Source organism: Lagenorhynchus albirostris, chromosome 18 (assembly GCF_949774975.1).
Source record: "Lagenorhynchus albirostris chromosome 18, mLagAlb1.1, whole genome shotgun sequence".
In the NCBI taxonomy this organism is placed as follows: domain Eukaryota; kingdom Metazoa; phylum Chordata; class Mammalia; order Artiodactyla; family Delphinidae; genus Lagenorhynchus; species Lagenorhynchus albirostris.
The window spans coordinates 27,811,454-28,388,169 of NC_083112.1; the positions used below are offsets into that span (position 1 = coordinate 27,811,454).

At 34.0% G+C, this 576,716-nt stretch overlaps 1 non-coding gene and 4 pseudogenes across 1 annotated transcript; 1 reads left to right on the forward strand and 4 right to left on the reverse strand.

Annotated features, from left to right (window-relative positions):
- Positions 1 to 36,402: 36,402 nt before the first annotated feature.
- LOC132509060 (U6 spliceosomal RNA) lies at positions 36,403 to 36,507 on the reverse strand. Its single transcript, XR_009536880.1, has one exon. It is a non-coding gene; the product is annotated as a U6 spliceosomal RNA (small nuclear RNA).
- A 409,952-nt stretch (positions 36,508 to 446,459) lies between these two features.
- On the forward strand, positions 446,460 to 447,775 carry LOC132508691 (tubulin beta chain-like; annotated as a pseudogene).
- Positions 447,776 to 464,761: 16,986 nt separating this feature from the next.
- LOC132508702 (elongation factor-like GTPase 1) lies at positions 464,762 to 468,983 on the reverse strand (annotated as a pseudogene).
- Positions 466,261 to 466,343, reverse strand: LOC132509046 (U4 spliceosomal RNA; annotated as a pseudogene).
- Positions 468,984 to 485,318: 16,335 nt separating the features above from the next.
- Positions 485,319 to 487,259, reverse strand: LOC132508667 (ATP-dependent RNA helicase DDX3X-like; annotated as a pseudogene).
- Between the last annotated feature and the right edge of the window lie 89,457 nt (positions 487,260 to 576,716).

A 576,716-nucleotide genomic window follows, 5' to 3' on the forward strand; every position in this document is an offset into this window, starting at 1 on the left:
ATGCCTGAGGAAACTAAAACAAACAAGCAAACAAAAACAGTGTTTTAGAGCTTCTGACTTAGTGGTATTACTGGTACAATGGTGTAGTTTTAATCTCTTATCATTTCCTTCTCCAGTTTTACTATCAAAGCCATGCTGGTCTGGTTAAATTAATAAGAAGCACTCTTCTTTTATTATTCTCTGCCAGTTTGTCTTTAATTGATAAAATATTTTCCTAGAATATTTAGTAATATTCAAAGGAATAAAACAGCTGGACATGGAGTTCAATTGTAGGGAGGAGTTTAACTATAAATTCAGTTTTATTTAGTTTTTTAATATTCAGGTTTTCTATTTATTCTTGTGAGTTTCAGTTGTTACGGATTTTAAAAAATTTTTTTTCATTTCTTTTAAATTTTTGAATTTATTGGGAAAAAAGTTCTCAATAGCATTTTTGATATTTTTAGTGTACGTAGTGATGCTCTCATTTTCATACATTAATAGTATTTACTTGTACTCTTTGTTATTGATCTCTCTTCAAGACTGAAACTCTTAATCATCTGAAAAATATTTTTTTTATTATGATCACTTTATTAATTTTTTCTTTTTAATTAATTTATGCACTAATTTTCATTATTTTTTCTACTTTTACTGTATTTAATATTCTGTTTTCTGACTTCTTGAGGTGAAATAGATATGTAATTAATTTATATTGCTTACAATCTTTTCTGTATGCATGCATTTAAATCAGTTTTCTATGTCTAATAATTTCATTGGCTCTCCTGTAAATCTGTTTCAATTTACATTTGTTTTTATTATTTTTAAATCAAATCTTTTGTCCTTATATATATGGTTATTTTTGAGTACAGTACATTATTTTTGACTGTCATACAATTTATTTTAATGATTGTATAAATATTTTGAATTTATGGGGTATTTTGTTGTATATTCCCATAGAGGATTCACCTTTGCTTCTGGCAGACGTTGGACTAGAGATGTTAATATTATTTAATTAATTGAGAAATTTAATAAAATAAAGATACAAATCTGGACTTCAGTCCCTAGGAATATTTTTAAAACTTTTTATTTTAATTTTTCATTTTCCTTTTCCCCTTTTCTTTTCTTCACCTTACTCTCACAGTGTGTTTCTATGAAAGCTGAGTTTAAAGCATGGGATCTGATATCAGATTTTTATCTTAGGTTTATGATTCTTTCAATATTCTCCAAATAGACATTCTAAGGCTCTTGCTGCTTTATTCAGAATTGTCAGATACTGCTAATGCAAAAGCAATCCCTAATGTCAGGCTGACTTCTTCAGGTTTTGTTCTTCTTACATATCTTAGCCCCATCAACCCTCTTTTTTTTTTTTTTTTTGCTGTTGGCTCACTGAATTTTACAGGACAATCTACATTTTTACAAAGCTTTTCTAGCCGTTCTCAGTAGAAGAGTTAGTCTGGACCAGCATGTTCACTATTACCAACTATATTTTTCATTGTTTTCAGTTTCCCTTTAATCCTCTACTTCCATATGCTATTATTCCCATAAATGAAGCACAGCCTTTATTTATTATTAATTATTATTATTCAGACTTACTTTTGAAAAATTATATCAGTTGTGGTTTATTCAGAAAATATTTTTGTATTATTTGATCTTGAAGAATATGTTGTTGCGTTTTGAATTCTCAGTTTCCAGTTATTTTCTTTAAACATTATCTTCTGATTTCTTTTGTTACTACCAAGAAGATTACTATCAATCTAATTGTTGCTTTCTTGAAGAAACTATCTCATCACGTTTGGAACAGTCTCAGATATTATATCTTTGACAATTGCTTCTTCTATTTTCTCTCCTCTCCTCTTGGAGCTTGAATTGCATGTATGTTTGACCTTCCTTTTGTCTCTTTAAACCTTTTATACTTTTATGTATTTTCTTCATATGTTTTTCTGTGATTAATCTTTCACTGTAACCTAGCTTCCACTATACTAATTCTCTTTTCAACTCTAACATGTAATTGTCTAACTTGTCTAACATGTAACAACTTTTGTTTTGTTTTTTCCTAACTCTAAAATCTTGAGATGCTTTGAGAGTCTATTTGTATTTTACACAATTTCTGTTGCTCCTTGTTCACATGGTCTTTTTTCTTCTTTATCTCATTTTTTTTTATGTGTGATAGATCTTGTACTGTAAAATGTCCATGGGAATAGCTTGATGTATATGATGATATTATCTTTCTCCAGATGAGATATACATTTATATCTGCTAGACACAAATCAGCCTATTTCAGTTAGGTTTGAGTTTTCATATAAATGTTAGGATCAATTTTATTATTGTATTATTTTTTACTTGTTAGAATTCAGTTTTAGAGTATGGTATGAATTGAAGATGAGCTACAATCCCTTATGAGTTTCTGAAATACCTTCAGTTTTCCATTACTTCAAGGGTGTAATCCTTCAGAGTATCTTCTTTGGTTCTGACTTCCAGTTCCTGTTGCCCTATCCCCACAAGATTATCAAAAGTTTCATTTAGTCTTCATGCATCTAGGTTGCCTAACTTAAACTGGCAAAGCTCCAGATAATAACAGTAGTTATAAATGTCAGGTTTAATAATGTTAACCTTTGTCTTTCTGTTATTTTGGCTTGGTAACCTTCAGCAGAAAGATGATCAAATTTATATAGTTTGTCAATATCCTAAATGGAATTTTTCCTTTATCAATTTTAATGCAAAATTTTATTTATTCAATCTCTTATCCATTTGATCATTTCTTTATTAATACAAAAACACCCTCCTGTGTGCTGCTTTTTATGTAGCATGGGGCCGGATGTTAGGAATTCTGAAATAAAATTTATGACCTCTTTCTCAACAATTTTAAAGTTTATTGTCATAGACAGAAATTACACAAAAAGTTACCATATATTTTGATAATTGCTATGCAAATGAAGACACAAAGAGCAAAGAAAGAATTATGAAAATATTCTAACTCAGCCAGGGACTGCTAAGGAATGCTTCCTTAAGGAGTTAATTAGAATTGATGGTTGAATGACTAGGAGGTAGTCAGGTAAGTAAAAGCAAGGGAGAATTCATATGTGGTAGTTGATCAGAAAGAGGGAAGAGTAAGATTAGATACCAAGTTAAATCAAATGATAACTTTTTTATAAGGTGGACTGAAGAGGCAGAGAATGCAACTCAAGGGAACACTATGACATATGAAATGATTTAGATACTAATCATGAGTACAATATAGAGACATCAAGCAGTTTTGAGAGAGAAATGTCAAAGTCTGACTTTCATTTTAAAGCATAAATTTCAGAAGACCAACTGGTTTGTATAAAATTATTAGACTAGTGGTAGTGACTCAGATTAAAACCCGTGACATTGCATAATATTTAGGAGTCTATAGTGCATAATATTTAAGAGTCTATAGTGCATAATATTTAGGAGTCTACTTATTAGTCTGAAATACAGACTAATTTGTGGCAGACTTGATAAAGGAAACGTGGAAAAATGTCAAGAACGATTGTAGGCTTTCTTCAGGGGTGAACGGCATACTATATGATTCAAATTAGATGGAGGATTTGGTGAAAGAAATAGGTTTGGAAGGTGTGGGAAAGAAGTTAATTTCAACCTTATTTCAAATGAACTATTTAGTATATGTTCATCTGGAGCTCAGAAAATCTTGTTTTGAATCATCTGGCTTAGCAATTTAAAGAAGCATAATTGGTTTCAAATGAAAATTAATATAAAATTACAAGAAGCACTCATAATTTAGAAGGAGAAATAATTAGCCCAATTCCAGACTAACCTAGTTTACAATTTGTTGTTTAGATATACAGATAATTGTCTGTGTAGACAGACATCAGACTTTCCTTTCTTTTTCTTTGCTTTTTTCCTCTGTTCTTTTCCTCCTTTTTTCAACTCTCATTCTTTTTTTTTCTATTTTCTGTACATAATCAGAATTAAGAAAGCCAAAGATAAAATATACCATGGAATCCTTATTATGCTAACTGATCCTGGAGAGCCATGGAGTAATAATGTTTCGAGCGAGCTTCATGGGAAAAAACTATATTTCCAAACTAAATGACTGCACTCAGGTTGTCCTTTGTTTTGGAAGTCTTTTGTTGCTTAAACTATTGTATTTACTTAAGCACAACATACACATTAGATTGTAATGGTTGAGATCTTGCAATATTGTTTTTATATTTCACATTTCCTTCATTCTCCATATTTTTTTAAATTTAATTCTTTATGTAGCATTCCATTAATGTTGTGCCCTCAAATGGTACATTGAGAGATAATGGTATCTTGTGATTATGCTATTCTTAGGTAAAATTTTAATTTATATTCTCAAATCCATTTTATCTAAATATTTCAATGATATTGCTCCTCTTATCAATGATGATGCCTTATCAATCCTTTAAATAGTAAGTGAGGTATGGATACTGACCTACATACACTGATAAGAACATGTCTCTTGATACAAAAAGAAAACAAGAATAGTGACAGATATAAAATTGGTGATTCAAAACTTCTATGAAACAAATGATGCTCAATTCATATTAGTTGTTGAGAAAAATAATTTACCAGTAAACTGTCAGTAACCATGAAACTACACATCATAGAAATGTTAATAGGCAATCTCTAAATCTGATAAATGTGTTTTAATTCCTGGAAGCAATTTTTTTTCTCAGTATTTTTAATTCCAGGCTTTCCTAGGCTTTATAGTTATCTGAAGGGCTTTTCATAGATAATGCCAATAAATCCCCTTGAGGAACTGTGAAGAAATTTCAATTGTGTTGTTATGATGTTTTTACTATTCCAGTATCTCAGTGTGTATATATTTCATGTTTTACAGATCACACATTTCTAAAAAATAAAACAAACATTCCATAGCCTGGGGTTAATGCTTATAGTTATCATATCAGTTATTTAATATTGACCTACTGGCTAGAATCAGTATGCATGCTGGCATAATTTTGATCATTATAACTTATAAATGAATACCTAAAATTTAAAATTACATAATAATTTTTTTGTTAAGTGGGAATTTTAAGATGATTTTGAATGTTGGAGATAAAAACATGTCAAATAACACTATCCTTTTGCTGAATCAATTCATCACAACATGGTGACTTTAATGACAGAGGTGGTAATGGATCCCAGAATGTTACAGGAGCCCAGAGCATGGGATATAACATGGCTTAAGATGTCAGCAAATGTGAGCATGAAAAACCGATTTTAAAACTGTTATGTAGAAGGAAACACTTATTTCAAGGAAGAGAATAAAAATTATTAGAGAGAACAATTAATAGATGCAAAAAAGACTCTCAGATTCTATATATTTATTGTGAACAGCATGAGTTTGCCAAAGCTAAAACGATCATAATTTATACCAGTACCATAATTTTGCTACACATAGCCAAGACAATAATTCCATGCTCTGCAAATGGTCCATTCTTTTGGAATTTTATGTTCAGCCTTTGGACACTAACATTTACTGACAAATAACAAACAGAGGAAAATATACAATTATTGAAAATATGTCATATGAGAAATAAAAAAATAAACCACAGTGTGCTGAAGTGATAAAATGGAAAGACTTGAGAATACATTATAGCTATCTTAAATATTACAACAGCTGTTTTATTGACATATGAAAATGCAGCTTTTGATAACTTATCCAGGGCCAACTAGACACTATTGTTACAAAAATACCGGTTTTGGCTCAGTGACCATTTCCTTAGGTACAATTTACACAGTGTAAAATACACACATCTTAAGTGTATGACTTGATGAGTTGTGACAAATATAAACACATTTATCAAGATATAGAATATTTTCCTCATGTCAGAAAATTACATCATGACCACTGTTAAACCACTGTTCTGATTTCTATCACCATAGGTGAGTTGGTATTTTTTCACTTAAATTTTATATTCAGTCATACAATATGTACTATTTTGTGTTATCAATCTTTATCACACAAGTTTATTCATTTTTATTTCTGTGTAGCCTAACATTACGTGAATATACAATTTTTGTTTATCATTTTGTTCTGGTTACCTATTTCTATAACAGTCACAAAATAATAAATATTACTTCTAATATGCGGAGGACTGACTGGGATCAGCTGGACAATAATCACTCAGGGTTTCTCCTGCAATCACAGGTTGAAGCTGGGGCTGGATTCCCCAGATGGCTCAGTCCCATGATTGTCAGTTGACTGTGGATGTTGGCTGAGTTATTAGCTGGGACTGTCAACCAGTGCCAACAGATAGCTTTTCCATGTAGTTTAGCTTAGGTTTCCCATATCATCATGACTATGTGCTGTAAGAGAGTATATCAAGAGAGAATGTTCTGAAAGGTTGAAGAGAAAGCTACAAGTCTTATGAACCAGCATCTGCAATCATGAAGTTTCACCACTGATGTATTCCATCAGTCAATGTCAAATTACAAGAGCAACACAAATTCAAGAGAGGGGACAACATAAGGGAATGACTAACAGGAGGTGTAGTTAATTGGGCAGTCCTCTTTGGGGACAAACTACCACATCACTCCACTGCTAATTAACATGTGGGTTATTTTCAGTTTTTGCCTATTATTACTAAAGCTGCTAGGAAGATTATTATACATGTCTTTTGGGGGATGTATATTTTATTTGTCTTAGATACCTACCTAGAAGTGGATGGCATAGAGTAGTTGTAGTTATATTTACAAGAAATATCAAGCCAGCTTGATGAACACAGGGGGAGGCAAGAGGAGAAAACAAGATGTTTAGAGGAGAAAATCCAAGACTGCTGTTCAGTGTGGTTGTGACATTGAGGGACTGGGGATGAGTCAAGAGAAAATTCTGAAAAGAAGCTGTTTAATACATTAAGATTTTCAAATCTCATCATATGCAGACAATGAGGGACATTGAAAGGTTTTAATCAAAGGTTTTAATGACACAGTTTCAAATTTTTGAAAAATCAGCTCCGGTCGAATTGTGGAAAATGGGATGAACTTATAAATAAAAGAAGATATTTTAGATCCTTGCAACAAGGTGGTGTTGTCCATGGAGACAGAGAGATGTGGATGATTTGAGATATATTTGGGAAAACATATTGATAAGACTTGTTTTTAGATTGGAAGCAATGAGTGAAGAAGTGTCAGATCTGTGACTAGGGCAACAGGAGGATTAGTGGTGTGTCTCTCTGTGATGGGGAACACCACGGAAGACCTAGTATGGGAGTAAATATATTAATTTAGTATTCAACCTGCTGAATTTCAGTTAATTTTATGAGTAGACATTTCTTGTAAGAAGTTAGATCCATGAATTTTGAGCTTATGTGAAATATCTGAGTTGGAAATGTACATTTGGGAATTAACAGCTTCAGGCTATGTTCAGACAGGAAGCATGTGGTGTGAGAAGCTTGTAGTACTTAATAATTTATCCTTGGAGTTAGGCTTCCTGGATGTGAAACCTGGAGCATTTCATCCTAGATGAATGCTCTTGGCCAAGTAATTTAACATTGTTTTGTCTCACTTATGTGTAAATACAGATGATAGTTTCTACCTTTTACAGTTATTGTAGATAGTTACATATAAAGGACATTGGAAATTCCCAAGTTCAAAGCAAGTGTTCTATGAACATTAGTTCTTACTATTGCTATTAGCATTACTGTTATGGATAAAATGGCCAAAAGAAAATACTTGGTTATATAATACCATTTACAGGACAAGCATAGGAAGAGACACTCACAAAGGAGACTGAGTAAAAGCAAGAGAGGAATCCAGGGAGGGGAAAGAAAAAAGAAAAACAATCATAAATTAATTTAAGATGTATTATGTAAAAAATAAAATAGAAAAGTTTATTCAAGATTGAGGAAATATTTTCACAGAACTAGAACAAAAAATAGCACAATTTGTATAGAAACACAAAAGACCCTGAATAGCCAAAACAATATTGAGAATGAAAAACGGAGCTGGAGGAATCAGGCTTCCTGACTTCAGACTATACTACAAAGCTACAGTAATCAAGACAGTATGATACTGGCATAAAGACAGAAATATAGATCAATGGAACAGGATAGAAAAAACAGAGATAAACCCACACACATATGGTCACCTTATCTTTGATAAAGGTGGCAGGAATGTACAGTGGAGAAAGGACAGCCTATTCAACAAGTGGTGCTGGGAAAACTGGACAGGTACATGTAAAAGTATGAGATTAGATCACTCCCTAACACCATACACAAAAATAAGCTCAAAATGGATTAATGACCTAAATGTAAGGCCAGAAACTATCAAACTCTTAGAGGAAAACATAGGCAGAACATTCTATGACATAAATCACAGCAAGATCCTTTTTGACCCACCTCCTAGAGAAATGGAAATAAAACCAGAAATAAACAAATGGGACCTAATGAAACTTCAGAGCTTTTGCACAGCAAAGGAAACCATAAACAAGACCAAAAGACAACTCTCAGAATGGGAGAAAATATCTGCAAATGAAGCAACTGACAAAGAGTAAATCTCCAAAATATACAGGCAGCTCATGCGGCTCAATATCAAAAAAACAAACAACCCAATCCAAAAATGGGCAGAAGACCTAAATAGTCTGTTCTCCAAAGAAGATATACAGATTGCCAACAAATACATGAAAGGATGCTCAATATCATTAATCAGAGAAGTGCAAATCAAAACTACAAAGTGGGGGCTTCCCTGGTGGCGCAGTCATTGAGAGTCTGCCTGCTGATGCAGGGGACATGGGTTCATGCCCTGGTCTGGGAAGATCCCACATGCTGCGGAGTGGCTGGGTCCGTGAGCCATGGCCACTGAGCCTGCGTGTCCGGAGCCTGTGCTCTGCAACGGGAGAAGCCACAACGGTGAAAGGCCCGAGTACAGCAAAAAAAAAAAAAAAAAAAAAAAAAAACTACAATGAGCTATCATCTCACACCAGTCAGAATGTCCATCATCAAAAAATCTAGAAACAATAAATGCTGGAGAGGGTGTGGAGAAAAGGGAACACTCTTGCACTGCTGGTGGGAATGTGAATTGGTACAGCCACTATGGAGAACAGTATGTAGGTTCCTTAAAAAAACTACAAATAGAATTACCATATGGTCCAGCAATCCCACTATTGGGCATATATCCTGAGAAAACCATAATTCAAAAACAGTCATGTACCAAAATATTCATTGCAGCTCTATTTACAATAGCCAGAAAATGGAAACAACCTAAGTGTCCATCATCAGATGAATGGATAAAGAAGATGTGGCACATATATACAATGGAGTCTTACTCAGCCATAAAAAGAAATGAAATTGAGTTATTTGTAGTGAGGTGGATGGACCTAGAGTCTGTAATACAGAGTGAAGTAAGTCAGAAAGAGAAAGACAAATACCATATGCTAACACATATATATGGAATCTAAGAAAAAAAAATGTCATGAAGAACCTAGGGATAAGACAGGAATAAAGACAGAGACCTACTAGAGAATGGACTTGAGGATATGGGGAGGGGGAAGGGTAAGCTGTGACAAAGTGAGAGAGTGGCATGGACATATATACACTACCAAACGTAAAATAGATAGCTAGTGGGAAGCAGCCGCATAGCATAGGGAGATCAGCTTGGTGCTTTGTGACCACCTAGAGGGGTGGGATAGGGAGGGTGGGAGGGAGGGAGACACAGGAGGGAAGAGCTATGGGAACATATATATATGTATAACTGATTCACTTTGTTATAAAGCAGAAACTAACACACCATTTTAAAGCAATTATACTCCACTAAAGATGTAAAAAAAGAAAAAAAAAGATTGAGGAAATAACATGAGAAAAACCAGTAGTCATAACTGAGTTTATAAAATGAAATTATTATTACCTAATATACATCACTAGAGGGACGAACATCTTTCTGAATGTTTAAAAATGGAAACAAAAAAGAAAAATTTATGCATATAGCTTAGTGTCAAGAGAGTGTATGATGAAGCATAACATTTCCTCTACATTGCATTTTTTTCTAAGCTAATTTGGAATTGTTTTGGAGTCACTGGATTCCATCTACACAAGGTAGAGTATTTTACAATAGCTGGCAATAGCGATGACTTCTTCCAAATGAGGAACTTGTATATTTCATCTTTAAATCAATACATCACCTTATGAATGGGAATCAAATCCACCTAACTCTATCAGCATGAACATAAGTTTCCTATTTTAGGTGTATAAAGAGACCATTGTTATTCTTTTGAGAAAGATCATGCTGTGGAGTTTTTCTATATATGTTTTAGAAGCATATGGGGCACGCTGCCAGTGCTGTTGTATTTCAAAGACTGATTCACTTGTAAATGCTATAAGTGGCCATATTAATGGGTTTGGGGTGGATGTAGAAGTTGGGGTGTTGCAGAGATAATAAGTGGGCTCTGAAGGATTAAGTATAGTGTTCCTATGGGGCAATGGAAATAGAATAGAATCATAATGAAATTTCAACCCTGCAGCTGTATTTCACCTAAAACATTACGTTCATAAGATTCTTCTTTTCCTTAGGCTTCTAACTAGCTGAGAGGGATATAGACGATAAGCTTCTCTGAGACAGAGAATCTAATTTTCACTAAATAAAGTTATCTATATATAGGTATATATAACAAATAAACATTTCGCTTTTTAAAAAGTTAAGCATCCTACTTAGCAAAATTTTATCTGACAGCATGCTACACAGATTTTAGCATGTGTAATGATCCTTTTCATATGGAGAGAATTATGTATAGTAGTATCTGACTTGTTTCCCAGGCAAAATGCCAAAACTTATTCTCGGCTAATTCTTATGTGCTCTTTCATAATAAAAGCTATTATGCAGTTCTTTTATCTCCTGATAATTTAATGTTTATGATACAAACTATGAGGTCTTGGTAAGGGATTTAGTTAAAAGTTACCCAAGGAATAAAATGCCATGGATTAGAATATTTAAAATAATTATTGATCACTGCCTAATTGGGAATTCCATTATGAAATGCCAAAATCACCTCCACCTTTTCAGAGCAAACTCTTAGATAAACTGGCTGATTCTATGAATACTCCAAGTCCTTTACTCCCTTTGATGGAGGGGTTTGTCCATCCCTATTTACTGCAAATTCCCACATGACCCAGAGGTTCCTTACCCTCTTGTTAAGTTTTTCCATATGACTTTCTCTGACCAATAAACAAGAGCGGAAGTGACTTATTCCAGTTCCGAGCAGAAGCTTGAGAAACCACGTGTGTTTCTGCCATTTCTCTTGCAATTTACCCCCCACCCCATGAACATCATGACCAGGTGGAGATTCCTCCTTCACTCAGGCATCTCCTGCATCCAGACATGAAAACAGAACATGGAGCAGGAACAGGGGTCCCAGCTGGTACACAAGCAAGAGATAGGACTTTACTCTCATAAGCCACTGAGACTGCTTTCTACCACAAAACTGACTAATACAGTGTCTTGTTAAAGACTCTCTTGTATGTTCCAAAAGTAAATCAATAAGGAATTTGAGATGAATAGCAATTATTTCACCAAAAACTTCTCCAGGGCAGTGGCTGAATTTAATTTATATTGAATTCACAAGGTCTAATATGAAGTATAACACATACTCAGTAATCAATAATTATCCACGAACTGATGGATTGAAGAATGAGTGAGTGAATGAATGATTGATTGAATAAATGACATATGGAGAAATAAGTACATTATGTTAGGTACTGGAGTTTCAATAAGAGGTGAATATCCTCAAGGGATCATAAAAGGCTCACGGAGAATTTTGTGAATTAATGAGAGTATATATTGAAAAAAAAATACAAGGATGAAATTAAGAGATCATGAATCTAACTCATGGGTCTAATTAGAGACTGTTAGAAAAGGATAGGAAAAAGAAATTCCAAACCAAGCACCTTCTTGCAATTTTCCCTCTGCTACAGGAATGGTATATCTCTGATGGGGCTGCTTTAGGTTTTTAAACAATTAGCCCTTTAAATGTGAAATTGTACAACACCCAATTAGACTTGAAAGCTTTAAAATACCTGTTCCTTTTCATCAGAAGAACATCATCCTGATTTTCATTTTTTAATTTTCATTTTTTAATTCCCAAAATTGTTTATGTTGTTAATTGTGAACTATAACTGTAATAATAATAGGCATAGGCATGAAAACAGTCCATAAATTACATGTAATAAATAAGAAATGCTTTATGATTGTTGCATTCAAAATATACAATTGATTATTTGTATATACTGTAACATAAGTATAAATGATATAATTTTAACAAAATCATGTATTTTATGTAAAGATATTTTCACTTCTTTTTTATCTCAATCAAATGTGTAGAAACCATATCATTACCCATGTTTTCTGCATTAGATGAGTATGGGTATTTTCACTCAGTGAGTGCTTAAAGTGATGCAAAACATTGTCTTCCATCCCAGGAAAAAGTCTCTGCATTTTTTATCTACATTATCTGCTTCAGTAAATGCCGACATTTTGCTTAGTTTTTCACTCCAAGTTGTCAGCTGCAGGGAAACCCAGATTAAACTATCCAAACTACAAAGCAGGGAAAAATAATTAAAGCTGTCTGACACTAGACTTACCATGTAGTCTTCAATTTGTGAAATGGTAAATATTAGCCTCTTCCTTGGTCTCTACCATTTAGAACTCCCAGTGGAGAAAGAAATTGGTTCCATTCGTAAAGCTTCTCTGAAGACAGGCAAGCTGTAAAAACGCACTACTTTATCAGAATTATTTAGAGATTTCCATGTGTACACACTTCATTGATTATCAGTTTTTTGATGAGGCTTGCTGGAGTTTAGAAGGCACCCTAGAAAAAGATTCTTGTTCTCTGGGAAATGCAATAATGGTCTGTTAGTTTGGAAACAACAAAATAGTGAAGTAAAGAGCATAATGGATTTTGCATGTGGTGTTTAGTAACCAGCCTTAGCATCAGCTAAAGGACTGCTGAGGGTTTCCTGAGACATAATTCAGCCATAAATTCGGGAGTGAAATTTTTCATTGCATGTTTTTCACCTGCTTTTACATTATACTTAAGAGGACGTCATTTCATATATATTCACAAAAACATCAATACTAGTAACTAATATATTTGACATTTGCAAATGAAAAATGGAATATATGTGAATACAAGATTACTTTAAAGTGTTAATAACTATAGAATATTATAGCTTAACACTCAGATATAAAAGCAAAATCCTGTATACAGAAAACTATAAGATACTGATGAAATAAATTAAAGATGATACAAAAAGATGGAGATATACCATGTTCTTGGATTGGAAGAATCAACATTGTGAAAATGACTCTACTACCCAAAGCAATCTACAGATTCAATGTAATCCTTATCAAACTACCAATGGCATTTTTCACAGAACTAGAAAAAAAAATTCACAATTTGTATGGAAATACAAAAGACCCCGAATAGCCAAAGCAATCTTGAGAAAGAAAAATGGAGCTGGAAGAATCAGACTCCCTGACTTCAGACTATACTACAAAGCTACAGTAATCAAGACAATGGTACCAGCACAAAAACAGAAATATAGATCAATGGAACAGGATAGAAAACCCAGAGATAAACCCACACACATATGGTCACCTTATTTTTTATAAAGGACGCAAAAATATACAATGAGAAAAGACACCTTCTTCAATAAGTGGTGCTGGGAAAACTGGACAGCTCCATGTAAAAGAATGAAATTAGAAAACACCATACACAAAAATAAACTCCAAATAGATTAAAGACCTAAATGTAAGGCCAGAAACTATCAAACTCTTAGAGGAAAATATAGGCAGAACACTCTATGACATAAATCACAGCAAGATCCTTTTTGACCCACCTCCTAGAGCAATTTAAATAAAAACAAAAATAAACAAATGAGACAATGAAACTTAAAAGCTTTTGCACAGCAAAGGAAACCATAAACAAGATGAAAAGGCAACCCTCAGAATGGGGGAAAATCTTTGCAAACGAAGCAACTGACAAAGGATTATCTCCAAAATTTACAAGGAGCTCAGGCAGCTCAATATCAAAACAAACAAACAAACAAACCAATCAAAAAATGGGCAGAAGACCTAAATAGACATTTCTCCAAAGAAGATATACAGATTGCCAACAAACACATGAAAGGACATTCAACATCACCAATCATTAGAGAAATGCAAATCAAAACTACAATGAGTTACCACCTCACACCAGTCAGAATGGCCATCATCAAAAAATCTACAAACAATAAATTCTGGAGAGGGTGTGGAGAAAAGGGAACCCTCTTGCACAGTTTGTGGGAATATAAATTGATACAGCCACTATGGATAACAGTATGGAGGTTCCTTAAAAAACTAAAAATAGAACTACCATACAAACAAGCAATCCCACTACTGGGCATATCCCCTGAGAAAACCATAATTCAAAAAGAGTCATGTACCACAATGTTCACTGCAGCACTATTTACAATAGCCAGGACGTGGAAGCAACCTAAATGTCCATTGACAGATGAATGGATAAAGAAGAGGTGGCACATATATACAATGGAATATTACTCAGTCATTAAAAAGAAATGAAATTGAGTTATTTGTAGTGATGTGGATGGACATAGAGTCTGTCATACAGAGTGAAGTAAGTCAGAAAAAGAAAAATAAATACAATATGTCAACACATATATATGGAATCTAAAAAAAAAAGGTTATGAAGAAACTAGTGGCAGGACAGGAATAAAGGCGTAGATGTAGAGAATGGACTTGAGGACACGGGGAGGGGGAAGGGTAAGCTGGAACAAAGTGAGAGAGTGGCATGGGCTTATATACACTACCAAATGTAAAATAGCTAGTGGGAAGCCACCATATGGCACAGGGAGATCAGCTCCGTGCTTTGTGACCACCTAGAGGGGTGGGATAAGGAGGGTGGGAGGTAGATGCAAGAGAGAGGAGATATGGGGATATATGTATATGTATAGCTGATTCACTTTGTTATAAAGCAGAAACTAACATACCACTGTAACGCAATTATAGTCCAATAAAGATGTTAAAAAAATAAATAATATCATAAAGAGTCTACACTAAAATAAAAATTAAAAAACATAAAAGCAAGGTCCAATAGAAATCATGTATCCCATAGGTAAAGAAAAAAAAAGATCTGTCATAGAGTAATTTATGGAGTAGAGCATAATGAACGCTCTGTAAATCATAACACAACTTTAATGTACCTTTACTGAGACACAGATACTTGCATCTCCTCAGCGTGAATATTTTGCCCAGAACATGCAGTAGTAAAGTTAAAGTAATAAGAAATTGATGTTCTGTTCTCTGAGGTTTATCCACTCTAACTCTGCTACCAAATGGCTGTCCTATGGTTTTCTACTTCTTCCTTTAAAGCTGTAATCTACTGCATTGCAATGCTGTGATTAACTTAGAATCTCTGATTGCAAAAACAAACGACTATACTGATTACTTGGTTAAACCAAGCAAAATTGAATAATATATATGTAAATATTGCTTTTGGTAAAAATTGATCACATCTGTTCTCTTATCCTAAATCAGTAGTGAACTAGTATAAATCAAGTCTATTGATAACATGAATTATTTCTACAGAGGATATACAATAAAGAACAGAAGTGTAATTCTTAGAAATATGGGATGAAAACATATTCAGAAGACTGTTAGTTTAAAGAAGACTAGGCCATAAAATAAAGTACATATTTACAAATTTTTTCCTTATGTTTTGAAATAGGAATGAAAAAACTTAGCTTTGAAACAGAAGTGATGACCAAGAAAAATTTGAACATGGTAGCATAGTTTTATTTTAAAGCATAGAAAAATTATGAAAGCAAAGTTATCTCTTTTTTATTTTAGATCCTATATATGGCTTGATTAATTTTTCAATTACAACCTTATGGACTCATTTCATTTGCTACTCCACTTAGCCAGCATCTTTAAGGATATGCATGAGTTTTTACTTCCTCTTTATGTAAATGTATTTCAAATTTGCTACTGCAGGTAAATTAACCTACATTGAAAATATATTTACGTTCTAATATTTCTTGAGCTGTCATAGCATTGGAATGTGTATAGAGAGCCAGACATGTGTCGTATTACATGTGTGTGCTTCTCATGAAGTAATAATCAGTGAATGTAAAGGCAACATATCTTGACCTTGAAGTACTTTTGTTATAATAAATTATTTTCTGTATTGTTGTATTTATAGCATACATTTGTATTTATTCAAGTTATTGATCTCCTGAACATTTTCTCTCTTTAAGCTCTTAATATGAAATTATATCAAGAAGACAGATATGTAACAACAAAGTATTAATGGCTCTCACTATGTGAATATTTTGATGGTCAATTATATTGATCTCATTCAAATGTGGTATCAAATAAAAAGCAAATCTGCACCTCGTAAGCAGAAACCTTATTCAAAATGATATTGCAAGGGATGGGAAAGGGGCTATTGTAGTAGGGAGAAGACTGTGACCATAACTGTAAGCAACTCATGAGTTAGCCAAAAAGGTTTTTCTCTTTATGGAGAAGAGTAAACAGAGAGAACCAGATGTGGAGAAGTGGGATGGCTGAAAGGGAAGCAAGATCTGATAGTGGCAGAGAGAGTTTTACCCTGAGGACAGGCTATTCCCACAAGGGACTGTCTACTGGCTCAGGCTGAGGGCTGACTTAAACTCAGGGGCCTTGAGGAAGGAGAGAAAGTTCACCATAGATTGGTGAACACACATTTTGTTCCAATTATTCAGTGGGAGCAAGCAGTTCAGCTAATTGTTTATGTAACAAAGAAACAATTTTAAAAGTCTAAATCTGGCCTTATCACAGGTAAACAAGGGGGGCATCCCTGAGTCTTATCTAAGTCACTTTGGGAAGAATAGTTCTTTGCAGTAAGCCCTTTTCCAAAACACAAGGAGTGGGAAGATTTCTTAACCTTCATCATTTTCCAGAATCACAGAGCTTAAGTAAAATTCAACATTGTCAGTCATCACTTGTCTTTTGTGAAGCTTCAGAATCTCTTTACCAACAATTCATCACAGTTGAGAGGATAATATTTATAAAAATGAATGAAGATGAAAATTATACTTTTTTCTATAGCTCTGTATACAATATTTTAAAGTATTTATGAATTACCTTTTCCGACCTAAATATAGTAAGAAAAAAGCTCTAACTAGTTTAATATACCAAAATATTATGAACAAATTGCTATTCATCAACAGAGAATTGGATAAACAAAAATGATACATACAGGCATTAAAATTATGTAGAAGAAATGTATTGTAAAATATATAAACAACATAACAGTCAAATTTCAAAACTGGGTTCCAGTTTTTGTGAAGCATAGAATTATACTAAACTGTTGTGTTAAAAGTCATAAGATTTTATTGTGTGCTTTTTATTGGCTATAGAATTTTTGGTGATTTTAAATTTTTTAAATTTATACTATCTGCATTTCCTAATGGCCCTACAGTGATCATGACTTCTTTGTGTCCTAAATAAAACATATTAAGTGAAAGGGAGATTTTTGTGAGTATCTGCAGATGAATGATTGAAACCAGTATTTACCTTAACTTTTAGAGGTGGAATTGGCCTCTAAGGATGTTTAGAAGAAGTAGTTTTAAAATGTTAGAGGTATTTTCTAGTTGACAATAAAAATAACCCTTATTTATTTTTTAAATTTTATTTTAAAATCAGTAAGTTTTATTTACTAATTAATTGTTTTGAAATATAATTCATTTACAATATTGTATTAGTTTCAGCTGTACAACAGAGTGATTCAATATTTTTATGGAGTGCACTCCAATTAAACTTATATTTCTCTTTGCTGTACAATAGATCCTTGTTACTTATTTTATACATAGTAATATATGTCTCTTACTCCCCTACCCCTATCTTGCCGTTCTCCCCTTCTCTCTTCCCACCAGTAACCACTAGGTTGTTCTCTATATCTGTGAGTCTGTTTCTGTTTTGTTATATACATTCATTTTATTTTTAAGATTCAACATATAACTGATGTCATATAGTATTTGTCTTTCTCTGATTTATTTCAAGAAGCATAATACTCCCTAGGTCCATTGATATTGGTACATGTGACATTATTTCATTCTTTTTCATGGCTGAGTAATATACCATTGTGTATATATACCACATCTTCTTTATCCATTCATCTGTCAGTGGACACTTAGGTTGCTTCCATGTCTTGGCTGTTGTAAATATTACTGCTATGAACATTGGGGTGCATGTATTTTTTTCAAATTATTGTTTGCTCTGGATATATGTCCAAGAGTGTGATTGCTGGATCATACAGTAACTCTATTTTTAGTTTTTTTTAAGGAATCTTAAAAATCTTATACTCTTCTATATAGTAGCTGCACCGATTTACATTCCTACCAACAATGTAGGAGGGTTCCCTTTTCTCCTCAAATTTTCCATCATTTTTTATTTGTAGACCTTTTGATGATGGCCTGACAGGTGTTAAGCCATACCTCACTGTAGTTTTGATTTGCATTTCTCTAATAATTAGCCATGTTGAGGAGCATTTCATGTGCCTATTCACCATCTATATGTCTTCTTTCGAGAAGTGTCTATTTAGATCTTCTGCTTATTTTTTGATTGGGTTTTTTTGTTGTTGTTTTTTGTTTGTTTTTAATATTGAGCTGTCTGAGCAGCTTAATATCAGTTAAAACCACTGTTGCCTTATTTATTTTCCTTCTGGATGATCTGTCCATTAATGTATGTGGGATGTTAAAGTCCCCTACTATTATTGTATTATCATCAATTTCTCTCTTTATGTCTGTTAATATTTGCTTTCTATATTTAAATGTTCTTAAATAGGGTACATATATGTTAATGAGTGAAATGTCCTCTGACTGTACTGATCCCTTTATCATTATATAATGCCCTTCTTTGTCTTTTATTACAAACTTTGCTTTAAAGTCTATTTTGCCTGATATGAATATCGCTACCCACACTTCTTGTTTCTATTTACATAAAATATCTTTTCCATCTCACTTTCAGTCTGCGTGTATATTTAGTTCTGAAGTGAGTTTCTTGTAAGCAACATATGTATAGATATATATCTCCTTTTTTTTAAAATCTAATCAGACACTCTATGTCTTTTGACTGGAGCATTTAGTAAATTGACATTTAAAGTAATTATTTTTAGGTATATTTTTATTGCCATTTAATTACCTGTTTTCTGTTTTGTTTTTGTATTTCTTCCATGTTCTTTTATTCTTTCATTTTCTTCACTTGTGGTTTGATGATTTTCTTTATCATTTTTTATGGTGTTCATATAATTTTACCTATATCTATTTGTTTTAAACAAGTAGTACTTTAAGTTCAAACACTTACATCTTCATGTTTATCCCTTTTTGGTTTTTGTAGTTATACTTGACTTTACAATTGTTTGCTTTTAATCTTTGTATTAGCTTATTTTAGTAGTTGATCTTCAACTTTTACTATATATTTGACTTTACTAGTGGGATTTTTTTCTTTCCTATAGATAACTTACTTCTTATAGCCTTTTCTTTTCCACTTAGAAAAGACCCTTTAAGATTTATTTTAGTGTTGGTTTCGTATCGGTTAACTCTTAGTTTTTGCTTATCTGAGAAGTTTATCTCTCCTTCAGTTCTAAATAACTATCATGCTTGGTACAGTATATAGTTGCAGGTTTTTCCTTTTCAGAACTTTATAATACATCATGCCACTTCCTTCTGTCCTGCAAAGTTTCTGCAGAAAAATCAGTTAATAATCTTTTGGGGTTCCCTGTATACAACTCTTTGGTTTTCTCTTGCTACATTTAGAATTCTCTCTTTAACTTTTTCCTTTTTAATTGTGATATGTCTTGGTGTGGGTCTGTTTGGGTTCATGTTTGGGACTATCTTTGCTTCCTATACTTTAATATCTATTTCTTTCTTGCAGTTTAGAAACTTTTTTAGTCATAATTCCATTAAATATATTTTTGACCACCTTCTCTCTCTCATCTCCTCTGGGATCCCTATAATTTAAATTGTGATACACTTGGTGTTATCCCAGACATCTCTTAAACTGTTCTTATTTTTTAAATTTGTTTTTCTTTTTGTTATTTTTACTGGGTGTTTGGCATCATTTCATCTTCCAGATCACTTATGTGTTCTTCTGTATCACCTATTCTGCTGTTCATTCCTTCCTGTGTGTTTTTCTTTTCAGTTATTGTACTCTTCAGTTCTGACTGGTTATATTTTATATTTTTTAGTTCCTTTTTAAATTTCTCATTGTGTTTATCTATTCTTTTCCTTAAGTCAGTTAACATTCCTACTACTAATGTTTTGAACATTTATCTGGGAAATTGTTTATTTCTGTTACATTAGTTAATTTTTTAGAGGTTTTCTTTTGCTCTTTCAATTGGGACAAATTCCTCTGTCTTCTCATTTTTATTTATTTCTCTGTCTCTACAAAATTAGGTTAAATAGTTAACTATTGCAGTCTTGAAGGGGTATCCTTATCTGAGAGCATCCCTGTATTGTCTGCATATGCCCAGTGGCTTTGGTGGGAGAGCTGGATTTGACATGAACACATGCCACATCTTTCCTCAGGCTGTGCTGGCAGTCCTTACCTTGGTAGGAGGTGGGGTTGGAACTGGAGGGGCTAAGGCCAGAGCCACATGTGAGGTGGAGCTTCTCCTCTGCTCAATGGCTATAATCACCTATCAGGGGTAGGGTCAGGTCCAAGTTGTTAGAGCAGAAGCCCTGAGGTTCAGTATGAGCCGGCTCAGTTTCATTTGCATGTGAGCTCTCCCCTGCGTTGCAGCATCAGCACCTTTGTCTCAGACGGGAGCAGTGTTGGACCAAGAGGGTCTGATGTGGGCACATGGTGAGGGCCAGGGTCTGAGCTTTGGCTGTTCAGACACTGACAGAGATCTGGACTTCCTCTGATGCACCAGCTATGTAAGTACCAGCAATGTCTGTCCCCTCCCTGCTCAGGCTTTGGGTTTGAGTTGCCTCAGCATCTCATGGCTGAAGTCTTTCCTCAGCTGTGGCAGCCCTCACTCCAGTATGAAACTGTGATGTGAGGCAAGCAGGGATGGTGCATTCCCTCAGCTCAGGCTGGGACATGCACTTTGGCAAGAATGCATTCATGCACACCTCAAGAGCAGAGTCCAGGCTTCCCACAGCCTTCCTGTTAGACCCACCAGCCCATCAGCCAGTCAAGGGGGCTCATCTTCCCTGTATCACACACCAGGTCTTTGTAGCACAATATGTGGCTTGAACAGCTCATTTCCCAGGGAAGATCTCCACTCCATGTGTAATCTCCCTTCTCCTCTGAGTTCCCTCCTTCCCCGGGACATAAGTTCTAGCCCAATTGCTTCTCCACCCATCCTACTCAATTCCAGATATTTCTTACAGTTTGTTTGAATGAAATTTTTTTTTTTTTTTTTTGCGGTACGCGGGCCTCTCACTGTTGTGGCCTCTCCCACTGCGGAGCACAGGCTCCGGACACGCAGGTTCAGCGGCCATGGCTCACGGGCCCAGCCGCTCGGCGGCATGTGGGATCTTCCTGGACCGGAGCACGAACCCGTATCCCCTGCATCGACAGGCGGACTCTCAACCACTGCGCCACCAGGGAAGCCCTTGAATAGGATTCTTTATGCCAGTCTTCAGTTAGCTTTCAGTGAGAATTTTTCCACATGTAGATATATTTTTGATGTGTTCCTTGGGGGAGGTGAGTTCCACATACTCCTACTCAGCCACTTGATCTGAGTTCTGAAAATAACTCTTATTTAGAATTATTCAGGCTCAGAATTAAAAAGACAACTTCTTAAGAATATTTTTCTCACATTTCACTCCATTTTCAATTTCTCTCTCCCCTCAACCTTTTTAATACATTTTTGTATTCCTGTTAGAAATTTATCATATTCAGTCTTACATTATACTTATTTATATACCAATATTTTCTTTCTTCTTAACTTGCAACTTCTTGAAAATGGTGCAGTGAAGAGAAACTTGACTTTGAATTTCAAGTAGGAACCTTAGTAACTATGCATTTGCCTCATTACAGTTTCTCACTTGTGTTTAGACAATGGGGACTGGAACTAGATGGTTGTGGTGTTACAGATGGCGAGCATTATGAAGATTTGGGACATAAAATAACGTGGATCATTTTATGTACACTTTCTCTTTTTGCTCTACATTTTCAACTACACAAAAATAATTTGTATTGATGTTCAAAAATTCAAGTATTATGGCAATGGCATAGGGAAGAGTATCAAAGAAAGACATAAACTACTATGGTTCATAAAATTATTCTGTTTGTGATTTTCAAAATTCGCTATGTTTGATCAGCTCTAAAAAGCTACAATTATTGAATCAAGGCTATTAAAAAATCTTCTGCATATATATTATAATACAAAAGAAAGAGAGGTTGGAGTTGATGCATAATATAAAGAAATACAATCTATCAATACATTAAAAATGTCTCCCAAGAAATGGTGTCTTTATTTCTTGGGACTTAAAATTAGTATAGATGGGGCATTTATAAAAGTTATCTTAATTTTATTATTTTATTTACTGTATCTCTATAAAATGATTATTAAAGACATTTTGGTAAATATATTTATAAAAAAGACATAAGAATTTTAAATTTACATATAAATATTTACTATTTTGAAGTAAATGTTTTCATTTGTATTTCTTATGTAATACTTAAATATTACACATTTAGGAAATTAACATATTAATTTGAAACTCTATATTGCATCGATTTATGGATTTTAACATTTTACATATGTATGGCTACACAATTTATTGAGTGATAATGACATATTCAAATGCATGCATAGCACTTTATATATGTAATTGTATTTATTCTCACAATAACAGTAATATCATTTTTCAGATTAAGCAACAGAGGATAAGGGGATTTCCAATATATTTCTTTGTTGAGCCAGCTAATAAATGCCAAAGCTTGTTTGGATGCAAATTGAGGCATGCCTATTGTTCAAAATTATGAAAAGTTTTACACACATACATACACACACAGATGAATTAACTCAATGTGAATATAATTACCATTAATATTTTCTGACTTTATATTATACCCACATAGTCCATCAACTATTTATGTGTATATATCATGTGGATTTCTATATCTGTATATAGAGAGTCAAAAGAAGGAAAATATATTTTCATTTTTATGTTTAAAATAAAGTCACATGAAATATGGATTACTATAGAATTATTTAGATACTCATGGCCTTTCAGTGGTAAAAATATGTCAGTATAACAAAACTACTTGTGGTTTTGAGTTTCGCATTTGAAAGAATATAATGCATGTTCAGAAAAAATCAATTGGATGGGCTATTCATCCCATTTGCATGCATGTCAGGTGGCTGACACATGATAATGAAAACAAAACACAGATATTGCATGAGAAACTATAGTAGGCTTTATGTCCTGATTGCAAATTGAAAATGAAATCCCAATGTTTCTTTAAAAGAAACAAATTCTAATATAATTAACTGTATAAGAAATTTGTGGTTTATTATCTCTCTACTTTCATAACAACACATTTTATTTATAAATTGTACCTTTTTCTGTAGAGTTGGTACTAATAATACACATTATATTTATAAACTATCATGTATTACTACTTAGGAGTATGAATTAAAGCATATATATAGTATTTGTATTCTTGTAAAATTGAATGTGTAATAATATATCAAAACAACTGCTAAACAAATGCATTCATATAGTTAATTGACTGTTATCTTTAGGGGGAAAACAGCAAATTTTATTATGCATGCAGTTTTGATGCTACTTAGAAGTAAATAATGTAGTAGAAACGTGATTTGTTTCTATAGTTTTAGAGCATTATTTACATGCTAGGTGGCTTTGACTGAAAATAATTTTAGATAATTGTACACTAAATAAATATAAAACTATGATTTCATGTATGCTATTTCAAACACAATTAACAAAACAATTATGAATATCTTTTCAAAATTAACACAGCAAGTCAGGCATAGTTATCTGCAAATGCCACACTGTTATTTTCTTAGTTTGTTAATGAAAACCAATTTAAATTGTGCTACACAAATATGCATGGGCATTTGAAAATTTCCATTACCTGAAGAATGTTGATGTACATTTAATTAATTGGAAAGTCTTTTGTTTGTTTTTGCCTAGGAATGTCATAACTTTATTGCATTTTGAAAAAAAAAAGTAGTTAAAACAGCTACTTAAACAAGTATTTTTTTTTTACTTTTTATACTTTCCCTCATAAATTTATCTTAGGGATCCCAAATTCCATAGTCATTTAAAGAAACTGCAACACATGCAGGTATAGTAATCCCTTAGTTAAGATCTGTTATGAGTGACTTTTTCAATTTTTTAAAACAAAACAATATATTCTTGTGATATATGTGTTCTATAAAATATTTTATGCATATTTAAAATATGTTCAGTCCAGAGGTAAATTTAATAGTCAGAATAAAATTTTCATGTGTAAAATATAGGATATTGCTATTTCCATAAGGGATAATATATATATATATATATATATTTGTATATATATATTAATAGAAGATAAAAGAAAAATAAAACAACTTATTTCTGAATAATTAATCTTTCCTCCCAGGGGAATACAATTGTAAATCTTCAGGCAAAATAAGATTCCTGTCTCTTCACTTTCCTCCACTATTGAATTTCCTCTTACACCTTAAGAGCCGTTTAAACCCTATCTCCTTCAAAAATTCTACTTTGTCTACTTTGTGGGCTTATAATACTTGCCTTGCTCATACATAATTTACAAGCATATACAGCTTATTCCTGCTGGTATCAGCCACTCCTTGCCATTGTTTGGCCCCACCAATTGTGCTAAGGCTTAAGGTTAGCAAACTCTTACTTTCAATTAAAAAAAAAAACAGGTTAGGAGCTGTCAAATAGAAAGAGAAAAGAATTAATTAAAAGCTTTGCCCTCTGTATTTGTACTGTATCCTAAAATTAGAATTTACTATTGATATAATAAAACATAGAATAAATGTATTGGCCAAATCAACCATAAAAATGTTGATAATGATAACTTTGGTGGACTTACTATTTGCCAGGTACAGTGTTAATTGCTTGACATATAATTTCTCATTTAATTGAATTATATTAAGGGCTTTGTATGTTTGCAATATCATATATTTATATATTATGAGTGATAAATAATATGTCAACTACTAAAAATCTGCATTCATATAGTTTATGTAAAGTTATATATAAATATATTTATATATAATATTTCCAAAATATATAATAGTATTTTGAAATTCATTTAAGAGAATTTAAAGGCTTGCAGTTAGAAAACCAGAGTTAGATTTTGCCTTACTCTTAAGTTTGCATTCATAATCACTACATTCTGTATAATTCATTAAAAAAATGTATTGAGCACCTACTATGCTTGAAAATGTTCCTAACATTGTCGGAGATAGACAAAAAATGATGACATAAAAATATTGTTACCAAAATTTTACTAAATACATGTAAAAATAAAATCATGACACACTAACTCAGTCACTTCAATGTCCATCCATCAACCAAACAAATGGGAAACTTCTTATTCTAGCTTATTGAACGCAGTTTATAGTCCCCTTTGTGAAACCCACAATGCTCTTTTAAAGAAATTCTTTATTGCTTTCTGCCCTACATTCGCACAATATTAAAAAATATTACAATGTTGAACACTCCAGTATACTCTAGTTATGTGTTTCCTTACTTTTATCTGTATATGACTGTGAGATTTTGCAGAACAGAGCATAGAACTCTTCTACACATCCCCGTACGTATTATTACATCTGCATATGTGCAGACCCTGACACATAATATTAATAGAATCTTTATAAGTAAATGAGTGTAATTAATCATCATACTGTGCATTTTGTAAGAATGGTAGAAGTGTTACAAAAGAAGGGGATACCAGTCAATCTGGTATTATCAAACAAAACTTCATGAAATAGCTGAAACAAAGAAGTTGAAGTGTGAGTAAATAAAGAAAGAAGAAATTGAATGAACATCTAAAATAAGAAACTGTTATGAGAATATATTTTCCATAATATATAGAGAATAGAAGTCTTTCTGAAGAAGCCCTTTGTACAGAAAACCTGGGTAAGTAATAATAAAATTGTAAGTATAAGAAAATGGAGGGCCTCCAAAGCAAAGCAAAATGGTTTACTCATTTTCTGGTAGGTGATCAAATTCACTAAAGAGACTATTTGGTCATAAGTCTCAAATTCTAACAGTAGTGGCTTAAGAAAATTATCTAAGACAGATAAAACAAATTTAAATCAGATCTGTCTGAGGGAGTTTGAACTGGGGAGAATCTCTATTAGAATAGTAATGGGCATGAAGATCAAATTGGATCATAGGAAGGACAATTGTAAAACATATTTCAAAACCTCCAATTAAATAATTCATGGCAGTTTGAATTAGGAAATGAGGGAAAGAGATGAATCAAATTGAAGTCTTTAAGGTAGATAGCTGTGTAAATGATGGTGATAATGGCCAAAAGAAAAAAAAATAGATGTTAATACTTAAATATGTCAAATTGAACTTTTTACCATTTTAGTTGAAGCACTATGGACATATAGAAGTGTACAATTGAATGAGCAAACACATTTGTGTAACTGCTACCTTGGTCAAGTCATGTTGCCAAAAGCCCAGAATCCAGGCTTGTGGCCACACCCGTTCACACTACCTCCCTTCTCCCTGAAAGTAACCACTGTCCTGACTTCAGTTCTACAGATTGATTTGCCTGTTATTGAATACTAGATAAATAAATTAATACATTATTTGTGTTTGGCTTATTTCAATCAACATTGTGTTAGTAAGATTTAGTCATATTGTTGCATGTAACTATAGTTATTTATTTTTTGTCACTACATAATTTCCCCACTGTATGTAGATGCTGCAATTTATATTTTTTTCCAATTTATTATTTATCTTTATTACCACTTTGTGGATTTTATACAATATTTTTTCTATGAATATTCTTGTCAATTCTGTTGGTGCACTTGTGTATCCGTTTACAAAACTGTTGAGTCATTTGAGTGCATGCATGTTTAAATTTGATAGTGTCAAATAGTATTCCAAAGACCATGTAGCAATTTATACTTCCTATCTGTACTGTATAAGAATTATACTTTCCTTTTGAAATGCATTTACCTTCCTAAATATTTCTTTCTGAGACAGTTATATCATTGGTATTTTTGAGAGATTCAGGAGTTATTTTATTCTAAGTGTTAAGAATAAAATTAGTCTGTGGTTAACAGCACCTAATGAGCTTAGTCCTTCTGTAGTTAAGATTGAACAATATGTAAAAGAAAAAATATATAATTTATATATATATATATTATATATATATTTTATATATTAAAGGACCTGATATACTTTGGAAATTTAAGACTTTACAGTTGAATAATATCCTAGTACTTCATGCAAACTTTCTTTCTACCACTGAGCGTTTTAAAGTATTAAAAAGCATCTGTCCAGTAGATCAAAGTATTAAAGGAGGTTGTAAAGAGCTTTGGATCGACACTACAACCATTCTAACATAGAATTTGAGAAGACTTTTGTGGGCTGGATGTAGTAGGTAATTAATTGGGGAAAATTCAGAGGTTAAGACCAGCTGAGCTGTTCCACTTCTAGACCTGCTGACTACTGATGAATGGTTGAGAAGTTTTTGTTTATTGGCATTGTAAGAAACTTTCATAAGAGTTCAGCTTTATGGGTCAAAAATGGGTTAAAAATGATATTGTCATTTTGCAATGTGGATTCTTCTAAATGACAGTTTCTCCTGATAAAATGAGATTTTTAGCTCAGAGAATATGAAATTGATTATCACAGAACTTTAATGAGACTGAGGGGTTTAAGTAAATAGTGTACAATGTATCATCAACTTCTCTAAAGTAGTACTTAATCTAAAAAACTATAAATATAGTGAGACTCATAAGACTTTAATATAAAAGTCAATGGTTATTGTTACTTAGGGGGAAAAAAGGCACTGGTTTCAAAATGTCAACAATTTAATGTCTGTACTGGCAAGATATTAAGGAAAATATTGTTAAACTTCTGTAGAAGACAATACTTGTTAGTAAAAATATAATCAGTAAACCTGTATATATGTGTAGTAAAATTACCATAAAATTAAACTGAAATAGATAATTATAATAACCTGTGATTTTGCCATAATAATTTTATGAGAAATATACTTCAAGTTCTAATGTCACATATTCTAAGAAATTTGTTTAGAAACTACAATTAAATAATTCAGAAATAATTAATTCAGAAGACAACCCATTAAATTATAACCCTCCCCACAGGTTAACTTAGTGCCAAATGTATTGTTTAATTTATCATTCTTAGTATTTTTAGATAGCCTGAGGCAGAGAATGAAGTAGTAATAAATAGGGAATAGTGGATAATTAGAGAAGGAAATGTGGAACAAAATTACTAAGGGCTTTAGGTGAAGTTCATTATTACTATTTAATAGTGCCCAAGAGCATTTGATCAAATTATGGATCAAGTTTAAAAGTGGGCTGAACGAAATCCTTGTGGAGGAGGGTTTTCTTACTTTTTCCTCAGAATTCAGCTTACTGTTGTAAAATCAAAATCTCTCTCACAAATCATATTTTGAACAAGCCTTACAGGGAATCACTTTGGGGGAATTGTGTATGTATATTGGGGGTTAAGTCACACGTATTAGGATAAGAGAGATTACCAAAAAATAATAATAATAAGAAGAAGAAAATGGAGACTGAGAGAGAGAAAAATAAAGATGAGCTGGGTTGGCAATGGGCTGTGTTCCATACAGACTGAGACCATTATGTGATTAAGCAGTAAGGTACTTCAGGTGCCTTAGCAGTAAGGCACTTCAAGCGGTAAGCAGTAAGGCACTTCAAGCAGTAAGGCACTGGTTAAGTGACATATTTTAAGTACAGCCCTCAGGCTATTTAATGATGGGGAAGTCCCATTTTTCTAACTGTTCAGATTTTCTCTTTTCTTGTGGCTCACCATAGAGCATCATATTTTCGTTATTAAACTTTTAACGGGTGTAAGTGCATAATTTATTTGTTTTTCTTATTTTATTTCATTTCATTACCATAGTCATGATTTTGCAACCTATGAATGTTAACCAGTCTATGTGTTATAGAGCTATTCCTTCAGTTTCTTAAGTAAAGCCGGTTTATTTAGGTAATGTGTTGGAGATGTGCAGTTTCTCTATATGCTATGCAGAACTAGGGAATGGGAATTTGTGGCCAGAGGAAGGAAAGTGTGTTAGGCCTGTTCAGCCATATGCTGCAGACTAAGTGACATGGTTAGAAATTCTACTGGGACTAATAATAACATATTAATATTAACAATATCACATGCTTATTTCTTGAATTCTAAGAAATCTATGCCTTATTCATGTACAACTTGACATCATGTTTACCATGGTACTAAGTAACAGAGACTAATTCCCAAATTTCAGCATATTTTGCCTATGCAGAAAATAAACAGCACTATTACAACTTTCTTCTGTACTAATGGTAGTTACACTATTTAATAAATTCAAAAATCTATCAAAATGATTTCATGGTTGTTGTCTAACCTGTGGGCAAAATATATTTTTGTTACTTATTTACAACAGAAGCATTTTGGGGCATAAATGTTCAAAGTAAGACAGAGAAAAGAGTTGAAAATGGTATTTAATGAGTACAAAATCTCAAGGCTAAATTACCTAACTTTATCAATCACTTATTAGTAGATAATTAGTATTATCTCAATGTGATTCAATCATCAGTTCTAAACTATTCCCTTTGAACTAGGGACCGTGTGCTAGGAACTGGGGATATGGTTAATAAGTCTTAGAAGTCTGGCAGTCTAAAATAATGAGAAAAGGTAGATACGTACTCATCTATTTATAAATTACATGTGCTATAAAATGTATCCACAAAGAGATCATGAAAGACCAGAAGGGAAGAAGAAAAAAGACTTTATCAAAGAGTTGTCATTTGACTTAGACCTTGAAGTACTTGGCTTAGATTTTTTCATTGAGATAGGAGAACAGAGGTTCTGAAAAACAGCCCTAGAAATGACATGACTTATTTATGGCAATGATGAGCAGTCCAGTTACTGGAGCATAGGGTAGAGATTGAGTAGTGGATGAATTGAGGATGAAAAGAAAAGTTGTGCTTTCTTACACAATCTGTAAGTCCAATGCTAAAATTATTAAAAAGTGTCCTTTCATAGTGGGATGTTATGGGTTGATTTTGAGGAGAGAATGGCGTGACTTACTTCCATTTAAAAAAAAAATCTAATTTATGAAAAATGGGTTATAAGGTTAAAAGGTACAGGTTTAAATATTATCATATGGATAGAAATATAATCATATTAGATCAGAACAATTCGAGCCTATAGAATAGAATTGTTTGGAGGGAAATAAGAATCATTGAAGAGAGATCTGATAAGTGTTTACTGCATTTTTTTCAAGATAGAGATGATGGCAGTTTGAAGTGAATTTATAGAATCTATGCACAAGGATTAAATATATGAGGGGTGGGGAAGGTAACAAGGAAAAGATGACTGTTGGGTTTAAAATGGAAGATATGAATGGACTGGAACACTATTTAATACGAAAGGGAAAACTAAACATGAGCAGCTTTGGAGGGGATGAAGGTAGTAAAGTTTGAAATCATAAACCTGAGGTACATGTTAGTTATCTAGATAAAGGTGGTAAGTAGATGCTTCATTGATTTTGGGTCTGAAGGAGCTTATGAAACACATGATGTCTGGACAAAATATCTTGGGAACCGTTGTGTGTGTGTGTGTGTGTGAACTACATTTAAGATTAAGATCATAAGAGTAGATGAGGTTCTCTATAGGAAGCACAGAAGAAGACAAGGACTGAAAACCAAAGTTGAGCTCCTCAGGTTTTAGATTTTACAGGTGGAGTAAAGAATGAAATATCAGTTAAAAAGTGGAGACATGTTGATGGGAGGTATGTAGAAGCTAAGGGAAAAAAGCATATCATGAAAGAGAGAATGGTCAAACGTTCCAAATGTTGAACGTTTAGCAACATGGAGATCACTATAAACTTTAAAAGGGCTTCAGTAGAGTTTTGGTAATGAAAGTCAGATTAGAATATCTTGCTAGAGAAATGAGAAAGTGTAGATAGCAAATGTAGATAATATTGTCCAGAGGTTTGGATAAGATGGAGAACCAAAAAATAGGATGGTAGCTAGTGCAGACTGTTGAAGCTTTATAGTACCCATCCATAATATGCATTCCACATAAATTCACAACCAGTTTAGAGGTAGACACAGGAGCTAAATAAATGGAATAATAATTATTATGAGACATTGTATTATTGGTAAATTTTAGGTTGGTTATATGGATAAGTTATGTATCCAAATGGACTTGGTAACATGCTTTGCCCAACTCACCCTCCAAAAAGGTTAAACTTTGAAAAAGAGCTCCTGAGGGCAAGTTTTAATTTTCTTTACAGACACCCTTACCCAGAACTGTTGCTTGGCCCCAGTAGGGATTGGGTGGGACAGCCATGTGCTCACAGCTAGTACTAGATTTCTGCACCCACTCAGAAAATCAAAACAAAGACAAGCTACCAGAAATACTACTTCGAGTAAGTATCCATGCCCACATCCATACTCAGTATTAAATACTTTTACCTGCTAGTCACAAATTTTGGCCATCCAGGGTTTAGTGATCTCCTTTGGGAGAAAAAAACAGAAGTCTATCTTGGCTATTCTACTCTTACTTCCATCAGCTACTTTCAAAACACAAACAACTGCTTCATAGGTATTATTCTGGTTCCCAAAGTGGGCAGTGTAGAACCTTCCTCCAGAAAGCAAATAGCACATTAAATTAACTTCAATCCCACCATGTATCCAAGACTGAAAATTTATTATTATCCATCCAAAATATCTCCAACCATGTTATTCAATTAGTTTGTTCAATTTTCTCCAATGAAATTAATGATATTAGTGATGCAATGCCAGCAATATAATAGTATCCTCCATTTGAGTAGACCCTTTGTTACCCTGAAGGAGGAAAAAATGTATTTCTCTGTCCTCCTCTGCTAACTGCCTCTTCTTCATTCTCTCAACACGCCTTACTTTTCCAGCCCAATCAATCTAAGACCAATGAGAACAAGCTTGTAGTCCCCCAAAGTCAAGCTTATAGACCTATCTTAGTGAGAAAGACTGTACATTGGGGGGGACAAAAACATGTTTCCACAAAGGAGAAAAGACAGTTATTATAGGATTTGGGACAGGTGGCATGTAGGTGAACTCTAGCTGAAGCAGTGTTTGATAGGCTAAAAACAGAGCTGGGCTTTGTGTAACAGGGTCAACGTGAGGTCTGGATTGGAAAGTGGACCCAGGATCCTGTTTCCATGGAAATGACAAAGTTAATTTAAATGTGGAATGTTGTGTCCAGAAAACTATTATCTGCATCTCTGGACCTGGATTGAAAATTGAGGCTGGACTCAATACCAAATGACATAGATATCCAGGCAAGAGTGGCATGTTTAATTCTTAGTTATATTGTTTCAAACCACAACGTTTCTGATGGTATGATTTTCAGGAGACAGAGTTTCTCAGAGATTAAGAAATCAGTAGTCACTAAAGGAGGTGATTGTTATGACACTTTACAGCTGTAGCATATCCTCAGATACATATTGTTTCATGTTAACTTTGAGCTGGCCTTGTCTGTTATCCTAGCCTAATGAGTGAGAGAGCCAATTATAACTTTCTCAGTATGTGCTAATTTTAATTTTCTCGTTACTGATTTGTTACATATCAAGATCTCTTTATTTGCCATTTTCTCAGTCTTGAATGATCTTGTCTCGCATATTCACATGTGTCATCACCCTTTACTTGTGTCAAATTTCATTGTCAGTGCTGTCTTCTCATCCTATCTAAAATTTCAACTTTCCCCGGAAACTTACCTTCTTCTCTGCATAACTTTTCTCCTTAGTCTTTATCACTATTCATTTACCTATTACAGGAAGTAGCCTCTAAAATGGCCCCCAAAGAGCCCCACCTCCTTGTACTCTTGCCCCCGTGTAATCGCCTCTCCTTTTTTTTTTTTAATTTTTAAAAAATTATTATTATTATTTTTTTTTTTTGTGGTACGCGGGCCTCTCACTGTTGTGGCCTCTCCCGTTGCGGAGCACAGGCTCCGGATGTGCAGGCTCAGCGGCCATGGCTCACGGGCCCAACCGCTCGGCGGCATGTGGGATCTTCCCGGACCGGGGCACGAACCTGTGTCCCCTGCATCAGCAGGCGGACTCTCAACCACTGTGCCACCAGGGAAGCCCGGTATCACTTTTTTTAAATATATTTTTCATTCTCTATTGGTAGTGAATAAATTTGAAAATGACAGTAATGTCCTTTATAAAAAGAAATCTTTAGTTTTGATGTAACTAAATCTATCATTTTTTGTCTTGTCATTTGTTCTGTAAAGGTTTTATGCCAGAAGTTTCTTTTCTGCCTCTAGGATACAATAAAGTTTGTTTTTTTTTTCAATTTCCTTTATTCACTTTACAGTTTATTCTTCAAAGTTAAATATTCAATCCATCTAAGTTCCATCCTTGTGTGTCACGTTTGATTAAATTTCTTTTTCTCTATACGGAGAGCTAGGTTTCCTGATGCAATCTACTGAAATTCTCCATCTTTTTTCAATGATTTATGATAACACTTTATTGTATTTGAGAAGACCATCTATAAATGGTCTGTTTTCAGCTCTCTGTTCTTTCAATTGGTTTATCAGTGTGTTCTTACACATGCTAAATTTTAAAACATATGAGATGCTATAGTATACTATAGTAAGTCTTTATCTTCTTTTTAAAAAAATTACTGGGGTCTTTGTGCATTCTTATACTCTATATATTTTTGAGCAATTTTCAGGTTTCTCAAAAATAAAAATTTCTGAAGTCAGGATTGCATAAAATTTGCAAGAATTTAAAAGTTAGAGGACAGAATTGAATACATCTAATAGAAAAAACAAATATCTAGAATATACAAAAAACTTCTTCAAATTAACAGCAAAGGTACTGAAACTGTAATAGAAAGTGTATAAAGAGTGTATATAGACACTTTACAGAATAAGAAACCCAAAGAGAGAATAAGCATATGAAGAAGTGCTCAAAATCTTTGGCATTTAAAAATGCTGATTAAAGGAAATTTGGGATATCATTTTATACCTCAATCACTGTCAAATTAGAATACTTTATAATTCCAAGTGTAAATGGGGTTGTGTGAAATTGTAAGATCCCCTTGGTCTTGGGAATATCTTTGAAACGCTTCAAGAAATTCAAATACAATATTTTGTGCTCAGAACAGATTAAGTGTTCAATACACTGTGTTTATAACTGTGTTAGATAATCAAGCTCAAGAAAAATTACATCATATGAGGATGTGTCAACTTGAACAATAACACAACTCTTAACTTACCTTGCTCAATAAGTGTAATAAGGTATGCAAATATCTTAGATTTCCTAAAACACATATTAAGATAAATTATTGATTCATACCTCACACAGATAAAAGGGTATATACACATTAACTTTTTATAGACATAAACAATTTGAAGCAAGTGCACAATGCATAAATAGTGCATATGAGATCTATTGCAATGTTTTCTATAAGCATTGAGGGAAACAGCACCAAGAAAAAAACACAGATTTAAATCTTTTAAGTATGGTACTTTTTTTTTCTTTTCTTGCCTCTGATTTTTTCCCTTTGTTAGTTATTTATTAACTTTACACATTTCAGTATCATTTAAAAATAATTTTACACTTCACGGTACATTATTTTTGTATATGCAGCAACAAAACCCTAAATTCACTTATTTTAAAGTACCAAAAACAGTATCTTCTTTCTTCAACATGATAGACATTCATGTCATTATGTAGTGTGCAAGAGGCAGCAAGGAAATGAATATCAAAGTACAGATCAGAGTGATCTTGACTACGAGAAAAAAATGGACATGACAAGAAGACAACAGCTCAAACAGAGGGAGGGAACTATGTAAAAATCAAAGCAGTAATGAATTTCACTGGATACAATCAGCCCTTGTTATCAGTAGATGAATTGAAATCTCTGTTTTTCTTTAGGGATAAGACTAGAAATGAAAATGACAAGAGACAAATAAAACCTAGGTAGTATAGGGGAAAAGAACTACCCTGCAGTTTCTTGTGATGAATTCCATTTTATTTCAATGAATGTGTTCATGTGTTTTCAGTGAATTGTTTAATTTCCCAAAATTCTCTACAGTTACTGTGCTACCAAACTCCACAAATAATATTTATAATAATTATTTCCCCTAGTGTACAGAATCATTTCAAAGATATTTTAGTTATCTCTTAAACTAACTGAAGTAGTTAGGTCTGGCACATGTTATTATCAGCAAACCTACAATGTATTTAAAAAGTTAAGTTAGAAAGATCTAAATAAAGAACAAAAAAACTAGTTCTTCTTACTACATATGTTGTGTTGCTGTCATGACTACATTCTGATATGATATTATTACAGAATTGATATTAGTCTAGGTAACTGAGCAGACACAAAATAAATCTTATTTAGAATTGCATGTTTAGTAAGAGAACAGTGATTATCATACTAAATCTGGTATCTTCTGACAGTTGGTGGTGTTCTGTGAGGCAGTTCAAAAGAAAAGACAATCCTGTGTGTTTAATAAACATATATTTGGCTTTAGAACAGTTCTAGAATTATGTTATTATTTTTAAGACAAACAAAAATTAAAAGATGGTATAACATGTCAAGCATCATTTCTGTAAATACAGAATTAAAAGATTTTGGCTCTTTAGCACAATGAGTAAGAAAAATGAAGTTGGTGAGAGCACAGTTCTAGCAAAATGGCAAGAGATTCAGAAATAAATTTTGAATATACCAGCAGATTAAAAGGCAAAACAATTTCTATATAAACAAGCAATATATTTTTAGGAATGACTCTGTGAGATTAAAAAAAAATGTCCTGCCATGGCTATTATTACAGGTGATCTATTAATTTTTCAATGTATTCCATATGTAAATCACTACTATATTTGTTATTGAGCTTTAAAATGGGTAAAAAACAAATAATGATACCAGGTTATATTCTTATCCTTCTATTTAATTTTCAATTTTCCCTTAAAAGAGTAAAGAGAATGGAGAACAATGATGCAATATAATGGAACTTCTATAAATTAACTGTATTTTGTGCACCCTTATTTTGTATATATATATATATATATATATATATATATATATACACTTTGCTATTTTAACAATTTTTAAACATAAATTTTGTTTACCTTATTTACATTCACTACATTGTGCAACCATCACCACTATCTATTTCCAAAATATTTTTTTACTTTAACAAAAACTCTGGAGCATATGAACAATAAAAAATAGAAAAAAATAGAGAACACTTCACAAATGTACATGTTATTCTTGCACAGGGACCATGCTAAGCTTCTCTGCATCATTGCATTTTTTGTATATGGGCTGCTGAAGCAAACATTGGAGTGTTTTTCTCTCAAAGTAATCCCATTTAGAGCTTCAGGAAATCCACCAAATGGAATGATGGCATTCCTTTGAATTAATACTAGGAAGAATTTGTATTTTGTATTTGAGCCCTGCCTTCTGTCTCCTTGATGGTCAACCTCACAAAGCTGTTTTTTTCCTCAGAAAGCCAGTACCGTAATACTGGCTTCTATTCCAGTCAGACAGCATGAGCCCTTGATCTGTAACAGCAGTGACAAATTTACTGAATACAAATTAATATGCATTAGTTAGGTGCATTTTGTTATTTGACCAGAGAGAGAGAGAGAGAGAGAGAGAGAGAATCTTTATCATTGGCCTATGAAAAGACTTTTTTTAATTTAATGATTTTTTTTTTACTTTTTTCTACACAAACCATTCAGTTTCTTCCATTCTCTTTCATTGCAATAGGAAACCATAATTGTAACATACATATATATTATATATATATAATTTATTTATATATATAAGTATATATAATTTTTATGTTCCTAGATAAAGTACTGTTTGAATATTTTTATGTCTCATTTTGCTTCATTTTTCACTCAGCATTAGTTTCTTAAAGTTGATATATGTTGATATATGTATGTGGAATATATGTGATATAATTTATCCACTTTTCAAGTAATGGGTATCTAAGCTGCTTTTGCTGTTGAAAAATTTATATACACACTTGTGTGTGTGAATATAAAAAATACTGACATATGCACATATATTTATACATATAATAAACCGCTCTATATATTAAATATTTGTAGTTAAATGTTTTTTTTTTAATGCTAAAACTGGGCTTCCCTGGTGGCGCAGTGGTTGAGAGTCCGCCTGCCGATGCAGAGGATGCGGGTTCGTGCCCTGGTCCGGGAAGATCCCACATGCCGCCGTGGAGCGGCTGGGCCCGTGAGCCATGGCCGCTGAGCCTGTGAGTCCGGAGCCGGGAGAGGCTGCAGTGGTGAGAGGCCCGCATACCACACACACACACACAAAAAATTGCTAAAACTATATTTCAGGAAATTTGCTTAAAAGCTACGCAGAAAGATAAAAATGGAAAATATAAGTAATGTGATTCATAGGTCCAAAAACCTAATAGGAGGCTCTAGAAAAGAGAACAGAAAATATTGGGAGGAAAAAATGTTAAAGAAATAGTAGAAAAATGGTTTAGAGATGAAAACCACATGTTTATATTTAAAGGTTATACTGAATGATTAAAATGTAAAAAAAAAAACAGAAATATCTCTTGAAATTTTAAATATTAAGAAAAAGGAAATCTTATGGGAAAAGAATCTTAAAAAGAGTGGATATATGTGTGTATATATATATATATATATATATATATATATATATATAACTGATTCACTTTGCTGTACAGAAGAAACTAAAACATTGTAAATAAACTATATTCCAATATTTTTTTTTTTAAAAAGGAATAAAGAGATCTTAAAAGTTCATTGACTGTTGTAAAAACAAAGTCATTTGCAAAAGAAAAGAAGTGGATTTAAATCAGATTATCTTTTGGTAAAGGCAGTTTCCTTGTGCATGTAGTCTTTTGGCCCCCAGTGGGCCACTTAAGACCAGGCTTTGTGTTTGCAACACTTTCTTATCAAGAGATAAAGAACCCAACACCACCTGGGCTGAGCTTATGACTTCAGGTGGGAATATTTTACCCTGTTTCAGGCTAAAGGAATGCTCTTTTGTCTTTGCTTGAAGAGTGTGCTCTGGTTGGCCCCTGACCGACACCACTGTTATATCTGTTCTCAGCGGGGAGAGCTCATGTAGACAAATTGCCCTGTGTTGGCCTCCAAGAGAGGCTGTGAATGAATACATTCATTTATTTTTCTTATCAGGGCCCTGCTTTTCAATCTTATCCTCTGCCAATACTCATCCCCCAGAAAACCACTTTTCCTTAAAACCAATCTTATATCTATCAAGCTATTTTCAAGTGACCAGGTGTAACACCTCCAACCCCCTAGAATCCTGAGCAACATTAAACTTCTCTCCACTCCATTTTAGCAATATAGTCACCAAGACACTTGCAAGGATCTTAACTTGTTCCATTTGTGAAATTTGAATTGTGGAACTGTACTTTCTGACTAAACCTCCATATTGGGTGCATCACCCTACTTCATAGTATACTGGAAATTGAATGGGCTTTGAAGTTTAAATATGAGTGAGTTTCTGAATAAAATTTAAACTTTGAGCATCAGTTTTCTCTCATTTAAAATGAAAAAAAAAATGCTGTTTATCCCACAGAGTTTTTTTCAAATATATGTTTAAATATATCTTTGACTATAGTATATTAATTTTCATTATTGCAGAAAGCAGTTGATTAGATGTTTCTGTACTTTGAAAGAAAGAGTCAACAAGATGGAAATACTACTTTTGGCTCTACACACCAGGTATAGCTATATATTAAGTCATATTTATGTCCTTCATTTCTATTGCAGAGAAAGAGAAGAATTCTCCCATTTTATGAATATCTCATTAAATGTTTTTTTAAATTTCTTTTTGCTTATAAGGGACTAGAGTCAAGATAATCATTTCTTTTTTTTTTTTTTTTTTTTTGCATTTTTATTCCCTCACCAGTTTGTGAGATAAGGAGAAGAATAGGGTTAATAACCAATTAAAATCAAGAAGGGTGTGAATGGAAGATGTTCAGTCCTTGTGGACAAAATGGACCCATGCGATAGATAATTATTTTGACCCTACAGAGGTAGTTATGTTTTGACATTTTCTTACATATGATTTTCAAAAAGGTAAATAACTTGTCAACACAAAAAGCAGCTAGCATTTTTTTTCTGAGGCTAATTTCATAATTATTAAAATTATTATTTGAAGAAAGAAGTTAATAAAACCATGCATGTAACAATTGAAGTTTTTGTCACCAAAATGCGAGTAACTTTATGGACCATTTTACCATAATTGTCAGAAGAGAAGGAGAACACAGAAACTAAATTAATGGCTTTATATTTTAGGAGGAAGTCAAGCAGCTTCATTACAAGATGACCATAAGAAATTTTACATGATCAATATGGAAAGTGAATGGGAAATTTGGTAACACATTTGCACTGCTTGCATCTTTAAAGTTTTTAATAATGTAATTAATGTCAACATCAATCCATAGATTAATCTAAAATACTTATTTTTTTGTCAATATTAGTAATTATTTTTACCCCATTTAAAAATGAGCTCATTCTCGAGGCTGTTGGACTTTGCAATATAGCTTTAAACAAAGCAACAGATGATTTCTGGTGATTTAGCTGGAAATTTGTCTCTAAATGTGTCCTCCACTTGTACAACACACAATTTTCCAATATGTTCTTCAGCTACTAAAGCTGAATATAGAAAGACAACAGATTTTCATTTTATATTGTCACATTTGATTCAAGTCTTAACTGAAACTCTGACATACACATCAATAATTATTGTTTCCCCTATTTGAAAGTAGGCAGACTTCAGAAGACTTTTTTCTTTCTTCTGTCTTTCCTTTTTTGTCTTTGTATTAAAAGTTTCAGTGTTTTCTCAGACAATGTTTGTGTGCCATCAATGTAGCACTTTGTTTTATTGGCAAGAAACAGGTGACATTACCTGGAATACGTAGAACAAAGGATTGGTGAAAGTGCCTAATAAAATAAGTTTAACCAATATTTGCAAAGACATCCAAAATGATTTAGAATCCTTGCCTTGCATTAATAGTTCAGACAAACCAAGCGCAAATCAGAAACAATCAAATCGGTATACTAGGGAACATAGGGATAGTTGCTGCAACCACAAGTATGTGTAAAATATGTATTTTTTGGTGTTATAAGCCTTTATAAGCCTCAATTAAAATTATTTTTAAAGAGTTACTTAAGATTGTCCTGTTTCATATAATTTAAAATTGTTGAAAATTTATCATATGGTGAATATCACATGAGGCTCTTGATAAACATTATTATTCTAATTTATTTGAAATTAAGCATGATTTCTATAGTAACATACATGAATTTAATTAGGAACTGAATAATGATTATGTTATATCACTAGTAGATTAAGATTTATTTTACTGCAATTCTGAGGAAAATAATAAATAAAGGTCAATCAACCATTGATGAGATAAAACTTTATGCCATATAAAACCCAGCCTACATGCAGCTCTCCAGAATGAATGAAATAGGTTGATGGCTGAGTGAAACAGTAAGCAAGGCAGTAAAGATGTCTTTCTTCCCAGAATACAAGAATCTGAACCTAGGAACCTCATAGCCACCCACATTGGAAAGCAATATTTCTACTGAAATGGAATGAAGAAAAAAATAGTCTTCTTAATGTAACACTTTTATATAATTTGAGTTAACTGGTTGATTAAATATTTTTACTTTATACTAGCATTTTGTTCTTTTATTTTTTACTATAGACAGAAATACAGTTGGAGAATTTTTGTTTCAAAGTCAATAGAGATGCTTGTTATATTAGCTTCTAGTTTTACTCTAGATCAATAAATATGCCATCTTTTATTATATTTAATTTATTATCATATGTGTGTGTTAGTATAAGCATCAAAATTATTAACCTATAGATACTAGGATTGGAGAAAGTAGTGGTCTTTCCTGCTTTTAGTCTCTTTTCAATATGTTTCTGTAGAGAAAATTTGATAAGCTAGTTCTTTATGTAATATACACAATGTTTGCTTAATTTACAGTCACTTCATTTTAAATAAAGACTGCTTAGGTTCTCAGTCTCAGTCAATGTTAGGCTATGAAACCCTGACTGTTAGCTTGGCTCAGTGTCCATGGAAACAAATCCTAGATTCCACAATAGCAACAGGATTTAGATGGCACTCTTCCCACAGTGTATCACTTTGGACTAAATAATATTCTGTAACATAACAGAAAAAAGCTAAAGTACCAAACCACTTAAATCTGTGTTTAAAAGGATAGAATTCAATTTATGCTGAAAATATAACAGTAACTCATTTCCAAATGACAGAAAGAAAGCAGCAGGCATCAGATAAGTTTATTGCTATTTGTGTGAACTATCAGGAAAGAAAGAGAATTACCCAGTTGAGCATACTGAGACTTATTATCACATACAAATCATAAAATTCAATACAGAAAAGTGGTCAGGATCATATGCCCCCCAAAAATAAATCTGAAAGGAAGCAAGATGTTTGCCTTCTATCCAGACCAGTTAAATTTTAAGGGCCTCTTTATTAATTGCTCTTTGTTCTTACACTAACATGAATGCACACACATGTACAATCACTTGCCAATCAAGTCAGATTAAATATGTTAAAATATGACATATTAAAGCTGTCATATTATAATTTCCCTTGTCACAATCTTTTAAGGATCTCTTTTGTTTATTAGGTAAAAGAAAAAAAATAGCTATGTCACTAGAAGCCTTCAAAGTTCAGACTCACTTTTATTTTGTTTTATTTCTCAAAATTATTGACTATTCATGTGTATGGATCAATAACTTTCTTGAAAGTCTACGTAAAGACAAGCTTAGAATTCAGATACAGTTTACATTGATTGAGTAACAATCATGTCCTGGGGTAGATATTTTAACATATCACCAACTCTCACAACAATCCTACAAAATCAGAATAATGGTTCAGCCATTGAAATACTAGAAGACAGGAGAAGAATCTAGTCCTTATATCTCCTAAGTTAGAATTTTTTTTTTTTTTTTGCCATTTAAAGTCCTTTTGCCTTTTGCTTTCAACACTGGATTAGATTATTTCATTATTCATAAGAAATCTAACAACATGTATTCTTAGAAAAAAAATCGAAGAAAATGTCATTTAAATTAGGACAGTGTTCTAGTCTTAAAAGGCTAATGTTTCATGTGAGGTAGTTTCGATTTTGTAGAAATTAAGAATATTACATTATAGTTGCTATTTTGTGATTGATGAGTCTGTGGATTATTTATTATTTCCTATAAACTATTTGACTCAGTTTTATCATTTTCTGCAATTAGCAGAAAAATGTGTCATATGTACCTAAGGCAAAATTCATTTTTTTTCCATCTCCTCAGGTAAAATAAAATTTCAGCCTTAATGAGTAACTATTTGAAATACTAATTTATGTGTAAATATAAGCACTCTAATAATTATCTTAAGTAATTACTTAAAGAAGAAATATAAGAAAATATAGAAATGACAAATAAGCATATGAAAAGATCCCCCACATCATATGTCATTAGGGAAATGAAAATTAAAACAATAAGATTCCAATATACAGTTATTAGAATGGCCAAACTCCAGAACATGGACAACACCAAATGCTAGTGAGGAGATGGAGCAACAGGGACTCTCATTTATTGCTGGTGGGAATGCAAAATGGTACACCCACTTTGGAACCCAAAAATCGCATTCCTTGGTATTTACTCAAAGAGTTAGAAACTTTTACCCAAAAAGTTAGAAACTTTTATGTTCACATAAAAATCTGCACATGGATGTTCATAGCCATTTATTCATGGTTTCCAAAACTTGGGAGAAACCAAGATGTCCTTCAGTATTGGATACATAAACTGGTATATCCAGACAATGGAACATTATTCAGCACTCAAAAGAAATGAGCTATGAAGCCAGGAAAAGACATGGAGGAAAATTAAATTATTATTACTAAGTGAAAGAAACCAAACTGGAAAGGCTCAATATTTTATGATTCCAACTATATGACATTCTGGAAAAAGCATAACTACAGAGGAAATTTTTTAAAAAACAATGGCTGTGGGGTGATGGGGAGAGATAGATGAATAGAGTACAGAGGATATTTTAGGGCAGTGAAAATATTTTGTATGATATTTTAATAAAGACTTGTCCAAACCTATAGAAGGTACAACACCAAGAAGGAATCCTAATTTAAACTATGGATTTGGGATGCTTATGATGTGTCAAGGTAGGTTCATCCTTCATAAAAAATGTACCATTCTGATGAGGGATACTGATAGTGGGGGAGACTATGCAGGTGTGGGGGCAGTGGGTGTGTGGGAAATCTCTTACCTTCCTCTCAATTTTACTATAAATCTAAAACTGCTCTATAAAATAGTCTTGAAATTTAAAAAAAAATAATTATTTTTATCTTTCAATAAAACAAACATTTCTTCCTGACTTTACCAGCTAAATAAATTAACAACTTAACACTTACCTTCTCTGTAAGATCTACCTGCTAGAACATCACTGAGCATAGAATTACCATTCACCTTATTTAGGATGTATTCTGAAGTGGATTTACTAGAGCTCAAATTGTTCTGAAAAAGTAAATAAAATAAAAAGGAAAAAAAAAGGTGGAGACAGCCTTGTGTATTTTCATGTTTTTAGTCCTCAGATGAATCATATTTAAGTTGTCAGATACTCCTTATTCAGTAGTTGAAGAGACATTTTATAGAAAATAGGAAAGTCTATGGAGAATGGAGGAGTAAAAGTTAGAAATTTTATTTTCCAAAGCCAAGAATGAGACACAGTTTTGCATTTATTAAATATTCATGTTCTTTCCTAGAAACATAAATAGAAATCTCTTCAATATTCAACATACTCTCACACTGTTACTTATCCTAATTTTATAATAAAAGCACAGACCTCTAAATTTATAATTACCTCTAAATAAAAATGCATATTTTGCCCATTATTACTTCTGCACTCTCACTGGAATTCCCTTAAATACCCCACCATTAACTTAAAATATGTCCAAAACTGACACCTTGCATTCTTTTACATTTTTCCCAATCCCAGTCCCTTAGACAATACCTGACATTTGGTGTTTGTGGTTTTAGATAATCTATTGTATAATCTATTGTATAATTTATAGTATCCAGACTTTGTTTAATAAATATTTTAAATCTAAGCTATTATTAAAATGTGGGACACTTTGATTGACATTGCCTATTCATTTAAAATATGATGGCATCTTTTTTGAGAGATTGTATTTCTTTTAGAATTGACACATTTTCCAAGTAACTTTTTTGCATGTTGTCAATTGCAGGCTTCTTTGATTATAACATTAATCTAGCATAATTAAGAGGACGACTTGATTTCTACTTGCTATACCATCTTTGACTTGGCTACCCCAGGTGATCCTCAAATTTTGCATTGCCTATAAAGTTCTAGAACTGTATTAAAATGCCATGCCTGGAGACAAAGTTACCAGAAGGAGTTTTCAAGTCTGTTTTCTACAGATTGTTAGCTGAAGTCAATTGACACAGATCTCTCATTTCTTTGGTTTGAAATGTGCCATTATGAGCGATTGTTCTAGTTGCTGTTTTGTACCTGCTTTGTGGAACTCAGCACTGCTTATTGACATACTTTCCTTGGGTAAATTCTACACTTCAAGCAGATCTCTTGTCCCTGACTAGGTTCATGATTTAGCCTCAATGCACTTTTTTTTAAGTATATGAAGCATTTTAAAAGTATTAATGTTCAAGTTTAATACAAATGTTTAGGTCATTTAAGATATAAAGCTGAGAAAGATGCCAACATAAAGATTGCAGAAAAAAATATATCTGGTATTTAAACTTCATGCAGTACTGTATTTCATAGTGAATTTAATTTTAGCAACATTTTACCCAAAATAATAACAAAGGTAAATCTCAGCCTGAATAATTAAATGAAATATCAGACTATATTTATGCATGAATGTATAATCAAGTGATCTTAAAAGGATATAGAGGTGAATAGCCCATTGTATAGATGTTATAGGTTCCTTTTTTGTTAATTTCTATATAGTTCATTCAGAAGTGAAAATGGGCCAGGGTCAGTAAGATGCAGCTTTATAATAGTCACATACCTTACGTGTGGCATCTGAACTTATTTTGTGTGCGTGTGTGAGCTTGAAGCAATTACAATAAATATCAAAGCAACTTAGATACAATTTGTAATATCTTGCCCCAAAGTTTGTACTAAACAGCAGTTTTTGATGTTACTGTGTTACATTCATTTGCATAAATATTATTTTGCTAGACAAGAGGAAAAAGTTTCAAAAAAGATTGCAGAAGAATATGCTCACCCTCATATGGTTTGAGTATGAAAGAAGAACTAACAAACCTCATCATCTCCGTATTCATTATGATACTAAGCTGGATTTTCATACCAATAATTAATAAAATATTGTGTCTGGGAGTATAAGATTAGGGATTGGGTAACAGTGGGAAAAAACTATTTAATGAGAAGAAAAGTTCTGTCTTATGAGAAATGGAAAGCTATACATGACTTTTATTTATTAAAAGTATATAATAAAATGTTTGGTTTTTTAACATTTCACTGAAAAAAAACTGAACAAATAAATTAAAGTAAAATATATATACAATTACACCATAGTGACTAGAATTTCTAATATAGTAAAGTGACTTTTTTTTTAAGTTTCTGTAATATAAATGTTGCCCTTCCTCTCTGGGAAGGAAATCTCATGCTGCATTAATACATTCTTGGAGAACAAGGTTTTAGTATTAGCAATATGCCATTCTAGCATTTTTTAAAGATTAATAGAAAGATTTGGAAAAAGGGTTATGCACCAACTCCAGAATTGCTATTATGAAGAAGAAACTTTTAATACAATTCTTTGGTGTGTATGTCACTAGAAAAAACAAAGTTTATATAACCATGCTTTTATTTCTTAATTTGAATTTGTAAACTACTTTTTCAGGTCCTCAGATTTTGACATCTTGTACTTCATAATGATTCTAGTAAAGTTTGAAAAGATGTTATCTATATTTTCACCAAATATGTGATACTGTGATTCTTATTTTTTTATTTAATGTAGGAGAGATCTATGAGATTATATATAAATCATTTCAATTGCTTGAGAAATGGAAGTTTTAAAACTAAAATGTATCTTCACCTCTAGGATGTGAAGAGGTCATTTTAAGGTAGTTTTATGCCAAACAAATTGACTATATGAGGGTAATCAGACCTATGGTTTTCATAATTAAAGGCAAGAATACCAGATACATCCTATTGATTATTTGAAAGGAAGATTTGAGTTTTAGCCATAAACATTTTTAAATTATGTGACAATACATAGCCTCTTAATTTTTCTTTGTGTACAATATACTTTTACATAATAACTAAATTGATTATTGAAGAAACAAAATCATTAAACATCAAATATATTTATAATTTCCTCATTTGTAAATATATTTTCATCAGTATCATAATCACCTTTACATCATCATCTTTTCTCAGAGATATTTCTTTCTGGTGTATGTGTGCATGTGTGTATATTGGGTGTCTGTGTGTTAAAACAGGAAAATACTAATTACATAGGTAAATAGGTATATAAATGTGCATATCATATAATGTGTGTATATATAGAATTGTACATTTATACACATCGATATGGTTTATATATGTGTGGGTAAATATGTATATGCATATATGTATTTTTATATGTATGTTTATTTATTTAATTAAGAATACAGCACACAGATTTGTCATGTTCCACAAATGATAGAGTTGTAGAAAATATGTGAAATACTGAAAACCTAAAAAAGTAATTACCTTTAGAATATAGAGTTCATATAAATCATTTAGAGGAAAACTTTATAAGTGTATGAAAAGATGTTCCAAATTGCTAATAATCAAACACATATTCAAATCTCAATTTAACAAAACTACTCATTACTTCCCAGATTTAAAAATGTGTCAAAAAAGAGTAAGAATTCATGAGTAGATAGAACACTTAAAACTTTTATACACTGCTGGTACATCAATTTTTATTTCCACTTTAAGACAAAGTTAGAAATACCCAGTAAAATGAAGAGGTTCACATCATTTAACACAGTAATTTGGTTCTTATTTATATTCTTAAGAGGTACTTATGTATATACACAAGCAACACATATAAAAATAATTTTTTGTACTTGCAAATGCTGAAAATAATCCCAATATTTACCACCTGGATAATGGATTTATAAATATCTATATATTTGAATAAAATAATGTTATACAGAAGTGAAAATTAACAGAAGCTATATATACTTGGATAAATATTACAAAGATACTGATTATAAAATTATGTATTATAAAGGTGAGTTATACAATACCATAGAGATGACTTTTAAAACTTTTGAAATTAATAACTTTTCAATATAAACACACATAATAAAATGATAAACTATAGGTGTTATGAGATCTTATTTCAAAATGATGCTTTTTTCTGGGTGGGAGAGAAGGAGAGAATGTGATTATGGAATGATACACAAGAAAATAAAACTTGTGTATCAACTCACCCTAGTGAGTTTTGGTTATGGAAACACTCATATTATTTCCTTTTTACTTTGGTATATCAAAAATATGTATTTTAATAAAAAAGGAGAAAGTGGGAGAACCTTCCACATTAAAGGCACAAAGCAGCCAACCTTACGATGAATAAAATATAAAAAAAGTTGTGGAGAACAAATTTGACAGTTTTCACAATACACTTGTTACAGGAAAAAAAAATGATGAAGAAAATAGCAAAATAAAATGTGAAAGAAATAAAAAAGCAAAAATGAGAATACAAATAAAGAGTATGTATAGATAAATATATATTTATATACAATATATAATAAATACTATTGTTTTGAATGAAATTAAACAGAAAAAAATGTCTTTAAAAACAATACCAGGAGTATAGAAACTAAAATGTATATAGTGGTATCATTGGTATCAATAGATTTTTTTAGGAGTGTGGTTTTAGGCCCCAAATTTGCAATTCCACATTACAGCTCATCTAATACAAGCAACACAAAGTCATTTTGAGACTCCAGAATTTAGGAAATATGTTGAACGATACGCTTTCTTGGATGACTATAAGAAAAAAGATTAAATGAGTAAACACACACACATACAGGTGTACACTCGATAATCAGAAATTTATTGTATAACCCTTTTTAGACATTTAAGTATCTTACTTGGCTTGACTCGTAAGTAATTTTTTGAGAGTTTTGTGAATTATATACTTAATTGGAAAGTGGATTAGAGCTAGAACTTTCAGACATGGGCAGATAGACTGAAGGGGACTTGGTGAAATGAAAAGCACTAGTATTTACAGAAAAGATGGAGAAGGTAGCTTGAAAGGATATCATGAGGGATCCTGTGATCTAGGCTAAGAGGCTTGGACTGTATGCCATGAGGAACTAAAATCTGTCCATCAGTGGTTCTGGAAGAGAAACATACACACCGGGGAAAATAATATTTTCAAGAAATTACCTAATCCTAGTATTTATCCTCAATGTGTAAGTTAGATATATGTGTAAATATTATTTTATTCCACCAAATGTTTTGAGGTTGTGAAAAAGACTGTGAGAAAATATGACAGAAATTTGTTTAAAAATAAGAGTCATCACTGAGGAAACATCTAAGAGAGAGAAAACATCACAGGGATAAAAGGGCACGAAGCTACTCTGGGATCTAGGTTAAGGGAGAGACTCCAGAGGAATCTCTGGAATGTCAAAGTGACTTCTGGGTATGATTACATAGGGTATTTAATATCCTTATACTTAAGGTAGAAGTAAAAATTTTACTTAATATAACTATTGATTGAATGAGATCTGGGTTGAAATTACAAGGAAAGTTTGGGGCTCCTAGTAGAACTTTGTTTCATTTGCTTACAAATCATGATTCCTGCAAAAGAACCACTTAAAATGAGCAAGGAAATTCACAGTAAAGGAAAATAGTAAATGAAGTCACAATATTTGAAATATGGGCATGTGGCTAATTCTCAAATTAAATGATTATAAGGAGGCTGCATTTCTAAGATTCTAGAAAAAAAATATTATTCAAGAAAGCCATACATTTCTGTAATGACTTCTACTATATCTCAATAAGAGACCACAATAGTACTTTCTATTTCTGGCATCAAATTAAGTGGATACTTAATTCACTTAATCAAAATTTTCATCCACAAACATGATTTTATGCTATGGAATATGGGTTCTTAAAGATCCTTGTAATATTTCATTGAGCATTCCTATTTAATACAAATATCTGCAAAGGAAGTATGTTAATGAGTTTCCTTAAGTTGCTATAAATAGGTGAATCAAAGAGGTTTATTCATCTGTTGTACTTACTTTATGAAGAAATATTTTAGAGCTAAAACCAATTAAATTTTCAGTAGCTTATCACAGAAATTATATGAAGCATCAGGCCAGTCTGTAATGACTTTGCTAAGGGAGTGCTTAGAATATTTCCAACAGAGTTCTAGTACCTGGATTATACTATCACTGTGTTAAACCGTGGATCAGGGCAATGCATTTTTTTTTTAATTTGGGTACTTAATTTTTCGTTAATTTAATTATATTAATATTTTAATTTTCATTCTATTCATTTATGACATACTAATTTCAATAATGTATTTTGTTCAGAAAATGCTCAGTGATACAGCAGGGATACTTAATAATTTATCCTTAGAAAAGCAAAAAGAGATTAAGGATCAGCCTTTTCTAAATAGATGTTGCTTGCTCCAATATATTTCTCAACCGCAATCATGTTTATTGTTAACAATCAAGTTATTGCTTTTATTTATTTATAGCTATAGTTAGCATAAGATAAAACACTATATGTAATTTCTTCATAAATCAAACTGTCAGAAAACAAATGTGCCCCCTGTAAACATTTGCTAAGCTGATGAAGAGCATCATCTATTGGTTACGCTGGGATGTGGTGTAGTTTGGGGGATAGCTAGTTCTTCATAGGCTTTGCTGTGAGTGCTGAGGAAAAATGGAACCATTCTAAGAAAGTGTGACATCCATATATCTAGACCATTGTTTCTTAAAGTGAAGAAATAGAGGACAAATGAAAATCCCTGGCTAGTGTGACACATATTCCCACATAATAGTGCATAGACATGATTTGAGTTACCGCTATTTTTTTTTCCTGGCACTGTTATTGAATTTCTCATAGGCCTATCATTATGCACACATTGCTAGGAAAAAAATCTATTAATCCAGTGCATCAATACAAGAAAACAAATAAGTTACTGTCACTTTTCCCTTTATAATGTCACATAAGCCTGTCTTGTAATGGGTAATAATTTACAGAAAAAGAGTTTCAGTAGAAATGATCTGTGATGCTATGGATACACTTATCTATGTTCATGTGTTAAAGCAAAACACATTAATATGTGTCTTATTTCAAACTTATAAAACAAGGGAGGCTAACTCTGCTATCAAACCCAATAACTTCTTGTACTTCACCCTTTCTTTTATTTTTTTTTACTGTGGTAAAAACACTAAAAATAATATCTACCCTCTTAAATTTTTAAGTGTACAATAGAGTATAGTCAACTCTAGGCACTATATTTATTGTACAGCAGTTCTCTAGAATGTATATCTCTTACATAACTGAAACTTTAAAACATACCTGTAGAAAAACTTCCCTCCCCACCCCATCCCCACTCCTGGAAACCACCATTCTACTCTGCTTCTATGAGTTTGACTATTTTAGATATCTCATATAAGTGGAATCACACAGTATTTGTTCTTCTGTGACTGACTTACTTCACTTAATATATGTTCTCCAGGTTCATCCGTTTTGTTTCATTTGGCAGGATTTTCTTCTTTCTTAAGGCTGAATAATATTCCATTGTAGGTGTATACCACATTTTCTTTATCCATTTATCTGTCAGTAGACATTTATGTTGTTTCCATTATTTTTGACTCTGCCAACAGGTATATGAAAAAGTGCTCAACATTGGTAATCATCAGAGAAATGCAAATCAAAATCACAGTGAGAGATCACCTCACACTTGTTAGTGTGGCTATCATGAAAAAACAAAAGGTAAATGTTGACAAGGATGTGGAGAAATTGGAAGACTTGTACACTGTTGATGGTGCCAACTAAAAATTGGCACTTGCCAGCTGCCTTTACAAGGATTAAATCACATGCTGCTGCAGCCGCTGACCTTCAACAACCCCTGAAAGGATTTCAGGGTGGAGATCAGGAATGAGGCACTCTGTACTCTAGAAATGTCCATGCAATCCCTGGTCCATATTGATTTTAAGAGACTGTGACAGTATCAAGATTTTATTTCTCCTAGAAGTATAAAAAAAAAAGAAGAAGAAGAAGCAGCTAGCATCATCTGTTGAAAGAGAGTCAGCATCAGAAATGGGAGACAAAACCTGCTATGAATTTACTCCAGAAGTCAAAGTTCTATTGAATCCCTATGACTCACAGCATATGTCCAAAATAAGTGGCAGACACAGATGTTCACCATTCCTCCTAAACTTTAGAGCCCATATCATTTTTTTTGAGGGAAAGACAACCCAATATCTTTCAATTTCATGCCCAAAGTGAGATGAATCCACAAAATATTTAGCACCTCTGATTTTGCTACAGTCATTAATTTGTCACATAGTTTCATTTATAAGAGGAACTAAGAATTGACTTTTGTCTGCTTTCTCAGTACTTTTTAGCTAATTGTGATGATAAACATGTCATTATCAGTAGTATTTATGAAGTGCTCTGTTATACAGTCATAAGGTTACATATACGACATGTCTGAATGTTGAAACACAGTAACTCATCAATGTACATTGATTGTGACAATGTTAAGCTACCTGAAGTCTGTGCTCTTGAAAGAGAGTAAAGGTTCAGGAATCCCTCTCCCACCCTTTGTTTTAAATTTTTCTCTCTGAGAAAAGGTTTAATTCAAAGAATCACCTTCCCATAGGACTAGATAAATTCAGTTTATCTATGACAAGACAAGACACAGACCATCTAAATTCTTTGCCTTCTAGGTGATTAGTTGAACTGTTGATACTCACTGACCAACCTCCACAAAATAGCTGCAAATTTGACTTGATCAAAGTTTAGTTAAGCTTTTTTCCTTCCCCTCAGTCTCCTCAACATCGACCAACCCTCAATCTGGTCAACAGTGGAATATGGAGCAACCCCTCCTCAAGGGCACTCTTGAAAATAGGCTGACCTCAGGGAAAGAACTCCCCTACTCAACTGTCAGACCATGTCCCTGGCCCTTCCCACTCCATAATGCCTAGTTCTCATTTATACCTCCCTAGAAAAGAAAATTCCTTTCTGCCTTACTCTTGAAACTTGTAGATCTTATGGTCAGAGCACTCTCCCTATTGCAAGCCACCCTCCCTTACTGTGATAATATTTTAAATAAAGTCTCACCTTACCTAAGTTCAGATTTGGGATTTTTGGCAATCTCTTTCTCTCAGAATATCTTTATTGTAATTAGTTCAATAAATAATTACAGACCTGCACATTTTTTCAAGGTAAAATTCAGAGAATCACATCAAGTCTGTCAATCTAGTTTCATACCATTTAACAACATTTTTTTTTTGCTATCTTTATTTAAGAATATCAATTTACTCAGATATTGGTAGTTATGGATATAAATTTGACATTTTTGAGACATAAGAAAGGCAGTTTTTTGATCTGATAAATCTGTAAGCACTCTTGAGGCTATCTATAGCTATTATATAATTCTATATAAGTAGAACATCTCCTACTTAAAAGCAAGGGTCAAATAAAAGCAAAATAATGAATATGTATATATAATCTCCCTTGATATAGATGGATAAATAATACATATGTACACATAATATATACCATGCATGTACCTAATATATACATACATATTTGTAAGTATAATACTTATATACCATTCATATGTTGAAACCTTAAGCCCTAACATGACTTTATTTTGAGATAAGGACCTTAAAGAGGTAATTAAGGCTAACTGAGATCATATGAGTAGACCCTAATCCAATATGATTAATGTCTTTATAAGGAGAGGAAGAGACACCAAGGATAGGTGTGCACAGAAAAAAGGCCACATGAGGACACGACGTGTTGAGAAGGCAGCCATATGCAAATGAAGGAGAGAGGCCTCAAGAGAAATCAAATCTTCCTTCACCTTGATCTTGGACTTCCAGTTTCCAGAACTGTAGAAAATAAATGTTTGTTATTTAAGCCACTCATTGTGAAGTATTTTGTTATGTAATGATATAGTACCTCTTTTGAATCTTAACTTGAGGTAAACTCTCCTTCGACATCATTCATTTGTGAAAGAATTCATTTCTTTTTACAAGAAACTCTATTGAGGGTTGTATCAGAACTTTTGTTCTGATAGGAATGGGAGAAGCAGCATCCTTTGATACCATTCTCCTACTCTGCAGCACATTGCCAACATTCAAATACCAGTGTTATCATCATTTACTGGATGATCTTCAACAAGTCACTTAATCTCACTGTGCCTCAGTTCTACATATGTGAAATGGTGATAATAATAGTACCTAATGCATAAAGTTATTATAAACATTTATAAGATGATTCCCATAAAGAAATTAGAACACACTGTTCCTGGCACTTAAAATTTCCTCACTGAATCTTAGCTCTCCCTTCCTTCTTCCACCTTCTCTCCTTCTTTTTGTTTTTGTTTCTGTTTCCCACTCCCCTTCCAAGGATTTTTCATCATTAAATTCTCAGTTTAAGCAGATGGTCATTATGCTTTGAGAAGTAAAGTAAATGTTCTTTATTTTTATTTCCACACATTTCCAATAAGTTGTTTTCATAGAAATAAAAGCAGGTAAGAAATGTAGTAATAATGTTCTCCCTAACATTGTATACCTTAAACTTACAAAATGTTATATGTCAATGACATCTCAATAAATCTGGAAGAAAAAAACTTAAAAAACGATTCCAGTCAACTATGAATCATAAAAAGCATATTGTTTTTGGTAAGGATTGAAAATATAATAATAATAATAATGTTCTCCCTAACCCATTTGTAACTGAGCCTGTGTTTTTTCTATGATATAAAACAAAAAATAAGCAAAGATTCAGTATTGGCATTTTATGAACTTTTTTATCTCCAGGAAATACTACCTCCTCAACAGCTTCAATGTATGACGTTAGAAAAATCTTTTCCCCAAAATCACATCCAAGTAGGTACACCAATATTATGAGTCATTTTTTACAGTCAGCCCAGCCCTGTGGTTTAATAGACAGGCTAAAGAAGATAAAGGTCATGTACTAAATTGCATCAGATGAAAACTACATGCACTCAAAAATCTTTCTTGGCAACACCTATCTGAAAGTTGTCACTGGATTTTGCTACTCAGCAGGATGCTGTCACAGAATTTATTAATAGACAAGAATCAGAGAAGGGGATCAAAAATCTCAGCATGTCCTTTGGAAGGCCAACATTCTGACATCCATGTTATATTAAACTCCAGACAAAGCTAAAGATTTACAGAAGGATGATGACACTCGCTCTTACATGCATGAAACTCAGATTCGCCATAGCAGCCTTATCCTCTAGGAATTTTCTCAGTATGCTATAGATAATCTTAAGTGGTAAGGCAGCATCAGCTGTAAAGACATCAGAAATTAGAGTTCAGCATTAGTGTTTCTAATTTTACTGGGCTGAAAAATTTAAAAAGAAGGAAAGAAATTGGAAGAAAAAATACATGCTGTGGTAAACTCTGAAAAGCAAAACGGAAGGGGTGTGTGTACCGCAGACAACTGAAATGCCTTGGGAAGTAATACATGTTGTTGTTGACTGAAAACTTGGACAGAAGCTGTTATTGTGGAGCATGTGGAAATGGAGTGGTTCCCTTTTAGTAAAATATACAAAAAAAATAAATAAACCGAAAGAAACCAACTAAACTAAATACGTTTATAAGCACAGCAACAAGCCAAAATGCAATCAATGAGTGATGTCTATTGTTAAACACATTATACCTTTCAATCACATATAAGGTAGCTTCTGTTCAATTAAATTCAGAGAAAAATTACACGATAGAAATAGCAGTTTTCAATATTAATATAAAACTAGACAGAAATACATAAAAGCATAATTAAATTATAAAGCTGATAAAAAAAGGTCTAGTTTTATACAACTAAGAAAAGTGTTTTATTTAGATAAGCTTTTGCATTTTACTATTACCAAGTAGGCAGTATTGGTCAGTATATTTTTAATCATAAGTATGACAGCTAAAGCTAATACCTGTCCTTATATTAAATATAATCACATTCAAGTATTATGAAGAAATTTGCAAGGTCCATTTTATGAGTGATTTTTACTTAGCCAAAATTGAAAGTAGTATTCTGTTTTTTGTTTGTTTGTTTTTTGCTTTGATATTTGCAGTAATGTAAAGATTTTAAAGAAAACAAAATCTCAGCCAATTAAAACAAGTAAAACTCTACCTGTTTATAAAATAATGCTAATGAAATAATACATAAAACTACAACATACTTAAATGATTTTTTCCCTGTTCTCAATCAGAAATATAGTGAAGGTGTTGAGTCCTTCATCTATTTTTGCTCTTTATTAGCTTTTTCTCTAGGGGGGAAAAAATTACCTTCTCTGGGTTTCTGTACTTCTGAGTACAGTTCCTATACTTCTAAGAAAGTATTGGGTTGGCCAAAAAGTTCGTTCAGGTTTTTCAGTAAGATGCTACAGAAAAACCCAAAGGAACTTTTTGGCCAACCCAATATATAGCAGAAACTGATGGATGTGGTTGTTGTATAAAAAAAAAAAAAAGAAAAAGCCAACACAAAGTTGGTGTTCAGTAGATGTGAATTTCCTTCTTCTTGTTCTATTTCTAGATTTAAAAAAAATGTTACTTTATGGCAAAGCAAAATTAAAATAACAACAGGAATGCAAAAACTAAAGATGTAAGTTTTCTACAATTCAATTTGATAATAAAATATTAACTTTTCACTTATATTTAGTTTTTATATAGTTGCAATGATATGGATAACTTTTTATATTTCATATCTTTACTTAGCATTATAGTGAGCATAATTCTTTATTTGGGGATAGTCCATTAGAAAAAAAAATAAGTTTTGCTTCTTAAGAAGCTGAGTAAGTATAATATCAAACCTTACCCTATGTCCATGTACTAGGTTTGTTTTGTGGTTGTTGTTGTGTTGTTTGTTTTTGTATAGCTTTTTTAAAAAAATAAGTCTACTTTATACACCTTTCTATGTAATTAACATTATTGTTTGATTTAATCACTGGTCATGTATCACATCTATTCAGGTATATGTTATTTCCCCCAGATTTACTTCCATTATTAGTCATTCAGAAATAATAAGCCAAAACTCTTTTCCCAATTCTTTGTGGGAAAGAAATTGTGAATTTCCCAATTCTTTGACCATTGTCTGCCTGCCTTTTAGGATGCAGAAATTATGATCTATGATTTGTGAATCTAAGACCTCAATTACCAGATTTATCATTATTTCTACATTGTAATTATGTTATAAACTGTTATTACTGCAACTTTAATGATGTGTCTTCACATTCATTTTTGCCTGCACAAACACATGTATGTCATTCCGATTCCTTGAGAAAAATATTTTAATACTGAAATTTAATATGAACTAAGACAAAATCTGCACTTTTAAAACACTAGTGCAGTGATTTATTAAAGGCTTCACCACTGTTATATGGATTGGTTTCCTTGGTGGTATATTTTATAACAAAAAGCTAATCAATGAATAATTAAAATACTATTTTAGATAGTCATCAGCTACATAACAAAGTAGATACACGGAAGTACAATTAGTATCCTCCAGAGTCTATTGTGCTTTATCAGGATTTCTTATTTGATATGAAAAAACTTAGAACTGCTTTGATTTCAAATAAAGAAAACCAAATTTAGCCAAAGGAGAAAGGGATGATGTATTATGAGAATATGGAGAAATCTCATAAAAAAGAGAGGAATGCAAATTGACCTCAGCAGGAACTAAAATAGAAAAAAAAAAAACAGATGCTTTTTCTTTCTTCCCTCTCCCTCTCTAGGCTCACCTTTTACATTATTCAGTTACTGTATTTGTTTAGTAAATTCGTCTTTTCACAGGACTTGTGGGACTTGTGTCTTTTCCTGCCCTCAGACATTGGTGCTCCTGGGTCTCAGACCTTCGTGTTTGAACTAGGACCATGTCTGCCCTGTCCCCTTCTCAGGCTTTCATAGTCCTAGTGGATTAAACCATTGGCTTTCCTAGTTCCGCAGCTTGTAGATGGCAGACTGTGGGATTTAACCTCTATAATTGCTTGAACCAATTCCTATAATAAATCTTTTTTTAAAGGCGATATATATATATATATATATATATATCCAATTATTTATATTTCCCTGGAGAACTCTAACATAAAGCTGTTCCATTCAACTACATCCTTATGGTTTTCTTCTTGCTGGCTCAATCAAATACTGGTAGAAGTGTGTTAAAATATCCAGCTCTAATGGTGGATTTATGTTTCTTCTTACAGTTCTGTCAGTTTTTACCTAATGTATTTTAACACATTAAGAATTGTTTTGTCTGCTTAAAGATCGACTCTTCAGCAATGTGTAATGCCCTTATTTAAACCTGAACATTTTTCCATGCCCTGAAGTCAGCTTTGAAATTAATATGCTACTCCAGTTTTCTTTTGATTCATGTTAACATGGTATGTCTTACTCTACCCATTTACTTTTAATCCACCTTTGTTTTTATATTTAAGATGGGTTTCTTTTAGACAACACATCATTGAGATGTTGATTTTTTTTTTACCTACTCCCTCAGTCTCTGTCTTTTAATAGGTAAATTCAGACCATTCACATTGAAAGTGATTATTGATATAGTTGGATTTATATCTACCTTTTACTATAACTGCTTTCTATTTATTATACTTGTTCATTGTTTTTTTATCTTTCCCTCTTTTTTAACTTTCTCTGGTTTTAAATGAGAACTTTACATGATCCTATTTCCTCTCCTCATTTATCATATTAATTATACTTCTTCTAAAACATTTTTAGTGAGTGCCCTAGATTTCAGAGTATAGACATAAAACTACTTTCTACATCCACTTTCCGATAACACTGTACTACTTCAAAGTACGTCAGAGTATTCTCAAATCCTCTCAATAATTTTACCGATTTATAAGTTATAATTACTCAAAACATTATTACTGTTAAAGTGAACAATTATTTATTAGCTCGCTTAAGAAAAATAAAAAGTTTTCATTTCATCTCCATTTAATCCTTCTCTTAAAAAATTCTAGAATTGTAAATTTGTAATCTCCTCCATGATTATTTCAAAATTTCACTAGCTTTTTCATCTAGAAAAAATAAGTCTATGATTATTTAAAAATTTAGAAACACAAACTGGAAAAAATTATCCTAACCTCACTACCAAGATTATGTTATTGTTAAGTCATGCATTTTCCCTCAACCTACCAGTGGTAAGTTTGGCTTTCTTAAGTTTTCAACATTACCATGAGAGAAGAATAGAGGGTACTTTAAGGTTATAGAATTTTAGCAAACTTTATTGGAGTTAAGAAGCCTATTGTCTTCATGATTGCAGGCAGAGTTGCATTTTGAGTCTAGTTTTAAAGCATGCATTATAATAAAAGTTGATTTTTAAAAATCATACTAAGAAAGATCTCCCCAAGCTAATATTAGAATAGACAGATGTCAATTATATTACTCTTACAATTAGCAAAGGGTAAGGGTAAAATTATAAGTCAAAAGCTAGTGCCAGTTATAAATCTATAGAAAGGTGTATATCCAGGGTGTAAAGGGACTCTAAAAGTGAAAGGCCAGACAATTCTACTTCAAGGAAAATTAGGCAATCGTACAGAAGTTTCCATCTACACTGGACTTCTGTGATAAAAAGAAGCAATAATCATCACAAACATTGTGAAATAAGCATCATTTATAGTTTTAAGCAAATAAAATAAAGTTGAAAATATAATAAGTAAAGGTCTGCTATATTTTTTGATAGCCATTTCCTTTCAAGTTTTTAGTTCTTAGTACTTTACTGTCTCTACTTTAAACTATGTATAGCTAATACCTCTTTTTGTCCGATGTGAAAATATTTATTTTCATAAGAGTATTTACTCCATTTAGATTAATTATAACCACAGCCATTAATTTCTCCCATCTTATTTTGTGCTATTTTCCTACATCTTTTTTATGTTTACTTTTCTCTTTTCTTCTTTTTTTTCCTTTTTGGATATTTTTCTTATTCTAAAAATTTTATTATTTGGAAATTTATACATACTATAATTGTTGTATATGTACTATAAATATTAATACCCATTCTGAACGCACTTTAATATTATTTAGCATTTTTATTGCCCACCGTGAACTAAAAATGCCACCTGCCGTGTCAGTAAACAAATGATGTTGCAGCCATCAAGCTATCACATTACAGGCATCTCAATGGTGAGCCCTGAGGGAACTCAGGATGGAGGCAGGATGCCCCACGTCTAGCAGGCAGCCTCTGCACCCATCCCTAACAGTGCACCCTGCCCGTGACTCAGGATGAGAACAGGATACTGGCCCCAGATAGCTGAGGTGCATAACAAAGGAATGATTTCAATTTCAGACTTTTCATCTCCCCATACATAAGAAAGTGCTAAATTCCTTAGCTTGAGATAACTGGTTTTCCTTAATTAACAGTAATCTTTAGATGTGCCAACTACCTGATCTTTGCTGTAAAAACTCCTATATATCCTGCCCCCTTCCCCATCCCCCCTTGCCTCTTTGGAACAGTCTCTCAGAGTTATCTGAGGTGCTGTGTCCCAGGCTTAAGTCCTCAGTTTTGTCCACTGAATAAAACATAGCTCTCAACTTTTAGGTTGTGCTTTTTAAAATTTTTTTCAGTTGACACCACCTTAACTCTAAAAATCTCTTAAAACATTTGAAGTTCTATCATCCATTCCATTTAAATACTAGTGTGGTCATGTATTTTATTGTTCATGTATTTTAGATCTATTTTACATTGTTAATAACATCATGCTTTTAAAAAATAAAGCTAGTGTTACTTTACATTTAGATATAGTTTCATTAATTTCTTGTCTTCCCCTATTGTTTTCAATCACAAAACTTCCATTTGGCATCATTTTCTACTTCCTTTTGTGGTAGAGCATTTTGAATTTCCATTAGTGAAGGTTTGTGGAGGGTTAACCCTGCTTCAATTTTGAAACTACATTTCAATCACACTTAATTCTTAAAGGATATCATTAGGTATAGCATTCCAGATTAACAGCATATTTTCACTTTCATACAAGGTAATTAAATAATGTCACTAGCTTCCAACATCACTCTTAAAATTGGATATCAATTTTATTTTTGCACATTTGAAGTTAATCTGACATTGATTTCTGCTATTTTTGAAATCATCTATTTGCTTTTAGTGTTTTGAGTCATTATCTTGATGTCTTTGGTCTAGATTTCTTTTTATTAATTCTACTTGGGTTCACTGGGCTCTGTGACTATATAAGTTATTTTATCTCATCACTTCTGGAAAATTATTGACTTGTATATCTTCCAGTGATATCTGTGACCTAATAACTTTTTCTTTTTTTCTACAACTCCTGTTTCTCATTTTATATTCCATGCCTCTTAAGGGCCTTTACATAATTTATTTATTTATTTTTTTAATCTCTCTGATACAATCTGGATAATTTCTATAGATTTATCTTTTGGTTTACTGGTCTCTTAAAATGTCAATTTGTGGCTAAACTCATAGATTGGATTTAATATTTCAGTTACTTTATTTTGTTTTATTTTATTTTTGGAACTTCTTTTCGGTTCTTATACAATTTTTTTATATATGTTCAAGCTTCTATTATTTCTGAACTGTTTTAATTATGTGCCCAAAATTCCTTTATCTCAAGTCTTTTTCAGGTCTTATTCTAGTGTGGGTGTTTTTGGGTTTTTTTTTTCAGTTGTTTATATGTATTTTGCAATTTAAGTGTATGTGTGTGTGTGTGTGTGTGTGTGTGTGTGTGTGTGTGTGTGTGAAAGAGGGAGGGAGAGGTATTCATTTTCCTTATTATATTGTTTATAAGTAATTGATGAGGCCTAAAATTCATGAGACTCTGTCCTGAGAAAATCTGTACTTGATTCTGTCAGCTTCATCTAGACACTAAAGGTTATATGGTGTTTATTTCTAGTTCCTTCTGCACTGATGACATTTCCATCTGAAGGAACCTGCTTAATATCGCTGTTATCCTATTAAATTAAATTACTTTGGTAGGTTTTGGGCCCTGTGAGATCATGAAAATCAGAGGCTACTGTTCGACTGGCTTGGGAAACACCTTCAAGAAAAAAGCAGATTTATAAATGAATAAAGTGAGACCCAGAGTTGAGAGCATTTAGAGTTTGAACAAAATGAACTATGTGTTGTTTGATTGAAAAGCCAAATAGTAAACTATGAGAATTTCTGATGCTAGCACTGATTTATAAAGGCATTATAATACATGTTTATACAGGAAATGCCATTGTCTTAATATTTATATTAACAATTGTTATTTTCTCAGTTTATATTATATAAGCATATTATTATATTTTATGGCATGTGGAGAATAGTAAAGCAGCCCTTCCACAAGCAGAACACAAAGGCAATAGGCCTACACATAGAATACTTAAATTACTAGGAATTAGGAAACAGTGGCATCTAGCTCTATGAAGGAAAAAGGAAATAATTTCTTCAGAGTAATGGTTTACAAGAAACCATTTTCTGATTATAGCAGAGCAAAGAAAAACTTAAACACTTGATTGGGTGTTGTATTGTTGTTGCTAAAATAAATTGTATTGTAGGAACTGAACATTTTTAAAAGAATATAAATACCTGAAAATCAGGACATCTCCAAATGGGTCATAAATGATATGAAAAACCTAACAGACTATCATCAGAACCTGGGAAGCACCTGGAAAAATGCAAGGCTGGTGGAATCAGGGTAAATATCACCTCTGAGCCACACTTAACTAAAGATTTTTACAAGGTCCTTTGTAGGGAAGAATTAAAAATTAATAATACTTTTGCATTTAATTCAGGTCTACCTTAAATTTTATTTAAATTGTTTCCAACGTTTTTGATTCAATTATTCTTAGGTTTTTGACTTCACAAAATTTTAAGTTAAAAACTCTTCTGTTTCAGTGATACTTAAATTTGGGGAAGCCATGAACTGATTTGATAATCTATTAAAATATATATGTTCTTTCCACTTAATGCATGTGTTAGGTAGCTAGTCACACATGAGTGGGTCCTGCCCCATACTGGAGGGAGTCAACTTTTTCTCCCCAACCTGGACACTGGTAAGCAGATCATGCCCAGAGATCCTTTCTCTTCTAGTAAAGGACCACCACTAACTTTCCAGCCTTATCAGGACTAAGCAGGATAAAACCACCAACACAGGTTGGCGCAGGTGAACCAAGACCGAAAAAGTGACTCAAAGTAACCCAGGGCCCATTATGCTGTATTTATAATAAATTAACATTGCTGTTTTTACCACCACCACCACCACCCACCATGGGTTTCGCTTGGGTGCTTATGGGTAAGCAACTGCTTACTAGGAGAAAAGTTATATACCTAAAAACTGGCAATCAACTTGTCAGTCAAATGATGTGGGTGACAGGGAGAGACTGCCACCCCTAAAGTACCCAACACTACCCTCACTGCAGGGCTGCTTCTGGTTTCCGGACAGCCCACTCTCAACCTTTCTCAACAGTGTACTCTGTACTCTTAATAATACTCCTGCTGCATGAAACTGCTCTATGCCTCTTCTAAATTATTTCCCTCGAGAGGACAAGAACCGAGGAAATCGCTGTTCTGCCGGTAACACATGTATGTGTGCCTGTATAGTTATATATACTAATTTAATAATCCCCACTCTGTGGATTAGGGCAAGCCAATTAAAGAAGTATCACCTCACTCTCATAGAATGTGGTCTCAATGAGGATAATTTCAATCTTGATGTCATATCTCTTATGCATCATCTAGCTAAGAAATAACAGAACCTTCATTAGGATTTATGTATTGTGTGGCCCAGTCTAGTATTACACTTATATGATGTTTTTTCAAGATTTAAAGATTTGGTTGATGGCAGGATGCAACACAATGACACTCAGATAGCTGAAAGGCAGAATTTTTTGTTACTTGTAGGTCCAAAAGAGGTTAGGTTGCCAGACAAGGTCACATAGGGGATTGAACCAGAGGACAGGGTAACAGCAAGCTGGAGCTGTAGGGAGAAGCTTATGTAACACAAACAGGGTATGGGTTGTCTATTTTGAAATAATCTCCTGGGATCTAGAACATAGGGAATATCCCTAAGTGTCTGGTACCTGGCCCTAGTGCTAATACTAGCCCTGGAGTGAGAGGCTGATCAGAGAAGAGGTTGAGGTGTGGACTTAATTTGCTGCTCAAGAAGGGGAAGTGACAGGCCACTAGTCAGAGTTCTAAAATGGGGTCAAAACAGTGTTTTAGAAAACTATATTACACACAATGCATGTTTTTTACAATTTAATATGTAAGGATTTTTGTTTTATTGTATTCCTTTCTCTTAATAAAAAGACAAATCAACATTTTAGCTCTCTTATATTGTTCTTTATATTTCTAACTGAAATTTTTTTCCTTGCTCTATCAAACTCTTGTATAGATTCAATAGCTTATACAATGAACACTGTCTGAGACACCTGTGAAAAAAATGTTCATCTTTGACAGAATACCCTGAAGCTAACAAAAGTGAGCTTGACCTCTTGACAGGCATGGAGGATTCTGAGTGACATGCCATGTGCCTTGTTCATTGTTTAGGGAACAGTGTCACGTATTTCAAAGACTATGCAAGTTCACTGTGGTAAAAACCTGAATCACTATTACAAGGCTCTAAAATGTCATTCTGATCCATATTGAGCTTTGTACTACCTGTGAATAGAAGCAACTAGAACTTGCTGTTTGCCTCCACTTTAACCTCCTATTTACATAACATATAGACCCATCCTGTGGGAGAAACTAGGTCAAATTGGGAATTAGGTAACAGGAATTTAACTTTTTATAGATTTAGATGTTCCTGCAATTCTAAACTAAAATTCTAAAATAAAAATATAAATATCATCTACATGTGTTCTAAGAAGAATAATAGATGACAGAAACAATAGAAAACACCCCAAAGCCTCTCCTCTTTCCAAAAGATATCACATTTTCATATTGTCTGCAGATATTACTTGACTTTGATTTTTCTTTTAAGAGCATATCTATTCTAAGATAAGATCATTATGACCAAAGGCTGCACAATGTGTTTTAGGTCAATTAAAGAGTTGACAGGAGGATATACCATTCATAGGGGAGCTAAATCACCTCTAGATATTCTTTGAAGATATTCTATTTTCACAGTAGTGAATCCAGTTCAAAAACTGGACCTATTCAGCATAAGACCTCTTAAGTGATCTACCAATGCTGAAAAATGCCAAGGAAATCGTTTTCCTGCCACCTTCATTCCTAACAAATTAGCATAATGTGAATTTTGATAAAGTTAACCAGAAAGCATACAAAGCTTGATAGATATGAAAAATGTATCATATACCAGGTTTTTCAGCTGAAACAACATGACTATGTTAACCTTGAGCTCTAGTACATGATAGTACAGGCAGAAGTGGGGTTCTGAATCATTATGAACTTCCCCTACTTGAGATATTTAACTTCAGTTTCCTAACCTAGAAAATGAAATTTATAATAGATTTTCTAGGTATCTGGAAATGTTCTTATGACTGCTAAATGAGATATTGTTGTGAAATGACTTCTGAATAAATTAAAAGATTTTGTTAAAACAAATAATGATTAAGGTGTATTAAATGACTTTAGATTTTTTTCTTTTAAATTTCCATTGTTACTTTTTTTTTAACATATTTATTGGAGTATAATTGCTTTACAATGGTGTGTTAGTTTCTGCTTTATAACAAAGTGAATCAGTTATACATATACATATGTTCCCATATGTCTTCCCTCTTGCGTCTCCCTCCCTCCCACCCTCCCTATCCCCCGCCTCTAGGTGGTCACAAAGCACCAAGCTGATCTCCCTGTGCTATGCGGCTGCTTCCCACTAGCTATCTACCTTACGTTTGGTAGTGTATATATGTCCATGCCACTCTCTCACTTTGTCACAGCTTACCCTTCCCCCTCCCCATATCCTCAAGTCCATTCTCTAGTAGGTCTCTGTCTTTATTCCTGTCTTATCCTTAGGTTCCTCATGACATTTTTTTTCTTAAATTCCATATATATGTGTTAGCATATGGTATTTGTCTTTCTCTTTCTGACTTACTTCACTCTGTATTACAGACTCTAGGTCCATCCACCTCATTACAACTAGCTCAATTTCGTTTCTTTTTATGGCTAATATTCCATTCTATATATGTGCCACATCTTCTTTATCCATTCTTCTGATGATGGACACTTAGGTTGTTTCCATCTCCGGGCTATTGTAAATAGAGCTGCAATGAACATTTTGGTATATGACTCTTTTTGAATTACGGTTTTCTCAGGGTATATGCCCAGTAGTGGGATTAATGGGTCATATGGTAGTTCTATTTGTAGTTTTTTTTAAGGAACCTCCATACTGTTCTCCATAGTGGCTGTACCAATTCACATTCCCACCAGCAGTGCAAGAGTGTTCCCTTTTCTCCACACCCTCTCCAGCATTTATTGTTTCTAGATTTTTTGATGATGGCCATTCTGACTGGTGTGAGATGATATCTCATTGTAGTTTTGATTTGCATTTCTCTAATTATTAATGACATTGAGCATTCTTTCATGTGTTTGTTGGCAGTCTGTATATCTTCTTTGGAGAAATGTCTATTTAGGTCTTCTGCCCATTTTTGGATTGGGTTGTTTGTTTTATTGTTATTGAGTTGCATGAGCTGATTGTAAATTTTGGAGATTAATCCTTTGTCAGTTGCTTTATTTGCAAATATTTTCTCCCATTCTGAGTGTTGTCTTTTGGTATTGTTTATGGTTTCCTTTGCTGTGCAAAAGCTTTGAACTTTCATTAGGTCCCATTTGTTTATTTCTGTTTTTATTTCCATTTCTCTAGGAGGTGGGTCAAAAAGGATCTTGCTGTGATTTATGTCATAGAGTGTTCTGCCTATGTTTTCCTCTAAGAATGTGATAGTTTCTGGCCTTACATTTAGGTCTTTAATCCATTTTGAGCTTATTTTTGTGTATGGTATTAGGGAGTGACTTAATCTCATACTTTTACATGTACCTGTCTAGTTTTCCCAGCACCACTTATTGAAGAGGCTGTGCTTTCTCCACTGTACATTCCTGTTTCCTTTATCAAAGATAAGGTGACCATATGTGTGTGGGTTTATCTCTGGGCTTTCTATCCTGTTCCATTGATCTATATTTCTGTTTTTGTGCCAGTACCATACTTTCCTGATTACTGTAGCTTTGTAGTATAGTCTGAAGTCAGGGAGTCTGAATCCTCCAGCTCCATTTTTCGTTCTCAAGATTGCTTTGGCTATTCAGGGTCTTTTGTGTTTCCGTACAAATTGTGAAATTTTTTGTTCTAGTTCTGTGAAAAATGACAGTAGTAGTTTGATAGGGATTGTAATGAATCTGTAGACTGCTTTGGGTAGTAGAGTCATTTTCACAATGTTGATTCTTCTAATCTAAGAACATGGTATATCTCTCCATCTATTTGTATCATCTTTAGTTTCTTTCATCAGTGTCTTATAGTTTTCTGCATAGAGATCTTTTGTCTCCTTAGGTAGGTTTATTCCTAGATATGTGACTTTAGATTTTTAACTGTAACTTGTAAGGGACCCTTGATCTTGCTTTCCTGAGTGTTTCTTCTTATTTCATGTTGAAAATTCACAATAGACTCTTATATAAGAATGTAGATTTTCAATAACTAATAAATAATATTCAGTGGATAAAATTTAAGGTTTTTGACATTTTCTAAGTTATATATTTATTTACCCATACATTAGGTCTTGTGAATTTTACCACAGATACTAAATAGATTTCTTCCTGGAGTTTAATTCCTAAATATAATTTTGTGTTTTATTTGAAAACTACTTTCTTCCATTTATATTTACTGGGAGAAGTATCCTCTGCTTTTTCAGATGTTATGCTTCCTATGAAAACCAAGTGAAAATTGCATATTATAGAGAATACTGAGACATAAATCTTTATTCTCTTTGTCTGAAAACTAAAGAGTTTCAACTCAATCATCATAAGAGTTCCTACCTGCTATAAAATTCTATAAGGTTGTGTGTATATGGTTTCTTCACTGATATCAGATGAACTTCTTGAGAGTCATTACTTGCTCATATTCAGTAGCTGAAACCTTCCTTTGAAGAGCTTTCCTAAAGCATTGTTCAGTTCCATTTAAGAAACCAGGGAGACAGACATTTCCCGCTGCTGACAGACAGTCATCATTGTGAATATACTATTATAAATTTGTGAAATTGCAACAAATTTATTTTCTTTGTCCTCTATTATGTGTTAGAAGTATGTTTGGATAATTTTTCATGGTCATAAACAGGCAATCTACCCCCATCATTATTCATTATTTTACATTGAGCACACTTCATTCTTTACTATAATTTGCTTCATCTGTGTAGCCATCTGGCTTTGAAATCCATTTGTGCAATGAAGTAAATAGAAAGTGAGAGAAACATTTTCTCTCCATGAGAAATCACCAGGTTTAATAAGTAGACAGGATTCTAGTGAGGGATGGTACTATTTTACATTATGATTAACATTTATAATCTATTTTCTAAGCATAAGGGCCCAATTTAATATAGTAACTTTTGCTGTCCAAACTAGACTTACAAATCAGGAGTGTCTCTAGTCTTTGTGTGACTATTAAATATTTGGGCAACCTACTATTTCAGATGGAAGTTAATTATACAATTGGTCTTAAATTTTTCAAAACTTACATGTCTAGAAAAGAATTTATAATGAGAAACTTTTTGTCCCTTTTCTACAGAACAGTTGTATAAGATTTTTAAAATGTAAAACCAGTCTTGTTCTTTTTCTCATTTACACATTCCATTGCATTTTTATTTAATATGTGACAAAATCACAACACCTTGCCCTATCTCAAGAGGTCCTGAGTGAGCTAGACCATTAGTCTCCACCTCAGATCTCTCTGTGCACTATTTCCTGGATCACTGTTCATCAGTGTGGGTGGCCTTGCTCTTCTTCAAAAGTAGAAATTTGTTCCCACCTCAGGCCTTATCTGTTTGCTATTCATTTACTCTTTCAAGAAATGAGTCTTTCAACATGTGAGGAAGTTGGACACCAGAACTGGAGTCCATTTTTTATAGCCTTCTTATTAATACCCTTTTCAGAAGGTGGATGGTATAGGGAAAGTAGTGATGGGACCCTCAGGGGACTTCAGGAAGTGGCTGTTTACCAAAATTGCTGAGGAAATATTTCAATACTTTATCAACTAGCTATACCGCTGCATATTATATGTAGTCACTTGAAAACAAATGTCTCAATAACTAGAATACATAATCATTGTAAAGATGAACTGAATTCTACCAATTGCCTTATATTCTGTAGTCAGTATAATATTTACCATTTATTGAATGCAAAATATACATATACATATTTAAAGTTCCAAATTATTGCTTATTACCTCTTAAACAAATTAAGAGTGAGCCTTCATCAAACGTTGTTACCATCTAATGCTCTAGATGAAACACAAAGAACTACAAATGATCATGATTCAATCAACTAATTGTTCAATTCTTTGCCATTATCTACTTCCATTACTGTAAATCAATATAGTGAGATAAAATTTAAACAACAGTAATCCTTTAATAGTATCCACTTTGATGCTTGTATCTATATGGTGTCAGTTTCCCTTAACATTAATTTTTAAGTAAAAAGGATGCAGTTTTAGAAATTCTATACATAATACATACATATAGTTGTATTTATTTAGCCCTCTCTTTCTTACTTCCCATTATGTCTCTTTTTGCAAATATCCCTATTTCAAATACATATTTATTTTCTGCATTCTCTTTGTAGTACCTCCAAGTAAGCCTGATAGCATCTCCTAAAACAGAAAAACTATATAATATGATATGATAAAATATAATATAATACATAATGAAAGTCCACAATGGAAACATTTTATTTTTTATTTCCTAATTAAGAAAATCAAATCAGTTAAACAAAAATTAGAAACTTTTAAAAATTAGGAGATGATGACTCTGCTTTCATAAAATTCTAGTCTTGATACTCTACCAATAGTGTGTGTGTGTGTGTGTGTGTGTGTGTAGTACATATAAATATATACCCATGTTATGTATGCACATCTGTTACATCTAACATATGTATTGCATAATATTTAAACAAAAATCATAATTTTAGGTCATTTTCTATAGCTTCTTTATCTACCTTTATGCAAAAAGGAATCGAAGATTTTTTTTTTTTTTTTTTTTTTTGTACATGGGCCTCTCACTGCTGTGGCCTCTCCCGTTGTGGAGCACAGGCTCTGGACACGCAAGCTCAGCAGCCATGGCTCATGGGCCCAGCCGCTCCGTGGCATGTGGGATCTTCCCGAACCGGGGCACGAACCTGTATCCCCTGCATCGGCAGGCGGACTCTCAACCACTGCACCACCAGGGAAGCCCTTGAAGTGTTTCTTACACTTATCTGCCATCCACCACCCTATCAGTGTTTTTTTTACAATTTGGACTGGTCTCATCACTTATTCCTTTGCTTAAAAACCTCCATTATCTCCTTTCATTGCCAACAAAATAAACACCAATTCCTTAGCCTGCCCTTCCATACCTCTTACAGCCTGGCCTACCACCTATACAATGCACCATGTGGTCTAAGTGAGCTAGAATCACACACAGCTCCCCCAAACAAGCCAGACACTTTCCTGCCTCCAGGTCTTATCCAGCTATTGTTGCTATTCCATTGCTGCCTTTAGCTTCTTTTCCTAACCCTGAAAGGAGTTGAGGAATAGTACTCCCACTCAGTAGCCAATTTACTTTAAACAGACTATATTTGTTACAGCAAATGTATTGTAGATTATTGGAAAATGGAGGCACACAAATTATAATGCTCTTTCAAACTGAATCTATCTTAACTAAACTGCCAATTCCTGCATTTTCTCTTTCATGTTTTGCATTTTCATGTAGTTCTTAACTGAATTTGAGGCTTTGTTTTCTTCAAGGTATAGCAATTAAAAATGTGTGAAAGGGATGGAGATGTAGAATAATGATATTAAGACCTTCCTGATAAGAAAATCTTGTACCTGTTCTAGATGGTAAATAGCATATTTCATAGACCTATACATTTTGTAATTTGTAAGACCGTATTAGCATCTTACAACTTGACCATGCACCTTATCTGTAGTAAGTGATCTGTAGACATGATTGAAGACCGTTCAAATTGTCTTCTGTGTGATCAATAATTTTTACTTTTAAAAGTGCTTTCCTTACCGCCTAGGTCTTTTCTTTTCTATTTTAGCCAATATGATAGCTTGTAGATTCCATAACTTGATCTTGAGTATATGCTACCGAAACTCAGATCCAACTGCTCAGCACTGAAAAAACAATACTCAAGAGGCAAGATTGGTGGAAAGGAAAGTTTTTATTCTGGAGGTCAGCAGCCAGGAAAGAAGGCAGGCTTACATCCAAAGGTCAACTCCTCACTGATAATCAGTGGGCAAGAGTTTTTAAAGGGGAGTTTCACAGTTGTATAGGCGGAGGAAGGGGGCTACATGCAGAAATAGCACAGTCAACTCTGACAGTCATCTTGAAATTGGTCATGCAGTGGTCTGAACAGCATCATTGTATTGCTTGGAGTATAGTTAATCTTCCATTCCAGGGTTGGTTTGCTCCCATTTCTTTGAGACCAGTTCTCAGAATTGTGACAGCTTATGTCATGGCTACAGTTTGGTCATCATGTATTGATAGTTAACTTCTTCCACCTAGTGAGGGTTTCAGTATCAACAAAACAGCTCACAGGATATGGCTGTATGTCAGAATATTATCTATAGCTCTTGAGGAGGAAATAAAGGTTCTTGACTTTATTTAAGGGCTGAACTATTTTCATTTGGCCTTGTTTGACTGTTTTCCTTTGCTTCTGCTTTTCTCACTTCTCTGATTAAATTTATTCTTCGACTCAAGTTTTCCTACAGATAAAGGCAGGCAGAAGACATGGGAGGGATGGTCCTGTCCTGGGCAGGCCCATAGGGTCTTGATCTGTTTCATAGATACATATTTGGAAATGCCTACAAAGATTACTTTTTCTCATACAATAATATCCAGGGCTAACAGTATATGTTAAATAAATAAAACTTGATTTATGAACAATATGTTGAAGTGATGTTACATTGAAGTAAAAATAACATTTCTATTTGGGCATTTTTAGAGAATGCAAATTATTTTTTTATTATATCCTTATGCCAAAAAAAGAAAACATACTGAAATCACTGGGAGTGAACTGAAGGTTTTATTGTAAGTCTGAAAAATTACAATTTTTGATTCATAGTCGGAGTTTACAGATAAAATTGTTAAATACTTGGAACCTGCTAGTTTGAAGGCAAAAATGCAAAATATTTTCTGACAAATTCATGAAGCTTATCAGTTTGAGTCATGTAACTCAAAGCAAAGATTTCAGATAAATCACTTCAATACAGTGATGGTAACATTCCGCAGGGAATGTTTTTTATATCTTACTGAACATTTAACTTTAGTAATATCATTTTGTACTTATACTTTTAGAATATTTCACTTTAGAGGAAATGAAAAAAAAATTTAAATCTATTACCTGTTAACTATAATAATTTGGAAATTTTGATTTGTATTAAAATGAATCATTTTCATCAAAAACTTTTGTAAAGAAAATCGACGTGTAACATTTGAAGATTATTTTAAAATTATTTTACACCTCTACAAAAAATAAATTAAAAAAATTAGATACCTCACTTAATTGAATACCATCCAACCATCTATTCAGCTATCATGTATTTAATTCATCTATCTTACCATGGAAAATAAAGTCCTATTCAGAAATATAAGACAGAATTAAACTTCCAAAATGCATCATCAGTTGTTATATTTCATGAAAAGTGACTTACAATTTCTGCGCTGGAAAGGATGTACCTCTTTTGTATTCTCTTAGCTTCATTTTATCTAAGGGTCATATTCTGTAGGTTAAATTTTATGTAAAACAGAAATATGACCCTGAACATTCAACAGTGTATAACTATAACACTTAAAATGATAAGTGCCGGGCTTCCCTGGTGGCGCAGTGGTTGAGAGTCCACCTGCTGATGCAGGGCACACGGGTTCGTATCCCAGTCCAGGAAGATCCCACCTGCTGTGGAGTGGCTAGGCCTGTGAGCCATGGCCGCTGAGCCTGCGTGTCTGGAGCCTGTGCTCTGCAAAGGGAGAGGCCACAGCAGTGAAAAAAAGATAAGTACCTTTTTAATCTCATGCAATTAATTATTTTTTGGTAAAGTACAAACAAAAAGAAAGAAACAACAGGAAAAAATACCTTTAAAGATAAGTGGGAAAACAGCCTTAATCAACTATTAAAACATTTTCTTCATTTTGTATGAAGAAAGTTATTCCAAGGTTAAAGAATATTTATGGGAGGGGAGAGAGTGTGAAGCAATTTTTCTCCATGTTTGCGCAAATGTTTTGTCAGTATTCTCTCAACAAAAGAAAAAAATATCTACTTGCCAGTCAACGTTTTAATATAACATATACAACTTGTTAAATCATTGATTTGGTATGCTTATTACATTCAATGATTTTACTGCCCCAATACTGGTTAATAAAAACCAGGTGTTATTTTATTTTTTGTCTAAACACACTCAATTAGTTCATATAAGGATTGGTTCTAGGACTCTCAGAATTTAAGATGTGGAGTTCAAATAGCTCACCTTGCCAAAAGATGATACTGGGTGAATTCTAAGATGTATGTTGATTCCATAAATAGAGGTGATTTTACTCACCTATTTTCAGATTAGTTACCAGTAGTATTAATGGACTCATTTAAACATATACTTACTCACAAGTTCATTTGGCAGAATACAATATTATAATTGACTATATACACAAAAGAATAAAAGGATTGGTAATTGGAAATAGAGGAATAAATAAACCTTACCACTTTTTTTCACAAACATTGTTTCTCACAATAGCTCATGCCACTGAAGACATTAATTTGTCATTAGATTTATAATTTCTCAAATTTAAATAGAGAGGATCAGTCAATATTAGTTCACACATTTTTTTTTCTTTCTTTTTTCTGAGAATGACCTTGAAGTCTTCACCAGCTAGGTGTATTTCACCTATGTTAAATCACCAAATAAAACAAGGTCAAAAGAAATTCACTGAAAGTTTCACATCCTAGCATGCTACTCTTTGGGATTGATGAATAGCTTCAATTTTCTCAGTTCCATGGCAAAGAGAATGGAGCAGTTCCGGGAAGATCCATAAGAAACTGGCTGAAGTCAGATGAAAAATGAAATTTCTTGTACTGTTATTGGCAAGGTTAAAGCTTTTCATAAATAAAAAGCTTAAGTTTTTTTCTCAGAATTCAGTTTAGTTTCTGAGTCATATTGTCTTGGTGAATTGGACATTTGGGGAAACTTTATGAAGTGTTAAATATATTTGGAGATATCTGAAAATAAACCCTAAATTTCTTTAGAGCAACAAATATACTGTACCTTTCTGAGGTTTAGTATCTGTGCTGATGTAGTAGAGATACAAAATCATGATTTTTTTTGTCATGTAAAAGGTTGTTGTAAATATCATACTATATGCAGAGGTATGTATGAAAACATTTAAATGGCAACAAAATTGATATAAATGCAAAATGTTCTAATTTTAAAAATAAACAAATGATTTGGATTTCAGTCTTGACAAAGAATAACTCACTTTTTTTATTGGAGTATAATTGCTTTACAATGTTGTGTTAGTTTCTGCTGTACAACAAAGTGAATCAGCTATATGTATACATATATCCGCTCCCTCTTGGACCTCCCTCTCATCCCCTGTATCCCACCCATCTAGGTCATCACAGAGCACCGAGCTGAGCTCCCTGTGCTATACCGCAGGTTCGACTAGCTATCTGTTTTACACATAGTAGTGTATTTATGTCAAACTTAATCTCCCAATTCATCACACCCTCCCCTTCCCCTGTTGTGTCTACACTCCCATTCTCTAAATCTGCATTTCTATTCCTGCCCTGGAAATAGGTTCATCTGTACTATTTTTCTAGATTCCACATATATGCATTAATATATGATATTTGTTTTTCTCTTTCCAACTTACTTCATTCCATATGACAGACTCTAGGCCCATCCACATCTCTACAAATGACCAAATTTCATTCCTTTTCAAGGCTGAGTAATATTCCATTGTATATATGTACTGCAACTTCTTTATCCATTCCTCTGTTGATGGACATTTAGGTTGTTTCCATGACCTGGCTATTTTAAATAGTGCTGTAATGAACATTGTTGTGAATGTGTCTTTTTGAATTATGGTTTTCTCCAGATATATGCCCAGGAGTGGGATTGCTGGGCCATATGGTAGTTTGGTTTTTAGTTTTTTAAGTACCCTCCATACTGTTCTCCATGGTGGCTGTATCAATTTACATTCCCACCAGCAGTGCAAGAGGGTCCTCTTTTCTCCACACCCTCTCCAGCATTTACTGTTTGTAGATTGTTTGATGGTGGCCATTCTGACTGGTGTGAATTGATACCTCACTGTAGTTTTGATTTGCATTTCTCTAATAATCAGTGATGTTGAGCATCTTTTCATGTGCCTCTTGCCCATCTGAGCTGTTTTCATATTTTGGAGATTAATCCTTTGCCCATTGCTTCATTTGCAAATATTTTCTACCTTTCTGAGGGTTGTCTTTTTGTCTTGTCCATAAAAACAAAAATAAACAAATGGGACTTATTTAAACTTAAAAGCTTTTGCAAAGCTAAGGAAAAAACTCAGTTTACATAAGCAACCCATTTATTAGAGCTTAAGGTCCTCCTCTACAAAGTTACAGGTTTGAATAAGATTTTTGCAAGGTTCTTTCCAGAACATTTCTCTAAAATGTGTTTGAAGGAAAAAGCAGTTTTACTGTGGGAGTTTCAGGATGTTGCCATAAGGAAGGTGGTTTTCCTCTCCAGCTTGTATAGTACTTAGCTCATGAAAGTTTGAGGAAGGACTCCAACTCACAGAAACCAGTCAAAGAATGTCCTTTTCTTCACATTTTACTCTATCCAGGACAACAGCCAGTGCTTATCCACTTCTCTGCTGATGAAGTGAATTTCCATTCATGAGTATAAATACCTCTGAAACTTCACTTTCTCAACACTAGCCAAGGTCTACAGTTCAAAGTATAATGTTTTCTGCCTCTTTTATGGTATACTCAGGAGCAGAAATATTGGGCCATGATGATAACATACCCAATCACAACTTCCTTAACTTAGCAGCCATTCATAACAGCCAATTTCATTCTGTAATAAAAGAATGAAGAATAAAGATGGATAACTCTTGAACTGAGAGAATTGCCATGGAAATGTGGTAGCACATTATATGTATCCTTCTCTTACTGGATGTTTAGAGCCTTGTTGTAGTATATTTTAGAAATTAAAAAAAAAACACAATTAATTATTTTTTACTTTATTCAGAAATATAAAGAACACTCATATTGTTAGTGTTGAAAATGACTCTGCCCAAGGGAAAGGTTCCTGAAATACTCTGGCAGAGTGAGTAAAAAATAAATAAATAATTCATTTATACTTGTGTATTTTTGTAAAACCAATTGATGAGATTTTGGAACATTTAATTTTGATTTTTTGGTTTCCATTTCTATATCACTTTTTACTTCATAAAGAATAACTTCAATGACTTTGAAAACTTTAAAAAAATGTGCTGTGCTTTAGATTTATTTGTGGGATTTCAAAATATCTAAAAAAATTAAACTTAGGTTTGAGTTGCTATTTACTATTCATAGTAAATCCAGGTTTTTGATTAATTTACTTATTTTTTAACACTATTTTTAATATATAATTTTAGATTTGGAAGATTATGCTGACTACCTAGTATTAGTAATAAATACTTGTTATTTTTTTAATCACCAATCATAGCCAGCATATACTAATATATTTTTTTTAATGTTTGAAGGATTGGTACTTAAACTTGATATGTTTAATTAAGTGTATACAGACTGGTTTTCAAAATTATGTGACCTTTGATATCATTCCCTGTAAATAAAATTTCAGATCAAACAGACATTCCAATAACATAATGCTTCTAGATCATCTACTGTGAATTAGGACTGGTGCTCGACGTTTTCACATGCTAATTAGTATTCAGAGAGGTTAATCTGCAGATTCATGCCTTTGCCATGCTGACTCTGATTAGGTGTACAGCCTTTAATTAGGAGCACAGTATCACACTAACAAGTTGCTCCCTATCACTGAAACTGCAAGGGAAACCTGGAGATTTGAGTCGGAGATTATTTCTTAATATTGGATATTGAACAATTGAATGGAGAACCAGACACAGGAGATTGAAGTCAGTGATTACTTAATATTAGATACTGAACAATTGATGAAAGGACCAGACATAGGAAAATGGAAATTTTCATTAAAATGGACATTAATTGTACTATATTTGATTATTAATCTGATATAGTGCTAATTATTTACTTAAATCCAGCAAAGTTTGAAAGTTGCATTTTTATTTAATCTTATAATGATGCTTAGAGTACATTACAGACTGCAGCTTTTATACCTGTGCTCCTCATCACATAAAATATATCTGTACCAAAATGTTATGTTAATTTAGATGATAAATTTACCTAAATATTATTATTTTTAAGCATTTATTTTTGCATTTTAACTTAAAGTTCTCAAATTGAAATTTGCAATCATATACTTCTCCTATAAATTAAAAACTATAAGGAAAAGAATTGAATTTGAAGACAATTATACCTTTAACGACTGTTTTTCTTTAATAATCTCATGGTACCAAATTTTTATTTAAGTCATATTTCAGAAAATACCAAAGAAATACTGTTGTTCTTATTAGTGAGGTTTTATTTTCCTATTTTAATTAGATTGTGATTATGCTCTTTCATCCAGATCCCTCTCCAGTGACCAGGAAAAATATTTAACAACTGTTTACTATTTAGCAAGAATAAAGACTGAGTGTTTTGTGGAGGAACAAAACTAGGATCTTTCTCTTTGTGTTTTTCATTTATCTGTTTCTTTGTTTGCTTTTTCTAGTGGATATTTAGATCTGGTACTGATTCTTTATTTTCACCACTAAAATGAGTACCCTTTTCCTAAATTTCTTCTGCAAAAACATAAATTCACTGTTTTCTTATATTTTTAAGATGAAATATATTACCAAAAAGACAAAGCTGAATTTTAAAATGTTCAGTCAAATGTATTAGTTCTTGCTCTGGCTAAGAAACATATTTCCTAAGAGGTAGATTTTTCTTGAACATGATTTTCCTGTGGAATAACCACAAAGCATTTTTTAAAAATTTCACTAACAGCTAATATTTCAAAATTTTCTCCCATTTGTAAACAAAATTATTATATCTAGAATGTGATGCAAAATTTGGAATACAAGTTAAAACTTCGTTAGCAAAACACTCTGGTTCTGATACTCTTACCACAAGGAGCCCAGTTATCAAGTGGGTTTACTGAAAGTTTCAGTTAACTAAAGAGTATCAGGGGTTATGGACACAAAAGGAACTAATCAAATCCCCTGATTCATCTATTCTACCCAAGCAACTGTATGGCTGAGGAGAGCTTTTTAGTAATTATTCCACACCTACTGCTGCCCACGGGGTTTTATGAACCATGTTATTGACCTAGTTCGCTGAAAGCGGGTCAAGCCTGGTCTGCAAAGTGGTCTTGTGGGCGGATAAATGGAGCTGTAGATTTCAGTTCAATATCTCTCATCATTTCCACAGATGTCTTGTAACTTCTATCACTATCACCAGAGATCTCTCATCTGTTTACATGGCATGCCTTTCTCCTCTTGTTTGTGAGTATGTTGGGGTGGAGGGTGAGGATGGGGATGGCTCATTCTAGGGTTATAATTAGTATGTGTTGCAACCATAGCCTCTTTTCCATAAGTACATGTGATCAAGAAACCACTTTCTTATATAATCAATATCTAGATTGCATCACGAAATTCCCTTCACCCACCATCCCACACTTAGTAAAGGTAAACCATCTCTTCTCTTTTCACAGACCCTAAAGTCTTTTTTGACAGTAAGCGTGCATGAGGGAATTTGTCATTCCTAGAAAGAGAACCCCTGTGAGTGACAAATATTAATGTGCTTTGGAGAGGAGGTCCCATAAAACCACAACTGTCTCTCCATCTGTAGAACACCTGTCCTCTGTGCCAAAAAGGACAATTACAGAGATGCAATACAATTTTGCGATGAAAGAAATCCAAAGCTATTAAACCAGAGGTCTGTATCCAAATCATTTAGACAATGAAAACTTCTCTTCCGTTTCTAGAATATCACATTTTAATAATGTTACTACTAGAATTTCTTATTGCTTAGTAGGTGATTTAATTGGAAACAAAACACATTAAGATTACAGATTCTTATTTTTAGAATGCTTCTTTGGCTACATTCTGATGTTTTGAGATAAATTAGTATTTTCATTTCTCGAAGTCTTGGGAATTATGAAGAAAATAATGGAATCATTTTCAGACCTATACTTCTATAACGATAAAAATGTATGAATTGAAAATTGTTTTGGGCTTCCCTGGTGGCGCAGTGGTTAAGAATCCTCCTTGCAATGCAGGGGACATGGGTTCGGCCCTGGTCCAGGAAGATCCAATATGCCGCAGAACAACTAAGCCTGTGCATCACAACTACTGAGCCTGCACTCTAAAGCCCACGAGCCACAACTACTGAGCCCGTGTGCCACAACTACTGAAGCCCGCATACCTAGAGCCCATGCTCCACAGCAAGAGAAGCCACCACAATGAGAAGACTGTGCACTGCAATGAGGAGTGGCCCTGCACTCTGCAACCAGAGAAAAGCCTGCACTCAGCAATGAAGACCCAATTCAGCCAAAAATAAAATAAATAAAAGAAAATAAATTTAAAAGAAAATTGTTTCAATGTGTAAAATAAATAATGTGTGCATTCAATTCATTAATTTTTTAACTTAAACATTGAATTAAAATATAGAGAATTACTGTATTTTATATAACATAAAATATCTAAAATGAAAGTAGATTCAAGTATGAAATCATGCTAGATGAAGCAAGAAGAGTCAGAGTGGTTCTGAAGTAGTTTTATAATAGTTAAGTTCAAACTTTTCATTTTAAAATTATTGATACTGGAGAAAAAAAAAGTTTAAATAACTTGTCTTAATAACAAACTGATTATCTGAACCACCAAATCTAGAACCGGTATTCTGAAATATTTCTAACATCAATTTTAATCAAAAGTATACTATATGCTCTAAATCCCCAGAAAAAACAAAAATGTAGAATTGTATCTAAAAATAACAGTTTAGTAAAACCATTATAACTGATTTGTGGTTCAGACATATCTCTGAATTTTAAAAATTTCTTTAGAGTTTCCAGAGAGCATTCAGCATCAGGAAGTGACCCAGATGAGAAAAAAAACATTGTTCAGCAGACTCTCTGTGTCTTACATGAACATTATTGCTGAAATATTTGATTCATAAAATAAAATAGGGCCAGAAGTCAAATCTCCCCATTTTCATCACAATCTTTTTCACACTAAATCACTTCAGATACTTTTTTTTCTCTTTTGGGAAATATTTCTATGAAAGATATTTCATAATATACATTAGTAGAAAGAAGGACCTCTATTGCCAAAAGGCAACTCAGAAAAAATTGAGTATAGCAAAAATTAATCAAAAATTAGCAAGTGGTTAGTATAGAAATGACTCTGAAGAGAAACACAAAAAACTAAGATCCGAAGAAGCAGAAGCAATCAGAAGATACATCTTTGGCTGCTCCTGTAAATTCCCACCTTTCTTCCATGTCATGTCCCTTCTCAATATCAAAATACAACTGTTGACTGTGAATACTAAACCTCCATTCCCCTCCTCATCTTATTTTTTTTTTAATTCTTAATCTCCTGGTCTGCTTCTGTGTTGCCAAAAGAAGATTTACAAGGTAAAACAAGAAGTGAGTAAACCTTCTGCTGTTTCTTCTCATTCTTGATCTTTAGCTTCAGCTGTCTTCACACCCTAGATGCCAGTAAAATGAACCAAAGCATAAGAAAAAGGGAGCATATTATCATCTATGGGGATATACAGGGATAGGAAGAGAATAAACTCCATTACATTCTGTATTTCTCTAAACCCCTCCCTGTACACACCACAGACTTAAAATGTGACCAATTCTAGTTACTGCTCTAAGGCTTCATGATGCTCATATGTCTTATCTAGTTAATTTTTTAAAAAAATAAAATGAAATAAGCTGTGGAGAAAAACATGGTATTAAAACTCAGTTTTATAATGGGAACTGATTGGAGGGTGACAATGCCTAGTTGGGAAATGGATGTCCAGAGCTAACTGAAAAGCATGATCAGTATGTATTACTTTTTCCTGCTTCAAAAGATGTGAGGTCACACAGGGCAAAAGGAACAGTCAGGTCTAATTATAGCTTCCTGCTTTGGACTGTTTCTGAAGAAAATTCATGAAGAAGTGTGGCAATGCAGAACCCCTTTTGGGGAAGGGGTTCTTCTCTAATTGAAAATTGATACCAAAAGAACTGAGGTACTCCAGAATATTTCATAATCTATTTATTTATTCTGATTTGATGGTCTTTTACATTATTTCCATTTTTTTATAAAGAAAGATTCTAAAATAAATATATTCTATATTATTTTCATGAATGTATGTGGTAAAAGTTCTCTAAGATGCATACTTTAAAAGGAATTTCTACATTTTTGGATACAAGGCATCTATGAATTTTCATAAAGTATCAAGTTGTCTCTAAAACTGATGTACCAATTTATATACCCATGATCAATGTGAGAAAATTCTTTCTCCAAAACTTACCAATACTTTTAATGTCTAACTTTAGCTATTCTGATGGCTAGGGAATAGTGTCCTATAGTTTTAACTTAAATTTCTGTAAAATACTAATGATTCATCATCTCCTATGTGTTTTTCTACTGTGGCTTACATATCCATTCTCTTTGAATCTTTTCCTACAATTCAGATTTTTCATTTTGTATATATATTTTGGTGTTAATTGCAAGAGAAAAATCATTTTCCTGTGTCTGGCTTGCCTTTATATCTTGTCTGTAGTGGCTTTTGACATGTGTGATATTTTAAAATTTAATGTGTGACATTAAATATGTCAGTGTTTTCTTGCAGTTCCATTTTTGTGTGTATGAATCTTTATTTTAGAATATCTTCTCTTCCTGAAAATTATAGAAATATTATCATTTATTTATTCTATGTCATTTAGAATGGGCTTTTAATTCTTTAATAGGTCTGAAATTTATATTGTGCATGGTGAAATTCAGTCATCTAATTTAATATTCTGCTGTGTAACCAATAATGGCAGCAACAGTTTTGAATGATCCACCATTTCCTGACTTATACTTCATAATAAATCAAGTATTTTCTGCATTAGCTTCTGGATAATTTTTATTCCTTTGCTCTAACTCTGCACAAATATCACATCATCTTTGTTCGTGCCACTTTACAGTGATGTTGTTCAGCTGAAAATGGTAGACCAGAGGGTTTTGAGCTAATTATTGAAATATTAAAAAAACAATATTAGTACTAATTGATATAAGATATTGGGGCACATTCAAGATAGGAAGGTTTGTTAGATAAAGATCCTAGAAGGAAGGAAAGCAAAGAAAGTCAAACCTGTCACTGTGTGCAATATTTCCATCTGAGATGATAGCCATTGCCTAAAGCAGTGATTGAGAAGCTGAGAACCTGGGCAGTACTTTCAAAGAATTACAGGCTGGGAGGCTAATATTTAAGTTAAGTTCCCACCAAAAATAAAGATATTTGATAAATATCCCAACATTAATTTGAGTCCTAAGTGTCTGTATCTAAAGAGTAAGGGCAAATCAGAAACAGTCCATTCCTCATAACAACTGAAGCCTAGGTTTAAATTATCCCAATAATTTATTACTTCTGTGGGGATGGTAGGTACTCAACCATAGGTACATACGAAAAGTAAACGTACATACATCTTCTCTGGTGAGAAGTAATATCACCCAGAGCTTCAAAATATCTTTACAGTATTTCATAACAAAATATGAGATGAGACACTTGCCTGAAAAAAAAAATTGAAATACTCCCAAAGAAAATCTAGATAGGGACTTCCCTGGTGGTGCAGTGGTTAAGAATCCACCTGCGAATGCAGGGGACACGGTTCGAGCCCTGGTCCGGGAAGATCCCACATGCCACAGAGCAACTAAGCCCGTGTGCCACGACTACTGAGCCTGCGCTCTAGACCTCGCGAAACACAACTACTGAACCCACGTGTTGCAACTACAGAAGCCCACATGACTACAGTCCATGTTCCACAACAAGAGAAGCCTGCACACTGCAATGAAGAGTAGCCTCCGCTCACCACAACTAGAGAAAGCCCATGCATAGCAGCAAACACTCAACACAGCCAAAAATAAACACATTTATTTTAAAAAATAAATAAGAAGTAAATCTAGATAATGTTGTCAACAGACATATATATATATATAACATAAATACATATATACACATATATATATTTTAAAGCATAAAAGAATGATTAAGAGACTTACAAAATGGTGACTTCAGGGGAGAAAATTTGAACATATATTTTTAAAAATTATAGAGCTGAACAATGCAAAGACTGAAATTTAGAATGCAAAAATTAGATGTAGGAGCAGATTGTCTAAGCAGAAATTAATTTAATGGGAATTGGGATATAGGTTAAAACAATATATTCAATCTAAAACATTGAGCAAAAAAACGAAAGAAAATAAAGTAAAAAAACAAGACAGGGAAATAGAGAAAAACAATGTATATATTTTTGTAGTTTCATAAAAAGAGAAAGACAATATGAGATAGAAGAAATATTGGAAGAAATAATGGCTTAGAAATTTCAAGATTTTTAAAAAAAATCAACTGTATAAATACAAAAAAACCCACCACTAGACATAGCTCAGAAAAACTAAAACAAAACGACAACCTTAACAACAGATAAAGACACATTGTCTTTAAGTGTTTTATCATATACAATGAAAGCCTCAAAATAATAAAATGATAGATTGAAAGTGCTTTTAATCTAAAATTCTATTTATTAAACCTAAGAAAATACATTCTTAGTAAATAAATAAATAAAATGAACAAAAGAAAAAAAAACTGACAAAACTGTTGTCCTAGGCAACACAGACTAAAGGAAGTAATAAAAGGTATTGTTTCTATAAACTAAAATTATTACATTTTAATCATATATTGAAATATGATATTTTATAAAAGAGTAGTTTTTCAATATTTCTAACTGCTTTCTAATTGTTAATGACATTACACTGTATACTTTACCTTCATGATATTGTTTTATATTCCAAAGTAAAAATATTCATTTTTACAGTTAATAGTTGGCTTTATTGATATATGTAATATAATTGTGTTTGCCATATTTTTCTTTTAGAACTTATGACATTTTCCTGGGTTCATTATTTTCCTAAATTTTCTAATATTTATTAGAGTAAATGTGAGAAAACAAATGTGTCTCTTTGTGCTTGAAAATGTCTTTATTTTATCCAATACCTTAAAAATAATTTGGTTCTACAAAATTCCAAGAAACAATTTTTCTACATATTGAAAACAATATTCAGCTTACTTATAATGTCTATTGTCTCTGACAAGGGATTGACTGTCAGTCAAATATGGTTCTTATCTTTCATTATCATTGGTATTTTTGACGATTTTTCTTCATTTCTAATATTTTGTATTTTAACTACTACAAAAATTCCACAAGTTTATATATTTGAAAAGACTCACAAGAATCCATATAGCAGACAAACCTAAGGTTTCTATTTAAAGGCAAAGGATAAGGTAAAGCAAGAGGAAGAGAGTGCAGGAAATCATTAGAGGTCTTAGAAACATCCAGATGCAAGCTTACCAGGGTCCTTATTGACGTATTGACAAACTTCAGTTTGAATCACCAAAATCTGTGCAATGAATCTTGGCTTCAGGAAAACACAAGGCAGAAGTTCCAGTGGAGTCCTTTACGCCCCTTTGCTCAAGTCATGCCATCTGACCAATTATGCTATGCCCGTGAAATCATCAGTAAACAAACTGGCCTTGGGAGTTGCCAGGGGGGTTCAGCCTTAAAAAAGCAGGTCATAAACCCCACTACTGTTATCTTAGCCCAGAGTCTAAGAAATCCCGAGATCCCCAAAGACAAGAATAGAGCATTCCCAGTCCAGTTGTAAAATAACTCCATCCCATACAAATATCTTTTTTTTTTTTTTTTTTTTTTTTTTGCTGTACGCGGGCTTCTCACTGTTGTGGCCTCTCCCGTTGTGGAGCACAGGCTCCGGACGCACAGGCTCTGAGGCCACGGCTCACAGGCCCAGCCGCTCTGCGGCATGTGGGATCTTCCCGGACCGGGGCACGAACCCGTGTCCCCTGCATCGGCAGGCAGACACTCAACCACTGCACCACCAGGGAAGCTCAAATATCATATTTTGGATATGAATTTATTTTTCTTTATCCAGCTCAGTTCTCATAATGTACATCTTATCTGAGGACTCACATCTTTATTTTTCTTAAACTTTGCACTTTATGTAATTAATTTTTATAGACAGTAAACAAACATCTACTATACCTACTCAGGTTAAGTAAAAATGTGGATGATTAAGTGGGCAGACATATCACCTTTTTTGGTTGTTTTTGTCCTATATACTCTCTTCATCCATAAGACTTGAGTTACTTGTTTGTTAGACCTTTTAATTAACACAAAGTCTCTTTTTGTACTTTTAATTTTTTAGCTCTCAGTGTTTCAACTTGAATATTTTCCAGTTCACTAATGTTGTGTCTCCTCTGTTCAATATGTATTTGAATTAATCTATTGTGTCCTTAATTTTAATTTTTGAATTTATATTTTTATAATTTCATTTGATTTTTATTTCAGTTCTCTAGTTAAATTCTCTACCTTCTCATCTATTTTCATGGGTATATCAGTCATATTATTTTAGAAGCCATGTTTGAAAATGCAAATAATGCCATCGTTTCTCTGTACCTGTCTTTATGTATAGCTATCTCTTTTTATAATATTCTCTTGGTCCTCTTTCTTGGTATACTTGGTAACATTTTGTTGGATTCTGTACATTATGTAAGAAACATTGCAGAACGTCTGGGTGTTGCTATCTTCTTCCAGAGAAAATTCACTTTTTGCTCTGGAAAGTAGATAGAATGGCACAAATCAAAATAACCAATCAGATGATCTGTTCCACTTCTGGACTACATTTTTAGCAAGACCTTGTCTACCTCTGGTTTGCTTCCACTTCTGGGGAATAGCAATTTAGGGGATTCCGATTTGCAGCAGAAATCATTCAACAGGACCCTTTTTCACTGGCGTACAGAACTACGGGTTTTTTGTTTTCGCCCTCTCAGAGCCATAAAACAGCTGAAAATTCTCTCTCTTTACAAGAATTGTTCTACTTAACTTCTTAAACTCTTTCCCTGGGCAGTTTAGGAATTCAGAAAATGCTTAGAGGGAACATACACTGAGTAGACATCTGCTTCCAGGGGGATATTTTAGTAACAGAGGTTAAATTCAGACTTCCCACCAAAGCAAAATACAAAGTAAACATAGAAATGAGAAAATGATTTTCAGACATTAAACAACAAGCAGTGTGGAAAGTGATTCCTGAAAGAAAGGCAATAAATGGATTAAGCCCCACAACTGTCCCAGCTTCTGACTTGCTGAGTTATCAAGTTGCAAAATGGGGGTGGAGAGTAGGCAGGAGTTTGGAAGGACCAAGAATCTAGAGAAAGAGAAAAACTGTTGAACTACTGGAGTTGAGAGAGTTTATTGTCTTGGGGAACCTAAGGGGGCTAGAATTATCAAGGCAGAATACCAGGAAGAGAAAACTGAACAGGGACAAAGTTACAGATGTGTGCAGAAGGTTCTGACATCTTCATCTGAGTACTGATTAGCACATATGTGTGAAGAAACTATTTAGAGGCCAGGGCAAGATTGGAACTTTCATGATAGAACTCCATGAAGGGGGCAGAGAGAATGATCTCTATACAGAGCTGAATGGTTTGTTTCTTCACCATCCAGAGTAAATTTATTAAAGTATAACTAACTTAACACAATGTCCAGTGTGCATTTGAGTATAAAAGAGAGAGTATCAATTCTTCCCAGTAGCTAATAGAGAATTAGGTGTGGGCAAGCAAACTTGTTTAAGCAGAATCTTAGAGACAAAATAGTATTTTTAGGAAGATGAAAGAAGAAGTGAAGGAGGTTTAGGTAAACATTCCAGGCAGAGGGCAAGGATCCAGAGATGTTTTCAAAGAACTTTAAGTGTTAAGTATGATTGCCTCAAAGTGTCAGAATGAGGATGAGGCCAAAGAGGAAACTTGAGGGGCAGACCTTGGAAAACATAGAATAAATGTTTAAGAAGGATAATTTTATAGCCTATAGTTTAAGTGGCAGGGGTGGATATGGAAATATGTTACAGAGAAATTAACCAGATAAGATATATTGCAGAAAGGCCACTCACAATCCTGTGGATAATAATGAAATGAGATAGAAATCTTTAGAAATCAGTTAAAAAGCTGTTGTTATATTCCTTCAAAAGACAGAGGGGGCTGGAACCAAGACAGTGAGCCTGGATAAGAGATAAGTTTCAGTGGTGATATTAATGGAACTGGGTCACTGTTAAATACAATGTAAGGTGCAAAGTGTTTTCTGATTGGTTGACGTGAAATAGTTCATGTACTTCGTTATAATATTGATACTAAATGAGAACCAGATTAGAGGTAGGGAAATAAGAGCTGACTTTGGGTATGTTGAGTTTGAGTTGTGGGATATCTAGATAAAAATGTCAGTTGGATAGTTGGTTTGAAATCCCAGAAGTCAGTACTGAAGTCTGTACTAGTGATATTCTTTCTCCAAATACATGATCATGTATGATCAATAAAACTATTCCAAATTTTAAACATTATTTCAAATGTTGATAAATATATTTCAGACAAGCTCTTAGCAATATCAAATAAAAATGTATAATATACATCAAAATATTCTGGCAATATTATTAACGTGAGTGTGGTATAAATTAAATAGATAAAGGGCCACATTTTAAACACTTTGTGTGGTATATTCCTATGTACCTCACACATACACAATTCCATAAATCATGAATAAAGACAACATCCAACAAAAAGGTCCTTTATATATTAATAATAGCTATAAAAATAGAAAAAAATTAAAAATTGACTAGAAATTGTAGCAATTGACATTTCAAATTGGTTTCATCTAGTCTACTAATTAAATAAGTCATTAGTCTCCCTCAAAATATTAAGAACCACATAGCAAAGTGTAAATAGTTCACATGCCTCCTGAAATAGACAAAGTGTTGAGGAACTGTCTTCTGCATCTTAATTGGGCAAATAAATAACAACCCTGCCTAGATTATAGCAACCATTGATGTGCAAATTATCAGGGGCTAAAATAATTCCAGTAAATCAGCAGTAGGAAGTAAAGACATATAACATATTATCACAAAGAGAGTTTGATGTGACACCACTTTTATAATCAGATTTAGATGACATTCTTCATTAGATAACAGCAAGTTATTACTGTCTATAAAGGGGTTTAAAAAGAAATAAAATAACTTTGAAATATTCACCAACCAAAATTTTTAAACTAATGATAAAAATAAATGAAATGAAAATCCCTTCCTTTATCCATCTCCACCTTCTCATTCTTTTCATCAGTAATATTCATTTATCCCCTCAAATATCTGTTTCTCAGAGACAGCTTCCCTGACATGCTAATTTAACATAAGTCCCAATAATAACTATTTTTATAGAAAAATAGTTATTTTCCATTATTTTATGGAAAATAATTCTATTGGTTTAATACATCAGTGGAAACAAATGGGAAAGTGGAAACACTGTACAGAAGAGTATGGGGTTATTTAAATTAATATTCAATTTACCTTTTTCCAAATAAAGTAACTTATACCAAAAAAGATAACTTGAGGATAAATGACAGAATAAAGAGTGATAACTTTTTATTTTTACTTTTAAAATGTCATATAATAAAATATTACATGTAAAATACTTAACAAGAGTATAATAATTGCATAACTCAATAATTTATACCTGAGGATGGAGAACCCCAATGCAGTGCTATTTTTCCTATCATGGTAACTGAAGGCCTTAATATACTTTGACCAATATTACTAAACAATTATTATATTAGCTAATGTTTATTGAACACTTGCTACTTGGTAGACACTATCTTTAGTGCTATACATGAATTATTTCATTTAAACCTAAACCAACCTTATGAGATAGATACAACTATTAGCCCCATTTTCAAGATAGAGTGAGAGTGTAGTTACTTGCCCAAAGGCATTTTAAAATAAATGAACAGCAATTCTATTCCTCATAGTTAAATGATATTAATGTTTCCTTTCCTATCAATGTTTGGGTTTGTTTGAGTCATATGTTTATTTTTATATTCTTATTATTTCATGATACTATTATTATGGTACATAATATTAAACTATTATGTTCTATTAAGTTTCATTGAAATAATGATTTTTAATTGTGTTAGTTTTCTATCTCTGCATGGAAAATTACCACACATTTAGCAGCTTCAAACAATACCTATTTATTAACTCACAGTTTTATAGTTCAGAAGTCTGGGCAGATTCAACTGAGTTGTCTACTGAGGTTTTCACAAGACAAATCCAAGTATTTTTCAGGCCGGGCTCTAACCTGGGCTATAATGGGAGAATCTACCTACAAGATCATTCTGGCTGTTGTGGAGAAGTCACTAAGCCAGCAGGTCACAACAGACCTTTTTCTTGCTTTGCATCTCTCTAATTTCCCCTCGGTGACCAGCCAAGAAAACTCTCTGCTTTAAAGGATTCATGTGATTAAATCAGGTCCATCTACATAATCTACCATTTAATTAACTCAGTATGAACTGATTTGTAACCTTAAAATAGGCACAACATTTATTTTGTCATATAAGCTAACATAATCACAGGCATGATATCACATCTTATTCAGAGCCCTGGGGGTTAGGGCAGGAAATCTTGGTCAGGGGTCATTTTAGAATTCTGCGTACCACACTAATATCTCTGTACTTGTCCACTCTCTTAACACATCATCATTTAAGGATTACTTTATTATTGAACATTTATTCACTGTCCCAAAGTACAATGTCATTAATAAGTGTGATTTAAAAATGTGTAGCTATTTTAGAAGTCTACTATTATTACTTTGATATAAAATTAGAAAGGAAATTATTTGATCAAAAAGTACAAGCATTAAAGGATCATGAAATATGTTACTAAATCACTTCCTTTATAATATAGTGGGGGAAAAAAAGCACTTTCAAAAAACTGTTTTCTTGTCAACCCTTGGTTTCACCCATTATATAAATGATATAATATGTATCATTTATATATGTAAAAAATAGAAAAATACTGTTCACTTTAATAGTAAAGGTAAATGTATAGATGTAGTACACACATTAGTAGGAGAAAAGACTCTCCAGCCAAAATGACAGGGATTGAATCCCAGTTCCACTGCAAATTATCTCTAACTTTATCAAGCTACTTAACCACTCTGTACCTTAGGTTCTTTGACTGTTAAAAGTAGATAACGATATATGAACTAACTCATAGAGTGGTTGAAATAAATAAATGTATGGAAAATGAGTAAAATACCTAAAACTGGGTCCAGTTAATAGTTGATTAAATAGTCACATATATTTTTTCTCTTGTGAAACATCAATTCAAGTTCACTTTTTCATTTTATACTAACTTAAAGTTGAAATTTTAATCCATTTTGACTTCTAAAATATTTATATAAATATAAACTCATTATTATATATTTTTAAATGTCCACAGTTACATTTTTAACTAAATATATAAATATTTGTGCATTATTTTTTCACAAATATTTTTATAAAGAATAGTAAAATCATGAACAGAAGTAGTATATATTTCAATTAGTTGATTCACTTGGGCTTTTCAGCTTTATAATGATATAATTTTTACATAAAGATAAATATATTTGTGCCTTTCTAATTGTTATCTACATGTTTGTTGTCTGTTTTGCCCTCTTCCTTAATAATTGATTGAATTACCTCAATGTATTTCCAGTGTTTCTATTTTCATTCTTCAAGTTTAGTTCTTCACATTTTTTCTCTGAATAATGGGAGAATGTTTTACATTAGCTTTATTTCATTAATTTACTTTTACTGCAATATCTACTCTGCTACTTACTGCTTTTATTGCTTTAAAATATTGTGTTGTCCTATGACTTCTTTTTCTGATTTATAATCTATTCTTGATTACTTTATTCTGTTATAAATTTAAATATTATTGGAAATAAACCCACAGAATATGTCTTGGGACTTTTAAAGCATAGGTTCTCCTGCTTTGACACAGAAAGAATTCAGTGAGAGGCAGAATGACAGGTAAGGAAAGAGTTAATTAGTATAGAGATATAAGCTTGTGAGAGATGCAAGCAGGCAGGCAAGGGACTGATACCCTGAGAACTTAGTGGGCTACAGTTTTACAAAGAAAAATGAGGAGGGTAAAAAGACCACCTTATTCCTCATTCTTGAATAGATGTCAAACTTCCATCATCCGCTGCTCCTTCAAGTTGGGCAGGGGAGTTTTCTTGTACCTAAATGGTCAAACTGGGACTGTCATGGCACTTTGGAAATAGTTTAGTAACAAATACTAAAATACGGTAAATCATTTCAGGTTTCAATATAATGTCACCTTTCTCTATATTTTTGTTTTTAGTGCAGGCGGAGCAGCATATCCTAAGAACCACTAACTTACTGTCCTCACTGAACAGGATGTGGGTCTCTTTCCACCATTGTTTTATTGTTTGGGCGCATGTCCCATGCTTCTGTTGTATGATTTTGTTGCTAAGCAAGCCTGCTTGGTTTAGTTGTTAAGCCTGTTTTCTTGAGTGATCATTAAATTACAGGTCTCCCATATTTTTTTCTCTCCTTACAATCCTTTAGTGGAATTAATTATTTAACCACCTGCTTTGTCCCTTTTTTCTGTCCCTATCAGAAAGACATTTTAGATATTTTGGAATCTGTATTCTGTTTCTTAAGAAAATATATTTTATAGGATATGTTAGAGTAATTAAGTTTGATCTATTTCTTTGAAATACTGTTTCTGTTAAGGTCTGGTATTTTCTCTGAGTTCATTTTTAGAGATTGATGCCTAGGCTAGCTCAGGATACAGAGATTCTTGCCTGAATCTTTTGATTCTGGATAAACTTCAAAGGTAATATTTTTTTAAATTTCTTATGAATTTCAATACATCCCTCAGAGATCTAGCAGCCCATGGTAGACGGATGATGCAGGAAGCAATTCCCAGCATTGAGTAACACAGATTAGGTATCATAGATGGAAAATTGTGTATGAGATGGAACCAGGAGGTTTTCAGTATAGTGGCTGCACACATGGTTTTCTAAGAAAAATTGAGCCAAGAGTAAATTTAGAGGAAGCCTCATAGGACAAAATCTCCATATAATAGGGTGTTGCCAAATAAAACACAGGAATTCTAATTAAACTCAAATTCAGATAAACAGCAAACATTTCAGTATTAGTATGTCCCTCAGATTACATGGGACATACATATACTAAAAACATTAATTGTTGCTTCTCTGAAATTCAAATTAATTGGACATCCTGTATTTTTGTTTGCTGAATCTAGCAATCCTAAATACTGTGATTTGAAGGACTGATAGCATTTAGCTGCACATTGGGTAACCCATACACACCTCACATTCATTATTCTGGCCTGTGCTAAGGTAAGGGGTCTTGGTGAGGGTTAATTCAAAGGCACAGCCCTCTCACTCCTCTGCTGATCTGGCTCCTACTTGGGAATTGGCTTATACACCCTTTTTTAAATAAGAAAATACATAAACATTTTCTGATTTTTGAACATCATTCTTGCCTACATTGAAATGATCATTCTTCATTTTGAAAATTACTGGGAAAAAACAGTCTCAGACACTTTCAATACCATTTTACAAATATGTCTTTAAAGTTCCTCAGACTTCATCACTAATTCACCCTGACTACTTGCCACATCCCTGGACCAGTAAACCAGATTGATTAATGTTTCCAAGTGATTTCAACTGAGATATAATATTGAATGTGCAATACAAAAAAAAAATCTGAATAATAGTATGTCAATGCATTTCTTTTAGAATACATGATATCTGGGTATACTACATATTTCATCACGTACTGGGAATTCAGTTTAAAAGCATAAAGGACACATTGAAAATATATTTTTCCCCATAGCAGAAGTGCTCCATTACAGAAATACACAGTTGAGCAAAAGTCTAAAACAGCGAATATCCACGAGCACGCACCGGCTTTCTGCGGCGTTCGCAGTGAAGACGCGAGAACAATTTACAAGCAGCAGCACCGAAGCAATACAGCCAAGCTACCGGATGACATCAGGGAGCTTTTCCCCATGAAATTGGGGGCAAGAGGCTATGCTTTGCTTGGTGTGACTGTTTAATTTCTGTATATACTTACTCTTTTGCTTTACACATGTTCTGTGCAGATGCCAGAAGTTTGCTCAGGTAAGTGCAAGGTGGGACTTGATCCTCTCTCAGGTTTCTGCTACTTCTAAACGGCTCCCTTGGGGAATTGGTTATGCCAGTTTGGGTATCTAGACTTAGTTAATAATGTCCTAAAATGGAAAATAAAAACTCGTAACCCTAGTTAAATCCAAAAAAGAAAAACAAAAAATCTTTTTTTGTGTAAGTCTTTCATGATGTATAGAGACAAAAGGAACTAGGTCTCTTGTTATTCATTCTTCATGTATGGAAATGGCTGGAATCTTCCTGGGTTATTTCTGATCTTAAAGTGGACTTACAGTCTGCTCTTAAAATTTCTTTTATATTGCTGGGAAACCAAGTTTATATATACTCTAATACTATCTAAAATCTTGGATATAGGAACTTAAAATCTTGGGTTTTATAGAAGAATAATTTACTTCTATTTAATTGTCATATGTTTAAAGACAGGATCCTTTAATGTTACCAAATTGTTGAGTGAGGTGGAATAAAATGTTTGATAGGGAGCCCTGAGTAACACAGAACTGTGGTTAAAAATCTGTCCTCAACTCTCTAATACAGACGGTATCATCATGCACCCACACACACACACACACACACACACACACACACACACACACCATCCACCCACATTCAAACAAAAGCTCCCTAACCCCTTGTTACTTAATAGAAAAACTAGGAATATATCATAGGTATATTAATTGCCCCCATCTGTAAGTTATACGAATAGTCCATATACTGGACTATGTAACAAATTTTTGTAGTTTCCTTTTTTAATTTTTACTTTTATAACCTCTCTTTTGCTTTCATCCTGCCTTTTTCCTGTCTGTTAGCATCTCGAGATTTACTAAGTAAAAATATTCCGAATCTGAATTAATATTCCTTAGGCCCTAAAAATAATAAAAATGCACACTTTCCAGCCGTTTATATTGACTGCATGAGAGAAGATTTGAGATATGGGTTTTTTTTGTTGTTGTTGTTTTTCTTTAAATTTATTTATTTATTTGTTTTGGGCTGCATTGGGTCTTCGTTGCTGCACGCAGGCTTTCTCTTGTTGCGCTGAGTGGGGGCTACTCTTTGTTGCGGTGTGCGGGCTTCTTATTGCGGTGGCTTCTCTTGTCGCGGAACACAGGCTTTAGGTGCACGGGCTTCAGTAGTTGTGGCACTCAGGCTCAGTAGTTGTGGCTCTCGGGGTCTAGAGCTCAGGCTCAGTAGTTACAGCCCACTGGCTTAGTTGCTCCGCAGCATGTGGGATCTTCCCGGACCAGGGCTCGAACCCGTGTCACCTGCATTGGCAGGCGGATTCTTAACCCCTGCGCCACCAGGGAAGTCCTGAGATATGTTTTTAAAGTTGTTTTTAAAAAGTGTGTTTACCCAATCCAAAAATGGGCAAAAGACCTAAATAGACATTTACCCAAAGAAGATATACAGATTACCAGTAAACACATGAAAGAATGCTCAACAACATTAATCATTAGGGAAATGTAAATCAAAACTACAATGAAGGCTTCCCTGGTGGTGCAGTGGTTGATAGTCTGCCTGCCGATGCAGGGGACGTGGGTTCGTGCCCCAGTCCAGGAGGATCCCACATGCCGCGGAGCAGCTGCACCTGTGAGCCATGGCTGCTGAGCCTGCACGTCCAGAGCCTGTGCTCCACAATGGGAGAGGCCACAACAGTGAGAGGCCCGAGTACTGTAAAAAAAAAAAAAAAAAAAATCTACAATGAGATATCATCTCACACCAGTCAGAATGGCCATCATCAAAAAACCTACAAACAATAAATGCTGGAGAGGGTGTGGAGAAAAGGGAACACTCTTGCACTGTTGGTGGGAATGTAAATTGATACAGCCACTATGGAGACCAGTATGGAGGTTCCTTAAAAAAACTACAAATAGAACTATCATATGACCCAGCAATCCCACTACAGTGCATATACCCTGAGAAAACCATAATTCAAAAAGAGTCATGTACCACAATGTCATTGCAGCCCTATTTACAATAGCCAGGACATGGAAGCAACCTAACTGTCCATCGACAGATGAATGGATAATGAAGTTGTGGCCCATATATACAACAGAATATTACTCAGCCATAAAAAGAAACAAAACTGAGTTATTTTTAGTGAGGTCGATGGCCTAGAGTCTGTCATACAGAGTGAAGTAAGTTAGAAAGAGAAAAACAAATACTGTAAAATACTGTATGCTAACACATATATATGGAATCTAAGAAAAAAAAAAAAAGGTCATGAAGAACCTAGGGGCAGGACAGGAATAAAGACACAGACATACTAGAGCATGGAATTGAGGACACGGGGAGGGGGAAGCGTAAGCTGGGATAAAGTAAAGGAGTGGCATGGACATATATACACTACCCAATGTAAAACTGCTAGCTAGTGGGAAGCAGCCCTATAGCACAGGAAGATCAGCTCTGTGCTTTGTGGCCATGTAGAGGGGTGGGATAGGGAGGGTGGAAGGGAGGGAGATGCAAGAGGGAGGAGATATGGGGATATATGTATATGTATAGCTGATTCACTCTCTTATAAGGTAGAAACTAACACATCATTGTAAAGCAATTATACGCCATAATGATGTTAATAAATAAATTAATTAATAATAAATAAATGAAAAGTGTGTGTATTTCTTTAATTACTTTGCTTTGATTTACTTATTAGATTCCAATCAGTGAAAAGGAACCAGTTTTGCATGTCACCTACATATGCAATTTCAAAAATCTCTGAAACTATTTTTGTCTGAACAAGAAAGCAAAGCATACATTTTGAGATATGTCAAATGCTCTGCTAAAGATGAAAATGCTTCCCAATTTAAATTTTATTTTTTATATAAATACAATCAAATTCCCCAACAAATTTATCTGCAAAATATTTGGAAAGTAACATTTCATTTCAAGTCCTCTCCCAATGAGGTTGATCAATACCTACATAAGTAGAACTATGCTTTTGTTTCCTGCTTTGTATTAATTCATTAATAATAAATTCTATGTGAACATTTTTTCTGAACCAGACCCTGTGCTGAACACTGAGGATGCAATAAAAGCAGAGGGAGAAAAGTGCCTTCCTTGGGAAAATCACATCACACTAGACATAATAGAACATTAAGCTACAAATTAAAGTAGATAAAGTGCAATATAAGTGGTATGTTATACTGCACTCAGTGTTCTTCTGGATGGGTTAGTTTACTATTCATTGTGTGGGACATACATGTTCTGTGAACAGAAATTAGAAAAGAGGAAATAAAATACTACAATTTAAAATTTGAGCTAAAAATCTATGATCAATATGAAGAATAGAGGAGGAGGAACCAAGATGGTAGAGTAGAAGGACGTGTTCTCACTCCCTCTTGCAAGAAGACCAGAGTCACAACTAGCTGCTGGACAATCATTGACAGGAAGAGACTGGAACTCACCAAAAAAAGATACCCTACATCCAAAGACAAAGGAGAAGCCACAATTAGACGATGGGAGGGTGCAATCACAGTAAAATAAAATCTCATAACTGGAGGGTTGGTGACTCACAGACTGGCAAACACTTATAACACAGAAGTCCACCCACTGGAGTGAAGGTTCTGAGCCCCACGTCAGGCTTCCCAACCTTTGGGTCCGGCAACAGGAGGAGGAATTCTTAGAAAATCAGACTTCGAAGCTTAGTGAGAATTGATTACAGGACTTTGAAAGGACTAGGGGAAACAGTGACTCCACTCTTGGAGGGCACACACAAAGGGGTGTGTGCATCGGGACACAGGGGAAGGAGCAGTGACCCCAGGGGAGACAGAAGCAGACCTATCTGCTAGTGTGGGAGGGTCACCTGTGGAGGCGGGGTGTGGCTCTGTTTCACCATGGGGACAAGGACACTGGCAGCAGAAGTTCTGAAGTGCTCCTTGGTGTGGGCCTTCCCAGGGTCTGTCATTGGCACCAGCAGGGAGCCTAGGTAGGCTCCAGTGTTGGGTTGCCTCAGGCAAAACAACCAACAGGGAGGGAACCCAGCCACACCCATAAACAGTCAAGTGGATTAAGTATTCCTGAGCTCTGCCCACCAGAGCAACTGTCATCTCTACCCACCATCAGTCCCTCCCATCAAGCTTCTTAAATAGCCTCATCCACCAGAGGTCAGACAGCAGAAGCAAGAAGAACTACAATACTGCAGCCTGTGGAACAAAAACCATATTCACAGAAAGATAGACAAGATGAAAAGGCAGAGGGCTATATACCAGATGAAGGAACAAGATAAAACCCCAGAAAAACAACTAAATGAAGTGAAGATAGGCAACTTTCCAGAAAAAGAATTCAGAATAATGATAGTGAAGATGATCCAGGACCTTAGAAAAAGAATAGAGGCAAATATCGAGAAGATGCAAGAAATGTTTAACAAAGTCCTAGACGAATTAAACAACAGACAAAGAGAGATGAACAATACAATAACTGAAATGAAAACTACACTAGAAGGAATCAACTGAGGCAGAAGAACGGATAAGTGACCTGGAAGACAGAATGGTGGAATTCACTGCTGCTGAACAGAATAAAGAAAAAAGAATGAAAAGAAATGAAGACAGCCTAAGAGACCTCTGGGACAACATTAAACATAACAACATTCACATTATAGAGGTCCCAGAAGGAGAACAGAGACAGAAAGGACCAGAGAAAATATTTGAAGAGATTATAGTCGAAAACTTCCCTAACAAGGGACAGGAAATAACCACCCAAGTCCAGGAAGCACACCTAGTCCCATACAGTCTAAATCCAAGGAGAAACATGCCGAGACACATAGTAATCAAATTGGCAAAAATTAAAGACAAATAAAAATTATTGAAAGCAGCAAGGGAAAAAAGACAAATGACATACAAGGGAACTCCCAAAGGCTAACAGCTGATTTCTCAGCAGAAACTCTACAAGCCAGAAGGGAGTGGCATGATATACTTAAAGAGATGAAAGGGAAGAACCTACAACCAAGATTGCTCTAGCCGGCAAGGATCTCATTCAGATTTGATAGAGAAATCAAAAGCTTTACAGACAAACAAAAGCTAAGAGAATTCAGCACCACCAAACCAGCTCTACAACAAATGCTAAAGGATCTTCTCTAAGTGGGAAACAAAAGAGAAGAAAAGGACCTACAAAAACAAACCCAAAACAAATAAGAGAATGGTCGTAGGAACATACATATCGATAATTACCTTAAACATCAATGGATTAAATGTCCCAACCAAAAGACACAGGCTTGCTAAATGGATACAAAAACAAGACCCATATATATGCTGTCTACAAGAGACCCACTTCAGACCTAGGGACACATACAGAATGAAAGTGAGGGGATGGAAAAAGATATTCCATGCAAATGGAAATCAAAAGAAAGCTGGAGTAGCTATACTCATATCAGATAAAATAAACTTTAAAATAAAAAAAAATGTTACAAGAGACAAGGAAGGACACTACATAATGATCAAGGGATCAATCCAAGAAGAAGATATAACAATTATAAATGTATATTCACCTAACATAGGAGCAGCACAATACATAAGGCAACTGCTAAGAGCTATAAAAGAGGAAGTCGACAGTAACACAATAATAGTGGGGGACTTTAACACCTCACTTACACCAATTGACAGATCATCCAAAATGAAAATAAATAAGGAAACAGAAGCTTTAAATGACACAATAGACCGATAGATTTAATTGATATTTATAGGACATTCCATCCAAAAACAGCAGATTACGCTTTCTTCTCAAGTGCGCATGGAACATTCTCCAGGATAGATCACATCCTGGGTCACAAATCAAGCCTCAGTAAATTTAAGAAAATTGAAATCATATCAAGCATCTTTTCAGACCACAACGCTATGAGATTAGAACTGAATTACAGGGATAAAAACGTAAAAAACACAAACACATGGAAGCTAAACAATACGTTACTAAATAACAAAGAGATCACTGAAGAAATCAAAGAGGAAATCAAATATACCTAAAGCCAAATGACAATGAAAACACGATGATCCAAAAATTACGGGATGCAGCAAAAGCAGTTCTAAGAGGGAAGTTTATAGCTATACAAGCCTACGTCAAGAAACAAGAAAAATCTCAAGTAAACAATTTAAGCTTACACCTAAAGGAACAAGAGAAAGAAGAACAAACAAAACCCAAAGTTAGCAGAAGGAGAGGAATCATGAAGATCAGAGCAGAAATAAATGAAATAGAAACAAAGAAAACAATAGCAAAGATCAACAAAACTAAAAGCTGGTTCTTTGAGAAGATAAACAAAATTGATAAACCATTATCCAGACTCATCAAGAAAAAGAGAGAGAGGACTCAAATCAATAAAATTAGAAATGAAAAAGGGGAAGTTACAACACACACCGCAGAAATACAAAGCATCCTAAGAGACTACTACAAGCAACTCTATGCCAATAAAATGGACAACCTGGAAGAAATAGACAAATTCTTAGAAAGGTATAACCTTCCAAGACTCAACCAGGAAGAAACAGAAAATATGAACAGACCAATTACAAGTAATGAAATTGAATCTGTGATTAAAAATCTTCCAACTAACAAACGTCCAGGACCAGATGGCTTCACAGGTGAATTCTATCAAACATTTAGAGAGGAGCTAACACCCATCCTTCTCAAACTCTTCCAAAAGATTGAAGAAGAAGGAACACTCCCAAACTCATTCTATGAGGCCACCATCACCCTGATACCAAAACCAGACAAAGACACTACGAAAAAAAGAAAATTACAGACCAATATCACTGATGAATATAGATACAAAAATCCTCAACAAAATACTAGCAAACAGAATCCAACAACACATTAAAAGGATAATACGCCATGATCAAGTGGGATTTATCCCAGGGATGCAAGCATTCTTCAATATATGCAAATCAATCGATGTGATGCACCATATTAACAAATTGAAGGAGAAAAACCATATGATCCTCTCAATAGATGAAGAAAAAGCTTTTGACAAAATGCAACACCCATTTATGGTTAAAAACTCTCCAGAAAGTGGGCATAGAGGTAACCTACCTCAACATATTAAAGGCCATATACAACAAACCTACAGCAAACATCATTCTCAATGTTGAAAAACTGAAAGCATTTCCTCTAAGATCAGGAAAGAGACAAGGATGTCCACTCTCACCACTATTATTCAACATAGTTTTGGAAGTCCTAGCCATGGCAATCTTAGAAAAAAAGAAATAAAAGGATACAAATTGGAAAAGAAGAATTAAAACTGTCACTGTTTGCAGACCACATGATAATATACATAGAGAATCCTAAAAATGCCACCAGAAAACTACTAGAGCTAATCAATGAATTCAGTAATGTTGCAGGATACAAAATTAATGCACAGGAATCTCTGACATTTCTATACACTAATGATGAAAAATCTGAAATAGAAATTATGGAAACACTCCCATTTACCGTTGCAACATAAAGAATAAAATACCTAGGAATAAACCTACCTAGGGAAAAAAAAGACCTGTATGCAGAAAACTATAAGACACTGATGAAAGAAATTAAAGATGATACCAACAGATGGAGAGATATAACATGTTCTTGGATTGGAAGAATCAATATTGTGAAAATGACTATACTACACAAAGCAATCTACAGATTCCATGCAATCCCTATCAAATTACCAATGACATTTTATGGAACTAAGTCATCTTAAAATTTGTATGGAGACACAGAAGACCCGGAATAGCCAAAGCAGTCTTGAGGGAAAAAATCGGAGCTGGAGGAATCAGGCTCCCTGACTTCAGACTATACTACAAAGCTACAGTAATCAAGATAATATGGTACTGGCACAAAAACAGAAACATAGATCAATGGAACAAGATAGAAAGCCCAGAGATAAACCCATGCATCTATGGTAAACTAATCTATGACAAAATAGGGAGAGATATACAATGGAGAAAAGACAGTCTCTTCAGCAAGTGGTGCTGGGAAAACTGGACAGCTACATTTAAAAGAACGAAATTAGAACACTCCCTAACACCACACACAAAAATAAACTCAAAATGGATTCAAAATCTAAATGTAAGACCAGACACTATAAAACTCTTAGAGGAAAACATAGGAAAAACACTCTTTGACATAAATCACAGCAAGATCCTCTTTGATCCACCTCCTAGAGTAGTGGAAAGAAAAACAAAAATAAACAAATGGGATCTAATACAACTTCAAAGTTTTTGCACAGCAAAGGAAACCATAAAAACAAGACGAAAAGACAGAAAGACAACCCTCAGAATGGGAGAAAATATTTGCAAACGAATCAACGGACAAAGGATTAATCTCCAAAATATATTATCAACTCATGCAGCTCAATGTTAAAGAAACAAATAACCCAATCCAAAAATGGACAGAAGACCTAAATAGACATTTCTACAAAGAAGACATACAGATGGCCAAGAAGCACATGAAATGCTGCTCAACATCACTACTTATTAGAGAAATGCAAATCAAAACTCTAATGAGGTATCACCTCACACCAGTCAAAATGGGCATCATCAGAAAACCTATAAACAGCAAATGCTGGAGAGGGTGTGGAGAAATGGGAACCCTCTTGCACTTCGTGGGAATGTAATTGATACAGCCACTATGGAGAACAGTATGGAGGGTCCTTAAAAAACTAAAAATAGAATTACCGTATGATCCAGCAATCTCACTACTGGGCATATACCCAGAGAAAACCATAATTTAAAAAGACACTTGCACCCCAATGTTCATTGCAGCACTGTTTACAATAGCCAGGTGATGGAAGCAATGTAAATGCCCATTGACAAATGAATGGATAAAGAAGTGTGGTACATATATACAATGGAATATTACTCAGCCATAAAAAGGAACAAAATTGAGTCATTTGTTGAGAAGTGGATGGATCTAGAGACTGTCATACAGAGTGAAGTAAGTCAGAAAGAGAAAAACAAATATTGTATATTAACGCATATATGTGGAACCTAGAAAAATGGTACAGATGAACCAGTTTGCAGGGCAGAAGTTGAGACACTGAGGTAGAGAACAAACTTATGGACACCAAGGGAGGAAAACTGAAGTGGGGTGGGGATGGTGGTGTGGTGAATTGGGCGATTGGGTTTGACATGTATACACTGATATGTGTAAAATCGATGACTAATCAGAACCTGCAGTATAAAACAAACAAACAAACAAACACAAAAAAACAACTAATACTAAACTTTCTTTGGGTTATTTGTATGGAAATATGTTAATATAAATGTTTCAGACATTACATGAAATTTCTAAAAATCTTAAATGTTCTGGTATAATGTTATAAGTCATATTTCTAGTTATTACTTTAAAATGTATATCTCAGAAATAACTATATTTCCTTGTCAATTGCATTATTATTAACTTTCATCAAATGTTTAACTGTGGGCATTTTTAAGTCTTTTGTCCTTACAGACAGTTCTGGGTGTACTCTGAGGCTTTTGCAAATATATTCCTATAAAAGGAACATATTTGTTTCATCTTCAAGGAATTCATGGAAAAGACTCTTGACAAGTACAGGTTTCTGGTAACTGACTGTGCTTCTGAACTGAATGAATAAGCATTTTCAGAACTCTAATGGAAAACTGATGAATTCATAAAAGTGCTAACAAAAGATCAAGATGAAAAAAAATTAATTACATGGGACTGAGTGAACTGATGAGGATGATTATAATTTCTGTGACTTTCTGTTTGAATAAAAAAAAATATCCCACAACGACTCAGAGGCAAAAAATATACAAATCAATATTTACTGCGAAGGAAAGGAGCTGTTACAGTGGAGGATTATTGGACTGAATGTCAATATTATGACATAGTATGAATTTGTTTCATGTTTGGTAAATGCAATCATTGTTGCTTTTGTTGTGGTCATCCATTTACAATGCTTGCTGTCAGTTTATCTCTTGTAAAAATAAAATACAGTGTGTATGTGTGTGAAAAAAATGGTAATTTTGTGATGGGATGGAGGTATTAGCTAATGCTATGGTGGTAATCTTTCTGCAATATATAAATGCATCAAATCATCATGCACCTTAAACTTATAAAATCTTTTATGTCAATTATATCTCAATAAAGCTGGGGGGGAATAAAAAAATATGAAGAATCAAAATTTTTCCATATTAAAGGTTGAATACCTTTCCCTTGTGTTATAAAATTAGCAATAGACAAATGTCAGGCAGCAGAAGCAACTATACAAGTATACATTACATTGGTTTATTTATTCTCTAAATAAACTGAGTAAGACTATTAGTACATGATTCATAACAATTCATGTTTTAATAATTCAAGTTACTCCAGGCCTCCATAGTTAACAATTAAGAAAATAGCTTCCAGAAACATGGGATCATGACCAAGATGGTTTTCCCCAGATGGTCAGAATAATTCAATAATGAAAATGGAAGAATTCTATATTTTCATAATTCTTGAATAATTTTTAGAAGAAAGTACTGTGTGCATTGAATTTTAAATAATCAATTTTAATGAAAAAAGATGACTTGACCTGATTTCGTAAAAAAGATATTTGCTATATTCCATTTCAGGTTCAATTATAAATAATTAATTTTAATGATTTCATATAAAATTTAATGTTCTGAGTGAGCTCTGAAATCATACACTTTTGGATTTCTTATCTTTATTGAATAGGGACCAGGGAAGTTTGTTTAAATATAGAATCATTTTTAAAGTTTTAAGAAGCTAAAATTATTACTATTCAAAAATATTAATAAACATTACTATGATGATTTACAATATAAGATTAGTCCACTGTGAAAAGTCATTAGTACTGTTTTTGGTTAAGTGTCAGTGGACATTGTATAATGGACATCAATACGTAGAAATATAAAGAAATGATTACTTGTTTCTAAGTCAATAAAATTATTCTTAACACCCCAATTTAATATGTCTAAAATGTTTACTAACTTATCTGTGTATTGATAACATTTTGAAACTAAAAAGCTTCCAAATTGCATTGATTCTATAGATACTATGCACACTGGATTTTACAAAAATACGGGCATGTATAAGATGGCATGCCACTTAAAATTAGCTTATAAATGACTTTGGACACTTCTTTAACAAAAAATTAGGAAAACCTTGCATTGTTTGTAATCAGCATTTTTCTTTTATTCAAAATCCTCGCTTATTCATTTTTTCCTGAAATATTGTGTTGTTTCTAAAGACTGACTCAAAATAAAAAGATTGGGCTTCCCTGGTGGTGCAGTGGTTGGGAGTCCACCTGCCGATGCAGGGGACACGGGTTCTTCCCCGGGTCCGGGAGGATCCCACATGACGCGGAGCAGCTGGGTCCGTAAGCCATGGCCACTGAGCCTGTGCATCCAGAGCCTGTGCTCCGCAACGAGAGGCTACAGCAGTGAGAGGCCCGCGTATCACAAAAAAAATAAATAAATAAAAATAAAATAAAAATAAAAAAATAAAAGTATGTTTATCTCCTAAATGTGACATCCTTGTTGAAACAAATTTAAAGTAAATTAAGTGTAGATTATCTTATTGCAAGATTCTGGATAAGTTTATAGCAGAACTCTTTGTGTCTGGTTTGCCCTATGTGAAATCCATATTTTCTGTAATCACTCATGAACTCTTCTGAATTTTTAGGAATACAGAATCAGATATAGCAGTTAATACAAGGAAGACAAAAAAAAAAAAAGGAAAACCATAAAAGCTTCTTATTAATGGGACTTTTAAACTTTCTAATCCAGATAAGGGCCAAGTTTAATCATCAGTAAAATTAACAAAAAGAGCTCTAAGATTAAAAGACTTGAATTTGATCCTAAATATAATAACTTGTGACTAAAAGCAGGACTCAAATAGTTATTTGCAAAATAGAGATGAAAATCTCTTTCACTGAATTATTTGGAAGATCAATTAAGATTATATATGTGAAAGTAATTTCTCAAATGCAATAAACTGTACAATTGGTCATTGTGACTATAAGGGCAGTTAGAGGATAAAAGTGCCCTCTACACTCTTTTCCTTCTTATTCCTATAAAGTCTAAATGTCGTGTCCATTATGATTTGCTGCATTACATTCTGTTTTTAAAAACACATATGTGCCTATTTTACAATAAATACAACTTTTTAACAAAAATATAAAAAGACAGCATTTGGAAAAATCTAAAGGAAATGTGGATTCATTAAAATCTTGGTAAGAGAAGAAAACCATATGGGAAATTAATAGAATTTTTTAAAACTCTGATAACAGATATATAAAAAGTACCATTCAAGAAAAGCAAGGTAGAAATGAACTGGTATTATTTTCAAAATATAACTTTGACCACTTTTGATGAATATTTTATATAAGTTTTTCACAGATTTGAATTGTTTTACAAAAAAATGGTAGATGCATAATATTTTTGTCTCATCATTCTCATTAATTCCATTAAACTTAAAGTTGCTAAGCAAGGATATACTTGCTTAATATAAGCAAATCAAATTATTCTTTCTGGAAATCATTTCTTGTCAATGGTTGTGAAAAATTTAAATATAATTAGTTGATTTAATATATATACACACATATATACATATATATACATACATACATACATACATATATCTTCTACTTTTGACTTTCATGTGTTCTCCAAATTTGACAAAGTCCCCAAATTGAGTAAGTCAAAATATCTACCAATTTTACATATGCACCAGGACCATTGTCTTGTAATATTTCTCAACATAAAACCCTCTCTTGCAGGTATTACCCCATTTCTCTATTCCCCTTTATAAAAAACCTCCTTGAAATATTTATCAGTGCTTACAGTCTCCAATTATTTCATCCTGTTTTCTGTTGAATCTATTCTTCACAGGATTTCAACCCCACCTGTACACTAAAATAACACACGTCAAGTCTTCTTATTATGTACAGTGGTTAATGGTTAATCATCTTTTTACCTAACCCATGAGCAGTATTTTTTCACTCTATGTTGGTTGTGGAATTAATACCTAAGAGAAATCTACACTAGGGATAAAAATGTACAAATATTCATTGTTCAATTAGTGGTTTAAGCCATGACCCGGGAAGAGATTACCAAGTCAAACACTATGTAGAAAAGAGAAGATCTTTGAGTACAGGGGAACCCCAAATTTAAGGACCCCAGGTAATAAGAATTGACAAAAAGATAATAATACAAAGCCACCTGAAATCTAGGAGGAAAACCAAGAATATGGGCTGTTCTGGGAACCAGACAACATTTCTGAGAAAGAGAGACTAATGCTGCTGATAGTTCAGTAAGAAGAGTACTGACAATTGACCATGGGGTTTAGTATCTTGAAGATCACTGCAAAAGGTCAAGATAGGGTGAGAAGAAATATTGAATAAAGTGAGTAGAAAAAAATACTTTTGAGGATTATTGTTGTAATTGAAAACAGGGAAATAGGGTTGAAGTTGAAGAGGGTAGAGGTGTCCAGAGAAGTTTTGCCTTTGCTGTTTGTCTCCTGGTTCTTTAAAATCACAAACATAACAGTGTGTTTTCATGCTGATGGATGGAAAAGGCAAAATTGATAATGAAAAAGAGAGATAGAAAATTTGTTAATGCGATGTCTTGATGTCCTTGGATAGGTAACAAGAAATGGAATCTAGGGCACATATAGAGGGCTGGACTTACCTTGTAGCACAGTGGGACCATGTGTGATAATTGAAAGGAAGGCAAAGTACATGAGAATTGAGGCTATGATGAGTGAGGATAGGCAAGCAATGTGATTCGAGTTTAATAATTAAAAAAAAAATTAAGAGAAACTACAATATGACCTCAAACTGAATTAGAAATTGGGCTAATATATAAAATGATATAGGAAAATGGTTCATGGCTTTAGAAATATATGTGTGTATGCACACATGTGTGTATAGATTTTTGTTTAGTTTTCCTCCTTTCCCGGCCCCAAACTTCCTCCTAATATTGTTAATAGCATGTTTGGTTACATTCCTAAAATATTATTCAGCAATAAGCAAATATATTCCCATAGACTAATTCTAGCAGGCATTCTATGACACAAATCTCTTCCCCAGGAGTCTGGTAAACACACAATATTCCCAGTAGAGGAGAATATCAATAAATTTTATTTATTTTTTAAAATAAATAAAATTTTATTTCTTTTTTAAATAAATAAAATTTATTTCTTTTTTAAATAAAATTTACTGCTCAGGGCTTTTAAGAAAGGAAAGTCATTTAAAATAATAATTTACAGGTAAATTTTAATTTATTTAATGATAAGAACCAAGATAAAAGTACACTGATGATTGTACTGGGTGGTATTATTAGTACTGTATTAGGGAAGGGAGAAGATAAGAAATTGTGTTTTTATGTTGAACAATAACATTCACTTACCTGAAACCTAGTGTGTGATTACTATCAATGGCACGTGGGATTTAAAATGTGGAATATTATGGTTTTCCAATGAGTTGTTTAGTCAGCATGATGCTACACTAACCATCACATGCTTCAAAGAAGAGACTCTTGATTTTTGCATTTCAAAAGCACTATCTTCCTTTCTCTAAGGTTCAAAAAATAGTTCTGTGTATTACAAATTTTCATCCTAAGGATCATCTCAGAATAATTCACCTTCCCTCCCGAATGATAAAGATGAAGATTGCTAAGCATCACAATCATGTTCCCTTAGAAGGAGACAATGAGTGGTAATTGGGATCTCAGAAGATGGGCAGAACCTATGTCGTGATTTTGATTTGTAGTTGATGAAGTGAATAAAGAAAAAGTGACAAGCTGGATTTTAAACAAGAACAGGACAGATTTACAAGGTCAAGCCTTATGCATTTCTAATAGAGTGGGAAGCTTAATAATACAAATATTTTACCTACCTCCCTCCTACCTTAAGTATAGTATTTTTTGAGATAAAGTAAATTATTTTAGTTATGGGTTATCTGTTTTGTGAAAAAGATGAAAGTCCATGGTCTAAAAGAAACTCCAGAGTTAATAATTTTGAAAAGCAGATCTGTGAGTTTATCATTTTTCTTGATGTTTACAGTCTGGCTGCACTTACTTATAACCACATGCACTTACAGGGTGAACATCTTTCTTCTATTCTGTCTTCCAGATCTGCGGTGTGACCTGGAAGTCTAATGTTGTTCACCTGCCCAGTGGATTCAGAGGTAAATTTAGTCTCTTTAATTGTGCCTGTATTTCTTTCCTCCAAACATTTTGCAAGTGTCAATTTTGCCTAATAGACTCAATATTTGATCAAAACCTTGGAGTCCTTCCAAAAGACTGAGTGCAGAACACTGTCACTTACTGTAATTCCTTCCACTTTGCCACCCACCACCCAGAACTTAGCTGTGATTTATTTTATATTTAAACATTTCATGTAGTCCTTTGCTAATAGTTATCCAAACCTCAGCTTGAAGCTCATATCCAAAAGTTGTGATAAAGCTTTGCACATTGCTTCCTTAGATAAGACCTCCAGACTAGATTGAATTTACCCACCTCTCCAACTGTGGCACCGAGCTCACTATCAATTGCCCTTCTAACTCAAAAGTGTCATTTACTCATCCCTGACTATGCACATGTTCTTCCTTCTGGAAAGTAATTCTACTTCTTCTTCTTAAACTACATTAAAAAATTATTTCTCAAGATGGAGTACGCATAGTATTCAGAGATTTAGCAAGCTCTGACTTTTCCTGGCAGTTTTGATTTATCTCTTCTCTATGTTCAACTATAATTTGTTAAAGTGGTGACCTTGCTACACGGTGCTTACTCTGTTTGCTTCTCTAACTCCCTCACTAGACAAACAATGTCTGGAAGATAGAGACTGACTTATTAATCTGTGCATCCATTGTGCCCTGTGCTTAAACCATAGGAAGTGCTCAGTAAAAGAGAATGAATGAATGAAAGGATGAATGAATGAATGAATGAATGTTCTTATCAACCTGCTCTCTTCTCTCATAGTTTATAGATGATGAAAATGAAAGATTTGAAGATAAGTGAAAAAGCCAAGACATTGAGTTAGTGTTCTAATTGGGATAAACCTAGGCTTATTGACTCCTACTTGAATGACCATTTAGTCATAGTCTTCTATTACAAATACCACTGATTTTTCATCAAGCAATGTGCTGGATTTATATTTATTTTACTAAATATATTCACACATGGTGAAGAAGATATTAATACCTTATTTAATAGGTGAAGACCCCAAGGCTTGGAGAGGTAATTTACATGAAATTGTTTCCTAGTTAGTAGAAAACCTGTGACTTTAAACATAGGTTTTCTGATTCCAAATCTGTCTTTTAGTCACTGTTTTATGTTGCCTCTCCAAAAGTCAGTGCATCTCTTTTAATGATCTTTTGTGTTATTTTTCATGACAAAGCTTGTCAGACTTTCTCTTTTTCCTCTACTCACAAATAACAACACTGTAAGGGTAGAACGTAACTAAAAAGATTTGTTTATTTATTTACTTTACAATACGGTTTATTTTACCAATGACATGTTAGGCATTATTTGCACCTCTGGGGTGTATCATAATTTTCATATGCTATATTTGCTGAAAGTGGAAATGTACCTTTCTTTCTTTAAAATAACCTGTCAACTATGAAAATCAGTTTTGTATCAATTTTATGGCAAGGCTGTGCAAGTGAGAAAGCTTCATGCTCAGGCATTTCAGTGCATTAGTTACTATTTGTGCTGTCATTTTCAATAATATCAGTAATTCTTATTGCTAGTAAAGTAGCACATAAGTCATTTTTGGATAATAAAAGTATTTTCTGGCAATATTCCAATATACATGCTTTGAAATTGAGCACTAGTAGTTCATTGTAATACATCCCAATGTTCTCACTGCTTTGGTTTTGTGAACTAGTGTGCCTACATTTTTCATTTATTTGCCCTTGCCTTGCTGCTACTCTTCCTCATAAGGAGAAGTTTTCAACTCAGTTGCTTTTCTATTTAAAAGCGTCTTTGTTGTGGATTACAGTAAATGATTTAGCTCATTGGTTATATGCTTGGTGGAACATCCTCAGGCTTATTTTCACAGCTAAGCAAAACTTTGCTAGATGGTCTTTGAATTCGAAGACTGCTTTTGGCAACTCCAGGAAGAATAGTGCTGATTATTTAGAAAACTGTAGCTTTATAAATGACCACTCTCCAGTGGCAGGAAATTAATGGCAGAAGAGTGGTAAATAGGGCCATTTCATTTTATTCACAACCTGCATGTATTCTAAGGAAATGGTTATAGCCTGGAAGAAGAGAACAAGGGAAATTTGTAAGATGTTGGAAACTTTATTGCTAAGATTGAAAAAAGTCTCATGTACCATTGGTTAAAATTATTATAAGTAGTCTAATTTTATTGTTTTCTTAGAGAAGCAAAATTTGGGGGTAGTATCCTAGGTGAGCCTCATGGGCAGGTAGCAAACATAAGAAATATGCCTCTGTTATTTTAAACCACTGATGATTGGAGTTCATTACTTCAGCATAGTAAGAATGTTTAAGAAAAGTTCTTTGGCCCTGATATTAACAATAAAATTGGATTTTCTTTTTTCAACAACATTCCTGAACACTGGGACAATCCAAAATATTAAGTTACTCTATATGACTGAGATTAAATCAGAATGAGGTAAGATTTGGAATAAAGTTATATTTTGTTGTTGTTTGTGTTTTGTTTTGTTTTATTTAAAATGCCTGGAGGAATAAATTTCTTCAGATTTGTTTAAGAGTTTTGCATCATTTCTAACCTTATCTCTAAACATTTCTGGTTGGGGTTGCTTTATCTAATCAATATACACATGTTCCAAATAAAAACAGACTAAAATATGTGTTTCATTGATCTAGAATATGGACTGTCAAAAGTTGAGATAGCCAAATGTCTCCATAAGTGTGTGATATTGATTTGATAAAGAATTTACTCTATTATAGGGACCTCAAAGAGATACATAAAACCATATTGGTTTAAATCTGTCACTTTAGGATACTGGCCAGCATGAAAACAATGTTCATTGTGTTCAGTGAATAAAGCTTTATTACAAAGGTTGAGTAGTGTATTGTAATGAATTGGGACAATGCAATTAGTTATAAGGTCTGTGAAAATTTATTACCTTAAGCCTTTGGGGTCTGAATCAATAGTCCTTTGCTCAATCATAACTGAAATCAATGAACTGAATTCCCCAAGAAAGGCTACAGAATTGACTGTGAGATATTAACATAGGGACTATTTTAGCTGTAAGCTAACAAGGTAATGTTTTAGAAGATGATCTATCACAACTGCATGAAAAATTCCCGACTTAGTTAGGTGACATTATTTGGCCTCTGTTCCCTTGCTGATACATTAAGTAAGATAACAAAACTGTGGGTTGTCCTGTTGGTGGCACGGCCCAATATTATCTTAATTATCCCTCATTATGAATGTTGCTAGACTAAGGCTAGAACATACCAGAGTTGTGAAGATGGTGTTAAATTATCCATCACCATTATAATCAGGCAAGGATAAGTTTCACCAGAGTAAGTAAGACAAGAGCTTTTTTTTTTTCATTTTACATTGAATAAAAACAAAATTCTTTCTGAGTATATGTAACACACATGAATAGTCATTTTATACATTCATTTTTTTTTAAAGTGTGAATTTGGTTTTCTGAGTATTAGGATGCAAAGGCATAGTTTATATACTAAGATTTTTCTTGTGTACTTTATTCCAAAATAATTAACTTTACTTAAAAATTAGTAAATATACTGCTGTTTTATAAAATTGAATATTGATCCCATTTAATTCACTATTGTCCTCAATTTCACTACAGGTATCTGTTCTGCAAAAATTAATTTGCTATGGCATCAATTTTATTTAATACATCAATGAATGGCCATTCAGACACGAAAGATAATGGATTAACCAGTGAACTTTCTCTCCCTCACAAAAATATATTATGTAAAATGTATACTGCTTTGTTTCAGTCTTAAAACTAATACTTACAGAATTAATCATTTTTCTCTTTTGAAGGACTGGCTCTAAAAATAATTTTCCTAAACTGCTTTCTCTAGAAATCAAGGTGCTATACAAATTTTCTATTTTTGAAGTCTTTCTTCACTAAAATGAATACATTAGATCGGATGTTCTATCTCGATATTAATTTTTGATATGTGGGCCATTGCAGTAAAATTTTATGGAACTTCCTGAGGTGGTCTACTTTTAATCGTCATATGATATTTTTCCCTAAAATATTTGGAAATTCTAAAGTATTTAACATATTTAAAATTATTTTGATGCTTACTTTCATATTGCCTCTTGGTAGATTTTTTTCTTCACATTGAAAAAAAGGTATCAGATATTAATTATTTTCCCCTCTTCCTCTTAGTGTGTATATATATACATATATATACACACACACACTTCTGTTTTAGATTGTTTAACTTGTATTATGAAGATCACCAGGGATTTTCTAATTTTCAAGTACGTTTTCCTCAGTTTTCATAATGAAGGACATCAGCAGCTCACTGCTCTTGGTCACCTTCCTTCAAAAAATCTCTCTCATTTGGCTTCTGTGGCTTCATTTTATAATTTATCATAACTCTGCAATCAGTATTATGGCTTTAAAGTTGTTTGTTTGTTTTCCTTCCATTTTTATGGCTTTAATGAGTATTTTAATTTATTCAACCAATATGGATTTATTGACTATCTGTCAAATACATAGATATACCATAAATGAATGTTGAGTTTGTCAAATGCTTTTTCTGCATTTATTGAGAAGATCATGTGCTTTTCCTTTAAGCTGTTGATATGCTAGATTGTATTAATTATTTTTGATTGTTGAACCAGTTTACAATCTTGGGATAAACCCCACTGGTCACGATGTAGTTTCTTTTGTGTATATTACTGAATATATTTGCTCTTGTTTGGTTAATAATTTTGCATTCATACACATGAAGGTTTTTGGTCTGTAGTCTCCCTTTCTTGTAACATCTTTAGTCATTTTAGTATTTTGGTAATGCTGGACTTACAGTGAGTTGGGAAGTGTCCCCTCCTCTTCTTCAGGAAGAGGTAGTGTTGCTTTGGTATTTTTTCTTTTTTAAATGTTTGATAGAATTTGCTCAGGAAACCACTTGGGCCTGATGTTTTATTTATTGAAAGGTTATAATTACAAATTCACTTTCTTTAATAAGATTATTTCTATTCCCCAGCTTTATTGAGGTATAGACAAAAATTGAATATATTTAAGGTATACAATGTGATGTTTTTATATACGTATACACTGTGAAATGTTTACCATAATCAAGTTAGTTAAAATATCCATCACCTCACATAGTTACCATTTTTTTGTGTGAGAACAATTAAGATCTACTCACTTAGCCATTTTCATGTGTACAGTGAAGTATTGTTAATGACAGTCACCATGCTGTAGTACATCTAATCTTCAGAACTTCATCCTGCATATCTAAAACTTTGTACCCCTTGACCAACATTTTCCCTATTTTCTGCATCCCCTAGCCCCTGGTAACCACCATTTTACTCTCTGCTTCTAAGAGTCTGACTTTTGTATGTTCTGTATCTAAGTGAGATTAGACAGTATTTGTCTCTCTGTGTCTGACTTATTTCACTTGGCATAAGGGTCTCCAGTTTTATCCATTTTGTTGTAATACACAATGGAATATTGTTCAGCCTCAAGAAATAAGGAAATCTTATTATGTGTGTATGTGTATATAAATATATATACACAATATATATATAGTATATATACTATAGATTGTACTAATATATACTATCTATAGTACATATACTATATATATATATATATAAAATTTTCTCTATACATTCATATGTTAATAGATACTTAGGTTGTTTCCATATCTTGGCTTTTGTGAATAGTGTGAATAATGTTGCAGTGCACCTGGGAGGGCAGATATCTCTTCAATAACCTGTTTTCATTTCCTTTGGATATATACCCAGAAGTGGGATTGCTGGATTTTACAGTAGTTCTATTTTTAGTTTTTTTGAGGAACCTCCCTACTATTTTCCATAGTAGCTGCACCAATTTACATTCCAACCAACGGTGTTCAAGGCTTCCCTTTTCTCCACATCCTCTTCAACAGCTCTTGTTATTTCTTGTCTTTTTGATAATAGCCATGCTCACAGGTGTGAGACAATACCTCCTTGTGATTTTGATTTGCATTTCCTTGATGATTAGTGATGTTGAGCACCTTTTCACATATCTGTTGGTAATTTGTATGTCCTCTTTCGAGAAATGTCTATTCAGGTCCTTTTCCCATTTTTAAATCAGCCTATTTTCTTGTTTTTGAGTTCTTTATATATTTTGGATATTAACCCCAAATTAAATACTTGGCTTGCAAATATTTTTCCCATTACATAGGTTGCCTCTTTGTTGATTGTTTCTTTTGCTAGGCAAAAACATTTTAGTTTGATGCAATCTGATTTGTCTATTTTAGCTTTCATTTGCTGCCTATGCTTTTGAGGTCATATCAAAAATATCATTGCCCAGACCCATGTCAAAAGGAATTCTCCCTATTTTCTTCTAGTAGTTTACAGTTTCAGGTCTTATGTTTAAGTCTTTAACCCATACAGAGTTGATTTTTTTTTGTATAGTGTTAATAAGCATCCTGTTTCATTCTTCTACATGTGGACATCCAGTTTTCCCAATACCATTTATTGAAGAAACTATCCTTTCCCAATTGTGTTTGTTTAGCATAATAGGATTCTCTTGATTGAATGTTGATAGCTTTTGTCTATTCACAAATTGGTCCATTTCATCTAAATTGTTGAATTTATGTGCATATACTTGTTTATATTAATCCCTTGTTATCATTTTAATGACTTAGGGATCTAGAATAATGTTTCCTCCTTCATTCTTGTTCAGTTTGCCTACAGTTGTATCAATTTGATTAACTTTTTATAAAAGAAATAACATCTGGATTCATTGATGTTCTCTATTGTTTTTCTGTTTTCAGTTTCACTGCCTGTGCTATGAAGCACATTTCCTTCTTTCTGTTTGCTTTGGTTTAATTTGTTCTTTTTACTCTTGATTAGTAAAGTATAAATTTAAGTTACTGATTCAAGTAAGACCTTTCATCTACACTTTTATAAGCATTTTATGCTATATATTTCCCTCTATGCACTATTTTAGGTGCATCTGACAAATTTTATATGCTGTGTTTTCAATTTTATTTAATTCAAAATGTATTTTAATTTCTTTAGAGTTTCTCTCATGAACACATGTGCTATTTAAAACTATAGTGCTTTCCAAATATTAAAATATTTTGGTATTTTCCAGATATTTATTTATATTTTAATTTGTTACAGTCTGAGAAACTTCTTTGTATTATTTGTATTCTTTTAAACTTGTAAAAATTTTTTATGTGCCCAACTGTAGGTTGTTTTGGTGACTAGCCCATGCACACTTGAGAAGAATGTGTATTCTGCTGTTGGGTGGAGTATTCTAATAAGGCATTTAGTTAACCTGATAAATATTGTTTTTCAGGTCATTGCCAATTTTCTGCCTACCTTTATTAATTACTGAGAAAATATTGCTGAATATTGAAATATATTTATGCATTGTTGATTTTTTCTTTCATTTCTTGCTTCATACGTTAGAAACTCTTTGGGGGAGAATACACGTTAGTGTTTTATGTATTATTGGATAATATACTCATTTGTCATTTTGTAATATTTACTATATGCCTAATAATATTTCTTCTTCTGAAGTCTATTTTTTATGTTATTAATATAGCAATTCTATCTTTATTTTGTTTTGTGTCTATATGGAGTTTCTCTGTCCATTCTTTTTCTTTTAATATGTTTATGCCTTTTTTTGAGATATAATTCATATAAAATTCATCTAATTAAGTATACAATTAAATATTTTTAGTGTATTCATGAGGCTTTACAACCATCACAATTACCTAATTCAGAACATTTTGATCATTCCAAAAGGAATTCCATACACATTAGCAGTCACTCCACTATTTCCTGTCTCCATAGATTTCCCAGTTTCTAGATATTTTCTGTAAGCAGACTTATTTACTATGTGGCCTTTGTGGCTGGCTTCTTTCACTTAGCATAAGGTTTTCAAAGTTCATTCATCTAGTAGAATGTATCAGTACCTAATTCCTTTTAACGACTGCAAAATATTCCACTTGTGTATATATTTATACATATATATATATATATATTTGCTTATCTATTCATCATTTAATTAAAACTTGAGTTATTTCCACTTTTTTGCTATTATGAATAATGCTTCTATGAACTTTTTAGTACAAGTTTATGTGTGAAGCTATGTTTTCAGTTCTCCTGGGTATATACCTAGGAATGGAATTGCAGGCTTTTATGGTAACTCTATGCTTAACTTATTGAGGAACTGCACACTGTTTACCAAAGCAGCTGCAGTTTTACATTCCCACCAGTTCCAATTTCATATTTCAAGTTACCACAGTTCCCATTTCCCCACATCCTTGTTACCATTTGTAATTTTCCCTTTTTTTTTTTTTAATTTATTGCAGCCATCATGGCAGGAGTGAAGTGTTATGTCATTGTGTTTTGTTTTGTTTTTTTACATTTCCCTAATGACTATGGATGTTGAACACTTTTTCATGTGCTTGTTGATCAATTGTATATCTTCTTTGGGGAATGGTTTAGTAAAGTCCTTTGCCCATTTTTTAATTGGATTTTTTATTGTTGAGTTTTGAGAGTTCTTTACGTATTCTGGAAATGAGATACTTATCAGATAAATGATTTAGAGATGTCTTCTCATGTTCTTTGGGTACCTTATCAATTTCTTGACAGTGTCCTTTGAATCACAAAAGCTTTTAATCTGCATGAAGTTTGATTTCTTCTTTTTTTTTGGGGGGGGTGTTGCTATGCTTTAAGAGTCATATATAAGAAAGCATTGTCTAATCTAAAGTCACAAAGATTTACACTTGTACTTTCTCCTGAGAGTTTTATAGTGTGAGATCTTACAAATGTAAGGTCTTTGATCCACACTGAGTTCTTTTTTATCTGTTGTGAAATAGAAGTACAACTTCATTCTTTTATATATGGATATCCAGTTATTCTAACACAATTTGTTGAAAAAACTATTATTTCCTCATTGAATGGTCTCAGCAATTTTATTGAAAATCAGCTAACCATAGATATATGGGTTTACTTCTGGAATTTCAGTTCTATTCCATTGACTATTATGTCTATTCTTTATGCCAGTAAAATGCTATCTTCATTACTGTACCTATTGCCGTAGGTTTTGAAGTCAGGAAGTGTGAGTTCTCCTAGTTTATTCCTATTTTTTAAGATTGTTTTACCTATTCTGGGATGCTTCATTTACATGTAAATTGTAAGATTAACATGTGAATGGTAGAATTAATATGTCAATTTCTGCAAGAAATCCAAGTGGGATATTGAGAATAATTGCACTGAATATGGGGAATATTTATTAATAAGATGCAATACAGTGACTGATGTTTGTATATTGAATCAACCTTATGTCCTATGGATAATCTCACTTGGGCATGGTATATAATCCTTTTCCTGTGTTACTGGATTTGACTTGTTAATATCTTGTTGAGAATTTTGTGTATTCATAAGGAATTTGAGTCAGTAATTTTAAGATCTTGTGATGCCATTCTCTGACTTTGGTATCAGAGTAATGCTGGCCTCCTAGATTGAGTTAGAAAGTGTTTTCCCCTCTTTCTACAATTATTTTTAATTATTATTATTTTGTCTTTTATAGAATTTGAAAAAATTTTTTTTTTTTTTTTAAATCATTGGTAGACTTCACAAATGAAGCCATCCCATTGCTATCAGGCCCTGGGCTTTTCTTTGTAGAACTTTAAAAATTGCTAATTCAATCTCTTTGTTCTTTAGAGTTCTATTCAGATTTTCTATTCCTTGTTGAGCCAGTTTCAGCATTTTTCTAGGGGTTTGTCCATTTCATCTAGGCTTTCTAATTTGATGGCAAACAGTAGTTCATGTTGTATGAAATCCTTTTTATTTCTGCAAGGTTGATAGTAATGTCTCCTTTATCAATCTTGATATTAATAATTTGAATTTTCTCCTTTTTTTCAATCTGGTTAAAGGACTTCAATTTTGTTGATTTTCAAAGAACCAACTTTTTATTTCATTGATTTTCTGCATTGTTTTTGGACTCTCTATGTCATTTATTTCCACCCAAATCTTATTACTTCCTTCCTTATGCTTCCTTCAGATTGACTGTGCTCTTTCTTAGTTTCTTAAGGTGGCATTTAAGTTATTGATTTGAGATGATTATTCTTGTTTCAATAAAGGTACTTACAGCTATAAAATTCCTGCTAAGCACTGCTTTTAAGTTATTGATATGTCATGCTTTCATTTATATATATTTTTCCCCTTTTTTAACATCTTTATTGGAGTATAATTGCTTGACAATGTTTTCTCAGTTTCTGCTGTATAAAAAAGTGAATCAGCTGTACGTATACATATATCCCCATATCTCCTCCCTCTTGTGTCTCCTTCCTACCCTCTCTTTTCCACCCCTCTAGGTGGTCACAAAGTATCAAGCTGATATCCCTGTGCTATGTGGCTTCTTCCCACTATCTATTTTACATATGGTAGTGTATATATGTCAATGCCACTTTTTCACTTTGTCTCAGCTTATTCTTCCCCGTCCCCATATCCACAAGTCCATTCTCTACATCTGTGTCTTTATTCCTATCCTGCACCTAAGTTCAGAATAACCTTTTATTTTTTTCTAGATTCCATACATATGTGTTAGCATATGATATTTGTTTTTCTCTTTTTGACTTATTTTACTCTGTATTACAGACTCTAGGCCCATCCACTTCACTGCAAATAACTAAATTTTGTTTCCTTTTATGGCAGAGTAATATTTCATTGTATATATGTACCACATCTTCTTTATCCATTCATCTGTTGATGGACATTTAGGTTGCTTCCACATCCTGGCTATTGTAAATAGTGCTGCAGTGAACATTGTGGTACATGATTCTTTTTGAATTATGGTTTACTCAGGGTATATGTCCAGTAGTGGGATTGCAGGGTCATATGGTAGTTCTATTTGTAGTTTTATAAGGAACCTCCATGCTGATCTCCATAGTGGCTGTATCAATTTATATTCCAACAACAATGCAAGAGGGTTCCCTTTTCTCTACACCTTCTCCAGCATTTACTGCTTGTAGATTTCTTGATGATGGCCATTCTGACACATGTGAGGTGATACCTCATTGTACTTTTGATTTGCATTTCTCTAATGATTAGTGATGTTGAGCATCTTTCATGTGTTTGTTGGCAATCTGTATATCTTCTTTGGAGAAATGTCTATTTAGGTTTTCTGCCTATATTTGGATTGAGCCATTTGTTTTTTTGATATTGAGCTGCATGAGTTGCTTGTATATTTTGGAGATTAATCCTTTGTCAGTTGCTTCAATTGCAAATATTTTCTCCCATTCTGAGGGCTGTCTTTTCATCTTGTTTATGGTTTCCTTTGCTGTGCAAAAGCTTTGAAGTTTCATTAGGTCCCATTTGTTTATTTTTCTTTTTATTTCCATTTCTCTAGGAGGTGGGTCAAAAAGGATCTTGCTGTGATTTATGTGACAGAGTGTTCTGCCTATGTTTTCCTCTAAGAGTTATATAGTGTCTGGCCTTAAATTTAGGTCTTTAATCCATTTTGATTTTATTTTTGTGTATGGTGTTAAAGAGTGTTCTAATTTCATTCTTTTACATGTAGCTGTCCAGTTTTACCAGCATCACTTATTGAATAGGCTGTCTTTTCTCCATTTTGTATTCTTGCTGCCTTTATCAAAGATAAGGTGACCATTTGTTTGTAGGTTTATCTCTGGGTTTTCTATCCTGTTCCATTGATCTATATTTCTGTTTTTGTGCCAGTACCAAACTGTCTTGGTTACTGTAGCTTTGTAGTATAGTCTGAACTCCAGGAACCTGATTCCACCAGCTCTGGTTTTCTTTTTCAAGATTGCTTTGGCTTCAGGGTCTTTTGGGTTTCCATACAAATTGTGAAATTTTTTGCTCTAGTTCTGTGAAAAATGTCATTGGTAGATTGATAGGAAATGCACTGAATCTGTACTTTGCTTTATGTAGAATAGTCATTTTCACAATGTTGATTCTTCCAATCCAAGAACATGGTATATCTCTCCATCTGTTTGTATCATCTTTAATTTCTTTCATCAGTGTCTTATAGTTTTCTGCATACAGGTCTTTTGTCTCCCTAGGTAGGTTTATTCCTAGATATTTTATTTTTTTTTGTTGTTGCAATGGTGAATGGGAGTGTTTCCTTAATCTCTTTCAGATTGTTCATCATTAGTGTATAGGAATGCAAGAGAATTCTGTGCATTCATTTTGTATCCTTCTACTTTACCAAATTCATTGATTAGCTCTAGTTGTTTTCTGGTAGCATCTTTAGGATTCTCTATGTATAACTTCATGTCATATGCAAACAGTGACAGTATTACTTCTTCTTTTCTGATTTGGATTCCTTTTATTTCTTTTTCTTCTCTGATTGCTGTGTCTAAAACTTCCAAAACTATGTTGAATAATAGTGGTGAGATTGGACAACCCAGTATTGTTCCAGATCTTAGTGGAAATGGTTTCATATTTTCACCATTGAGAATGATGTTGGCTGTGGGTTTGTCATATTTGGCCTTTATTATGTTGAAGTAAGTTCACTCTACGCCTAATTTCTGGAGGGTTTTTTTTTATAATAAATTGGTGTTGAATTAAGTCAAAAGCTTTTTCTGCATATGTTGACATTATAATATGTTTTTTATCCTTCAGTTTGTTAATATGGTGTATCACATTGATTGATTTGCATATATTGAAAAAATCCTTGCCTTCCTGGGATAAACCCCACTTGATTATTGTGTATGATCCTTTTAATGTGCTGTTGGATTCTGTTTGCTAGTATTTTGTTGAAGATTTTTGCATCTATTTTCATCAGTCGTATTAGCCTGTAGTTTTGTTTTTTTTGGGACATCTTTGGTTTTGGTATCTGGGGAGATGGCAGCCTCATATAATGAGATTGGGTGGGTTCTTCCTTCTGCTATATTTTGGAAGAGTTTGAGAAGGATAGATGTTAGCTCTTCTCTAACTGTTTGATAGAATTCGCCTGTGAAGCCATCTGGTTCTGGGCTTTTGTTTGTTGAAGTATTTTTAATCACAGTCTCAATTTCAGTTCTTGTGATTAGTCTGTTCATAGTTTCTATTTCTTCCTGTTTCAGAATTGGAAGGGTGAGTATTTCTAAGAATTTGTCCATTTCTTCCAGGTTGTCCATTTTATTGGCCTATAGTTACTTGTAGTAATCTCTCATGATCCTTTGTACTTCTGCAGTGTCAGTTGTTACTTCTCTTTTTTCATTTCTAATTCTGTTGATTTGAGTCTTTCCCTTTTTTACTTTTTTTTTAACATCTTTATTGGAGTATAATTGCTTTACAATGGTGTGTTAGTTTCTGCTTTACTACAAAGTGAATCAATTATACATATACATATGTTCCCATATCTCTTCCCTCTTGCATCTCCCTCCCTCCCACCCTCCCTATCCCATCCCTCTAGGTGGTCACAAACCACAGAGCTGATCTCCCTGTGCCATGTGGCTGCTTCCCACTAGCTATCCACCTTATGTTTGGTAGTGTATATATGTCCATGCCACTCTCACTTTTTCACAGCTTACCCTTCCCCTCCCCATATCCTCAAGTCCATTCACTACTAGGTCTGTGTCTTTATTCCCGTCCTACCCCTAGGCTCTTCATGACATTTTTTTCCCTTAGATTCCATATATATGTGTTAGTGTATGGTGTTTGTTTTTCTCCTTCTGACTTACTTCACTCTGTATGACAGACTCCAGGTCTATCCACCTCACTACAAGTAACTCAACTTCATTTCTTTTTATGGCTGAGTAAAATTCCATTGTATATATGTGCCACACTTTCTTTATCTATTCATCTGTTGATGGACACTTAGGTTGCTTCCATGTCCTGGCTATTGTAAACAGAGCTGCAATGAACATTTTGGTACATGACTCTTTTTGAATTATTGTTTTCTCAAGTATATGCCCAGTGATGGGATTCCTGGGTCATATGGTAGTTCTATTTGTAGTTTTTTAAGGAACCTCCATACTATTCTCAATAGTCGTTGTATCAATTTACATTCCCACCAACAGTGCAAGAGTGTTCCCTTTTCTCCACACCCTCTCCAGCATTTATTGTTTCTAGATTTTTTGATGATGGCTATTCTGACTGATGTGAGATGATATCTCATTGTAGTTTTACTTTGCATTTCTCTAATGATTAATGATGTTGAGCATTCTTTCATGTGTTTGCTGGCAGTCTGTATATCTTCTTTGGAGAAATGTCTATTTAGGTCTTCTGCCCATTTTTGGTTTGGGTTGTTTGTTCTTTTGTTATTGAGCTTCATGAGCTGCTTGTAAATTTTGGAGATTAATCCTTTTTCAGTTGCTTCATTTGCAAATATTTTCTCCCATTCTGAGGGTTGTCTATTGGTCTTGTTTATAGCTTCTTTTGCTGTGCAAAAGCTCTGAAGTTTCATTAGGTCCCATTTGTTTATTTTTGTTTTTATTTCCATTTCTCTGGGAGGTGGGTCAAAAAGGATCTTGCTGTGTTTTATGTCATAGGGTGTTCTGCCTATGCTTTCCTCTAAGAGTTTGATAGCTTCTGGACTTACCTTTAGGTGTTTAATCCATTTTGAGCTTATTTTTGTGTATGGTGTTAGGGAGTGATCTAATCCCATACTTTTACATGTACCTGTCCAGTTTTCCCAGCACCACTTATTGAAGAGGCTGTCCTTTCTCCACTGTACATTCCTGCCTCCTTTAAGAAAGATAAGTTGACCATAGGTACGTAGGTTTATCTCTGGGCTTTCTTTCCTGTTCCACTGACCTATCTTTCTGTTTTTGTGCCAGTACCATACTGTCTTGATTACTGTAGCTTTGTAGTATAGTCTGAAGTCAGGGAGCCTGATTCCTCCAGCTCCATTTTTCGTTCTCAAGATTGATTTAGCTATTCGGGGTCTTTTGTGTTTCCATACAAATTGTGAAATTTTTTGTTCTAGTTCTGTAAAAAATGCCAGTGGTAGTTTGACAGGGATTGCATTGATTCTGTAGATTGCTTTGGGTAGTAGAGTTATTTTCACAATGTTGATTCTTCCAATCCAAGAACATGGTATATCTCTCTCTCTATTTGTATCATCTTTAATTTCTTTCATCATTTTCTCATAATTTTCTGCATACAGGTCTTTTGTCTCCTTAGATATGTTTATTTCTAGATATGTTTTTTTCTTTTTGTTGCAATGGTAAGTGAGAGTGTTTTCTTAATTTCACTTTGAGATTTTTCATCATTAGTGTATAAGAATGCCAGAGATCTCTGTGCATTAATTTTTTATCCTGCTACTTTACCAAATTCATTGATTAGCTTTAGTAGTTTTCTCATAGCATCTTTAGGATTCTCTATGTATAGTAACATGTCATCTGCAAACAATGACAACTTTACTTCTTTTCCGATTTGGATTCCTTTTATTTCTTTTTCTTCTCTGATTGTTTTATCTAGAACTTCCCTTTTTCTTGATGAGTCTTGCTAATGGTTATTCAATTTTGTTTATCTTCTCAAAGAACCAGCTTTTAGTATTTTTTTTATCTTTGTTATCGTATCCTTCATTTCGTTTTCATTTATTTCTGATCTGATGTTTATGATTTCTTTCCTTCTGCTAACTTTACAATTTTTTGTTCTTCTTTCTCTAATTTTTTTAGGTGTAAGTGTAGGTTGTTTATTTGAGATGTTTCTTGAGGTAGGATTGTATGGCTATTAACTTCCCTCTTAGGACTGCTTTTGCTGCATCCCATAGGTTTTGGGTTATCATGCTTTAATTGTCATTTTTTTCTATTTATATTTTGATTTCCTCTTTGACTTCTTCAGTGGTGTCTTTGATATTTAGCAGTGTATTGTTTAGTCTCTATGTGTTTGTATTTTTACATTTTTTTTCCTGTTATTGATATCTAGTCTTATAGCATTATGGTCAGAAAAGATACTTGATAAGATTTCAATTTTCTGAAATTTACCAAGGCTTGATTTGTGACCCAGTGTATGATCTATCCTGGAGAATGTTCCATGAGCACTTGAGAAGAAAGTGTATTAGTTTGTTTTTTATGGACTGTTTTATAAATATCAATTAAGTCTTTCTTGTTTAATGTGTCATTAAAAGCATGTGTTTCCCTATTTATTTTCATTTTAGATGATCTGTCCATTATTGAAATGGGGTATTAAGGTCCCGTACTATGATTGTGTTGTTGTCGATTTCCCTTTTATGGCTGTTAGCATTAGCCTTTATATTGAGGTGCTCTTATATTGGGTGCATAAATATTTACAATCATTATATCTTCTTCTTGGATTGATCCCTTGATCATTATGTAGTGTCCTTCTTTGCCTCTTGTAATAGTCTTTATTTTAAAGTCTATTTTGTCTGATATGAGAATTGCTTCTCCAGCTGTCTTTTGATTTCCATTTGCATGGAATATCTTTTTCCATCCCCTCACATTCAGTCTGTATGTGTCCCTAGGTCTGAAGTAGGTCTCTTGTAGACAGCATATATACAGGTCTTGTTTGGTATCCATTCAGCCAGTCTGTGTCTTTTGGTTTGAGCATTTAATCCATTTACATTTAAGGTAGTTATTGATATGTATATTCTTATTACCATTTTTTAAATTGTTTTGGGTTTTTTTATTGTAGGTCTTTTCCTTCTCTTGTGACTGGAGAAGTTCCTTTAGTTTTTGTTGTAAACCTGGTTTTGTGGTGCTGAATTCTCTTAGCTTTTGTTTTCTGTAAACGTTTTAATTTCTCCATCGAATCTGAATGAGATCCTTGCTCAGTAGAGTAATCTTGATTGAAAGTTTTTTCCGTTTCATCACTTTAAATATGTCCTGCCACTCCCTTCTGGCTTGCAGAGTTTCTGCTGAAAAGTCAGCTATTAACCTTATGAGGATTTCCTTGTATTTTATTTGTTGTTTTTCTCTTGCTGCTTTTAATATTTTTTCTTTGTATGTAGTTTTTTATAGCTTGATTAATATGTGTGTTGGCCTGTTTCTCCTGGATATATCTTGTATGGGACTCTGCACTTCCTGTACTTGATTGACAATTTCCTTTCCCAGATTATGGAAGTTTTCAACTATAATCTCTTCAAATATTTTCTCAGTCCCTTTCTCTTTCTCTTCTTCTTCTTCTCCTTTTCTTCTATAGTTTGAATGTTGATGCATTGAATGTTGTCCCAGAGGTCTCTGAGACTGTCCTCAATTATTTTCATTCTTTTTTTTTCTTTTTTTCTGCTCTGTGGTAGTTATTTCCACTATTTTATCTTCCAGGTCACTTATCCGTTTTTCTGCCTCAGTTTTTCAGCTATTGATTCCTTCTAGAGAATTATTAATATCATTTATTGTGTTGTTCAACATTGATTGTTTGCTCTTTAGTTCTACCAGTCCCCTGTTAAACATTTCTTGTATTTTCTCCATTCTATTTCCAAGATTTTGGATCATCTTTACTATCATTACTCTGAATTTTTTTTCAGGTAGACTGCCTATTTCATCTTCATTTGTTTGGTGTGATAGGTTTTTACTTTGCTTCTTCATCTGCTGTGTATTTCTCTGTCTTCTCATTTTGCCTAACTTACTGTGCTTGGGGTCTCCTTTTGGCTGCCTGCAGGTTCATAGTTCCCATTGTTTTTGGTGTCTTCCCCCAGTGGGTAAGGTTGGTTCAGTGGGTTGTGTAGGCTTCCTGGTGGAGGGGACTGGTTCCTGTGTTCTGTTGGATGAGGCTGGATCTTGTCTTTCTGGTGGGAAGGACTGCTTCTGATGGTATGTTTTGGGGTGTCTGTGACCTTATTATGATTTTAGTCAATCTCTCTGTTAATGGGTGGGTTTCTGTTCCTGTCTTGCTTGTTGCTTGGTATAGGGTGTCCAACACTGTAGCTTGGTGGTCGTTGAGTGGAGCTGGGTCTTAGCTTTGAGATGGAGATCTCTTTGAGAGCTTTCACAGTTTGATGTTACATGGAGCTTGGAGGTCCTGAACTTGGCTCTCCCAACTCAATGGCTCAGACCTGACACTTGGCCAGAGCACCAAGTCCCTGTCAACCACCTATCTCAGAAAAAAAGAAAGAAAGAAAGAAAAAAATAAAATAAAATGGAGTTATTAAAATTAAAAATATTAAAATAAAAAATAAGAAAAACAATTTAAAAAAAAGCAAGAGAGCAACCAAACTAATAAACAAATCCACCAATGATAAGTGCTAAAAACTATACTAAGATAAACGTAAAAATCAGAATCTAGTCAGTCTCATTCAGCAAACCCCAGGTCTACAGTTGGTCCCAAAGTCCACCACCTCAATTGGCAGATGATTCCTTGTCTATTCAGCTATTCCATAGATGCAGGGTGCATCAAGTTGATTGTGGAGATTTAAACCACTGCTCCTGAGGCTGCACAGAGAAATTTACTTTTCTCTTCTTTTTTTGCACAGCTCCTGGGGGTTCAGCTTTGGATTTGGCTCCACTTTTACATGTAGGTCACCCTCTGGCATCTGTTCTTTACCCAGACCAAGGGGGTTATAGGAGCAGCCGATTAGGGTGTGCTTGCTCACTCAGGCCTGGGGTAGGGAGGGGAACAGAATGTGATGTGAGCCTCTGGTGGCAGAGGCCAGCATGACATTGCAGCAGCCTGAGGTGTACCATGTGTTTTCCTGGGGAAGTTGTCCCTGGATCATGGGACCCTGGCAGTGGCAGGCTGCACAGGCTCCCAGGAGTGGTGATGTGGATAGTGACCTGTGCTTGCACCCAAGCTTCTTGGTGGCTGCAGCAGCAGCCTTAGCATTTCATGCCCATCTCTGGTGTCTGCACTGATAGCCGTGGCTCTCATCCATCTCTGAAGCTGATTTAGGTAGTGTTCTGAATCCCCTCTCCTCACGCATCTCAAAACAATGGTCTTTTGCCTCTTAGGCAGGTCCAAACATTTTCCTGGACTCCCTCCTGGCTAGCTGTGTTGCAGTAGCCCCCTTCAGGCTGTGTTCATGCAGACAACTCCAGTCCTCTCCCTGGGATCTGAACTCTGAAGCCCGAGCCTCAGCTCCCAGGCCCTACCCACCCCGGCGGGTGAGCAGTCATGCCTCTCAGGCTGTTGAGTACTGGTCGGCACCAATCTTTTGTGCGGGAATCTCTCCACTTTGTCTTCCACACCCCTGTTGCTGCACTCTCCTCTGTGACTCTGAAGCTTCCCCCCCGCCCACTGCCCGTCTCTTCCAGTGAAGGGGCTTCCTAATGTGTGGAAACTTTTCCTCATTCATAGCTCCCTCACAGAGGTGCCATCTCTATTCTTTTGTCTCTGTTTTTTCTTTTTTCTTTTGCCCTACCCAGATATGTGGGGAGTTTCTTGCCTTATGGGAAATCTGAGGTCTTCTGCCAGTGTTCAGCAAGTGTTCTGTAGGAGTTGTTCCACATGTAGATGTATATCTGATGTATTTGTGGGGAGGAAGGTGATCTCCATATCTTACTCCTCTGTCATCATGAAGCTCTTGTCATTTACATTTATCTTAAATAATATTCTAATTTTGTTTGTCATTTCTTCGTTGTCCCATCAATAATTTCAGAGTGTGTTGTTTAATTTCCACATGCTGTGAATATTTCAGGTTTCCTTCTCCATTATTTCTAATTTTATTCAATCTTGTTTGCAGTCCACACTTTGTATGATTTCAGTCTTCTTAAATATATTGAGACATTTTATAGACTAGTTTATGGTATATTCTTACATTCTTGAGAATGTTCTAGGTATAATGAAGAAGAATATGTATTCTGCTATTGTTGAGTGACTTGTTCCATAACTTCTATTAGGTTTATAGCATTTAAATCTTTACTTTCTTGTTCATCTTCTGTCTAGGTGTCCTATCCATTCACGAAAGTAGAGTTTTGCTGTGCTGCTAATTTTTGTGGTTGCTGGCTATTAGTTTTCAAGGCTACAAGAGAACTGTAACCAGGGAGTGTGACTAGAACATTGTAATACCACAAAACTGACCATTCTCACTTAGATGCAGCCAATTTTGTTTAGAAATATTTATCTCTTTGTTACAAGCCTCTAATTAATATACAGAGCTCTGAAAAAGTTAATTCTATCAATTTTTATCATTTTTCTAATTGCTTTTATGTGGGAGAGAATTTGCAGAGATTCTTTCTCAAAAATGTTGCTGATGTCACTTTTGTCAATGTCTTTCATTTAAATTGTGTTTCTTTTTGTAGGCATATAAGTAGTGGAGTTTTGCCTTTTAATTCAACCTAACAATCTCTTTCTTTAAATGGTCTCTTTAGACTATTCACAGTTAATATGATTACTAATATGGTTGTATTTAATTCTACCAGCTTGCAAGCTGTTTACTTTGTTCTAACTTGTTTTTTGTTTATTTTGTTCTTTTCCTGCTTAATCTTGGTTTAACTGAGGATTCTTTATGACTTTATCTGTCTATTGACTTATTATTTATACACCTTAAAAAATTTAGTGTTTGCCATATTGTTTCATATACACTATTGAGTCAATCTTCAAATAAAATTACAAATATTCACAAGTAGTATAAGAAATGTATTACAGTAAATTTCCAATTCCTCACTCAAAGCTCTTGTGCCATTTCTGTCATACATTAAAAATGCTGTTAACCTATGATTTATTATTCCTGTTTTGCTTTAGAAACTCAGTTATCTTTGAGAGGCATTAAACTATTTTAATAATAATTTTATTTTACTTTGATTTATTTTATTTCTACACTCTATTTCTTTGTGTAAATGAAGTATCCGTCTGGTAGCATATTCCTTAGCCTTTAATATTTCTTAAGTGTAGGTCAGTTGACAATGAAGTCCCCAGATTTTGTTTATCTGAGAAATTCTTCATTTAGCTTTCATTTTAGAAAGATATGTTCACTGGTCATAGAGTGCTGGTTGTTTTCATTCAACATTTTAAATATATCATTTTATTGTTTTCTAGCTTATATGGTTTCTGAAGTGAGAATTCTTATCTGGGTTACTCTCTGTGAAATGAGTCCATTCTTCTCTGCCTATATTTACAATTTTCCATTTCTTTGTGCTTCTAGAAACTGGAAGATAGTATGCCTCAGTATATGTTTTATTGTTAGATAGTCCAAACATCAGTGCCATCTGAATCTAAATCTGATGATTTCTTTGTCTCTTCCTAGTATGCATATATTTTGAATTCAGTATGCCTCATCATTTTGTTGTTGAAAAGCAGGTATATTTTGAATGATGGTGGAGACTGAAATGACATGTTTTTGTATTTGCTAACTTTCATGCCTTTGCTTCCACAAGACCCTTAGTGAGAAATAAATTAATACAACTATTTGAACTGGATTTGTGGTTTCTTGTTCCTATGGTGAACCTCAGTGCCTCAGAGACTTCAAATCCTTAACTATATCTGTGTTAAGGGTAGGACCTGCTTAGCCAGAGTTGTTGTTGTTGTTGTTGTTGTTTTAACCCCAATGTCTGCTCCATCTTTGGCTTTGAGTCTTTCTTTTGTGCTGGACTTTTGAGAGAGTCACACCATTGCACGTTACTCATTACTAGACATTTGTTGGCCTGGTTGTGTGGGTGGTGGAGGTTTAAGGATATTCTATGTTTTTCTAATTAAGTCTTAATCATCGGCAGGCTCAGTATCTTTGAATTTCATGGTGTAGCCTCCTCTGAACTTCTGTGTAGCACTTATGTCTGCTCCTTCCTCAGTACAGATGCTATTTTGTGTTCCTTTTCTCCAGTTGCAGTGGATTTTCACCAGTATCCTGTGGGTTAGTTTTTGTTGTCCTTAACTCCACAGATCGAGCTTTCATTCCATAGGGGAGAGGAGTCTCAGTGGGATTTTCAGTAGCCTCTTTTCTTCTCTTGCACTTATGCACCATGAGGGAGATTTTTCAGGGCACTCCCAATCTTTTCTGTGAGTGCCTGGTGGGGTTTGTGGAGAAAGGCTGTGGGAGAATATGGACTCCCCGTACATTTGCAGACTCTGGGAGTTTCATCTTCTCTTGTCAGTATTCACTCAGTCTCTACTTATTCACAAGTCATCCTGCCTGAACTCTTCTTTCTGGTTTGTAGGTGAATCTTGCCCTGGTTAAGTGACTGCTCCCATTGCATCTCTCCCAACTGGCACCAGTCTCTTCTTAGATTTTTGTGTCAAGTTCTTGCTCTGCAACTTCAGAAACCTGGTATGTTCAACAGAAGCTTCAGACTTGCAGTTCATCCAGCTTCTTTTCACTGTATGGTTTGGGCTGATGCTTTTTCCAGATTTTATATATCCCTGTGAGTAAAGCAGAAGCTTCATATTATCGTTTTGTTATCCTCAATTTCTCTATGAAAAATACTTTGCTAATATTAGTCTAGGGAATTTATTTTTAATACAAGACTGTTTAAAAAATAATCGTATATGATCCATGAATTTCCAATAATTCTATTTGTGTGTATATTAGGTGAAACAGACATAATAAACATACTCATAAATATATCATGTCTCAAGCAAAGTAGGAGCATATATCTTGCTCATATAGCAGGATTTAATGGGTGTATTGACAGTGAGCTGCTCTTCTCCACAGTCATCCAGAGTCCAAGGCTTAGTTTACCCTGGGTATAGATTCTAATTCAACAAGCTAAATGAGGACAAGAATATGCAGTTGTACACAAGAAAAACTATAACAGGCAGCCCCTGAAGTGGCACTTACCACTTAGATGATATTCCACAGGCTAGAAATAGTCAGACTGATGTACTGGGTCACAATAGAAAGGGAGAAATGTATGTAGTCTAGCAGTGTGCCCAGGAAGAAGAACATGGTTTTAGATATGGAGCTAGAATTTCCTAGCAAAAAGCAGAAAGGATACATATGACAAACTTACTTGAAGGGAAAATTGAAAATCCAGTTAATTTTAGAACAGTTTCAACCCAAGTGCTCAGACACTCCTAAAAACAATAGTTTTTAATATGATAAGCACACACAAAAATATATACACATTTAAAAAAATAGATTACTAATGAAAGCAAATGCAATGTATTTTAAGTGAGAAATTCTTTTATTTTGCATACCCACTCACTGCAATCTTGGAGAAAATAACTTATGATTTTACCAGCTTTTAAGTTTTTGCCTTTGACTACCAAATAATAAAACAGAATAGAATACACATATATGTTAAAAAAATGTACGATGATTTCTTTTAGTTCTATTCATTCAAGATAGCAAAGAGGACTGAATTATCATTTTATCTAAAATTGAACTAGGACCATTTAACTTCTCATCTCCTCTCTTCTCTTCCAGTAACCTATGTAGCTAACAGTAACACATTGACAAAACAGTGGTTCTCAAAACATTGCTCATTAATAATCTCTTGGAGTGTTTGTTTCAAATATAGTTCCCTGGGACCTTCACTCAGAGACTCTGATTATGTGACTGATGTGGAATCAGGTACTATCTACAGTTTACTCACACCCATCAGCAAATTTATTATAGGTAGTACATGCTATATAACTTAAGAAATAAGCTTTGTTGAAAATCAGGTTCTGTATCCTTTTCTCTCTTATTTCAGTGGATATTTTCGGAAATCAAAGCATTAGTTTAGCATCTTGATAGCCAAAGCTTTACAAAAGCATTGTGTTTCTTTTTGTTGTTGTTTTTTTCCCACCCAGGCAGGGAAAATTCTCTAAAACAGCAGCTGAATTAGGGTCATCTGTATATCTATAACTGTGGCACCTGGTAGAATTTAGTAAACTTTTGACAAAGGATTTTCTTTTTGTGAGTGAATAATACCCCATTATTATATATTTTATAACTATAAAATATTTATATAATATATATTTACCATATTTTCTTAATCCATTCATTTATTGATGGACACTGAGGTTGTTTCAATATCTTGGCTATTATAAATAATGCTTCTGTGAACATGGAAGTACAGCTATCCTTCAAAACAATCATTTTATTTCACTTGATATATGCCCAGAAGTGGAATTGCTGGGCCATACGATAGTTCTATTTTTAATTAATTGAGGAAAATCCATGTTGTTTTCCTTAGTGGCTGTACCAATGTACATCCCCACCAACAGTGCACAAGGATTCCATTTTCTCTTGCCTTTTTGACAATAACCATTCTGAGAGGTGTGAGGTGATATCTCATTGTGGGTTTTTTTTTTTTTTTTTGCGGTACTCGGGCCTCTCACTGTTGTGGCCCCCTCCCGTTGCAGAGCACAGGCTCCGGACGCGCAGGCTCAGCGACCATGGCTCACGGGCCCAGCCACTCCGCGGCATGTGGGATTTTCCCGGACTGGGGCACGAACCCATGTCCCCTGCATCGGCAGGCGGACTCTCAACCACTGCGCCACCAGGGAAACCCTCATTGTGGTTTTTACTGGCATTTCCCTGATGGTTAGTGATGTCGAGCATTTTTTTTCACATATCTGTTGGCCATTTGTATATCTTCTTTGTCTGTTCAGGTCCTCTGCCCAAGTTACAGTTGGATTATTTGTGTAATTATTATTATTATTTTTTTTACTATTTAGTTGTATAAGTCTCATATATTTTGTATATTAACCTTTATTTTATATATATATATATATATATATATATATATATATATATATATATATATATATATATATATATATAGTTTGCAAATAGTTTCTACCTCTTCCAGTCTTTACAGACTAGCTTCAGGAAAGAAATAGCTTTTGTCAGTTCTATTAGAGATTCTGAGGCTTTCTCAGATCTTTTCTATGGATACAATGCTCCACAATTCTTGTTCCTGCTTGTCAGGGTGTTCTTAAGATTGTATGCCCATCTCGCCATCCTGCAGAACCAGGCAGAATGCTGACAGCTTTCTTTTGCTTTCCCTAGGAAGGTGCCGGATGCTCAAGGTTCTGTGCTTTCTCCCAGTTCCGCAGAGTTGGGCCAGCTTTCTGTGCGTGCTCACTAGCGGTCTGCAAAGGCTGGCTCTTGCTGCCACAGAGAGTGCAGACAGGGAGCCAGCCATGGAGTTGGGGGATGGAGGTGGGAAGGGCAATGAGGTGAGAGGAGCATTGGGGGTAGCTGTAGTCCAGTTGGTGGGATCCAAGGCAAGGCGTCCCCAAGCAGCTCTTAGGCAGACTTACTGATGGAGTCTGCAAAACGGTTAGCGGGATATGTAGGATTTTCGGTGTCTGTGGTTCTCCCAGCCTCTCCCACCCAAGTTGTGCCTCATAGTTCAGTATTCTGAATGAGGTGTAAAAGAAATGGGTCTCTTTGGCAGCATCCTGCACAGCTGAGGCAGCCAGGCACACTCTCACTTTCGCCTGCAGAAGAAATCACAGCCAAGAAGGTCCCGCTTGGCACTGAGCTGTGCTGCCTTAGGGGAGGGGAGACTTGGGTAAAGTAAACTGTTTCTCTTACCCTCTAAAATGTGTCCTGTCTCAGACTTGTTGCTCCAGTGGTGTGCTGGAACTTCTCCACTGGCCTCCTGGACTTCAGCGAAGACTTCTTTCATCTGTGGTGCTGTCAAAATTGGTGTTCTTTGGTGGGAAAACAGTAGAAAACTCTTATTTTACCAGGATGATGGAGTCTTAAGTGTCTACAAGAGCATCTCTTTAAGGTTTGTTTTCCTGCTTGTTTTATTTAAACTATTTCACTTCCTATAATTAGCATTACAAAAAGGTGATAGTAAGATTACACAACTGCTTAAAACAATTGTTTGTAAACATAGCATGTCTAGTACTGCTTTTTAAATTGTTTTTTAAATGAAAGTATAACATCTTTGTTAAGTATCTAATGTTTCAAAGTTCAGAAGTGCAAAAAGCACCTCTTTGATGCTTCCTCTGTTTAACAAATTTTTTTTTAAGTTTTTACATTTAAAAACAATTTTAATGTATTTCAGATAATAGATATACACAATAAATACTACATGTGATACAATTTATTGTTTATATATGAGCATATTTTTGGCTTTGAATATAACACACATTTATAACACACACATACACACTCACACACGAGTGCACATTTACCCTGAACTTCTAAAGAATAATCTCAGGACTACTATTAAGTAGTAAAATACTAATGCTTCTGAGGCAGCTATAACAGTGCCTAATAATCAGTAGGTAAATGTATGCTATTGTTATTAATAGCAGAAGTGTTTATGCACCTATATTTTAAAATATGATTATGCATTAATGGCATATGCCCCAAAGAAGTAATAGCAGTTATCACACATTTGTGTAAAATGAGGAATAGTGAATGAACAAGCAGGAATAGGATGCAAATTATATACTTTTTTGCTCTCCCTACTTTCAGTACTTTATTCAACTTTTTTCATTTTACAATCACCTATACCTTTGATATTTTCCCACTTTTATTGGTTATTCTTACCATGTTGATGTTTCTGTTTTCTTTTTTTTAATCCTGTTACTTGGATAATTGGATAAATTACTTGGAGTAATGTAAACATTTTAGTATTATGTTTATTGGCAAAATCTTAGTCAGCTATTTTTACAGATGTTTCTAATTTTTAAATTATATTTTAATCCTAAACAACAAACTTGTCTATGGACCATTTAAAGTAGGAAACTAAGCAAAACTCTTCTACACTTAAAATAGTATTTGACACAAGGGAGGTCCTAATAAACGTTTCTCAAGTTATTAACTACATATTTTCATGTCACAACCTAAGTAGGAGGTTTTGTCATTCATCACTATTGGAATCATTGCACTGGTAGACTGTTTCTGACATGACAATGACTGGAACTGACAAAGCAGTCTGATCCTCTGATGTCAATCAGCATCACTGTGGAATCTGTCTAGATCTGAAAGTTACACAGCACCACTTCAAGTAAGAACTCTTTTCATAACCTAATGGAAACTGGTCTAGCATGGCTGGAAGGGATATTTACTAAGCAAAATGATTGCCTCTATATTTGCAGGTCAGGTCTTGGCTAATTTCTCCCTTGCTAAAATTAAAGTAAATATCAATTTCCTTTGTCAAAATGTTGCAGTCATATTCTGATTAAGATAAAAACACCAGATCTCTGAGTACTGTCATTCCTTCATTTATCTTCTATTTATTTACAAATATTAATTTTAAGAAAGTTAAAAATTAGAAAAAACTTAAACATAAGAAAGGAAATTTCACAACTTACAGACACTGTTGATATATCACAGATTATTGTATGCAGTCAACTCCTTATCCATGTGTATTTGCGGAATAGAACTTGTGCCGGTTAGAAATGAGACTTGGTGAGGCTGACTTGGGGCAGAGGCAACAGCCTTCCAGGCACTCAGGGCACACTAGCTTTCTCTTGCTGAGCACTTGTCAGAATGCTTTGCTGACACATAGAGTACTGGGGCAATGAGGCTGCTGGTAGCGCCTAGGAACATTGTTGGGTTTGGGACAGACTTGAGTCGCAGATCTGTCACCAACTACTACTGTGACCTGGAGCAAGTTATTTAAAGTCTTAGTTTCTGTTTCCTCAGAGAGCAGAGATCTATGTAATCATAGATTTGTCATGATTACATTAAATATTAATATATGGTCTTTAAATATAAATTACTATTACTGTTATTATTAGTAGTATTGTTTCATGATTTGCATAGGTCATAGAATCTCTTTGGAGGGAAAAAATCCAATTCAACACACAAATCCTGCACAAAGTAATCCTACTCTTTCTCATTTTGATGCACTATATTATTTTCTATTTGATAGTTTTCATTTCAGTTAAAATTTTCTAGTGAAGATTGATCCACAATATTTTTTCTACACCTATTAATGTCTCATAACCTAAGATTTGTAAAGTGGTATTCTAGAAAAAAATGTATTTTGTACTGGGGGCTAAGATATGGGAACTTGTGCTGGAAATAACACATCAAGAAAGAGAAGAGTAGTTAATTTCAAGTATTAAGAGGTAAATGGTAATACACTGTCAGTAAAGAGTGTAGTGATAAAAAAGTGGAGATTCCCTGGTGGCGCAGTAGTTGAGAGTCTGCCTCAAATTCAGAGGACACGGGTTCATGCCCCGGTCAGGGAGGATCCCACATGCCACGGAGCGGCTGGGCCGGTGAGCCATGGCCGCTGAGCCTGCGCGTCCGCAGCCTGTGCTCCGCAACGGAAGAGGCCACAACAGTGAGAGGCCCGCGTACCGCAAAAAAAAAAAAAAAAAAGTGATTGTGCGTGCAAAGGTGACAACCCATGTGCATCAGGAGGAGCATCAACAGAAGAAGGACAATAAGAGTAGTGAACGTGGAGGGTACACTACTGTAAAAGCAGTTCTGGTAACAAGTGAGAATCAGAGACGCCTTCGCTGACTTTTCAGGTCCTCTTACAAAGTGCAGTGAGAGAGGAGGCTACTGGGCAAATTCTAGATGTTTTGCAACTCACATTAAAGGAAGCTTGTGCAATTGGAATTTAATCTTTAAACTTAAATTCCATACAATATTCCTTTTTTTTTTTTTTTAATTGTGGTACGCGGGCCTCTCACTGTTGTGGCCTCTCCCATTGTGGAACACAGGCTCCGGACGCGCAGACTCAGCGGCCATGGCTCATGGGCCCAGCCGCTCCGCAGCATGTGGGATCTTCCCGGAGTGGGACACGAACCCGTGTCCCCTGTATCGGCAGGCGGACTCTCAACCACTGTGCCACCAGGGAAGCCCTCTATACAATATTCTACACTATACTATACTATATTAACATTTAATATGTTTAACATACCAGTGGAGAAATGCTGTTGAAACACACACATATGCACACACATACTTCTGGACCTATTTTTTTTCCTTTATTTTTAGAAAAACTTACCAATAAATGTAAACACCTCCTATTAATCATATATCTTTCTATATTTTAGTAACATATACAGGTATATGTATCATAATTTATTTACCCAAATTCTGTTGTTTCTTGTTCAACTTTTTCTAGTTTTTTAATGTTAATATAGTGATATCCTGTCTTCCTTTAAGATTAAATTTTGTGTGAAATAAAGATGATTTTATTCCAATAATAATTCCTAAAAATAATTCCAGAGTTAATTGAAAATGAGGTTTCGACAATTTTTTTCCCTAATCTTGGCATCATCATCAATTGAATGTTTTATTTACTCATTCATATAATTAAGGCCAGTCTGAACAGCACTTACAGCAAATTCCACATACATATTGGACAACACATGCATATATAAGGGAAAAAGAAGGAAAGAGTGAAAGAAGAAAGGAAGGAAAGAAGGAAGGAAGGAAGGAAGGAAAGAAAGTAGGAGGGAGGAAAGGAAGAGGGGGAGAAGGGGGGACAGAAGGAAAGAAGGCAGGATTCAGCTGATGGATAATTAATAAGCAACACATAACTGTTGGACCCTAATTGCAATCTCAGCACAGATATTAATTCTTTGACTAGGACTAAAGACCAGATTACACCATCATTATATTAGCTGTCAGTTGAGATACATGTTCTCACAGCATCATGTGATTCTCAGTTGTAATGACCTGAAAATGAAACAAGATAACTTTCAAATAGGACACAATTTTTCAATCAGTCATTATTGAAATGATTATGAAGGAAAGATAATGATTGATACTATTTCTTAATGCTAAAAATAAAAATTACAACAGTGAATTTTTCTTAAATGAAAAGTAAGAAGTGTTTTAGTGTTTCTCTATTGCATATTATCATGGTTCATACTTTAAGAAAATGGAGGAAAAAAGCAAACAAACGATAGGCTTAGAGTTAAAATAATGAACAATCTTGGCTTGATAATTTAAGTCAGATTTTTTACATTGTATAGAGATACAAATATGTAGGAAAGCACAAGGTAATTTGCAATGATCATCTGAAAATATTATTTAAAATAACTGCTTACATTTTAACAGTGTGATATTTTATGGGACATTTGAAATAAACTTTTGACACCATATATTTTACTTTTATTTATTGTTATGTTATTTTGCTTAGGGATGATTTGATGAAAATTGCCACTGGCTAGTAACAGTAAGTTTACAATTTGCTTTTTGGTTATATGGCACCCCAAACAAAGATGTGTGTTAATTCAGGTGCAATAATCTGATTATGGAAGGATTCAGAATGGAAAAATAAAACACTTGCTTTCAACTGCTTTTTGTATGTTATTTATAATCAGAATTTGAAAGGTCTGATTTATTCTTCATCATTCCCTCCAGAAAAGCTCTCTATTTAAAAAAGAGTTAAGCACCTTAAGGAAAATATATTTTTATTCTTCATTAAAATCAAAATAAGTTTTAAGATAATTATTCACCACAATTTAATATAATTATTAGAAAGGTATCTAACCATCAACATATGTATCATATTTCTTATGTTCAGAAGACTACTTCAGCAGCAAGGAAGGAAAATCCTTGTTTTGTTTTGATTACATCAATCAACAAAGTCAAGATTCTGACAAAAGGTTTAACATTAATCCTATCCCATACAACTTTGGAAAATTAATACCTCTTAACAAGCCACAATCAAGGTAGGCTCCTATACTCATGAAATTGTGTCAAGCAGTGATTGCTGCAAACCTTTTCTCCAATGGAACAAATGTTAAAAATAGCTCCCCACAAAATTTAAAAAATGATCAGTTTCATATCTTGATATCAATAGATTAATTCCAGGTTTATTTCCAGTTCAAAACAATTTGATAGTGCTCTGGTATCTCCAATAACATAAAATAGCCAGTAACTTCATGGTTCTTTATCAGTCTATTAAGGTGAATCATGAAGTGAAAGTCTCCTTCCTTCACTATTGTTATAAGCTGCTCACTGAAGCTGAACAGTAATGAACTATGAATAATAAAACAAATACAAATGATTTATACTGATTAAAACAAACCTGCAGCAACTAGAAACAAAATGTAAGCCAATAGAAAACTATTATACATTTGGGTATGTAAAATAATGTCATTGTGAAACTATGGGCTATCCCAGAAAAGGAACTTTGTATCTGTGGTGTTGAGAAGTGAGTTTTTCAGGTCTCAGAATATCATACACCTGGGCAGAAATGTTATTCTCCTCCATAATCTGTAATTTGAAATTAGTTACTCATGTTCTCTCTCTGTTTATTTTATACTGCTGTGGTACCGTGACTCTTTTCTATGGTAAACAATAAAATAAAGGTCATTATAAAGATGCTTAAAATTCTGTATATAGCAATTGTTTCATAAGAATATATTCTCACACTATTTTTTCAGTGTGTAATATGTGATATGATACATTAAAAAGTGTAAGAAATACATATGATTGCTGTGAAATATAGTAAAATGAACACTTGTGAACCATACATTTAATAACTAGGTATTCCCATGACCTTGAAACTACTTGTGTGTTTCTCTCTTATCTCATCATCCTGTCTGTCTCATAAATCTTGTCTTTAACTTTTCCTTATATTTTGAAATTTTCAATTTGATCTAATATTAAACATACAGAAAATTTCACAGAAGCTTACAAGGAATTCTCATATATTCTTTAACCAGATTTATCCATTGCTTATATTATCTCCTTTTTGCTTTGTTGATCTAGCCATATATATTTACATATGTATGCATATCATTCTAAATAAACCATTTGAGAGTAAGTTAAAGACATTATGTATGCCCTTAATCCTAAATGCTCAGTGTGTCTTTCTTATGAGTAAGGATATTCTCTTACATACCCACTGAGCAGTTATCAAAAACAGAAAACAATATTGAAACAATCCTATAATTAAATTCACAGTCTGTTTTCAAATGTCATCAAGTATCCCAACAATGCCCTTTATGGTATTTTTTTCCCTTTAATCATGGATTTAATCCTTTATATTAAGTTAATCTAATTCCCCAACCTTGCATTGTGATTTTTTTAGAGTATAGGCCAGTTATTTTATAGAATATTTCTCAATTTAAGTTTCCTATTGATTAGATTTAGGTAATGTGTATATTTGTTAGGAGTATCACAAAAGTGGTGCCCTTCTACATCATATCAAGAGGCACACAGTAGTAGTTTATTCCAAAGTTGCATTTCAATATGTGTTTAAGGTTGTACCTACTAGTTTCTGCCTGTACAATTACTTTTACCCCCATTTAATTAATAAATATTTGGGGGAAAGTTACTTAAATGTCTTAAATATCTTATTTCTCACTATAATTTCATACCATCTACTGATGTTTTTCAAACTCCTTCAAACTTTCTATGTTTATTATTTATCATTTTACTACAAGGAAGAACATTCTTTTCTCCCATTTATTTATTCCTTTATTCAGTTATATAGTGATCTCATAGGTAGTTACATTATTCAATGATAATCAATAAATATCAGTGTTTACTTTGATGCTCAAATTCTTCCAGAACTGGAAACTTGGAGCCATTGCAGACTAGCTTCTCTTTTATCACTGTGCTACCATCATTATTTGAGAACTCTCTTGCTTTTTGGAATAGCAAGATGTTTTAGGCCCATTTATATGTTTTCTGACTCAACACTGAAATCAGTATTTCCTCCAAGGACCTCTAATTTCTTTCAAAGGAGGATGTTATTTAGAAACTGAATTCTGAGTACTGGGTCCACTCATTGTTATTCGTGCGACATTCCTCCTAGTTCCTCTTAGAAAACAAACCTGAGTGCCTGCCCTCTCTCTCTCTCTCTCTCTCTCTCTCTCTCTCTCTCCCTCACACACATACTCACTTCTTAATGATACCTCCATTTTCAACCCAACAGTACAGACTGCATTCTAGACTTTCCCCATTGTATATTTATCACTTCCTTCCCCAGCAGCAAGAAACCAGGAACCCTTTGCTCTCAATATATTTCTCATTTGCTCTAGGCTAGGACTCACAGAAGGTACTTTCAGAATGTCTAACTCATATAACTATGTAAAAAAAACCCTACAAGCTAGTGTTAAATATTTGTTTGCAAATCTTTTTTAGATAACTTATGCACAAACTACAATGAAAAATATTAAGGTTACAATTAATGATCAATGAATTTTAATAAACGCACACATGCATGTAATCCACAACACTTCTAAGATAATAGTTTTGTAGATTCCACATATATAAGTGATAGAATCATGTTACAATATACAAATGTATCAAAGTAACATGGTGTACACCTTAAACATCCACAGTGTTGGATATCAAAGTATTGTTTTTTTATAATACAGAGTTTTTGCACCACCCATACATTATAGCTTTTCCCAGGCTGTTTCCACATAAAAGGAGCTACTTCTATGGGGTTTTTTTTGTTTGTTTCTTTTAACCAAAGAGATTGGTTTTGACTGTTGCAGATTTTCATAGAAATAGAAACATCCAGCATGTAGTTTTTATATATGAATTTTTTTTTTTTACTGTGAGATTTATCCAAGCTGTTACATGTATCAGTAGTTTAGTAGTTTATATTATTGTGGAGTATTAATATACTATGATTGTTCTATCAAATTTTCTGTTACTGGCTTTTGAATTGTTTACAGTGTAGGACTCTTATAAAAACAGCTTTACTAGTCTTTGTGTGGATGACAATGCATCTCTATGAAGGAAACTCTTGGTCATATGGTAGGTATATGTTTAACTTTGTAAGAAATTGATAAAATTTTCTAATTTCCTATTTTATCTTCCTTCAGCAGTGTTTGAAACTACTGGTGTTTTATAACCTCACCATAGTTGCTGCAGTCAATCTTTTATATTTTCCTCATTCAAGTAGAATAGTGGTACCTCACAGTGAATTAACTTGCATTTCCCTAATGATGGTAGTACACTTTTCTAGTTTAGTGACTTTTTGTGTATTTTCCATGATGAAGTCAATACAAATATTTTGTCCATTTTGCATTTTTTGTACTATGAGTTGTAAAAATTATAAATGTATATTCTGGATAAATTTTATTTTTCATATATATTATAATATGTTATATTACAGATATATATATAAACCATGTAGTATATATTTTCCCCAAATATTTTATCTCAGTTTGTAGGTTGCCTATAATTTTTAGATAGATTGTATGTTTAGTAAAGTTGTTTTTAAACCTCTTTGAAGAATGATTGATGTACAAAAACTGTAGATTTTTAATGTATACAACTTGATGTACTTGGAGATAACTATGCACTGTGAATCCATCATCACAATCAATGCCATAAACTCCAGAAGTTTTTTCCTGTCCCCTTTTATTTTGTTTTTCATACTGATTTATTTTGTTTCTTTTTGTGGTAAGAGCATTTAACATAAGACCTATGTTCTTAGGAAATTTTTAAGTATACAATACAGTATTGTTAGTCATAGACCTTATGCTGTATGCAGATCTCCCAGCACTTATTTATTGTGCTCTTACCAGCAGGCTTATGTCAAACAATATTGCAACACCATGATGGTATTAAAAAAATCACTTTTAATACTAGTATATAAATTAAAAGAAAAAAGTAAGTAAGAATAGTTATAACCAAAGAAATCTTTTAATGGAAACACGGTACAAAATAAAATCTGACATCAGTTATATAAGATGTGGGCAGGGAAAATAACCTGTAAAGTTTCTGTATTCAATTGAAGTTAAATTGTTGCAATTTAGAATAGATTGTTACAACTGTAAAATTCTTTTTTATATTTATATTCAGCAGTGAGATTTTACTTTCAAATGCTTTTGTGTTGTTGTTTAGCATCTTTTCATTTCAACTTGAAGATTTCCCTTTAGCATGTCTTGTAAAGTAGGTCTATTGGTGATAAACTCCCTCAGATTTTGTCTGGAAAATTTAATTTTAATATGTACCTTTGTAGACTTCTTTATATACAATCTATTTGGGGTTTTTTAAGCTTTTTAAATCTGGATGTACATTTCACTCCTTAGATTTGGAAAGTTTTCAGCCATTATAATCTAAAATAAGATTTCTGTCCCTTTATCTCTGTCTTCTCCTTCTGGAACTCCATAATGTGTATATCAGATCCCTTGATAGTATCCCTTACATCCTACAGGCTTTCATCACTCACTTTCTTTCATTCATTTTGTCTTTTTTCTCCTTGGTTAATTTCAAGTGACCTGTTTGAAAGTTTTCTGATTTTTTCTTCTGCTTGATTAAGTCTGCTATTGAAATTCTCTATTAAATTTTTCAGTTCAGTCCCTATATTCTTCAGCTTCAAGATGTATTTTCATTCTTTTTTATGTTTTATGGTTTCTATTTCTCATCTGGGCTGTTGGGATGCATATGAGCATGGCTAAAGCCACATCTGCTGGTGGGTGGTGCTGAAGTCAGGTCTATGGGTAATCTGATGGAGTTTTCCCTGTACCTGTGGGAGGGCTGGGCTGCCTATGGGACCATAGTTAGTTCCATTGATGGTAGTTCAGCCACTGGAGATGAAATTTGGTGTGACTCCTGCTGTGTCTGTTGGAGGATGGGGTTGCCTCCAAATCAGCAGGCAGTCATGGATGTGGCTGGGTCAGGAGGGTAGATGATTATGCTTCTGAATTCACAGTCAAGTCCACAGCTGGCAGACCTGTTATTTGAGACATAGGAAGGCATGGTTGTCACTATCCCTAGAGGATGTGATTGCCTCTAGGTTGATAGTCAGGTCCCATTTGGTGAACCTATTACCAGTAGCACAGACAACTGTGGTTCTTGCCAAGTCCTGGAGCTGAGAAGACTGGTAGTGGAACCATGCAAGAGTAAGACTGGAGGCAAGTGCACAGGGGAATGGGACTGAGCTGAGTTATGCAGGTCGGCATGAGGTCGGCATACTTGCTACAGGGGACATAGGCCTGCTTTCTCAATGCAGTTTTTCTTGGTCCTCGGCTCTTTGAAGTTGTCACAGTGTCTTAGCCAGACCCAAAATCTCCCACAAAGTAATGGGCCTGTGTAGATTTTCAAATAAGTGTTTCTTTTGAACGATGAGCACTCAGGATCTCCTATTCTACCATCTTGCTGATATCACTCTTGGGAAAAGTTTTTTTTTCTTTTCTTGTTTTTACATTTCACTCTGTTTTCTTTGTCTCCAGTTTTTGAAGATATTCTATCATTTTTCTTTAAGAAGTGTTATAGGTTTTGCTTTTATATTTACAACAAGAGTATAACTCAAACTATTGCTGATGAACACTGAGTGGTAGGGATTGAGGTTTACTTTTCCTACATATATATCTAATTTATTTTGGAAAGACTCCCTTCCAAAATTGTATGTCTGTACTTCTATTTAACAAGCAAGCAAATAAATAAATATATATATAATTATATAAAAATTTGATATTATAAATTTTCCAAATATACTGTTCATTTCAAATGTTATTTTACTACTCTGGGTCATTTGAATTTCTTTATTTTAGTATCAGCATGTCAGTTTCTATTTTAAAAGACCTCTGGATTATGTTTTATAGTTTTTAGTGAAAAAGTCTTATATATCCTTTGTTAAATTTTAATAAGATTAGTGTATGTCTTTAAATGTTATTGTAAATGAACTTTTAAAACCTAATTTTCAATTGTTTGTTGCTAGTGTATATAAATACAATAAAATATGTGTATATGGACTTTATATCCTGCTGTTTGCTAAATTCACTTATTAGTTGTAGTGGTTAATTTGTAGATTTGTGGGTTTTTTTAAACTTTATATAGACTGCTTCATTCTCTTTTTTCTGTCCTTATGATTTGTTTCTCTTACTTGCCTTATTGCAATGGCTAGGGCCTGTAGTATAATGTGGAAACAACGTGGTGAGCGTGTATAACCTTGTCTTGTTCACTGTGAGAAGAAAGTGTTCAATATTTCACCATTAAACATTAGAATGGTACTAGCTGTAGATTTGTAGGTGGAGGTAGGGCATTATCAGCTTCAGGGAGTTTTCATATATTCTTAATTTGCTAAGAACTTGTACCCTCAGTGGGTGTTTAATGTTATCAAATGTGGTAATTTTTCTTTTCCATCTGCATCTATGACAAGATCAAATGTCTCTTCTCCACTATCCTGTTAATACGGTGAAGAAATTACATTGGTTGATACATATTTATAACTTTGAAAAATACTGGTCTGTAAGTTTATTTTCTTGAAATGTGTTTATCTGGTTTGGGGATCAGGGTCCTTATATTCTTGTTTCAACCTCTTTATTATCTTATCATCACTTTATTGAATCCTTTGTCTATTGAGTATATGTCTTATTTTTCTCTTTTTTCACATGTGTAGCAATTTTGATTGTATATTGTACATTTAGAATGATACATTGTAGAGGTTCTAAATTTTGTTTGCATCATTTAAAGAATGTTGATTTTTTGTTCTATAAAGGAGATGACTTGACTCAAATTCCAAACTCTGTTTCTTCTGCAAGAAACAGCAAATGAAATCTTCAGTGTTTCAGCCTTACAGCTCTTGCTTTCCACTGGGCCTGTTGAAGTCTTCCCCACACAAGTGCAGTTCAAGAGCTAGCCAAGCCTTTGAATGGAGTATAGTTGCAGATTTTGGGGTCTCCCCACTTCAAATCTCCCTCCTTTTTACAAGACTTTGCCTCACTTTCCAGCCACTCTGGCAGTCTTAGATTCTGCCCTTCAATTTCTACTTTAGAAATTGAAGGGCAGAATTTAGCTAGCTAAATTGGAACATCCTTGTTGAGTTTCACCAGCTTAATGTTTTGTGGAGTGGGAAGTGTCCTAGGGAAAAGTGAACCCTCAAGACCACAAATCAACCATTGCTATTTCTCTTTTAATATTTTGATTACTTTCCCATTTTTCTTGCATTTTTTCAATCTTCAATTGCTTCAAATAATTAAAAAATATTTTCCAGATTTTTATTTTTTATCTGTTGAAAGGTTAGTAATATATGTTAGACACCATATATAGAAGTAAATCACCATCTAGTAATTTTATTCTTTGTTCAGTATTTGTTTTGAAGATTGCTTCAAATCCTTCTTCTAATAAAAAAAAAAGCATGTGTATGTGCATATGTCTTCTACATACACATACATAATATATATCCGTATTTAATAAGTAGTTGCTAAGTGCTTTACATGTATTCTTCTGGAAATAGAATAGTTTATATTTTTAAGCAACATTTTGAGGTATGTATAATTATGATCTTTTATGACAAATTTAACTGTCATAAAAGGAAATAGAAGCTGTTGACTCAACTCAATTATTTACTATTTATCAAATGTTCTCATTTGCAATAAGAATTATTCAGTTTTAAACATTTAGTAATGTGGTGTTGTGTAAATTAAAAAACAAAAAACATGGTGGCTAAAAATCAAGTGCACTGCATTGCAGCAAACAACAACTATTGATTCAATAACTATTCATTTCTTTTGCAATCACCTATATCCAATCCCAAATTAGCATGAGGATATAATGAGATACGCAAGAGACAGATCAGTCAGGGGACGGTTTCAGTCATATTAGGAGTGAAGCTCAGAATTCTAAAATCTATCAAACACAGAATGTTTTCTGGAATTTAGCAACTTACTTTGGGCTGGCTAGGGAGAGGAGGTAAACTGCCCAAAAGAAAGAAAACTGCAGAAGACACAAAAAATACATCTCTATTTTGTGATATACTTGGAAACATACACAGATGGGAATGTTTGTTTTAATACTTCTATTCTCTAACACTAAATAAGCCATATTCCTTTTGAGAAGTAGTTTATTAAGGGGTATATTTTGCTTTTTGAGACATGACTGTTTCACTTTCACTGATGACCTCCGTCTCAACCTTTTAGAAGTTGGCTGATTGAAATTCTTCTCTATTTCCTACAATTGAAATAACAAAAACATATATTTTTCAAACAAAGGTGTTCTGTCTTCTGTTTTCCTCCAAGGATATACTTTAGAAATGTTATAGAATTTTCAATGGACTATTATATTAAAAATATTATATTTTAAATGAAGCTTAGAATCTTAATGTTGTTAAAAAATCATTAGCAATTCTAATTGCAAAACATAAACTGGATAAGACTATGTTGATTTAATCTGCCTCTCTTTCACCTGGTATATTTCCAGATCCATCTCCTAATGTGGCATATACTCTCTTATTGAAATCACCTATACATGGTATAAAGAGAAGACATATTCATTTGGTTGCTTTTAGTTGCTTTATTACAAGCTGACATTCCCCATACAAAGTATTAGAGTTAAATATTGTTTCTATAGAATATAATGAAACATACATTTGACATGAGAAATTCCATAGCCTTTTTTTCTGTTAGAATATTTACTTTCTCTTACAGAATCATAAGGTACACATACAAGTGTACCTGAGATACACATACAAGTATCACATTCATACATACATACACACACATGCACACATACATGCTTAAGAGAGATTATAAGCCATTTTTAAGTGAGTTTAAAAAAAAACACTGAAGTTCAAATAAGACCTCTACAGTAATGTTATCCATTGCTATGTTAAAACATCTCCATATTCCCTGATAATGAAAAAAACTTCCCTCAAATAAGATGCTATAAATTTTCCATTCACTTTATTTATGTAAAATTGAAAATATTTTAAAAATCTTTTAAAACAATAATTTACTTCTGAATGTTTCTTTGATGTAACCCTGATAATAGGTAATTTTATTGCATCACCAACACCTGTAGAAAGACAAAGATGAACTTTAAAAACAAGAAATGAGCACATCCATTTTTTAATTTCCTTCTTAGGACCAATTTAAATTATAGTAAAACAACTTAAAATTAACATAAACCCATATAAGCAAAGACACAGGAGAAGGAACATAAGCAAAACAGGGAATTCACCTATTTCCTGAAGATAGAAAGACTGGATATCTGTTCAATGGATACTTCTGTGGGAGGAAACATCAGATTATTCAATTAAAAATGAGACCCAGGGCTTCTCTGGTGGCGCAGTGGTTGAGAGTCCGCCTGCTGATGCAGGGGACACGGGTTCGTGCCCCGGTCCGGGAAGATCCCACATGCCGCGGAGCGACTGGGCCCGTGAGCCATGGCCACTGGGTCTGCACGTCCGGAGCCTGTGCTCTGCAACGGGAGAGGCCACAACAGTGAGAGGCCCGCGTACCGAAAAAAAAAAAAAAAAAAAAAAATGAGAGCCAATATGACAAGCATAGACCCAAACATCTTCAAGCTCAGGGCTGAAAGGTATGAGCAAGGACAGGAGCTCAAAGAAGGCAAAAAGAGCTGATTAATTGCCTATTCCATGGACACAAGTGAACTTTTGACTCCCAGTTTGAAGGCAACCAATAATATCTAAATAATAAGTTAAGTTAGGAGGACAGAGACAGGCAGGAGATGAGTGTTGTAACTGAGAAAAATCCTCATTCTTTTGTGCAGGAAATAAGTGGAATTATCTTAGGGTGGCACACAGAAAGAGAAGAATAAACTATTCGGAGAAAGAAAAGGGAAGAATTAATGATTTGATATTAAAAATAGGCTTAAGGGCTTCCCTGGTGGTGCAGTGTTTGGGAGTCCGCCTGCCGATGCAGGGGACACGGGTTCGTGCCCCGGTCCGGGAAGATCCCACATGCCGCGGAGCAGCTGGGCCCGTGAGCCATGGCCGCTGAGCCTGTGCGTCTGGAGCCTGTGCTCCGCAACGGGAGAGGCCACGACAGTGAGAGGTCCGCGTACCACCAAAAAAAAAAAAAAAAAAAAGGCTTAAAAGTAGTAATTTATAGAAAATGAGAAGAATAGAAACTTGCTTCTCTTTATGAGAAGTCTCACTTAATTTGAATGCCACTTTATTATATCTTTTTTAAAACATGGATCCTCCATGTGCACTGTGTAAGGAGGAAGTCAAATCACATCTCTCTGCAAAGTCCAGAAAGTAGCACCAGTCCAGATTTCCTAAATAAAATGACTTACAATGAAGTTACATTATAATACCTCTATATTTTGCAAAATCTTTTATATGCTATTAAAAGGTAAACATTTAACAACCAAAATTTTTTCTTTGGTGTAATATTATATTGTTCTGAATGAAGAAATGTCCCATAGTACATTGGGATGTGAAAGTTTCCCTGTAGTCCTTATAGAAAGATAAGTAATAATAAATAATAACTGACAGTAGCAGATATCATCTATTAAATGTTTATTAATTCCCAGGAACAGTTTTAACTCCTTTATATCAATTGATTTCTCACATCACTTTCAGATGAGAAAATAGACAGAGGAGAGGTCAAATAACTTGTCTAAGTTCCCACAAAGGAAGTGGAGGAATTAGGATTGGTACCCAGGAAGGCTTACTCCAGAGAACTTGTATTTAACTAATGGAGTTACAAGAGTTAACTCTCTCGCAGTTACGGGAGAGTTCGATGAATATGATCACATTTTATACGAAGCAATTCCCTTGCTTCTTCTTCAAAGCTTCTGTAAACCTGGATAATATGTTGCATATATACCATCACTCTTCCATTAGCCACTCTTGCCTAAATTACCTCATTTATAAAATGCGAGTGGGGTAACTATCTCTTAAGATTATTGAAAAATTATGTGGATTAATATATGTACAGTGCTTAAAAGAATGTATGGTGCAGAGATATTAGTCATATTATTTTTATTACTATTAATATTACCAGCAACCAATTCATCTGCTATTAAATCTGTTCCAGTGCTGGAGGAAGCATCAGTTGTATTTAACTCATTCTGATGCAATATTTCTAACTCTTATTTGTTTCCTTAAGCAAAACTCTTGCTTCACGTGCTGTCCTAAGAATCTAACTCCCCTGTAAGATGAGTCAGTTGTTCCCTGTAATTCTCTATATTTTTTGCTCTCCACTTCCTTGCATTCTTGGGATGTGTGGCATCACGTGCTCAAATACTCAGGCCTAGTATAAGGGAAAAAGCCACTCCCATATAGAGTTACATAAAAACGTACAAAACCAGATATAAATCTTAGAATCCAAAATAAATTCAATAAATCACACTAAACAAAGGGAAATAGTTGAGATCTTAAGCCATATAAGACTAGTCACTGAGGAAGAGGATTCAAAGCTGATATGGAAGAGCAAACCAGCCTCAAACTAAACCTGAAATTCAGGCAGCTGTAGTGGTGACTTATCTAGTTCCTGCAATGGATGATGTGGGCATGGCAAAGGAGGTATAAGTAAGGTGGCAGAATGGACACTTTTAAAATAATAATTTCTGTCATAGAATCGAAGCAATATAAATATAAACACATACCTGTCTCCCCAGTTGTATTATTTCTATTTCAAGGACAAGACCATGTTTTAATGACTTTTGTATCCTTCTACTAAGATAGTATAAAACATTTTAAAACCAAAGTATCTTGAATGAATTAGCTAATATACAATTGTATGGATAGAGGATGGTGGAAGAATTTCAATTCTAAAAGTACACAATTGTTTCTGGAATAATAAGGGACAGATTATATCCTCAAATTATAGATCAACCTAAAAACATTGGGCTGAAAATTTCCTCTACATATCATGTATCTTCTTAAAACAATTCATTGGTGTTGTCTACCACTGATGGAAATTTAATAAACATATATAGGGCTGTCCTTTAAATTAGTCATCCAGAAAACATGTTTAGAAATGGTCTCACATGTGTTACAGTAAAAAATAATGATAATAGTATTTGTCCTTTAGAACCATTTTGTAAAGAGATGTAAATCCCTTTCATCATTTTGTACAAATGTAATAATTATCTTTTGTGCTCCCTATGATAGATGAGGACAAATATAATAATTTTTGATGATGATGATGATGAATATGACGATAATGATAGGTAACATTGATTATTGACTATGGGCAAGGAAATAATCTATTCTATTTTTAACTACGAGATGGGATACTCCTATTATTCGTTTTTATATACTAAGAGACTGACTTTCAGAGTTTAGGTAACTTACCCCGTGTCATAGTGGAATGCACATCTTTTAAATGCAGATTTTTTTAAAAGTCACTGTTGCATCATAAGTGTCTAGTATAGTGTATGAAAATGGCAGACTCATAATAAAATTTATTGATTGAATGAACACAAAACATGGCACTGTTACTACTGAATGATATTTTGGTTTTTTTTTACTATAATTTTGCTCTTAACTGTTATGATATATTGCTTCTTATTACCATAAAAGATCACCTTAACCTGAGCATGGATCTGTTTATGTTTATTACGAAGTCTGTTTCAGGGATTGGCATGGCTTGAAAATCTCCCTCTGTGTAGAAAATTGTCTGTCTCTTTTCATTTATCCTTTTAATGATTCTGTCTGTCATCCTGCCACAGAAAGCAATCATGATATCTTTTTAAGATGGCTTGCTATACTATTGTCTGCATTTGCTAAGTACCTGATTTGGAAAATTCATCCAGTTTCTAAAATTAGTTCTCTAACTCTGCAAAACATAGATGAACTCATAGCTGAGTTCTTATTTGTTGGTTGATATAATGTGCACATGTTCCTATCTAAGAGAATTAATCCTTTTTGTTGGGGGGTTTTGAAAGGCCTTTATGGGAACATACTTAACTTTAATTCTGATAATGATTTCTTCTGGATAGACCAGGTACAACAGGTCTGCCAATGCACTACAAACAATTAATTGGTTATTAAAATGATCTTGTAAAAAATAGCCTAAATAATGTAGGTTGAGTCCAATACATCTAAATTTCTGAGGTTAACAAAATACAATACACAAAAGTTTTCATCATGTACTCACATCCAGGGGCAACTCCATGACTCCTAGTTTACAGCATTTTTTTTTAAACATTTTGGTATTATCCAACTTTGTAACCTAACAATTCTCCCTAGGTTTTTCTTTTCTGGTGCCAAAACAACAAAGCTTCCATTCAAAGTGAAGTGTCAAAACTCCAGGACTTTCTGCATTGGATCTCAGTTTCACAGGCAGTGAGTAAAAGCACAGTAGGATAAGGTTTTGCATACACTGTCATTCTTATGGTTTCAGATGTGGTGGCCAGCAGGACTGTAACATGAAAAATGCAAGTTTCATTAATGATTGTCCACAAGGAAGAGGGATGAAATGTTACTTTGAATTGTCTTGGAAGAAGATAGATAGGTGGAATAGCCTTTGATATTAGGAATCAGCACTAGTCTTCTCAAATCAAGGACACCTCTCCTCCAAAACAGGAGGGAACTAAAAATAGATATGGATGAGTAGCTCAAGCAGGGCAGGAAGAGGAGGAAATAGTTATTGCTCAGGTGTTTAGATAGCTGTGGGAAAATGTGAATAAAAGTGGACAACCCTTCTTTGGAAAAAGCATGAAACAGTGGATATTCTTTATGTGTCAAGTGCAAAAGGATTGACAAAAATTATTAAATGTGCCTTCTGGTTAGTTTACTGGCAAATGCAAGCTGTCTCCCCAGATATCCACAGTTATGTATTTCTTTTACTAAATTCACTAAACTATTCACCACTTAACAATTTTCTTATTCAAATTGGCTGGAGGGAGATTCATTAAAAAGAGGTGACATAAAACAGAGAAATCAAATTAGATAACTTTCACATGTCCTAGCATATATAAGTAAAATAGCTGGGAATGATCAAATTGGTTTCCAAATATTCTTAGGCATAAACAGAGATTTCCAGTGAAAGGTGAACATTTAATAAAGGACTATATTTTAGATTTCCAAGGAAGACACAGTAGAAATATCATCTGTAAGCAAATAATATTTTTATATTGCAATAATAATATCTAACAATTACACAGTGTATATTATACGCCAGGTCCTTTTATACTTGAAATACATTTAATCTTCACCATAACTCAGTGAGACAGGCACTCTTTCATCATCATTTTGTAGATGAGGGTTAAAATACAAATTGGTCAGGTGATTATTTTCCCCAAAACCCATAAACAGAAGAGAATTGGGATTTTAAATCAGAATGCCTTGAGAAAAAAATCTATGTTCTTTCACAACATGTTATGTGAATTTTCTGCTTGGTGGATTTCTGCAAGCACATATAGTCTCACAAAACCTATTCCTTCAAAAGAATCAGAATATTAGTAATTCTCTTACCTGTTCTAATTTTAATTGCACACATACACACACACACACACACACATAGAGGCACTAAAACAGTGTTGTATATTTTTTCATATACACAAAGACCTATTTAAGGGTCTAGTTTAAGCTCAAACTATCTATAATATTAAAAACTCTTAAGTGTTAAATGTGTGCCCCAAATAAATGTCAAGTAATAATATTAATTTTTGAAATATATATACATATATTAGTATCTTTTTGATATTACAATGCAGTATCTTAATATTCTCTTCAATGGGAAAAGATGAACTTAGTATGAAAAAAATAATGTAGAATGTGCCTCCCGTGGGGAATATAATCCTGAAATAGTGCCACTAGAGAGTGACACATGGACAATGATGTCTATAATGTATTGATCATGCATAATATACATTCAACAAAGTATTTCTATACATTTAAGTGTTAACTGAAATAGAAAATCAAATAGCTTTGCAAAAATTGGAGTCTATTGTAACTATTAGAGATGCACAGAGATGGTATTTATACATTAAAGGGACTAAAACCTAATTATCTAATAGGCTGAAGAGGACATCCATATGGGGCAGGGGTGCTGCCCAGAAAGGAGGTCAGAGCTGAAGCAGGGAGTGGTGGGTATCTGTGCAGAAAATGGGTGGCAGCAGAGGTGGAAGATTGGTTAGATACAGAGCATTACTCAAATAAGTAAATATATTAAAGTTAATAAAACAAGGTTTCTTAGGAGTGGATAAAGAAGTTTCAGATACAAAAAGGGAGAAAACTAGTAATGTATCCTGTGGTGTTAAACTGTGTACATCAGGGTGAAGATTTGACTTTTAATATGCAGTTTGATAGAATAGATAGCTTAGATAGATAGATAGATAGATGATAGATAGATAGATGGACATAGACTTAATTGTGTGTGTAAATATCTGTATGGGTTACCAAATCCAAGCTCATACTGCTCGCCACACAGAGAGCCAATAAATCGAGAGATGAGTTGTTGGGGCAAGGAACAGTGACTTTATGCATCAAGCCAGCAGACCAAGAAGGTGGTGGACTAGTGTCCCAAAGAACCATTTTACCCGAGTTAGAATTCAGACTTTCTTTATAGGGTAGGGCATGGCTGGTTGTTTCAAACTTCTTGATGCCAGAACACTTTGTTCTTGCAGCTGTCCATATAGGTCTGGTCACAATGCTTCTATAACCTCCAACAAGATAAATGTTATTCTCTGTTCTGCAAATTTTAATCTCTGTATGAATGGAAAGTGTTATATCTTTAAAGGTCACAGCTTAGAGAATGGGTTATCCTGTGTATTTCAGGCTATAGGCAATATTCTTTTACAAAAGGTGCAGAGCCAGCATGACTCAGCACAGGCAATGGAGCACAAAGATTAGAGCTAAAGGAATAGATCCAGTATGGAGTCAGGTTTGTCCTTCTCTGTTCCATACATACATTCCTATATATATTCCCTTGTTCTATTTACTGAAAAAGCCTGTCATTACTGACACCTCATTCACCATGAGCATAACTAGATCATGGTTCTTGACTTCTAAATGTTATTTTCTTCTAAAAGAAACCAAAGCTTCTTGTAGAAATTGCTGATTCTAAGGTTGTCTCAAGTAAAGTACAAAATGAATCTAGGACATCTTGTTATCCTCGAAAATAAAGTGATCAAAGAATCATGGGGGCATTTCAAAAGAACACAGGAGCCAGCTTTCAAGAGCTTCTCCAACTGACTATATCTGGGAAATTTTTAACATGAAAATAAATAACTATAATAACAGATTCTAGTACATGGAATAAAATAGAAAACCATGGGTTCCATACAGATATCAATAAATGAATAAATGCATTGAAAGTATGATTAGGAATAGGAAATGTATAAGGTATAAATGTAACCTCCCACTGAATACATATTAATTTCAATGGGGAAAATATCAACCACATGGTAGAAAAGCCTGGCAAACTTCACCTCAATCAAGTGATTAAGATGAAGACCATCAGTAATTGGATAAATTAAAATCATATGCCACCACATCAGGTGTAATAAAAAGAACACAGTGTCTCTCCTGTGATATTCTTCTCAAAGATTTATGAATCAAATCATGAAGAAACATCTGATGATTCCAGATTAAGGGGCAATTTATAAAATAATTGACCTCTGATATGCAAAAGTGTCAAGATCGTTAAGAAAAGACTGAAGACTGCTTGAGGGAAATTATGGAGGCAGGAAGAACTATTTACTATGTGTGATTCTGAACTGAATTATTTTCCTATTAAAATATTAGCATAATAATTGGGGAAATTTAATGAAGTCTGAAGCTTAGATAGTAGTAATATATGGATGCTAATTTTCTGATTTTGAAGGTTGTTTTTTAGTAACAGAAGAATATTCTTGTTGTAGTAAAAACATACTAACAACTAGGGGTTGGTGTGATATTAAGTCTACAACTTACTGTCACATGGTTCTTTCTACTTTTTCTAACTCCTCTATAATCTTGTGTTAAAAAAATTAGATTTGCAATGAGTATGAATTTTATATTTTATTTTCTATATATTACCAGAGCAGAAGCCTTACTAACCATGATCCTACAAATGTACAAAAGGTAATATTTAAAGGCCACTGACAAAAAGATTAATTTTATTTTGGTTACCAAACACCTTTCAAAAGGGTTATTGCTATCTTTATATATCTAGAATCACCCAATGTCTTCCAGATATAGTGTTCTGTCATACACATGTGACTCCTCAGTCGGGAATTCTCTATTAAGATATTTAGTGTGAAATATGGATTTGTCTACTAAATATTTCCTGGTCTGGCCTTGGCCACGTGAGACACTGTTGCTAGATAAGTCCACAGTGTCTTTTAATTTGCCAAACATGCTTATCAAAGTTTAATGCAATTAATTTTCAATTGTGTTCCCAATTAAAATGTTAGTTTCATGAGGGTGCAGTATTGAATGATTGAAGAACAGTGTTTCAGTGGATGTTTTATTATGTATATTTCAAAATATATGTATAACAATTAAGAATAAAGGCAAGTGCCTACCATAGGGGAAAAGAAGTCTGGATTTACTTTCATTTCCCTCATTTTTGATTCTTTTGAAAAAGAGAAGGCATTATCAAATTTATCAAATTCCAGTATATGTTTTTTTGCAATTTTGGTGTACTTGGTTATTCAGATTTTTAAATGTATCCTAAACATTTTTTATGAAAGCAATGCTGCACTGTATTAAACAATCAGCCGTGGAAGCATGGAGTCCTAACCATTGGACTGCCAGGGAATTCCCTGTATTAAACAATCAAATTCTGCAAAAAATGACTGTAGCAGCAATAAATCCTGACCTGTTCCTCATAAGCCCAAGTCAACTTCTCATGGGGAATTGATTTAATTTTAAGATTTCAATATTAGTTTTTATTCATATTTTTAAGTAATAATTTATTCTACTTTTTCTTGACCCCTCAATTAATTTCCTACTTTGATTATAAGGATTTATCATACTTAATGACCCACAGTTAAATCCACCACTTATAATTTAATAATAATAATATTTTAAGTTCCTCCATTAATTTCCATTATAAATATATTATTGCACTTTTATTTATTGTTCTAACAATACTAGATATTACCTCCTGCCCACTATCCTTTATAAAATGAAGATATTTGCATTCCTACACTTCTCAACATCTTCATCCTCTTATCTCCCAACTACTATCATTTGTACTTCTATATAATCATGCTTACTTATTCACATTCTTTTTGTAAACATATTGAAATCACCTTTGTTTTGTGTATTGTGAAAGCCAGGAACACAAATATCTATACAAAGACAATGTAGTAAATATAAATAAGTGAACCAGGACAGAAATTAGAAAAATTGACTACCAGAAATTAAACTTTTCTGTTGATTATTATTATTTTATATATGTACTATTATATACAAATATATTATTTTATTTATATAGTATAAAATAATACAATTATAATATATATGATAGTGAGTATTGCACTTTGCATTTAATAGTAAAAATAGACACCTTTAAAGATAACATATATTATTGTTCTATGTTTACTTTTATTTAGTTCCAGATACCTGGATCCTTTTTTTCTATATCAAGAAATATCAATGTCATTCTTAGTATCCAATAAGAAGTCAGCTTTGAATCACTTAACATGGAAAAATATTTAACTATATTCAGTTTTATAGTAGAATACATCTGTTCACCATTGTAAGTGCTTCCAAAGATAGATATAATCTTTCACAGTGGTTTTTATATTTACAGTAACATGTCCCAAGGTATTTGTAAAGTTCTAATATACCAGCATTATCATATTTAATTTTCAGTATCAAATTTTATTGTAGTTCAATAACTTCCACTTGAAGCTCTTCATTCACACTATCAACATTCATTGAGAGAGGTGAATTGAACAATGTTCGTTCATTTTCATAAAGTAGCAAATCAGAGAATATTTTCTAAACTTCAATCTAATTCCACAATTTATAAGAATATAGTTCAGAGTATTACTTTCATTTCTGAAAACTTTATCTGCATAAGAAATTGGGTCATATTAATCCTTACCAGAGGAGTTTCCCAAAGAAACTATTTCACTAAGGATAAAAGTGAATTATATAATTTGTATATATGCTTGGTGGTAATTGCTAGGAAATATTCAAACTGTATAGATAGATTTTCTGTAAAAAAACTCACAAATCCTAATTTTTTACCCCACTTATTCAGTAAACTAAAGCATGTATTTTCACTGATGACAGGGACCTTATTTCTTTCAATAGTTGAAAAAAATCTTCAACATTATTTTAAACCACATTATTTTAAACATTATTTTAAACCATTATTTGTAATAATCAACCATGTTGTGCATATAATATGCCTAGAGAAGCAGTAATATTTCTGTGACACTTTAACAATCTGTAACACCGTGTTATTACATTCCAGGACTTTTCATTAATTTTTTAACTTTCTAGCATGGAATAATTACTTGTGAATAGTGCAACAAGTGTATTTATAACCTGAATTCTTGAAAAAAATGTAGTCACATTGTATTTAAATTGTTTAACTAAAATTATACTGTATTCCACAGCTCGAATACCATCTATAGCTGCACTATCTGGTAACCTAGCCACTAGCAACATGCAGCTATTTAAATTTAAGTAAGTTGGGCTTCCCTGGTGGCGCAGTGGTTGAGAGTCCGCCTGCCGATGCAGGGGACGCAGGTTTGTGCCCCCGTCCGGGAGGATCCCACATGCCGCGGAGCGGCTGGGCCCGTGAGCCATGGCCGCTGGGCCTGCGTGTCCGGAGCCTGTGCTCCGCAATGGGAGAGGCCACAGCAGTGAGAGGCCCGCATACTGAAAAAAAAAAAAATTTAAGTAAGTTAAATTAACAGTTCATTTCCTCAGTCACACTAGCCACATTTCAAATGTTCAACAGTCACATGTGGTTGGTAGCAAGTTTCTTGGAGATCACAGGTGTAGAATATACCCATTATCTCAAAAAGCTGTTGCAAAGTGCTGATCCATTATAGGGGATGGTAAACATTTTCTGTAAAGGGCCAGGTACAAAGTATTTTAGGCTTTGTGGGCTGTATGTTCTCTGTTACAATTACTCAGTTCTGCGGTTGTAGCAGGAAAACAGCCATAGATGAACAAATGTATGTGACTGTCTTCTAAGAAAACTTTATTTACAAAGGCAGGTTTGGCCAGATTTGGCCTGTGTGCTATTTTTTGCTTACCCTTGATGTATATTAGCATTTATTTTGATCAACCTACATAAAGATTTAACTACTTTTCCAAATATGTATGTCATATCAGAATATTGAATATTTGGGGCATCATGTCCAATAGGCCTTTAACCACATAAAAATTGTTAATAGCTAACTATTATAACCATATGGTATTTTTTACATCTGCATTGTCATCAGCTGCATTAGGACATGCTTCAACTTTTTTTTATATTTTACACAAAATTTTAGTAGGAAGTTTTTATCCACATTTCCCAAAGATAGAGTTTAGAGAATTTGTAGTTGAATTTACATTAACAAACATGTGATTATAAGTAGAACTGTTTTTTGCTATCCTCAATAGACACTTTTTCTTTTTTTTTTTTTTTTTTTCTGTACGCGGGCCTGTCACTGTTGTGGCCTCTCCCGCTGCGGAACACAGCCTCCAGACGCGCAGGCTCAGCGGCCATGGCTCACGGGCCCAGCCGCTCCGTGGCATGTGGGATCTTCCCAGACCGGGGCACGAACCCGTGTCCCCTGAATTGGCAGGCAGACTCCCAACCACTGCGCCACGAGGGAAGCCCAATAGACACGTTTTATACACTCACCATCTATTTTAAAAGTTTCACTTAATATACAATTGAATTTTATTATAAAAGTTCATACTTTATTTTTATAATTTCAATTTTAGTTCTCTATCAGGGCATTACATCTTGTACTGTGTGGCTATTTTTGTACATGAGTTATATTTTTTCCCTATGGTGATTCAAACTGTAGTCATTCCGTGCATATATGCTTTTAAAAATTAAACATGTAAAAGTTATCTCTTTTCCTCCAAGTAATATGATATCTCCCATTTTTCTTAAGACATATTACTCTAATAATAGTTTCTTTTATACTATTAGCATGGCAGAATGAGTTCAGTAGTAGCCCCCAAAGGATATACCCATGTCCGTACCCTGAAATCTATGAATGCAATTTTATTTAGAAAAATGGTTTTGTAGATATCGTAGATTCAGTGTGGAACTTAAATCCAGTGCCAGGTGTACTTATAAAAGAAAGGCCAAGAAAGATTTGGGATTCAGATACATAGGAGGGAAGGCCACATGAAGACACAGGCAGAGGTTGAGGTGATGTAGCCGCAAATAAAGGAACTCCTGGAGCCACCAGAAGCTGGAAAAGCTGAGAGAGGATTCTCCCCTAGAGCCGTTGGAGGGAACTGGCCCTGACAACACCTTGATTTTGGACTTCTGGCTCCCACAACTGTGAGAGAATAAATTTCTGTTTTTTTAATTCATCAAGTCCATGATAATTTGTAAGGCAGGCCTATAAAAGTAATACACTGCATGAACATAAGTCGTTTTTAACTATTCTATTGAAAACATAAAACTAAGTATAATAATAAAAAAAATCACTTTACTTCTGTTACAGGAGGCAAATAGTGTGTGAACTATGTAAAACTTCAGAAGACAAATTTCATCTAAAAAGAACAGCAGCTATTTTATTTCCGTCTACTTTTCATATATAGAAATATGAATTCATACCTTACGATTTTTGAGAGTTTAGAAATAATATATTTTATATGAAATATCCCCAAAATTAACATTTTAACTGCCCAAATGACTAAATTCCATATTTTCAACTGAATCTTTTACTTACACAACTAGTTTCAGCCTCAGATATATTGTGTGTTTCCAAACCTGAAAATAAAAAGATGCTGCCTAGTATCGTAGGAGAGGGAGGAAAAAAATTACCTCTACCTTTTAAGGGGTTTGGCTGAGGCTGAGAATTCAATTGATGCAAGACAGAGCAACAAAAGAAAAGCATATTAATTTATTTAACATAAATTTTACATAACACAGGAGCTGTCATAAGGAAATGAAGATCCAAAGGTGTCACAAAACCTGAACACTTTATACCAGGTTGAACAAAAAGAGAGCATTGTGGAAAAGTAAAGTATGTGGGAGGCTAAAAGATCATAAATATTTTAACAAGGCCTGTTTGTACAGAATTCTGTTTCAACTTCCAGTCTTCAATGATAAAACTTATTTTCCTTCTGATATAAGGAGGACATCTTCCATATGGGAGTTTTATCTCACACTTTCAAGAAAAAAAAGGGGATGCTTCCATTTCTTGGTTATTAGATAGTTCTGGCATGACCGTAGGGGTGTATGTACCTTTTTGAATTAGTGTTTTTGTTTTTTTCCAGATATAAACCCAGGAGTTGAACTGCTGGATTATATAGAAGTTCTATTTTTAGTTATTTTGAGAAAGCTCCATACAGTTTTCCATAGTGGTTGCACCAATTCATATTCCTACTAACAGTGTACAAGTGTTCCCTTTTCTCCACATCCTTGCCAACACTTGTTATTTGTAGTCTTTGATGATAGCCATTCTGACAGGTATGAGGTGATATTTCATTGCTGTTTTGATTTGCATCTCTCTAATAATTAGCAATGTTGAGCATCTTTTCATGTGCCTGTTAGCTGTGTGTCTTCTTTGGAAAAATGTCTATTCAGGTCCTCTGCTCATTTTTTTTTTAAATTTGGTGGATTTTTTATTTGATATTGATTTGTATGAACTGTTTATATATTTTGGATATTAACCCCTTGTCCGTCATATCGCCGTGTCCTCAACAGATGAATGGATAAAGAAGATGTGAGATATATATATATTACTCAGCCATAAAGAAGAATGAAATTCTGCCATTTGCAGCAACGTGGCTGGACCTAGAGAATATTATGCTTAGTGAAATAAGTCAGACAGGGAAAGACGAATACTGTATGATATCACTTATATGAAGAATTTAAAAAGTAATACAAAGGTACATATACAGCAAAACAGGAACAGACTCACAGATATAGAAACAAACTAGTCCTTACCAGTAGGAAGAGGAAAGGGGAAAGGGACATGTTAGTAGTATGAGATTAATAGATACAAACTGCTATGTATAAAATAGGTAAGCAGCAAGGCTATGTTGTATAGCACAGGGAATCATAGCCATTATCCTGTAATAACTTTTAATGGAGTATAATATATAAAAATACTGAATCACTATGATGTACACCTGAAACTAATATGATATTGTAAATCAAGCACACTTCAATTTAAAAAAAAAGGTAGAGTCAGAATCCCTTCTTGTACTTGTTTTTTTAAGTGTTTTTAGCTCAAAATAATTTTTATGCCAAAGTGGCATGTTTTGGGGTGATATATTCTGGTTTCCTTCACTATTAATATCAGGTTCATGTTTTTACTTGAAAGCCAGTTAATGCCCTATGATTAATTCATTTTCTTTTACCACTTTGTGTTTTGGTTATTATTCCCAGAGTTTGCCCAAAGACTTAACCAAATTTCTGGAATTGTCCTTTGGATTCAAAAGCAGCTTTTATCCAGTCAACTCCACCTTGTTAACCCCATCTTTACTGACTGTTATTTTGGACTGCTGAAGAAATTCTTACATTAGTCTTTGTGTTTTGACATTTTCTAGTTCCTTTGTCTTCCCCCTTTCAGGTGAATTTTCTTATTTTCTCAGAGCATGTCCAAAGTAACTTGTTAAGAACAAAACTACTCCAGTCAGAGTCTATAGCAGATGGCAAAGCTCACTAGAAAAATGATGTCAGCCTGATTTTAATTCCTTTATAAGAAATCTTTCATTATTGTTCTTATTATTATAAAGGTGAGGATATATTCTGTCTGGGTTTGGAAGAACATCTTTATCCTTGATTTCTTTTAATGTCAAAATGATGTATCTTGAAATAGATTCTTTTTTCTAACATATGTGATGAGTGAAACTTTCAATCTGGCTTTGAATCATTTTATGTTTATTTTGTAAATTATAATTTCTTACCATGCATGTTCTCTGTTATTATGAATTAGTCCTCTATGATTTTTCTCTCACATTTTGTCCTTTTATATTATTTCTTCACTTTGTGATATTTTCCTTTTTTTTTCAAACATTCTACTAATTTTTATATTTCCAAAGCCTGTTGCCTTTTTATGAATATTTCTTTTATGTAGCTTTCTATTCTTGTATTATTGATGCAGCATTCCATAAAAGTGTTTCTTGTTAAACAGGTTCTGTTCCTTAAACTATTTGTTTTCTTGGGGGTCACATTTTGTATTTTTCTTTTTCTCTTTGTTTATCTGAGCATTTTGTTCTTATTGATGGGCTTATTTAAATATATGATGAACATGGCTTGCTCATTTATATTTAGGAAAGATGATCTTAGAAAGCTGATTAAGAGCCTAAGTCATGGAAATGGGCTTTTCAACTGAAATGCTTCCTTTGCCCTCAGTGTGAAAAAGCAGAAAATCAGCAGTTCAGAAGTGGAATGCCTAAATACAAGGGTCTTTGTCCTAGAACACTAGGTACTCAAGTTTTACTAGCCAATTATTTTTTTAATTTTTAGGATTTAACTCTCTCATCAACCACGCTTTCGGGGGTGATAAATGATTGAAGAAAGAGTATTTCATCTGTAACTGTGCATGTGTGTGTTGGGGGGTAGTTGTCAGTGAATCTTCTTTTATTTTTCCCCATCTCACACATCTACTTCTATATACCTAAGTTTTCTAAGATCTGGTTGATATAGTATTCTAGACGGATAATGTGCTTCTATTTCTGCCTCACTCCCTCTGACCTGTAGTTTATGCTGCATCTTTCTTTTCCTGCTTATTAGTAACTAATTGTCAACAGTTGTTGAAATCTGTTATCTGTTAAAGCCACTATCTCCCAATCCCTTCTGTCCTTGTATTCTTTTACATATGGACTGTTAAGAGAGGGAGAAAAAACAGAAACTTTCTGTCCCTCAATCTTATAGCAGACAACCTCAGTATCTTCTAAGTTTTTCTCTAGATTTAATTAGTAAAATCAGAAAACACGTCAATAATATCAGTGAGATATCTGTATTCTCCAATAACATAATTGATCATCATCTCATTATTTTGTATCTAGGAAACATTTATTATATGCATTTTACTAGAATATTTTGATTTACTTAACTGTATTTTGAAAAAAACTGTGCACGAAACATGAATTCTAAGTTTCAACCTAGAAAATAAAAGAAGATATTGGGAAATGAATGTCTTAATATGCAAAATATAGTAATCATATTTATCTTCTTGAAATGTTATGAAAATTAATTAATACAATGTATATGATAACTTATCTGGTATGCTATCTAGCAAAATGTAAGGCTAAACAAATTAAAACTACCGTTACAAGTCTTTCAATTGTAAAATATGTCCACACTGCAGATTTCAAGTAGAAATTGAATAGTTATTTGCAAGGTTTATTGAAGAGGTAGATCCTTCACTGGGTGTAGAGATAAACAAATATCCTGGGATCCCTTCATCTCGTGATGTCTCAGATTTTATAGAAACTGTTGTGTAGTATACCACAATACAGGTCTTCACTATAACATCTGGCACTGAATGGGAAGATTATCAGAGAAGAGAAAACAAATTATTTTTAGGTAGAGCTATTGGATATCTAGACTCTAATGACCTTTCGTTGTGTATTGATGTATGTCAAGGAGTGGGAGAAATGTATGTTTCAAAAGCCTTAAGAATATACAAAAAATTTGATTTGTATTTTTCTGAGTAGCTTCTTTTATATTAAAGCCTTTAGAACAGTGGAGAGCAGAACTATTTACAGCAACCTGAATAAACTTTAATTTAACCAGAACATTTGATTACCATTTCGGTTTCATCCAACATGCTGAATAATCAAATTATAGCAGTACTTTGATATAAGCAGTATGTAAGATTTTGCCATGGAATAGTTTTCAAAGTCCTAATTTAATATTTTAAAATATTTATAACAATTTTCACATATCAAGGAATATCAAGGCATAAAAGTACTTGCTTTAGTGTCAATATGAAAAAGAAAGAATAAAGATGTGAAGTCGAATAAAGGGCAAAAGTTCTTTTAAAAATATTGACTGTTGAGGAGATGAAGGTTTGAAATTTAAGCTTGTAATCATACACCATACCATAAGTCTTTGAATGGCTTACAATGCCTGGACCATTTTCTTCCTGAATGCTTATGGTGTGGTGAATCTTCCTGAGACTTACTCAATTATGTAAAACATGGTTAAACAGGTTTACTCTCCAGGACTGTTAAATATTTCATAAATATAAATTACCTGGGCAGAAGCTATTAAATAGTTTCTAAATAATTATTATTGTAAGACTATTATTAAAAGAAATTATTATAAGAAACATTTTTATTATTTCATTAACAACTAGTTAGTGATCCCTGATTTATGCCAAGTATAAGTTTAGGTGCTGGAGATTCCACTACGCACAGGAAAAGCATGGTCAGGCCAAAATGGAGTTGGCATTATATTTAGCTGCAGGCAATTAAGAAAATCAATTACAAATTTAGTTTCTGATGTGCTAGGAAGTAAGAATACTATTGCATAAAACAAATAATGGGAAGCCTATTTTTTAATAGCTTTGCCAGGGGAGGATTTTCAAAGAGGATATATTTACTCTGGGGTTTGTGGAATGAAGAGACAACTACATAAAGAGTAAAAGAAAGAAAGTTATAGGCATATAGAAAGACAAGTTCAAGTTCACTAAAGCCCCCAATACCCCCCCCCCAAATTTTCTCTCTTCTAGGAACTGCTGGGAAAACAGTGTACCTGAAGCCCTTGTAGTAAAGTGAGCACAAGATGGAAGTTGAGTAAGAGTGCACAGACCAGATCAAGGAATATCCTGCAAACTTTCATAAAGAATTTTATGTTTTTTTGAGTTTGGTGTCAAGTTATTTAATTGTGGAGATCATATAATTGATCTTCATATTTATGTTTTAAATTAGCCTTTATGAAGAAGGAGTGAGGAAGAATAGGAAAAACGAACAGTGATAGAGTGGTGTAGCTTGGGCTAGCAAAATGACAGTTAAGATAGAGAGGAGTGAACACATTTGAAATACTTTTGTTGTAGAAGAAGTAGCTTAACATTTAAGCTTATAATCATATATCACACTATGTGTCTCTGACGATGGATCAGGTAGATCAGAACATATATGATTAATCACAGAGGACTCCAAGAGTTCTAGTTTTTGCCACTAGGTGAATGGTGATATCATTTACTCTGATGGGAAATGCTGGGTGAAGAATAGATTAGGACGAAGTAAATCAAAATTTCTAGCATGGTCATGCTAAATTTCAGGTTCCTAGAAAGCATCCAAGTAGAATCAACAGGTAAGCAGACAGATACAGGAGTTTGTAAAATTAAGGAAGTGTCTGGGATGGGAATATTAACTTAAAAGCATCAGCATTTAGTCAACTGTTATAGATACAAATAATGTTACTAAGGGATAAAACATATAGAAAGAAATTGTACCCAGGTTATAGCCTTAAACCTTGAAATAGAATAGAAGGGCAAAAACTCAGCAAAGGACACTGGAAAGTTAATCTGTGAGTTAGGAAATTGAATGGGGTATTATTTTTGAAGTCAAGAGGGAGAACACTATTTCAATAGTAGTCAATAAATCTAAGAAGCTGGTTATTTAAAGACAGAGTAGAGTAGTGTGCCTTTATTCAATCATGCCATAGAGTATAATGAACCTAAATTCTATTCTATGCTAGAGATTCTTCTGGCACCAGAGAAGCAGCAGTGACTAAAGTGATTAAACATTTCTGCATTTATTGAGACAATATTCTGGAGAAGGTAGACTGACAAGACACAAGACAAATATGAAATATATAAAACATATGGCATGTACGAAAGTGTTAAGTTCCAAGAATAAAAATACAGAGGGGAAGGGGTTAAGAGGTCTTGAGAAAAGTTTATCAAATTTGAATACTTTTGACCTTTACATTTGGAAGTGTGAGAAATTTGTGATTTAAATGAGAACACATTTGGAGGAACACTCATGACCATGACGAAAGTCTGACTGCAAAAATTGAAGAGTAACAGAAAGATGAAAAAGTGGAGAAATAAGGGTAAGAAATTCTTCCAGAAGCTCTAATTGTGAATCAGAAATGATATAGGGCTACATGTGGAAGGGAAGGTGGGTTCAAAAGAGGGTTTATTAATTTATGCATTACATATATTTACTTACTTATTCAGTAGTGATATCGTGTTTGCATGCTGAGATGTATGCTCCAGCAGAGATTGTCAATTTAGGGAAAGATGCAGAGATATAATAGAAGATATAAAGGGATGAATAAAGGAACTGATTTTTAATAAGAAGAAAGACACTTGATCCATTTTAATAAAAGAGAATGGGAGCAAATGAGTGAGATTATATTATTTTATAATCTGATGGTGGAAAATTGAGGCAATATAATCATCTGAGGGTGGTAATGAGAAAGAGGATTTAAGTGGCTGCCAAATGATAATTCAGTTCAATAAATATTAGGATTTCCAGTTGAATCCAATGGAAGAACAGACAGAGATGTTGAGAATATTTTCAAATAAGTGATTACATTAATGAAGCTTGAGATATAAACTAAGCAAAAGAAACACCATGTACAAGAGAGGGTCAATGAATGAAATAACTTCATGAGGCAAACTATTTAATGCAGAGGTATTCAAGGGACACTGAGATGGGAGAGTAGGAGGTGTACATCAGAAGGCAAGATGTTTGAAAGGAAATTTAAATAAAGAACTCAAAAGAAAAGGAATGTTAGATTCTTTGGAAAGCGAGTATGCTGGATATTACTTTGAAATATATATATTTAATCAATTTTGTACTGAAGTTTCCATTTCTCCTAACCTGCTACACTTCAATCCCACAATTTAAGTAAGGAATCTTTTGACATCCAACTGGCTGGGTGAAAGGTGTCCAACTGGAAAATAAAAGTAGTCTTTAAGGTTTTCTGACTTTCATTATCAAAATTTGAAGAGTAAGATAGAATTTTTGTAGGGTAGGTAAGAAGGAGAAAGTATAAGGTTAAATTCTTGAGGAAAGATTAAGTACAAGGCTTTCTCCACTTGCTAAAAGAGATACCCTCAGGCTTGGTGGAAGAGGGTGAAATGTGTGTTTCCAGAAGGGGAACAGACCTAGTAAAGAAGAAAGATGCAAGATGATAAGTCAAGGCATATGGGAATAGAAGCAAGCATACAAAAGTTTTCTATGGCTTTAGCATGCATGGAAGAAGCACCATCTGGAGAGCAACAATGAAAACCTCACTGGCACATATGCACAGGTGTATGTATGTTCTCCCATATTCTTGACATAAAGTATTTTTCGTGGAGCAAGATACAGCATGGGAGGGTGGAGTTGGAAAATAGAAACTTAAAGAAGACATTTCTAATAGAAACTTAAAGAAGACATTTATATCCCACTTTTCATCAGTTCTGCAGAATGGTGACTCAGATGTCAAATTAGATTGACTCAAAAAAAAAAAAAAAGAATTGTGTATGCTTTATTTTGAGGGTTAATGTTCAAAACTTCTTCATGAATATAGCTTCTCTCTCCTTCCCCCTTTGCCCCACTCTATTGGAAGTTGGATAATCTGCATAAAGTTTATTCTTCATCTCAGAGGTAATTTTTTTTACAGATGCAACAAAGCCCAAATGCATGTAGAACGTATGGAGGAGGCCATGGTAAATCAAGGGAAGATCCACTCCTTTCCTCTCTTCAGAAGGGTATTCAGAAAGAATTGTCACTGTACCGTTAATGGGAATGAATGTAACCATTAGAGTACACTGAAAATAAAAGTATTAAACAGTAGTTCTCTAGGGAAAGTGAAACTATAAGAGATATTATTTTTGCTCTCTGAAAATTTTGGTGAAGAATAAGAAAACAAAGTGTCCCCAAAAACCTAAACCAAGAATTATACAAAAGAATCTTTACTCATCAGAGCACAGCAGGATCATTATACACCATTTGAGGAAAGAATTCATTCCAGAGGGAGAAGGACAAACAGAAAAGCCTGACAATGGAGTACAAGATTGTGAGGAAGACTTTAATGTTAATGAACTGTTAGGTTTAGCTTAGTGAAATCTTAAACAGGGCCTCACTACAGGAACCAATCATTTCTGATAATGTCCCTAGCTCTGGATGTTTCAATATTCAGACAGAAAGTAGTTAGGTCATCATCTGTCTGAGAGTTTGGAGCATATGAATTCTAAGGTCCTGCTAAACACTGAAAATCTAACAATCATAGAAAATGCTCACAAAATATAATTGTGAAATGGAGGGCAATTCGCTCAGTGTGAATGGACAGAGACACTTGTTTATGTATATATTTTATTATTATTCATCTTTCTTATTAAAAGCTCTTGGGATTTAGAATTATCGGCATTTCTAAATATGCAAAATAGATGTGGCTATGGAACATCATACAATAAATACTATTTAATATAGCATATGCCTATCAGATATATTAAATAACATTTCCTCCTGACAGTGTTTATGTTAAAAAAAAAGGTATAAATGGAGTTGGTAAAGATTAAGTGAATGTATATTTTATTTTGTTATATTACCAGGAAATTCTATATCACCTCCTTTTATCAGGTGGTGAAAAGTTGTCTATATATTCTACATCATTTCTCCTCTTAACATGTATACATACACAAGGCCATGACTATCAGAAGGCAGGAATCATGGAGGTCATCTTGGATACTGCATACCACAAACACCAAAGTTTAGAAACTGTACAGTAATTATGTGAGCTAAATAGGAAAGAACATGGTATACTGAGGTCATGGAACAATAAGATAATATTAATAGGAATTATTAATATTACATTTGATTTCTGCCAGTCACTGTGTTATACACTTTAAGTCTATTATCTTACTTAATTCTCACAATAATCCTATTAATTCAGTGACTTTATTAACATAATCAGAGGGAAAAATACACCAACATAGTGTTGGAGATTGGATCATTCTTCCCCTTCCTTATTGTATGAATATATACCCTCGTGCTTTGACTTGGGGCTTTTTAATGCCCCCCAATGGAGAAGTGAAGTATATATCTACAACCATTGACTTTGAGCTGGACTGTGTGATTCTTTTACCCAGCAGTATGTGGGAAGGAGTTATAGTGTGCCAGTTCTGAGCAGAGGCTTTAAACAGCATCACCTGTATTTCCTTAATCCTCTTGAACTCCTGCACTCAGTATGAGTTCCAGAAAGAAATGTGTATAAAACAGACCTGCACACAATGCAGGTGTGGAATCAGGCACAGTTGAACCTAGCTGAGAAGAGCCATAGACATAGCCCACCTGTAGAACTGGGATTTGTGGTTTTGAGCTGTTGAGATTTTGAGGTCATTTATTGAAGAAGAAAAAGTTGCTGAATACAGCAGTGGATCACTCAGCCAGTTACAGAACTAGTAAGTAGAAAAACTTGGACTTGACCCCTGGCTTTCTGACTCTAGAGTCCCCCATTAGAAAATACAATGTTTGTTTGTGCCTAGTTTCAGTAAAACTAAAATTTGGAGATTGTTTATTTAAACATGTTTCCATTTATTTTCCCAGCATTCAAATGTATATTGAGAACCTAAAATGTGTCATTGCATACAATTCTAAAAAAAAAAAAATGAAGAAATTATTATTCCTGCCTTCAGAAAGTCAAGGAACACAGTGCTGAATTACCCCTTTTTAGTGTACAAACTCATAAATCTATAATTACATTAATAATCTGAAAGTACTACTCAGACTTCCTTGGAGTTAGTTAATCCCATGGAGAAGAGTGAAGTTTAATTAGAAACTGGTTTATTGCGTGATATTTTAAATTGACTTTAGGGTTAGCATGATAACAGATCAGGTCTAAATAATAATAAATAACATTTTACTTATTGTTTAATGGTGTCACGAATGGATTGAGCTTTGTAAATTTTATTTCATCTGGCACTCACACTCAATAGGTGAGGAATGTGAGATTTAAAAGTTTTAGGCAATGTAAACCCAACTTATTCAGTGGTATAACCTGGACTATAACTTCAGTTAGTCCAACCCCAAAGCATTCATCAACAATGCCTTCAAAGCAGAGGCTCAAGGAGAAGCAACTCATTCTTAACCACATCAAGATGTCCCCAAAGGCCCAGTGAAATGTACTGATATCAGAAATCCTAGTACTTCTCTATGATTCATCAAACACTAGAGAACCTGCCCTTTTCTATAATGTAGTTGGTACGGTTTTAAAATTGTAACTGAAAATATTAGCATTATATAAGGAAGAGAACAAAACGTGTTTCTGAAATAGAATCTGGGAATGTTTTGTGCATAAAACAAGGTCTATGTAAGTTTGAATATTTCACCTTAATGTTTTTTCTGGTCTAAAAGCTATGTCAACTGTAATAATTCTTTCAACCTTTCAGAGAAAATATGTATAAGTATTAAAGTCTGAATCAAGCGTTAAAATTGTAGAGGGTCATATTGCTTATATATAAGATCAATCCATGTTATATGTGGGGGAAATATGTATATGTCATATATATATATATATATATATATATATATATATATGAAATGCAGAATGTTGATACCTTCACGAGACAAAATTCAAGAGTTCAATAGGAAATGTTTCAGTACCAGAAAATCTAGTATCAAATAAACATAGAGAACAATTTATAACAGACTCTAATCACCCTGAGATTTTCACTGGCTCCTCACACAAATGGCTGCATTTTATTTGAAGATTAGGATGTCATTAGTCATGCACTGGAAGAGTTTGTCTTTGGCGATCTAGGTTTAAAACAAAGAAATAAAATACATGTTTTTTTTTAAAAATATCTCTCTTACTTTTTTTATTTCTTTAAGGAAAAAGTTACCCTTTAAATCCTTCCTCAGATTTTCTAACCTCTTCACAATTGACTAGGATCTGATTCGCTTTTTTTTTTTGTTTTTGTTTTTTTTAGAGTATAGTTGCTTTACAATGTTGTGTTAGTTCCTGATGTACAACAAAGTGAATCAGCCACACGTATATATATATACCCCCTCTTTCTTGGATTTCCTTCCCATTTAGGTCCCACAGAGCACTGAGTAGAGTTACCTGTGCTATACAGTATGTTCTCATTACTTATCTATTTTATACAATGTAGTGTATATATGTCGATCCCAATCTCCCAATCCATTCCACCCCCACTTTCCCCCCTTGGCATCCATACATTTGTTCTCTATGTCTATGTCTTTATTTCTGCTTTGCAAATAAGTTTATCTACACCATTTTTCTAGATTCCACATATATGCATTAATATACGATATTTGTTTTTCTCTTTCTGACTTACTTCACTCTGTATAACAGTCTCTAGGTCCATCCATGTCTCTACAAATGACCCAATTTTGTTCCTTTTTATGGCTGAGTAATATTCCATTGTATATATGTACCACAACTTCTTTATCCATTTGTCTGTCAATGGGCATTAAGGTTGCTTCCATGACCTGGTTATTGTAAAAAGTGCTGTCATGAACATTGGGGTGCATGTGTTTTTTTGAATTATGGTTTTCTCTGGGTATATGCCCAGTAGTGGGATTGCTGGATCATATGGTAATTCTATTTTTAGGTTTTTAAGGAACCTCCATACTATTCTCCATAGTGGCTGTATCAATTTACATTCCCACCAACAGTGCAAGAGGTTTCCCTTTTCTCTGCATCCTCTCCAGTATTTATTGTTTGTAGATTTTTTGATGATGGCTATTCTGACCAGTGTTAGGTGAAACCTCATTGTAGTTTTGATATGTATTTTTCTAATAATTAATGATGTTGAGCATCTTTTCATGTGTTTGTTGACCATCTGTATGTCTTCTTTGGAAAAATGTCTATTTAAGATCTTCTGCACATTTTTTGATTAGTTTGTTTGTTTTTTGTTATTGAGCTGCATGAACTGTTGGTATATTTTGGAGAATAATCCCTTCTCAGTTGTTTCATTTGCAAATATTTTCTCCCATTCTGAGGGTTGTCTTTTCATCTTGTTTACGATTAAATTTTAACTCATTTTAGTTAAGTTTTGGATGAGTGGCCTGGTAACAGCTGGAGCAAACTCATTTTTATTTTTGAATCATTCCAAAATCAATAACTTATAAATAGTCTGAACTATGAAAGAGATTCTCTCAGAGTCAAAGCAAAGTAGAAAATTGAGGCAGTTTTATGCTCACATTTCCCTGACCTTTCTTTAAAATCAAATTTATATATACTATTAATCTGAATCTAGGGTCTAATAAAACAAATCCTAATTTCTGAAATAATTTACTTCTCTTTGCATGTGTGCATATACACATGTATATTTCAAATGTGTTTGTTCAGTGAGGTGTGGCATTACAGAAGATTCTTTACTATGCCCCTGATTGTTTGTGATTATTTGAGAAAAACAATTTTTGTTTTTACAAAGATGCTACAATTAATTATCTGAGATAGCTCTGTGAGCTACTGTTCAATCTTTACATTTATATGGAAAATAAAGATATGACTTCCTTCTTGAATTTCAAGTGAAATTTCTTATTCTTCAATGGCTTCCTTCATCTGATTCTGTTTTTCCTGTGTCTGTTATGCTTTGCTCTTATATTTATCTTTGTTTAATATATTACTTCAAACAACTCTCTTGACAGGGATTTCCTTTCTGTTTTCTCTTCTTCCTAACTTTATATAGCTACAATTGTGTATAGTACTAGAGTTTACTTTTCTTAATTTCTTCAGTCTTTTGGATTATGTAGGTAGATTAATAGTGTCTAATCTTTCATGGATAATTAATTATTTTTATTTATTCTACATAAGAATATAGTGGATAATTATACAATTAAATAAACACATTTGTTTATCAGCAACTTTCATTAACATCTATTTTGTGCCAAGGACTCACCTAAAAATTGGGAGATGTATGTAAAGTGGTAAATAAGAACACAAAGCCTGCTCTCATGGAGTTCAGTCTGGGTGGGGAAAGCATACAAATAAACATAAATCCTGAAAGATAACATAATATTTTAAAGACAAACTTCTGGGTATATCTGCATAATATATTTCTTACAACCTGACTACATCTCCTTTCATCTCTTAATATGACAAAAATTTGTAACATCACTTTCTACAGGAAGATAAGAAAGACAATTTACTCCTTTAATATGATCATTCAAATTTTTTCGTTTGTTGATAATTTAGAAAGATGTCTTTAGTTTTACAACTTATAATAGAAGCTAAATAGCTTTTTTGAAGTCTTATATGATATGAAAGATAATAATCTACATCAGATGTTTGCAAACATTTTCCATAAAGCAGATAGCAAATATTTTAGACTTTGCATTCCATGTGGTCTCTGCTACAACTACTAAATTCTGTCCTTATGGTAAAAACATGGCCACAGACAATACTTAAATTAATGAATGTGTCAGTGTTCCACTAAAATATTATTTATAAAAACAAGCAAGAGGCCAGATTTTTCCCTGGGTCCATATTTTGCTAAATGCTGATAGATATATTAATTAGTTATCTATGGTAATGTATTTTATAAAACATACACATTACTTGCATAGCTAACAAAATGACTAAGCTGTTTAACTAGATTAAAAATTAATAATAATTTTTCTACTAACCTTTCTGCTGAGTTTCCAAGTAGCTCCTGATCCTTTGTGCAGTGGTTTATAAGAAGGACCTAGAGTTAAACAGTCTGGATTCAAATCCCAACATTATAACTTTATGAAAAATATGACCTCAGGCTTCTGTGTATTTACTTTAAGCTGTGATTCTCTTTACCTAACCAGTGATGATAATAAAAATATGTACTACATAGTATTTTTTGAGAGATAATTCACATAAATAGTAGAAAGTGCTAAAATTCAGAGCTTGGAAAATAATAGGTACCTTATTAACATAAAGTTTTCTTTTTGTAGAGTTATTAACTTCTCTAACCTATTTTGGGAATAATGTCCATAATGTTTCATTCACAAAAGTGTAGAGAAATTGTAGGCTACAAGAAAAATCTTTCTGTGAAGTCAAAACTGAATGAATGCCAATTTTTTTTCTTTCTAATACCAGTGATTGAAAACTGAAGAAAGTTTGGGAAGAAAAGTTTTGAAGATATCAGTTTCCAAACATTTATTTTATATTCTAAAGAAGCAAAATATTGGTGCATTTTTGCATCAATATAAATTGGTGATTATTACAGCTTCTTTTCTATCTAATCTTTGTTAAAAATGTGTCTGCATAAAAAGAAAACAGCAAAGGTCACATTATTGAAATATTGTTTCACAATAACAGCGATTGCATGGAATTAAAATCACTAGTGAACAGAAATTACAAATAGAGACTGGGAAATGAATGTGTAATTGAATAATCTTTCAATTTTCTCAGTAAACAGGTTGGATGATTTTATATTCATGGGATTCTGGGGAAGGTTTAGCTTATTTTTATTTTTTAAAAAATTATTTTACTTTACTAACAGTCATACCAGTGGAGTAGAAAACACAGTCATCAAAATATCTTTGACACTCATGTCATTTGATATACTGGAAAAGAGTTTCTGTCAAAGCAATACGTGTGCAGACCATTGGTGCTTTTTCTTATGATGAACATAACACAAACCCCCAATGATGTGTTCTGTTAGTAAAGTGAACCTGCCAACAGCAGATCAATACCAGGGATGGATATCAGTGCTGAAGTCTTCACTAATGGCTGTTCTAGGTCCTAGGGCAGCTGAAGAAGAGCAAATTGTATCTTAATAAGAGTTACAGGTCAGTAATGACAGTGAAATACAGAGCATAATGTAGAGAGTTTCAAAGTCATTTTTATCATGGAATTCAATCACTAAAATTTTATAGGATTGATGGGTTCTTAGAGTCTAACAAATCTTGTTTAATGTCCAATTATGTCTCCACATAATGAGGTAAAAACTGATTATAATAATTTAATTGCTTTAACATTTGATTTGGCAATAGGGTCTCTACAATGAAAAACTCAAAGGAACATCTTCACACTGGAGCTCATATAAATGCCATACACTATTAAATTGGGGATGAAATCTCCATAGACCTCAATATCTTCTCTCCATCAGTCGAATGATGTGCTTAGAGGTATGCTACACAGAAGCCATGTTTGGCTGCAAAATTAAGGAAACCTCAATTAATTGTTGCTTACACCTGATATGAATCCAATTTCATAAGAAGCAAGTGTAGAGCTAGAGAGCACTTCTACAATCATCAGAGACAAACATTCCTTCGATATTGTTGTTTTGCCCTCCTTAACACATGGCATTGATTTTATGGTTCAAGGTGGATGCTCAGGTTTCAGGCATCTTGAACATGTTACAGCAAGCAGGAAATAAATCTGGAGAAAAAGTTTATGCTTTTCTTTTTTAGCAAGATATTGCATACCACACTTCTATTTAAATTCCATTGGCAAAAATGTAGTCATAAAGTCAAGGAAACTGTGAAATGGTGTCATTATTCTGGGTGACCATCCAGAATGTGTCTATGTAAATATCAGAGGTTCTAACACTAAGAAAGAAAGAGAAAACAAACTTGGAGGAGCAATTTATCACTCTTTCCTACTGTTATCATAACTCATATATTGATGTTTAATGAAAGATCAACTAAAGTATTATGGAAAAATATATTATCATATATTGGGGACTGAGACACTCCCCAAATATCAGATTCAATGATCAAAATATTTTAATACAAAAATTTTTAAATATAAAATCTTAGAAAATCAATAACTAAAATATATATTCTTCCTTTACTCTTATAATGTTCTTCATAGGTTTAAAAAATATTCTGATGTATTAATATTAGGTAAATTACAATAACATTAGATATTAGATTATTGAGAGGGTGGGGGAAATAGGGAGAGATAGTAAAAGGATATAAACATTCAGCTATAAGATGAATAAGGTTTGAGAGTCTAACGTATAACAAGATGACTATAGTTGATAACACTGTATTATATAATTGAAATTTGCTACAACAGTACAACTTAGATATTCTCACCAAAAAAAAAAAAAAAAGGAAGAAGAAGAAATAAATATGTGAGGTGATGTATGTGTTAATTAACTCAATGGGGGAATCCATTCATAATGTATACATATATCAAATCATCATGTTGTATACTTTAAATATATTAGAACTTTGTCAATTACACTTCAATAAACCTGAAACAAAAGATAGTAGATTATTGAAAATATAAATTGACATATGAAGGAAACAAAAAACTGACAAAAGAAATTGTATAGGTTAAGTTAAATGTTTTAAGCTTCAAGATATAGTTCCCAAACTGGCTGCTTATTGGGATTATCTGAAACACTTTTCAAAGAGTAACATTTTAAAAAGAATAGAATTACACCTATCCCTTCTGCACCTGTGTCACTGGCAAAAGTTTAACCATATGAACACAACTATAAGAGAACCTAGGAAAGGTAATTTAGCCATGTGCCTAGGAAGAAAGGAAATAATGGATTTTGTCTGACTGCCAGCAGTCTCTACAGGCTTATCCCTTCAAGATCAATATCAAGAATACCTGTGACCTGTATGCTTTAAGTTCCTAGAATGCCTAGAATGAGTCATGTGTAATGGAATTGAAATTACTCTTAGATGAATTAACCTCTGAGGTCATGGTTGATCAGTTCACACTGAAGCATCCAGGCTGTTTCAGGGAAGGCTGGACATCTCCAATAAAATTGGGGAAATATTAGGAAGAATAAAAGGTGTCAGGTAGAGCAATAAGAGTGCCAACTACAGAATGCTTTAAAAACAGGCATGACAATAACTATATTTGTTATCTGTGCATATGTAAGATCTAAGAATGAGTGGATTCAATACTATAAAACATAAGTAACAAGTCCCAATATAATTGCCTTGTCACTTCTTTGCAACAGATAGGAATCATGCAATTCTGGAGTCTCTCTATGATAACAACAAGAGGAATCACTTAACTCTAATAACCAAAATATTCGTTGAGACCAATTGGATCCAAAATCTTACAGAAAACAAACTATATTTTGCTTCATTAGTTTATCCTTTTTAAAATTTTCTGTTCCGTCTCCTCAACTACACTCACGTATTCTTACTCATTACACATTTTTATTTTCTTCATAGTAATAACTTCTATCTGAGGTAACCTCAATTTTTATTTACTTGTTTATCATTCATTTCTTTTACTAGAATATTAATCTCATGAGAGTAGAGATATTGCTTCCTTTGTATACTACTTCAACATTTGGAATATGCCTGGACCATAAGGAATACTCAGTGAACTAATAAATGAATAGGTAACTGAATGAAAGAATCAACAGTAAAATGCATATAAAATTAACATAACAACAGATGTTTGAAGTGATTAATGGATAGCTAGATAGATATTTAGATAGAAAAATATTCAGCATTAATTTTAGAGTGGAGAATGCTTGATAGAAGAACTAAAAGTTTTAACGCTAAAGATGGATGCAGGTGTAGTGGAACAATGTGTGTTAGGTTATGGTGAATCAATAGATAACCTCTATTCCTAAACTAATATATTTGGGAAAACTATATTATAGAAAATAGAATCCTACTTTATGTGCACTATTTCAGGTATTAGTAAATTGTAAGAAACTATTATGACCAACAGGATATTGTTTAAAAAGAAGCGACAAATAGTTTCTATCGATTAAGGCACATAGCAACTTAAAATTATCTCCCAAAGGAGGTGTGCTATCTTTATTATAAGGCTTAATGAGTAGTATGGGAATAAAAATGGGCTGCAAAGGTAGACTTTTCCTTAAATAATGTTTCCTCCATGCCTGCTTACATGGAGCTTACTTTCTAATGGTGCAGTAAGACAGTTCACTTCTTGGCTTATCCATTCTGTGGCAAACCTCCAGGATTTAAATATATTCAAATTCACCTCAGCAGTTCCTCTCAGTCACATTCCAGGGTATTACTTTAACAGAATCTAAATCTCCACTCTTTAATGACAGCTCAAGCAATTAACATTTCCTAAAGGGAATCTAAATGCAAACAGCTTATGCAAAGCAATATCCCTGAAGGAGACTTTAAGCACCTAACCCCTAAGGAACAACTTATGCAAACAAGTATCAGTTGAAGTAGTTTGCCCTTAACAAATATTTATTCAAACTAATGTCCTCAAGCAAATTCTAAAGTCTAGTTACCACACCACACACACACACACACACACACACACACACACACACACACACACTTTCACACATATATACACATAAGTAGATATCCTAAATTTTCTTCAGATAGAATGAAGAAACAGCATGAAAAATAAGTTTAATCTCAGATATATCTTGAAATACTGGCTATTAAAAACATGCATAGCAAGGATTCCACCAAGTTCATTGTTATATGGTTAAATGAAGATTTTTAAACAAACACACACACATACTTTTTCATGTTGGCACATGGCAATAAACATCACACAAGACATTTGTCATCACTCCTTTACAAGGTATATGTTTGGCTTGATCAATGAGTACTCTAGGCTTGCTTCAATTTATTGGAAATGTAGATAAAAGCATTAAACTTATCAAAATTATTTTATAAGTTGTAACATCCAAATATGACTTTGATAATGTGATGTTATTATGCAGGTAAAGGTAGAAATTGAAATCAGTGGTTGCTATTTATCCTTCAGTTATTTTTTTTAATAGAAATGCAGGAGCATTAAAGATATACATAAATTCAAAAGTAGGAATTAAGAAGAGATAGCACTTAAAAATTACAAAAACATGTTTCCAATTTGATGTCTCAGTATAAAGTTGGAATAAATCCTGAGAGTTCCAACAATTGGTATACATTAAATCACAACATAATAAGCAAAAATTGAACCTTAGGAAAAATATTAACTTGAATTTGGTATTAAAAATGTGAAAAATTAAATAACAGCTGTATTATAATTGAGTGCTACAGGTTTTTAATAAATGCCTATATAAAATATTAAATTTTCATAAGGTGATCCATCAATTTGAAGGATAATAGTACTAGATTTTTATCTGTTGAATGTCTATGTTGTTGAACTGATGTTCATGCTGAAACCATGCAACTCAGATTGCAACTTGAACCCATGATCTTTTAATTGAGATCACACACCTGGTCTTAGGACTTAATGAAGCTCAGGTTCTTGATGTCTCATCGCATAAAGAATTCAGTGAGAGAAAAATTGATAGATGAGAAGTGGCTTTATTTAGAGTGAAGCACACTCCACACACAGAGTATGGGCCATTTCAGAAGGCAAGAGACCTTGCGAGAACACACTCCATAGAGGGAATGTGGGCCACCTTAGAAGGTGAGAGCCCCAAAACATGGTATGGTATGGTTAATTTTTATGGGCTGGGTAACTTCATAGGCTAATGAGAGGGAGGGGTATTCCAGCTATTTTGGGGAAGGGGTGGGGATTTCCAGGATTTGGGCCACCATCCACTCTTTGGCCTTTATGGTCAGCCTTGGAGCTGTCTTGGCACCTGTGGGTGTGTCATTTAGCTCGTTGATGTATTACAATGAGCATATACTAAGGCTCAAGGTCTAGTGGAAGTCAACTCATCTGCCATCTTGGACCTATTTGTTTCTAATCAGTTTATGTCGTGTCCTTGGACTATGTTGTCCTTTTAAACACTGTGTCCTGCTCCCTTTCCTCCTGTTTCACTTACGCTGGTATGTAATTCAAATTTTCCACTAAAAAAATTTCTGTACTAGACTATTTTCATAATTTTATATAGTGTCCAGTTCAATTCATTTATGTTCTTTGTAGATTTCTATCATTTATTCTAACCCTTCTCAATGGGCTTTTAATAGCATCTCCTACTAAAGTCATTTATTAAATAAGAAAAACTGATATTGTTATTTATTAAAAAAAATATATTTCCTTCCTTCTTGTTTCTCCCTCCCTAAAATGTATGGGCTCTTCATCAATCCGAGGAATGCATCAACTCTTTACTTGGCTATAAATTATAGATAAGACTTTCAAGTGTTTCTTACCATCCTTTCAAGAAGTTTCATTATTCCTTCAAAAAGTTTCACAAAACACCTAGAAAACCATGCATTCTCACCCCCATTTCTTAAAGTATAGATGTTGTGCAATGTCTTTGCTGATTGATTAAAAAAAAAAAGCAACAGAAAATTCAGCCCCTTCCAATTATTTTTGTAAAGAACTTTTAAAAGAAGAATGAAATAAGGTAAAGTATGTGAATTTTTTACCAGTATTTCACATGTGCAAAAGATCTATAATTCACAAATGCCACAATTTTAAGTGAGCTATATGCAGGTACATTCTATGATTGAAATAGCACAGAAAGCTCTAAGCATTGTGAAAGGATTTATTTTTGTCCTCTACACTATAATTATGTTTCAGTGTATTTCCAACTATATTTTCCTGGAATTATTTGTTTATTGATTGGACAGAGTGTTTTGTTGGCAGGATGAACTGTATGAGAAAAGAGATTTCATATACTATAGTAGGATTTGGCACAATATTTTTCTCTTTTGTAATACTAACAGATCAGAACTTGACTCCTAGTGGAATTAAAATAGTAAGAATAGAATTCTAGTCATTAAAACCAGTGACAGAGAAACTGTCTCATTACATTAGTTTATTTTTTTGTTTGTTTGTTTTGGTTTGGTTTGGTTTTACATCTTTATTGGTGTATAATTGCTTTACAATGGTGTGTTACTTTCTGCTTTATAACAAAGTAAATCAGTTATACATATACATATGTTCCCATATCACTTCCCTCTTTGGTCTCCCTCCCTCCCACCCTCCCTATCCCACCCCTCTAGGTGGTCACAAAGTACCGAGCTGATCTCCCTGTGCTATGCGGCTGCTTCCCAATAGCTATCTATTTTACGTTTGGTAATGTAAGTATGTCCATGCCACTCTCTCACTTTGTCACAGATTACCCTTCCCCCTCCCCACATCCTCAAGTCCATTCTCTAGCAGGTCTCTGTCTTTATTCTTGTCTTACCCCTAAGTTCTTCATGACATTTATTTTTTCTTAAATTCCATATATATGTGTTAGCATATGGTATTTGTCTTTCTCTTTCTGACTTACTTCACTCTGTATGACAGATGCTAGGTCCATCCACCTCATTACAAATAGCTCAATTTTGTTTCTTTTTGTGGCTGAGTAATATTCCATTGTATATATGTGCCACATTTTCTTTATCCATTCATCCAATGTTGGACACTTAGGTTGTTTCCATCTCTGGGCTATTGTAAATAGAGCTGCAATGAACATTTTGGTACATGACTCTCTTTGAATTATGGTTTTCTCAGGGTATATGCCCAGTAGTGGGATTGCTGGGTCATATGGTAGTTCTATTTGTAGTTTTTAAGGAACCTCCATACCGTTCTCCATAGTGGCTGTACCAATTCACATTCCCGCCAGCAGTGCAAGAGTGTTCCCCTTTCTCCACACCCTCTCCAGCATTTATTGTCTCTAGATTTTTTGATGATGGCCATTCTGACTGGTGTGAGATGATATCTCATTGTAGTTTTGAGTTGCATTTCTCTAATGATTAATTATGTTGCGCACCCTTTAATGTGTTTGTTGGCAGTCTGTATATCTTCTATGGAGAAATGTCTATTTAGGTCTTCAGCCCATTTTTGGATTGGGTTGTTTGTTTTTTTGTTATTGAGCTGCATGAGCTGCTTATAAATTTTGGAGATTGATCCTTTGTCAGTTGCTTCATTTGCAAAAAATTTCTCTCATTCTGAGGGTTGTCTTTTGGTCATGTTTATGGTTTCCTTTGCCGTGCAAAAGCTTTGAAGTTTCATTAGGCCCCACTTGTTTATTTTGGTTTTCATTTCTATTTCTCTAGGAGGTGGGTCAAAAAGGATCTTGCTGTGATTTATGTCATAGAGTGTTCTGCCTATCTTTTCTTCTAAGAGTTTGATAGTTTTGGGCCTTACATTTAGGTCTTTAATCCATTTTGACCTTTTTTTGTGTGTAGGGTATTAGGAAGTGATCTAATCTCACACTTTTACATGTACCTGTCGAGTTTTCCCAGCACCACTTACTGAAGAGGATGCCCTTTCTCCACTGTACATTCCTGCCTCCTTTATCAAAGATAAGGTGACCATATGTGCGTGGGTTTATCTTTGAGCTTTCTATCCGGTTCCATTGATCTATCTTTCTGTTTTTGTGCTAATACCATACTCTCTTGATTACTGTAGCTTTGTAGTATAGTCTGAAGTCAGGGAGCCTGATTCCTCCAGCTCCATTTTTCGTTCTCAAGATTGCTTTTGCTATTCGGGGTCTTTTGTGTTTCCATACAAATTGGGAAATTTTTTGTTCTAGTTCTATGAAAAATGCCAGTGGCAGTTTGATAGGGATTGCTTTGAATCTGTAGATTGCTTTGGGTAGTGGAGTCATTTTCACAATGTTGATTCTTCCAATCCAAGAACATGGTATATCTCTCCATCTGTTTGTATCATCTTTAATTTCTTACATCAGTGTCTCATAATTTTCTGCATACCGGTCTTTTGTCTCTTATGTAGGTTTAGTCGTAGATATTTTATACTTTTTTTGCAATGGTAAATGGGAGTGCTTTCTTGATTTCACTTTCAGATTTTTCATCATTAGTGTATAGGAATGCCAGAGATTTCTGTGCATTAATTTTGTATCCTGCTACCTTACCAAATTCATTGATTAGCTCTAGTAGTTTTCTGGTAGCATCTTTAGGATTCTCTATGTATAGTATCATGTCATCTGCAAACAGTGACAGCTTTACTTCTTCTTTTCCGATTTGGATTCCTTTTATTTATTTTTCTTCTCTGATTGCTGTGGCTAAAACTTCCAAAACGATGTTGAATAAGAGTGGTGAGAGTGGGCAAACTTGTATTTTTCCTGACCTTAGTGGAAATTCTTTCAGTTTTTCACCATTGAGGACAACGTTGGCTGTAGGTTTGTTATATATGGCCTTTATTATGTTGAGGAAAGTTCCTTCTATGCCTAATTCCTGCAGGGTTTTTATCATAAATGGGTGTTGAATTTTGTCAAAAGCTTTCTCTGTATCTATTGAGATGATCATATGTTTTTTCTCTTTCAATTTGTTAATATGGTGTATCACGTTGATTGATTTGCATATCTTGAAGAATCCTTGCATTCCTGGAATAAACCCCACTTCATCATGGTGTATGATCCGTTTAATGTGCTGTTGGATTCTGTTTGCTAGTATTTTGTTGAAGATTTTTGCATCTATGTTCATCAGTGATATTGGCCTGTTGTTTTCTTTCTTTGTGACATCCTTGTCTGGTTTTGGCATCAGGGTGATGGTGGCCTTGTAGAATGAGTTTGGGAATGAGTCTGCTATATTTTGGAAGAGTTTGATAAGGATAGATGTTAGCTCTTCTCTAAATGTTTGTTAGAATTAGCCTGTGAAGCCTTCTGGTCCTGGGCTTTTGTTTGTTGGAAGATTTTTGTGTGTGTGTGTGTGGTACGCGGGCCTCTCACTGTTGTGGCCTCTTCCATTGTGGAGCACAGGCTCCAGATGCGCAGGCTCAGCCACCATGGCTCACGGGCCCAGCCGCTCCGTGGTATGTGGGATCTTCCCAGACCAGTGCACGAACCCGTGTCCCTTGCATCGACAGGAGGATTCTCAACCACTGCGCCACCAGGGAAGCCCTGTTGGAAGATTTTTAATCACAGTTTCAATTTCAGTGCTTGTGATTGGTCTGTTCATATTTTCTATTTCTTCCTGATTCAGTCTTGGCAGGTTGTTCATTTCTAAGAATGTGTCCATTTCTTCCAGATTGTCCATTTTATTGGCATAGAGTTGCTTGTAGTAATCTCTCATGATCTTTTGTATTTATGCAGTGTCAGTTGTTACTTTTCCTTTTTCATTTCTAATTCTATTGACTTGAGTCTTCTCCCTTTTTTTTTTTTTTTGATGAGTCTGGCTAATGGTTTATCAATTTTGTTTATCTTATCATAACTTTTAGTTTTATTGATCTTTGCTGTCATTTCCTTCATTTCTATTTCATTTATTTCTGATCTGATTTTTATGATTTCTTTCCTTCTGCTAACTATGTTTTTTTTTTTTTATTCTTCTTTCTCTAATTGCTTTAGGTGCAAGGTTAGGTTGTTTATTTGAGATGTTTCCTATTTCTTAAGGTAGGATTGTATTGCTATAAACTTCCCTCTTAAAACTGTTTTTTCGGCATCTCTTAGGTTTTGGGTCATCGTGTCTCCATTGTCATTTCTTTCTAGGTATTGTTTGATTTCCTCTTTGATTTCTTCAGTGATCACTTCACTATTAGGTAGTGTATTGTTTAGCCTCCATGTGTTTGTATTTTTTACAGATCTTTTCTTGTAATTGATATCCAGTCTCATAGTGTTGTTGTTGGAAAAGATACTTCATACAATTTCAATTTTCTTAAATTTACCAAGGCTTGATTTGTAACTCAAGATATGATCTATCCTGGAAAATGTTCCATGAGCACTTGAGAAAAATGTGTATTCTGTTGTTTTTGGATGGAATGTCCTATCAATATCAATTAAGTCCATCTTGTTTAATGTACCATTTAAGCTTGTGTTTCCTTATTTATTTTCATTTTGGATGATCTGCCCATTGGTGATAGTGGGGTGTCAAAGTCCCCTACTATGAATGTGTTATTGTTGATTTCTCCTTTTATGGCTGTTAGTATTTGCCTTATATATTGATGTGCTCCTCTGTTGGGTGGATAAATATTTACAATTGTTGTATCTTCTTCTTGGATCGATCCCTTGATCCTTATGTAGTGTGCTTCTTTGTCTCTTCTAATAGTCTTTATTTTAAAGTTTATTTTGTCTGATATGAGAATTGCTACTCCAGCTTTCTTTTGGTTTCCATTTGCATGGAATATCTTTTTCTTTTTCCATCCCCTTACTTTCAGTCTCTATGTGTCTCTATGTCTGAAGTGAGTCTCTTATAGACAGCATATATATGGGTCTTGTTTTTGTATCCATTCAGCCAATCTGTGTCTTTTCGTGAGAGCATTTAGTCCATTTACATTTAAGGTAATTATCGATATGTATGTTCCTATTCCCATTTTCTTAATTGTTTTGGGTTTGTTATTTTAGGTCTTTTCCTTCTCTTGTGTTTCTTGCCCCGAGAAGTTCCTTTAGCATTTGTTGTAAAGCTGGTTTGGTGGTGCTGAACTCTCTCAGCTTTTGCTTGTCTGTAAAGATTTTAATATCTCCATCAAATCTGAATGAGATCCTTGCTGTTTAGAATAATCTTGGGTGCAGGTTTTTCTCCTTCATCACTTTAAATATGTCCTGCCCGTCCCTTCTGGATTGCAGAGTTTCTGCTGATAGATCAGCTGTTAACCTTATGGGGATTCCGTTGTGTGTTATTTGTTGTTTTTCCCTTGCTGCTTTTAATATTTTGCTTTGTATTTAATTTTTGACAGTTTGATTAATATGTGTCTTGGCGTATTTCTTCTTGGATTTATACTGTATGGGACTCTGTGTGCTTCCTGGACTTGATTAACTATTTCCTTTCCCATATTAGGGAAGTTTTCAACTCTAATCTCTTCAAATATTTTCTCAGTCCCTTTCTTTTTCTCTTCTTCTGGAACCCCCATAATTCGAATATTGGTGTGTTTAATGTTGTCCCAGAGGTCTCTGAGACTGTCCTCAGTTCTTTTCATTCTTTTTTCTTTATTCTGCTCTGCAGTAATTTCCACTTTTTTATCTTCCAGGTCACTTATCTGTTCTTCTGCATCAGTTATTCTGCTATTGATCCCATGTAGAGTATTTTTAATTTCATTTATTGTGTTGTTCATCATTGCTTCTTTCATATTTAGTTGTTCTAGGTCCTTGTTAAATGTTTCTTGAATTTTGCCTATTCTATTTCCAAGATTTTGGATCATCTTTACTATCATTATTCTGAATTATTTTTCAGGTATACTGCCTAGTTCCTCTTCATTTGTTAGGTCTGGTGGGTTTTTATCTTGCTCTTTCATCTTCTGTGTGCTTTTCTGTCTTCTCATTTTGCTTATCTTACTGTGTTTAGGGTCTCCTTTTTTCAGCCTGCTGGTTCATATTTCCCATTGTTTTTGGTGTCTGTTCCCAATGGCTAAGGTTTGTTCAGTGGGTTGTGTAGGCTTCCTGGTGGAGGGGACTAGTGCCTGTGTTCTGGTGGATGAGGTTGTATCTTGTCTTTCTGGTGGGCAGGTCAACATCTGGAGGTGTGTTTTCGGGTGTCTGTGGACTTATTATGATTTTATGCATCCTCTCTGCTAATGTGTAGGGTTGTGCTTCTCTCTTGCTAGTTGTTTGCCATATGGTGTCCAGCACTGGAGCTTACTGGTCGTTGAGTGAAGCTGGGTGTTGGTGTTGAGATGGAGATCTCTGGAAGATTTTCACCATTAGATGTTATGTGGAGCTGGGAGGTCTCTTGTGGACCAGTGTCCTGAAGTTGGCTCTCCCACCTCAGAGGAACAGCACTGACTCCTGTCTGCAGCACTGAGAGCCTTTTATCCACATGGCTCAGAATAAAAGGGAGAAAAAGGAGAAAGAAAGATGAAAGAAAGAAAGAAAGAAAGGGAAAGAAAGGAGGGAGGGAGGAAGGAAGGAATGAAAGAAGGAAGGAGGGAAGGAAGGAAAGAAAGAAAAAAGATAAAATAAAATAAAGTTATTAAAATAAAAAAAATAATTATTATAAAAACGGACAGATAGAACCCTAGGACAAATGGTGGAAGCAAAGCTATAAAGACAAAATCTCACACAGAAGCATACACATACACACTCAAAAAAAGAGGAAAAGGGGCAAAAATAATAAATCTTGCTCTCAAAGTCCAGCTCCTCAATTTGGGATGATTTGTTGTCTATTCATGTATTCCACAGATGCAGGGTACATCTAGTTGATTGTGGAGATTTAATCCACTGCTCCTGAGGCTGCTGGGAGAGATTTTCCTTTCTATTCTTTGTTGTCACAGCTCACAGGGGCTCAGCTTTGGATTTGGCCCCGCCTCTGCGTGTAGGTCACCAGAGGGGGTCTTTTCTTTGCTCTGACAGGACGGGGTTAAAGGAGCAGCTGCTTTGGTGACTCTGGCTCACTGAAGCCGGGGGGAGGGAGGGGTACGGAGTGCTGGGAGAGCCTGCGGTGGCAGAGGATGGCGTGACGTTGCACCAGCCTGAGGCGCGCCCTGTGTTCTCCTGGGGAAGTTGTCCCTGGATCACGGGACCCTGGCAGTGGCGAGCTGCACAGGCTTCCCGGAAGGGGGGTGTGGATAATGACCTATGCTCGCCCACAGGCTTCTTGGAGGTGGCAGCAGCAGCCTTAGCATCTCATGCCCGTCTCCAGGGTCCGCGGTTTTAGCCGCTGCTCGCGCCCATTTCTGAAGCTCCTTTAAGCAGCGCTCTTAATCCCCTCTCCTCCCGCACCAGGAAACAAAGAGGGAAGGAAAAGTCTCTTGCCTCTTCGGCAGGTCCAGACTTTTCCCCGGACTTCCTCCCGGCCAGCCGTGGTGCACTAGCCCCTTCAGGCTGTGTTCAAGCAGTCAACCCCAGTCCTCTCCCTGCGCTCCAACCAAAGCCCAAGCCTCAGCTCCCAGCCCCGCTCGCCCCGGCAGGTGGGCAGACAAGCCTCTCGGGCTGGTGAGTGCCGGTCGGCACCGATCCTCTGTGCGGGAATCTTTCTGCTTTGCCCTTCACACACCTGTTGCTGTGCTCTCCCCGGTGGCTCCAAAGCTTACCCCCTCTGCCACCTGCAGTCTCCGCCCATGAAGGGGCTTCCTAATGTGTGGAAACCTTTCCTCCTTCACAGCTCCCTCCCACTGGTTCAGGTCCTGTCCCTATCCTTTTGTCTCTGTTTATTCTTTTTTTTTTTTTTTGCCCTACCCAGGTACGTGGGGACTTTCTTGCCATTTGGGAGGTCTGAGGTCTTCTGCCAGTGTTCAGTAGGTGTTCTGTAGGAGTTGTTTCACGTGTAGATGTATTTCTGGTGTATCTGTGGGGAGGAAAGTGATCGTGTCTTACTCTTCCACCATCTTCCCCTCATCCTAGAAAGCTTTTTTTTTTTTAATAAAAAGCTTTATATATTTTTTCCTCTAGTAAATTGATGCAGTCCCTGCTTATTTCTGATTTCAAAATAAATTCAGTTCTTCCTCCATAAATTTCCCCAATTTTGAATCTTATGTCTTCAGATTTTTATACCATACAATATCTCTTTTGATTGTGCTCATCTACTAACATGAATTTGATTCCTCTTTAGTTTTCAGACTAAGTACCATTCAGAGGCCTGAGCAGTGGGAGCTGCAGTGCTGACTCCAGCAGAGGCCTGAGGCCTAATCGGTCCTCAGCAGGGAGTGGCAGGATGGGCACTGGGGCTGTTTCAGCACCGTCTGCGGCCTCGGGTTGAGGCACAGTAACCTCGGGAACTGTAGCAGTCTGTTCACCATGAAATTCTTACTCATTTGTGGCCTTTTCTGCAGACCCTGCCCTTCCTTTTATTATTAGTTTATTGTTTTTTAAAAAATAAAACGTTACCTCCAGCCACTCTTCACACCCCCTGGTGATTTATGGAACTTTGATCTTGAGCATAGTTTTTCTTTTTTTGGTAACTTTTGAATGTAACCAGCTTATACATCAGTTTATACGTTTGATGGTTAACTCATTTTTTTTTTAATACCTCATTAATTAGAGCTCTTCCTCATCTTTCCATCCTGTTTCATTCTGGTGTCTGAATTTTCTGATTAAGACCCAAGCTTTTATTTTGCTGATTTCAATATTGCATGTTGTGCCCTTAAGAATATAGCTGCCAAATCAGATGGAGGGATACTGGCCATCTAGGAGGACAGATGTATTCAGTAGAATGCTCAGGATGACCACAAGCAACTAATTAGATCCCCTGTGGGGAATGTTATGCCCTTGAAATACTTTTGTATCTTGTGGTTTTAAAATCTTTAGAATAGAACTCTGACCCTTATTGTTAAAGGTAACTTTGAATATGTATTCTCTACTTTTTAGGATGTATTTTACAGAAATGAGAAATGAGTAGATAGGTCATGCTGATCAGGAATTAATATCACAGCTAAGTGTAAACTTTTAATTTATCTTAGTTTATCCTCACTTAATCAATTCACATCTATTTGGCAGCCTAAAGCATTAACCTTTTGAAAGCTGAATGCATCAATTTGTAATGTCTGTTAAATCATGGTGATTACTAAGGTTTGCAGGATTTTAAAATGTGTTTAATTTTTTTGCAAGATTTGTTTTGCTTCTCCATGATTGCTTGGATCTTAAAGAAAATTGTAGCTTAAATTTTTTTTCTATTCTACAGCTATGTATAAATTTAAATTTTACCCTCTATATCATTGTGTGGTGATGAAAAGAGAACACAAAGAAGGACTGGGTGTGAGGCAAATTAGAAAACATGCTCCTTAATGATTCCTTAATCCCAGCAGGAAGAAAGCTGAATCTGGCCTATACATCACTGTCTATTCTTTCCTGGTTTACCAGTCCGATAAATGGTTTTGTTTTCTTTGTGATGAAATAAAATGTGGAAGGAGGTCAGGAAGGAGGATATGAATCTTTATGCATATATACAGAAATCTCAGGAGTAAGGAATTAATTATTCTCCTTTAAAAAAAGCCTTTCAAATGTCTCAGAGGACATTCAAAGTAGGTATTTGGATAGCCAGGTCTGGGTTGAAAGAAGTATGAGCTAGAGATAAGTGGAAAACTACAAGGATAAAGCCACAAATGAAGACAGCATAAAATGATGCTAAGTTTTGGAAAATGGAGGGCATTGTAACCATAAAAAGAACTGTTTAGGTGGTTTTAAATTCAGATTTTCTACTTCCACATGCAAGACTTGAAGATAATGTTTCCATAGACCACTGCTTCCTCTTTCTCCACAAATACTTGGCATTGGTCTTTAGAGTTGGGCACTAAAGAAAAATATAAGATGTGAATGGTTGTGCTGTGTTAAAGAATGTTTAAGTAATACTTTAACATATTAAATATCGAATTAGCATACTACTACAAAATCTAAACTAAGTGAGAGTTTAAGTAAGGTGACAGAAAGCTCCAGGTACATATTAGCAACATTCTGATCCAGGGGGACAAGAAAACAAATTTTATTATTCTTCCTAGAAGAGGGGACAGTTCATCCTATCTTTTAGCTATCTTTTTTTCGCCTAACTAGCAGTGAAATGAATGCTCTTATGTGGCTCCCCTAGATTGCTGGATTTCTTAGCAGTGTATGTTGTAAAAATAGAATGGGTCAAGAACTAAACAGTACAATGGAACTGAATGATGAAAAAGAGTCAACTAATATATAAATGTGACAATTATATTCTACAGAATGTCCAATTATACACAAATGCATTAATCTTGAGAAAAGTTTAACTATGTTTTCATTTCAGCCACTATAATATACAGGGAGACTAAACATCTAAGAGCTTATTTTTAGGGTGGTGTAATAATTAAATGCATACAAATTGATATAAAGCACTTACCCCAGTGTTGGGCAGACATTAAGCAACTAAAATATGTTAGTTACTTTTATTACTATTATAATTTTAAATATCATTAAGAATATATGATTGAGTACAGAATCTTTAATAAAAATTTCAATTTTGAAGGGAACGGTTTACAATTATAAGTGAATACGTAGCCTGAAGTAAATTAGAATCTGAGGTAAAAGTTTCTTTAGTATCAAATATATGTTATTAAAAGGCAGATATCAAAAGTTTCAATTACTCCATTGTAATTTATTTAGATATTTCCTTTTCTTTTCTTTTTTTTTTTTGTGGTACACGGGCCTCTCACTGTTGTGGCCTCTCCCGTTGCGGAGCACAGGCTCTGGACGCGCAGACTCAGCAGCCATGGCTCACGGGCCCAGCCGCTGTGCGTCATGTGGGATCTTCCCGGACTGGGGCACGAACCCATGTCCCCTGCATCGGCAGGCAGACTCTCAACCACTGTGCCACCAGGGAAGCCCAGTTATTTCCTTTTCTAACAAAATCAAACCCAAGAAATAATCAAGGAAAACTTTATTCTATTTTATGATTTGCCTTCCTTCAAGTTATGTTAAAAGCAAAAATGTTTTTTTTTTAAACTATAAAATAAAACCTGACCACGTTAATATATTGATTTGGTGCTCAGAACCATTCACTATTTCCTTAAATCTTTGGGGTCAAAGTCCCAATTCCTCAGTATAGCATGCAATGTCTGTCATAATCTGGCCCTAGCCTATCTCCCTAACTTTATTTTCTCAAATCCCAGATCCAGCCCAGTATACATACCTTCAAACACAAACATGGAGTATCTTAGTCTTACTGATGTTATTGCATTTCTCTAAACATAATAAACTATTTCAGACATTCCTTGTTTTGTATTCAGTTCATATTCTCAGAATCTTGCATTTTCACTCTTCAACTCTAAGACTTTTCTCTATTTAATAAAATAGCAGTGATGATGCAACAATAACCACAAAAATTATAACTTAAAATTATTTCTATTTGAAGGAGTCTAAATTTTTGATAGTTTTAGAGTTGATATAAACATATTCCGAGAAATCAAAGCATGCTAGAATTTAAAAGAACCATAATATCTGGTCCAAGTCCTTTCTTTAGGCATGATAAGTTTATCTTAATGAAATTGATTGTTGCTAATTTTTTTAATACTTATGTACACAAAGGAGGATACTATGTAGAAGAATTCGGATGTGTCATGATTCAATAATCTAACCATCAAAATGTAGTTTCTTCTTTGGAGCAGAGTACTTTATGAAAGATGTTTCTGCCACCAACTCTTGGTTTCGACTTTCATGGATTTAATACAAAGCTCTAATTTGCTTTTGTGATTATTTTTCAATTGAAAATAAAGCAATTTGTTCTGATTACATAAATAAGTATGAAATAAATGAATATCATTTTAAGGAATAACTTTCTTTACATTTATCTTATTTTCTTGTGAGTTTTTAATTATAGATAAACATTATTCTTCTAATGCTAGAGAATAAAACTTAGAAATGACAATATTTTGAGATATTGAGAAAATGCATTGTTGAATAAAAGTATGTATTATAGGGCAGGTTTATTATCAATATATCTCAGGAAATTTTTCTATGCCTTTCACCTGATAACTAAGGTGATTTTTTTGCTGTATTTCAAGATTACCATGATAAATCAGATTTGTATATTCGCTACAGATTAATGACAGTGTGACTAAGTTTAACTTTTAAATCAACCTCAAAAATATGTACACATGCAGAAAACGTGATGAGAGTACTGGTAAATAAAATTTTAATTTTACAAAAATTAGCACTTCTCAACCTCCTGCTGACAGTAACCACCATGCTAAAAATCTAAGTCATTTATGTCAAGAGTAGTATTTATGCCAGTGACTCCAAAATCAGTTTACTTTCTTTTCCACAGTGGTCTAATGCTCAGAGGAATATTTTATTGTATGCTTGCTCTTAAATATGTTTATTTTATTTAAAAGATATCTGCTGATATAATTATTTGGATTATATAAGTTATATAAGTGCTAGAGGAAGGTGTTATGTAAGTGCTAGAGAAAAGTGATAATGTTCATGAATTCCATTTCCCTGAAATAAGGTGTTTCCTTTTGGATTGGGTCTATCTGAGACATTTCTATGCATCCACAATGGTATGCAGAGCAGATATGAGTTTTTGTGCAATATGAGATCAAGTCTGATTATTTCTGCTTTTCACTCTTTCTATTTAACAAGGAGATTTGAAATAAATTAGACAGCTTTACTAATATTTGATTGTACATATATTGTTCAGGTAAAAATGTTACTTAGGGTGGAAAAGTAAATATTTTCTAATTTGAGTAGAAAATCATCAACTGTAAAAGTTTATTTTTAACTAGATGGCTATTTTTTTCTAACCAAGATATGCTTAGAATTTTATCATACTGATACAAAATGCATATATATATTTTTTCTATAGGTAACAAGTGAATTGGATTTATAAATGTAGTTTAATTGAGTTTTGTTAAAAAAAGGGGAAATATTCTTACCACTTAGGATAATGTAATTAATGACATGAATAGGGTGGGCAATGATAGCAATTTGTGATGTCTGTAACTAGGTATCTGTAACTGTAACTAGTGTCTTAATTTAGTGCACTCTAAAATATATTACAGCAAGCTACAAAATGAGATAATCTGACATGCTGCATTGATCAAAAAATGCATTTAACAAAAATAACATATTACTTTAAAACATATTGGAGTTTACAGCTTTCTCTTCCTTTCCTTTTCTGGATAATTCTTACTCTAGTACACTTCATAATGAAGTAGCACCCTCAGGGCTTGAATATTGCCTTTAGATACACAGATACACATTGATAGAAAATGGAATAATTGCTTCCAGTTAATACTTTGCAAATCAAAATACTGTGACTACAATGTTGACATCACATAACAAATGTGATTTGATTACAAGAAGGTAAAATTAATTTAGTTGCAGCATTGAGCAAGCCAATTAGATTTAAATATTGTAAGGAAAATTTTTAAAATAACCTTGCTTTTTCTAACAGTTAACATTTTTATAAATGTGTCAAAACTAAATTGAGTAGTAAATGTCATCAACATAAGCATATTTCTATATTTTTTTGTTCATCTTCATCCCATTGTGTTTACTTTTGATACCTGAACTATATTTAACTCATCAAAAGGAACTGGCACCTATTTTTATACATATAGGATATCTTTCTTCATGAGGGAAACATCAGTGAGTGCATTTTTTTTTTTTTTTTTGCATTTCTAAAGGCTGGCAATTAGGTTAGGGAATGAGATTGTAAAGGAATAATTTAAGTAGAACACTTTCCACTAAAGTTTCTTTTTGACTCTACTTAAAGGTAGTAAAATAAATACATGAAAAAAAGGAAAACTTGAAAAGGTATATAAGTAGATGTTTCCATAAGTCAACTACACTACCTGTATCCCGACGTGTGAATATCTTATAGTTGCTACCTCCATTTCTGACTTTGTACATACAGGTAAATGACTCATAGTGTCCTCAAGCATAACTGAGATTTATATTACAAATCCAACGACTAATATTCTCATATTTTTAACATAAATGTTATTAAGATTTTGGTAAGAATCCAGAGTTCCCAGCAGAATACCAACAATAGACAACAGAAATTTATATTTATACTCTCTGTTCTGTCATTTAAAAATGACTTGGAAAAGTAATAGAATTAGTACATTTCTCTTCATGTTCTCTTCTGTTGTTTGGTTTTTAATCTGAAGGATTTTTTTTTTCAAACAAGGCTACCAGTAATGGGAAGGATTGATTAATCTGTATATTTGTACTGGGTTAATTATAAAAGGGTTATCTTGTTATTTGTGATTGACTTTGTAAGTACAATCAACCTGTGTCTGTTAGCCACAAGACAAATTAATTATACAGTGATCCTATTTTCATCATATTTCTAAACTGTCCATCAAGAATTAAAGGGTTTTGTTGGGTTATTACTTTTGAAACAAATGAGAAGTTTCTATTTTCAAATAAGCTGCTACCATTTCCACACAGCTGTTTTTTATGCTCTGCTACTGCTTCCAAAAGTGAGAGGGAGAGACTGAGAATCTCCGTGAAAATTCTGGTGCAAATACTTCCTTTTGATCTATTTGTTATATTAAATATAGAGTATCTCATGTTGCTCTTTTCTAGGATTTCAAGTTACTGTGCTTTGGCAGTGATATGAGAAAACAACTTCTTCAACCTGAGTTCAAATGATTTCTCTCATTTTTAAACCAAAATCTGTTCTCACTGTAGATAAGAACTTGAAGTTTTTTTACGGGAATAAAATGGGCTTTCAGGTCAGATAGACTCGAGTATATATTTCTACACAGCTATTTGCAGAGGAGGTGACCTATGACAAACAATTTCAATTTTCTCTTTTGTACATATAGAATTACGATACCTATTTTCAATCAGTACTGTGAAGATTTTATTAGATGATATTAAGGGTTCTTGGGAACATTACCACCACTAAATATTTGTTCATGAATTTGATATTATTCTGATTCCTATTGTTAAGTATTATAATTTTTCATCTTGAGCTGACTCTGCCATTCTCTTGTAAGCAACTGTTCAGACATCTAACAGTTTCCAAGCAGGCAAGCAAACAGCACAGCACAACAACCAGACAGGCATTGAGAGTCAAAATCCTCTAAATAGGAGGCTAACAAAGTCAACAGATTAAATTCCGTTAAAGAGATGTAAAACCGCTCACCTGACATTATCTGCACAGTGAAGTAACTGATTAGAAGCACTGAGGAAGTGCTGAAGACAATGAAAGATGACTCCCAACATTTAAAAAAAAAGCCTAAGGAACAGGAAGAACTTAAGAAAGCCTAATGTTCTGAGATCCTCACTGGAAGGGCAAACCGATCTAAGGGGAAGCATATTAGGCTATAAACCACAGTATACAGCAACATATATATTTTGGGGTAAAAACAAGTCACATGAAAGTTTCAGAGGCATTTACTGCCTGATTTTAATAGAAGGTGTATATTAGCAGGTAGTAACAAATTACATGGAAGAAACTATGGAGGTCTTTTAAACCAGAGAAATTTTATCTTTACATAAATTTTGGGTCAGGTAATATGGCAGGAAGCCAGTAATATTAAATTTATATAGTGTAATAATTGAGGCCACAGACCAGTGTGGTAACTGTGGAAATAGACGCTAAGGGATAAGTATGGAAGATTGATGTGATAGACAAAGTTGATGTAGGTAATGAAGAAAACGTATTTCATCGTATCAGACTGAGAATTTGAAAACAGTAATGGACAGAAACTAAGAAAATGGAATATGAGCTAGCTTGGGAGAATAAAATGTTAACTTTCGTTTGAACTGGTGAGCAATTTGAAGCTTTCAAATGGAAATGTTTATCAACTAGATTTTGGAAAGTCACGAGTGAATTAATTCACATGTGAAGTTCTCTAAGAACTTTATTATGCAAGATAGAAAAACACTGGAAAGAAATATACTCAAATATACTGTTTTTCTTTCACATTTTCCTTGGTTAAATTTCATTTTTAAATTGAGGTGGTTAACCAGATGAACTGTCTAGGTAGCTAATTAACATTTTAAATATGTTCGGTTCAAATTTAGGAATGATTTTAAGTGAATAAGCTATGAGTAGGTATTATTATTTTGAGATTCTCACAAAAATCTTGGTTTTCTTCAGGAGCAGTGATGACATCATATATAGATATATATAATGTGTTATATATACGATATTTTAAATAACAATGACACTCTACGAGTGTTCTCCAGATAACTTTTCTGACGTTAAGTAATCAGAACTTAATATAGAGTCTGAATATCTTATGCATGCATGGATGATATAAATTAATATATGTTATGTGTCTAGATATAAAAAATAGATAACATGATTTACATCTTCTAAATTCTCACACAATTCTCACATTCAAAAACTAATCAGTTTATAGCAGCAAGTGATGAAATTAATGAGAGCAAAGCAGAGGAGGTAATTGTAATTGTGGCTTTGAGTGGATGAGAGACATCTGCGAAGGCTTTATATTTTATATATTTTAGCAGGGCCCGACATGGCTTAAAAAATATTTTTCCATGTGAAAAATAAGAGTAAATTCATTTTATGCAGGGAGAAAGTAATTTCTAAAATTAAAAAAAAATCCATCTGTGTATCTAATAGGAATTTCCTTTACCTTCTAGTAACAACAATCAGAAAAATACAGGAACTTAAAATATATTAATTGACTTCTCTCATGTAAAAGAAATCAAAAGGTATGCATTGCAGATCTGATATAATAGCTCCTTGTTCACAGGGACAAATATTCTATTCTATTATTGTTCCACTGTCCTTAGCCCAGGCCTCCATATTCAGATTTGTCTCATCATCCTTCTAGATCCTAAGCAGTAAAGGAAGAAGTGGGGAGAGCAAAAAGATATACACATGAGATATACTCAAGATTCTAAGGAGCTTATTCAAGATTCCCACACAGTACATGCTGTTTTTTACATATTAGCAAGACTTTTTTATATGGCCACATCAACCTGTAAAATAGACTGGGAAAATTTTAAAGCTGTTTACTTTGCCACCTGAATAAAATGAGAGTTCTGTTCCTAAGGAAAAGAGAGGAAGAATTTATTTGGGGTAAAGAACTAGCAATCTTCACCATGCATTTTCAGGAATTCATTATGAATCCTGAAAACAGAACGAAATATATATATATATATATAGTACAAATGAAAAAATATATGGGAATGAATGCAAGTGTCATTAGATGTAATGTTAGGGACTAGGAAAAGATCATGACATAGATGACGTTTGCTTTCACTCAGTAGTCAATGCACTGTTTTCAATGAGGATGTCAGTATGATGGCAATCTGACACCATTATTGGCATGATTAGCCCCCCTTTACATATATAAGAGGTAGTGTAGGAACCGCAGTCGTTCACCATGTGATCCATTTGGTAGCTATTGATAGTATCTAAGGTGTACTGCATAGTTAGAGGAAGAGGTTTTTTAAATGTATAGAAGTTGCATCATAGGATTTATTTCTTATACATTCATCTTTAAAATCTATAGAAATTAAAAATGGAGTTACAAACCAATACTACGAGAACACTTTTTAAATTTTCTCATGTATTTACCTTTACCAGAGATCATTATATCATCATATGTTTTGAGTTACTGTCTAGTGCCTTTTTATTTCTACCTAAGGACTTCCTTTAGCATCTCTTGTAGAGCAGGTGAAGTGGTATTGAGCTCCCTTTCCTTTTGTTTTACCTACGAATGTCTAAATTTCTCTTTCACTTTAAAGGACTGTTTTGCTGAATATAGAATTCTAGGTTGACAGGGTTTTTTGGGTTGTTTCTGTTTCTTGTTTTTTGTTTGCTGGTTTTTTTGCCATTGAAATACATCACCCACTGCCTTCTGGCCTCCAGGTTTCTGACAAGACATTGACTGATAAATTTATTGAGGATCCTTTTATGTGATGAGTCGCTTCTTTCTTGCTGCTTTCAAGATCCTCTGTCTTTGGGTTTCAACACTTTGATTATAATGTGTCTCAAGGTGGATCTCTGGGATTATCCTACTTGGGATTCACTGAATTTCTTTGATTTGTGGATTAAAACATTTTATCAGATTAAGAAATTTTCAGCCATTATTACTTCAATTTAATCCTTCTGCTCTTTCTAGCTTCTCCTTCTGGGATTTGCATGATGTATGTCTTTTCTCAGCAGGAAACTGATTTGAGTTCTAGAAACTCAAAGGGTTAGAAAAGCCATGTGAGTGGAGAAGTCCCAGAGTGAGATATGAAAACAAAAACCTGTAGATTATTTGAAATATACTAGCTGGAACAGTTGCCCATTCCTTCTTGCTTCTTCACTATTTCTGTACAGAGAACTTTGTGAAGTCCAGGATACAATGGATCCTATCACTCACTCTCCACCCCTACCAGCACCTCCAGAGATAGATATATAAATGAGGTGAATAAAGGAGATTCCACTCTAAATAAATTATATGGACTGTGTGTAAAATCACGGGGTATCTTGTGTGAGTGCTTAAGGATTTTTGTCCCTAGTTTAGAAGGTCTCAAAGCATGATATCTAATCCACATAAAGGAAAATCTGCTGAACAGTTTTTCCCACCAACACACACAAACCTCCAGGAGCTCAAATTGTATTTCTAAATATCCAATAGGGATCATCAGACAATTGTTAAGAGGTTCATTTTGGATGCTCAAAGACTATTGTGATAGCCTTACAAGGAAAAGTTGTCTTTGAAAGTATGTATGCCCATAGACAACAGCAAAGCTTCTCAGATTGGCCATAATCCAAGGTTGCTTTTAATTTCTGAGGGTATGATCAAGAAATATAGTAAAATTAGAAAAGATTTTCTATTTAGAAGCTCAAGGAAGAGGATAATACTGCAGTTGTAATAAACTATGATGACATGTTTGTTCTTGTCATGGCTTTTCATTTTCCTGAAGATTCTAATTACAATTCTTTCTATTACAATATTTTCTTTATTCAATTTTATTGTTGCTGTTGACAAACTTTCTTCTGAAGTTCCATGCATCTTTGTCCAATCTGCTGACTGGTTAATCACTAGGACAGCTACTAATCTGCCCTCCTGAATTCCTTTTTGTGTGTGTGTGTGTGTGTGTGTGTGGTACGCGAGCCTCTCACTGTTGTGGCCTCTCCCGTTGCGGAGCACAGGCTCTGGACACGCAGGCTCAGAGGCCATGGCTCACGGGCCTAGCCCCTCCGCGGCATGTGGAATCTTCCTGGACTGGGGCACGAATCTGCAACCCCTGCATCGGCAGGCAGACTCTCAACCACTGCGCCACCAAGGAAGCCCCTGAATTCCTTTTTACTGTCTTTCTACATTGTTCCCTCAGTCTGTGGATCACTTGTCTTTATTTGTCTTGGTTTCTTACCTTCTTTTAACAATGGGGATAAAAATCATTTAAATACAATTAAATTCACAAGATAGTGTGTGTTGGGAGCATATTTTCTGAGCTCATATGTGTCTAAATATTTCTTGAATTTTGTCCATCACACTTTAATATTTCAGCTGAGTATAAAAATTCTATTAAACTTAGCCATTCTTCCATTGTCTTCTCAAATTCTCACATGGTATATTCTTTGTTTACTTTTCTAGCACCTTGATTATCATAGAAAAGAAATTGAATAATTCACTGCATAGGTCTCTGCAGTATGAGCCTTCAATCAATCTTCATCTGTTTCAATTTTTAGAAACAGTGATAAAAGTAAAATAATGACAGAAAAGTTCAAGTAGCTTATGATCCAGTGCCTCTAAATGATTGTGTTAATTTGCCATTCTAAGACCTTGAAAATAGACAATTCTGCTTATGGAAACATGTTAAGGAGTGCATGTGTCTGGTTTGTTTACCTTGTGTCATTAACCATTATGCAATGTCTAAGTAACCCACCAAACCCTTACTGAACACCTACTTTATGCATTACACCATGATAAATGTTTCAAGAAGTCAGAGGGAATTATGTCCATCTATGAAGAGTAGAACCTGAATTTAACAAAATCACTGGCTTAATTAGTCTTCATTAAAAAAAATTATTTTTGTTCCCATTTCTAAAACCTACTGACCAATGCATTTGACACATCAAGGAATAATAACGAATTATTTTTCTCATGACCCCACATGCACTTCTGCTTCAACCTATTGAGCTGTATGCTCTTATGAGTGAAGAGCTTTTCTTTCTAAGCCATTATTTGCCAGTTATAATTGTTTTTATAATTTCTTTTTTTCTTTCTTTTTTTTTTTTTTTGCGGTGCGTGGGCCTCTCACTGTTGTGGCCTCTCCCGTTACGGAGCACAGGCTCTGGACGCGCAGGTTCAGCGGCCATGGCTCACGGGCCCAGCCGCTCCGCGGCATGCGGTATCTTCCCGGACCAGGACACAAACCCGTGTCCCATGCAATGGCAGGCAGACTCTCAACCAGTGCGCCACCAGGGAAGCCCTATAATTTCATTTTTAACAAGGTAAAAATTTTAATTGCAAATAGAATAATTGTTACCATGAAAACTAAGTTGAACACTTCAAAAATGTGTAAGTCTAAAAGGCTAAAATATCACTGTCTTATTGAGTGTTGTAGTAAAAAAATTAAAATGATAGATGACTCTATGGATACTGTTTATGTAAAAAACAAAACACATTGCTCTCTAACACTCTGCAATACAAGGTGATATATAGTGAATGTACTTTTATATGATTTAACATAAAATAAAATGTGTGAATATTGTATGAGTCATTATTTATAACTTCATGCTTTAAGTGTTTTTTTGACTAATTAATCAAGTACTGCTTCTGACATTGATGATTAAGATGGATTTTATTGTAATTTACCAAATTAAGTTAGAATATTTTCCTTCTGCTCATTCATATCACCACACAAACACTAAATATTTGAATACCTACTACATTTACATGATATATGCAAGTGGAGGAATGAGTCAGGAATATTAATAATCTAGAAAAATATTTGTTTTTGAAAATAGATTTCCATTACCTAAAGTTCCCAATTTTTGCCTGTATTTACAATTCACTGAGCTATTGGATAGGTAGATAGATAGATAGATAATAGAGATATAGAAGAGTCATAGGATGTTTAAAGCATTCTCAACATTAGAATAGTCAGTCTACTAAAAACAAATCTGTTTAAGAGAAAAGATGTTTACTATAAAACTCAGTATCTTAAAACATAATACTTAGGCCTCTCTTCTTGATTTGCAGTTGGCTACCCACTTGCTGCCTATTCCCATGGCCATCTCTCTGCTCACGTGTACCCCTGCTGTCTCCCTGTGTGTCCAAATTTCCTTATAAGGACATCAGTCACGTTAGATTAGGGTCCGCTCTGACAATTTCATTTTGTTTAATCACCTCTTTAAAGGCCATATTTACATTCTGAGGCATCGGATTAGGACTTCCAACGTATGAATTTTGAGCAGACATAATTCAGCCCATAGGATTTTAACTATTCTGTGGGTGTGGAGAGACTGAGGCAGTGGAAGAAACTGAACTGCAGGACTAGAGTTACAGATAGAACAATATTGTCCACTGTAACCTTTCTAAGAAGAAGGGCCATTGCAGTCCCTGGAAACTTAAGTCAGAGTCAAATTATAGAAGGCTTTGAATGTATTGTTGAAGGATTCAGAATATATTAAGTGTGCAAAGAAGAGCCATGTGTGATTTTCTGCTTAGGAGAGAAGGATGTTCAAATCTGTGTTTTGGGAAGAAGCTTTGACCTTTAGAGAATGGTAAACTGGAAGGAGGTGGAGAAAATAGTGGTAAAAGTTAGGGAAGTATTGACATAAATTATATGAGTTAATAAAGGCCTCAAGTAGACAAATAATCTAACAAATAGGAAAATGAAAAATGAAAATCATTTTGAAAAACTGATATAACCTATTGAATGTGGATATATACAAGAAAAATCAAACATAATTCTGAGATTTCAAAACTTAAATTAGAGCACATGATGACTTTAATTGGTAAGGGATTCAGAAACAAGTGGGAAACATGTTGGGTTCAATTTTTAGTGTATTGAATTTGAGCTTTTGATTGGACACCTGAAGAAATGGCAGAATTATATGCATGGATTCATTAATAGAAACACATCTAGTGGAAAAATAGAAAATGAAAACTATATACATGAATGCACAGAAAATAGTCTTGTGGTTTCCTGAAAAAGTTGGATGACTGAGAAGTAGAAGGCAATAAAAGGAGAGGTTCAATTTTCAATATATTTTATATTGTTAAATTTTCAAAACAAACATATTCAATAATATATATTTTATATATTAGTGTTCTACATTAGATTTTATTAAGATACACATAGAGAAAGGCTCAAACTGATAACATTTAGAAATCTCTGGTCTAGAGCAAGAAGATAGCATGTTTATGAACAGAATTTTTAGAAATGTTTCATTTGAATTTGACCAAAGGAAGTTTGATTAGTCATGGAAATGGAGAAAAATGGAGGACAGGTCATTGAAAGGTCAGGAAAATCTAGATTCATTGAATCTTAGGTAGAAAAGGATTTCCAGGAAAGAATGAGCATTTCAATTTAGAGCTGCAGATAAGATCAGTAGGATATGTGTTGTGAAGAACATATGGGATTTTTGACTGTGAGGTAAGTTTCAGGAGAGCAGTGTGGACATAAGCCAATGTGACTGATATGGGGAGTGAACATGAACTGAAAGAATAAATGTTATAATTTTGGACCTCACTTTAAATAGTCTGATGGTAAAGAAGACAACAAATATTGAATGAATATGTTCAATAGTAAAGCAAGGTCTTAGAAAGGACTTTCTTCACTACCTATCACTTCATTAATAAAGAACTTGAATTTTATTTTTTACAGGGTGAGAGAAGCTAGAGCAAAATAATGTAATTATTCCTGTTTTACAGATCTTTTTGGCTGAGTTCTGTACATTTCCTATTGCTGCTGTAAAAAATTACCACAAATTTCATGGCTTGACACAACACAACTATATAATCTCACAGTTCTGAAGGTCAGAAGCTTGAAATGGGTCTTAAAGGGCTAAAATCAAGCTATTGGCAGAACTGCCTTTTCTAGCTTCTAGAGGCTGAAGGCATTCCTGCCTTTGGAGCCTTATATCTCTGACCTCTGCTTTCTTCCTCACATCACCTTCTCTGACTCTGACCTTTGTTTCTGCCTATTAAAAGTGTCATTGTGATTGCACTCTTCCCATCTAGGTAATCCAGACTGATCTTAATTTATTACATCTGTAAAATCCCTTTTTGTCATGTAAGGCTAAACATTCACAGGCTAGAGAAATTTGTATGTGAACATCTTTAGGAAGGCCATTATTCTGCCTATTATTTGTCCCAAAAAAATTTTAATTCTATGTAGCTTTTAAATCCTGTGCTTGGAAATAAATTTGAGAACATCCAAATTCATTCATATAAAAGAATTAAATGTTTATCTTCATCAAGAGTTGGGCAACCATATTGATGGTTTATTCAAACTGATTAAAAATGATATATTAGGCTCTTTAATTTACAGTTTTGTGAGCTAGTTAACATTGGAGACCTATTACCTCTTTTTTTTTTTTTTGAAAGCCATGGAATAGTTCCAAGAATGAAGCTCCCACCGATTTAAATATATATATATATATATATATATATATATATATGAGCCAATTAGAGCAGAGAGAAAACAAATAAGACTATAGTTGTGATAACTTTAATCTTCATATACTTAAATCACTCAATTTTAATATTTCATTAATGTGGGTCTCTTTTGCTTTATATTTCAAAAGAGAAAAGATTCTCAATGTAGTTTGTATCTGAAACATTATACAAAAGATACACAGACTTCTTGTATAAATTTAGCGGATGATAAGGAACTCCACACTATGTTCACTCAGTATTCCACACACGTATTATGAAATTATCGATTCACTTGAACTAATGACTAATCCTAGTAGTCATGAGCAAATATTAGTGTCTCTTATTCTTATACATTTTGATTTGTAGATAACAGCGTGTATCATGGCAATATTGACTAATGGTGCTTTCCACATACTTTTCACTACAACTATTCTTCCTAAAAAATCAAGGTACAAGATTTACTTTTTTGTGTAAAAAAAAATAAAAATATAGAAGTTTATTTATAATCCACTGATTTTCAGTTGGTTTCATAATCTCCTAAGCAAGATCCTGGGCTTTCTCTCCCTTGTATGCTCATGAGGGTAGAGTAAGGGGGATGGACTATCCACAGTTATTGCCTCTTACTGATGTTACTCTAAAACGGCCCACATCTACAAGCATATTGTACTTCTGGATGCATAGAAGCACTAGGAGGATAATAATCAGCAAAGGAAAAACAATAATAATAGCAGAAAAATCTTTCTTAATGTGCTATTTTACTGCCACTTGGACATCAATTTGCCCACACAAAGTTTAGCTTCAAATTTTAATGTCCTCTATTCAAATTCAAAGTCAGCAACAATGATTTTTTTTTCTTTTTTAGTCCTGAGGCTTGGAGTGAAGGTTAATGAACTATTATTAATAGGAAATAGAGTTGAATGTTTATTAATGCTGGACTTTGAAATCACTACTGATAACATAGTACACAGTAGGTCTCAAGCAAAACTCCACTAACTCACAGCTCCCATTTACACTCCTGCATGGGTCAGGGGAAAAAGAGAAAAACACATTCAGAGTTTTTGTTAAGTCAGCAGGTAGAAAACAAATATTTTAAAGCTGTCAGCTTTACCAGTGCCCTTTAAGGTATACATTATGAAAATACATTATGAAAAGGTATACATTATGAAATTTTGAACTTTCCTGCACTTGTAGGAAAGTTCAAAATTTTTCCAGCAATAACTAGCCTGGGTAATTCCTGTGGAGTTCTGCTCATTCTTCTGAAAAAACACAGAATGCTGACTTTAAAAAAAAAATTTTGCAGCTTTCAATTGGAACATATTTGACAAATAAGAACAGATGTAATGGAATTCTACTGTTTACACTAATGACAGAGTTTATGATGAGTTCTAATCTCTTCTAAGAGGTCATTCACTGGGAAAGCTGTGAGGTAGTTAAGATTATCCATCAATCCACACTTAACAGTGGATTCTTTTTGTTCAAAGTATGTACGAAGTACTGATATACTGTTGCTAAATGAGAATGATGGTAATGATAATGGCTACTTGATTTTTGTTCTGTGGGCTATTCACCTATCTTAAATGCCAAGGATGCAATAAATGATAAGCATTTTTAAACTTTCTTCTGAGAAAAAATGAAGCCTTCTCCCTGGAAAAACACTTTTTATCTCCAGCTCACCCACAGTGTAAATCCATTACTTTTACTATTTTTTTTTGGTTTTTGTTTGGTCCACCTTTATGTATACATACAGTATACAGAGTTCATGGGAAATTATATTACAGCCTGCATTTTCCACCAGGATATGATATTTTAGACCCTAGATTATCTAAATTTTCTAGTCTTTTTATCACACAGCTCTAGGGCAAGTGGCTCACATTTCTGTTTTCTGAAACTTTCTTCTAGCCATAATTTCACTATCTTTTCACTATTCACTAGGAAATACACAGGGAGTTATTGAAAGAAATGAATAAAGAGTAAAGATCGTGTATGTCTTTAAACTATGGGTATGTATTATTTTCATTCATGCTTTATCATTACTCTCTCAAACCTTTAGCTATAAACTGTGTCCCCAGTTATGCAGATGGAGATTTTGCTGGCAGAAAACCAGGTAAACTATGATAATTTATATTGCTACCCCACAAAAAATATTTCAATCAAACCATTCCATATAGAATTTACTTTTATCAGCTGTATTCCTGCCCACTGGCCAGACACAATTAGTGATCAATTACTATTAAAAATACACACAGAATACATACCTGTGAAATTTTACCTATGTTGAAATATAAATATTTGATTTGCCACTCTTTATAAAGTAGCCAGGAATCACCTGGTAAAGTGAAAATTTAATTTATTTTATTCTCCTTATCCTTAACATTAAAAATACATCATTGATACAATTGTTGACAAAAATTAACTTGTACTTCAATATATTTTGAAAAAATGGTGTTGTGTTTGATTGTACTTTATTTTATTGCATAACTGGCCATTCCTATAATAAGTTTCTCCTCATGAGTTCTGGAATTCCTCAGTTTCTTGGTATTTTTTTGAACCACTTCATGTTATTAGATGCTAAAGATTTTAGTTTCCAAATATGACCATGCTAATTTATATTGTGCAATCTCACACACACTTATATTATGATATAGACACAACTCTACTGAAAGGTGATGTTTGCGCTCCTTATCCTACTTGAAACTGGACAGAGCATCATAACTGCCTCAGCCAGTATTATGTGACAGAAGTAATACTGCATGACTTCTGAAGCTATAAGGTTATAAAAGGTAATATTACTTCTGCCTATCTCTCTCTCTTTCTTTCTCTCTGTACACTTTTTGTGGACCCAGCCATTATGTTGCAGGAAGCAGAAGCTACATGAACTGTCCATGTGTTTTACTTCAGCTAAACTAACAATGCCTTCAGCTACCAAATATCTAAATAATAAGCCTTCAGATAATTTCAGTCTGCAGTGTTCAAGTCTCCCAGATGAGATATTAGGCACTGTGGAGCAGAAAAAAGCAATGTGCCCAGTGCTCTGTCTGAAATCCATAGAAATTATTAGATTATTGCTGTTAAATCACTACATTTAAGGTTAATGTGTTATACAGTGATAAATAAATAACATAGATTATTTTTTGCTATGCAACTATGAGTGTAGTTCTTCCACAAAAATAAACAATCAAACCCTAAAACTTGGGTCAGTGACTTTGAGACCAAGTGGTAGTTGGAAATTGAAATGACCTTGAAGAGAATATTAGCAGAAGTCTCATGACCCTTTAAGATGCTGCGTTATTATGTAGAAAATTAAAACAGCAGAAGCAACAACAACATATCACCTACAGTATTAAAAAAAAGAAGAAATTTTATCAAATGAAGTAGATAGTGAAGTTAAGGAGATTTCTGTTGAAGCTATTCATTTGTTTCTTCTAAGTGCATGTAGTAAAATGAGACCACAGATAAGCTAAAGAATGAGTGAATAAACATAAAGCAGCTATGGCTTTCTGGGTCTGAAGATGATTTTTTTTTTCTGATTCCTGGTATCTCCAGATGATAAATGATGCTAAAATTATTAAATGGATACTGAGCTAATCTTACATCAAAGGCATTGTTAAGATCCATAATATAAAGATGAAGCTGATGTTGTGACTATAAAACTTTGATTACGAACTTAAAGTTTTAACTTGGTGTCTCAAACAGAAAATAAATGTCTCTAAGAATCTTACTGGTATTATCCTACAGCATCCTTATAAGAAATCCCCAGTAGAGAAGAGTATGTTCCACCCAAATTTTTATGTGTAGTTTTTTTCTAGCAGAAAAATATCCCTGTAAGTTCCATAGAAAATACACAAAGTTTTTAAGAGAATTATATTGACAGAAATACAACCAGATAGGAATCAAAAGGTAGAGATAGAACAACATACAAATGTGCCTTTGGAGTCCAAATAACAAACAGAAACAGGCTGAGAAAAATACTCAGATGCACACACTGGGCATATTTTTGTGGAGATGTAATAATAACTCATAAGGTAGCTAAAAGCCTAGAATGTGTATCAAACAGCTGTGTCAAACCATTTCCAGGAAATAGAACTGAATCTTATTCAAGTAGTCAGCAAGCATCATGTGCTCAGCTAAATTTCATAATTTCTACCAACTGGTGACATCTGTGTGTGCCTTCAGTTTTCTCCCTTATTGAATAGGGGTATCCGTGGAAATTATACCATATCGGCATAACCACTGCATATTGGGTATGAGGGGCATATGCACTTTCCCCTTAATTTTGTGGGTCTTTAGAATGCAAAGAACTGTACTTGAAGAGCTGTGCCCAGGAAAGACAGCACAGGAGATTCAGCTGCCTTTGAACCTCATTTATATAAGATCCTGGACAGTTAGTGGATATCATAGTGGGAAGAAATCTTGGGGTTTTGTGGGAGGGAATGAGTTGGAATTATTTATATTTTGTTGGCCTGGAAAGCAAACCATGGTAACACGATATATCCCATCTTAGAGTGTAAAGTTGACAGGCTTCTCTACAGAGGTGAGGAGTCTTTGTTTCTTCCCACGGTGCCTAGACAGATCTGTGCAACTGCCTATGGAATAGAATGTGGTGGAAGTGATGCTGTTCAGCTTCAAAACATTGAAGAGAAAATAAAATATTGTTTCTACCCTGCCGTTTCTCACCAGGGACACTCCTACTTGGAACCTGGTCAACATGCTGTTAGGAAGTCCAGGCTAAATGGAGAGACGTGTAATTATTTCTGACCAGCTAGGGTCCCAGCCTACATCCAATATCAACCCCTGGATGTGTGAGTGAATGAACCTCCATTTGAGGCCTCATATATTGAGAATATCTCTGCTCTTCTTAGATTGAGTTTTTTACCCACAAAAAGAATAAGTGCTAATAAATTAATATTTCTATTTTAGGCTAATAATTTTAGGTATGATTTGTTACACAGAAATATATGACTAATCTAGTGCAGCAGATTTTATCACTAACGGAACTTGAGGAATGCACAGGTATCAAGTGATTTCCTTACACATTTTTAGACATTGTGTTTAGATTATATTGCAAAATAAAAATTAGAATGATTTTAGAAGGAATAGTAGATTTCTAACAAAATATATGACTGAAATATATGAATTTTTTTTTCCCTCAGAAAAGTTTCACATTTTCTATAAGAGTAGTGCTTTAGGTGATTTTTAAGATCATTTTTATTTAAATATGCTCTTTTTTTTTTACAAGTATAGTTTAATTTTTTCTTATTTTAATTGAAGTATAGTTGCTGTATAATATTATATGTTACAGGTGTACAAATTTTATGATTCACAAATTTTAAAGATTACTCAATTTATAGTCGCTGTGAAGTACTGGTTATACTCTCCATGTTGTAACAGTATATCCTCATATCTAATTTTATACCTATCTGTACCTCTTACTCCCCTACAATTATATGGATATTCCCCCTTCCCTCTCCCTACTGGTAACCACTAGTTTGTTCTCTCTATCTGTGAGCCTGCTTATCTTTTTTGTTATGGTAATTAGTTTCCTATATTTTTTAGGTTCCACATATAAGTGATATTATACAGTATTTGTCTTTCTCTGAATTATTTCACTTAGCATAATGCCCTCCAAGTCCATCCATATTGGTGCAAATGGCAAAATATCATTATTTTTTATGGCTGAGTAGTATTCCATTATATATATATTTATATACACACAATGGAATTATATAAATATGTATGTAATTTATTCTTTATCCATTCATCTGTTGATAGATACTTAGAATGTTTCTGTATCATTGCAATTTCAGATAATGCTGCTATGAACATTGGAGTACATGTATCTTTTTGAATTAGTGCTTCTGTTTTTTTTGTTTTATTGTGTTTTGTTTGTTTGTTTGTTTGTTTGTTTGTTTTCTGATATATACCCAGGAATGGAATTGCTGGATTGTGTGGTAGTTCTATTTTTAGTTTTTTGAGAAATCTCAATACTGTTTTTTTAGAGTGGCAGCACCAATTTAGATTCCTCACAACAATGCTGGGAGGTTCCATTTTCTCCACATCCTTGCCAACATTTGTTATTTGTGTTCTTTTTGATGATAGCCTTTCTGACAAGTGTGAGGTGATATCTCATTGTGGTTTTGATTTTCATTTCCCTGATTATTAACAATGTGGAGCATCTTTTCATGTGCCTATTGGCCATCTGCCTGTCCTCTATGAAAAAAGGCCTAATCAGTCCTTCTGCCTATTTTTTTAATCTGGTTTTTTTTTTGATGTTGAGTTGTATGAGCTGTTTGCATATGTTGGATATTAACCCCTTATTAGTAATATCATTTGAAAATATTTTCTGCCATTTTGTAGGTTGTCTTTTTCTTTTGTCAATGATTTCCTTTGTTGTGCAAAATCTTTTAACCTTAATTATGTTCACTTGTTTATTTTATTTTATTTTTTTTCCTCTTTTTCCTGTCCAGTTTTCCCAGCACAACTTATTGAAAACACTTGTCATAGATTAATTAACCATAAGTGCATGGGTTTATTTCTGGACTTTCTATACCATTCCATTGATCTATATGTCTATTTTTGCACCATAGTGTTTTGATGACTGTAGCTTTGTAGTGTAGTCTGAAGTCAGGGAGCATGATTCCCCCAGCTCTGTTCTTCTTTCCCAAGATTGTTTTGGTTGTTCAGGGCCTTTTGTGTTTCCACAAAAATTTTAAAATTATTTGTTCTAGTTCTGTGAAAAATGCCATTTGTATTTTGATAGGGATTGCATTGAATCTGTAGATTGCCTCGTGTAGTATGGTCATTTTAACAATATTGATTCTTTCAATCCAAGAACATGGTACATCTCCATCTGTTCATGTCAATTAAACTTTCTTTCATCAGTGTCTTATAGTTTTCCAAGGTCTTTTGCCTCCTCAGGTAGGTTTATTCCTAAGTATTTTATTCTTTTTGATGCAATGGTAAATGGGATTGTTCCCTTAATTTCTCTTTCTGACAGTTAATTGTTAGTTTATAGAAATGCAACAGATTTCTGTATATTAATTTTGTATCCTGCAACTTTACCAAATTCATTGATGAGCTCTAATAGTTTTCGGGTGACGTCTCAAGGATTTTCTATGCAAAATATCATGTCTTCTGCGAACAATAGCAATTTTAATCCTTTCTTTCTAAGTTAGATTCATTTTATTTATTTTTCTTCTCTGATTTCTGTGGCTAGGACTTCCAAAACTATGTTGAATAAAAATGGTGAGAGTGGGTATCTTTGTTTTGTTCCTGATCTTAAAGGAAATGCTTTCAACTTTTCACTGTTGAATATGATGTTAGCTGTGGGTTTGTAATATATGGCCTTTATTATTTTCAGGTATGTTCCCTCTATGCCTGCTTTCTGGAGAGTTTTTATCATACATGGATGTTGAATTTTATCAAACATTTTTTCTGTATGTATTGAGATGATCATATAATCCAAAACATTAAATTTATGATAGCAAATTGATCCCCAAAACATACAATGGTGTAAAAATTGTAGAGAAGGAATTTTTCAAAGATAAGATATAGAGGGAGAAGTTAAAAAATAACTAAATAAATAAGTTCAAAACTCTTCTCCCAAAATATTTACTGTTGACATGAAATGTACAGTCTTATAAATTTGTATTTTATAGCAAAGTCTATACTGTAATATCAATGCCTTCTTATATTAAAGACCAACCAGAAGACCATAAAAATAAGATGATTTAGTCATTGTCTCTCCCAAAATGTTGGCTACTATTTTTCAGTATAGCGTTTGTGTCTCAAGATATTTTTTAAAGAAAATATGGTAATTTGTTAACAAAAATTTCTCTCTATGATTTAGATATGCAATATGATAAATTTTTGTGCATATACATCTAGTTTCTCCAAAAGGAGAAAACCACAAGATTAGTTTGATTATAGAACAATGAGAATCATGGTTTAAGAATGGACAGAAAATGCACTTTCAAGCCAGGAAACACTGTTTCAAATAATTGCTTTGTATTTATTATTAATGAGACTTTAGAATAATTATGTAACATGTTTAAGCCTCAATTTCTTTATCTGCATAAGAAAATAATTGCAAAATAATACCAGATTCCTAATTTTTGATAATTAAATGAATGCATGTGTAATGCATCTCATATTAAACATGCAATCATTTATGGCTATTACTTTTGATAGGAGCCCATTGGCTTCTTCAGAAGGATAGTGCTCAGGGATGAAGAAGTCTAGGATTCTGTAGCTGCTGACTGGTCAATATCAACCCTAATAATTTAGGCTTCTAAGACCTAAAAAATTATGTCAAACATCTTTAATTAAGCACCTTAGCTCAAGAACTACTTGCTAATTGGATTTTTGTTATGTGAGGATAAAATGTGTAATGATTAAGAATTTTCTAAGAAAGAGGAATCCATCTTCCAGGAATAGTAAGACAGTTCAATCCATTTGTTTGATTAGTGTGATAATTCGATATATCTCACTGGATTACTTTCTAAGCTATTCTCTATTTATCCACCCTTCCCTGCAACTCCCTCTACTAAGTTTATTTATGAAAAACTGTCACCAAATCCCAGAGTCCTACAATGCATGCTCTTTTTAGCTACTTTTACTCAAGCAACTCAATGCATACATTGTAGTCTAAAGAATGCTCAGTCTACTACTTAAAATTAAAGACAATGCTGTCATGAAGATGATTTGTATTTTCAAATTCACAGTTCTGTTTTACAAGGCATTTTGGAGTTTCAGACTCATTCAGAAGAAAGGTAAATTCAGTACAAGTCCTCATCAGGGATTCCTAAACACATAACTGGGTTGTTCTGACCTTGGGCAAATGAAGTTACCATAAGCAATTGGGACATTTGCTTCTACTTATCATTTTGGGGTCACTGGCTGCTATTGTAAGGGTGATGTGCTCTGGGAACTCAAACTACAAAATTTAGAGGGGCTATTGGGCAATCCGGGGATGAGCATGAGCTTCTGCCTCAGAGGAGTCATTCTTGTGTGCTGCTTTTGCCAGCGGCTGAGATCTGTAATAGAAGTTGAATAAGAGAGATAATTGGAATGGGAAAAGGGGAAGCAGAAATAGGGTAAAATAAATTACACAAAGTGTTTTATTCTGAAAGTCAAAGTTATATCCTGTGTGTAGTCCCTTTCCTCCTACCTTACCATGCTCACTTTTCCTTATTACAAATGATATCACATCCCCCATTCTCTCAAACAGATCAAGTGCCTTAGATCTCAGGGGCCTGCTAGATTCCATTGTTAATAGACAAAAAATCAGAGAACAAGCTTTAAAAGAAAAAATGTTGTCATTTAACTACAGCAAGAACACATATAACATGAACACATGTGAAAGGCATTTTAAATTATTTATTGCATGTAGGACATGGTTAATGTGATTTTATTGAATTTTACAATTAAAGAAAATTATGTATATTTTAAACAATAGAAAGATAGCAGGTTTAGTTTTAGAATTATAAATTTTCTGTAAAGATATACGTATATGTGCATAGATATGATATGTGATGATAAACTGGTATAAATAATGTCAAGGTACTTAAACTTTGGCTATTACAGTACTTACTGTATTCTATTTAAATTTTATGTTTATAATTGTCCATAAAATATTATTTTAATTTTAATATGGCAACATTTTAATATTCTACAGTAGTAGAACATAGTAGTAACTTTCAAAAATGGTTGTTGAATGAACAATATAAACTAGCATTTATCTTTCCCACTCCTGAAAGGAAATTTGCATATAAAAATGTTTTAAAATGTAACAGTGGTAATCTCTTAATAGACTGAAGTTTTCTAAAACTATACAGATCTCACTCTCTCTCCCTCTCCCTGTCTCTCTCTCTCTCTCACACCATGTACACACCACATGCAAACATGCATGACAAGGCTTCCCATGTTAACTTAGTCTTCACATAATGCAAATATAAGACTTGTAATGCAATTTCATTAAAAATAAAGCTACCTACTAGTTACTGAAATAAAAGTTAACTTTATTTTAGAGTTTCCAAATTTCTATATTTATTAGAGTTCTTAATAATTCTAATTAGAGATTGTAACTTTTACTATGTGATTCTACACAAGTACCTAATCTATTTTTCTATGATGTTGTAGGTGGGGATAAAAATGATTTTCCCTCCTTAGTTTGTTGAATGTTTTTGGTACTCTCTTTTTCCTTTTTTTTTCTTTTTTTTTAACTCACTCCTTTACAAAACACTATCAAAGTAAACATTGATAGTATTTCAAATATTAGCTTCATAAAAATATAAGAAAAATATCTCATCATCATTTATAGTTTTGCATTTGTAATTTTAATTCACTTTTTAAAGTCTTGCTCTTGTCTATTTTTGTTGAATGATAATTAAGCAAAAAACAGGAATTTTAAATTGTTGATTTTTACGGGAAATATCAGATTAAATTTGGTCATCTATTTTTTTTTTTTTTTGGCTGTGCTGCAGCATGTGGGATCTTAGTTTCCCAACCAGGGATCAAACCCATGCCCCCTGCAGTGGAAGCTTGGAGTTTTAACCACTGGACGGCCAGAGAAGTACCATCAGTTTGAATTTAAACACAAAATTATCATTATGACCAATACTATAAATCTGACCATTCAGAACTATAATATTCATAATTTTAGCAATGTTAATTTTATGAAGTGATTTACCCTACTTCCATTATGATACAGCTGTTCTATATAAGGCAATCATTATATATTTTAGTACAACCAATGAGTGATTCTGTTAAAATAATCAAAAACACATAGGAGAAAAATTTTTTTGTTTTATTTGTTATCAGTAGTTCCTAATAATGAGAGTAAATATTGCTTACCCAATATTAGTTTTTGAGCTAAGAATTATCTTTCATTTTCACTTAAATCCTTAAAATGTGTATTACTTTACAGATAAAGAAATTTAGAGAGAGTTAATAATCTGACAAAATCTAAGTAACCAAGTCAGGATTCAAATGTAGGTTTGTCACCTGAATTGTGTGTGAAAATTTAATGTTTATTTCTAGGGGGGATAAAAATAGTGGACAATCCATTAGCCAATATAATCAGGAAAAAATACAGAAAACCAAAAACATGACAAAGGGGAAATAATCATCAAACCTGAGTAAGTTAAAAGAATACTCAGAGATTTTTGCACAACTCTGTATAAATACATTTGAAAAGCTTCAGTAAATGGATACTTTTCTACGAAAAGACAACTTACAGACAATGGTTCTAGTCTATAAATCTAAAAGGATCAATAAACATGGGGGAAATAAAAAAGCAGCTAAAGAGATCACTCACAAAAGCCATCAGGCCCAGATAATTTCAAAGAGGTATTTTGTCACAGCTTTAAAAATTACATAATAATATGCTACTCTAACTTCTTTAGAGCATAGATACAAAATTCCAAATTTCCAAATTATTTTAAACAAATAAATACAGCATTAATCCTCAAACATAAAAATACTGGGAATTCCCTGGCAGTCCAGTGGTTAGGACTCAGTGCTTTCACTGCCAGGACCTGGGTTTGATCCCTGGTGGGGGAACTAAGATCCCACAAGCCATGCAGTGCAGCCAAAGGAAAATAAATAAAATAAATAAATTAATTAATTAAACTACTCTACCACAAAAGACCAATTTTACTTAAGAAAATAGAGGTAAAATATTAAACAAAATGTTAGTAAATAGCATCCAGTAACATATTTAAAAATACACACATGCATACGCAAGGATGGCTCTTGAGCATTATGTGTATTTAACACTGCAACCATATACCTATTTTACATATCAATATAAGAAAATTTTCTTTAAAAATCCTTCATAATCTTTGAAATCCAAATTACACAAGTGACTTTAATTGTATATCCAGTGGTTAGGATAACTAATAGAAAAATTATTTCAAATGTCTTCAAACACTCAAAGTTACCAAAAGGACAACACAAACAAACAAATAAAGCAAAATAAAAATCTTTGTCTGATATTAGTCATGAAGTTGGAAATAGTGTTAGTATTGTTATTTTAAGATTGTTGTAAGTTTGGAGGTAGTGTTAGCATTATAATTGTAATACAGTTGCATTTGTATTGTCTAATAAAGGAAATTAATAATTATGTTGATTTGTTGAGAACCAGATTTTTAGAATGGGACAAATGAGAAGTAGCTATAAATGTTTAAGTAAAGTCTTTGTTGCTCTGATTTGAATTGGAAGTTTTAGTATAATTCATGATGACTTTATCGTATAAGAAATATTAATTTATTGATTTTTCCTTTCTAATGGAAAGGACTAGATACCAGGGTCAATCTAGTAAATATGAACATCACTAGTGCATAGATTGTAATCTCTGAGAAACATTTCCCCAAGCAGGACTTCAGGGCTGCTTGTATCAAGTGCTGGTTACAGATCCCGGGCAGGACATATGAAAGATCTGTCGTGCCAGAAACTATGGTAGTTTCAATAAAATAACAAACAGTATTCCAAAAGGATGTGGGGACCAACTTGAAGAGGCTGTCACTGACCAAAGGAAAAAATGTGAGCCTTGTAAGAATAACAATTGTTAAGTATTAAAACATATCAAATGTATTTATATCATAGGTTCATAAAGATAAAAAGCAACAGTGACAACAATTTATTGGACAAAGTTGTAGAACATTAAGTAAATAATTTATTAATTTGTAAGTTGTCAAGTAAAGGGACAACTCAAGCATTTATCCTGTCTTTCCATGTGAACTCCTATTTGATGAGGGACATACACTCTGAGGGTGACTGAATATGCTACCCCCAAATATGCCACTTTGGCATGAATATTATTTTGAGCTAAAAGCACTTGAAAAATAGCAGGTGCAAGACAGGACTCAGACCTCCCTTTTTCTCCCTGAAAGCAAGAGTTAAAACTTCCATGTGAAAACTGACCTCCTTAAAATGAGAAGATATAGATATACATCAATATATTTTTGGATTAAGATTATAAAATGTGTGGAATTTGCTTTAAAATAATAAATGGAAAATAGTAGTTGTATAGATAAAACAAAACTGCACATAAGTTGATAATTAAGCTGAGAGAAGAGTACATAGGGGTTCATTAATGTATTCTCTCTACTTCTTTAGACTTAGAATATTCCATAATAAAAAATAAAATATCCAGTATGAACAAGTTTTAATCCTCACAATTTTTGATGTGCGCATTATTATCTCAAATATATAATTATTCTAATTCAAAGTTACTATAGAAGTCATCTAATGCAGTCCTCTTTTTACAGATAAGAAAACAGGCTTAGAACTTATAAACCTTCCTTACATGATATGTGTGTACTTAGAGAAGGTTAAATAAGAATCCAGTTTTTCTGGCTCCTAGGATATAATAATTTTTATATACTAGGGTACTTAGTATTTAGTTGTGCTGATATAAAAGTAAGTATTACTATAAAAGTAAATTAAAAAAATGATATGCATGTTGCTATATAACCAGTTTGTTATTTTATAGAGGATGCTCTAAATGTAGATTCTTTTAGTTGATATCCTTTTAGTTTCTAGAGCAAAATAAATGGAATGGAATAAAGCAATCTGGACTAAACACAGTGTAAAGTAAATTTTTGTTGATCAAGACAGCATGCATTAGGACTAGCAGGTGCCATCTTGAGACAAAAGACTCATTAAGACTTATACAGCTATTATTTGTCCACAAACTATTTATCAACATAGAATTTAATGTGTCTCAATTAAAATATATACATAAGAAGAGTCTTTTAAACTTATATAGATTTCAGTGCTTAATAAATCTTCCCTATAAATGATTTTAACCCTCACAATCTCTATAGTTTCTTCAGTTGAATCATTGAACATGCAGCTTAAGGAAAATAATCTAGATTCACCAATACAGACTTTATCTGCCCATGTCAGAACTGGACCAATGAGACTAATAAAAATCTTGTACTCATCCTTGGTGGTCAATGTTGTGCACTCAAAAACTGTCTTTTATTCACAGGTGGAACAACTACCAACTTGCAGAAGTAGTAAACATGGGCATTAAAGCAGATAATTATCATTGTGACATGAAATATATATGTTAAAAAACCGTAGTCAAACTTCTAGAGATGAAAATTATGATATTTACAATGGAAAATACTTTGAATAGAATTAGTGGCATATTATCACAGAAAAATAGATTAGTGAGTTTGAAGACAGCGTTAAAAACTATTGGAACTTAAACCCAGAGAGAAAAGAATTAAAAATGAAAACAGATTCAGTGAGCTGAAGGAAAGTTATGTGACCTAATATATGTGCAAATAGAATCCTCAGATGAGAGGACAGACAGGGAGAAACAGAAAAGAGTACAAAGAAATAATGTCTAAAATGTCTCAAACCTGAATAAAACTATAAATCCACAGATCCAAGAAGCTCAATGAACCTGCAGCACAGGATACATGAAAGAAACTCAGCCAAGTTACATCATATCAAACTGCTCAAAGCAAGTGGTAAAGAGAAAATACTTAAACATAGTTAAAGAAAAATGACATGTTGCATGCAGAGGAAAAAAATAAAATTGAAAGCAGATTATCTGATAGAAAACACATGAAGGGGGAGGTATTGGAGCAACATCTTTACAGTACTGAAAGATATAGTGCATCTGGCATTCTATACCCAGCATAAATATCTTCTTTAACAAAGACAAAAGAATGACACTTTTATACATAGAAAATTTAATAAACTCATCACCAGCAAACAGACATGCATGATCAAACAAATTAAAAGACGTACTTTGGGCAGAAGGAAAAAACAAACAAAAACAGAAAAAAATGGAAGGAAAAATGAATCCACAAAAATCAGTGAAGAGTATCAGAAATGCTAAATATATGGGCATATTATTTGATAAATTATCTTGTGTTTCAAAGTTCCTTAAAGACAACTATTTAAACAAAACTATAACAATGTAGTATGTGTTTGACAGACCAATGTGATTTATTTGCCAAGAAGATTCTGACTAATTAGGCTGGGAATCTGTCCCTGGGCAGAGTTTTTAGCCTTGACCAAGGTATAGCAGGTAGGACAAATTTTTCATGCTGTTTTGGCATCTTCTGTAGGCAGTGGTCCAGTTTAGCATGGTGCCTTTTATGTTCTGCTCTTTCATCATTTTAAATATATCATTGCTACGCCCTCTGGACTGCAGAGTTTCTTCTGATATCCTTATAGGTGCTCCCTTGTGCATAACTAGTTGCTTTTATCTAACTGCTTTTAACATTCTCTCTTTATCTTTAATTTTGCCATTTTAATTAAAAGTGTCTTGGTGTGGTCCTTTGTGATTTGATCTTGTTTGTGATTCTTTGTGAATTCTGGACCTAGGTAGCTCTTTCCTTTCCCAGGTAAGGAAACTTCTCACCTATTGTCTTTTCGAATATGGCTTCTGCCCTTTTCTTTCTTCTCCTAGGATCCCTGTAATATGAAATGTTAATGTGCTTAATTGTCTCGGTGGTCTCTTAAACTGTCCTCATGTTTTTTAATCATTTTTTTTCTTTTTTCTTTTCAGCAAGGGTGATTTCCACTACTTTGTCTTCCAGTTTACTGATCTATTCTTCTGTATCTATAATCCTTTTATTTCTTCTAGTGCATGTTTTATTTCAATTATTGTATTCTTCATCTCTGTTTGATTATTCTTTATATTTTCTCTTTGTGAAACTTCTTATTGGATTCATCCATTCTTCTCCCAAGTTCATTGAACATCTTTGAGATCATTAACTAAAATCTTTTATTGGGTAAATTGCCTATCTCCACTTTGTTTAGTTCTTCTGGGGTTTTATTTTGTTATTTAGTTTGGAACATACTCCTTTGTCACCTGGTTTTGTCTTATTCTCTGTGTTTATTTGCATGTATTTCATATGTTGGTTATGTTTATGATCTTGGGGAAGTGACCCTATGTTGGAGATGTCATATGGGGCCCACCCTCCTCTGGTCATCAAAGCTATCTGATCTAGGGACACCTTCTGTGAGGGCTACGTTGGCACTTCTATTGTGACTGAGCCTAGTACTGTAGATGTGCCTGTAGGCAGGGTTGGTCTCCAACCAGATTGGCTCCCAGGGCCTGCCTTAGGCAGAGACCACTGGTTACTGGTGGGCAAGGACAGGTTCTGGCATGGCTGGTTGCATGACCTGGGTAGTCCCAAAGGAAGGGCCATCCCACTGGTGGGCAGTGCTGTGTCCCAAGCTGGCTGTCTACGAGTGTCTGGAGGTCTCAGTGCTGGAGCCAACCCACTAGCAAGCGGGGCTGGAGACATGAAAATTCAAGGGTTGGTGCTGACCTGCTGGTGGGTTAGGCTGGGTCCTAGAATGGCTGATTGCTTTGTTCTGGAGTCTTGGAAATGATGTTAACAGGCTACTGTGAGTCTATAGGGAGGACTCCAAAATGGTTCTTGTCAGAATTATTGTCCTCCTTGTAGTACAAGTTCCCTTAAATGGTTACCACTAGTGTCTATGTCCCCATGGGGAGTCCCAGTAGCCTCTTGCCTCTCTAGGAGGCTTCTCCAAAATCAGCAAGTGAGTCTGTCACTGGCTCCTTTCAAACTGCTGCTTCTGAGCTGGGTCTGGATCAAGTGAGATTTTGCATGTGCCCTTTAAGAGGGGAGTCTCAGTTTCTTACTGCGGTCCAACACCCCTGTATGCAAGCCCTACTGACCTTCAAAGACAGACATTCTGGGGCCTCATTTTCCTGATGCAGGACCCCAAGGTTGAGGACCGTGTTGTAGGGCTTAGAGCTCTTGCTCCTTGGGGAGAACCTTTGCAATTGTGGCCATCCTTTCATTTGTGGGTTGCCTACCTGAAGTTGTGGGTTGGATCTTGACTGTACCCAGTCTCTACTCCTCCTACCCATCTTATTGTGGTTCCTTCTTTATATCTTTAGTTGTGGACATTTTTTCTGCTGGTCTTCAGGTTGTTCTCATTGATAGTTGCTCTGTAAATAGTTGCAATTTTGGTATGCCTGTGGAAGGAGGTAAGGTCAGAGTCTTCCTACTCCACCATCTTGCTAACTTCTCTCAGCATGGTTATTAAATTAAATTCGATACTGTATTTCATATTTACCAAATAATTTTCTGAAATTATATATTTTTCTTAAGACACCACTCTGTTTTCATAAATTTGAAGATTACATAATTTAGTTTATTTTAAAAACTACTGGTAATTAAGAATTAACTTTATTACCTTTTTAATGTTTCTATCTAAAGACCTCTTTAGAGCTTTATCACAGTTATCTTCATCTCCATTCTAAGACAATGTTTAGATGCCTAGCTGTCCTGCAGTGTAAAGCAAATTGGTTTTAAGTTAATAAATCTGAGTGTAACTTCAAATTTACCAATTAATAATGGTGAAGATTATTTCAGTTTGTGTCTCCCAAACTTGTTTTTTAATCTTTACATAGTTATTGAAAATTAGACATAACAAATATTTTTTCCAAATATGAGTAGATTGCTACAAATGTGCCTTACCTTAAGTGAAAATGACCACAACACAATGATTTTGACCAGATCTAAATGCACTTTTGAAAGCAAGTATATTTCACTTTTTCAAATTTCCTAAATAAAAACCAGTGTTTGTGATAAAACATCAGAATAAAGGCAAAATGATTTGGAATTGGAGCAATAGAAATGTTTTGTGCTTTTATCTTTCTTGTCTTTTTTTTTTAACATCTTTATTGGAGTATAATTCCTTTACAATGGTGTGTTAATTTCTGCTGTATAACAAAGTGAATCAACTATACATATACATACATCCCTATATCTCCTCCCTCTTGCGTCTCCCTCCCACCCTCCCTATCCCACCCCTCTAGGTGGTCACAAAGCACCGAGCTGATCTCCCTGTGCTATGCGGCTGCTTCCCACTAGCTATCTATTTTACATTTGGTAGTATATATAAATCCATGCCACTCTTTCATTTCATCCCAGCTTGTCCTTCCCCCTCCCTGTGTCCTCAAGTCTTTCCTGTCTTCTTGCTTTAAGAATATAGGAATCAGAAATTAAATCACAATACCTCCTTGTGCTAAAGATAAGCTTATTCCAGATTCCATACACACTCCTTATGTTGAAGTCCTTATTTGACAGATGTCTGGTGTCTTTATATAAAAATGACATGTTTCAGAGAATTAATGAATGTTCTGCAAAACCATTGGAGGCCAGTAGGTCCCTATTTGCTTTACATGGTCTACTACGGACTGGTTATGAGTCCTGAGATGTACCTTTAAACATTCTGAGCCCATTTTCATGCCTGTACAATAGGAATAAAACTCCCTAACCAGAGGAGCTACTGTGAAAATACAAGGCTAGTGGTATATTTTTATAAGACATATTTTTTAAGTTTTTACATTTACTATAAATATATCTTGACTCTATCCTTTTCTCAGAACCAGTTTTAATTTGTGAGTGGAATTTCTGACTGTGTGGCCTGGATTGTTAGTTCTTATAAGGGTACTTGCAGTAACTCCCACATGTTTCACAAACTGCAGTGTAGTCAGTGACAAAAAGGTCTCTGGGACGCTGCTCAATTAGCCTCACAACACCCCTGACCTCTGATTGTCAAGATACCATGTTCCACAATAAAATTTCTAAGATCATTCAGTTTTAAGCTTTTTCTTCATATGGGGAGAATAGGGTAATACCTGGTATTGTTGTCCATTCTTTATGCGTAGATAATGGGAAGAGATGATCCCAAGACCACATACTTAAATTCTCCCAAGTATTGCTTTCTGAAGCCTCCTGTGTGCCTTGGATATAAGTCAATACATATTTCTTTTTTTTTAAGTATATACACACTTCCTTCTAATATATAAGTCAATTGATACTTCATTTCCCATAGAAATTCCTTACTATTTCCTCATGTTTACCCTGTTTAGGTTCCAAATTGGAAGATTCTAAACTCTAACTTTATTAAACTTTGAGTGTTCTCACATTTCTGTTGGCTACTGTTTCCTAATAAGGAATGAAAAAATGTGTGCTTTGCTTTTCCTTTGGCAAGAAGGTCATCTCTACTTATACATGTCAGCAAGAGCTAGCCAACTGGGTCCCATTGCCTGGATATGGTTGCTGGACGCAGATCTTTAGAGCCAGGATGCAATATCACAGAGCAGAGAAGTCCAGAGCTTTGAGATTGACGACAAGCCTGAATGACCCTGGATCTTAAAAGCATGTAGGTTCTATCACTTGTTCCACTGAGTTTGTCTCTTAATGGCTGTTTATGGTTAAATAATAGCAAAAAAATATGTTTGAGGCTTTCCTACAACTTGATTATCTGTCTTCTGAGATAAGGTATTCAAGGGTGAGACTGACTGTGAAACATATTGTAGAAATTAACTCCGTTAAGAAAGAAATTCATCTCAACTGATCTGGGCTGAGTTTCTATGTTTGTCTTATTTGTTTTAAGCTCCAAATGTTGTGTCTGTCATGTAAAAGGGAAGGTGGAGGGAGAACTGACCTAGATTCAGGATTAAAGCAGAAGTGAGTGTCTGAACAGAGCTGGTATTCTGTGGTTTAACGTTTCCTTCTTCATTTAAACTTTGCTTTCTGTAATACTAAAGACGTTGTTTTCTCTCCCGTTGCGGAGCACAGGCCCCGGACGCACAGGCTCAGCGGCCATGGTTCACTGGCCCAGTCGCTCCGCGGCATGTGGGATCCTCGCGGACCAGGCTACGAACCCACATCCCCTGCATTGGCAGGCAGACTCTCAACCACTGCGCCACCAGGGAAGCCCTAAATACGGTCTTTATCTAATGCCCTTGATCGTTCATTAGGATGCATACCAAATGCAAAAAAAAAATTTGTCTTTTTAAAAATATTAAATTTGGTTTAAAACAATCCTTATTTTATTAAAATATATGAATAAATAGGGGCAGTTTAACAAAACAATTTAAACCAAGAAGGTAATTTTTAAGTGATTATAATACTGCAGTCTTTAAAATATTCATAAAATAGTGTTTTAAAATGGATTTAATTGGGCTTCCCTGGTGGTGCAGTGGTTGAGAGTCGGCCTGTCAATGCAGAGGACATGGGTTCCTGCTGCGGAGCGGCTGGGCCCGTGAGCCATGGCCACTGAGCCTGCGCGTCCAGAGCCTGTGCTCCACAATGGGAGAGGCCACAACAGTGAGAGGCCCACGTACCGCCAAAAAAAAAAAAAAAAAAAATGGATTTCATTATTTTAAAATATTTGATTAAATTTATATCTGGCTTGTATAAATATCAGCTTGAGAATATGCAGGTATATTTGACTTCTTATAATGGGTAGATAGTGCATATAATCTTAAGACAGAATGGAAATAATTTATTTTGTTTTTCTTGTTACAATTATGAGTAATAAAGAAAACTTTTATTATTATGGAATTAAACCCCTTTGTCTTTGGACAAGACACCAAACCTTTTAGATGTTAGGGTGCCATGAAACAGGTGAGTGCTCCAGAGCACTAAATAATGCAAGACAAATTGCACAAATCATTTTCTTTTTTATTTTTTAATTTTAAATTATTCCAATGAAAGTTCTTTAAAAAAATCTTCCAGTGGAATACACCATACATATTTTGTGTTGTTAAAAATGTGTATCTGCATATGAAATTCTTATAAGTAAAATTTCTGTAAATAAAATCCCTATGAGTGAAACACTTTGTATATATGATTAGTTTTATCTTTGTCTATTTTGATCCTTGATTGCTAATGACCATTCATCCTTTATCCACTGGACAAGTAGTTAATATTACATAAAACAATTAAGTGTAATCATGTATGCCTCTATTTATATGCACTCAGTGGTAAATCATTTGGTGATGTGTGAAGATAAGAATATCTTTTAAATTCCGTAGAAGTAATCACTTAAACTAGTTTGCAATTTCATCCTTTCATGTATATTGAGCTACATTTACATAGCTATAAATATAGATACACATCTTTTAGAAAGACACATCTGTATATTAAGCAAAGTCATTATGATCATAGGAATATTTCTTTGTGTGTATGTGTGTGTGCATGTGTGTGATTTCAATAAGTCAAAATCTACCATAGAGTGATCAACTCCATTTTCTGAAATTATATAGATATAACTAAATTTTAGCCATCATTATTATAATCAGATGATATAATCTCCATATTTGTATTTAGTGTGGACCTGCACCTGTTTTCTACTCCAATGATTTTCCTCATCTGTGAGTTGACTGTTATCAGAATTTCCCTACCATGCAAAACATTTATTAAATGTCTGCTTATTTCAGCATTCCTTTCAAGGTGTGATGATGGATAAGGAGGAATTTAAGTCATGTTCCCTGTTTTCAAGGAGCTTTAGATATAATAGGTAATGTTTAACTATTATAATATAATCTGCAGAGTACTCTGGAGGCAGCCACTACAATTTATCAATAAAATATTTACAGAGACAGAAAAATCATAAAATATTGTTCCATTCTCTTCAATCTATATCCATTGTATATAAAAGGAATTTCAGTTGGACTCAATGAAATCTACATATGTTTTTAATTCATGGTCTTCTAGGCTTAGCCTCATAATGTCAAAGAGAAATTGCATTGGATGGAGTTAAATAACATGGAAAACTTTATTCAAGACCATTGCAAAAGGGAAAATATACTGAACTCCCTTCAAAGGCAGGAAAGTTTAAAAGCACTGGGGAGAAAAGGGAACACTCCTGCACTGTTGGTGGGAATGAAAATTGATATAGCCCACTATAGAGAACAGTATGATGGTTTCCTAAAAAACTAAAAATAGAATTACTATATGACCCGCAATCACACTACTGGGCATATACCCTGAGAAAACCATAATTCTAAAAGATACATGTAACAAAATGTTCATTGCAGCACTATTTACAATTGCCAGGACATGGAAGTAACCTAAATGTCCATTGACAGATGAATGGATAAATGTTGTACAATAGAAACCAACACAACATTGTAAAGCAATTATACTCCAATAAAGATATTTAAAAAATAAAAAATAAATAAATAAATGAAATAAAAGCACTGGGGTGAACTAATAGAAAGTATGAAGGACTTTAAGCGGGAGGCCGGTCCATTTGTTAAGGTGATCTGTGTTTACCATTTGGCACTTATTGAAGTAAGGCTCCTATCCTTCCACAGAGAAAGGGAGATAGACACCTTATCTTTCTTGATGATTATATTTCAAAGGAGTGGCTCCCAGGTTTTCATGAAAGACTATCCTGGGTTGTAGAAAACTTTCATCTCAATGGAGCAGAGAAAGAATTTACAATTGCAAGGTCTCTAAGGTTGATGCTCTAAGAAGAGTAGAGAGTGGCCTAAGTCAGGAAGAAAACTGTCTATACTTTAATCTAGCTGAGTGAATGATTAGGCTGTCTTGGGTAATGACGTACAGAAGGAGTCTATCAATCTGTCTATCTATCTATGCATCTCCCTATCTATCTATCTGTCTAACGATCTATCATCTATCTATATCTATCTATCTACTTCCCTGCCTACCTATAGGAGTCAAAGGATACAACTTTAAAAAATCAAGCAAAGAATTTATAAAAAGTATATAGACTATAATGGACATTCAAAATAATCTTCATGTAGTATCTTTAATTCATTCAGAAAACCAATCTTTTCTCCAAAGATTACAGAAAATTGGAAACAAAACAAACTACTCAAAAGTCTGATTATTTTCCCACCCTTATGGCTCAGAACCCCAGAACTGATTGCTAGATATAAGAAACTGTCAACTGCTTCAAGAATAAACTTCAGCTTATTAGCATGGTACATATGTTCTTGGGAAATAGTACCACTCCTCCCACAGTAGGACAATGCAGTCTGCAATTCCTTGCAACTTTGTGGATACCCCATGCCTTAGAATGTGTTGGTCCATTTTTTTTTTACCTCTTTTTGGCATATATGGTAAAAGTTTACCCCTATTTCATAACCTTACTTTAATATCAATTATTTCTCAAAAATATTGCCGAGATATACTGCTATCTATACAGACTATCATTATTTTTTCTGTGTTAACACTGTACCCTTTGTACATAATTCTCGTATTACACTGATTATGTTATGCATTTAGAGAGCTTCCTCTTTGAGGGTAATGGTGATCTATTACTTATCTTCCAATCCACAGCAATGAGTAGAGTGGCAAACATATAACATTTAATAAATACTTGTGGAATGGATGAATGAACATATAAATCATTAATGGTTAATATGAAGAACAAATGGAATAAAATATATGAAAATATTTGAAAATTAAATTTATACCTTCATGTGGTAATGAGTTTATAAAAACATAAGCAGTGGTACAATTTCAGCCACTATTGTGATTTGTCTGTATATATTTCCTTATAGATTGGATCTGGAAACATAATTATAGAAAGCAAGTAGTACAGGGCTCTTTCTGATAAATGAGGGAATGAAAGTCAAAATAGGAATCTCTCTAGAGAAACATTACTTTGAACAAAGCACCAGGAATAAAGATCCTGGGAGATTTCTATTTGGGAAGAAAACTGTTAGGACATTACTCAGTGTAACATTTTATAAGTAAATCTGGTCAATTCCACAAAATATATAATTCATATATACCAAGGCAGTATCATTGCAATGCAGAGGAGAAAGAAATCAAGACCTGAGACTGTCCTGCAATGACTATGAAATTATCAAGTAGAGTACTTCCTACCACCGCAGAGGACACTGAGATAAAATTTTGTCATTACTGAAGGAATGAACCAGACATGCATATTTTTGGGCTCTACCAACACTGGCATCAGCCCCCAAACTCAGTATGAAGGATGATATGACTCATCCTTGCTTTCTTACTGCTTTCTGACAATGCTATCCTTATCACACATGCCAACACTAGCAGAACATGAAGAAAATTAATGCCAACCCCAAAAGTCTGTATCATGTTTACTAGATTTCATTTCAAAGTCACAGCTACAGCCTGCAAAATGCCCATGCAGCACCTTCTAAAAGACTTTTAAGGTTAATTTCATCATGCCTAACATTATTTGCTGCTGTTTGTTGTTTTCCAGTTAGCATGAAAGTTGCTTTTTTAATCCATCATGTACTCGATTGTGACATACTTGCTCATTTCAACTTTTCTCCTTTTACTCTACATTTCATGACTTCTTTCCTTCTCCAACCTTCCACTAATCTCTTGAAATGCCCATTCTGTGATCAATCAGCACTATATCCACAACCCCATTCTCTGAACACTTCCTTTACCTTGTTGCTTTAAATAAACTCTGACCAGGGAGTTTCCTGGTTGTCTAGTTGTTAGGATTCTGTGCTTTCACTGCCACGGTCTGGGTTCATCCCTGGTTGGGGAACTGAGATTCCTCAAGCTGCAAGGCATGGCCAAAAAAAAAGCAAAAGACTTACCATTTCCAAATGACACTGCTTCTTCCATAATAATCACCAAGTGAAAATATTAACTTATTCACATCCTTCATAATTCAGAGCAAGAGTAAAGATGGTGTCTTTTACACTCACTACTGCTTCCATATCACTTCTCCTCTACCCAGAATATAAAGAAAAAAGTATTTTTTAGCACCTTATCATCAATCCTGGATTATCAACTTCCCATCCTATAAATCATTGATGACTTGGGTATGGATGACACATTAGATCCTGACAATATTGCTGTTGTATGTGATGTTCATTGATAATCCTTGAATACCCTGGCCTGTGGATTTGGCAGCTAGGATTTTTCACATCATATTTTCCAGTGACTTTCTCCTCACCATCCTCACTAACTGATTACAGTAATGATAATTTATATTTTTCTTAAAAAATAGAGTCACCAATCTATAATTTAAACACTACACTATGCAGTACAACTCTTTTTCTGCATTCCCATTGGCTTACTCAAGTACTCCAAATCAGTTTTTCTTCTTCCTTATTACACTGGAAAACATTGACTTCTCCCATCTAATCTTTCTATAGTGTTTATTCCCAACCCCATTTAGCAAACATTGCATGATTTATGTTGTCAATTGCTCCTGTGGATGATTTCATTTTATTGTATCTCTGATGTCACATCACATGCAACTGCCAAAATTCTGACCCTATAAAAAACAGTGAAGGGTGTAAGAATCTTGATTATGAGGAAGTTAGACTACATGTATTTCTACCTTAGACTAATTATAATTTGGAGAACTATGAATAGTTCTGAAGACCTTTGTAAGCCTCAGTTTGCTCAGCCACCAAATGAGAATAATAACAGTAGATACTTCGTAGAACTACTATAAAAAGAAATAATTCAGTAAAAGGTTTTATCAAGTGCCTACAAAGTATTTCATAGTTTCTACTATCATCATCATTGCAGTTATTGTTTTTATTTTTGTCCGCTTACTCTGTCATTTCATATGATAGAATAGAGTCAGAGTTTAAATATATGATCATTTTAAATTTATGGTCATCAACTTAACTGTTTTTTCAGTGATGAATCACAATATTACTATATTTCTTTTTTTATCCTTGCGCTCTCAAGGAAACTAATTTTCCAATTCTCTCTACTGTCCTCCAAGCCCTTATTACTTCTAACTCTGCCCATTTTCATCCTCATAACCTTACATTTTATTTAAAAATACAAATATAAACTAATATGTGAGAACATCCTTTTCTCTCACCCTGAAATCTCCAAACCTATAAGAATAAACATGGATCTAATGGTATCACTAGATTTGGTCAAAAATCTTTCCTACTAGGCTATTAGCTGCGAGATGTCAGTGAATGTTTCTGTTCTGCTCTTTACTCCATCCTGACAGAGTAGCATAGTATTTAACAAATAGGATTATGACATTTTAAATCAATAAGTAGGAATTTTACTTATCTTATTTTATGAATTATCACAATCTTAGGAAAGAGCAAAATTTTATATAGCTCTTGTGGACTGAATTATGTCCCTCTAAAATGCGTATGTTGAAGCTCTAATTCCCAATTTGACTATATTTAGAGATAGGGCCTATAAAGGGATAATCAAGGTTAAATGAAGTCATAAGGGTGGGTTCATAATCTGTTAGCAATGGTGTCCTTAATAAGAAGAGAAAGAGGCACCAAAGAGCTCTCTCTACTTACATGTGTACAGAAAAAAAGGTGATATGAGGACATACCAATAAGGTGGCCATCTACAAACCAGGAAAAGACATTTCATCAGACACCAACACTGCTGGCACACTGATCTTAGTTTTCCAGCATCCAGAACTATTTTTTAAACTATCCAGCTTGTGGTATTTGATTTTGGCAGACCTAGCAGACTAATACAGTAGCTTTTTAACAAAAAAAATAAAAAACTATTCTAACTTCCTTTGGAAATTTAAAGTTTATTTAAACATTTACAGTTTTCATCACTTTATTTGATGTTTGATGGCAACTAAAAGTATTATTGAAAACCATGGGAAATTTGTGTCACATTATATTTGTTCTGAATTAGTTTCCTGGTAAAGACATTATATGGAGAATGTGTGGATTGTATGGTGTCCAAATGATACTCAGTTTTAAAAACAACGGATTCCTGATTTGTATGGGAAAGAAAGAACATGGACACAGAAAAGTAACTCTTTTTCCCTTATCATTACATAAGAAAATCTGTATGAGTGTTGAGTTAGGAAATAAGATTTTTTTTAAATGATTCCAGTATGTATGTGTTTAAAGAAGGCTGACAACTAAAAAAGTAAACCAGAACCTCCCCAAACAACCAAAACTTAAAGAGACCATTTGAGGACTAGAATGCTCCAGGGACATTTGTGAATCTGCCTACTGGCAAGCTGATACATTATTACAGCATTACCATTACAAGTAGTGGAAGGACGATCAGCTGAATGGCTAATGGCAAATGCTCATTAACGATTTCCTAGACTGTTTATATTTGTGGAAATATATGCCTTCTTAGATAAAGTACACCCTGCCATCCTCTCCCCACTGTGAAAAACTCATTTCTACTAACTTTGTCCTCTGTTATCTGTTCATGTGTACTACAAGTATAGTGCTCCCAAAATTTTACATTGTCTATACTTTAGCAGTGTTCAATTCCTCTGTTCCATGCTTACTTTAAATTCTTTCAATATTAACCAAAGATTCTTTTAAAAAATATAAACCAAACTTGCTAGCAAACAGTATGATCTTTTTTATATGTTAAGTCAGGGATTTACAACCTCAGAGTCCCTGAAATTTGGGGCAGGATTATTCTTTATTGTGCACGATGTTCCTGTGCTTTGTAGGATGCTTAGCAGCATCTCTGGCCTCTACCCACTAATTTCCAGTAAAACATTTCCCCACATTTTGTTGAAAACTAAAAATGTCTCCAGGCATTTCCTGATACCTGCTAGAAGACCGACTTATTCTTGTGTGAGCACGACTGTATTTACTCCTTACTTGCTTTTAATATAAATTAATAATGAGTAAACTTCACTTACACAAGAGGTGTCTATTCAACTTCAGGTACTGTTCATTTTATTATCAAAATATAACTAGGTAAAATAGTCAAGTTTTTTTCTTTACGGGGACATGGTAAAATAACACAAGTTAATGACAGACTGGTGAGATCCAAGCACATAAACTTTAATTTTCTCCAAAGGTCAGCTTCCATTCTTGATAAATGCTAGTCTTTATTTTAAACACTGTGTTTTATGATGCTAGTTCACATCATTTGAAGTTATATCCCATGTGTAGTAGGCTATATCCAAATGTCAAGATTAAATTTTCCAATTTGTTGCATATTTAGGTATTTCTGTTTCATATGTAGCAATAGCAAATAGACAGGTAAAAAAACACATTGGTTTATTGTCAAACCTATCTGATCATTTGGACAGCAGAAATCACTGGTCCAGGACATGATTGATATATTATTTTTCAGTTGCATCAGACCAACGCTTCAGGGATTCAATTTATTGAGGGGGGAGCTGTAAAGAAAGCTGAATGAATCAGAGAACACTTTATTCAGTCTCAGAATGAAGAAACCTTAAAATTGAAAGAGATCTTAGTAATTATTCAACCCAAATTTGGCAGTTGTTTTTCCTCACATATATTTACTCAGGAATAACTTGAGTATACCCAGACATGCTTAAAGAATCCAAAGTCTTAGTGAAACCAATTTCACAAAATTAGAAATATTACTATGTTTTCCATAGGTTGCAAATTCAGGAAACTTCTTTTCTTTTTTCTTGTAGTATAGTTGATTTACAAAGTTATGTTAGTTTCAAGTGTACAGTAAAGTGATTCAGTTATACAAACATATATATATATATTTGTGTATGTATTCTTTTTCAGATTATTTTCCATTATACATTATTACAAGGTACTGAATATAGTTTCCAGTTCTATACAGTAGGTCCTTGTTGTTTATCTATTTTGTATATGGTAGTGTGTATATGTTAATACCAAACTCCCAGTTTATCATTCCCCCCCTTCCCCTTTGGTAACTCTATGTTTGTTTTCTGTGTCTATAAGTCTATTTATGTTTTGTAAATCAGTTCATTTATATCAGTTTTTTAGATTCCGTATATAAGTGATATCATATGATATTTGTCTTTCTCTGTCTGACTTATTTCACTTAGTATGATATAATCTCTAAGTCCATCTATGTTGTGGCAAATGGCACTATTTAATTATTTTTTATGGCTAATATTCCATTGTTTGTATATATGCCACATCTTCTTTATCCATTCATCTGTCCATGGACATTTAGGTTACTCCCATGTCTTGGCTATTGTAACTAATGCTGCAATGAATATTGGGATGATGTATCCTTTGGAACCATGGCTTTCTCCAGATATATGCCTAGGAGTAAGATTGCTGGATCATATGGTTACTCTGTTTTTAGTTTTTTAAAGGAAACTTCTTAATCACATTTAACACTAAAGCATTATCAATCATTCTAAATATTTTTGCTTGAAGACAGCAATGTTTAAGAAGTGACTTAGCAATGTTTAAGAAGTGACTTATTATCTTTCCATTGTAAAAATGTACCAGAATATTTTAAATAAAATATTTGAAAAGACTAGTATATAATCCATGGATTTGTTTTACCCTGAACATTCTCTGCAAAACAAACCTAAACAGGACAAATAAATATCTCCTCTTGAAGCATTTTTTTTAACATCTTTATTGGAGTATAAGTGCTTTACAATGGTGTGTTAGTTTCTGCTTTATAACAAAGTGAATCAGTTATACATATACATATGTTCCCATATCTCTTCCCTCTTGCGTCTCCCTCCCTCCCACCCTCCCTATCCCAACCCTCTAGGTGGTCACAAAGCACCAAACTGATCTCCCTGTGCCATGCAGTTGCTTCCCACTAGCTAGCTATTTTACGTTTGGTAGTGTATATATGTCTATGCCACTCTCTCACTTTGTCACAGCTTACCCTTCCTCCTCCCCATATCCTCAAGTCCATTCTCTAGTAGGTCTGTGTCTTTATTCCCATCTTACCCCTAAGTTCTTCATGACATTTTCTTTTCCTTAGATTCCATATATATGTGTTAGCATACGGTATTTGTTTTTCTCTTTCTGACTTACTTCACTCTGTATGACAGACTCTAGGTCCATCCACCTCACTACAAATAACTCAATTTCGTTTCTTTTTATGGCTGAGTAATATTCCATTGTATATATGTGCCACATCTTCTTTGTCCACTCATCTGATGATGGACACTTACGTTGCTTCCATCTCCTGGCTATTGTAAATAGAGCTGCAATTTTTAAGTCTGCCTGTAGTATTGTCAAGTTAAAAGAAAAGGTTTATAAATATATCCTGAGAATGTTCAAGCATTTTTATATCTTGTAAAAGAAGTACACATTTGAAGTTAAAGTCTTGTCATTGAAAGCATCTACTAATCAACTACTGATATTTTTTACAGTTTATTTTAAATACACTTACTTTCAAAAAAATCATTCAAAATATTTCAGTAAAGATTTCCTACTTGTAGATATGTTTAATGAATAAAATGAGGTTTAAACATTATTAATATCTGTGGATATCATGGTGAAATTACCATGATTTGCTCCCAAAACAAAGAATGACTTTGGAGAAGTGTGCCCATGAATGTCTATGTAAGACCTCAAATGCTAAAAAATATTTTTAGAAAAATCAGGACAAAATTGTTTCATACTTTTTTTAATCCTTTATGACTTTCACCTCTTATTTTCTTGCTTTACTGCAATTTCTAGGATCTCTGTCATCATATATTCTTTCAATAGAAGTGTTAATAGTGACCTTCCTTGGTCTCAGAGAGAAAGTTAACAATACCTCATTGTTACATATGTTTTTCCATGTACTTTCCCTTTTATGGCTAAGTTTTTTCTCCCAGCGGTAATAGGAGCTGGCTTATTTGTGAAGTTTTTCTGTCTTGTTGATCACATGAGTTTCCATTTTTCTGTTAATGTTACAAATTATAACATATTTTAAAAGAATATATTTCTCTTTTACTTATGAAATAAGCTTTTCTTTATCATCATATTTTATTCTTGTTATATACTATTGAATTTGATTTGTTAATATTTTGTTAAAAGTTTTTGCATCCATGTTTATAAGAGCTACTGATCAGATGTTTTCTTCCTGAGTTTTGTAAAGGGCTTGTCATCTTTTGGTATGAAGGTTGTGTTGGCTACATAAAATTAGTTTTTCTTAGCTAAAATTTGGAAAACACTTACAAAAGTAATTCTTAGTTCTTTCTTAAAAATGTAGAAAAATCTATGGGAAATCATCAGGACTTTAGATTTTCTTTTTATTTTTTTAAATAATGGATTCATTTTTATAGGATATATAACAATTTAGACTTTCTATTCTTTTTGAGTGAGTTTTAAGGTTTTTGAGTAATTTGTCTATATGGACAAGTTTATTGGCAAAACACTATAAGTAATTTTATTATTTTCATGTCTAGGATCTCTGGTGATGATCATTTGGGTTCTTTCTTTTTTTGATCATATTTTAAAAGAGTTTATCAATTTGATTAATATGTCAACATTGTCATTTTTCTTAATTGCATTTTACTTTTCAATTTAATTGATTTCTTCTTTCACCATTATTGTTTATTTTCTTTATGTTCTTTTGTTTGGTTGATGTTCTTTTTAGAGTTTTTTTGAGATGGAAGCTTAAAGAGTGTACATTTATTCAAAATCATAATAATTAAAGACAGTATTGTGTTGATTACTCCAATTTTCCAGTCCACTAAGGGATAGGTAATTCATGCAAAATGCACATGTTACTTCACAGAAGTTCTACAAACTACAATTAGCCTAGCTGCTACAAGAAGTAATATAAAAATATTACATTTTTTTACATTTCATTTAAGCAAACATGAAATGAAAGCTTTTTCTCATTCCATATGAAATATATTAAGAGATCACTGCAGATATAACTTATCCAAGTGTCCCATGGATTGTATACTACAGATCCAAAGTATAAAAAAGATGCCATGCTGAAGAACCTGTATGAAAAAATATCAGACATCTAGATTTGAGTTTGATAAATCAAGGCCTATATTACAAAAGTGTGAGTCATGGCTCAATTTAGAAAAAAAGAATGCAACATGTAAAAAAGGAACTATAGCTCTGTAGAGAATTATTTATTGACTGGTTGATGAGATAGTGTGAAAATTACAAGAAAGCTCTGAGTGACAATAACTAAGTATCTTTAAATAGAAAGAAACCATCATACAAGTGGAAACTTCCATTTCCTTGAAGTTTGAACACTTTCCTATTTGAAGGAAAAAAAGGAAGACCGAGATGTCCAAGAGTGCAGCTCTCTTAAAGCAAGGTTAACCTCTTAATTCTTACCTTTAGTTCTTTTCAAAAGATATATATACGTATATATCTTATACGTATTATACACAACACATATGTACTTTTTAAAAGTTACATAACACAACATAGCACACACTTTAAGTAGAATAGAGATTGGGAGTAATTTCTCTGAATATTACTATAGGAAAAATTATAATTCTCATATGATGAGAGTTAATGTAATATATTGTGAACTATAAAACTGATTAAAGCACAATGAGAAATTTACATAGGTTAGAACTAGTGTAAATTACTTGTGATCTACTTTTAAAATATGTTGTATAATACTATATGAGATATACTGAAAGACTCACATTTATTTAGAGTAAACCATATCATGAGAGTAATATTTGAGGAAGTGTTTGATTAGGAGCAACATCATGCCTTTGAAAGAAATTTGCAGATTTTTAAAGGAAGTCAAAGCAACCAGCTGCTAGTCCTGTATTATTCAGTAATATTTTCATTTGCTCACTGGTTCTGACAAAGCAAACATTTTCCCCTTACCTTAGTGTTTTGCCTTATTTCAATGGGTACAACCATTAAAATACAGATAAGAATCTGCATTGTTTATCAATTCATTAATATTAGTTTGAAATAATATATTTATTGTTCATACCACATACAGTCTTCAGCTTGTTTCCATAGAACAATATCCATATTGCTGCCTTACATGGTTATTGAGTTACAATGTGTCACTCTGCCATGGCAACTCTCTTGGTTATACATTACAATAACAAGCCATAGGAACATGTTTTCCAAAGTTCCAGTTATAAAATAAATAAGACACAACATGGTGACTATAGCTAAGAATACTGCATTGCATATTTGAAAATGGATAAGAGAGTAGATTTTAAAGATGTTTATCACGGGCTTCCCTGGTGGTGCAGTGGTTGAGAGTCTGCCTACTGATGCAGGGGACACGGGTTCGTGCCCCAGTCTGGGAAGATCCCACATGCCGCGGAGCAGCTGGACCCGTGAGCCATGGCCACTGAGCCTGTGCATCCGGATCCTGTGCTCTGCAACGGGAGAAGCCACAACAGTGAGAGGCTCGCGTATTGCCAAAAAAAAAAAAAAAATGGTTATCACATGAAGATTTTTTTTTTATGTATGGTGACGATGTTAATTAGATTATACACCTGAAACAACACCACCTGACCCAGATAACACAGTGTCAGAAATCATAGAAAGAATGAATGTTAGAGTTGGATAGGCGCTAGAAATCATTTATTCAAACTCATTATTTTCTATGAGGAATGCTTTCTTTGTGCAGTAACTGACAAAGATAAAGTTCCAAAGTCTGTGATATGCCTGAAGGTTTATTGTATGTGATGGAAAAACAGATAACTTCCCACCAACCTGCCCCCCCCCACAATCCCAGTGGGAATAAAATAGGGTTCCTAAGGTTGTAAAAAAAAAATGTGTTTTAGAGTCCAAGGCCAAGTTTGTCTTTTACTAGCTTTTTGATCTTGGGCAAGTTCCTAACACTCTGGGAAAGTTATTTACCGTCTCTATCTTTTGGTTTACTTATCTGTAAAGATGAAACTAATTATGGAATCTGTTTTATAGGGCTGTTATAAGGATCAAACTACAGAGTGCAAGACAATTATTTTAAGAACTCAACAAACTGTTAAATTTTCTTTATGGTCTACCTTAAAAGACTGTATATTAAAAAAAAGTCTATATCATGTAACGCATAATAATTACAGATTATTTAATAGAATTTAGTGATTAAAACCGGAAGTTATTGAATAAATCTGTCTGACTTGAAATCCTGTTTCTTTCAGTTTCTAGCTGGTTTCCTTGGTGAAATTACATAACTTCTCATGTTATTGTGATGACTACATTACTTGATTATGTATAAAAACCTTTACAATGCCTTGAATACATATATCAGTACACAACAAATATTAATATTTATTAATAGTATTATAATATCAGAATATTGATAATAATTATAATAGATTCAGCTTGGATACTAATTCACTGCTTAAACTTGGGAAGACATTTTTCTGGATTTTAATTCTCCATCCTTGTGCTAAATGAGAGATGGGGGAAAAAAATTCCTGGTACATTAATGCTCAAAAATTCTATGGTATACTGTATCAGCTTTATTGCACAACAATGTCTATTAAGGCAACTTGACACTGAAGCCATGGCCCATTAACATATCTCAACAAATTATGACTTATGCTATATCAAATATCTTACTAAAACAAGTTAAAATAGAATCTCGTGAACATTTATGTATAAAAATAAATCAAAGGAAAGGATTTCCTCATCATAAAGTCAGTCTTACTCATTTGACTTCACATATGCTTCCTTGAGTGAGAGATAGAAATATAGTTAAAAACAGTAAGATTAAAGCAGAATCTATCCCCATTATTAACACAAGCCCAAGGAAAAAAGTATATTTCTTAGTGACTAAAATAGAAAAAAAAAATACATAAGTTGCTCCTGTAGACTTTTATCCTATCCAAATGCATGGAAATGTCCATGTGCCTGTTCAGGGTACCGGAGGACTGTTATTTGACTTTCAGCAATCTGGTGCACGCTAATTGGAAGCCAAAACTTGAGGCAGCATCTGGGAAAGTCAGGACATTGCATATGCAGTCCACCCACAATGAAGGAGAAACCAAAAGTTAAGTGTTTTTGCTCACCCACTCCATGCTGAGCCAAAGGGTATAGTTGCTAGGAGTATTTTGCATCCAAATAGAACCACCTCTTTGTTTTTGTGTGGTCGGGGTGGGGTGGGGGGGCGACGATGGCAGGATTCATGAAAGCTGAACTCCGGCAGTTCCCAGAGCTAGATGACTCAGGAGCCAGTCCTACAAGTGGTAACCATAACAGTTGGGGTGCCAGATGTGTGGACACACTTTCCAGGGAGAAGCTAGAGACATGGTTTTGCTTTTGGTGCCACCTGGGGGGAGACAGCAGGGATCCAGCTCACCAGCTCTATAAGGCTACTGGGAGGATCCTAGTCAGCTCCCATATGCAGGCTGATTAGAGGTCAGAAGCTTATGTAGCAGCTAAGAAAGCATGTAGTCAAATCTCTTCCAGGGAGAAACTGGGAGATTGGTGTTTTTGCCTGTTGCCCTTGCACTGAGCCCAGGCGTATAGCCTTGAAGTGTGCTCTCATGCCCATTTAAACTTGCTTCTTTTTTTGCTATAGCAGTGCTGTAAGTCTCCTGAATGCAAACTCTGTTAGCTGTCAGTGCTAGGTGATTTGGGAGGCCTATCCTTCAGGTAGTTTTCCGTAGCTAGTAAAACATGAGCAGGTCCACCACATCCTGGAGGTGGTCATCTTTCCCTCCCCTGCTTGGACACTGTTAATCAGAGCACATCCAGATATCCTCCTTCTTCTAGTCAAGGACCACCAATAATTTTCCAACCTTATATCAGGACCAAGCAACATAAAACCACCAGCACAACTTGGTGCAGGCACACCAAGACCTAAAAGGTGACTCAAAGTAACCTGGGGTTCATTAGGTCATAATTATAATAAATTAGCATTGCAGTTTTTGCCCCCCGCCCCCACCATGGATGATTACAGGTAAATGCCTGCACAGTAAGGGAAAAGTTATACAACCTAAAACTGTCAATCAACTTGTCAGTCAAATAACCTAGGATGTGGGGAGGGACTGCAACCACTCTAAAAAACCCAACCCTACCCTCACTGCAGGACTGCTTCTGGTTTCCAGACAGCCCACTCTCTTCCTTTCTTGAGAGTGTACTCTTGCTTTGCTTGATAAAACTCCTGCTGCTTGAAACTGCTCTATGTCTCTCATCTGAATTCTTTCCCTTAAGAGGACAAGAACCAAGGAAATCACCATTCTGTCGGTAACAGTAGCAGCCATAAGGGTGGGGCACTAGATGTGTGGACAAGCTCCTTTAAAGGAGAAGCTACCAACTTGGTTTTAAATATTATTGTAGTGAGTGGGATGGAGAGGGTGGAGAAATGTCTCCCTAGCTCTTTTGTGCTCTGGAAATAATTCCAGTCAACCCCTAGATGCAGGCTAACTAGAAGCCAGAAAACTTCTAGTCATTCAGAACCTGGGAAAGAATGCCATCAAACTCCATCAAACTCCTTCTGGGACAGAACTGGGAGACTGGTATTTTTGTCTGTTCCCTTGGCACTGAGCCAGGAGCAGTAGCTATGCTGAGCACTCATACACCTGTTTAAGAAATTCTTTTTTTTGACTATAGCCTGTTGGGACTCGTGAATGTAAGCCCTGTTGGCTATCAGAGCTGGGTGATTTGGGGGTCTGTCCCTTGGGTGGAAGTCTTAAAAGATGGGATGCTAGTTTACCCAAAATCTTTCCTCTTCAGAGAGAAGCTGGAAGTTGAGGATTCCCTTCCAACTGTAAGTGAAACGGAGTCCCACTAAAACTGAATTCCCTTGTCAAGTTTATGATTAATCTCTGTATCTAAAGCTTTATTCCCTTTCTTGTTCTGCCCCTGTTCCCTTCAGGACTGAGGAGTATCAAAGAAAAGGGGGGATTGAAACCAAGCAGGACTTTACAAGACCTTCCCAGGTACAAAAGCCCCTCCATGCCCCCTCTTTCTTATTTGTAGAAAAAAGCAGTTTAGTCTCAGGGCTTCCTAGAGTTCAAAAGAGAAGATTCAAGCAGTTAATGATTATAACAATAGAGTCACAAGACTCCTAATTTCTACTGAAGGCACATAGATAACAATCTGATGCATATCTTTGAGTTGTTCAGCAGAAACTAAAACCATCCACTATGGAGGATGGTGACTACATCCTGACCACAAGCATGTAGATCCCAGACTGATTAGAACCAGGAGATGAATGATTGAGGTTCCTGAAATATGACCCTGTTACCTCACTACCAACCAATCAGAAGAATGTCCACAAGCTGATCAGGTATCCTATGACCCTCTTCCCTAACAGTGTACTTAAAAACCTTTGCCTAAAAACCACTAGGGAGTTTGTGTCTTTTGCGAATGAGCTTCCTGTTCTCTTTGCTTGGTTCATTGCAAATAAATGCTGTACTTTCCTTCACCTAGTGTCAGTAGATTGGCTTTGATGCACATCAGGAAGCAGACTCAAGTTCAGTTCAGTACATAAGTCTCTGAGATGGGATTGGGGTTTATGGCAAGAGTGTGTCTCAGCCTTTCATCTCCATTTTAATGTATTTTCTCAGTTGCCCAATGAGTAGGAGTCATTCAACTAGTTTCTGGATTTCTCGCAGAGGAAATTTACCCATTGTAGCTGTATATTTGGTACAACTGTAGGAGGAGGAAGATTCAGGGGCCTCCCATTGGGCCATGTTGGTGACATCTATCCTTAACTCTTGTAAGATATTCAGTTTGATGATGATTGTTTTTGCCAGTAGAAATAGAAATGAGATCACCATTCATACATCAATGTGTATTTTACAACTCTTATAAGAATTATTCAAGATCGGTATGAAAATAATTTTTAAACTAGAAAACATGTCTGTAAACAGACATACCTTCTTCCTTGCCTTTCATTTCAAAATGAAGTTAGATGAAAAAAAAAAATCTCATGTCCATAATTTAAATTGTTGTGAAAAAGGATATAATGTACATTTAAATTGGGCAAAAGATAATTGAAAACTTAAAACATCAAAAGACAATTATAAACCTTTATTGAAGTTTAATTATATAAGAGATTCATGTTAGATGTTTTTTATCAACTCATTAAATATGTTTTAATTCTGTACTTACAAATTTAAGGAATAGATTTCCTTTCTAACATAGGGTGCTTGGGGAAATAACAAAGTAATAAGACAGTGTTTGAAGGAAAGTTCATTTAAGAAATTAAATTACCCAATATAATAAATTTCACACTGAGTGACATTTGAGCAATACACCATAATACTTAAGGTGGCATGTAGTTATTGTAAATTAATTTCCACTCTGGTTATTTTGCTAATTTATCTTGTTTAGCAAAATAACAGCAATATACCAGAGAACTGCTAAAAATTTGTCATTGATTGATTGATTGATATTTTAACTAAGTTGCAGTTGTAACACCATCATATACCTGTTGTAAGTATTTTTATTAGATTTTGTATGTGCGAGGGTGTTTCATAATAATTTGGTAAATAAACAGTAGCTTCAAATCTAAAAAGAATTTATCACTATGCCCAGGATATATTCATTTCCATTCATATCTCTTCTTTCTTTTTATCCCAGACAAGTTGCAGGAGAAACTCACAGTTCCTTGTTTCATATATATGATTCTGTGTATCAGCATGCAGTAGTATCTTAAATCAATGCATTTTCTAAATCAATGTAAACCTAGGAAACTAAATAAAGTAATATTAAACCTTGCAAAATGACGGATCTTGGTGAAAATAATAAAATCACAGTTTTACTGTTTATGAACAAATTTTTTACCTCTAACATATCAATTTTACCCCCTGTATATTCAGGTTTGCTTTTCTCTGTCACTTACAATTATTATTTAAATAAATAAACATTTAGAGAAAAGTGTGTGAAATCATGATATTTCACATATAAAGAGAAGTAGGAATAAGATGGTGGCATAAGTTTGAATATTCCATTTTCCTCCTGGATATCATACAGTAAAAGAAAAACTCCTCAAACTACATCTTCAGCAAAACTAGGAGACTTGGATGATTAAAAAATTTAAATTACTTGAGACTAGAGTCAAATTTACTGATAGCAGCAAAACTGATGGATAGTAAGCCACAAAGGTATAAAGGGACAGAGAATGCAGAGGCATCTAGCTGTGTTAGATCCGGAAGTCAATATCAGGCAAATGTTCCTACGAAGAAAAGATACCCCACCCTACACAGTGAACAGCTCTGAACAGAGCTGAGTCTTAAGAGGACATCATGGCTTGTGGAGTTGGAAAATCAAGGTTTGGTGAGGGACTGGGGGTAGGGTGGGGGGGAGAGAATTGAAGTGGCAGACCTTAGAAATGGAGTGGTCATTTTGGAAGTCTTAGGTAGAACCAGCCAATAAATGAATGGGGGAATTCAGCACTGAATCTAGAGTATTCCTGAAACAAGTATGTTTTGGGAACAGAAGAGGTGTAACTACATAAAGAAGCTATATTTCAGTGAAACAATCCATGTCTGTGGGTACAGAAAAAGAAGCCCTTAAGCTGATTAAACTAACAAACAAGACTTCATTTCACCCTCTGTCATGGGAATCTCCTGCTAACAACTGATATAGCAAAATACAACTCATTTAAATAACAGTAAAACAAATATGAACATAGTATGCATACAAAGATACCACAAAAAAAAGCAATATAAAAGAATGCAACAAATTCTTGAACATATCCTTGTGATTCTGAAAAAAATGTTATAAAACAGGGAAAACTTATAACCTCATATTTAAACTTGAATTTAAAACCATCAGAAAATGTCAACAATGAAAGACAACTGGAAACAATAAAAATAAAAAATCAATGATATATCTAGACAATAAGATGTATTGACCAGATATCATGAAGGAAAGACATAGAAGAAAAATATACATCTTTAACAGAAAGGCCACAGATACCCCAGTGAACATAAGGTGAAAATATACCATAAAACTTTTAATATGACACATTTTTCACTGGTCAAAAGGAAAAAAAAAAGTAAGAGACAAAAATGATTGAAAAAGTAGTAGGAACTATAGAAGACAGGCAAAGGGAAACCAACAGATGGATAAGTATAATTCCTGGAAAGAAAAGCTAAAACAATGGAACAAAACCTTAGAAACATTCCTGGCTTTAAAAAAAAAAAAAAGAGAGAGAAAAACCTCTGAATTCAGATTGTCAAGGATATATAATTTCATGTAATAGTTACCTAAATGTGTCAATAGTTTGATATATCTTTCTAAATTTATTGGCATTTCAGACAATAAATTATTTGGGCAAACTACAACAAAAAACAACTCTCTTATAAAGGAAAGAAAATCAAGTAAGCATTAGAATTCTCCAAGTAATAGTCAGTGAAAAAAAATTACAAAATTCTCAAAGAGAGAAAGGATGAAAAAAACATTCTCTATCCAACAAATTTCTCCTTCAAATACAAAATTTCCAAAGAATTTAGGACATTGAAGAACTCAGGAAATATTGATTTTAGCCTTACTAATGAAGTAGGACAATAGTACAAAATCCAGCCAATCAAGAAGTTACAGGAAATATTAGGCAAAATCTAAAAAAAGCAAAAAAAAAATGTGTAAACATAATATATTTAATCACTGTATTGGTCAAAGATCTCCAGAGAAATGGAAGAATAGGAGATAGATAGATAGATAGATAGATAGATAGATAGATTTATTACAAGAATTGGCTTATCTAATTATGGCAGCCCAGAAGTCATCTGCAAGCTAGAGAACCAAGAAAGCTGCTGGTGAAATTCAGTTCGTCCAAAGGCCTGAGAACCAGGACTGCTCATGTCTCATGGCAGGAGAAGATGGATATCTTAGTTCAAGCAAGAGAGTAAATTTATCCTTCCTCCATTTTGTTCTATTCAGAACCTCAGTGGGTTGGGTGATGCCCATCCACATTAGTTAGGGTGATCTTCTTTACTCATTCTGCCAATTCAACTACTAATGTCTTTCCAAAACACTTTCACAGACACACCCAGAAATAATATTTTACCAGCTAATTTAGCTCTGTCAAGTTGAGACATAAATTTAACCACTACAATCACAGAGCTACACAGAAATTATTCAACTGGCAAAAGGAGAATGAGTAAAGAGAAAAATGCAGAAAGTTGGATAAAATCTATATAAATTGTAATGGGTTGATAAGACAGGAAAGTTACCTTAGTGGTGAGAATCAGAATTCTCATTAAATACTATACACAAACACACACACATGTGTCTTGGTGAAAGAATATGTCAAATTAGGAAAAGCAGTTAAGGGATTAACTTTGCAGAAGCTTTAGAAGTAGAAAAAACAAGAAAAAGAGAGAGAAAGGAAAAGAAGAGGGAAGGGAGAGAAAGGAAGGAAGGGAGGGAGGGAGGAAGGGAGGGAGGGAGGGAGGAAGAAAAGAAGGAAGGATAAAGAAATCACTTCAGTCCATGAAACTAATTTCTATATGAAAAGAATATCCAAATATATGGGGTCTACAAATAGTGAAATATGTTAATTTTGCTATGTTGAAATGTATTTTAATTCAAATAATAGATTAATTAAAAGATAACACTAGGGCTTCCCTGGTGGCGCAGTGGTTGAGAGTCCGCCCGCCGATGCAAGGGACGCGGGTTTGTGCCCCGGTCCAAGAAGATCCCACATGCCTCGGAGCGGCTGGGCCCGTGAGCCATGGCCGCTGAGCCTGCGCGTCCGGAGCCTGTGTTCCGCAACGGGAGAGTCCACAACAGTGAGAGGCCCGCGTACCGCAAAAAATATATATATAATAATAAATAAATAAATAAAAAAGATAACACTAACTCAAACTTTGCTATCTTGTCATAAAGCAGACTACTAATCTCTGAGAATTGCAACATATATGTAGGAAATAGCTTTACATACTTAATGTAGTTCAATACACATTTCTTGATAACAACTACGTGCCAAGCAATGTTTTAAACATTGGAGATACAAAACTTAATGAACCGTATTCTTCCCACTGTTGAAAGCCAACATCTATTAAAAGAAAAAAAAAAAAAAAGCATTTAAAAAGAGAATTTTAACATAGCATATACTAAGACAGAGTTTTCCAGAATAATTCAAACTACTCAGATGGTGAACAGTGAGAGCTGTTAAGCCTGAAATTAGAGGTTAGAAATATTATGCGTGCAGAGTATGGTGACTAATTCCCTGTTACTAGAGTCAGAAGATAAACAAAGCAGAGTAGGTAAGTTGGTTGATGGAAGATATTTTTCAGGTGATGAAAACTTCTGAAAAGTAGATGATGGTACTATTAACATATTAGCTTTACATGAGAAATCATACTGTAGGTGAATACAGAGACTTCTACTTTAGAAAAGTTATTTCATTAATATATCTGTGGAATAACCAAGTAGTAAAATTCAACTGGAATTTGACTTTAGGCAATTGATGCTACGGAGATTAATTTGGCCTAAAGAAATAGAGATGGGGCCATCAACATATAGAGCAGTTTCATACTTTTTTCTACTTAATTCTCAAGATATGCCTATAAATTAGGCACTAGCATCTTTGACAGATGAGAGCCAGTCTTTGAAATATGAAGTGATACATGTAAAGTCACACAGCTAATAAGTAGAGCACTGGGATTTTTCCCTCCAGGTTCCTGATTCCAATCTCATATTCTTTTCCTTACCAAGACTTCCTCTCCAGATAGATAGGGCAAGACATTGTTTCGTAAAGTTAATGTGGGAATTAAACTATATTTATTCATCATCAGAAAAACATTCTATGATTCTGTTTTAGTTAAATAGATTTAGAGAGAGACTCAATTCTATTGCATCTCCACTTTCTGGTTGAATGGATGCTGAAAGATTACTACACACCCAACTGATAATAGGTTATGGCATTATATTATCTACAAAACTGAGTAAAATGTTTTCTTACTTTTGAGCACAAAATTATTGGTGATGTATGTCAACACTTAGGTATAAAAGTAGGCTTATTTTCCCCTCAGTTTAAGCCTTGTATATAATCAAGCATTTTGAAAACAAAGTAAAATCAATCCACCTGGACCTATACACAATCTGTTTTTCCCTAGGGCCACACAGTTTCAGTGTCCTTTACACCTGCTTTCATTTGTGTTTCCAGTCTATGGTGGGTTGTAAAAATACAGGGCCTGGAGCATATGTAACCTGATAGATGTAGAAAGGTTGAATTGGGAATAGGAAATAAGTGGTCACCATTTAATAACATAGTCATTCAAATGAATTACCACTGTAATCTGAATTGCATTTCTTATATAAATGCTATGCTACAAGTATTATTTATTATCTCAGTATCATGCCTTTATTAGCACATAAAGTTGACTTTCTAATGGTACAAGTTTATTGGCAGTGAGGAGCTTCAGAATGTAAAATCTTACTGTGTGTGTTTTGTTCTTCTCATGTAATTTATTTATATATTTTTGTAAATTTAAAGTATTAAGAATGAATTTAAACAACTACAAAAAAGAAAGATTCTAATAAATCAGTTGTTTTCATGAAAAGATGAGCTTCATTCTTTGTTTCTTCCTTCCCTCATTCCTTCCTTCCTATTTGTATTATTATTTTTTTATTTGTAACATCTCTACAAAATTAATTCTTAACTACTTCTGCTGACTTGGCCTATGATACTTCTGGACACACTGCTTTTTTTGTGTCTGAGTATGCCTTCTGAGTATATTTTGTCTTAATATAACTTAGATTCTGTAGTTAAAGTGAATTTTCTCTTTAATCTGTTTCTGATAGTGATGCATCATTAGTATATCAACACAGAGATGGTATACTACTGTAAGCCATTATCTAATATGACGGAGTGCTGATGGTTTTTTGAAACACTGGAGGGAATCCATTTCTGAGTAGTTCTGAGTTAATTATTGACATAGAGAGAGTGGGGGTTTGCAAGGACAAAAAGACAACAGTGAAACTTTTTCTACTTAATTCTCAAGGACTAATATCTTTTGTCAATCAGTTCAGAAGTAAAAAGTCAAACAAATTTTACAATAAAAATTTAGCTTGGAAACTAAAGAGTAAAACAGGCTTGACATTGAGAGTGACCTATATTGTGTTTAAACTTCTTTACTTCCTAGGAGAGTGAACTTCCTGACAAACAGTCAGACCTTAAGCACACAATGATCTTATCTTTCAAATTATAATTTTTTTACTAATATTATCATTGATTTGACATGTTCTTGGTGACAATGCCTAATTTATTTTGAAACTCAAATGACATTAATGGAAAACTTAAGAGTTTGATATTTACCAAAATGGATTGTAGGTTAAAATAAAGTTGAGATAGGCTCATTTGAACATACATTGGAACTTTAATTATAGAATGATTATCAAAACTGGAACGCAGTAATATCTTTCTCACCTACTTACTGAGAAAGATGCATATATGCTGTGCAATTGATTAGTTTATGACATTGAATGTATATGAATGCAAAAGAGAGGTGAAGAAGTGTTGAGATGCTGTCCAAAATTCTCAATATATCATTGTGTTTTCTTATATTCATATTTTCAAAAGTGAGTGGTTAATTTTTTCTCATCTCTTTTTGTTTTTTTCATTTACAAATGACAGTATATAATAATTTTGTAATTTGTCTTTTAAAATTCCAGAATGATACTTCATTGATTTGGTATGCTTTCAATCACATTCATGGAATATTAACTTATCAACTGAAATGGACACATTGACTCATATTTTCAAATGAAGGATATTTTACATGTATAAGTGTTTTATTCTGAGGCATTGTACTTCAAGGTTAAAACAACTACCTGGGTTCACGTTGTTGAAGAACAGGCATAGCCAGATACAACGCAACTCCGTTTTAACACCTATAATTATTTATTCCTTTCAACAAGCTGAGTGGCAACTGTGAACAATCAAAAGAGAAGAAAGGGTGGGATTTTCTTTCTCCCTGCCTAGGCCACCATCTGCTCCCAGCTGGTACATCTAGTGGTGACATGAGCCTTTAGAAGGACAAAGTCTCTCCATCTACACAAAGGATTGGTGCTGCCTTATCATTAATGTGTTACAGTTCCCAAACAAGGCCAGTGCACTAGAAGAGATTCAGAGAGTTAAATCATTTTTTTCTGTTCTGACCTTTCTTTTTTAATTGAAGTGTAGTTAATTTACAATGTTGTGTTAGCTTCAAGTGTACAGTGAAGTGATTCAGTCATATATAACTGTATCTGAAAAAGAATATATATATATAACACATTATTTTAAGATATTGAATATACCTCCCTGTACTATACAGTAGGTCCTTGTTGTTTATCTATTTTATACATGGTACTGTGTATATGTTAATCCCAAAGTCCTAATTCATCTCCCCCCTCCCCCCTCCTTTTCCCTCTGGTAACCATAAGTTTATTTTCTATGTCTGTGAGTTTATTTCTGTTTTGCAAATAAGTTCATTTATATCATTATTTTAGATTCCATGTATAAGTGATATCATATGATCCTATATATTATCATGAAGCCTGAGTGTCTTGAGTGAACTTCACTCTTGGATTCACTGTTGACAAAATTACATACAATAGTATATGTTTAATAAGCTGTTAACTACCTTTTACCATTTTTTATCAATACTTTTCTGGTCTTTTTAGAATTTTCCAAAACATTTACATTTCTAGAGTGCAGAAAGTGCTTACCTCTTGGGCCACTTGCTTATATTGGCGCGAACAGTTCTTAAAATTGGCTTTTTGCATCTATCTAGGAGGCTGTTGATCTTTTTGGCTTTACCATCTTCACACCAAGGCCTCCTCCAGTTTCACTGGGATAGGAAGAAAGAGGCGACTGGAAGGTCTTGTACAAAGGTTAATTCATGTTGTGGCCCTGAATTGAAATACATCACTTCTACCAAAGTCCTTGAGCTGAACTAGGTGGAGATCCCTGCCTGAAAGTAACAGGGTTGAGAAATTCAGTGTTCCCTGACTGGAAGGAAAGGAAAGTTGATATTGAAGAACACTACTAATGTCTGTCACATCAAAATGATATTTGCCATCATGACTTCCTGAAAGAAATTTCAATACTTTAAAACACAGAGCTATTCGCATTAAAAAAATATATATGATTACAAGGAAAACCCTTTTAAAATTACATTTGGGTCTGGTAGGCAAAACAAGAAATGTAATGCTATTATTTATACACTGATTTTATCTAAGTTTGAGAATGTTAAGCACAGAACATCAAATATATTTAGCCATACTGATGAGCATAAAAATAATTTAAGCATATTATTTCAAATGGATTTAATTTTGATATATTTAGTTATTCTCTAAAAAAGTTATGATTATTTGAATCCATGTTTTAAAAAGTCACAATAATACAGGTCCCTTAGTTACAAACTGAAGTCATGTATTACATATATCTATGATTAATGGTGACTGTTTGATTGTAATTCTTATTAGTTTCTATGAACATTGAGAAATAGCACAAATAGATAAAAAGAATTATAGTGCACAGTCAAATAATGCTTTGAATTATGACCATATTAAGGTTTTTTCTAAAAAAACCTTTAATATCCAATTTACTTATTTCAAATGATTTCAGAACTCAGTTGTGCAGAACTTTCCCTGTATAACTCCAGATTTATATTCCCCTATCTCTGTTAATTTACTGTTTATAGAAGTTAAATTCTCAGAAAATAAACTAATAAATTAATCCTTTCATATCAGTTTTTCTTTCTATGTGAATATAATTTGTCAATAAAATAAATGTACTTTATGTATGTGTTTTAAAAACTACTGAAATTAATTTCAACATGAGCTTTACAAACTCTGTAATAAAGATTGACAAACTAAAGATTAAAAATGATGTCTATAACAGCTTTGAACTTTCTCGAATACCTTACTCAAAATGGTTTTATGTGTTCTGCATCTTCCATTGCTCATTTCTCATACAGCCATTGTGAAAAGTTAAAGAGTTACTGCTTGGATTTTTTTTTTCTATAAACAGCTAACTATGTTGCTGTTTATGTATAGGAAGCTTTATGTTGTGGATAATTTTTCTCTGATTTTATCCTGCCACTATCAGTAATTCTTATGTGATTCTAATTAGTTTTGTCAATTTCATAACCTTTCATATGAACTAAAATTAACCATAGAGATTAGAAAATATGAATACATATGTTTGAGTATGGATATTAACCATAGTAACAAAAATAACCTAGTACAAAGTTGTGAGTAAAATAAATAAAAGATTTCTGGTGTTTATTGAGTTATCAGTGAAACTAATATTTACTTATTTCATTCACTGGGTAAGCCATGTATAGTAAATTTCTGAATATTCATATATTTAAAGGAAAATTAAAAGACAATAAAACAAAGGGCAATTTCTAAAATTTTGCTGATATGCTCAACTGAGGATAAAATATTGAGCTACATTTTTAGTATATTTGTGATTTACTTATCATCAGTATGTCACAAGATGATTTAATCTATTGATTTAGTTTAAAAAGCTACTCCATATATTTGGTATGAGAAAACAAGGATTCTCTTTGGAGAAGAAATTTCAGGATGATAAAGAGAATATAGTCAACTAAAGCCCAACACATAAAGAAACAAGTTAGCACAGGATGACCCCCAATGATATGGATTTTGGGATTAACAAAAATAATCTATTTTTAGAATTTTTTGAGAAAATAACTCTTGATGAAATCTATTTGAAAGCATGGATGACTTTTTCACACATAAACCTACAACAAATATGATTGATAAAACACTGAAAGTTATCGCTTCGATACCAGGAACTAGGCAAGGACATTTAATAGTTATCATTTCTTTTCAACTTCAATTTGATTTCGGTTACTAATCACCCCAGCCAGTGAGGATAGGCAATACGATATATATTAATTATAAACTTTTAAAATATATATATATTTACAAATAATTAAAAAAACAAAATCTATTAAGAAATGATATAATTTTATACTTAACAAAATTTCAAAAGTTAACTAGAAAAGTTCACTAGAATGAAGACTTTGACAAGTAGATGGAGGATACAAAGATGTTGTTTAAAAAAAGTCATATTTTGGGACTTCCCTGGTGGTGCAGTGGTTGAGAGTCCGCCTGCTGAGGTGGGGGACATGGGTTCTTGCCCTGGTCTGGGAAGATCCCACATGCCGCGGAGCGGCTAGACCTGTGAGCTATGGCCGCTGAGCCTGCGCGTCCGGATCCTGTGCTCTGCAACGGGAGAGGCCACAGCAGTGAGAGGCCTGTGTACCACAAAAAAAAAACAAAAAAAAAGTCATATTTTTATGTGTAAGCAACAAAAATTAGCAAGTGGAAGTTTTTAAATGTCATTAATGAAAACAGTCCAAAATATGAATTCTGAAAATGAGAGCTATATCATATTTACAGATTAAAATAGTCAATAGTATAAAGATACCATTTCTTCCCCAAATGATTTTACAAGTTCAAAAAATTCTAAAATAGTCAAGAAATTTAAAAAGAAAATCAAACATAACAAGTTGATTTTTAAATACATTTGAAACTGAAAAAGACCAAGAACAGACAATATATTATTGGGAAAGAATGCATTTGAAGAATTTTCTCCACAAATGACAAGATCTTCTATAAAGTTGTAGTATTTAAGATTATCAGGTACTGGTACAAGGCTAAAGAGAGTAAAGGAACAAAATGAACTCAGAAACAGACCCATGCATTTCTAGAGACAATATTTGAATGAGGCAGGGAAAGGGCAGACTTTCTAATAAAAAATGCTAGGATATTTGGGGCAGTAAATAAATTTTAAAAGTTGGATTCCTACTTCATACCATATGTGAAATTCAATCCCAAAGAGAATCAATACCTATTTATAAAAGAAAATCTAAAAAATATTTTGAAAGAGTGCTATCTCTATGATTTCAAGGTAAAAATTATAGTAAAACAAAATACAGAAAGTATTAATCACTAAGAAAATAATTAATACTTTGTCTTAGAATTAAAATTTTTATCAAATTAACATTAATGAAGTGACAGAAAATATTTTCCACTCTTAAACTCAACAAAGGACAAGTATCAAGTGTATATTAACCATTTGTATAAATAATAAGGAAGAAAGCAGACAAACCAAGAAAAACATCAGCAAAATACTTTCACACTTCAAAAGAGAAATACAAATGGACACTATGTTAAAAGGTACCCAATATTATTAAACATAAACTAAAAATTAGAACCATAAAGATATTCTCATAGATTTACTTTGGAATGATAGGAAAATAAAAATTGGATAATACTAAATATTGGTGATCAGGAGGAACATAAATAAATTTCATATACTTTTAGGAGTGTTAATGCTACAAGTAATGTGGAAAATAAGTTGGCATTATCTAGAAAAGCTGAAATATCTCCCAGAACTTTGACTACTAAATATATACCTAGAGAAACTCACGTATACAGACACCAAAACCCATGCACAATAAAATTTATGAAAACTTTACATGTAAAAGCTCCAAATTGGAACCTAGAAGCTCATCAAATATCAACTACGAAATAAACTAATAGAGTGAGATACATTCTCTATTGATTTACTCTAGAGCAATGTTAAGCATCCCATAAACACTATAGTTTGATCTCACAAACACAGTGAGTGAAAGAAGCAAACTAAGGAGAATATCTACCCTACTATTCCATTCATAGAAAACACAAAGACAAGCAATATAAAACTATATTACTGGGCTTCCCTGGTGGCGCAGTGGTTGGGAGTCCGCCTGCCGATGCAGGGGACACGGGTTCGTGCCCCGGTCCGGGAAGATCCCACGTGCCGCAGAGGGTCTGGGCCCGTGAGCCATGGCCGCTGAGCCTGCGCGTCCGGAGCCGGTGCTCCGCAACAGGAGAGACCACAGCAGTGAGAGGCCCGCGTACAGCAAAAAAAAAAAAAAAAAAAAAAAAAAAAAACTATATTACTTAGGGATATAGACTTACGTAATAGAATGAAAAAGAAAAGCAAAGATGAACTTTTAAAAAAGTCAATGTAGTCTCTCTCTAGAGGGAAGTTAGAAGTGTAGACCATTAGCGACCTTTGGGAGGCTTCTAGAATACAGGTACGGCTCTATTTCTAGATTTGACAGTAAACTACTTATACTTATCTGTTAGTACACAGATGGTTTATGCACTTTTGTAGTCTACATATTATTTCATAATAAAGAAGGAACAAAAAAACACAAGCCTCATAAGGTTGTTGTGATAATGAGAATTACATGTGCTGACACTCATGATAATTTCCTTAGTTTAGTGACTGCCACATTTTCAGAAACAAATTGAAAACACTACTTTGCCATTTTTATCAGTAACAGTATTGGTGGCCGTAGTTACTTACATTTTGAGAAACTGAGTTTTGTGCAAGCATTCAAACACACAGAAGATAAAATGTGATTCAGAAGTTGTGGATTGTGTTTAATAAGTATATAGTTTTTCTACTGATCTATGCTTTAAACAATTATTATTATCTCCTACGTGCAAGGCATCTTCCTTAGTGAGGTAGGTACTAGCAGGTAGCAGTGCCATATTCAGCCAGGATCCCTGTTTTTATGAAGCTTAGATTTCACTGGAAGAAATGTGATTTTAAACAAGTAAATCAACATTTAGAAAAGATAATATGATTACTATGAGGTAAATAAAACTGAAATATGAGATTGAAAGCAACTGAAGTACTGCTATAAATCAATGTATAAGGAACAACCTAACAGATATATGAAATGGTAATATTTAAACTGATTCTTAATATGACAGTTATTTTAACAGACTGACATAGGATTAGTTCCACCACATGTCAAAATATTTTATAAACTATGGTATTTAATACTGGTCCAAGGCTAGATAAAGGAATCAATGAAAAACTGTAAAGAACTTAGAAAAAATCACTTAATAAATAAATGAGGTTGTTTGTAGATTGCAGTGGAAAAGACACACTTTCCAATAAACTGTACTATGATATTTTGATAATAACTACGTAAAAATAATGTAGGGCTCCCATTTCATAAAATACATAAAATCTAATTTGTCTGCTTGAAAATTTGCTCTTCAAAGGCAAGTGTATTTCTTGTTTCTTCCAGCGATAGACTTCAAGTGCTCAAAACAGTACCAGGCTTAAGGTAAGCACTCAATAAATATTTGTTAAGTAAATGAGAGAAACTAAGAAATATCGCAAAATTTGAAATATGTATCCCTTTTTATGACAATTACATTTTTTAAAGTTTATGTTTCAGAAATGGATTTGCCTCAGAGGGATTCAATATATTTACAAAATAAATGTAATGCTAAAATTGTAAACACCATATTTGTTCATCACTGAGTAAAGCTTAGATAAATTCTGACAAATAAATATTATAAAATATTTTTTAACTATTAAAAGCCAGTTAAATCTATATGCACTTACCTGAAACATCATTTATGTTATTCTCTGTTAAGAGAAAACTGACATTGTATAGCATTATATTTCATAAAAACCTTTCTTAAAATCAAGTTTTTCTTTCTCTCATTCTCTCTAGTAATCACGTATTAATGCATACGAAAATATCTGAAAAAATACACCAAAATATTCATGATGATAACATGATTTTCAACATAGACTGGGGTTTCTAAATGTTTAAATTAATTACTTGGTTAACTAGAATACTTTGAAAAAACAAGGTACTAGTTTCATACTTAGAGCCCTAAAGACATTTTAAAGGTCAGCAGTATATGGATATCTTTTTTTTTTTTTTTTTCGGTACGCGGGCCTCTCACTGTTTGGCCTCTCCCGTTGCGGAGCACAGGCTCTGGACGCGCAGGCTCAGTGGCCATGGCTCACGGGCCCAGCCGCTCCGCGGCATGTGGGATCTTCCCAGACAGGGGCACGAACCTGTGTCCCCTGCATCGGCAGGCGGACTCTCAACCACTGCACCACCAGGGAAGCCCATGGATATCTTTTTTTTTTAGAAAAAAATAAATAAATAATAGAATTGAATTTATTTGGGATTTAATATTCTTAAAACAATTTAAAACAAGCACAAAATTCTCATTAGACTATATACTTTAAAAAAAAATCTTGTTTTGGGCTTCCCTGGTTGCGCAGTGGTTGAGAATCTGCCTGCCGATGCAGGGGATGTGGGTTCGTGCCCCAGTCCGGGAAGATCCCACATGATGCGGAGTGGCTGGACCCGTGAGCCATGGCCACTGAGCCTGTGCGTCCGGAGCCTGTGCTTCACAACGGGAGAGGACACAACAGTGAGAGGCCCGCGTACCGGAAAAAAAAAAAAAAAAGGTTTTAATTCCCTTTTCTCTTTGGTCAAATTAAACGTAAACAAAACCAAAAGACAGAATAGGAGAAAATATTTGCAAATGAATAGGATAAAATATTTGCACATGAAGTGACCAAGGGATTAATCTCCAAAATATACAAACAGCTCATGCAGCTCTATGTCAAAAAAAAACAAAAGCCCAATCAGAAAATGGGCCAAAGGTCTATATAGACATTTCTCTAAAGAAGACATACAGATGGCCAAAAAGCATATGAAAAGATGCTCAACGTCACTAATTATCAGAGAAATGCAAATCAAAACTACAATGAGCTATCACCTCACACCAATCAGAATGGTCATCATCAAAAAGTCTACAAACAATAAATGCTGGAGATAGTGTGGATAAAAGGGAACCCTTCTGCACTGTTGGCACGAATGTAAATTGGTGCAGCTGCTATGGAGAACAGTATGGAAGTTCCTTATAAAACTGAAAATAGAGCTACCATATGATCCAGCAATCCCATTCCTGGGCATACAACTGGAGAAAACCACAAGCCAAAAAGATACATGCACCCCAATGTTCATTGAGGCACTCTTTACAATAGCCAAGACATGGAAGCAACCTAAATATCAATCTACAGAGGAAAAAAGAAGATGTAGTACATATATACAATGGAATATTAACCATAAAAAAGAATGAAATAATGTCATTTGCAGCAATATGAATGGACCTAAAGATTATCATATTAAGTGAAGTATGTCAAACAGAGAAAGACAAATATTATATGATATTGCTTATATGTGGAATCTAAAAAAATGGTACAAATGAACTTATTTACAAAACAGAAATAGAGTCACGGATGTAGAAAACAATCAAGGTTACCGGATGGAAGGAGGGGGAGGAATAAATTGGGAGATTGGGATTGACATATACACACTATTGTATATAAAATAGATAACTAATAAGGACCTACTGTATAGCACAGGGAACTCTACTCAATACTCTGTAATGACCTATATGGGAAAGGAATCTAAAAAAGAGTGGATATATGTATACGTACAACTGATTCATTTTGCTGTACAGCAGAAACTAACACAACATTGTAAATCAACTATACCCCAATGAAAATTTTTTAAAAGTACAAAATTCTCATTAGTATATATATTTTTTAAAAATCTTGTTTTAATTTTTCTCTATTTTCAAATTAAACATGATCTTTCAAATTAAGAAATAGCAGGACTTGAAACAAATATAGTTATTTATATAAAAATTCTGACAGCTTACTATTAGCTCTTTTATAGAGTTATTTTTGTATAAAATTACATTTCACTGTAGCACTAGTCATAAGATAGAATTTAGACATAGGAATTAATAAATAGGTTCTTAGTATAGATTTGGAGCTGAAGATATCTAATAGAAGTTGTACTGTTCAACAGAAGATTATTCACAATCCTGAACTAATTTTACTTTTAAAATATTTCCTTTGGGTCATTCTACATGACCCCCTTGCATAAGAATAATTCTGCCTGATATTATAGGATTCCACATAGCACTAATTTGTCTTTGTTGGAGGTCTTTGGCATCCAAAATGAAATTAATTCTTAAATTTACTTCTCATAGCTTTCATACATTTTTCTCAAGTTTGTTGAGTGTCCTTTTTATTATTAACTTGAATTCTGTAGTGGGTAAGTTGCTCACCTCCACTTTGTTTAGTTCTTCTGGTGTTTTATCCTGCTCCTTCTTTTAGAAACTGTTTCTGTCACCTCATTTTGCCTAATTCTCTGTTCTTATTTATATATATTAGGTTGGTTATGTTTCCTGATCTTGGAGAAGTGACCTTATGTAGAAGACATTCTATGGAGCTCAGGAACACACTCCCTTTGGTCACCAGAGCCGAATGATCTAGGGGTGCTCCCTGTGTGGGCTCTTTTATTGTGGTGGGTCTGGACCCTGGTCTGCTTAGCTGCCAGTCCTTGCCTCATGTGGAGGCTTCTCACCCTCTGGTGAGTGGAGCCAGGTCCTGTAGCAGCTGCCTGTGGGGGCTGAGATGTTGTGGGGCTCGAGCCAGCCTGCTGGCTGGTAGTCAGGGTCCCATGGAGCTGGCTTGGCCCAGGAGTTCCAGAGATTGATGTCAAATGGCTGGTGGGTGGGCAAGCCCCAGGTACTAATAGGTTAGAGGGAGGTCTCCAAAGTAGTGCTTGCTAGTACCATTGTCCTTGTAGTACTAAGAGCTTCCCAAAATGACCGCCACCAGTGTCTATGTTCCTGGGGAGTACCAGTTGCCTTCTGCCTTTCCAGGAGGCTCTCCAAGATCAGCAAGTAGGTCTGTTCCAGGCTCCTTTCAAATTTCTGCCTCTGCGCTGGGCCCCAGAGCATATACTATTTTGTATGCACACTTTAAGAGAGAAGTCTCTCTTTTATACAGCACTTTAGATCTCCCATACACAAGCCCCAGTAGCATTCAAAACCAGATATTCTGGGGGTTCAACTTCCCCATGCAGGACCATCAGTCTGAGGAGCCCAATGTGGGGTGCATACCCCTTGCTTCTTGGGGACAACCTCTGAAATTGTGATTATTCTATTTGTGGGTCACCTACCCAGAGGTTTGAGTCTTGACTATACCATGTCTGCCTCTCCTACCCATCTCGATGTGGTTCCTTCTATACACCTTCAATTGTGAAAAATCTTTTCTGCTAGTTTTCAGGTCATTTTCATTGATTAAATCTCTGTAAATAGTTGTAATTTTGATGTGCCTATTGGAGGAGCTGTGCTCAGGATCTTCCTACTCCACCATCTTGACCACACCCTATATTGTATATTTTAAACAAGCTAATGAAAAAATTACAAATTATACAGTGATAATATATGATATTGGTAAATGAAATTACAAAATACAGTTACACTTTGAGTTGAGCCCTGAGGGTGGAGGCGGAGTGAGGAGGGAATGATTATCTTTTATTTTTAATGAAGGTTGTTAGCATTTAATAAAAACTGAGACTCTAAAACATTTTCTTGTTTAATTTCCAATTGAAAATATATTTCAATCATTTCATGTAGCTTTAATTCCTATTTTTAACATAAATTTTCTAAATCCCTGAGAGCACTCTCAGTAATACCTTGGAGCCATCTGTCAGGAGTGCAGATGATATAAAAGAGGTAAGATTAATGCAATGATTCACATAGCTATTGAGGCTAAGTCTTGCCAACTGGAAGACTTGAACAAAAACATGGAGCCCGGCAACAGCTATAGCAAGCAGGCAAACTGTTTTTCCATACATTCAAAAGTCTCCTTAGTATGGATCCAGAATTTCACATACATAAAATAATGCATTTGCCCTCTCCCAGTTTGTGTGATAAACAAACACAAGCAACAACCAGTTACCAGAGGCAAAAGCATGAGGAAATATTATTTGGATTAAATCTCCTGAACAATGCCCATTTATATTTTTTGTCCTTGAAAAGATATAACCTCACAAATATTATAGTTATTCAATATAAGTAGCCCTATACAGTCAATATGGCATGGGGGTGAGATATTGATTTAAAAATATAATACACAACTTCCAAAGGATAAAAATAGAATTTTAAATGAAATAAAATTAAGAAAATAAAATCTTCATAAAGGTAGAAAGAATACATAAAAACATTAGTAAAAATCTTGAGAAAGATAAAGAATAAAATAACATGATAAAAATCTAAATATAACAATGAAATAACAAATGTAAATTAAAAAATTAACAAGTAAAATGATAGGAATTGACTGTCAGATTGATTTGGGAGTATGAAAAGAAACAGGAAAAGGCAGATAAAGTTTGAAGAACAGAAACCTTTTCTGATTATGCCTTCAATTCTTGTCTAGTTCTGATTTCTTAGTACTTTCTTGGCTACGCTAAAATTTTCTTAACTACTCTGTGCCCACTCCAGCATCTGAATATGTTTAAATAAACATATGCAATGATGAAGACTTGTATAACTTTAAATTATTAATCACTAGACCCAGGTGGACCCTTTATGTCACTTGGAGTTCATGATAAGGTCTTCTAGTCCATTCGCTCTCCTGTTTCATAGAGAAGTATCAAAAAAATGAGTTTCTTACAAGGTAGCTTTTTCTTGCTGTCCGAAGTAACAGCGTACCTAAATACCAAAAATATGTTCAAGGTCATGTAAATTGTTACATTTGCCATCAAGTTTGGTGTAGCAACATTCAGTTCCAGCTCTCTCTCCTCTCTTGTTCTCTGCACTGTAATCTCTAGCTACATCCCTCCCCTGAATAACAGCTCTACTCCTCACCTCATGGCATCTGCCTGGCTCTGCAGAGGTCCTCAACTCCCTGCACTGCATGCTGGAAACTCAGAGTAGTAAACTGACACAAGTAGGGCTCAGCTTCTTTGTTTTCCATATTTCAGGGGTCACTGTCTTTCATTCTCTCATGTCCAGTGTCTTGCAAACTGTTGTTGCATATGTTTTCTCTGCTTTGTGATTGCTTCCTGTGGGAGAGTAAATCAAGCTTCTGTTACTCCATCTTGTCCAAAAATGTAAATGGAAAGTACATAGGTTTCTGAGCACAGAATTTTTCTGCCTATGAGAACAAAATTGGTGAAATCACTACTGCATTATTTAGAAATGAAGGAAAACTCATAGTTCCATATGATAGACTATAATTCCTTATGAGGTAAAAACAAACACACAAACGAAATATTAATTCACTGGCCAGTCCTTCAAAGCTTTCTAATTTCTGGGAAGTTCCTATGTAATAGATCAGTATCAGAGGACAGGACCATTACAAGCACCTTCAGGCAATGTGAAATTTATCTTGTGCTAACTGTACTCTATATTTAAACAAAGTTTCCCAAATCATGAAGTTCATAATTATTCCCTCTTTATATATGTGTCATTATATATGTCACACTTTATTATATTCCATCATTTTGTTGTTATTGTTGTTCATATTTTTATTTACTACAATTGATTGTAAGATTGCTCTTGGGTTGGATTCTGCCTTCTGTATCTATTTCCAAAGGTTTGAGGAATATTCAAAATATTCCTTTTACTGAATTACATATGATATGTAATTGAACTGAAGCCTGTAGGGATATGTTTTGAAGATTATAAGACAACACATGCTGCAAGGTATGTCGGATACCTTTGAAATTTTCTTATCTTGGAGTCAATCCCTTTGAACAATTCTGAAAGTATTCAATATTAGTGTTTTTTGTTGATAGTTTGAGGGCAACTATTGTGTTTTTGTTGATGTTAATATAGTCTAATATTAAGTAATATGCATTAAATGTTAAGAAAAAATGCAAAATAAACAGAATCTTTAAGTAATAAGTAAAAATGGAAAATTATGTAAGTAGCTCTGTGTATGTATGCATGTGTGTGTGTGCATATACATGAATATATGCAATAAATCCTAAGAAAATCAGTTGTAGATGAATTTTAAATTAAATCCAGCTTTTTGATTGTACTATAAATATGTCAATGCCAAATATATTTTATATACAATGTACTTTACAAAGGTAAGATTATTTTTATATTGTGTAGAATGACAGCTTTGAATTTTACAGTATTCACTACTCTTAGAAATGTGGAAATTATCTTTAATGTATATTAAAAATTAGAACAAAATGAATATTTTTAAAACAATGGTTAAGGCACAGAAGTATGTTTTGAATAACTTAATTTTTCTTGTATTTAAAGGAGAATTCAAATAAATTGAGCCAACATATATGGGTATAAAATAGGATGCAGGTGATGATGTTACTGAAGTGATAACAGTTTGAAAGTTATTCAGAATGGTAAGACTATATAAACTGAAATCATGAAGTGGGTCTTATATTTGGCCATGAACACTGAATGAGCAATTTAGCATTTTGTGATTTTGTTTGTCTACCTTCCTTTCTTCTTCCCTTCCTTCCTTCTTCTCTTCTCTTTTTCTTTCTTTTCTTCCCTCCTACACTTTCTTTTGTTTTTTTTTCTTTTCTTCCTTCCTTCCTCCCTCTCTCTCTCCCTCCCTCCCTTCCTTCCTTCCTTCTTTTTGAAATATTCTTTTAACATGCTGAGATGATATTTAACCACTAGAAGTTTATCTCTAGTGGAAACATAAAAAAATATTAATTCTCTTTTGCAATCCCTTTATTGTTTCTGGACAATCATCAGTTTATAACCAAAATGTATACTATTTATTTTGAAGTAAGACAGAGTTGATTTCCAACCTGAAAGAAATGAATAAATATGCACTGTTTTAGAATTTTGCTCTAATGAAACTTTTGCTCATGGTTTAGCCTTTTTCTTTTCCTTTCTGATGAGCAGCTTTTCATGTGTCAGTGATTCTATATTTTCTCATCATTTACAACTATTTTCAGTACTGAATTAATTTTGAATGATATTTTATTTTGTTCAGTATATTGAAAGGATTACCATACCTTAAGTGATTTTTAGCACTTTAGGTACAATTTTTTTCTAAAAAGCAGCTTCTGAGGAGTTTTAATTTTTTAAAATTTTCTGGTAAGGTAAATAATACTTTTCAATCAGCTTAACATAAAGTGCACTTACTACAAAAATTATTGATGTATATCAACATTATACATAAAACACTACAAATTCCCCAAAGCAATATTCTGCATTCTAGAAATTAAAAAAACAAAACAAAATAATGCATCTTTCTATTAAAGCAATACTCCTAACTGACACAAATATCTTCCTTCTACACTATGTAAATAAAATATATATCAGTATATGTTCTAATGTCTTAACACTGTTATTTTAACATGTGGAAATTTATTTTAACCAAGTAAATACTCAAGCTATTTTAGATATTTTTTTATTAGAAGTAATGGTAATGCTATCATCACTGTTATTTATTTTTAGTCATATTTATGTTCTGGTAAATAAAATATTTTAAAGATATTGACATTAAGGTATTATGTCAAAAGCTAATTTATACCAAAATGGAGTTGTAATTCATATAATCTCTTTAATATCTTTTATCAGAACACAACATTACTGCCTCTTGCAATTCTTTATGATACTGTAGGTGTTAGAATAAGACTATGTATCTTATTCCTAATGAGTAATATTATTAAACATTTTTAGCATTATATTATTTTTCAAAAATATGTATTCATCAATATGCTCAGTGAAACACTTAATCTAAATGAATTCTATTGTAGTTGGTTTCTTAAAATATTATTACACTTATCTAAGTCATTTCTGACAATTAGATAAAAAATGCATGTTAAGTTAGGTGTAAGTTTTTTGGATGATTAATATTTAAATTAATAGGATTACATATTTTAAAAGATTTCAAATGCATATGAGTGTGCACATGCAATAGTATATGAGCTAATATAATTGAATCAAATATGTTCACTTGGAACACTTGGAAAATAAGTAAACTTTAGCAGTTTTCAATTATGGCATGTTATACTATTTAGAGATTTTCAGGTACAAGGGAATGTTTCAAGAGATTTGCATCTTATAAATAGTGTAACCCTCACCTCATGAGTTGGCACGGTGTTTTTCTTTTTAAAATAAGATAATTAGGGCATGGAGGTTTTGCCCAAGGAAACTGTTTTCATTGGGTCTCATGTGTTATTTAATGCCAGTGTTTCTTTATTGATTTTTTGTTTGGATGATTCTTCTATTGACGTAAGTGGGTTATTAAAGTCCCCTACTATTACTGTGTTTTTATCAATTTCCCCTTTTTGTTTATATTCACTTTATGTATTTAGGTGCTCCTATGTTGGGTGCCTATATACTTACAATTGTTATATGTTCTTATTGGATTGACCCCTTTATCATTAGGTAATGTCATTTTTTTGTCTCTGGTCACCAACTTCTGTCTAAATTTTGCCACCCCGGCTTTCTTTACATTTCCATTTACATGGAATACCTTTTCTCATCCCCTAACTTTCAGCCTGCATGTGTCTTTAAACATGAATTTAGTCTGTTGTAGGCAGCATAGATATGGGTCTATGGATGTTGTTGTTTTATCCATTCTGCCATTCTAAGTCTTTTGATTAGAGCACTTATTCCATTTACATAGTTATTGATAGGTATGTACTTACTGCCATTTTGTTAATTGTTTTCAGATCGTTTTTGTAGTTCTTTCTTGTTCCTTTCTTCTTCTTTTGCTGTCTTCTCTTGTGATTTTATGACTATCTTTAGGGTTATGTGTGGATTCCTTTCTTTATTCCTGTGTGTATCCATTAAGCATTTTGGGTTTGAAGTTACCATGCGGTTCATATATGACAACATATTAATATATGATATTTTTACATTGATAATATCTTAAGTTTGAATACATTCTAACATCCCTGCTTTTTTACTTCCCCTTTCCATGTTTAATGATTTAACATCATATTTTACATCTTTTTATTTTGTGTATCCCTTAACTACATATTGTGGATATATAATTTTACTAGTTTTGTCTTTTAACTTTCCAACTACCTTTATAAGTAGTTTATCTATTACCTTTACTGTGTGTTTGCCTTTATCAATGACAGTTTTTCTTTCATAGATTTCATATTTCTAGTTGTGTTTATTTATTTTTTTCTTTTTCAATTAGAGAAGTTCCTTTAACATTTTTTGTAAAGTCAGTTTAGTGGTGCTGAACTCTTAGCTTTTGCTTGTCTGTAAAACTCTTTATCTTTCCTTCAAGTCTGAATGCTAATCTTGCTGGGTAATATATTCTGGGTAATATATTGGCTGCAGTTTTTTTTTTTTTCTTTGCATCATTTTGAATATATTATGCCACTCCTTCTGGCCTGCAAAGTTTTTTCTGAGAAGTCAGCATATAACCTTATGGGAGTTCCCTTGTGTGTAACTCTTTGTTTTTCTGTTGCTTCTTCTCTCTTAATCTTATTTTTCCATTTTAATTTTATGTCTTGGTGTTTGACCTCTATGAGTTTATCATGTTTGGGACTCCTTCGACTTCCTGAAACTAGATGTCTGTTTCCATTTCTAAGTTAAGGAAGTGTTCAACTGTCTCCTCAAATACATCTTCTCCCTTTTTCTTTCTTCTCCTTCTGGGATGCCTATAATGTGAATGATAGTATGGTGATGTTTCCTGGAGATCTCTTAAAATGTCCTCATTTTTTAAAAGTCATTTTCTTTTCTCTCTTCTGTTGTGGTAATTTCCACAACTCTGTCTTCCAATTCACTCATTCATTCTTTTGTATCATCTAATCTACTGTGGACTCTTTCTAGTCTTTTTTTTTTCTTTCAGTTATTGTATTCTTCAGCTCTCTTCATTCTTCTTTATATGTTCTAACAATTTTGTTAATCTCCTCATATTCTTCATCCAATCTTCTCTCGAGTTTGTTGAGCATCTTTATGATCATTAACTTGAAATATTTTTTAGATAGGTTGCTTCTCTCTCCTTCATTTAATTCTTCTGGGTTTTGTTTGTTTGTTTTGTTTTTTTTTCTTCTTCCTTCATTTGAAACATATTTCTCTGAGTCCTTATTTTGCCTAATTGTCCAGTTAATTTCTATGTTATTAGGTATGTCAGTTGCATTTACCAATTTTGGAGATGTGGCTTTATGTAGGAGATGTCCTATGGGGCCCAGAAGGAGACTCCTCTCTGGTCACCAAAGCTATATGCTCTAGTGGTGCCGTTCTTTTGTTGTGTGGGCATGCAGGTAAGTATCACTGGTCCCAGTCTGCTTACTGCCAGGTCCTTCCTTATATCATGGCTGCCAGCAAGCTGGTGGGCCAGGCTGGGTCTTTGCAAAGCTGGCTCTGCAGCCTGGGAGTCCTAGGGAAGGTGTCAGTCCACTAGTGAGTGGGACCATGTCCTGGGGCATCTGGCTGAGAGGCCCAGAGGGTCCAGGTTTATTGCTGCCCTGCTAGTGCAAGTGGCCAGGTAGGGCCACTGGCTGCAGGGCCTGGGAGTTGTGGGCCTCATTCTGGCTCACTGGTGTGTCAGTAAGCCCTTACAGCTAATAGGTTAGGACCATTCCAAAATGGTCCTTGCCAGCATCAGTCTCTTTGTGGTAGAATGACCTCCCAAAAATGGCTGCTGTCAGTGTCTATGTTCCCTAGAAGAGTCCCATTTGCCTGCTACCCCTCAGGAAGGCTCTCTAAGATCAACAAATTGGCTGACTCACTCTTCCTTCAAATTATTGGTGCTGACTTGGGACTTGGAGCACGTGAGGATTTTTGCACGTACTTTAAGAAGGAAGTCTCTGTTCCCCACAGCCTCTGTCTCTCCCATTTGCTAGTCCCACTGGCCTTCAAAGCCAGGTGTTTCTGGAGCTCATCTTCCTGATGCAGGACCCCTGGGCTGGTGAGCCCAGTGTGGCCTCAGACCCCTCACTTCTTAGGAAGAACCTCTGTAATTGTGATTATCCTCCTGTTTTAGGGTTGCCTACCCAGAGTTTTGGGTCTTGACTGGACCACATCTCTACCTCTGCTACTTATCTCATTCTGGTTAATTTTTTATATCTTTAGTTGTGGAAAATCTTTTCTGCTAGTCTTCAGGCTGTTCTATAAATACTTGCTCTGTAAATAGCTATAATTTTGGTGCTCTCATAGGAGGAGGTGAGCTCCAGGTCTTCCTACTCTCATCTTGGCCAGCCCCTTCAAGTAAGTTATCCAAATTCTTATTCTTTATTAACTCATATATTTTAAGGGTATGATAATATATGTAGTTTTCAAGATGCTTTGAAGATAAATAAATTTTTAAAAATTTCCCCAGCTTTGAGATAAAATTGACATAGGCATATGTAATTATAAGATGTACAATGTGATGATTTGATACATATATATACTACAAAATAACTAAAGTAAGATTAGTTAACATATCCTTCACTTCACACATATAATTTACTGGTGTGTGTTGGTAACAATGTTTCAGACCTATTCTTATCTCCTTTCAAGTATATAATACATTATTAATAACCATACTCACTTGCTGTGCATTAGATTCCCAGGATTTATTTATCTTAGAACTGGAAGTTTGTATCCTTTGGTCAACATCTCACCCCCTGTCCTTTACCCCCTGGCAACCATCATTCTACTCATTGTTTTTATTTGGCTTTTTAAAAGATTCTACATACAAATTAAACCATATAGTATTTGTCTTTCTCTCTGACTTGTTTCATTCAGCACAATACCCTCAAGATCCATCCATGTTATTGAAAATGGCAGGATGTCCTTCTTTCTGGTGGCTGAATAATATTCCATTGCACATATACTATATATATCACATTTTCTTTATCCATTCATCTATCAGGGCATGCTTAGGTTATTTCCATGTCTTGGTCATTGTGAATAAAGTTGTAGTGAGCACATGTATACAGATATCTCCTTGAGATAGTGATTTCATATCCATCAGAATATACCCAGGAGTAGATCATATGGTAGTTTTATTTTTTAATTTTTTGTGAAACCTCCATGCTATTTTCCATATTGCTTGTACCATGTACATTCCCACAAAGAGTGCACAAGTGTTTCTTTTCTCTGCATCCTCACCAATACTTGATATCACTTGTCCTTTTGATACTAGCATTCAAACAGTTGTGAAGTAATAGCTTGTTGTTATTTTAATTTGCATTTCCATGAAGATTAGTGAAGATGTGCAACTTTGTATGTTTTCTTTCAAAAAATGTCTATTCAGTTACTCTGACCATTTATTAATTGGATTATTTGATTTTTGTTATTGAGTTCTATGTTTATATTTCAGATATTAACCTCCTATCAGATACGGTTGCAAATATTTTCCCCCATTCCAGAGGTTTCTTCTTCATTTTGTTGAGTGTTTCTTTTGCTAGTTCAATGTAGTTCCACTTGTTTATTTTTGCTTTTTTTGCTTGTGCTTTGGTGTTTAGCCAAAAAATCATTGCTGAAACTGATGTCAAGGAGGTTTTCTCCTATGTTTTCTCCTAGGAGTTTTATGCTTTCAGGTGATACATTTAAGTCTAAAGACAAATGAATTCTTAAAATACTGGACAGAGTAAATGCTTAAGAAATGTTATTATCATCATTTATTTCTTTGTCATTTTTCTTCACATTCATTAATCTTTTGTCCATAGTCAAGATTAGTAGGGATTAAAAGATATCTGTCATCTTTATGCAGAATGTCCATATATTTTTTTACAAGACAGAAGATTTTCTGTTTGTTTGTCAGTTCTTTTTCTAAGTTCATATGTAATTGGTATATCTAGGAAGGAGAATTGTACTGAATATTTCTTCCTAATTTTTTTAAAAATTCATAGTCAATCTTATTAAATCTCTATAATCAGAATTCAAGGATAACATTAAATTCATGGAGGCTGTTATCTTTACAATTTTTTTTACATATGTTTCATTTTGCTCATGTGCTTTAAAATATATTTGCTTCAATAACTATTGTGTTCATTATATAACAAAAATTGTACTGGTCATTGGGAATCTTAAAGTGCTAATTGCATCCTCACCATGAAAATATTGCATAGTCTTAATTTTGTCTTGACATTGAGAAGCCTGACTGCAAAAGCCTGGAAAGACTGTGAAATTTCTTTTTCAGTGCAAACATCCTTAAATGCATTAATTGGAACAGTTTCTAAAAGTCAGTATCAAAAAGCTCCTAGTGGATTCAACAAGAAACTCCTTAATCCACCTCAATAAATGTTGCAGAGTTGAAAATTTGACTGTTTTTCTCTATCTGGTATTGTTTTCATCACTTCTGGAAGGAGGAATATTTGTATTTTTACTAGAATGATAATGGCAATAAAAATCATTTGTGTCACAAAGAGAAAAAATTACAAAGAAATCCTACCAATGGGTAAAGAATCAACCTGGCACAAATTTAAGCCAAAAGAGTAATTGGGAGTGGCAGGGGGCTTTCAGCATACAATCACATTATGTTTTGCTTACAAGCAGCAGGCACAGAAAAGACTCTCTCTTTTGCAGCAGGCACCGTTAGTTACCTTGTCAGCATCTCTTCTAACTTGATCCTTGTAATATAGTCTCAGATTGCTCAACAGATAACATGCAGAGATGTCTGGGATGAATCTGAATATTTATAACTAATTGTCATAATCATATCTCCCTTTGCAAGTTACTCAGTTGTTCACCTAAGTATGAGCCTATGAGTCTTGATCCAATGTTCTACGAAGTCTGCTGTGGGGGAGGGAAGGTGAGGTAAGAAATTTTTTTCCTAAAGAAAGACACGCAATGAAGATATTCTCTGAGGATGAATCACTAACTTCTGTCACATGTGACTTCTCAGAAACAACCTGTGACCTTGAGGACAGGAGCTAATTATACAGTGAAGGTGCCAGAATGGAAGGTTTGGTTAGTGAGGCTTGGGCCTTTTGAGAATATTATTATGAATAATCAAACCCTGAAGGTTCTTACCTTTGGATTTATCATTAAATACCAATAGATTTCCTTCCAGTTTAACTGCTGGCTTCTCCAACTGGGGTATTAGTATCCCTAGGGCAGGGAAGGGGGTTTGTTGGAAGACAGTCCAAACTACTCCAGCATAAATATTGCTAGGGAATCAGTTTTCAAATGTACTCTATTTAAAAAAAAATTATAAGTCTAAATATTTACTTCATTTGGCATTATTCTAGCTCTAGATCTCATTTTACAATTCTTCTTCCACTCTAAAATAGAAAAATAGCAACAGCATCCAGGGGGCATACAATTTATAAAGAATACAATGACAATTCAACTTGTGACAATGGTTGACTAAGTTATTTCATACCAGTTGAACAATCTGGAATGTGTGTGTGTGTGTGTGTGTGTGTGTGTGTGTGTGTCTGTGCTGTTTGAACTTTTGTTTCAATGGAATATAGAAAGTCACATGACAATAATAATTACAAACTAGATAACTTACAACACAGTAATTTTTTAACCCATTGTAGAATTGAGGACTCAAAGAAACACTTGTACTCAAAGCTAGAAGAGCCTGCTGACTGTCTCATCCTTTCTGGAGCAGTAGGAGAAGGAGAAGCTGCAAGAATCACAAGGTAAGAACAGAATAGCTGAATTTCTAATGAATTTTTTAAAGTTTGAGCATATGCCAGCGTGATAGTTTAGAGTCACTAGGAGACCCAGATGTAAGGAGAGTCTGTACTCACTCATCAAGTTTTCTATGCAGGCGTTTACCGAGTGCTCATAAGAAATATTAGGGGCAGGGTAAGAGCTGAGAGCTATTCCTCACTTGGAGCCTACAGAAGTCTTAGTGTTGGTCATGAGTGCCTCCAGGAACTCCAGGTCTTCTACTGTCTCTGATTGTGGGAGACGCAGGTTATTTGAGGGAGAAATGCCCCAAAGCACAGGTACAAACAGGAGGGCCCTGGAAGCTGAGCATACCATCCAGGCACTGGAGATGTTACGTGAAGTATGAGACAAATGCTTCCTGCAGATGAATGAGGTGGAGAAATGCAGAGAAGGGCCCACATGCCAGGGTGCCAGTGCCAGAGTGCTAAGGGTGAGGGCAGTACTGAAGAACTGAGGCAGACATGCTGGATTCTCACATCAACGATGAATTGTTAGCCCCAAATTCTATATGAAGCAAAATCTTCATCCAAAAATCAATGCTACATCAAGATTTTTTCAGAAAGATTCAATGCTGAAAGATTCATTGCTGGTTAACCAGTACTGTATTCAAGAAATTTTTAAAGATGATTTTTGAAATGAAAGGAAATTATACTGAGAGAAGGTCATAAGGATGAGGAACACCAGAAAGTGTAATATGTCAGTAAATATAAAGCACTTTTTAATATCCAGATGTGAAATCCCTGTAAAAGATTATCCATGTTGCAGAGTAAAAATAATATTAATGCAGTATGGTTTCACAGCATATGCGAATGTAAAATAGTTGACAACAAGAGCACAATGTATGTCAGGATCAATTGGAAACATATATATATATATATATATATATATATATATATATATATATATATATATATATATATTTTCGGCACGCGGGCCTCTCACTGTCGTGGCCTCTCCCGTTGCGGAGCACAGGCTCCGGACGCGCAGGCTCAGCGGCCATGGCTTACGGGCCCAGCCGCTCCACGGCATGTGGGATCTTCACGGACCGGGGCACGAACCCGTGTGCCCTGCATCGGCAGGCGGACTCTCAACCACTGCGCCATCAGGGAAGCCCGGAAACATATTTTTTTTAATTCTCACATTATGTGAGAGGTAGTAGAATATTTTAGAAGATAACTGTACTAAGTTTAAATGTATATTGTGATATAGAGAAAGCACTAAAAACAACACAATTAGGCATAACTAAATCAGCAGAGGAAAAAGTGGAACAAATGCTTGACTCATCAAAATGAAGGAAGGAGATGAGAAAATAAAAAGCAGATGGGAAAAATAGAAAACAAACACCAAATTCAGATATTTCAACAGATATATTAAATTAAATTACAGTCAGCTCTCTGTGTTTTTGAGTTTCACATCCACTGATTCAATGAACCATGGATGGAATTTCAATCTATTGTTGGTTTAATCCATGAATGCAAGACCCAAGGATACAGAGGGCTGACTTTATTCTTTTCACTACACCATTTTATATAAGGGACTTGAGCATCTTCAGGTTTGTTATCCACTGGTGTTCCTGGAAGCAATCCCCCATAGATAACCTAGGAATTGTAACTGAGCAGGACCTGTGGGTCCTTACCAGAATAGCACTCCCCTCTATGTCCTCCACCTGCCTTTTGTCTGTAGAAAAACTTTAGTCAAGGAATAAATGTAATCAGAGAAGTGAGAAAATGCAGAAAGAAAGCAAAACAGTCAAGCAAGACAAAATAATAATAGTATAGCCATTTGGCAAAGTCAGGACTTTTGGTTGCTTCTCGAGGACTACAGATAATATTCTGAGCCAAGTCCTTTGAGCCATTTTGCAGATACAAAACCCTCACCAGGGGGAAGAAGTTAACTGTATGATGCCCACAAGCAAGTAGACCTTAGACTGGTTGGAACCAGAAGGTTAATGATGTTGGCGCTCAATTACCTTGCCACCAACCAATCAGAAGAATGTCTACAAGTTAATCACATACCCCACAACACCCCTCTCTCACACTGTCTTTAAAAACCTTTCCCTGAAAACCTTCAGGGAGTTTGGGTCTTTTAAGCACTAGCTGCCCTGGACTCCTTCCTTAACAGCCTGCAATAAATGCTTCACTTTCCTTCACCACAATCAGGTGTCAATAGATTGGCTTGGGTCTGTGTGATGGCAAGCAGACCCAAGTTTGTTCAGTAACAGAAAGATTGTATTTTAAATATCTAATGGAAAGACAGAGATTGTTAAAACTCAATGGTCTTCAGAAGAAGCAATCTTTACACCTAAATACAAAAATATGTTGAAAGTAAAAAGATAACAAAAATATGTATCACTCAATCATGAATGATTAGAAAACTGGTATGATTATATTAATATTATTTCAACACAAATAACAAAGAGATAAAGAAGGATGTATCAGTGATATTAAAATGGTAAATTCCAATGTAGTACACATACCATCTCCCTTCTGGTTAATGGAGTTTTCACAATTTACTGAGAAAACTCACATTTTGAGCTATATTTGGCTATCAATGCCATTTTGGCATTTTCCTAAACTGAAAAGTTTTAAACAAACTTTAAAAATAACACCTATTCTCAAAGGTTAATGAAATCTACATCTTTAAACCTCTATAGGTAGTTTATATAAAAATCACCTTCCCTTCCTGCTTCTTTTTTATTTTTTTTCATAAATTTTAAGTTCTAACCACGAAGAAGATATGCTGTTACAGATTTTTTTCTTATTCATCATCTGTACCTTAATTTGAAATCCTCACTTTAATGTTTCTCACACTTTAGTGTGTATTGTAATCTGATAAACTTGTTAATAAATAGTCTGAGAAACACCCCCCTAAATTTCAGATTAATTATGGTTGTGATGGAATCCAAAAGTGGTGTTTTTTATAAAGTTTCCCCTTTTGATTTTGATGCAAGTGAGCCAAGAGTTAATATTCAAAGAAATACTGTTTTAGTCTTTTCCATTCTGTTGTTTGCCAGACTGAGTGTCCTTGAGAATTTGAGCTCTACTTCTTTAGTTATTACTCCACTAGATAGTAGCTCTGGATATCTGAATAATAATTGCCGTTCTTTTTCACTGGTGGAAGGGGTCATTCTATTCCCCAAGTGTGAACCACATGGAAGTTATCAGAAGAGAACTCTATACAATTCTGGTAAGGAAAGATAGGATGTAATGATTATATAAATACATGTTAATATAGGTCATATAAAGATGTAATTGTTACAGTTGGGCATGATGGAGAATATTTGAATGTGATGTTAGAAAAAAGCATGAACTGCTAAATTATGTGTAAGCGGTATATGAGAGAAATATACAAAAAGGATGAGGAGAAGAAGCCAGATACTGTGACTTTATAGAAGAGACTTCTAAAGGAACTTTGGACTTGGAGATAGCAAGATAGTTTTCTCGGTAATTTTGTGAGAAGGTTTGTTTTCTTGGTAATATTTGTGATTGTCTTCCTTTGATAAAAACTGAGGTTGCTTGTTGTGATGATTGATTATCTGATTCATTTTAGATCAGGGTCAAACCTGTCTGAATGAGTAAAAGAGTCAGAACAGGAATCCAATAGATTGTTCTATTAGATTTTTGAAACACCTTGGTAATACACCTTCACCACGTTCTCTGGACTAGCTTCAGAGCACTGAAATCTTCAAATTGTGTACCTTCCCTGAAACAAAATACTACATACTCATTTTATCTAGATATTTTATTAACAAGATAAAGCTGATTTTATTCCTTTTTAAGCATATTATTACCTTAAATATACAACAGTAGTTTCTATAATTACTTTATTCTTCTTTTCCACACATAGGTGGGAACACTGTAAGCAAGTGATTTGTCCAAGCCAGGAAAGTGGAATGATATCATTCATAATTCACCCAGAACTTTACTAGATGCCACACTCCTTCCTATTTTGAGGTGTTTGGAAGCAGTTTTGCTAATGGTGGAGATAGGAGATGCACTCCAGGAAATTATCCAGGCTTGAGGCAGATATAGTCTTTCTAATCCAAGGAGGACCTGCTTTATGTCTAACCTATCATCTAAGAAAACTGAATTTCTTCTGATTAACCTCCTAATTCCATGTCCCTCATACTTGTTTATATTTACAGTGTGTGGTTCTTTTACTGTTCACATCTCTACTAACCTATCGAGAGATATCCTAACACTTACCTATAGTTTGATATCCCTCATGCATTTTTGAAGTAGTTCTATGAAGTCATTTCAGAAAATAGATATAGATAAAAAGAGAAATGCTATTTTTAATTGACAAAATAATTGTTGAAGGGCAGTCACCTTGGAATGGAACTCTTAAAGATGTATTGGAGTGATCAAGAAAAAAATAAGTAGTAGAGAAACAGTAGAGAAAATAAATGTCCATATGAAGTAATAACAAAATATCATTTAGAAAGTGCATTTTTTAAATGAACCACTGGTTATCAGAGAAAGCAAAAAGAACACTGATATTAAAATGAAAATTAACAGCATAAAATATTGATATTTCTCCAAATTTTCCCCAAGGTGAATTTTGCCCATTCTAAGAGTTACAAATATTTGATGAAACTTTAAAAATTACTTATTGAAAGTAATTTTAATATTTAAAAGTAATTTTGCCAGTAAGGCAAATATTAAAAATATAAAATACAGTGATGATAATCCAGTTTATTATTTTGTTATTTGCGAATAAGACTATATTTACCTATTATATGCTATTTGCAGGGAAATGCTAATAAATACAAGTCTGAATTATTTTCACTTATTGTGAGTTTTACTATAAAACATAGAAATTATAAAATAATACAGTGGATTTGCTAAAAATCCACTGTATTATTTTTATCTGATGCTGCAGTTTTCATATAAATGGTCACTCCCAAATGTAATATGTTATATTGTATCTTCAAATCATATATATTCTCACATAATTAAATTAGCCAGTGTGAATCACTTGTTAAATGGGTTCAAATCAAAATAGAACTTCATGTGTGATTAAAATAATTGAGTAGAATGTTTAAATTAATTTATAATAGCAGTTAATAATACGCTGTTAATTTTTTTCTTTATTATGTTTTTTAATGATATCCCCCAAATGATTAAATTTCCCCACATGGTTTATGAAATACACATTTCTGTCAAAAGTATTTATAGGTCAAAAATGGTTTGGAAAAGTTAATCTGGATATAACAATTATATCATTGTAACAAAGTGTTACCTGGGTATTATCAATGTAAAGTATAATGCTTTCATTTTCATTGTTGAGGATTACTATTAAGTCACACAATATGTTTCCACTGTTAGGAAGTCAGACATTGCAACAAATGGAAAAATTGCCATTTGCTAGAATTTTCACTGATTTGATCTAAATAGTTCATTTCTTGGAAGTACAGATTCAGAAGAGGATGATGAAACTGTTACATGGAAGTTGTAATAAAAATCGATTAATTTGTACCAGTTATTAGTTTAATAATTCTATTTAACACATAATAATATATTCTATTTCAGTATTTTGCCTCTGTAACATTCTTACTATACAAAAATATTATATTCTTGCTTTTTCATATTTTATATTAAAACAATACGTTATTCTGCTGTTTCGACCCTTGCAAGATTTCTCATAGATAACTGAGAAGATTGAGAGCCAGCTAGATTCTCAGTAAAAATGTTTCAATGAATGTTGCAGAAGGGTAATTTGTATGGAAATGACATTTTCTGGAAGCCTGAGAAATGTAACAAAAAGAGAAAAGGAAACAACCTATCTTTGTACTGATGACAATGTTTATAATGAGTCTGGAAATAGTAAAAATTTAACCAGCTCCTGCAATATTATAACTTGCTTTTGATTTCTGTAGAGGCTTTTCAAGTAGATGTGGGTGTGACTAAAAAAATATATATTTGAAACTCTTCAATTCAACTTAGGATTGATACAAAAGAGTTAATTTATGTTAACTGTGTATTTGACCATCATTAACAATGCAAATATGCTGACACCTTCATATTTCATTCTCAAATTGAGACCAGCAAATTTAATATTAGTTTGGATGATTCTCTCACATACTCTCACTCTGTATGTTTATGTACATGCACATGTATATGTATATGTGTGTTTTTTCACCAATGTGCATGTAGGTAGATATAATGATTTGCTTTAAAGAGAGACAGTGGTGTTGACAGACTGGAGAAGCAAGTTCATGAAAATACTTCCTGGAGAAAACATATGGAACATTACAAAATTTTTTCAAACCTTAAAATCTTCTATTGGTATGCATTCCAGCATATTATTAATAAGTATTAGTTAGAATAAAGAACCCTGTGATGTGTTGAATTTTTAAATAAATGTTTTTGCTCAACTAGAGATTTTCCTAAATTTCCAAAATTTCAAACCTATGTTTCTGTCTCATTGATTTATTTTTCAGCCACATGTAATATAATGGATAAACAGAATATATTAATTTGTGCTGTAAATTAAAAGGTCTCAGTTGATATAACTGCATTCTTTGAATCACCTTTGGCTACTACATTATTTATAGACAGTCATAGAGATACATCCTTATATTTATAAATTATACGTATACATACCTGTTTTTATAGGTATTCAAAGAAGGAAATATATCTTAAACCAAAGAAAAGACATAAAAACTGAAAACAGAAAGGAATTTTTGTCATAAAAGTCTATATCTCAGTGTTTAATGTACTCACCTGTTGTGTTAAACACCTGTTATGAACTTTAACTTATTGAAAGGCTTCATAAGGTTTGAAAGGCTAAAGAAGAAAGACCAGTCAATGTGGCATTTTGCCTGTAATGAGCAGAGGGATTCTTGGCAGCATTAGTCCTTCAGTATGTTGATGTCATTCAGCCCAACTCTGCCTTTGATCTGACCCAGATGGTGTTTTGCCAGCTTTTTGTTGTGTCTTGCTGTTAGGGATGTGGATTAAAACAAACTGACCAAGTTGCAGTCCCAACAAGAAAGAACACTGAAAGGCAGGAGGAATCGTCTGGAGCATGCAAAAGAGCAGTCCCTCAGTTATTTTTCTGTCTTAGCTACTGAAGTTTGTAGTCTAAGGCTTCTTTGATCCACAATACCAGTGGTTAAAATACAGTTGTATATGATTTATAATTTTCATGTCTATTTGAAAGAAAATCCAGAGGAGGAACTCTATAGGTGCTTACTCTTCCAATAGGAAAAAAAAGTGCCTAATAACAAAATTAATAGCCTAAATATTTGATATGCAAGGAAACCATGTGGATATCATGCTATGCTTTGCTATGAAAGTAAATTGAAAGCAATAAAAATAATGAGTCTTTTGACATAGCATGCCATTTGATAATAAAGAGCAGATTATGTTATGAACTTTGTACTGGAATATTCTTAAATATCATGTTTACTAGTATCTAATTATCTCTTTCTCTACCCGTGTTTGAATCGCATGGTGTAAGACATTATTTTCTCCATTTCCTCTCTTATTTCTAAAATATAAACATGATGATAGCTAACCGCAAATTCGAGCTAATCTATTTTGGTTACTTTCCCTGCTAAGTTAACTACAGGAGATTTAAGTTCTGATTCTAACTCAGCTATTACTTTAATTGTGACATTGAGTAAATTATTTAAGCTTAAAAAAGTAGTTTAGTCATAGGCAGAAGGATAAGTTAATTAAGAAGATGCCCAAGGATTCTTCACCTAACACTATAAGGCATTTTATTCATTTCTGTTTGATTTCATACAATGTTCCTCTGGGGAGGACTTTTACAAGGAAACTTGTAAGACTTCTAAAGTCCTCTACACCCATCACCCATACTCTTGAGAAGATTCAGACTATTCCAGATTGTGTGTTTCCCACTGACCAAAATGGCCTTAATATTCCACTAGGCGTGGTTAAACTTTACACAGATTTCTTCCTGACTATAGGCACTTCATCTTATTTTTTTCTTAGAGAACTTACTTAGAAAGCTTGCAATTGTAAATTATTTCTCTGCCTTTTTGAAATGTATGCAAATCTACTCCCAGTCCCTTGCCAATTTTACAAGTTGCTCAAGCACTTGGAAACCATCCCTTTGGTGTGTAAACTTCTAAGGAAGTAGGACCACTATCTCTCAATTCCTGTGGGAGGGTAGGAGCAACTTTGATGGGCACCAGTTATCAGACACAGAGCCCAAATCACAGAGAAAAAAACATTTGCAAACTCAATGTTCTTTACATATCCCATTGATTAACCTTCCCCCTAAAGTCCTTCAATATTTTTTCCACTATTTCACCCTAATGCTTAAGCACTTTTATTTCAGTTGTGTTGAGTTGAACCTTTCTTCCCTATTGCAATAGTTTGGATAGTCTTCCTTGTCTGTCTGTTTAAGTTTGTCTGGTACAAAATTTGCTTTGACACTCCTCACTTTTGTGTGAATATTTTTGCTAGAACTAGGGGGGAAATCCCATTCTTATTTTCCCAGTTACTGACACAACTTTCTGTACTCAAGTTTCTAGCTAATTCTTTTTTGCACATCCTATACTCATATTCCCTAATTTTGCTCACATTTTCCCCTGATGCTGCCATTATCCATGCTAATTAAGTGAAATTCTGTTACTCTTTCAAAGTTTTGGCAAATGATGCCTACACCATGAAACATTATCCCACTTATTTCTTTATTTAAAAGTGATTTTTCCTTGTCTGAATTCCTACTGTACATTTTATACTTCTCTCTCAACTTAGTGTTACACATAATGTATTATTGTATGTGTATGTATAAATACACATATATATGTATAACAACACTGATATTATATAATGTGTCATATATGTGTATTTTAGATACACAATAAATACATATATATGACACATTATATATGTAATGTCAGTGTCATTTAGTCTTCTTTTTAATAGATGAATTTGTCTTATTTTTTTGCAAGAACCTAAGTAAGCATAAATTATCCTTCAAACCAGTGGTTCAAAGAATTCAACTTTTAATTAATTTAAGTTTAATTAATTCAGTTTAAACAACATTAAACTATTGGTTACCATATTGGATAGTAAAATTCTAGATTCTTTTAGATAATATAAATATTAATTTAACTTACTAGAATTGGTCTAATATGCATATGTTTAATTTTAATAATTATCTAATTTAAAAAATATGCTTGTTTCCAAAATCTACATTCTTACTTGATGATATTTTACAGATTAAAAATATTATTATCACAAATAAAGATTGATAGGGACTTAGGCTAGTTTAAATTAATTTCATCAGCTAATTCAACTTTATATTACTTCCAGCTAGATAGTGAAGAGGCAAAACAAGAGGAAGAAGATGCTTGAATTCTATGTTACTTTAAGTAATGACCTTGCTTTATTCCTATAATTAGCTAATATAGTTGCTCAAATGCAATAAAATGGGAATAAATTTAATGTTGATGGTCTAGTAAGTTGTTATATTTACATGTCCACATAATAAAGACAGAAAAGTATTTCCTTTAAGAGATAAAGGAAGCAAATTTGGATTTACTCTGATACTGGTTTGGCTATTAGAAAATTAAAATAATCTGATATCACCATTAACTTCTACCAGACAAATTAATTTTCTAATAACATTTGGTGGGGGACAAATATTATAAGTTTACTTTTTTTAGCCAACACAACTCTTCATCAAACTATAAAGATTGTTCATATTGATTTCCTTTATCTTATTTTTTTGCACATATTTTTATTTAGTTAGAACAGTGATTTGAGCTTGTGTTTCAGAATTGGATGGAAAAAATACAAGGGGGTAAGTACAGACACATAGATTGAATTAGGAGGGTTATTTAGAGGTACAGATAGGTGTTAGAGCATCTTTTCATCAGTGTGTGAAGAAAAGTGAATGAGAGAATTTGACTTTCGAGAAATTATGTTATATGGTATAACATATATTATTAAAAATGAAAGCTAAACAATCTTTACTATGCCAACTACAATTTGGCACTTGCCTTCTACCTCTATCTACAAGGATTAAATCATGAGCTACTGAAGCTGCTGACCTTCAACATCCCCTGAATGGAGTTCAGGGTGGAAATCAGGAATTAGGCACTCTGTGCTCGGGGGAAAAACTGGCAGAACAGGTCTTCAGAAAAATATTTTCAGGAGAAGATTTTATGAGCCCAATTCTTGCATCTCCTCGTATCTAGAAAAGCACTCAAATTTTTCATGGTGATGTCTGCTCCTTGTAACTAGCAGTAATATTCACAAGGCTAGCAGCAAACGTCTGCAAAACTGTGTGCATGATTGCATGTAACTCCCTTCACCAAAATCACATATATACAGACCATTTCTCCGGCCTCTTCCGAGTGGTTTCTCAGAGCTATCTGAAACGTTGCCCCCCAGGTTATAGTCCTCATTTTGCCCCAAATAAAACTTAACTCACAACTTTCATGTTGTGCATTTTTTTTCAGTCGACAACTACTACAAGTTTAATTGGCGCTTGATTGGTTATATATAAATTTATTTATATATAAATAATATATATATATTTATTTATTTATAAAATATACAAGGAACTATGATAGTATACAGACATTGATTTCACAAGGTATTTGATACAATGCAACAGGTAAAACCATTTTAGTGTAATATGTATGGGCTAGAGAAATGGTTTGAACACTTAATTTAACAGAACAGCTTTTATTTTCCAAATAAAATTAATACATATGTATACATATATATGTAAATATACATTATGTGTCATATATAAATACATGTAAATACATTTTACATGCATATATAAATAAATGATAATGATTGGAAACTCCCATAACAATAGTTTCCCATATATATCTGAATTCCAGTTTAAGAGTGTGATATATATTTTCAAATTGTCATTAAACTTAAGAGAAAACCTTCCACCTCTCCTATTTATCATGTTGTTTTCACTTTAACAGAAAATACATATGCTTTTCAGGTTACCGGAAACTGGGAGAAATACTTAATCCATTAGCAACAGCATCATTAAATAAAATGATTTTTTAGCCTGTAATGACAGTTGGAAATGGGATTTTTTATAAATAAAGGTTAATTACAAGACAATCATGTTCATTCATTTATGTTCTGCCTATGGCTGCTTTCCTACGACAAGGATAGAATTGAGTTCAACAGAATGGTTTAAACTCACAAAGTGTAAAATATTCACCATCTGGTTCTATACAGCTTTAAAAAAAGTTAACTGATACCTTTTCTTATCTGAAAAAGATGAGGAGTAAAGTAAATAAAAAATTTTAGCTATCCACATCTTGATAGATATGTAGATTTATGATGAGTTAATGTGGAAAAGATACTGAGATTTTAGTGTCCATAAACTCACTATAATTCAAGGTTTGTGGTGTCCTCACTCAACATGCGAATACAATTTAAAGATTGCATTACTTTGATGAATGTTTTTTGTTTGTTTTTTTTGTTTGTTTGTTTTTCTTTTCTGCAGTACATGGACCTCTCACTGTTGTGGCCTCTCCAGTTGCAGAGCACAGGCTCCAGATGCGCGGGCTCAGCTGCCATGGCTCACGGGCCCAGCTGCTCCACTGCATGTGGGATCTTCCCGGACTGGGGCACGAACCCGTGTCCCCTACATCAGCAGGCGGACTCTCAACCACTGGGCCACCAGGGAAGCCCTGATGAACTTTATTTAATCAGAAAAGCTTCCTTTGGTGGATTAGATCAGAGGTTGGCAAACTATTGCCTGAATGTCAAATCCAGCTTGCAGCTTGTTTTTGTATAGCCTTGGAGTCATAAAAATATTTTTATTTGATTATTTAAAAATATAACACAAAAACAAAGAATATATTACAGTGGCCAAACTTAATATATTTATTATACATATTATACAACTTTTTACAGAAAAAAATTTACTATCTCAGGATAATGTGTTTGTGTTCTGTATTAAACAAATGATGTTTTGAAAAACAAACATATAAATAAACAGTACAAAAGATAGGTTTAATTTCTCCTACAAAATGAAAACTTTAATGCAACAGAAGCTTTTATTTTTTAGAAGAGACTATTTAGGGAAATATGCTTTAAGACTTCTTTTATTTGAAGATCTCTCTTGCAGACAAGAATCCCTATTAATTTGTTGTTTACAGGGCAGAATTAGAAGGTGGAGGCAAATGTATGGAAGTCACAAACATGCAGACTTCTAAGAGTGTTTTCTATAATAAGATGACAAATAGAATAAAATAGCATAACGGTATAAAATAGTCTATTTAGAGTGAAATGGAATTAAGGACTCTAATGTACTTTTATCACATTTTTAATTTTCAAGAACATGTTACATTTCCTGAATATTATTATTTTATCATTAAATTTTATTATTGTTTTATACAGAATTATCTTCAGTAAGTGTGAATATAAATATATTTTTATAAACTTCTCTTTCCAAATTTTTTATTCTTTCATTTTCATCTGTGAGATTTGATTTCTGGTTTTCATATTAGAAGTTTTATCTGAAATGCCTATTGATTCTTGACTTTTCCTCATATTTGATAACTGACCACTGAAATGCTAATTGGGAGCCTTATGCATATAGGTGGATCTCGTCTTCTCTGGAGTTTGTTCTGGTTGTGATGCTATCTTTGAAATCAAGAAAGTTGTGTTTTTAGGCCTTTTCCCTTATGTTCTTCAGATAGTTCTTCCTATACTTAGCATGTAAAGGATGTCTATAGGTCTATCTTACAGAAATCTCTTAGATGAAGATTAGAGTTTTCAATGTTTGGTATTGAATTAAATATTTAACAGCTGGCTTGGCCTTCTCTAGGTTCAGGAATGCCCAAGGATTTGACTCTTACTTAAACTCTCCTTCCACATTAACTCAAGGATGGTATAAGTACACTAAGTACAAGGTAAATCAGGGTTCTGCTCAGTTATTATCTACCAATCCAAGCACCTGTGCCTGGTTACAGGTAGTGTTTATTAAGGAACATGTAACTGATAAATAATCTATAACTGATGAGTAATATATAATTAATGAGATGCAGCTCCATCTGTGAATGGGAGCTTGTTATGTACTTCTGAGGGAGGGTATGACCAGCAGGGTATAAAAACTGGAGGAATTCTAATGCTAATGGATTCACTCCAAAGGTATGCAGTCTGCATTTTCCTCCATGGGGAGCCCAGTCTAGTGTTATTGGAACATTCAGGTAACATGTATGGGAGGCCTAAGAATTTTGCCATGCTGTTACAGTGCATGCTGTGTTGTTGCATATTCTGTACCATTTCTCATCACTAAATGTTTTGATGATGCCATGTTGCCTTATAAGTTTGACTGTCCATTCAAATCCAGGAACCCTGCTTCTGGAGCAGAGTGATCATTGCTGGCTGCAGACTTTTATTCTATTCCTCTCAGTTACAGTATGATAATGACTTACACCTGACTTAAATTTAGCCCTTTATTACACTGCTACTGTGTCCCTTTCTTTTGCTTTTTTTTTTCTGAATATAAATCATCAGGCCATGTTAACCCCACATTCACTTCACTTTTCAGGAGCAGCTAACATTGCCAATTCCTGAACCCTTGGATGAGTTTTTATATCAATTTGTTCATTCTTCACCTTACATTCTGTTGATTTAGTGTTCAGCTCAATTGCCTCTTCTAAGTTACCACTTCCATCAGATTATGGCTTCCAATATTGTGTTTTTGATTTTTTTTCTTCCATTTGTGTTGATTTTGAAATTATGGTTTAAAAATATATATACTATCCTTTTGGAGTAGGGGTTCCTCATACATTTGCTCTATACATCTCTTTGGCAGGCTAGTAAAGCCTATGGAGTTATCCAAATAATGATTTAAATTCATGAAATAAAATATATAGAAATAAAACAGAAAACAACTGCACTGAAAAGTGGTCATACAAATATTTTCAACAGCATTTTAAATATAAGAATAAATGTATCTCCAGTCATGCATTAAATAAAAATATTGAGTTTCAGGTCTAAAAAGTAAAATAATTTGGTAGTAATCAGTATAATCTAAATTTCTACATCTTCAATGGGTAAAATATGTTATGAAGCTACTTTTTTTTAATGTTAATGTTTTTAATGATAATAAAGCCATAAATATTGCTAATACTACTGGAGTTTTTGCCTGTACATGTAATTGAAGGAAATAGACAAATGAAAATAAATATGTACATCAAAGTTTAAATTCATTAAAACTCAGGGAGCCTGGTTATGAATTTCTGATTTAGAGGGTCTTTAAGAATGGAGAACTTAAATCTGTGTTTCATGTTCCACCTTAAACTGGAAGTATCATAACTTAAATCCATGAAAATAAAAGCAATTTTCCACAATAATAATTGTTGAAAACACATTAAAAATGTTGGAAATAATTCATGGTTGCTGTATGTTATGTTTCACCACTCTTGTTCAGAAAAAAATGCATAATATAAATATATTTAATGGGGCAATATGAATTATTTTGAATGTGATCATGCAGGCAGAAGGCTACCAGAATAAAGATGCAGTTCTGATATTTAAACTGAATTGAAGTATATTCTTGTTATTAAAAAAGGTCATGCTTCAGTTGTTGAGGTAAGTGGGATGAGAAAAGAAAACATGTTTTGAGGTTGTCATTATTCACATTGTGGAACTTTTAATGTAATACATCAGGGGGCATGGAGTATGATTTGCTGGCACATGAGTGTTTCCAAATATGTGGGAGAGAGAGAGCTTCTCTGAACATTTGCTCATATCTTTGTGGTTTTGGAAACAGAATCTTTCCGAGTTCAAATACTATAGTACTATATATTTTCTTTGTCTACTCGACAATTTGTATAGTTAAAAAGTATATATATATATATATATATATATATATATATATGTACACATATATATAAAGCATATATAAATTTTATATATGTATATTGTCTGAAATGCTTTATTAAAATCTATAATTTTAGGAAGGATAAAAATATATACGGACTTCTGGTTCAGCCAAAATGTAATAGACTAATTTTTCCCTGCTCCTTTATGCCAAGTACAACTAAAACCCTGGATATAACACACCAGGCAATCTAAGGACAACTGTGAGGTGGTGTGAGGATGAACTGGTTTGACCCCCCCCCATAACTGAAGGAAAAACACAACTACAAAGTGTCTTATGTCTCCCCATGCAACAGAAGGTAGGAGACCTTGGCTCAGAGTGTTTACAGTTGCTAATCTGGCAACAATAGGCAGATAAAATCATTTAATCTCTGGATCAAATCTGAGTTCCTCTGACAACAGATGAGCCTGACAAAACTAGCCCTGCTAAAAATAAGTGAACAGGTGAAATATTCTCCTTGCCTGCTGGCTCTCAGACTTCCCTACCCGACTAAGAGATAATGGGATAAATGGGTGGCACTGGCAAGAGAGATTCTACCTTAACAAGTGTTCCTTAGTTCCCATGCCATGGAGTTATCCATACTCCATACAGAGACACCAGGGTGGCCAAGAAGCACTGGCAGGGAGGATCACACCACAAGAACCTACCAAATAAGTACTCTTCATGCCTGACATCATGGGGCTGGATAGGGAGACAGGGACCATACCCCGACAGCTGTGGACAAAGGATGTTGTGACTATCAAGCCATCAGCTACTGCAGCCACCACACTCTCTCAACAGTGCATCCTGAGGGGATACAGGATGGAGAAAAACATGATACTGGCCTTAGATAGTTAAGGCGCATATTAAAGAAATAATTTCATTAAGCCCAGACTGTTGTATCTTCCCGTACTTAGAAAAGTGCTAAATTCATTAACTTGAGATGTCTGTTTTTTCTTTAATTAACAGCAATCTTTTGATGTTCTGGCTACCTGTTTTTGTTTGTTTGTTTGTTTTGTTTTGTTTTCTGCAAAAACTCCTATATACACTGGCTCCTCCCTTGCGTCTTCAAAACAGCCCCTCAGAACTATCTGAGAGTCTGCATTCTGTGTTTAATCTTCAGTACGTCTGCCAAATAAAACATAATTCTCAATTTTTAGGTCGTGCATTTTTTTTTTCAGTTGACCCAGCAAAGGTCTAACCATAAAATCTTCTTTGTCCCTGAAGTTCTGAGATATATCTCCCACTTTTTCGGTTCTTATTTCTGCTGAAACAGTACCACAAATTTAGTGTCTTAAAACCATGCAAATTAATTTTCTTACATTTCTGGAAGTCAGAAATCCTAAAGTAAAGATGCTGTCCGTGCTATATTCCTTCTGGAGTTTCTAGGAAACAATCCTTCTCTTGCTTTCCAGCTTCTAGACTCAGTCTGAACTTCTTGGCTCATGGCCCCTTCCTTCAGCTACAAACTGTATGATTCCAACCTCTGTCTCTGTTACCACATATCATTCTCTGATGCTCTGTCCCCCTTTCTATCTTATAAAGACTCTTGTAATTATATTGCACTCACCCAAATAATCCAGGATAATCTTTTCACCTCAAAATTCTTAGCTTAGTCACACCAAAAAGTCCGTTTTGCCATGTAACGTAACATATTCACAGTTCCAGAGATTAACTTGTAGATGTCTTGGGGGGATATTGTGCCTACTATAGTCTCCCTTGTGTCCCCCAATATTCATGTGCTCTCCACGTGTAAACTATATTCACCCCATCCCAACATTTCCGTAAGTCTAAAACCACTATAGCATTATTTCAAAATCCAAAGTCTCATCTAAACTTTATCAGCCTCAAAGTCCCAAATATCATCATCTAAATTACATATAAGGGAAGATCTGACTATAACACTTCCTGAGACAAAATTCCTCTCCATGTGTAAATCCAAGGAACTCAAGAAACAATTTAACTGCTTAAGATAAAATTGTGGGTCAGGCATAACATTTAAAAACACAACCATTTTAGGGGCTTCCCTGGTGGCGCAGTGGTTGTGTCCGCCTGCCGATGCAGGGGACATGGGTTCGTGCTCCAGTCCGGGAAGATCCCACATGCCTCGGAGCGGCTGGGCCCGTGAGCCATGGACGCTGGGCCTGCGCGTCCGGAGCAAAAATTCACATAAAAACACAACCACTTTAAAAGAGAGAAAATGGACGGAAAAAAAAAATTCTTAGAAATTTTGAAAGTCAGCCTGACAAACTCCATCAGGTTTTAAGCCCTAAGAAGAACAGTTTCTGGTTCTGAAGTCAATTCTTCCCTGACTTCATGCTTCTTGGTTCCACCCTCAGAGTCATCCTTCTTTTACAAGAAAGGTATTGTAGCATGTGTTTTCATCTGAGTAGTTTTATTAGCCATTAACTTGCCTGTAGAACTTTGGGGGTTTGCCAGCTTTAGTTTATTTTGTCCTGTCTCTGTCCCTTTCCATGCAAGACAGCAGCGTTTCTGCTGTTATAACATTCACAAGAGCATTGTGCATCACAATATGTGTCTCAAGGAATCATTTAATTAGACACAAGATTGGTACACAGATCTTTCCTAGATAATCTCATCTTTATTTCTGGCTTTCTTTTGAGAGGAATCTGTGAATGACATGCCTAATCTCTTCAAAGAATCTTCAGTGCAACAGGACTTTTTGTTCCTTTAGAAGCACTCTCAGAATATTGTACAATCCAAGTATCTCTGCCTGGTTACAGATAGTTACTTATTAAGTAACATGTAATTGATAAGTAACCTATAATTTATGAGTATTTATAATTGATGAGACGCAGCTCCACCTGGAAACAGAAGCTTGTTATGTACCTACCTGTGAAGAAACACAAAACCAGCAGCGTGGTGTCTCCAGAGCATGCTTGCCTTACAATTAATCTTCTAATTTTAGCATCTCTTGAAATCTGGATAAGTGAAGAAGTTCCGCGGACATCAAATCCTGCTTCCTTTTTTCTTAACAGTTCTTCCTCAGTTCATTTCATTTCTTTCACATTATAGTAACAGCAGTAAGTGAAAACAGCAAGAGTAAACCAGGCTTCATCTTAAACACTGCTTAGAAATTATCTTTGGCTAAATGCCCTTGTTTGTCACTTAAAAATTCTACTTTCTGTATAACTCTAAGATACAATTCAGCTAAGCTTTCTACCATTATATAAAAAAGAGATACTTTCCTACTTATCAATAATGTATTCCTCATTTCCTTCTGAATCCTCACCAGCAGCATTTTTAATACCCATATTTAATGGCTAACAAGAGTCTCTATACAACAATTTATGTTTTCTATAACAAGATATGTTTTCTCTTCCATACTCCTCACTCCTGGGTTCTTACTAGCAAAGTTCTTAATATCTATATTTGTTCTGATAGTCTGTTTTTGATTATTTAAATATCTTCTAAGAAAATCATGTTATCTATCATGTTCTACACTTCCTACTGCTTACTTACTAACAAAGTGGTTAATATCCATATTTCTACTAACAATCTCTTCAAGGAAATCAAGGTTTTTTCTATCATGCTCCTTAAAACTCTTTCAGCCTCTACCTATTACCCAATTGCAAAGCCACTTCCACATTTTTAGTTTTTGTAATAGCAGTGTCCCACTTCATTATTCATTGCTACTATAAGCATTACCAAAATATTGTCTTAAAACAACTCAAATTTATTATCTTACTGCTTTGGGGTCCGAAATCTTAAAATCAAGGTAAGGGCATGGTTACATTTATTTTGGAGGCTCTAGGGAAGAATTATTTCCTTGCCTTTTTCAGGTTCTATAGGACATCTGAAATTCTCAGCCTGCAGCTCCTTCTTCTATTTCAAAGTTTACCACTCCGATTCTCTGCCTGTTGTGTCTCCTCTGACTCTCTGTCTCAATTGTTTAAAGATCCTTGTGATTACACTGGGCCTACCCAGATCATCCAGGATATTCTTCTCATCTCAAGACCCATAACTTAGCCACATGTTCAAACACCTTTTGCCATGTAATATAATATATTCACAAGTTCCAGGGGTTAGGATGTTAACATCTTTGAGGAACCATTGTTTTGTCTATCATACCCACCTAAAGACACTGGACAGCTCAAACTGGGGAAAACCTCTCACTACCATCATAAAACAGCAGGGGTCTTTGGATTTCCCAGAGGTAGCATATAACTGAAGAAATCCAAAATTACCTGGCAAAGTCTCTGAAAATGAAAATGTCTTTGGAACTAAAGCACACAAGAGTAAGGCAAGACATGTTTGTTAAACCTAAACATTGAATTCCTGCTAAAGTAAAATATTTACATAAGATCCAAGTCAAATGATATAATAGACAAAATGTCCAGGCTATCATAAAAAAATCACTCATCTTACGAAGAAACTGGAAAAATAAATCACAATAGATGTTAACACTAAGATGAATCAGATGTTGGGAGTATCTGACAAGTGTTTTAAAACAGATATCTTCAAAATGTTTCAACAATAAATTAAAGATTCTCCTGAAATAAATTAAAAAACTCTGCAAATTAATATGTTATAAAAAACCAAATGTAAATTACAGAACAAAAAATACAAAACAAAAATTTCACTCAGTTGGTTTAGTAGTAGACCGGAAATGACATAGATAGAATCAGTAAACTTGTGGAAAGAAAATATAATTCACATAATCTGAACAAGTATGGACTAAAAAAATGGACAAAGCCTTAGGAACAATGTGTTAATAGCAAAGGGTACACCATGTGTGTCATCAGAGTCATAGAGAAGAGAAGAAGGAGAATATACCTAAAAGGGGGTCTGAAGAAGTAATGGCTGAAAACGTCCTACATTTGGAAAAATAAATAACCCACAGATTCAAAACACTTAGCAAACCCTAAAATGAAAAAAACTAAAAGAATTCCTCCCCAGACATACAATAATTCAATTTTGAAAACTAAAGACAAAAAAAAATCTGGAAAACAGCCAGAAAGAAATGACACATTACTTATAGGGGAACATTAATTTGAATAAGTGTAGATTTCCTATTTGAAAGTAAAGAGGCAGAAGGAAGTAGCACAATCTTTTTCCATTGTTGGATGAAAAGTACTGTCAACCTCAAATTTTTTATTCTTTGAAACTATCTTTCAGAAATGACAGGGAAATAAAGACATTTTCAAATGAAGGTAAGATTTAAAAAAAAAGTCTATAACAAACCTATTCTTAAAGATTGACTAATTCAAAGCCTTGGAAATAAGAATCACATTGTTCACAGTAGGATCTGGGATAAGACCATCTACTATCATCCTTTTCTCTTTGGATTCTGTAGTTCTCTCTACTCCTCCCACAGCCTACATATAAAATGCTCCACAGTCCATCTGTGTAATACTCACCTTCACAAACATAACTTGCTTTAGTTGAATTTAATTTTCAGATTCAATTCTACTGAAAATCAAGTCTAAACAGATAAAAATAATACTCACTCAAGATTTGCTATAGTTTTTTTCAGTAATTGTGCCACTCAATATAAACTAACATTTATTTAACTAAACACAAAAGTTCCTTGAAACCAAGGATAATGCAATGGTATTTTGGGTAGTCTTTATAATGCTTTTTTTTTTTTTTTTTGCGATACACGGGCCTCTCACTGTTGTGGCCTCTCCCGTTGCGGAGCATAGGCTCCGGACACGCAGGTCCAGCAGCCATGGCTCACAGGCCCAGCCGCTCCGTGGCATGCGGGATCTTCCTGGACCGGGGCACGAACCCATGTCCCCTGCATCGGCAGGTGGACTCTCAACCACTGCACCACCAGGGAAGCCCCCATAATGCTTTTTATTAAGAATTAATCTGCTCAAGACTTTGAGGTTGTTTTCACTTATGATATTTGAGAATATTTTACTTTATACATTAGAATTTGTGAAGAAATGATCAGATTACATCTAGCATATTGTTTTAATTTCCACTTACCATGTTTTATAATTGCTTACAAACTGAAGAGACTCAAAAGGAGCTGCTAGTTGATTGACCAATTTCCCTATGTGCATAATTGGTATAGTACATGCCACATAAATTTACATTACTACTACAAATAATTATTATAACAAGTAATTATGTAGTGCTTACTATGCACCAAAATCTAATCTATGTGGTCCACATAGATGAATTTATTTAATTATTCAATATGCTTATTTAATAAATAGTGAATCTGTGTTATCACAAGGGTAAATAATTTGTAAAAGGTCATACTTTAATCAGTATTGGTTAACTGCTATAACAAACAAGTCCCAAATCTCAGTGAAATAATAAAATAAAGGTTTGGTTTTATTTAGGTCAAAGCCAATGGAAATATTTCTGGTCAGTTGGCTCCCCTACAAAGCCCTCCTTGAAGTGGAAGTGAAGGTCACTAGCTGATGCCATGTTGTACCTCTGCCATCTTGTGGTTTCTAGTTGACCCTGACACCACTGAGTCTGCAGTCAGAGAGAAGAAAGCATGAGGAAATCATACAACACACTTAACTGGGACCTGGAATTGACACATGTTACATTAGACAAACCTAAGTCCACATCCTCCTTTATGAGATATGAGAAATTAGAAGATATGATAAAATATGTTTCTTAGTAAGGCAGCCACTTTCAAGAAAAAAGATTCTTACTATGGAAGGGAAATGAATCTCTAGTTGTTACCCAGTCATCTATGATGCAGTGAGTAAACTGAAATATAACCTCAGGAATTTGACTCTCAAGACTGTGCTACACTATTCTGTGATAAACAAAACTAGGATAAATAATACATATTTTATAGTACAGAATATATAATAGTATAGTATATAATACAGGGATACCTTGGAGATACTACAGGTTTGATTCCAGACCACCACAATAAAGCAAATATCACAATAAAGCAAGTCATGTGATTTTTTGTGTTCCCAGTTCATATAAAAGTTATGTTTACACTATACTGTAGTCTATTATGTGTGTAATAGCATTATGTCTAAAACAACAATGTACATACCTTAATTAAAAAATATTTTATTGCTAAGAAATGCTAACCATCATCTGAGCCTTTATCAAGTCATAATCTTTTTGAAAGAACATTATCAAAGATCACTGACCACAGATCACCATAACAAACATAATAATAATGAAAAACTTTGAACTATTGTGAGAATTACCAAAATGTGAGATAGAGACACAAAGTGAGCTGTTGGAAAATGGCACCTATAGATTTGTTTAATGCATGTTAATCACAAACCTTTCATTTTTAAAAAACATAGTATCTGTGAAGTGCAAAAAAAAAAAAAAAAAGAAAGCACAGTATTCCTGTATATGTGAATAGATAATATAGTGTAGTATAATGATGTTTGGTATATACTAGTCATTCAATAAAGGTTGGCTATTATTCTATTATTAAAGAATTAGTAAGAGAAACCATTTCAACAAGTATAAAAATAAAAGAATGATTCATTAAAAGGTTACAAGGATATCGTATTGAATACAAAGGTAGGGATGAAATACACTTATGATGAAAGAAAATATAGAAAAACTTAGCAGAGAAGTAGAAACTATGAAAAAAGAAACAAATAGAAATTATGACTGAATAAAAAAAACTGAATTAAAAATATAATAATTCACTGGATATGTTTAACAGCATAATATATGGCAGAGAACAAAATTAACTTTTAAAATAGATCTATAGAATGCTAGATTTCATAAATGTTAACTCAGAGTATTAATGGGGTTATTTAAAGAAAGTCATAGTCATGAGGCAATCAATAGCTTACATTTAGTTGGAAAAATGTCCAATAAAATTAGCCTATAATCAAAATTTTAAAATAATATGTATAAATATGTACACATATGTATGTTTTTACTTTAACTTGTCATTATAAAAGCATATTTCATCTTTCCTCCATATTCTTGGATGATGGCTTTCTTTTTGATATGTTTTCATAAAAGTGTAGAAAATGAAATTTTGTATTTAGTCCCAAATTTGAATTGATTAAAAAAAATAAAAACCAAAATGTCAATTTTCAGATAGAAAATCCAAAAGTATTTTGTAAGAAAGAAACACTAGATATAATACACAAAATATTGTGAGAGATGCCCAGGGAATAACTTTTTTCAGTTGGAATTTTCATTGCAATATATCTTACAAATTGCTGAAGGTTGTAGCAAGCAAGAATTGTAACATGATTTAAAATAGTTTGCCCTTTACAGAACTCTGACTATATGTATTTGTGATCATGTATTTACTTTGCAGCAGGCTTCAAGAAGGAAACATACACACATACATAAACACAGACACAAAATCTAAGTATACAAAATACAAGAAAGTGACATACGTACTTGTATTTTATTTTTATATAAAACCAAACAGATACAATTACTGAAAAATTCAACTGAAAAATCTTGATATTTATATGAAACATGCCAAATCAGGATTTTGAATTAAAATTTCTAATTTAATCTAGATAGCAAGAATGAATTTGGTATAACTTAACTATGGATTAAAACTTAATAAATTTACAAATATATATATACCTCAAATTTGGAGTTAAAAATTTGAAGAAAACTGAGCATAGTATTGATGTGATGAGAAAATTAAGAAATGTGTAATACTCAACAATTTATAATGAAATTAGAATATTTGAACTTGATTCTTATGCAATATTAGAGAAATCCTTCGGGCATGTAAACAGAATCTTCTATATAAAATATTACTCTGTCTCTAATCAAAACCAAGATGTTAATCTAAATGTTAAGACTGATTGCAAATTAAGGCATCTTCTTAGGAAACAATGGAGGAAACATATTTTTAAGAACAAAAGTATACATTTGAGGTTCAGTTGAAAGATGCAAATAAAAAATTTTAAACCACTTTATTGAGGTATGATTGACATACGAAAAGCTTTAAATATTTAATGTATAGAACTTGATGAGTTTGTAGATAATATATGCCTATGAAAACTTCATCAGAATCTATGCCATAAACATATCCATCACCTCCAAAAGTTTTCTCCCATCTTCTTTATCATTATTTTATTTTTTATGAAAAGAGCACAACATAAGATCTACCTTCTTAGTAAGTTTTTAAGTATACAATACAATACTGTTAACTTTAGGCACTATGCTGTTTCATACCCTTTGACTAATACTTTGCTGTTTCTCCCCACCTCTAGGCCCTGGCAACCACCATCCTACTGACAACTCTCTGCTTCTATGAGTTTCACTATTTTAGATACCTTATATATGTGGTATCATGTAATATTTGTTCTTTTGTTTCTGGCTTTTTTACTTAGCATAGTGTCCTCCAGGTTTATCCATGTTGTCACAAATGGCAGAATTTACTTTTTTTTAAGGCTGAGTAATATTCCATTGTATGCACATACTACATTTTCTTTATTCTTTTATCCATCAGTAAACATTTAGGTTGTTTCCATGTCTTGGATATTGTGAATAATGCTGAAATAAACATGGGAGTAGAGATATCTCTTAGAGCTCCTGCTTTCGATTCCTTTGAATATATACCCAGAAGTGAGGCTGTTGGATCATATAGTAATTCTATTTTTAATTTTTTGAGGAAAATCTATAGTGTTTTCTGTAGTGGCTGCACCAATTTCCCTCAACAGTGTACAAAGTTTCTCTTTACTCCACATCCTCACCTACACATATTATTATTATTTTTGATAATGGACATCCTAAGAGATGTAAGGTGATATCTCATTGTAGTTTTGATCTATATTTTCCTGACTTTCCTGATGATAGGTGATGTAGAGCACATTTTATATATCTGTTAGTCATTTGTTGTTGGCCATTTGTATGTCTTCTTTGGAGAAATGTCTATTCAGGTCTTTTGCCAATTTTATAATGAGGTTTGGTTTTTTGCTATTGAGTTGTATGAGTTCCTTACATATGTTGCATTTTTAACCCTTTTATAAGATATATGGTTTGCAAATATTTTTCTCCCACTTTGCTTTTTCATGTGTTGCTTGTTTCCTCTATTGTTCAGAAACATTTTAGTTCCCCCTTGCTTATTTTTGCTTTTGTCGCCTGTGTTTTTGGTGTCAGATGCCAAAATTTTAAATTATTTTAAATAGATGTACCTAAAAATAGATGCCAGATTAAAGGGAATGAGAAAAGAAAAGAAATGATATAAAATACAAAGATAAAAATAAGAAAAAAGAAGATAAAAATGATAATTATAAGATAGAGGTAATATAACAGTAGTAACCATTCTTGTTTCAGAAGAAAAAAAACGACCCTCTGGAAAGTGCTGCATGCATTGAAGATTTTGTGACCATTTGGTGGTAGATAGGAGAGAGTGGGTGGCTCTATAAGTTCCTCTGCTATAAAGTTATAAAGGTGGGATATTTTTGGAATCTGTGGGAAAATTCCCTTCTTAGCTGTACTGTTCATGCTGTTAATCTTCTAAAGAAATCCAACTGTTATTTCTCCTACTGCCGACATACTTAATTATTGTTGCACAGAGCAAAGCAATGATAAGATCTGAACAAAACAGATGGCTCAGCATTGCCAGAAAACTTATGTTTTTGACATGATTTTTATAAGACACAGAAGAAAGTATAATTTTGTTGAAAATGTCCCAGACTAATCAGCATATTTTTACAACACATATAGACATGTAGTATTAGCGTACTATAACATTATTTCATATTTCTTCAATGATGTTTTTCTAAGTGCTTTATAAAAGCATAAAAGATGTGTAAATCATTTCTAAAGTATCAGATAATTAAGAATATTTGTTTGTTCATGAGTATAGCCAACTTGACAGGGTAATGCTCCTTTGCATCTTTGCATGCCATCTTTGAAAATCAAGTGGAAATCTGGAGTTTTAATTCAATTAATTTGGGCTTTAAGCTTGTAGAGTTCTTTGGATTTATTGAATGCATTTGCCATGTTAATTTCTAATATATTGATTTACTTATTGAATTAAAATTAATTATTGTGCTCATGTTCATTTCTAGGCAATATATTATGACTAGTAATATACATATTGATAGGAAAAGGCCTTGCTCTTTGGTGAATTATTACTCAAAGGGGGAGGTTGACATATAAATCTACAGTGTAAATTTTATTGTTATTAAGTAAGTATGAAGTTAGAGGCAAGACTTGAGGAACATAAAATTTGGGGCATTAAAGTCAAAATCTCAAAGCTAGGAAACTTTCTAGTATATATGATGACATTTATATTTTGCAGAGAATTGGAAGTGTTGTAAAGGCAAAGATAAATGGAAAATGAATTCAAGTCTGTAAGAAAAGCATAAGAAAAAGCACCAATACATTATAATGTGTGATGTAGGTAGCCAGACACAAACATGTAATACTTAAGGAAAGAATGTTGAAAGATAAACCTGAAGGGATAAGTAGTATTGAGTTTTGTTGGGGCCTTGTTTGATATGTGAAATATTAAATTTTATTCTATTAGTGAAAAAGAGCAATATACATGTATAGAGGGATAAAATGAACCCCTTGGCTATAATATGAAAGAAGAATTTAAGGGAGATATTGCTGAAATCAGAACAGAGTAAATGTATTGTCAATAGTGAGATATGCATGCTTGCATGATTAGTAAGTTAATAAATAAGTTAATGAAAACATGTATATATGTGCTAAAACACTGTTGACTAAATGAAATCATACATTTTAGCTTTATTTTCTAATTTTTAAAATTTTTATAATTATTCTTTTTTTTAAAAAAAGATAAATAATAAATATGTTCGGGCTTCAGGTGAGGAGTCTGAAACTCAGAAGACTTAGGTGACTTTTCTATGGATGTATAGGAAGTAGTGTCACATATTTCACTTCCAAAACAATTTGTTTTACACTCTACTAATATCTCCATCAATATATAGAAATAATAACTTAAAATTCATCTTTACAGGAAATGTGGTTTCCTGTAAATATTAAGTAGTTATTATAGGTCATTTTTTGTAGGTAGAGTGGGTTTTTTTTTTTTTTTTTTTGCGGTACGCAGGCCTCTCACTGTTGTGGCCTCTCCCATTGTGGAGCACAGGCCCCGGACACACAGGCTCAGTGGCCATGGCTCACGGGCCCAGCCACTCTGTGGCATGTGGGATCTTCCCAGACCAGAGCACGAACCCATGTCCCCTGCATCGACAGGCTGACTCTCAACCACTGCACCACCAGGGAAGCCCAAGAGTGGGGTTTTAAATCATTTTACCATTTAAACAGATCGTTAAATTGATTAGATTGGTAAGATTGATTGATAGTGTTATATTTAATAAAATAAACCATCTGTAGAATTCCTTTTAATAATTTGTAAAAGCATATGATATCCTTTATTCTAAAATTAACTTTGATAGTTTTAACAACTGAATCACTTATTCTTAAGCAAATACTATTATTAGATTTTTCTATAATTATTTGAAAACCTTACAATCAAAGTAATATGGATATTAATTAAAACGTGTGAGTCTGCTCCTAAAAAATATGGAAAACTGGTAAATAAATTTTAATTTACTTTCTCATATTTTTGTTGATTTTATTTTTTATTTATGTTCAAACAATAGAGTGCTATTGGTAGAAATACATGAATTATTAATGATTTTAAATCTCAGTATAAAGTTTCCACACAAATTTTTAATGAAACCGCTATGTGCTAATATAATTTTTAGTGTTGAACTCATCATATACCTCTTTAAAAGCACTTTATTTTTCATCTGTGGAAGGCACCACACATATTTTTATTTTATTTTATTGCTTCTCCTCTTGTCATCTCTCCCATTAGAGAAATTTCCCATATATGCTCACTCTATTGGCTCATATGACATTGTCATTATCCTTGAAATTATGAGTAGTGTGGTTTGTATATATCTGTCTTTTAATTTGTATTATTGTTATTGTGATAGAAATTGCGTTCAATTTGATACTTATTGTATTCCACAGTTTTCAAGATGTACCCATATTGCTAATAGTCTAACTCAGGACTTGTGCTTATATCACACTCTACTGTCAAAGGCATGTAACATATTGCATATTTCTCATATCTATTTCCTTGATGATAGAATATGGGATGCTACTATCTCATTGCTACCACAAATAAAGCTTCCATGAAGACCCAAGTATACACCTCTTTGGGGATCTGTGTAAGAGCTTTGCTGTGGTACACAACAAGTAGAAGAATTGCTTGTGCTCCCTCACAGGGAATGATCATTTTAAAATTGATTAAATACTGCTAATTTTGTTTCCAGTTTGGATGAATGAGTTCAAGGAAAGCATGAAGTTCTCCATATCCCCAGACCTTGATATAAACTTGCTTTCACATTTAGTCAATCAAATATATATTAACTGTATTTTATATTTTATAGTGTTTTCTTTTGTCTTAGGGTAGCTTTTTTTTAAACATCTTTATTAGAGTATAACTGCTTTACAATGATGTTAGTTTCTACATTATAACAAAGTGAACCAGCTGCACATATACGTTTATCCCCATATCTCTTCCCTCCTACGTCTCCCTCTCTCCCACCCTCCCTATCCCACCTCTCTAGGTGGTCACAAAGCACCGAGGTGATCTCCCTGTGCTATGCAGCTGCTTCCCACTAACTATCAGTTTTACATATGGTAGTGTATATATGTCCATGCCACTCTCTCACTTTGTTCCAGATTACCATTCCCCCTCCGCATGTCCTCAAGTCCATTCTCTAGTAGGTCTGCATCCTTTTTCCCGTCCTGCCCCTAGGTTGTTCATGATCATTTTTTCTTTTCTTTTTTCTTTTTTTTTTTTAGATTTCATATATATATGGTAGCATACAGTAGTTCTTTTCCTCTTTCTGACTTACTTCACTCTGTATGACAGATTCTAGGTTCATCCACCTCAATACAAATAACTCAATTTTGTTTCTTTTTATGGCTGAGTAATATTCCATTGTATATATGTGCCACCTCTTCTTTATCCATTCATCTGTTGATGGACACTTAGGTTGCTTCCACGTCCTGGCTATTGTAAATAGAGCTGCAATGAACATTGTGGTACATGACTCTTTTTGAATTATGGTTTTCTCAGGGTATATGCCTAGGAATGGGTTTGCTGGGTCATATGGTAGTTCTAGTCTTAGTTTTCTGAGGAACCTCCATAATGTTCCCATAGTGACTGTATCAATTTACATTTCCACCAACAGTGTAAGAGGGTTCCCTTTTCTCCACACCCTCTCCAACATTTACTGTTTGTATATTTTGATGATGGCCCTTCTGACTGGTGTAAAATGATATCTTATTGTACTGTTTATTTGCATTTCTCTAATGATTAATGATATTGAGCATTCTTTCACGTGTTTGTTATCTGTATATATTCTTTGGAGAAATGTCTATTTAGGTCTTTGCCCATTTTTGGATTGGGTTGTTTGTTTTTTTTGATATTGAGCTACATGAGCTGCTTGTAAATTTCAGAGATTAATCCTTTGTCAGTTGCTTCATTTGCAAATATATTCTCCTACTCTGAGGATTGTCTTTTCATCTTGTTTATGGTTTCCTTTGCTGTGCAAAAGCTTTTAAGTTTCATTAGGTCTCATTTGTTTATTTTGGTTTTTATTTCCAATTCTCTAGGAGGTGGGTAAAAAAAGGATCTTGCTGTAATTTATGTCATAGAGTGTTCTGCCTATCTTTTCCTCTAAGAGTTTTATAGTGTGTAGCTTTACATTTAGGTCTTTAATCCATTTTGAGTTTATTTTTGTGTATGGTGTTAGGGAGTGTTCTAATTTCATTCTTTTACATGTAGCTCTCCAGTTTTCCCAGCACCACTTATTGAAAAGGCTGTCTTCTCTCCATTGTATATCCTTGATGCCTTTATCAAAAATAAGGTGACCATATATGTGTGAGTTTATCTCTGGCTTTCTATTCTGTTCCATTGGTCTGTATTTCTGTTTTTGTGCCAGTACCATACTGTCTTGATTACTGTAGCTTTGCAGTATAGTCTGAAGTCTGGATGCTTGATTCCATCAGCTCTGGTTTTCTTTCTCAAGAGTGCTTTGGGTATTCAAGGTCTTTTGTGTTTCCATACAAATTGTGAAATTATTTGTTCTCGTCTGTGAAAAATGCCACTGGTAGTTTGATAGAAATTGCATTGAATCTGTAGATTGCTTTGGGTAGTATAGTCATTTTCACAATATTGATTCTTCCAATCCAAGAACATGGTATTTCTCTCCATCTATTTGTATCATCTTTAATTTCTTTCATCAGTGTTTTATAGTTTTCTTCATACAGATCTTTTGTGTCCTTAGGTAGATTTATTCCTAGGTATCTTACTCTTTTTGTTGCAATGGTAAGTGGGAATGTTTCCTTAATTTCACTTTCAGATTTTTCATCATTAGTGCATAGGAATGTAAGAGATTTCTATGAATTAATTTTTGTTTCTGTTAGTTTACCAAATTCATTGATTAGCTCTAATAGTTTTTTGGTAACATCTTTAGGATTCTCTATGTACAATATCATGTCATCTGCAAACAGTGACAGCTTTACTTCTTCTTTTCCGATTTGGATTCCTTTCATTTCTTTTTCTTCTGATTGCTGTGGCTAAAACTCCCAAAACAATGTTGAATAATAGTGGTGAGAGTGGGCAACCTTGTCTTGTTCCTGATCTTAGTGGAAAAGGTTTCAGTTTTTCACCATTGAGAACACTGTTGGTTGTGGGTTTGTCATATATGGCCTTTATTATGTTGAGGAAAGTTCCTTCTATGCCTGCTTTTTGCAGGGTTTTTATTATAACTGGATGTTGAATTTTGTCAAAAGCTTTTCCTGCATCTATTGAGATGATCATATGGTTTTTCTCCTTCAATTTGTTAATATGGTGTATCACATTGATTGATTTGTGTATACTGAAGAATCCTTGCATTCCTGGGACAAACCCCACTTGATCATGGTGTATGATCCTTTTAATGTGCTGTTGGATTCTTTTTGCTACTATTTTGTGGAGGATATTTGCGTGTATATTCATCAGTGATATTAGTCTGTAATTTTCTATTTTTTGTAATATCTTTGTCTGGTTTTGGTATCCGTGTGATGGTGGCCTCGTAGAATGAGTTTGGGAGTGTCCCTCCTTCTACTATATTTTGGAAGACTTTGAGAAGGATAGGAATTAGTTCTTCTCTAAATGCTTGATAGAATTTGCCTTTGAAACCATCTGGTCCTGGGCTTTAGCTTCTTGCAAGATTTTTAATCACAGTTTCAATTTCAGTGCTGGTGATTGGTCTGTTTATATTTTCTATTTCTTCCTGGTTCAGTCTTGGAAGGTTGTGCTTTTCTAAGAACTTGTCCGTTTCTCACAGTTTGTCCATTTTTTTGGCATAGAGTTGCTTGTAGTAATCTCTCATGATCCTGTGAATTTCTGCAGTGTCTGCTGTTACTTCTCTGTTTTCATTTCTAATTCTACTGATTTAAGTCTCCTCCTATTTTCTCTTGATGAGTCTGGCTAATGGTTTATCATTTTTGTTTATCTTCTCAAATAACCAGCTTTTAGTTTTATTGATCTTTGCTATCATATCCTTCATTTCTTTTTCATTTATTTCTGATCTGATCTTTATTATTTCTTTCCTTCTGCTAACTTTGGGGTTTCTTTGTTCTTCTTTCTCTACTTGCTTTAGGTGTAAAGTTAGGCTATTTGAGATGTTTCATGTTTCTTGTGGTAGGATTCTGTGGCTATACACTTCCCTCTTAGAACTGCTTTTGCTGCATCCCATAGGTTTTGGGTCATCGTGCTTTCATTGTCATTTGTTTTTAGATATTTTCTGATTTCCTCTTTGATTTCTTCAGTGATCTCTTGGTTATTCAGTAGTGCACTGTTTAGCCTCCATGTGTTTGTATTTTTTACAGATTTCTTCCTGTAATTGATATCTAGTCTCATAGCATTGTGGTCAGAAAAGATACTTGATACAATTTCAGTTTTCTTAAATTTACCAAGGCTTGATTTGTGACCCAAGATATGATCTATCCTGGAGAAATTTCCTTAAGCATTTGAGAAGAAAGTGTATACTGTTGTTTTTGGATGGAATGTCCTATAAATATCAATGAAGTCTATCTTGTTTAATATATAATTTAAAGCTTGTGTCTCCTTGTTTATTTTCATTTTGGAAGATCTGTCCATTGGCGAAAGTAGGGTGTTAAATGTCTAATTCTATTATTGTGTTATGGTCTATTTCCCTTTTTATGGTTGTTAGTATTTGCCTTATGTATTGAGGTGCTGCTATGTTGGGTTCATAAATATTTACAACTGTTATATCTTCTTCTTGGATTGATCCCTTGATCATTATGTAGTGTCCTTCTTTGTCCCTTGTAATAGTCTTTGTTTTAAAGTGTATTTTGTCTGATATGAAAATTGCTACTCCAGCTTTCTTTTGATTTCAATTTGCATAGAATATCTTCTTCCATCCTCTCACTTTCAGTCTGTATGTGTCCTTTGGTCTGAAGTGGGTCTCTTGTAGACATGATATATATTGGTCTTGTTTTTGTATCCATTCAGCCAGTCTATGTCTTTTAATTGGAGCATTTAATCCATTTACATTTAAGGTTATTATCAATATGTATGTTCCTATTACCATTTTCTTAATTCTTTTGGGTTTGTTATTGTAGGTCTTTTCCTTCTCTTGTGTTTCCTCCCTAGAGAAGTTCCTTTAGCATTTATTGTAAAGCTGGTTTGGTGGTGCTGAACTCTCTTAGTTTTTGTTTATCAGTAAAAGTTTTAATTTCTCCATCAAATCTGAATGAGATTCTTGCTGGGTAGAGTAATCTTGGTTGTAGATTTTTCCCTTTCATCAATTTACATATGTCCCACCATTCCCTTCTGGCTTGCAGAGTTTCTGATGAAAGATCAGCTGTTATCCTTATGGGGATTCCTTTGTGCATTCTTTGTTTTTTTCCCTTGTTGCTTTTAATAATTTTTCTTTGTATTTAGTTTTTGATAATTTGATTAATATATGCCTTGGCGTGTTTCTCCTAGGATTTATTCTGTATGGGTCTCTCTGTGCTTCCTGGACTTGATTAACTATTTCCTTTTCCATAGTAGGCAAGTTTTCAACTATAATCTCTTCAAATATTTTCTCAGTCCCTTTCGTTTTCTCTTCTTCTTCTGGGACCCCTATAATTCTAATGTTGGTGTGTTTAATTTTGTCCCAGATGTCTATGAGACTGTTCTCAATTCTTTTCATTCTTTTTTCTTTATTCTGCTCTGCAGTAGTTATTTACACTATTTTATCTTCCAGGTCACTTATCTGTTCTTCTGCTTCAGTCATTCTGCTATTGCTTCCTTCTAGAGAATTTTTAATTTCATTTATTTTGTTGTCCATCATTGTTTGTTTGCTCTTTAGTTCTTCTAGGTCTTTGTTAAATGTTTCTTTTATTTTCTCCATTCTATTTCCAAGATTTTTAATCATCTTTACTATCATTACTCTGAACTAATTTTTAGGTAGACTGCCTATTTCCTCTTCATTTGTTTGATCTGGTGGGTTTGTACCTTGCTCCTTCAACTGCTTTGTGTTTCTCTGTCTTCTCATTTTGTTTAACTAGCTGTGTTTGGGGTCTCCTTTTCACTGGCTGCACATGTGTAATTCCTGTTATTTTTGGTGTCTGCCCCCAGTGGCTAAGTTTGGTTCAGTGGGTTGTGTAGTCTTCCTGTTGGAGGGGACAAGTGCCTGTGTTCTGTTAGGTGAGGCTGGATCTTGTCTTTCTGTTGGGAAGGTCTCCATCTGGTGGTGTGTTTTCATGTGTCTGTGACCATATTATGATTTTAGGCAGCCTCTCTGCTTATGCGTTTGTTTGTGTTCCTGTCTTGTTAGCTGTTTGACATAGGGTGTCCAACACTGTATCTTGCTGGTCATTGAATGGAGCTGGGTCTTGGCATTGAGATGAAGATCTCTGGGAGATTTTTGCCATTTGATATTACTTGTGGCTGGGAGGTTTCTGGTGGACCTATGTTTGGAACTTGGCTCTCCCACCTCAGAGGCAGAGGCCTGTCACCCGGCCTGAGCTCCAAGACCCTGTCATCCACACAGCTCAGAATAAAATGGAGAAAAGAAGAAAGAAAGAAAGAAAAATAATAAAGTTATTAAAATAAAAATAATTATTATCTTTTTTAAAAAAATTAAAAGTAATTAGAAAAAGAAAGAAGAGAGCAACTAAACCAAAACACAATTCTACTGATGATAACAAGAACTTAAAACTATACTAAAAAAAACAAAACAAACAAACAAAAAAAAAAACGACAGAAGGAACCCTAGGACAAATACTTAATGCAAAGCTATATAGACAATGTCACACAGAAGCATACATATACACACTCACAAAAAAGGAAAAAGGAAATATATTTATCATTGCTCCCAAAGTCCACTGCCTCAATTTGTGATGATTTTTTGTCTATTCAGGTATTCCACAGATGCAGCAGGGTACATCAAGTTGATTGTAGAGATTTAATTCACTGCACTTGAAGCTGCTGGTAGAAATTTCCCTTTCTCTTCTTTGTTCGCACAGCTCCTGGGGCTCAGCTTTGGCTTTTGCCCTGCCTTTGCTTGTAGGTCTCCTGAGGGCATCTGTTCTCGGCTCAGACAGGAAGAGGTTAAATTAGGAGCTGATTAGGGGGCTCTGGCTCACTTAGGCTGAGGAGAGAGAGGGACACGGAATGCAGGGTGTGCCTGCGGTGGCAGAAGCTGGTGTGATGTTGCACTAGCCTGAGGCATGCCATGTGTTCTCCCAGGGAAGTTGTCCCTGGATCATGGGACCCTGGCAATGGTGGTCTGCACAGGCTCCCAGGAGGGGAGGTGTGGATAGTGACTTGTGCTTGCACACAGGCTTCTTGGTGCCTGCAGAAGCAGGCTTAACATCTCATGACCGTCTCTGGTGTTGTGCTGATAGCCGCGGCTTGCACCCATCTCTGGAGCTCATTTAGGTGTTGCTCTGAATCTCCTCTCTTCATGCACCACGAAACAAAGAGGCAAGAAATAATCTCTTGCTTCTTCGGCAGCTCCAGACCTTCTCGTGGACACCCTCCTGGCTAGCTGTGGCACACTAGCTCCCTTCAGGCTGTGTTCATGCAGCCAACCCAAGTCCTCTCCCTGGGATCTGACTTCCGAAGTGGGAGCCTCAGCTCCCAGCCCCCACCCTCCCTGGTGGGTGAGCAGACAATCCTCTGGGGCTGGTGAGTGCTGGTCGGCACCCATCTTCCATGCGGGAATCTCTCTGCTTTTCCCTCTTCACCCCTGTTACTGTGCTCTCCTCCATGGCTCTGAAGCTTCTTTCCCCCTCCACCACCTGCAGTCTCTGCCCTCAAAGGGGCTTCCTAGTGTGTGGAAACCTTTCCTCCTTCACAGCTCCCTCCCACTGGTGCAGGTCCCATCCCTATCCATTTGTCTCTGTTTTTTCTTTTTTCTTTTGCCCTACACAGGTACGTAGGTAGTTTCTTGCCTTTTGGGAAGTCTGAGTTCTTCTGTCAGCATTCAGTAGGTGTTCTGTAGGGGTTGTTCCACATGTAGATGTATTTCTGATGTATTTGTGGGAAGGAAGGTGATCTCCATGTCTTACTCTTCTGCCATCTTGAAGCTTCTCCCTTATAGTGGTTTAAAAATATGTTTTCCTAAATGTTAGTGAAGTTGAGTAGCTAAAATAGTGTGTGTGTGTGTGTGTGTGTGTGTGTGTGTTTCATATGTTTGCATGTAGTTTTACATAGATAAGTGCATTAAAAATCTAAAAACAAAATCAAAGCCAAGGATCAGTATTTTTGGTGGATTTCTGTACTTCTTTTGTTAATATGTATAAGTATCTATATTGCCTTGCTGGTTTAAGATTTTACATATATATCTTCTCCAAAAATGAGACCTACCTGTTAACTCCATCTATAGTATTCCATATGGAGCATATATAATTACTTTTAATGATTTCAAAGCCAAAACATTTTATCATATGAATTATGCTTTTGGGTTTCCTTTAGAACTATTTCACTTAATGTAACAAATATATTTTCCTATATTTTCTTCCATTACATTTTAAAATTGTCTTTCTCATTTAGGTCATTTTTTCCAACTGAAAGACACATTTATGTATGGTATAAAAACTCCTTTATTTTAGTCCATATATTGGGACTGTTTTAAAACAGTAATGTCTGCACATTTGTAATACTTCTTTGATCACATATTGTGTTTTCATATGTGTCTCTTGCTGGACACTCAATTGTCTTTTGAAATTTAGTTTCCTATTTATTTCCCAGTAACATCTGTTTGCCTGTATTTGTTCATTAATTAGTTAACTCACTTGTTTATTTATTTGTTTATTTTTATTACCATGAGTAGGTAACATATTTTAACATCTGTAGAACAAATCTTCCTACATCGTTTTTTTAAATTCCAACATTTCTGTAGGTATTGTGAACTTTTTCCCTAAGATTGTTTGTAAAATATATTAAATTAAAAATCCATTAGATGGGGCTTCCCTGGTGGCGCAGTGGTTGAGAGTCCACCTGCCAATGCAGCAGACATGGGTTTATGCCCTGGTCCGGGAGGATCCCACATGCCATGAAGCGGCTGGGCCTGTGAGCCATGGCAACTGGGCCTGCACGTCTGGAGCCTGTGCTCTGCAACAGGAGAGGCCACAACAGTGAGAGGCCCGCATACGGCAAGAAAAAAAAAATCCATTAGATGTTTAATTAAAATTGAATTGGATTTCTAGATTGCTTTCAGAAGACCTGGCATCTGTATCATATTAACTTGCATCATAAAATGAAGACTATGTATGTATTTATTTATATTGCCCTTTAAAATTTTTAACCACATTTAAAAATTATCTTCATACAAATATTCTTCATCTTTAAATAATATATCTAGAAAATTGCATTTACAAATGCAGAGGACAATACATATCAATATGATATGTTCCCTCTTTACCTATCAATCATAAATAAGTTCAAGTTATTAATTATTCAAATGCTCTGTATCATAGCATATTTTGTGTATGCTGTAACACTTCTTTTCTTTTGATCATATGTGCCTAAAATATACTTTTTTTCATTCTTTTATTTTACACTTTTGAAGAAATGCCTACTTTTAAATATGTTTCTTTGGGATAGTTGACTTTTCTTTTTTCTTAACAGTTGTTTATTTCCCCATTTCTCTCACTCTCTACTTTGCTCACTCTCTCTCTCTCTCTTTTTTTTTTTTTTTTTTTGCCAGCTCTTGATCTAATGTACTGTGACAAGATTTCAAAAATATCTGAGAGTCTTTGATCTGATCTGTAGTTTACTCAATTACACTTCAGAAAATATTTGTTACCTCAGAGCTCATTTTTACCATCTTTTTATTTTCCATTGATCAGCTTCTACATATTGTTTTCTTCTTTTCCCACCATCCACTTTATAGATCAAATTTCTATGTGGATTTGCATGTTATCCATTATATTTTATTCTTCTAGCTGTTACCTCTATCATATTGTTACTTATACTTGTGTTTATTCCCTCCTTTCTCATAAATATCTCTATCTCACCTTTGTATTGTCATCAGAAAGACAAATTAAAATGTTTTTATTGCCCTTTGGTCTTTTCTTCTCCTTTCTCTTACATTTTGGTATTATTGCACAATATTAATTCTCAGGATCTAAAGATAAAATTTTGCTATTACTTTTCAAACAGCAAATAGTTATTATTCCTCTTGGCTTTCCATATATCTGCTGAAACATTGTTTCAGTCAGCGTCCAATCAGAAAAGCAGAAATCTATTATTGTGCTTTAAACAGATGAATTTAAAGACTGGCAATTAGGTACAACTGTGATTGACGTGCTGGAGGGGAATAACAAAACAGGCATCTGAAAAACTAAAAAAAAAAAGGTTAAAAGCCAAAATTTAAAAAGTAACAAGGAAGCAAACAAGCAAACAAACAAAAGAACAAACCAAACACTTTACTAAAATCCTGGTTAATGCTCAGTGTTGTGAATGGATTAGTGAAACTTTTATTATTATTATTATTTGTTGTTGTTGTTTTTCTTTGCGGTACGTGGGCCTCTCACTGTTGTGGCTTCTCCCGTTGCAGAACACAGGCTCCGGACGCACAGGCTCAGCGGCCATGGCTCACGGGCCCAGCCGCTCTGGGGCATGTGGGATCTTCCCAGACCGGGGCACGAACCCATGTCCCCTGCATCGGCACGCAGACTCTTAACTACTGCGCCACCAGGAAAGCCCCCTTTTATTATTTTTATAGATCTAAACTCCAAGCTTCCTAAACACTGTTCAAATTTATTTTGAAGTAAAATTCAAACTGAATGATCTGTAGAGCTCTGCCATAAAAGTCTTTTTAAGCAAATCAGAAGCATTTTCTCTTAAAGCAAAATCAGGCTTCATTTATATGGCTGGAAGTTTTATTATCATTAATTTTAAATTGTTAAAGATTATTTTTAGCTTTCTTTAAACTGTTTTGTTCCTTCAGGGACTTTTTATTAAAAATGAACCAACTGGTGTTGCATATAGGGAACACATGCAAACACTTTGGCTTGTTAATGGTATGTGTGAGTAGACAAAGGAATAACTGCTGTGATAAATATTCTCAAATAATAATACAAAAATGAAAAGCAAAAGAAAGTGTGGACGAGAAAAACTGACTCCTTTCTCCCTTCCTATAGGGAGATCACACATAAAGAAAGTTCCTTTTCCTTCCACCTGGTGGGGTTCCTTAGTGTGATTGATGTCTCCAATTCCAAGTGATAATTATAGCAAGGAGTGCAGCATCACTCTGCTCAGTGGTGAAGGTGATTCAGTGTATTTTCAACTGGCACTGCAGGGGAGCGGAGATTTTTCTTTTTATGTATCATTTATAAATTGATATGGCAACCCCACCAAGCAGTAGCTTTTAAAACTTAATGAGGATGAAAAATTGTGTGTATGTTCAAGCGTATACCTGTGTGTGTAAGTGTATGTCTAACATTTGACGTTTCTAAGAAGTTGACAGGAGCAAAAATCCAAGCACTTGAATATATTTTGATGTTTTCCCTTATTTCTTTGTAAAAACAACTCTATCTTTAATTTGTATATTGATAATAAAAACTCAGGACAAGTGATTTTTTAAAGTGTCCTTGTTTGAGATTATAACACACCATCGCACTGTGACTGTATGATATTCTAACTACCCTGGCTATTGACTATAGTTGATAGATTTTGTAGGTAAAAATATGATTCTCAGTTAAATTTAAATTTCAAATAAACAATGAATAAATTTTAGTATAAGTATGTCCCAAATATTGTGTGGGGAAAGTTATACTAAGAAAATATTCATTGTTTATCCAAAATTCAAATTTAACTGAGAATCCTGTGTTTTATCTGGCAACCCTAATATTATCTTCCCCAGATTTAATTCTCAGAAAGAATCATTTTGAGGAAAATATAAATTATTTCAATGTGTATGTATGGTTACAGAACAAATACTTAGATGGATTAAATAGAACTTTGAGAGTGGGAAACTTGATATTTTTCCTGCCTCTTTATTTCAGTAAAGTCAAGCAGTGAACAATGTTCCATAAAGGTCAATTGGCAACTGTACCATCTGCTCTGGGTCCCTAGAATAAATTTCCTGCTGGGGCCCTGCTACACATGAGCACATGTTATTTGCACAAAGACCAAAATCTTATATTGTATTCTTGCTTGATCCCTGCAGTGGTTGCTGGCTCAGCAGCATCAGTAACGGTGTTTGTGGCCAAATTCTGGACCTTCATTATGCTGACTGCTGCCAATCACAGGAAGAATGAGTCTAGCAAGTTAAAACAACATGAAATGAAATGCTAGAACATATGTGCTATGGACGAACAGGTAATAGCCTCAGATTACTTTTACCAGACCTGTTTACTCATGCCCCAGGTTGTGTGAGTATTGACTTTTAAAGACTCAGAGCCACACCCTTTCCCAGAGAACTGCCCTGGGAAGATTGAAATACCTCAGAGAACATGTCTTCTATTGCCCCCACCTATCCAGTCAATGAATGATGGATAATAGGCTGCAAAATATCTCAAGGTAGGACAACTTTTGATGCAATTAATACTCTTGATCTCCCTATGAAATCAGGCTGAGTCTAAACTTCAGGTAAAACCATAAATTTGCTTGGTTTTTTCTCCTGCTCTGTTCTCACAGATTTCACCAGAGAGCACTAACTCAATAAACAACTTATGCCTAAATCACCATCTCAAATTCTGCTTCTGGGCATCTCAAACTAGGACAATATCCTATTGTCATAAAGGAAACTGTTTATTTAGAGAAAATCAAATAGGAGGGTCAAAGAATTATCTGTTGAATGTAAAACCATATGAGAAAAACTATACATACTCAATACTAACTATACTCCTTAGCTCCTCTGTATCATCTAATCTACTGTCCATCCCTTGTAGTGTATTTTGTCAGTTACTGTATTCTTCATCTCTGTTTGGTTCTTCTTTGTATTCTCTAACTCTTTGTTAGATACTCCTAACTTCTCACTCTATTCATCCAATCTTCTCTCAAGTTCTTTGAGCATCTTTATGATTATTACCTTGAACTTTTTATCAGGTAGATTGCTTATCTCTATTTTACTTAGTTTTTCTTCTGGGGATTATCTTATTTCTTTCTTTGGAACATATTCCTCTGTCTCCTCATTTTGCCTTATTTGCTCTGCTTATTTCTATGTATCTGGTATATTGGTTATATTTCCCAACCCTGGAGAAGTGGCCTTTTTAGGAGATATCCTATGTGTCCCAGACACACATTCCCCTCTGGTCACCAGAGCTATATGCTTTAAGGGTGTCCCTATGTGGACTGAGTGCGTCCTTCTGTTTTGACAGGCTGACCACTCTGCCTGGTTTGGTAGGCATGCTGGCCCCTGATCTGGTTGGTTGTCTGGTCCTGTCTTGTGCAGAGGCTGCCTGCTCTTGGTGAGCAGGACTGGTCACAAGTCAGCTAACTGCAGAACCCTGGGGTTCCCAGCTCTAGTATTTGCTTGCTGGTGGGTGCTACTGGCTCCTGACATGGCTGGCTGTGGGTTCCAGGATGTCCCAAAGCTGGTGTCCCCACTGGTGAGTGGAACTGGATTCTCAGGCAGTTGGTTGAGATGTATGAGGTGTCTCAGTGTCGACCTGCTGGTGGGCAGTGTTGGGGCCCAGGGATGCCCAGGCTAATGACAGCCTGCTGGTGTTGGATCCAGATCTGGGGTCTTTGGCTGCCAGGTTCTGGGGATCCCAGAGCTAGTGTAGTCCTGCTGGTGGGTGGGGCACTTTCTGGTACAGCTGACTTTGAGGTTTGGGGTATCCTGAAGCCGGTGTCTGCCTACTGGTGGATGGGGTTATATCCCAGGATGGTTGGCTGAGGGGCCCAAGTTGTCCCAGAGCTGGTGTTGGCTTGCTGGTGAGCAGAGCTTGGGTCCATGGAGGCCTGGGGTTACTGTGGCCCACTGGTTGGTGGTGCTGGGTCCTGGGGTCTCTGGCTGCAGGGTCCTAGGGGTTCTAGAATTGATGTTGGCCTGCTGGTGGTTGAAGATGAGTTTTGACAACTGGTTTGGGGATTCTGGTGGGTCCCGGGGCTAGTGCTTGTGCACTGATATATGAGACCAAGTCCTGAGCCCTCTGGTAGACAGGCTGGTTCTGGGAGGGCTGTGGGCTCAGCATGTCTTAAGGCAACTGACATTCTGATTGGTGGGGCTTTGTCCCCACCCAGTTGGCTGCTTGTCTTGAGGCATTACCTGAACTGCTGCTAAGAGTACTCATGAGCAGGGTCAGCTCCTGGCTCTAATAAGCTAAATGGAAGATTCCTAAAATGGTGCTTGCCAGCACCAATGTACTCTTGGGAGAATGAGCTCCCATAAATGTCTGCTACCAGTGTCTGTGTCCCCAGGGTGAGTTCCAGTTGCCTCCTGTCTCTCCAAGATCAACAGGTGTGTCTGACCCAGGGTCCTTTCAAATTACTACTTCTTCCCTGGGTCTCAGAGCATGTGAGATTTTGTGTGCACCCTTTAACAGTGGAGTCTCTATTTCCCACATCCTTCTGGCTCTCCCTAAAGTAAGCCCTGCTGGACTTCAAAGCAAATGTTCTTAGGGCTCATTTTCTGGGTGTAGGAACCCTGGACTGGGTAGCCTGATATGAGTCTTGGACCCTTCGTTGCTTGAGAAGATCCTCTGCAATTGTAATTATTCTCCCATTTGTAGGTCACCCACCTAAGGGTATGGGTCTTGACTAGACTGCATTGCCACTCACCTACCCATATCATCAAGGTTTCTTATTTATATTTTTAGTTGTAGAAGATATTTTCTGCTAGTCTTCTGGTTTTCTCATTAATAGTTATTCTGTAAATAGTTGTAATTTTGGGGCTTCCCTGGTGGCACAGTGGTTGAGAATCTGCCTGCTGGTGCAGGGGACACGGGTTCGAGCACTGGTCTGGGAGGATCTCACATGCCGCAGAGCAACTAGGCCCGTGAGCCACAACTTCTGAGCCTGCGCGTCTGTAGCCTGTGCTCCACAACAGGAGAGGCTGTGATAGTGAGAGGCCCGCACACCGCAATGAAGAGTGGCCCCCGCTTGCCACAACTAGAGAAAGCCCTCACACAGAAATGAAGATCCAACACAGCAAAAGTAAATAAATAAAATAATAAACTCCTACCAACAACATCTTCTTTGGAAAAAAAAAAAAAGTTGTAATTTTGGTGTACCCATGTGGGGAGGTGAGATCAAAGTCTTCTTACTCCACTGTCTTGATCACATTCTCTCACTTAGATCCTAATAACAAAGTAGGCACTGTGTCCCATGATGAAATAAATTTGTGGAAACAACATTGAGATAATATAACAATGTCCACATATGGAGGCTAGGGTGAGAAATGCTGAGTGCCTTCACATAGAAATTTAGAAAAAACAGAGGCAAAATTATCAAATTATGTTTAAACACTCTTTCATATTCAAGATGTTGATAAGTATATTTGTATAAAAGATTTTATAAGGGCTCAAATACATAATTGCTTTCTTTTGATAAAAATGAATTGCCTCCTGAAAATACTTTTATGGAAATATATAGATGACAGTGCATTTTACTGACTTTTTTTTTTTTTTTTTTTTTTTTTTTTTTGCTGTACGCGCGCCTCTCACTGTTGTGGCCTCTCCTGTTGCGGAGCACAGGCTCCGGAAGCACAGGCTCAGCGGCCATGGCTCACAGGCCTAGCCGCTCCGCGGCATGTGGGATCTTCCCGGACCAGGGCACGAATCCGTGTCCCCTGCAACGGCAGGCGGACTCTCAACCACTGCGCCATCAGGGAAGCCCCTGACATTTTTTATTAAGTTACATTTTAAAAAAAAATCTTATCAGCATTCATATAAGTAAACAGTGTGTTTTACTGCTCATTTCCTAATAATTTAACCTGGCACCATCTGACAAAAAGATTGTAACTATTGAAAACTACTTTAACATATTAGAAGTATCTCTTCTTGCAGAAAAATAATATGTTCACTTATTAAGATATGCAAGATATGGATATAAAGTCCATTTTGAAGATACATATTTTGCCTATGATTTCCCCATAGTGAAATAACATGTTAAAAAGAAAGGGTTTTTTGTTCGCTTGTTTTATTTTCATTTTGTTTTTACAATTAGCTAAACTCAAAGCACTCAGAACACAATCTTTTTCCAGATTTTTGTGTTCTTACAAAGATATACAAGTTTTCAAATATAAAATTACTGACATCTTAATTGCATAAATATGAGATATGAATGAGACTGTAACTCACTTCCAGAAACTTTTTTTAAATCAATATTTTCTAACAGGAAAGTTTAGAACTAAATTAAATCATAAACATAAAATGACATTTTTCCCCATCCATATTTGTTAAAGGCACCAAATATACCTGAGAATACTACCATATATATAAAGAAAATAAAAGCCAGAAAAAAGTCACAGAACCTTGAAGGAAATAGCTATAAAAAACAAAAATCACTCCAATACTAAACACACATGACCTCCATAATAGACAATTGAATTCTGAATCATGTCTCTGAGCTCATAGTGTTTTGCTGCATAGGCATTTTATTTGGCTGCTGTTTTCTTCAATTTTATTCCTAGGCAGAAAATCTGCTGAACCTCTGGAAGCTGGCAACTCAGCCAGGCAATTTACTTGTGCCCATATAACTGAACACAACATAGTGTCAACATTTACCTCTGCCAATTCCTGATGGCAAACACACTTTGGCTAGACTGTCACAAACCTGGACTAATGAGAAATATAAAGCCTCAGAAGGATCAAAGATTCAGTCTTTTCACATTAACAACAGAGGTTGGGATACCATATGTAATTGTTTCAATCTGCCTAGACAACTGTTCACCATCAATATTGCTCTACCCCCACAAACACAATCCTGGCCTCATCCATTGCACAGAAAATTTGTAAATAGGTTTGTGGTTGGGATTCTGTGTGATCTGCTGAGTGTGCATGTCTTATATGTTATGTGAGACAATATCCCATAGTTTCTTCCATGGCCAACTCTTCCTAAGATATGCCTGTGGTCATTTAACAACAACTAAAATTGTCTGAAATTACCCCAGCAGCCTTTGGTCAAAATACAGTGTTCTTCAGATGAGCCCCAAGTGTCTGGTCTATTCTAACAGAACAATTTCTTAGTGTCTAGTGGTATCAACATTTGCTTTGAGCTTTCAGTTGGGTGAGGCAAATAAAATATTTTAAATGATGATTTCCAATTACTTCTTGAAAAATAGGGGAAGTCCTGATTTTTTATTTTTTATTTTTCTGAAGATGAACTTGTTCTTTGGGGAAAAATATTGCCCGTATTCATCCACATTTGTGGCAACACTTACAATACAAAAATAAATTGTGTAGCTATACAATACTCCAGCCCAAAGGAGCACAGATTCCAAATCTACTTGGTTCAGACTGCAGCTTCACTCTCCAAATAAGATTTATGACTCCACTTGGGACTTGCATTATTGGGCAGTGAGGGAACTTTACTAAGGAAGGGGAACATGTATTTAAGTCATGACAGAGTTCTGACAGATTTTCTCCTAGAAAGGATGGGAAGATTGAGAGTTACCTTAAATCCCCTTAAGACTCTTTTGATGGGAAGCAGTGAAGCAAGTTTAAGGTAATGTCGTTTTCTGCTGTTGTATCAGTACTATCTAAGATAAATTTCACCATCTAAGCTGCAATTTATCAACGTTTTTAGTGATAGTACAACAAATCATCCCAAAAAGAAAGTTGTTCAAGTTGCTTTCCCAAAACTAATTGTTTTTCTGGTATTATGAAATTTAGATAAGTTGTAATTTTCTCAGTATGTTTAAATAATTTTATAACAGGAAACAACCTTAAGGGGACCCAGGTTGCCTGATTTTTAATACAATCTGTAGCCGAAAGGCGAAGCTGTTTAAATATTAATTCTGCAATGGCATTCATGACTAGTTTCGGAAAAATATACTTCGGTTGCTACTACTGAATCCTCCCTGAATATGTTTCATGTTAATTACTTGCTTTAATAAAGGTTAGGAGTGGATGACTTAGAAATAAAACCCAACAGTAAAAACAATCATTTTATCCTTTTCTGCACTTATTTTCTTTTATCATTTATCCTTATACTTCAATTCCTTTGTGCTTTTTTAACTGGCTATGACAATGGTGCAGAATGTTAAAAAGGTATATCTTGGTTCAAAGTCAGGTAATAATAACCTTCTCTGGTAATGACCAACATAGAAGTTAAATATTAACCATTTTCAAATTTTCCTTTTTGACTTTGCTGGCGGTAATCTAATAAGATGTCAATGTAAAAGTTTCTTTTAATATTCATGCCCACAATTATATGAATATGCAAGACTCTTCGTGCTCCTAATACAGAACAACAGCAAATATAAAGCGAGTCTGTGGAGAACTTCAAGATGGCAGGCAGATAAGATGTGGACATCACCTTCCTCCCCCGAAATACATCAGAAACACACCTACATGTGGAACAACTCCTACAGAGCACCTACTGAACGCTGGCAGAAGACTTCAGACTTCCAAAAAGGCGAGAAATTCCCCATGTACCTGTGTAGGGTAAAAGAAAAAAGAAAAAACAGAGACAAAAGAATAGGGACGGGACCTGCACTTCTGGGAGGGAGCTGTGAAGGAGGAAAAGTTTCCACACACAGAGAAGCCCTTTCACTGGCAGAGACGGGGGCTGGGCAGGGGTTGGTAAGCTTCAGAGCCACGGAGGAGAGCGCAGCAACAGGGGTGCAGAGGGCAAAGTGGAGAGATTCCCACACAGACGATCGGCCGACTAGCACTCACCAGCCCGAGAGGACTGTCTGCTCACCTGTCAGGACGGGTGGGGGCTGGGAGCCTGAAGGGGACTACTACACCACAGCTAGCCGGGAAGGAATCTGGGAAAAAGTCTGGACCTGCCTAAGAGGCAAGAGACCATTGTTTCCTGGTGCACGAGGAGAGGGGATTCAGTGCAATGCCTAAACGAGCTCCAGAGATGGGTGCGAGCCGCGGCTATCAGCGCGGACCCCAGAGACGAGCATGAGATGCAAGTCTGCTGCTGCCGCCACCAAGAAGCCTGTTTGCAAGCACAGGTCACTATCCACACCTGCCCTCCTGAGAGCCTGTGCAGCCCGCCACTGCCAGGATCCCGTGATCCGGGGACACCTTCCCCGGGAGAACACACGGCATGCCTCAGGCTGTTGCAATGTCACGTTGGCCTCTGCTGCCGCAGGCTTGCCCCGCATTCCATAACCCTCCCTCCCCCCAAGCCTGAGTGAGCCAGAGCCCCCGAATCAGCTGCTACTTTAACCCCGTCCTGTCTGAAGCGGGAACAGAAGCCCTCAGACAACCTCCATGCAGAGGTGGGGCCAAATCCAAAGCTGAACCCCAGGAGCTATGTGAACAAAGAAGAGAAAGGGAAATTTCTCCCAGCAGCCTCGGGAGCAGCAGATTGTATCTCCACAATCAACTTGATGTACCCTGCATCTGTGGAATAACTGAATAGACAACTAATTATACCAAAATTGAGGCGGTGGACTTTGGGAGCAACTGTAGACTTGGGGTTTGCTTTCTGCATCTAATTTGTCCTGGCTTTATGTTTGTATTAGTTTAGTATTTAGAGTTTATTACCATTGGTAGATTTGTTTATTAATTTGATTGTTCTTTTCTCCCTTTATATATATATTTTTTTCTTTTTCTCTTTATGTGAGTGTGTATGTGTGTGCTTCTTTGTGTGATTTTGCCTATATAGCTTTGCTTTTACCATTTGTCCTAGGGTTCTGACTGTCTTTTTTTTTTTCTTGGTATAGTTTCTAGGACTTGTTATCATTGGTAGATTTTTTTGTTTGTTTGTTTTGGTTGCTCTCTCTTTCTCTTTTTTTATTACTTTTTAATTTTTAATAATCATTTTTTATTTTAATAACTTTTCTTTTCTTTCTTTCTTTCTTTCCTTCTATCTTTCTTTCTTTCCCTTTTTCTTTCTTTCTTTCTCCCTTTCTTTCTTTCTTTCTTTCTTTCATTTTTTCTCCCATTTCTTCTGAGCTGTTTGGCTGACAGGGTCTTGGTGCTCCAGCCAGTTGTCAGGGCTGTGTCTCTGAGGTGGGAGAGCCAAGTTCAGGACACTGGTCCACAAGAGACCTCCCAGCTCCACATACAAGCAAATGGCAAAAATCTCCCAGAGATCTCCATCTCAATACCAAGACCCAACTTCACTCAACGACCAGCAAGCTACAGTGCTGGACACCCTATGCCAAACAGCTAACAAGACAGAAACACAACCTCACCCTTTAGTAGAGAGGCTGACTAAAATAATAATAAGGTAACAGACACCCCAAAACACACCACCAGATGTGGTCCTGACCACCAGAAAGACAAGATCCAGCCTCATCCACCAGAACACAGGCACCAGTCCCCTCCACCAGGAAACCTACACAACCCACTGAATCAACCTTATCCACTGGAGGCAGACACCAAAAACAATGGGAACTACAAACCTTCAGCCTGCAAAAAGAAGACTCCAAACACAGTAAGTTAAGCAAAATAAGAAGACAGAGAAATATGCAGCAGACAAAGGAGCAAGATAAACACTCACCAGACCAAAGAAATGAAGAGGAAATAGGCAGTTTACATAAAAAAGAATTCAGAGTAATGATAATAAAGATGATCCAAAATCTTGGAAACAGAATGGAGAAAATACAAGAAACGTTTAACAAGGACTGAGAAGAAATAAAGAGCAAACAAACAATGATGAACAACACAATAAATTAAATTAAAAATTCTCCAGAAGGAATCAATAACAGAATAACTGAGGCAGAAGAACAGATAAGTGACCTGGGAGATAAAATAGTGGAAATAATTACTGCAGAGCAGAATAAAGAAAAAAAGCATGAAGAGAATTGAGGACAGTTTCACAGAAGTCTGGGACAACATTAAATGCACCAACATTCGAATCATAAGGGTCCATGAAGAAGAATAGGAAAAGAAAGGGACTGAGAAAACATTTCAAGAGATTATAGTTGAAAAATTCCATAATATGGGAAAGGAAAGAGTCAATCAAGTCCAGAAAGTGCAGAGAGTCCCATACAGGATAAATTCAAGGAGAAAAATGCCACAACACATATTACTCAAACTATCAAAAATTAAATACAAAGACAAAAATTAAAAGCAGCAAGGGAAAAACAACAAAGAATATACAAGAAAATTCCCATAAGTTTAACAGCTGATCTTTCAGCAGAAACTCTGCAAGCCTGAAGTAAATGGCAGGAAATATTTAAAGTGATGAAAGGGAAATACCTACAACCAAGATTACTCTAACCAGCAAGGATCTCATTCAGATTCGACAGAGAAATTAAAAACTTTACAGACAAGCAAAAGCTAAGAGAATTCACCACAACCAAACGACCAAACCAGCTTTACAACAAATGCTAAAGGAAATCATCTAGTCAGAGAACACAAGAGAAAGAAACTACCTACAAAAACAAACCCAAAACAATTAATAAATGGTAATAGGGAGCTTCCCTGGTGGGGCAGTGGTTGAGAGTCCGCCTGCCGATGCAGGGGACACAGGTTCGTGCCCTGGTCCAGGAAGATTCCTCATGTTGTGGAGCGGCTGAGCCCGTGAACCATGGCTGCTGAGCCTGCGTGTCTGGAGTCTGTGCTCCGCAACGGGAGAGGCCACAACAGTGAGAGGCCCACGTAACACACACACACACACACAAAAAAAGGTAATAGGAACATATATATCAATAATTACCTTAAATGTAAATGGATTAAATGTTCCAACCAAAAGTAATAGACTGGCTGAATGGATATAAAAACAAGAACCATATATATGCTGTCTACAAGAAACACACTTCAGACACATACAGACTGAAAGTGAGGGGATGGAAAATGATATTCCATGCAAATGGAAATCAAAAGAAAGCTGGAGTAGCAATTCTCATATCAGAAAATATAGACTTTAAAATAAAGACTATTACAAGAGACAGAGAAGGACACTATGTAATGATCAAGGGATCAATCCAAGAGGAAGATATAACAATTGTAAATATTTAAACACCCAACATAGCAGCACCTCAATATGTAAGGCAAATGCTAACAGCCATAAAAGGGGAAATAGACAATAACAAAATAATAGAATGGGACTTTAACATCCCACTATCACCAATGGACAGATCATCCACAATGTAAATGCATAAGGAAACAAAAGCTTTAAATGATTTATTAAACAAGATGGACTTAGTTGATATTTATAGGGCATTCCATCCAAAAACAACAGAATACACTTTCTTCTCAAGTGCTCATGGAACTTTCTCCAAGATAGATTGTATCTTGGGTCACAAATCAAGCCTTGTTAAATTTAAGAAAATTGAAATCGTATCAAGTATGTTTTCTGACCACAACGCTATGAGACTAGATATCAATTACAGGAAAATATCTGTAAAAAGTGCAAACACATGGAGGCTAAACAATATACTACTTAATAACCAAGAGAGCCCTGAAGAAAGAAAAGAGGAAATCAAAAATACCTAGAAACTATGACAATGAAAACACGATGACCCAAAACCTATGGGATGCAGAAAAAGCAGTTCTCAGAGGGAAGTTTACAGTAATAGAATCCTAATTCAAGAAACAAGAAACATCTCAAATAAACAATGTAACCTTACACCTAAAGCAATTAGAGAATGAAGAACAAAAAAACACAAAATTAGCAGAAGGAAAGAAATCATAAAGATCAGATCAGAAATAAATGAAAAAAAAAGAAGGAAACAATAGCAAAGATCAATAAAACTAAAAGATGGTTCTTTGAGAATATAAACAAAATTGATAAACTGTTAGACTCATCAGGAACAAAAGGGAGAAAACTCAAATAAACAAAATTAGAAATGAAAAAAGAGAAGTAACAACTGACAGAAATAAAAGGGATCATGAGAGATTACTACAAGCAACCATATGCCAATAAAATGGCCAACATAGAAGAAATGGACAAATTCCTAGGATAGCACAACCTTCTGAAATTGAACCAGGAAGACATAGAAAATATAAACAGAGATATCACAAACACTAAAATTGAGACTGTGATTAAAAATCTTTCAACAAACAAAAGTCCAGGACCAGATGGCTTCACAGGCAAATTCTAACTACTAGAGCTAAACAATGAATTTGGTAAAGTAGCAGGATAAAGGATTCATGCAGAGAAATCTTGCATTCCTATACACTAATGATGAAAACCCTGAAAGAGAAATTAAGGAAACACTCTCATTTATCTTTGCAACAAAAAACTGAGAATACCTAGGAATAAACCAACCTAAGGAGACAAAAGACCTGTATGCAGAAAACTATAAGATACTGATGAAAGAAATTAAAGATGATACCAACAGATGGAGAAATACACCATATTCTTGGATAGGAAGAATTAATATTGTGAAAATGACTATACTACCTAAAGCAATCTACAGATTCAATGTAATTTCTATCAAACTACCAGTGTCATTTTTCACAGAACTAGAACAAAAAATTTCACAGTTTGTATGGAAACACAAAAGACCCTGAACAGCTGAAGCAATTTTGAGAAAGAAAACCAGAGCTGGTGGAATTAGGCTCCCAGACTTCAGAATATACTGCAAAGCTAGAGTAATCAAGACAGTATGGTACTGACACAAAAACAGAAATATAGATCAATGGAAAAGGATAGAAAGTCCAGAGATAAACCCATACACATATGGTTACTTTACTTTTGGTAAAGGTGTCAAGAATATACAGTGGAGAAAAGACAGCCTTTTCAATAAATGGTGCTGGGAAAACTGGAGAGCTACATGTAAAATAAAGGAAATAGAACACTCCTTAACACCATACACAAAAATAAACTCAAAATGGATTAAAGACCTAAATGTAAGGTCACAAACTATAAAACTCTTAGAGGAAAAATTAGGCAGAACACTCTATGACAAAAATTACAGCAAGATCCTTTTTGTACCCACCTCCTAGAGAATTGGAAATAAAAACAAAAATAAACAAATGGGACCTAATGAAACTTCAAAGCTTTTGCACAGCAAAGGAAACCATAAACAAGATGAAAAGACAATCCTCAGAGTAGGAGAATATATTTGCAAATGAAGCAACTGACAAAGGATTAATCTCCGAAATTTATAAGCAGCTCATGTAGCTCAATGTCAAAAAAACAAACAGCCCAATCCAAAAGTGGGCAAAGACCTAAATAGACATTTCTCCAAAGAAGATATACAGATTGCCAACAAACACGTGAAAGAATGCTCAATATCATTAATCATTAGAGAAATGCAAATAAACAGTACAATGAGATATCATTTTACACCAGTCAGAATGGCCATCATCAAAATCTACAAACAAAAACGCTGGAGAGGGTGTGGAGAAAATGGAACACTCTTGCACTGTTGTTGGAAATGTAAATTGATACAGCCACTATGGGGAACAGTATGGAGGTTCCTCAAAAAGCTAAAAATAGAACTACCATACCACCCAGCAATCCCACTAGTGGACATATACCCTGAGAAAACCATAATTCAGAGTCATGTACACAATGTTCATTGCAGCTCTATTTACATAGCCAGGACATGGAAGCAACCTAAGTGTGCATCGGCAGATGAATGGATAAAGAAGATGTCGCACATGTATACAATGGACTATTACTCAGCCATAAAAATAAATGAAATTGAGTTTTTTGTATTGAGATCGATGGACCTAGAGTCTCTCATACAGATTGAAGTAAGTCAGAAAGAGAAAAACAAATACCACATACTAACACATATATATGGAACCAAAGAAACAAAAAATAAATGGTTTTGAAGAACCTAGGGACAGAACAGAAATAAGGACACAGATGTAGAGAATGGACTTGAGGACATGGGTAGGGGGAAGGGTAAGCTGGGACGAAGTGAGAGAGTAGCACGGACTTACAAATATTACCTAATATAAAATAGATAGCTAGTGGGAAGAAGCTGCAAAGCACAGGGAGATCAGCTCGGTGCTTTGTGACCTCTTAGAGGGGTTAGATAGGGAGGGTGGGAGGGAGATGCAAGAGGGAAGAGATATGGGGATATATGTATATGTATAGCTGATTCACTTTGTTAAAAAGCAGAAACTAACACACCACTTTAAAGCAATTATACTCAATAAGGATGTTTAAAAAAATAAATAGAGTCTTATCTTGGATTTTACCCTATATATTCTGAGGTGTGTGAGTCTTTCAAAGTAAAGTATTCTCTTGTTTATGATACATCTAGCTCAATTTCAAAATCTTTGACATTGGCTAAATGTAGTTGCATAAGTAATATATAGTGTATTAACCTTCACAGTAAATGTTCTTGTTTTGTGAGTTTAGTCATAATGGGCTTTTTCAAACATTGACTATCTCTGCTGAATAATTGTTTTCCTTCAGAGTCATTTAAACATGTTTTTGTTTCCACTTTTGTTTAAATAAAAGAATGGTCACCATGAAATATATTAACCCCTCCTCCCACTCTATTTTTGTTTAGTCTTTTGGATCTTTTTTAGCAATAATATAACCAGTCTTAAAGTTCTTCTCAAAATAGGTCAAGTAATTCAATTATATTAATAATTGTTTTTTCAAGGTAAAAACGCTCCCCACACCCCACTCCCAAATCTGATCTTATCACTCTGTTGAATGACTTTACTAAAACTTCAGTGTCAGATTCAGAGAATCGGTTTATATTATACTCAGTAAGGCAAAATTTTATTTAAAATGAATATTAAATAATTCTCTTCTCCACACATATCTTAAAATATTCTTGGTAGTGATGATCCATCTCCCTTTTATGTATTTTTTTTCATTAGTCTCCCCAGACAAATTAATATTAGACTTTCTGTCTTTTGAAACTCCCTGTCCCAAAAGTTTTCAGTAAAATTTTCACTGATTGCTTTATTAATCTGTATTCTGCTGGTATCAAAGACCAAAGTTCAACTCCATGTAGGTAAAACAAAAGGGAACTTAATTAGCTCAGATAACTTGGAAATCCAGGAAATATACCTGTGCTCAGGCACAGTTAGACCCTTCTGTTCAAAGTATGTTGTGATATTTTACCTTAGGTTCTGCTTTGTGGCTTCACTGCTCTGGTTGTTTCTTACAATGGAGAGGATTACTTGTTGGGTCAACAAATATCTCTGACCAGACTAGCAAGAGACCAAAGCATATCTTTATCTATAAACTTTAATAGATAAATATACTATAATAAAAAGTTAGGTTTCTCTGACAACAGTTTTATATTAAATATTGAATTAATTTTTTGTTTTAAATCCTACATTTAGTTTGTTTACATAGACCTTGAAGAAAAATCAGTTTAATAGGTTTTTCAGAGGAGAGTTCCTTGGTCAGAAGAAAAACTTCCTCTTATTTTCTTCTTTTTCTCAGTATTTTTCAATAGTCATCAATTTGAAAAATGACCAGTTAACAATTTTACAACTCTGTAGAGTGATTATGGTCACTAAAATACTCCCTCATGTGCAGGTAAGTGTGTATAAATGGCCTGTTTTGTACTAGCAGAAAACAGAAAATATGCAACACAGCTAAATTCTCTCTATTTCTTACATTCAATATTTTTCCCTGAAGCCTTATTGATGTTGTGTAGAACTAGTGATATGCTGTTATTTCATTTTCTCTTCCATCCTTTCTTCCTTATTCCCAGTTTGAAGAAAACAGGAGAATATGGATCACCATTTCTGAATCCATATAGCTTTAAGTAATTCCAACCTAAGATATCATCAGTAATAATAATACAAATAGCTTAAAGAAGTCATGGATAGAGGACTGTTTCAGAGTTTATGAAATGAGACCACTTTATTTGAAATAAAAAATTTATTTTGTACTTGATATCAAAATGGAGCAACAATTAGAAACTACCAAGGTATAAAATCAAAGCCAGAGACAGAACTCCAGACTCTCTCTATACCATCACATATCTTCATAGTAGCATTAAAATAGGTATTTTCTAGTTTCAAATCCATTTATAGAAGGAGAAACTTTATTTCAGAAAATATTTAAGGATTATTCATTATGTGCCATGTACTGTTTACAATGTTAAATAATGATGAAAAAGTTGAAATGTACCCTTCACAATCACTCAGAATGAACAAGCAAAGGGAAAAATGTATAATATTTATAAATTAAAAAATATATATCAGACAAGATTCTAGACTCAATTCTCGATAGACTTTACAAGGGAGATCATATGATATTTGGGCAACTTGAAGGATAAATATGGATTTTCCATGATATAAGGGCAAAATTATTATTCCTAAACCTTTGGTAATAAAACTAATAAAAAAAAAAACTTCCAAAAGTTTAGCAATCAAAAATGTATCACTTTTGTATGTCATTTTGTGATGAGGTGACTTTGACCATGCTGAGATGTGATGACAGTTTATTCTCCGGCATGGCATTCCTGGGGTACAATCTCTTCTTCATCCTACAGAAATAAAAGATGCTTAGCATGGACATACAACTGTCTTTTGTGTATGTGTGTTTAACTCTAAAAATGTATTTATTTTCCAGACTTCTACGATGGTAATATAGCCTTAGAATGATAGTATCACTCACAAATGAAAGGTAGGGAGTCTTCTTTTCAATCCCATATAAGCTTATATTTTATACGTTTCATATGATTTTTGGCACTATATGTGTGCAATTTAAATAATAATGATAAAAGAGACCCATGTACTAGCCATCTAAGATAAAAAATAAATTTGCCAAAACCTTAGAAACGTCATTGCTCACACCTCTTTCCCTCTGTCCCTTGCTTAATAGAAAACCTCTTCTATTACATTCTTGATAATTATTTCCTTTGTTTCATATATTTATCTCTCATGTGCACTTAGAGATAACATGGTTTAGTTATGCTTATATATTTTTGTGACTTTTATCCTCTACTTAAAGTCATGTTTTTGAGATACATTGATGTGAATGCAAGTATTTGTATTAACATTTATGCCTGTGTAATTAATACTGTATGTTTTGGTGGCAACACATTTTTATTTTCTATTCTGTTATTGATGGTCATTAGGTCATATCCAGCTTGGGTTTATTATGAAAAATGCTATGAATAATCTCCTGCACATCACTTGGTGCATAGATATGGGAATTTCTCTAGGGTATATACTTAGAGTAAAAATGTTAGGTGTAGGGTATGTGCACGTTTAAATTTACTAGGTAAAGCCAAACTATTTTGTAAAGCCCATAAAAATATCTACTCTAAACAGTGATATATAAGAACTGTCACTGGTGCATGGTTATACATTCACAACCTGGATATTTTATATTACTCTTCCTGGTTCAATTGATTTCTTCCTTTATTCCCTGTATTCCTATAAACAGGGACTTAAATCTAATTATTTTATTAAATTCAGGTAAAAAATTTTTGGCGGGAATACCACAGAGATGTTACAATACAATTTATTTTGCAACATCTCAAACATTGCATAAAGTCAGAATCTCAATGTTCATGATCCTAAAGTTTGATCATTTTGTTATGATCATGGCTGAAGTTTTCTCCATTTTAAAGGTATATATTTTTAAAAATATTTATTTATTTATGGCTATGTTGGGTCTTCGTTTCTGTGCAAGGGCTTTCTCCAGTTGTGGCAAGCGGGGGCCACTCTTCATCGCGGTGCGCGGGCCTCTCACTATCGTGGACTCTCTTGTTGCGGAGCACAGGCTCCAGACGCGCAGGCTCAGTAGTTGTGGCTCACGGGCCTAGTTGCTCCGCGGCATGTGTGATCTTCCCAGACCAGGCTCGAACCTGTGTCCCCTGCATTGGCAGGCAGATTCTCAACCACTACGCCACCAGGGAAGCCCTAAAGGTACATTTTTGTACTTAGAAAATAATGTCTGAAAGACATATTGAAGCAATATGAATCACTTTTCAGCAGCTAAGTTTGGGGAGGTTTTATAATCATAATTTTCTAATCTAATCACTCCTTTTATATTTATTAGTGAGCAATCCTTTTAAATCAAGCAATATAATGACCCTTAAGGAGGCAGGGTAAATGCTTACTTATGTCCTTTTAATTACCGATTTTCTGAATAAAGATGTGATGTCATAGATACTTCAAATGGTGTAAATGAGTCTCTTTTATCAATTTTTGAGCATCATTAAGGACTCATTGATTTATATTTAATATTTTATAATTAATGAGAATCATTGAATAAAAATGTGGCTGTTGTGAGTACCACAAATCTCACCTCTGTGTCCCTTGAAAACTCCTTTAGTCTCTGAGTTCCTCTTTGTTTTCTGGTATAACATGGTCCTAGGGCTTACTTGGTACGTTCGTGACACAGAACTTATCTAAAACATTTATCCTCAAAACCTTAGTGGAAAATTATACTATGAAGGAAGATCTGGAAGCTACATCTATTTATTGCTACTGAGATATTTTTACTTTCAAGATTTGTAAATAAAAAATGTTTAGAAAAAATGTGTACAAATATATAAATTCATAGATAGATGGAGAGATAGATCAAATAATTTAAAATTAAATTGGGTGTGCTTAATTATTTGTAGTCCTTTCACATAAACCAAAATTTATAATTATTAATAATATTAATAGATTTTACTTAATGTGTCACCCATCATCATTCATGAAGCATTTTTAAATTATAATTAATATATTAATAGTGACAGACTATTGACAAACTTTATTTCTTTGTAGTTTTTCCCTTGTAACATACCCCATTACAGATGTACAATAAGATAGTATATTGTTCTGAAGTTACTTGAAAAGATTTACATTTTTTCTGTGGGGTTAAGTCACCAATTTGAAATCAGGAATCAGTTGTCCACTTCTGTTGCCAGTCACTAAACAGAATCATTCTATTGTCCCTTTGCAGAGCATTTAATCTAAAAAAATTCTAATTACTCAAAATATGATTTTTTATGGGCTTGCTGTCTACAAGAGTCCAATCAAGGAGACACTCAGTCTCATTTATTGGCTAAAGTTTTATTATGCTTATGAAATAATTTCTGATTTAATAGAAATATAAATTCAGACCTATTGAGATGTTACTGTTTCTTCAGTAATAGAACATTTCAGTTCATAAATACAGGTTCAGCCATCTTTTGTTATGACCAAACAGTCAGATGTGCTTTCTTCAGTGTGGTTGCGTTGTGCCAATATGTTTCTTTCTTTCTTGTGTACCATAGTTGTTTCATAATAATAGTTTTTAATTCACAGATATCTTTAAAACATTTTAAAGGTTAAAGTAAATTACAAATAAACTATCATTCTAGGCAAGTGACACAAAGGAGAGTTGGGGCAGAATCAAATATATAAGTTTATATTTCTTACCACTGGAAAATTTTGAAAGAGTATGGAAAAGCTGAAGATATGGCTCAAAAAACTTCTAATTGATTTTAGATGAAATCAATTCAAAAATTAGTTAATAAAAGTATCTTCTAAAATTCAGACATATACAAGTATTCTAAATATTTTGGAAAATAAATGAAGAAAGATTGCATGGTAAATATGCCAAAAGGAAATAAAGCAAAATGTTACCACTGGCTAAATCTAAGTGGGATGATTTATTTTTATTTTAAAATTCTATTTATATTTGTTTTCTGCAATCTTTGCAATGCAATTCAGGATCCAATCTTTACAATGAATATATATTACTTTAAAATAATGAACTAATTATGGCAAAGTCACTTTGCCAGCTATGTTAAAATCCAAGGGTAAAGAATGATTAAAATGACAATGACACTGCCTATCTTAATTTCTCAATGGCTAGTGCAATATTTAGAAATATTGATTTAGAAATAATTTAGAAATAAAAGACATAGACTGACCCAGTATGTTTAAAAAAGAGAATTATAAAAAACAATAATTCCTTTTTTTCTACCCAATACGTTTAACTGTATCTTGTCTTAAATATATGTTCCAAATACCAATACCAAATCAACTTTTCTTATAACTGCAGTGTGATTTCATTTGAAATGTATCTGACTCTTATCTCTCATTTCCTTAATCATAGAGAGAATACATTTACAGCATCATATTTGTTATTCAAATCATAGAACATGAAAGTTTATCACACTTTTTTTCTTATAATCATTTGAAAATTTTCATATGTTAGCTATAAGTCCATTTTCTTTTTGTGTTTTGATATCTTGAAAATATGATTTGGAAAGTTATCTAAAAGAAGAGATATAAAAATTAGGTAGGAGACAGGTTCTACATTGATCTTAGAAACAACTCTCTTTTAGATTATTTGAGAAATGCAAAGCAGGAGTATTCAGTATTTAGCAGATGCATTTATTGTTATAAGCAAACAAAGTAACATCCCCAAAGTAGTCGAATACATGAAAATATATATATTTTCGAACATATGAAAAGAATATTTTTACCACTTATTTTATTATGTGAATAAAATGTTGATAGACCCAGAAAGATATGAAGGGTATCCAAGACTGATTAGATTTTTGAAAACAGTTTCAATGATATTTTAAAAAATAAGAAAATTACCCACAATAGACTTTTCATATTTGTTATTTATGAATACAACTTTAGATTTAGCTCAGTTTTTTCATAATCTTCTGGATAATTTCATCTTTTAGACTACCATCCAACTTAAATATGAATAAGTACTTTATATACTTCTAATAATCTATGAACCAAGAGAAGAAGATTTACTGGGTTCCATGTATTTGGGAGATTCCATTCATGAAGTACTGTTCCTTAACTAGAGCAAATCCTCAGTACAAGGACCAAAACTTTCATTAATTTTTCATGATGAGAAAACAGCCAGTAGCTTCATTATGTTTACATAACGAAGCATACAACTCAATCTTAGGTTTTTATCCTCAAACGTGTAGGATTTTTCTCAATATTCTTTGAAGTTACATTAATATTCTACCTATGGATATTTTGTTAACTCAATTGAGATTATCTATCTGTCTATCTATCATCTATCTGCCATCTATTCATCATCTTTCTATCTAATCTAATCTGTCTCTTCCCAATCCTTCACCATATTTGATTTTAAATATTTTTTACATTATCACACAATCACTGTTACTTCTTCCAACATGCTTCCAATTAATCTTATTTTTTCTTAACACTTTAAAATAATTTATATAAATACAGTTAACCCATTTAAAGTGTTCAAGTCAATATTTTTAAATGTATTCACAAAGTTCTGAAACCATCAACACTATCTAATTTTAGAATAGTTTCATCACCCAAAGGAAACACGGTTCCCCTTAGCAGTTATTTCCTGTTCTACCCTAAGGCCAGCTCATAGGCCTCTACTCATATACTTTCTGTTTATATAGATTTGTCAGTTCTGGGTGTTTTATATAAATGGAAGAATATAATGTATTATATTTTTGACTGGCTTCCTTCACTTAGCAAAATATTGTCAAAGTTCATCCATGTTGTAGCATGTATAAGTAATTTATTCCATTTTATACTTGAATAAAATGCTATTGTATGACACTTTATACCATTCATCAGTTTAAAGGCATGTGTTGTTCCTGCTTTTGGTCATTATGAATAATGTTGCTATAAACATTTGTGTGCACTTTTTTATATTGCATAGATTTTTATTTAAAGTTTATACCTAGAAGTGGAATTACTGGGTCATATCATAAAACTATATATAACATTTTGAAGAATTGTCCTACTGTTTTCTAAAGTAATTGTATAATTATACATTCCTTTGACCAACCTACAAGCATTCCAATTTCTCCATACCCTCAACAATACTTGTTATTATCTGTCTTTTTGATAATAGCTACCCTAGTGGGTGTAAAGTGGTATCTTATTGTTGTTTTGATTTGCATTTCCTTAATATCTGAAGCTGTTCAGCAAATGTCAAGTGCTTATTGATCCTTTGTTTATTTGTGTACATAACTATTCTGATGATCATTTAAGTGGTATTTTTACTTTTTTAAATATTTAATATTTTTATAATTGAGTTGTAATAGTTCTCTAGAACTATTACATTCTAGATACAGATATTTTATCAGGTAAATATTTTGTTTCATTATGTGGCTTGCCTTTTTATTTTCTTAAAGCATACATGTTTAGTTATTCATATTTTTTTCTTTGTATCTTGGCTTTTATTGTCATATCTTATAAAGCTTTGCCTATCCCAAGTTCATGAAGATTTATTCTTGTGTTGTCTCTGAGATTTTTATATTTTTAGCACTTACATTTAGATTGTTGATCCATTTAGAATTAATTTTTGTGTTACAGTGTAAAGAAGAAATACAACTTCATTATTTTGCACTTGGTATCCTGTGGTGTCAGCAATATTTATTGAAAAACACTGGAGGTACTCCCCCCCATAGAATGCCCAGGTATCCTTTTCAATTGTCAATTTATTATTCATATAAAGTTACTTTCTTGACTCTGAATTTCATCCCATTGATCTAAATGTCTACCCTTATGCCAATATATTACTGCAGCTTTGTAATAATTTTTGAAATTAGTAAGTTGGAATGCTCCAATTTTATTCTTTTTCAAGATGCTTTTGGATACTTTAAGTATATACATTTTCATGGGTTCAGCAACTAGAATTTTCATAGGAATTTGTGTTAAATATGTAGATCAATTTGGGGAGTATTGTCATAATAACAACACTAAGTCTTCTGATGCATGAACTTGGGATATCTTTCCATGTATTTAGGTCTTCTTTAATTTCTCTCAACAATATTTTGATCATGATGTATAATCCTTTTGATATATTATTGGATTACATTTACTAGTGTTTTGTAAATGGTTCTTGTGCATATATTTATAAGGGATATGGGTTTGTGGTTTTAATTTTTTGTGATGTCTTTGCTTGGTTTTACTGTTTGGGTAATACAGGCATACCACATTTTATTGTACTTGCTTTGTTTTGCTTTGAAGATATTGCATTTTTTGCAAATTGGAGGTTTATGGCAACCCTCCATAGAATGTCTATCATTGCTATTTTTCAAACAGCATTATTTTTTATGACTTGCTTTCATCCTGATGCACTCTTTAATGGTCATATCACTTGCTTTCCTCCTGATGAATTCATTATGTCATACCTGCTAACTATGAATGCTCTCAGTTGTTGCCTAAATGGGAATATGTTATTTCCCTTTTATTTTGTAAGATAGTTTTGTAGGATATAAGATTCTAGGTTGACAGATATTTTGCCTTTCAGAGCTTTGCATAGGTCATCCCACTGCCTTCTGGTTTTCTCCGTTTCTGATGAGAAACCAGCTGTAACTGTTATTGAGGTTTCTTGTATGTGACAAGTCAGTTTTCTTTTGCTGCTTTCAGGGTTTTCCTTTTATCTTTTGCCTTCAACAGTTCTACTATGATGTGTTTGCTTGTGGATATCTTTCTATATATTCTACTTAGAGATAGTTGAGCTTATTGGATGCATAGATTAAATTGTTTGTTTAATTTGGAAGTTTTTGCATTTAGGTGTTTGAACATATTTATAATAGTACTTTGAAGGTTTTTTGTTGTTGTTGTTTGTTTGTTTTTTCTCTGAAGTACCATATTTGGGTCACGTTGAAGGCAGTTTATATTGCCTGTTTTATTTTTTCTGTGTATGAGTCAAAGTTTAATGGCTTGTTTGTTTTGTATGTCTCATGATATTTTATTGAAAACTTTGTTGTTATTTGTTTATTTATTTATTTATTTAGTGATTTTGATAGACCCTTTCAGGAAAGTCTATTACCCCTGCAGAATCCAGCCTCTAATATTGCATCTCAGAAGTTGCACTATCTTCATGATACCCCATACACTATGGATGACAAACTGCCCAGTCTGCCTCTATTAGTATCACACTCAGATGTTTATTTCCAATGATTACTAGTTGATTACTATTCCAACTAAGTCAGCCTCTTCTGCAGGATAGTCTTTGGGCACAGTCTTCGGGGTTTGACCCAATCCCAAGAAAGCTCTCTTTTCCCTGGTTCTTTCTGATAAATGACTAGCTGGTCTATTATTTTATTTGTTGCTATAACAAGGAACTACCAGCCTCATCTTAATTATTTATCACTAAGACCTCTATTTTTGATAGTGTCCTTGGGCGTGAAGATCCCCAAACTCTGCTGCAGATAAAGTCAGTCACTTTATGGAGAGCTACAAATTTCTGTTATTATGGCCTACCACTCCACCTGGGAAGAACCTATGTGCCATTCATCCAGAGCTGGGGGCATGGAGTGCCTCATTTGCCTTACATTTGCATTCCTACTCTAAGGAGAGCAGGGGGCATGGATGATAGTCTCTGGTTTCTTGGCTTCCTTTTCCTGTCATTGGAACATCTGCCATATGAGTGATGTGGTAGGATGATCAAGGCCTGGGATTCTCAATCTGCTGCAACTGCAGTAGTCTTGCACTCTATGAGTAGAAGCTTGGTAGATGAAGCAGATTGATTGATTTTGCTCTGCTTGCCTCAAATAAAGGTTTTGCAACATAGATCTGGGAAATGAGAAATTTTTGTCTGCCACTATCAGAGAGAAACCATATATATATATATATATATATATATATATATATATATATTCATTTTCTGTGTGATCTTAAGACAATGACAGGGACCCTTTTTTTTTTATACAATTACATTTGTTTCATTAGAGAGAGGGTCCATGAGGAGCTCAACCTGACTTTCTAGGAGTGGTTCTCCTCCTACTATATTTTAATAATTATACTCTGAGGCAATGTGTTAGTCTAAATATCTTGTAGTTTGATGCCATATATATGTGGTGTCAAATACTAATGTTGATATATGTTTTCTATGCTATGACAACCAGGACAAATAATACACAATATTCTAATTCTTTGTTGTTTTATTAATTTTTAACCAAAATTATGATAAAGCTATCTGCATCATTCCTTCAACAAGATTGTGTCAATATTAAATAAAATAAATAACTACCCAGGATGCCTTGAACTTAGAAACTAAAATTTATCTGCCCAGTCTAGAATCTTCTTCATGTAAGGTAAATGTACTTCTTCTCTCCTAGGAAAGATCATGGACCCTTAAAAAAAGAAATAATGAAAGCTCCATACTTATATTTCTAAAGAAAGCATATAGCACAGAGACAGAATTGGCAGCAAACCAGAATAAATGTAGAAGCACTCTTAGGTAACTTGTGTCTACTCTTTTATTTAGGCTCTCTACTTCATTTTGGATTTTAGCCTTAGGATTATTTTTGTAGTGGTCTTTGAACCTTACATTACAGTTCAAGAACATTAAAAAAAGAATGATATTTCAATTTACATAAGATGTCCTTCTCAAGATCTTTAGTCCATTATGCACAAGTTCCTCTTATTTCTTCTCCCACAGTTATCCAATTATTTCACTCATTTTCTGAACAATCTAACCCTTAATGTGAATAATCCCAACTATGTAGTTTGTTTTCCTGATCTGCGATGTTCTGTATGTGGTCATGATGAGATGGTCATGGACTATGTGTATGCTGTACATACATGTTACTTTTGCATTTCCTCTCACATAGACCATGGATCTATGCTTATCAGTTTAATAACATTATGCGTTGACTTTAATTTCTGTCTAAGTCTCCACTGAGACTGTTTCCAAGTCTGATATGTACAAGTCATTGATCATATTTTTTTATCATAAAATAGTCATCATTTGAACTAGTAGTAATATAGTTTTCCCTTCAGTGTATTGATAGCCCATAGATTAAGTTCTAAACATTCAATTACACATTTTAAGCAATAAATGAGGATGATAATTTTCTTGAAATTGATCCTTTTCTTTGGAATAATAATCTGCCACATAGGAAGATTTTTGTATGAACATAAAAATTCTCATGACTTTAAACCATATGAAAATTAAGTCTCAGACAGTGCCTAAGTAAGATAATTTTATTGTGGCAGTAAAAGCTGATATCTGATTAGTAAAGACTGGTCTTCATTACCAAACATTATGTTCAGACTCCTTTTCTATCCTTACTTATAAGGAAATTTATGCTTTGCATGACTCATAAAATGTTTCTGGATTTTTAAAAGAACTTACTAAAAATTAAAGATATTTTGTTTTAATGTTTATAGAAGTGAGAACTATTTATATTTCATGGGATTATAATAACATTAATAATAGTTAACACATATATAGAACATATTCTGTGCCATGCATTGTTGTAATTCTCTTCTTTCCTCTGAATCCCTTACATAGTGAACAATGGCAAGTGACAGAACTGCCAATAAATGGTTAATAGCAAGTCTGCAATCTTTTCTTTCATTTTATAATTATGGTGAAAGAAGGAGGATGTGTTCCAGAAGTAAACAAATAAAGACAATCCAGTCAAATCTTTACATGTACGTGCTAATGATAGAACTCTTAGAAATTATACAAATGCTTTTGCTAGCTGGAAAGTTCTTATGTATGGAAAGGTTTCATCAGAACATTCCATGCCTAGTGTGTATAGCATACTTTGTAAACAAAGCTGGAATCATGGAATTTTGAGGCATGTTTCATAGCAAATATCACATTAGCTGTGCAACTATCTGAGTATAAAGTGGACATATTTCAGGGTTGAACATTTCTCTTTTAAGTCATGGTGATAAATGCAAAAGTTAGATTTTCAGTATATTAATTGTGGCCTGAGCATGTCCTGATAACACAGGATAGGAGATGTAAAGACATTCCTAGACTCCAACTTGTTCCTCCTGAATATTCTTTAGTTATTACTTACAATTAATAGTAAAGCTTGATGCTGGGTAAACTTTCTAATTTGTGATAGTTTGATTTGATGTTCTTTGTTTTATCGATTAATGCTGCATTTTTGTCAAAAAAGTCTACTTTATCTGGGCTTCCCTGGTGGCGTGGTGGTTGAGAATCTGTCTGCCAATGCAGGGGACATGGGTTTGAGCTCTGGTCTGGGAAGATCCCACATGCCGCGGAGCAGCTAAGCCCATGCGCCACAACTACTGAGCCTGCGTGTCTGGAGCCTGTGCTCTGCAACAAGAGAGGCTGTGATAGTGAGAGGACCGTGCACCATTATGAAGAGTGGCCCCCACTTGCCACAACTAGAGAAAGCCCTCGCACAGAAACAAAGACCCAACACAGCCAAAAAAATTAAAATATACATTAAAAAAAAGAATATTGTATTTTAAAAAAGTCTACTTAATCCATATCTTTCTACCTCACTTTTTCTGGTAAACAGGCCTTCATTATTTTATCTTAATCAGTTGAAATTTAAACTGAAAGGAATATACTTATTGAACATATTTACATTGTGTAAAATATAGAAAGGAATATACTTATTGAAAATATTTACATTGTGTAAAATATATATATACTTAGAATAAGAGATAATTTATAATTTACTTATTTGTTTTCTAGAGAGATAAGCAGTTTTTTTGTAACTCTGAATTTATATAATTAATCCAAAAAAGTCTAAGTACAGTCTTAACTAAGAACTAGCTGTTGTTTATGTTTTAATTACTTTAATAATAATTGTCATGCTGCATTAATTACCAAGCAGAATTTGCAAACATTCTTTCCTAATTCCCCCCCACTATTTTACCAACCAGAGGGCTTCATGGCAATCTCACCCTGCTGAGGTTCAGAGCATAAAAAAAAATGAATACTTAAAATTAAAATATAGCTTGTCACACAGAATGAGCACTTGATGCCATTTACAAGGACTAGGTGAATGTTTATTCAGGCATGTTTGATGTCCCAGCAGGAATTATTTCAGTTAAATATCAGTGTCATTGCCATTAGAGAATACTGAAATAAGAGCAAAAGACACACACACACACACACACACACACACAATAGGAATTTAAGGCATCTGAACTGAACCAGATTTGCAGGAGGATGGGTTCAATTTGTCTGCATTACCTAAAGTAAGAGAAAGTAGCCTCAGAAATAGAGCAAGAAAGTTTGACCTTTGTTGTTACACTGAATGTGAAATTCCTGCAGATACCATTATTTGGAATTTTCTCCTGGTGAGTGAAAGATAATACCTTTTTAGGAAGGTTAGGAAATGAGAATGATTAGAAAAAATGCTTTACGTTTTTGCACTTAGTATATAGTTTCTTGAACTAATAAGTTAGAAGTTATTTTAATGAAGAAAAAATACACAAGATGAATATTTGGTTTAATCACACATGTAAATATGCCTAACTGAAGGGAGGGAGAGAGAGAGAGGAAAGAAGGAGGAGGAGGAGGAGGTGGAGGAGAGAGAAAGAATAAGAATGTCCTATTTAAGGGGCTTCCCTGGTGGCACAGTGGTTGAGAGTCCGCCTGCCGATGAAGGAGACACAGGTTCGTGCCCCAGTCTAGGAAGATCCCACATGCTGCGGAGTGGCTGGGCCCGTGAGCCATGGCCGCTGAGCCTGCGCATCCGGAGCCTGCACATCCGGAGCCTGTGCTCCGCAACGGGAGAGGCCACAGCAGTGAGAGGCCTGCACACCGCAAAAAAAAAAAAAAAAAAAAGAATGTCCTATTTAAATATATTTTTATTTTTAAAATACTCCAAGATACTATGATTTGTAAATATGTATATGTGTAAAACACAACAATTATAGCAGCTTAATGTAAGCAAAATTAAGGCATGTTTTAGTTCCAAAATACCACTCAACAACACAGCACATCAGCAACCGTTCACACAGAATGATGTAGATAATTAATCTAATTTTCCCTCCACTTCATTTTGTGTTCTATTAGTTTTCTTATTCAACCTTCCAAGTCACAAATCTAATTTAAAAATTCTTAACTAGTCTAACGCATAATGTGTTCTATCTGCGTTCAGTGTCTAGCAGTGAGCAGAGAAGCTGGAATACTAATTTGCTTCAGAGTGTGCAAAACACTCAATAATCAAATAATAAAATCCCAGATCCAGCACTTCTTAATGACATGACCAAATGAGTCCAATGCCTTGAAACGTGAGCATAAGTTAAAAGAAATTAAAACAACGAAGAATAAAATAATGTGAAAGAAGAAGAAAAAAATCAAGCTACCTGGTGCCATATATTCAGTATACTGGGTCTCTACTAAGAACAGTCCCTATTCAAGATAAAAAGACACTAAAATTAAAAAGACAAGTTTGAATAACAAATTTGCTTACTAGTGTTGCTATTTTAGTACTGCTTATTACTTATTTTCTTTCTCTCATTTTTCTTTTCTGCCTATCAACACACACACACAAACACACACACACACATACACACACATGCAGTTACCATTATTTAAGTTTAATATTTGAAATTATTTTCAATAGACTCTTTGTAAGAGTCTGTATTATATTTTTCAAGGTGGTGGGGCTTTCTTTTTCCTTTCCTTTCTTGCTGTGTTCACATCCCCTTTGGTAAAATAAAGTTTATTTGGATATACTCTCTTGAATTCAAAGTAAATAAAAAACCCACACATTTCAGAAAATGAAGAAATAGGATATGTCAGAAAAATTAACCATGTACTGAGTGATTAAACTATTTTGTGTAAGAATGCCATTTCTATTTTGTTTAAATGTAATGCAATTTACCAGACCATAAAGAACTCCTTAGATGAAATGGCTGTTTTCCAGGCAATGCTACTCTGCTGCTGATTGCAATATATTCTGACATCTATGACAGTTTTATAGTTCTTCTATTCTGTGCTCTGAAGTGTCCTTACTTTGATGAAGGCTTACTCCTGGGAAATGTACTAAAATTTTGTAGACTGAAAGGACGATAAACAGTTTCATAGGAAAACAGTATCACCACGTGGCACAATTGCGTTGCTAATTTGTTTTATGTTAATATAGTAAAATATTTCAAAAGACCTTTACATCAGGATTTAGAGGAGAATTTTTTACACATGTGAATACTCCAGGTAAAATATAAGAACAAAAATCATGAAAAAGAAATAAAGGCTCACCATATCTTTGATAGCCTCTTCTGTCCAATGCAAAATATATTAGAACAAGGTATATTATGTGAACTGTTTGAACTATTATATAACAGAGCTTAAAATGGATTTGAGTACAATAATTTTAATAAAGATTATCTTAAGCTAAACAACATAAATGTATATTTTGTAGAATAGTTTATTATAAATAGTGACCAAAGATATTCATTGCTTTAAAAATACTCTTAGGGGGCTTCCCTGGTGGTGCAGTGGTTGAGAGTCCACCTTCTGATGCAAGGGACACAGGTTTGTGCCCCAGTCCGGGAAGATCCCGCATGCCACTGAGTGGCTGGGCCCGTGAGCCATGGCCACTGAGCCTGCACGCCTGGAGCCTGTGCTCCACAACGGGAAAGGCCACAACAGTGAGAGGCCCGCATACCGAGAAAAAAAAAATACTCTTAGAACATGTTTAGTAAATAATATCTGAAAAAAATTTTAGAGATTCATGAATTGTTTGTGATAAGTACTGTATTTCCATTTTGATAAAAGCAGATATATAAAAAGCAAATTCCTATTTAGAATGTGTTATATTAAATAACTATAAGGAAACATACACAGAAAATGAAGTCTGGCCTGCAACATCTAAATGATCAATTCACAAGAGAAGAGTTTACAATGCTATCAAATGATAAGAACATAAATGGATGTGTGCGTGAATACTCATATTGAAATAAGTTATGGAACATATTGGCATATGTAGATGCGCAGATATTCTTGTGATATTCATGTATAAACCAATGGAAAGTATTTCAGTTAGATCAGTGTCCAATTTAAAGAGAGCCTCCTAAGTGATTTTTTCAAATCACAATTAGTTAATAAATAATTTTATACTGAAGTAATGATACAATAAATTTTAAGAATATGAGCTTTAGGTTGTTAGCTTTTTCATTATAGAAGTATGAATTAATCTTAGAAAAAAATTAGAAATGAGGAGCCATCCCAATAAGTTATTTGAATAAGGAATTATTTTCATGAAGAATAAGTAGACTGCATAGAGCCCAGGATAAAGATAAATATTATTATAATTGTCAATTTGTTTCATGAGCTATAACTTTTGAAATGTATATAAACTGTTGCACCTCAACTAGATGAAATACTTATATAAATAAATGTGTTTGTATATTGGATAGGCTTACTTTTTTCATGGGCAGCACATGTAAATTGGAAAGGAAAAATATCCATTTTATGGCAAAGTTACAAATATATAAATGTCGGATATACTAATTGGATATTATTCTTTTTTGCATAGTTTTCATATTAAAGGCTTTTATCCAATTTTTTGGGAAGGATGAAAAACTAACACCAGCATTTTTTTGCAGCATTGACTAGTTTCAAGATCTAGGGTTGAGAGATTGGAGCATAGCTATAACCCATAAGTTGCAGTAAAAATCCTTGTGAGGTTAAAAGGATTTACTTGCTAAATCCATAGTTCAATTATCTACATTATTTCTCATCTGCTTTAATTCCCTATTTGTTTATTTGTTTTTCTTGGTTATGGATCACATTCTCCTGCATTTTCTCATGTGCAGTAAGTTTTGATTATGGATATTATGAATGTTATGGTTTCAAGTGTCTAGGTGTTATTTTAGGGAGTGTGGAAGTTTGTTTCTGGAGTGAGTTAAGTTACTTAGAAAAGAGTTTATTCTTTTTCTACATATATTTTTGTTTTGTTAGGAAGTTTTTACTAGAATAGTTTTTACTCTTAGTTATGAGCCCTTTGGAGTCTCTGCTGAATGTTGCAAGCTTTCACACAAGAATTCTCCACTTATGAACACCTTAACATTTGACCCATCAATCCCACTTTTATATAGTCAATAAAAATAAAAATATATGTCCAAAGAAAACTGTACTTGTTCATAACAGCTTCCTTCACATTTGTCAAAATCTGGAAACAAAACAGATGTTTATCAATTAATGAATGGATAAACAAAACAATGTATATCCATAGAGTTGAATACTGAGCAATAAAAGATCACTCAATAGAGATAAATATAAGAACATAAATTAATTTCAAAAAAACATTAAGCTGAATGAAAGAGTCAGACACAAATTATACATAGTGTATCATCTCTTTACATGAAATTCTGGAGGAGGCAAACTTACCTACCCTAACAGAAAGATGAGTGGATGACTAGGGCTGAGATTTGGGGGAATTGACTGAGAAGGAACAGATGGAATATTTTGGAAACTGGAAGTATTTCATGTCTTGATTATGGTAGTTCTGTTATGGATGTATATATTTGTCCAAACTAAAAAAAAAAAAAGACATTTAAGACAGCTGCATCTCATTATATGTGAACTATTTCTCAATAACTTGAACTAATTCACTTGGGAAATGAGAGTAGCATGCTAGAGGAGCCCAGGCTTTGAAGTCATATATAATGGGATCAAATCAGTTCTCATATGTGTGACAATTGGCAAGTTAATCATTCTCTCTAAGTCTTAATTACCTCATCTATAAAATGGGGAATGATGGCAAACATCTCAGATTGACTGTAAGTAACAATTCCATGTAGAGCACCTCTCACATAAAATATACTGAAAAATATGAGCCCCTTTCTCTCTCTTTCAATATACTTTCTTATTCTAGGATACAAATCATCTAATGATGACATTATGAATTACTCAGCCAAAATGATGCTCCTCCAAAAGTGTAGAGCTTATATTTGAAGTACGTTTTAATTAGCATACTTAATATTTACATATGTCAAAGCTAAGGCAAAAAGACTGCCCAACATTAGCATGGTCTGTTTGATGTTGACCTTTCTAATAGAGTTACCTATAGCTCATAGAGTGATCTGATTTCAGGGATTCAGTAAGATAGTTAATGACTGAGATTTTATTGCCCAAGCTAAACTAGCTTCTGTTCACTCATTCATGATTATAAATAAATTTGCAGGTTATATCTTAAAAGATATATATGAGTTGTTCCTAAAGAATTCTACTCTTCAAAGCATGAAAATAAGTAAGAACAGAAAACATAGGCAAATGTTTAGGCAAAAATACACATGTGTGAGGGTATATTTTGAAATCTCTGAATAAAGTATTTATTAAAATCTGTAGTTGCTACAGTCTTTAACATTTGAATAGTTTAAGAAGTCATTTAACTATTCCATAAAAATTGCATAGATTTAGATTTTCGTTTTCTTAGGCTATCCTATTTTCCAATAAAAATCATCACTGGGACCCATCTTGCATCATTAACTGACATCTCAAATTCATCTGCTGGTGCTATAATAAATAGCCTAGGGAAAGGCTATATGGGAGTACATAGTACATTAAGTAAGCCTCTGAACACAGAGAACTAATAATTTTATACTTTCTTAGAGAACAAATTGTTTGAAAGAAATAAACAAGTTTAAAAGGAGGTAATGAAAACTATATCTGGAAAAGTAATATACTATTGAATACATTTCAACAACTTTATTATTATGCAACAATCTTTTCTCCCTACCTATGATTCCTTAAATTATTTCCCAGCACATTATCTCCAAAGATGCAAAATAAAAGAATCAAAACTGCTAAATAAAAATAAGCAGGCTTATTTTCTTATTAGTCTCTCACAAACATGCAAAACTGTGTTGCAAGTAAAAATACATTTTTTTATCTCATATCTTTTTTTTTTTCCTTAGGAAGCCTTGCAATTACCCACTGGACTAGGAGCTGAATGAACAGAAATTATCTATGAAAGGTGAAATAAAACTCTGCTATTTTCTTTTATATGTGTATCAATCAAAGAGGGAACACATTTTGGAATCAAGAAAGGAATTATTACTACTGAAGATAAAAATAAAATATTTCTACCTCTAAGTTATTAAAACTATACAATATATACTGAGGACATTCTGTAAACTGTTCAATATGCTAAATATTTTGTATCCATTAAAATATTTTATTTCATTAGCCTCACCTGATTGGCAATAATATTCCTTTTACAGGTTATTTGCATGAAGTCATCAGGTTGAGTTATCAAAAAAATTCAGGCAACATACAGGCAGATTTAGTACTCTTAAGCCTAGGAAGTATCAATTAACTTTAATAACTAAAAAGAAAAGAGCCAAATGAAATCTACTATTGTAGCTGAATAATCAAACTTGATATTTCTTTATAAGGATCTGTGAAAAAATACATCTCTGAATTTATTTAAATAAAAATGTTTATAATGCATTATTTATCATGTATAGAATATAGAATATAAGAATGGAAGTATAGAAAATAAGCAAGAGACAGTATTTAACCAAATTTTGTAATATATAATCATTTAAATATAAAATGTCTCCACCAGTATCATCATTTTTATGTGTCTGTGTGTGTGTTCCTTGTTTGAAACCTTACAATTGATCCCAGTGTAATATTAATTAAAGAATAGAAAAAAATGATATAGAATACTGATTGAAAAAACTTGATAACAATGTTCAAGAGTGAACTTCAAATTAGTATTATTTGACTATCTCAATTGTCCTCTTGATATACTTCTGTGTGATTTGACTGATGAATTATATATTAGTTTGTAAGTATTTAAATCAATCATATTGTCCAGGTACTTTTCATATTCATTGTCAATCTGCCTTACATCGGGTGAAAATGCATTAGAAAAACACTGAAAGAAGTTCTTTAACACTTTAAAAGTAATTTCAAAATGGATTGCCAAATTTCACTTAAAATAATAAAATTAGTTTAATTAATTTCATTATGAATGGATTTGGTATTCATCATTTGGGGATTATGTATAAAATAACACTTATAAATGAGGAACCATATGCTTAAGATGAATATTGGCTTATGTAGTAGAAACTTGGCATGCAAAATATTAAGGAGGAGCCAAAGCACTCATTTAAGAAATTACTACATCAAAAAAAAAAAAAAAAGAAATTACTACATCAATGTTTTGCCCATATTATTATCTTTAAAATAAATATATGTTTAATAATTTTAATTCCTGTTAATTTTGAGGAAATATGGACATACACATACATAACCAGTTAATATTTGTTTACTTATTTAATACTTATATGTTATTTATTATAAGAAATTGGCTTATGCAGTCGAGTTAGGGAGGTGGCTAAGCACATCCAAAGTTCAGGCTGTCAGGAAGTGAGGTGCATACGCAGACTGAAACCACACAGTCACAGGAGGAGGCTGCTGTACACAGGGAAGATTAACTCTCTCTCTCCAGGAAGAGCCTACACCCTCTTTTAAAGAATTCCGAATTATTTAGTCAGGTCTGTCAGACGTAATCTTCCTCTGAACTGATTAGGTCAAACAATCTCAGGATAATCCCTTAATTGAAAGTTAACTGATCAAGGAACTGAATTACATCAAAATCCCTTTTATTTTGTCATATAATATTATGGAGTCACAAAAGTAAAACCTCTCATGTCCTGTCCACACTCAAGTTGAGGGAAGTATAAAGAGCGTGTACACAAGGGGGTAGGAATCTAAGTGTCATCAGTGGTTTTATGTTAGAAAACCACCAAGGTATTATTATTATATTATTAGCCTAAAAGAGAAAAAAGCCATAAAATTTCATCCATCAGTTTTTAAACATTTGATCATTTCTTTAATAAAGGGAAAGTTTCCTAACTTGATAGGTAATACCAATCATTACCTGGAATATCAATGTAAGTAAAGTAAAAGTTATAAATCTGAAATCTCACTTCTGTATATATATATAAATTCTCACACAAAACCATAATAGGACAAATGTAAATCAAAACCACAATGAGATATCACCTCACACGTGTCAGAATGGCTACCACTAAAAAGAAATAACAAATATTGAAAGGATATGGAGAAAGAGGAACCCTCGTACACTCTTGGTGGGAAAGTGAATTGGTGCAGCCACTGTGGAAAATAATATGGAGGTTTCTCAAAAAAAAACAAAAATAAAACTACCATGTGACCCAGCAGTTCCACTCCTGGGTATATAACCTCGCCAATAGAAGCACTAATTCAAAAAGATACATGCATCTCAATGTCATAGCAGCATTATTTATAATTGCGAAGATATGAAAGCAACTTGTGTCCATCAACAGATGAATAGATAAGAAGATGTGGTATGTGTGTACACACATACGCATGCACACACACACACAATGGGATACTCCTCAGCCATAAAAAAAGAATGAAATTTTGCCATTTGCAGCAACAAGGATGGACGTGGAGGGCATTAAACTAGGTGAAATAAGTCAGACAAAGGCAAATGCTCTATGATATCACTTATATGTGAAATCTAAAAAATACAGCAAACTGGCGAATACAACAAAACAGACTCACAGATATAGAGAACCAACTAATGATTACCAGTTGGAAGAGGGAAGTGATGAGGGGCAATATAGCGATAAAAGATTAAGAGGTACAAATTATTATGCATAAATTAAGCTACAAGGATATATTGTGCAACATGGAGAATATAGCCAATATTTTATAATAACTATAAATGGAGTATAAACTTTAAAAATTGTGAATTACTATACTGTATACCTGTAAATTATATATTATACATAAACTATACTTCAAAAAATAAAGTATGCACACACAAAATAAAAATACAAAACAAAATATAATGAGATGTAAGCAATAATGTTCACTGAAAATTTTTATTTCTTTTCTGGTGATAGCCAAGAGTTGAAGCTGTATATTTACCCATGACAGGGGAAATAAGTATGTAAAATTTCATATAGATACAATAATTACAAGTAGTAACACAAAGCAAATTTCTTGTTAAAATTATCAGTGATGGGGGCTTCCCTGGTGGCGCAGTGATTGAGAATCCGCCTGCTGATGCAGGGGACACGGGTTCGTGCCCTGGCCCGGGAAGATCCCACATGCCGCAGAGCAGCTATGTCTGTGAGCCATGGCCGCTGAGCCTGCGCATCTAGAGCCTGTGCTCCGCAACAGGAGAGGCCACAACAGGGAGAGGTCTGTGTACCGGAAAAAAAAAAAAATCAATGATAAAGGTAAATAAAGGAATGATATCTGTAGCAAAATATCATTTGTGCAATTTAAAAATTCACTTATACAAATCAATACTATATACTTAATAAGAATTCCTACAGATAAGAATAAATAATACCTATTAACCATCACAGACAAAGAGAGGCTAGGAGACATGATCACCAGGGAATAGTGGTTATGATGTATATGGGATCTCTGTACTATCTTTTCAATTTTTCTGTAAATCTATTTTGAAATAAAAAGTTATTAAAAGGAAAAAAAATCTCCTTATTATATCTATTAAAAACAAATCCAGGCCATCTTAATAGAAGGTATACTTTATAATATTAACATGACAGTATCATTAATATCTGGCTAATTTATTTAGTTCTATAATGGTCTTAGCAGTTTTGAATCAACATCTACTTATTTTGATATTTATATATTTATATACCTAAGATATGGATATACTTATGTACTTTTAATTCCATGTTATAAATCAGAAAAAAAAGAGATTCTAAAGATTAAGTGATTCACTTAAGGTAGAATAAGCTTCCCAAGTGAAATGCTGTGTATCGGTGACAGTGAGCCAATATTTTGATTACCTTCAGGCATTGGGACACCTGGGCTAAATCTGGAGAAGCAATGGTCAGAGTTAGCAGACTAGCCCAATGTCATACCACTATTTTTATTTACTATATGTCATAAGATATGAAAAAGTTGAGAAGAATTACACCATACCAGCCCTCCTCCATGTTTATATATAGCATTTAAAAAAAAGCATAACAACTCTTTACCTCAAATGTTTATATAAAGCACATCTATAATGTGATTGCTGTATAACTGCTTGCAAAAATATCTGTTGATATTAAGATAACTGCTTGCAAAAATAACTGTTGATATTAAGATGCTTTATGATTGATATACTGAGTGGCTGCATGGTATCTGAATTCTCTCTCTATGTCTCAGTAATTCCCAACATTTGAAGCAAATGTTAAATTCTGTTCTATAAGCTGAATACAGATTACCAAGGTTCTCTTGGTTCTATGACAGTGGGCAAGAATTAAGGCTAAGATAATCAAATTCACCTGGCAGAGAATCAGAAGTCACTGGTGCAATGATGTAACATCAATATACATTTTCCAGAATCACGCCTGTATCTGTATTGTCTAGAGCCCAATGTCAGGGGTATCTATGGGGCAAGATGTAGCATTTCTCATCAGAGAAGGAGGAAGCCTTTTTTATTAACAAAATTTTTTCCAGTATATATAAAAAGGGAATTCACCATTAATTTCCCTTTTTACTAGGCTCTAGGTTGTCAAGGAAAGGAAGTTAACAGACATGTTTGGAGATTGGAGAGGATATTATACAATGAAAGTCTCTCCCTTAGTACAATGGAAATTGTGTCATCACTAAAACATGTTTCTCCCTTTCTGTCTGCCTAGTGGAGCACAGGCTCCAGACACACAGATGCAGCGGCCATGGCTCATGGGCCCAGCTGCTCTGTGGCATGTGGGATCTTCCCGGACCGGGGCACGAACCCGTGTCCCCTGCATTGGCAGGTGGACTCTCAACCACTGCGCCACCAGGGAAGCCCTCCCCTTGCTACCTTTGAAGCCTAAAAGGCCACAGAAATTAGAGGCATCACGTGAAATCTTTACCATGTCATTTTTATTCTTCCATTAGAAAAAAATGTTTTTTCTTTTACATGTATCTGAATGAATTTTATAATGATGAACAAATGTTTTAATAATCAAATCTTTCAAGCTAGTGACGATTCAAAAGCTGACTATTTGATCTTGTCAGCTTTCCAGAATGTCTTAAAAAATGAACAGCACATTTTCAGATCATTATAGCAGACATTTTAAGTTGATGACATGATATTTTATCTTCAAATGGAGAAAGTGCCCAAGAGTAAGCAATTTTCAAAATTTATAGCCCAACAAAGATAGGAACATATGAAAGAATTGTCATACTGAACTATGATGAATAGTTTCAAGCTTTTCTGATTAATGGACTGTTCAGAAAGATGTGCATCTGGGAGCACTGAGTTTAAAATTAAATGTGAGGAATTCCTGAGTTCTAATTTCATATCTTCAAACAGTATGACTCTGTAAACAGTATGAATCTGTAAAAGCTGTGATGGATTTTTTTAAGCAGGATTTAAGATGAGCAGTGTCAATTTCAAAGGAGAATAATAGTGATTTACTTTGTGTTCATTACTTCATAGAGGCAACTGAAAAGGGAAAATGAAGTCAACTATTTGTTTGGCATCCAATCAATACAGCGTTTAAAAACTTTTAAAACTTTTGTCCACTCTAAGTGTTCCTCATATATGAGTAGTATGTCAACTTAATACTGCATTACAAAATCCTTGCCAAAATCTCAAAACTTTGCATAATTAATTGTTCTTTAAAACATTAGCTGACTTTGATAATATTTGAAGCACACATTAAAAAAAAATAAAGGTACGTACAATCTTGGCTATTCATTTTCTATGTATATCTGTATTACAAAAATGTCAAGAATTTTTTTGTTAGAATTGATGTCTTGGAAGTCTTAAGATGTATTTTTTTTTCAACATCTTTATTAGAGTATAATTGCTTTACAATGTTGTGTTAGTTTCTACTTTATAACAAAGTGAATCAGTTATACATATACATATGTTCCCATATCTCTTCTCTCTTGCATCTTCCTCCCTCCCACCCTCCCTATCCCACCCCTCTAAGTGGTCACAAAGCACCGAGCTAATCTCCCTGTGCTATGAGGCTGCTTCCCACTAGCTAACTATTTTATGTTTGGTAGTTCACGCCACTCTCTCACTTTGTCACAGGTTACCCTTCACCTTCCCCATATCCTCAAGTCCATGCTCTAGTAGGTCTGCATCTTTATTCCCGTCTTACCCCTAGGTACCTCATGACCTTTTTTATTTCTTAGATTCCATATATATGTGTTAGCATAAGGTATTTGTTTTTCTCTTTCTGACTTACTTCACTCTGTATGACAGACTCTAGGTCCATCCAACTCACTACAAATAACTCAATTTCATTTCTTTTTATGGCTGAGTAATATTCCATTGTATACATATGCCACATCTTCTTTAGCCATTCATCTGTTGATGGACACTAAGGTTGCTTCCATGTCCTGGCTATTGTAAATAGAGCTGCAATAAACATTCTGGTACATGACTCTTTTTGAATTATGGTTTTCTCAGGGTATATACCCAGTAGTGGGAGTGCTGGGTCATATGGTAGTTCTATTTGTAGTTTTTTAAGGAACCTGCATAAGGTTCTCCATAGTGGCTGTATCAATTTACATTCCCACCAACAGTGCAAGAGTATTCTCTTTTCTCCACACCCTCTCCAGCATTTATTGTTTCTAGATTTTTTGATGATGGTCATTCTGACTGGTGTGAGATGATATCTCATTGTAGTTTTGATTTGCATTTCTCTAATGATTAATGATGTTGAGCATTCGTTCATGTGTTTGTTGGCAGTCTGTATATCTTCTTTGGAGAAATGTCTATTTAGTTCTTCTGCCCATTTTTGGATTGTGTTGTTTGTTTTTTTGTTATTGAGCTGCATGAGTTGCTTGTAAATTTTGGAGATTAATCCTTTGTCAGTTGCTTCATTTGCAAATATTTTCTCCCATTCTGAGAGTTGTCTTTTGGTCTTGTTTATGGTTTCCTTTGCTGTGCAAAAGCTTTGAAGTTTCATTAGGTCCCATTTGTTTATTTTTGTTTTTATTTTGTTTTTATTTCCATTTCTCTAGGAGGTAGGTCAGAAAGGATCTTGCTGTGATTTATGTCTTAGAGCATTCTGCCTATGATTTCCTCTAAGAGTTTGATACTGTCTGGCCTTACATTTAGGTCTTTAATCCATTTTTAGGTTATTTTTGTGTATGGTGTTAGGGAGTGTTCTAATTTCAAACTTTTACATGTAACTGTACAGTTTTCGCAGCACCACTTATTGAAGAGACTGTCTTTTGTCCACTGTATATTCTTGCCTCCTTTATCAAAGATACAGTGACCATATGTGCGTGGGTTTATCTCTGGGCTTTCTATCCTGTTCCATTGATCTATATTTCTGTTTTTGTTTCTGTTTTGATTACTGTAGCTTTGTAGTATAGTCTGAAGTCAGGGAGCCTGATTCCTCCAGCTCCATTTTTCATTCTCAATATTGCTTTGGCTCTTCGGGGTCTTTTGTGTTTCCATACAAATTGTGAAATTTTTTGTTCTAGTTCTGTGAAAAATGCCAGTGGTAGTTTGATAGAAATTGCATTGAATCTGTAGATTGCTTTGGGTAGTAGAGTCATTTTTCACAATGTTGATTCTTCCAATTAAGTTGTATTTTTAAACATTAAAAATAAAACTAAAATAAATATATGTAGAATTTTTTAAGGAAACTACAAAGAAGTTAAAACAATATGTAACAAATAGCTTGATGGGGGTAAAAACAGAACTATGGAATGAAAATCCTTAACAGCAACAAAAAGAATTTATCATGACATATGTGAATCCAAGACTCATTCTTTGTGAAGGGATAAGACAGCTGACTTTTTGACTAAATTTTAATTAGGAGACAAAATTATTATTATTCAAATTGAATAAAGGACACCTGAAATGTAGATGAAATTTCAAATAACAAAATGGATGTAGAGCTAAAGATAATGTATAGAAAGTATTAAAAAATCTAAATAAACCCACACCAAGTAAGAAAAACATGTTGGGAAACCACACAGTCTTCCCTTATAAAACAGAAATAAACAGATAAAGAAATAAATAATTGAACACATATATAATATTAAAATGCTCAGATTGTTGAATAAGTTTGATGAAAAATTCATTAAATTTCTTAAATACCAGGAATGAGTCACTTTATAATTTAATAGGAAAAAACAATCCCACTTATAATAATATTCAAAAATAACATAAATATATTTTAGGAAGATGGTGACTCTGACTACAGCTTTTTAAAATATATTATTTATTTATTTATTTATTGACTGTATTGGGTCTTAGTTGCTGCATGAGAGGTCTTTCATTGTGGTGTGCAGGCTTCTCCCTAGTTGTGAGAGGGCTTCTCTCTATTTCTGGCATGTGGGTTTTCTCTCTCTAGTTGTGGCACATGAACTTCAGAGCTCATGGGCTCTGTAGTTTGTGACATGCAGGCTCCCTCACTGAGGTGCAAGAGCTCACCTGTTGTGGCACACTGGTTTAGTTGCCATGTGGCATGTGGGACCTTAGTTCCCAGACCAGGGATCGAACCCACATCCGCTGCATTGGAAGGTGGATTCTTTACCACTGGACCACCAGGGAAGTCCCTAGCTATAATTTTTTACTCTGTGCAAACCCCAACCTAAAATCAGACAGAGCAATTAAGCAGCAAAATCTGAATTCATCAACAGTGTTCACAATAAACTAAGTGACAAGTCATCCAAAGTAACACCCCAAAGAGCAATAGCTACAAGACATGTGTGTTATCCATGTCTAAACAAAGCAGAGTAGAGGGAGGTAAGAGAGGGCCTGACAGACCAGAGACCTGGGATCCCAAACTAGTGAGTAGGGAGTGTTTTTTTTCCTATTCAAATAGCATCTGACAGCGAAGTTTGTGACAGGAACTAGAGGAGCAGTCTAGCTCCTAGAATCCCTGAAAACTGAGTTGGCAGAGCTCTTTTCCAGTGTAGGAACACCAAGTAAGGAGAAGGTATTGGGCTGCCAACAAAACTGAGTATGACAGGAAAAACAGACACAAAAGAAAGGATAGTGGAGGAGGATATAGAACGAGGGAATCTGATTTTGGGGACATTAGATTTTGGAACAAGCCACTAGATTTGGGGACATTAAAGTAAAAAAAAAAAAAGACTGAAGAGGATATTCTGTGAACTCAGAATAGCTTTCCTGAAAAAGTTTCATTGTAAACACTCAAGAAGACTAGTTTCACACACAAAAATAAACAACATAAAAGAATTGAGGTTAAATCCCACAACCTTTTTTTAACAAAATAGAACAGCATTACTTCACTATAGAACATGAAGATTTGCTAGAAAAAGATCTGCTCACAGAACTGATATAAAACTATTAGCTTCTACAGCAAATGGGTGAAGATGTTAGTAAAATGATAAAAAAAACATGAAATAACACAATAGAAAAAAAGTAGAAAAAAACTCAGGGATGAGATAACAGACTTCAAGAAAGAATTAAATCAAATATGTCTCTATTTAGAAAGAAATCATGAACAAAGCTTAATTTTACTCTTTATTATTGATGTACAAATTATTATTATTGATTTACAAATTAAAATTTATAATTTTATAAATTATATTATTGATGTACAAATTAAAATTTATAATTGCATTTGTCTCATATATGGCCTACTCAAACATGGTCTATTTCTTTTGCTAATTGGTTATTGAGGTGAAAAATAAAGCCAACTGGTTATTGAGGTGAAAAATAAAGCCAAGGACCTTTGACATTTTATGGACGAGTTTGATATTTATTTTTCACTATTATGAGCACTTCTGATATTGTCTAGTTACTTTACATTGCTTCTCAATGTTCTTAAGTAAAAAATGAAGAATAGAATGTGGGCATATTAATTTTTGTACAATTTAAAGGATAAACCAGCAACATATCATGTTTGCTAAGTGGTCCTTACTAACCTTTTCATCATATGGATTGAGTGAGATAGGTATATTAAATCTTATAAATAGTTTTGGTGAGTTGCTAAAATCACATGTATCCCTCCTAGAGACCAGATATAAGTGACATTTCAATTCAAATTTATATTTCAAGTTTAATATTTTAATCTCAAATTTTGTGTTTTATTTGGAGAGTTTGATGATATAACTGTGATTTTAATAGATATAAAGCTAAAAATACATAAAAATAGATTTTTATAGGTCTTTGGTGTAATTTCTGAGTCGTGATATAATATAAATATAGAAGGAGAATGAATTACTCTCATGGCAGTAGCTTGAATTGACAGAAGAGTGTTCACTGGCTTCAAAATTATAGCTGATTATTACCAAAAAGATGATATTGAAATATCAGTAAGTGAAATATCAGTAAGCTCAATCATTGCATTTTATTCCTAATTTAGTCAATTAGTGATGTATGATTCCAAGCAAAATCTGAACAGAGATTACATTACCTCCCATGAGTATAATCCAGCTACTTCACCCTTATGGTAGAGGAATTACTCAGTTATAAAGATCTGCTGAAGAAGGTCAATGGTATAGACCTTATGCTAAGCTTTTCTGTACAATTTAGGAAGTTGTGACCTATTTGTGTCTGTTTCTATAACCCAACTACCTATTTTCTTATCAATTATTTGAGGTATATTTGTTCTGAGAAAAGGGAAAAAAAACAATGCATGGAAAATGTGATCAGTTTTAATGTTTTAAATGCATATTGGTTGACTAGATTTTTCCCTGTCATGAGGGAAAAAAAAAACTGCACACATTCAATACATATACATTTTTGTTTTAAATATTTTGCCTATGTGTAATTTTTTGGAGGAAAGAAATATTTATTATAAAGCAACTAAGTTACTCTTTTCATACTATATGAACTATATGTGCTACTGATAACATTACTACTAATCCCTTTCATTCAAGCTAAATAGACATATAATATAGAATAAAACCATGTATTTACATTATTAACTCTGCCTTAAAATGCTAAAAATTCAAAGAGGTTAAAGGGAAAACATTTTATCTGTTTAATCACATGGAGTATTTCTGTTATATTCAGACTGATAAAACTTGGAAGATAAAGTATTTTTTTGAAAAAGTAAAAATTTAGAAGATAAAACATTATGCATTATTTGACCATGGTTCTGAAAAAAGCTAAATTGAAGGAACTGTACATCATCTCTAGTCAATCACAAAGCATGAACTATTGTTTAGAATTACATAAAGAGAAATGGCTACATAACTGGTGTTTTGATTTTTGTTTTGTTTTGTTAGCTTTAGGCCCATTGTAACACTTGGAAACAAGTAAGATGCTAGAAATATTTCTGATACTTTTATGTACATTAAGATTTTAGTTCTCATTGTCAAAAACACCACAGAAACACTCTTTAATGATTTAAACATTGAAGATTTGCAATTGATATATAGAGAAACTGTGTGGGATTGCTTACTTTCTGGGACATTTATAATAAAAGATAAAATGTTGGATTAAATCCTATTAACTACTGAAGTGGATACTGTTATTTGTTCTCTCATCCTGTTCTACCAGGAGAACGCTAAAATAAACTTTCCTGGAATCTATTGTAGCCGAACGAAGCTACACCAATTAGAGGCAGTTGGATAAGATTTGGATGGCAGAAATTAAACAGAAGACACCTCTGTGTTCATGGCAGTTGTTGTTCACAAATCCCCCAAATGAGAGTGTTTGTAGCAGCTAAACTGTCCATTCATGTGTGTTGCAGGTGTGAGGAAGTTATGGTAGTGGCCATGGTGAGGGTGATGGCAGTGACTCCTTAGTACTAGACAGCAAGCTCACAGCTGGGATCTTGAAAATAAAAGCCCAATGCCTGTCCTCTTGCTTCTGATCCAGTCTTCAAAAGATGTTACAATCACTATATTTAATTATCCATGGCTTAAATTACTGAGGATTATTTTTTCTCTTGTATTAAACCTTAACCCACATAACTACCAATGCTTAATACTGCATTTATGGGGTGTAAAGAACTTGAATTTACTTTCTCTAACAGACATTTCTTTTACTCTTATGTATGAACAGCATTATATTTTATATGAACAGCATTAAATAACATACTAAGTATTATTTGATAGTGTTTGGGGTTATTTGGTTTTGTTTTAGAAAAATATAAATTTACCTAAAAAGAAATGTATTATTTTTGTCTCTGAGTTTCACTTAGGATCAGCTTCACACTAATCTGGCTTAGGAAAAGGTAAATACAATGACAATAATAAAACTGTGTAACTCTTTATCTTTGCCAAGTAATTTTCCAAGCCTTCATTTTTCCAAACATTGGAACATCAAAACCCCAAAATAGGAAATATTATTTATAGTCACCATTCAAGACTCTAAGTAATGATTCCTGAGAATTTAAGAGCATGGCCAGTAATATTTATGTCACCCCAACATTTATATGTTAGAACTAACTCCCCATGTGATGGTATTGGAGGTGGGGGCCTTTGGAAGATGATTAAGTCACGTAGGTGAAGCCCTCATGAGTGGGATTAGTGAGTGCCCTTATGAAAGAGACCCTATGTGAGGACACAGTGAAAAGACAGCCATCTATGAACCAGGAAGGAAGCTCTCACCAGACAAGGAGTCTGCTAGTGCCTTGACCTTGTACTTCCCAGACTCTGGAATTGTGTGAAATGCATGTTTGTTGTTTAAGCTACCCAGTCTAAGGTATTTTTTGTTATAAGAGCCTAAATATACTGGGACATATGGATATTATTCTTGAGGACTTTGATATAAAAACAAGGTAATTATTAAAACTGAATCTTAAAAAGAAACTTTAACTTATAATTTTGGAAATAATTATCCCAATTAAAATGGAATATAGAAACCAGAGGAATAACTAAGATATGACAATCACTAATTGTTAATGTGTCTGCTGGTAGACTAGCTTTATATCCTCTTTCTGAGGATGGTATGAATGGAATAGAATAAGCTCTGTAATTATTATTCTCAAACATTGTTGGAAAAATTTCTCATAATTTTATAATTTAATTTATTGTAAGTCTATATTCTAATGTTATATAAACTTACTAAATGAACTTATGTAGACACACATATTGCACACGCAGACACATACACACATTTATAGATTTGTTATCCTTGTATATGTGAAAATGATCTTAGATAATCAATGAGGTAGAAACAAATGGAGAGAAATAATGAAAACTCAGATAAAGAGGCAAGAAAAGGAAAGGGAGAAAAATTATTTTTAAGCAGCAATCTTCATTTGTACACAGATAAACAGTAGATTCTCCTTTTTGGTGAAATGCTTGTACTTTTGTAAGCAATTTTGAACTTGGTATTAAATAAGAAATCCCTAGATATGCTTGTGTACCATATCTTTATAATGAATAATGTAACCATATTGTACACAAAAAACTTACTTTTTGCTTTACCAGGAGATACATGTTTATAACAATATTATGAACAACTGAGAATCATACTTCTTAAATTTCTCCTGTTACAATGCAAGCAGTACAATGTATGCACGTGAAAACTCTTTATATCTATGGGCTATGGGAATCTTATTGATCATGCAACAGACAAATAGCCTGAATGTGCCCAGGATTTAGCTTTACCAAAATGAGATAAAACAGAAAGAACAAGTCAATAATACAGAAAATTACACATCCTAATATTAAAAAATATATATATCTTAATTATCAACCATTTTATTATTTTATGAATAAGGCACATTTAGTTTAATTTTTTTAATATGTAATAGAGATGATTTTGTATAAAATTGGAAGTCAACAGATATATACATTTATGTATTATATATAAGCAAATAATGTGATATGAAAATATATATTGTTGTATTATGTGCATTCTTTTCATTTTTCTTTCTCACAATATCTCGTGGAGATTGATCAATCTCAAGATGTTTAGACGTCATTTATTACCTAGATGTGCTGCATAGTAGCCTAGGATATGAATCTATAGCTGTGGTCTACAGACATTTACACAAATGATCAGCTACTAAATATTTTAGACTTTGTGGGTTAAATGGTCTTTGTCACAGCTACTCAACAACATCATTGTAGCATGAAAACAGTCATAGACAGTATGTAAATAAATTGATGTGGTTGTGTTCCATAAATTGTTATGTAGAAAAACAGGCAGGCCCTAGATGTTCAAATCTCATCTATACAATTAGTTTTAAAGGTCTCTCCCTGATAGTCAATTTTGTCCTTTCTGAATAATATGCAATTACAAACAGACCTGCAATAAGTATCTTTATTTATGCATCATATTTTCACATATAATTATATTCACACATACATTAAAATAATTTCATAGAAGTTTTAATTCCCTTTGCATAGAGGATCATCAACTTATACTCCAAGCACTCCAAACTGGTACATGAAAAATCATATCTAATTGTATTTTTTAAATATTTTCCTCTACTGATCAGTGAAATTGAGTATAATTTCATTGATTGGTGTAATTTATCTTTACCTTATACTGCAAATATATATATTTTGCTTATTTTTCTAAACATAATTCAGCATTATCTTGTCTAGTTTCAAAAATATTTTGTTCAAAATTTTATCTAAAATAAGTTTATATTAGATATGTTTATGAAAAATCCTTTTAATGGATGGTCCTGAGGGGCCAATAAATTCTTACAGTCAATAGCAGTCAAGCAGTTCCTATGCCTAAAAGAACATCAATCAGACATATGTATTTACACTGCTGTTAATGCTTTTACTGGCTTCTTAGGGAAATGGAAATTAACCATTTTTTGACACAAGTAGCTGGCTTTCTAGAAGGATGGAATAACCTACTGAATACTCAAGTATGGCACCAGCTAGAATAGAACAGCGTGTGATGAGACAGCTGTACAGGAAGATGCAGTATGTTCCCTGAACTACTGGCAATTATGTGGTGTTCTTTCTTATTAAACTTAAATAATTTTATCATTGAATAAATGTAGGAATTTTTTTTTCATCATGACACTATTATACTTTCATGACATGTTCCAAAACATGGACCATCCTTCTTTGAAGGCATTAGTTCATAACGGACCAATACTTCCACATGTGAACAATATGTCTGTTGAACTTGAAATTGTGACTGGCCCTGTTCAGTTTTTGTTCTTCATGCTCTGCCACAATAGTGAAGTTAGAGGGTTAATGAACAATTGTGGTCATTGGTCTTGATGATCAATAGGAAATAGCTTTAATGACACTTTATTTCTTTTGACATATAAAGAAACTGAAGCTGGTCATTTTCAGTAAAAACTATTCTACAGATGTGATTTCATAATTTAGTAAATAATTTGCATCTTAAGTGATAATTTAATCAAATTATATCTTACATTGGAGACTCAGAAAATTGCAGTGACTTACCCAAATAAGATGTATGATAAAGTTTTCCTAATTCTCAGTCTAATAATTTCTACTTGATGCTTGACTTCATCTAGGATTCAATTAAGGTCACATATCTTTAGAACTGACAAATGTTGAATTGTCATCCTGAATAATTTTTTTGAATTTTTAAAATAAAATTTTAGCATAATGTACTTGGCAAAAATTGTGAGCATAATTTTACATCACTTTATTATTGCTTAAAGATATAGACTAGACTAGGCATTAAGATTTTCTTTAATACAGTATTTCATAAAATATGACTTTTAAATAATTTATAAAGAAAGCATAAGTGATATTTACAATGAATATTTGAAACATTTCAAAAAGATTTTCTCTGTCCTTTCAGATTTGCAGACTTTAACCTGACTAAAAAATGTGTTCAGAACTACTGCTTTGGGCAATAATAAAAGTTTTCCACTGAGTTTATTTTAAAATTATATCTTATCAGATAGAGTGGTTTTGTTATTATACTTGAATAATATAATTTAGATATATATATATATCTGTTAAAAATATAAACCACCTACTTACCTTTTTCAGCATACAGCGTTTACTATTAAATGGCATTAATTGGTAAGAGGTGAAAGATTACATGATTTTGGCTTCACTGAACCTAAAATTATTAAAAGTATTCAGAATCATTTTATTTCAGTCTGGCAAGCATCTACCCCAAAATAAAATCCAAGGGAATTGAAAAATGCAATAATAATAATAATGATACTGTAACATAAGTTTTATAATGTGGTATATATTATTGCTGTCAATAATTTTACCTATTGCCAATCCATTTTGTTTTAAAATAATTAATTCTCAATAATTATTTTAATTAATTTAAACTTCTAGAAATAAAAATATAGGTTGTTTTGAAGAAATTGTCTAGGTGAGAAAAACTGGAAACAATAGAAAACAAATAGTGAAGTTATCTCTCTTTGATGCCACTAAAGAAAAGGTGTAATAGAAATTTTGAAAGGTGAGCAAGATAGTCACAGTTCTACTTTCTTTCCTCCAGTATGCCTGGGACTGAGGCTGAGGAGCTAAATAGAAAGTAGCAGTTAAATGTCTGAGAAAATTAGCACACGTCCAACATTTTCAACAAAGTGGGGAACACTAATGGAGTTCAGGCCAACCAAGATGGAGAGACTCTAACAAACAACAAAGTTCCAGGTGGGACACAAAAGGGCTACAGCTTAAGACAAACCAGTAATGTACCAGTTCCACAAAGACTAAGTGTAGGCTCAAATCAGTTCAATCTCTGATTTGGTTGAGGTCATATATCCTTAATATACTCTATGTCAAAGTCAGAAGTAAATTATGCTAAAATAATAAAACATCATCTAGAATATAAAATTGTCTTTAAACATACCACAGTGTTGCACATTCAACAAAAAATTACTAAGTATACAATAAGGCAAAAATACATGATCAGAACTCTGAATATTGCAGGACAGAGTAAGTTCTCACTGCACCATGACTCCCATGATTAACCACTATAAGCTCTGGAAATAATGTGGAAACAACTACTAACAGGGAGTTGAAAAAATCAGATTTTGGAAGGAAGTGAAAACTTAGATGAGAAGAATAACATGGAATTATTTTCCCATTTTTCTAGCATTTTGCCTAAATATATGTACATACCTTATATACATGCATACAGTATAGGAAACTTTGATAGAACAATTTGATAGAACAAGTAGTCTTTCCAGACTCATGAACCTGATGATAAATTTAAGAGAAACTGAAGATACTGGAAAGTGAGGAGGGAATCATAGAAAAAAAAAAAAAAGGAGAGAGAGAGAGAGAACAAAAGTGAAGTAGGCTCATATTATATGTATAAACACTTCCTAATCCTTGACGATCCCACTCATATGCAGGGCAAATGCAAATCAAATCATATCAAATGATTTGAGAAGCCACTTAAGAGGTACAGCTTAAAGTTTTGATCAAATCAGGGTATAACCCAAAACTGCTTGATATAAAATAACAGCAATGGAATAATCAAGTAAATGTGACCCTTTCTCAAGACAATTATGGACAGTTATGGACATCAACATTATAATAACTTACATGTTGGAATTAGGAAAAAAAATAATTGAAAGCAATTCTTATTACTATGCCTACAGGTAAAGGAATGCTTGCACACTATAAATGAAAAGATAGAGAATTCATCTGACAAAGAGGAAACTAATGGTAGTTATAGAATTAAAAATAAATACAATATGATTTACTTGAGAAGCATAAGTAAATAACAGTAGGTAACAGAAGAAAAAGTCAATGAATCTGATGGCACTACAATGCACCACAATCACTCTGAAGAATAAAGGGAAAGAGAGATAGCTGAAATATGTATATGAACAGTCTCAGGTATATGTGGAAGATAAAAGAAAATCAAATGTACACGTAATTAGTGTCATGAAGAAGAAGAAAAAGAGAATAAGGGAGAGAAATATCTTAAAAAAAACAATGGCCATAAGAAAATATATGGAAGAAAAAATCAAGGCAAATATAAATCTTTATATTTGATAAAGGCAAATATATAGAAAAAGTAGTATATCAGCCAATTAAAATGTTAGTAGAAGGTTAAAAGACAAAAGTCTTAAATCAACTACAACTGCAACATGTCATTAAGTGTTACATAAAGTTAAAAGATGTAAAATATGACATCAAAAATATAATAAGTGAGTGGGGGATAGTAAAAATGGACTTCTTTTAGAATACATTCATATTTAAGTGGCTTATCAGCTTAAAATAAGCAAATATATATAAAGGTTGATATATATAATTCTCATAGTAACCACAAAACAAAAATCTATAATAGAAACACAAAAAATAAAATGTCCATAAACAGAGAGATGGATAAAGTATATATGATATATATAAACAATGGAATATTACTCAGCTATACAGCAGAATGAAATTCTGCCACTTAAGACAACATGGACGGACTTAGAGGGTATTATACTTAGTGAAATAAGTCAGACAGAGAAAGACAAATACTGTATGATATCACTTATGTGTGAAATCTAAAAAATAAAACAAACTAGTAAATATAACAAAAACAAAACAGATTCACAAATATAGAGAACAGACTAGCGGTCACCAGTTGGGAGACAGAAGTGGGGGAGGAGCAAGATAGGGGTAGCGGATTAAGAGGTGTAAAACAAATAAGCTATAAGAGTACATTCTACAGCACAGGGAATATAGCCAATATTTTATAATAACTGTACTTTGATTATAACTTTTAAAAAATTTGAATCACTATGTTGTACATCTGACACATAATATTGTAACTCGGCTATGCCTGAATAAAAAATAAAATAAATAAAATAAAAATAAAGTTAATAAAAGTGACCATATTACTTTTAAAGTAATTTACAGATTCGATGCAATACCTACCAAAATACCTGTGGAATTTTTCATAATACTAGAACAAATAATCTTAAAATTTGTATGGAACCCAAAAGACCTCAAATAGTCAAAGCAATCTTAAGAAAGAAGAAAGCTGGATATATCATGCTTCCTAACTTCTAAATATAACACAAAGCTGTAGTAATAACAACAGTATGGTACTGTCCAAAGTAGACACATAATTCAATGAATCAGATAGGGAGCCCAGAAATAAACCCAAGATTATACGGGCAATTAATCTATGACAATGGAGGCAAGAATATACAATAGGGAAAAGATAGTCTCTTCAATAAATGATATTGGCAAAACTAGACATCTACATGTAAAAGAATGAAACTAGATATTTTCTTACACCACATACTAAAACAAACTCAAAGTGGAATAAAGAATTAAATATAAGGCTTGGAATCAAAAAACTCCTAGAAGAAAACATAGGCAGTATGCTCTTTGACATTGATCTTAACAGTAATTTTTTGGATATATCTCCACAGGCAAGGGTAATCAATGCAAAAATAAACAAATGGGATCACATCAAACTAAAAAGCTTTTGCACTGCAAAGGAAACCATCAACAAAATGAAAAGTATGCCTGCTGAATGGGAGAAGATATTTGCAAATGATATAGTTGATAAAGAGTTAATATTCAAAATATAGTAAAAAAAAAACTCATGCAACTCAGTATAAAAAATGATTAAAATATTGGCAGAGGATTTGAATAGATTTATTTTCCAAAGAAGACATACAGATGGCCAACAGGCAATGAAAAGATGATCAGCATCACTATCATCAGGGAAATGAAAATCAAAACCACAATGAGATATCACCTCAAACTTGTCAGAATGTCTGTCATCAAAAAGTATATAATAATAACAAGTTTCCATAAGAATGTGAAGAAAAGGAAATCCTCATGCACTGATGGGGATATAAATTGGTACAGCCACTATGGAAAACAGTGTGGAGTTTCCTCAAAAAATTAAAAATAGAGCTACTTCACAGTCCAGCAATTATACTTCTGGGTATTTATTTGAAGAATATAAAACATTGATTTAAAAGATATATGCACCCCAGTGTTCATTGTTCATTGCAGCATTATTTATAGTAGACAAGACTTATAAGCAAACTAAGTGTCCATTGATAGAGGAATGAATAAAGGAAATGTGGTGTATATATATATATATATATATATATATATATATATATAATGGAATATTAGCCATAAAAAGAATGACATTCTGCCATTTGCAATAACATGGATGTACCTAAACGGTATTATGTTAAGTGAAATAAGTCAGACAGAGAAAAACACATATCATAAGATTTCATGTACATGTGGAATCTATAAAACAAAGCAAACAAACAAGTATAACAAAACAGACGCAGACTCATAGATACAGAGAACAAACACATGGTTGCCAGAGTGGAAGAGAGTAGGGAAATCAAAATAGGTGAAGTGAATTAAGAGGTACAAACTTCCAGGTATAAAATAAATAAGTCATGGGAGGTAATGTACAGCATAGGGAATAAATACAGTCAATAATACTGTAATAAATTTAAGTGGTGACAGGTGGTACCTAGACTTATAGTGGTGATCATTTTTTAATGCATAAAAATATTGAATCACTATGTTATACCTCTGAAACTAATAAAATATTGTAAGTCAATTTGATAAAAGGAACAATGGCCTCAAATTTTCCAAATTTGCTGATTAAATTCAACAATTTTCCAAATATCAAGAAAGACTAAAATGAAAAAAAAAAAAACGTTTTTAGTACATCATAGTCTAAATCCTGAAACCACAAATGAAGAGAAAATCTTGTAAAAAATTGTGAAATATATTACAAACAGGGGAATAACAATTCCTAAACAACTGAATTTTTTTAGGAACAATGGAGAATAAAAGACAGTACAACAACTTTAATGAAAAAAAAGAATAAAAATTATAAGCCTAGAATTCTATATCCATCAAAAATAAGATCAAGATGAAAGAAATGGAAGATGTTTTCTACATTAAATAAAAACACTTAAAAATTTGGTTGCTAACAGATCTCCACAAAAAGAAATACTGAAAGAACTGGTAATAGACTGAAATCTGGATCTCTGAGAAGGAATACAAAACATTGAAAATAGTAATTGTTTGGGTGAGTATTGAAGGGAATAAGTACTTTTATCTTTCATTATTTCTTCTCTTTCTTTTTAAATTACATAAAGCTTTTTAGAGGAAAAATAAAACAATATTTTGGAATTTATAATAAAATGAACTGTAAATTATTTAATATTGTTTTTAAAAGTCTATGTTAACACTGGTAGATCATGAATAATTATGGTATACATTGAAATCCCTAAATCAATAATATTAAAAATAAAAATAATAATATTGGCTGGAAAGCTGAAGACTTATCACTTCTGAAATTACATAAATAATACCAAACTAATTTGACGGATATAGCATGTTCATGGATTGGAAGACTAAACATTAAAATGTCAAATCTCTACAATTTTATGTATTAATTCAATCATAATTCTATTAGGAGTATTTTTGAAAATGACAAGCAACATAAAAAATTCATACAGAAATGGAAATAAAAATAATCCTATAAAAGAACAAAATTGAAACATTTATAATACATACTCCAGACTAATGCCAAGGTAATTAAGATAGAGTGGTTGTAGTGGAAGAACTGACAAACTGGTCAATGGATCAGAAGAGAGTGCCCAGATATAAATACACATTATTACAATTATTTAAGTTTTGACATAGTAGCCAATTGGGAAGGTAAAGTGTTTTCAACAAGTGAAACTGGAATTACTGGATATCAATATTGGGGGAAAAGTGAACATCTACCTCTGCCTCACACTGTTGAAAAATAATTTGTATTGTTTCACAGACCTAAAGGTAAAAAGCTAAATACTTAAAACTTTTATTGAAAAACTTTAGACAATACTTCTGTGTCTTTGGGTGGGCATATGCAGCTTAGACAGGAAAGCAAAAGAAACAAGCATAAAAAAAATTGGTGAATACATCTCCATTAAAAGTAAAAATTTTGATTACCAAAATGCAACATTAAGTAAGTAATTAGGCAATCTACAGACTGGGAAAAATATTCACAGATCACATCTCTCAAAAAACTGGTTTTCGAGTTATAGAAAAACTGTCCACAACTCAATAAAAACGAGGAAAGAGAAACCAACCCCAAAAAATAGGTGAAAAATTTAAGTAGACACACATAAAAGAAGACATACAAATAGACAATATATGCATGAAGAAGTTCTAACATCATTTGTCCTTATAAAAAGGCAAATTAAAATCATCAGGACATATCACTACACATCTACCAGAATGGTTAATTGAAAACAATAACAGCACTCATGGAACTTTACCAAAAGAGACCTATTTAATCTGTGGATTATATGAGCATATATTTATAATTCTATTTTGATTTACTGAATGTGTTTTTTAGTGCATCTCTTCATGCAGCTTTTTTAGTTGTTGTTCTAGGTATTTCACTATTTATACACAACTGATCAGTCTATTGGTGTTCTCTTTTCACCATTCAAGTTAAAAATAGAAATCTTATTGCCCTTTATATCCCTTTGTGTCTCTCACTTTACAATATGTCTTAAATAGCTCCTCTTCATACATACACTTAGGACTACATTAGACAGTGTTAAATTTTTACTTTAACCAGCACACATAATTTAGAAAACACAGAGGAGGAATGTGTATTTTATTTACTCATGTTTTGCTTACTGTGATCTTTCTTCATTCCTGATTTCCAAGATTCCATATTTTAGTGTTTCCTTTCTGTTTAAAGAACTTTCTTTAGCCCTTCTTTTATGATAGGTGTGTCTGTGATAAATTATTTTTGTTTTCCTTCATGTGACAGTATCTTGATTTCTCCTTTATTCCTGAAGGGTATTTTCAGTGGACATATTGTGAGTATACTGTGTATATACAGTGATTTTTCTTGTGGCACATGAAAAATAGTATTGTTTACCTATTATTTCTGGCAACCATGGTTTCTGATACAGAATATAATATTTTTTCAAATTATTTTTACTCTATAGGTAAACTGTCATTTTTCTGTTGATGCTTTTGAAATTTATTCTTCCTACTTAGTTTTTAGAAAGTAATTATGATGTATCTTGATGTAGATTATTTGACTTAATACTATTTAGAACTAACTCAAGTTGAATCTGTAGGTTTATGTCTTTTGCAACATTTGGAGAGTTTTCAGCCATTATTTCTTTAAGTACACTTATAGCTCCTCCTCCTTTACCTCCCCTGCCAGGAAAATCTCAAATCTATGAGTGTTAAATCTTTTTTTATTCTCCTATAAGCCCGTGAGACTTTGTTCACTTTCTTCAGTGTATCTTTTCTATGCTGTTGAAATTGCATAATTTCTATTATTCCATCTTCAATTTCACTGGGATTTTTGTTGGTTGTCATTGATGATCTTCCGCTCTGTCACCTCCATTCTCCTGTTGAGTTCAACCTGAGCTTTTTATTTTGGTTATTGCATTTTTAAGTTGTAATATTTCTATTTAGGTCTTCTTAATATATTCAATTTCTTTGAAGAGACTCTGTTTTTTTATTTTTTTAATTTAATTTATTAAAAATTATGTTATAATTGCTCATTGAAGAGGTTTTATAATGGGTGCATTAAAATCTTTTTCAGATATTTCTAATGTCTCTGTTTTCTCAGTCTTGTCATCAATTGATCCTCTATTTTCAAATCCATTGTGACATATTCTTGATTCTTGTTATGATGATTGATTTTCAATTGAAGCTTAAATATTTTTGTATTGTGTTATTTGACTTTTGAGTCTTGTTTAAATGTTCTGTTTTAGCTGATCCATTCTGACATTGTTCTGCCAAATGGTGAGAGAAGTCCAGGTTACACACTAAGTCTCTATTCATACTACGGATGGGGAGGAGGAAGTTTCTTGTTATTACTAGGCTAAGGTAAGGTGGGAGTCATAACCATTTAGATTCTTGGAATATGTTGCACCTTTTCAATGCCCTCTTTTTTTTTTTTTTTTTTTTTTTTTGCGGTACACGGGCCTCTCACTGTTGTGGCCTCTCCTGTTGTGGAGCACAGACTCCGGATGCGCAGGCTCAGCGGCCATGGCTCACAGGCCCAGCCGCTCTGCGGCATGTGGGATCTTCCTGGACCGGGGCACGAAGCCGTGTCCCGTGCATTGGCAGGTGGACTCTCAACCACTGCGCCACCAGGGAAGCCCTTCAATGCCCTTTTAATGTCTCATTTTCCAGATTTCCTAATTTTTCTGGCAAGACTCTTGTTTACCCCAGCTATTATTTCCACCCCAGGCAGCTTTGATGTTAAGGAATTGCCACTGAATGTTTCTATGAATGCTCTAGGGATAGGGTTTCTCAGTGAGAGAGTTCAGACAACAATATAGACAAACTCTGTGTCTGGATAGTTTTCAGGAAACTGCCAACCAGTTCAAATAGTGACAATCTCTGGAGATGGGGCTTTTGACAAACTAAAACCTTCACTAACGGCTGTTAAGCTTCTAGTTTTGATGGCTATCCTTGTTACAAGACTGTTAATTTCAAGGGTGCATGGGGTAAGGGAAATGGGAAAGGGAAAGTTAAAACACCAAGAAATTTGTATTTACTGTGATTCAGTCATTTTTCTTGAATAACCACTCTTTCAGTTTGCCTGTGGTTAATTTCTAGAGTTCTAAAAAGTTCATTTTGACAATTTTTACCAGTATCGACAATTTTTGCGACTTTGTAAATAACTTAAAGCTAGAAATAAGAGTATTTGGCTGCTACTTAATGCCTAATGATTTACAAAAAAATGAGAAAGTCGCCTTTAAGTCAGGGGAAGAGACTTTGCACGGAGATCATTCACATTTACAACCGTGGTTCAATTCCTCCGACCAATGCTTACAACTGAACGCTAAAAGGATGAGCCCCATTCATGCCCGGCATCTCTCTTTAATGGCAGATTTCAAAGCATAAGCAGCGGCAGAGCAGCAGTTGCTCAAAGCTACAACTTTGCCAGGCAGGTTAAGGTCACGTGATTGCGCATTTGTTTCCCCCAGACGCGGGTATCACGGCGATGTGCCTTTCACCGTCAAAGCCAGGGTCTGTAAGGAGTCAGGAAGGGACGTCTGCCGTGAACAGACCAGAAGCTTTGTGCGGCTCCTTTCTCCCTGAGGTGTGTGGCCTGGAGAACTCCACAGTACGTTCTGTCAATAGCGAGAGTTCCGAGTCCTCAGGATGCACGCTGGGCCTGGGGGAATGGGGATCACCTGGGACTCTAGCGCTTTCAGCTGACACCAAGGCCTTGTCTGGAAGTGTCTGCCAACTGGTCCCCACCAGGGGAAGCACAGTCTTCAGCCTGACCTCAAGTGACCTTTTGGACGCGTCTGATTCCAAATCTTATCACTGAAGAGTCAGTCTGCATTTGTTTTTTGTTTGTTTGTTTGTTTCTTTTTAAATAAAAGAGCCTAGCTAAAAAAAAAAAAAAAATCACTGCTTTTATGGACTAGCATATTCTATAGCTCTTACTCCACCATTCCAAAGTGTTTTCAAGGTTGTTTTAAACACCAAATTTGGGGGATGTTTGTTTTGTAGCAACCAGAAAACTGTTACTAGATGGTGAGGGAGAAAACTAGAAATGAAGCATGATGCATTTTAAAGACTGCATATTTAATATGGTTTAGGGAAAAAATACCTTGTGCAACCTATTATCTTTTTTTTTGGATTCTGATCACTGACCATTGGTTTAATACTTTGTCGACTCTATAGACTTTTTTTATCTTTGTTCTTTTGTTTTTGTTCAGTAGACTTTATTAATCAACATTCCCCACCATATAAACCATGTATATCAAAAAAATGTGTCTCTGGTGATTATAAAATGAAAAGATGTTCCTTTGTTAATTAAATTTCTTTTTGTTTTTATTCTGCTTTTCCCCTTAGGCCACTATCAATGTCAAATTTGTTTTAGCCAAGAGGCACAAACATAATGTTTCATCATGAAATATATAAAGGTATACATTATGAAAGAAATGTTATCAAAATCTCATGTAAAATGTAGATATTTATATTTATGACAGCTCTATAACATAAATGGCATTATCTTCACAAATTTATTAACTTTGCTTCTTTGACATAAAACTCTAAAAATGATTAACGATAGAAATAAAAATACATTATTCATTAATTGCACAAATCTGTAAAATAGCCTATTTTTAGAAATATTTATCATTTTAGATTATAATGGATTTGTTGCTTTGTTTCTATATAGTAATCAATTGATATACTTCTTTTGGGAGCTCATTAATATATTTATTTTGAGATAGAGAGAATACAGATTATAAGTTAAATTAACTGATATTGACATCACAACTTTTATTTTAAGGAGAAGATTTACATATATATTCTTTCCAATAAGGCTATATTCTGCTTATGAAGAGAACTCAAATCAGATTTCTATTGTTTATTTTTATCTCAAATATTCTAAACCATAATCTATTTCTGTCACTGTGGGCTACAATAAAGGTAAGGGTTGATTTGGATTTTTAAAATTTTATACATATGGAAGGTTTTCTGAACTTAAAATTTATCAAATTCTATCATGAAAACATTGTAGTGTCCTACATATATATAGGACATATATATATATATATATATATATTCATTTTAGATGGAGTGGAGAATTTATAGCCAACTCTTGGAAAACATATTCAGTTTTCCCTGTCCATGTGAGTATATGGTTTAGTACATTCCCTGATGTACAAACTTTTAAAACATATTAAATCAGGTAAATGGAAAGGGAAAAAGGTCTTCTATATGAAGTTTATATGTACTTGAACTCAGCAATAATTTGAATGATTTTTGCTATTATTAAAAAATATAGACACTATGTTTCATGATTTTGATAATGATATCTTTTCATTTATTTCCAGCATTTGTTATTTCCTTTGTTGGGGGCACATTAAAAAAAAATAAACATTATCAAGTGCATCACCCCTTTATCATAACTGAGCTTTGCAAATCCTAAATAGTAAAGTGGTACAAGATTTGATTTTAAAATATCTTAAATTAAAGAAATGAAACTTATCTATTACCATATTCCAAACTGTGTTTGATGGGCTCAAAAACACTACTTTCTTAACCTTTTAGTGCCTTCTCTGCATATTTGTTTAGGAGAAATGTAAATTTACTCTCTCTGTACTTTATAAATTCCCCATGGAGTCTCTTCTCACTAAAGTGTTCAATTGCTACTTGTGAGGATGATGGTAACACTGATCAAGGCTGTGTTGGGACAGCATCAAGATACATTCTAGTTAGATTTCAACTGATGGGACATGCTGGGGATTTCAGGTTTAACTTGCTTATTAAATAAAAAGTTGGAAATGTTGTCCAAGGACATTTCTAAGTGTTATATTTCTGTTTGCACCTAAATTTTCTGAAGAAAAATATTTCTAATCAAAAGCATTTATTTTAGAGTTCAGTAATTATTTTTCACCAAAATAAAACACACTCTTGCTATTTTCACACATTGTCTTTTTTTAGGTGCTTCAAGTTACCTGGTTTTTAATCATTAGTTAAAGTATTCAAATCATAACAATGCTATATCTGTGGTGATAAAAACAGAACTTTTCAAACCTTTCTAGTTGTCCTTGATATATATTATAACTTGGTTTTAAAGGATGTCACTTTTATTTCTTCCCCAAAAAGAAGTGGGAGCAGGAAAATCTGCCTTTTTATATCACACCTGATAAAGTGTAATGCAGTTTAACACAAATCTCTAGACTGGATATTAGGCATTATGGGTTACGGTTTCAACACTTCCACAAACCTCTCTCTCAATTGAATCCAGTCCAAATTGTGAGGAATAGAATTTGTTCCAATTTTGGACAATCAGGTTGCCCTTATATCTGAGTATTGTGTCTAATTGCAATCATAAAAACATACAAATGCAAAAGGACTAAGAATTGACTGAAGTCCTTCTATTCTTATAAGACAGGGTTTGCTACTCTTTCTTCAAAACAGCTGTTTTTAAGGGATTAGAATTTGAGTTTGCTGAGAATGCCACTGAAGTATTTTGACTGCCCTGACCACAGTTTGAAAAATTCTATCATAATCCATGGAGATAAATCAATTTTCCTATATAAATAGATAACATATCATTTCCCACCCCACTTGTGAAACCAGGAAGGTAATATTGATACCAATGATATATACATTTGAAAAAGGGAAAGTCTAAAAATTTAGTAGGTGAATTTCACACTGTGGCAGGACTTTCACACATTGGATGAAAGACAAATAACATGACAAATGGCAAAATATGGGAATAAATGTCACTATAAAATCATTTAATGTATAAAGTATATATATATATATATATACATATGTATGATTGTAGAAAATGTAGTATACTTCTTTAAGTTGTTAATAATAGAAAAAATTTACTATGTGGTATATGGAGACTCACTGTACATTCTTAACTTTTCTGTAAACCAAAAATGTTTTAGAAAATAAAGCCTATTTTAAAACTTTAAAAATACATGTTCACCTTTAACTTTCACCCATAAAATTTTATTATGATGCTTGGAAAACTATTGGATGTTAATATAATGCATTATCACATTTCATCCTTTTTGTGTAGTGTATTCATTAAGCAATATTTTGTTCTTTTTCCATTAAATTCATGCCTTCACAGGACAATAGGATTAATGAATAAAGAGTTGAGAAAATAGTTTGAATATCTTGCAATCTAAATGGCAAGGCTTATTTTTTTTTTTTTTACATCTTTATTGGGGTATAATTGCTTTACAATGGTGTGTTAGTTTCTGCTTTATAACAAAGTGAATCAGTCATACATAAACATATGTTCCCATATGTCTTCCCTGTTGCGTCTCCCTCCCTCCCACCCTCCCCATCCCACCCCTCCAGGCTGTCACAAAGCACCGAGCCAATATCCCTGTGCCATGCAGCTGCTTCCCACTAGCTATCTACCTTACTGCGTTTGTTAGTGTGTATATGCCCATGACTCTCTCTCGCCCTGTCACAGCTCACCCTTCCCCCTCCCCATAACCTCAAGTCCGTTCTCTAGGAGGTCTGCCACTTTATTCCTGCCTTACCCCTAGGTTCTTCATGACATTTTTTTCTTCTTAAATTCCATATATATGTGTTAGCATACGGTATTTGTCTCTCTCTTTCTGACTTACTTCACTCTGTATGACAGACTCTAGGTCTATCCACCTCATTACAAATAGCTCAATTTCGTTTCTTTTTATGGCTGAGTAATATTCCATTGTATATATGTGCCACATCTTCTTTATCCATTCATCCGATGACGGGCACTTAGGTTGTTTCCATCTCCGGGCTATTGTAAATAGAGCTGCAATGAACATTTTGGTACATGTCTCTTTTTGAATTATGGTTTTCTCAGGGTATATGCCCAGTACTGGGATTGCTGGGTCATATGGTAGTTCTATTTGTAGCTTTTTAAGGAACCTCCATACTGTTCTCCACAGTGGCTGTATCAATTTACATTCCCACCAACAGTGTAAGAGGGTTCCCTTTTCTCCACACCCTCTCCAGCATTTATTGTTTCTAGATTTTTTGATGATGGCCATTCTGACTGGTGTGAGATGATATCTCATTGTAGTTTTGATTTGCATTTCTCTAATGATTAGTGATGTTGAGCATTCTTTCATGTGTTTGTTGGCAGTCTGTATATCTTCTTTGGAGAAATGTCTATTTAGGTCTTCTGCCCATTTTTGGATTGGGTTGTTTGTTTTCTTGTTATTGAGCTGCATGAGCTGCATGTAAATTTTGGAGATTAATCCTTTGTCGGTTGCTTCATTTGCAAATATTTTCTCCCATGCTGAGGGTTGTCTTTTGGTCTTGTTTATGGTTTCCTTTGCTGTGCAAAAGCTTTGAACTTTCATTAGGTCCCATTTGTTTATTTTTGTTTTTATTCCCATTACTCTAGGAGGTGGGTCAGAAAGGATCTTGCTTTGATTTATGTCATAGAGTGTTCTGCCTATGTTTTCCTCTAAGAGTTTGATAGTTTCTGGCCTTACATTTAGGTCTTTAATCCATTTTGAGCTTATTTTTGTGTATGGTGTTAGGGAGTGATCTAATCTCATACTTTTACATGTAGCTGTCCAGTTTTCCCAGCACCACTTATTGAAGAGGCTGTCCTTTCTCCATTGTACATTACTGCCACCTTTATCAAAGATAAGGTGTCCATATGTGCATGGGTTTATCTCTGGGCTTTCTATCCTGTTCCATTGATCTATCTTTCTGTTTTTGTGCCAGTACCATACCGTCTTGATGACTGTAGCTTTGTAGTATAGTCTGAAGTCAGGGAGCCTGATTCCTCCAGTTCCTTCTTTCGTTCTCAAGATTGCTTTGGCTATTCGGGGTCTTTTGTGTTTCCATACAAATTGTGAAATTTTTTGTTCTAGTTCTGTGAAAAATGCCAGTGGTAGTTTGATAGGGATTGCATTGAATCTATAGATTGCTTTGGGTAGTAGAGTCATTTTCACAATGTTGATTCTTCCAATCCAAGAACATGGTATATCTCTCCATCTATTTATATCATCTTTAATTTCTTTCATCAGTGTCTTATAATTTTCTGCATACAGGTCTTTTGTCTCCTTAGGTAGGTTTATTCCTAGATATTTTATTCTTTTTGTTGCAATGGTAAATGGGAGTGTTTTCTTGATTTCACTTTCAGATTTTTCATCATTAGTATATAGGAATGCCAGAGATTTCTGTGCATTAATTTTGTATCCTGCCACTTTACCAAATTCATTGATTAGCTCTAGTAGTTTTCTGGTAGCATCTTTAGGGTTCTCTATGTATAGGATCATGTCATCTGCAAACAGTGACAGCTTTACTTCTTCTTTTCCGATTTGGATTCCTTTTATTTCCTTTTCTTCTCTGATTGCTGTGGCTAAAACTTCCAAAACAATGTTGAATAATAGTGGTGAGAGTGGGCAACCTTGTCTTATTCCTGATCTTAGTGGAAATGCTTTCAGTTTTTCACCATTGAGGATGATGTTGGCTGTGGGCTTGTCATATATGGCCTTTATTATGTTGAGGAAAGTTCCCTCTATGCCTACTTTCTGCAGGGTTTTTATCATAAATGGGTGTTGAATTTTGTCAAAAGCTTTCTCTGCATCTATTGAGATGATCATATGGTTTTTTTCCTTCAATTTGTTAATATGGTTTATCACATTGATTGATTTGCGTATATTGAAGAATCCTTGCATTCCTGGAATACACCCCGCTTGATCATGGTGTATGATCCTTTTAATGTGCTGTTGGATTCTGTTTGCTAGTATTTTGTTGAGGATTTTTGCATCTATGTTCATCAGTGATATTGGCCTGTAGTTTTCTTTCTTTGTGACATCCTTGTCTGGTTTTGGTATCAAGGTGATGGTGGCCTCGTAGAAGGAGTTAGGGAGTGGTCCTCCCTCTGCTATATTTTGGAAGAGTTTGAGAAGGATAGGTGTTAGCTCTTCTCTAAATGTTTGATAGAATTCGCCTGTGAAGCCATCTGGTCCTGGGCTTTTCTTTGTTGGAAGATTTTTAATCACAGTTTCAATTTCAGTGCTTGTGATTGGTCTGTTCATATTTTCTATTTCTTCCTGATTCAGTCTTGGCAGGTTGTGCATTTCTAAGAATTTGTCCATTTCTTCCAGATTGTCCGTTTTATTGGCATAGAGTTGCTTGTAGTAATCTCTCATGATCTCTTTTATCTCTGCAGTGTCAGTTGTTACCTCTCCTTTTTCATTTCTAATTCTATTGATTTGAGTCTTCTCCCTTTTTTTCTTGATGAGTCTGGCTAGTGGTTTATCTATTTTGTTTATCTTCTCAAAGAACCAGCTTTTAGTTTTATTGATCTTTGCTATTGTTTCCTTCATTTCTTTTTCATTTATTTCTGATCTGATTTTTATGATTTCTTTCCTTCTGCTAGCTTTGGGGTTTTTTTGTTCTTCTTTCTCTAATTGCTTGAGGTGCAAGGTTAGGTTGTTTATTCGAGATGTTTCCTGCTTCTTAAGGTGGGCTTGTATTGCTATAAACTTCCCCCTTAGAACTGCTTTTGCTGCATCCCACAGGTTTTGGGTCGTTGTATCTCCATTGTCATTTGTTTCTAGGTATTTTTTGATTTCCTCTTTGATTTCTTCAGTGATCTCTTCATTATTAAGTAGTGTATTGTTTAGCCTCCATGTGTTTGTATTTTTTACAGATCTTTTCCTGTAATTGATATCTAGTCTCATGGCGTTGTGGTCAGAAAAGATACTTGATACAATTTCAATTTTCTTAAATTTACCAAGGCTTGATTTGTGACCTAAGATATGATCTATCCTGGAGAATGTTCCATGAGCACTTGAGAAAAATGTGTATTCTGTTGTTTTTGGATGGAGTGTCCTATAAATATCAATTAAGTCCATCTTGTTTAATGTATCATTTAAAGCTTGTGTTTCCTTATTTATTTTCATTTTGGATGATCTGTTCATGGGTGAAAGTGGGGTATTTAAGTCCCCTACTATGAATGTGTTACTGTCGATTTCCCCTTTTATGGCTGTTAGTATTTGCCTAATGTATTGAGGTGCTCCTATGTTGGGTGCATAAATATTTACAATTGTTATATCTTCTTCTTGGATCGATCCCTTGATCATTATGTAGTGTCCTTCTTTGTCTCTTTTAATAGTCCTTATTTTAAAGTCTATTTTGTCTGATATGAGAATTGGTACTCCAGCTTTCTTTTGGCTTCCATTTGCATGGAATATATTTTTCCATCCCTTCACTTGCAGTCTGTAGGTGTTTCTAGGTCTGAAATCGGTCTCTTGTAGACAGCATATATAAGGGTCTTGTTTTTGTATCCATTCAGCTAATCTGTGTCTTTTGGTGGGAGCATTTAGTCCATTTACATTTAAGGTAATTATCAATATGTATGTTCCTATTCCCATTTTCTAAATTGTTTTGCGTTCGTTATTGTAGGTCTTTTCCTTCTCATGTGTTTCTTGCCTAGAGAAGATCCTTTAGCATTTGTTGTAAAGCTGGTTTGGTGGTGCTGAACTCTCTCAGCTTTTGCTTGTCTGTAAAGGTTTTAATTTCTCCATCAAATCTGAATGAGATCCTTGCTGGGTAGAGTAGTCTTGGCTGCATGTTTTTCTCCTTCATCACTTTCAGTATGTCCTGCCACTCCCTTCTGGCTTGTAGGGTTTCTGCTGAGAGATCAGCTGTTAACCTTATGGGGATTCCCTTATGTGTTATTTGTTGTTTTTCTCTTGCTGCTTTTAATATGCTTTCTTTGTATTTAATTTTTGACAGTTTGATTAATATGTGTCTTGGCGTATTTCTCCTTGGATTTATCTTGTATGGGACTCTCTGTGCTTCCTGGACTTGATTAACTATTTCCTTTCCCATATTAGGGAAGTTTTCAACTATAATCTCTTCAAATATTTTCTCAGTCTCTTTCTTTTTCTCTTCTTCTTCTGGAACCCCTATAATTCGAATGTTGGTGCGTTTAATGTTGTCCCAGAGGTCTCTGAGACTGTCCTCAGTTCTTTTCATTCTTTTTTCTTTATTCTGCTCTGCAGTAGTTATTTCCACTATTTTATCTTCCAGGTCACTTATCCGTTCTTCTGCCTCAGTTATTCTGCTATTGATCCCATCTAGAGTACTTTTAATTTCATTTATTGTGTTGTTCATCGTTGCTTGTTTCATCTTTAGTTCTTCTAGGTCCTTGTTAACTGATTCTTGCATTTTGTCCAATCTATTGTCCATTCTATCTCCAAGATTTCGGATCAACCTTACTATCATTATTCTGAATTCTCTTTCAGGTAGACTGCCTATTTCCTCTTCATTTGTTAGTTCTGTTGCATTTTTATCTTGCTCCTTTATCTGCTGTGTGTTTTTCTGTCTTCTCATTTTGCTTATCTTACTGTGTTTGGGGTCTCCTTTTTGCAGGCTGCAGGTTTGTAGTTCCTCCTGTTTTTGATGTCTGTCTCCAGTGGCTAAGGTTGGTTCAGTGGGTTGTGTAGGCTTCCTGGTGGAGGGGGCTAGTGCCTGTGTTGTGGTGGATGAGGCTGGATCTTGTCTCTCTAGTGGGCAGGTTCACGTCTGGTGGTGTGTTTGGGGGCGTCTGTGGCCTTATTATGATTTTAGGCAGCCTCTCTGCTAATGGGTGGGGTTGTGTTCCTGTTTTGCTAGTTGTTTGGCATAGGTTTTCCAGCACTGTGGCTTGCTGGTCGTTGAGTGAAGCTGGGTGCTGGTGTTAAGATGGAGGTCTCTGGGAGATTTTCGCCGTTTGATATTATGTGGAGCTGGGAGGTCTCTTGTTGATCAGTGTCCTGAAGTTGGCTGTCCTACCTCAGAGGCAGAGCCCTGCCTCCTGGCTGGAGCACCAAAAGCTTTTCATCCACAGGCTCAGGATAAAAGGGAGAAAAAGTAGAGGGAATTAGTAGAAGTATGAGGAAAGAAAGAAGGAAAGGAGGGTAGGAAGGAAGGAAGAAAGAAAGAAAGAAGCAAAGAAGGCAAGAAGGCAAGAAGGAAAGAAAGGAGGGAGGGAGGGAGGGAGGAAGGAAGGAAGGAGGGAAAGAAGGAAAAAAGACAGAAAGAAAGAAGATACAGTAAAAATAAAATAAAGTATAATAAAGTTATTGAATTAAAAAATTCTTATTTAGAAAAAAAAATGGGACGGAAAGAACCTTAGGACAAATGTTGGAAGCAAAGCTATACAGACAAAATCTTACACAGAAGCATACACATACACCCTCACTAAAAGAGGTAAACGGGGAAAAATCATAAATCTTGCTGTCAGAGACCACCTCCTCAATTTGGGATGATTCATTGTCTAAAGGAGGGAAGGAAGGACGGAAAGAAAGAAAGAAAGAACGAAGGTAAAGTATAATAAGGTTATTAAAATTAATTATTAAGAAAAAAAATTAAAAAAAAAACATGGACGGATAGAACCCTAGGACAAATGGTGGAAGCAAGACTATACAGACAAGATCTCACACAGAAGCATACACATACACATTCACAAAAAGAGGAAAGGGGAAAAAATCATAGATCTTTCTCCTAAAGTCCACTTCCTTAATTTGGGATGATTGGTTGTCTATTCAGGTATTCCACAGATGCAGGGTACATCAAGTTGATCGTGAAGCTTTAATCCGCTGCTTCTGAGGCTGCTGGGAGAGATTTCCCTTTCTCTTCTTTGTTCTCACAGCTCCCAGGGCTAAGCTTTGGATTTGGCCCTGCCACTGCGTGTAGATCGCTGGAGGGCGTCTGTTTTTTGCTCAGACAGGATGGGGTTAAAAGAGCCGCTGATTGGGGGCTCTGGCGCACTCAGGCCGGCGGGGACGGAGGGGCACAGAGTGCGGGGCGGGCCTGCGGTGGCAAAGGCCGGCGTGACTTTGCACCAGCCTGAGGCGCGCTGTGCGCTCTCCCGGGGAAGTTGTCCCTGGATCCCGGGAACCCGGCAGTGGCGGGCTGCACAGGCTCCGCGGAAGAGGGGTGTGGAGAGTGACCTGTGCTCGCACACAGGCCCCTCGGTGGCGGCAGCACCAGCCTTAACGTCTCCCGCCCGCCTCTGGGGTCCGCGCTTTTAGCCGCGGCTTGCGCCCGTCTCTGGATTCCGCGCTTTCAGCCGCGGCTCGCGCCCGTCTCTGGATTCCGCGCTTTCAGCCGTGGCTCGCGCCCGTCTCTGGATTCCGCGCTTTCAGCCGCGGCTCGCGCCCGTCTCTGGATTCCGCGCTTTCAGCCGCGGCTCGCGCCCGTCTCTGGGGTTCGCGCTTTTAGCCGCGGCTCGCGCCCGTCTCTGGAGTTCCTTTAGGCAGCATTCTTAAACCCCTCTCCTCACGCCCCAGGAAACAAAGAGGGAAGGAAAAGTCTCCTGCCTCTTCTGCAGGTGCAGGCTTTTCCCCGGACTCCCTCCCGGCTAGCTGTGGTGCACTAACCCCTTCAGGCTATGTTCAAGCCGCCAACCCCAGTCCTCTCCCTGCGCTCCGGCCTCAGCTCGCAGCCCCGCCCACCCCGGCGGGTGAGCAGACAAGCCTCTCGGGCTGGTGAGTGCCGGTCGGCACCGATCCTCTGTGCGGGAATATCCCCGCTTTGCCCTCCGCAGCCCTGTGGCTGTGCTCTCCTCCGCAGCTTCGAAGCTCCCCCCTCCGCCTCCCGCAGTCTCTGCCCACGAAGGGGCTTCCTAGAGTGTGGAAACTTTTCCTCCTTCACCGCTCCCTCCCACTGGTGCAGGTGCCGTCCCTATTCTTTTGTCTCTGTTTTTTCTTTTGCCCTACCCAGGTACGTGGGGAGTTTCTTGCCTTTCGGGAGGTCTGAGGTCTTCTGCCAGCCTTCAGTAGGTGTTCTGTAGGAGTTGTTCCACGTGTAGATGTATTTCTGGTGTATCTGTGGGGGAGGAAGGTGATCTCCGCGTCTTACTCTTCCGCCATCTTCCGCCTTCCCCCCGCAAGGCTTATGATGATTCAAAATGAAATACCAATAAATTTACTTTAAGAATATCATGAATCAGATATTCAAATATTGAAAATGTAATGCAACTATTTTATAGTAATTTATGTTGGTTTTTAAAAATTCCCATTTTTCAAATATTCATCAGTTCTAGATGCATCAGAGAGCAGAATGTTTGTGATTAAATAAGCTTATTTTTTTGACAGATACATAACTATGTACCCTGAGGAAAGCAACAGAGAAAACAGACTTTGTATAATATCTTCAATATAATTAATCATTGATATTTGGAGCTTAGAATTAAAATGATTCAGAAGAGTAACAACCTTGGGTAGATTAAAATCCAAAAAGGGAGCCAAGCCAACATGTAGCTCAGTTCATGACTCTTACAAAACACTTAATGATTGCTTATTATTTTAAGCTTTGTATGGTTTGAATCAATATGGAGCCTAAAATGATGTTAACTTAAAATCCAGAAAGACTCTATTCAGTGCTCTGTGATGACCTAAATGGGAAAAGGAAATCTTAAAAAAGGGGGTATATGTATAACTCACTTTGCTGTACAGCAGAGACTAACACAACATTGTAAAAGCAACTATACTCTAATAATTTTTATTTTTTTAGAAATCATTTTCTCTGTATCATTGGAGAAATGGGAAATTATGACTCCAGAATACAGTATGGGAAAATCCCCATTTTAAAAATATAATCAATTATATATTACATGTATTATATTTTGGCATTTATTATAACCCTCCTTATTTGCCATGAAAACAATACTTTACCAGTTGAGTAATATAAATTAATAAAAACGCATACATTTAAAAACTGTATTTTAAGGTAAGCCTTGAAAAACTGTTGCTTTTAGTAAATGTCAGCTAATGAAAATAATTAAGTAGAAACTGTATCTGGGAAACATTTAATACTCAGCAAAGGGAAAACACCATTGTTAAGTCTATCGTGTCTTCTAGCTTTAGACTTTATTTCCCCTTCTTTCCCTCCTTCTTCTTCCTCCCCCTCCGCCTTCTACTCCTCTCCTCTTCCCCCTCTCCTTCCTTCCCCTCCCCCCTCTTCCCTTTCTTCCTCCTCTTCCTTTTTCTCCTTCTCCTCCTTCTCCTTCTCCTTCTCCTTCTTCTCCTTCTCATTTTCTCCTTCTTCTTCTCCTTCTCCTTCTCCTTCTCCTTCTCCTTCTCCTTCTCCTTCTCCTTCTCCTTCTCCTTCTCCTTCTTCTTCTTCTTCTTCTTCTTCTTCTTCTTCTTCTTCTTCTTCTTCTTCTTCTTCTTCTTCTTCTTCTTCTTCTTCTTCCTCCTCCTCCTCCTCCTGCTCCTCTACCTCTCCTGCTCTTGCTTCTTCTTCTTCTGCTTCATATTTATTAACTCAATTTGAAATTTGGACCTGCTAAAATCCCTTGCTAGAGATTTCAAAATACATTTATAATTTCATGGAGTTATCTATACATATAAGTATATCACTTTTCTCAACACTTGAACATGTTTCAATGAGTTTTCAGCATAAGTGGAGGCTATATTAGTGGATTAGGGTTTTAAAATATAAGCTATTCATTACAGAATAAATTCAGGATTTTTTTCAATTAATTATCAAGTGTCCACTCGAGGAACTGAAGCTAAAATACAACAAACAAAAGATAACTACAAGATGTGAAATATATGCCATACATATCTTAGCACCAATATAAAAAGCAAATAATAATAAATATAAACTCCAAATTGAATGTTGCAAAGGTAAATACTTGGAATTAAAAGAAGTCTCTCTTTACAAAAGCAACTGTAGACATTGCCCTTCACTGTAAGTAGCTACAGAAATTTTATAAATTTACTGAAAGATATTAATTCCCTTAAGCTCAAAAAGACAATGAATATTTATACCATGTCATTCAATCAGTCTTCCATTCATTCAACAAGAATTTATAGTCTCCTATTTGTTCCAGATATCTCTGAAAGGTAGAAGTTTTGATAGAGGCCAATAGCAAAAGTTATCCTGTCTCATGAAACTTGTATTTCAGTGAATATGTTTTTTATTTTAATATCATATTTTAAAACTTTCAGAAGGTATAGAACTTTTGACATTTACCTTTAATAATACAAATTTAAATGTAACTATATTATTTTATGTTTTATATGACCAAGATTCTGTCTTTATAATTTCTTCCCTTGTCTCACTTAAGATAATGCTTAAGATAATGCTTCCCTTGTCTCACTTAAGATAATGCTAGTTTCATTAATTCATTCTTTCATTAACTCATTTATTCAATAAACATTCATCATATGCAGGGTATTCCATGATTGGCACTAGAATAATAAGCCATGACCCTCTCTTCAAGAAACTTACAGTATACTAAAGCAATCCAAAATGTTAAATAGATATATGCAGGATTAATTTGTCCCTTAAAGCACTACTTCCTTCTAATTTAATCTCAGATTTCAATACCTATGCCCTTTAAAATTGAGAAACATGGACATTCTACAATGGAAAGTAAAGTTTCACTTCAACGTTTACCAAGAAATAGAGTTTATCTCTTTTGCATCCCCAATGACTGAGACAGTGTCTGGTACACAGTTCGTTGCTCAGAAAATAGTGCTTAACTGGTTAAATCATGATTTAAATAACCTTTATTTTAAAAAAAGTAAATTGGATAACAAGAATGTGTTTGGAGTTAATGTCTTGTTAAGAGAACAACACATGATTCTACCAGGCTGAAATGAAAAGGAAGATAGGAGAACAGACCACTGTTACCATCTTGAAAGAATATTTTACTTGAAACAATACCAGAGACATAGGGGTTTACATAAATATGGTTTTACTGATGTGTCATATATATGTTTACAGGATATCTTAGGAGATGGAAAAAACTAGAAAATTTACTTCATGTGTATATGAAGGGATATGTTATTTCTTAAAATTTGGTCTAGTGGCAGCAGAGTTCCTCATTTAATAACACACTTATTTTTTAATCGATGGAGTATAATAAACATAACTTTCATATTGAAAGGTATGTTAGAGATAGCCATTGACTTCAAAGTCTGTGAACCCTCTTTGTGTAATATTTTCCAGTTAAGATAAGAATAATGAAGTAACATAATAACTTAAGGCAGAAAACTATCTACGATAATATCTACTCAGTCTTACATTTGCATTTTCAAATTCATCAACAACATCCTACTTTTTACATACAATTTAATCCATTTTAAAGATATAAATATAAGGCTAAACCAGTTAAATTTCTCTAGCTTGAAATATTCCTTATTATTTACCCATTTTCTTCTCTTTCACATGTCTAGTTTATCAATCCTGTTAAAAAGTGGTTATGAGAAACGTACAAAAATCTCATGTGACATAGCATATTTTTTCTTCATTCAGGTTTGCACAATAGAGAATTTTCTATTTCATCATCTTTTCTGTACAATTATGAAGGAATTCTATTGTTATGTTTGACCTCAAAATGTAGTTAAAATATTAAGAAAGGAAATTTTGACTATATAAGAAATAATAATAAAGATAAGAGAAGTGTATCATGTAGACTAGCATATTAGTCAATATGGCTGGTATGTTTTAAGTCAAGTGTCTTCTAAGGGAATAAAATTCTAGCTTGTAAACTTATACAGGTACGGCAACTGAAGACTTTTATCTCTTATTAACAAAGAATTCAATCTGCCTTTTGAATCAATTTCCCTTTAATTAAAGTAAAATATCTTAGAGTTTTGCTATCATGAATTCTGGGAAATATCTTTTATATAATGACTAATAAAAAATACTTCTAAGTTAGAATTTGCAAGTATTCATCTCATTTGTCTGTACCCTATGTTTTTTTTCTGTATCAAATATATTCTTAAAAAAGGTCATTGTTAAAGTATGCATATTAAAAATTTTGTAGAGATGAGAGCTGAATAAGCTAGCTACTGGATATCTAAGTATAATATAATGTCCCTGAAAGTTTCACTCTTCTAAAAATTATAGCAATTAGCAAGTTTCCTCCCAGTCTAGGAACAGTGAAAAGATCCATTTTGGTTTTCTCAGGCTTTTATTTTTTTGTAGGAAATCCTCTCTCAGGATTTCTGTCTCAATTTCTCTTCTTACAATCTGACAAGCCTGAATTGATCACTGAATAACTCAATTAAAACTACTTTTTTTTTTTTTACAGTTTCTCTCCCATTGCCTGAATTTTATATAAATGACTCCTATTAAATGTATGAGCAAAGTGAAATCACTTTGCAGGAGATGAACCTTTGATATCTAGGGATTAGCTTTTTCTGTGTTTGCACATGGAGGTCCCTTTTCATTCTTTATAAGTGGATTTTAATGATACAGAAACTCCATTTATCATGATACATTAATTAGCTGTGCTATACTCCCTAAGATAAAATGCATAATAAAAGTGTAAAGTGAGATGAAACAACCTTTACTCTTAAGAATGTCAGGAACCAGGTTATTCAAACATAGATTGCACATTTTTCTATCGTTTTTAACTTTAATAAGGTATTGTTACCTTTTACCGAGAGCAATACTCTTTTTTTTCAATTCTTCATATTTATCCTACCCCCTTATTTTTTCAGATTTCTCAGTCAAATACCAGTTAGTTCATTTAGTGACACATATAAGTATGCCGAGTTCATGAAATTTGTGACCCTTTTCTCTTTCCATCCATCTTGTGTAAAGACAAAGGGGATAAGTATACCCCATTTGAAAGAACTGCACCCAAGCACTTTTATGATTTCACTGATCACAACTAATTTCTTCCTACCTTCTCCCTAATAGTTGCTCTGCATTCAGAGTCACTGTGTCTTTCTTCTTAGATGTTCTTATCAGCACAGCTATAAGAATAGATACAAAGGTTTCACACATTCCTTATGCTTTTACCTGTCTCCTGTATTTAATTTATGTATTAGGAGAAAAGAGTCCTGAGTTAAGACTCAGGATAACTATTGGGTTGACCAAAAGATTTGTTCGTATTTTTCTGTAAGATGTCTCTAGTAACGTTTAGTTGTCTTTAATTACGTTGGAAACAATTTTGTTAGATTGTATTGTGACAGCTGTCATATCAGCATGCATTAAAAGAAAAAACCTTACCAAATTGGTGAATTTTTGTGTAGCCATTTTAATATTGAAGATGGAAGAAAAAAAGCAGCATCTTCAGAATATTATGCTTTATTATTACATTCAAGAAAGGTAAAAACACAACTGAAATGCAAAAAACAAAATTGTGCAGTATATGGAGTAGGTGCTGTGACTGACTGAATATATCAAAAGTGGTTTGCTAAGTTTCTTGCTGGTGATTTCTAGCTGGACGTTGATCCATGGTTGGGTACACTTGAAGCTGATAGCAGTCAAATCAAGACATTAATTGAGAACAATCAACATTATACCATGCAGGAGATAGCCGACATACTCAAAATATCCAAATCAAGTGCTGAAAATCATTTATACCAACTTGGTTATGTTAGTCCCTTTGATGTTTGGGTTCCACATAACTTAAGTGAAAGAAACCGTCTTGACTGTATTTCCGCATGCAATTCTCTACTTAAACAAAACGAAAATGTTCCTTTTTTTAAAAAAACAAATTGTGACGGCCATGGAAAGTGGATACTGTAGAATCATGTAGAACAGAAGAGATTGTGGGGCAAGTGAAATGAACCACCATCAACCACACAAAAGACCGGTCTTCATTCAAAGAAAGTGATGCTGTGTATATGGTGGGATTGGAAGGGAGTCCTCTATTATGAGATTCTTCTGGAAAACAAAATGATTAATTCCAACAAGTACTGCTCCCAATTAGACCAACTGAAAGCACGCAATGAAAAGTGCCTGGAATTAATCCACAGAAGGTGCATAATCTTCCATCAGGATACCACGAGACCACACGTTTCTTTGATGACCAGGCAAAACCTATTACAGCTTGGCTGGGAAGTTCTGATTCATCCGCCATATTCACCAGATATTGCACCTTCATATTTCCATTTATTTCAGTCTTTACAAAATTCTCTTAATGGAAAAATATTTCAATTCCCTGGAAGACTGTAAAGGGAACCTGGAACAGTTCTTTGCTCAAAAAGATAAAAAGTTTTGGGAAGATGGAATTATGAAGTTACCTGAAAAATGGCAGAAGGTAGTGGAATGAAATGGTGAATACATTGTTCAATAAAGTTATTGGTGAAAATGAAAAATGTGTCTTTTATTTTTACTTAAAAACCAAAGAAACTTTTTGGCAAACCCAATAGTTTTTCACTATAGTTTTGTCACAGATACTGTGTTGGACCTTTGCTTATATTTTCTGATGTGTACAAGGAATATCTTAGAGAATCTCAAAACTTCTAATAAGCTTTGACAGAAGACTACTGTTGAAAGAACTGTAAACCTCAGACCTATTTAAAGAGTCTCTAGGTATACCTAAAGACAACAAGGGAGACTAAAACATGGAGACTATAGGAAAGTTTAGCCTTTGACACCACAGCTGCAGCAAATAGTAAACATAATCTGGTCCCTAGCCAGATAAACATAAAATCTCACACGAAAGGCCTATCTACCTCATTTCCTTTTACTCTGTACAACATGCCCAGTTTTCAACACAATTTACAAGGTTGCCATTTAAATGGCAAAAAACACAGTATGAAGAGAAAAGCCAAGCTTTAGAACCAAACTCAGACATTCCAGAGATTTTTGGAATTATCACACCAGAAATTTAAAATAAATATGATTAATATGCTCAGGGTTTTAATGCAAAAATTGGACAACATGCATGAACATATGGATAATGAAAGTAAAAAGATGGAAGTTCTAAGAAAACATCAAAAGAAAATTCTAGAAATGAAAACTTCTGTAACAGAAATGGACATGGCAAAGGAGCTAATCAGTGAGCTTGAAGATATGTCAATAGAAACTTCAAAAGCTGCAATGCAAAGAGAAAGAACAATTAATTAAAAAGATGACATACAATCTAAGAACTGTGTGACAATTACAAAATGTATAAATTATATGTAATGGGAATACTGGAGGGAAAGAAACTTCCCCCCCTCCTCTTTCTTCTTCTTTCTTCATTAATTTAATTCATATCATTAATTTAACTAATAACATTTATATACATACCCCAATTTGAAATTTGGAGCTGTGGATATCCTTCGCTACTGGTTTCAAACTAAATTTATTATTTCATGAAGTAATCTATGCAAATAAGTATAAACTTTTATTAGCCTGTTTTCTAAAATCTTGTAATATTTCAATGACTATTTAACACACATATAGGTTATATCAGGAAATTTGTATTTTTAAAATATAAACTGTTTGGCTAATAAAGAATTCATTATAGGATAAAGAGGGGCATTGCATGATGATAAGAGAGTCAATTTTCCAAGACAATATAACAATCCTTAATGTATATGTATGGAAAAACATAGCATCAAGATCAAAATTCATGAGGCAAAAACTGATAGAACTACAGGGAGAAATAGACAAATCCACTCTTATAGTTGGATGCTTCAACAGAACCAGCACACAAAAAATCTGTAAGGATATAGTTGAACTGAACAGTATTATAAACCAAATGCATCTAATTGACATTTATAGAATATTTCATCAAAGAACAGCAGAATACATATTTTTCTCAAGGTCACATTGAACATTCACCAAGATGTGTAACTTTCTGGACCATGAAGCACATTTTAACACGTTTAAAATAAGAGATATGATACAAAGTATGTGCTCAGACCACATGGAATTAAAGTAGAAATTAATGATAGAGAAAAAGCTAGAAATCCCAAAGTATTTTGAGATTAACATCACACTTCTAAAAAACACTGTGTCAAAAAAATGTGTTAAGTGGAATTTAAAATATTTTTATCTGATTAATATAAAAATACAACTTATCAAAATTTGTGTGATATGGCAAAAGTAGTGCATAGAGGAAAATTTACATCATAGAATGCAATATTAGAATGAAGAAAGATCTAAAACCAATCATCTAAGCTTCCACATTATGAAAAAATTAAAAAAAAACAAATTAAATCCAAAGAAGTGGATGAAAATAAATAATAAAATTCAGAACAGATATCAGTGACATTGAAAACAGGCAAACAATAGAAAAAATCAACAAAACAAAAAGCTAGTTTGTTGTGAATTTGTCAAATTAGCACTCGTTAAGTGGAACACAGTGTGCTGGATACTGTGTTGTTGCAGTTCAACAACAGACCATAAAAGACTTGAAATAGAGAAGTTTATTACTCATAGGTCCTGGCATACCTAGAAGGTCCACGTGAGGAGGTCAAGGCAGAGTGCAGACAGAGATAGGACTTAGGACATATGTCTTTACTAGGGTCTGTAGGAAGTATTTTGCAGTCTAGCACGAAGACCAGACTGGTCAATTCAAACAAAAAGAGCAAGGATTTTGGTAAACCCCACAGGGGTCTTATCAAAGGGGTGGATATGAATAAGGTGTTGGGAGGCATGGGAGACTGTTAATCACAAGGGCTGTTGGGAAAATCATATCAGGAACTTACATTTGTTTGTGACTGCAGGCTGCTATCTATGGCCTCTGCTGGCATGAGGGGCTACTGTCAGTTTAAGGTCAATGCAGGCTACTTGGCCAAAAACGGATACTGAGGCAGCAAGACCATGGAGTAGCGGATGCCAAGGGCAGTAAATGGGTAATAAGGGAATACGCTGACCAACTCTACTGCCACAAATTCAATAACTTAAATTAAATATACCAATTCATTAAAACATACAAGTTACCAAAACTCACAAGGACAAATAGATCATCTGAAAAAATCTGTGTCTATTAAAGAAATTAAATATAAATAATAACAATCTAAATCAGAAAGCACCAGGACCCAATGGTTTCACTGGTGAATTCCACCAGACACTAAAGAGCAAAAGATACACAATTTTCTATAATCTGTTCCAGAAAGCAGAAGCAGAGGGAACACTTCCTAACTCATTTATAAGGTCAGCATTACTCTCATACCAAAACTAGACATTGCAAGAAAGGAAAACTATCTTATGATAGTAGGTGCAAAATTCTCAATAAAATATTAGGAAATCAAATCCAACGATGTATAAAAATAAGTACACACTACAACCATGTGGTATTTTACCAAATATACAAGGCTAGTTCAACATTCAAAAATAAATTAATGCAATATATTATATCAACAGGCTAAGAAGAAAAGTCATATGGTTACATCAATAGATACAGAAAAAACATTTGACAAAATCTAATGCCCATTCGTGGTTTTAAAATCTCAGCAAACTGGTAATAGAAGCAAATTTCCTCAAGTTTATAAAAATATCTACAAAAAATCAACTACTACATTATAATTAATGGTGATAAACTAGATGCTTTATTACTAAGCTCAGAAAAAAGGAAAGAATGTTTCCCTAACTACTTCTACTCAATATTTCAACACTGTAATAAATTTTCTATCTAATACATTAAGAAAACAATAGGAAATAAATATATACAGATTGTGAAGGAATAAATGAATCTGTCTTTATTAACAGATGTCATGATTGTCAATGGACAGAGTCCCAGATATTTCACACACACACACAAATCTTCTTAAACTAATAAGCCATTATAGCAAGGCTGCAGGACAAGAAGTTAATACAGAAAGATCAATTTCTTTCCTATATACAAGCAGTGAACAACTGGCAGTTGAAGTTAAAAGCACAACAAACTTTTAATTAACATCCTCAAAGTTGAAATTCTTAGATATAAATCTAATAACGTATTCTCAAAATATATATGAGGAAAACTATAAAACTGAGGTAAAAACTCAAAAAACTAAATAATTAGAGAGATTTCACAGTTAAGAAGCATCCACAATTAAGATATTAGTTCTCCCCAAATTGATCTATAAATTCAAGGCAATCCCAGTCAAAATCTCAGCAAGTTTTACTTTGTGAATATCATCAAATTGATTTTAAAGTTTATATGGAAAATAAAAAGTCCCAAAATAAGAAATACAATATTAAAGGAGAAGAATAAAATTCAAGGACCGACACTACCCTACTTCAAGACATTATAAAGTTACAGTAATTGAGACAGTGTGCTTTTTGTGAAAACGTAGACAATCAGATCAATGGAATGGAATCGAGTACAGAAATACACCTACACAAATATAGTCAATTGATTTTTGACAAATTAGTAACAGCATTTCAATAGAGAAAGGATAGTCTTTGCAACCAATGGTGCTAAAATAACTGAGCATCAAAAGGCAAGAAAATGAACTTAGATGCAAAAGTTACAATCTCAAAAACAAAACAAAACAAAACAAAAAACTCAAAGTGGATCATAGACCTAAATGTAAATGTAAAACTATAAAACTTCCAGAATATAACATAGTAGACAATATAGATGAACTTGAGTTTGACAGTGAGTTTTCAGATACAACATTGCTCTGTAAAGACACTGTTAAGAGAATGAAGACCAGTCACAAACTGGAAGAAAATACTTTTAATGCATAGCTCTGAGAAAGTACTTGTATCCAAAATATACATGAACACTTAAAAATCAACAATAAGAAAACAAACAACCTAATTAAAACATAGGCAAAGGATCTTAACAAACACCTCACCAAAGAAGATACATAGATGGCAAATAAGCCTACATGAATATTCTCAATGTCAATATCATATATATTAGGAAATTGCAAGTTAAACAATGAGATATCACTGCACTAAAATCCAAAACACTGAGAACATCAAATGCTGGTGGAGAAATGGAGCAACAGGAAATCTCATTCCTTACTTCTAAAGATACAAATAATAAAGCTACTTTAGAAGACAGTTCAACAGCTTCTTAGAGAAGGAAACATAGTCTTATTATAAAATCCAGCAATCCACTCCTAGATAAATTTACGCAAATGTGTTAAAACTATGTCCACACAAAAACCTTCACACTGATATTTATAGCAGCTTTATACATATTAACCAAGAATTGGAAGCAACTGAGATTTCCTTTTAAAGGTGAATAGATAAACAAACTGTGGTAATCCATACAATGGAATATTATTCAATGATAAAGAATGAAGTAATACGTGGAGGAAGCTTAAATACATATTGTTAAGTAAAAGAAGCCAGTAAAAAAAGGCTGTGGCCTTCTTGTGTGAGTCCAACTATATGACATTCACAAAAAGGCAAAACTATAGGGACAGTAAAAAGATAAGTGTTTGCTAAGAGTTATTTCTGGGTGGTGGTAGTAAATAAGGGTAGCACAGGGGTTTGTAGGGCAATAAATCTATTCTACATGGTACTTGTAATTATAGATACATAGCATTATGCTTTTGGTAAAACTGACAAAACTGTAAAATATAAGGAGCAAATTCTCATGTAAAGCATTAGCTTTAGGTAATAAGAAAACATCAATATTGTTTCATCAGTTGTAACAAATTCACCACAGCAATAGAAAATGTTAGTAATAGAGGAAACCAAGGGTGGAGAGAGGGAATGTGTGTGTGGTAACTTTTTGTACTTTTTCCTCAGTTTTACTGTAAAACCTAAAACTACTTTATAATATAGTCTATTATTTAAAAAAAAAGTGGTAGAAGATTGACTTGAAAAATTTATTGAATGCCTAGTATAATCATAAATTAAAATTGGTCATTATAATTAATAAATAACTGGGATATACTTTGAATTTAATAAAATAATTTTATTCATTGTCTAAGTTATTCCTCTAAACAAACATCTAAAAAAAGGCATATATAGGAAAAAAAAAGGGCATAAAAAGGAATATATTTTCAGCTCCATTTCACAGATAAGGAAAATGAAGGCTAAAGTGGTCCTTGACAGAGAACAAGTCCTAGTTTAACTCTTTGATCAGAATTTAGGGCCAGAACAGGCTTATATGCCATCCTGAACCTAGGGGAAAGGCTTATATGCCATCCTGAACCTAGGGGAAAGGGGTAGGGGTCTGGGGCTTCAAAGGGAAGGAAGAAAATTCATAGGAATATGAGAAGAGCAAATGTTTGGTAAACAAAGGTTTGTCAATATTTTCAGAGACAACAGGATACAGAGAGAACTTGGAACAAATAGGCCCTGCTGAGCTCCCCTCAGCTTACTACACCTAGCCCATTTGTGGTCATTTCTGGTGGTTGTTCTCTTCCTGGGCCAGGCTCCCTATGTAAATTCCTTTAGGCAGTTAAAGAGAGGTAAAATTCTTCCAACTAGCTTCTTAATAATGAAAATAAGGAAAGTTATAGTGAAATCTTAAACAGTTAAAATAAAAAATAATATTCAAAAATCTTTTCTTGATAACGAAATTTTTGTTGTAGTTGTTTGTTTGCTTGGTGTTGCGAGGATAAATTTGAATTACAAAAGAAACAAAGTCCCATTGTCCTTACATGTCTAGGAAAAGTTAATATATAATGAATGTGATAAATTATAGAAATTGTTTAAAAAACTCATAAATTAATTACTAAAACACCCAAATACCAATTTATCAACTGTGAAATCAAATAGTAAAATAGAAATTGTTTTCTTTGTGCCATATTTTTTTCAGAGTAAAGTTGTAAATATAAATGTAACTATTATAACTATTGTGTTAATAATTTTAAATAAAGTCAAATCAAAGAAGAAATACCTGAAGTAGCATACACCAACCAAATAGAAATTATAACAAATAGTTTCATGTCAGGACTCCAGTGCTGTAATGATTTTAAATTAGAACAGAACAGTTTTTGGACATTTTGCTCATTTAACATTTTTAGGATCAGTCTATAAGATCACTTTTGGTATTAAACAGCTTATTTATTTTGATTAGAATGGAAACCTCCCAATGAAACACTGAAACAGAGGCCAACAATAACACTTGATTAACCAAATGCCCAGCAATCTATTGCATATTATTGAGGATTAAATGGGAAAACAAAGAAACACCTGAAAATATCAATGTCACTTGCAGATTCCATATGCACCCTTTAAAAATAACCATTCTACAAAGGTTGTGAAGCTTTAGATACAATTAACTGACTAGGGACACTCTTTGTAGCTTTTTATATAGTGCATGCATGATAGTAGTTGCAAGTTTTCTATTCTCATCATGAAATAAACTGTCTAAGTAAGTCCTTCTGTGTTGATCAAATATCTAATGAGGAAATATATCTTGTTGCTTGACATTAGAGAGAAGATGGTTGCTTATAGATAGCTCTCATGAAGACTAACTTTCTTTGGTAGGATATGTACATAGTCAATTCAAAGTAAGAACTTTAAATATACTTGTTTTTTTATTCCCCAAAGCCATATATTGTGTGATTATGTACCCAAACAAGTATAAGTCTAAAACAAATTTGGACTTTCAGAAAAAGATTATGGACACTGTATAATTTAAATCAATGGCTTAATTCAACAGAGCAATGTTGAAGATGGACGTCAGATTTGCTACAGAATGTGGAGGTAATCATAAATCCTGTAGTTAATGTACCAAAACATTTAAGCAAAAATAAATGTCATAAATAAATCTAGACTCTCAAGCAAATCCCATCACTTTTGTTAAGAAGGAAAGCATGAAAAAACAGACAATAAAAAGTCATGTCTCTCTGTTGTCATCAGTATCGTGGTCCTGAAATGTAAAAGAAGCCCAATTCTGTAGATATTAAAAATAGAAAAAAAAGTATTGATTTTTTTTACAATCCAGTTTTACATAAAATAAAATTATGGTATATACCTAGGTCAACCTGCACAAGTTCTGCATAATTATAAGTGGTAAAGGGACATGAAAGTATCTTCAATTGATATTTTTATTGTTTTTAAGCAATATAACTCTTTATAAATTAGCTGTTCTGATATATCTTATAGGACTAATTCACTAACCTAAAGAGTAACTAAAAAAGTATCATGGGGGAGAAAGCAAACGAACAAAACAAAATGAAACACAGAACAGATATCGATGTAGCAAAAAGAAAAAAATTTTCCCAGAAATACAGGACCATAAAATTAAAAAGTTTTTTACATAAACTTGAACTTATACTTCCTCTTCATATTTATCATCTTTTAATATCACTATAAGTATGTTGAGACTCTCAGATGAAAAGTGACATGCAATTTTTGAGAATGTTACAATATTCATTGAAACTAATCAATCCATTTATAGAAAGTTTCTATTCTTTTCTCACTAGATATGTTTTGAGTATTTATATTTCTTTTTACAAATGAAAAATTTCCATCAAATACTCTCTAATATAAGGAGATAGTGCACCATTATCCCTGTTCTGATCAACATCTTTCCTCTAAACAATAGAATTTTGGTTATTTATACACTTATATTTCTTTGATTGTGTTTAACCATTTTAGTCTCATGTTTGGACACAGATTTACCTGGCTATCCTCATTTTATGATTATTGTCCCATCTAGGTACTGCTAATAAATTATCTGTTCACCAAACACACAAAAACTTCATATACTTTTATAATAGCACTCAGTATATTTTTCAAAATAATTACACATGCATCTATACACTAATATTAAACTTTAAGCTCTTCTAGAAATAAATACTTCTTAATCATTTTTTATCCTCAACTCAAGATTAATTACTTACTTAAATGTTGAATTGCTAAAGTTTTTTGTTTTTATATATGTGAAAATTTATTAGATCAAAACCACTTTTTTGCTTAACTAGCTCTCTAACTTTCCATAGATTAGAGTCAAACAAAAACAGTAGCATTAAAACTATTTTAATTTGAACAAAATATTTATATTTCCAGGTCAGGTCTATGATTTGCCAGTTGCTTTCACATGATAACTCATTCTTGATTTCTTTGCTTTTTGCAGGTAACTTTAGGCTTCTTAAACTTCTGATCTTTATGATAAAGGTAGTTTCTGATTCTTTTCTTTCCATTTGCTTTCTTCCTTTTTTCTCTTTCTCATAATATTTCTCTTCCCTCCTTTTTTTGGTCATTGTAGGAGTTTCTCCAAAGCTTTATTCTAAAACTTTAAAAAAGTGATTTTCCAAAGGTTTCTTTATGTAATATACTGGCTACCTTAAAGGGGAATGAAAACTGCTAACACCTTTTGAAAATCTTAATGATGATAATAATATATTTATGGGAATTCAAATTATGTAGTCTGAAGTCAAAAGGAAATATTTTAAAAAGAAAAGAAAATGCTACTACCAAATTCAAAATTAATTTAAAACATGAAAAAAAATTTGCTCTGAAATGTTCTGTCACTAGTAGTCCATCAGCTACCTTCTGCCAATAAGAGATGGAATCAGAGCATCCTGAAGGGGAGATATTGAAGTACTGTGTAATTTTCCAACATCTTCTTGTGAGGAAGGACTAGATGTTTCTTTTTTACCTGAAATCAACTAAGGAGATGTTCACAGGTACGATTCAGAGAGTTTGACAGAGGGCAGCTTTTAAGTCACAGAAATATCACAATAAAAATAAAAGGATTGCAATCATAAAAGTATATTCTGTCCAAAATGCTATTAAACTGGACATTGATAAGAAAAGGACACATGAGAAATACACAAATATGTGGAAATTAAACAGCACGTTCATAAATAATTGGTGTGTCAAAAGAAAGCACACACACACAAAGGAAAGCACAGGGGAAATTTGAAAATACTTTGTGATACATTAAAGGAAAGCATAACATACCAAAACACACTAGATGCAACTAAATAAGAGCTCAGTGGGAAATTTATACCTGTAGCTATCTATATTAAAAAATAAAGACCTCAAATCAATAACATAAACTTTCATCTTAAGAAACTAGAAGAATAGGAACAAATGAAACCTAAAATATACAGAAGGAAGGAAATAAAAACAATGAATGCAAATAAATGAATTAGAGAATAGGAAATCATTAGAGAAATTTAAAAAATCAAGAAAACTCAAATTATAAACATCATACATAAAAGATGAGTCATAACTACTGAATTCACAGAAATAAAGAGTAGTATAAGGAAATACAATGAACAATTGTATGCCAACCCTATACATAAGCTATTTGAAATGGGAAAATTCCTCGAAGGAACCAAACCACCAAAAATGATGTTATTTTAAAAAAGAAAAAAAGAAATCTTGAATGGAGCTATAAAATTTGAATGGAGCTATAAAAAATAAAGAGATAAAATTGGTAATTAAAACGACTGTCATAAAGAAAAGCTCAGGTGGAATTAATACTAACCATTCATAAACTCTAACAAAAAATAGAAAAGGAAGGAACACAGCATGTCTCATTCTGTGAGGCCATTATTATTCCGACATCAAACCAGACAAATGCATAACAAGAACACAGTGGAAACCAATATCCCTTATGAATACAGATACAATGTCCTCTACTGCCAAATACTAGTAAACTAAATCCGTATACAAAGGTATTATACAAATTGACTGCATTGAGTAACATTATGTACCAACTTGGCTGTCTATGATACCCAGATATTTGGTCAAACATTATTCTAAATATTTCTATGAGGGTATTTTAAAAATGAGATTAACATTTAAATCTGTAAACTGTGAGTAGAGCAGATTAACCTCCATAATACAGATGGGACTCATCCAATCAATTGAAGGCTTTAATAGAAAAAAGACTAACCTCCACTGAGGGATAGAGAATTATGCCAACTGATTGCCTTCAGACTCAAACTTCAGTTCTTCCCTGGGTCTCCAGCTTGCCAGCTTAATCTGTAGATTTTAGACTTGTCAGACTCCAAAATCACATGAACCAACTCCTTAGCATAAATTTTTCCCTCCTTCTCTATATACATGCACACATCCTATTGATTCTGTTTTTCTGGAGAACCATGGCAATGACCAAATGGGATTTATCCTAGATATGCAAGGTAGTCTTAACACCCCAAAATCAATTTATATAATATATTGGTATAATAAAAAGCAGAAACCACATGATCATCTTATACACAAAGAAGCATTTTATAAAATTCAGTACCAGCAAAGTAGTAATGAAATGGAACTCCTTCAACCACATAAAGGGCATTAAAAAAAAAAAAAAACAGCTAACAGCATACTTAATGTGAAAGGTCAAAACTTTCCCCAAAAAATTAAGAATAAGACAAAAATGTCCTCTCTTTAACTTGTATTTAACTTTGTACTGAAGGTTCTAGTCAGGGCAATTAGACAAATAAAAGAAGGCATCCATATTAGAAAGGAAGAAGTAAAATTATCTCTATTTTTAGATGATAGATCTTGTATAATGAAAATTATAAGCAATCCATGAAACTTACTAGAACTAGTAAGTTAGTTCAGTGAGCTTGTAGGATACAAAATCAATATACATAACCAATAGACTTCTATCAGTAGTAATGAATAACTGAAAATGAAATGAAGAAACAATTTTATTTACAATAGTATCAAAATAAAACATATTTGTGCTTTAAAGAACACCATCAAGAAAGTGAGTGAATGGGCTTCCCTGGTGGTGCAGTGGTTGGGAGTCCACCTGCCGATGCAGGGGACACGGGTTTGTGCTCCAGTCTGGGAGGATCCCGCATGCCGCGGAGCAGCTAGTCCCGTGAGCCATGGCCGATGGGCCTGCGCATCCGGAGCCTGTGTTCCGCAACAAGAGAGGCCACAACAGTGAGAGGCCCGCGTACTGCAAAAAAAAAAAAAAAAAAAGAAAGTGAGTGAAAAGGGTACCCAAAGAATGGAAGAAAAACATTTGCAAATTATATATGTGGTAATGGATGTGTATGTAGAATATAAAAAGAAGTCATACAGCTCAACAGTAGAAGTCCAATTAACCTTATTAAAAATTAGCAAAGAATTTGAATAGGCATTTCTCCTATGAATGTATACAAATAACCAATAAGCAAACTAAAAGACGCTTAACATCATTAATCATTAGATAAATGAAAATCAAACCCTTGATAGTATACCACTCTGTGCCCACTACATGGCTACAATCAAAAGTACAATGATAGGGGCAAGGATGTAGACAAATTGGAAATTTCATACATTGATGGTAGAACTGTAAATTAGTACTGCTATATTGGCAAAAACAGTTTGGCCATTCAACAAATTGTTGAACAGAGTTACCATATGACCCAGTGATTTAATTTCCAATTATATATCAAGACAAATAAAAATATTTTTGCATATGAAACTTGTACATGAATATTAATAACAGTCTTATTCAGAAAAGCCAGAGTGGGAACAATTCAAATGTCCATGAACTGATGAATGAATGAACAATATTCAATAGTATATACATTCAATGGAATATTAACTGGCAATAAAGACTGAGTAAAATACTAATATTATGACATGAATGAATCTTAAAAACATTTTGCCAAGTAAAAAAGCCAACTGCACAACACCACACATTGTATGATTATATTTTTTATAAAATGTCCAGTGTTGCAGAATCCATAGAGACACAGATAGATTACAGATTGCCAGAGGCTTGAGGTGGGGAACAGAACATGGTGAATGACTGTGAGCTCAATGGACTTTCTTTTGAGGGGGATTAAAATGTTCTAAAATTAGATAGTGGAGATGTTTGTTAATATATTAAAATAACAGAACTGTATACTTTAAAAATGGAGATTATTATGTTATGCAAACTCTTTTTCAATAAGGCTGTTGTGAAAAAAATAATTACAGGTTAGAGGTTGTGGCTGGAAATGCCTTTACCAGAAGACAGAGGAGAGTGGGATGTACTGGGAGTAAGCTACACTTCCATAGCAGTGGGACAAATTTCTTTCATTTGTGAGTGAGGCAGTGTAGCCAAACGATAAAGAGCACCTATCCTCCAAGTCAAACAACCTACATACAAACCCAACCCTGCTCTTTGTTAGTATCATAACATTGATCGGGTTTCCCCATTTATAAAATGGGGATATATTGGATTGTCATGAACATTAAATGAACTAGAACATGTAAAGTTCTTCAGCAATGGCTGGCACATGATTGGTGGTAGCTATTTTTATTATCTTAACAGGCAGAGTATGTTTCAATAGAAACTATGATCCATTCCAGGATACCACTTTGCATTTAGTTATATTGTCCCCCTCATCTCCTTTGCTCTGTGACAGTTTCTCAGTCTTTCTTCATTTTTTGTGAACATGAATGTTTTGGTGAATACTGGTCAGATATTCTGTAAAGTGCTCTCAATCTGAATTTTTCTCATATCTCTCACAATTAGGTTAGAGTTATGAATATCGGGGAAGATTACCACAGAGGTGAAATGCCTTCTCTACATATCATATCAGGGTGCATATGATAAAAATATGACTTACAACTAATGATGTTATATTTGATCACTTGGTTAAGGTTTGACAGGCTCTTCTGTTCTACAGTTATTATTTCCTCCTATATATAATTTATTCTTTAGAAATCAGTCACTATTAGTCTAGCTCACCAAAAGACTCTACCTCTTAGCGAGGGGCATACCTACATTTATTATCTGAAATTCTTGTATAAGAAAGATCTGTCCCTTATCACCTATGTATTTATATATTTATTTATATCAGTATGGAATTGTGCATATTTATTTTATATTTTATGTTAATGATAGGCAGGATAACGGCTCCCCAAATAAGTCCAGGTCCTAATTCCTAGAACCTGTGAACGTTACTTTACATGACAAAAGAGACTGTGCAAACGTGGTTAAGGTTGACTACCTTGAAAAGAAGTGATTATCCTGAATTATCTTGGTGAGTTTATTCCTCTCATACAAGTTCTTAAAAGTAGAGTACTTTTTCCTGACTATGGTCAGAGGAAGATAAGACTTAGGAAGAATAGTCCCTGGAATGCAATAGTGCTGGCTTTGAAAATGGAAGAAAGGGGCCACTTGTCAAGGAAAGTGAATGACCCCAAAACTTCGGAAAAGTCAATGAAACAGATTTTCCCCTAGAGTCTCTGAAAATAATACAACCTTCCCAACACCTCAGTTTTCAGCCAATGAGCATTTTGTTGTACTTCTGACCCACAGAACTGTAAGATGATTTATGTTGTTTTAAGCCTCTAAATATGTGTTATCACAGCATTCATAGAAAACTAACAGAATGCAATAACCTAACACTAGAAAATTTATTTTACTGCACAAATCTTTCAAGTTTTGGTCATTGGGAACCCTTTCATGTTGGTCCTCATATTCTCTTCACCTTTCCAACTCTGCTTATTGAGGAAATGTCCTGCTTTCTGGTACTACAAAATGCTCTAGATTCATCTTGCATTTTCCTTTCACCAGTCCTAGAATCAGCCATTTTTCCATGAACCATGATTCTGTTTACTGTAGGATAGTACTTAGAAATCAGGATCTGAGTTCTGGGTATTTTTGTTGCTGCTGGTGTGTCACTGCTTTTAGGCAGTCTTAACAGACAGAAGTAGGAAATATATCTAAATATAAAAACTCACACATACACACATATTTATAATTATCATGTCATCTATATATCTGTGTGTATATTAAACTTAAGATTGATGTATAATGATATCTCTGACTTTACTGCATTTTGACCGTTTATTTGAATCTTCCTCTACTGCTTATTCCTAATGTTTTTTTTTTTCTTACAGTGAGAAAACTGGCTCTCATCATCCTCCATTTATTTCCTTTTCTCAACACTAATTCACAGAAAATACTTTCAGAATTGTTAATTTCAACTCAGGTGAGAAAAATAAATTACCACCTAGAGTACAGAGTTCTGTTTGCCTTTGGCATTGGAGTTTCCAGTCAAATCAACATTATTCCAAAATTATACAGGTCAGCTTCTTTCCCACCATGTCCTTCAATGAGATCATGCCATCAATGCGTGAGAGAATTCTATTAATTTGTGACAGTATAGATTGCATCATGTGGTCCTCATTATCCTGTGTGCACTTTTAATTTTTATGTGTTAAACTACACTCTTTGTGATGAACAATTGTATGCTGTTTTAGAAATGTAGAGAAGTTATCAATTCATCACCCTAATAATTCCACTGTGTATTCCTTTTATAGACAATCAACTCTTCAGGGAAGTTCTGAATCTTCCCTTCATCTCTATAGTTTTGCTTCATCTAGAATACCGTGTGAATGAAAACACAATATGTATCCTTTTGTATCTGGCTTCCTTCTGTTAGCAAATTGCATTTAAATTCAGCCATATGGGTCTGTGAATTAATAGTTCAGTCCCTTTATATTTCTGAATAATATTCCATTGTATAGATATACTGTTTATTAATTTATTTGTTGAGGAACATCTTGATTGCTTCCAGTTTGTAATTATTATGCATAAAGCTGTTGTAAACAGTCATGTACAGGATTTCTGTTAACATAATTCCCAATATACTCTTGTTACATAAGAGTACAATTGCTGGGTCATATAAGTCTATGTTCAAACTCATAAGATACTACCAAACTGTCTTCCAAAGAGGATGTGTCATTTTGCATTCCTATAGCCAGTAATGGTAATTTCTTTTGCTCTGCCTCTTCATCAGCATTTATTATTGTCTGTGTTTTGTATTTTAATCATTCAAATAGGTGAGTACTTGTCACAATGTGGTTTTAATTCACATTTCCTTAATGATAAATGATATTGGACCTCTTTTACATACTTATTTGCCAATTATATATCTTTTGTAAAGAGTCTGTTCAGATGCTTTGCCCACATTTTATTATTTTTCTTTTATTTTCTCATTGATTATTTTAGAGAGATCTTTATATATTGTAGATGAGTTATTTATCATATATGAAGTTCCAAATATTATTTTGTGTTTTGTGACTTTGCTTTTATTTCTTTTAACAGTGTCTTTCTTAAGGCAACGGTTTTATTTTAATTTTGTTATGTTGAATTGTTTATGTATTTTTGATAGCATTCATTTAAAAAAATGTATTGGACTTTTAATATTACATCTAAAAATGGATCACTGAAGCTGTGGTCACATATATTCTCTCATTTGTTTTCTTCTAAAAGTTCTATAGTGTTACATTTTACAATTTGTACTGTTCATTTTTTGGATATGGGCACACAAATGTTCCAGGATATTTTATTGAAAAGATTATCCTTTTTCCATTGAATTGCCTTTGCACCTTTGCCTCTCACTTAACCAGAGTACTTTCTAATACTGACAATTCATTTGAGACACTGTGGTTGCTGCATAAGCTATTATCATGGGCGTGAAAACATTTGGTGTTCTCAGAGAAAGCATAACAATGCTTGTCATATGCAGTAACTTTATGTTTACTATATTTGTTAATCAAGTCAATTTAACAGTCTAGTTTCATGTACTATCTCTTTTTATTTTCACAACATCAAAGAAAATATTAGCTTCATTCTTTATGTGCTTATCAGACCAGTTTTTATATCATACCACCTTGTGTTTTATGAATATAAACTTCCTTTAAACTAATATCAACAATATTTCACACTTATTATATTCAAGGGTATTTTGCCATAGACTCTCAATATCAATAACACATGTACTTTTCCTTTAGTTCTATTTTTACCTGTTAGGGCTCTGAGATGGGCAGACTCTAGGTTGACTCTCCTCTCCCAATAATCCCTGCTTGTTAATTGTCCTGTTTTGTGTCTCTCCCATTGATTATGGGTGGGACCTGTGACTTCCTTCTAACCAATAAGATATGGCCAAGGTGAAAGGAAGTCATCCATTGATTAGATTATACTACAAGTATAAACTTATGGGATATCACTCTCTTGGGAGTAAGTTATTTTTTAGAAGATTCTGTCTTAACAGAATGGATGTAAAGACTTTCTCCTTTGCTGTCTTGAACAAGTAAACTGCCTGTTGTGAGAGGGCTTATCGAGAAGATCAAATGGCAAGAAACTACTGGGACCTCTAGGAGCTTGGCATGAACCCCAGTCAACAGACAGCAAGAACATGGGGACCTCTGTCCTACAACCACAAGGAGATGATTTCTGCCAAGAAACCAACAGAACTTGAAAACATCTTTTTTCAATTGAGCTTCTGATGGAAACATGATCCAAGTAACATTTTAATTGCAGCTCTGTAATTAACCCTGAAATAGATGATTCAGCTAAGCCAGGAACGGACTTCTGAACCAGGAAGTGTGAGGCAACAAATGTGTTGCTTTAAGCTGCTAAGTTTATGGTAATTTGTTAGACAGAAATAGAAAGCCAATATAGAATGGTTTATATAGTTTCTCAGGTTGTATAATGCACAATTATAGAGAATTCCATTCACATAACAGTCTAGCTTTATGTGATACACAACCTGCACAATTATATGGCAGTTCTGTTTCCCCATATATTAAATTTCCTCAAGGAAAATGTTCATATTTTCCTCCTTTATGTATTCATACTAGTCTACTTATGAAAAATACATTTTCACTGAGTTGAAACGAAACAAGTTAAATTGGGGGAAAAAAGAAAATTGCAATCTTTGCATAAACTTCCAGCATACTTTATATTTTTATTAACTCTTAATGTTAAAAGGTCCTTAGAGATCATCTATTCTATTTTTCATGTTTTATAGATAAATAAAATAACACAGTTTTATTCTATAACTTATCAAAGGACACATTCTTAGTTAATGTTGGAGTTGGCCAATATTTCACATATTCTGACACCCAGTCTTATGGTCTGCTTTATATTATTCTGCCAAATTTCCATCATGCATGTATTATAAAATTTTTATTATATTCTAACAATGAAAAATAAATGTAAAATATAAAAGGTATTTATCTATGAAATCTGTAAATGTAATAGTTTAAAAATATGAACTTAGAACAAATATGGATATGTTGATTAAATATTAATGATTTTTCCCCAAATGGTAGACTCATACTTAATGAATTAAATTGTAGAATACAAAATCTTAATGATATTTTTTTTTCAATTTATAGGAGTTAAGAGAAAATTTTTCAGCACTTTTTGTGATCAGAGGTACTGATTATCTTTAATGTAGCTTATCTTTATGAGGATATTTTTATAGTAAAGAACTTGGAAGATAGAGGTGTCTCCCTCCAGAATGAAAGGTGAGCATGCTTTACTCTACAGGACAAAAAGTCTGGATTGCCTAAGGTCAAGGCTTCTCCTATGTAATTCCACTTAGTGAGTGTGCAGGGATCCTCTTCATATCACTCTATGGGAATCAAGGCTCCAGAAAATGAAACCCACAATGCTGATACTGTATCTATTGCTATTTCTGTTAGTAATAATATCCTTTTTTTCTGATCCAGGAGTTTCCTATCTTCTGTCACCAACAAAGAAATGGTAGTAGGCCAATTGATTAGATTACAATTAGGGAAATTGCAAATCCTTCATAGTTGTTGGTGGTAAAAAAAAAAAAGTTTTTCTAAATGGTGCACTTCCGTTTTTTGTTTTTCAAGAAATGATCAAAATAATGAAATAATACAAAAGATTAAATATAACTTTATTATGAAATGAAGAGGAAATATTACTTTTGCCACTTAGGGGTGCTATTCTTCAGCATTCAACTAATATGCATATTAATCTTCTAATTTAATATTCACTTTATCAATAAAAATCCTTGCTTAGCAAATTTCTATTTTTATATCAGTGTATTATAATTAAATTTATGTTTTCTCTAAGAGCAACCTCTCTTTAACATCATGTGAATTTAAAAGAAAACAATTTGCAACAGAGAAAGGAAGGACACACAATTTATCCTTTAAATTACTTTCTTTTTACTTTTCAAAATTCTAACCAATACAATTTATGTTTATTCACACATATATAATTAACAAAGTAAAGTTTCCATGAAAAGCCATATTCTACTCTCATTTCTCTAAAGTCGAAAGGAATATATTGTTTTAAACTTCAATAAAAGTTTCATGTTAACAAAATTTCAAAAATGAATGTGCTGGTTAAAAAATTGGCAAACACTACATTTCTTATTCTGATACTAAAATATTTATCCCACTTTTTGTACTGTGCAATGGCTTACAGGCAAATACTCTTTCTTTTGTCTCAGAAATTTCCTCAAGAGATAAAATTCTTAAACTATACTAAATTAACATTACTGCTGTTTTATGGAAGCCATGATTATTCATAGTATCCTCATTTGTGTACTTGTGGTTCTATTGGGAAAGAAATACTGTTCATTTTAGAAGGAACTTCTGCCATGATTACAGAGTCCTACTGTGAGGTTTAAAAATGTTTGTAATTCTACAATATTTGTGAGAATATTCACACTGTTTACATGCAATGATGATGTTAATGAAACTGGGTCATCATCTTTAAACAAATGTTTAACCCTATTAGTGGAATAAATATTCACTGTTGAAATTATTTGTTAATTACTTTCCCTGATTCAAATACTACTTGGCATTTGTTCTTTTATTCATTGTATACATTGTTTTATTCAAATTGAATAATAATTCTAAATTTAAACACTATGTCATCTTATTATGAGTTTTACTATAATAATAACATTTAAGACCACATATTCTGTACATCCAAGATTAAATAACAAAAATATGTTGATATATTTCTGAGTATAAACACAAACAGGATTATATTTACATCCTATACTTTAAATTATTTACTTTTATTTGATATGCTGTGAACATTTTTTTAAATTTTTCTATAAACAAATTTTAGAATTGTATTGCATTTTATCTTAGTTAAAAATGGAACTATTTGTGATACTCAAAAGCACAAGTTTTGGGGTCTTACCAACTTGGGATAACCTTATGACTCCAGCACTTATGCCTACCTATATACATTATTATGCTGATTAAATAAACTACACACACACACACACACACACACACACACACACACAAACACTTTGCCCATAAAATACAAAATATTCAATACATGCTTGTTCTTCTCATAAAGGTAACTGTTATTTTAACCAATCCCTATAACAGTACATAATATTGTTTAAAATTTCTCACAACTTTAGGTGATTATTTGTCATATATCATGTTGAATATTTCTAAATATAAAATAAATAAAATCATAGAAATAAAAATACTGGTTCAAAGCATACTACTTAAGATTGTTGATTAATTATGTAATGCTACCACCACCTTTAATGATATACAGTTGTATTGATTGTAAGAGAGATTTATCTGTCTGATACATTTGAGTATTAGTATTTTTTAAAAAAAAATTTGAAATTTGAGCAACATCATTTCATTATTTATATGTGTATTTCCTTGATTTCTAATAAGACTGAGATTATGTACTTATTTTGAATATGTAATTTAGTATTCATGAATGAATTTTCTAGGTCCTGTGTGATTCCCCTATTTATATAAAAATGAAAATATTACTTTTGTGATATATGTTGCAAATAATTTCCCAAAGTGTTATTTCCTTTTTTTTTAGTTTTTATTGGCGTATAGTTGCTTTACAATGTTGTGTTAGTTTCTACTGTACAGCAAAGTGAATCAGCTATACGTATACATATACCTCCTCTTTTTTGGATTTCCTTTCCATTTAGGTCACAACAGAACATTGAGTAGAGTTCCCTGTGCTATACAGTAGGTTCTCATTAGTTATCTATTTTATACGTAGTATCAGTAGTGAATATATGTCAATCCCAATAGTGTATATATGTTAATTCTCATGTGCTAGTAGTTTTCCTTTCTGGTATGTTTAAAGATGTGCTATTATTTTAAGCTATTTATTATCTTATTAACATAGCACTCATATGCCTTACATAATTAACTAAAATATAATACAAATTTTAAAAATTGAAAGAAATATTGAACCTCCTGTTAAGATAACAATTGTCAATATGTAAGTAATTACTATTTCAGACATCCTGAGATATCTAATGGATATTCTTATATACACAAAGAAATTTAGGGGGAAGATATGCTTTTCAAAATCATACATTTTCTATGCACATGGTTTAGATAAATTTAAGAATCAATATGGGAAATTTAAAAAGAAAACAAGCACTGTGTTCAGTAATCTTAAATAAAGAAAGAAGTCAGTGGTAGTACTTCATTATCCTGTAGTTACAGTCATGGTGCTGGAGCAGCCTACCCACCTGCAATGAGAATATTTGGAATAAGTGTGGATGAACTTATATGAAATGAATGATTTCCTAATCATCATGATGGTACTGCTTCTGAGTTCCCTTGGCCAGTTGTTAGCTCCATCAGAGGAAGAGGGAAAGAATCAAGTTGTATCTGAAAACTGGAAGTGTGTATGTACTTCTAAAGTTACCCCTGATTATACCTTGGTCTTTCATTGAACTTCCTCTTCAATCACTGGTGTATAGGCCGTTGTCCTCGAAGACATTTGGAGAAATAGTGTTTCTCTCTCTCACACACACAGTGTTTTATATGTATGTAAAATATTATAATCTTACAACAATCACATATTGTGGTGCCAAGATATTAAAATAAGGGTGCAAAATTTAATGTCATGGGATTGCATTACATGAATGCACTGTGTTTTGCCTAACTGATAATATAATGATGAATATTGTTCTAAACCATAAACATCCCTTGTATTAGGCAGTATTATAAAAATATATGTATTATATTAAAATGTCTTTCCATCTGCATGTGAATCTCCTTCGATAATTTCTTAAATATTTTGGATCACACAAAAGGACCATTTGAAATGTAACAGGTAGGGCTTCCCTGGTGGCGCAGTTGTTGGGAGTCCGCCTGCCGATGCAGGGGACACAGGTTCGTGCCCTGGTCTGGGAAGATCCCACACGCTGCAGAGCGGCTAGGCCCGTGAGCCATGGTTGCTGAGCCTACGCGTCCGGAGCCCATGCTCCACAATGGGAGAGGCCACAACAGTGAGAGGCCCACGTACCGCAAAAAAATAAAATAAAATAAAATAAAAATAAAATGTAATAGGTAATAATAAAGCAACTAGTACTTCTAATACTAAGTACTAAACACCATCACTGTGTTAATACCATAACATTAATATAACAAAATCTGCTCCTTTCACATACTCCATAAAATAAAATGAAGTAAAATTAAATTACATTTAAAAGGAAACAAATAAAAGAAAGAAGGAAACAAAAAACTATGATAAATTCATTCACTTTATAAAAATGACCTCCAGAATAACTGTAAAAATCCATCATAGTTCTTTGTGAAACTACTTCATCTGCTCTGGCAAATTGTTTCTAAATTGTGTTTCTTGTATAAGCATTGGAATTGAATTCATTCCTTTTTATTTAAATTTCTCATTTTTTGAATTACCTACTGATGTTTTTTAAGCATTTTTGTTTGGAGTATTGCTATCCTGTTTTACATTTGTAAATGTTTCATGTGCAGAAATGCCTGATCTGAAGGAACATCAATCTGTAGCAAACACTTTCTCAGGATTCCCAGTGTACTGAAAATTGTGTTTCTCATAATTTAAATTGTATTTAGATTAATATTTTAATTTTTGCTCATACAGATTTTTTTCCAACTTTTACTTTTATGAAATTGTCAAATTTGTTGGCTCTTGTGATCTCCAGCTCTAGTGTCTTATAAGGAAAGTATTTTTCCACTTTTTGGCCTTTGAATATGTATTCTTGTTTATAAGTGGACAGAGAAAGAAAGAAAGATACAGAGAGAAAGGAGGGATTGAGACTTTGTAGCCAGTTTCCTCAAATAATTATCAGGAACAATGTAAGACAGTGTAAATATTAAAAAGTTTAAAAATTAAATCAATTTGTAGACTATCTTCACTTTTGATTCCATCAGAATCTTCTTATTGTCTTTGTAAATTTATCTCATTTCCAGGCAAATTTCTCTTTTCAGATTTCTGGGCCTTGAGTCATTGTTTCAAATTGGATTCTCTTAAACAGTGATTTCCATATGCCTGTCGTATAAGTGTTGTTTTATTCAGACTTTACAATTGCCAAGTAGTTGATTCTGACTACTCGTAATTTCATCATCTTCCTCATATAAGATCTACTCATACCGTAAAAGTTCAATGTCTCCCCGTAAAAGACACCCTCACTCAGCTCAGCCACTGAAGCAGAGAACAGTTCTCCTGCTACAGGTAATCCTTGCATAATTAGGCAATCTTTGTTTATAGCTGGATGTGATATCTATACAATGTCCCAACTGGAATTAGAATCATGACCCATCTTCAGTCAGATTCACTGTTCTTCCAGTATCTGGACCTTTACAATTTCCCAGAAGAGAAGGGGTTTTTGAATAATCTTATCCTCTTACCCCTTGATGATGACTTGAGATGCCCCCAATCACCTTAAGTTCTATACTAGAAATACTGTTTTCATTAATGGATAAGGGTACCATTAAATGTTTTTATTTTGCACAAGCAAATGAAAAACGGGGTGCTTACATTTTCTAAACTCTTAAAGGCTTACTTAGAAACATACCCTTGCCAAACAAACATAGGAAGCCTAATCTTTAGATTTCTTATGAAATCCAATATTTCTCTAAGCACCACTAGCCACCCTCACATGCATGGCAGGTTGATTCTGTTGGGGGACAGTTGTTCATGTGTCTTACCTTTTGGAAAGTCTTGTCAAGTGACATTTAGTTTTGTTCAAGAATGTTTGTATAGCACACACCTTTGAAAGACAGATATAATGTCTCCCTCCAGGACAGAGGGCAGATTTTTTTCTTGACTAAGACAATAAAGATAACATATTTTTCCAGAGAAAATATTGGATAGATATGCCAGCATCCCCTTCACAATGTTGAGGGTTTCCTAAGTTGGAGATTCCTCAGCTGTGGCACAAACCTACTGTGTGTACAGCAATCACCTTTTAGAACAAGGGAAACTGATGTGAACACCAACCTCATGCTTCCTGCTCTGCTGAAAGGAATTAAATCCCTGGTTTCTGACACAGATGTCTTGTGTCTTTTGTCAAGATCTATGAAACGGTTCTACTACATGCTATTATGGAAGTAGGGTCAAATCTCAGACCCTTCAAGTTCTTGACAGTCTTACTGTTAAAAGTCTCCATCAAAGATAATGTTTGACAGGAAAAGCTCAATTATCATGAAAAGTAGAATAGACAAAAATGTCTTTGAGGGACCAAGTATATAAAAGAAACAAGGTAGAGCCACACAAGATAGTAGGGTAAAGAGTGAATGAGCAAATGCTGATAAACCTGTCCTGCATAAAGTGTTCACCTTTTCATATTGTGTTTCTTCTTTTGCTTTCCTCTCATTTATTTAACATTTTGCTTGTCAAATAAACTACATAATTAGACCAAACTTTGCTTTATCATTGGCACTTTGTGAACATACAGTAGCAGTTTTAAATTATGGTAATTTTCTATGTTCCCTAGCTAGAGAGCTTAGTTTCTGCTAACAGAATAATCCAACGATAAGGTTTTGAAAAATCTCTTGCTTCTACCTCTCTTTCTAGTTATTTTCCAGGAAGTCAAGAGGATTTGAAGTATTCAGCCGTTTTTAAATCCTTCGCTCATTCACTTTTTCTTTCTTCTGGCTACTGTTTCTGGTAAGTATTGTAAAGACTCCATAGAATTATTTTAATTCAGTCTCATCATAGTTCAGTGACATCGCTATAATCAGCAGTAACTTTTGAGAAGACACCTGCTCTCTGAAATCAATTATTCAGCAAGTTCCAAACACTTGCATAAAAATGAATGCTAATTTTTTAATGATTTTTAATTAGTTCATAGCATAGCTCATGCACCACATGGAAATTTTTAGCCATGTGTAATAAATAATAATCTAAATCCATAAACTGCTCACAAGAAAACAAATTCTCTCTGTTTTCCATGATTCAAACTAATTTTGCTTTTATGCCCCCTCCAATGAAGTGATAGAAAATTTTAACTTCAAACATTCTTAGAGTTACCTTCCTTCCCATTCTCTTACTATTTGCCAAAGTTTTAAAGGTCTAATGCAGAGCCAATAAGTTGGGATTGTCCTCCCCAGTCATCTGTCCAGAAATTTCTGAAATGTCCATTTCTCTGATCAGCACAGGCCTTTGTGTCTTATAGACTCCCTCCACAATGTTACTTTAATTAAATTTATGTTAGAAGATCAGCAGAACAAAGGACTGAAGAAAGGTGGGAAAAGAGAGGGGTGGAGCCATACCATAGGCAGCTCTATCAGTGGATTTTCATCTTTATAATGCTTTTCTTGGTCTATTTTGGGCCTGCCAATTATAAATTCTCTCTGTTTCTATCCAGTTTTAGTACTGCCTACAATTCCCTGCCATCTGGAATTTTGGGCTTTGTTGTCATGTAACCTAAATAAACCGGGATGTGTTGATATCACTTATAGGCTCATGTCAGTATGTTATCTATAAAACATACAGGTGCACATACATACATGTCCAACAGCAAATAGGAGTTCATTTGAAACATATGTCTTTATAATTGTATTCTGCAGGTAGAAAAAGGGAATTATATCACAGAAAACTCAAAGAAACTCAAAATCCTTTTTACTCATCTATCTTTTAAAAATCACAGTGGCTCATAGTAACTCTCCAGATCTCTCATTCCTTCAGCTTCCAACCTCTGTTGTTTCTCTCTTCACTTTTTTTCACTCTTTCATATTTGACTTTATCTTCTCTTTTTTATATTTCTTTTTCTTCTAGAAAGTAGTATTAGTCTCTTTTCTGGTGAAAGAATAAATTGTCTTTCCAATTCTATTTTTCTTGTCATCACTTGTATATTAACTCAACCAATTTTGTTGTGCAATATGGGTGGGGGGTGGTAGACTTATTTTTCTTCCAGTATATTTATTATACAAATAATATCTTCCATTGCCACTGCTTTCAAACATTACATATGACTATTAAACAAATATAAGTTCCATATTTTGTTAATTATACAAATATGTATTTGTATTCGAAACCACTATTCTAGCTTTCCTTCCACAATGCAATTGATAGTCAATAATTTAATTCATATTTTAAATAATTTGAAATTCTTTTTTCTTAATTATGAAATAATCTTCCAAGGACTACTATTAATAAATATAAGATTAATTATCTTGAAGGAAGTATTTAAAGTCTGTTGTATTCCACTTTACTTTGAGATGACCTTTAAACCCTTTGGTGTGTGGTCTTTAATATTGTCATGTACAGTCACATTTAAATTTCATATCATAAATATAGGTTGATTCATCTTTGTCTATACTTATTGTAGAGATGTCAAAATGCTTTTCAAAAAATGTGGCTATAGGGGCTTCTCTGGTGGCGCAGTGGTTGAGAGTCTGCCTGCCGATGCAGGGGACATGGGTTCGTGCCCCTGTCCAGGAGGATCCCACATGCTGCGGAGCGGAAGGGCCCGTGAGCCATGGCTGCTGAGCCTGTGCGTCTGGAAACTGTGCTCCGCAGCAGGAGAAGCCACAACAGTGAGAGGCCACAACAGTGAGAGACCTGCATACCACAAAGGAAAAAAAAAATCTGGCTATAATTTCGAACTGAGGATAAGGTTTTTTTTTAATAAGATTACTATAATAAAATGACATTAAACTACATATGTTTATGCTTATAATGTTTTATTTGAATCAAAATTTATAAATTAAATAGTATTTCTTAATTGGAGTAAAAGTTTCATGTGCAATTACAATAGATAATTACTTTTCAAAGTATACTGTGTTTTAGAATAACTTATTTTATTTAATCAACTTTATTGCAAGTTTTAAGTATTTGTGTGATGGCCTGAATATGAGTCCCTCCAAAATTCATACATTGAAGCCCTAACCACCAGTGTGCCTGTATTTGGAGTAAGGAAGTAATTAAGATTAAATGAAATCATAAGAGTAGCATCCTGATCTGATAGGATTAACATCTTAAAAGAAGAGAAACCAGAGTGTGTTTTCCCTCTCTCTCCCTCTCCACAAAGAAGAGGCCATATGAGTATAAAGTGAGAAGGTGACTTTCTGTAATCTAAGAAAGTGTTCTCTTCAGAAACCATATCTGCTTGCAGCTTGTTCTTAGACTTCTTGGACTTCCAGTCTCCAGAACTGTAAGAAAGTAAATGTCCATTGTTTAAGCCACTTATTCTATATTTTGTTATAACAGCCTGAGAAGACTAACATAATTTGTAAACAATTTTTTACATATACAATAAAATTCATTAACTGTTAACTTGTTGAGCTAAAAAATTTAGATTTATCTATGATCATTTTTCCTAATTAGGGAGCACTTATTGTTATAGATTTCTTTATGGATCTGTGCATAAATGTAAGTTTATGATAATTTATGTACCAATGATACAAATAAACCAAAAATACATATAATTATATGTAAATATATTTTTATTTAAGTTAATGTTAATAGATGATCACAAATGGCATTTGGGGAAAATAACTGAAATATTATTCATGTTACCCAACTAAACTTGGGTCTACTAGCCTGTGCACAGCAGAGCCAATGTATTGACACCAGGTTGTGGTGAAGGAAAGTACAGTGTTTACTGCAAAGTCAAGCAAGAAAAACAGGCAGCTAATGCTCAAAAGACCCAAGCTCCCTGATGACTTTCAGGGAAGGGTTTTAAAGGCAAAGTGTGAGAGAGGGTCATGGGGTGCCTGATCAGCTTGTGTACATCCTTCTGATTGGTTGCTAGTAAGGTAACAGGTGAAGTCACAGGGTTAGCATTATCAAAACACAGGCCTGGGAGCTATATGCTCATGGTCATCAAGCAGTTAACTTCTTCCATATGGTGGGCATTTTAGTATCTGCAAAACAACTAAAGGTATAACTCATAATATTATCTATAGCCTTGGAAAAGGAACTAAAGGTCTTTTACTTTGTTTTATGTCTAAACTATTATTATTTTGTCTTCCTTGAGTGATTTCCTTTGTTTCTGCACTTTCATACTTCTCTGATTAAATTTTCTCTTTGGAACTTGGGGAAGGGATGGGAGGTTAAAGTTTTTCTACAAACAAGAAGCAGCGGTCATGGGGGTTTGCCTGCAGGAAGGTCCCACAGAGTCCTGCTCGATTTCATTCATGTAAACTTGGTAAACAATGCAAATATTACTTAGATTTTTTTAATAATTGAATGAGAATGTTGTGTTAGAGTTGTTTTGAAAAGTTGAGAGAGTGCTTTTTTGTTGATAGTTGATCAATATGTTTTTAGTTGAATCAATATGCCCAGAGGTCTAGAGCAAAGTTAAATAAATTGAAAAGAAAGCACATATTCTTCTAGGATAAGAAATATAAAAGAGATTTAACCTTATATCAATGATAAAATAAGATTACTGGGTCATGATAAAACTACAGATGAACTGAAGTGAGTGAAAACATGTCAGTAGGGATCCTGGGAACAAACAAAAAGGGAAAAATATGTTGTATATGTAAAATTTATAAACCATGTTATACTTTGTTCAGAAAGTACCTTTCTAAACTGTAATAAATGGAGAATATTCAGTAGAGCTCAATATAAAACCTCATTTGTGAAAAGGATAGGGATCAAAAAAGACTGACAAATCTACTATATATGTATTCTATACAAGATGGACTTATGTAGAAAATGATTATTTGCAATTACATAAAGGTTTTATTTTAAGATTCTTTCTTCAAACTGTTTGAAGAAAAAAAAAAAAAAAGAATGGGCTTCCATTACAGTAGATGAAATGTCCATTGTATGAGACATATATTATTTGAAGATTTTTTTTTTTGTATTGCATTGATCAGACAAATGTTTACAGGATAGCTTGGACAAGGATTTACAGAAAGTAATTATTTTTTAACAGCATAGAATCTTTAGCTATTGATATAAAAACCTATTTTAAATTTTAAATATACTATTCTTGTAGTAACAATGTATTGCCAGGATTTCAATTTTATGTTTCTCTGTTAGATTGGACATTATGTATGGGTTTATGTAAATTATTTATTGATTAGAAGGCCTTATATTTACTAATAAAATTGTAAATTTGAAAGGGAAAAAATTGAAAATAAATACAAGAATAATAATATTCACATTGTAAAAAATCTACAAAATCTACTCAAGATTAGTTTTCATTTGTTTGTTTAAAAATAAAAAAATAAATACCTTTAAATCCTTTATCACTTATTCTTAAAATAAAACAGTAACAAATGGAATGTATTTCGTACTTATAAGCAGTGGCATAAATATCATCTGAACAGTTTGTGTCAACTTGCAGCTATATAAATGAATACAATTGGATTAGTTCTAAAAACAGTGCAAATAATTAACATTCCAGAGGCATTCTGCAAGTAACAGAGTCAAGCACTGAAATTAAAAGATTGATAATGCTTTTTATTAAATATATATACTTTCAATCTCAATATTCACTCTGATATATTTTAGGTACTTTCATTGTATCTTAGAAGACAATAAGGAATACCAGCTAATCATGTTACAAGTGCTAATGCTAGAGTTAAGGTATGTGCAAATGAAATAAGAGCAGAGAACAGATAAAGAGTTTGGAAAATGCTAAACAGAATTTGGACCATTGATCCTGAACTTTCAGGGTTAAAAAGAACTTTATTTAACTAAGGAAGGAGCAGCGAAAGTACTTCAATAAGACATGGGCTATGCCATTAATGATTGGGCAAATTATTTTCCTTTATATTTCCACCTCTATAATGGATATAAGAAATGTGTCCTATGTGTCAATCACAAACAAAGTTTGAATCTCAATTTTTATAATATTTCTATAGTAAACAGTTGTTTCCCAGAGTTCATTCCCCCTTTCTCAAAGGCAGTAATTCACTCTATTTGATCCCCCTTAGAAGCTACAGTGGTCTGTGGTAGATATTACTGGTGCTCAGCAAGATCTCTCTTGTCAAGAAAATGTTCTTGATGTTTAGTAAGGTCATGAGACAAGTTAACAAATGATCTATAAGTAGATGGAAAATGTAGTATTTCTTTGCAAATAAAATTAAGTGCCAATACAAGATTATCCATACTCTCTTCATCTGTCAAGACAAACCTGAAAGTTGTCTATTGCAGTTGCAGTGTTATGAGATGGTGAAGCTTCTGTGATCCTAGCTTTTGCGTGAATGGAATTAGTGGAACCCAATTGCCAAAAGTCTTTGGACAGGTCATGTAAGTACAACATACACTTTTGTTGTATTAAGCCGCTGATATTTTAAAGTTGTTGCTGCAGCATTACATAGCCTATCCAAACTTTGAAGGGTCCTGGTGGCTTCTTTTACCAGAACCTTCCTCTTACCATCATGGCTTAGCCATCTATTAGATAAATACATTTAAAAAAATTAATTTTGAGAAAAGTGGGGGAGAAAATAGAATAAAAGTTGAAATGTCTTTAATTCAGTAGATAAATGTAGGCAAAACTGATGAATTATTTCTACTTCTAAGAACATATGGAGCTACCTGGGTTCTATATTCTCCACTAAAAATTTTCAACCTTCCCTTTGACTCAAGAAACTTCCACATAGCTTGTCAGTACATCATATCCATATCTTGTTTTCTCTTACTGTGAACTGGAGAACCATAACTCTGAAAGAATCTGGTATTTGTGATAATCTACACACCTGCATTCAAATATATTATGATCAACATGCCTCATGCTATTCGTATGTAATGCTACCATATTTAATTAACTTAATCTTGAATGACTCTCCAAAACCACTAAGACGTTTTTAAATATTTCATTTTAAATATAGCTTATTTGATGTGTGATTCTAAATTTAAATAAATAGAAATCTGATATACAACACTTAGTGATGATTTCTCAATTATTCCTCCACATTCAAGATCACCTCTCTTTTCCCACCGTTCTCTCTTTCCACTGTGGAGTGAAGATAATGGCCCTTTTCCCACTCTTTTCCTTGGTTTTGTGGTATTCCTGGTCTCACTGCCCTTTGACTGGATCACCTCCAAATAACATTTTGGTATTTCACATTAGGTACTTATTTGAAGGGAAAAAATCTTCTTAATAACTGTGCTATATCTGATATCTAGATATGTAGTATCCCACTCTCTACTTAAATTCCATCATTCACTTGCTCTTGGAATCACTCCATTCCCCACACTCTTAATATCTTGCTCCTCCTTCACTCCACCTCTCACACTGGATAAACCCAAATATTTTTCCAATTTTAATCTCTATATTTCATGTGTGATATTGGATCGATTATTCATACTTATCTGTGTATTTGATGTTGTAAAAGAATGTATATATTTAAAGTATTTAGTACACATAGTACAATAATCATTAGTGATTATTAATATTAAAGTTAGCCTAGTCCTCACTGGCCCCTGCAAAACTGATTATATCTGGGAGAAATCACACATTCATTTTGAGTGACCTACTCTAATTCACACCAAAAATCTCAAATAGTAACTTAACATTGCCCATAAATCCTATTGTCCTTGATTATAATGTGCACTTGCCCACACTCTACACCTGTTTTCACACTATCTCTTTTCCCCTCAAACCTCCAACACTTTTTCTCACTTCTCACTCTGAGTGGATGATGTAACCTTATATTTCTCTAAAATATTGATGTCACAATAGGTATCTATTTACATAGATACTAATAACAAATATAAACTTGGTTGCTTAGTAATGACCTCCTCTTCTTTGAACCAATTGTAACAAACCACCTGCATCTAATCCACATCCTCTGTTTTCCTTCCTGTGTCTCCTAACTCATATCAGAAGCTATCTTCATTCTCAAGCTTTAGAATCATGTACTCTTACCTTCTCAAGGACATTTGATCCTATAAATATAATCACCTCTTCTGAATCACTCTTTTATGCTCTTTCTTAGACTAATGGCATCAAAAAATTTCAAACATTGTGCATGCATCTAAACATGCAGATGCACAGTAAAATTTAAATCATTCCTTTGAATGGTTCCACCTTTCTGGAGGTATAGTCAGGGTCTGAGAAGTTTTCTAATATAGAGACTAAATCTTGAATGGAGCCAGGAAAATGATTGGCCTACCTTCAAGTTCATTGGGTCAGTAAACATATAGATACCTTCTCATCACACTTTCGAATTCCTTCAGCTTACTCTGAAAAACTGTCATAGCATTATGTTCCCTCTAAAATGGGTTGAAAAAATACCAATATTGAAGAATAGTTCAAGTTAATTAACCTCTGTTTGTGTTTTCCAGCCTCCCAATTCTGTTGCTCTGCTCCTGTGTTTCCTTTCCAGGTTTTCTTAAGGCTGTTTACTAATCAAAGACAGCAGGACTCTTTGTGATATTTTAGATGTAATCAATTTAGAGAGCTGAAGTTAATTAATATATTGAATTAGCTAATATGTTAAATTAACAAACAGAAAATAATTATAAATATTATCAAAATATGCACATTAATACAGTGAATAAAGTTCTACTATCAACAAATAATTGTATTTCATTTTAAAATAGAAATAATTAAAACCAATTTTCTTGAAGAGATTCTAATACTTAGTGAAAATAATATATTTACATTCTTCTCAAGTTTTCCAGTACTTATACCAGAGGTTACAAACTAAAATATTGAGAAAGCAAGACAAAGTATAAGTGAATAAAGTGAGTTGGGAAAGGGAGATATTTTTAACTGGTGAGTATATGTCTTCTCTAGATTATGCAACTAATAGTTGACATTAATTGATTATTACCATGAGAGAAAGAAGATCTAGGTTTACTATGAAATATATGGAGTTTAAACTTAAATATACTTGTTTAAAATATTGGTTAATAATTTAATTTTTAAGTCCATATTATCAGAGCAAAATGAAGCTCATAGCTGGACCATGTATAATCCCCCATATTACTAGCTTGCAGTGTCTGCCAATACAACTTGCATATTAATTATTTGTGTGGGTCTTATATAACAGAAAACTAAGCCTAAAATAAACAAATAAAATACCTCCCTATCTGAAGGACCTTATTAGTGAGAGAAAGATAGTTACGTGCATACAGCTGTTACACAATGAGAATATATTCCTTCAAGTAATATTTACAGAGAATCTGCTATATGCTTAACATGGGCACTGTTAGCATTACTTGTTAGCAATGAGCAAAACAGACAAAATACTTGCACTCATGGAATTTTTGTATAGTATAACATCTAGAATATTATCCAAAGTATATATGTTCAATGAGAAAAACTACTATGTAAAAAGCAGTCTAGGAATGTATATAGAATTTGCTAAGCAGGGAGGGTAGTGGCTATAACATTTAATATATTGTTTAAAGATGTTTTTTCTCAGGAAAAACTTGATGAGTACCTGAAAAGAATTAAATGATACAATATCCAGGGAAAGAGCATTTCAAATAGAATGGACAGCAACTGCAAATGCTCCAAGGAGGGAGATGGCTGGCATGTGTATTGATCATAAAGGAGATTAGTGTGGCTTGAGTAGAGTAGTGGAGTAAAGAGTAAAACAAATAGCCCGGGAGGTTTTGGCAGAGGGGGTGGGGGCTTAAGCATGTTGCATATGGCTCATTATATATTAAGAGGTGATAATTGCTATGGAGTAAAATATGGCTGGGAAGGAGAATAGGGTGCTGGGTTGGGGTTATTAGTATTTGTGGACATGAGAAGACTTTGCCATATTATACACTTTGGTATACATTAAATATGGTGATCAATAAGTAATCTAATAATATTCTCTACTGAAAACTGTTCTGTACTTCCCCACCATTTCTGATTTGATGTGCAAATTTTTATCTTGACATACATATTTCAGACACTTTAACTCTTAGTAAGCCCTTACGTTCATATCTTTCTACTGCTCACTACATACCATATGCCTCAGTCTAAAGAAGCAATGCTCTCTGACTTTTAAAACTCTTTACTCAAATACTGAAAAGCTGATTTTCACCATTGCCTACCTTTAAAGGCCTCTGGTATATTTTTATATTTCTATTGAAGCATATATTACATTGTATTCTTTTTTTCCTTTTTCGTTTCCCTATCCAGCTGATATTTTCTTCAAGACTAATAGGATGTCTAGAAACCATCAGTGGTGCCCTGCTTAACAATTCTTCCTCTTTTTCCTTGTTGGGTGAGCCTATCTCCCACAAATCAGTCTGAAATTGTCAAATAGTCATGTTCCCTTTAACCTCTGCAGCTAGTTGTGCCCATGGGGACTGTTAAAATAAATAAAATGTAAATCAAGTTTGTGCAGTGTCTTCTAAGAAAGATTTTCCTTTCCAATATAAAGACGAAGAAATAAGAGAACCTCATCAATTCCCTTCATCCTTAGATGTTCTGAATGCAGATCTGATTCTTGGAGCTTCAGGAAACATGTGTCCATAAAGAGCCACACTTGGATACCTTAAGGATGGTACATTCAAAAGATGAGAAGTATTTAGGCTTCTGATTGAATTTATGAACTCCTGAAATAACACTTGGATAATAATAAGTTCGAGCTTCTGGTCAGGATGGAAATTTATATTTAAGTTCCTGCTAAACAGTTGCTGTTTGACTCCTCATCAGAAAAGTTTCTCATTTCTGGTTGTTTTAATTTTATGGTCTAGAGCTACAGTGTACAAAGAGGTAGTCACTAGCCATTTATAGATATTTAAAATTAAAATTAAATTAAGCTCCATTAAAAACTCAGTTTTGCCAAGATAACAACATTTCAAGTGTTCAATACCATCGTGGGGCTAGTGGTTATTGTAATACACAGCACAGATATAGAACAACTCTATCATTTGTATCGTTGTTTCATACAGTGCTGGACCAGAGTTTTCTATATTTTAAACTTTCAGTACAATTCTAGTTGATCCCTACAGTTAAACAATTATAGTAAGTTTCCATGTATGTGTACTGTATCAGCATCATTCAGCTCAACCACAATCTTGGCAGAAGACAGACTCTTCACCTAAGAAGCATAATTCCATAAACAATTTTTCTGAAGTACGTGTGTAACCAGAAGACTTCGGGCTACATCAGCCAGTGAAGGACAATGTGTTACATTTAAACTGATACCACAATTATTATGTATTTGGCATTAGTGCTCTGGAAAATACAACACCATTGTATTTCAAAGTTCCCATATTGCCTGCATTTTAACAAATCTGAAGGGCTGCAATTCTGCATTTTCAATGTCATGCCACCATCACTCCTGTGACTGTTGATCTCTGAGTGGATAGTCAAATAGTTTAATTGTAACCCTCTAACCTGTCTTCACCCTTGTCACAGTCTTTCCTCAGAAGTGAGATTTGATCTCTATTTCCAAATGAAAGCCGGGTCAATTTGTGAGTGAACTGATTGTTTAGTACCACAGGAGGGCTGCTTGTCACACTGAACCCATTCTGTTACCTGAGTGTGTCAAATTATACAGCAAATCCCCTATGACTCTGTGAATGAGACTGCCCAGCTAATTTTTTAGGACCAGCCTGCATCATTAGTAGTTTCTCAATTACTTCCCCACTAGACAGTACACTGACTTACTTTAGTCTTCCACTGTTTTGTTACAGCTCTAGTAAACCTTTTGTGTGAGAATATGCTAGTTCTCTCAGCAGGTGTTCAGAATGGCCTCCACAAATATCTGAGTGATCCTGTTCATCGTTTTTCTCACCTCGTTACAGGCAACTACACAGCATTAAGTGAAGTGACTGTGACCAGAAAAACTTAACGGGTTTTAAAAAGTGAATATAAGACAGCAATCACTAGGAGACTGTATTTATTTATAGAACCAGAGATAATTTTGACAAATGGACAACACTACTCAAATGGTAATGTAATGTACTACATTAAAAAAAGAATATGAAATCTTGTTAAGCAAATAGAATATTCCCTTTCACTGATTCATGTCATATGTAGATATATATATCCACATTCAAAACATCACTCTGATCATTAGGATGTTCCTATTTTTAATTTACTTAGTTTCTCTTTACTAGCTTTCACGACATAATTTCACAACCTGATCTGGCATCCTTTGATCTTAGTTTCACAAAACATTTCTGCCCAGTGAAGAAGATCATGCTGTGCGTGATTTGGTTGCATTCTTCAACTTCAAATGCATATTTAAAGTTATTTCTCCTATACTCTAGGCACCGTTGAAGTTTCATTTGAGTTCGTTCTTGCACAATTTTTCATCCTGCTAGAGCTCTACCAGTGATCTCTGAGGGAGAAGATTCTGCCTGTCAGCTTGCTCTTAGACCCCATAACACTCATACTTCAGACTTAAACTGGAAAGACACTTGCCTATGATTTGTTCATTTTTCAAGCAACACATAAACTAGGCTACACTCTTACATTTTTCTTATACATTGCTCCATCAAATTACATGGATATGGACAACTTATGAACATCAGAGGAAACACATGTTTAATTTACCATTTGAACTTTTTTGCTTTGCTTAGAACTTCAAGAATATATCTATTCATTAATAAAAATTGCTACATAACCTCGCTCATATGATTGTCTAAGGCTAGAATGGAGTTTTAACTTTCTTTGAATTTAATTACATAAATATTATTTTCTCTTAAATGAAAATACATCTCTTAAATATACATCATGTGGATTGAGAAATTAGGTGCATTAAAACATATGAATAAAAGAGATAAGGTACCCTTATTGTATTTGTATATTATTAGAATATAACACCCCTCCACATGAAAATGAAAACTTATATGTTATTCTCTGTGATACAAGCTGTTGTATGACACTAGAGCTACATATTAGCATATCATATGAGAATAAGTCTATCTAAGAAGAAATATTTTTTTACACAGCTTTAATTTCATTTAGAGGTCTTTTGCCTACACACATTTTACCCCTACATTCTGGCAGAGTTAGAAAAGAATCCTTTATCAAAAGAATGGGGAAAAATCATACTTCCGTTTACATGATGGTTGCTTTAGAAATTTAGCTTTCAGTGATGCTGATCATTCTTCCTGTTTGGTCTTGACAATTAGCTGTGATATTTTTTGTTTCTTTATAACGTTTCATGCACCTTCTCAGGTTCAGAGGCAGAGGAAATAAGACCAGCAATCTATAAAACTGTAATACAGAAAACCTTAAGCTGAATATTTGTTAGTTGCATTTATTGACATATATAATAGAAAGTTTATTTTAAAAACGTGTTCTCCCCACACCCATTAGATAAACTCCTTAAGAATCATATATTTAGGGGCTTCCCTGGTGGTGCAGTGGTTGAGAGTCCGCCTGCCGATGCAGGGGACACGGGTTTGTGCCCCGAGTCCAGGAATATCTCACATGCCGCGGAGCGGCTGGGCCCGTGAACCATGGCCACTGAGCCTACGCGTCTGGAGCCTGTGCTCCGCAATGGGAGAGGCCACAACAGTGAGAGGCCCGCTTACCACAAAAAAAAAAAAAAAATCATATATTCTGTATAGGGAAAGGGGAAATAAAAACTTTATCAGAGATTAAAAATAAGGTATTATTCTTTTTCCAATTCTATTTATCTAAAGGTATTCCAATTCAGAAATGGTATTCTCGTAAGAAGATAACATAATTAAACAAATGAACGATACAATTAAAAAGCCTAATTTTATATAAGTATTATAATTAAATTATATTCACTACATGAGAACTCATCTTCAATAAATACTAATAATTTTACCTTCTCTTTCCATAACTTTGGGCATGATCCCATGGAGAAGCACTAAGAATGTGTCCTCAATTTTTTTTTTGTTTGTTTTTCTTTAGAATTTTTTTTCTTTAACATCTTTATTGGAGTATAATTGCTTTACAATGGTGTGTAAGTTTCTGCTTTATAACAAAGTTAATCAGTTATACCTATACGTATGTCCCCCTATCTCCTCCCTCTTGTGTCTCCCTCCCATCCTCCATATCCCACCCCTCTAGGTGGACACAAAGCACCGAGCTGATCACCCTGTGCTGTGTGGCTGCTTCCCACTAGCTAATTATTTTACATTTGGTAGTGTATATATGTCCATGCCACTCTCTCACTTTGTCGCAGCTTACGCTTCCACCTCCCCATATCCTCAAGTCCACTCTCAAGTAAGTCTGCATCTTTATTCCCGTCTTGCCCCTAGGTTCTTCATGACCATTTTTTTTTAGATACCATATATATGTGTTAGCATATGGTTTTTGTTTTTCTCTTTCTGACTTACTTCACACTGTATGACAGACTCTACATCCATCCACCTCATTACAAATAACTCAGTTTCGTTTCTTTTTAAGGCTGAGTGATATTCCATTGTATATATGTACCACATCTTCTTTATCCATTAATCTGTTGATGGACACTTAGGTTGCTTCCATGTCCCGGCTATTGTAAATAGAGCTGCATGAACATTTCGGTACACGACTCTTTTTGAATTATGGTTTTCTCAGGGTATATGCCAAGTATTGGGATTGCTGGGTCATATGGTAATTCTATTTTCACTTTTATAAGGAACCTACATACTGTTCTCCATAGCGGCTGTATCAATTTACATTTCCACCAAGACTGCAGGAGGGTTCCCTTTTCTCCACACCCTCTCCAGCATTTATTGTTTGTAGATTTTTTGATGATGGCCCTTCTGCCCGGTGTGAGATGACATTTCATTGTAGTTGTTTTTTTTGGTTGTTTTTGGGGTTTTTTTGTGGTACGTGGGCCTCTCACTGTTGTGGCATCTCCCGTTTCAGAGCACAGGCTCCAGATGCACAGGCTCAGTGGCCATGGCTCACGGGCCTAGCCACTCCATGGCATGTGGGATCTTCCCAGACTACAGAACAAACCCGTGTCCCCCCCATCGGCAGGCGGACTCTCAACCACTGAGCCACCAGGGATGCCCCTTCATTGTAGTTTTGATTTGCATTTCTCTAGTGATTAATGACGTTGAGCATTTGTTCATGTGTTTGTTGGCAATATGTATATCTTCTTTGGAGAAATGTCTATTTAGGTCTTCTGCTCATTTTTGGATTGGGCTTTTTGTTTTTTGTTTTTTTTGATATTGAGCTGCTTGTAAATTTTGGAGATTAAGCCTTTGCCAGCTGCTTCATTTGCAAATATTTTCTCCCATTCTAAGGGTGGTCTTTTCATCTTGTTTATGTGTAAAATGCTGTGTAAAAGCTTTTAAGTTTCATTAGGTCCCATTTGTTTTTTTTGTTTGTTTTTTTTATCAATCAATGGGATACACCATATTAACAAATTGAAGGAGAAAAAACATGATCATCTCAATAGATGCAGAAAAAGCTTTTGACAAAATTCAACACCCATTTATGATAAAATCCGTCCAGAAAGTAGGCATACAGGGAACTTTCCTCAACATAATAAAGGCCATATATGACAAACCCACAGCCAACATTGTCCTCAATGGTGAAAAACTGAAAGCATTTCCACTAATATCAGGAACAAGACAAGATTGCCCACTCTCACCACTATTATTCAACATAATTTTGGAAGTTTTAGCCTCAGCAATCAGAGAAGAAAAAGAAATAAAAGAAATCCAAATCGGAAAAGAAGAAGTAAAGTTGTCACTTTTTGCAGATAACATGATACTTTACATAGAGAATCCTAAAGTTGCTACCAGAAAACTACTAGAGCTAAACAATGAATTTTGTGAAGTAGCAGTATACAAAATTAATGCACAGAAATCTTTTGCATTCCTATACACTAATGATGAAAAATCTGAAAGTGAAATTAAGAAAACACTCCCATTCACCGTTGCAACAAAAAGAATAAAATATGTAGGAATAAACCTACCTAAGGAGACAAAAGACCTGTATGCATAAAATTATAAGACACTGATGAAAGAAATTAAAGATGATACAAATAGATGGAGAGATATACCATGTTCTTGGGTTGGAAGAATCAACATTGTGAAAATGACTCTACTACACAAAGCAATCTACAGATTCAATGCAATCCTTATCAAAAGACCACTGGCATTTTTCACAGAACTAGAACAAAACATTTCACAATTTGTATGAACACACAAAAGAATAGCTAAAACATTCTTGAGAAAGAAAAACGGAGCTGGAAGAATCAGGCTCCCAGACTTCAGACTATACTACAAAGCTACAGTAATCAAGACAGTATGGTACTGTCACAAAAACAGAAAAATAGATCAATGGAACAGGATAGAAAGCCCAGAGATAAACCCACACACATTGGTCACCTTATCTTTGATAATGGAGCCAAGAATATACAGTGGAGAAAAGACAGCCTCTTCAATAAGTGATCCTGGGAAAACTGGACAGCTACATGTAAAAGAATGAAATTAGAAAACTCCCTAACACCATACACAAAAATAAACTCAAACTGGATTCAAGACATAAATGTAAGGCCAGAAACTATCAAACTCTTAGAGGAAAACATAGGCAGACCACTCTATGATATAAATCACAGCAAGATCCTTTTTGACACACCTCCTAGAGAAATTCTTTTTTTTTTTGCTTTAACACTTTATTTTTGTAGAGCAGTTTTAGGTTTATAGCAAAATTCATAGAAGGTATATAGCATTCCCGTATAACCCTTGCTCACATAATGCATAGCCTCCCCCATTATCAGCATCTCCCACCAAAGTGGTACATTCATTACAACTGATGAACCTACATTGAAACATCATTATCTTCCAAAGTCCATAGCTTACATTAGGGTTCACTCATGGCATTTTACATTCTATGGTTGTGGGCAGATGTACAGTGATATGAATCCACCATTATAGTTTCACACAAAATATTTTTGTGCTCTGCCTATTTGTCCCTCATTCCCACCACCTCATCCACACAAAATATTTTTGTGCTCTGCCTATTTGTCCCTCATTCCCACCACCCTATCCACCCCTGTGAACCACTGACCTCTCTCCTTGCTCCATAATTTTGCTTTTACAGAATTTAGTTGGACTATAGTTGGAATCATATAGTAGGTAGCCTTTTCAGGTTGGCTTATTTCACTTGTAATATACATTTAAGATTCCTCCATTCTTTTCATGGCTTGATAGCTCATTTATTTTTAGTGCTATATCTATTACCTGTGTGTACCATAGTTTAACCTTTCATTTGCTGGGCATTCACCTACAAGAACATCTTGGTTGCTTCTAAGTTTTGGCAATTATAAATAAAGCAGCATTAAAAACCATGTGCAGGTTTTTGTGTGAACATAAATTTTCACATCCTTTGATGAAATACCAAGGAACTGAGATGTTGAATTATATGGTAAGGGGATATTTAGTTTTGTAAGAAGCCACCAAACATTCTTCCAGAGTTGGTGTACCATTTTACATTCCCACCAATGAGTGAAATTTCCTGCTGCTTCACATCCTTGCCAGTGTTTGGTGTTGTCAGTGTTCCAAATTTTGGACATTTTAATAGGTGTGATTGGTATCTCATTGTAATTTGTATTTCCTTGATGACATATGATATGGAGCATCTTTTCATATGTTTATTTATCATCTGCATTTCTTCATGAGTAAGGTGTTTGTTAAGGTATTTCATCCATTTTTAAATCAGGTTGTTGGTTTTCTTGTTGGGTTTTAAAAGTTCTTTGTATATTTTATGCAACAGTCCTTTATCTGGTGTGTCATTTAGAAATATTTCTCCCAATGTGGCTTTTCTTCTAATTCTCTTGACCTTGTCTTTTGCAGAGCAGACGTTTTTTAACTTTAATGAGAATCAGCTTATTAATTATTTCCTTCATGGATTGTGCCTTTGGTGTTGTATTTGAAAGGTCTTCATACTCAAGATCATCTAGGCTTTGTCCTATGTATTTTCAAGGAGTTCTATAGTTTTGTATTTTACATTTAGGTGTGTGACCCACTTTAAATTTATTTTTGAAAACGGTGAATTGTCTGGGTCTACATTCATTTTTTTTTTTGCATGTGGGTATTTAGTTATTACAGCACCAATTATTGAAAAGGCTACTTCTGCTCCGTTGTATTGCCTTTACTCCTTGGTCAAATACCAGTTTGTGTGGGTCTATATCTGGGCAAACTCTTCTGTTCCATTGATCTAGTTATTTATTCTTTTACCAATACCTCACTATCTTGGTTATTGTAGCTTTTATACTGAGATTTGAAGTCAGGTAGCATAAGTGCTCCAACTTTGTTCTTCTCCTTCAATATTGTGTTGGCTATAATGAGTCTTTTGCCTCCCTACAGAAACTTTAGGATAAATTTGTCAAAATACACCAAATAACTTACTGGCATTTTGATTGAAATTGCCTTGAGTCTATAGATCAGGTTGGGAAGAAATGACATTTTGATGATACATTACTAGTCTTCCATGAACATGGAATATCACTTCATTTGTTTAGTTCTTTGATTTTATTCATCTGGTTTGTAGATTTTCTCATATTGATTGTGTACGTATTTTGTCAGATTTACACTCTAACATTTCTGTAATGAGGATGTTAAAGTAAATAGTAATAGTATTGTGTTTTTAATTTCAAGATCCATTTGTTCATTGTTGGTATATAGGAAAGACTTTTATATTTTAACCCGGTGTCTTGCACCTTGTTATAAGTATATATTTGTTTCAGGATTTTTTTGGTGATTTTTAAAATCTTTCTACAGAGATGATCATTTTATCTGTGAACAAAGACTTCTTTCCAATCTGTATACTCTTTATTTCCTCTTGTATTATTGCATAAGCTAGAATTTCCAGTAAAATATTGAAAAGAAGTGGCAAGAGGGGGGATTCTTGCTTTGTGTGTGATCTTAGTGGGAAAGCTTCACAGTTCTCACCATTAATTATAATGATGGCTGTAATTTTTTGTAGATATTCTTTATCAATTTGAGAATTGCTCCCTCTATTCCTAGTCTACCAATAAATTTTATCATCAATCGGTATTGAATTTTGTCAAATGTTTTTTCTGCATCTATTGATATGATAATGTGATTTTTTTTTTAGTTTGTTGATGTGATGGATTACATTAATTAATTTTCAAATGTTGAACCACCTTGCATACATGGGAGCAATCCCAATTGATCGTGATGCATAATTCTCTTTTGAACACTGTTCGATTCAAGTTGCTAATATTTGGTTGAGGATTATATTATAAATTCTTGATTGTATTTCCAAGAAAACATATACAAGTTTAATCCTGAAGTCCTATTGAAAGCAACTGATAGAATTATCTTCACTTTACCTGGAAATATTATATCATTCACTGAACTTTGCTTATCAAGGTAACTTCAAAAGAGTAAATTGTCTTCTTAAAAATCTATATCAAAAATTTAAAATACCATTTGAAGATAATTTTAGAATAAATGTGAAAATTCTCATTTGAGAGGGAAAATTCCCCAATAATTATGAATGGATAGGAGTTTCTTCAGGAAACCAAAACCAATGATGTTTATAGGTGGACCATTTTGTTCCTGATAAGCATGCCACAGCTCTTTGATTTTAATAAGTGAAAAAGAGTACAGCACAGGCGTATGATACTAAAATACCAAGGCTGACATTTATTAAGCAGAAATTTAATGGATAAAAATTATCACAAACTTTCTATATTAAAGCACACAGAAAAATGTTTTTAAACCAAATGTTAAGTATTTAATTATTTTTTGATATCTTCACTTAAAATACTGTATGACACAATAATATGTTTTTTCAGTGTGATTTCTTGAGTTGGAAAGAAAACCAAGAATAGTGAAATAAACTGTAAGTAATAGAACACCCTAACTTCCTGTGATTCCTGGCCAGATTTGAACTTGCAGATTACTACGTCATTCTTAAAAATCCCTGCCTTTAATCTGTGTGTAATTTCACACTACTGATCATTTTTTAGCTTTCTAACTTCTACAATAACTCCTTTGTTCAATTGTTATACTTTCCTCACCATATTGAGGACTTCTCAGGATTAAATCTTTATTTTTACGCTCTTTTCGTATCTATACACACTTGGTGACTGAAGACACTATAGAACATCTTTGCATAAAGGCATGCTTTCTATGTTCCCAATGCAGGAATATCTTCTGAATTTGGAATTTTTTTCTCCAATATTTTAATAATAGTTACCACTTATTTAAATGTACTATGTGGTAAGCAAAACTTGTAATACATATCTACATTATCTCATATGATCCTTAAATCCTATACAACAGTGGCAAAAAATAGTGATTAAGCTTGTAACCCATTCTGCTTTCCTATTGAGGATTTTGGGATTAATTATTAAGTCGCTGTGTAGTTAGTACTGGACTCCTATTTGTTCATTGATATCATTATTTAATCATGTCAATAATTCAGGTTTAGAATATCAGCAAACATACAGACGTTTTCAAGTGTCCTTTCCTTCCTTTTATACAGATTCTTTTGTATTTTTAATAGTTGTAGATACCTAGCATTTTGCTGTTTCATTTACCAATTATTTCCTTATGAGACCTCTGTTAAATATTTAAGCCCGTTTGCTTAAAGTCAGTTACAGTAGAATTCCATAAAAAATGAAGATTAGGATAGAAGAAGAATATATATTTTCCATTCCATATGACGTTTGTAATCTAGAAAATGTATAATATTTATTTAATTAAAATTGATGATGAAGTTATGGCTTATTTGTAATAATACAGAATTAAAACTCCTACACAAGATAACATCAGAACACTTCCTGTGAGCTTTGGGTGGATATGCCTATGTCCCCCACTTGAGAGATGTAATGTTGCCAATATGTTCACATAATTCTTCTCTCTGTAAGTACAGGGTAAGTCTCAGCTGGTCTGATAAAACATGTGTTTATATGCAGGGATGCTTGAAGTCATAACACTAACAGATCCTTAGCCAAAGTTGAATCACTAAGTATTGACTAATATATTCCAGCGTCCACAAAAAGGGTTTAATTTCCAAAATACAAACAGCTAATACAACTCAACAAGAAAAAGCAAACAGCCCAATCGAAAAATGGGCAGGAGACATAAATAGACATTTCTCCAAAGAAGACATGAAGATGGCCATGAAAAGAAGCTCAGCATCACTAATTATTAGAGAAATGCAAATCAAAACTACAGTGAGGTATCACCTCACACCAGTTAGAATGTCCATCATTAAAAAGTCTACAAATAACAAATGTTGGAAATGGTGTGGAGAAAAGGGAACCCTCCTACACTGTTGGTGGGAATGTAAGTTGGTGAAGCTGCTAAAGTAAACAGTATGGAGGTTCCTCAAAAACTAAAAATAGAGTTGCCATATGATCCAGGAATCCCACTCTTAGGCATATATCCAGACAAAACTATAACTCAAAAAATACATGCACCCCCTACATTCATAGCAGCACTATTCACAATAGCAAAGACATGGAAACAACCTAAATGTCCATCAACAGATGATTAGATAAAGAATATATAGTACATATATACAATGGAATATTACTCAGCCATAAAAAATGAATGAAGTAAAGTCATTTGCAGAAACATGAATGGAACTAGAGATTATCATGCTAAGTGAAGTAAGTCAGAAAGAGAAAGACAAATACCATATGATATCACTTAGTGTGGAATTTAAAATATGACACAAATGAACTTTATCCATGAAACAGAAACAGCCTCACAGACATAGAGAACAGACTTGTGGTGGCCAAGGGGGAGGGGGGAGGGGGAGGGATGGAGTGGGAGTTTGGGTTTAGCAGATGCAAACTATTATACATAAAATATATAAACAACAAAGTCCTACTCTATGGCAAAGGGAACTATATTCAATATCCTGTGATAAACTATAATAGAAAATAATATAAAAAAAGAATGTATATATATTATATATATATTTTATATATATATATATGAATCACTTTGTTGTACAGCAGGAACTAATGCAACATTTTAAATCAACTATATATATATATATATATATATATATATATATATATATATATATTCCACTGTCCAAAACAAAGGGACAACCTGTACCAACTTATCAACACTGTTTACAGAAAATATACAGATTGACAGTTTGCATGTGGTTTCTATTATATTCTCTTGGTTTCTGCTATTGATCCTAATCTAGCAGCCTGATACAGGTTATGTTACAAAAGAAATATAAAAGACCTCTCCTCAGATGAGCCTGTGGATTGCCTGAGTCTAAAATATTTTATATGTGTTATGATCCAAAGATGAAACATGTCCTGTAACATAAAGAATCTTGACACCTGGAATTCTTGAACATCTCCGATATGTGCTTGTGCTTTATTTATCTTGCTGTTTTGTATATTTTGCATTACTTTGTTTAACCACTTTTTTGTGATGGCTTTAAAATTTTATTTTCATCACTTTCATTGAGATATAATTGACATACAACACAGTATACCTTTAAGTTATACAGTATAATGATTTGACCTACATGCATGATTAAATGATTACCACTACAAGTTTAATGAACATCCATTTTCTTATACAGCCAAAAAATAAAAGAAAATTTGTCTTATACAGACAAAAAATAAAAGAATATTTTTGTGATTTACCATAAAAATCTTCATATATAGCTTACAGCAGTGTTAATTATCTTTATCATGTTGTATATTATTTATATCTTTAGTATCTATTTATCTTATAACTGGAAGTTTGTACCTTTGGGCCACATTCTTCAACATACAAAGATATTACATTACTTTTTTTCTTGGACAAGTAATTTAAAAAAAAATAGCACTACAGTGAGTTAAGTATAAATAAGTCAGAAACAGATGGATCACATAGCCATTGAGACCCACATGTTTGAAAAACAAGTGAGAAATTCCTACTGTTTTGTATCCTCAAATATAAAAATATCTTTTACTTTTAAAAAAGTTTTGTAGTTTTTATCATGTTTTAACTCAAAGGTCGTGTTTCTTTTTTTTTAAATTGAAGTATAGTTGACTTGCAATATTATATTAGTTTCATGTGTACAACATAGTGATTTAGTATTTTTATAGATTATAATCCATTAAAAATTATTACAAAATAATGGCTATAATTCCTGATGCTATACAATATATCTTTGTTGTTTATCTATTTTATGCATAGTAATTTGTGTCTCTTAATCCAATACCCCTATCTTGCCCCTCCCTTCTTCCCTCTCCTCTCTGGTAACCATTAGTTGGTTTTCTATGTGTTTCTATTTTGCTATACATTCGTTTTATTTTTAGATTCCACATGTAAATGATAACATAGAATATTATTCTTTCTCTGTCTGACTTATTTCACTAAGCATATTGTCTAAGTCCAGCCACATTGCTGCAAATGGCAGAATTTCATTCTTTTTTATGGCTGAGTAATATTCCATTTTATCGATATAGGTAGGTAGGTAGGTAGATAGATAGATAGATAGATAGATAGCTCATCTTCTTTGTCTGTTTGTTGATATACACTTAGGTTACTTCCATATCTTAGCTATTGTAAATATAGCTGCTATGAACGTTGGGGTGCATGTAGCTTTTCAAATTTATGCTTTCCTTTTTTCCAAATATATACCCAGGAGTGGTACTGCTGGATGGATCATGTGGTAGTTCCATTTTTAGTTTTTTGAGGAACTTCCATACTGTTTTTCATGGTGGCTGCACCAATTTACATTCCCACCAACAGTATAGAAGTGTTCCCTTTTCACCGCATCCTCACCAACGTTTGCTATTTGTGGTCTTTTTGCTGATAGCCATCTGACAGGTGTGAGGTGATACTTCATTTTTATTTTGAGTTGCATTCTCTAGTAATTAGTGATTTTGAGTGTCTTTTCATGGCTTGTTAGCTATCTGTATGTCTTCTTTGTAAAGATGTCTATTCAGGTCTTTTCCCCATTTTTTGATTGGGTTGTTTATTTTTTTGATATTGAGCTGTATAAGCTATTTTTATATTTTGGAACTTAACATTTTGTCAGTCATATAGTTTGCAAATATTTTCCCCCATTCTGTAGGTTGTCTTAGAGTTTTATGGATGTTTTCCTTTGCTGTGCAAAAGCTTTTTGTCCCATTTGTTAATTTGTACTTTTGGTTCTTTTTCCTTAGGAGATAGAACAAAAAAACATATTTCTACAATTAATGTCAAAGAGTGCTCTGCGTATGTTCTCTTCTAGGAGTTTTATGGTTTAATATCTTGCATGTAGGTCTTTAATCCATTTTGAATTGTCTTTTGTATATGGTGTAAATGTTCTAACCTCATTCCTTTACATGTATGTGTCCAGATTTCCCAGCACAAGGTATTGATGAGACTATCTTTTCTCCATTGTATATTCTTGTAGATTAACTTTGTTGTAGATTAACTGACCACAGGTGTGTGGGTTTATTTCTGGGCTGTCTATTACTTTCCACTAATCTAAGTATCTGTTTTTTGGGCCAGTATTATACTGTTTGGATTACTTTAGCTTTGAAGTATAGTCTGAAGTCAGGGAGGGTGATACCTCCAGCTTTCTTCTTTTTTCTCAAGATTGCTTTAGAAATTCTGGGTCTTTTATGGCTCCATCTAAATTTTAGGATTATTTGTTCTAGTTCTGTGAAAAATGTCATGGGTATTTTGTAAGAAATTGTATTGAATCTGTAGATTGTAGTATGGCCATTGTAACAATATCAATTCTTCAAATTCAAGAGCACAGGCTATCTTTCCATGTCTTTATTATCATCTTCAACCTCCTTCATTAATATTTTATAGTTTTCAGAGTTTGGTCTTTCACCTCCTTAGTTAAGTTTATTCATAGGTATTTTTTTTTATCCTTTTTTTTTTAAACATCTTTATTGGGGTATAATTGCTTTACAATGGTGTGTTAGTTTCTACTTTATAACAAAGTGAATCAGTTATACATATACATATGTTCCCATATGTCTTCCCTCTTGCATCTCCCTCCCTCCCACCCTCCCTATCCCACCCCTCCAGGCTGTCACAAAGCACCGAGCCCATTTCCCTGTGCCATGCGGCTGCTTCCCACTAGCTATCTACCTTAAAACGTTTGTTAGTGTGTATATGTCCATGACTCTCTCTCAACCTGTCACAGCTCACCCCTCCCCCTCCCCATAACCTCAAGTCCGTTCTCAAGTAGGTCTGTGTCTTTATTCCTGCCTTACCCCTAGGTTCTTCATGACATTCTTTTTTCTTAAATTCCATATATATATATATATATATATATATATATATATGTGTGTGTGTGTGTGTGTGTGTTAGCATACGGTATTTGTCTATTTCTTTCTGACTTACTTCACTCTGTATGACAGACTCTAGATCTATCCACCTCATTACAAATAGCTCAATTTCGTTTCTCTTTATGGCTGAGTAACATTCCATTGTATATATGTGCCACATCTTCTTTATCCATTCATCCAATGATGGGCACTTAGGTTGTTTCCATCTCTGGGCTATTGTAAATAGAGCTGCAATGAATATTTTGGTACATGACTCTTTTTGAATTTTGGTTTTCTCAGAGTATATGCCCAGTAGTGGGACTGCTGGGTCATATGGTAGTTCTATTTGTAGTTTTTTAAGGAACCTCCATACTGTTCTCCATAGTGGCTTACCAATTCACATTCCCACGAGCAGTGCAAGAGTGTTCCCTTTTCTCCACACCCTCTCCAGCATTTATTGTTTCTAGATTTTTTGGTGATGGCCATTCTGACTGGTGTGAGATGATATCTCATTGTAGTTTTGATTTGCATTTCTCTAATGATTAATGATGTTGAGCATTCTTTCATGTGCTTGTTGGCAGTCTGTATATCTTCTTTGGAGAAATGTCTATTTAGGTCTTCTGCCCATTTTTGGATTGGGTTGTTTGTTTTTTTGTTATTGAGCTGCATGTAAATTTTGGAGATTAATCCTTTGTCAGTTGCTTCATTTGCAAATATTTTCTCCCATGCTGAGGGTTGTCTTTTGGTCTTGTTTATGGTTTCCTTTGCTGTGCAAAAGCTTTGAAGTTTCATTAGGTCCCATTTGTTTATTTTTGTTTTTATTTCCATTTCTCTAGGAAGTGGGTCAGAAAGGATCTTGCTGTGATTTATGTCATAGAATGTTCTGCCTATGTTTTCCTCTAAGAGTTTGATTGTTTCTGGCCTTACATTTAGGTCTTTAATCCATTTTTAGGTTATTTTTGTGTACGGTGTTAGGGAGTGATCTAATCTCATACTTTTACATGTACATGCCCAGTTTTCCCAGCACCACTTATTGAAGAGGCTGTCCTTTCTCCACTGTACATTCCTGCCACCTTTATCAAAGATAAGGTGTCCATATGTGCGTGGGTTTATCTCTGGGCTTTCTATCCTGTTCCATTGATCTATCTTTCTGTTTTTGTGCCAGTACCATACTGTCTTGATGACTGTAGCTTTGTAGTATAGTCTGAAGTCAGGGAGCCTGATTCCTCCAGCTCCGTTTTTCGTTGTCAAGATTGCTTTGGCTATTCGGGGTCTTTTGTGTTTCCATACAAATTCTGAAATTTTTCGTTCTAGTTCTGTGAAAAATGCCAGTGGTAGTTTGATAGGGATTGCATTGAATCTGTAGATTGCTTTGGGTAGTAGAGTCATTTTCACAATGTTGATTCTTCCAATCCAAGAACATGGTATATCTCTCCATCTATTTGTATCATCTTTAATTTCTTTCATCAGTGTCTTATAATTTTCTGCATACAGGTCTTTTGTCTCCTTAGGTAGGTTTATTCCTACATATTTTATTCTTTTTGTTGCAATGGTAAATGGGAGTGTTTTCTTGATTTCACTTTCAGATTTTTCATCATTAGTATATAGGAATGCCAGAGATTTCTGTGCATTAATTTTGTATCCTGCTACTTTACCAAATTCATTGATTAGCTCTAGTAGTTTTCTGGTAGCATCTTTAGGATTCTCTATGTATAGGATCATGTCATCTGCAAACAGTGACAGATTTACTTCTTCTTTTCTGATTTGGATTCCTTTTATTTCCTTTTCTTCTCTGATTGCTGTGGCTAAAACTTCCAAAACAATGTTGAATAACAGTGGTGAGAGTGGGCAACCTTGTCTTGTTCCTGATCTTACTGGAAATGCTTTCAGGTTTTCACCATTGAGGATGATGTTGGCTGTGGGCTTGTCATATATGGCCTTTATTATGTTGAGGAAAGTTCCCTGTATGCCTACTTTCTGCAGGGTTTTTATCATAAATGGGTGTTGAATTTTGTCAAAAGCTTTCTCTGCATCTATTGAGATGATCATATGGTTTTTCTCCTTCAATTTGTTATTATGGTTTATCACATTGATAGATTTGCATATATTGAAGTATCCTTGCATTCCTGGAATAAACCCCAATTGATCATGGTGTATGATCCTTTTAATGTGCTGTTGGATTCTGTTTGCTAGTATTTTGTTGAGGATTTTTGCATCTATGTTCATCAGTGATATTGGCCTGTAGTTTTCTTTCTTTGTGACATCCTTGTCTGGTTTTGGTATCAAGGTGATGGTGGCCTCATAGAAGGAGTTAGGGAGTGGTCCTCCCTCTGCTATATTTTGGAAGAGTTTGAGAAGGATAGGTGTTAGCTCTTCTCTAAATGTTTGATAGAATTCGCCTGTGAAGCCATCTGGTCCTGGGCTTTTCTTTGTTGGAAGATTTTTAATCACAGTTTCAATTTCAGTGCTTGTGATTGGTCTGTTCATATTTTCTATTTCTTCCTGATTCAGTCTTGGCAGGTTGTGCATTTCTAAGAATTTGTCCATTTCTTCCAGATTGTCCGTTTTATTGGCATAGAGTTGCTTGTAGTAATCTCTCATGATCTCTTTTATCTCTGCAGTGTCAGTTGTTACCTCTCCTTTTTCATTTCTAATTCTATTGATTTGAGTCTTCTCCCTTTTTTTCTTGATGAGTCTGGCTAGTGGTTTATCTATTTTGTTTATCTTCTCAAAGAACCAGCTTTTAGTTTTATTGATCTTTGCTATTGTTTCCTTCATTTCTTTTTCATTTATTTCTGATCTGATTTTTATGATTTCTTTCCTTCTGCTAGCTTTGGGGTTTTTTTGTTCTTCTTTCTCTAATTGCTTGAGGTGCAAGGTTAGGTTGTTTATTCGAGATGTTTCCTGCTTCTTAAGGTGGGCTTGTATTGCTATAAACTTCCCCCTTAGAACTGCTTTTGCTGCATCCCACAGGTTTTGGGTCGTTGTATCTCCATTGTCATTTGTTTCTAGGTATTTTTTGATTTCCTCTTTGATTTCTTCAGTGATCTCTTCATTATTAAGTAGTGTATTGTTTAGCCTCCATGTGTTTGTATTTTTTACAGATCTTTTCCTGTAATTGATATCTAGTCTCATGGCGTTGTGGTCAGAAAAGATACTTGATACAATTTCAATTTTCTTAAATTTACCAAGGCTTGATTTGTGACCTAAGATATGATCTATCCTGGAGAATGTTCCATGAGCACTTGAGAAAAATGTGTATTCTGTTGTTTTTGGATGGAGTGTCCTATAAATATCAATTAAGTCCATCTTGTTTAATGTATCATTTAAAGCTTGTGTTTCCTTATTTATTTTCATTTTGGATGATCTGTTCATGGGTGAAAGTGGGGTATTTAAGTCCCCTACTATGAATGTGTTACTGTCGATTTCCCCTTTTATGGCTGTTAGTATTTGCCTTATGTTTTGAGGTGCTCCTATGTTGGGTGCATAAATATTTACAATTGTTATATCTTCTTCTTGGATCGATCCCTTGATCATTATGTAGTGTCCTTCTTTGTCTCTTTTAATAGTCCTTATTTTAAAGTCTATTTTGTCTGATATGAGAATTGGTACTCCAGCTTTCTTTTGGCTACCATTTGCATGGAATATCTTTTTCCATCCCCTTACTTTCAGTCTGTATGTGTCTCTAGGTCTGAAGTGGGTCTCTTGTAGACAGCATATATAAGGGTCTTGTTTTTGTATCCATTCAGCTAATCTGTGTCTTTTGGTGGGAGCATTTAGTCCATTTACATTTAAGGTAATTATCAATATGTATGTTCCTATTCCCATTTTCTAAATTGTTTTGCATTCGTTATTGTAGGTCTTTTCCTTCTCATGTGTTTCTTGCCTAGAGAAGATCCTTTAGCATTTGTTGTAAAGCTGGTTTGGTGGTGCTGAACTCTCTCAGCTTTTGCTTGTCTGTAAAGGTTTTAATTTCTCCATCAAATCTGAATGAGATCCTTGCTGGGTAGAGTAGTCTTGGCTGCATGTTTTTCTCCTTCATCACTTTCAGTATGTCCTGCCACTCCCTTCTGGCTTGTAGGGTTTCTGCTGAGAGATCAGCTGTTAACCTTATGGGGATTCCCTTATGTGTTATTTGTTGTTTTTCTCTTGCTGCTTTTAATATGCTTTCTTTGTATTTAATTTTTGACAGTTTGATTAATATGTGTCTTGGCGTATTTCTCCTTGGATTTATCTTGTATGGGACTCTCTGTGCTTCCTGGACTTGATTAACTATTTCCTTTCCCATATTAGGGAAGTTTTCAACTATAATCTCTTCAAATATTTTCTCAGTCTCTTTCTTTTTCTCTTCTTCTTCTGGAACCCCTATAATTCGAATGTTGGTGCGTTTAATGTTGTCCCAGAGGTCTCTGAGACTGTCCTCAGTTCTTTTCATTCTTTTTTCTTTATTCTGCTCTGCAGTAGTTATTTCCACTATTTTATCTTCCAGGTCACTTATCCGTTCTTCTGCCTCAGTTATTCTGCTATTGATCCCATCTAGAGTACTTTTAATTTCATTTATTGTGTTGTTCATCGTTGCTTGTTTCATCTTTAGTTCTTCTAGGTCCTTGTTAACTGATTCTTGCATTTTGTCCAATCTATTGTCCATTCTATCTCCAAGATTTCGGATCAACCTTACTATCATTATTCTGAATTCTCTTTCAGGTAGACTGCCTATTTCCTCTTCATTTGTTAGGTCTGTTGCATTTTTATCTTGCTCCTTTATCTGCTGTGTGTTTTTCTGTCTTCTCATTTTGCTTATCTTACTGTGTTTGGGGTCTCCTTTTTGCAGGCTGCAGGTTTGTAGTTCCTCCTGTTTTTGATGTCTGTCTCCAGTGGCTAAGGTTGGTTCAGTGGGTTGTGTAGGCTTCTGGTGGAGGGGGCTAGTGCCTGTGTTGTGGTGGATGAGGCTGGATCTTGTCTCTCTAGTGGGCAGGTTCACGTCTGGTGGTGTGTTTGGGGGCGTCTGTGGCCTTATTATGATTTTAGGCAGCCTCTCTGCTAATGGGTGGGGTTGTGTTCCTGTTTTGCTAGTTGTTTGGCATAGGTTTTCCAGCACTGTGGCTTGCTGGTCGTTGAGTGAAGCTGGGTGCTGGTGTTAAGATGAAGGTCTCTGGGAGATTTTCGCCGTTTGATATTATGTGGAGCTGGGAGGTCTCTTGTTGATCAGTGTCCTGAAGTTGGCTGTCCTACCTCAGAGGCAGAGCCCTGCCTCCTGGCTGGAGCACCAAAAGCTTTTCATCCACAGGCTCAGGATAAAAGGGAGAAAAAGTAGAGGGAATTAGTAGAAGTATGAGGAAAGAAAGAAGGAAAGGAGGGTAGGAAGGAAGGAAGAAAAAAAGAAAGAAGCAAAGAAGGCAAGAAGGCAAGAAGGAAAGAAAGGAGGGAGGGAGGGAAGGAGGAAGGAAGGAAGGAGGGAAAGAAGGAAAAAAGACAGAAAGAAAGAAGATACAGTAAAAATAAAATAAAGTATAATAAAGTTATTGAATTAAAAAATTCTTATTTAGAAAACAAAGGGACGGATAGAACCTTAGTACAAATGTTGGAAGCAAAGCTATACAGACAAAATCTTACACAGAAGCATACACATACACCCTCACTAAAAGAGGTAAAGGGGGAAAAATCATAAATCTTGCTGTCAGAGACCACCTCCTGAATTTGGGATGATTCGTTGTCTAAAGGAGGGAAGGAAGGAAGGAAGGAAAGAAAGAAAGAAAGAACGAAGGTAAAGTATAATAACGTTATTAAAATTAATTATTAAGAAAAAAATTTAAAAAAAAAACCATAGACGGATAGAACCCTAGGACAAATGGTGGAAGCAAGACTATACAGATAAGGTCTCACACAGAGCATACACATACACATTCACAAAAAGAGGAAAAGGGGAGAAAATCATAGATCTTGCTCCTAAAGTCCACTTCCTTAATTTGGGATGATTGGTTGTCTATTCAGGTATTCCACAGATGCAGGGTACATCAAGTTGATTGTGGAGCTTTAACCCACTGCTTCTGAGGCTGCTGGGAGAGATTTCCCTTTCTCTTCTTTGTTCTCACAGCTCACAGGGGCTCAGCTTTGGATTTGGCCCTGCCTCTGCGTGTAGGTCGCTGGAGGGCGTCTGTTTTTTGCTCAGACAGGACGGGGTTAAAGGAGCCGCTGATTCGGGGGCTCTGGCGCACTCAGGCCGGCGGGGAGGGAGGGGCACGGAGTGCGGGGCGGGTCTGCTGCAGCAAAGGCCGGCGTGACGTTGCACCAGACTGAGGTCTGCCGTGCGTTCTCCCGGGGAAGTTGTCCCTGGATCCCGGGAACCTGGCAGTGGCGGGCTGCACAGGCTCCGCGGAAGAGGGGTGTGAAGAGTGACTTGTGCTCGCACACAGGCCCGTTGGTGGCGGCAGCAGAGCCTTAGCATCTCTCGCCTGTCTCTGGGGTCCGCGCTTTTAGCCGCGGCTCGCGACCGTCTCTGGAGTTCCTTTAAGCAGTGCTCTTAAACCCCTCTCCTCGCGCACCAGGAAACAAAGAGGGAAGAAAAAGTCTCTTGCCTCTTCGGCAGGTGCAGACTTTTCCCGGACTCCCTCCCAGCTAGCCGTGGTGCACTAACCCCTTCAGGCTATGTTCAAGCCACCAACCCCAGTCCTCTCCCTGAGCTCCGTCCGAAACCGAAACCCGAGCCTCAGAGCCTCAGCTCGCGGCCCCGCCCGCCCCGGTGGGTGAGCAGACAAGCCTCTCGGGCTGGTGAGTGCTGGTCGGCACCGATCCTCTGTGCGGGAATCTCCCCGCTTTGCCCTCCGCACCCGTTGCTGTGCACTCCTCCGGCTTCGAAGCTCCCCCCTCCACCTCCCGCAGTCTCCGCCCGCGAAGGGGCTTCCTAGTGTGTGGAAACTTTTCCTCCTTCACAGCTTCCTCCCACTGGTGCAGGTGCCGTCCCTATTCTTTTGTCTCTGTTTTTTCTTTTTTTTCTTTTTCCCTACCTAGGTACGTGGGGAGTTTCTTTCCTTTTGGGAGGTCTGAGGTCTTCTGCCAGCCTTCAGTAGGTGTTCTGTAGGAGTTGTTCCACGTTTAGATGTATTTCTGGTGTATCTGTGGGGAGGAAGATGATCTCCGCGTCTTACTCTTCCGCCATCTTCCTCTCGTTCCCCTATTCATAGGTATTTTATTCTTTTTCATATGATTTTAATTTTTTTCTTTCTCTTTCTGGTAGTTTATTATTAGTGTATAGACAAGCAACAGTTTTCTGTATATTAATCTTGTATCCTAGAACTTACTGATTTCATTTATTAGTACTAAGAGTTTTCTGCTAGACAGTTAAGGGTTTTCTATATAGAGTATCCTGTCACCTGAAAGTTTAAATTCTTAGCTTACAATATGGATTCTTTTTATTTCTTTTTCTCATCTAATTGCTCTGACAAGGATTTCTCATACTATGTGTAATAGAAATGGCAAGAGTGGATATCATTGTCTTGTTACTGAATTTAAAAGAAAGACTTTCAGATTTTTATTGTTGAGTATGATGTTAACTGTGGGTTTGTCATAACTTGCCTTTATTATGCTGAAATATGTTCTCTCCATACAAACTTTGATGAGAGTTTTTATCATGAATGGATGTCAAATGTTTTTTCTGCCTCTATTGAAATGATCATGAGATTTTTGTTCTTTCTTTTGTTAATGTGGTGTATCACACTGATTGGTTTGCAAATATTGAAACATCCTTGTGTCTCTGGAATCAGTCCAACTTGATCATGGTGTATGATACTTTTTATATATTGTTGGATTCCGTTTGTAATATTTTGTTGATAAATTTTTCATCTATATTCATCCAAGATATTGGTCTGTCATTTTTTTTGTAATCTCATTGTCTGGTTTTGATATCAGTGTAATCATGGCTTCATAGAATGAATTTGGGTGTGTTCTGTCCTCAACTTTTTGGAATAGTTTGTGAAGGATAAGAATTAACTCTTCTTTATATGTTTGGTAAAATTCCCCTGTGAAGCTGTCTTGGAGTTGGCCTTTTGTTTGTTGGATTTTTTTTTTTCATTACAAATTCAATTGCACTACTAGTAATATGTCTGTTCAAATTGTCTATTTCTTCTTGATTCTGTCTTGGCAAGTTATATGTTTCTAGAAATTTGTCCATTTATTTTAGCTTTTCCAATTTGTTGTCATATACATATTTGAGGTATTCTCTTATGGTTTTTTTGTAGCTCTGTGGAATGTTGTTGTATATTTCTCCTCTTTCATCTCATATTTAGTTTATTTGGGTCCTCACTATTTTCTTTTTAGTGAGCCTGGCTAAAAGTTTATCAATTTTGTTTATCTTAAAAAAAACTCATTTTTTCATGGATATTTTCTATTGCTTTTTCTTTTTATTTCCTATTTTATTTATTTCCTCTCTAATATTTTGTTTCCTTCCTTCTGCTGACTTTTGGCTTTTTTTTTTTTCCTAATTACTTTAGGAGGCAGGTTAGGTTGTTTTTGAGTCTTTTTGTTTGTTTGTTTCTAGAGGAAGGCTTGTATAAACTTGGTATAAACTTCTCTCTTAGAACTAGTTTTGCTGCATCCCATAGATTTTGGAGAGTTTTGTTTCCATTTTCATTTGTCTTCAGGTATTTTCTGATTTCTTTTTTGATTTCTTCATTAAGGCATTTGTTTTTTAGTAGCATGTTGTTTATTCACCAACTGTTTTTTCTTTTCCCATTTTTCTTCCTGTGATTGATTCTAGTTTCATACCATTGTGATCTGAAAAAATACTTGATAATTTCTATCTTCTTAAATTTGTTGAGACTTGTTTTGTGGTCTAGCATATGATCTACCTTAGAGAACATTCCATATGCACTTGAAAAGAATATGTATTCTGATGTTTTGGGATGTAAAGTCCTATGGATTTCTGTTAAGTCCAAATGGTCTATTGTGTCATAAGACTGGTATTACCTTACTGATTTTCTGTCAGGATGAACTGTCTATTGTTGTAAGTGGGTTGTTAAAATCTCCTACTGTTATTATTTTATTGCTAATTTCTCCCTTTATGACTGCTAGTATTTGCTTTATATATTTAGATACTCCTGTATTGGGTCCATATATGTTAATGGGTGTAATATCCTTTGTTTGTATTGATTCCTTTATCATTATATAATGCCTTTCCTTGTCTTCGGTTAGGGCCCTTGTTTTGAAGGCATTCTGCCTGATATGAGTATTGCTACTTCAGCTTTCTGTTTGTTTCCTTTTGCATGAAATATATTTTTCCATCCCCTAATTTGCAGTTTGTGTGTGTCTTTAGCTCTAAAATTAGTCTCTTGTAGGTTCCATATAGATGGGTCTTATTTTATTTTATTTATTTTAAAATCCAGTCAGCCACCCTATATCTTTGGATTGGAGCATTTAGTCCATTGACATTTAAAGTAGTTATTGATAGGTATGTGCTTATTGCCATTTTATTACTTGTTTTCTGGATTTTTTTTAGTTCTATGTTCTTTTTTCTTCTTTTTGTTTCTTCCCTTTTTGTTTGATGATTTTCTTTAGTATTATGCTTGTGTTCTTTTTAGTTTTTGTGTATCTATTGTAGGTTTTAAATTTGTGGTTACCATGGGGTTCATATATATTTACCTATAACTATGTATACTTGTTTTAAACTGGTAGTTATTTAAATTCAAACATACTCTAAAAGGTCAACATTTTTACCCTCCTTCCCCATGTTTTGCCTTTTTGGTGTCATATTTCACATATTTATGTTTATCTCTTAACTGTTTATTGTAGTTATAGTTGTTTTTACAGTTTTGGTTTGCTTTTTTTGTCTTTTAATCTTTGTACTGGCTTATTTAAGTGCCTGAACCTTAGTCCTTATATATATTTGCCTTTCCTAGTGATATTTTTCTCTTTCCTATAGATTTTTACTTATTTTTCACTTAGAGAAAACACTTTAAAACTTATTTTAGGGTGGGTATAGTGTTGATAAATTCTTTTACTTTGTGCTTGTCTGAAGAGTTCTTTATCTTTTCTTCTATTCTAAACTCTCTCTCTCTCTCTCTCTCTCTCTCTCTCTCTCTCTCTCTCTCTATATATATATATATATATATATATATATATATATATATATATATATATATATAAAATGGAAAGGCATTTTCTTTTAAATATAGCAATGTGTACAGGTCTATCCCAAACTCCCAATCTATCCCTCCTCTCCTCCCTTCCCCACCACCGACAGTAACCATAAGTCTGTTATTCAAGTCTGTGAGTTTTGTAAATAAGTTCATTTGTATCTTTTTTTTTTATATTCCACATGTAAACAATATCATGTGATATTTAGCTTTCTCTGTCTGACTTACTTCACTTAGCCTGATAATCATCAGGTCCATCCACATTGCTGCAAATGACATTATGTCATTCTTTTTAGTAGCTGAGTAATATTCCCTTGTATAGCTGTACCACATTTTCTTTATCCATTAGTCTGCTGATTGCTTCCATGTCTTGGCTCTTGTAAAGAGTGCAGCAATGAACATTGAGGTGTATTTATATTTTCAAACCATGTTTGATAGGTAATGACACTTTGCTGGGTATCCTGGGTTGCAGATTTTCCTTTTCAGCAGTTTGAATATATCATTCCACTCTTTTTGGCCTGCAAAGTTTATGCTGAAAAATCAGCTGATAACTTTATGGGGGTTCCTTTGTATAGGATTATTTGCTTTTCTCTTGATGCCTTTAGTATTCTCTTTTTAACATTTTGCCATTTTAATTATGATATGTCTTTGTGTGGGTTGTTTGTGTTCTTCTTCTTTGGGGACCCTGTGTGCTTCCTGTATTTGGATATCTGTTTCTTCCATCATGTTTGGGAAATTTTCAGCCATAATTTCTTCAAATACATTTTTGATCCCCTTCTCTCTCCCTTCTCCTTTTGGGACTCCTATAATGCAAATGTTGGTATGCTTCATGTTATTCCAGAAATGTCTTCATTTTTTTTTTCCTTTTTGCTGTTCTAATTGGGTGATTTCCTTTACTCTGTTTTCCAGAGCACGTCTGTTTATCACCTAGTCTGCTATTAATGCCTTCTAGTATGTTTTTCATTTCAACTATTGTATTCTTTAGTTTTGACTGGTTCATTTTTATGCTTTCTATTTCATTTTTAAAATCCTCACTGTTTTCATCTGCTTTTTCCTCTAACTCATTTAACATTCTTATTAGCATGCGTTGAATTCTTTATCTAGTCTATTGCTTATTTGTTTCATTATTTATTTTTTCAGTTCTTTTAGTTGAGACCAGTTCCTTTGCCATTTCATTTTGCTTAACTTTTTCTGCCCCTATGAATTTAGGTGAAATGATTACCTATTAAGTCTTGAAGCAAGCACTGTTCTTATGTGGCAACATCCTACCTTTGGTGGGAGAAGTGGATTTGACATAGATACCAGTCACATCCTTCCTCAGTGTGTGTTGGCAGCTATTACTTGGTAGGGAGTGGGGCTGGAGATGAAAGGGCTAGAGCTGGAGCCAGGTGTAAGGTGGATTTCCCCTCTTCTCAGTGACCATCACCACCCTATTGATGGTAAGGTCTGATTCCAAGTTGCTGGAGCAGAAGACATGAGGGTCAGGCTTGAGCTGGCTTTGTTCCCTTGAAGTTGTTTTTTTCCCCCTCTCCCAGTACAAGACACTTACCCCAGTGAGAAGGAGTGCTGATGCGAGTGAGATCTATGTGGACTGTCAGCTCATGTTGGCTGCACACAGAGTTTGGAGCTGTCTTTGATGCACCAGTGAGCTGCCTGTGCAGCTGTCAACAATTGTTCCCCTTGCTCTGCTCAGACAGAGCCTCAGGTCCCCTTTGTCCCTCACTGTCAGTTACTCCCCCAGGATAAAATTGAGAGTCCTATAACAACAACAATAGCATTTTCATATAATTCCAATAGAATAATCTTTTTGAAATATTCAAAGACTTGCTGTGTACTTTAAAAATGTGTCAAGATCAAAATCCCAGTACAGCAAAATAGTATACTAAACAGAACACAACTAATAAATGATTTGAAATAAGATTATGACCTTGAAATCTATGATAGCACAGAACAATGGATAAGTATAAATTTAATTTATTCATAGAAGGAAACAAAAATAATTCTGCTTAAAAACAAATAAAACTTAAGGATTTTTAAAGAGGTAATTAAATTTTCTAGGCATGTGATGAAAATAGGCTGGAAAAAGTTTTTTAACCTTTGGAAAAATAGAAGAAGAAAGGGATGGTTTGTAAGGATTTGTTGTATGTATTAATTTTTTCCTTTTAATCACTAGAAATCAATAAACAGTTTTATTTCTTATTTGGAGTTGTTGAGATATCTAGGAAAATAATAAACTTATTTGGAGTTAAAAACACTATGAATAAAAACAAGATATGTAGAATACAATTTGACAAAGAAAATATAACTTCCTAAAAAGTAAAATAAAATTAAAAAAAAGCAAGGAACCATAAAACAACATTACCAGCAGAAGCAACAATATTTTAAAAATTTAAAACCACTTAGAATTAATACCAATTTAAATTTTTACATAATAATATGTATTTAAAGAAGATTTTTCTCATGTGGGTAATATAAGACCAAGTAAAAGTCAAATCTATTTGATGTTCACAAGAGCAATGACTAAAACAAAGAAAAAAATAAAAATTGACAAGTGTAGAACAGGAATAATTTTTAATTGGTCATCATATTAATATCTGAGATATTTGAATTAAAATGTAAAAAACACTTTTTTCACAGAAAAAAGTATCATTATTTAAAATGTGCAATTACAAAAACTTTTAATTTCCTTGAAATTTGTATAAGGAAAATAAACACAGGCATATACACACCACATATACACACAGTAAAAAATGTATAGGGAGTACAAAGATAACAGAAGAAACATTTTATGTTTGTTAATGTATTTTAACCTATTCCTTCCAGCCCTTGGCATATCAAAGAGATAAAAATAAACAATATTTAATAAAATTTCAATATATATTAATTTTAGTATTGTTTTGTACTAAAATCTACACCTTGTAGAGAATAAATCATGCATGTAAGCTTCCATGAAACATTTACAACACCTAACTATATTTTATGCCTAGAAATAACATTAAGGAATTCCAAAAATATTATCTTAATGAAATTAATTTAGAAATTAAAGTATAAATTACTTTAAAAAACAATAAAAAAACCCAATATTCACCTAAATTATATGGGTATTACAATATACACTCTTATATGAACCCAATTTAAGGGTCTAGTAAAATTTATGATTAATACATATTTGAAAAGTAAAGATAATGAGAAACATATCTATGAAAAAATGGTATGTAGTCAAGATATAACAATGGACAATTTCAAAACTGTGTTACTACAAAGAAAGTTTTGTTACAAATAAAGACAAAATAATAGAAAATAAGTATATTAAACAGTTAAATAGCACTATAATAATTGCAAATAAAATATTATAAGTTATAATATTTCTACTATCTCTTTCAAATATTAAAATATATATGGTGACATCAATAGCAAGAAGTTTTAAAGATAGGAACTTTTATAGACACTATTTCAAAATATATAACACATTTTAAACTGTGAAAATAATTTCAATAATAAAATATATTTCTAGAAAATAGAATTACATTTCTTATAGGTAGTAAATTGTGGTATTAGAAAGAAGGATCCTCTCTCAGAACCTTCCTGATGCCGCATTTGTATCCTGTTTCTCCAACCTCCAGGGCCCATTCAATCCTTCCAGCCTGTGACGAGCAGCAGAGAAAAACTAATTACATATCATTTTCTTGCCCCATACACACCTTGAGGCAAGCAAAAAAATAGAATAAATTTTAACAATGAGGGAAATTGTGCACATCCTGGCCCATTAGTGTGGCAACCTAATTGGTGCCAAATTCTGGGAGGTGATAAGTGATGAACATGGCATAGACCCCACCGACACCTATCATGGGGATAGAGACCTGCAGTTGGACTGCATCTCCATGAACTACAATGAAGCCACAGGTGACAAATATGTTCCTCATGCCATCTTGGTGGATCTAGAACCTGGGACCATGGACTCTATTCGCTTAGGTCCTTTTGGTCAGATCTTCAGACCAGACAATTTTGTTTTTGGTCAGTCTGGGGCAGGCAACAACTGGGCCAAGGACCACTACACAGAAGGTGCCGAGCTGGTTAAGTCGTGGATGTGGTTCTGAAGGAGGCAGAGATCTGCGACTGCCTTTAGGGTTTCCAGCTGACCCACTCGCTGGAAGGGGCACAGATTCTGGAATGGGCACCTTGCTCATCAGCAAGACATGTGAAGAGTATCCCAATGGCATCATGAAGTCTTCAGTGTAGTGCCCTCACCCAAAGTGTCCGAATCTGTAACTAAGCCCTATAATGCCACCCTCACCATCCATCAGCTGGTGGAGAACACTGATGAGACCTACTGCATCCACAACCAGGCCCTTTACAACATCTGCTTCCACACCCTCAAGCTGACCACGCCAACCTAAGGGGACATGAACCGCCTCATCCTGACCACTAAGAGTGGTGTCACCACCTGCCTCCACTTCCTTAGCCAGCTCATTGCTGACCTCTGCAAGCTGGCAGTCAACATGGTGTCCTTCCCATGTCTTCACTTCTTCATGCCTGTTTTTTCCCCTCTAACCAGAGGTGGAAGCCAGCAGTATCAGACACTCACTGTGCCCGAGCTCACCCAGAAGATCTTCTATGCCAAGAACACAATGGCTGCCTGTGACCCCCACTATGGCTGGTACCTCACCTTGGCTCCTGTCTTCTGTGGGTGAATGTCCATGAAGGAGGTGGTTGAGCAGAAGCTCAACGTGCAGAACAAGAGCAGCAGCTACTTCCTGGAATCAATCCCCAGCAACGTCAAGACAGCTGTCTGCAACATCCCAATCTGTGGCCTCAAGGTTGTGGTCACTTTCATTGGCAAGAGCACGGCCATACCGGAGTTGTTCAAGTTCACCTGAGTGCAGTTCTCTTCCATGTTCTGCTGGAACGCCTTCCTCCACTGTACACAGGCGAGGGCAGGGACGAGATGGATTTCACCAAGGCTGAGAGCAACATGAAAGACCTCATCTCTGAATACCACCAGTAGCAAGATGCTACAGCAGAAGAAGAGATTTTTAGTGAGGAGGCTGAATAGGAGGCCTAAGGTCAAACCCCATCACCTAAGTCTTCTCAGTCCCTTCAGACTTCTTCCTCAGTCATCCCTTTCCTCTCCCTCAGAATTTGCATTTTCTGACTCTTTTTTTTTTCTTTTTTTGGGAGGTGGGGAGAGGTTCTAGAACAGTGCCTGGCACATAATAGGCACTCAATAAATATTTGTCATTTGTTAAATATCTCCTCTCTCTTTCCACTTCTGGCAGAACCGTTTCTGCCATTCTGGGTAACCCTGTATTTCCTTCTGGTGCCCATTCCTCCTATCTGTCCAGTTAACATTTCCAACTTCGTTTTCAAGACAACTCATCAAGAAGCTGTGTCTCATCAAATCTCACGTAGAACTGTGGGCTGACAACCCAGTTAGATGACCACCAACCTAGACCTGTGTGGTAGCCCAGGGGAAAGGAAACCAAGCAACAGGTAGAAGTCCCTACAAGGAAGAGATGGTTTTTGTTTTGTTTTGTTTTTTTAACATCTTTATTGGGGTATACTTGCTTTACAATGGTGTGTTAGTTTCTGCTTTATAACAAAGTGAATCAGTTACACATATATTCCCATATCTCTTCTCTCTTGCGTCTCCCTCCCTCCCACCCTCCCTATCCCACCCCTCCAGGCTGTCACAAAGCACCGAGGCGATATCCCTATGCCATGCGGCTGCTTCCCACTAGCATTCTACCTTATGTTTTTTAGTGTATATACGTCCATGACTTTCTCTCGTCCTTTCACAGCTCACCCTTCCCCCTCCCCATATCCTCAAGTCTGTTCTCCAGTAGGTCTGTGTCTTTATTCCTGTCTTACCCCTAGGTTCTTCATGACATTCTTTTTTCTTAAATTCCATATATATGTGTTAGCATACGGTATTTGTCTTTTTCTTTCTGACTTATTTCACTCTGTATGACAGACTCTAGGTCTATCCACCTCATTACAAATAGCTCAATTTCGTTTCTCTTTATGGCTGAGTAATATTCCATTGTATATATGTGCCACATCTTCTTTATCCATTCATTTGTCAATGGACACTTAGGTTGCTTCCATGTCCTGGCTATTGTAAACAGAGCTGCAATGAACATTTTGGTACATGACTCTTTTTGAATTTTGGTTTTCTCAGGGTATATGCCCAGTAGTGGGATTGCTGGGTCTTATGGTAGTTCTACTTGTAGTTTTTTAAGGAACCTCCATACTGTTCTCCATAGTGGCTTACAAATTCACATTCCCACCAGCAGTGCAAGAGTGTTCCCTTTTCTCCACACCCTCTCCAGCATTTATTGTTTCTAGATATTTGATGATGGCCATTCTGACTGGTGTGAGATGATATCTCATTGTAGTTTTGATTTGCATTTCTCTAATGATTAATGATGTTGAGCATTCTTTCATGTGTTCGTTGGCAGTCTGTATATCTTCTTTGGAGAAATGTCTATTTAGGTCTTCTGCCCATTTTTGGATTGGGTTGTTTGTTTCTTTGTTATTGAGCTGAATGAGCTGCTTGTAAATTTTGGAGATAAATCCTTTGTCAGTTGCTTCATTTGCAAATATTTTCTCCCATGCTGAGGGTTGTCTTTTGGTCTTGTTTATGGTTTCCTTTGCTGTGCAAAAGCTTTGAAGTTTCATTAGGTCCCATTTGTTTATTTTTGTTTTTATTTCCATTTCTCTAGGAGGTGGGTCAGAAAGGATCTTGCTGTGATTTATGTCATAGAGTGTTCTGCCTATGTTTTCCTCTAAGAGTTTAATAGTTTCTGGCCTTACATTAAGGTCTTTAATCCATTTTGACCTTATTTTTGTGTATGGTGTTAGGGAGTGATCTAATCTCATACTTTTACAGGTATCTGTCCAGTTTCACAGCACCACTTACTGAAGAGGCTGTCCTTTCTCCACTGTACATTCCTGCCACCTTTATCAAAGATAAGGTGTCCATATGTGTGCGGGTTTATCTCTGGGCTTTCTATCCTGTTCCATTGATCTATCTTTCTGTTTTTGTGCCAGTACCATACTGTCTTGATGACTGTAGCTTTGTAGTATAGTCTGAAGTCAGGGAGCCTGATTCCTCCAGCTCCGTTTTTCATTCTCAAGATTGCTTTGGCTATTCAGGGTCTTTTGTGTTTCCATACAAATTCTGAAATTTTTCGTTCTAGTTCTGTGAAAAATGCCAGTGGTAGTTTGATAGGGATTGCATTGAATCTATAGATTGCTTTGGGTAGTAGAGTCATTTTCACAATGTCAATTCTTCCAATCCAAGAACATGGTATATCTCTCCATCTATTTGTATCGTCTTTAATTTCTTTCATCAGTGTCTTATAATTTTCTGCATATAGGTCTTTTGTCTCCTTAGGTAGGTTTATTGCAAGATATTTTATTCTTTTTGTTGCAATGGTAAATGGGAGTTTTCTTGATTTCACTTTCAGATTTTTCATCATTAGTATATAGGAATGCCAGATATTTCTGTGCATTAATTTTGTATCCTGCTACTTTACCAAATTCATTGATTAGCTCTAGTAGTTTTCTGGTAGCAACTTTAGGATTCTCTATATATAGTATCAAGTCATCTGCAAACAGTGACAGCTTTACTTCTTCTTTTCCGATTTGGATTCCTTTTATTTCCTTTTCTTCTCTGATTGCTTTGGCTAAAACTTCCAAAACTATGTTGAATAACAATGGCGAGAGTGGGCAACCTTGTCTTCTTCCTGATCTTAGTGGAAATGCTTTCAGGTTTTCACCATTGAGGATGATGTTGGCTGTGGGCTTGTCATATATGGCCTTTATTATGTTGAGGAAAGTTCCCTCTATGCTTACTTTCTGCAGGGTTTTTATCATAAATGGGTGTTGAATTTTGTCAAAAGCTTTCTCTGCATCTATTGAGATGATCATATGGTTTTTCTCCTTGAATTTGTTAATATGGTTTATCACATTGATAAATTTGCGTATGTTGAAAAATCCTTGCATTTCTGGGACAAACCCCACATGATCATGGTGTATGATCCTTTTAATGTGCTCTTGGATTCTGTTTGCTAGTATTTTGTTGAGGATTTTTGCATCTATGTTCATCAGTGATATTGGCCTGTAGTTTTCTTTCTTTGTGACATCCTTGTCTGGTTTTGGTATCACGGTGATGGTGGCCTCGTAGAATGTGTTTGGAAGTGTTCCTCCCTCTGCTATATTTTGGAAGAATTTGAGAAGGATAGATGTTAGCTCTTCTCTAAATATTTGATAGAATTCGCCTGTGAAACCATCTGGTCCTGAGCTTTTGTTTGTTGGAAGATTTTTAATCACAGTTTCAATTTCAGTGCTTGTGATTGGTCTGTTCATATTTTCTATTTCTTCCTGATTCAGTCTTGGCAGGTTGTGCATTTCTAAAATTTGTCCATTTCTTCCAGATTGTCCATTTTATTGGCATAGAGTTGCTTGTAGTAATCTCCCATGATCTTTTATAATTCTGCAGTGTCAGTTGTTACCTCTCTTTTTCATTTCTAATACTATTGATTTGAGTCTTCTCCCTTTTTTTCCTGATGAGTCTGGCTAGTGGTTTATCTATTTTGTTTACCTTCTCAAAGAACCAGCTTTTAATTTTATTGATCTTTGTTATTGTTTCCTTCATTTATTTTTCATTTATTTCTGTTTTGATTTTTATGATTCCTTCCTTCTGCTAGCTTTGGTGTATTTTTGTTCTTCTTTCTCTAATTGCGTGAGGTGCAAGGTTAGGTTGTTTATTCGAGATGTTTCTTGCTTCTTAAGGTGGGCTTGTATTGCTATAAACTTCCCCCTTAGAACTGCTTTTGCTGCATCCCATAGGTTTTGAGTCATTGTGTCTCCATTGTCATATGTTTCTAGGTATTTTTTTATTTTCTCTTTGATTTTCTTCACTGATCGCTTCATTATTAAGTAGTGTATTGTTTAGCCTCCATGTGTTTGTATTTTTTACAGATCTTTTCCTGTAATTGATATCTAGTCTCATGACGTTGTTGTCGGAAAAGATACTTGATACAATTTCAAGTTTCTAAATTTATCAAGGCTTGATTTGTGACCCAAGATATGATCTATCCTGGAGAATGTTCCATGAGCACTTGAGAAAATTGTGTATTCTGTTGTTTTTGGATGGAGTGTCCTACAATTATCAATTAAGTCCATCTTGTTTAATGTATCATTTAAAGCTTGTGTTTCCTTATTTATTTTCATTTTGGATGATCTGTCCATGAGTGAAAGTGGGGTGTTATAGTCCCCTATATGAATGTGTTACTGTTGATTTCCCCTTTTATGGCTGTTAGTATTTGCCTTATGTATTGAGGTGCTCCTATGTTGGGTGCATAAATATTTACAATTGTTATATCTTCTTCTTGGATCGATCCCTTGATCATTATGTAGTGTCCTTCTTTGTCTCTTTTGATAGTCCTTATTTTAAAGTCTATTTTGTCTGATATGAGAATTGGTACTCCAGCTTTCTTTTGGTTTCCATTTGCATGGAATATCTTTTTCCATCCCCTTACTTTCAATCTGTATGTGTCTCTAGTCTGAAGTGGGTCTCTTGTAGACAGCATATATAAGGGTCTTGTTTTTGTATCCATTCAGCCAATCTGTATCTTTTGGTGGGAGCATTTAGTCCATTTACATTTAAGGTAATTATCGATATGTATGTTCCTATTCCCGCTTTCTAAATTGTTTTGGGTTCGTTATTATAGGTCTTTTCCTTCTCATGTGTTTCATGTCTAGAGAAGTTCCTTTAGCATTTGTTGTAAAGCTGGTTTGGTGGTGCTGAACTCGCTCAGCTTTTGCTTCTCTGTGAATGTTTTAATTTCTCCATCAAATCTGAATGAGATCCTGGCTGGGTAGAGTAGTCTTGGTTGCAGGTGTTTCTCCTTCATCACTTTTAGTTTGTCCTACCACTCCCTTCTGGCTTGTAGGGTTTCAGCTGAAAGATCAGCTGTTTACCTTATGGGGATTCGCTTGTGTGTTATTTGTTATTTTTCCCTTGCTGCTTTTAATATGCTTTCTTTGTATTTAATTTTTGACAGTTTGATTAATATGTGTTTGGCATATATCTCCTTGGATTTATCCTGTATGGAACTCTCTGTGCTTCCTGGACTTGATTAACTATTTCCTTTCCCATATTAGGGAAGTTTTCAACTATAATCTCTTCAAATATTTTCTCAGTCCCTTCCTTTTTCTCTTCTTCTTCTGGAACCGCTATAATTTGAACGTTGGTGTGTTTAAAGTTGTCCCAGAGGTCTCTGAGACTGTCCTCAGTTCTTTTCATTCTTTTTTCTTTATTCTGCTCTGCAGTAGTTATTTCCACTATTTTATCTTCCAGGTCACTTATCCGTTCTTCTGCCTCAGTTATTCTGCTATTGATCCCATCTAGAGTTCTTTTACTTTCATTTATTGTGTTGTTCATCGTTGCTTGTTTCATCTTTAGTTCTTCTAGGTCCTTGTTAACTGTTTCTTGAATTTTGTCCATTCTATTTCCATGATTTTGGATCATCCTTGCTATCATTTTTCTGAATTCTTTATCAGGTAGACTGCCTATTTCCTCTTCATTTGTTAGTTCTGTTGCAGTTTTATCTTGCTCCTTTATCTGCTGTGTACTTTTCTGTCCTCTCATTTGTCTTATCTTACTGTGTCTGGGGTCTGCTTTTTGCAGGCTGCAGGTTCGTAGTTCCCACTGTTTTTGATGTCTGTCCCCAGTGGCTAAGGTTGGTACAGTGGGGTGTGTAGGTTTCCTGGTGGAGGGGACTAGTGCCTGTTTTGTGGTGGATGAGGCTGGATCTTGTCTCTCTAGTGGGCAGTCACATCTGGTGGTGTGTTTTGAGGTGTCTGTGGACTTATTTTGATTTTAGGCAGCCTCTCTGCTAATGGGTGGGGTTGTGTTCCTGTTTTGCTAGTTGTTTGGCATAGGTTGTCCAGCACTGTAGCTTGCTGGTCGTTGAGTGAAGCTGGGTGCTGGTGTTAAGATGAAGGTCTCTGGGAGATTTTCGCCGTTTGATATTATGTGGAGCTGGGAGGTCTCTTGTTGACCAGTGTCCTGAAGTTGGCTCTCCCACCTCAGAGGCAGAGCCCTGACTCCTGGCTGGAGCACCAAGAGCCTTTCATTCACACGGCTCAGAATAAAAGGGAGAAAAAGTGAGAGAATTAGTAGAAGTATGAAGAAAGAAAGAAAGGAGGGAATGAAGGAAGGAAGGAAGGAAGGAAGAAAGAAAAAGAAACAAAGAAGGAAAGAAAGGGGGGGAGGAAGGAAGGAAGGAGGGAAGGAAGAAAAAAAGACAGAAAGGAAGAAGATACAGTAAAATTAAATAAAGTATAATAAAGTTATTGAATTGAAAAATAATTATTTAGAAAAAAAAGAGGGACAGATAGAACCTTAGGACAAATGTTGGAAGCAAAGCTATACAGACAAAATCTTACACAGCAGCATACACATACACCCTCAGAAAAAGAGGTAAAGGGGAAAAAATCATAAATCTTGCTCTCAGAGACCACCTCCTCAATTTGGGATGATTCATTGTGTAAAGGAGGGAAGGAAGGAAAGGAAGGAAGGAAGGAAGGAAGGAAGAAGAAAGAAAGAAAGAAAGAAAGAAAGAAAGAAAGAAAGAAAGAAAGAAAGAAAGAAAGAAAGAAAAAAGAAAGAAAGAAAAAAGAAAGAAAGAAAAAAGAAAGAAAGAAAAAAGAAAGAAAGAAAAAAGAAAGAAAGAAAAAAGAAAGAATGAACAAAGGTAAAGTATAATAAAGTTATTAAAATTAATTATTAAGAAAAAAATATAAAAAAATGGACGGCTAGAACCCTAGGACAAATGGTGGAAGCAAAGCTATACAGACAAGATCTCACACAGAAGCATACACATATACATTCACAAAAAGAGGAAAAGGGGAGAAAATCATAGATCTTGCTCTCGAAGCCCACCTCCTCAATTTGGGATGATTCGTTGTCTATTCATGTATTCCACAGATGCAGGGTACATCAAGTTGATTGTGGAGCTTTAACCCACTGCTTCTGAGGCTGCTGGGAGAGATTTCCCTTTCTCTTCTTTGTTCTCACAGCTCACAGGGGCTCAGCTTTGGATTTGGCCCTGCCTCTGCGTGTAGGTCGCTGGAGGGCGTCTGTTTTTTGCTCAGACAGGACGGGGTTAAAGGAGCCGCTGATTCGGGGGCTCTGGAACACTCAGGCCGGGGGGAGGGAGGGACACTGCGTATGGGGCGGGCCTGTAGTGGCAGAGGCCGGCGTGACGTTGCACCAGACTGAGGCCTGCCGTGCGTTCTCCCGGGAAAGTTGTCCCCGGATCCCGGGAACCTGGCAGTGGCGAGCTGCACAGGCTCCCTGGAAGAGGGGTGTGGAGAGTGACCTGTGCTCGCACACAGGCCCCTTGGTGGCGGCAGCAGCAGCCTTAGCATCTCCCGCCCGTCCCTGGGGTCCATGCTTTTAGCCGCGGCTCGCACCTATGTCTGGGGTTTGCGCTTTTAGCCGCAGCTCGCGCCCGTCTCTGCAGTTCCTTTAAGCAGTGCTCTTAAACCCCTCTCCTCACGCACCAGGAAACAAAGAGGGAAGAAAAAGTCTCTTGCCTCTTCGGCAGGTGCAGACTTTTCCCCGGACTCCCTCCCGGCTAGCTGTGGTGCACTAACCCCTTCAGGCTATGTTCAAGCCACCAACCCCAGTCTCTCCCTGTGCTCCGACTGAAACTGAAACCCGAGTCTCAGCTCGCAGCCCCGCCCGCCCCGGCGGGTGAGCAGACAAGCCTCTCGGGCTGGTGAGTGCCGGTCGGCACCGATCCTCTCTGCGGGAATCTCTCCGCTTTGCCCTCCTGCCCTCCTATTGCTGTGCACTCCTCCGCGGCCCTGAAGCTCCCCCCTCCGCCTCCTGCAGTCTCCACCCACGAAGGGGCTTCCTAGTGTGTGGAAACTTTTCCTCCTTCACAGCTCCCTCCCACTGGTGCAGGTGCCATCCCTATTCTTTTGTCTCTGTTTTTTCTTTTTTTCTTTTGCCCTACCCAGGTACGTGGGGAGTTTCTTGCCTTTTGGGAGGTCTGAGGTCTTCTGCCAGCCTTCAGTAGGTGTTCTGTAGGAGCTGTTCCACGTGTAGATGTACTTCTGATGTATCTGTGGGGAGGAAGGTTATCTCCGCGTCTTACACTTACGCCATCTTCTAGGTCCCCCCCGAGGTGGGGTTTTTAAGAAGGGCATCCAGGTTATTGAAGTCCTAGTTTCCAGATATCTCCCCACTCCTCTCTCAGTTTCTGGGGAGGTGTTAACAGTACTATCTCCATTTTCAGTCTCCTCCAAGCTCTGTCCTTGGTGGTTTCCTTTGCAGGGGTCTGACCCCCACCCTGTCAAAGGGGATCCTTCCCTCTTCCACTTTGCCTCCTTCATAATGTTGGATTCCTTCCTTAACCCTGGTGGGAAAAAGGGGTCAAGAGGAGTAAGAGAGAGACTAGCCTTGGTCCCTAAGTCTCCAGAAAGCCCCTCTACAACCCTATCATTTCTTACAGAAAAAAAATATATATATCAGTCATTCTGTACATATATGTAAAGGTATGTGCTGTCATCTAAATGTCATTCCCCAGATAGGGGACAGGACACCCTCCATCTTTTGGCAACATCTCATCTCTTGCTTTTACTATTGCGTTTTCCCCCTTACCCTGCTTTTGTCCTATTCTACACTTCAGATTTCTAATTTTTGCTGAACTTGTTGCTTTTTTTCATATTGAAAAGATGACATTTCCCCAAGAGCCAAAAATGAGTGGGAATAGAAAAAGAAAGAAAGAAAGGAAGAAAGATCTCAAGCCAAAAATAAATTTGGCAAACATATATTCCCCTTTTAAGTTCACGCTATGACTTAACACTCTGATATGCTCCATAATAGAATAAAACCATTTTACAAATTAAATAACAGACAGTTTTGCAGTGATAGATATTTTCCCCCAAAGAACTTGCTCTAGTATATTTTGTAAACACTATATACATACCTAACTCTATTTGTATTGACCATAATAAACACAAACTATTTAATTAAAAAGGAAGTGTACAAAATAATGTGTGTATAGTTATCCAGTTTGTGTAGAGCTAAACAGACAAACATATGTAAATATATATAACAGTAAACACATGTAACAAGATTTTAATAAATTGAATTTTCTTGGGGATAAACTTTAGAGTATGACCAAATTTCAAATTTGTTACATTCCTATCTTGTGTGAAATTTTTAGGAGAATATACTATATTATTGTGAGAGAAATGAAGTTAAAATGACTTTATCATAAGGTTATTGCTTTTTGATTTATTCCTTCATAATTTCATTAACCAACAGCATATTTTCTTAAAACTTTGTATCAACATAAAAATAATATGACTTGTATATCTTTAAGTAGCATGGTTACTTAATTGTTAAATTTGCATCACATGTGTCAATACATTTCACAGAAATAAAATTTATGATTTAGTTATTAAGCACAGCATTCAGTTCCAATTTTTCTTGAGCACGTCTTTTATTTCTTTAGTAGTACATTTGTTACAATTGAATTGCCTACCAAAATTTAAAATACACAAAGACATATGAACCCACATTCAAAATAGCTAAGCTCATATTTTTAGTTAGTGTGGCTATCTTTTGTGAATTGATACCCTTGACTGAAATATTTTGAGGAATTTTGCTGAAGTCTTCTATTAATCATGCAATCTTATGCATTTTCACAGGATGAAAGGTGAGTAAAATATTCATCTATTTTACAACTCAGTACTGATTTTCAATGTTTTGCTTATTGTTGCTTTTTTTCCAGCTAAAATCATAAAAAAGTTATTTGCTATAAAAATAAAATGGGACATATTGATAAAACATTAACCAAGTAACAAACTATCATTTTACTGTATTCCAGAATGCCCTGCATGGAGACAATATGTACAATAATTATACACTTCCAAATAAAAGAAAAGTTTAGTAGTTGTCACTCAGATGTGTATAAAATAGAGAAATCCTTAAATATTAAAGGTCAAAAATGGTCTAAAGGGTAAATGTCAGCAAACGTATGATTTGTCCTATCTGGGGGAGTTTGCCTTCTGGATAAAAAAAACTTATGAATTTGTTCCCCTCTCTAATAACAAGAATCAAAGCATAAAGGTCAATGGGAAATCCAGTGGGATAAATCAAGCAGGTAAGACCAGAATAATAAAATATATATTTTTTTATTTTAGAATTTTAATTTAGATTTGACTCATCTATATTTTTGCCTTTCTGAAATTAACTGTAGAGACACTATAACAAGCTAAATATAAAATATTTGTAGAAGAAGTGATGAATTATGTGATCCCCTACATTTGTCACATAGAGAAGCTCATAATTTGGAGCCCCATTTATAAAAAGTCTCCTTTCCCATGACAGGAAATGGAGGATACACAAAGCACTGAAACCCAATTCCCATTCCTGTCCCTGCACTATTATTACCTTGGAAACATCTTATCTTCTTTTTATGACACTGGTTGTAATGAATATTTATTTTGGATGATTCTATGCAAGTTAACCAGACCTTCTAGTAAGAACTAAGGGCTTCAAGTTTCCAAGAGTGAAATGGACCTGGCTAGGGAATTTCTGGAATAATTATTCATGGCATTCCAAAGGAGACTGTTTAATAATCTACCCCATAACATAACTATATTCTTTATTTCAGGTCTGCCTTCTGTTGTTACCATCCTCTCAATTGTTAAGGATATATTTTCCTTCTTACTCACTATTGATAATCTCCCAGTATCTCTCAGCACAATTGTAAAGAGAATATGGAATTTTCCTGGAAATCCCTTTCCAAACATATGTGGATTTTTTAAATAAATATCTTCAACATCCAGATAAAACTGTATTAAGTTACCTAATTGCTGCTGATATTTAATATTAAATGCTTTGGTAGTTCTATTTTTAGCTTTTTAAGGAACCTCCATACTGTTCTCTATAGTGGCTGTACCAATTTTCATCCCCACCAACAGTGTATGAGAGTTCCCTTTTCTCCACATCCTCTCCAGCATTTATTGTTTATAGATTTTTTGATGATGATCCAGCAATCCCACTGGGCACATACCCAGAGAAGAGCTTAATTCAAAAAGATACATGCACCCCAATGTTCATTGTAGCACTATTTACAATAGCTATGACAAGGAAGCAACTTAAATATCCATCAACAAAGAAATGCATAAAGAAGATGTGGTACATATATGCAAGGAATATTATTCAGCCATAAAAAAAAATAAAATAATGCCATCTGCAGCAACATGAATGGACCTTGAGATTGTCATACTGAGTGAAATAAGTCAGACACAGAAAAATAAATATATGATATTGCTTATATGTAGAATCTGAAAAAAAAAGGGTACAAATGAACTTATTTACAAAACAGAAGTAGAGTCATGGATGTAGAAAACAGACTTGTGCTTACCAGGAGATGTGGGGGAGGGATAAATTGGGACATTGGGACTAACATATACTCACTACTATATATAAAATAGATAACTAATAAGAACCTGCTGTATAGCACAGGGAACTCTACTCAATACTATGTAATGGCCTATATGGGAAAATAATCTAAAAAAAAAAGAAAAAAAGAATGGATATATGTATATGTATAACTGATTCTCTTTGCTGTACATCTGAAACCAACACAACATTGTAAATCAACTATACTGCAATAATTTTTTTAAAAGTTTAAATGATTTTATCATTAAATCTATATTAAATAACTATTTTATATTAAATTAGTACAGTTTAAATATCTAAAAATCTAACATTTCATAAATAAAAATAAAATAGTATATTTTCTTCATAATTGCATGCTGTAAAAGTATAAAAAGCATCAAATAGTGCAAATTGTTTCATGGTAGCTGATAAACTGAAAATTAAGCAAAGATGAAATAAATGTTAATTGTTATAATGTAAAATAAACCTGATCATTCTTTTGAAAAATAACAATATTCAAAAATAAATACACTCTCTAAAATAGAAAAAACTCAGAGTTCTGATTCTTTAAGATGATATGACCTGAAAATCCTCCAGACTAGAATCATATTAACAAGACAATATATTAGCAGGCAACATCCACGAGATCACTAATTGTTCAGTTACTGAACCCACGTTCTGAGCATCTACTAATTTCTGCCTCTTCTCTCTTCTTAGGCAAGCTCATCCATCTCTGTGATTTTAAATGTCACCTCTATACCAAAATTTGGCAAACATGTTTCTCACTTAAGATTTTTGTAAGCTTTAAATGTGTATGTACTGATTGCCTTTTTTCCCCAGGTGCTTGAGTATCTAATTCAATCCTAGCACAAACAACTTGATTTCTTCATCCTTAAGAAACTAATTACTTAAGATAGAATTAAATTTTTACTTTTGTTCAGAACTCAAAATTAATCTATTGCCAAAAGGTACTCATTCTGCTAGTGATGTAAAGCCATTTTCTTTCTTCATACTCTATTGTCATTATGTTAAACCAAGACACAACCATGACTGTCTTTCAATAGTCTATCATATCATAACTGTACATTAAATAATACATAATAATTCTAAGATATATCACATTTTAAGTGAAGTACATTACCTCCCATATGATGTACTTAGGGCAGATATTTTACTTATTTATAGCAAATAATCTATTACATATTACTAAAATATAAAAATTATCATGGAAATGAAATAAAAAGAGAGAAGGCAAAATACAAATTGGCCCCAAATTTACTGAAAGCATTCCTGTCTCTTTAAGGTGGTAGGGGAGACCACTTAGTATGATGGACATACAGAAGGAGTACTGAGAAAGACTACAGCATAATAAAACCTCCACAAATATATATTAATGAAATAGATCAGCAATCATTGGAAGAATGTTGAATACTACCTAACCTTCAATGAAAAGGGAATTATATTGCTTTTTTTCTTTTCTCCTTTCCATCTTGATTCTCTCACTTTATAAAAACTGAGTATGTGGCCTGTAGTGAATGAAATAATCACAAGAGAGAAAGATGTGCCAGTTTTTTTTCTTTGCGCTTTCTGTCTTATTTTGGCCTGGAGCTTTATTTTCTCTACTTAAGAAGAACTGTTGATTCAAGAAGACTAAAGGGGCTGCCAGAGGACCTAGGAGAATCATTAAGGAGCAAACTGCTTAGAGCTCAAGGCTAGATTTCAAGTGAAAATTGGTCCAGTTGGGATCACCAAGTAGGAGTTGAGTCAGGATTTCAGAGTAAATTTCTCTTAAAAGTGTAAGATATGGATCTTTGCCTCAACCACTTTCAGTTGAGATTTGTAAAACTCCTGAGAATAGCAATCACAGTGCAAGACAATAGGGAACTACCAACTTTACCTGTGTATGGATAATTGTACATAAATGAAATTTCTGAAGAACTTATTTCATTACCAGGAACAAAAATGTTCATATCTTAAATATCTATTGAAGTGCTAATTCCTAAATAAGTTAAAACAGAATCTCAGAACTACCCGAAGGGTCTATTAGTCATTCCTGAGGATCATCCATGTAGTATATTTGTTGTACAGAAAGTCTACAGTTATCGTTTGGAATTTCCATCCTTCTTTTTCTCTTACAAGCAAGCTACTTAGAGTAGCCTCCATTTTTCCATTCTCTTACACAGGCTTGCCAAGTATACCTGGTTATGATTGCTGTGTCCTGATGTTCCCAGAGAATCCAAACATGCACTTCCTGAAGTGTACAAAATGACCTCCTCTCTTTGGGCCGGAAGCAGTTCTGCCTCTATTCAGACTATCAGAATATCTCCTCATTTTCATTTCTATCATAATAACAGGGGTGATATCCAATAGGAATAAGAGATTTTCACGACTATATACTTCTTTTTGCAGAATTCTCTCCAAGGTTTTTTTCTTTAACAAACATACACAGGAGGAATTCTGATGCATAAATGTGGCAGGAATCGGATCATTAGGGTGTGCTGTTAGGAGTTGTGTGTGTGTGTGTGTGTGTGTGTGTGTGTGTGTGTGTGTGTGTATAAGGAGATGGAGAGGTGGGAATTGACTTTTTACAGTAAAAAAGACCGTCATATAGAATAACTAAAATAAAATTTTCATTAGGATTTAATTGATTTGTTTTGTTTCATTTATGTAGATTTTTATACTCGTGCTTATTTTATAAACTTAATAATATCATGTGTATTTACACATTTGGGTATCTTGGTGTTATGGTCAGTCTTTCATAATTAAAAAGTTCTTATTGTGCCTGTGTTTATCAGCCTACCCTCTTGTGAGTTTTAATTTTTATAATACTGGAAACAAGCTAATCAAGCAAATGAAAATTGCGTGAAAATGGGCTATGAGTAAATAATCTATAAATAAAGGCTTTATTCAAGAACTGTTATGATCGCTTATGTTCCTTTCTAGTTATTGGTAATCTCTTGATAGCTGAAATCACCAATTATGGGACTATGTGTAGGGTAGGGTGGTATGATATAGTTTAAAACATTGGTTAGATGGTACCCTTTTTCAATACTGAAACAGAGGTATGGACTTCAATAATTGAATGTTACTTGTCAAAATACACTTACATCTGTTGTTGACCTAAGCAAATACTATTTACCATCAGTTAAAATTTATATTTAATATTTACATTTATTGGACTGTTGATCTTCCTAAAATTAAATGATTTACTTAATACTGCATTGATTAAGATCGATAAAATTGGTATGCATCTCTTCATATGGAAAGAGTTCAATGAATATCTTCTCGAACTGAATAATGAATAAGACCCATGTGTATTCATACTCGGATACACGTTTTATTATCATGTCTCCAAAAATACTTGAGGTTTCTCCATCACCCTTAGACTCTTTCATAGAATTAAGCTTCAAATATTTTCTTTCTCTCTCTAGAATTTTCCCTTATTTCCCTGCACCAACATGTCTCTCAACTCTTTGTAATAGCTTTAGAAATACACATTTGTAGGCTATTCACAGGGAGTAGGCTTTTATAAACAAAAGGCAGACCACCTCTTATATATCTTCCCTCAGAGAAAGAACACTAGACTAAAAAATTGCTTGAATTGATGACACAAAACAAAGTGTTGATAGATTTTCAAAAAATATTTCCAAATATTCTGTCCCACTTGAAATTTGATCAACATTTTTATCACATGCAGCTAGCTTTCCCCTTTTATAACTTCTCAAGTATTATTTCTAATAAATAGTTTAAAAAAAACCACTGTGCAAAATTGGACATTATTCATAAAACATTACATTAGAATGAAATTAGTTTAGGACTGGTATTCAGAAACTCTGATGCTTAAAATTTAACTGAATAAAATAGTCTTGATTTCAAATTCAATATATGTCACTAAAAACTATTTATCTATCTATCTATCTATCTATCTATCTATCTATCTATCATCACGTGTCAAGCTTAACCATGGTTTTTGCTGAAGAGTAAATTTTGTATAAATCAGAGAACCAAATCTTACCTTTGAGTAATTAGCTTTGAATTCAATGAATTTTCTGAAAAAAATAGCTGACCAGAGTAAATGATGTATTCAAGTACAGGGCTATTACTTATCTTCTAGGTGACTAATTTAAGAAAGCAAGTTATGTGGATTAGAGATATAAATTTTTGTATTTGCATTGAGGGTGCTTGTTTGAAGAGAAAAAACATTTGTTGATAAGATAAATATTGCTTCAGTCACTTCTAAAAAATGTGAAACATTTTCCTTTGTCGATAAATATTTCTTGAATAGAGAAGGAGGAAGAAAAATTTTCGGAGACTCTTGTTGCTTCCATTACCATGTTTTCTGTTCAACATAAAGACAGAGTTAAATTGTATTTAGTCTCCTCCTATCCATTTCTAAAATAATATAGGGAAATTATATCAGTATGACATTGCCACCTCTGAATATCTAGGGCACCAGGAGGAAGCATAAGTATTAATTGAGTCTCTTTCCATATATGCTTCTATTGTATTACTTCCTTTAGAGGAATAGAGCCTTTTAATATATAAACAATTTTAAGTCACGTACATATTTAAAGAATTTTTGCAGTGCACTGAAAGTAGTACAGCTCTATTAGAAGGAACATAGCTATTGAAGAATGTTATAAATATAGAAGCTAGTATATTGAGGAGTCTCAAAACAGAGGGGTATAAATGACATTTTTGTAAATTCACTGAATTTAATCAGGCCCTGTCAAATCTCCATGTTTATCTCTGTTATATCTTGAGCAGATACCAAAATTCTCTGGTGACTTAGAAGTTTTAAAGATCAATCAAGTTAAGGATGAATTGATTTTAATTTTTCTCCTCCTTCAAGTACAGAGCCCAATTCATGTTTTCTTCTGGGACTGTAAATGGTGGGAATAAAAAATGAAGTTTATGGTTAGCTTTAATTCACTTTTCCTTTCTTGAGGCTAGATTTTTTCCAAATTATTGAGGAGATTGAAAAAAGGTGAGAAAGGAAGCATCTTTTTACCCAACTGGCACTTGCTTTATTCTACTTTGTTGTTTTTGACACTCTGGTTGGCACTGACTGGCCATTCATGTCCTCTATTTGGCATAGTCCAAGGACTTGTTCTTTCAAAGGATTTATTTGTGAGTTCTTTGGAAGACCCGGGGAAGATTCTACCTATGTAGACTTAGTTTTACCTAGTCCTTTTATAGGAATCCCCTTACCTCCTGCCACCCATGGATCCACAGTTCATGCTCTTTGTGTTCATTATCTGTAGACAATCCTCTTGGGAGAAATAACAGCAGCTCAAGCTCTATTCATTTCTGGGGTGTCCACTTACCCTATGAAAAACTCACTCCTTCTGTCCAAGAAACACAATATGGAATGTTGTCTTTCCTATTGTTTTTATCCTTGCTCTATATCTCTTCAATTCTCTTCTCTATTGCTCAGAGATGGACAGGAGAATTTTGGCATTTTTAAAAGATACTTATATGGATGAACTTTATTGAAAGTGAATATACAGAGATATTGCAGCATGCAATATCTTCTCAATATCAAATGCTGGGTGATTCTTTTCAATTTATTATGAAGAAAATAATCTGCTTATAGTAGTAGTTATTTATTTTTGTTGAGGGTTCTCTGCTTTTCTGCCTGCTCCATGATCTTTTCTTCCATATAAAGATGTGCTCTTCTATTTCCTGAATTAAGATCTGGACACAGGGATCAGCTTGGTTCAACAGCTTAATTTCTTTGACAGACTGAGGCATTTCACTTGGGTGTTTTAGTCCAACAGCAACCTTCACAATAAGGATGCTTCAAAGTTGAGTGATATAAATGGCGGGCAGGATGACAAGTTGCACAGTGCTGCAGATTTCAGCACAAAGTCTTGTTGGCATTCTATTAGCACATTTCCTAGAAGTACCTCCTCTAGGTCTCCCAGCTCCCTTCCTAGCAGAAGATACAGGTTCTCCAGATTACAGTATGCCATGTGGGGAAAGGTCATCTACTGGAGTTGAGAAGCCTAAAGATACACACTACAGAAACTCAACAGAACTGTATTTGGGCCCCAAGACAAAATTTTCTTTCCCCTTTGAGCCACGCCACTGAATACTTGAACAAATGCAATAAAAGACCCTTAGTTGTTTCTTTCCTGGAGCACAGGTTTAGAGGTCATACTCTCCACCTGCTGCTCATCACCTTTTGGCTCTTCTACCTTTGGACTTGTTTCAAGAGGACGCCCATACTGGATGGGCTCCAAGGATGCCTGCCCCTGTGCTGCTACAAGCTTCTTCATGTGCCTTAGCCTTGCATGCTCACGCCTCTGAGCGATTTCGTTTTGAATGGACAGTCTTGGCTTATTCTAAGGCAAAGCCTTAGCATCAATTGCAAACATTCTGGAAACAAATATAATAACTAGAGCAGTATCTTCATTTCTATATTTCAGAAAAGCTGCTTTAGTGTCTGGGTTTTGGTGAAAGAGAGTTAAGCTGTGCACGTCATCTTGTTTTCTTTTCTCTCTCAGATGTAATATCCAGGAGACTAGGAAGTTTCTCAAACACTGTAACAAGAACAGCATGGGATATGGGTAGTCACTGACTGCAGATGGCATTAATTTGAACTTAAGGATCTGAATGTCATGCCACATGAGCTCCAATTTTTAATCCTAAAGAAGTCACCATTTTATCAACTTTTTCTTTGTCATTTTTCAAGACAGCATCACACAAATTCCATATATTTTACAGAGTCAATTCTTCAAGTAAAGGCTTTCTTTAAACCTTTTAGAAAGGTTTCTTTCCTTTTGCCTAAAATCCAGGTGACAAACTTTCAATCTCTCTTTTCAGAAAACACACATATTCACACACGTACATACCCTTGGCTAATGGGAGAGTAAACCACACTCTACTCTAAAGCTTGTACACTGACTACACTAACAGTGCACTTGTGTCTCCCTCTCTTCCACACTAACTCTGACTTTTTTCCTGCCCGGTATTTTTTATGGAGCCTGGAAATTTAGGGAATATGTCATGATCACCTCTTAGTCTTAATGAAATCTTCTGACTATGACTGACTCTCTCATTATTGGGAAAATTTTTCAATTAACAATAATCGTGCATCGGATAAACCTCTTTGGCTACGACACTGCCACTATGCAAAACTGACTCTCTCATTATAAATGTGGCTTAGTTTGGGCAGTTCTTTTGTTCCAATTCTGATTCAATGTGAAAAGTACTACTAAATATCCTGTTTTCTTATAATGATCAATAGGTATTCTGTCTTTTACTCTGGACTATTCTAAGTTGAATTTATATTCTAACTAAGTTTCTTGTATCCCAATTAATTATAATATATTATTTGTTTTCTCTTGAAAGTTTGTGTTTCATGTAACCATGAATGTTATGTATAATTTATGAATGTATTATTGTCATTAGCACTGGATTCTAGATTATCAGTTTGAATTTATAATATGTAATTTAATATGCTGGTATTTTGTCTTCCTCTTTGTTACTAGAATTATTATAGCACATAAACTGTTTAGTCTTCCCTTCTCTTAAACTGTACTTGACACAAACATAGATATTTTAAGAAACTTTGGTATAATTTCTCTCTATCATATAAGGGGTTATCTGTAATTTTGATAAGTAAATATTATATATTTAGTTCCCAGAAATTATATATATATATTATATATATATTAGTATATATTATATATATATACTTGTATAAGATACAAATTATACCTACATAGAAAGCATATACATATATACATAGATATAATTAATTTTCTCTTATTATAACTTTTAACTTTTAGTTTACTTTTTAGGTAACAACATAGAGAATTGTATTTTCACATTGTTGCTGTTATTATCAACACTCTCCCCTTGAACATTTTGATTTTGAGAATAACTTAATTACATTTGATAATGTGGAAGAGATAACATGTATTTTAATTTGAAAAAAAGATTTATTTCTGATAAATAATAATCAAATTTTAAAGCCTTAATGTTTATATGAAAAGGACAGAAAGTTGATAGACTATCAAAATATGCTAGTCATACATATTTCCAATTAGCTGATATTTTAGAATTATAACTACAGGCATACCTCAGAGATATTGTAAGTTCAATTCCAAATACCACAATAAAGTGAATATCACAATACAGTCACACAAATTTTGGGTTTCCCAGTGGATATAAAATTTATGTTTACACTATACTGTAGTCTATTAAGTATACAATAGCATTTTGTCTAAAAAACAATATACATACCTTAATTAAAAAAAAACTTTATTGGTCTAACATGCTAACCTTCATCTGAGCCTTCAGCAAGTCATAATTTTTTGCTGGTGGAGAGTCTTGCCTCAATGTTGATGGCTGCTGATTGACCAGGGTGGTGGTTGCTGAAGTTTGGGATGGCCATGGCAATTTCTTAAAATAAGACAACAATGAAGTCTGCCTCAACAATTGACTCTTCCTTTTGTAAATGATTTCTCTGTAGCATGCAGTGTTGTTTGATAGCGTTTAACCCACAGTAGAACTTCTTTCAAAATTACAAAACCTGCTGCTTATAAAAACCTGCTGCTGCTTTATCAGCTAAGTTCATGTAATATTCTAAATCCTTTGTTGTGATTTCAACAATCTTCACCTCATCTTCACTAGGAATATATTCCATCTCAAGAAACCACTTTCCTCACTCATCCATAAAAGGCGACTCGTCATCCATTAAAGTTTTATCATGAGATTGCAGTAATTCAGTCACTTCTTCAGTCTCCACTTCTAATTCTAGTTCTTTTGTTTCTTCTGCCACATCTGCAGTTACTTCCTCCACTGAAGTCTTGAATTCTTCAAGGTCATCCATGAGAGTTGGGATCGACTTCTTCTTAATTCCTATTCATGTTGATACTGTAACTGCTTCTCATGAATTATAAACGTTCTTAAGGTCACCTAGAATGGAGAATTCTTTCCAGAAGGTTTTCAATTTACTTTGCCCAAGTCCATCAGAGGAATCACTATCTATGGCAGCTATAAGCTTATGAAATTCATTTCTTAAATGATAAGACTTGAAAGTCGAATTATTCCTTAATTCATGGGCTGCAGAATAGATGTTGTATTAGCAAGTGTGAAAATAACATTAATTTTGTTGTACATCTCTATTAGAACTCTTGGATGACCAGGTACCTTGTAAATGAACAGGAATATTTTAAAGAATTTTTTTTTTTCTGAGCAGTAGGTTTCAACTTTGGGCTTAAAATATTCAATAAACCATGTTGTCAACAGATGTACTATCATCCAGACTTTGATATTCAATTTATAGAGCACAGGAAAACTAGACTTAGTATAATTTTTAAGAGCCGTACAATTTTTGGAATGGTAATAAATGAGTGTTGGCTTCAACTTAAAGTCACCAACTATATTAACCCCTAAAAAAGAGTCAGGCTGTCCTTTGAAGAATTGAAGCTAAGCATTGCCTTATCCTGTCTAGCTACGAAAGTCCTAGATAACATCTTTTTCTAATATAAAGTAATTTTGTCTACCTTGAAAATATGTTGTTTAGTGTATCCACCTTCATTATCTTGACTAGAGTGTCTGAATAACTTGCTGAAGCTTCTACATCAGCACTTATTTCTTCACCTTGTACTTCTGTGTTATGGAGATGGTTTCTTTCCTTCAACCTCATGAACCAGCCGCTGCTAACTTCAGACGTTTTTTCTGCATCTTCCTCATCTATCTCAGCCTTGCCAGAATTGAAGAGAGTTATGGCCTTGCTCTGGATTGGCTTTGGTTTAAGGGAAAGTTGCATTTGGTTTGATCCTCTATCCAGACCACTACAACTTTCTTCATGTCACCAAGAAAGCTGCTTTTCTTTCTTATCATTCATGTGTTCACTGGTGTAGCACTTTTAATTTCCTTCAAGAACTTTTCCTTTGCATTCACAACTTGGCTAACTGTTGGGTACAAGAGGCCTAGCTTTTGGCCTATCTCAGCTTTCTACATGCCTTCCTCACTAAGCTAAATCATTTCTAGCTTTTGATTTAAAGTGAGAGATGTGTGACTCTTCCTTTCACTTAGAAGTCACTGGAAGGTTATTAATTGGTCTAATTTCCATATTGTTGTATCTCAGGAAGAGTAAGGTCCCAAGAGAGGGAAAAAGATGGGGGAATGGCTGGTCAGTGGAGCAGATTGTCACACACAACATTTATTGACTAAGTTTGCTGTCATATGGTATGGTTTGTGGCATGTCAAAACAATTAGAATAGTAGCATCAAAACTCACTGATGACAGACCACCATAACAAATATAATAATAATGAAAGTTTGAAATAGTGTGAGAATCACCAAACTGTAACCAAGAAACACATAGGAGCAAATGCTGTTAGAAAAATCGTGCCTACAGGCTTGCTTTATACAGGGTTGCCACAAAACTTCAATTTGTATAAAATGCAATATCTGAGATACTCAATGAAGTGAAGCACAGTAAAAAAGTATGCCTGTATATCAACTTATAACCTCACATTAATAATGCCCAGATCAAATATTATTTTAAAGTAATAAAGCTTAAGCTTTCTTAACTATAGATATGAAATAAAACCATCACTCAGTGATACTTGAGCCAAAAATCCAGTGAATCTTGTGAATTTAGCAATTTAATTATATTCTGCAATATTCTGCATCCCTTCAGCATACCACTATCCTTGCAGGAATGAAATGATGATTATTTTTATGAGTGAAGATGTTAATACTGACAATGTTTAAAAATTTCTTCTAAACGTTTTTTCTTACAAAAATTAAAATTTTACCATAAAATAGAATATTTCAATGAAATTTGATTAACAAATGATTTTGTATTACTCGTGACAGGGTTTTATATTTTCTCAGTATAAGAAACTGGTATAGGCCACACATGTATTTCAGTTAATTATTTCCAGTGCAACAGTAGACTTAAATATCTGAGTATATTATCTACTCCTATAGAGAGATGGCATGCTCGTATGTTATACTGTTTTTGTTTATAGGATGTAGTTCCTAAATTTCATTCTGTTCATATTCTGATATTTGAAATATTTTCAAATCAATCATTTATTTACCTGTTTATAAGATACCTTCCTTTGTAATCAGAGATAACAGTTTTATAGTGTAGTAAAATTCTGAGTATCATTTTTAGTATTTCTACTATCTTAATCTTGTAATATAACTATATCAACTTTATCATTATATTTACTTTTTAAATTTTTATTGAAATATTGTTGATTTACAATGTTGTATTAATTTCTTCTATATAGAGAAGTAACTCAGTTATATACATATATACATTATTTTTTTATATTCTTTTTCATTATGGTTTATCCTAGGAGACAGGATATAGTTCTCTGTGATATACAGTAGGACCTTGTTATTTATCCATTATAAATGTAATGGTTTGCCTCTACTAACCCCAAACTCTCACTCCATCCACTACCCTCTGAGTGTAGCTCTGCTCTAATAAGCTTTACTGCCTTGTATCTTACATGTTTATGTGTTTACATTGGATAGGTTCTCAAGTTCCTGGTCTGCCATATTTCAGAACCAGAAGTGCCCTCCTTCCCTTTTCTATAAACCATCAGTGGATGGCATTTATTCCCACAGCTTTAGCTGCTGTCTATAAGTTGATTAACCCCCAAATCTCTATCTCTGGCATGGACATCTATCTCATTTCAGTCCCAGAAATATACTTCTAATTGACAAGCAGAGATTCTCACCTGAATATCCCATAAAAATCTCAAACTCTGTATCTTCAAATTTATAGTCACTCAAAACTGGATTTATTTTTTCAACTAATGGTATCACCATCCCATCGGTTTTCCACACATCTGTCAGTTTTCCTTTATTCTCCCACTCCCTTATCCCCTATCATTCTAAAATTCCACACCTTAATGTTCCCCAAATAAGTCCCCTCCTCTCCATTCCCACTGCCTTAATTCATGCCTACCTGTATTGTCTCCCAAATGCTATTTTTTTTCTTTTTTTTAATTAAAATAAAAGATTTTTATTGGAGAATAGTTGCTTTACACTGCTGTGTCAGTTTCTGCTGCACAACAAAGTGAATCAGCTATATGTATACATATATCACCTTTTTTTTGGATTTCCTTCCCATTTAGGTCACCACAGAGCACTGAGTAGAGTTCCCTGAGCTACACAATAGGTTCCCATTAGCTATCTATTTTATGCATAGCAGTGTATATATGTCAATCCCGATCTCCCAATTCATCCCACCAACTCCCTTTCCCCCTTGGTATCCATAAGTTTGTTGTCTATGTCTGTGTTTCTATTTCTACTTTGCAAATAAGATCATCTATGCCATTTTTCTAGACTCCACATATATGCATTAATATATGATATTTATTTTTCTTTTTCTGACTTACTCCACTCTGTATGACAGTCTCTAGGTCCGTCCACTTCTCTGCAAATGACACAATTTTATTCCTTTTTATTTCTGAGTAATATTCCTTTGTATATATGTACCACATCTTTATCCATTCCTCAGTTGATGGACATTCTGATTGCTTCTATGTCCTGGCTATTGTAAATAGTGTTGCAATGAACATTGGGGTGCATGTATCTTTCTGAATTATGGTTTTCTTGGTATATGCCCAGTAGTGGGCTTTCTGGGTCATATGATAGTTCTATTTTAGTTTTTTAAGGAACTACCATAATGTTCTCCCTAGTGGCTGGATCAACTTACAGTCCCACTAGTAGTGTAAGGGGTTTTCCTCTTCTCCACACCCTCTCCAGCATTTATTGCTTGTAGATTTTTTTGTGCCTACATGAAATTAGGACATTCTCTAACACCATACAGATTATAATTTTAAAACTAGGGAAAAAGAAAAGAAGGAAGAGAAAGAAAGCAGGAGGTTGGGTGAGAGGGAGAAAAAGAAGGAAGGACAGAAATAGCTTCATGTATAGAACTAAAACTTATCTTCCTTGTCCCGTCCAGTTCTACTTCCTCAGAGGAAATCTGTATGTTGAAATAGTGTATCTAATTCCCATACTTAAACATTCTTTACCATGAATGCTTAAATTCCTGTCAAACACAAAATTTCTCAGCATATGTCTTATCTTCTCCTGGAGGCTTTTGTTGTAATTATTTCTGGGAAATTTCTGAATACCTGGGAAAGAGAAGAAATTCATGTTGTTATTTATTGGGTTTTGGTAGAGGTAGAAAATTTCACATCAGGTGGAGTTTGGGAAAACTGTTTACTCAGAATAAAAAGAAGAGATGGCCATTCTGACTGTGGTGAGGTGACACTTCATTGTAGTTTTGATTTGCATTTCTCTAATAATTTGTGATGTTGACCATCTTTTCATGTGTTTGTTGCCCATCTGGATGTCTTCTTTGGAGAAATGTCTGTTTAGGTATTCCACCATTTTTTGATTGAGTTGTTTATTTGACATTGAGCTGCATGAGCTGTTTGTATATTTTGGAGATTGATCCTTTGTAAGTTGCTTCATTTGCAAATATGTTCTCCCATTGTGAGGGTTGTCTTTTCATCTAGTTTATGGTTTCCTTTGCTGTGCAAAATTTTTAAGTTTAATTAGGTCCCATTTGTTTATTTTTGTTTTTCCTCTCTCTCTTTTTTTTTTTTTTGATGTAGACCATTTTTTAAAGATTTTATTGAATTTGTTACAATATTGCTGCTGTTTTATGTTTTGGTTTTTTGGCTGCTATTCATGTGGGATCATAGGTCCCCAACCAGGGATCAAACGCACACCTCCTGCATTAGAAGGCAATGTCTTAACCCCTGAACTACCAGGGAAGTCCCTGTTTTTATTTTCATTACTCTAGGAGGTAGGTCAGAAAAGATCTTGGTGCAATTTATGTCAAAGAGTATTCTGCTTATGTTTTCCTCTAAGAGTTTTATAGTGTCTGGTAGGTCTTTAATCTGTTTTGAGTTTATTTTTGTGTATTGTGTTAGGGAGTGTTCTCATTTCATTCTTTTACATATAGCTGTCCAGTTTTCCCAGCATCAATTATTATAGAGACTGTCTTTTCTCCATTGTATATCTTGCTTTCTTTGTCATAGATTAGGTGATCATAGGTGCGTTAATTTATCTCTGGGCTTTCTATTATGTTCTCTATTTCTATTTTTGTGTCAGTACCATACTGTTTTGATTACTGTGGCTTTGTAGTGCAGTCTGAAGTCAGGGAGTCTGATTCCTTCAGCTTCGTTTTTCTTTCTCAAGACTGCTTTGGCTATTCGGGGTCTTTTGTGTTTCCAAATAAATTGTAAAATTTTTTGATCTATTTCTGTGAAAAATACCATTGGAAATTTGATAGCGGTTACATTGAATCTATAAATTGTTTGGGTATTATAGTCATTTTCACAATATTGATTCTTCCAATCCAAGAACATGGTATATCACTCCATCTGTTTGTGTTGTCTTTGATTTCTTTCATCAGTATCTTATAGTTTTCTGCATACAGGTCTTTTGCCTCCTTAGGTAGTTTATTTCTAGGTATTTTATTCTTTTTGTTGTGATGATAAATGGGATTGTTTCCTTAATTTCTCTTTCTGATCTTTTATTTTTAGTGTATAGGAATGCAAGATATTTCTGTATGCTAATGTTTTTTATCGGGGTATAGTTGTTTTACAATATTGTGCTAGTTTCTACTGTACAGAGAATGGAGCTCCTGGTACTATACAGCAGGTTCTCATTAGTTATCTACTTTATACATATTATGGTATATGTATCAATCCCGATCTCCCAGTTCACCCCACCCCCCACTCCCAGATTTCCCCCCTTGGTGTGCATAGGTTTGTTCTCTTTTCTGTGTTTCTATTTCTATCTTGCAAACCAGTTCATCTGTACCATTTTTCTAGATTCCAAATATATACGTTAATATATGATATTTGTTTTTATCTTTCTGACCTACTTCACTCTGTATGACAGTCTCTGGGTCCACCCATGTCTCCACAAATGACCCAGTTTTGTTCCTTTTTATGGCTAATATTCCACTGTATATCTGTACCACATCTTCTTTATCCATTCATATGTGGATGGACATTTAGGTTGCTTCCATGACCTGGCTATTGTAAATAATGCTGCAATGAACATTGTGGTACATATATCTTTTTGAATTATGGATTTCTGTTGGTATATGCCCAGTAGTGAGATTGCTGGATCATATGGTAATTCTATTTTTAGTTTTTTAAAGAACCTCCATACTGTTCTCCATAGTGGCTGTATCAATTAACATTCCCACCAACAGTGCAAGAGGGTTCCCATTTCTCCACACCCTCTCCAGCATTTATTGTTTGTAGGCTTCTGGTGATACCCATTCTAACCTGTGTGATGTGATACCTCACTGTTGTTTTGATTTGCATTTCTCTAATAATTAGTGACGTTCAGCAACTTTTCATGTGCCTCTTGGCCATCTGTATGTCTTCCTTGGAGAAAAGCCTATTTGGGTCTTCTACACATTTTTGCATTACATTGTTTGTTTGTTTGTTTGTTTTTGATATTGAGTTGCATGGGCTTTTTGTATATTAGGTAGGATAATCCTTGGTCCATTGAATCTTTTATATTTATTTTCTCCCATCTGAGGGTTGTCTTTTCATCTTGTTTATGGCTTCATTTGTTGTGCAAAAGCTTTTAAGTTTCATTAGTTCACATTTGTTTATTTTTGTTTTTATTTCCATTACTCTAGGAGGTGGGTCAAAAATATCTTGCTGTGATTTATGTCAAAGTGTTCTGCCTATATTTTCTTCTAAGAGTCTTATAGTGTCTGGACTTACATTTAGGTCTTTAATCCATTTTGAGTTTATTGTGTATGGTGTTAAGGCATGTTTTAATTTCATTCTTCTACATGTAGCTGTCCAGTTTTCCCAGCAACACTTATTGAAATGAGTGTCTTTTCTCCATTGTATATCCTTGCCTCCTTTTTCATAGCTTAGGTGACCATAAGTGGGTAGGTTTATCTCTGGGCTTTCTATTCTGTTCCATTGATCTATGTTTCTGTTTTTGTGTCAGTACCATACTGTCTTGACTACTGTAGCTTTGTAGTAGTGTCTGAAGTCAGGGAGCCTGATTCCTCCAGCTCTGTTTTTTTTTTTTTTTTCAAGATTGCTTTGACTATTAAGGGACTTTTGTGTCTCCATACAAATTTTAAGATTTTTTGTTCTAATTCTGTGAAAAATGCCATTGGTAATTTGATAGGGATTTCATTGATTCAGTAGATTGCTTTGGGAAGTATACTCATTTTCACAATATTGATTTTTCCAATCCAAGAACATGGTATATCACTCCATCTGTTTGTGTCATCTTTGATTTCTTTCATCAGAGTCTTATAGTTTTCTGAGTACAGGTTTTTGCCTCCTTAGGTAGGTTTATTCCTAGGTATTTTATTCTTTTTGTTGCAATGGTGAGTGGGATTGTTTCCTTAATTTCTCTTTCTGATCTTTCTTTTTTAGTGTATAGGAATGCAAGGGATTTCTGTGCATTAATTTTATATACTTCTATTTTAACAAATTTATTGATTAGCTATAGTACTTTTCTGGTGGCATTTTTAGATTTTTCTATATATATAGTATCATGTCATCTTCAAACAGTGACAGTTTTACTACTATTTTTTCCAATTTGGATTCCTTTTATTTCTTTTTCTTCTCTGATTGCTGTGGCTAAAACTTCAATAACTATGTTAAATAATAGTGGCAAGAGTGGATATCCATGCCTCTTTCCTGATCTTAGAGGAAATGCGTTCTGTTTTTCACCATTGAGAATGATGTTTGTTGTGGGTTTGTTGTATATGGTTTTTATTATTTTGAGGTAGGTTCCCTCTATGGCTACTTACTGGAGAGTTTATTTCATAAATGTATGCTGAATTTTGTCAAAAGCTTTTTATAAATCTATTGAGATGATCATATGGTTTTATTCTTCAGTTTTTTTAATATGGTGTATCACATTGATTGATTTGCTTATATTGAAGAATCCTTGCATCCCTGGGATAAATCCAACTTGATCATGGTGTATGATCCTTTTAAAGTGTTGTTAAATTCTGTTTGCTAGTATTTTGTTGAGGATTTTTCCATCTATATTCGTCAGTGGTATTGGTCTGTAATTTTCTTTCTTTGTAGTATCTTTGTCTGGTTTTGGTATCAGGGTGATAGTGGCCTCGTAGAATGAGTTTGGGAGTGTTCCTCCATCTGCAATGTTTTGGAAGCATTTCAGAAGGATAGGTATTATCACTTCTCTAAGTGTTTAATGGAATTCACCTGTGAAGTCATCTGGTCCTGGACTTTTGTTTGCTGGAAGATTTTTAATCACAGTTTTAATTTCATTACTTGTGATTGGTCTGTTCATATTTTCTATTTCTTCCAGTTTCAGTCTTGGAAGGTTGTGCTTTTCTAAGAATTTGTCCATTTCTTCATGGTTGTCCATTTTATTGGCATATCAGTTGCTTGTAGTAGTCTCTTATGATCCTTTGTGTTTTTTCAATGTCAGTTGTAACTTCTACTTTTTCATTTCTAACTTTATTGATTTGACTCCTCTCCCATTTTTTCTTGATGTGTCTGGCTAAAGGTTTACCAATTTTATTTATCTTCTCAAAGAACCAGCATTTAGTTTCATTGATCTTTGCTACTGTTTTCTTTGTTTCTATTTCATTTATTTCTGCCCTGATCTTTATGATTTATTTCCTTCTACTAAGTTTAAGGTGTGTTTTTGTTGTTGTTGCTATTTCTCTATTTGTTTTAGGTGTAAGGTTAGGTTGTTTATTTGAAATTTTTCTTGTTTCTTGAGGTAGGATTGTATTGTTATAATCTTCCTCTTAGTAATGCTTTTGCTGCATCCTATAGGTTTTGGGTTATAATGATTTTGTTGTCATTTGTTTCTAGATTTTTTAAAAATTTTCTCTTTGATTTCTTCATTAATCTCTTGGTTATTTAGTAGCACACTATTTAGCTTCTTATTGTTTGTGTTTCTACAGATTTTTTTTCCTGTAATTGATTCTTATCTCAATGTTGTGGTCAGAAAAGATACTTGATATGACTTAAATTTTCTTAAATTTACTGAGGCTTGATTTGTGAGCCAAGATGTGATCTATTTTGAAGAATGTTCCATGTGCACTTGAGAAGAAAGTATATTATTCTGCTTTCCAATGGAATGTCCTATAAACACCAATTAAGTTTGTCATTTAAGTTTTTTATTTCCTTTTAAATTTTCTGTCCCCATGATCTATCCATTCGTGTAAGTAGAGTGTTAAAGTTCCCCGCTATTATTGTGTTACTGTCGATTTACCCTTTGATGGCTATTAGCACTTGCATTCTGTATTGCAGTGCCTATGTTGGTTGCATACATATTTACAGTTGTTATATCTTCTTCCTGGGTTGATTTCATGATCATTATGTGTGTCCTTCCTTGTGTCTTGTAATAGTCTTTATTTTAAAGTCTATTTTGTCTGATGTGAGTATTGCTACTCCAGCTTTCTTTTGATTTCCATTTGCATGGAATATCTTTTTTCCATCCCCTTACTTTCAGTCTGTAGGTGTCACTAGGTCTGAAGTGGGTCTCTTGTAGACAGCATATATATGGGTCTTGTTTTTGTACCCATTCAACCAGTCTGTGTGTTTTGGTTGGAGTATTTAATCCATTTACATTTAAGGTAATTATCGATATGTATGTTCCTATTACAATTTTCTTAATTGTTTTGGGTTTGCCTTTGTGTGTTTTTCTTCTCTTGTGTTTCCTGCCTAGAGAAGTTCCTTTAGCATTTGTTGTAGAGCTGGTTTGGTGGTGCTGAATTTGCTTACTTTTTGCTTGTCTGTAAAGTTTTTGAGTTCTCCATTGAATCTGAATGAGATTCTTGCTGGATAGAATAATCTTCTTTGTAGGTTTTTCCCTTTCATCACTTTAAATCTATCCTGCCACTCCCTTCTGTCCTGAAGAGTTTCTGCTGAAAAATCAGCTGATAACCTTATGGGGATTCTCTTGTATGTTATTGGTTGCTTTTCCTTTGCGGCTTTTAATATTTTTTCTTAGTTTTTAATTTTTGTTAGTTTTATTAATATGTCTCAGCATGTTTCTCCTTGGGTTTATCCTGTATGGGACTCTGTCCTTTCTGGACTTTGGTGCCAATTTCCTTTCCCATGTTAGTGAAGTTTTCAACTGTAATCTCTTCAAATATTTTCTCAGACCCTTTCTCTTTCTCTTTGTCTAAAAGAAGCATGGTATGCCTAGGAAATGAGGTGTCATTGCTGAGTTGTTTGCAAGGGGTGGGGCTGCCACCACCCCCACATGCCAACCCTTGTCTCCATGGGCACTGGGAGGGACTCCAACCAGTGAAAGTACCCCACAGTCTGGTGCAACTGCCTTCTAGTTTATGCTACAGGAACTTCATTCACACCCAAGTTGTGATTGCCATACCTCTCCTTGGCCTGAAAGTGTAAGTGTGCCCCAATCAGTCACTGCTTTCACTCCTTTTGCCTGTATGGGGAACAGAAGCCTAAGAGTGGCACACATGCAGAGGTAGGGCCAAAAGCAGAGCTGAGCACCAGGGGTGGTGCAACTAAGGAAGAGGATCAGAAAGCTCTCCATGAAGCTGCACGAGCTATTAATTAAATCCCTGCAATTACCTTGGTAAACCCTGGAATATCTGAATAGAAAACGAGTGTTCCCACAACTGAGACCAGTTTAGCTATAGCAACAATGGACTTTGGGAGCAAGTACACGCAGGAATTGGGCCAGGTCAGAGACTGATCTAGACCCACAAGGCCCACAGGAGGTCCAGAGATCTACTTAGAGGTATTTGAGGGCCTCCTTGGGAGGCAGAGGTTGGCTGTGGCTCACTGTGGGAGTAAGGACACAGACAGAGGAGGCCCCGGGAAAATATGCTTAGTACTAGTATTCTTTTTTGTGTGTTTCCTGTTGTTCCATAGTTGTGGTGTTGTCTTTATTATTTTTATACTTTTACTTTTTAATATTTCTTAAATTTCTCTATTTTTACTTTACCTTTTTGTTCTTTTGTGGGATTTTTTTCTTATTTTTCTTTTTTTTTGGTGGTTTTTATGTGTTTAATGTTTGTTTTTTTTCTTTTCTTTTTTTTTACATATATATATATATATATATATGTTTGTTTGTTTGTTTTTGTTAGTTTAGTCCTTATGGATAGCTTTCATTTTTGAGTTCTTTTGTTTGTTCTGTTGTTTTTTTTTATTTCTTCTTTTTTTTTTCCTTTTCTGTCTGCTTCTTTGTTTCTCTTTGGTTTTGTTTTTTATTATTTGTTTTTGGCATGGTTTGTCTGTTTTCTTTCTTCTTTTTTATTTTGTGTGTGTGTGTTCCTGTTTGTTTTTGTCTTTGCTGTTTGTATTGAGTTTCATTTGTCTCTTTGTTTTCTTTTCCTTTTTTCTTCTTTCTTTTTACTCTGGCACTGCTGTGAAGTTTGTGGGCTCTTGAGTCCCCAGCCAGGGATCAGACCTGGGTTTCTAGGGTGGGAGTGTTGAGCCCAGGATGCTGGACTGCCAGAGAATTCCCAAGACAAGGAAATATTAATAAGCTTTCACCCTCCCAGAAGTATTCATCTTGACACCAAGACCCGGCTCCACCCAACTGGCTGCAGGATCCAGAGCTGGACACCACACACCAAACAACCAGCAAGACAGGAACACAGCCCCACCCATTTGCAAACAGGCTGCCTAAAGTTGTACAAAGCTTACAGACACACCAAAACACACCACATGACGTGGCCTTGCCCATCAGAGTGAAAATAGTTCCACCCACCAGAGCACAGACACAAGTCCCTCTCACTGAGAAGCCCACACAAACACTTGAACCATCCTCACACAACAGTGAGCATATAAAAGAAGCAAGAGGAACTATGGTCCTGCAGCCTGCCAAAAGGAGAACATAAACAGAGTAAGTTAAACAAAATGAGATGACAGAGAAATATGTTGCAGACGAAGGAGCAAGGTAAAAACAAACAACACCAAATAAATGAAGAGGAAATAGGCAATCTACCTGAAAAAGAATTCAGAGTAATTATAGTAAAGATCATCCAAGATCTTGTAAATAGAATGGAGGTATGGATCGAGAAGATACAAGAAATATTTAACAAGTACCTAGATGAACTAAAGAACAAACAACCAGTGATGAACAACAAAATAACTAAAATGAAAAATATACTAGAAGGACTCAGTAGCAGAATAACTTAGGTAGAAGAATGGATAAGTGGGCTGGAAGACAGAATGGTCAAAAACAATTCTGCAGTGCAGAATAAAGAAAAAAGAATGAAATGAGTACAGTCTCAGAGACTTCTGGGACAACATTAAATGTACCAACATTCAAATTGTAGACTTGTGCAGTTGCATGGAGAGCTTTCCAATCCTCTTTCCTTAGTTGCAGCACCCCTGGTGCTCAGCTTTGCTTTTGGCTCCACCTCTGCATGTGTGCCGCCCTCAGGCTTCTGTTCCCCATACAGGCAAAAGGAGTGAAAGCAGTGACTGATTGGGGTACACTTACTCATTCAGGCCATGGAGGGGTATGGCAGCCACAACTGGGGTGTGCATGAAGTGCCTGTAGCATAAACTGGAAGGTAGTTGCACCAGACTGTGACACACTTTCTCTGGTGGGAGTCCCTCCCAGTGTCTATGGAGGCAAGGGCTGGTATGTGGGGGCAGTGGCAGCCCCACCCTTTGCAAATCACTCAGCAATGGCACTTCATTTCCTAGGCAGACCATGCTTCTTTTATGGGTACTCCCAGTCACAGAGCTCCTCACTCCCGTCCCTTCTGTTATATCTGCACAGCCAACAGTGCTCCTCTGCCCAGTCTGCTCTCTTAACCCCACGCTTTACTCAGTCCCTGCCAGGAGTGGTAGAGTCACATCTCAGACAGGGGTGCCCATGGCTGATTCCTGAGGAGGCTTTGTGATGGGTGGTGCTCAAGATCCCAGAGCCTATGAGGGTGGAAGAGACCTTGGCCTGAGGGAAGGGTGAGCCTGCTGAGATTGGTGCCCATGGAGACTGAAGACAGTAGGTGGGGAAACCAGCAGTGAGAGCCCCATCCCTTGCATGCTACTCAACAATGATGCCTTGCTTCTATGGTGTCCCAGGCTTTTTCCACAAACTTTCCTGGTTGTGGAGCTCCTTACTCCTGTCCCTTCAGGCTGTCTTTTCACAGAAAACAGCTGTCCCGTCTCTGGGTCCATGTTCCAAACCTCACTTTCCAGCATCCAGCCCACCTCTGCAACAGGAGACACACAACTCAGACTGGGGTGTGCAGGGCAACAATATAGACCAAGCGCACAGTTTTTACTTTGTCCTGCCTTCCACAGACTGTCTGCTGCATTCTCCTTTAATCCCCTGAAAGTCCCTTTCTGTCCCAGCCAATTTACCCACCGTGAGGAGGTTTCTCTGACTGTGGAAACCTCTCCTCACCTTCAGCTTCCCACCAGGGTTGCTGGTCCTCTTTTTGATTCCTCTTTTCTTTTTTTCTTTCTTTCATCCTACCCAGTTGTGAGGGGATTTTTCTTGTCCTTGTAGGTGTCTGAAATCTTCCACTAATGTTCAGCAGGTACTCTGTTAGAATTGTTCCATTTGTAGATGTATTCTTGATGTACTTGTAGGAGAGACAAATTCTGCATCCTACAGTTCTTGCATCTTAACTCTGCTCCCTATCATTATGTTTAAAACTTATAGACAGAGGTTAGAGATATAAGACCATATTTTTCCTTTTCTTTTTTTCCTTTTGGCCTAACAATCTTCAATACACTTTATCCATTCAGTTATTTTACATTGCAGAATAGTCACCTTTACTTGAGGACATCATTTACTTTTATTTAAATACTCTTTGAAAAGAATATCTTAATCATCACATTGAATTGTAGCATTTTCTATATATGATACACAAGTAATACTAAGTCTACAATTAAACAATAATTTCTCACCATAGAAAGGGAAACAAACTAAAATTATGATAAATAAGATAAAAACTAAAGTCAATAACTTAGAAACAAAGAATATAATCAACCAGTTAGTGACCAATACTTAGGGAAATATTATATTTATATTTGCTACCATAAAAGAAGTCTGTCAGGGCTTCCCTGGTGGTGCAGTGGTTGAGAGTCCGTCTGCTGATACAGGGGACACAGGTTTGTGCCCCGGTCCAGGACGATCCCACATGCTGCAGAGCAGCTGGGCCCCTGAGCAATAGCCACTGAGCCTGCACATCCAGAACCTGTGCTCCACAATGGGAGGGGCCACAACAGTTAGAGGCCTGCGTACCACAAAAAAAAAAAAAAAAAAAAGAAGAAGAAGAAGTCTGTCATATCTCAGTTCCAAGAGTTTGTAATATAGCTGGCTCTTTATTCAGCTCTTCATATGCATCAATTCATTTAATTTTCACAAAAATCTAGTGAAGTAGATATTACTATTTTCCTTTTATAAATGAGGAAACAAATACAAAATAATATGTAACTTGTCCAAGTTTGCATATAAGGAAAAAAGAGCTGAGATTCACACCCAGTTTTTCTGTATCCTGAACCATTGCTCTATACAGTTCTTTCATGAGGTGCCCAAGTACATTTTATCCTTTATGTGTACCTATTCATTTTTAAATTGTTTCTTGGTAAGTGAAAAATATGTTCTCAAGCTTGAAGTTATGTAATTAGTTCAGCCACAATTCAACAAGTCAAGTCTATTGATCTTCCAGACGCATGGAAGAAGCTCATGATGTTGGCAGAATATTTATTAATATAAACACATGTAATTGGGAAAAATTATTTTCCTGTCTATCACTACTTTGTTGGGTTTACCTAACATTTCACTATAATTGTTAGGGAAACAGTTATGTCTCAATTTAATGTAAAAAGTTTACCAAACTGATGCTAAATACCAGTCAGTTATTTAACTTTTTGTAATTCCATTTTATTTTCTTTTTTTTTCCTTTTTTTTTTTTTTTTTTTTTGGCTATACAGCAGGTTTGTAATTCCTGCTGTAGGAACTGTAGGAATTGCAGGAGGGAGCTCATTGCAAAACTATATCTTTGGGAACTCGTTGCAAAACTATATATTTTTATTATTATTTTATTTTAGTAAAAAATTCATTTTTCATTATAGTGAGATTAGAGGATCAAATGACAATGAAAACTTGACAAGAATCGTTTACAGCCTTTATTTGTTTACTTGTTTGTTTATTTAGTCTCTTGGAAAAAGAATGCTGAACTTACTAAAGTGTTTGTAACTTGTAATGCACTGTGCCATTTTAGCTTGAACCTGTGAGAAATGCTGGTTCTGGATGGCCCTCTGCTCTCAGTCAGGCAGTGGAATTGACTTACAACCTCCTGAGCCCTTCAGAAATATCCCTTTTTCTTCCAGGACTCAAAATAAGCTAAGGCTCTTTAGACACATTTTATATTCTAACTAAAAAAGAAATGAGTATAAAAAAAGTTTTCAACTTTAGATTTCTCAGTCCCCAGCTTTAATTAAAATGGAAATTATGTTTTGTTTTCTAATATGAACACAGAAAAGGACAAATTTCAACAGAAAAGTGATGTGGTGTATATTCCAGATGTGTTAAACCAATAAATAAAAATAAAAGCTGAGTAAAAAATCACATTTCTAACCTGATTCATGATACGGAAGCAAGATAAACCAGTAAAGCATATTAATCACAGTGCGTGAGGCTTTCTTATTATTTTTCTCATCTTCCTTTCTTTTAACTTCTGCTTTGTAGAATATTTTCTTAAATACTTAAAATGAAAAATTAAAGCTGATATATTTTTGAAGTGCTATTTAGGAGAGAATTTTTTAAATTAAAGCAACAGATGTAAATGTGGTAAACAGGATATATGTGATCAGAATAAAGACATTGGTGAACTTTTAGCTCATGATTAAGAGTTTTTAACTTCTGCCCTTAAGTCTCACAATAAATCTCATTTCTTTTCATTCTTCTAGATTTTGCTCCTTGAACTCTTCTGTAAACACCAGTCACTTGAAATTGAATATCCAGAAGATCAGCACTTTCAAGTCATATGTCCTACCTTACTAAACTAGGCTAATATAGAAAATTCTAAGGGATGTCATTGTTTTTGTTCTTTTTTTTTTTTTTAATTATTTGCTATTTTCCATTCAAGGCAAATGTCACCACTAACTACTAAAGTATTATTGCAGGCATATTTTATTCATATAGTAAACATTAAAAACTGTGATTTAGTTGAATTTTTCTTAGACTCCAAGATTGCTTCTAAAAATCATATAAGACTAACTCACATTCATGACAGGTTTATTAAGGACAAGAGATATATTAAATCCTTGGAAGTTATATTTTACATTAAAAGTAAATTAAATCCATAAATTAAATGTGTACACAGATGAGCCTAGTATTAGCAAACTGTAATGAGGTACTGTTTAATTTTCCTGTGCTAGGTACATTCATCAGGACCCACTGAGTCTCTCTGGTAATTGTCAGTATGCCCCATGTGTCTGCCATTTTCTTCATTAGAATCAGATCTCCTTACAATCATAAGGCAAAGCACATTTTTATATTAGGGAGAAAGGATGGCATTACTATCCCAATATTTTAATCTGGAAAACATATATCTGCTATTCTCTATAATGACATATTTGGGAAGTCAAATATCCTTAAAAGAGACATTTACTATAATAAAGTCAGTCTACTCTTTAAATACTTAAGTAACAAATAGTGTTTTGTGTGTAAATGTGTGCTTAAGTTTAAAATGTATAGATTTACAACAATAAAAAATTGCCAAAGTTCAGTAAATTTATTTTGTCAAAACAATTGATATCTTGAGCATTACTGACCCAATAGGACATCAAAATAAAAATTGTCTAAAGTTAAAGCATATTACATTAACAAACAAATGATTTGCAGTCACAAAATTATAAATGCAGTTTGGGTTGGGGGTAGGTGGAGGGGAGTTAATTCAAATTACAACAATGGAAGTCTTCAAACTATCTTCTGAACAAGACCATTGATTTTTCCTTTCATCTCTTTTTGAGACATTGAGTTCCCTTTAAGAAAAAAAGAATCAATGGAGTATCACAGTTGGTAATTTGTTACAAATTCTTGAGACTATAAAAGGTATAATCTGGCTAAATTACATGTGGTTTCCATATTAGCTTGTTTGGCAGGGTGATCTACTACAAAGTAGGCTAGTTGCCCCACTAGTCAATCCCCCAGTAGTTAAAATTTCCTCTATATCCATCACTGTTATAAAAGCTTCCATAGCCACATCCACCAAACTCTCTGTAGCTGCTTCCATCACCTCTGCTGCTGCCAGTACAGCTGCTACTGAAGCTGGAATTGCTAAAAACACTACTATGTGAATAATATCTGGCATAAATCCTCCACAGAATCTACTACTCTTAGAATGTCCACTACAGCTACCCTTGTAATGATGTTGATATGTCTTATTTTCAAACTAAGATGGCACTTCTTATTTAGCTTCCACAAGAAGATCCAACAAACCCTTGGTCATATTTATGTTCCTCTTGTTAAAGAACAAGGTGGCAAGGCCAAGGTTTCCTACACATTCTGTGCAGTCAATGCAATGTACATTTTCTTCAATACCATTTGGCAAGTCAAAATTTACAACTTCTTTCCCATTTGAAATGTGAAGTCCTCTTGCTGCTCCTGCTCTAGCCACTAGGATTGGGCTTTTTCCTGAGAGGAACTGGTGAAGACTTCTTCATCATCTCTCCAAGATCATTCTCCATGGATACTGGTACAAGCATATCCTTCATGGTGTAAAAAGTCCTCCAGACTATCCGCACATTTGGTCTCCACAAACACTAAGGTCAATGAATTCTTTCCTGTTGCACTTAAAAGGTTAAGCAGAAATAACTGTTTGTCTTACTCTTTTGATGTGAGATTCTCAGAGGTAGAGCCAATATTCCTGCATCCAAAAAGATATATTCATCCAAGAAATCATGAGCAAGTATCTGTATTTCCTTAGGGAAAGCAGCACTAAACTTGTTATGATAAACTCTCTTTGGTGGCATAGTATCTTGTTCAAGTATCCCATATATCTGAGGTTCAAATCCCATATCAATATAAGATCCACTTTATCCAACACCAAGTATTTGTGGAACTCTAATATTTTCTCTTTCCATCATGTCTACCAGGCCTCTGGGAGTAGCAACTAACATGTGCCATCCACATTCTAAGTATCGAATCTGCTAACCAATACTAGCATCACCATAAATGATGTAAGGACTATCTCCAGGCCAGTATGAAAATTTTCTGGCTTCCTTATAGATTGGTACTGCCAAATCTCTCTTGTTGATGCTAATACCAAAGAGATTGGATATTGGATATTACCCTTACCTTCTGTTTTTCTTCATGACCCTCAAAGTCTCTCTTTGACCATCTGAATAAATATGACTCAAGATCGGCAAAAGAATTTTTACAGATGCTGTTTGGGTACAAGACATCAAGTGTCTTTCTCTTTCATAAAAAGAATAGCACAAGGTTGCAGTGGAGCCAAGTGAGTATAAAAAGTAAGCTTGATGTTTCCCATAATAGTTTCTCCCATCTTAACATCAATAACACTTTCAATGTGTGGGAGCCAGCTATTGGCTTTTGCCTCAATTGAAATGTCATATTTCTCAAAGATAATCTCAGTGTTATCTTCAGAAAAAAGTTCCTGCTCCAAGCAGTCACTTGGAAATGGTTTTCCAAACATTTCTATTTGTCACACCAATGACAGTTTCTACCATGTTCAAATTTTCCAAAGCCACACCTGTCACCATGGTAGTCAGTGTTGTTATAGTCACTCTCTTCATTATCATCAAACCTTCCCTTTAGTCACTTCCACCATCACTGAAGAAACTAGACTTTCCTCTTGAATCATTATGAGACTCAAAATACTACATGTATCCTTATCTTTACTAGAACTCCACTCTGAACTGTCTTTATCATTGACTTGTTTAGTAATTCCTTTGTTCCTTGAATGGAAAGGAATATATCACCCTTTGCCAGCTGTCCTTCCTTGACTCTGATTATCTGGAGAATTAATGTTGCTGGTCCAGCCCAAGGGCATTTTCTACTAACACAGGATCCATCCGTGAAGAATACAGATAACTTGGAATCTCCCTCTGCTGCTGAGTGAGTATGTTTGATGAACAGTAAATGACTCTCGCTGGAGAACTGTGGTTCTCTAACACATGTAGAATTTTGTTCCAAAAACTGAGATCTCCAGATATATAACCATGTTTGAAAGAAATGTCTCTGAACAATTTACAATTCAAAAAAAAAAGCTTTACAACATTATCACTCAATGATTATAAGTATGGCTAAGAAAAATATTTGATAAATGTGTATTTTAATGGTTTATATGTTTTCTAAATAAATTTTAAATTATTTAATTATTTAAAAACCACCTCTTCAGATGTGTTTAATTAATACTTCTCTAATCAGACTATCATACCAGGTTAAATGTTATTGTATATATTTCAGCCAGAAAGATTGATTGAGATTTTATAATTTGTTTTTTCCTTGTTTATTCTATTCTGAGTTACAGTGTAACTTAATGGTCTATACTTTTCTCTGTGAAAAGGAGTTAAGTTTTTGGGTACTAAGTAAATAACTGTGAATTCACTTAATGGTTTGCAAGTAGCACAATGCCACAATGTAATAGTGCAAAGTGAAAACTGTCATTTTAGAGATTGCTTTGAATTACATTTTTGACAACAAATGAGTTTATATCAAATATTATGTGCAGTTAGAATCACTATAACTCTGTGGATTTAGGAGTATATTATACAAACAAACAAATTATTGGCTAATACTTCTTGACATATTCAAGGTTAAATGTTGACAAGTGCAATGCAAACTCTTCACCCTCCCATTTTAAATACTGTAAGTAAAATACAAAATGTTTAAATGTAACAAGTTAATAGATTTCCATAATCCTAATTCTATAAATAGAATTTTTCAGGTCTCAAGATGCAATGCAGATAATCTAATGTCCAATACAAAAGAAATTATTTTATTAGTGATCTTTCCTGGATTATGCACAGATGAAGTGTAATCAATACTTCTTTGTGATTTTTGTTCCTTTGAAATTGATAAATTATAATACCATATAATTTTCAGAATAATATGATTTTCAAGCTGTAAAATACTTATAAAAATACATATCCAACCCTTCATTACCTTATAGATAAAGAAATGGGGATGAAGATGTTAACTGACTTGCTGATGTCAAGCTTGCTATCTAGTGACAGATTTGAGAGAATAAGTCAAGATACTTGATTCCTATGTCAATGAAATATTCTGTACGAGATACCACCCTTCCTTTTAAATTAACACTAAAGCATAATAAATGGATGTTTCACATAGATACTATTATTCCTTTAATGCAGATTTCTCTGCTTTACAGCGATCATGCCTTCTGGATTAACTGGAAAAATAACTATCAGATTTCTTCTTTTTATTCTGAGTAAACAGTTTTCCCAAACTCCACCTGATGTGAAATTTTCTACCTCTACCAAAACCCAATAAATAACAACATGAATTTCTTCTCTTTCCCAGGTATTCAGAAATTTCCCAGAAATAATTACAACAAAAGCCTCCAGGAGAAGATAAGACATATGCTGAGAAATTTTGTGTTTGACAGGAATTTAAGCATTCATGGTAAAGAATGTTTAAGTATGGGAATTAGATACACTATTTCAACATACAGATTTCCTCTGAGGAAGTAGAACTGGACGGGACAAGGAAGATAAGTTTTAGTTCTATACATGAAGCTATTTCTGTCCTTCCTTCTTTTTCTCCCTCTCACCCAACCTCCTGCTTTCTTTCTCTTCCTTCTTTTCTTTTTCCCTAGTTTTAAAATTATAATCTGTATGGTGTTAGAGAATGTCCTAATTTCATGTAGGCACAAAAATAAACTCAAAATGGAGTAAAGACCTAAATGTAAGACTGCGTACTATAAAACTCTTAGAGGAAAACATAGGCAGAACACTCTCTAACATAAATCACAGCAAGATTTTTTTTGATCCACCTCTGAGAGTAATGAAAATAAAATAAAGAAAGAAATGGGACCTAATTAAACTTAAAAACTTTTCAATAGCAACGGAAACCATGGAAATAAAACTCACAAAATGGTACAAAATATTTGCAAATGAAGTAACCAACAAGGGATTAATCTCCAAAATATACAAATAGCTCATGCAGCTTAGTATCAAATAAACAAACAACCCAATCAAAAAATGGGTGGAAGATCTAAAACATCATTTATCCAAAGATATACAGATGGCCAAGAGGCACATGAAAAGATGCTCAATATCACTAATTATTAGAGATATGCAACTCAAAACTACAATGTGATATCATCTCACACTGGTCAGAATGGCCATCATCAAAAACTCTACAAGCAATAAATGCTAGACAGGGTGTGGAGAAAAGGCAACCTTCCTACACTTTTGGTGGGAATATAAATTGATACAGCCACTATGGAGAACAGTATGGAGTTTCCTTAAAAAACTGAAAATAGAGCTACCATATGATCCAGCAATCCCACTCCTAGGCATATATCTGGAGAAAACCATAATTTGAAAGGATACATGCACCCGAATATTCATTGCAGCACTATTTACAATAGCCAGGACATCAATCTACTTAAATGTCCATCGATGGAAGAATAGATAAAGAAGATGTGGTACATATATACAATGGAATATTACTCAGCCATAAAAAAGAATGAAATAATACCATTTGCAGCGTACATGGATGGACCTAGAGATTGTCATACTGAGTGAAGTAAGTCAGACAGACAAAGACAAATATCATATGATATTGCTTATATGTGGAATCTTAAAAAATGGTACAAATTAACCTATTTACAAGACAGAAATAGAATCACAGATGTAGGACACAGTTTGGTTTCCCCTTGGTAACCAAACTTATGGTTACCAAAAGGAAAAATGGGGGGAGAGATAAGCTGGGAGGTTGGGATTGACATATACAAACTACTATATATAAAACAGATAATTAATAAGAAACTACTGTATAGCACAGGGAGCTCTATTCAAAACTCTGTAATGACCCGCATGGGAATAGAATCTAAAAAAACAGTGGCTATATGTATATGTATAACTGATTCACTTTGCTGTACAGCAGAAACTAACACAACATTGTAAACCAACTATGCTTCAATAACAATTAATTTAAAAAATAAAGTGAAGTAAATATGGTGGTACATGCTAGAGAGACAATTTTTTCTGATTTTATATATGTTTCAATATAGCATGATTAAAAATAAATAATCAAAATATTTGAATAAGAAAAATGTACCCTAATTGGTAACTAAAGAAATTGGTAGATTAACAAACTACATTTATGTAATTTTAGGAGAGAAGCTCAAATGAGATAACCTTCAATATATATTTTAATTTAAGTTTACATTCTGAACCCTAAGCCCCCAAGTGAAATATCAAAACATTCATCTTTATGGTTATTTGAATGGGTAGCAAGCATTCCCAAAGCTGTATAGTTTGGGATTTATTTGAGAGAGATTAGTGTTCCCTTGGTCTCTTGAATTGACTAGCTCGCTCTCCTAAACTGAGAAAGATGAAATTTATTTATAGGTCCTCAAGCTTTTATTATTTAAATTATAAATATTCCCCAAACAAGCTAAGCTATTCCCCATACTAGCTGTAAAAAAATTAGCAGAGGCAATATATGTCTACAAATATTTGTGTTTCTAATCTAGTGGATAATTATGTAACTTGTCCCCATATTATCACTGAGGTGAAGGTGGATCAGTGAGGAAGTCTTGTAAAAATCTGCATATTGACGAACTGTTAAAAATATTTTCTTCACAGCCCCAGGATTGGAAGCTATGCCACTAGATCCATAATTTTTTAATAATAATTTTTCAATCCCTTTAATTTTTCCTTCCCACAGATAAATAAAAGGAAACTATCTGATTTCCTAGATAATGACTTTGCAGAGTTACTTAGAGTATTATTATGATGATTATTATGATGATTATTATATTAACATTATTAAGATATAACATTCATCTATGCTGAAGAACTCTTCAACATAAGTGATTCCAGGAAATATCTTACCCAGGGCACAGTCACATCCATCAGTTGACTCCCACTCTGAGCTATAATATTCAGTTAGTTTCATTGAGTTTAGTTGTTAAAAACAATAAAGTGTAGGGTTTTAAGTTTTCTCTTCATTCTATATCTCCTTGTTCTTGTTATTATTTTCATTGTTTTCAAGTTCTATCTCCTTTGACTGTCACTAACTGTTTGATTGATTAAGAAAGGATCAAGTATTTATAGAGCCTCAACTGGGTGCTACACAATATGTCAATGGCTTTTCCAAACATCTCACTTTTTTTTCACCTTTACAGCAGTTCTATGGACTGCATAATCATCCAGCATTTAAAATGAGGAATTTGAAATTTAGAGAAATAAAGAGTGGTGGTCAAAGTAAAACACAATAAATCCTAGATGAGGGTTTAGCTCCACACTTTCTGACTATAAGTCTGTTACATCATAGACACCTCCCTTAACTTGGGTGCCTTGTTAATCTTTTCATTTATTTCTATATTTCTATACAGTGAGGTAATCTGCTGTCACATTGTTTGGTCTTTAATTCCTTCCTTCCTTCCTTTCTTCCTTCCCTCTCTCCTTCCTTTCTTCCTCTTTCTTTCTTTTTTCACCAGTAGTGATGTGATAATAAATTTGTCTTCAAAATAAAAATCTTTGACATGTGAACTCTGGTGACCATTTAGTGTCTTTATAATAGATTCTTATAGCATATACACCACAAAAATCCCTATTCTTGATGAGAAAATAAAATTTAAGAATTATTTCTACTACCTTTATGTGATTTTTCTGTCTTCTGAGCATTTAACAGAAGTGTATTGGCTGAATCACATAAACTGTCTACACAGTGGAGTCAGTATTAATATCCAATTTATTATACAGTTAGTGAATTCACAATTTTAACATATTAATAACTTGTCTGATGTCAGCCAGAAAGTCTGAATGCCAGTTGTAAACTTATTAAGAATTAAATTTATTTTCTAACCTTTCTGTTAAGCACTCACTTTCCTTTAATATTGATAAACAATAGTTTTAGATTCTCAGTATTCATGAATTATATGCTAGCCTGAAAAAGACCATACTATTAAGACAATTTACTGAAGTTTATGTAGGTTATATACTGTATAAGTCCATTAGGTGATATAACAAAATACAACAGACTAGGTAGCTTCTACAAAATAAATACTTATTTCTCACAATTATGTAGGCTGGAAGTCTGAGATCTGGGGGGCAGCATGTCAAGTGAGACTTCTCTTGTGTCCTCACATGGCGGAAATATCCCAGGATCTCTTCATCTCTTTTATAAGGCTCTAATTCCATTCACCAGAGTTCCACAATCATGACTTAAGCACCTCCCAAAGGGTCTAATACCATCACCTTTGGGGGTTAAGACTTCAACAGATGAAGTTTTGTGGCATATAAACATTCAGACCATAGCATCTATTTATACTTAAAACAGCTAGAAGTTTGGTGATTTGAATTCTCATTTGTCTTATGCTTGGTTGCCTATAGGAAAGTCATTCTACTTCTTTGATTTTCTTTTCAGTATCTTAATCTAGTATACTACAATAATTTTTTTATGGCAAGATTATTATGAGATCAGTTAGATTATATAAGTAACAGAATTTCAGCCATATAGAAAGAATGTATTCTTCTACAGCAAGATCTTTAACGATTTGTGCTTCCTTTTTTAGCTCTAATATTGAATCAGTTAATATTAAAAGTCTTTGTAATTGTCCATTAGTAAATCATAAACACCTAGAAAATAAATAAATTTTGTCTGTCTTACTTGTGTTGAATCCCCTTCTAGTAGATTTCTGGCACACAGTAAAATTTCAATGAACATTTACTAAATAAATAATAATTGTGAGGTTTCCAGTTCTGAATGTAAGAAATGTAGAAGCCACCACTTTGTCCCAACACAAGTAAAAGCTGAAAGACTTAAAAATCTTCTTCAATTATTCTAGAATCCCCAAGAGAGGTGAGGACAGAAGGCAAATCACTGTTCCCAAAAGAGATCAGATGGACAAAAAATACAGAGAATAACAACTTAACTAAAGCAGAGACATGAGCAGAAACTGCCATGGGAGCCAGTGCCTAAGTAGGAAAACAAGAACTGCAATTGCCAAATTGCTGGAGGTTCAGTGCGGACAATTGTGAGAGTTAAAACTCCATGGGGAATGAGTCCTGGTGTGGGGAGCACAATGTGATATTTACCTCCAGGAGCTCAACCAGTTCCCCACTGTAAATATCAGAGGAAAATCCCCTCCTACAAAAAGCAGAGGCTGGGGAAAAGGAATCATTTTGAAATACACCAGAGCACTCTGTTCTTAGCAAAGCCTGCTCTCAGCAGAAACTAGTTCAGTGGAGCCTAACCTGCTGGCATGTTATCACATCCTAACTGATTGGGAGAAGGGGAGGAAAAAAAAAAAAAAACAAGACCACTGTAGCCAACTTCTCCCACCTAAGGGGAGTAGAAAAAAGTTTAAACACTTGTGAATATCACAGTCCAGAGGCAGGCATAGGCTCACTAAAATACTAAGACTTAATCACAGGACTAAAAATGTTTCCCCTGAGCCCTCAACACCACATTAGTGAAGGCCAATTTACAGCAGTTCCTTTATCCAGTCCATCCTGTCTGGCTATCAAGAAAAATTATATCGTATACCAAAAGGTGAAAAACACAACTTGAAGGGGCAGAGCAAGTCAGAACCAGACATGGCAAGGATGTTGGAATTATGAGAAGGAGAATTTAAGACAACTATGATTAATATGCTAAGGGCTCTCATGGATAAAATAGACATCATACAAGAACAGATGGGCAAGGTAAACAGAGAGATGGAAATCCTAAGAATGAACCAAAAAGAAACATTAGAAATAAAAGTCAGTATAATAGAAACGAGAAAGGCCTTTGACGAGCTTACTAGTAGACTGGTCATGCTTGAGGAAAGAATCTCTGAGCTCAGTGTATCTCAATAGAAACCCCCCAAACTGGAAAGCAAAGAGAATAAAGACTTAAAAAATAGAACAGAATATTCAAGTACTGTGGGACAATAATAAAACGTATAACATATGCATGATGGAAATGTCAGGACAGAAAAAGAGAGGAAGATTAGATATTTAAAAGAATAATGACCAATAATTTCTGTAATATAATGCCAAATACTAAAGCATAGATTCAGAAAGCTCTGAGAACATCAAGCATGACAAATACCAAGAAAACCTACATGTAGGCATGCAATTTACAAATCATAAACAATCAAGATAATGACTCAAAGACCTTAACAGACATCTCACCTAAGAAGATATAGAGATTTCAAATAAGCATATGAAAAGAATGCTCCACATCATATGTCATCAGGGAAATATAAATTAAACAACACATTAAAAAGGCTAAAATCTGGAATACTGACAACAACAAATGCTGGGGAGGATGTGGAGAAATAGGAACTCATTGTTCATGGGAATGCAAAATGGTATAGCCACTTTGGAAGAGAGTTTGACAGTTTCTTACAAAAATAAACATGCCCTTATTATATGATTCAACAATTGTGTTCTTTGGTATTTACCTAAAGGATGTGAAAATTTATGTCCACATAAAACCTGCATATGGATGTTTACAACAGCTTTATTCACAATTGCCAAAACTTAGAAACAACCAAGATGTCCTTCAGTGGTGAATGTATAAATAAATCGTGGTACATATATACAAAGGAATATTATTCAGTGCTAAAAAGGAATGAGCTATCAAACCATGAAAAGTCAAGGAGGAACCTTAAATACGTATTACTGATCTAAAGAAGCCAATCTAAAAAGACTACTACTATATGACATTCTGTAAAAGCAAAATTATGAAGCCAGAAAAAGATCGGTGCTTGTCAAGAGTGGGGCGCAGGGAGTGATAAGGGATGAACAGGCTGAGCACAGATCATATTTAAGGCAGTGAAAATACACTATATGAGGTTAGAATGATGAATACATATCACTATATATTGGTCCAAACCCATAGAATGTACATCAAGAGTGAACACTAATGTAAACTATGGACTTTGGGTAATTATGGTGTGTCAAGGTAAGTATGTCAATTGTAATAAATGTACCACTCTGGTGGGGGAGGTTGGTAATGGGGGGGGACTATACATGTGTGGAGACAGGGGATATGTGTGAAATCTCTGCATTTTCCTCTCAATTTTGCTGTGAATCTAAAATTGATTTTGAAAAGTCCTTTAAAATAATAATAATAATTCTGAAGCATATGAATTTCTTTCTGTATCCTATAATCAACACAAAATAGGTAATAACATGCTCACAAATTTAAAAATGAATATAATGCTGTAAAAGTTAAAAATGTAAAAGTAAATTTATTATGCTTTCATTTTAAAGCAATTGAAAATCAATTGTAAATAAATTCACTTTAGTAAAATATGTAGATATGGATTTAAATACATATTCCAAAATTATAGTTAATTTTATACATTTGTAATTATCTCCATTTTAAAACATCTGAAGAGATTGACATATATTGATGTTAAAAACAGAAAGTTTTAGAGGTAAGTCTTAAGCTGTGACTATATGTCCAAAATCCTGCTTCCTACTGTCCGCATGAAACTGTGTCCTGCCCACCATGTTGCACTGCATCCAGTAAAGTTGCTTTAGCTCAAATGTTTAGCCCCAAATATAACCAACTTTCTCAGCTCCCAGCTCAAAGATAAACAATGCTCTCTCTACTGAAGTAAACTTCTATATCCCTAAGTTTAAATTTTTACTGGATATGATGCTGAGAATTGAGTTATGGGAAAACTTTTACCTAAGCATTTTATTTATGAACAGGGTTTTACCTGAGATATCATTCACTGGTTGTTCCCTATATGTCTGAACTGTAAACACGATAACCTCTAAGTCAATACACCATATATCTCAATAGAACAGAATTTAATAAAGAATGAGTGTTTTTTGGCTTCTGATACAAGAATAAAAAAGTAATTATGGTGAGATTTTGCCTGTAAGATGGCCCTTAGAATGGAGGCTTTGAGAATGTGTTATTGTTTTTTAGAGTAGCATTGTTGTTATAAAAATAACAAAATGTTAAGTAGTGGGAGAAGCAGAATTGGCATGATTTAAATTACAATTTTTTGTGAGACTCCAGATTAATATACTCTGATTACATGTGGCATTTAATTAAATTATTTCATTTCAATACCCGCATTCTATAAATAGCATTAATATAGCACTTTCATTCAGATCACCAAAGGTTTACTGAATGACATTTGAGAACTGTGACCATGTGATAAGCACTAAAGATTTTAAAATGAATGCCATGTTATCTCTTTTTATTTTTTCTTTTAGTAATAGTACAACCTATAGGGGAAGACATAAGAATAAAATTATTATTTAATTGCAGTGTGTAAAATACTATACCATATGAATGTAGATTCTCAGTGGCAGATAAACTGATCAAAGCAGCATGTATAGGAAAAAAACATGGATAGGGCGTATCAGCAAAACTATTATCTAGTCCAGGGTTTTTTTTATTTTCTTAATATGAAATCTTGAGAAAATAGTTTCACAGTTGATCAAGTTTCTTTAATCATTAAATGATTGACCATTACTTAAAACAGCTAATATTTCTTGTGAAGCTTCACTTTATATAAAAACCTACTCCAGATGTTCGTATGGATACGAAGATCTTACTGAGTAAGAAATGAAGCCTTAGAGGTAGTACATAAAGACAGCCTAACATCAAAGAATCATATCATTGTGTTCTACCCCCTGCTAGTTAATGCATTTGGCAACAAATCACGTTTTTCTAAGATCCCAGAGGGAAAAAAATGTGTAATTGTCTGAAACATGATGTAAAAATGGAAAAGACAGCACATGCATTCAGCTACCTACATGAGGAAGATAACATTTTCTATTTTCTTAAATTGTATTTATACTAGTTTCTGTTAAGGTAGCAACTAACAATAAAGATAAAATACAAAAGACATTTCAAAGTGTGATTTCCCAATACAAAATCAGATGACCCTGGGTAACTCTGATGCTTCTATTTCTGCTTTTGATCTAGTTGAGGATGTTATAACATGGGGTGGGGGCTGATGAGAGTAAAGGTGTTAAAGTACTTCCATTGAAGTAAGTGAGACTGCAGAGTGAAATTGTACAGCTTTCCACACCATAAATGAATTCTAGTTCATTGAAAGGATATAGACATGCTTATGCTGACAGAACTATTCAGTATATTCTTGCAAAATTTGTCTCTAATAATAAATTAAAATATACTTTCCCCTAAATGGATATCCCTTCCTCCTAAATTAAAGTTTAAATGATTTTTGTTGCAAACTGATTTTTCTTTTGCATTTACTTGCAAACATGGGGGAGAGGGAATGAATGCAATGTTAGATACGCTCATAAACACATTCAGTTCATGTAAAAGGAAATTTTTATCTTTCCTGAAGTTATTAATCAAAAACTAGTTCCCAAAGTAGCTAACCTTGTGTCAACAAGATAGATGAATATTAGACTACACACAGAAACTGAGATGTGCAGAATACATAAGTGCCATACATTCTACAAATTTCTGCACAAATATATTCTCTTCTAAAAGGTGATTTTTGTGAGTTTTGGTTCTCTAGTGATATTACTAGAAATTATTAGGACATACAATAAAGGGTACAAGATGTTAAGACAAAGAGTTTAGAAAACACTTTTTACTACTTATCAATCAGGAAAGATACTGACTGCCTGCTGTTTAAGAAAGTTAGTCCTGGGGATATATAAACCATTAGACCTTGAAAAAAGTGATATCTAAAATGTGCTGTTACCCCCATAGGTAGCTATATATTCCATCTGGGTGAATTGAGCTGTGCAAATTAGCATGTGACCACAAACCAAGACCAAAATAAATCCAAGTCATGAGAGAAAGGTATCAAACAGGAAGGATGAGAGAAAAGTAAAGAAGAACCCCTGTCTCTTTTTCCAATTGCTTTCCTATTAGGTTTTCAAAGGAATCTGTGTTGGGTGAGAAAGATTTTGATTTTCAGATCCACAGACAGATTTTCTTATATATATTGGACACAGAGGGGGATAGAAAAATACATGGCCTCAAGGTGGAATGAGTAAGTCAATAGTTAGAAAAGATTCAATGAATTGGAAAGAATTGTGTATTCTTAAACCATCTACAAGCTTGGCTAAATTAAGTGTATCTAAAGGGAAATCACAGTTCTTTCTATTTTGGAAAGAAATTGTTTTATGTTTAATAAAATCAAAAATATTTAATTGTATTTTATTTTAAACCAAACTGAATGTTAAATTCCTTATAATTGTATTTTTGATTACCTATTACAGGTCATTGTTCTACACTTACCCTAATTGTGTGTAAATCACACAAACACACACAAACATACATAGGGTTAGAGTATAGATGAAAACACATATGCACCAAGAAGGTATAGACATGTTTATTAATCACATAATAAGACTTTCTAGGGAGAGCAGGGTTGACTCCCAAGCAGGTCCAAAAATGGTTTGAAAAAGCAGGAAAGGAAGACTGGCTTGGGTTCCTGCAGCATGGGTCTGATATTGTGGGGAAGGTTTCCTATGTGACCACTGGGTTTCTGTGGTTTGAACTTCCCATGAGGGCTAACAGAGGTAGCATTCCACCTTTCTTACAAGCCTGCCCAGACCAGTTCTGTTTTATGGCCTGAATGTGGTCTAATTCTGTAAAATCTTTCATGTATGCTTGAGAAGATGTGTTTTCTTTTGTTACTGAATGGAGAATTCTGTAAAGTTAATTTGATCAAGTTCATTGATAGATCTGTTCAGGTCAACTCTGTCCTTCCTGATTTTCTACCTGCTTAATCTATCAATTTATAACAGATAGGTTTCAAACCTCCAACTTTTTATTTGATTCTATTTTTATATTTTCTTTTTGTGTGTTATTTATCCTTCTGTTTTTCTTAAAACTATTTTAATGGTTGTCCTAGAATTTACAATATGTGTGTTTAAATAATGTATGGGCACCATCAAATTTCGCTATAACTTTCTGCGTGGTGCGGTTTCTGTCAGTAGCTCGGCTGAGTTGAGCTAGAGAGAAATGAGCTGCTGGATGTCAGAGAAGCCAACTCAAGCAACAAGCCAACAAATGAAAGAGTTTAGTCTTTAATCATTTACCGCAGTGGCAATAAGCAAGAGGCTAGAATGAAGTAACCCAACTCTGCGTTTCATTTTCCCCGGTGGAACAGCGCACCAGTCAAGGGACAGAGGGAACATCGCAGATGTGCGGGTTTGCTGGCTGCTGATATCCTGAAGAGAAGGGTCTGGCACTTTTAAGGATCCTAAGTTCAGGGAAGGCTGGAGAGAGTGGATAGGAGTGGAAAAGTACTGGGTACCGAGGCGTAATGGGGAAAAGTGTCTTCATGGTTTCCTGCCCCATTTTATCCCCTTTTATCCCCCTTAAGGAGGCATCACCAGAGGAGGCTGAAGAGGACTTCTGCCCAAGACCTCAGATGAATAGACCTCAGAATGAAGGCACAGAGGCTGTGGCTGCATATGTATGAAGAGCTTACTGTCCAGGGGCCTCAGACATTGACGCAACTCTCTTCAGAGACTGCGGTGCAGCTTTGGCCTGTAAGACATGACAGGTAAAGCCTTTATAATTGCCTACAGTCAGGCCTGAAAAAACACACATTGGTTTTTAACCAGGAGCCAACCTCTTCAATTACCTTTAAGAATTTATCCTCAATTCCTCCTTCCCATACCTTGTGACATTGCTGTCATGTATATCAATTGTCCATAGGTTATATATTCCTGATACATAATTACAAAATTACTTTAAACAAGCAGTTGTCTTTCATATCAACAAAGAACAAGAAACAAATACTTTATTTTGTTTTCATTTATACCTTTGGCAACTCTCTTCTTTATGTAGTTCCAAGTTTCTGACCTGCATCTTCTTTTTATTTGTTTCCTGCTTGAAGAACTTCTTTTAATGTTTCTTGCAGAGCAAAGATGCTAGAAATGACTTCTTTCATCATTTTTTCTGAGTCTTTATTTCTTCTTCACCTTTGAAGGATAATTTCACAGGATATAGATTTCTAGGTGTTGGGTTTTTTTTTTTTTCCTTTTAATTCTTCAAACGTTTCAACCCACACTCTTTTTTTTGGCATGTTTTTTGATGAGAAGCCTGCTGAAATTCTTACTCTTATTTCTGTCTAAATGAGTGTCCTTTTTTTTTTATCCTCCTTCAATATTATCTCCTCTCTTTTTCCCCTGCAATTTGAATATGGTATGCCTAGTTGTGAGGTTATTTTTTTCTTTTTATTAAATTTTCTTGGTGTACTCTCAGATTCTTCAATTTATGGCTTAGTGCCTGTCATTAAATTAGTAATTACTTATTTACTAATTTACTAACTGGTCATATTACTTAAAATGTTTCTTCTACATTTTCTCTTTCTTCTTTTCTGATATTCCAATTGTGTGTAAGTTTTACTTTTTAATTATTATGATTATCCTACTGTTCTTGGATGTTCTGTTCATTTTCTTTCCTTATTTTTATTTTATTTTAATTTTTAATTCATATTTCTCTTTGTATTTCAGTTTGGAAAATTTCTATTAATCTATCGTCAAGCTCACTGATTCTTTCCTCACCTATGTAGAGTCTATTAATGAACCTATGCAAAGCATTTTTCAGTTCTGTTACTGTATTTCTAATTTCTAATGTTCCCATTGATACTTTCTTAGCATTTTCATCTGTTACATTATTGACATAATCTGTCATGTTGTTTACTTTTTTCTTTTGAGTTCTAACAATAATTTTAATTCTCTCATCTGATAATTCCCACGTGTCATATCTGAGTCTGATTCTGGTAGTTGCTTTACTTTTTCAGAAGTTTTTTTCTTTCCTTTTAGCATGCCTTGTTTTGTTTTTTTTGGTTTTTTTTTCCATTGAAGCTGACATTATGTAAAGTAATAAATAAGGATTTAAATACACAGACCTTCAACATGAGGATTTATACTAATCTGGCTAAGAGTAGGGATGTTAGTGTACATTGTAGGCATAAGTACAAAATATATCATATTTCTTTAATGTCTTTATGTTTGTCTCCTTGTGCTTTAAAGCTTTCCTTTGTACAGACCCTTAGAGGGAAAATATGTTTCAGATTTCTCATAAGTAGTGATAAACAAGTATTGGAACACAACTATGATGAAAATTATGGCCTACATTTAAAGGGTAGATCTACCTGAAACTTGAAGAAAGTGCTATAGCTTAATGCTAGCATTAAATTTTCTAAGAAAAAAAAACTTACTTAAAATGTGCATTTATTACTTTGATGATCTGTGTTTATCTCTTAATATCATTTATTTATTAGGCATCTTTTTTTCATTTTCATAGAGATGCAACATGGAGGTACATTGTTTAGGAGTAATGTTGTACTTATTTGAGGCTTCATTATTTCAAAGGAATCAATAAAATTTATAGTGGGAAAGGGGAAAAGGAGGAAAAAGAGAATAAGAATGAATACTGATATGAATAGCTAAATCTAAGGGAATAAGTAATTATATATTCCTATTCAGAAAAATGCAAACTATTTTAGCAATAAGGTCTCCCTTTACTCAAGGGTAAAATTTGATTTTCATCCATATTTCACAGAACAAATAACTCTCATTCAAAATGAAATTTAGAGTTTTATAATCTGCCTTATGCTGAAGAGTGTATATAAGAAAATCCTTAAAATATAAAGAAATTATTTCACCAAAATAGTTTTGGGGAGTTATATACATAACAGACCAAGGGTGAATTTACTATTTGAGTCACATAATCATCACTGTCAGATTCCATGGAGCAGCACACTGACAAACTGCAAGCATAAACCACCTGATATTTTTTCTTTGTGTTCAGGGATGGAGAGGTTAGTAATGTATTTCCAATATATCCTTCTTATTCCCTCTGTCTTCTCACTGACTTAAATGCCATCAAAGGAAACTAGCTTACTAAGTTTCAGCAGCCTCTGATCTTGTGAGGATTCTAGGTACCATAAGAAATTATTATGAAATGGGTTTATTTCTTCCCCAGTGACTGAACTTTCTGGAAGTGCAGCCCAATTAGGCCTGAGTAATGTCTCCCAGAAAAGATTGGGTTCTATAGAAGAGATTAATAGAGATTAATAGAGGTACCATTCTGAAAATGGAAACAAACTATATGTCCTTGTAACCTCCATGACTGTTTTTTAAATCTTTATTTTCTGTAACTTTTATTTACAAGTTTATTGATATAGGATTTACATATTAAAATAGTCACTCTTTTTAGGTATATGATTTGGTGACTTTTGGAAAATATATGAAAAACCTGGCACCCACTAACTTGACTTCCATCCTTACTGCTTTGCCTTTTCAAGACTTTCATATAAATAGGATCAGATAGCATGACATTCCCATTTCCCATTCTTCAATCACTCAAATTTCTGAGATCCATCTATTTTCTTTTTTGGGAAGGATGGCAGGGTAGGGTGTTGTACCAGCAGGTCATGCAAAATAATATTCCTTTTTATAGATGTTCAACCATATGTTGAGCCATATGTTCAATATCCCAGTTTTTGGGTATTAGTGAATATATACAAGCACAATATATATATACATTTCAGTTGTGGGGTGGGATAAGTGGATCACATCAAAAGTTGATGTGATTTTAGAAGCAACTCTCAAACCATTAGGCAAAGAGGCTGTGCTAATTTGAATTTCCATTGGCAATATATGGACAATTCAACTGCTTTACCCCCAATCAGCTATTGGTACTCTCAGGATTGTTATTATTCCATCATCTATCAATCCATATCTATCTAAATATCTATCATCTATCTATGTATCTACCTATCATCTATATATCTAACATTTATCATCTTCATATTATCCATACTGGAATATTTGTAGTGATATTTCATAATTTGAATTTGCCTTTCTCTAAAAGCTGAAGACATTGAGCATACTTCATGTGCCTATTTATAATCCTTATCTTTACATGAGTTGTTTGTCTTCTTACTACTGAGTTGTAAGAATCCTTTAACAGATATGTGCTTTGCAAATGCTTTCACTCATCCTGTAAGATGTCTTGGAGATAAACAATCTATCTAAAAAAAGAATTCAGAATAAGGATGGTAAAGATGATCCAAGATCTCAGAAAAAGAATGGAGGCACAGATCGAGAAGATACAAGAAAAATTTAACAAAGACCTAGAAGAACTAAAGAACAAACAACAGAGATGAACAAGACAATAACTGAAATGAAAAATACTCTAGAATGAATCAATAGCATAATAACTGAAGTAGGATAAGGGATAAGTGACTTGGAAGACAGAATGGTAGAAATCTCTGCCATGGAACAGAATAAAAAAAAAGAATTAAAAGAAATGAAAACAGTCTTGGAGACCTCTGGGACAACATTAAATGACCAACAGTCAAATTATAAGGGTCCTGGAAGAAGAAGAAAAAGAGAAAGGGTCTGAGAAAATATTTGAAGAGATTATAGTTGAAAACTTCCCTAACATGAGAAAGGAAATAATCACCCAAGTCCAAGAAGTGCAGAGAATCCCATACAGGATAAACCAAAGGAGAGAGATGCCAAGACACATATTAATCAAGCTAACAAAAATTAAATACAAAGAAAAATTATTAAAAACAACAAATAACGTACAAGGGACTCCCCATAAAGTTATCAGCTGATTTTTCAGCAGAAAATCTGCAAGCCAGAAGTGAGTAGCAGGATATATTTAAAGTGATGAAAGGGAAAAACCTACAATCAAGAATAGTCTGCCCAGAAAGGTTCTCATTCAGATTTGATGGAGAAATCAAAAGCTTTGCAGGCAAGCAAAAGCTAAGAGAATTCAGCACCACCAAAAGCGCTTTACAATAAATGCTAAAGGAACTTCTGTAGGCAGGAAACACAAGAGAAGGAAAAGACCTAAAAAAACAAACCCAAAACAATTAAGAAAATAGTAATAGGAACATACATATTGCTAATTACCTTAAATGTAAATGGATTTAATGTTCCAACCAAAAGACATAGACAGGCTGAATGGATACAAAAACAAGACCCATGTAAATACTGTGTACAAGAGACCCACTTCAGACCTAGGGAAACATACAAACTGAAAGTGAGGGGATGGAAACAGATATTCCATGCAAATGGAAATCGAAAGAAAGTTGGAGTAGCAATGCTCATATCAGACAAAATAGATCCAGGATAAATCACATTTTGGGTCACAAATCAAGCCTCAGTAAATTTAAGAAAATTGAAATCATATCAAGCATCTTTTCTGACCACAAGGCTATGAGATTATAAATCAATTACAGGAAAACAAAAAACAATCTGTAAGATGTCTTTCCAATTTTTGTAGAATCTTTCAATGAACAAGAGACTTTAATCATGATGAAGTACTGTACACTATTTTTATGGTTTATGGTGTTTGTGCCAAAGAACTATTTGTCTAACCCAGGATCACAAACATATTCTCCTATGTTTCTTATAGAAAGCTATGTTTTTTGCCCTTAGTTTTGGACCATGATCCACTTTGAGTAAGTTTTTTAAATGGTGTGCAGTAAAGGTGAAAGATGAGTTATTTTCATATGGATGTCCAATTTTTCCTGCAGTATTTGCTGATAAGACCACTCTTTCTCTATTGTATTAGCTTGGTAAATTTGTCAAAAATCAGTTGACAATGTATGATTGTCTTGAGCTTTTTTTCTTATTCCCTTTATGCTACTGGGTGGATCTGTATATCTATCCATAATTCAATTCTGCACTGACTTAATTATGGTTACCTTATAGCATGTCTTAACTTTAGATGAGTTCTCCAACTTTTAATTCTTTTCCTCTTTTTTATTATTCCAAGGCTTTGTTTTTCCCATGTAAATTTTTAGTATTAGCTTGCCACTTCTAAAAAAAAAATTAGGAATATTAATAGAGTTTAAATTGATTTTAGAAAATTTGTAATTTTCCAATATTAGTTCAAATCCCTATGCCTGTTTTAGCTCTTCATTTATTTTGTTCTGATTTAATTACACTCATAAATGTTTTATAGTTTTATACTAAATTTATTAATTTTATATGTTAAATATATCCCTAAAATTCAATTTTATTTGATGTTATTGTAAATGTATTTATAAAACTAATGTCCAATGTTTATTTTCATTGTGTAGAAATGCAATTGATTTTGTATATTAACCTTTATCCTGACATCTTACTATATTCACCTATTAGGTATAAGATATTTTATACCTAAAATATAAAACCTTAGGTATTTTTTTTACATAGATCATCAGATTATCATGTTGTCTGAAAATAAAAAGAGTTTTACTTCTTCCTTTATAATCTATATTACCTATGACTTCCATTATAATGTTGAATATAAGTGGTGAGAACATACACATCTTCCTGGTTTTAGGTGAAAAGCTATATCAGTCTATTTTTTTTCCTATTAACTATGATGTTAGCCATAGACTTTCTTTAGATGTTCTTTACTGGGGTTAAGAAGTTTCTTACTTATCCTAGTATGTTGAGAGCTTTTTCATGAATACACGCAATATTTTGACAAATTATTTTTCTTTATTTATTAAAAGATTGAATTCTCTATTTTTGGACTTTTGATAAAATGAATTATATAGTTTGGCGTTCAAATGTTGTATTAACTTTATTTATTGAAATAATCCATGATCAAATAGTACAGATGAACCAGTTTGCAAGGCAGAAATAGTGACACAGATGTAGAGAACAAATGTATGGACATGATGGGGGGAAAGCAGGTGGGGGGGTGGTAGTGGGATGAATTGGGAGATTGGGGTTAACATATATACACTCATGCGTATAAAATAAATAACTAATATAAGCCTGCTGCATTAAAAAATACAAAAAAATAAAAGAAATATACCATGATTGGTCATGATGAATTATCATTTGTTAATTATTGAATAAAATTTGCTGATATTTTGAGGATTTTTGAATCTATGTTCATGAATACTATTCTATAGTCTTCTTTTCTAGTATACCTTTGCCTGCAAGATAATTCTGGCCTCAGAAAATGAATTGGTAGGGTTGTCTCCCCTTCTATTGGAGAGATTGTATAGAATATATTTATTTCTTCTTTCAATATTTTTCAGAATTCAACAGTAATATTACCTGGGGCTAGAGTTTAATTTGTAGGAATGTATTTGATTGTGTATTCAATATTTTAATGGATATAGAGCTTGTAGAATACATATTTATTTTTGTGTGAGCATTTTAATTTGAATCCCTCAAGAAATTAATCCATTTATTTTATCAAATTGATTGTCATAAAGTTGTTCATAATATTCCCTTATTATTCTCATAACAGTCCCTTTATATTAATATCTATAATATTTTTATAAATGTCACCTTTTGATCCTTGATATTAAGAATTTGTTGTTTTCCTCTTGTTTATTACAAGTCTGGCTATCAATTTTATTAATCTCAAGGAAAATATATTTCACTTTATAGCTTTATCTAATATTTTTATTATTTCAATTTCATGGATTTTTGCATTTATATTTACTATTCCTTTCTATATGTCTAAATTTTTTTCTATTTTCTAAGGTTTAAGCTTATATCATTGATTTAAGAACTTTTTTCTTGTCTCATACAAGCATTTCATTCTATGAATTTCCATTTAAGAACAAATGTAACTGCAATTAACAAAGAGTTTTGTTTTATTTTTTATTCATTTCAAATATTTTATACTTTGCTTATTATGTCTTTGATTCATGGCAAATTTAGGAAGTTTTTGGAGATTTAAAGATATCTTTGATTATTGATGTCTTGTCAGAGTAGATTTTTATATAATTATATTATTTTATATGTGGTGAAGTATTTTTTATGGTTTATCTTTGTCAATGTCATATATGCCCATGAGAATAATCCATATTCTGCTGGTGCCACTGTTGGATGAAGTTTAAGTCAGTTGATAGTGTTGTTCAGATCATCTGTGTCATTTTGATTTTCTCTCATCTTGTTCTATTACCCATAAAGACAAAATTTGGATGTATCCAGTTATAAGTGTGAATTTGTCCTTTCCATTCTATCTACTCTAGTTGTTTTATGTATCCTGAATCTCCCTTGTTAGCTGCATAACCTTTGGGAGTCTTGCATTGTTTTTAGAAAATGACAGAGAAAATGCTTAGATGTTATACATGATAATAGAAAAAACATAATAATAAAAATACTAGGTAGAAAAGCTAAAAAGAGTCTATATTCCTTTTTCTATTTTATTCTCTCAATGTAAGATACCAATCTCAGACTATACATTTTACTGTATACTCTGTCATAAAGAAAAATTAGACATGTAACATATTATAAGAAAATAAAATTTGAATATCTAGTAAGTCAATTGTTATTTCAACTTCATTAAAATGAAATGGTTGAGAAAATTTTAAAATTAAACATGAATTATTGGTATAAAAATAAGTTATATCTAAGACAATTTTAGCTTAATCAGATTAACTCTCTTTGAAACTATATTCAAGACCTGTGACTAGCAGAAATTTTGCACTAACTCATGTTGAACAGCAGTTTTTCTACTGAATATATCAATTATTAAAAAGATGATAGCAGTTAAGTATAAAGAAGATATGGTTAATGGTGCAAAAAATCAGCATCAGTAATATGTCCATTCTTAGATTCAGGTCTGCATTTCTTTTTGTAAATCATTTTACTCAAAGAACGCATTTAGTATCTATTAAGATAATAGGATTCCAGTGTCTCATAGCATAAAAGCAAACCTAAGTATAGAGCAAGTCAGTAATAATCACTATCACTATAATTTTAATCTTCAAGCCAGGAATATGAGAAAATAGAATAGATAGATAGATAGATATAGATGTACAGAAAGAAAAATGTATCTTTAATTGATTCTTACATTTTATTCAATTTTGCGTAAATAGTAGACCAATTTCAATTAATTTACATTGTTTCATATAATATTGTCTTTATTCTTGAAAAATTTTGTGTGTAACTATTTATTTCAAGCTGATCAGGAATAATATTTAGTTAGGTTTTTATGCCCTATCACATGTTAACTACATGGGGCTCACTTAGACATATAGCAGAATAGGAGCAGTTTTCTTGTGATATTATAAAATTAAAATAAATTGAATATTAGAAGAAACTAGTACTATCAATGTTCAAAATTATGACTTTTTAAAATTAATTAGGGACTTCTCTGGTGGTCCAGTGGTTAAGACTCCACACTTCCAATGCAGGGGGCATTCGATCCCTTGTCGGGGAACTAAGATTTCACGTGCCACACTGTGAGGCCAAAAAAATATATACCAAAAAAAATAAATAAATAAAATAAAATAAAATTAGTTAAAATATGTTTGAATATAATATTTTCTTATTAAACTGCCTAAAGTCAAATGTTTTTGAAATACTACTATAAAGCCACTGTATGAAACATGTTATTATAGTTGACCTTTGAATATTAGGAGAGAAAATAAAAGAAAACAAAACTAAATAAAAGGGTAATACATTTACACATCTGTATCTTATTTGTTGTAATAGCATGTGAGTCAGTTTATTCTGGGCCAGCGTTGTGTGTTGTTAGGTTCATTCCATTGGGAGTCCACTGTCAACGGTAAATTTCTATTTAAAATGAGTTGATATACTTATGTAAATGTTCCATCGATGAGAATTTTGGTCATGAGGCCACATGGGAAGCCTAATTATCTTGAAGGAGTTAGTGGTGACTGTTAAGTGTTATAAAACAGTGATGAGCAGCATTAGCAAGTCCGATTTCTGGGAGTAATTGCTCATTCCAAAGGGCACTTTGGAATGAGGCTCAGGGAAAATTGATCAGAGGCAGTGAACTAACTAAGCAGCAAAGAAAGGGACTACAGAGGGAAAGAGATTCATTTTAAAGGAAGTAATAGTACTATGATAGTATGGGGAAAATGTGCCCTGGGCCAAAAGTGTATATTGACCCGAACACAACCTAGGGAGGCACACATAGATTTTGATATCTTATTTATGTAGTTTTGAAAGTGAATAAGTTAAAACTACCCAGTAAGCTTATTTGTAAAGTTAAAATTCACTAAGACAGAGATGGGAAAATTCCCAAGTTAGTCCTTTTAATAGGTTTAATTTAAACATTTCAAATATATGTTAATGTAATTATGGTTTCTACATCATGGTAGTACAGATTTTATGCCCCAGTGACCTTTCATTTCAGAGACTGTAGAGAAATAAGGGTTTTAAACTGTTGATGATATCAAATGCTACAATTTAGTTTCATCTCATTCATAAAACTATAAGGTTATATTAAATGCTATTATTACCTCAGAATTTATTTATTTGGCTCCATTAAAGCAATTATGTTATGCCTTATTGAAGAATGAAGAAGTGCCTCTATTTATAGCAGCAAAATAAACCTTTTCCACAGTCTACTATATTCTTAGAGCCTGTATATGATTTAAGAGGAGCGAAGCCCACAGATCACAAGATAAAATTGTCATAAACTAAATAGTCCCATCCTTGGGTCACTATGGAGACTGCTGATACCAGCTAACTTATAAAAATATCTTTTTTTTTAACAAAAAAACTCCAGGGCTTCCCTGGTGGCGCAGTGGTTGAGAGTCCGCCTGCCAATGCAGGGGACACAGGTTCCTGCCCCGGTCCGGGAAGATCCCACATGCCGTGGAGCAGCTGGGCCCGTGAGCCATGGCCACTGAGCCTGCGCATCCGGAGCCTGTGCTTTGCAACGGGAGAGGCCACAACAGTGAGAGGCCCACGTACTGCAAAAAAAAAAAAAAAAAAAAAAAAAAAAGAAGTCCAAACTTTTTACAAAAGTCCAAACTTCTGATAAGAGTGACCTTAATTTATAACCATCTTATACATATAAACTCTGACATTGACTTTCTGAGCAATTAAATTAATCTGATGAAATTGTCCCTTGTCATTTAACCTGAAAGAGAAATAATAGATGATGATCATTATAAAATTTAAAAGTGTACAGTGAGATGAGGAATTTAGACAAATTACAATAGAATAGGACATATGACAGAAAGAAGACTGACTTTTACTTGAGTTTACTCTGTCCTCAAAACATATAGTTAATTTTAAAAAGATGATATTACTTTTAGACATATTGACTTTGAAGTAATGGAAGTAATTTCAGTAAGGTATATTTAAATAATTGCATTCCCTTTACCATCATCAAAGAAAACTAAATATCTATGTATTGGTCACTCCTGTTCATCTATGTAAGAGTCCTTTCCTTTCTGTAAACTTATTAGAAATGGTAGTAATTTAAGGATTTTTTGCTTACTATTCCCTTAACTTGGACTGTTACTTCTCAATATATTTTGGGGGGTCAATTTTCTCAAGTTCTTCAATTTTTTGCTCATGTGTCATGAAGCACACAATGATCACATTTATAAAATTTATATGATATTTCTAGAATGGTAGTATAGGAAGCTCCATAGATCCTGTCCCCAGCAAGACAACCAAAATTTATTTAAAAACATATTTTAAAAGACAACATTTAAAGTCTCTGGAAATTATCTTAAGGGTCATATGTATAAGGGAATGGATAAAGTAAATGGATAAGTAAATGGAGAAATATTTATTCCAGAAAATCTACTACCTCTTGGTTAAAACAGTGTTTAAGTCTATGCCATTTGATTCAAGACCCACTTATTCCCCACCCCCAAATTTCGGTTGTAGAAACAGAGCACAGGAACACAGGGCTCCATCTTCATTCAGCACTGAGCTCTATTCCAGGAAGAGAGACAGAAAGATGTGGGGCTCCATTCCTCCAACCAGCCTGCATCTGTAGGGCAGAAGCTCTTTCTCAAGGATAGCAGACCGAAAATACTGGATCCTGATTACCCTTGCTTCAGCTTGCTTATAGAATAAAGGTTACATTGTGGATGGAGCAAGCCAAGAAGCCCAGATACTATCACCCTATCCAGGACCCCAGTTGTAAAGTAAGGGTAGCATTCCAAGAGAAGAAGTCCCTGCCCCTAGGTCTGGAAACTAGTAAAGAGATCTTTTCCATAGGGAGAAGCCAACCATAAGAGTAAACACTTCTATAGCTCTCTCCTCAGTAACAAACTTTTTAAGAACAAAGTTTGGTAAAATTCAAGAACATGAGTATTGTTGAAAACAATTGTTTTTGATAATCAACTAAGAGGAGGCTGATAGCTCCATGTGACCAACAATTCAAACCATAGAACATCTAGAAATTTAAGAAAGAGAACAAGGAAAAGAAACTACAAGAAGATGAGGTTGGATCAAACCTTAAATATTGTCCTCAAATACTACACCTGGGAAGGAGCCTGCATTTAATTGTATCAATAAATATATAATAATGTATATTATATCATATTATGTATGATACAGCATATGTTATATATAATACCATGTATTATAGAATGTATAATATATTGTTAAACAATTTACTATCTAGGGCATTGTCAAAAAATAAACAATGAAGTGAGAGTGTGTGATATATTTTATTCCAAAAAGAATATGACATGAATATTCAGAAAAAAAAACTTGGTTAAGAGAGATAATTTATCCTTTATTGCCATGTTATTTATTTAATTAGATTAATTTTCTGTTATCAGAAATATAAGAAATAAGAGTTCCTTTACATTTTTAAGAGACACAGAAGCAAAGATATTGTCCCTTTCCCTTTTCTTCCTCTGATGAACTCTTAGTCATTTCTTAATATATAACTAAGTATGTCTCTTTCTAAGGATTGGCTGGTACAGTCTGACTGAGTTTTCCATGTGCTTCCCCACTGTGCATCCCTGTGTATATCTGCAATGTAGCACATACTGCATTGTGCTGACAGTATTCTTACACTTTCCACATTTCAAGGTTTACAAAGACAGATAACAGAGATAAGCTCAGACATTGGAATATGACAGGTGTACAGCAGATATTGAAAGCTTGAGATATGAATGAATGAAGAAAAGTAAATAATTCTAGTGCATTACTCCATTGTTAATCTTTAAATCATAAAAAATTTTGACTGATGTTAAATTGAAATATCAGCAGGTAATGCCCCAAAGAGAGATGTACTCCTCACATCAAATAGCTCTTTTGCTCTGTGAGTGAGAGCATACTTGAGTTTTTGACCTTCTCAGAAAAACACTGCCTTACTGCCTCTTAGCTTGATTTGTGGTTTTGTCTTTGGCTTCTGTTGCTCAAGTACTGGTATTTAAAGTGTAAGACAGAGTAAGGAAAATAGTGTCAAAAAAACAAAATTCAGGGATTCCCTGGTGGTGCAGTGGTTGAGAGTCCACCTGCCGATGCAGGGGACACGGGTTCGTGTCCCGGTTCGGGAGGATCCCGCATGCTGCGGAGCGGCTGGTCCCGTGAGCCATGGCTGCTGAGCCTGCGCGTCTGGAGCCCGTGCTCCGTAACAGGAGAGGCCACAACAGTGAGAGGCCCGCGTACCGCAAAAAAAAAAAAAAATTTCAACTGAGGATATTTTAAATATCTTATTGGCTTTGTTCAGTGATTCATGAATTGGGCAGATTTTGATCTAGCAGATAGAAAGACACTCCTAGAAACTGTACAGAATGAGAGACTTTTATACAAAGAAGTTACACTAGGCAAAAAACAATTGTTTTGCTATGTCAAGGGTAGTTTCCTTCAGGGGATGGCTGGATTCTATCAGGCAGATAACACAACTTGTGCTGATCTGGTGATTAATTGTTTTAAGATGTAGTTTCTGGGAGACCTGAAACTGCAGTAAGGTTAAGTCTCAATTTGGTGATGTGGGGCTTAGCATAAGCAACTCCATTTTGGACCTGTCATCTTGTTTTCAACCATAGGGAGTCATGAAAATTAAGAAACTTATGTTTTTGCTTGCCAACTAAGGAATGTAGTTTTCTAGAAAGGAATAAAAGAAAAATTTAATACTTATTAATTTATTTTGCCAAAGAAAAAATGATGCAATTAATTGTAAACTTAATCTCCATCAAGTTATAAAATAAATGATCATTAGTTAAATATAGAGTTGAATCTTGTTTAAACAGCAAATGTCTGATGGGAGTCTATTCATAATTATTTTGTATCTATTTAAAGATCACTAGCTCTAAGTTTCCTAAAGATGAAGGGAATGCACAATTACTCTTGAGTATTATACTTTTATTTGATAAGGTGGTTTTCATACACAGAAAAAGGTTTTAGTTCTATAGCTATGTTTAAAATATTTTATTTATAACTATTTATATTGTCTATTGAAGCAAGGTACAATGTTAGATCTAAGGAGAATCTTGAGGATACAGGAATTGACCATAGTAATATGTGATGAATGTTAAAGATCAAATGGTAATACACTATATTGCTTCTCAGATGTACTAAAATTGAATTAAAAATATCATCTTAAACTTCACAGAACCCATCAAAATTCATAAAGAATAAACGGTTTTTCAGAGAGGGAAGAAGATAACTCAGTAACCGTGACTGGAATTGAGACTAATTTTTTAAACTTATCCTGTTTGGTCAAATGTTCCACTTTTAAAATGTAACATTTATACTTATACAAGTGTTTTAAATATTATTTGCTTAAAAGAGAATCGTCTAGGGCTTCCCTGGTGGCGCAGTGGTTGGGAGTCCACCTGCCAATGCAGGGGACACGGGTTCACGCCCAAGTCCGGGAAGATCCCACATGCCGCAGAGCGGCTGGGCCCGTGAGCCATGGCCGCTGAGGCTGCGTGTCTGGAGCCTGTGCTCCGCAACGGGAGAGGCCACAACAGTGAGAGGTCCACATACCGCAACAACAACAGGAAAAAGAGAATCGTCTAGCACGAAAAGCCAAAGAAACAAAGAACAGAAGAGTCCACTTATCAGATCTAATAAGGATATTCCAAAAGATGGTCAATTGTAAAATCAACATGAAAAATCAATAGTATTTTTCAACACCAATTTTAAAAATAATCTAGACTATATAATAGAAAGTTATTCTAAAATTTGAATGGTATACTTTATCTGCATAAATATACACACATATATTCAAAGGAAAAAAATTGTGGATATCTACCTCCCATTAATCAGGACATATTAAAAAACTAAAACAAAGTTTATAGAGTGTTATTTGCATTTCCAGGTGTTACATCATTCCTTAAACCATAGACAAAGCATAAAAGAAGAAAAATAATATTGTACAGAGTTAATGTTATATAATTTTGTCAGTCATATCTTCTAACAGTTCTAATTGCATTTCTATTATTTAAAAATCTAATCGAGTGTATGTTGTTATGGTTAACTAGGGTTTGAGAGAGAATTGAATCTATGGTGATGAATAGTCTGTATTTTTATAGGGCTGTGGATTACAAGAGTATACACATTTGCCAAAACTATAAAATATAAAAGTTAAGATCTGTGTAGTTCACTGTATGCGATTTATACCTTGATTTTTACCAGGCAAAAAAATAATACAGACTATACATTACAAATTTGCTACTTCTAGATTAAAAAGAGCGTATTTCAAATTCAGTGATGAAAAGTCCAAAAAATCTGAAGTACAAAGGCAGAAGTAATAGATTTCTTGTACAGTAACTCTCAATTCTCCTACTTTGTACCAGATTTCAAAAATTAAGGCTATGTTTAGCAACAATGTACCTGTATTGATTCTGTACCTTTCTCTTCATACGTAAATAGATAATTAGGTCCCTAATGATGGAAATGCATTTTCTGTTAAACCAAACTTCTCTCAACATTAACAACATAACTGTTTGTTGTTTTTAAATTAAAATGCATACACCCTGGCTGTGATGTATTAAAAACACATTTAATTAGACTCTGGATGTATATGATTTCAAAACTCAAAACGATGATACTGGTACAATAATAAAAGATAAACCAATTTTAAAATATTTCACTTTCAACTCTGCTATATTTAAAGCCACTAGCAAAAATTCCTCCATGAAAGATGAAGTATCACAACATGAAATTAAATTTGAATATGAGATACAGTAAAATTGTTTTCAGTTTTGTAAGATTCTTGCATTAGGTGTCAAAATGATACCAGAAAATATCCTAAATAATGAACAATGTAGATCAAACATGATAAATTGCCTTCCAAAAGAGAACACTAAATGAAATTGAAAAATAAATTCTCTCTGAAAATAAAATGCTGCACATTTAAACAGAAGAAACTGTCAACATCATAAAACTTTAATGCAAGCTTTGTAATTTCACATATCATGCTGATAGATGGCATATGATCTTTGACATGACACAAATTTAAAAGATCCCAATATAAAAAATAAAAGTGTAACAAAAATTGAGGCAAACTGCTTTGCTGAACCAAAGTATTTTACTTTCCAAGAATTCAAAGAAACAAAACTTTTCTAGAAGTTACTATTTTAATTAAGGAAATAGAAAATTAGAATGAAGTAATAATTTGCTAATTGGGTCATATTTGTGGAAGGTTCAATTTAAATTAGTGGGTAACTTGAGTCTCAAAAACATAATAATTATATAAAATTTTAAAATACTATTTTAAAATATTTTTTAACAAATCAACAAATGATCAACAAATGGTTTATTGCTTAACTTCTCAGAGAACCGGAGTAAGCATATGTTTTAAATATACACAAAGGCTTATATTTTATTGAGTAGTTGGAAGGAACAAAATGGGAAATGAGTCAAATATGTGTTTGTATTTTTACTTCTTTAGGAAGTTATTTCTTATCTCAGAGACTGTGCTTTTGATTACATATAATGGAAATTGCAATATTTACTTCATGTGGTTGTTCAAAAAAACCAAATGGAAAGAATGCAGTTTTAGGCAAGTGCCTGGGTAGTAGTGGTCGATTAATAAATGATAAGTTCCTTTACCCTTAGTATTTTTTGCAAATGTGTAAGGATCTTTTTAAACATACAAATTTTGAATATTATGAATATACTTAAAATAATTTTCTTCAATATTGTATCAGTGGTGTTTAGTTAAGCATAAATTAAATTAATACAAAAATACATCATAGATAATACATATCATAAGGTATGGAAAAAGGCAGTCCACATAATAGTCATTTATGTAACATTTGCATATTGGAATTCTATTCCTTTATTATATATTTATGAGTTTAGTTCTTTTACCAGAAAATGAGATTAAAAGACCGTAAGATAAAGTCATGACATCTAATATCAATATTTACATTTAAATAGCACAATGAAGCTAAAATAGTTTAATTCATGGACAAAAATAACAGAATATCTAATATTAAACATTACCAAGTGATCTCAAGATACTGCATTATTACAATTTTCAAGACCTGTGGTAATTTATTTCACAAGTTTTTTTTTTAATGTTTCCTTGAGATTTACCTCTGATGTATAGCTACATTAAAATCTGCTTATCAAAATACTTTTGATATTATAGTAGAAATGATTTGAAACTAGAATTTTACACAGATTCACTTGTACAGAAAACTGTTTCGATATGATGCATTTATATAAAATGTACATTTTTTTGCTGATTAAAGAACAAAACATAAATTGTATCATTTCATACTACCTTTACTTTAATTTGTAGCTGAGATTTCCTGTGTTAGCCAAGAAATACAAATGTAAGTAGAAGAAAAATATACAAGAGCAAATTCTCATATGTAAAAATGATAGTTTATATCTCCACTCGTAATTCTTCTGTCCAGATTAGTAGTCTCAATTAATCTCTTTCTTTTTTAAAAATATTCTGGAAAGTAGACCTTAAAGGTCCTTATCATAAGATAAAACAGTTTCATAACTATGTATGGTGATAGCTGTTAACCAGACTTACTGAAGAGATCATTTTGCAATGTATACAAATATCAAATCATTGCATGGCACAACTGAAACTAACATAATGTTATATGTCAATTATGCCTCAATAAAAATTTTAAAAAATAAAGTAATAAAAAATATCGTAAAGAAAGTCATTTTGAGATACACAGGAAAGTTACTCTAAAGGGATTAATCATCTCAAATTCTCTAACATTTAATTGTAAGTTTACTTTTGAAAATTACAGAAAGGAAGTTTTCTTATTCAGTTTGTCATTTTCATTTAACTCTTTTAAATATGAAGATTGTGATAGCTTACCTAAAATGGACTGATGTTTGATATCAAGAAGTCCTAATTCTTATATTCTTTATTCAGAAATAAATAAAGATTATTTCTGTTAAAATGCTTTCTTTAAAATTGCTTTCTGCAGGACAGAAATAATTCCTATATAAGAATTCCTACATAAGAAAGAAATACTATATAAAATATCTAACTTTCTTTGAATGCACATATGTAGATAACTTTAAATGGCATTATATATTAAAGTGTTTTCTTTAAAAATATTTTAAATATGAAATGATTTGACACATTGAACGAAGATTCAATGTGACAGACAATACAATAACTTAACCTGCTTTGTCTCACATTACATACTGAAAAATTTTGGTTACAAGCTTACTTCAGCAGACTGTGATATATCCTGCTAGAGTAGAATATGTAAAAATAAAAACAAACAGAATTTGGAAGAGCAAGTTCAGAGCTGACTCTTCATATAGAATGAATGTAATCATGTGCATTATATTTACTACTTCAGAGGATTAGTCCTCTGTTTATAAAATGATGACTATACTGTCTCTACTAGCTCACATGGTTACCAGAAAAGATAAAATAATTAATGCATGCCAAGATGCTTTGCAAGTTGAGAATTAACATAAATATGAGGTGGTGTTGTTTCTGATGTATATTCACCAAAAACATAACAAAAAAGTGGGTTCTAGTTTAAACCTAAATGTACAGCTGATTTCTAATGCTTTCATAAGGTCAAGTTTTCTGACTTATTCCCAGTTGATGCTGAAGTATCCTAGGACCAGGAATCCACCCATTGAAAGAACTGAAAGGAAAAATAGACAGTTCTACAACAATAGTTGGAAACATCAATACATCACTTTCAATAATGGATAGAACATCTAGACAGAAGATCTATAAAGCAATTAAGAGCTTAAACAATATTATAGATGAACTAGACCTAACAAACATATATAAATTCCTCTGGCCAACAACAGCAGAATACACATTCTTTATAAATGTACATGGAGTATTCTCGAGGATAGACCATACATTAAGCCACAATATGTCTCATTAAATTTAAAAAGATTAAAACCGTACAAAGTGTTTTCTAAGATCACAATGGAATGAATCTAGTAATCAACAGAAGGAAACCTAGAAAATAAACAAATATGTGGAAATTAAACAGCACACTGTTAAACAATGAATGGGTCAAAGAAGAAATGACACAGGAAATTAGAAAATACATAGAGAAAAATGAAAACACAGCATACCAAAACTTAAGAGATACAGTGAAGGCAATATTCCATGGGAAATTTAGAGCTGTAAATGCTTACATTAAAAAAAGAAAAACATCAAATCAATAATCTAATTTTACATCTCGAGGAACTAGAAAAACAAGAACCAACTAAATTGAAAGCCAGGAGAAGGAAATAAAATTATAAAGATTATAGAGAAACTACAGAGACAATAGAAGAAAAATGTTGAGAGAATCAATTATACCAAAAAGTGGTTCTTTAAAAAGATCAACAGAATTGACATACCTTTAGCTAATCTGATAAAGAAAAAAGGAAAGATGAAAATAACTGAAAACAAATGAAAGTGGGGATTTTACTATCAAACTTATAGAAATAAAGAGAATTAGAGGAAAATTATGTAATTATTAAATGACCTAGATAAATTGGATACATTTCTAGAAATATGGAGGCTCAAGAAGAAATAGAAAATCTCAGCACCTGATAACAACTGAACAAGTAAAATAGGTAATCAAATACTTCAAACCAAAGAAAAGTCCAGGAAGAGATGTCTTCACTGGAAGACAAAAACTTAAAGATAAATGAACAACAATCCTTCTAAAACTCATTAAAAAATGAAAAGGAAGGAACACTTCCTAACTCATTATTTGAGGTCAGCATTACCCTAATATCAAGACACATAAATCACAAGAAAAGAAAATTACAGACTAGAATCCTTTATGAATATAGATGTAAATATCCTCAACAAAATGTGTCAAAATAAACAGCATATGAAAAGGGTTATGCATCATAGCCAAGTGCAATTTATCCCAGGAATGCAAGGGTAATTCAAGACAAGAACATAATCCATATAATACACCACATAGATAAAATGAAGGGAAAATACACATGATCATCTAAATTAAGGGAGAAAAGGCATTTGATAAAATCCAACACCATTTCATGATGAAAACACAGAAGACTGGGAATAGAAGAGAACTTCTTAAACATGATAGAAGGCATTAATGAAAAACACACAGGTAACATTATGCTCAATTTTGAAAGAATAAAAGTTTTCCCTAAATCTAGAACAAGAGTAAATAACCCACTACCACCTCTGCTGTTCAACCTTGTACTGAAAGTTCGGCCAGAACAATTCAGCAAGAAAATGAAGTAAAAATTATCTAAACAGGAAAGATATAAGCAAAACTATATCTACTCACAAATGACATGATTCTACATACAGAACGTCCTAAAGAATCCACAAGGAAGATACTAGAGCTAATAAAATAATTAAAGTTGCAAAGTACAAGATCAACATACAAATTTGAATGTACACACAGTAAATAAAATTGAAAAGGGTATAAGTAGACAATTACACTCACAATAACGTCCAAAGATTAACAAGAGGAAGATTAAATTTAATGAAGGAGATTTAAGGCTTGTGTAAAGAAAATTAACAAACATTACTGAAAGAATTTTGAGAATTAAATCAGTTAGATGGTGAAAAAGGAGGTTGTAGCCCTCAAACTTCCATAGAAAACCAATTTTAACAAACACTTATTGATGAGAACACCTTTATAGGAGCCTGGGAGTCTAGCTGAGAGGTTCCAGTTCCTCAGTGGAGAAAAATATGAGAATAGATTCATTAAAGAAGGTACGAATAGTTTTTCCTTACATGGGTCACCCTTCCTCCAAAGCAGCACAATTCACTGCCAAGAGTTACCTCACAGTCTGTGATCTCTCCATAGGATAAAGTGATAGAAAAGTGAGATCTCAACTTCCCCAGCCTTTTGGGATATGGCCCAAGTGGTCCACTTCTCATCCCAAGCTGAACACTGAGTGGATCAGCACAAATGAATAGTCTGGGGAGAGATAAGATTAGGGAAAATGGAGGTCACCACAACTGGTGCATGGAACTCAATAACCAACTACAGATCTTACAAACTGGTTCAGGGATTCCACTGAGAACTCTGGCTAGGACCCCAAAGGATACCTCAACTGCAGAAGCACCCACCTAGCTGATGGGCTCCCCCAACACTTTGTAATAAGAGAACTGAAGGATGGAAAAATCTTATTGTTATAGGTTGAATTGTGTCCCTTCCAAAATTCATATGTAAAAGTCCAAATTTCCAGTACCTCAGAATATGAGTTTACTTGGAAATAACGGCCATTGCAAATGTAACTAGTTAGGCTAAGATGAGTTTACACTGGAGTAGGGTGAGTCCCTGTTCCAATATGACTGGTGCTGAAATAAAAAAGAATTTGGATGCAAACAAATATGCAAGGAAACACCATGCCAACATGAAGACAAAGGTTAGAGTGATGTTTCTCTAAGCCAAGAATCACCAAACATTTCTAGCAATCAACCAGAAGCTAAGAGAGAGGCATTGAACTGATCCTTCCTCACAGCCCGCAGAAGGGAAAAATCCCACTGACACCTTGATCTTGGAATTATAACTTCCAAAGCTATGAATCAATAAATTTGAGTTGGTTAAGCCACCCAGGAAACTAATGCAACTGTAAACCAACAAGATGTAACAGATATACATAACATACACCACCCAATTACAACAGGATACACATTCTTCTCAAGTACACAAGAAACATTCTTCAGGACAGACCATATATTAACACACAACATAATACTCAATAGATTGTAAAAGCTAGAGGACAGACATCAATAACAAAGAAATTTGAAAAATTAATAAATGTGTGAAAATTAAGAAATACATTCTTAAAAATCAACACTTAAAGTACAAAGGGGAAAAAAAACCATGACCATCTCAGTTAATACAGAAAAATCATTTGGCCCAATCTAATGTGTTTTCATGGCAAATAACATTCAGAAAACTAAGAAGGACTGATTAAATGAATTTATGAGAAACTCTCCACAACACTAAATTATAAGTTACACAACATAGTGAATGTGTAAAATGATACTGAATGTTCACTCGGAAATGGTCACTTTTATGTTATATGTTATCAATTTTTTTTAAAAAAGATGAGATAAAAACAAATATCATATGATATCACTTTTATGAGGAATCTAAAAAAATGTTTCAAATTAACTTATTTAAAAAACAGACATAGATTGACCAACATGGAAAACAAACTTATGCAAAGGGAAAGGGGGTGGAAAGGGAGGGATAAATAAGGAGTTTGGAATTAAAAAATACACACTATTATATATAAAATAGATAAACAACAAAGAACTACTGTACATCCTAGGGAAATATTTCAATATCTTGTAATAACCTATAATGGAAAAGAATCTGAGAAAGAATATATATGTATAACTGAATCACTTTTCTATACACTTGAGACTAACACAACATTGTAAATCAACTGTACTTCAATAAAAAATTATGAGATGAAAATTTACATTTTTTGCTTATCTATATCCTGAAATTGGTGAAGTTCATAAGTATTGCAGAAGTTCAATATTAACCAAAATTACAAATATAGTATAGATGACTCAAAATGTTGGAGACTTCTGATACAGCTCCTCTTCATTAGTACTCTTATCATGCATGTTTCCTGACAACATTTATTTGATCTTTTCATTTTCATAAATGACTTTTCTGGGTCAGAGTTCTTTAGAGTACTCATTCGCTTACATCATATATATATATATATATTCTTCTGCTTTATTTATCATCTATTATTTTTGTTGACATACAATAGAAAGGTCACGTTTCCTCTGGGATGATATATTTGAATTACACAATTTTATATCTTTGGTAACCAGATACCAAACACATTGAACTGGAAATTTTAGGTCTTAATATATCATATTAATTGCACAGATTTAGGGATTTACTAGAGGAAACAATTTTTATATCCAAATTAGTAAAAAATGATGAGATGCTGAAAACTTCTGACAAAAAATCTATTCAAGTTTTATTCTATAAGGACAGTCACCAATAGGTGAGCATCCCTCTACCTTTCCTATTTGTTTCATTTGTTTTACTGTTTTTCCTAATGATTCTTTTTCGGTGTTATATTATGTTGTTATATTGATGGATGACAACAAATCTGGAAGAAAATGGGAAGACACTTAAATGATACAATTTTAATGACACTAAGATTGTAAAAGTGTCCTCCCCATACTTAGATTTTATAAGAGATATAAATTGCTTCCAGGATGGTGGTAGATAACAAATTGGTCCTTGTCATCTCTATGCTATATCTAGGATGCCACATTTGTGATTAGCATCCCAGTTAATTACCATAGAAACTTACATATATTTTTCTTTGTTTTGTTTTCTTTTCTTCTGGGGAATCTGTAAAGTAATAAATTATAATAATGTAGATGCACTAAATAAAATAATTTCAGAGGCGATTTTTGATGTTGTGTAAATCTATACATGGTGTACTTTTGGAAGTGTGTAAGAAAATATGTTTTTTACTAATGAGAGAATTTGGAAAATTATATATAATTTGCTCCTTAAATATTTATGAGAATTATTTTAATAATATATTTATTTATACATTACTTAGGGAATGGTAATAAACATTGAAATGCAGATTATAAATTGTTTAATAAAAGGAGGAGATATAAAAATACAAAGTATATCTACACTTCACACTTTTAAGTACAAATGGGATATTTAGTTGACTTTTTTCTCCTTATATGTCAAAGTGTTTAGAATTTCAGATGTCTTAGGAATAAATCTTATGAGGTATTAAACAATTATTGAATTAAAATGTTCATTCCTGCACACAACAAATTATTTCAGTAAACAAAAGTAGCATTTCATGAATGACAACTTATGTCAAGTACAAATGTCCTGAAGTAATTGATGGGTTTCATGTGAACGAACATTTACCCACCTGGTGATTAGTTTTTTATGCTATTATTATTTTGCTTATGGGGTTTAAAAGATAATGCCTTTGAACAAACTATGTCTCTTTAATATCATCATTAGAATAATGTATTCAAGAACAATAAGTCTCATATACTACATAAACGAACAATATGAGAAAGTATGCACACATACACATGCAAACACATACACATAAATATGCTTAGAACCATCACAGTATTCACAGTGGATTTTTTTTTCTTTTTGTTGCTCAAGATTGAGCCATCTACCCCACTTCTAAATTCCACTATGTCCCAGCTATAATATTTATTTGCTCCATCTTCATTAACTTCTTCCCTAAGCCTTATAACATGTTCAAAAACTTTATAAAACTCATGACTTAATGAGATATATACAAACACAAACAAGCAACTTTTGCCACTTTATCTCCCTCTAAGACTTATAGACATTTTCTCTATTTCTTCACCTCCTGGGCCCATCTGAATCTAGGAACATATTCTTTTTATGTAGTCATTGTCATTGCTTGTAAAGGTTAGAACTGAGATGTAGGACTGAACACACACACACAAAACTGAAATTTTCTGAAGTAAATCTATCCTACCTAGGAATCCATCCAACTACCTATCCACATACTTATAGTGACAGAGATTTGAGATTTTTCCTGGACTGGAATGGTTAGTGGAACGAGAAAGTTACTAAAAAATTAAATAAATATTTAAGATATACTACTGTTGGTGAAAATTTTCTAAAAATTTAAATATTTCTAAAAAATTTTCTAAATTTCTAAAAAATTAAATAAATATTTTCTAAAAAATTAAATAAATATTTAAGATATACTTTTCTAAAAAATTAAATAAATTTTTAAGATATACTACTGTTGGTGAAAATACTAATACTCAATCTTTTTCAAATTGTTTATGGACAAGAAAGGATTTTTTTCAATTATCACAAACCATTTCTTTTGTAAAATATAATAAAAATTAATAGAAAAATAAAAACAAAATGAAAGAATACAAACTCTTGTTATATTATTGTCAACAGATATAAAATTATCATCTTAAATTGTTATCAAAGCATAAAAATTCTACTCTCAATTTTAGTACTTATGTCTTTAACTAATAGCATGAGTTCACAAACAATTGCTCTATAATAGCACTGTTCAGAAAACACTTTTTTTCTCACATGTGGCTGTTCATTGTAATGCATCGAAACTAGAAAGAAATATTGTTGTCTAGATTCCATGACTCAGAGACATCAATATCTCAGTTACAATAATTTATATAACAATTGGATGCAAGACCATAAAGACATAGAAGAGTTGAACAAGCTACAAGCCAAACTAAACCTAACAGACATCTATACAACACTCTACCCCACAACTCAAGAATGCACATATTTCTCAAATGTAAATGAAATATTCTCCAGGAGAGGTTAAATCATATATCAGGCCATGAAATAAGTCTTAATAAATTTAAAAGGTATTTAGGAAATTCACAAATATATAACGATTAAGCACATTTCTAAATTATCAATGAGTTAAAAAGTAAATTTAAAAGGAAATTAGAAAATACTTTGAGATGAATGAGAATGAAAAGACAACATGCCAAAAGGTATGACATTCACCTGCAACAAAGTTTACAAGGAATAGCTATACAACCTTGAAAAAGAAGAACAAAGCTGTAGGACACAGTTCTCAATTTCAAAACTTACTATGGGATTATAGTACTAAAGACAGTGTGGTACTGGCACAATGACAGGTATATATATATATCAGTGAAGTAGAATTGAGAGTCCAGAAATAAACCCGTATGTTTAGAGTCAAGTGGTTTTTGACAGAGTTCCATGGTTTTCTCCACAAGCAAAATAATGAGATTGGATTTTTACCTCCCTCCACATACAAAAATTAACTCAAAGTGAATCAAAGACCTAAATGTAAAAGTTAAACCTATAAAACTCATGGAAGAAAAGTAGGTATGAATCTTTATGATTTTAGATTAAGTCACAGCAAAAATGCAAGAAACAAAAGAAAATAAATAAATAAATTTGACATGTTCATAATTTAAAAAAAAATGTATTTCAAATAACCCCATCAAAAAACTGAAATGGTAATCTAAAGATGGGACAAATATTTGCAAAACATTTATATTATAAGGAACTTCTTTCTTATAGCATAACAACAGCAAAAAAGGAAAAGTAACTCACTTAAATATTGGGTTATTTACTTCAAAATAATAAAGGCCATTTATGACAAGGCCACAGTTAATGTCATTCTCAATGGTGAGAAGCTGAAAGCATTCCTTCTGAGATCAGGAACAAGACAAGTATGTCCATTGTCACCACATTTATTCAACATAGTTTTGGAAGTTCTAGCCATGGCAATCAGAGAAGAAAAAGAAATCAAAGGAATCCAAATTGGAAAAGAAGTAAAACTGTCACTGTTTGCAGATGACATGATACTATACATAGAAAATCCTGAAGATGCTACCAGAAAACTACTAGAGCACATCAATGAATTTGGTAAAGTTACAGGATACAAAATTAATACACAGAAATCTCTTGCATTCCTATACATTAATGATTAAAGATCAGAAAGAGAAATCAAGGAAACAGTCCCATTTACCATTGCAAAAGAAAGAGTAAAATACCTAGGAATAAACCTGCCTAAGGAGACAAAAGACCTCTACTCTGAAAACTATGTGATGCTGATGAAATAAGTCAGTGGTAACACAAGCAGATAGAAGGATCTACTATATTCTTAGAAGAATAAATATTGTCAAAATGACTATATTACCCAAGGCAATCTACAGATTCAATGCAATCCCTATCAAATTACCAATGAAATTTTTTATGGAACTAGAGAAAAAAATTCTAAAATTTATGTAGAAACACAAAAGACCCCACATAGCCAAAGCAATCCTGAGAAAGAAAAATGGATCTTGAGAAATTAGACTCCCTGGGTTCAGACTATACTACAAAGCTACAGTAATCAAAACAGTATGGTAATGGCACACAAAAAGAAATATAAATCAATGGAACAGAATAGAAAGCCCAGAAGTAAACTCATGCACCCATGGTCACCTAATTTATGCCAAAGAAAGCAAGAATATACAATGGAGAAAATACAGTCTCTTCAATAAGTGGTGCTGGGCAAACTAGACAGCTACATGTAAAAAAAATAAAATAAAATTAGAACACTCTCTAACACCATACATGAAATTAACTTGAAATGGATGAAAGACATAAATGTGAGGCTGGACCATAAAAAAAACTCTTAGAGGAGAACATAGGCAGAACACACTTTGACATAAATCACAGCAAGATCTTTTTGGATCCACCTCCTAGAGTAATGAAAATAAAAACAAAAAGTAAACAAATGGGACGTAATTAAATTTAAAAGCTTTTGCACAGCAAAGGAAACAATAAATAAGACAAAAAGATGACCCACAGAATGGGAGAAAATATTTGCAAATGAAGCAATTGACAAGGGATTAATCTCCAAAATATACAAAGAGCCCATGCAGCTCAATGTAAAAAAAAAAACAGACAAGCCAATCAAAAAATGGGAAGAATATCTAAATAGATATTTCTCCAAAGAAGACATACAGATGGCCAAAATGCACTTTAGAAATGCTCAGCATCACTAATTATTAGAGAAATGCAAATCAAAACTACAATGAGGCATCACCTCACACTGATCAGAATGGCCATCATCAAAAAGTCTACACCATAAATGCTGGAGAGGATGTGGAGAAAAGGGAACCCTTTTACACTGTTGGTGGGAATATACATTGGTACAACCACTATGGAGAGCAGTATGGAGTTTCCTTAAAAAATCTAAAAATGGAGCTAACATGTGATCCAGAAATCCCACTCCAGGACATATATCTGGAGAAAAAAATGGTCTGAAAGGATATATGCACCCCAATGTTCATCGCAGCACTCTTTACAATAGCCAAGACATGGAAACAACCTAAATGTCCATTGACAGAAGAATGGATAAAGAAGACTTGGTCCATATATACAATGGAATGTTACTCAGCCATAAAAATGAATAAAATAATGTTGGGACTTCCCTGGTAGCGCAGTGGTTAAGAATCTGCCTGCCAATGCAAGGGACATGGGTTTGATCCCTGGTCTGGGAAGATCCCACATGCTGTGGAGCAACTAAGCCTGTGTGCCACAACTACTGAGCCTGCGCTCTAGAGTCCATGAGCTACAACTACTGACCTCACGTGCCATAACTACTGAAGCCCACACACATAGAGTCCATGCTCCACAACAGGAGAAGCCACTGCAATGAGAGGCCCACACTGCAATGAAATATAGCTCCTGCTCGCCGTAGCTGGAGAGAGCCTGTGTGCAGCAACGAAGATCCAACACAGCCAAAAATAAATGAACTAATTAAAAAAAAAAAGAATAAAATCATATCATTTACAGCAACATGGGTGGAACTAGAGATTATCGTACTAAGGGAAGTAAGTCAGATAGAGAAAGACAAATATCATATAATATTGCTTATATGTGGAATCTAAAAACATGATACAAATGAACTTATTTATAAGACAGAAATAGAGTCACAGATGCAGAAAACCCTAACCCTAACCAGCAGGAAAAAGGGGAAGAAGGATAAACTGGGACATTGGGATTGACATATACACACTACTATATATAAAATAGATAACAAATAAGGACCTACTATATAGAACAGGGAACTCCACTCAGTACTCTGTAGTGACCTATATAGAAAAAAAATATAAAAAAAGAGTGGATATATGTATAACTTATTCACTTTCCTGTACAGTAGAAATTAACACAGCATTGTAAATCAGCTATACATCAATATTTTTTTAAAGAAGCACATATTTAAATATTTAAATAAATATTAAATAACATTAAGTAAACAAAATAAACATCCTCCAAAGAAGATATACAAATAAGCAAAAAGCACAGAAAAAGATGCTCAACATCAGGTCTCAATACGGAAATGCAAATCAAAGTTGTTTATAACATACTACTTCATACTCACTAAGATGGTTTTTAAAATGGCAGAGACAATAAACATTGCTGGCATGGATATAGAGATATTTAAATCATTATATGTTGTTTTTGGAAATATAAGATGATGCAGCCATCTTGGAAAATGTGTTTTCCAGTTCCTGTAAATGGTAAACACAAAGTTACCACATGACTCAGTAATTTAATTTGTTTATTTTCATAATTTTCCAGTTGTATTGAGGTATAATTGCCAAATAAAATGAACATGGGAGTGCAGATGTATCTTCAACATCCTAATTTCAATTCCTTTAAATAAATATTCAGAAATGGAAATGCTGATTCATATCATTCATAGGTAGATCTGTTTTAAAATTTCTGAGGAACCTCCATACTGTTTTCCATAATGGCTGTACCAATTTATATTCCCACCAACTGTGTATAAGGATTTTCTTTTCTCTACACATTTACCAACATTTATTATCTCTTACCTTTTTGATAATGACCGCCCTAAAAAGTGTGAGGTGATATCTCATTGTGTTTCTTTTAAATGAGATTATATGAAATCATGTGTGTGGAAACTTTTGAAAATTGTAATGCATTATAGAATTTAAAGAATCTGTCACTGTGGTTTTGACTTGCATTTCCCTGATGATTAGGGATATTGGGCACTTTTTCATAGACCTGTGGGTTATTTGTATGTTTTCTTTGGAAAATGTCTATTTAGGTTCTTTGTTCATTTAATCAGATTATTTATATTTTTAATATTGAGTTGAGTGAGTTCCTTATATGTTTTTGATATTCAGTCATCAGATAAATGGTTTGTAAATATTTTCTCTGCCACTCCTGTAGACCCCCACTTCATTTTGTTGATTGTTTCCTTTGCCATGCAAATCTTTTTAGTTTGATGTAATCTCACTCATTTATTTCATTTTTGTTGCATGTGCTTTTGGTGTCATGACTTAGCAATTTTAGGTTTATTCCCAAGAGAATTGAAAATATATGTCCACACAAAACCTGAGCATGATTGTTAATATGAACATTACTTGTAAAAAGCAAAGCATAGAAGCAACCTAAAAATCCATCAATGGATGAATGAATGAATGAATGAATGAAAATGTGGTGTATCCTTACAGTGGAATATTATTCAGTCATAATATAACAAATTACTGCTACGTGATAACACATGGATGATCCTTGAAAACATTATTCTATGTGAAAGAAGTCAACATCAAAGACAACATGTTGAATAATTACATACAAATGAAATGCCCAGAGTAATCGAATACATAGAGAGAGGTACATTAGTAGTTGTCAGGTGTATGGAGAAGGGTGGGGTGGGAATTAGGAAGTGACTGGTATGGGGTTTCTTCTTGGGGTGACAAAAATGTTCTGTTTGTAGACAGTGGTGACAGTTGCACATCTTTATGAATATACTATAGAGCACTGAATTCCATGTTTTAAGAAACTCAATTTTATGCTCTCTGAATTATATTGCAATTTTAAAAATGAGAAAAGAAAGGGAAAATAAACTAAAAATCATAGATCCAAACAGAAATTAGAAAAAAGACAAGATTTTTTTTTACAACAGCAATGAAAACAAACAGCAAAATTATTTAAGATATAGAACAATGAATTGCAGTATACTTTGTTTAGATAATCTTCAAAACAAATGAACTAAAAGAAGGCATTTTTGGGGCAATTACAGAACTTTTAATATAGCCACCAATTAGTTGATTCAGAAGAATTGTTGTAAATTTATTTCACTATGATAATGAGATTGCTGTTATATAAGAAAATGTCCTATTTCACAGAGTTTTATATTGAAGTATTTAGAGATAAAATGTCATGATATCTTGGACTTGTTTTAAAATACTTCAGTAAAAAGAAAAAATAATAAATGTTGAAAAAATGAGTAATTTTTCCACCTAGGTTATGTATCCATGATGATTCATTTTACCATTGTCTCTACTTTTATGTTTCAAGATGTTTATAATAAAATGTTTTTTAAAATGACAAATGCTATGAAATTTAGATTGTGAAAGTATGTTAACATCTTGAATTTTACTATATAAAATTTTTACCTCACTGACAGTTGGTTTACTGTTTTAAGACTCTATGGTACCTGTTTCTATCAAATACATGAAAAATTATTATTATCCCCCCAAACCACAATAAAAACAAAGTGCAATAAATAACCCCGATCTTAACATTGATCACTCATAAAACATACATAAACAGTGTCTCTTGGAGTGACACTACTTTTAAAACTGAGGTCCAGACTTAGGTTATTGACTTTAATAACTCATTCTCCATACACAGTAATAGCATGCTTTGTTTTATAACAGTTTATGTATCAGTCTTAAGATTTTTGTATTGTTTGATTAAAATTTACTTTTAAATCCATGGTGGCCTTAGACTTATCATGTCAATTTTATGCCTCAGATTTTACACCTGTACATTTGTTGTTGACAGAATATCCTGAAGATACAAATGCTAATTAAGTGCTAATGGAAGTTATTACTGCCTTATCAAAGTATCCCCAAATCCAACTAGGTCTCAAAAGTATGCATACATTTCTGGGACTAGCTTTAAAACAAATTTATAAAGGATAACTTAAACTTTCCTTTCATTTTGGGGAATGGTTTTTATTAAAATACACTAGTTTTTTTTAAGTATCGAAGTTCTGATTGCTTGGAAAATTTCTTTATCATAAAAATAGATGCTCAGATACTAGCATAAAATTTTATGTGCAATATTCTCTTCAGGAATGTCAAGCAATCAAAAGAGATGATTTCTCTCAAGTGCTGCAAAAAGCCTGTCACCCCATTCTTTCTGTACCTTTCTCTTGAACTATGGTTTATTCCTCTATCTGTTATTAGTTTTTTCTTCAAAAGACATCAAATATACATTTTCCACATCACTATAATACCTCAATTCTTCATTCTTACAATAGAAATGGAACTGAGAATGTCTGTAAATGTTGCCCTTTCTTATCGCTAGTTTTTCTGCCAACATAAAACATTTGCTCTTCACCATGTTACAGAAACTCCCATATGTCTTAACAGTTTACGTGCATACAATTTTTCAAGAATCTAATATGGCACGAAAAATAGATGTGAGGCATTAACCTGAGGGAAAAAAAGAAAAATCCCAGTTACTGACACTTTTGGAAACATTTGTTTAAAATTCACTATGATCAAATATCTTAGGCATTGATTTATATTTTTTTATTAAGTTATTTAGTACTTGATTTTAATATAATGGCATTAATAACACTGAGGCCATTACCAAAAATGAGGTTTTATCATTATTATTGTGAGGAAATTGGAGGCAATAAAATCAGTTATTTATGTTATATTCAAAGAGAGTAAAATGTCCAACCTATGAAATGTCTTACGTATATATTATATATATATATGTGTGTATATATATATATATATATATAAGTGTTTGTGTTTATATGTATAAATGTTGAGAAAAATAGAGACTTTCTTGAGAAAAATGGTGTACAAAATGACTAAGCAAATTGGCCTGAATTAGAGATAGGAAAGTAAATATATAATATTCAATTAAGATAATATAGCTCTGAATTTGGTATTTAGTCAAAGAAATTCTAACAAAAGATGCATTATTTTAAAAAGACACTCTATGTAACTGTAGCTGCTTAGAATATAAAATATTATTTCTACCTAACATAAAAGTTATATTCATGCCAGTAAGTATGGAGGTTTCTCTATGACAAAGACTGTAGCAGATTAAAGATGGTAACATTCTTGATACTTCTCTAGTGAAGTTATGTATTCACTGTGTCTTCCCCTTCAACCTGAAAGGACTCTGTAACTGTTTTGATCAATAGAATATGGCAGAATGAAGATTGTACTAGTTTCCTTGCCCTGACCTTGAGTGTGACAGTGTCCACTTTCTGTGTCTTGAAAGACTTGCTCCTGAAACTTACAGTTCCTGTGTGAGAGTTTCAGTTACCTGGTAGAAAGAACAGGTGCAGAGATACTGATACTACATGGAAAGAGAGCTGGACCCAGCTTTCTAAGCCTCTCTGCCAAGAGGCTAGTCATTTAAGGGAAGGCATCTTGGATCCTCCATACAAAACCAGCTATACGAGCCCAAATTCAGTCAAAATCATGTAGAGTAGAAGAATTAGACACCATAGCTATTCATGTCCTAACTACAAAATCATGAGATGTAATAAAATTGTTGTTGGTTTCACCTGCCAATTTTGGGGGTAATTAGTTATGCAAAAATAGAAAATCAGAACAGTGGCCAGATTCATTCAAACTTGCTGTTCTGCCATTTTCATTATGAAGCTTCTATACTATTGTCCACATGACTGGCACCATGCCAACTATCACATTTGGTTAGTGCTAACCAGAAAGAGAGAAAAGCAAAGTGCAAGACACACCCTTTGCATGATGTCATAACACAAATTTTGAAAATATGACTTAGCTTCCACATGTGGAATTAGGAGAAAATATTTTTGTATTTCTGTATTTAGGGCTTTCTGAGCAGATCTTGAGGTCTGAACCAAAGACTTACATATTAATTTACAACAATATAGATATTAAAGACCCTGGAGAGACTTACTTAACTCCAGATGTATTTGTTTGTATTTCAAGAGGCTTGAGACGAACAATCATGGAGAAATTACAAGTTTGTAAAACTGAGCACATAGCCTTATCTTTTATCTGGAGATATTTACTGACATATCTGTGTTCAAGTGGAGATTCTTCCCATTAAGTTCCAAGGTGATTGTCTCAGAAGGGGAAGGGTAATAGATGCCTCTTTCCTCCATACAAATACCCCATGTTCATTTTTTTGAGTGGTCCTATTGTAAAACACAGACCTTTTATATATGTGTATGGTATTTAGTTCTTATCATGCCTACTCAAGGGTAAAAAGTGGGTACAGAAACCACACTGATATTATTTGCTTGTAAGTAAAAATAGTCTGCTCCACTATAGAAACATTGCATGTGAACTCAGGACATTAATTAATATGCATATTAAAAGTCTAATACACTGTTAGTCAGAAATTAGCTACAAGGTCATATCTTGTTCCAAAGATGACTGGGATATTTAGCTCAGATACCAGAAAAGCTAAAATCCTATTACTATGTAAAAAGGGAAAAATAACATTGAGGCAAAACTGGGAACATTGATCACAGTGTAGAATAGATATTTACAACTGTTAGAAACATGATATTTCACTGTGACAAAACAATCCATTTGTTAAGCTTTACTCTTGCAATTATCATAATTTACTATGTGTCATTGATTGAAACTACACTTTTCCACATTTTCATATATATTTTTTTTATAATTTATGTGTGTGTGTGAGCTCTTCTTATCTGTGTTTCCTGCCAGTTTCTGTCTTGTCACCACACTAACCCATATTGAGTTTTTTACCACTAAGTATGATGTTGACTAAGTTTCTATGTTGCCCTCTATTAGGCTAAAGGAATTCCTTACTATATCTAATTTGCTAGGAATTATTATCAAGTCTGAACATTAATTTTTTCCAAATGCTTTTCCAGCTGCATTAGGATGATTTTTAAGTCTATTAATAAGATTAATTAATAAAAACTTTAACATTAATAAGTTAAAATAATTGATCTGCTAATGTACAACAACCTTGTTTCATGAAATAAATGACAGTCGAGATGTTTTTGGTTTTTTCGGGTTCTATTTTTTTTTTTCTTTTGTATTGTTGAACACAACTTGCTAAGATTTTGTTAAGAATTTTGGCACCTATACTTATAAAACATATTGATTTATAGTTTTATTTTCTTATAATGTCTTCATTTGGTTATGGTATCAGAGTAATGTTCACTTCATTGAATGAATTTTCCCTGTGATGGTTAATTTTATGTGTCAAGTTGACTGGCCTAGGGGATTCCCAGATAGATGATACAACATTATTTCTGGATGTGTCTGTGGGAGTGTTTCTGAAAGGATTTTAGTATCTGATTCAGTAGACTGAGTAAAGAGATTCATCCTCTCTGATGTAGGCTGGCATCATTCAATCCCTTGGGGTCCTGAATGGAGCAAAAATGCTAAACATGGCAAACTGTCTCTTCTGGAGCTGAGCCATCTATCTCTACCTGCCTTCAGACATCACAGCTCCTGGATATCAGGGTTTTAAACTCTGGGACTTAAACCAGTGGCCCAATTCCCAGGCTTTTGGCCTCAGAGTGAATTATACCACCAGCTTTTCTGGTTCTCCAGCTTGCAGATGGCAGACTGTGGGACTTCTCCCCCACCACATTCATGTGAACCATTTCCTATATCAAATAGCTCCCTCTCTCTCTGTCCCTCTTTCTCTCTCTGTCTCTGTATTTCTCTCTCTATTGGTTCTATTTCTTAAAGAACCCTGACTAATACAATTCCTCCTCTAAAATTTCTGGGTAGACTTGAGTAGAATTGCCATTATGCCACATATTCCATATGTTTGGCAGATTTTTTCAATGAAGTTATCTGAGTCGGGGGTTTTCTTTGTGGGAAACTTTTAATTACAAATTAAATTTTTCTTAAGATAAACAATTATTCTTGACTGAACCTTGGCAGTTTTGTCTTTAAAGGAATTTATCCAGAGAATTTCCTGGTAGTCCAGTGGTTAGGACTCAGTGCTTTCACTGTCATGGGCTTGGGTTCAATCACAGCTGAGCAAATAAGATTCTGCAAGCAGTACAGCATGATCAAAAAAAAAAAAAAAAGAATTTATCCACGTTTCCTCAGATAAAATATGTTGTCATTTTCAATGTTGAAGTCTTATTCCAAAATTTATCCCATAAATTGTAGAATTCCTTTATCTATAATCCAAATAATTTTAATTTCTGTTTCAGTATCCGACATGTTTATTGTAATTACAACTGGTGTCGTTGGTACAGTTGAAACTTATCCATAACATTTTTTTCAAATGGATGTGTTTATACAATAATTTTGAAACAATTTAGGAATGGTATAGTATTCCTGGAATGTTCTTCACTCAGTTTTCTTTCCAAAAACTTATTTTAAAGATACATGGTTTGTGATCATGGCGGATGATCCGAAACCTAAAACGATTCCTGTACAAAAAATTACCAAGATACACCAGAAATACATCTACACGTGGAACAACTCCTACAGAACAGCTACTGAACTCTGGCAGAAGACCTCAGACCTCCCAAAAGTCAAGAAAGTCCCCATGTACCTGGGTAGGGCAAAAAAAAAAAAAAGAATAAGCAGGACAAAAGGATAGGGATGGGACCTGCACCAGTGGGAGGGAGCTGTGAAGGAGGAAAGGTTCCCACACACTGGGAAGCCCCTTCGTGGGGGTAGATTTTGGGTGGCAGAGGGGAAAAGTTTTGGAGCCACGGAGGACAGGACAGCAACAGCAGTGTGGAGGGCAAAGTGGAGAGATTCCTGCACAGTGGATCGGTGCCAACTGGCACTCACCAACCCGAGAGGCTTGTCTGCTCAACTGCCGGGGCAGGCGGGGCTAGGAGCTGAGTCTCGGGCTTTGGTCAGAGCACAGGGAGAGGACTGAGGTTGGCGGCGTGAACACAGCCTGCAGGGGGTTAGTGTACAACGGCTAGCCGGGAGGAAGTCCGGGGAAAAGTCTGGACCTGTTGAAGAGGTCTTCCCTCTTTGTTTCCTGGTGTGTGGGGAGAGGGGATTAAGAGTGCTGCTTAAAGGAGCTCCAGAGACGGGCGCGAGCCGCGGCTATCAGTGCAGACCACAGAGACGGGCATGAGACATTAAGGCTGCTGCTGCCACCACCAAGAAGCTGGTGTGCGAGCACAGGTCACTATCCACACACCCCTTCTGGAGAGCTTGTGCAGCCCGCCACTGCCAGGGTCCCAGGATCCAGGGACAACTTCCCAGGGAGAATGCAGGGCACTCCTCAGGCTGGTGCAACGTCTGCCGCCACAGGATCGCCCTGCACTCCGTACCCCTCCCTCCCCCCAGCCTGAGTGAGCCAGAGTTCCCAAAGCAGCTGCTCCTTTAACCTCATCCTGTCTGAGCGAAGAACAGACTCCCTCCGGCGACCTACACACAGAGGCAGGGCCAAATCCAAAGCTGAGTTCTGGGAGCTGTGAGAACAAAGAGAAAGGGAAATCTCTCCCAGCAGCCTAAGAAGCAGCAAATTAAAGCTCCACAATCAAGTTGATGTACCTGCATCTGTGGAATACTTGAATAGACAATGAATAATCCCAAATTGAGGAGGTGGACTTTGAGAGCCGGATTTATGATTTTTTCCCCTTTTCCTCTTTTTGTGAGTGTGTATGTGGTTGCTTCTGTGTGAGATTTTGTCTGTATAGCTTTGCTTCCACCATTTGTCCTAGGGTTCTATCATCTGTCCATTTTTGTTTTTTCTTTCTTTTTCTTAAAATTTTTTTTCCTTAATAATTGTTTTATTTTAATATCTTTATTTTATATTATTTTATTTTGTCTTCTCTCTTTCTTTCTTTCTTTTTTCTTTCTTTCCTTCCTTCCTCCCTCCCTCCCTCCCTCTCTCCCTCCTTTCTTTCTTCCTTCCTTTCTTTCTTTCTTCTTTCTTTCTTTCTTTCTTTCTTTCTTTCTTTCTTTCTTTCTTTCTTTCTTTCTTTCTTTCTTTCTTTCTTTCTCTTCTTTCTTCCTCTTTCTTTCTTTCTTTCTTTCTTTCTTTCTTTCTTTCTTTCTTTCTTTCTTTCTTTCTTTCTTTCTTTCTTTCTTTCTTTCTACATTTTCTCCCTTTTATTCTGAGCCATGTGGATGAAAGACTTTTGGTGCTGTAGCCAGGAGTCAGTGCTGTGCCTCTGAGGTGGCAGAGCCAACTTCAGGACACTGGCCTACAGAAGACCTCCCAACTCCGCATAATATCACATTGCGAAAATCCCCCAGAGATCTCCATGTCAACACCAGCACTCAGTTTCATTCACCGACCAGCAAGCTACACTGTTGGACACCCTATGCAAAACACCCTGCAAAACAGGAACACAACAAAATCCATTAGCAGAGAGGCGGCCTAAAATCATAATAAGTCCACAGACACCCCAAAACATACCACCAGACGTGGACCTGCCCACCAGAAAGACAAGATCCAGCATCATCCACCAGAACACAGGCACTAGTCCCCTCCACCAGGAAGCCAACACAACCCACTGAGCCAACTTTAGCTACTGGGGACAGACACCAAAAACAACGGGAACTACGAACCTGCAGCCAACAAAAAGGAAACCCCAAACACAGTAAATAAATAAAATGAGAAGACAATAACACACACAGCAGATGAAGGAGCAAGATACAAACCCACCAGACCTAACTAATGAAGAGGAAATAGTCAGTCCACCTGAAAAAGAATTCAGAATAATGATAGTAAAGATGATCCAAAATCTTGGAAACAGAAGAGACAAAATGCAAGAAACATTTAACAAGGACCTACAAGAAATAAAGATGAAACAAGCAACAATGAACAGCACAATAAATGAAATTAATAATACTCTAGGTGGCATTAATAGCAGAATAACTGAGGCAGAAGAATGGATAAGTGACCTGGAAAATAAAATAGTGGAAATAACGACTGCAGAGCAGAATAAAGAAAAAAGAATGAAAAGAACTGAGGACAGTCTCAGAGACCTCTGGGACAACATTAACCACACCAACATTCGAATTATAGGGGTCCCAGAAGAAGAAGAGAAAAAGAAAGGGACTGAGAAAATATTTGAAGAGATTATAGTTGAAAACTTCCCTAATATGGGAAAGGAAAGAGTTAATCAAGTCCAGGAAGAACAGAGAGTCCCATACAGGATAAATCCTAGGAGAAATACAACAAGACACATATTAATCAAATGGTCAAATATTAAATACAAAGAAAACATATTAAAAACAGCAAGGGAAAAACAACAAATAACACACAAGGGAATCCACATAGGTTAAGAGCTGATCTTTCAGCAAAAACACTGCAAGCCAGAAGGGAGTGGAAGAATATTTAAAGTGATGAAGGAGAAAAACCAGCAACCAAGATTACTCTACCCAGCAAGGATCTCATTCAGATTTGATGGAGAAATTAAAACATTTACCAAGAAGCAAAAGCTGAGAGAGTTCAGCACCACCAAACCAGCTTTACAACAAATGCTAAAGGAACTTCTCTTGGCAAGAGACACAAGAGAAGGAAAGGACCTACAATAACGAACCTAAAACAATTTAGAAAATGGGAATAGGAACATACATATTGATAAATACCTTTAATGTAAATGGACTTAATGCCCCCATGAAGAGACACAGATTGGCTGAAGGGATAAATAAAACAAGATCCATATATATGCTGTCTGCAAGAGACCCATTTCAGACATAGAGACACATACAGACTGAAAGTAAGGGGATGGAAAAAGATATTCCATGCAAATGGAAACCAAAAGAAAGCTGGAGTAGCAATTCTCATATCAGACAAAAGAAACTTTATAGTAAAGACTATTAGAAGAGAGAAAGAAGGACACTACATAATGATCAAGGGATCGATCCAAGAAGAAGATATAACAATTGTGTATATTTATGCACCCAACATAGGAGCACCTCAATACATAAGGAAAATACTAACAGCCATAAAAGGGGAAATCGACAGTAACACATTCATAGTAGGGGACTTTAATACCCCACTTTCACCCATGGACAGATCATGCAAAATGAAAATAAATAAGGAAACACAAGCTTTAAATGATACATTAAATAAGATGGACTTAATTGATATTTATAGGACACTCCATCCAAAAACAACAGAATACACATTTTTCTGAAGTGCTCACAGAACATTCTCCAGGATAGAACATATCATGTGTCACAAATCAGCCCTTGGTAAATTTAAGAAAATTGAAATTTTATCAAGTATGTTTTCCGACCAAAATGATATGAGACTAGATATCAATTACAGGAAAAGATCTGTAAAAAATACAAACACATGGAGGATAAACAATACACTAATAAATTACGAAGTGATCACTGAAGAAATCAAAGAAGAAATAAAAAAAATACCTAGAAGCAATGACAATGGAGACACAATGACCCTAAACCTGTGGAATGCTGCAAAAGAAGTTCTAAGAGAGAAGTTTATAGCAATACAATCCTACCTTAAGAAACAGGAAACATCTCGAATAAACAACTTAACCTTGCACCTAAAGCAATTAGAGAAAGAAGAACAAAAAAAAAACCAAAGTTAACAGAAGGAAAGAAATCATAAAAATCAGATCTGAAATAAATGAAAAAGAAATGAAGGAAACAATAACAAAGATCAATACAACTAAAAGCTCATTCTTTGAGAAGATAAAATCGACAAGCCATTAGCCACACTCATCAACAAAAAAGGGGGAAGACGCAAATCAATAGAATTAGAAATGAAAAAGGAGAAGTAACAACTGACACTGCAGAAATACAAAAGATCATGAGAGATTACTACAAGCAACTCTATGCCAATAAAATGGACAACCTGGAAGAAATGCACAAATTTTTAGAAATGCAAAACATGCCAAGACTGAACCTGGAAGAAATAGAAAATATGAACAGAACAATCACAAGCACTGAAATTGAAACAGTGATTAAAAATCTTCCAACAAACAAAAGCCCAGGACCAGATGGCTTCACATGTGAATTCTATCAAATATTTAGAGAAGAGCTAACATGTATCCTTCTCAAACTTTTCCAAAATATAGCAGAGGGAGGTACACTCCCAAACACATTCTACGAGGCCACCATCACCCTGATATCAAAACCAGACAAGGATGTCACAAAGAAAGAAAACTACAGGCCAATATTACTGATGAACATAGATGCAAAAATCCTCAACAAAATACTAGCAAACAGAATCCAACAGCACATTAAAAGGATCATACACCATGATCAAGTGGGGTTTATTCCAGGAATGCAAGGATACTTCAATATATGCAAATCTATCAATGTGAAAAACCATATTAACAAATTCAAGGAGAAAAACCATATGATCATCTCAATAGATGCAGAGAAAGCTTGACAAAATTCAACACCCACTTATGATAAAAACCCTGCAGAAAGTAGGCATAGAGGGAACTTTCCTCAACATAATGAAGTCCATATATGACAAGCCTACAGCCAACATCATCCTCAGTGGTGAAAACCTGAAAGCATTTCCACTAAGATCAGGAAAAAGACAATGTTGCCCACTCTCACTGCTCTTATTCAACATAGTTTTGGAAGTTTTAGCCAAAGCAATCAGAGAAGAAAAGGAAATAAAAGGAATCCAAATCGGAAAAGAAGAAGTAAAGCTGTCACTGTTTGCAGATGACATGATACTATACATAGAGAATCCTAAAGATGCTACCAGAAAACTACCAGAGCTAATCAATGAATTTGGTAAAGTAGCAGGATACAAAATTAATGCACAGAAATCTCTGGCATTCCTATATACTAATGATGAAAAATCTGAAAGTGAAATCAAGAAAACTCCCATTTACCATTGCAACAAAAAGAATAAAATATCTAGGAATAAACCTACGTAAGGAGACAAAAGACCTATATGCAGAAAATTATAAGACACTGATGAAAGAAATTAAAGATGATACAAATAGATGGAGAGATATACCATGTTCTTGGATTGGAAGAATTGACATTGTGAAAATGACTCTACTACCCAAAGCAATCTACAGATTCAATGCAATCACTATCAAATTACCACTGGCATTTTTCACAGAAGTAGAACAATACATTTCACAATTTGAATGGAAACACAAAAGACCCGAATAGTCAAAGCAATCTTGAGAACGAAAAACAGAACTGGAGGAAACAGTCTGCCTGGCTTCAGACTATACTACAAAGCTACAATAATCAAGACAGTATGGTACTGGCACAAAAACAGAAAGATAGATCAATGGAACAGCATAGATAACCCAGAGATAAACCCATACACATATGGTCATCTTATCTTTGTTAAAGGAGGCAGGAATGTACAGTGGAGCAAGGACAGACTCTTCAATAAGTGGTGCTCGGAAAACTGGACAAGTACATATAAAAGAATGAGATTAGATCACTTCCTAACACCATACACAAAAATAAGCTCAAAATGGATTAAAGACCTAAATGTAAGGTCAGAAACTGTCAAACTCTTAGAGGAAAACATAGGTAGAACACTCTATGACATAAAATACAGCAAAGTCCTTTTTGACCTACCTCCTAGAGAAATGGAAATAAAAATAAACAAAAGGGACCTAATGAAACTTCAAAGCTTTTGCACAACAAAGGAAACCATAAACAAGACCAAAAGACAACTCTCAGAATGGGAGAAAATATTTGCATATGAAGAAACTGACAAAGGACTAATCTCCAAAATTTACAAGCAGCTCATGCAGCTCAGTATCAAAACAACAAACAACCCAATCCAAAAATGCGCCAATGACCTAAATAGACATTTCTCCAAAGAAGATATACAGACACATTAAAGAATGCTCAACATCATTAATCATTAGAGAAATGCAAATCAAAACTACAGTGAGACATCATCTCACTCCAGTCAGATTGGCCATCATCAAAAAATCTAGAAACAATAAATGCTGGAGAGGATGTGGAGAAAAGGGAAGATTCTTGCACTGCTGGTGGGAATGTGAATTGGTACAGTCACTATGGAGAACAGTATGGAGATTCCTTAAAAAACTACAAATAGAACTACCATATGACCCAGCAATACTACTACTAGGCATATACTCTGAGAAAACCATAATTCAAAAAGAGTCATGTACCAAAATGTTCATTGCAGCTCTATGTACAATAGCCCGGAGATGGAAACAACCTAAGTATCCACCATCGGATGAATGGATAAAGAAGAGGTGGCACATATATACAATGGAATATTACTCAGCCATAAAAAGAAGCAAAATTGAGCTATTTGTAATGAGGTGGATGGACCTAGAGTCTGTCATACAGGGTGAAGTAGGTCAGAAAGAGAGAGACAGGTACCATATGCTAACACATATATATGGAAGTTAAGAAAAAAAAAAGTCACAAAGAACGTAGGGGTAAGACAGGAATAAAGACAGCGAACTACTAGAGAATGGACTTGAGGATATGGGGAGGGGGAAGGGTAAGCTGTGATGAGGCGAGAGAGTGGCATGGACAGATATACACTACCAAGCATAAGACAGATAGCTAGTGGGAGGCAGCTGCATAGCACAGGGAGATCTACTCAGTGCTTTGTGACCACCTGGTTGGGTGGGAGAGAGAGGGTTCGAGGGAGGAAGATGCAGGAAGGAGGAGATATGGGAACATATGTATATGTATAACTGATTCACTTTGGTATAAAGCAGAAACTAACACACCATTGTAAAGAAATTACACTCCAATAAAGATGTAAAAATAAAATAAAATAAAGGTACATGCTTTGTCAAATTTTACCTATATTTCATTTGTGTTATATGTATATGTGTGTATATATATATATATATATATATATAAACACACACATATGTATACATATATATGTATATGCTATATTCCTTTAATTATGAGAGTACTTATTTTGTTTAAATCAGAAGATATAATGTGTGTTTGATGTTGATTGATTAGAGCTTGATCAGTAAGTATGAACAATAATTAACTTAGCAGGTATAAGAACATATAGGCAAGATTCACCAATTTTTCTTATATAATTTATTTAAAGTTTACCTGTACTATCTGGAAAGCATACAGTTCATTAATGTTTCATCATTGATGATAACTTAGGTGATTTATGTCATTAATTAAACACTGAATTCAAATATCATATTTGACTATTCTGTATCTATAAACGTAAGCTTATTGACAAAAGTATTATAAAGTATGTACATAAAAAATAGCTTCAAATGTCATGGGATTTTGGGGGTGAAAGAAATCATCAATAAAATATTTACCTAACAAAATTCATGTACAATATTTAAGATTCTTAAGTACAAATATGTACAGTATAAAATAATGCTAGAGGTGCACTGGAAGGGAAAACAATATTGATTTAAAGATATTCGTAAATACTTTATGAATTTATGTTTGGGATAATTGGGAAATGATTTCAAGTAATCCAGATTATAATCTCAGCCAGAGCTATGTCAGCCTTGGTGTACATTCATTACAAACAGTATAAGGTTGGCTTTTAATACAAATATTAACAAAAACTGCAATAGGAGGACTGATCTACAGACTGTGAAGAAACCATTCATAGAAAAAGTTGCTTTCATTATATTTTTTATTTATTTATTTTAATTTTATTATTATTTTTTTTTTGCAGTATGTGGACCTCTCACTGTTGTGGCCTCTCCCGCCATGGAGCACAGGCTCTGGACGCACAGGCTCAGCGGCCATGGTGCATGGGCCTAGCCGCTCCACGGCATGTGTGATCTTCCTGGACCGGGGCACGAACCCGTGTCCCCTGCATCGGCAGGCGGACTCTCAACCACTGCGCCACCAGGGAAGCCCACAAATTGCTTTTAGAATAAACAACTAGACACAGTCTATAACTGAACATTTCTAGTTCAAAACTCATATCACATTGTCATTTTCTAACCTTGCTCTTAACCTATCAGTTGCAGTCATACCTGGGTTGTAATTATTGAAAATTCTTATGGTTCTGACACTTCACACAACTGGTATTCTTTTAATTTTAAAATAATATTCTGCATTAAATATATATGGAAATTATTTAGCCTTTACAAAAATGTATTATGTCTATGGGATATCAAGGAGAAGTAATTATATATATATATATATATATATAAAATTTATTAAAAAACATCCCTAGTTCATTAGAATAATATCCTAGAAATCTGCTGGATTTTCTCCACTACTAATAGAGGTATTCTATTCAATTTTCATTATTCATCTAAGAGAAAAAAAATAATAGATTTTAACTTTCTTAAATCTTATTCATTCAAAATTCAAAGGCAACTAAATGTTTTCAGTACCTTAATGTGTATAGTATAAAACACCACTCTTTGACAATCTGTTCAATTTTATCATTTAGCATTTATGCAAGAGCAAATTAATATCAGAATTAAAACCTTATTGTGATGAACCATAACGATTTTCCTATTGTATAAATAATGAGGTAATTATAGTGCTTTTCTCCAAATACAACAAAACATTGAAAATATATTTTTGATATATTTTTTTTATGTGAGTCCTTTCAATTGTGATTTTGAATGAAGGTGATATAGAGTGGAAAAGGCACTTGTAGCCTTCTCTCTTGTACCTTGGCCTTCTGAACCTTAGCTTTTATAGAAAAGATTGGTAATTACAAAAGGAAGAGAATGTTGAAATTCTTGACAAAAAACAGGGTGCAGTTGTACAAATATACATGATGTTCTCTTTTATTTTACATAAACTCCAAATCAGTTGATATTTTGAACAAACATACTTCCAGGAGACATGACAAATAGTATATTTCATTAAAGTTAATTTGGACTATAAATGATATCAGAAATTAACATCCACAGTTTTTCATCAAGAATAATCATAAGCAGAATACAATTTTAGTTCTGACTCTTTAGTGTCCTGGCCTCTCCCGTTGCAGAGCACAGGCTCCGGATGCGCAGGCTCAGCAGCCATGGCTCACAGGCCCAGCCGCTCCGCGGCATGTGGGATCCTCCCTGACCAGGGCACGAACCGGTGTCCCCTGCATCGGCAGGCAGACTCCCAACCACTGCGCCACCAGGGAAGCCCCTATTAATATTATTCTTAAATTCAGCTAATAGTATTAGAATAAAATTAGTCTTACAGTAGATACCTTGAACTCTTTCATTGTCATGATCCCATTTATCATGAGTTTGTAAATTTACACATATTTATTTAGTGCAATATTCATTTCAAGTGTAATTTTTACTTCAGTAAAATTGTTCATTCATTTGATGGCCAATGTAACTAATGTGATATTCTGCCACTGTTTCATCAAAGTAAGTGAATCAACATTTCTAGGTCATATGTTCCTAACTTAGAAAATTTAGGCAGCATTATTAAATTACAATGAAACTGAGAATTATTGAAAATTATTATACATTTATTTTAAACTCAATTTTCTCATTTTAAAACTTTATTCTTATCATAACAAAATTATTTATAAAATCAGAGGATTTATATTTTAAAAATAATGTTCCATTTGAACAAATATGAGTATGTATTCATGTACTCATAATTTTCAGAGTTTGAGTCTAGACACAGATTTGGAAAGAATAAACTGTTATTCAACCTCAAAAACAGCCATGTTTTAATAACTGTTGTGCAAAAATCAAGAAGCACAAAAGGAGGTGATGAGAGATACAGTATGTTCCCAGTTAACCATTTCAGTCCTTTGTGAAATAAATGTCTATGCCATTAGAAAAATATTTGCAAGAAAAAATATTTTTTCACTTCTCTGTGTTTTAACTGTAACTTCAATTTGCCTTAAATCATATTTCTCTGTGTATATGCATGTAATTCACGTGGTATAAAGAAAATTTATTTCTCTCTATGATGTAGAATGTGGACTGCTGAGAAATTCTAAGGATGTAACTTCCTCTGAAATTCATCACTTTCTACCAGTTACTTCCTCCACCTTCACTCGCCCAAAGCTTCTGACAATCATGGGATTCTCTAATGTCCTGAACTGAAATCCTTTGTACTTGATAAGGTGAGTTTCTTCTGTTCTCCTGACACAATGCAGAATGTCTTTATGGTACATAATAATTGACTATGTGTGTTGCCTCTGAGGTCAAAGTGGCCATTGATCCAAATATAAGATCTTTTCTCTAATACTAATTATAACTTGGGCTGTTTACAGCTTTGTTAAGCCTATTTTTTTTCCCTTTTATTTATTTATTGAAGTAAAGTTGATTTATAATATTGTATTAATTGCAGGTATACAGCATTATGATTTAGTTATTTTTTTTCAGATTATATTTCATTGTATATTCTTACAAGATATTGAATATAATTCCCTGTGCTATACAGTAAAGCCTTGTACTTTATCTATTTTTATGCCTAGTAGTTTGTTAATCTGATACTCCTAACTTGTCCCTCTCCATCTCCCTCTCACTTTGGTAACCATAAGTTTGTTTCCTATTTCTATGCGTCTGGTTTTGTTTTGTATACAGATTTATTTTGGTATTACTTTTATATTTCACAAATAAGTGACATCATATAGTATTTGTCTTTCTCTGACTTACTTTACTCACTATAATAATCTCTCAGTCCACCCATGCTGCTACAAATGTTAATATTTCATTCTCTTTCATGGCTGAGTAATATGTCATTTTATTTATTTAGATAGATAGATAGATAGATAGACCACATTTTCTTAAGCCAGTTATCTGTTGATGGGCACTTATTGTTTCATGCTTGGGTATCGTAAACAGTGTAGTTAAGCCTATTTATAAATTAAGAGTTTGAGAGGGCAGACAGCAGAAGCAAGAAGAACTACAGTCCTGCGACCTGTGAAACTAAAAACCACATTCACAGAAAGACAGACAAAATGAAAAGGCGGAGGACTATGTACCAGAGGAAGGAACAAAATAAAAGCCATAAAAGCAACTAAATGAAGTGGAGATAGGCAACCATCCAGAAAAAGAATCCAGAACCCTAATAGTGAAGATGATCCAGGATCTTGGTCAAAGATTGGAGGCAAACATCGAGAAGATGCAAGAAATGTTTAACAAAGGCCTAAAAGAATTAAAGAACAAACACCTAGAAGAATTAAAGAACAAACAAAAAGAGATGAACAATACAATAACTGAAAAGAAAAATACACTAGAAGTAATCAATAGCAGAATAACTGAGGCACAAGAATGGATACGTGACCTGGAAGACAGAATGGTGGAATTCACTGCTGCACAATAGAATAAAGAAAAAAGAATGTAAAGAAATGGAGACAGCCAAAGAGACCACTGGGACAACATTAAATGCACCAACATTCGAATTATAGATGTCCCAGAAAGAGAAGAGAGAGAGAAAGGACCTGAGAACATATTTGAAGAGATTATAGTTGAAAACGTCCCTAACATGGGAAAGGATATAACCACCCAAGTCCAGGAAGGGCAGAGAGTACCAGGCAGGATAAACCCAAAGAGAAACATGCCAAGACACATAGTAATCAAATTGACAAAAAATAAAGACAAAGAAAAATTATTAAAAACATCAAGGGAAAAATGACAAATAATATACAAGGGAATTCCCATAAAGTTAACAGCTGATTTCTCAGCAGAAATTCTACAAGCAAGAAAGGAGGGGCATGACATCTTTAAAGTGAGGAAAGGGAAGAACCTACAACCAAGATTACTCTACCCAGCAAGGATCTTATTCAGATTCGATGGAGGAATCAACAGCTTTACAGAAAAGGAAAAGCTAAGAGAATTCAGCACTACCAAACCAGCTCTACAACAAATGCTAAAGGAACTTCTCTAAGTGGGAAACACAAGAGAAGGAAAGACCTACAAAAACAAACCCATAACAATTAAGAAAATGGTAATATGAACATACATACCAACAATTACCTTAAATGTGCATAGATTAAATTCTGCAACCACAGACACAGGCTTGCTGAATGGATACAAAAACAAGAGTCATATATATGCTATCTACAAGAGACCCATTTCAGACCTAGACACACATACAGACTGAAAGTGAGGGGCTGGAAAATGATATTCCATGCAAATGGAAATCAAAAGAAAGCTGGAGTAGCAATACTCATATCAGGTAAAATAGACTTTAAAATAAAGAATATTACAAGAGACAAGGAAGGACACTACATAAAGATCAAGGGATCAATCGAAGAAGAAGTTATAACAGTTTTAAACATATGTGTACCCAACGTAGTAGCACATCAGTACATAACATGAATGCTAACAGCTATAAAAGAGGAAACTGACAGTGACACAGTAATAGTGGGGGACTTTAACACCTCACTTACACCAATGGGCAGATCACCTAGACAGAAAATTAATAAGAAAACACAAGCTTTAAATGACACAATAGACCAGATAGATTCAATTGATATTTATAGGACATTCCAAACAAAACCAGCAGATTACACTTTCTTCTCAAGTGCACACGGAACTTTCTCCAGGATAGATCACATCTTTGGTCACAAATCAAGCTTCGGTAAATTTAAGAAATTTGAAAGCGTATCAAGCATCTCTTCTGATCACAATTCTATGAGATCAAAAATAAATTAAAAGGAATAAAATGTAAAAAACTGCAAACACATGCAACTGACAAAGGATTAATCTCCAAAATTTACAAGCAGCTCATGCAGCTCAATAATAAAAAAACAAACAACCCAATCCAAAAATGGGCAGAAGACCTAAATAGATATTTCTCCAAAGAGGATTATACAGATTGCCAACAAACACGTGAAAGAATGCTCAACATCATTAATCATTAGAGAAATGCAAATCAAAACTACAATCAGGGCTTCCCTGGTGGTGCAGTGGTTGAGAGTCCGCCTGCCGATGCAGGGGACACAGTTTCGTGCCCTGGTCTGGGAAAATCCCACATGCCGTGGAGCGGCTGCACCCGTGAGCCATGGCCGCTGAGCCTGCGCATCCAGAGCCTGTGCTCCACAACAGGAGACGCCACAACAGTGAGAGAGCAGCGTACCACCAAAAAAAAAAAAAAAGAAACTACAATGAGATATCATCTCACACTGGTCAGAATGGCCATCATCAAAAAATCTAGAAACAATAAATGCTGGAGTGGGTGTGGAGAAAAGGGAACACTCTTGCACTGTTGGTGGGAATGTAAATTGATACAGTCACTATGGAGAACAGCATGGAGGTTCCTTAAAAAACTAAAAATAGAATTAGTGTATGATGCAGCAATCCCACCCTTGGACATATACCTAGAGAAAACCATAATTCAAAAAGACACATGCACCCAAATATTCATTGCAGCACTACAATGGTGAGGTCATGGAAGCAACCTAAATGCCCATAGACAGACAAATGGATAAAGAAGATGTGATACATATATACAATGGAACAGTACTCAGCCATAAAAAGGAATGAAATTGGGTCATTTGTAGAGATGTGGATGGACCTAGGGACTGTCATAAAGAGTGAAGTAAGTCAGAAAGAGAAAACAAATATCATATATTAACTCATATATGTGGAATCTAGAAAATGGTACAGATGAACCAGTTTGCAAGGCAGAAATTGAGACACAGATGTAGAGAACAAATGTATGGACACTTGGGGGGAAATTGATGGGAGGGGTGGGATGAACTGGCAGATTGGGATTGACATATATATATATATATATATATATACTAATATGTATAAAATAGATAACTAATAAGAACCTGCTGTATGAAAAATAAATAAATGAAATAGAATTTTTTAAAAATGTGGTTATCTTTGTTTACGAATGTGGAATTTGTGCTAGATCTTTTGTAGCCTTTCAATGCAGCTGAAGATTAAGAGAGGAATTCTAAGCATTCAGAGACACTAAGATAGAAGTTGATATCACTGGGCTTCCAGTCTGTGATATAACTGATCATTAAATTAAAAATTATAAAATTGATTAGAATCTGACCCTTTAAGCAAAAGCAAATACCAATAGGAAAATTGACTGTGGCTTCCTAAATTGCACATATTTTGATTTACACTTTAAGAATATATACTCTTTAATATGATTATTATCTTTTTCATACTTACTTTACGTTTCAGCCTGTATATGGTTTCAGAGACTATTCATTGCCTAATAAAACATCTATCATCTCATTCTCCCTTAGAGAAAAAGAGCCCTGATTTTTAGGTAGGATATGTATCCCGGACGAAAAGACTATATTACAAACCTGCTTTACATGTGACAATGTGACAAAGTTATGATTTATTAATTACAAGCAAAACATATTTTACAACCTTGGAAAGGCTCCCAAAGAAAGCTGACTCAGCCAGAATGTGTCCTTCTTTGTCCTTCACTCTTACCTTCTTCAGTCATGTAATTCAGATATTATGGTTAGTATCCACCTGGGTTAAACTGTGAAGTGCCTTTGAGGATGGAAACCATTCACCATATTTTCAGTTTATTTTTTAAATTTGGTTTTGGCTGTATCTTTTATAATCTCTTCAAAATCTATGATTTTTTTCTTCCAGTTCTTTTGAGATATAAATGACATACAACACTGTGTAAGTTTAAGGTGTACAGCCTAATGATTTGACTTACACACATCATGAAACGATTGCCACAATAAGTTTAGTGAACAACCATCATCTCATATAGATAAAGAATAAAAGAAATAGAAAAAAATTTCCTTGTAATGAGAACTCTAAGTATTTTGTCTCAACAAATTTCATATATAACACACAGCAGTGTTAATTATATTAATCATGTTGTACATTATTTATCTTATAACTAGAAATATGTACTTTTGACTACCTTCATTCAATTCCCTTTCCTCAAATCTAATCTATTTTCTTATGAGTTTGTTTGTTTGTTTTTTTATTTGTTTTCTTTTGAAGTATAATTGACCTACAACACTATGTTAATTCCTGGTGCACAACATAGTGATTCAATATTTTACACCTTTCAAATGATGACCACAGAAAGTCTAGTTACAATCTGTCACCATACAAAGATATTATATAATTATTGACTATATTCCCACACTACATTTCATACCCATGACTCATTTATCTTGTAACTGGAAGTTTGTACCTCTTATTTCTCTATCTCCTATTTCTATCATCCCCCCTACCCCCTCCCCTCTGGCAATCACATATTTGTTTTCTGTATCTGTGACTCTGGTTCTGTTTGTACTATGCATGTAAATAGTATTACCTTTTCTTACATATAGCCAAAAACCTAAATAATGGATGAAAGAAATAGGTTTTCTTTCTAAATGTATGAAGGTCCTTAAGTTGTCGGGCCATTATAATGCTTTCATGGTGTTTTTTGTCACCAAGGCTTCAGTAATTTGTTCCTGCAATTTTGTGATTGGTTATTGAAACCCAGGCTGTCTAGCAGAGTTTATGGAGAGAATGGGGAAAATATGAAAGTTTCAAATTGTTTTAAGTGAGAAAATACTATTTATTATTAAATATAATTATTATTTTATCAATATATGAGATATTGTAAAGAAAACTTAGAACAATGCCAGGCAAATACTAAGCACTGCGTAAAAAAATTGTTAAATAGACAAAACAAGTTGAAAATTTATCCAAGAAACATTTTTCAGTTGTCTGTAATTGCCATGAATAGAGAGACTATCTTTCATTTAGATTTTCTAAGTGATTTTGACCTGGCTAGTTAAATAAATAATAAAGGTCAGACAAACATACAGTATGCACAGACATAATATTAAGAAACTGAATTGCAATACAAAATGTAAAAGTACACATAAGAAAACTACCCCAAGAAAAGAAAGTTGATAGGTTTAAATAACGTCTTCCTTCAAAGATGCTGACACTTTGACATACATCAGAAAAGCCTTTCTAATGGAAACGTCTTTTAAGCCATAAATACCATAAATTTAAGACTTGAAGGGATGTTCACAGCTGTATCATTTTGGGGGAAAAGTAAAATCCTGTGTACAATCTTTCATTAGCTTCTTTTCTATCACAAGTTCAAGCATCCAAAAAAGCAGTGAACAATAAAAACAATGTTAAAACACTTTGAATTAATTTACTTCCTTTGTAATTTCTTTGGAAAAATTTAATTGTTATTCACATTGATAAAAAACATTTACATTTTCACAGTATTTATAGCGATGTTAATTTTTCTCAATTGAAAACATTTCCTACATGTCATTTATCATAAATTTTTATTCATGGTCTGTTTGTTTCAGTCTAAGTGACAGTGCTCGTATCCAAGCCAATTTCAATTAACTTCTTAGTAAGATTTTGAGACATGGTGTCAACTGATTTATTAAAGCCGACTTATATTACATCAAATGATTTAACACTGGTCCCTAATTATATCAAATAAGTAATCTATTTTTTCTGACATTACTTATTTTCCATCTTTTCTCCTATGCTGAATTTTATTACATGGTATAACATTTCCATCTTTTCATTTTCTAAGTCTTTCATTTTCCTAAATATGTAGTTGTTGAAAATATTTTGTGTTGGTCATTAACAAATTTTTACTTCTCTTCTTTGTTAAAAAAATACAAATTTTTTTTAGATATTCAAACTGCATTGGATTTAGGATATGTGTAATCTAGGCCCTAACTCAAGGGTGGAATTACAATTGTTATAGTCTAATCATGAAGTCCAATTCCACTTGGTGCTGAAAAAAAATATGCAAAATATATTCAACAATTTGGGCAATATTACTAAGGGGAAGTATATTGAGAATATTCTTGAGAGTATTCCTTGTTTGTTGTAGGATGTACTCCTCTCCTGAAAAAAGCATTTTAAGGTATACATATAATTCTGGTATTGCAGTGGTTTTCTTGAAACCATGAGAAAAGTTACATAGAAAAAATATGCTGAGAAGGGCAAGTTGAGTAAAAGAAAGAAATTTGAACTCCAAAAATAATTTTGACCCCTGTATTAATCATAATGGAACGTTCTGATTTCCAGAATTTTGATATTGCTTAAAATAATTTTATTTGGATTTTTGTTATTGAGGCTGAGCACATTTTAAATATACTGCAGTAAAATAATTTTTTTACAATCATTCTTTGTCCAGAAAAACATTATTCTATAGTATAAAAATTCCTCAGAAAAAAAGAAAACTAAGTAATCTACAATTAACATGCAGTATTTATGGTGTTCATCGATTTCAAAAGTCTGTAAGTTCAATAATATTGTAAAATCTTTGCAATATAAAGATCTAATAAAAGATTATAAAAATTATTTTTTGCTTTTTCTTAATTGAAGTATAGTTAACTTACAATATTATATTAGTTTTAGGTGTACAACATAGTAATTTATTTTTACAGATTATACTCAATATAAAGTTATAAAATATTGGCTATATCTCTATGTAGTAAATTACATCCTTGTAACTTATATATTTTATACCTAGTAGTTTGTACCTCTTAATCCTTCTCACCTATTTTTCCCTTCCCCGCAACACTCGCCCCTCTGGCAATCACCAATCTGTTTTCCCTATCTGTGAGTCTGTTTCTCTTATATTTGTTCATTCATTTAATTCTTTAGATTTCACATATAAGTGAAAACATACAGTTTTTTTTCTTTCTCTGTCTTCCCTTTCCTAGCACCTGGTGGGGAGGGAGACAGTGGCTGGCAGGTGGGGAGGGAGAGACTTCAGTGGCAACTCCACCCTCTGTGTGTCACTCAACAGTGTCACCATGCTTCCATGGCAGTCCGGGTTTCCTCCACAGGTATTCTTGGTTATGGATTTCCTCCCCCTCCATCACCTCAGGCTGTCTCCTCACAGCCAACAGCAGTCTTACCACTGGGTTTGCTCTCCAATCCCCACACTCCAGCTCCCAGACTTCATGTGCACCAGCAGACACATGTCCCAGTCTGGGGTGCAGGGCTGTGGCATGGGCAATCTGTGTAGTTCTCACTCTGTCCTGTCTGCCACAGACTGGCCGTTTCACCCTCCTCCAACAGCCTCATATGCCTCCCTTATGTCCCAACTGATTTCCTCATCGGTGATGGGGTTTCTCCCAATGCAGGACCCTCTCCTCTGCTTCTTCTCTCCCCTGGGGCTCAGGTCCCATCCTGTTTCCTCTTCTCTTCTTTCTCCCTTCTTTCTTTCATCCTACCCAGTTATGCAGGGATATTTCTTGTCCTTTCCAGTGTCCAAAGTCTTCTGCTAGTGTTCAGCCAGTGTTCTGTGAGTATTGTTGCATCTGTAGATGTATTCTTGATGCATTTTTGGAGAGAGATGGACTCCATGTCCTCCTACTCCTCTGCTATCTTGAAAACCTTCCAGAAACTTTATTTAATGTATTCATGAAATTTAAATCTAACATTTAAGTTTCTCACTTCAGAAACCATGGCAAAGCAGCTAAACTGCTCAGGCATCTCCAGGTTCTCATGGTAAAGAGTGCAGAAAAAAAAACATTTGTTTATGGCAGAGGGAATGGGAAAAAACATCATTTTTAAATATTCCAAGAGCATTTTCCATAACAAAGTCCCAATCAGCAAGAGTAAAACTTAACCAGAACTGTATTTTAACTCGGGTGAGAGAAAATTACCCTTTCCAGTACACACTAGGCTTTCTGTATTAACTAAAACAATAAATAAATAAATAAATAAATAAATAATAAGAAACATTTGTGAAACTTGGAGCCCAAGAATATAAGGCCACTAGAAGACTGAGATTTAATCATAAGGTTATAGAACATTACACTTCCCCACATAATTTACTACCACATCTACAGGGCTTTCACATAACTGGACTACAGCCAAAAGACCTACAAGATGAAGACTCTGTCTGAGGAGGAAGGGTAGTTAGGGAATCCAAAGAAAATAATATCAGAACACAAGAGGAATTAAAGCCTTTGCCACAGATACAGGAAACATTAAACACAGCTCAACTCCTAGCCAGATTAAAATAAAACCTCAAGCTCAGTCAAAAAGTCAGCAAGCTCTTCTTTGTGTATAAACAAAAGGGGTCTAAAATTTGTATGGAAGGACAAAAGACCCTAAATAACAAACACAATATTGAGGAGGAAGGGAAAAGTTGGAGGAGTGACATTACCCAACTTCAGCAGTTAATAAAAAGCAACCAAAATGGAGACAAATTAGTACTGGCAAAAGAATAGAGTAATAGATCAGTGAAACAAAATAGAGTGTCCAGCAATGTATTCACAGTACTGATTTTTGAGAAATGTACAAAGGACTTCAATGGAAATGGATATTCTTTTCAATAATAGTACTAAACATTTTTTCTTGGAAGTCCACATGCAAGAAATAAATCAATCAACTGATTAAAAATATAAGCAAAGATATTAAACTCTTTATAAAAAATAACTCAAAATGAAACAATGGATTATAGGTCTAACTTTTTAAATTCAATATTATAAAACTTACAGGAGAAAAAGAGAAAATATCTAGTTACCTTGATATAAAACATAATGTATGTTATAATATAATATAATCCATAATCCATGATATAAAACACTGATAAATTGGGTTTTATTAATAGTTAAAACTTCTGCTATATGAAAGACACTGTTAAAAGAATAAAAAGACTACTAGAAACTGGGAGAAATATTTGTAAGTATACATTTTAAAAGTATTTGTATCCAAAATAGACAAAGATTTCTTAAAACTCAAAATGAAACAAAAGACCAATAAATAATTATGAAAAAGATGTAAACAAATACCTCACCAAAGAAGATATACTGATTGTCTATGAAGAATTTTTCAATGTTATTTTTCATCTGGGGATCGCCAATTAAAACAACAATAAGATACCACTTTATAACTACTAGATTGGCTAAAATCCAAAAAAACAACAATACCAAATGCTGACAAGGATATGGAAGAGCAAAACTCTCATTCATTGCTGGTTGGAATGCAAAATGCTACAGCCACTTTGGGTGATATTTTAACAATTTCTTGCAAAGCTAAACATATTCTTATCATGAAATCCAACAAAGGTGTCACAGGCTATTTATCTAACTGTTTTGAATACTTATGTTCACACAGAACTGCATGCAACGTTTTATGTCAGATATATTCATAATTGCAAACAACTGGAAACAACCAAGGTGTACTTTAATAGATGAGTAGATAAATTTTAGTACATCTGTATAATGGAATATTATTCAGCAATAAGAAAAATGAGCTCTCAAACTTAAAAAAATCCTCAAAAGAACCTTAATGAACATTAATTAAATATTTCTAAGTGAAAAAACCCAGTTTGAAAAGTCTACATAGTATATAATTCCAATTATATGATACTTTGAAAAAGGAAAAATGTACTGACATAGATCATCTTGTAAGGATGTACTTACATTAATGTGAGCAATTAAAAAAAAATAGTCACTTAGGAGGTTGGGGAAGCCCAGAACAGAGAATACAATTTTATTAAAATGGATGAAAGCAAACAAACAAACAAACCAACAAACCTCATCTAAAGGGTGTATGGGGGAGGGGGGAGGACAATTGGAAATAACGGGAAATGAATGGAGTCCGTAAGACTAGAAACACATATACACTCTATTCTAGTTGACAAAGATTTTTTCATGGTGTACAGGTTTACAATTTTGATACTGCTGTATATGAATACTAGAATCGAAGCATTATTTAAATGAATGATCTATGGTGAAAGCTAAGTCTCTCTCTCTTAGAGTGGGAATTTACAGATAAGCAAGAGGAGAAGTTTAGAAAGGTCCATGTGTTAATAGGCTAGAATTTGAAATGTCAGAGGAATTCACATTTAGCTTAATCTAGATACTTATATAAAATAATATTTATACTTATGTGCACATGCACAGTTTGGTATATGCACATATATTTCTGTGCCCTGTCATCTGAGAAGACTAAAAGGAACAATACTCGAGTAGTAGCAAGCACTGCTAACATCTATATCTTGGCTTCTCATACCTTTTTCTAATGAAAGAAATCAATGTTCCTTAGAGTAACTGCTTATTCTAGGACTGGGACAGGAAATACATATGATGAGTATAAATTATCTTGTAGGGTCAGAAAAAGCTAAGCACTCAAAAAAGACAACCCATGCACACATGCAAACTCAGACACACATTGATGGGTGCATGTCAAAGGAGCACAGGAACCAAATGAAATACCTCCTAATGGTCAAAACTGAAAGAATTTGAACAAATATGCAAAGAAGCAGTGGACTGTCATCCAAAGTATAAAATAGCTATCTATCTATTCATATCTATATAGCTATATTTATATATATATAATAACTATATATATACATCCATAACTCCTAAAAAATTAGAAAGAAACAAACCAAAGCCAACAATATATAAAATAATAACAAACCATGACAAAATGACATTTATCCTACAAATGCAGTGTTGATTTAGCATTTTAAAGTCAATCAATATAATAATATTAACAACAGGCAAACATATAAAACCATATGATTCTCTCAATACATGTAGAAGAAATAATGTAACTAAATGGAACATCCATTCAAAATAAAAAACTTCTAACAAACTTGGAATAGAAAGAAACTTCTTTACTGAATAACGGACATCCTGGAAAAAGCCAGAGCTATCACTATATTTACTTGTGAAACCTGAATATCTCTGTCTTAAATAGAGGAACAAAGCAATTACGTCTGACCTCAAAACTGCTACATAAATTGTCTTACAAGATCTACCTAGCAAAATAAGCAAAGAAAAAGAAATAAAAAACATACCCAGTGGGACTTCCCTGGTGGCACAGTGATTAAGAATCCGCCTGCCAATGCAGGGGACATGGGTTCGATCCCAGGTCCGGGAAGATCCCACATGCCATGGAATAACTAAACCTGTGTGCCACAACTACTGAGCCTGCACTCTAAAGCCCACGAGCCACAGCTACTGAGCCCGTGTGCTGCAAATACTGAAGCCTGTGCACCTAGATCCCATGCTTTGCAATGAGAGAAGCCACCACAATGAGAAGCCCGTGCACTGCAATGAAGAGTAGCCCCCACTCGCTGCAACCAGAGAAAGCCTGTGTGCAGCAACAAAGACCTAACACAGCCAAAAATAAATAAATAATTTTTTATTAAAAAAAAAATCCAACCATGCAGATTTGATTGGAAGAAGTAAACTCTATTTATTCATGGACTAAGTGATTATTTACATAGAATACCTGATTGAATATTTAAAACATCAGAACTAATGAGTGATTTTAGCAAGATTATAGTACACATGGTCAATAAAAAAAATTGTATTTCTATATACAAGAAGAAATGAAAACTGAAAATTAAAAGGAAATACTACTCACAATAGGATTAATATAGGGAGATGTTTAGGGATATATTTGGCAAGAATGTCAAAAATCTGTACACTGAAAAATTTAAAACACTGCAGAGAAATTAAAGAAACATTTGAGAAAATAAAGAGAGATATGCTATGTTCATTGATTGGAAGACTCAAAATTGTTCAGGTGGAAGTTCTCTGCAAACTGATCTGGAGATTCAACAAAATCCCAAATTAAATGGAATTGCAAAGGTCTCAGAATAGCCAAATCTACTTTGAAAATGATAAAGCAAATTTGGAGAACTAACAGTACTTAATTTCAAGACTCTTAAAAGTTAGTGAAACCAAAACATTTTGGTACTGGAATAATCATAGATGAATTGAACAAAAAAAGAGTACAAAAATAGATATTCATGAATAGACAACATACTTTTTTTTTAAACATCTTTATTGGAGTATAATTGCTTTACAATGGTGTGTTAGTTTCTGCTTTATAACAAAGTTAATCAGTTATATATATACATATGTTCCCATATCTCTTCCCTGTTGCATCTCCCTCCCTCCCACTCTCCTTATCCCACCCTTCTAGGTGGTCACAAAGCACCAAGCTGATCTCCTTGTGCTATGCAGCTGCTTCCCACTAGCTATCTATTTTATGTTTGTTAGTGTATATATGTCCATGCCACTCTCTCACTTTGTCCCAGCTTACACTTCCCCCTCCCCATCTCCTCAAGTCCATTCTCTAGTAGGTCTATGTCTTTATTCCCATCTTGCCCCTAGGTTCTTCAGGACAATTTTTTTTTTTTTAGTTTCCATATATATGTGTTAGCATACGGTATATGTTTTTTACTCTTTCTGAATTACTTCACTCTGTATGACAGACTCTAGGTCCATCCAACTCACTACAAATAACTCAATTTTGTTTCATTTTATTGCTGAGTAATATTCCATTGTATATATGTGCCACATTTTCTTTATCCATTCATCTGTTGATGGACACTTAGGTTGCTTTCATGTCCTGGCAATTGTAAATAGAGCTGCAATGAACATTTTGTTACCTGACTCTTTTAGAATTCTGGTTTTCTCAGGGTATATGCCCAGTAGTGGTATTGCTGGATTGTATGGTAGTTCTATTTGTAGATTTTTAAGGAACTCCATACTGTTCTCCATAGTGGTTGTATCAATTTACATTCTCACCAACAGTGCAAGAGGGTTCCCTTTTCTCCATAGCCTCTCCAGCATTTATTTTTTGTAGATTTTTTTGATGATGGCCATTCTGACCAGTGTGAGATTATATCTCATTGTAGTTTTGATTTGCATTTCTCTAATGATTAATTATGTTGAGCATTGACCCACCTCCTAGAGAAATGGAAATAAAAACAAAAATAAACAAATGGGACCTAATGAAACTTAAAATCTTTTGCACAGCAAAGGAAACCATAAACAAGATGAAAAGACAACCCTCAGAATGGGAGAAAATATTTGCAAATGAAGCAACTGACAAAGGATTAATCTCCAAAATTTACAAGCAGCTCATGCAGCTCAGTATTAAAAAAACAAACAACCCAATCCAAAAATGGGCAGAATACGTAAATAGACATTTCTCCAAAGAAGATATACAGATTTCCAACAAACACATGACAACTTACTTTTGACAAAGGTACAATGGCAAGTAAATGGGGAAAGGAAAAATGTCTTCAACAATTTTATGGGATTAAATGAATATCTGTATGGAAAAACAATGAAGGTGGGATTCAAGATAATGGAGTAGGAAGTCCCTGAGCCCACCTCCCCCCATGAATACATTAATACCACAACTACATATAGAGCAACTCTTGTGAGAATGATTTGAAGACTAGAAGAACAGCTCTTCTATAATCAAAGCTGTTAAGAAAGAACCAGGCAGAGTTCTGGTAGGAGGAAAGGAGAAGCTATCTAGTAAAGACTCACACTGCTAGTGGGTGACCCAGAAGAGGAAGGGGATATCACAACCTCAGGGACCCTCCATAAGAAGCAAAGGGTTTGAGCCCCATATATGCACTTAAGCCCTAGGGACAAGAACCAGAAAGATGAACTCCCTTAGCAAGTTTGAAAACCAATGAGGCTCACAGGAGAAGAGTAAGAAACCAAGAGTGGACTCCTGAAGAGTACATGCACAGACTTGTTTTCTCCCAGTCCCAGAGCAGAGGTAGCAGATTGAAAACTCTCTGGTGCTCTGTTCACCCTGCAGGACCACCCCAGTGTGCCCTCCAGATGACACCAGACTTCTGCTTCAGCCCCTGCTGATCCAGCACTGCTCCCCACTATATCACCATTACAACAAGCACATACAGTAGGGAAAAACAGAGCCATTGTTCTGACTCAGTGATTTTCATTATTCTGTCTTCCAGGTAGCTTCTGCATTCTTCTGTATCACCTAATCTTCTGTTAATTATTTCTAATGTATTTTTTTCAGATATTGTATTCTTCAGCTCTGATTGGGGTGTTTTATATTTTCTAGTTCTTTGTTGAAGTTCTCACTGTGTTCCTCTATTCTTTTTTTTCCCTGAGTTCAGTAAGCATTTTTTTATTACTATTGCTTTGAAGTCTTTAGCAGGGAAATTATCTGTTTTATTAGAGCCAGCTCAGAAGTGTGGCTCCAAACCCTTGAGTCCAAACCTGCCTCTGGCTAAGATGCAGAGTACTATTGCCTTAGGGAAAAGAGTGGATCCAGCTTAGAAGTGTAGCTCCAAGTCCTCTGCCCCTGGCCATGCCCCCAACGAAGGTAGTGACTGCTATCATAGAGAAGAGAAGACAACACACTTAGGGATCCTACTCCAGCCCCACAGACAATGACCCTGTCCTTAATATGGCAGTAACTGTCATTGAGCCTAGGAGAAGACCTGACTTGCACCTGGTTCAAACTTTAGCCCTCAGACTCCAGCCCAAATCTCCCACAAAAGGAGTGAAAGCTAGTGCATCTTGGAAGAAGATACAGCTTATGCTCACTTCAGATCCAGACTCCCATCAAACCCACAGGTCACTCACAGATGGCATAGGGATGATCCCACACAAGGACAAGCCTTCAAGACTGGGATAGTTAACTGTTTCACCTAATTTTATAGACAGCCAGAGAAAGTAAAACAAAAGGAGAAGAAAGAGGAAAGGTTCAAAGGAAAGGACAAGACAAAACCTAGGGAAAAAAAAAAAAACTAATAAAACAGATAAATAATTTCCCTGCTAAAGACTTCAAAGCAACAGTAATAAAATGCTTACTGAACTCAAGGAAAAAATAGAGGAACACAGTGAGAACTACAACAAAGAACTAGAAAATATAAAGCAGAACCAAACAGAGCTGAAGATTACAATAACTGAAAAGAAAAATACACTAGAAATAATTAACAGAAGATTAGGTGATACAGAAGAATGCAGAAGTGACATGGAAGACAGAATAATGGAAATCACCCAATCAGCACAATGAAAACAAACAAAATATTTTAAAATAAGAATAGTTAAGGGACATCTGGAAAAACATCAAGTGTACTAACATTTGTGTTCAGGGCTCCAGAAGGATAAGAAAGGATAAGAAAGGGGCAGAAAATGTATTTGATGAATTATGCATGAAAATTTTCCTAACCTGAAAAAGGAAACATATCCAGGAAGAACAGACAGTCTCTAACAAGATGAACCCAAAGAAACCCACATCAAGACATATCACAATTAAAATGAAAAAAGTCAAAGATAAAGAGAGAATTTAAAGGTAGCAATAGAAGAACAAAGAGTCACATACAAGGTGCTCCCATAAGACTATCAGCTGGTTTTCAGCAGAAATTTTGCAGGACAGTAGAGAGAGGAGTGAAGTCCAAGAATATATTAAATAGATGTTCGGCACATTTAAAGTGCCAAAGAGTAGAGAACCTACAACCAATGATACTCTACCCAGCAAGGTTATCATTCAGAATTGAAGACAAGATAAAGAGTTTCCCAGATAAGCAAAAACTAAAAGAGTTTATAACCACTAAACCAGCCCTACAAAAAATGTTATAGGGTCTTCTTTAAGCAAAAAAGAAAAGGCCATAACAAAAAATAAGAGAATATATAAAGAGAAAAATCCCACTAGTAAAGGCAAATATACAGTAAAGTCAGAGAACTAACAACTTAAATAAGCTAGTATAAAGGTTAAAAGACAAAAATTGTAAAATAGACTATACCTACAATAAACAGTTAAGGGATAGACACAAAGATGTGAAATATGACATTAAAAACATAAAATGTGGGGGACTACCCTGGCAGTTCAATGGTTAAGGATCTGTACTCCCACTGCTGGGGGCACGGGTTTGATCTCTAGTCAGGGAACTAAGCTCTCACATGCCACTCAGGGAAGCCAAAACATAGAAAAAATAAAAACCACCTGGTTAAGAAAAATAAAATAAAATGTGGGAAGGGGGAGTAAAAAATATAGATTTTTTAGAATGTGTTTGAATTGAAATGACTATGAGTTTAAATCAAGTAGGTATAGTTATATGTTGACATATACAAACTTCACAGTAACCACAAATCAAAAACCTACAATAGATACAAAAAATTAAAGAGACAGGAGTCCAAACACAACACTAAGGAAAATCACTGAACCACAAGGGAAGATTCTAAAAGGAGAAAATAACATAGAAGAACAACAAAAACAAACAGAAGACAAGTAACACAATGAAAATAAGAATACCCATCAACAAATACTCTAAAAGTCAATGGACTAAATGTTCCAATCAAAAGATATAGGATGGCTGATTGTATAAAAAATAAGACCCTCCAATATGCTGTCTATAAGAGATTCACTTAAGAGCTAATGACACACACAGACTAAAAGTAAAAGGATGGAAAAAGGGATTCTATGCAAATCAAAACAGAAAAAAAGCTGTGGTAGCAATAGTCATATCAGACTAAGTAGACTTTTAGAAAACGCTACAATAAAAGACAAAGTAGGGCATTATATAATGATAAAGGGGTTAATCCAAAGAGGATATGACCTTTGTAAGCATATACACACCTAATTTAGGGACATGTAAATATATAAAACAACTATTAGCAGATATAAAGGGATAAATTGATTTTACTATAATAATACTAGGGAACTTTAATTCCCTACTTATATCAATGGGTATATCATCCAGACAGAAAATCAATAAGTAAAAAGTGCTCTTAAATGACACCTTAGATCATATGGAATTAATAGATATCTACAGAACATATTCTTTTCAAACACATGGGATTTTCTCCAGGATAAATCACATGCTAGGCAACAAAACAAGTCTCAATAAATTTTAAAAGCTTGAAAGTATATCAAGCCAAAATGGTATGAAACTACAAATCAATCAATTACAGGAAGGAAAATAGAAAAACCACAGACATGTGGAAACTAAACAACTTTCTACTAAAATACTATTGGGTCAATGAAGAAATCAAAGAGAAAATCAGAAAATACCTTCAAATGAAAACAATAAAGAAAACTTTCCAAATCTATGGGACACAGTGAAAGCAATTCTAAGAGGTAAATTATTAACAATACAGGCCTACCTCAAGAAACAAAATAGATCTCAAACAACCTAACTTTCTATCTAAAGGAATTAGAAAAATAACAAACAAACCCTAAAGTAAGAAGAAGGAAGGAAATAGTAAACATCAGAGTGGAGATAAATTAAATAAAAACCAAAAAATAGAAAAGATCAGTGAATCTAAGTGTTTTGGGGTTTTTTTAAGATAAACAAAATTTATAAACCTTCAGTCAGGCTTATTAAGAAAAAGAAAAGAGAAACAAAGTAAACAAAATTAGAAACAAAAGATGACAGGCTACAAATGATATCACAGAAATATAAGCAATCATAAGAGAATACTACACAAACTGGAGAACCTAGAATGAAATGGATAAATTTCTAGACTTACAATTTCCAACACAGAATCAGGAAAATATAGAAATTCTTAAAAGACTGATTACTAGTATTGAAATTGAATGAGTAACCAAAAAAAACTACCAACAAACAAAAGCCCAGAACCACACATCTTCATAGGGAAATTCTACCAAGCATTTAAGGAAGAATTAAAACCTATCATTCTTGAAATAGTACAAGAAACTGAAGAGGAAGGAAACCTCACAAAGTCATTCTGTGATCCTAGAATTAACCTACTACTGAAACCAGACAAAGACACTAGAAATAAAGAAAATTATAGGCAAATATCCCTGATGAATATAGATGTAAAAATTCTCAATAAAATATTAGCAAACCAAATTCAACAATACATAAAAAAGATCATATACAATGATCAACAGACATTTATTCCAAGGATACAAGAATCATTCAAATCTGAAAATCAATCAGTGTGATACACCACACTAAAAAAAGGAAGGATAAAAATCACATGATCTTCTCAAATGAAGAAAAAGTGTTTGATAAAATTGAATATTCATTCATGATTAAAACTCTCAGAAAAGTCGATATGGAGGCAAAATACCTCAACATGATAAAGACCATTTATGACAAACCCAAGGCTAACACTATTCTTATTGTGGAAAATCTGAAAACTTTTCCTGTAAGGTGAGGAACAAGATAAGGATGCCAACTCTCACCACATCTATTTAATATATTCTTGGGCTTCCTAGTCACAGCAGTCAGCCAAGGAAAAGAAGTGAAATTGTCCAAATTGGAAGGGAAGAAGTAAAAGTGTCACTATTACAGATTACATGATATTATATTTGGAAAATCCTAAAGACACCACCAAAATTTATTAGAACTAAAAAATGAATTTAGTAAAGTTGCAGGATATAAGATTAACATCCAGAAATCTGTTCCATTTCTATACACTGATAATGAACTATTAGAAAGAGAAATTGATAAAACAATTCCATTTACAATCGCATCAAGACTGAAATACCTAGGGGTAAACTTAACCAAGGAGGTGAAAGACTTATACTCTAAAAACTATAAGGCATCCATGAAGAAAATTGAAAATTATATAAATAAATGGAAAGTTGAAAACTATACAAATAAATGGAAAGATATCCCCTGTTCATGGATTGGAAGAATTGATATTGTTAAAATATACATATTGTTCAAAGCAATCTACAGATTTAATGCAATTCCTATGAAAATACCCATGATATTTTTCACAAAATTAGAGCAAATCATAATATTGGTGTGGAACCACAAAAACTCTGAATATCTGAAGCAATCTTAAGAAAGAAGAACAAAGTTGGGGGTATCACACTCCCTGACTTCAAACTACACTATACTACAGTAATCAAAATAGTATGCTACTGGCACAAAAACAGACACACAGATCAATGGAACAGAGTAAAAAGCTCAGAAATAAAGCCATGCACATATGCTCAATTAATCTATGACAAAAGGGGAAAGAATATACAATGGGAGAAAGACAACCTCTTCAATAAATGGTGTTGGGAAAACTGGACAGCTACATGGAAAAGAATAAGATTAGAACATTTTTTCACACCATATATAGAAATAAACTCAAAATATATTAAACACCTAAATGCAAGACTGGAAGCCATAAAACTCCTAGTAGAAAACATAGGCAGTACACTCTTTGATGTAGGTCATGGTCATATATATATATATTTTGATCCATCTCCTTAGGCAAGGGAAACATAAGCAAAATAAATAAATCTTACTTAATCAAACAAAAGCTTGTCCACAGTGAAGGAACCCATCAAAAGAAAAAAAAAGCTTACTGAATGAGAGAAGATATTTGCAGATGATATGTCTGATAAAGAGTTAATATTCAAAATATGTAAAGAACATATAAAACTCTATATCAAAAAATAACTTAATTGAAAAATGGATAGAGGACACAAATAGGCATTTTTCCAAAGAAGACAAATGGCCAAAAGGCACATGAAAAAGTGCTCAACATCACTAATTTTCAGGGAAATGCAAATTAAAACTGCAATGAGATATCACCTCACACATGTCAGAATGGCTATCATCTGAAAGACAAGAAAGTGGAGAAAAGGGAACTCTAGTAAACTATTGGTGGGAGTGTAAATTGGTATAGTCACTATGGAAAGCAAGATAGATGTTCCTCAAAAAAATTAAAAATAGAAGTACTGTATGGTCCTGTAATTCCACTCCTGGATATATATTCAAAAAAAGAAAAAAAAATCCAAAACCACTAATTCAAACAGATACATGCATTCCTATGTTCATGGTAGCATTATTTACAATAACCAAGATATGAAAGCAATTTAAGTGCCTATAACCATATGAATGGTTAACAAAGAAGTGGTATACATAGATAAATGTATGGATATTATATGTATATATAATGGAAAATTTCTCAGCCATAAATAATAACAACTTTTTTTTCCATTTACAATCAAGTGTATAGACCTGGAAGGTATTATGCTTAGTGAAATGTCAGACAGATAAAGACAAATAGTGTAGGTTTTCACTTATATTAGGAATCTGAAGAATAAAACAACTGAACAAATATAACAAAACAGCCTCAGAGATATAGAGAACAAATTAGTGGTTTACCATAAGGGAGCAGGGTGTGGAAAAGTGCAGGATAAGTGAAGGGGATAAAGAGGTACAATACACTAGGCATAAAATAAGTTACAAGGGTGTAATATACAGCACAGAGAATATAATCAATATTTTATAATAACTTTATGTGATGTATAACCTAGAAAAATATTGAATCACAGTGTTCTACATCTAAAACTAATATAACATTGTAAGTCAATTACACTTAATTGAAAAAAAGTAGACAAGTCTCTTACATCATACAAACAAAAAATTAAAACTTTGAAACAAATCATGGACTGCAATGCAAAGCCTCAAACTATAAGATGTCTAAATAAACACATAAGAAAAAACATTAGGTCATTTAAACATACAAAAAATATTATCCATAGAAAAAAAATTGATAAATTACACTTCATCAAAATTAAAAATAGATCTATTTGAAAGACAATTCTAAGAATATGAAAAACTAGCTACTAACTCAGAAGAACTACTTGAAAATCATATATTCAATACATGACATGAAAACCAATCATATGAACACTCCTCAAACTCAATAATAGAACAAATAGAAAGAGGGCAAAAGGTTAGAACAAGGGCTTCCCTGGTGGCGCAGTGGTTGAGAATCCGCTTGCTGATGCAGGGGACACGGGTTTGTGCCCCAGTCCAGGAAAATCCCACATGACGTGGAGTGGCTGGGCCCGTGAGGCATGGCTGCTGAGCCTGTGCATCCTGAGCCTGTGATCCACAACAGGAGAGGCCACAACAGTGAGAGGCCCACGTATCGCAAAAAAAAAAAAAAAGGTTAGAACAAGACTTGACCAGAGAAGATATTTCAATAGCAACTAAGCACTTGTAAAGATGCTCACCATCATTATTCATTAAGGAAACACAAATAAATACCCAAATGAGATGCTACTACATAACTATTAGAGTAGTTACAATTTTAAAAGACTGACTTTAAAAGACTGACTAAGAGGGCACGTATATGAAACTCTCATACATTTCTGAAAGGAACGTAAAGTGAAAGTAATATGTTGGGAATTAGTTGGGCAGTCTCAAAAAACTAAATATATACATTCTATATGATCCAGTCATTCATTTCTAGGCATTTATGCAAGAGAAATAAAAGCATAGATTTATAAAAAGACTTGCATAAAGATAATGTATATAACAATTTTATTTGTGATAGCCCCAAACTGGAAACATTCCATTAACAGTTGAGTGGACAAAAATCCACATTATTCACACATGATAAAATACTATTTAGCCAAAAAAGGAGTGAATTAGTGACCCATTACAGCACAGATGAATCCCAAAATAATTTTGCTGTTAAAGTAAACAAATAAAGAATACATACCATAGGATTCCATTGATATAAAACTTGAGAAAATGCAAAAGAATCTATAATGAAAATTAACATGTTAATAGTTGCCTTGGCACAGGGTAAGAAGGAAGAAGGTAAAATAGGATATGGGGAAGCATCTGAAAAATCTAGATACATTCATTATCTTTCTTGTAGCATTGATGGTTTCATGGGTATAAACATATGTCAAACTTTTAAAATTGTACATTTTGTTTGCTAGTCATTTTATGCCAATTATAACTCAATAACAAAATCAACTCCCCCCAAAAAATTGACATGTAAATTGAAGAAATTTTCTTAGCAGTATAAAAGTAACTAAACTATAATCACCAATTATATCATTAACACTGTAAAGAATTTCAGAGTATTTTTGTTAAAACTGTATATTCTTAGATATATATCCAAAAAACTGTAACATCAAAAAAGGTCAATAAATTTAAAATAGCACCACAACTGAATAAAAAATAAATTTAAAATTTAAATTTATGGAATAAAATTACCTGGAATCACTAAAATATGTTCATCAGGAAACTGATTATGATTATATTAGAGAAAAAATATATGAGATAAATTGTACCTAATTTGGATCTCACATTACATCTATCTAAATTAGTTAAACAAGCAAAACTTTACTTGGAAAAGGTAATGTGTTAATGAAATTGCAGATGGGCTTTTTACTGCTTAACATTGTTGCCATTCATGTTGTATTGGTACATTCTATAACAAATAAAGAATAATTCTAAATAAGCAAAACTTTTATTGTCTTCTTTTTTGATATAATTATATCTGAAAGTATAATAAATTGAGTAATCAATCACATAAATATTTTCTCTAAAGTGATACTGAGGACCAGAGTACTATGAAGCAAAATAATTTAAATAATGTTTAACAAAAATTCAATCTCTCTACCAGACATTTTGCTAATGGCTAGAGTGCCAAGGTAACTATATAGAAATCCTGACCTTGATGATATAATTTTCTATTGTTTCTCTGAAAGTTATCATAGTTGGTTTTAAGATATAGATTTATAAAATTTGGCTGATAGGGAATTGTAAGCAACTCCAGAAGAACTTCCAAGTTGCAAAATGTATTTTTTTAAAAAAAATATTGGAGTATAGTTGATTTACAATGTTATGGTAGTTTCAGTTGTACAGCAAAGTGAATCAGTTATGCATACACATATATACAGTCTTTTTTATATTATTTTCCCATATAAGTCATTACAGAGTATTGAGTAGAGTTCCTTGTGCTACACAGTAGTACAGTAGGTCCTTATTAATCTATTTTATATATAGTAGTGTGTATATGTCAATCCCAATCTCCCAATTTTTCTCTCCCTCTCTCTTCCGCCCGGTAACCGTAAGTTTGTTTTTTACGTCTGTGACTCTATTTCTGTTGTGTAAATAAGTTCACTTGTACCATTTTTTTAGATTCCACAAATAAGCAATATCATATGATATTTGTCTTTGTCTGACTTACTTCACTCAGTATGACAATCTATAGGTTCATCCATGTTGCTGCAAATGGCATTATTTCATTATTTTTTATGGCTGAGTAATACTTCATTGTATATATGTACAGAGTTCCAAAGTAAATGTGAAGTGTTCAAAAATTGCTGAATAAAATGTCCTGGAACAAATACCCAAATAAGAGTTAATTATGTTTATTTTGATGCTTTTTTTTTCTTACTTTGTAGTAACAGAGAGGTCACTTGTTATTAATTCAGAAAGAGTTAAATTATAGACACTTTCATATTCTAATAAGATAAATGATTTGGGGTCATGAGAGGGGCAAAATTAATTAACCTAAAATTACAACTTAATATTAACACTGCTTTTTTACTGTAGTAATGTAGAGTTATTTGATTCTTGGAAACACAAATTTCAAAGGAACTAGTAAGATTGCAATTTCTAACATATGTGCCTTTTTAAAGTTTTCTCAAAGTCTGAACTACTTATAATACGTAGCTTGAATAATGCTGAAGTAGTTTGAGTATTGTTACTATTCCTAATTTTAATGTGATTTAATTAATTATATTTGAACTGTAATTTATTTATATCCTATACAGGATAAAAGGTACAAAAGGAAATTAGTTAAGGGTTGCCTTCCCATTTGTGTCCCAGAGCTATCCGTAACACAAAACAACTTGTTATAAATTTCTTGTAAAGTATTCTAAGAAGATATTTTTATGTAAAAATTCTGATATTTTAGGTGTACACTTTGTCTTATTTTTAATTCATAAGATTTATTTTTAGAAGAGTTTTAGATTTAGAGAAAATACAGAGAATTTTCATATGCTATATACCCACACTTCAGCACAGTTTTCCCTATTAATAACGTCTTAATTTAGTATGGTATGTTTGTTATAATAAAGGCACAAGTATTTATACATTACTCTTACTTAAATTCCATAATTTACATTAGGGTTTACTCTTTGTATTTTTCTTTCTATTGGTTTTGACAAATGTATAATATCATGGATCCACCATTACAGAGTCATACAGTATAGTTTCACCGCCCTAAAAATCCCATGTTTCACATATTCAATTCTACACCTTGATACTCTGACAACTTCACTCCCTCTGTAGTTTTGCCTTTCTCAGAATGTTATATAGTTGGAATCTTACAGTATGTAGCTTTTCAGACTGGCTTCTTTCATTTAGCAGTATGCATTTAAGATCTCTTCATGCCACGATATATTTTTTATAACTGAAAAACATGCCTTGAATGGATTAACCATAGTTTTTCCATTCACCTACAGAGGACATTTTGATTGCCTTCAATTATGGGTATTTTTCAAGAAAGCTGCAATAAACATCAATGTATGGGCATAAGTTTTCAACTCAATTGGATAAATATCTATGAGTGCTATTGCTGGATCATATGGAAAGACTATGTTTAGCTTTCTAAAAAAAAAAAAAATTCCAGCAGTCTTCTAAAATGGTTGTACAATGTTAAATTGCAACTAGCAATGATTGAGAATTCATTTTGCTCTACATCCTTGCTTGTATTTGGTATTTTCAGATTTATGAATTTTAGCCATCTTAATAGGTATCACGTTGTTTCTATGTAGAATTTCTTAATGACATAGGATGTTGATCATATTTTCATAAGCTTATTTCTAATCTGTATATTCACCTTGATGAGATTTCTGTTCAGATACTTTGCCATTTTCAAACTGGATTTCTTGTTTTGTTACTTTTGAGTTTGAAGAGCTCTCTGAAAATTTTGGACACATACTAACAGATATGTGTTTTGCAAATATTTTCTCCCAGTTTGTGGCTTATTGTTTTATTCTCTTAGCAGGACTTGTACCAGAACAGAGATTTTAATTTTAATGAAGATGAACAACAAATTTTAAATGCATTATGCTTTTGGTGTATTGTATTTAAAAGTCATTCTCAAATCTAAGGTCATCCATTTTTACCTATGTTGCTTTCAAGAATTCCCCTAGTTTTACATTTTCTTTCAGATATATGATCTATTATACATTAATGCTTGTGAAAGATTTAAGGTTTATATCCAGCTTTTTCTATAAGCAGAGTTCCAATTTTTCCAGCATCATTTGTGAAAAGACTATTCTTGCTCCATTGGACTGACTCTGCTCCTTTATTGTTAAGCTCTTTATTCTGTTGATTGATCTGTCTATTTTTTGCTAATACCAAATTGTCTTGATTATAGTAGCTTTATAGTCAGGATATATCAGTCCCATAATTTTGTTCTTTTAAAATATTGTTTTATCTATTCTATGTCTTTTTCTTCTCAATATAAATTTTAGATTCCGTTTGTCAATATCCACAAGATAATTTTTCTAAATGTTGATTAGGATTGTGTTAAATAATAGATAAATTTGGGAGTAACTGACCTCTTAACAAATCAAAACTTCTTATCCATGAACACATTTTTTTTCTATTTATTTACATTTATTTTACTTCATCAGAGTTTTATAAATTTTCAAAAATAATTTTGGTACATATTTTGTTAAGTTTATACCTAAGTATTTTTTTTCTTGTTTTACCTATCGTTTTTGGTGTTAAAGTAAATGATACTGTGTTTTTAATTTCAAATTCCAATTGCTTATTGCTAGTTTATAGGGAAAAATTACTTTTCTATTTTAATCTTATATTCTAACCATACTATAATCACATTAACTCCAGGATTTTTTTTTAGTTATTTGGGATTTTCTACATAGATAATCTTATTATCTGCAAACAATGGCAGTTTATTTTCTCCTTTTCCAAACTGTATACTTTCCCTCCACTCCCATCTCTTGTATTAGCTTGCTGGAACTAAGATTTCCAGCACTCTGTTGAATAGGAGTGGTGAGAAGAGCCATCCTTGCCTTGTTCCTGAACTTAGGACAAAAGCATTTAGTTTCTTACCATTGAAAGTATGTCAACTGTAGGGATTTTGTAGATGTTCTTTAGCAAGTTTAGCAATATCACCTCTATTCCTAGTTTTCTACAAATTTTTATCATGAATAGGTGGCGAATTTTGACAAAAATTTTTTTTCTGCACCAATTATTATAATCATTTGATTTTCTTCGTTAGTCTGTTAATGGAAGACACTAATTGATTTTTAAATGTTGACCAGCTTTGGGTACCTGGAATTAATCTCAAATGGCACTGATGTATAATTATATTTATGTAGTGTGAATTCCATTTGCTAAAATTTTCTTGTTGAGTTTTTCATCTGTGTTCATTAGTTTTTGATGTGTAGTTTTTCATTTGGTAATGGCTTATCTGGTTTTGGTATTGGGGTTATGCCAGCCTCATAGAATGTGTTAAGAAGTGTTCCCTTTGCTTCAATTTTCTGGAAAAAAGATTGTAGAGAATTGGTGCTATTTTTTCTTTAAAGGTTTGATAGAAATCACCAGTGAAACCATCTGGGAATGATATTTTGATTTTTGAAAAGTTATTATTGTTGATTGAATTTCTTAATGAATAAGGGTATATTTAGAATATTTACTTCTTGTGTGAGTTTTGGTATTTTGATCTTTTAGGAATTGTTTTTTTTTCATCTGTTATTAAATTTGTGGACATATTTGTAACTATTTCCCCCTATTAACCTTTAAATGTCTATGGGGTTAGTAATAATAACCCCTGTTTCATTTTGGGGTTAGTAAAATGTGTCATTTCTCTTTTTTATTAGTTAAGCTATCTAGGTATTTACCCATGATATTGATCTTTTTAAAAAGACAAGCTTTTGTGTCATTTATTTTCTCTTTTGATTTCCTATTTTTATTAATATTTCTATTTTAATATTTTATTACTTATTTTCCTATGCTTGCTTTGTGCTTATATCACTGTTCTTCCTGTAGTTTCATAAAGTAAAAGCTTAGATTGCTGATCCTATATATTTTTTTCTAATATATGGATACAATGTCATAAATTTTCCACTAAGCATGGTTTTACTACATCCTACAAATTTGACAACTTGTATGTTCATTTTGAGTTCAAAATACTTTTTAATCTCTTTTGACAGGTACATTTTGATCCATGTGTATATATAGATGGGTGTTTAATCTCAAAGTATTTTCAGGTCTTTCCAGCTCTTTCTATTATTGATATCTAGTTTATTCCTTTGTGGTTTAAGATATGCTTTGTATGTTTTCTATTCATTTAAGTTTGTTAAGTTTGTTTTGGCGGCAAGAATGTGGTATATCTTGTTGAATGTTCCAACAGATCTTGAAAATAATTTTTATTCTGCTATTGATGGTGACTTATTCTAGAAATGTTAATTGGATACAGTTCTTTGATGGTTCTGTTCAGTTACACTATATTGTTACTGATTTTCTGTCTCTGATCTACCAATTATTGATATGGGACTGTTGAAATATCTAACTGCAATAGTGGATTTGCAAATTTCTCCTTGCATTTCTATCAATTTTAATCTCTCATAATTAGTTGTTCTATTGTTAGGTGCATGCATGTGGAGGATTGTTATTTTTCTTGGAGAACAGACTCCTCTATCTTAATGTAATGCTCATTTTTATCATGATAATGTTACTGCATTTCCAAACTCAGATTTTTTTTTTTCAGAAATAAATATAGTCATTCCAACTCTTTGATTTGTGTTAGCATGGTATATCTTCCTCCATCCCTTTAATTTTAAGCTGTATCTTTGTAATTAAAGTGAATTTCTTATGGGGAATATAGTGGTGTCACTTGTTTTATGAAATGTAGGCTGGAAAACTTTGTCTTTTTATTGGTATATTTAGAACTTTCAGATTTTCAATAACCATGAATACTGTTGGATTAAAATCTACTATGATTGTAACTGTTTCTTTTCCCCCTTGTTCTTTGTTTTATTTTTATTTATTTTTATTTTTTCTGCCTTCTCTGGTTTAAATTGATAAACCACTTTATAAAATTTCATATTTTCCTATAACTTAAATATTATTTATACTTCTTATTTTAATTTTTTCATCTTTTCCCTATAGTTGTGATATACATATACCAATAATATAGCTCAACTTTCAAATAACACTATACCTTTTCACAGTTAGTTCAAATACCTTATAATAGATTATTCTCAATTCCTCTGACCATAATTTATAATATTGTTGTCATTTATTTCACTTATTTATATGCTATGATCAACTAATATATTGTTGCTCTTATTACTTTAAACTGTTACCTATTTGATCAATTAAGATTAAGTAAAAACATTGATAGAGGAGGCAAAAATGTACAATGGAGAAAAGACAGCCTCTTCAACAAGTGGTGCTTGGAAAACTGAACAACTACATATAAAATGATGAAATTAGAACACTCCCTAAAACCATACACAAAAATAAACTCAACATGAATTAAAAACCTAAAAGTAAGGCCAGATACTATAAAACTCTTAGAGGAAAACATAGGAAGAACACGCTTTTTGACATAAATCGCAGCAAGATCTTTTTTGACCCACCTCCTAGAGTAATGAAAATAAAAACAAAAATATACAAATGGGACCTAATTAAACTTAAAAACTTCTCCACAGCAAAGGAAACCATAAACAAAATAAAAAGAAAACCCACAGAATGGGAGAAAATATTTGCAAATGAAGTGACCAACAAGGGATTAATCTTCAAAATATACAAACAGCTCATGCAGCTCAGTATCAAATAAACAAACAACACAATCAAAAGACGGGTGGAAGATGTAAGTAAACATTTCTCCAAAGAAGACATACAGATGGCCAACCAGCACATGAAAAGACAGTCAACATCACTAATTATTAAAGAAATGCAAATCAAAACTACAATGGGGGAAGAATGCAAAGCTTGCATCTCCCTACAACTACGGTGCCTGCTGGACACTGGTGGGGGACCTCAATGTCCAAGGAGATGGAGGAACCCCCAAGCAACTGGTAGGACAAGGGAGAAGATGAAGTGGAAGCCAGACAGGACCGGCACACCTGAGGGGTTGCTAGGAGAGTGGAGGGGTTCCCACACTTGGAGGGACCCTTGGGGACTCAAAGGATCAGGAGTGAATGCACCTAAATCTCTCCACCCACTCGGGCCCTGGGAGGCCTGCTGGGTTCCCAGGTCTGGTCCTCCATTATCCCAGGGCCACTCTGGCCTCCTGGGTCCTAGGGGCTTGGAGGGAGGGAGAAGAGGTTGAAGACAAGGAGAGGCAGACTGTTTGGGGGAGCCCTCCAGGACTGGAAGATGAGGGAAGTGCTGTAGATGTTTCCCCTGCCCACTCAGACCGAGGAAGACTGCTGGGCTCCCATACCAGTTCCCCCACCCTCCAAGGTCCCTTCGAGGCCACATGGGTCCTAGGGGCATAGGAGGGTGGGGGGTGAGAAGAGGAGAGGTGGATGGACGAGGAGGGACCATCTGAGATTAGAAGACCTGGGGAGGTGTAGAGGGTGTTTCCCCCACCAACTTGGCCCCAGGAGGCCTGCTGGGCTCCCAGACCTGGTCCTCTGTTCTTTGAGAACCCCTCTGGCTTTGGGGATCCTAAGGGTATAGGAGGGAGGGAGGAGGGGGAAAGAGGAGGAAAGGTGAAGGGGGAGACCATCCAGGGCCAGGGGATCAGGGGAGGTCCTGTGAGGTTTCCCACCACCCACTCAGCCCCAGGAGGCCTGTTGGGCTCCCAGGTGTGGACATTTCCTTCTGGGATCCCCTCTGGCAAAATGGGTCCCAGGGGCATAGGAGGGAAGAAGGGGGGAGAAGAAGAGAGGCCAATGGGGAGGGGCCCTCCAGGATCAGAGGATCAGGGGGAATGTACTCAGGCCCAGTGAACCTGCTGGGGTGTTGGACCTGGTCCTCTGTCCTCCAAGGTCAGAGGAATCCCTAGGTCCCTCCAGCTGTGTTGAGCCTAAGGCCCATCCCCCACCCTACCCAGGGCCTTTTCCTGCTATGTGGGTCCTAAGCATAGGCCCTGCCTACTGCCTAAAACCTGCCCCTGCCTAAGTCTTACCCCCCACAGCTGAGGCCTTTTCTGGCTTTTTTTTTCTTTTTTACTATTTTGGATTTGTTTTACCTTGCAGTTATTGTTTTGCGTATATATATATTTTTCATTCTTTCTAACATGTCTGTTTGTTTACTAATCTAATATTATTTTCTACTCTTTTTTATTGTTCTACCCTTTTTTTTCTTTTTCTTTTTTGCTACCCCTTGCAGCTTTTGTGATCTTTGTTCATGAGCCAGGGGTTGGCAGGGCAGAGCTCCTGCAGTGAGAGCACTGA